This window comes from Monomorium pharaonis, chromosome 6 (assembly GCF_013373865.1).
Source record: "Monomorium pharaonis isolate MP-MQ-018 chromosome 6, ASM1337386v2, whole genome shotgun sequence".
Taxonomy (NCBI): Eukaryota; Metazoa; Arthropoda; class Insecta; order Hymenoptera; family Formicidae; genus Monomorium; species Monomorium pharaonis.
Window position 1 is genome coordinate 19,446,155 of NC_050472.1, and position 435,706 is coordinate 19,881,860.

Below are 435,706 nucleotides of genomic sequence, written 5' to 3' on the forward strand. Positions count from 1 at the left end.
GTAATTTCTAATAACATGTATCTTAGAGCAATTGTGAACTATGTGGTAGTCCACAATTATTTGGCTGTATTTTTATCACGGTAGGTAATGAAATTTGGAAAGATTATATTGGACATTTTCTGTTTTATGTATAAAAAAATAATAGAGAAGGTACTCTATTTCTTTCAGAAATAGTTAGGGCGTAATATAATATGGTAAAAAATTAATTTTGAAAACAGGTCTTATTTTCAACGTTTTAAAATTCACGGTCTAGAGATATAAAAAAAGTATTTAATATTATTAAATTTATTCTGCAGAAATATCCCATAGAACAGATTCGTATTTGGCCGTTCAGTACACGTTCAAATCAGACTTGTAGACCTACGTTAATCGAACCAGACGCTGATCTTCAAAAGCCCATCATTGACTGCGCGGAAAATCACAACCCGTGGAATGTATTTGTTGAGCTTGTACCTCCAGACTCTGATATGACGGCGTTACCACCTTTCGACAAGGATACCGACGTTTTGCTCTTTTTTAAACTCTACGATCCCAAAAATAAGAAAATTCATTACTGTGGTCATCATTATATGCCTGTTGTAGCTAAAGTCCGTAAGTTGAAATATATATCTTACTGTTTATATTTTTTTGCATTTTACAATGGCAAAAAATTGTAAAACAATTTTTTAATTAAAATATGAAAATATATATTTTTAATGTTATTAAAAAAAAAAAATAATTTATAGAAACTAATAATGAACTTTTCAGAGGAGCTCATACCAATTTTAAATGAACGCGCTGGATTCCCACCGGATACAGAGCTTGCTTTATACGAGGAAATTAAACCAAATTTGGTTGAGAAAATAGATAATTTATCAGAGCCTTTGGAAAAAGTTTTAGAGGAATTAATGGACGGTGACATTATTGTATTTCAAAAGGAAGGAGATAATGAAATGTATGAACTTCCGACGTGTCGAGAATATTTTAAGTAAGTTAATACTCCACTATAATACTTTCGTCTTTTATCATATCTTAAGAATCATGTCTTTGAACATTTACAATAATAATATATACAATATTACGACACACACTTACTAATTTATTACGATTGGCATTTCAGAGATTTATTCTATAGGGTAGAAGTAACGTTTTGTGATAAATTGATTCCAAACGATCCAGGTTTTACAATGGAACTTTCGTTAAGAATGACATATGATCAAATGGCAAAGGCTGTAGCGCAACGAGTTGGCACCGATCCATATCTTTTACAATTCTTTAAATGTCAAAAGTAAGAAGTCTTATTTTTACTTGACACCAATCAATATAACATATTGAAAAATATGAAATATTAAATTGACTTAAACATTATTTCAATCCGAGTTGTTTTTTGGAGGTGGAAGAATTTTATTCTGAAATTCTTTTTTTGCAGTTACAAAGATTCTCCTGGCCATCCTTTAAAGTGTACATTCGATGGCACGCTTAAGGAATTGGTTGCGTATTGCAAAACGAAAGTAAAGAAATTATTTTATCAACAGCTCAGTATTAGGGTGAACGAGTTAGAAAACAAGAAACAGTTCAAGTGCATATGGGTAGGACCGTCGCTTAAAGAAGAGAAGGAGATGATCCTTTATCCAAATAAAAATGGTACCGTTGCTAATTTACTTGAGGAGGCTAAGAAACAGGTAGAGCTATCGGAAAATGGATCGGGAAAACTGAGGATATTAGAAATGACTTGCAACAAACTGTCACCTGGTCCCGGGGACGACACACCCTTAGATCACTTAAACACATCAGGCACCAAGTTGTATAGGATAGAAGAAATACCAGTTGACGAGGTAAATCTAGCGGAAGGCGAAATGCTAGTTCCTGTTGCGCATTTTCACAAAGAGGTTTTCTCAACGTTTGGTATACCTTTCTTCTTCAAGATCAAGCATGTGAGTAATATCTAAAATTTAAATTGATCCATAATGCAACACACGGTATATCTAAAATCGTTGCGTTTATAGGGTGAACCTTTTCCCAAGATGAAGGACAGGTTGTTAAAGAAATTAGGAGTTCAGGAGAAAGAATTCGAAAAGGTAGGTATCCTTAGCTAATTTTTATTGATTTTTTATGAGAATTCATAAAAAAACTTTGAAGTTTAAGTTCGCGGTGGTGACCATGGGCAAACCACAGTTCATTACCGACTCGCCAGACTCTTGTATCAAACTCGAGGATTTTCTTCCTAGATTTACCACTCAGAGTAAGTATAAAGAACCATTTATCTTAATCTTTTCGAATATTAATAACGTAATTATTAACGTATATAATATATATATGAATAACGTAAGTATCGAATCGCATAGTCACTATATAATGTATAATGCGTTGTCGATACGATGCTGTAATGAAAAATAAATTTTGTAATCTATTCACTCTTAAACATAGGCACATCACCACACAGGCCTTGGCTTGGCTTGGAACACGTCAACAAAGCGCCAAAGCGCTCTCGTATCAACTACCTCGAAAAGGCCATTAAGATTTACAATTAAATTTCCACCACATTGAGAAGAAGAAACTAAATTAGGCAGCCACTCATAATAATTTATACAATTCTGTATAGTAAGAGAGCGACGTCTGATATATTGAAGGTTGGAAAAATGCGTTCATATATTCGTTTCTTCAGCCAGATTAAATATGCAATTTTAATACTGCAAGACCGACATTGGAAGGTAAATCCTCCATGTTTGACATACAATGGATTAAGAGACTATGAAGTGTGCAGTGCTATTTTATGCATCATGGAAGAGCGATGATATAGTTCCTCGATTCGAATTTGTAAAGATTTTACGTAATGGCCCGATAGCTTATTTTGGCGTCACTCAGTACGAATTTTCGCCTAGACTCCGAAAATATTTGATTATGAAATGCACGTATATATTGTATCTAATATTATTGTCTGATATAATTATCTCTAATAAACTATTTCTTTCTTTTTTTAAATTATATTAGGAAACTTTAAAATTCCGGTTCTTACCCTATCGTATATAGAAGTTGTATGTAATCGATACAAACCTCAAGAGGTATCGTATTATGTTCTGCATGATCTTTAACATTCGTGGCATCGAGAAAGGATTGTTCTTTTATGCCGTATTCTCAAGATGTTTGAGATGTGGATTTGCTATTAAAAGAAAAAGAAAAGTAAAGTTTTTAACTTGCGTTTAAAAGAATTTCAATGTAACGTTTTATTCGAATTCTAATATTTAACGAGTTTATTTAAGGTGCACATTAAGATTTTTTGAAATTTCTTGTATTTCTAAACAAAGCACCTATAATTCTGCTATTTTATTTCACGTTATGCCGTAAGAAGAATGAAGAAGAAAGCGTGCATAAGAAAAATTTTCAAGTTGCCTTTCAAACATCCTGGGATATTTTTCTTGTGTTTGCGGTTATTTTTACTTTTTATTGTATGTTTTATGTCGAAACAGTGAAGTATAAAGTATTTTACAAGTATAAAAACATGTGAAGCAAGAGATTGGCAACATGAGTGACGCTTAATCTAGATTAAAAAATTATCTGCAAGATGCAAACGCTTATTGTTATAATAAGATACTCGCGACTTTTTTTTTTTAATATTTTAACACAGCAAAACACCGACTCCGCTTTTTAGGGAGCGATGTAGAAAGTAACGATTTACTTAAGCAATCATAGTATTCGTTCTATTTGATCCATAAATTAACGATTTACTTTATATTTACAACACAAGTATATGTATATGAAATATTCTATTACATGGAAAATCACTTTCAACAAGATAATCTGCGTCTTGTGCAAGATCTATCGCGTTTGCGCATCCTTGTTTATCGTTTTCTACTGTGATCAATTCAACTTAGCAAACATTTATTTAAACATTACGTTGGCTCGAATATTTAAAATAGCATAATTGTAGATGTCAAAGAGAATGCTCGCTTTCTACACGCGTGGATTATTTAATAAACTTCTTTTTAAATTTAATTGTTTACTATGGACGTAAGATTTTGAGATTTATCAAGTTTATAAACATAATCGGATTTTAAAAAGTTATTTTGAATGTTTAAAATTGAATTACAGAGAATGTTACAAGAATCGTTTTGAGAACATACGAAAACAAAGTTTGCAGTACGGGAGACTGGTATACCAATATATATATATAATTGAAGTATATGTAAGATTTTAACGGATTTGCGCGACAACTCCTCGAGAGTGATAACACTGCGCTATATTTGCTCTATAATAATAATAATAATAATAATAATAATAATACAACTAAGAAAAAACTATACAACACACATTAGAAGAAGACTGGATGCATAAGTTAAGTGACAGCGTGGCATGCACGCAGAATATTTTGTAAAAAAGAAAAACTAAATATGACTGTACAGACTGGTGGCATGTAATCGTAATCTTGATATCGTGTATCTAAAACAGCTACTCCAAATTATAGTTCTCTGTGGATGTCAAGTGGGTTTTTTTTTTGCTACTTATATATATATATATATATATATATATATATATATATATTTACATATAGTTATTTGAATCTATTCAGAATAATTTATCGGTATGCTTGTTAGATGTGTTGCCAAGGTGAGAGGGGGGATGCGCGCGCGCGCGCGCGTGTGTGTGTGTGTGTGTGTGTGTGTGTGTGTGTGTGTGTATCATAATAAATTTAAAATCGAATTGTAAAAAAAGCATTATTACAGATCTGATTATCGAGGAAATATTTCCTACGAATACAGTCAAAATATAGTATCTTTGTATTGCCTAAAAATTGGTTCTGCAGCATCGTTACATTATAATCACGTGTGATTGTATTTTCCTGATTGCATTTTTTTTTCTTTAGTGTTGTCCTGTTTAGGTGAACATTGGGAAAAAGATTGAGCACTTTGCAAAAGGTCTATATCGAGTCGCAACTGTGGAAAATACGGTAACAATATTTCTGATAAAAGCGGCAGTAATGATTTCTTCGAAAGAAAAAAATGAAGCAGAATTATTGCAAATATACTTGATGTAGCAAAAGATTCCGATGGAATATACGAATTACATATTTTGTTTACACACACAGACACACACGCACACACACACACACACATGTATATTTCGTTGTTAGGTTCCTTGAAGATTATTGCTAATGGTAATCCTAAAGACGAAGCTGGCATACGAAATGACAATGAAAAAAAAACTTGCAAAAAAAAATCGAATAGAATAGATTTATCTGAAATGAGATCCGCTTAAATTTATTATAATCGACATCATCGGCGACACATGATTGTAACGAGCAATACGCAAGAAAGAGAATAAGTCGAGACATCCAGCATACGACTGCTATATAATAGGTTGTATATCAGATGCTTTTGCGTTTTTGTAGAGCTGAGCCTAGAAAGAAAATTGCTCAATACACTGCGATTGTAAATCTAAATATTTAATAGTTTATTTCTAGAGAGGCGAAGGAATTAAGTGCGATGCAGATATGCATAATAGAAGAATGATAATAAAAGCGATACATTGGACACATAGTTATTTTTTAACATCACATTTTAACGCGAGAAAAGATGTCTTTTAAAACTTGTTATCTCGTTCTTTACGAGCGTAGACTTAAACACGTTCGAATAGATTTAATTTATATATCAAACCAATAGAAATTTGTGTTTACTTTGAAAAAGCAATAGCGTATGCAACCATTATATCGACTTTCTCCCATATTACATCGGAATTTTCTTATGATTGATCAATTTCCTTTCTCTGAAGTATCAGGTTGCCACTGGTTCATGATAAATAACAGATTAAGAAATTGAAATTTTGTTGCATGACAACATATGTCATGCGTCAGTGATAAGAGAAGTCAATGTTGCGTACTCTACCCGCTTTTAATTTTTGGATTTATGAAGATTATTCTGTCTTGTGTGTCCAGAAACGCTATTTTCAAATAGATTAAAATATCTAGAAAGGCGTATTTAAATTACAACTATTATATAATGTTGCCAGAGGAAGTCACAAAGGAACATTTAAAACTGATATCAAATTTATATTTAATTTTTTCCAGACAAAATTATGAACGACTAACAATGACTATAGGTAATTAAATTTTATAGACCTGTGTCATTTTGGCAAATTTTGGTAACAAATGAGATCTAGGTGATCTTTATTTTTCTTATTTTTTTTTTAAATATAGAAATGACGAATTTATTGAATTCTAATTCACTAAAGTTTGATGAAAGTTGAAATTAATTATCTATGAAAATTTTGAATAGTTCTCGCACGAGAGATTACGCGAAACTTTTCGCCTGCTTTAAAGGGTCACCCTTTTCCGAATGCGATCTAAACTTTTTAAAGAGAACTACTAGTTATACTTTCACTTCGGCGGGAGAATGTAATTGCTTTATCGTATTACTCTATCTGTTGTCAGTCTCTTTCGGTTATCGGTACGTCGCAGTCTGTAGATACCATATTGATCCGCGATCGCACGTTATACTGAGCTGACGAACTCGAGAAGGATTAACAGTTTTCTCCAACGCTCATCCCATTGTTCTGGTCATCACCATTGTGTACGGTACGTCGCGAGTAAATGTTTATTTCGCATGACTGAAAAAGACCAGAGCGATGTTGCCTTATCAGAGTGTCGCGTTACTAGAGCGATATAAGTTCTTGTAATTCTTTATTCGCGAGTATTTTCAGGGCGAAGCTAGTGTTGTGTTATTTTTCTTCTTTTTTATTTTATTTTTCTATCTCTTCAGATAGATATAATTTTTCGTCATATTACTTCTGACTTGTTTTTTTAAACAAGTGCCTTTTTCCTGCTTTTTTTTCTTCAAATAGATATTTTTTTCGTAATATTTTCTTTTTTTTTTTCTTTTTTAAATATGGATTTTTACCTTTTAAAACGACAAAACACCGCGAAATGTTCGTATTACATCACGAAGATTGGAAATTGAGGATTTATAGTAATTGTAGATTAAAATTCGACTGATCAAATAGGTTTAATTTTAATCTATTTTGTCCTTATTGATTTGATTTTACTCGACAATTTGCAATTCTTAATTGCTGATATGCATTTACGAAACCGCGCTACAAATATATATTTTGTTGCAACGAAAAAAATTTTTACACCGTTTATTTGTTCAACGATTTGCTAACATTGAATTTTAATGTTAAGATCCACAAGATGTTTCGCGTATGACAGCTATAATCGGGATGAAGGTAGTAAAAGAATTAATCATTCGCGCACTTTTATGAAACGTTTCCATTCACAATCTATTAAGATTATTGTCGTATATTTGTTACACAATTTTCGGTCGATGTATATGAATTCGTAAACAGACTATTTTTGGCTATCGTGCAGTACTCTTGCGATAAAAATATCAGAAAAGAAAGGGAAAAGAAGCGCCAAAGAAGAAAGAACGTACATCTTTTCTTAGGAATTGGTTGAATCGAGAGAACTAAACGCAGTGTTTTTAATTCGAGAATAGACATCTGGGATGATTTTTACGCCCCAGCGGCGAGACCAAGACTAGTCAGTAGTTTTTTTTTTTATTGATCGAAAATCTATACCCTTCTTTTATTCTTTCAGTAAATATTGAGTAATTTTGTATATATATAATGATCTCGATTGCTAAAAAATTATGAACAATAATATAATTAATTATAGTGAACAATATAATTAATAATAGTGATTTTTAATTTAGGTGTCAAAAATCACATGCACAAACTATGTGTGTATATATATATTATAGATTTTCAGTATGGACAGGATATAATCGGAACATTTGTTGACGAATTACAGAATAGGCTTATTATTTATGCAAAAAAAAAAAAAAAGATTAGGTAATCATACTCTAGCTAAAAGTCTGCGTGTTGACTAGATCATAAAATATCTCTGATAGGACGATAAAAACGTCAATTTCTAAAGCCAAGAGGTCTTCAAATGGATACGTTTGGACATCTCTAAAGGCGATAAAACCTGGGTAAGTAACAAGACTCAAGATAGGAAAGGCGGGCGCGTGCGCGTAATCTAGAAAAGCATTCAGAAAGTTTGATAAAAAAAACAACGACCGGACTGTCCGGTCCAGATGCGTGCGCGCAGATCGGGGAAAAAGTCGCTGATCGTACGTTCGCTTTCGAAATATCGCGATTTGCTTCACTAATCTCGCAGCCGTCCACTGTCTTTTCGAAGGCGGTTCACCTTATGTTTGTGCATTGTCTCGTCGCACATGTTATATAACATTTTGTATATACATGTAGTGATCCCGATGGAATATATACTTCATGAAGAATTGCTGCCGTCTGCGAACGTGCAACTTAAGTTTTGCGATTAATCAATCGAAATTTTGTGCTTTATCGCGTTATATCAGGTTATAAAATTATTAACAGAGTGGCATTATGTAACGATAACTATTTAAAATATATGTTATTTATCGTGTGTGTGTTTCAAAAAAGTTTACATTGAGATAAAAAAAGGAACAAAAAAGAAAACCATAAAGTTGAAATTGAAATAAAAACAAGGATAAATACAATATTATAAATTATAATTCTATATCAGTTAAACTATAACGCATTGAAAATTAAAGACTGCAAATTGGATTTTAAAATTCAAATAATCATAATGAAACGGATTCAAATTATTTATAATTGTTGAATTCTAGTTTTTAATTTGTTATCCTTAATTTTTATTTGCATAGCCTGATGGGTTTCAGGCTCGTTTTTTATTAGTTGTTTGGACTTGTTCTTTTTTTTTAAGACAATTGTACGACTATCTCATTTTAGGTACATAAATGAAATTTTAGGTACATAAACATATATAGTTCAATTAAAAATAATAGATCTATAATGAAAGAAACTTGCTTCAGTTTATTAAGTATTGGATATATGAAGAAATAAAGGTAATATAAAATGAAAGGAAATGTTTTCTCCTCTAAAACTTAGGTCGATATTCATTATAGTCTAATTTTATTTCAAAACCGTCTTAGGTAATGTCTCAAGATGTTAATACTCTGTGATTGGTTGATAACATCTTAAAACAATACCTAAGTTGATCTCAAATGTAAGATTCAACTGAATGAATACCTATCTCAAATACGTTTTTATCATCTTTGATGTTTAAAAATGCAAGAAGCCTCTGAACAGACATTTTTTTATAGTGAAGCTTTTCATTTTTGTTTGCACAGCTGTTAACCCTGCTGTTCTGTTCAGACCTGTCCGACATAAAAGACGCATTTTCAACAATATGTGTATTTTATTTTCTTTAAATAATATTTTATTAAAAAAAAATTTTCTCTGGCATTTGATAATTTTGCCTGTTAGTATGTACAATAAGATCTTTTGTCCGTAAATATTTATTATTTCTGGATTTTTTAGAGCTTTTCAATCATATATATCGACTCAAATGACATGTCAGTAGGAAATTCAAATAGAACAGTAGGGTTAAACAAGGATGAAGCGATTCACGGTGTCTTGCTGGGAAACGCTTAATATTAGCGTCGATAGGATTTTGAAAAATATGTAAAGCACAAAATATCGTGCCCATGTTGTAATCGGCGCGCTCTGACATCACGATCACGTGGGCTAGTGCGTACCGCGGACGCGGAAGTCTCGCGTCTGCGCTTTGTACCGGCAGAACCGTGGTAGTGTGCGTGGTCCCGCGTGGATCCCGCGCGATTCACGGCTGATCGTGTTGTGTCAAATGTAATAACCGGGCGACCGTGCCCTTGGCGCTGGCCGAACAGGAATTGGGGAGCCGTGTCGAATTCAATCTCGCAACAAAACAAATCGTATGTATGGTCGTGTGAGACACGTGGACACACACACACACCGGATGATCGGCTGTAACCGCCGCCGCCACTGACCAACCGTCTACGCAAACGAACACGCATGCACACGCACGTCGTGTGCGCGCACGCGAGGATGGCCGGGAATTGGTCGAGGCTGAATCGGCGCGGATTTCAATTGGTCGAGAACCTGCTGCTGCGCGCCCGAAGTCGACGTATAAACGATTTCGCCGATCAAGGACGCACCGCAGACGTTTGCGGCCCTCCGTATAGACGAGACTATCACCTTACAACAACGCGTTACACACGAGAACGAGTAAGTGCCTTTGAATAATCAGCTATTCGACGATACCTTTCCTCGCGATTGTGTAACAATCGACGCTCAATTGTTCGCGATTTACATGCGTTTTTCGAATTCGCGGAAGTGAAAAAATCGGTGAAAACCCGGTTGTTTTCCGTAATTTTCGAAATCTGTTTAACTACACGTGCAAAATCAACGCAAAAGTGTACTATTGGAGCGATCTAACGCTTTGCTTGTAGTTGCAGCTTCCACGTGACGTTCTTTTTAACTGTTTGATTATGCTTGATTAGTATTTTGCCAATGTCGTAGCTAAACTGATGTGAAATGGAGGCGCACACCATGTGAAAAGAATAATAGAATTAAATAAAATAGAATTCTCAGAGAGTTTACTCCAACGCAGAAATTTATTTAAATTCTTTCTTTACGTTAATATAAATGTTATTAATATACTTTAAATAAAAAATAACGTAAGTTTGTTCAATTTTTGTTTCCAGTTTGGTTTTAAATATTTCCTTTGTTATAAATATTTCCAGTAAACAATAATTAACAGTAATATAATATCAACGTTATAAATTTTCACTCAACAATGTAACAATTACATATATTACATTTATATGGTCGAGTGAGAAATTATAATACCAATGTTATAATATTGTTAATTGATATTTACCAGAAAACAATTTTAATCTTTGATAAAATTTCAATAATGTTACTTGAATGGAAACAAGTTTTCTGTTTATCCTTGTAATATCGCATTCTTTTAATCGATTAATTTTTTTAATTAACAACAGTAATTCCTTGTTATAGATAGAATTGTTGACTATTTGTTTTATACATTTAAAATTTTATATCTTATCTCTCTGTCTCTCTCTCTCTCTCTCTCTCTCTCTCTCTCTCTCTCTCTCTCTCTCTCTCTCTCTCTCTCTCTCTCTCTCTCTCTCTCTCTCTCTCTCTCTCTCTCTCTCTCTCTCTCTCTGTCTCTCTGTCTCTCTGTCTCTCTGTCTCTCTGTCTCTCTGTCTCTCTGTCTCTCTGTCTCTCTGTCTCTCTGTCTCTCTCTCTCTCTGTCTCTCTGTCTCTCTGTCTCTATGTCTCTATGTCTCTCTGTCTCTCTGTCTCTCTGTCTCTCTGTCTCTCTGTCTCTCTGTCTCTCTGTCTCTCTGTCTCTCTGTCTCTCTGTCTCTCTGTCTCTCTGTCTCTCTGTCTCTCTGTCTCTCTGTCTCTCTGTCTCTCTGTCTCTCTGTCTCTCTGTCTCTCCTCTCTCTCTCTCTCTCTCTCTCTCTCTCTTTCTATTTTATTATATTTCATACATTTTATAAGATTTAAACATTACGTCTGTACCGTTATATAAAAATCACAGTTGTTTGATATTTTTTTAAATGATTGTTTCATTGAATAAAGTTTCAATTTATTGCAAAATTTTATCTTACTTGCTTTCGTCATAAAACATTTACAAAAGTGTTTATCCATCATCTGCAACGTCGACAAACGATTCATAATCGATTTCAACGTTAACGTTATTATACGTAAATATATTTATCGCCACAATTACACCATGCGTGGGGTTATCATTAAAAGTATGAACTTTAGTATGAGTTAATTCACGATATGTGTACGTCATTGCACATCAAGTCATAACCGAAGTAGCACGCTCCTCTTTTTACGAATTCGAAGATAGATTATCGAAACTCTTAATTTCACTAATTTTCACAGATTTATCGCATAGATTATTGCAAAAAATTTAATAACTAATTATGTTGCCTAAATAATAATTGTATTTCTTAAAAATAACTGTTTATACATAAAATTATATTGATAGATGTTATTTACATAAAATATTTACAAATAAATATTATATATATATATATATATATATATCGTTAAATTATTATGTTTATATATAATTATTTACACATTATATAAATATTTTTTCTATGTACATATGCATTGTGTAAATATAAATCGGTTATAGAGACTATAAAGATTATTATGGTTATAACAGAATCAAATATAATTGTATTATGACAGAGCATGGAATCAATACTCCATGAAAACATTTGGGAGAGCGATCCTGAGCTCTTTGACTTGATGAAGAAGGAGAAGAAACGGCAAGAATCCGGGCTGGAGATGATCGCGAGCGAAAACTTTACGTCTCTCAGTGTACTCCAGTGTCTGAGCTCGTGTTTGCATAACAAATACAGTGAGGGATTGCCTGGTCAGAGGTGAGACTGTATATGATTACTTTTTTATATTGCATTCCTTTTTCGATTATTAATTACTTATACAAGACTGACTTTCTATTGTTGTTGTACTCGCAGATATTACGGTGGAAACGAGTTCATTGACGAGATTGAATTGCTGGCGCAGAAACGCTCCTTGGAAGCCTTTAATTTAGATCCCGAGCAATGGGGTTGCAATGTGCAACCCTATTCGGGAAGTCCAGCGAATTTCGCAGTGTACACGGGTTTGTTAGAGCCTCACGGACGTATAATGGGCCTGGATTTGCCCGATGGTGGCCATCTCACTCATGGTGAGAACACGAATAAATTGATAAAATAATATTTACATATATGCATTTTAGACACTGTTCTGTAGTAAACTACTTTGTGCGCTACAGGTTTCTTCACGGCGACCAAGAAGATCTCCGCTACATCTATCTTCTTCGAATCGATGCCGTACAAAGTCGATCCTGTCAGTGGTTTGATCGACTACGATGAACTCGCAAAACAGGCAAGATTGTTTAAACCGAAAATCATCATCGCTGGAGTATCTTGTTACAGCAGATGTCTCAACTATAAACGTTTTCGCGAAATTGCCGACGAGAACAACGCCTATCTCTTCAGCGACATGGCTCACGTCTCTGGATTAGTCGCCACCGGGTTAATACCCAGTCCTTTCGAATTTAGTGACGTTGTTTCGACAACTACACATAAAACCTTACGGTATGGATACCTATTTCCTAATACCTTTTGACAATCATTTATCTAATCGTAGTGATTAAAATAATGATGATATCTTGTTTGTTTAATATCTCAGTGGTCCGCGCGCTGGCGTTATTTTCTTCCGAAAAGGCGTTCGGAGCGTCACGAAAGACGGCAAAAAAATTATGTATGATATAGAGAATAGAATAAATCAAGCTGTCTTTCCGGGTCTTCAAGGTGGACCTCACAATCACGCTATCGCCGCTATAGCCACCACTATGAAACAGGTGAAAACATCAGAATTTCTCGAGTATCAAAAACAAATAGTAGCTAACGCGAAGAGATTGTGTGCTGGTTTGCAAGAGCGCGGTTATAACATCAGTACGCATGGCACGGACGTCCATATGATGTTAGTAGATCTACGATCTACGGGCATAACTGGTTCAAAGGCAGAAAAGATCTTGGAAGACATTTCTATCGCCTGTAATAAAAACACTGTTCCCGGTGATAAAAGTGCGTTGAATCCTAGTGGAATCCGTTTAGGAACACCCGCACTTACTACTCGTGGTTTAATCGAGGAAGACATCGACGAAGTCGTGGACTTTATAGACAGAGGTAGTACAAATATCTGAATCTTACAAGAACTCGCTGGTGCTCAGTTTGACTTCAATCACCAAACCACAAAGAGTATCATAGTGATTTGTATTTTGTGTTATTTTTATATCACGAGTTTGATTTCTGAGTGCTAACGAATCGTAACTTAAATACATATAACATATAGTATAAAAATTTTAATTATCTTTTTATAGGACTGAAACTTGCTAAGGAAGTAAGTGCTATCTCCGGCCCGAAGCTGGTTGATTTCAAGAGAGTGTTAAATACTGATGAAAATATTGTGGCAAAGGTTGCGGCTCTAAAAGAGGAAGTCGAAACTTTCTCGAGGAAATTTTCAATTCCTGGTCACAAAAGTTATTAAGCACGAAACATATTTCATTTTTGTTATTAATCTTATCGCTCCTTATAATGTTTGTATTATATTATTATATATTATATTATAATACTTATAATGTTTTCATTATAAAGCACTAATTATAAATTTTTTAAATTATTGTTATATTTTTTCTAAATGATGAGATCTGTATTATTCATGTATCCAAGTGATTCATGAAAGTTAACGACGCAGCATATTTCTATTTTTCTATGTATAAAATGTCATTTTATTATGTAATTTTTTTCTAAAAAAATTAATCCACATTATGCATAGCATAAATTTACAATAAAATTTTTAACACAATTTTCTCTGAAATATATATCTTTCGGCACAAATTTATTATTAATTTTATAATCTGCTTATAAGTAACATGTAAAATATTGCAAATTAAACAAAAATTAAAAAAGAATTAATACAAAAATTTCCACGATTTAAATTTTTAAGGAAAAATTATTTTTATAAAAAATAAGAATTATAAATAATAATGATATATAATTTTATACATAAATTGTCATTTATTTATTTGATAGTTCTTTATTTTATTTTCAATATCATTTGTGTCTTGGCATGATGCGTAGTCACATGTGTGAATAAATGCTTCTCGCAGTTGATGAATTCATATTCAATCTCTCATGTATGTCTTGAACTAACATAAGTTAGATGGTACAGGTACAAGTATTCGAAGTTGTACATAATAACTAAAATTTTGACTAAATAAGAAATTTGATTAGCTCAATCAAATTCATGAACACTTATGTTCAAAAAAATACAATCAATTTAAGCAAAAAAATTAAATGAAGATTTTCAAGTGTTAGGCACTTCCCTTTTTTTAGGACTATTTTCAGGCTATTTTTAACTGTTCGTGTTTTTCAAAAACATTCAAAACAATTTAGCATCTATGCAATTTATTAATAAAAAATAAATTTAATTCAATACTTTATACATAAATAAAATACTTTATATATGTATACATTTTTTATTTACATATAATAAATAATAAAATATATAAATTTCTTCATAATCTGAAATATAGATCAATAAAAAATTGCCTAAACGGTATACAAATTCTTGAGAAACACTAATAAAACTAGATAGAAGCAAATATGTGTGTATGTGTGTGTGTATGTGGGGGGGGGGGTATGTATATAGGTAATAAGAGAGCAAATTAATTTGCAATTTTTGGTAGGTTTTTTTATAAGACAGATTTAATAGATGGATTGTAATATAGATTTAATAGCTTAAATAACATAATATATTGATTGTATTGACAGTCCCGATATTGGCACGATTATAACAAACGTTTCTTTGTTATTCCACCAGAACAATAAAGTTTATTAATACATTTTTAAAGTTGTTACATTTTTTACTTTGTATAAATTATAATTCACGAAATGGCGCAAAATATGAATCTGTACATATAAGTGCACGATGTAAGGTTTTATATTAACAAAAAAAAAATAATGTATCTTTTTTACAAGAAATTATTGCAATATCTTTTTCATTTATACTGAATCATTAAAAATATTTTTGTAACAGAAGTTGCACATCTTTTAATGAAATATAAATGAATAAATACACACATACATACACATACACACTCATATGTATTGCATTTTATATATTCGTCCTCATTCTCAAGTTTAGAATTGTTTCTTATATATACAACATAATATTAAACATAATATTAAAATTTAAAATAAATTTAAAATTTTGTCTAAATTTTTAATATTTTTTTCATTGACTTGTCCTCCCTCTCCTTTCTCTCTTTTTATCTCTTTGTAATATATATCTCACAATATATCACTTGTAATTTAAAATCACTGATTATGTAATTTTCTTATAATATATATTCTCTTCATAATAATTACGTTCGCAGAAATTTTAATTTATTTAGTATTCTTTGCTTAATTCTTTACTTTGTAAAATAAAATTTTATGCATATAATCGAGATAAAAAATATGTTTTGTAAAAAATATGTAATAAGATTTTAAAAAAACATGTGTTGCAAGTATCAATAATCTATTGCATAGTGAAATAGTATTTTTAATTAGGAACATGATGACAGACATATTTCACTCAACTCACATATAGCTATCAAATTAAATATTTCTATTGGATACATAAAGGAGGAGATGATATTAAATAATAATATATCGGGTAACCGTTATTTGTTATTATATTTTTCAAGTGATTTATACAAATATAATACCTAAATTAATCCTTCAAAGACTAATTCCACACATGATCCGATTGATGTCACAATCATATATAGAGTATTCACTTTTAAAACGACAGTATACATTTCAAAGTATTAATAACAAATACACATATTATTGATTTTCATTGAATTAATTATACATGGTATAATTTTTACAAAAAATGAATTAAAAAGAATAAAATTTTTCGATTATTCTATAACATGAATATCAATTAACAATTTATCATTGTCATATATTAATATAATATAATTGCTTTAAATAATTCTGATAATAGACAATAAAATATAATGAAGAATACTCAATATACTTACATATGTTTCTAGAGATATATTTATTACAAAGCTAAATTTATTAGTTGAATGTTGTCTATGCTTCTGTTTCCATTTTAATACACAGCAATATTATATTATCTTTATTAATTAATGCTGTGAAGATTTTTATTCCACAGTGTGGTTATGGTCGTTTTATTTCTTGAAATATATATGCATTTATTTTTCTCTAATATTTTAAACGATTACCCATATCAATGTATAGAATCCAATAAATAAATATATCGTTTGTTGCTCCGAGTATAATTTTCGTTCTCGACGTCTCGGCAACAAGCAATTTCGGTTAGCATTTTTTTCGGAAGCTACATTTATGTCACATTTATTTGTCCACACGCATTTTAGTTTATATAAAATAAATTTTCGATTCAGCAGTTAAATACGTAGGTATATATTCATGTGATTATATGAATGGTATACAAGTCGCAGCTAATGGCAAGGATTTTATTCAAAGTTCAAGTATAATTGCTGAATTCATAACAGCACATACAGAATGTGTGAACTTGGGAATATTGATCTTTACCATAAACCTAATTCTCTTTACTCTTTCGAACTTTTACATATAATTCTATAATGTTCATATTTCAGAAGAAATTATGCAATTTCTGAACTTTTTATTTAAAAGTATGCATCTCATTATTGCACAGACATAAATCTTATTTGACTAAAAAGAGTATAGAAAGTATTAGATATGTATAAAATAATTAAGATGCCTATCTGAATTCTACTATTGTGAATTCAGTGTACATAACTTACAACTTTGATAAATTCCCGTAAGAAGTCATCCCATCTGTATCAGGATTCTACGTACTTCAGAATTACTATTTCTTCAAATAATAGTAATTCTTTCAGCTTCTTTTTTTTATAAACGTAACGCTCACAACTTGAAATTTCATTTGGTTAACACAGGTGCAGTTAGTGAAAATATTTGGGTCGAAGAATAATATATAAAAGTTTGATATTCAGCATCACACTGCACAGTGCTGCATCACCTTTAATCAATCAAGTTCTTGAGCGGCGTGCGACGTTGAGGCTGTATTTCGTTGCTCGTCATCCGAATCGTCATCCTCCAGGCCATTGAAGAATGATTGCAGTAACGAGCCAAATAATCCTTGATTGCGCGGGCGCGGAGGTGGGATATTGAAAAAAAGTTGGCCTATTTTATCTAAGTACTGTCGGTAACATGGATCTCTGTTTAAAGATATCTGGTATTGTTCGCAAAGAACTGTGAACACGGCTAGTTTACCACTGCAAAATATTAAAACCAAAAATAAAAAATATATTTATATATAAGGGAAAATTTATTTTTAGCATAAAATGTGACATACCTGTCAATGGTTTTTAGTAAGAAAAACAAGAAATTTAACAAAGGAAGAAGATATGGCGGACCACTGTTTATTTTTGGATGCCTTGAGGTATAAGAATTGAAGGCCTCTTGCGCTGTCGCTTTGTTTTGTAAACAAAGATATCTACAACACAAAATAATTTTATATTTATATATATTAACATAATTATAAAATTGTGTTAGTTTTAATACTCCTAAATTTCTCAATCCGTTATATTATTATACCTGTTTATTCTGTGATATATTTATGATTTTTTAAGAGATTTGACGTTAAAGTTGATGTAAAATTAATTGGCTTACTGTAAGACTGCTTGAGCTATGAAGAGATCTATTTCATTCATGTAACCACGCTGCTCGTGAAGTTCAACCAACATTGCAGCACATCCAGAACCATCTCTACTATGTATAAAGTGTTGCCTTGCCATTATGTAATTCTTCTCTGATCAAAAAATAGACTCATCACGTATAGCATACCCAAAATAAACACATGACAAAATTCCTCATCAAATTACCTCTCCAAAAAACCTGAGCTATCTTCTGGTGCAAATCTGGATGGCCGGTTTTGTAATCAGTACCTTTTATACTCCACTTAAGTGCTGACTGCACAAACACATCTCTTTCCGGAGACGTGGGGCTCATTAAACCGAACAGACTCGTGATCTTCTCAAAGAAGCCTTGCGCAGGTACTGTTCCAGATTGCGTTAAAACATTGACAAATAGAATTCCTAAGTCGGCTCCACTTGCATGCTGCAAGGAACAAGGATATCATGTATAAATCTCATCTCGAAATTGATTTTCGCTTCCCCCACGATCAGCCGTGTCCGCGGTGTCGGCGCATCTTTCGATCGTGATTAATTACAGTTTACTTGGAGAGTACACGCGACTCCACGGGTGCTCAACTTCGTCGGCGGAAAATCACGGAGATCGTTTAAGGGGAAAGTGAAAAATCCATCGAGTGGCATTCGTGAGGGCGCGAAGTGCGATCACGCGTACCTGTTCGTGCTGTAACAGCAGCATCGCCCCGTTGTAGAGCAATTCCAGGAGTTCGGAGTATTTTCTCTGACCGAGGTATCTGCACAAGAGAGCGAAGGGAGGTTAGAGACGGACAAGAATTTTTCGGAGCGCGGGGGCGCGCCCCGAGGGCGCGAGACGGCCGGGCCGGCCGACCCTCACCTGAAATACAAAGTTCGATACATCTGATGGGCTTCATAGTAGTTCTCCGAGTTTATCGAGGCCTCTAATTTCGCTAGAACTCGCTGAACACCGTGACTATACCGCGAGGCCATGTTTACACTATTTGGGAACCTCGCGCCGTTGTTGGCATCAATGCGGCTTTCCCCCGTACGGTAATCCCGTACGTTCCATGCACGTGCGCGATTTTCAAAATTCGAAAGCCACGCGCACGGAGAGCGGAGAGATTGCTGCGTGCACGTCGGATTGATTAGGAAATCTCTTGCCCGCGAGTCGACGACGCTCGTCGCGACTAAAAATGGACAATCATCGCTTGCTATCCCGTTTTAGTTTCATGCGCCGTAGTCGCGTAATTTTAGTACTTTCGGCATTTTATCGATTGGCTCCGTATCGCGTGTAGCTTCGCTCTGTATCTGGGGCTCGATTCTTGAATTCATTTGCAAGAGAAACGTATTCGCAAATTCTGTTCTTACAGAAAAGTTGAAAATTTATTGGCTATCGTATGGCTTTTAACCAATAAACTTGCAACTTTTCTGTTAGAGCGGGTATTGCGCATACGTTTTTTTGCGAATGAATTCAAGAATCGAGCCCCTGTACTGTTAAAACTGATACTCTCGTGTTCGCGGTAATAATGCGCTAAATATATATATTTTATCCTGCGTGTCAATTAAGTTAATTATGGATTCGGTGCAAACGTTCGGATTTGTATACAGCAACGCAGAATGTCTTTGATATCGAATTCTAATTAATTATAGTAGAAGTATGAATTTTTGTTGCTTAATATATAGAAAAGAAGATTTGATTGAATTATAAAAGCAACAAATTATATTAGCTAAATTTCTACTTCTAATAATTCTACCGAAATTAAATTAATTGAAATATCAATAAAATTTAATGCGAAATTAACGTTTCAAGTAGCCATTTTGTCAATGTTAATAGAATTATTAATTCTTTATTATTTTACATGTAAACAAAATTATATAGGGACAACGAAACATATATATATGTATTATATGTATTTCAAAATTTTGTGATAAATTAATTGGAGTTAACCGAAGTCGCTCTAACATAAAACGATAAAAAGAAACAATATAAACAAAAAATCTGCAATCATTGGTAAATTAGAGGAAACATTTTTTTCTGTCAGGAAAAAGCAAATCGGATGACTAAATGAATGAATGAATGAATGAATGAATCTATTTATTATGGGATAGTTTCTTCGATAAGAATAACGGAAGGAAGAGCAGATGCCACAGAAAGGGGTTAACGCGCGATAAGGTTCTCACGGCCTTGCGCCGAAAGAACGCGCGGGGAAACAGTCGTTTTACTCACGCGGTTCAACGATCGCGCGCGCGACTTGCGTAGCCTGGCGTAGCCGCGTCGGCGTCGCGGCGGGGTAGCGTCGGTCTAATTCGCCGCGCGGCGTGCCGCGGGGTGGCGTAATATATCAATTGCAAAAAGTAATATTGATAAATGCGCAAAGTGGCGTCGCGTAAGCGCACCCGGGCCGCCCGGTGTGTACACATATACATACTATGTAGGCTACGCGCACACATACACACACACACACCACACACAGGCACAGGCACGCCGGGCCCGCGCTGGCGCGCGTGCACGCACGCACACACGTAGCACGTGTGCGCGTACACCCATGTACACAACACACGGCCGAAAAACGCGTAGAGCGCGGTGCGCCCCTGGCGGCGGACCGTGCAAGCGACCCTCGCGGAAATAATTATCGCGATTTATGTTATTTGCAAATGTGATCCGGGGGCTTAATTAATTAGGCGATGCCGTGTAGCGGCGACTGACGTCGACGGACGGGCTCCTGGGGCTACCCGGCTACGCCTTGAGTGGAGTGGAGGCAGCGGCGGTCGCGGCACGGGGTGAGTGCACGTCCGCGTGAGAGAGTAATGTACGTTCCGCGTTCAGGCGGTCCCCCCTGCGCGTGTCGGGAAAGGGGGGCGGTGGCTCGCCTGCTCGTTCGCTCGATCGCACGCGGCCGGCCACTTTTTTTATCGGTTCCGCCGGCCCGCTCTCTTCGGCGATAACAATGGCCGTGAGCCGAGAGTTTCGAGCGACCGCACTCGGCGTCGCTCGGCGGGACGCCCGACGACGAGCGAGCGGTCCTATCGGCGGCGCGGCCGACGGACGCGGCTCATCCGAGCGCGTCCTCCGCTCTCGTCGTCGCCGGGCACCGTCGCGTAATCGGTGACCCCGCACGATGAGGCGTGCACCGCGCGCGTTCTTGCTCGTGCTCGTTGACATTTTCGATGGCCAGGCGGACGATACCTGGAGGCGCGGAGCCGTCCGCGATAACGGATGAACGAAATTATCGCGGCGCGTATCGATCGCTGGCACTCTTGACGTCTACTTTTGCGTCTTTTTGTTTTGCCGTACATACATTTCGTATAAACAATTCGTAAATAATTCTTTTACACTCAAAGCTCATTCTACAACAGTGTACACCTACTCATAAGTGAAAAGTTAAGTATCATAAGGCGCAGTTATATATCCGCTTCTCTTTTTTAAAAATATTTATTAGAAAAAGATAAGAAAATTAAGATTAAGGCTAAGTTGCATTGATCACAATCGACACACTTTATGAATATGTTTATACTATTGTAGAATGGCCTTAATGTATCTGATAAAGCAGTATAACTATAGGATATAGTGTACAAAAATATTTTATTTATATTTTTCTTGTGTTACAAGATTTGTGTATAACATATATTTGTGCAGAATGGACCTGGCGGAAACTATGAAGAACATTGTTGCCAAAGGTATGCAAACTGAAATGGGTCCGCCGGGTGGAGGATCAGGCTACTCTGCGACACCGAGCAACGCCGGTTACGTCACGGAGAAGATGTACATGTTGCTACAAGCGTATTTGCAAAATAAAGGATGGAATCCCAGTATCGAGCTACTGCAATGCTTCTCGGAATTCAAAGATGCCTCCATGATGCCGAGCGCCGCTTATTTACAGTAAGGAGAAACATTCTATGGTCAAACACTTTACTTGTGGTTGCAAAAAATATTCGATACATTTGATTTGTTTGCAGAATGATGGCATCCAGAGTGGCGTTGGATTCACAGGGAAGATTAGTCCTTAGAGAGAATGGCAAGATAATACTACCCTACGAACACTTTGCTAATGCTGTAATGTTGAAACATATGAATGGACCGCACGGCTTACACTTAGGCTTGGAGGGTACGGTGAGAGCGGTTATGGAGTCCTACACTATCGGAAGAGAATGCTTTGGGATGGAGAAGGAGTTTATCATAGAAGTCGTGCAAAACTGTCCCAATCCTGCCTGCCGCTATTACAAAAATCAGCTGGAGCTCACTCAGAAGATGGGCCACATGGCACCGACTTACATCCAGGAGAATGAAGCGACCGCGTCTCTTCTGCGTTCTGGTTTTCCGCATAGCACAGATTTCCAGGCAGTAAGTAAACATTTGTTGCTTACGCAAGAATTTTCTTAATTTAACATTTTATTATATACCTGCTTATCTCTGCAGAGCCTAAGCAGCACTAATCCAAATACACACATGGGAGGAGGATCTGCGGATTTACCGGAGATGAGGGGTGCTGGCAATCAAATGAATCTTCAACGTCCTCCAAGCCGTCCGTCATTAAATATTCCACATCGGCCTGTATCGCAAGAGAAGAAAGTGCCATCCGGCAAGCAGCATTATGAATCTCTAATACCTAATATACCAATCTCCGATCACAAGTTGACGGACTTTTTACGCACCAATCTGGATAACTTCGACAATCTCGCTTCTCTTGGTTTAGGAAACTTACAAGGATTAGGAAACTCCAATAAGGACCTGCTAGCGCTGCACAATGGTGCATGGCCTTTAGAAGGTGAAAAAGGATCCCGATCGTCATCTTCAAATTCAGAAGGTGAAACACAGGATTGAAAAATAGCAGCATATGTTGCATCTGCCAAAAACACAAGTCAATTTTCGAATTTCGTATTGCGAATGTGTGAATTGTGTTTTAAACATATGGGCCTTCAATCGGAATAAGTGAATTAGTAAAAAAAGTTGAATTTGAAAAAAAAAAAGAAAAATGACAAAAAGGATTTTTATTGGACAATGGTCTAATAAGTCTAACAAAATATACTAAAATGAATATCTGTTGCTACTTTTAAAAAACTTGAAATAAGTTTATATTATTTTTAAGTTTATATTATTTATGGTATATTAATTTTAAGATATGTATTTTTCTTTCTTGTCTGTTAAACAAATCAAATTTTAGATTTGGTCACTTAGGAGGATATAATAATGCACACTTTTGACCATATTTTTTTAAACATTAAAGTTACGTTGATGCATGAATTTATTCTATTACTTTTTTTGTTGATATTTCAGGTGGTCAAGAAAAGATTGTGCGCGCTTTTGCAGAAGTGATGAAGAACATGGCAAGGATGAAAGCTTGCGTACGACCGGCAATGTGCAAGCCGTACGGCAAACAATCCGAGGCTCTACAGAAAAGTAATGACTCAATTTTACTGTTTTTTATTTTTCCTTTTCTTTTTCACATGAATTTATTGTATACTGTAAAATTTTATATCAATTTTTTTTCTCAAAATTTACAAATTTACAAAGATTTTCACGTTATTTATTCTCAATTATAGCATTGGTCGATACAATACAGCTTATACAATCGTTGAGAAGTTTCTTGCCGCCCCCACATATACCAGTCTCGAGCTGGAAAAACGAAGATAAACACCGATTAGATCACAGTACCCCTTACTTGTCATCGTTGTGAGTAATTTTATTTATTGCTGTAACTATTATCTTTAACTCTATTATTCATATCAATATTTCTACGTTATACTATATATATACTTTACTTTTTTTTACAGAAAAGCTGGCGGAATGGAAGAATTATGCGAGCAGCGTAAGCTAGACTAACCATCGTCTTCGCTTTACTCGCGACAGACCAAGTTTCGTCTTTTTGCGCTCTATGATGTTCTAGTCACAAGATGTTTATTGATTATCTGGGTGTTTCGTATCTAAACAACCCGATGGATTGCTCAAAAAAAGTTGTTGGCGTTTAGGACTTCAAATACTAAGAGACAAAATGAGTCATGCGTGGACTGTGATAAACGTGGGTAGCGTGAAACAAAAAAGATTTATATGTAGGACTAAACTCACACCGCGTCATCTTAGGGATTCTTATTAGCTTTATTTCATCGCTATAACCTAATTTTGTATTGTTATTGCTCTCGATCTGCCTATGGGGCTTATTTGGTAAATGATTTATCGATTAATCTCGCGATTACTGAAAACTGCGACTGAATTACGATCACGTAAATTACATGATATAGTTATGTAATTATTGATGCAAATAGCATTTATATTTACTGTATTGATTTAATAATTTGCCATTTGTGTTCCAATTACTACCTGATTAATAATATATTATAGAACTTTTTTTATATCTATAGCCTCTGTTATATGTATAAAACTTAAATTGAAGTTTAAAGCAAATTGGATCTAGTACAAAAGCTTTTGCTACTAATCGATTGCTACTTTAACATTCGCGGTATAGATATATTAAAAGAAGAGTTGACAATTTTCTCGATTATTAAATTCGTGTTATTTTGTTTTACATATTTTTAACTTGTTTGTTAAATATATTCTTTAGAACTTTAAATTGATCGAATTATTCGATTAGTGAAATGATTAGTGTGTTCAATTTATGTGTACATTTTATATATGTATATATATATATGTATACATATATACATATATATACATTGTATACGTTATATAAACGTATGTGGGTATTTCTTTTAAAAAGATTTATATATACTCGTTATTATTTATTTTTAAGGCTGAGATGAACATATATCATTGTTGTTTCTAGTACTGTTCACTGCATGCACAATCATGCTTTACTAATGTTAAAAGATTGATAATAAGCTCCATAGGCAATATATGCGGTGTGCACGTAAAAAAAAAAATATATTGGTCAATTCATATAGGTATTTTTTAAAAAACAAATTATTTCTTAATATATATACGTAAAGGAAAAAGAACGAAATTGTTATGTCATTAGTGGACTTTCAAAAGGGGATGTGATTTACACTGACGCTCAAAGACTTCACCGTGCACTAAGTATTATTACGCAGAAACGTTTTTACTCTTGCGAGAGAAACTGCAAATTAGAGGAATCGCGTTTGTGGAATGTGATTGAACGTTTCCTCAGATAAACGGCATATCGTATCCGTTGCGGGAGTAAAACCGTTTCTTATTCGGTTGTTATACGCGTATATAAGCGGTACGATAAAATATTTCTTTCTTTCTTGATAATGTAAAGTTATAAGGCGTTTATCTTTGGATGTAAGCAATTAATGCCGTGTATACCGCGAATGCAAAATAGCGCGCGGCACTTGAATGCGTGAGGGCTCTATTTTGTGGGCTGTGTGCGTGTGTTGTGTATTTGTAAGAATGCGAAGTTTTGGCTATCAAATAGCAAAATTTTATATGAATGCGCGTATGTTGAAGATGTCTTTCTATACATGTATCTGTTATTATTTACTACACGTATGCAGCGAATGTGCCGATCGATTACCATTTAGGAGTCGGATCCATGATTTAAAGACTGCAAATTATTTTCTTTTTTATTTTTGACAAATTATTGCTCTCTATCATCTATCGTTTTTTTTGTTCTATATTGTATTGTTTTCTTTTTTATTTTATATCCTACTGTGTTCGATGGGAAGCACGGAGATATAATGACAAGATATAATAACAAGTCTGGAAAATTCTCGACAATGATTCTTTATTTGTTTTTTCACAGCTATTGTAGCTGTTTAACGAATGCAGATCCGGCTTCTATAGACTGCGTTTTTGTTGACATACATATATAATATATATATATTGACAAGAAGGCTGCTGCAATATGGTTCATAATTCGACGATAACTTGTTGCACACCAAAGTGTATTTCCAATAACTAGGTGGACTTATTTCTTATAATATTATGTATTATTAAAAAAATGCAAACGTAACGTCGTTTGTATTTCGATCGGTCGGTCCGTGTGATCAACGCAATTAAGCATATCCATGACTAAGTCGTTGCAACTTATGCCAAATAGAGAAAAGGGAGCGCGGAAACAGAGTCTGATGAGAAAAAGAGGTTGATTGAAATGTATCAAAATAGAATTTCAAAATATGTGAGAAAGACTGTTAGAGACTGCGTCCGAGATAAGTCTTATCTTATCAATGATTTAAACACGATAGCGCAATTGTTATATGAGGAGTTTGTGCGTGTATTTCTTTACAGCAAAAGTTGCAGCGTTGCAGTTTATTCTTTGCTTTATATTCGCTGTACTTTGTTATCACACATAATAGTGTTGTTATATATTTTATTCTATTTCTAGATTAAATTAGTAAAATTCGTTCTAAAAATTCGTTTTTCGTTATTCGTTTTGCGATTTTATTACTGCAATTGCTGCAACTGTTGCCAAAACGTGCGTTAGTTTAATATTCTCCTTTGTATATACCGTCCGTTAATTTCTACTAGTTTAGATAATTAGCTAAAAGATTTGATTCTAGAGATCTCGAACAAAGTCGAGCATACAACACATCAGGAAAGGGGCAAAAAAGGGAGAAATACAGATTTCGTTTCCGGATCTCGTTACTCTCGCGCCATATCTATACCATAGATACCGTGTACATGTTTTCGCACCGAATTCGACAGTAAGAAGATAAATGATTGTAAAATGCGCACCGTGTCGATCCGTCGTTCCCTTTTTAAATTCGGATCGCTAATCGATATTCGTACACCAAATGCTAACCGCTGTGTCTGCACATTAAGCTCGTCGTCGCTTGCCAGTATTGCTCTTCTGTATTCTCGCATAATTCTAACTCATGACAGCAATTATTAAAGTTTTTACAAGTGTGAAAGACACGCCTGACTATCGTTTTCTTCGCCTTTTCCTATCTAAACTTTATCATGTCCCTGTATATTCACTATAAATAATCCATTTGGTTTCGCACCATTAAACGTTCCTTCGCGAAACATCGTCGTTTACCACGAACTCGCAGGATCGTGTACTAACTGGCTGCGCCTCCAACACGAAGATCACGTCATCCAGGAAGTAATATGACTGTCCTAGATCGCCCTCACACAGGTACGGTAGTTTGCTCCAGACGAGGCATCGCAGACCCACCGGGGCGAAGACCCGGTCGATCAGACTGGCTATTTGAATCTCGAGCCCGTTCCCTCGTACCGGTAGATATTCCGACGGTTTGTGGTTACCCCTCTCGCCGACTTCAACATAGGGGCTGAACGGCAATACCAAGGCGATGACCAGTCTGCCGCCAGGAGCTAGTGAGGCCCTCAATAGCCTTAGTAGAGTGTTTGGACGGTCGCAACGATCGAGAAGGTTCAGGCAGAGGATGACGTTGTAAGGACCAGCCTCTTGATGCCATCTTTCCACGTCCAACACTCTGCAAAAAAAAGCGAAGAATTAAAAGGAGCACGTTCAGGAAAAGATGTGTCTTATGTATTTAGATTATTCAAATATAATATTTATAGTCTGATGAAAAATAATTTTTTTATTTAATAATAGTAATATTAATGAAACAATACATTATGCTCTTGTTCTTAATAAAATAATGTTAGTTTATAAGAGATTAAATATTACTTGTTTCAGTAAAAAATACTATTATTAAATAAGTAAGATTTTTCTATCAGACAGCTGTCTGCTAATATTGCTAATTATAAACATTTTTTTTACCAAATATAAAAAGATATAAAGAATATTTGATCATAAGCGATCATAGATTAAAGATGATCCAAAAATAATTAATTAAAATAATTAAATCGTTAATTAACTAACTTGATTTTAATTTGACAAATTACACATATATGTCGTATGTTTAATTATTTCTAAGAATTATCTTTCAATTGTTAATTCATGTTATATTAAAAAATTGATAAAAGTCTCTTCAAAAGGACGTTTCTTGGTAATGATTCGCAAAATTTAGAAAACGTACCCATCGTGCGTTCGGTAAGTTTTCGGCGTACACGTGGCGAACTCAAATTTCTCCGAGGCAAAATAGCTTTTTTGGAGACGCAAGGCCGAAGAACGGAACTTTAGACGTCGGCTAATTTTACGTGGAACGGACGGAGGATACCCGGAGATAGTTGGAGTTCTATAAAACGAGTTACGAGGTCCGTCGCGCCCCACGGACGCTCATTTAAAATTCGAGTGGCGACCCGGCGCTGAGAGCAACTCCGGCCGGACGTACCGAAACAGCGGCGTCCGCTCCGATCCGCTCCGGGTGTAAAACCACCGTAAACTTCTACTCCAATCAATTCGGCGCAATAAACTTGTTAGTGGCGCATCGTGTTGAGAATATTACGTATCGACACGAGCGTCGACAAGTGCCGCTTTATACGTCGTCCGCCGCGGCGCGAACGCGCGACCGGGACCGGCCGGTCCGCCGATCAATTATCTTATCTCACTTTATAATGAAGCCCACGTTTTTGAGATAACCGTAATAACACCGCTCGTGATGGGCCCTCAATTTGCCCGGGAACGGCGCGCATAATTGCGCGCGCTTATATTATCGAGGATCCATATCGAGTAACCGCGAGAACCCGCCGTACTCTCTCGCCGATCTCTTATTGATCTGATTTCGCGTTACATTGATTTGCATAAATTCGATACGTTCCTTTTTTCCCCGGCGTATTTACCCTCGTCGTGGATGAGGAAAGGCAATTCCTTCCTTTAAAATGGATCTCGGAAGATTTTTAGATTTCCATCAGAAACTGCAAAATTTTTCGGGGCTCCAAATCGATTAAAGATTACTTTGCTCGATAATTTAAATATAAAAATTAAGGCAGGGATTTTTTTTTAAGTGTTCTCTTCGGGATTGCAAAATGTCGAGGGGTGTCGCGAATACAGCGCTTTAAGCCGTGATGAGGATAAAATACACCTCGCGCGAATCTACCGTGCCGTGTGTCGAGTCGGTACGAGAAAATGTAAATGCACGTTCAAGGAGCGAAGATTCCACCGCCCACCTTTGGCCGCTCGCGTATTCGATTCAAAGAATGTAATCTGTTTCGCGTTCTCGTATATGCGACTCCGCGCGCTCGCAAGGGAGTTCTTTGAAAAATTTCCGCCCAGCCAGTAAAGATTCCTCTCAGAATATTCAGATCGAATCGCCTTTGCATAAGCGCATACAATGACTGCAATAACGCTTGATTTCGGAAATATTTCCGTCCCTTGATTACGAATATGCTAATCTCAGGCAAATTAAGTTACACGCCGCGCAATTTGTACATATGAATTCCGGTCTTGCTAAAAATAGTAAAAAGAAAATATACGCAGAAATCAGCGAGAATGTGTGAAACCAGTCTTGTATTCAATTTTAAAAATTAACTATCAAACCATTGTATTCGCGTAAATTTTATTTTTTATGAGAATTTGTTACGTAGACTAAAAATAATGTTGCATTAGATTTAATTAGAAATAATCTTGTTATTTCAATGGTACAGTATTAATAAAACAAACACTCGTTTTATGTGAAAACAAAAGGGATGACTTATTGAATTAACAAGACCGTTTCTAATTAAACTAATTTCAATTAATACATTTTATTTTTTTCACATATATTATCTTAAAAATATAATCGTGGAGGATTAAAGACGCTGCTACTTGACGAAATTTACATACGTGAATTTTCTCTTCGCCAGAGCCCACCTCATGGGGGGTGAGATATCCGTGGCGTACACCTTCTCGAAGAGATGAGCCACGTGGGCGGTGGTTGCACCATCACCTGCCCCGAGGTCCACCAAGGAATGCCAGGGACCCGTGAAGCCGCTCGCGTCCATTAGCTTTCGAAATTGCTCGCTGGAGAACACGTGCATGGAACCACGGCCCAGCAGTCTGCGATAATACAAGAACTTTTCATTATTGTAAAACATCCATTTCAAAGATAATTTAGAGTGAGCCGTTAAAATTTGTCTCTTGCCTCGTGTAATGATTTATATTTAAGTGCCTTTCGGAGGCATTTATATACATACTTCAGGTAAATAACAAAGCTAGATAACAAGAATAATAGAATTATATAATTTCGTGTGTAAAATAATAAATAGATTACAAATTTCAAATTATTTTGTTTACTGTTAAAAGAGAATATGTTAAGTTAAAATTATTTTTGTATTCAAATCAAATAACTCTCACACGAGTTTTGTTTAGAGATGAGATTGTTTAGAGAAAAAAATGTATACATTTAATATATAATCAGATGCAAAATACGATGTCATGATTGCTGCTTTTGAGATATTAATGTCTTATGACTCTCTCTAAATTAAAACCTTTAAAAATAAAATTCTAGCTAATCGCGTTTTATGAAAATAACAGTGCTGGATCCTGAAAAGAGACTTTTTGCAATAATTGCTAATCTGTGTCCGCGATATTTATAGGTTCAAACTTATGAGAGATATTAAAGCACAAATCGTGTACACGCTGATGCGACGTAAGCTCGCTTGACGAAGGCTGTGCTACCAGCGTTATCATTAGGCGTTTTTACTGCATATTACTGCTCGATAATGCATCTTCATTTCGTCATGAAACTTTACGAGCCTGAGCACGGGCTTAATTAGGCTCGTTATGAGGCGCATAATCGCCCCGTGTCCCCGTTTACATTCCGACGTGCAATTTTATCGGAAAGCAATATACTCGAAAGATAGAAAAGATGAAATTGAAAATTACCGGATCTTCGTTTTATTTCGCGTCGCGTCGTAAGCAATAATATAGATGTCGAAAGCGACTCCGTCTAATGAAGACGTACAATTACATGGAAGTCAACAGCATAATAGGATAAGTTCACGTCAGAGTAAGTCTACTTTGACGTATAGGTATCTTATAGAGATAAAAATCGATCAGACACCGTGAATCCATTTTAATTCGTTACGTTTCAAATTTCAATCGAATAATAGCCTCTTTTATATTTTTTACACTTATTTTTATAATATATTAATTTCCCAGTACTTTTAATATCATAACAAGGGTTGTTACTTTTAATTTAGTTTATAATTTAATTTTATAATTCTACCTTTTGACTATCTTTCTCTCTCTCTCTCTCTCTCTCTCTCTCTCTCTCTCTCTTCGTTCTAAACGTTATTGTTTAATGCTAACAAAGTAAGTCTTAGTAAAGTTGAAACATACATACGTTAATTTATTCATTCTTTATTCATTCGAGAAAAAAAATATTTTTCAATTTCTTAGTTGGTTTGCATTACCCGTTTTCTTTTCTTCTTTGTATGCGTATATATCGAGCCAGATTAACTAATCACAGATTAATTGTATTCAAATTTGCATAGGTTTCACTAATTTTTACTTTTGCTTTTCGGATATAAACGCAAGAGAGAGGGGAAGCACGTTCCGATCTTGCGGTTCTTCCCTATCTATCGCTATCAATCGATCGATCCAACGAACGAACGAACACCTGCATATAAAAATCGAATCCCTGAGGCATCTCCGCGGCAGCAGGTTGCCCCGTGGAATTCGTCGATGTCATCCGGGATGAAGAGGGAGCAAGATGAGGGGGGGAGGGGGAGAGAGAGAGAGAGAGAGAGAGATCTGGTGAGCGAAGCAGGAGGACAGGGCTCGCTTCCACCCCTATCCCTCGACTTCTCCTCCGTGTGCGGAGGCATCATGAGGGAAAAAGGGGCGGGTTCATTTGAAAATACCAGAGTCGTCGCCGGCGTTGCGCGGCGCACGGCGATCCATCAATGCCGCGGAACGCGGGATTTTGATCGTGAATTCGGTTACCCCCCTGGCGTTATAAATAAGGCGATGGTGGTCCATGCGGAGAGACCGGCCCCCTCCTCCCTCCCCCGCTTCCACCTCGCGTCCGATTTCGATTCTGCCTACCCTCCCTTTCTTTTCCTCCTTGGCTTTCCTCTTGCCTTCTTCCGCGCCGCTCGGCTATGGCCGGTGCCATCAATTAACGAGCACCTCCTGGCCCCATTGAATAATAAACAAGAATAAGAAGGAGATGGAAGAGGCACGAGAGCGTCACGGGAGAATCAGAGAGACGGAGAGGGAAGGAAGAGGGAGGAGGGTGGGAAGACGGGGGAGACCCGCGGACCCGGTTGGCGCATTGTTCGTAGTATCGTCCGGCTCCTCTACCTTGTTCCTTCTTTCCGCGGATCCTTAAGTCACCCCTCTCTCTCTCTCTCTCTCTCGCTCTCTCTCTCTCTCTCTCTTCTTTATCTCCCTTTCTCCCGTCTCACCTTCGTATGCGTCGCGCACGGTCCTCTCGCTCCTGTTCTTATTCCTGTTTTCTCTCCTCGTCCCTCTTTCCCCTATCTCACCGCCCTCCTGTTTCCTCGTCTCCTTCTCTTTCTCTCTCCCTCTCTCTTCCCCTCTTTGTTTTCTATCTTTCTCCCTTGGGCACGTACCCTCTCTCCTTTTCTGGGCTCGTTTCCATTGTCAGCCACCCAGTACCACCACCGTCTCGGTACACAATCACATCGTCCTCGCACAGCCTCCGAGCGAAAAAGAGGAAAAGAGAGGAAAGTATAGGGAAGAAGAAGAGGGACCGAGTGCGTGTGGCCGCGGTGATATATACGCGCGGCCCACAAATCAGGCCCGTAGATCGCAGCGGCTTCGTCGGCGGCGCGAGCGACAATTAATTCGCCGCTTTTGCTCTTTCCTGGGGTTCCACTCCCCCCCCCCCCCCTCCCATTGTATGCGCTCGCAATACAACCCTTTCTCCTCCTCTCGCTTTCCGCGATTCACAAACACTTCCCTCCTTCTCTCTTCCTCTTGGATTCTGTCTCCGCGCGTTCCGTTTTATCGGGGACCACTGGGGCCCTTTTCGCTTCGTTTGGACTTGTCGGAAGGGACGGGGAAGGGAGGGCGAGAGGGAGGGACTCCCGAGCCGTAAAAGCGTGGCTTTAATGCGGGCCCGGCGTCATGCGGTCTAGCTACGCGGCCACGCCGTTACCGCCGGCCTTCGAATGGAGCCTCGAGAAACGTGGAGCAATTATACATGGGAGATACGGGGTGATCGGTATCGTGATTACATTAGCTGTCAATGTTAGAAATCTTGTAGGTAATAACAACCCTAGAAGACAAAATTGAATTTGCCTACCCTCAAAGACAAAAGTGAGGCGAAACGTCACTCCAAACTTGTCTCAATCCTTTCTGTAAGCAGTAAATTAATAATTAACTAGTTCATTTTCTTCGTCTTTTTATGAAGAAAACGATGATGTATAATGATGTGACATTTACATGGGGTTTTTTGTCAGAGAAAAGTATTGGGAAATCCACTTAAAGCAAAAAAAATGTGCAAAAATGTACGAAAATTGAATTTCATTTGAAGTGATAATGCACCCTGCATTTGTCTTCTAGGATTAAGTTTATCAGAGAGATCTTTTTCAGATTGTAAAGAAAAGGATATATTATATTTTTCTCAGCTATTAAATGTAGAATTCTCAATCAGATTTGATATAACAATTTCTGAACAGTACTTAATATAATTTGTTAATTATTTATAATTATGCGATGGAAAATAGGAAAACAAGAAATGTCATTGATCAATTTTCAATAATTTTTAATAATTTAATTTATAAATTTTAAAGTGGTGGAAGAATACAAATGATTTCGTGAACAGTCGAAAAGTTACTTCAAGTAACACTGACCAGTCATTTTAATGTGCGTTTAAAGACGAATCTTTCCATTGTACATTCGCGAGACTCGTGTGCGGTATATCGCGCCCCCGAGACGAGAAGCTCAAAATTAAACTCGACAAGCATCTCGTTCATTAATACTCCCAACGCGCGGTCTATTCACGTGTAGAGACGCCATCCGACTGGATGGTGAAATCGATTTAGGAGGAGACGCCGTGGACATCGATAGTCGTCCTCTCGCTCGCCGGCGGCGAGGACAGGATAGCGCCGTGTACGCCCGATAACGATCTCCCCACAGGACGATTATTTACAATTCCAGCCACCCACTCTCGTGGCCCGGGTTGTGCTTCAATTTTTGTCGCCGTGCCGAGCGCGCTGTCGGTGAGAGAGAGCTTGAAGCTCGGAGCTTTTATCGGAGTGCGGAGCGAGGGAGGAGCCTCCCGCTCGCGCGGGGCCCTACGATCGTAAAATAGCCCGGAGGGCGAGCGAGCGAGCGAGCGAGCGAGCGAGCGGGTATAGTGTTAAAGAGGCGCTCGACGGAGGATCGTTTACCTAATAATAGCAATAATATGTAAATGCGATGCGTATCGAGCCGCCATCGAAAGAAGGGGCCGCGCGCTACGACGCCATTGTTTGCAAATCTTCGGTCGAGCGAGAGCGATCCGGCGAGATCGGCACCGTTGAAAACCGGGCTCCTCTTCGCCGCTCGCGACGATGCGATTTTCTCCCGCGCGCGAATTCTCGTCGGATATTGCGAGCGAGCGAGAGATGTTGTCCGCGAGGGTATGTTAAGTATAAGCAATTGAAGAGAATGCCATAGAATCAATTATTAATACTGTTCTGTTAATAGTGCGCATTAGGTAAGATGAATTTTAAAAAGAATCCAAAATGAGATCTAGGTTACCTAATTTGCTTGCATTTGTTTTGCTTTTGTAAATTAATTGTAATTTACTAGATCTACGCATTGGTCCAGTAAGGCTTTTGTCAAATTAAAACACTCGTAAAAATAAATTACAATAATATTGTTTGTTTAAAATAAAGTTGTCTATTTCTTTTTAAAAGTGTTTTAATTTATCAACACATTTTACTAAACTTATTCAAGAAGCTTTGATTATAAATATAAAAAGTATATATTTGTCATATATTTTTAGTAAAGCGAGAAACAGAAAAATTAACGAGAATTCAAAAAAATTGAACATATCTAAAATATATATCTAAAAAGGCATACGTTATACTTACATTTTTTTCCAGTTAATTTTTTTCAGTCGATATCTAAATTGCAATATGCAATATAGTTTATATATATCGTAATGATAACTCGATTGAATCTCGTCACGCTCGAGAATACAAGCGATTCGAACGATCATTACGTATTCACGTTATTAAGCGCGCGAACGAAATGTAATTCTGTAATACGGCGCGGGATGGAACTTTTCAGAGTTCGTCCTGAATGGATTAATGAACCGAGTGACATGGGATCTTTTCTCTCTCTCTCTTCCTCTGATTGGGGCAACACTTAAGGAATCTGGCCAGTCATCTTTACCTTCGTTTGTCGTCGTTCTGAACGAGCAACGAGCCGAGTCCTGACCTTCCTCTCTCTCTCTCTCTCTCTCTCTCTCTCTCTCTCTCTCTCTCTCTCTCTCTCCTTTTTTTCGATGTCAATTCTCTCGTCGGTTCCTTCGATATGTTCAAATTCCCTCTATATCATCGAGTGAGATTGCTTTTCGAGATCGTTAATGCACTCACGTTATCGCTGCTTAATACAAGATACAAACTTGTGTTCAATGTTATGTTCCACGCCGCTGATGAATTTTGTAACCAAAGCTCAATGTACGAATCTGTGTAAAGAAATATCATTGATTTTTCGATCAGTGAGATTTGACACGTATTTTTTAATACAATTTAATGCTGTAATTTTTTAAAATCCTTACTTATTAGATAATTGTTCCTACGTAACAATTGCATTTTTGTCGTAATATGTCAGCGATAATTTATCGTAATATTTTTATCAACTACCGATCAAGTTATTAACTAATTAACAAATTCGGTGGGATCGTGTTACGGAGGGAAGAGAAAAGGATAGCTCCTCTCCACTATATCTTATGTGGAATGAAACTTGGAGCCGGTAAATTCTTGCGATATTACTTTCCTTAGGTGCATTCAATCAATGTCCGCCAACTTGAAAAATGTATTTCGAATCGAAGAAAGCAAAAGGACCGAAACTCGGAAAATTTCATAGATCATTGGCCATCGCCGAATGCAAGAGAGAAGAGGGGAAGTCGGGAATTCCCCTTAAAAGATTTCCTTTGAAGTCTAAACGCACTTGCGCGAAACAAGTCATAGCTTTTACGCTAAAAAGTAGAACAGAAATTGCAAAAGTTTTTCTTCCGCGTTCCCCAGAACGCAAAGCAACACCAATGAATTTATCTTCCTAATTCGGAATTCCAAAATCTGAAAATTACATACAAATCGTATTAGGCCATCGTGTATTTCGGAAAGTTCAACAATTAGCGTAAATGTGCCGGCGCGAACGTAAGAAGGCAACACGTACGAGGAGGGCAGTTGCCGCGGCGATGTCGCGAGTAAAAATACAACTAGGTGAAAGGACATAAAAGGGAAGCGCACGAAAGAAAGCGCACGAGAAAGGAGCCTGAGGATCCTTCGCCCTGATATCATTGCGGCTCATCTTCCTCGCGTGCCTTTTTCTCTCTTTCTCGCCGCGATTATACAATCGACGTTAGCCCCCTCCGCCCCCCTCCCGCCCCGCGCGCGCGTACATACACACACGGACGAGGATGGCTGGAGCGCGTAACAAGAACGACATGCTTCGCGCGACGTGTGCGCTCTCGTAGTGACAATGTAAGTGGAGTCTTCGGCGAACGTCGGCCACCTTCGTCGGTCGACTCCATTCGAGGGCGAGGGAGAGGGGAACGGCAAAGAGGGCGAATTTATCTCGCGGGGACCCCTCGCGCGCGCGGGGTCCGGTATCGCGGGGGTGGGGATGTCGCGGTGCGGGGGAGAGAGAGAGAGAGAGAGAGAGAGAGAGAGAGAGAGAGAGAGAGAGAGAGAGAGAGGAGAGAGAGAGAGAGAGAGAGAGAGAGAGAGAGAGAGAGAGAGAGAGAGAGAGAGAGAGAGATGGCGAAAGGGAGGGAACGAAGAAGGGCGAGCGAGCGAAGGGAGGCGAGAGGGAACCCCGACGTGTATTTAGCATTCCCCATACCGGCACAGCGTCTCGTTAGCTGTTTTCTCTCTCGTTCGCGCTCTCTCTTTGCCTCCGCGCCGGTCTTTCTTCGTTGATGGAGCACATAGAACGCGGGTACGAGTCCGTAAGATCCGAGGGGGTGAGTGCAGCGGGGTGAGAGAGAGAGAGAGAGAGAGAGAGAGAGAGAGGGCGCGCGGAGAGGGAGGCGAACTAACGTCACTCGAAGCTGGGGATGCTGGGTAGGCGTGGACCATGGACCACCCTGTCCACGGCGGCTGGAGGGGAGACCACGCCACCGCGGCCGTCGAAAGGGGGGCAGTCGAGTGAGAGGCATCGAGGGGTGACGAAGGTAGGGGTGAGGGAGCGCCGTGGACAATAATAATTATTATACACGCCGGAGTTTTGCAAATGCTGTCCTTCGAGGGTAGTAGGCGATGTGGGGGCAGGAAGGAAGGGAGGTCGGTGGACGAAGAGAGAGAGAGAGAGAGAGAGAGAGAGAGAGAGAGAGAGAGAGAGAGAGAGAGAGAGAGAGAGAGAGAGAGAGAGAGAGAGAGAGAGAGAAAGAGAGAGTAGGTGCCGGGAACGGCCACCCGCTATCTCGCCCCGGTCACGAGCGGGGGAGACGGAGGAAGGGCAAGAGGGAGAGACGCGAGGGAGGGAGGAGAGTGATTCTTAAACGGGATCGTTATGCGAGTCTTTCTCGTGCTCTCTTCCTTTCCTCGTCTCTCTCTTGTGCTCTCTCTACGATTGCCTCGTTCCTCTTTCCCTCTCATTTCTTGCTCTTCCCTCATTCCCCACCCCTGTCCCTTATATACTTGGCCGTTCGTTTCACCCCTTAGACCTACCGGTGCGCCCCTCAGCCACCCCTTCGCTGCACAGTAGACGTATAGTAAGTGGACGACTCTGAATCCGTATTGGAAGAGTCCTACGTATACGTATACGGGCGAGATGGACCTGTGAGCGTATGTGTGTGTGTGTGTGTTTGTATATCTGTGTTGTAGCTCGGCGCAGATCACACGTCACATATCGAATCTCGAGAGCAGATGCAGCCCCTTTCGTCTGCCCCCTTCTGACCTGACGAGACGTCCACAAGCGGCGAAAGCCCTTTCTTCCTCGCACCGCTTCGTCTCGTTAATTTCGTCAATTTTATCAAAACGCTCTGAGATTCTTTCATCTTTCTTATCCTTCGCCTATTTCTTCATCTACTGTATCTTTACCTCGTCGTATTTCGTTTAATAAAGAAAATTGCGATAAAGGTAATCTGTTGCAAGATTGTAAAATATGAAACGTTTATTAATGTAATGCTATCTTAACGGAATTTTTAAATAAAATCTAAAGGTTTCGCGTTGGCCTTTACTTTCGATATAACGTAGCACGTTTTCGTTCGAGATTAATTAAAAAATTCTTTCGAGAATGGAGAATCTTTACGATTTTGTAACAATTTGCGTACAATTCCTCGGTATCCTCTTTGTCAATCGTCCCAGCAATCGTCCGCGCGTTTTAAGAGCATCGCGTAACATGGCTGAAAAATATCCAATCTTTTTTATTCTTGTAACGCGACAGCGAGGACGATCGTTAATTTCGGCCGAGGCCACGCGACGCCGTTGGATTTTCCAAGCGGACGGGAAGTCGAACGGGACGAAGCGCGAGCTATTCGCCAGGGAAATATACACTTTTATAACTCGTTTCTCTCCTCGCGCCGGCAAATCCCTCTCTTGACGGGGACATTTCTGAATTTTAGACGCTTTAAACATCGTGATTTGGCATACGAGCTTCGTGTGTACTGCTCATGCGTCGTAAAAGAAGTCGAGAGAGAGAGAGAGAGAGAGAGAGAGAGAGAGAGAGAGAGAGAGAGAGAGAGAGAGAGAGAGAGAGAGAGAGTGCGGGAGGGGGAGAAAGGAAAAAGAAGATGTCGTTGATCTCTATTCGACGAAATTGCGAGTTTTCTACCTCACTTTGAAATATCTAAAAAGTCGCCGTTGCGTCAAGGACACGAAATTTTATATATCAATTGTACATTTAAGAAATACAAGTATTTTGGTAATTAAGTATTTTATCACGTTTTAATTAAAATAAAGTCGAGTTGAAGCACCAAAGTATCGCATAAGTGAAAGAACGATTGCTTAAAGACGCGCGTGCGTTAAAAACCGCGGATGTGTAGATTTACATAAATCTGAAATAATATCGTATTTGTGATTGCAACGTATATTCTTATCTCACTTCGAGTCGGCCGCTCCGAAGACACAGCTGCTCGACAACTAAAGCGACTTAGACTTAAACTTGGGCGAAAAGCATTCTTATCCCACGACAGTTGGGACAACGCTTGGCGTGGGTACGTGAATCAGGGGATTTATTATTTAGTCGGATATATTTAGCGGCGCACGTAGTAGACGGGGACGTATCTCCTTCCTTCCATCCACGGGAGCTGCGCGGGGTGCTCGTTTCGGCACGTACCGTACGTACACGCGAACGTAGGCGCTCGGATGCAGCGGGCGGCGTGTGCATTATGCACCGGAGCCGAGTCGGCCGACTCGTGAGCTTGTATGTATACACTTGTCCCCGGACACGCTTATCTTCATTAGTCACGTAGAACGAGGGAAAAATTCATTTCTGGAAACTTATAATTCGACCGTACGGAAGATAGCCTGTGGCAGGAAAAAAAATATGTCGATTTGGAGTTCGAGAGTTACGAAAGTGCCATCGATGGTCCTCATTGCGCTTGACTGCGCTGTTGTAAATTTTTAGTACAAAGCAAAAACTTTGAGATAGCTTCTTGGAAATAGTCAATTCTATAGTGAAGTCAAACTTGGTAACGTATTTGTTTTTAATTTAACATAACGAATTAATATTTCTTTGTTTCTTATTTTAAAATTAATTAAGTTTATTAAAATCATTATATCTTTAATATATTTAATATTATATTGTATTTAATTGTCAAAATAATAAGATCAATACAGCCAATTAATATCGATTATCGATTACACCAAAGAAATCGTTGCAGTAACCATAATATCACTATAATTTATAGTCATTTTTGGACCCAACCATATTTTTGTAATTATTCAATATAAATTATAGTTGTTATACTATATTAAAGTTTTCATAATTTATGATGAAATAAAGATTTTTTACACAGTAAATAAGACCATATAACAATCACTATAAAAAAAAAGAATATTGTTATTTTGGCAATATCTTTAGTTTCAAAACCAAAATCTTGAAATGAAATTATATTGCGTTAAATAAAAAATATTTACTTAAACGATGATTTATTTTAAGATTTTATATTAGTTTAACCAAGAAAATGATATTCTTGTTATTTAATAATTTTCTTGAATGGAAAGGAAAAAATGTTGGATAGAAAAATACTACATGTTCAAATCGAAGATTATAATTTTCTTAGAATAAAATTATCAAATTAATTATATTATATTCTTAAAATAATACTTATAATATTGAAATAAGATAATAATATTTTGAAATTCGAGATTTTCAAATTCTTCTAAGAAGATTATATATTGTTGCTTATAAATAAAACAATGATCGCGTTAATTTGAATACATACGTTTCAATTTGAGAGTAATTTTTTTTCTTTTAATTGTGTTGCAATATCAGCATCCACTATAAGCATATAGTTATTATAGTAATAATTACAACAAAATGATATTCCTGACTATAATTATTCTACTATGCAATTATAGTCTCAAATATCACACACTTTTTTTCTCAGTGTATGATAGCATACCTTTTTTACTTTAATAGTCTCACCCCTTTTGCAGCACGTCGTGTAGTTTGCACGCAATGAATACGTGAATCATTATAGTAATGCGAATTTATGTAAGGCAATATGATTGATAGTTGGTAAAACCGTGTAGAAAAGAAAAAAATAGAGCGAGACAACAATGCTGTATCATTACGCGCATCGCGTGTATTGCAGAGCTAAAGGGTGAATTTTAAAGGGACTCTTTCTTGGAGCGAGTTGCTGCTTTTTCATCGCGTTTACTTGGCGTTTCCCGGAAAGAATGGATTAATACGCAAGTAACAAGGCTTGTTATTGTTGCACGAAAAACTCTCTACTTCTGTTATCTGGCGCACAACCGTATATCCTATCATATAACTGTAAATCCGCGGTGTATTTACATCGTGTGCAGCAAGCTATTGGACACGCCATACTATTTGATACTGCGAAGAATCCTGCCAAATCTTTTCTGCCATTTGTCGAAATGACAGAATGCTTCTTTTCCTGGAATTGTGTCGCGCAAAGTATGAATTATAAATATTGAAAATATAGAAAAAAAAATTCTCATTGGGAAAATGCCAAATTTTTTCTTAGAGACTCAAGGGACATTTTGTTTTGAGCTCAGAAAATTTTTTAATTGTATTCAATCACATTCCATTTTGTTCCATTACGTGCAAACAATAAAATCGCTTTAATAATGCATGTTAATTGCTTGTTTGGTGTAGCAACCCGCGCATTCGTACGCGTTTACATGCTTCTACGGTTCTACGAAGACAATATTGAGGCGGATCGATATCACGCGACTAGTGCGCGTGCCAGTTTCGATAGTGAACGGGATATATAGTACAATATTCATTTTCTGTTATTATAAAATAATTTCGTTTTATTACTTAATCATACAATAGTACGTAAGATTTAGATAAGCTATATTATTGATAGTTTGAATGAAATGAAGGAACTGGAAGGAACATTATTTTTCTTTTTTCTTTAAGAAAAATAATTATAAATTTAAATATACATATTAATAAATAAAAGATACATGTACATAAACATTAAAGAGAGACTTCGATATAGAGATTGTCAAACTTTGCGGCGAGTGGTCGAAACAACCTACATTTCTTTCCGATTAAATAATCAAGCAAGTCTTTAATTATGTCAGAGAGAAAGAGAGAGAGATAGAGAAACGCAAACAGGCTACACCCCTTTCGCGGCATTGGGGGGAAGAACGCGAAACCGCCTCTTTTCTAGCGCGCGTCACCCTCCCGGAAAGAGTTAATGAGTAATTAAGAGAGCGCAAACGCGCGCCGGCGCGACGCGGCACTTGGTCGCGCGGTCCGGGAATAATCTCTCGGGGCGCCGCCTCTCGTCCTCGTAATTACTGGTCATAACGGAGACGGAGAGACAGAGCGAGATCCTGGGTCGGGTCGGGTCGAGTCGAGTCGGTTTCCCGAGAGGGTGGATGGACGAGGCGGCGCCGATACGGCTTTTCCGCTCGGCGCGCGAGAACTCGCGCCTGCGCCCCGTTGTTAATTACACGGGAGAGGGTTGCCAATCGGAGGAAAAGCCACCCCTCGCGCAAACGCGCTAATGATAATTACTGACCAATTGGACCGACACCGCCGTGCCGTCGCGGACCAATCGCAGGATGCTGGCCGGAAGGAAAGAAAAAGCGGAGGAGGCCGGCGAGCGGAGTCGGGGTGGCTCGGGGGTGGTCGATCGCGAAAGCGGCAATCTCAAGCGCCCAGATAGTTGCCGACTACTTTAGGTGACGTCACAAAAAACTTGAGTAATTTAGGAAAATTACGGGAAAACACTACTCTTGCCACGTACGATGTTCATTGAGACGTAATGCTGTCATCATCTTTAAGCAACAGTAGCGACAAAAATAATCTTATTAATTTTGGATTCTATCGTAACTTGCAAATCTCTTGAAAAGTGTATCAAGAAATATTTTTTTAAACGCGAATATTCGGTTTGCTTTCTTTCATGAACGACTTATATCGACGATAGTAGTTTCGGTCTCGCGGAACTGCACTTCCGTTCCGTCGAGCTGCGTTTAAACGTCGTCACTTTTCCTTTAACGCGGCAGTAGGATTTTTACAGCCGACGATGAGGTCGATGCATCCGGAAAAGTGCATATTGCGCGGCGCTATCCAATGAGTGACGAAGCGGAATGTTTCGCTCTTACTCTGTCGCCCACCTCCCGGTAATTTCTTCCCGGTAACACGTGCGTTACGAGCGCGTTTCCGGAAAATTACCCGGTTCGACCGTCGAACGAATTAGGAAAAAAAAAAAAAAAAAAGGAGGAGGAGGAAATTTGGCCCGATCCCCCGCGCGTTATTATCCCACGTGGCCTTTTTTCGCTCATTAAAATCGAATTTACCTCGTGGCGCTCGAATGCGTCATACGTGTGTCCGTTCGCTTTGTCTCGTATTCGGTGTACAGCGAGAGAGACACGTACACATACGTGACGGATACAGGCTGTGACATGATAACGGTGTACTAAACACCCCGGGCAAATCTCTTAGTTCGAAGCAGGTGCACGAGAATAAGTGATAATTATCTGGGAAATGCATTATTTTCTTTTATTTTTAAACTGGTAATAAAAAGTATGTTTATTCTTATTTATCTGACAGCTTAAAAAAAGCCTTTGAGAAAGGAAAGCCGAGGATTCTAACGTACTTTGTGGTAAATAATAAATCATTTCTCACGCAGAGATTATCGGACGAAGAATCGTTTATTCATGAAGAAAAAAAATAATAGTTTGTATAGAAGGCTAAACGCCTTTTTTAATTCTCCCGCAACGTTTTTAAAAATAGCAGAACATTTAACGCGCATAATTCACTCGCATATTAATAAAAATTGCTTTTGCATATGCTGCATTATTTTTTCCTGCAATTCACTTTGGATATTGAAATTTCCCCAGTCGGTACGTACCGTGCACCGAGTTAATGGTTTTCAAAGTAACCGTGACGAGTAAAACCTGTCGCAATCGCGCGCGTATAATTCCCGATGATGGAGCCTTTAATTGTTCTGCACCCACTTCATTATCATATAAATTCCCATGTTTACTTTCCGCGCGGTCGCCGTTTGATGTAACGACCATCGGCTGATTTGCATAAAACTTATGTTTAACGTTGGAATAATCGAATGCGCGAGATAGGTGTATGTCTTTAGATTCCACTTATGATACGAGAAATTAACTGTCAGAGTTTCCGTGACCGACTCGATTTGAGAGTTTATATTCTATAATATTTTATCTTGCGCAATATATCAAGTAATAACGCATGAGTATGTTGTATTTCATTGTCATACGTAACGATGCATTTAATTAAATTCTTCGGAAATTGCTATATCTTTGTTACGATGTAGTTAAAGTATTGAAAATTGGTATGCATTCTCGTCATTCAATGAATCCACATTTTTTTAAAGCAAAACTTCTATATACAAGTACTCATATAGAATTTTAAGTCATTATAATATTAATAAGATTATTCATAAAAAAATATATTACATAAGAGTTTTTCACAAAACCCAAATATTTTCCAAAAATCTGGATTGTGAAACGGATTTGTAAAAAAAGTGGAACGATAATATTCCTTTACTTTGAATAACATTTTCTTCTTCATCTTTACTATTGTTAGTGTTATTAAAAAAGTTAAAATATCATAAGAAATAAATAGTAGTAAATATAAAAGAACCAAACAAGTTCAGAGATTGTTATATTTTTTAATGGGTACGTAAAATCTTCAAAATATATTAATTAAAGTTTAAAGCTTTGTTTTACATGACGCGTTCGAAGAAAAATTAACATAGAATAAAGAGCTTGACAACAAATTTGTTTTGTTTTGTAAAGTTTAAGTTTTCAAACTAGTTTGTCTTTTTGTAGAAAAAAAAAAACTTTTAATGGCTATTAGGAAAAATGTGATTCATTTTGTATGACGCGGTAGAGAAATCACGAGTTGGTTTAGCGAGTCTCTTTGTCGAATGACTCTCGAAGCCATCGCTGAGCGAAGCGGATCATCCGTACGTGGGGAAAAGAAGTCGGGGGTCCGGTCACCCTTTAGAAGTCAGGTTCGGACAAGAGGGGAGGTCGAAGAGGAGACAGGAAGGTAACAGGTGGTGCGCGGAACTAAATGCCCCCTTCTCTCACCGGCTCGCTCGATTGCCCCACCATCAGGGACTCTCATCGGTCCCATACAAGTTGAGGCCCCTAAGACAAAAACTAGCTACTGAGTTCCGTCTGTGGCCGCGCGGTACCTGATAATCCTCCTCGCGCCCTCCTTTCCCCTCCCCCCCCCGCCCAGCCGCGCTAGAATCTCAGCACGTCATTTTCTCCTTTTCATTTTCTTTTCATGAGTCGGCTACCGAATGATTAACCCTTTGACTGGCGCTCGCGCTATCAATCTGTCCGTTCCGCTAATTCGCGATTTTATGATTTTCTTTATGCCACGTTGATATCGGAGTGTTTTATTGTCCAACCGGGGTTCAATTATGAGCCCCGGTAGCTCTACTTTGATTCTTTTTACAATCGCAAATAACTCGCAGCATGAAAGTAATATTACACAGAAGTAATAATTAGTAATCGCAACGACTGTAAAGAGAAACATTTTTCTACCCTCTTGATTCGTGTTTCTCATAACAAGATTAAACTAGGATTAAACAAAAAATATATATATTATATATGTATATACCGTACTTCTTGTTTCAGGATGCATCCCTTTTTTTTTCTTCCGGCAGCAATCACGATGCTCTCATCGCGCCGCTCCTCTTTCTCGCGGCTAATTAAATTTTTCACGATAAAATTGCAGCTTCGTTCGGGGCGCGCGGACTTGAGGAATAAATCTGGCGAGAATCGAGAACCAGGCCACAATCGTGCGAGGGACAACGGGGCGCGAAATTACACGTCGGGCACAGGCCCGTCTCTCTTATTAGACGATCGGAAAGCTCAAATCCGGGATGCATTTTGTCTGCGCGCGCGTTTCCCTCTCGAGCAGCGAGATGATAATATTAGAACGAAGAGAGCGGCGGCGGCGGCGGCCGAGGCGGTAATTACGCGCGGTCTCCCGCGGGAGGGGCAAGCCCCGCGCGGTGTATCAACCACCGAATTTGCATCGAGATACAAGATCGGCGAAACGGGGGAGAGGGAGGGAGAGACCTCTCCTCCCCTTCTACTCGTCGCGCCGGTCGGGAAAGATTTCCGGGACCGGCAATTAACAATAATAACCTATTCCGCGCGCCAATCAATGTTAATTGACATCGGTCGAAGCGGGCGGCAGCCCGCGGAGGGGAGAACGCGAAAGCCCAGCGGAATTTCTAGTCGTGCGCGGTGCGCGCACCTGCGCGATCGCCAATCCGCCGGCGAAAATTGCGCGCAATTTGCGCGAAAATAAAATCAAAGTGTTGGACGGTGGATTCGAAAAGGTAACCCGCTCCGCGCGGTTCCGCGAGGAAGAAGAGAGGAGGTTTACCCCCCCCCCCCTTTCCTCCACCCCGTTCGTCCTCGCCAGCGCAGGGCGGATGCACGCTTCGAGTGGCTAATTTTCTTCCTTCTCTTCGCTAGCCCCTCTCGCCCCAACCGTCTCCCCCTCCCCTTCACCTCCCGTGATTTCCCGTCCTCCTCTCGCGGCATATCTCTCCTCCTCTCCTCCGAGGACGAAACGACCAGCGCTTTGATGGAGGACATCTCGCCGCTAATTATGATTAATTTGTGAGACGAGCGAGCGAGGACCTCGAACCCGGCAGCTACCGGAGGGGGGGGGGAACGAAAGGGAGGAAGCGCGGGGGATCGAGGGACGCAGGAGGAGGAGGGGAGAAAGGGCCGGGGAGAGGACGTAATTAATATTCTCAGCGGGACGGCGCTGCAACGTCACGTGAACGTCACCCAGGTGACTCCGTCGACGATTTCCCCGTTCTGAGTCCGGGGGAGCCTTCTTTCGGTCCACTCGCGTAAGTACGCACGGCCGCTTTGCGCGCCGCGTAATTACGCGTTCGATATAATTGCGCGATGATTATTCACGACTGGTTATCCCGCGCGCGTTAATGCACGCGTTATTAGACGCGAGCGAAGGCGCGGAGTGACGAAAGGCATCACGGCATTATTCAAAATGCGAGAATTACACGCGTGCACTTCATTCCGCGGTAAATCCCTCGTCCCTCGTGTATTCTCGAAGTTTGCGGATCGGTAGAATTAATACCGAATTTCTTCGAAGATACACTGTGAGAAAAAAGTGTAACACTTGCAGCTATAATTGCATAGTAATTAAAATAATCAGAAATATAATTTTTATAGTAATCGTTATTGTATTAATATTGATAATAATAATTTTTATATGAGCAATGCTCATAGTGATTGTTTTACAGTACAACTTAATTATTATATTAAAATCGCCATTTTGGTTATAGCAATTAATATTATAAGTTGCATGGATCAATATTATGATTATGAGAACTTTAATAGAGCTTAAACAAACTGTAACTATATTTAAATTGTTAAATAACTATAAATATATGGTTGAATTCAAAAGCGACTATAAATTATAGGGATATAATAGTTACCGCAACTATTTTTTCCCTCGATGTAACACCGCAAATAAAATTCGGCGGGCATACTGAGAAATGCAGAGCGAACAAAAGCACAATGTCTTCGGTTGTATTAATTTCACGAACGACAATCATTTCTTCCTTCTGCAGATTCCTCGTTACATCTCGAGTCGATGCTCTGTGGATTTATTTCCCTAAGTATAAATCTTTTATTCATGTAAATGTGTATTCTTCTATAAAACGTATTCAAATGAAACGGCTTCTTCCGAATGGATTAACAGGCATGCGATACTATCTCGCTTGTTTAATGCACGTGTTATTAGAGAGTGAAAGCGTCTCCGTAGGATTATAAGAGATGCGATTTACTCAAATCTCAAATAACGTATTTTATTTAATTCTTAAATAGACCCTTTATATCCGACATCCTCTCGAATCGCATTAATTCCAAGATGCGATCTTGAAAATTACGAATCTGCAACTTTACAAACACTTATAGTTGTTTACAATAATCGCATTTTTTATCTTATATGTTTTATCTTATTAATATTACTTTTATCTTAATATTAATTTTATAATATTATATTATTTATATATAATATATAATATTTAATATTATATTATAACTTGGTTGTTTTATTTTGTTAATATTAATATTATAATAAATCGTGTATCTCATAAAAATGTGAAAGAAAGAATGAGTCTAATAAAAAGTAAAGCCGATATAACTCCGACTATAACTCCGACTCTGGATTCGATATAGTTGCGCGATCATTATTCATAATTGGCTACAGTTCCTTTTTACACGCATTGCTAGATAACAGCGTTTCTCGAATTTATACAAGAATGTAATATCGTGAGGATTCCGCGCGATATTACAGGATAAAGAAGCAGTTATAATTAGATAAGGCACGTTAAGAAAATTTCAGACATATATATATATATACGTTACGAAATTGAACGGATATTGTCGACGATATCATTACAGTTTTCATAATCTTATTTCGATTTCTTGCAATGTACCATAATTGCACGCTTGATAAAATTGCGAGCAATTACTGTTAATTACTGTTTAATACGAATTAAATTGTTCTGACGTCACGACGCGGCGAAGGGATTTGATCATTTCTCGAATCGCGTGTGACTGTAATTACAGGTCGGACATAATTACAAGTAATTATCGGTAATTATTTAGTAATCCGAGGTCGATTGTCGCTCGGCGGAATTGAAAAACCATTTATAAACTTCTGACAAGAAAATTCTTCATAAATCGCCGACTTCACGAAATTATACCGGGCTCGATATACGTAGACACCGCGCTACAAAGTATAATTATCAAGAGCAATTTCGAAATACGTGTTCGTTAATTAAAACTTCAAGGTGAAAGTTCATAAAAAAGATGAAATACTTTTTTCACGAAGTAATATGCACGAGTAAAACTACAGATACACATTTCACATATCCTGGAATTATAGTTCCATTCTTTTACATTTGCAGCGATATATTACAGAAATTTATTTTGTATATATTTATTTTATTTATAGAGAGTTATATATCGAAACTTTTTTTCAAGACTGAACTCACATTCGGTTCGAATACGCGTGACCGGCATTATTGACTCGCAATGTGGTATATCGGTGATTATTACACCAATCAATTCGCGTCCAGAGGAAGGGAGGGTTCGTGATGGCGTGGCGAAAGGGTTTAATTACGTGCGTCTCGGCGATGACGAAGACAAATACCTAAGTGTGATTGCCAGTAGTAAACTCGTCGAGTTTTCGATCAGCTGGTACCACCGTGACTAAAGTTCCTCGACGTGCCTCGACCGCAATGCGAGAACGTTGCCCGTTACCGCCTGGACGTGATTGAGTTGCACCGAATTCGGAAAGAGATCGCTTTGTGTCATAGAACTAACGATTCAATAAAAAATAAAATTCGTTTCCCGGCTATTAAATCATTTGCGTCTTGGCTGGCAAACGTGAATTACATTTCGCGCTTCTGCGGCACAATGCGATTGGATTTAAATTTTTGTATTTTACATTTTACATATCAAAGCTAATATATTGCTTCTATAAGTTACATATATAAAAATCAAATAATATGTGTATATATAATTTATCTTCTGTGCCAATTAGAATCAGTTAATCTAATATGACTAATACATATTGTGGTCTTATTTTATTAATTACGCTCAATTATTTTCCTTTGCATAATTATGTAAATCAAACGAAAAATTACTCTATAAATTAGAGAAGAAATATTGTAACATAAGTGCAAAAGCATGTGTACAAAAAAAAAAAAAAAACAGTAAAAGACAAGAAAAATCTTCGAAATCCGTAACAGATTTTGCGAAGGGGCGGGATTTCCTACACGCTCTCGAAAAGCTGATTAATCTTAGTTAACTGCGACATCCACTCTGAAATTCGCACCGCCGAATATCCGGCGGCTCAAGGGCACTCCTCCTTAGGCAGGACTGTCGGGTCTTCTGTGCATTCGCTGGGGCAATCTGTCTCTCGAAACCGACAGCGGCGGTGTCACGCCTAGTAGCCGCGGCTAGTCGCGCGTCGAGGAGAAATTTTAATAAACGGTTCCCGATGCCCGCATACACACGTAACACGAACCTACGCGCGGCTGGAGGTGTGGAGGTGCCTGGTTGCCGTTGCCTGGTAGCCGGCAGGACGACGCAGCCGGGGGGGGGAGGGGGAGGAGGGGGGAGAGGTTAATCACCCACGCTGGATTTTAATAAACGGTTCGGGGGGCAAACAAAGCTGGCCATCAATAACCACGGCGCTGCCTCGCTCTCTCGTCCCGTCTCTCTTCCTCCATCCCGGCACCGGGGGCCCCCACGGCCCACCTCGCCGCCTGACCGACCCGCGGCCATGCCAGGGCCTTTGCCACCAGCTTGTCGAGCCTCGCAGCGGACAGCGAGATAGGCGGAGATTGTATCTCCGTGGTTATTAATTAACCGGCGAGAAGGGAAGGCCCCCTTTCATCACCTCGCAAACGATCTCGCCTTCAGCGAGAGAGGGCCCTCGGCCTTGCCCTAGCATACAGATAGCATGCAGCCACCGGAGTCCACTTGATATAAGTACACTCTGATCTTCGCGCGTAGAAGAGGAGGACGGATCGTCATACAGAAGCTATCGGAATTGTCTATTGTAGATGTCGTTAGGCGTCACGCGAATTCAACGAGTATCAAGCGACGCGTAGTTTTCTCATTCGCACTGTTTCGTTGCTCTACATCGAACGCAAACATAAATTATTATATAACAATTAAACACACAGTGTTATACACTGTTAATTTACATTGAGTCGCCATTGCTCCTACGCAATATTCGATTAATTTGACTAAATAAAGTAGTCAATTTGACTAACATTGAGTAAATACTTACACAATGTATCGTTGATTTTTTAAAATTTAATCTTCGTTGATTTGCTAAATTTAAACCTTTTTATTGGGTAGAAGCAGTGGCAATTTATAAAATCGTAAGAATGACTTAATTGAATAAAATTTGATACTACGAGTTTAACAGTGTATTTTACTTTTTATTTAGGGAACTATAAAACAAGAAACTAATTATTGTGCTCCACACGACTTATATTCCATGTTTATACCTTGAAAGAAAATTGATTCTTATCTATGCGCAGAGAAGATATTATCTATCAGAAGAGAGTACATATAGATAACGAAAAACTGAAGTGTCCCTCTGTTATCAACCGTACAAAAATATCTACCTACTTGAATTTATTTTAAAAGCGATAACACGAAAGGTGAAAACGAAAGATTTACATTCCTCCGAGCAACGCGGATTCTCGGTGACAAACAGGCTATCGTCTTCCTCGTTATGGGATTTGTGGAGGAAATGAAATCAGATCCAGCAAGATCCGCGCGTCGCGATATCGAGATATCTCGCGGAAAAATCAATACGAAACAGCGTAATGGGCACTTACCCGTTTATGGACGTTCGACTGATGAACCAGGATAACGCCGACCTGGCTAACGAGTGCCAGGCCTGCAAGGGCAGCGAGTCGGATCTCTCCGCGGATCTCACGAGGAAAATTTCGGCGGCTTTGTCGGGCTGGTCGGCGTTGGGACCGGTGCCGAGCGGGATCCACGAATCCAGCAGATCTTCTCTGATCTTGGTTTTGTCTACCCTGTACCACTGGAAAAAAAAAATAAACATAATTGTTAGCCTTGTTCTTCATCAAGATTTCGTCTTCGCAGGACTATTAAATAATGAATGAAATAATAAATGAATGATGAATATTGAATGAAATTAATGTAAATTGTTAGTTTTGTTTTTATACAGAAGAAAACTTTCTTGTTTTGAGGATATCTTCATCTTCAAAAATATAATTATTGTAGTGAGATTATATAGCGTTAAAGACGTAACTTATTTACATAAAAGAATTTTGTATAGTTTCATCAAGAAAAATATATCCTTGTTATTCAATAATAATTTTCATGAATTGAGAGGAAAAAATCGGTCTTATAACGTTAAAAAAATTGAATTTTTTGTGATAAAATATGGATTTATTTACAAAATTCTATAAGAATCTTCATATACATATATACATTTTTTTTTTAACGTAATGTATCATATAAAAATACAATGTAATCAGGGATAATAAAAATTGATTTTCTCGGAATATTGCATAATTTTGCAGGCGAAATTATTTGATCGGTAAAATCATCTTGCCGCACAAACTACATCAATTTGCGGGAATAAAATTCGTGAAGTTCCAAGTATATATTCCATTAACGTCCCACCGGGCGGGCTGCCGAAAATGTATTTCTCGCTTCATTACGGCCGCGTATTACGATATTAACGATACACATATCCCTCGCTCGCGGATCAATTTTCCCCTCGAAAGCTCTCACACATTTCGAGAGTTTGCGTAATTACCTACGCGCCGCTGGGTTTCTTCTTTCATTTTTTCCTTCCCTCGCGTTCTCTCTCGCAAAATACACATATCGCTGTCGTCGTCGTCCAGTTTCGACACGTCAATGCGCGAAAAAAAAATAAATAAAATAAAAAAACCTCACAAAATGTTATATTTCATTAAGGCGTCTTACAATCAAAAGAAAAAGAGAGACGCACGGTCCGTAGAACATTTTTCGCTTCATTATCGAAGCCGCGTATCGCAACATTAACGATTCTTTTCGTTCGTGTCCTCGTTCTCGTCCTCGTCCTCGAGGAGAACCGCGAAACGCCACACAATCCGAAAAGCAATTACGTTGACCGGTCGGCCGTTCGGCCGTTCGGTCGGTCGGTCGGTTGGTCCACCGGGCCTTGCGCTACACGACAGATATCCGATTTCACCGTCAGCTTCCGAGAATGAGAACCAATTACGCGGCCCCGGGGCATTAAGGAATCGATCTAATTTGCGCGCGCGCTCGGTGGCGCGGCGCGGAGCGGTGGCTCTTAATGGCGAGAGAGCCGGCCGATGAAATTATACGAAAATGTAATCAAGGCGCTTTTTGTCTCGTTTCGCTCCGAGCGGGGCAGGGGCGTAATTAGGAATGCTTTTGCGCCTCGCGACGGGGGACACTTGTTGCTCGCCCTCTCCGCTCCTCTCCCGCTCCCTCATTTTCTCTCGCCGCTGTCTTCCTCCGTCTCGTTTCCTCTCGCTTCCCTCTTCCCGTCCTCTTTCCGCTCTCGTCTCTGTGTCTCTCGTCCGATCGTCTCTCTCCTTCTCTCTCGTCTCCCGACGGTATACAGTCGAGAGCTCGAAAAAGGATGAAGAAGCCGGCGGGGAAAAAAAGCCGGGAGATGGAAGGACCTCGCCACAGAAGGAGAGTAATTAACACCGTGGTGCCCAGGTGCGCGCGGCCCTAAGAAGTCGTTTATGGATCGCCCGGTTGCCGCGGCCGCGTAGCCGGCCATCAATTAGATTCTCTAATTAAAACAGTCCGCTCTTCTCGCCGCGCGGCGGTGAATTAACGGGCTCGGCGCACCTCCCCGCACCACCAAGTCCCTGGACCGATCGACTTTGTCATCGTCCACCGGGCGGAGGCGCGACGGATCGTCGCGTTTCTTGTTCCAGGGACCGAGCAGCCTGACCGGCATTCGACAAGATGCCCGCGATGTAACACCTCGAGTTACTTAAGGTATGGGAGAACTTTCGCAAAACGCGCGCTCTCCCGATCGATGCCGGATGAGTAATCGTGTTTCGAAGCGAGAGCCTCTCCTTCCTTTTACGTCTTCCATAGCCTTCCCGGGAGAGGTTGATACCTTTTTGGATGATTCAAAATATTTTTGTAATGCACAATGAAATCGCAAAATTTAAACGAATATAATCTTACTTGCAATCGTAGTTTACAGACGTGAGTTTGTTGGGGAATTGCAACGTGCGTGCAACGTTCGTTACACGGAGAGAAGTTCCTCTTAAAAATTACTCTGAAAATCGTGGTGATTGTGAGACAACATCTTAAAGAATTTTACTGTACTTTTTAAAAAATTACTAAAATTTTAGTAATTTTTAAAAAAGTACAGTAAATTCTTTAAGATGTACGTTGTCCCACAATTACTACGATTTTCAGGATAATTTTTAAGAGAAAATTCTCTCCATGTAGTCCTTTCATAGTTTAGAACACATTATTATTACATAATTGTATTATATTAATTAATTAGTTGAAGGTACTTGATTAGAGCTTTTAGATTAGACTTAAAACCTTCAAAAGAGATCAAACGTTTATCGAAATACGCGAGTATCTTCATCTCTCTTGACGCGCTGGTGCCTTGCTCTGTCTTCTCCTGACGTAAAAAGCGCCATCGTCATGGACCATCTCGAGGGTGGCATACCGAAACAAAGAAATCCACGCGGTGCGTGGAAGTGTGAAGGTGAACACCTTCGCGACACGACGCGAAGGCAAAAGGGGGACGCCGCGCGTGCAATTTTAATTATGGCTACCAGCGTGTGTCGCTAATTGCAGGTAGCCCAACGCGCTCACCCCACGTCATCACACTTTGATTCGACTTTTTCCCCCCGGGGCATTACAAATGGCTACCGACATGGTCGCGCGCGCTGCTGCTGCTGCTGCTACTGCCGCTGCCGGACAGCATTCCTCTTCGTGTCATTAGTGGCGACTTTCTGCGCAGCGGTCTCGTCGGGATCTAGGGGAAGGAAGAAAGGATCCGTCGGAGAAACGCAGACGGAGAACGAGAGACAATCGACCGCTACCACTGTGCCTTCCGTGGTAGCCCGTGTAGCCACGCACCAATCGCGCCTCTCGGCAGCCGACAACAAGTAGCCGACTCGGAAATCGCAGCCATCTAAATCAACGTCGCGCGCTCACCGCGACGAACGGGCGAAATAACGCCCTCGACCTCGAGATCCTCGCGAGATACGCACTCATACACACATATGTCATTGATGTACGAATTTGAGACAATCACGACAATCGCGGCAATTTCTATTTTTCGTAGCGCTTATGAATATTTGACACGTTGACCGTCAATTAGATAATTTTGTCCCGAGAACATGTTATTTTAATTACAACTTAATTACGTTTTTATTATACACAAAAAATTATTTATTCTATTGCCAAGAAAAGCGATTATTCAATTTATTTTTTCCTTATAATATTTACACGTTATCTTCAATAAAGAATATTTTCTTGATAATAGTCTTGAAATATACGTGTCACAAATTAAAAAAAAACTCATTTTCATATAAAAATAAAAAGAGATTTTATACTCTTTCTCAAAGATTATTACAAAATTGAATTGAAAAAAGTAAGAAGTAAATCAAATTTTTATTTTAATTTAATATTTTTAATTAAAGTATATTAAATTACTATGATTGAAAATGTATTTAAAATAAATTTGTTACTTATGACGAACTTACAGATTTGCGGGTATATAAACTTATGAATTATTTTAAATAATTGATATTTATTTCATTCAAGTACATATTTTTCTGAGTGTACGCAGAAGTGTATTTTAAGTAAATCTTACTCGTTTTAAGTAAATAATAAGTGTGTTGTAAGATTATTCATCAAGGAGATAACTTCTCTGCAAAGATAACCGTTACTTAAAAAAAGAAATCTAAAAAAAAAAAAAATTAATAATAAAAACTGCTTTTCTTAGCATAAGAATAAATTTTTCTGTAAGTAAGAATCACATAATAAAAAATTTTTTTTCCTCCAAAAGTCGAATCGGCGTTCATGTTATAGGTCGACAATTAATCTCCTCATATTCGACAGTCAGCGTACTACTTAATTGTTGATTCAAAGAATTCAATAGAAATAGGTAGAGTAATCCTTCAACGAAAAGATTGCCGTTGCGAATTTTTAGAATTCATAGTACTTTAGTTCTATATACGCGAAAAGTTTCGATGGGGAATATTGCGATATCGAGGAATGCGTTGTTGAGAATGCCAGAGTGAGGATGCGATTTTACACAATTCTCAAATGCAAAATAACGGGGTGAACGCTTACGCGATTACGCTGTTCGCTCTGTAACAACGTCGAGTCTCGCTCTACGATTTGAGATCCGCGGGCAGAGTCTGTTGATCATCGCGGAGTTATGTACGAAGGCGCACTCCCGTCCGAGAGAGTCGGTTATGCATCGCTTTATGCCGGCACGAAACGATGCATGGGAAAACTTGTAAGACGTAAACTGCGGAAGTGTAAACTGTAACGTGCCGGGCTATCATTCGGACGATCGGACTGTGTTTTCGCGACACGAGTTCGCTGAATTGATATGCATTTACCGAATTGGTTTCGTGCGTTACGTATCGCAATTTGCTGAGTCTTGATTTTTCAGCTTCTTTTTAATCTGAATAGAAACACAAAATTGCTGATAAATATAAATGTATAAGAAATATTTTTCACAATATTAAAATCTATTTTTTAATCTTTATATTATATTGCTCGTATAATTAAAGTCTGAATTAAGATTTTAAATTAAAAGTTACGGTTACAATTAACCTAAATCAATAAGGATTTCAGGTCTCAATAATTGCTTCATTTCTCGTAAAATATCTGGATTGAATAAGGTCCACTTAATTTGCTTTTTAACTATTACAATTTTTAAGAAATAAAATAACATACAAGTTAAATGTTTGTTATCACAAAGGAAAAGATAAAAGATTTGTTCAATAATTCAAAACCTATTATCCGACAGACCGCTTCAGCATCGCTCGAGTCCGTTTCTTTCTCCTTTCTCGAGATCTCTTCCTCCTCCTGTGCGGTAGAAAATTGAGCGGGGCACGCGTAAACCTGGCGCGAACTGTGAACGATAAACAACATCGTCGAGCGGTTTATGCTTTCCGCGCGAAATACTGGAGATGTTTGGCCGCACGACTACGCGGGACTCCTCGGATTCCTGAGGCGTGTTGGATCGCGAGTCAAACGCATTCCCTTCCCGCGCCATTATGTTATTGCTGCCACAGGGTGGCGGCGGGCCGACAGGCGTTATATCGGCGCCGTGAGAGAGGAACCGGAGAGCTCCCGTCCACCGGATGATTTTTTTCCTCCCCCTCCCTCCCACCGGCGAAAGAGAGCTTTCTCTCCAGATGCGAGGGCACGCGACGAGATTTCTGCGCCTCACAAAGGGAGGTTCGATCGCTCGGGAATTGGAATTAGAACTTATGTTCGAACGGTAGAACGTACGTCGAATGTTCACGCATGGAAGTCGGAGAGCGTTACGAAGATAAGATACTTAGAGGATAAGATTGCTCGGAGTTGATAAGTAGATAAGTTTTATTACTGCGAAAAATAATTTGCAAAGTCTGCGAGGAACTTTATGCAATCGAACGTCATGTTTCTGTAGTTACACCCCCAAAAAAGTATCTTGCGTTCAAAGTGATTGATTTTTCCCATACTCTAAGCTTAACGTCTTACAAACATATTCCTCTTTCAATAAAGTAAAGGATTTATCACAAATTTAGGATATGTTATTCTAACGGTTTTAAAAAAGAATATATATGTTGATTTGAAGCGGAGTGGCCTCTTTTTGCGTGCAGCACAAAAGAAGCAGCGAATAGTGGATTTCTGTATTTGTAAGACAATTGTGTTTGTACTATCTTTCTCTTGATTTTGGGAGGAAACATTTTTTTGGGAGGGAGGGGGGGGAGGATGTAACATTTCCGGTTGTATTTTTGATGAAATTGATATTTTACCTCTGTTGTGTTTAATGAAGAGAATAATTTAAAGGTGCACCGAAAGATAACGCGAGAATTTCTACATCGAGAAATCGATTTGCGAAATTTTATTGAACGCCCGAGGAAAAATTTGATGAGGTGCAGCCGGTGGAAAACTAAAGAAGCGCGAAGCAAAGCTGGTACCCCTTTCGTAAAAATCACACGAAGGGAGCGCGAGTGTCTTGATTGGGAAAGCAACGGCGGTGTAACTAACCGTGAGGAGTTTTCATCGAGATCGACAATCGGCTAACGAGGCCAGCCGCGCCTAGAATATCAGTTCGTTTACGCCGAAAAGAGAGGCGCAAATGCGGATCCAGGAAAACACCTTCGAAATAACGGTAGAGATAATGGCCGTGGTAAATAATGTGTTTTTTTTATACACGGGGAGAATTTTCTCTTAAAATTTACCCTCATAATTTGATAATTGTGGGATAACCTCGAGCAATTTTAACATACTTTTCAGTAAAATTTACTATACTTTTAATAAATTTTACTAAAGGTATAGTAAATTTTACTATACTTTTGGTAAATTTTACTAAAATGTATAGTAAAATTCCTTGAGTTAACACATTATCTTATAATTACTACATTTTGAGAGTAAATTTTAAGAGAAAATTCTCTCCGTGTATAGTTCAATCTTAAATTTTCATTTTGAACAACTGAAATACTTTTAGAAAATAAATAAGAACGATTGTTAAAGACGACTTTTAGAAAATTATTAAAGATAGGTCAAAATGCGGTCATAAGATGAGCTATTATTGAATGCCACTAAGACCTTTATTGATTCCTAACCTACTAACACGATAAACAAAACGTTGTAACTAAACTTAGTCTATTATAAGTATACACAAATATAATTTAAGTAATTACATTAATGCATAAAGATTAATAAATAAGCAGATAATAAAAGATCGCATGTTGGTAAGTTAAAAGCAGATATTGTCGAGATAGTTAGTTTTTCTTTGATGCTTTTAAACAATAGTTTTGTCCTCTGTTAAAAGGTTTTTTTCCTCAATTATTTTTTCATTGGCAAGTGAGAAAGGGTCAAGTCAATATATAAAAAGTTAGCTCTTCGTTCAATGGGTTATTGTCTTGAATAATTAGTATATAAATTAAATTGTGCACAGAGAGAAAGATTTCTTTAAATTTAATAAACCGTTTTGTTCGATTATTTCAAAGAATACTACTCATATTTCTTTGTTTCTAATAAATTTTATTAAATCTAAAGAAATCTTTCTCTCAATATTGGATCTAGAATCAGGATTTGTGAACTTACTCGCGATGTATTCATTTAAAGAAATATTTTTTTATAATAGAAAATACTGCTCATCTTGTACACAATTTACAACAAAGACGTGATCTGCAAAGATACGCAGGTTGTTCAGGTGTCTAGAAGTTCGTACGTGTGGGTGCCAGTATTATTTTTCTGTCGAATAAATACATCAAATAGATCCGCGTATTTCCCCCGTTTCCTCGCGTTTCTCCTCCTCCGTTTCGGATACAGCACGGGTCGCAACTATAAGAAATTACCCTCGTAAAACTAAGAGATAGGACGAAATAAAAAGCCCCGAGAAAACGGGGCTAACGAGATCTCTCTCATCTCTCCGCCGCGTCGCCGACTTCCTCGGCGAAGTCGATGTTCCCCGCTATTTTAAAGTCGGCGCCTGAAAATCCGGATCTCAAGCCTCGCGCGCGAACTTTCGGCGGCGCACAAAGCGTATCCTTCCGCGTTACCTTCGCCAAGGTATCATTTCCACCCGGGGGAAACCGGTACTACTTCCCTCCGCGCACGCGCGATCTCATTTGTCAGTCACAAAGTCCTGTTTTCCAGGAATCCCCGACGTTCCTCGCGGCTCAAGCACACAGGCGCGCTCGTCTCGTTACAAGTTGAATATTAACGAGCAGCAGAATCAATTAATATTGGCAAAAGGAAGAAAGAAGACAGACGTTTTCCGCGTGGGCTCTCTCTCTCTCTCTCATTACGGAAAAACTCTTAATTACGTCCATCTACGCGACGTCCGCAAGAAATCAGTTTTCTGACTTAACCGGTCCGCGGGCGCGGTGAGCCACGTGCGATTATACGGCACGATAAGCGGAGATCCTCCGGCCATCCGGATTTATCGCGGATCCCGAGATGTCGAGATCCTCTTTCGCGATGACCACAAGTCGGCCAGGCGCGAGAGAAAGAGACTCCGGACCATTGCGCCGGGCCATAAACGCGTTGCGGGACGTAAGTATCATCCGCTGTCGGTTTCCCCAAACAATCTTCCCTATAACCCGCCGCGATAGCGCATCTAGTCGCAGCTGTTTCTTCCTTTTTTCATTTTTACGTTCTCGCGAATAAGTCGCGTAATGAATACCATTATAGCGGCGCTCATGCGTGCTACACGATAGGTTTCGCTTTAACGTCTACGGCGCGATCGGCAGGATCGTGGCGTGAATATCGTCCGCGTCCGTAAAATGTTACGCAAATTGTAATCATATCGTAACAGATCGTTTCACGTTCCATGAAGAATATACTTCCGCGAAGCGTCGAGCCTTCTTCTAGCGCGTTGGAGCATCGATGCAAGTGTAGTGTAACACATGTGCCATAAATTTGCCCGCGGTTATGCGGATTCTGATTGATAACAAGTCGGATTACTGATGTTATTCGATCGGTCGATAAAAAATTATGATATCGAATAGATTGATTAACGTGACAAAAGATAGACTTGTAGAAACTAATTAATAATAGAATAAAGGTAATAATAAAAGAGATGTTACCAAATAGTAAAATTGTTCTTATATGCGTAAAAATAATAAATAAATAATTGAAATAATATATACGGAAAAAAATTTTATAGCAAAAATTATTACTGATTAGTGTGGATTGAGAAAGGAATTATGAAAATACTATTTATCGTACAATTCCTTGAAATTTCTTTTTATGGTCCGTGGCTAATAACGTACACAATAATTTTTGATATGAAATTTTCTTTGTGTACACTTAATAAGTCATATAAAATATTATCAAATAATAATGCGATAAATAGTGATTATTTTTGTTTGTTTCTTTCCTCATAACTATCGATTATTTCTTCTTGTTCTTTCTGTTTCCGCTCGACATTATCGTGAGTACTAATATAATTGAAATAATAAATTCTTTTTTTTAAATCTAAGTTATGGCGCAAAATCGTTCTCTATCATATCGTGAGTGACTTTACCTTAATAAAAATAAAACAGAAAAGAGTTCAACGTTTAATATTCTAGTAGAATAGCAAATAATTGGTAAAAAAAGTATAAAGTTATTTATATTTTAAGGCATATTTCCTTTTTTGTGTTTATCTCATTATACCAATGTTATAAAAAAAAATTAAAACATTAAGTAAATAGTAAATATAAAATGCCTGCAAGAACCAAATAAATTCAAAGACTTTTTTTAATGGATCTTCGAAATATTAATCAAAATCTAAAATTCTGTTCGTTTATTTATTACATGTTTGGAAAAAAAATTAGTATATACAATAAACGGTTTAAAAGTTGAAAAGTTTTTTGTTTCCCAAAAATTTAATTTTTTTACATTTATTTGTGAAATACTCCTCAATTGCGCATTGACAACTCAGAAACTGATTGACATTGATAATCACCATGATCATGTGTGGCATAATTAAGATTCCTAAGAAATGGGACGTACGCTCGGTTGGAAGGGCGCGAGAAAAAAGAAAGGAGCAAAATAGGGGTCGGAAGGGTAGGATAACGGGCGAAGGGCAAACAAGAAGTAACGACGAGATATACTTGTCTTGCGCGCGTCCTTCTCCTTCACCCCTCCCCCGGGGCTCTCTCGCCTCTTTCCTCCCCCTCAAAAGCCTCATCCATCAGTCACTTAATATTTCAAAGCAGCGCCCTGCGCAACATTCTGTCTTTCTCTATCTCTCTCTCTCTCTCTCGCCCCCTTTTATCCCTTCCTCTCGATCCATCGAGAGAGATGCGCGAACGTTGTGTCGTGAGCCCTTTTTAAAAGCTTAAAACATCGGAGCGGAGCAACCGCCGCCGCATCAACACTACGCCACGTCCGGGCTAGGAGCAAAGTTTTTAGACTTTGCTGGGGGATATTAGAGCGCGTCTCGTTCCTGAACGACGACGTCGACTTCGACGACGACGACGGCGGCGGCGGCGGCGGCGGCGGCGGACGGGGACGCAAAGTGATGTCTCGCGTCGATTTCGCGGGGAGGGGAAAACCTCGCGGGGGCAACCCACCACCTTCCCTTTCCCTGCCGTCGCCACCCCTCCCGCCACCGCTCGAAATTCAAATTTCTCGTTTCACGCGACCGAATAGGATTCTTCCCTTCTCCCGTGAGCACCTGCACGAGTCGTACGCGCCGCAGTCGTCGGAGTCGAGATCGATTCGCTCCGCGCGTCTCGCGAGGTGGCGGGAAACGTAGCCCGGAGGGTGGAAGGGGGGACGCGCGGGAGGTGTCTTCGTGAGGAATACGAAGATAAAAGCCGCCGTTGTTTTCCTTCTCGCCCCCCCCCCTTTGCCTCTTTTCTTTTTTCACCCTTTTTGACGAACGAAATGCGACCGGATTGTCCGATTCCAGCAGAAGAGATGAGCCTGATCTAAGAATGTAATTTCGACCGTAACTTCATATGTAACTCGAGATTCACTCTCGTTGAGCGAGATTGCGGAGAGTTTCGTGGAAAAGGCGGAATCTAGTTAAGAGTAGCTCTCCCGAAGAGAGAAATTTCTCTGGAGAATTTTAAAGGATTGCCGTCGAAGAACAAAACTCTCGAAATTAGCACTCCGGGATAAAAATTTATCTAATCAAATAATGTCCTTCACAAAAGTAGAATCGATCCTTCGTTCGGGAAAAAAAAAATACAAATCTCACTCCTGTACATTATATGTTCTAATAGATCTTAATATTATACATTTATATTATACCATTTTTGTACAATTCTGTTAATACTTTATGCCTTCTGGAAACCTTTAAAAAGGTTTAGAGAACTGGAAAAATTTTAGAATTAATGTGCGTACAAATTAAAAAAAAAAATAGAAAGGATTTTTTTAATGCCGACTCAACTGATACAACTGATGTTATTGATATTAAGACGTTTCGACCTTAGTTTTAGGTCCCTATCAAACTTTATACATTCTCTCTAAATCACATTTAGTGAAAACTCGACCACATCAGTGGAAATACACTGATCTTTCAGTGACTATACACTAATGAATATTCACTGATTATCACAGTTATAAGTACGCCACTGCGAATCAGTGAATATCCACTGATTAAGATTTAGAGAGTTAATAATGTCAGTTCAACAAGAACAATATAGAAACGTTGTAAATCCAAATGCTCATCATAGTATCATCACTAAAATATAATAAAAATAAGTATAATTAAAAAAAAAAATGTAAATAAAAAATGTGTAAATAAAAAAATTTTTCAAAATATGGAAAATATCCTAAAGTATACAATTTTGCAATAAATCAAGCAAGTAATTTACTGTTAAAAAGGCGAAATAAGACACGTAAAGATATAACTGTTGAAACTTAGGAAAGATGATATCAGCCTTAAGTTGAATTAAGCGAAGATGGAAAAATATTACCGAAACAACATAGTGCACGATTTCGTCGACGCTTGATAACGATATATTAACAGATAACGTTATCTCTCTATTTATGTAGAAATAATCGCAGGAATATAGCGTACGATTCGTGTTATACACTGCATACGTAATGATTGAAATAATGAACATTTAATGAGTTGTACCTGCCAATTCCGTGTTTATGGCATTATCGTATTACGTGCGAATCAAATTCAAATAAAGCATCAATAATAAAATTAAATTTTTATTCATATTAAATTATATTCTAAATTATATTTTGGTAATATCTTCAATACGTATTTTTGTACAAAGAATACCTAGTGAATTGCTATGCAAATTTAGCAAAATTTAAAACATGTTAAATATTACATCCACATATATGTATAATATTATTTACAATGCAATATCAATCGCATATCAAACAAGTTGTAAGTGCTAGAGCAATTGAGTCAAGATTGTTAGAACTCTCCAGAGATAATAGTTGCAAAAAATATAATAAATAAATAAAACATCAGTTGTGTGCGCACGCGCTTAAGTAATACTCGACATGGCAAATTTATTGACAAATAGGCAAGTTTGCTTATTCAATAAGCAATAATTAATAATTTATCATTTAATTTTTCAAAAATGATAAAAACGATAAAACTCGTTTACTATTATCTCGCAAATTTACGAATGTCTATGGAATTATAATATAATTCTACAGTTCATGGTCACAAACTCCTCTACGAAGAGAAGTAAAATAAAACGACTGAAACTTCTTATTTATCTGTTTAACAGCATCAGAAGTAAAGCATGTGAGAGACGTGATATTTTAATATAAGAAGCGCGCGTGCGACACTTCACCTTCTAAATACTTTAACCCGAGAGATGTCCCGCGCGTAACATTTCCCGTGTTTGTGGCTTCAATTATAGACGCACACAGACACACATATACACATCTCAGATCGATGATTCCGGAGCTCGCGCATTTTTCGCCTCGATCGTCATAGCGGGGCAACCCGCAATCGTGACTCCCCGCGAGTTAAATTGGCGTGGACTCTCCTCTCCCGTCGCCGTAATTATAAATAGGAGAGGGAAAGCGCGGCGGAGAGAGGACCCGGCGATGGACGCCGGTGGACGACGGTGCCCGAAGCGGCCCCGAGGATGTTTCAGGAATATCGAGGACGTAATTATCCCGTAATTACCGAGCGCGGTCTTGACTCTTGAGCAGCTCCGCGTCCCGCCGGTTATCCGAGTGGAGGAGGGGGGAGGGGGAGGGAGGGTAGCCAGTGGTTGGCCTTGTGCGGTAATTGTACTAATTATTACTGCCCTTTTCCCTCCCCCTTTGCCCGCGCTCACGCGGTCCCGTGGTCCCGCCGTGCATCGCCAGGTTTCCTCCCCCCCTCCCCCCGGCCGCCCAATTACCCCCGGTGGCCCGCGCGGGAGAGTCCGGGACTCTCTTTATCTCTCTCTCTCTCTCTCTCTCTCGCGCAGATTTCAGAACCTCGTTTCTCGGAAAAAAAAATCTTTGTTAGCGCCCGAGAGAGAGATGCCCGCGGGCACCGTCGTAAAATTGACGGTGGGAGGTTTCTGGGAAATCGTAATTAATTTACGGCCGCATAAATTAGGGGTAATCGACGGGGGACTGGGCATGCGAGCGCAAGACGGAGCACCGGTATAATTGCGCGTTAAATTTTACGCTGTCACGTGATTACGAGGAATAAAGAAGTACACGGTGCACGTAGCCGCGCGTCTTGGAAAAGAAACGCGCGGCTCATCGTAACGTTAATTAATATAGTCGTCGAGAATCGCTCTTAATTCCGGAATTAATTTAAGGCCAACATTTTCTTAAAAACGGTTCCCAGCTCCGGCGTAACTTCATTTACTACTCCATCTCAAATAAAAAAAAAAAAAGAAAATTTTGATCCGCTTTTACGTCATTAAATTAGATTAATTGTCATGTATCACAAAGTGTAGATCGTGAAGATAAGAAAAGGTGCCTATGTGCAAAATGAAACTAATCTCAATGGATTTCCTGTTTTAAATTAGACATTAAAGTTTGTTGAAATTATCGAAGTAAAAAATGATTATATGTATATTGGCAATTAATTTTTTATCAACCACTCAAGCTTCAAAGTTCTGTGCGACACGATAAACGCAGAAATAATTCCGATATTTTTCCTTTCCTTCCATTTATTTCTATCATATTTCCGGCTCGACGAATAACATGCTATTATATTCGTCAGATTTCCGTACGTCTCAATATATTCAGGGCATTGGAGAAGGCCTTCGCGATTTATATCGCGCGGCGTCCGCGGCTCCGGGACTACTGACGTGACGAGTGACCTCAGGCGGCGGCGACCCGAGGAGCGGACGCGTGGCGCGAGGCGAGAGGTAAACACGGCGAACGACCGTGACAGAGCGGGTCGAAGGCGCGCACGCTCGTCGCGAGATGAAGCAGGCTCGGCCGCGGGAGGAGAAGAAGCTGCCCCGCGCGACACGCGGCCGCTTTTAACGACAACGAAAGACGAGGCGAGGAAGGTTAACTCGCGTCCCCAGGAACGGGCGCTCGCGTTTCTTTCTTCCCCGCGAGAGCGCGGAAAGGACAAGTGTCACGTGACGGAGAGGGGTCACGCACTCTCACCTTACGCTTGTCGTACGCGGCGAGCCACTCGTCCGCCTTCCGCTTGTCGTAGAGCACCCTGGCGAGGCTGCCGTGCGGCCGGTAGCTGCGCACGGAGCGAACCGCGGCCCCGTCGTCGCCGCCGCCGGTGTTGACGAGGCTGCAGGTGGTGTCCTGGCACTCGTAGGCGCACCTGACAGCCCGGGACGACGTCTCGTCCGCGGCGGCCGCCATGCCTCCTCCTTCTCCTCCTCCTCTTCCTCCTGCTTGTTGTCAGCCGCGCGACGCTCGGCACGTCGGACACTCGGCCACTACGCGCGCGTTCATCGCTCGTGAGATCGCGAGGCCGCCGGATCGTCGCGGCCCCCGGCGCCGCGATTCCACCGGGCGCGACGGTAAATCCGGGCGCGCCTTCGTCGTCGCGTAAACACCGCACGCACGGCTTAGCACGTGGCCATATTGCGACGGTGGCGCCGCGCGACGCGAAGCGGCGCGCGCCCGAGGCTCCCCGCCGGGGCTGCCCGCGGGGCAACTTACCGACCGCGCCGCGCCTCGCCTCGTCGATAGCCTTAACGTTTTTGCGTGACGTCATCGATTCGAAAACTGCACGACGCGTCCGTCTCGCCCGAGAGATCGTGTGCGGTTCGTACCGGTCCGCGTTTACTCGCGGGATCTCATCGATTAATCCCGAAGGTACGGAGGCACGAGGTCGCAATTCGGAGACAATTCCGTATCGCGATCGCGCCGGGGAACGTTACGAAACGACGTGGCAAGCGGTAAGTTGCACACGGCGCGTGCCCACTTTCATGTATGACGCGGACAGGAATGCCTAGTGGTCATCGTCTGTACCCGGTTAATAATTTGTCATTGAATTGTCGTCAAATTTGCGACGAATAAGCGGCTCAAAACTTGATACCGTAGCATCTGCGTCCGCGATCAGCTTGTGTTTTGCTGGCAAGGTTAGGTTTAACAGCAAATACAATTGTAATTAAAAATGGCTTTTTGACAACAAATTGACGTTAAATTACGCAAATCTTGCTCGATTCTCGATGATAATTTGGCGACAAGTATATCATTAAGCCTTGTTCGACATTCGGCGATTATTTGCTGGCAAGGTTTGTAAAGCACATTTTGTTATATTTCTGCAAACAATTTGTCAGCAACATCTTGTATAATAGAATTTGTGTCCATTTTACTCACAAATTTTCTAGCAAGGATTTGGATATTATTTGCTTTGTCATGTTTGACTATACCTGGGGAAGTTAGCTGGGAAAGTTAGTTTCAAAATTTTTATAGTGCATGTAAAGCCCGTCCTACATTAATCGCAAGTCGCAAGTTGCGACTTGCGACACCCAATGACCATCGAGCTTTCCGAATCGTACAATTTCGGTTTATTTTTTTTTTCAGGTGTTGGCAACACGTTAACTGAGAGTGTGCTGAACGTTTTAATATTTTTGATCTACAAATACTCATACACATGCCTTGCCGAAAGTATTTAGGTAAGAACGTTTTATTTGGAAATTGTAGACAATATCATTTAACCGAAAAAATTCTTTATTATTTATTACAAGCATAAATCACTGTTTCTTAGAAAAACTTTTTATTCTCGGTTTTCATTCTCTAAGACATATTCTCTTCAAGAGAAGTTCAATTTCTTTCTTATCATTACTTTCACTACTAAAACTTTCAGAAAACATGTCAAGCACTATCATTACTTTATTTCTGTTCAGTTTTAAAATAATTTTTAGCATATAAAAAGAATAAAACTTGCTTGCTACAAGTGGCTGCAAAAGTCCAAGCTAACCTTTACTTTGGCTATAATGGATTCAACACTCTCGGTTTAGTTAAGTGGCTACCAATGTCTAAAAAAGAAAATAAGCCAAACAAGTACGGTTCGAAATATAGCCATTATAGAAATCGAAACGCAGCTAATTTCAGATAGCCAGGCATTCCTGTTCCGCGTATGTATGCGTGTACATCTCGAGGTATTTTCACGAACACGGATGATCCTCGCGTCTATGCGGATAACGAGATTATGATATTCGTTCCGTAAGGAACAATTTAGAGAAAATACGACAGCAAAGTTATGAAGGCGAAAATAATTGAGGGACACGTAGAGAAGAATAATTTATTAACGTCAAGTCATTAACTGTCGCTGAATGCGTCTTTCTTTAAGTAAAGTTACCGTCAAAGTCAAATTTTTTAAAGGAGCGTACCTCGAAATACCGTATGGTTTACATATCCCTTCGTATCTTTTATCAGTCGACGTCTCTCCCTCGAAGGAAGCTGCCGAGGGGGACATGAAACTTTTAGGCGGGATAAATATAGCGGAGGGAGAGGCTCGATGCGCACCGGTGCGCGCCCGATGAATATTTTAGATGCCACATTGACGCATCGCGCGCGATTCTCTCTCTCCTTCTTTCTTACTCGCGCGCGCGCGCGCGCGCATGCCCTGATAATTCATTAATTTATGATAAGCTCGACCACGCCGCCCACGGGCCGCTCATCCTCACCCTCTCCCGCCTGCCATAAATCATTTTCGCGTCTGACGTTAATTGCGCGCCACCCCTCGTTACCACGGAGAAATGAGATTTTTTTAATTGGCGAATTTTTCACCACCGCTGACACCCTGCATCCCCGAAGTTCGGCTGCGGTGCCGTGCACCGTGCGCGCGTCGAGGAAAGAAAGAACGGTGAGATGTGGGATACGTAATGGCTTTCTTAAAGCAGGGTGTTGTGAAAAGGCCTGTTTTTCGCTATGCTCGGCAAAAGTAAAATGGATATTATATTTCTTGCATTTTTTGAGACGGGCAATCCGATATTAAAATTAAAATTACATCACACGACACGCGAATACTTAAAAAATTGATCTTAAATTGAGGAAACGAATCATCATGCTAGGCGTATTGATGATATAAATCATGTTTTGTAAAAATGCAATGTTTAATAGAAGGTGTAACGAAAAGTTGTTCTTGCACGGCGCCAGTGGTCTGCTGGGTGAAGGGAAAAGCCTGTTTTCATCATGTTTGTGCAAACGCAATTTTTATAAGAATTTTTATAAAATATTTTATATTTTTAATAACAAAACATAATTTATAATCACACTGCCTACGAGCAATAGCCTTAACAATAGTCTCAGCTTGGGAAAAATTTTAATAAATTAAAATTGATGTACTTAAAAAATAACAAGTCAAAGTTAAAAATTAACTCCCTTAGAATTAACCAAGTTAAGTTAAAAGTTATTAACTCTTTAATTGCCCAACCGTGAATTTTAATAAATCAAAAGGGAGCAAATTAAATTAAAAATAATCGCGTTAGTTGGAATTTAATTTTTAATCTTCAACGCACGTTCTGATACGAATTTAATGTGTAATTAACAAATACACTCGTAGATGCAACGTAAGAGCTTTCCTGAACGTGAGAGCAGCCTGAATAAAAATCGCGTCATTCCTGACCTCGTCGCGAAACGTTGTTTGGGCTATGCCCGACGTTCAACGCCTAAACAACAACGCGTGGCGCACGTGGCCTTGCGGAGAGCATCGCGTGCGGTCGCTTTGCGGTGCATTCCTGCGCCTCGATTCCTCAATCTGTTCTCCAGGTAGGCGTTAGTTCCCCTCCGTATACGAGACGAATCAAGAATTCGGGCAGCCCCGGTGTCAAAAGATTAATTGCGCGAAAGCGAATAACTTTCCAACGAGGCCATGGATCTTACTTTTCGCGCGCGAACGCCGGGATGCTGCAGCTCGACCGCTCGACGTCGCCGCGCGCGGTTATGGGATTCCCCGGGTGCGTAAAATACAAATCGCATTAGCAAGTCAAAGCGCGCACTTCTCTCGCGTCGTCTAGCCGTCCCGTCTATTTTGAGACATCGCGGGGAGACATTCCTACTTACGTAGCCCGGCGCTACGGAAGGGGCCTTAACTCGATAAGTCCCCTCGGTACCTGAAGTGAGCTCATAATCGTGAACGAAGCGCGCAACCGCTTATTACAAGCGAGGGTATTGTAAATTTGCAGGGAGGAAGCGGAGGGAGAAGCGTAGCATCGCGAGACCGACGCACGAAGGTGAGAGCGAGAGACAAGGATGTAAAGATCGAGCAAGGAAGGACAACAGGTATGTCAAGTGAGAGAAAGAGAGAGAGAGAGAGAGAGAGGGGGGGAGAGGAGTCGAGGGAGAGAGCAAGACGACGAGGGAGGCAAACAGGAGTAGAAAGGACAAAGCGGCGCAAAACGTGGCCCTCAGGCATCTAAAGTCTTTCTTCAGCGTTGAAAATTTATCGTTCCGCAAGCGCCGCGCCGCGAGTAGAAAAATAACGCGGAAGGAGGGAGAGGGGGGGGGAGAGTGTAAGCCGCGGGTTGCCGCGAAAATGAAATGCGTCCTGGTTTCATTTCCACCATCCAGGTAAATCCAGATTTTACCTGAAAACCGGTGTTTAAGGTAATGAGGACACTTTTTCGGGTACCGCGCGGGCATAATTAACGGTGTTGCGCTTGGTGTGGAAAACGCTAATTAATCTCGATGCAAGCCGTTATTAAGGGAGAGGGGCGGGTGTGCCTGTGCGCGGACGCGTGTGCGTATGTATAATACGTATGTATAATACGCGCTTGTCGAGCGTAATCTCGTCTGTAATTACGCGGCCGAGGCTCTCGTCTCGCGCCAGTTGACGCCGGGCCGGGCCGGGGCGATACTATGAAAGCGGTGAAACGAGTTAAATTCTAGGAGGGAAATAATTTAATTACGCGAGGATAACGACGGTGGAGTGGACGACGATAATTCGACGTTTAATGCGGCGCATATTTCAGCCGCGCGAGGATGTTTCTCTCTAGAACTTGGGGAGGGATTACCTCGATCGAGGCTGAATCCCTTGATGGAGACGTGACGACTTATCTTGTATACGCGCTTGTACAAGGTAAAACCCCCCGATGTCCGGCTATGTTAATTCATGATAACGCGTCGTGGAAACGCTGGAAAGAGTATACGCGCTTATGCGTTTCTTATCTCGAAACACGCGCAGATTGATGTGAGTCTTTTTTTTTTCTCGCGCGCAATACTTTACGAGCCCTCATCTAAAGCGGCTCCTAGAATAATATAATTGTACAATATTTTTCTAGCAATTTTTAAAACAAACTCGAGCCTCCAGACAATCAATAATATTATGCAATATATTTGAACATTGGGTATCTAAGGTTAATGACAACTTTTTACTCTTGTGTATGAATTGTTACGATTATGATCGATATTCATAGTCGAAGCTTATTTCAGGGGTCGATATAGAGTCGTGCACATTATTAACAAGGTTTTGTATGTAATTCTTTTATAGATTTGGAAATTTTTTTCCAGAATTGAAATACACGTATTAATATCAGTCTATGAATTAGATTTTATACCGAGAATAAAAAAATTTTTTCAGACTGCTTTTTTTAATCATCTTGTATCTGAGTTTCCAATAATAAAAAATTGAAGCTAATCTTTATTATCCCTTTTAATTTTGTACATATATATCGTACACAGAAAAAAGTAATATAGCCAATAACATTGTAATTGCGGTCTGCCAACTACATATAATACTCAATACAATAATATTTGCTGTTAATTAAAGTGCAATGTTCATTTTGCAATAGCATATATCATTGTATCGAGTATATTTGTAGTTGGCAGCTCGCAATTACATATCTTATTGGATATATTACTTTTTTTCAATATAGATTTTGTATATAAATTAAGTAAATATTTTCGTCAAGTGACAACGTTCTACGTACGAGAAAGAAAAATCTTTTTATATAAACTGTTTTTTTCCAGATTTTTATGCGTACCTTAATTCTGTAAGAGATTTTTGCAATTCTATAAAGCTTAGCCAATTAAAAAAATTAGCTTATTAAAAAAATGTTGGTAAAATAGACGGCTTTAGAATCCCGTTAAGATGTTAATACGCTTCTGTGATCAATTGATGGCATCTTAAACATAAGATTCGACTATGAATACCGGCCTATGACTCTACGGTACTATTCTCAGTGAGAAATCGTGTCCCGATTGCAACTGTTCTCTCGGAATCAATTAAACGTACCCGCGTAAATACCTTGCAAACGGTGTTTCGCAAAGGCGCAGCCTCTTTGTCTCGCCCGTTCGCGTCTCTTTCACCGTCGGGTTCGACGAGTCCGCGAGAGAAATGATTACAGGGGAAGAGGCACCGAAAAGAGATCCACTCCGCACTCCGAGATCCCCGCTGTTTTCTCTCGCCTTCGCCGCGCGCCTTCGTGCCTCGTTCCTCTTATTCCACCGTAATAATAATTACCGACGCACGTGTGCACGCGAACGCGACGTAGAGAGTCGACCGACGAGCGCGGCTGCGGCGGCTGGAGACGCATGTGGAGTGATGTATGCCCCGTGTGCGGCGGGATGCGTAAGGCCGGTAGCTTATACGTCTTACACATGCCCGGGAGGCAGCTTCCAAAGCCGAGTCTCTCCGTGCCGCGGTTGCGTATATCTGTACATATATGTGCGTGCGCGCGTATACGCACGGCGTGCCACAGTGACACACGAATGTCCACGGCCGTGTCCAAAGCTAAAGAGGCGAGTTACCGCGTCCGATGTCGCTGCACGCCTTCCCTGTCGCTACGGAGGACGCTCTCCTTTTTTTTTCCCCTCCTCCCCTCCGCCCTCTTTTCGTAACACACTCCCGGAGAGTAGCTCTCCCCTGGGAGAGAGAGAGACGCGCGTTAATTACGCCGCGGGACGCGCGTACACGCGTGTCGCGACGGTGTAAAGTCGCAGGGGGACATTAACGAGTCCGCCACAGGTAGTTCGTTCGATCGTCCGCTGCTCCTCGTCCACGCGATGCGTTCCACGCCGTACAAAATGACACCGCCGTAATTTCGTAATACGTAGGTTTCCTACGCTTATGCGTCTCGGTAGACGTTCGAGTGATGTAAAAGTCACCCCCGCTTTTCGTTACTAATAATTAGCACTAATTCCTGTATCGATGGGAGATCCCAGTTTGTTAGTTTAAGAAAGTGAGAGACATTTGCTTTAATATACGAGTCACAGCTAGTTATTTTATATTTTATGCGCGGGGAGAATACAGTTAATTTACACGATTTTAAAATTGTTACCCGGCAAAGAAGTTTTTATGTAAGAACATATGTTTATACTCGGAACATAAGTTTCTTTTTTTTTTGTAAAATTTCTGTTTGGTATAAAAAAAATCATACTGAAAAGAAATTGTATAATTAAAAGGATAATTTACATAATTGTTTTCTTTTACAAAAGAGTTAAGTATGAAGAAATGAGAAAAAGTTGTCCGTGTATTGATCACAAATATTTCTTGAATTATAAATATATATATGATTATACATATGGACAATGTTTTTCTCATTTCTCTGTACTTAACTTTGTAAAAGAAACAATGCAAAAGTTATCCTTTTCGTGTACTTGGTTTTTATCTCTTTAGTATGATTATTATTTTTCAATATTAAACATAAACTTTACAAAAAGAAAGAAACTAGTATAAACATACATACGAATACATTTCATAATTACGTATTGTATAATTACATACAGTTACATATATTTTTATGTGAAAAATGTTTACCGGGTGAAATTCTAGAGCGGGGGGGAGAGTGGGGGAGAAATAAATGTCGATTCTATTGAAGATGCAAAGGGGGACAATGTATGTCAAGATAAAAATATTCCACCTATCCTTTTTGCGGATACGTTATACGTGCCCGTAAAAACTTGAATCTGTGGCGAATAAATTACCATAATAACCGACCGTACCGAGTTAAGGCTAGTCATTGAACGCCGTCATGGCGCATTAAATTTATACAGTCATTAACACCGTCATTACTCCGACAGGATCGAATCGACTTCAGATATGACGAAGGCTTCCGGGTATCTAGCTCAGTAAATTAAAAGGGAGGGTACCTGCGTGTGGAGCGATTCTCGTAATCGATTTAGCAAACATGGTGAAATCGATCGCAGGAATGGAATGTGCGGCGCGTCGCTTGATTCCAGACGCGACTGAATATAAATCTCGTCGTCGGGAAGAATCGCGAGGACAACGGGAGAAGCAAAGGGGAACCGCGCGAAATGATTTCGCGAGCTTCGATACGCTAATCCCGATACTCGTTACAAATTTCCCGAGCGGCACGGGGGACACGGCGAAGGCACGAGAAAGGAACGTGGAGTGCGCGACGCGCATAAAGCGAGCGTAACGCGCGGCGCAAGAACTCGTACGTCTTCGACGAAGCGCAGAAATCAGGGTCGTTAACACTGGGTCCGCGCGCGGCGGGTGCGCCGCGTTGCGCCGACGCGGATCGGCCGGGGGTTGGCACTTTCCTTTTTGGATTATATACACGCATACGGTGCCCCCGTGTACGCGAACGGATATACACATTGATTGCAATTTTTGCGTTCGCGCGCGCGCGCGGGGTAATAATGCTAATTTGGTAAGTAGAAATGGGCATCAGCGGGCGGTCGGGCGGACCGTGGAACACACGGTAGCACGGGCAGCGCTAATGCCTCGTTTTTGTCCTCCTCCTTCCTCGCTTTTGCCCTTCTCCTCCTCCGTCTCCTCGTGCTTCTCTTCCATACGCGTTCTCCACCTTCTCCATCTGCCCTCCCGGTCCGCTACCACCGCCATCACCACCATCGTCTCCTCCTCGTCCTGGAGGCTCCTTCCTTTTCCTCTTGCTGTTGCATCTCTCTCTCTCTCTCTCTCTCCCTTTTTCTTGCCTTCTCTTGGTTGGACAAGGGCAGCCAGCCACGGCGGCAGGCGACATAATGACGGCCAGACCTCAAACCTCAAACTCCTAACTGAATCATGAGTCCTCTCCGCTCGTCCGCGCCCGGGACTAACTTCTACAGGCGCGGCTTCTCGATTTACCGCGTTGCGGCTCCCTCCTGGGTAAGAAAGGAGGGGTGCGCTACGTGCCGAGGTCGTTTTGTCTTTTTCGTTTCGGCGACTCTCTCAGGGCCGACTTTTGTGTCGTATTGAATCGCAAACGACCGGACGAACGGGGGGGTGCTACCGTGAGGAACAAGGACGCGTGCGGATTGCATTTTTTTTTACAACTCACGGCGCCGTGATTGCGAAATATAGTCGCACTTAGAGTTGCCTTTAACTTTGCAAATTGGCGTTCAACATGTTAGATGGAGCAATAATGTAAGACATGCTTTGAAAAATAGGAGGGTATCCATCTAAAAAGAAAGCTGTATACGAAGAGAATTTTCTCTTAAAATTTATCCTCAAAATCTGGTAATTGTGGGATAATGTGTGACCTCGAGGGATTTTACTAAAAGTATAGTAAATTTTATTAAAAGGTATAGTAAAATTCCACAATTATCAAATTTTGAGGATAAATTTTAAAAGAAAATTCTCTCCTTATATATTTAATTTATTTTTTTCAGTTATTTAAAGATATTGACCTGAAATTCTGCATTAGTCTTAACAAAAATGGCGCTTAAACTTAAATTAACATTACTCGAGTGAAAATCACTTACTGTAGCATTCCAGCGTCTTGCGTTTAATGTTAAGAAACTTTAAATATTACATCGAGGTCGTATTTCTATTTTAATAATAAATGTCGTTTAAATATTAATAAGTTTGAATATCTTTCGATATTTTTCTGTGTATCATTGCTCCAACTTTAAGCCCGTTATTACTAGCGGCTACGTTAGACCAGCTCGGCGTATAACGTATCTCGCGGATGAGGCGAGGGGCGCGGCAATAGAAACTTTTGGGAAACCTTTATAATGGGTTCAATAAAAAGCGTCCCTGTGGGACGCATGTGCTACAATGATCTTTCTTTCAAACCGCAAGTCCGGTCGATCCCTCGTTTGATTCCTGCGACAGGTAATCAATAACCGAAGGAATGGTGTGTAGGAAATTCTCAGTTTGAGTGGAGGCGTCTGGTCTAACGTCGAATCGACATCAAATCTGATTTGTTTATCGTTTCCAGGCTGGATTTGCGGATATTGTTAACTACTGACGATCGTGCGTTATTAGTCCACTCTTTGAAATGTTTTTTAAGGATGTAAAAATTTACTTAATAGCATTGTAACTTTAACACGTATCGAGATACTTAATTTGTTCACCCGTAATTAAAAAAAAATAGACACTTCAAAATGTTGAAAGAAAGATACGTTTAATATTCAAATATAAAGAAATTTGCTGAATAAATTAATTATCTTTGTTGCTGTTGAAATTATTTTAAGCAACAATATTTTATATCTAATGGTTATATATAATAGTGATTATCGTACGTATTCTACAAACGTTCGATTAGCGGCAAAAGAGATAAAGGATACTTCGAAACGAGCAGTTTTTTCGTCACATGCTTGTCACGTACGGTCCTCTTTCTCGCGAAAGTGTAGAGGCCGATGAGGCAGCAGAAGAAAGCCGCCTCTTATCCGGTAACTGTTACTTCTTAGGGGTTTTAAAAGGGGTTGAAAGGACATTACACCGACGAGCGGGGGAAGATCGAGGTTGACATTTTACCGAAGTCACTAGGACGAAGTCGTTGTTGCTGCGACGAAAAGGTTTTACGCTTTTAATGTTTCAGAGCGTGCTACGAGTGTGCCATTAGACATCTTGTAAAATAAAAGAGAATTACATTATTACTTTGCGAACAATAGCTTTAAAAGTGCAGAATTAAACGAAGCAGTATTACATGGTACTTCATATAACCTTTCTGTATTATTTATTTTATAAATTTATAGGCATTTACATTTCCTTTAAGTTATACGAGTGTTTTGCAAATCTGTATATGTACGTCAGTGTAAAAGAAAAACTTCACCTAAACACAGAACTTGTTTTTGCAATTAAAAAATTGCAAATAATAAAATACATGATACAAATAATACATTACAGAGTTTAAATATACATTACGTCTAACGAGATCAGCAGACAATATTGATGAACTTTGATTATGAAGAGAATCTTTCGATAAAAAGATCGAAGAAAATTATTAGATTCTCTCTTTCTTCTGTATTATAATAATTACTCCATAATCGTTATAATTATAAGGGGAGTACGGTAAACAGCGGTTGCGTTTAAGCACGTTGAGCACGTTTAAGCACTTGTTGTTGTGCGCTTAACGTTTTTCCTCGTTCACGGTCGCTTTCCGAAGCCGCGCAAAAAAGCGCGCAATAATTTATGTAGCGTTCTTGACGCGTTCAATCGATGGATCGACTTTTTCTTGCCGATCTGTCGTCAGCTGGCCGGCATTTCGCGCCCCTTATGCGAGCCTGAAGAAGACGAACAAGTCCCTTGCTCGGACCATGACGAGGCGCATATTTTATTAGATACAGCGTATATGAGAAAAGACGGGGATCTGGAAATACTTGTGCTGGTACTATGCGAAGTGATTTATTTAAAGGATGCAAAATAGTGCATTGTCACGCTGAATTTTGCTAATTGAATTTCGTAAAATATAAATAAATTAATGCAGCGTGTATGGGCACCTACACACACACACATACACACACACACACACACCCACGGAATTATTTTAATAGTTTTAGTTTCGATATTTTCTTCTGAAATTTTGTATTGATTTTCATAAATTTCTTACATCGATTATTAAATTTTTCATTTATTTTGATTATTTAAATTATTCCAATTTCTAAATATATAATTCCAAAAAAATAGGAGCAGAACGTGCGATATTTTAAGTCTTTCAGTGCTCGTACAGCACGAAACAAGTGCAACGCGCGAGTTATAACAACGTACAAATCAAAGTACAAATAAAAGCAACAGGACAAATTCAGGGATGATAACGACCGACTTCGCTGAACTAGCTAGAGAACAGTAACGTAGTGCGAAGAAAACTGAAGCGGAGATCTTCGGTCAGAGGGGAAGAGGAGGAGGAGGAGGAGAAGGTGGGAGAGAAAAATATAATGGTAGCCGGTGAGGTGGGGTGGTACACCATCGATGGATATCGAGTAGGCGAGTTGGTACGTGAGATAATAAGGCGGGCATGCCGATGGAAACCGCACGCGGCATTATTCAAATTGAATCCGGTAAGAATTATTATTGGCGGGCAACTCGGTCCGAGCCGGCTCATTCCGCGGGATCGCATTTGCGAATACGAGGAGGAAAAGAGGAGTCGAAAGGTAGGGGAGGGCGGAGAAAGAGAGAGAGAGAGAGAGAGAGATCGAGGAGACCGAGGAGGAGAGACTTGAGGGTGGTAAGAGAGAAAAGAGAGAGGGAGGGAAGGAGGGAAACGATGAGGACGAGGGAGGCGGTGCAGGGAGAGGAAAACGGCCGGGCGAGCGAGGAGGTGAGGTGATGATGGAGGAGGTGGTTCTTGGGTGGAGGGAACGACCTCGTCATCACGACCTCGGCGAATGATCCGCTGTAGTATCGCCCGATGACCCTGGTGTCATTACGCCTCACTCTCTGGACGTCATTACGCTAATGTCCATCTCCTTTTCTTCCTCTCTTCCTTTCCACTTCTTCTCTGCGTATGCGCTGCGTCGCGTTGCGTTGCGTCGCCTCGATTTGCCGTTCAGCGCTTGTTCTTCTTCTTCTTCTTCTTCTTCTTCTACTTCTCTTCTTCTTCTTTCGTTGCTTTTTCTTTTCTTTCTTCTGATCACCACACCTTCGTTACGAAGTATACTTGACACGGTTCGCTGTCTGACGCGTTTGGAGTAGCTCACTCCGTGCGCTTCCAGTCTTCAGGGAAGCTGAGGAGGTCGTTCTGATTGGTACTTAACCTTCGGGATGCGATCTCTTTTTTTTTTATGGCGGTTGCCTGATTGCGACTGTTTTTACTGTTATCTACATTTTGCACGGTAAATTTTCTTTCGGGGAATCTTCTTTGTGATTGAAAGCATTAAAGCCATTCGCGCATTCTATAATGACGCAGATGTGCGAAGCTCAGCAAATTTCAGTGCAAGCCGTAAATGTCAGTTAACTTGGGCACTGAACAATAGGCATCAGAAAAAAAAATATTGTTGTTCAAAATTTAATTGTGTTTTAATACCGTGACTTTTCTCACTCATTAATGCCCGATTTAAAGCCACGATAATTTGTATAATCCTAATAAATTGTGAACCTTCTCATAGTTTCACAACTGTTTTACCTCCGACGACGATTATTGAAGGATGCGTCGTCATAAAGCCAAAGAACGTAAAGCCACTGAATTAATGAATTTGCGGTAATCGAGTTGATTAGCGACACGCGATTTTTTTTTCCCTAGCCGAGGTACGCACGTAAAGAAAATGTAGGGAAGACGCGATGAAATTTTTAGCGGGCGGTCTCGTTGCACGAAGGGTTCGACAAGCACGCGCGTCGTACACACATACGCATGTAGATGTGCATTCGCTCGTTCCGCTCTGCGGACAGAGTCCGCGGGGGTTGTCTGAGAAACGGCAGGTGTCCTTCCCTGGCTAGAAGGCAGGTGGACCTCTCTGCCGGAAACAGTAGAAGAAACACGTGGAGCGTCCTTTTGATGTAGCACGAACAACAATGCTCGTGACAACGCGCGGCCGTCTTGCTGCCACAGCATCGATGAATATTACATAACTGTTGCCTGTACTAATTAAAGGTTACCGCGAATGGACACTATTACTATTTTCTTCGGAACGCGATGACCCTGGCATCGCTAGCTCCCATAAGGATTGTAAGGGGCAATCCATTGTGTTAGAGCGGAGAAGGATACGATAAGAGTGCTCATACTTTCTGTTATTCGTATCTTTTTACCGAGAAGAAATTGAGAGATATTTTAATTTTGAAAAATTATTTATTAAATTATTTATTAAAATACAATATAATTATCAAGTCATTTAGTTCTTTTTTTTTTAAGTTTAAAGTGACGGATTTGCATGTGGTTATAAACAAGACACTAAAATATAACTATATGTTTCAATTATTTAAATAAACATTTTTTTTTTACTAATTAGCTTTTATATATTAATACCGATACATGTGATGTCTTTATAATACAGTAGCACCTAAAAATAACTTGGCAATTATTTCGCACGGCGTGTCTTTTAATAATTTATTCCGGACTAGAGATATTGACATTCATTTGGGAAGAATTTTTAAGCTACGGGACAATGCGCACTTGTTAATGCAGTCAAATCAGCATTACCCGAGCTTACAATAATAACCGCGTGAATTTTCTATCCGTGAACGTCTCATGAATATATTGCGGCGAAGCCACCGCGGCGACGTTGATTTTCGAAACGAGGCGAGGCATTAACGAGACGAGACGCGCGGCCGTCTCGTTTGGAATCCGCGTATATACGAAGGAGGCCCCGTTGTCGTGTATCACCACCACGCCGAACTCCCGCACGTTCCTTTCGCCTTTCGTTCCTTATTTCGCTCTCGCAAGGATTTCGCTTCGCAGGCATTCCGGCCGCGGTCCGTTCGGGACCGCAGACCACACCGCCGCCGAGCAGCGCTGGGTTCGCGCGAGTGCGCGCGCGCGCGCCCGCGCGCACCGGTAATAACCCTCCGCGAGGGTGAATACGGTTACCGGGGCTCGGGTTAAAGCCCCGGTGAGTCCCACCGCCACCGCCGCCGTCGCCGTGCCGTGTTTTTACGGTTCATAATTCAGCCGAGTGTATTTCAAACGCCTGCCAATGCGGGATCGTAACGCCGATGTGCGCGCCGTGCGTTCGAACGCGGTCCCGCCCCGGCGGGGCCCGAGCGCGCCGGGGCCCACACGGACGTGCGGCGGTCGACCGGCAAACCCCGGCATTACGAGGCGTCACTTTGGAGCGCGGAGAGATTTAAGGTCGTCGTACGCGACGCGAAAACTCGTCACCCACGATTGCTTGGTTATTTATGCACTCTCCATCGGCGGGACGGATAAGGCCCACTCTGCTAGTAGGGTGCCTTGAGCGCGCGCGGACGCGACGGACGCAATATGTGCGGTTAGATGGCCGTAACTACGATGGTGTTTTACGGTCGTCTTAAAAATGCCGTCGGGGATATATTTTCGAAGGACAATGTTGCCTTCTCTCGCGAATGGGTACCTCGTCGAACGCGACTCCGCCGAGTTCTGCGATGGAAATACACCTTCGTTACTTCGCAAGAACGCCCTTCGGGAGAATAACGTTACGGCGACCCACCGTTCGTCCGACTTGGCTCTTATCGTTCGAAATAATTAAGCCGATCGATTTGTATGTATTCCCGTATACGGTCTGAAATACATTTACAAATATTCCATCTAGGGTATAAATTAGCTTGCAGTGTTTCAATTTATTCACTCAAAAAAAAAAAAAAAATAATAATAATCTTGCTACTTCAACAAAAATTATATGTATATAAAAATTAATTGAGACAGACAAATAATTTAGTAAATACTGTGATATGTATACGTATTGCATTTAATGTATCTAGCTGATAGAAGCAGAATTTTCAAATATTCTATACGTGACAACCAAAATTCTAGCAGATACAAAAATTAGCGATACATTTTGATTGTGATATCAAGAAATCTGTCTATACCAACAAAACATTTTTTGGGGGCGTTGATCGATCGATTTCTATAGTGTCGATCTTGTTCTAAAGTTTACCTAACAGTTTTTTTTTTTTTTTACTTACTTAGACCTTATAATTTGCTACAGAGATTCTAAGCTGTCTACTATATAAAGTACGCTATAAATTTCCACGTCTCTTTATAACGATCTTTTACGAAGTTACGTGAGAAACGTCGAGTATACTGAAAAGTATCGTGTCGTTTGTCAACGTTAACGCGGAGACCGGTATTCTTCCAGCATTTTGCTCCCCAAGATTATCGCCTCACGACAACGCGTTTGTTCTTCACCCCCTTTTTTCGCGGGCTCGAAAATTTTATATTTCACACACACGCACATTTCTCGCGGACATTCAAATGGCCGTTCACGTTGCAACAGGATGTTATATTTTCTAACGTGCTTCTCTTTTCCACCGCACTCGTATCCCCCTTAACGTGGATAAATTCGCAATGCCGACTCGCGAGGGTTGAGGAGAAAGGTTTCTCGTGTCTCGAAGAGAATGTACTTCGAACGGTAACTATTGAAATGATCGGCAAGTTCTTGCCCCCTTTTCCTATCTCTTCGTTTCTTTCCTCTTGCTTTCACCACTCGTCGAACGAATTGTTCTGCCCCCGGTATTGCCTGCTCATAAATGTATCACAACGTATGTATATACGTCGGCGCACAAAATTTTATGTATGCTCGCATCAATCGCAAAAGTGCCCCAGCGCTTTGATAGCAATATGTTGTATAAATGGTGCGCAAATTTTCTCGCCGACTGCACCAGAGACGCATACTCAATTATACGCTAATTTCGCTCTTGTGTATCATTATTCAAACATTTCATCTGCCAGTACTGTATATTTTATACATACGTGCACTTTATACTCTGTATATTATGAATTAATAGCGAAAATAATTCAATATATTGTTTATCTTTAATCATAATTGGTTAATTTTTAATACCAGATATTAGATATTAATATATCAATGTAAAATCTATGAGAACGATAGTGTATACGATGTATGCAAAATTAAAGGGTTATAGATGTAGTTTATAGTATCTGCGTTATCGCGAAATTTCCGGACGCGAATGCAGCGGCAACGATACAGCGACGATGATGGCGCACACGCACGTGTGCTGTTGTGCTGTATGCCAGCTCGCGATGCAAGTTGAACGTTCCCCGTGCCGCCGCACACAATACAACGCGCTGTATAGCGCGGAGAGGATGCCTCCGAGGTGTTACGGCATAACTTCGTGATTATCCGCCGCGCGCGGCCGCGATCGTCCCGGGGAAAATGATATTCAGATGAGAAGGAAATCAATTCCACGATGGAATCGGCGAAGCTTCGATTAGAGAAGCGTGTAATGCGGCGCGGACACGAGGAACGGGGCGAGCGGGGGTGGGAGAGAGAGAGAGAGAGAGAGAGAGTGAGAGAGGGGGGAGGGGGGAGGGCGGAAAGTGGATTAAATTCCGCCGGATGTTTCCTTTTTGGACGCGACACGGAATCGATATGGCTCGCCTTTGAAACGGCTCTTTCGCGGCACGTTTATTTATTTCAGTAGCTGCCGCTTCAAGGATGCTCCAGGACGGGGGAGGTATAGGTCGCGATCGCGTCGCGAAATGCTATGTAAAATAAAACTGCTGCACCCTCCGACGTCGATATCTGCAGGCGTGCCCATTGAATTCATGTAATATTACCGCGTGGCATGCTGTAATGGAACCCGTGCCTCGTATATCCCGATACACTTCCGCGTGCGCGCCCCGCATTTTATGCGTCCGTCTTAATCGAAAATGTAATATCACTAACTGCATTGCTGAAATCCGTTGGCCGGTCTTCCTTATTTCTAATGCAAAACTCACACGCGCGCCATTTCAAGCCCTCTTGTATTTTTCATAAAGAGGGAAATGATGAAGCAATTAGGGATAATTTTGATATCTTCTTTTAAATAATCTAACATTTATCCGATAATATCTTGTGAAGAGAAAATAGAGAAAAAGGAGTTAAATAAAGGTTTTCTTAAAATTAATATGTATAGTACAGAATTAACAAATATTAATACTTTTGGTTATTGGATCTTATGTCTAATAATAATTTTTGGAAATGTTCCTTCTTTTATGTTCTTAGAATTAAAAAATGCAATTTTATGTTAAAACTGGAAGTATGATATCATTAAATTAATAATCACAATTCAACCACTATTGATGCTAATAAACATTTTATTATATTTATACAATTTTTACTTTTTTTTCTTTGAAAATTAAAATTACGTGTGATTTTAATCAATCAAAAAAATTATCATTATTAAATTAATTATTGAAAAGAAAAGATTAAATTGGTATTGAGAAATGTCACGCGCCATAAGTTTATTTCTTTCTTTCTAATTTATTAAAACCATAATTAAGATTCATATTTCTTTTTTAAAACGCTTTCTCACTTAAATGAACTTATTTTAAACAATACTCACAAATCTATAAGATGAAAAGTCGATATTACTTTGACATAAAGAAATAGTATACTTGGCGAAATTTTATTTTATAAAATATTAAACATTTTGTAAAATAACAACGCTTTTAGTATGCCTGGGGTATCTATCATTGTAACATACAGTGCACTATGTTTACAAAAGGTCGCCGCACTACCATTCTTATGCCACACTTCAGTCGGAAGATAATGGTGAACCGTTCCGTGTGCGTTGCATTACTCATCGAAACGCGGTCGCGACAAGTGCTAGGAGAAAGCGCTATTATTTTTTATGAACGTTTTGCGATTATCAGAACGATTAGTCAACTTCACGTTATTTTTTTCACTTAAAATTTCTATTGTTATATATATATATATATATATATATATATATATATATACATATATACATATATAGGATAACAATGTCGAAAATTAAACCTGGATCTCTCTTGCTATAATTGTGATTAACACAGAATTAGTCAAAATCTTTGTATACATATGTAGATACTGATTATTTATCGTACAGATATTTTGTTTAATTTAAAAGAATTGATAGGAAAGAAGAATTACATTGTCTTGCGATATTTATGAGTGATTATCTATTGTTTTCTAAATGCTGCATAAGATTTATTTCAAATTTATCTCTTATCGTATTTTGCATTTTTAAATCGATTTAAACATTTGCCTGTATTTTTTGATAAAAAACGAAATAATTTTTAGAAATCGCAGAACACTATGAGGATGTAGCATGTTAATAAAATAATATTTTGGTATTTTTTTATTAAGAGCATTGTAATTAATTAAATTTTTGATTTAAATTTATGAATATTTTATATTACTTTTTTTTCTTTTATATCCTTACAGGACACATATGCACTATATATATAATTAATTTAATTAAAAGGACAAATATTATTTTACAATGGCATGTAATAATTAATTTACATTAACAAAATATATGTTAATGATTGTTAAATACGTTTATTATTATTATATATTTATTATTATAATGCATTAATTACAATTATAATATTGTATTGTTTTATTTCTATTTAATTTTATATCATTTAAAACGGCATCAAATTGTGGGCTATTCTCCAATAACCGTGCATTTATGTATCACGTGATATAATTTTAAGTTTGCTGGCACAATGTGCTCTGTATGTTTGACATAAACACAGGCTTGTAATTAGATCGCCTTATTTAGAGTTAAATGCGTGGCGAGGATAGGGGCAGAACTGAGATCATCTGGAGCGTCGAGTTTACGAGTGTTGGACGTGTAGCCTTTTGTATCCGCATTATCTGTCCTTTTCGCTCATTGCTTTTATATTTCCGTTTTTTTCACTCTCATTCCGGTGTAGTGCCTCGCGCGTTTCTCTTTTCTACCCTCCTGCCCCCATTTTCTCCTTCTCTGATCTTCTCCGTGGTACACTTAATTGGCGATAAAACGAAACCCGCGGCCTCGTAAAAAAATCTCGCCTACCCCCACATTGTATTAATTAGAGCCCTTATAATGCCTTAAATAAGGCGCAGCTTAGTTATGGGTTGGCCGAGCAAAGTTGTGTTATCTTGCTAGTTGCCTCCCTCCTTTCTTCCTCCTCACCGCTTGTTCCTTCCTTCGCCATCCAGCTCTCGAGAGATCCCTGAACGACCAATTATCAGCCATAATATCATCGGGGCCCGCTGGGCCCGGATTAATCGTATCCGGTTTCCTACCTCACGGAAAAGGTGCCGTAAAAGAATTTTCTGGCTGGCAGGAAATTCTTGAAAACGGTAATAAAATGCTCAGGTACGGAGCTCCGCGTTATTCTGAAATGTTCATTGATTTCTTAATGCTCCACGATATAAGCGTTTTAATGTTTAATCGAGTCAATTGTGCAGCTTTTGCTTGAATATTTGAGAGCTAAAATATGACAGGTCGAATATATTGTTGGTCGAATCATATTTAACACGCTGATTGCCGTCGTTTACACATATTGACACATTTAAGAACGTCTTATTATTTAAATACGAATGACACTAAATTTTACACACAATAACATTTTAATCCAAGATATTTTGTGACAAGAAAAGTAAGTTATAAAAGGGAACATATTTGAATCATTGGAAATTTTGCACAAAATTAGGTATCTTTTATATGAACGACGTGATGTATTGATATTTAACAAGAACATGTTTTAATGATAACGAAAATTAAGGGACATAGTTTTTTTTATTTGTTGAAACTGGATTCTACGAAGCTGCAAATCTACAATTAGATGTGCGAATAAGGCTTCGATAGTCTTTTGCCATTATAGATATCGGCTTTTGTATTTTTTCTCTAATGATAGGCCGCTTAGTTAGAAAGATCGTAGAGCAGATTGCAGACAAACTGCACTTCGCCTATTCTGGAAACAGAGTTACAAAAATAAATGCCGGGCTGTACAATGGCGTCTTAAAGACGACTATAATTTGATATTCGATGCGAAATTAGATGCGCCGGAAATTCGTCGCCCGCGGCGCGGAATCGGATCTTCCACACGCTGAAATTTGACTTTATAGCAAATCGCTGTGAACAACCATACGCGTTCCAGTTTTAATTCTCAGAAATACAGATCAATATTATTTTGTCGCATCTGCCAAAAAATGAGGGAGTTTCATCAAAAGTGTATGGCTGTTAATTCACTAAATTCAATAAATACAGGGTGTTCAGGGATAACGCCAGTCTTTCTCTATAAATTCTTGATATAATTCAAGGTTGATATTTCCTTAACGATAATTTGATCGAGTAGCTATTTCGTTTTCGATATAATTTGAAACTCAGCTTTGTGAAAGCAATTGTTACATTCTGATTAAACTTTATATATATATTTTTTTGCTTACAGAAATGTGAAAAAAGTTATTTTATCGAAAATATTTTATCTTTGTTTTTAAGTTTCCGATATAATATTCTTGATAAATAACAATTACGTAACCAGATGCAATTTCTAATTAGAAATTCAGGCCAATTCCGCGCAAAAGGTGTCGCGACTAAAAGGATTTGACGTTAACGCGTCGCGTTGGTCGAAACCTCGACGGTTCCTGGGCGTCAATGGCACGCGCTTGGGTGGAACTAATGTCCAGGATCCATTGGGGTCTTACTCTTAGCTTCGATACTTATCGCGCGCACTGGATTGCATATAATTACAATTAAAAGAGATCGGTGCCGATAACGAAGACGACCTCCGCATCCACCTTTCTCCAGCCCTCCCTCTTCTTGGATTCTTTCCCCCTCTCGCTCCCCTTCTTTTTTTTTCTCTCAACCGCCCCCTCTATCGACTCTTATGGTGCAGCCGATGCACATCTAGCTATATGGTTAAGCGGGCCAGATTACGGGGAGGGAAGAATGGTGGCATAATATCCGCTTGAACTTAAGTTATATTCCTCCTCGTGCAGCCGAGATATCGGTGCGGAGGTGGAGTTCGGTTCGAGGGTATGCTAATTCCGGCCTCGGGCCACCACGCAGCCCTTAATAGCCAGCTGAGCAGCTCTTATGCCGGCAACTAGCGCTCGTATATACAGAGAGCGAGGGCCGCGCTGAGTGTATCTCGTAGTTATAGAGGTATCTCCTCTCTCCTCTCGGAGTCTCTCGTCGGTACCGTCGGCGAGAATCACCGGTTTTTCGGAATGTTAATGCCCCGGCGCGCGGGGGCGCCTTTATACGGGTTCACCGTGGCGATTAACGCTCGTACGTGTAATTGGGATAATGTCTCTTCTCTCCTTCTCTCCTTCCCACTTCTTCTCTTTCGGCGGCGTGATCGCTCGTGCTCCGTGATTTCCTCTACGCGCATCATTTTTATCTAACGGTAGAACGGCAGGGTAATCCCCAATAATTTGTAACGACTCATCACGCAAGTACCAGCGAGAAAAGATTGTGTTTTTTAAAAGAGCAAAAAAGTTTCCGTTTCAAAAATTGCGCAGCTCATCATCGCCACACAGATCCTTCCACGAATTTAGCTCGCGAAACACGAAAGGTCCTTTTAGGTCCACCTACGAGGAAGCAGGATCATCGCGTAGGATCATCCGACACCTGTCTGCTCGTAAGTTCCGCTTAAAACCGCGCGCTTTTTCGAAGCTGGCTCTCTCTCCCTGGCTCTTTCGCGGCGTCGCGGGCACGATCGATCGATCGATCGTTATTTATCGGCTCTAATTCGTCTCCATTTAGAAAAAACATCTGCCTCGGTATCGAGCGCTTTTGCACCGCCGGCAATGACCGGGCCCAACGGCGAGCAATTCTTAGAGAGAGCGAGCGCGAAGCAACGCCAGCCGACGATTCCTACCTCATAGGCAGATAATCGCCTTTGATTTCTCTCTTCGATTCCTCCCTTCGTCTCCCTCCCCTCACCCCTTCCCTGTCCCCCGTCCCCACGCTCTCACCCCCTTTGTGCCTTTCCTCCTTCCGCGCCGTGCCGCGCCAACCCTCATCTCCTTCTCCTCCGAGAGAGTCCGCGCGATCGGAGAGATCACTCCCTTCTTATATAATTACCTTATTTCCGAATAATTGGCCAATTTATACTTGAGTCCCAGCTGAAAACAATCCGCCTCTCTCGCTCTCCGTCTCCCGCTATCTCGGTCTCGCTCGTGCCCTCGCCACCCCGAGCTCGGCCACGGTGTGTGCCCTATAGGGCCCCGTAGAGCGGTTATTTTATGTATATGGGAGTGTGATTAGATCAGGCCCCGCTCCTCGTTCCGCTATGTACGTACGTATGTGTGGGTATGATAATTCTGCCCGTAGGGCTTCGTGGGGCAGTCTCCACCCACGCCACGCACACACCACGTAGCGTACGGTCGTACTGACTTTCCCCCCTCCTCCTCCCTTCCCCTCCATCCCTCTCTCCTCGCTCTGTCCCCGCCGTCCCCCCCCGCATCGCTCTTCTCTCCTCTCCTTCCCTTTTCCCGCCATCTCGTGATTCTGCAATTCCACGTTCTACCGTACGGTAACATTGTAATCTCCCTTCCCTCCCCCCCACCCTTTCCCGCGTCGTGCATTTTTGCGCGCCACCGCGCGCGCGCTCTCTTCGCTCGTTTCGGCCCATTTGGATTCGCGCCCCGCGCGACCTCGAATTAGAGAGATCACGCAGGTATACGCCGCGCCGTCGTCGTCGGTCGGATGTGTCTCGGGGATTTGGGTCGCGCCGGGTCTTTCTGGAACGCGCTCGTCGCAATTACAACCAATTGCAATTCGGACTTCGCTGCGGCTGGCAATTGAACGCCCATGCACATTTTCGAAGTTTCGTAATGCATTTACGTAATACGTCTCTCTCTCTCTCTCTCTCTCTTCACGACGTATTACCTGTTTTGTGGCTCACGTGCGAACATTTTATTCCGGAGAAATAAAATTCCTCGTTTAAAACTGTCACGTGAGATAAACGTCTACTAATAGATAAACATCTTTTCATTATTTATTTGTGATTTTTTGTATTAATTACAATATCACCAAATTTAGTTTATATCTAAAGGACATTGGCCAGTTTAGTTTATCTATCAATGAAACTTGGTAGAAACTTGATATGGGTAATGGAAAATGCATTAACATTTCAATTTGCATTTTAGCTTGTATTGTGCACCAAACAGTATTTTAGCTTGTTTTGTGCACTAAAATGTGAAAACGCGTTCGGAGTTTGATTGCGATTTCTCAACTCTTACTAGGTCATTTCAGAAAATGCGTAATACATTTTCTACTACCCAGCACGTAATGTTTAATTACCACCAGATTTTATTGGTGGACAAACTAAGCCCACACCTTACGTATTTTTAGCTAATGTTTTTTGGTACAATTAAAATACATATTTATTAGACTGTAGGGAGGATGAGAATAATTATATACATGACATACTAATTTCTGGCACCTGATCTTATATATTCAAATAAAATAGCTTTGACATATTGAGCGTCTGCACACTTATTATCTTCTCTGAAGACGCTTTCAGAGAAAATACTATCTATATTTCTGAATTTCATAAACATGATATGCTACATTGGCATCGAGCCAGAGTTTGATTCCATCTCTAAAACCGTGTAGCCTCATGTTAAAACAAGAAGAGGATTGGACACTCGAGAATGTTTTTAAGACCACGCGGGAGGGATGTTTTTGCAAGCTCGATATACACAATTAGTGACAACTAGATTTATCATTGCCCCGTTGACTAGAGAGTTTTGCGAATATTCAAATCATTATTTTAGATAGAATCTCGTGAAAGATCATGCGAGGCATAACGTAGGAGTAACGGAGGAGATAGAAAGCGTTTCTCTCTCTCGCGCAACGAGGATTCCGACTTCTGTAAAGCGAGACACGTGGTCCCACGTTACACTTCCACGGTTCGCGCGGCACGGCGAGAAATCGTCGGTAGAGCCATTCGTGCACACGGTAGAGTAGCGTGGTCGTGGGGAGAGAGAAAGAGGGAGAAAGAGAGAAGAAACGAGACGAGTAAGCAGAGGGTTGAAGAAGCAAGACCGATCGAACAACCGTCGGGCGAGAGCGAGTGTAGCAATTAACTCGATGCTTACGACGATAATTAGCGAAGGATCGAATGAGGCAGCTGGTCGGCGGAGGAATCGGGTCCCGTCCTCGTCTCTCTCTCTCTCTCTCTCTCTCTCTTTTCTCTTCTCCACTTCGTCCGTAGCCGCATTTACCTACGTAATTATCGTTATGATGATTATGACTACGGTGCTCGGCCACGGTCAGTAGAATACTCGCCGCGGCGCCGCGTGGCAACGCGTCTCTTTCGCGGCTCTCTCCTCCACGATGCTACTCTCATACACCTCTACCACTTGAGGATTTAATCGTTCAATTGTTTAAAATTTGCCACGAGATCAAAATTAGCCGCGTCGATCCGCCTGCACGCGCGCCGTAATCCAATGTTCTTCCGTTGCGTCAAACACGCAACAAGTACATTTATCAAGCGCATTTATCCGTTGAGGCGAAAGGCGAGCAAGAGCCATTTATGCTTCTCTCTCTCCTTCCTTTATCTGCTCACTTATGTGTAATGCTTATGCAATTTATTCATAAGTAAAAACACATCGCGCATTTTCAGTTCTGTACCCCTCGCAAAATTTTATCGCGAAAGAAACTATACTTTGGAGATTGATTAATCACGAATTAACCGTTCGGCTTACGACTTCCTGATCATGTTACTGGGCTCTCTCCAATTAGTCAACATTATATACCATCTACTGCGCGTTAGACATTAGCCCGTAACTTTTGTAGATGCAACGTGCAACGCGCTGCGCCGCTTACACAACCGTCATGACCCTAATGAATACATATCCTTCTCATTAGCGAGAACTTATTGCCTGTTTCGCGATGATCCGCTTTAACACGCGATAAATAGACGCCGGTTGCCAAAGAAATGATCGCTCGCCGTACCCGTCCACGCGCGAGAGAGACAGAGATAGACGCGCGAGAACTCCTCGAAGAACGACATTCGACGGGGAGAAGCGCGGACGGAAAGTACTGCATGGCTTTCCCGTCATAATTGCCAGGAACCTTTGGCTGACCGTGGGGGTAGTCGGGTGAAAGTTCAGTTAATTCGATTAGAATCGCCCTGGTGTACATCCGCGGTCAGGATTCGCCGCGAGCGATCCTTCTATCGAGGATGCCGCCGCGCGGATCTACCGCTCGGCGTGCGGATTATGAGAGGGATCGATGGTGGATCCCTCTTCTCCCGAGGTCGTACTAGGTAGCGTCAGACTTCCTGGAGCTGTTGTGGATGGGTCCGTTCGATAGCTGCCTCTCGCGGCCGCGCTGTGTCAGTTTTCTAGGTCAGACGAATTAATTTTAATGCACGATAGATTGCTCTCTTTTGACGGATATTATTATTATTTCGTGAGATACCATCTATTTTTCTATACTATATTTTTGACAGTTTTTGCTTAGTGTTGTTAGGAGAGATTTATATCTATGCCTGTATTTAAAAACTTGAACTTCCGTACTTTTCTTTTAGAATAAGATTATATATTTTTTAGAATATTATTTTACATAGCATAATGAAAAGAATATATTGAACTGTATAAAGAATTTTTTTTATTGAATTACATTAAACTTATAAGAGCTAAAAATATTTTAAATTAGTTGCCAAGATACATTGAATTTGTTAACTTTTTAAAGAGATTATATTATATTTATTTACGGTTCTCTTGAATATAATTCAATTAGTTTTTATATGTATATAGAAACAGAAATTGCATTTTTTTCAAGTTTTTCACTTTTTATGGTGACATTTTGATACTTTTTTAATTTATGGCACGTAATTACAAAAGGAGGTTTTAATAGCTCTGATTTAATAATATTTCTAACGATAATAAAAGGAACGGTAAACTTTTAATGTTTAAGAAATCGTGCTATCATCGAAAAACTAAACAATATAGCGGTTGCGAACGAAATAGAAGCATCCGCGGATCGTTTTCACGCTCTCACGGCGTGATTTATACGTCTATTTTCGAGAGAGCAGCAAAAGCAATTCAATAAAGAAGAATTTCTTGCCCAGGGCTGCCCGGGCTTACATGATCGAAGACTGTCTTGGTGGGACTACAATTACCGATTGTAACTAGAATCCTTGCATAATGTTTGCGTTAAATAATGTATGGCTCCGCTACAATTGTTGAGATATGAGAGCAATCTATCCTTGTAGCGAAGTTATTACGAGTTCATACGATGCGGATTTATCATTCGGCAAATGAACTGCTATGATCTTGAGATTCTTGTTAAGAATAAAGTCTCATCTTCTTCATTCGACGCTACATATCTTAATAAATGGATCTCTTTAGGCACAATACGAAATCAGGCGTCGCTTTGAACGCCGCGCGCGTTTGATGATTTTATATGAATAATTGATTTTTATTGCTAATAATACGCACTCATATTTTATACATCTTAATTGAGTATTAAGGTGATATTTGTCAATAAAAAACTTTAACAGGTGTATTTTTTCCATATTAAAACTAATCGCTTAAATATTTCAACGCAATTTATAATTAGAATTTATGACACACTCAACGCTTTGTGATTGAATTTTTCAGATAATTATGGAGAAATAATAAAAAATTAATAGTTATAAGTGCAAAATTAATAGTTAATAATATCGTAATATTATGATATTATATAGTCTAGTAACAATAGCAATTATTTACGTTATTTTAAAAATGAGAATAAAATTTAATTAATATGATGACAGCGCGTAAATTATTTAATTTGAAATTTAATGTGGCTCTTTCTTTGCTCGAATATGAAACAAACTCTATTATCTGCAATCTTACCACCATATTACAAGCATAATTCAGGAAGATTCCAACTTGCTCGTACGATTCGCGATAAAACGGATTGTCTCTCTTCCTCTCTCTCTCTCTCTCTATGCGCGGGAATATACTCGTTCGTTTAATTTGCACTTGAGAAAGATAGGAAGCATGTCTCTCGTCCGAGGTGCATCGAACTTTAGAAAAGCTGGCGGTTTTAACGCCAACGACGACATAAACACTCGGCACAGGGAGCATTGCAGGCACGCAGAAAGTTGCCCGTGAAAGAGAGGGCGGCGCGAGGGGGTGGCAAGGGAACGGGGGGGATGGAAGAGCGAGAGCAAGGTGGTGGACGGGTGGCAGTAGCTCTGAGAGATGACGAAGGAGCCCTGGGCGCGGGGTGGTTTCCCCGGATCGATGTGTGTGCCCCCGCCTTCTCTACACTCAGTTACCCCCCTGCTCTCCCCTAGCCACCCACCGCCTCTAGCCGCCCCTGGGGGTAGTTATACAAATTTCCAAGAGTGTCTGCTTCCACCCTCCGTTCCCTCGAACTTCCTTCTCCTCTTCACTCCACGTTCGCCGCTTCGACCTCTCCTCCCTTCGCCGGGCACCTCTCGCACCAGCTCCCAAGTTTCCATGGCAACCTGGAGGCGGGTCTTTGCATATTATACTCTGTGTGTGACAAGCCGACTCGTTAGGTATGCTCGTGTTGGTGTGGGTTACCCACCCTCCCGCGCGAGCGAACACGTGAGTATGTGTATGAGCGTGTGTAGGTGTACGTGTGCGTAGGTGTTTGCTAGAGGGGGGTTGCAAAGGAATCAGCCGGAGGTGTGAGCGGAGGCAGATGAGGAATTGTCACCTCCGACGACGAGGAATGACGAGGAGGGGCGAGACGAGCCCGACGAAGTTCGTGAGATGTAAAAAGCGTAAGAGAGAACGTGAGAGAGCGAGAAGAAACGGAGCGAGGGTGCGCGAGAGGAAACTCGGGGATGGCCAGAGGAGGGGAAGGATGGTTGAGGGCAGGGGGACGCCTATGCCGCCTCTTTGTACTTTGCAGGGTTGCTGCAATCTCCCATACCTCGTCGGCGGCCTCCGGCCTCGCGAGTGAACTCACCCCATCGTCATCGCCGACGAGCTCTGCCACCCACCCCGGCGACCCATGCCACCCTCTCGGTGGAAATTCTACGAATCTCCTGGAATCTCGTATGGAGAAACGAACGAGTCTGAGGCAGAAAAAGAGAAACAGAAAGAAAGAGAAAGAAAGAGTGAGAGACAGAGAGAGAGGGAGAGATAGAGGGAGGGGGAGAAAGATAGAAAGAGTCTGCGAGGCCTAGCGTGCCGTGATTTTTAGCGGTCTCCTCTTCCCTCTTTAGGGTGCTGTGCTCACGACTTTTACGGGGATGCCTTTGATTTTTTTTGAAGGGAATCGGAAGTGACGGTTATTCGGGCAGATTGGGTGCGCGTGTGTCCCGAGATACTTTTGGACGTGATTTTAGCTTGAAACGGTTTGCAATGAGTGCCGTTATTTTTTTTTTTGCAAAATGGCGAATAAGTTAATCAAACGCGGTTTTTTGCTAAAAATCTAATAACAAACGTAATACACTTTGCTTTTTTTAAATTTATGTATATCTAGATAAGTACATTAATAATTGCTTTTTAGTAAGGCAATTCGGTCAATTATGCGTCTTTTAAAAGATCAAAATATTAATCAAATATAGTAGTACAAGTTATAATACATACATTGGGTCGATGCTGAAATCTACAGGATCAACGGTACATGTTACTACGCCAGGGCTTTTTTTTTAATTCGGGAAGTCGGAAACGATGTAGATTATGTGTAGATCGATGAGAGAGCAAAACGTGTATGTCGCCGGGGAAATGCACGGGATTGCGATTTCAATTTAATCCAATGCGCAACGTGCCGTATCTTCCTGCGAAATCATTGATGTTGCGTGAGAGCATTCGTGACGTGCCGCGTTATTGATCTCGATATAGAAAATAAATTTATTTTAGACAACGCTAGGAATTTTATATGTGTGTATTGTGTTCACGGAACGTATTGTAAAAGTCTGCACAACTTGTATAAAAACGGCACGACCCATGTCATATCTCTGCAGCATGAGTCATTGTGCAAACATTATTTTGCTCGAAGATAATATTTATTCCTCAGAAATAATGTCATTTTTTATTATTTTTAGGTCTAATTTTGATCTCTAGATTTATAGTATCTTTAAAACAGTATCCGATTTTACCTAAAAAACTGTAATAAGACACACGTGATTAAAGAATTATTAATGCGTGTCGTGGAACATGGAGCAGACGGGCAAAAATTGTCGAGAGAAATGTGAGAATTGCGTTGTCACCTCGAAATATTGGCTTTCGATGATATCCTAGTGCGAAGTACGTGAGCACTTCGGCAACGTGCGTATATACGTTTGTGGACCACACGAGGGTGTCACGGTGGAGAGGCGAGTTTTCGTAGTGAAGGCGCTCGCTGCAGGGTGACGTGTTTTTCTGGCAGCCAAGTGGGGTGCGAGCCCCTAATTATAAAATAAAAAAATCAATATCTTACCCCAGTCGAGCTAAAAAAAAATAGGGTGACTACCCCCGTCGTCTTCCACCGTCGTCGTTTCAGTCGCTGCTCCCTGACTGCTCCGGTCGCGGGGCTGATTTTTCCATCCTCCCCTGCTCCCCTCCCGCCCATCTTCCGCCGCTCCTCGCATCGCCCATTCTTCCTCTCTCTGTTTCTATTAAGGGTGCAGAGTCTTCCTGGCACACTGTCGGGCGAAGTGAGGATGGGGTGGTGCCGCAACAGCGGGGGTTATCGGCGGAGGCGACGTATAACGGATAACGGAAGAAACTGCGCGACTTTATTTCGTTGCGCTTATTGCGTTTCCTGAATTTTTATACGCTGCATGCGGCCCATACTTATGGACTTTTAATGCCCCGCTGGCACGTGCGACACGCCCATGCTTTAAGGATCTGTTGCTAGCAGGCAGTGACTGCCGTTACGCTTGCGAAAATCGGGATGAATATCGCGATTTCGTTTTACAGCGTGTCGTTACAATCTCTCTCACTCTCTCACGTGTAAGAATGACGTTTAAATGATAAATCTGTAATATTCAGTGCGAAAGACAGTGAAAAGATGCAATCATTCTTTTTATTCTGAAATGTAAGTGAAATACTATTAAAAACAAAGTCGAATTGTGAAAATTTTTATTGACTTACATCGTTTCGCTAAATACCATTTAATCTTTAAAGTACTTTATATATGTTTTTCCTACTTATAAAAAATTAATGAAAAAATTAATATTGTTATTAACTATGTAATTTGACGTTGTTTTTTATTACAAACAAATTTTATTATAAGCAATTAAGACTTGTCATAGCAGTAAAAGATTATCTATATTGTAGTTTATAATCTAAAATGTTCTATTACTTCTTTATTTTGCAAGAGTATCTTGATCCATAAATTTAAATATTTGAGTTTTATCTACAATTTAACATTTTATTCCACATCTTTCCTCATTACAAGTTTTCAGACAGAATTTATTAATTTAGATATACACTATTGATGACGTATGTAAAAACGATCATGATTTCTACCCTAAAAGTGTTTATAATACAAGCTAATGTAAATTATTTAAAAAAAATATCGAACCTTTACTGCCACTTGCTCAGCACGTTCGACTCTGTAAGAATCGAAACAGCCCCGGGCAGTGCTTGGTGCTGGTACACACTCAATCAATAGACACATAAATATCATCTCGGAGGCGTTCACTCTCTCCATCCTTTTCTCTCACTCTCTCGCATACACGTATTCACGTAAGCCTCGCGCGATCGTATCGAGTCCTCGCAATTCCGCCAAGTGTCGATGACGGCGTTGACGTCGAGTTAGTGGCGATGTGCTACGCCACATCGATTTTAGGGATTCACCGTCGTTTTTGTCTCGCGCAACGACACATTCAAATAAGTAAGATTCACCCCCGCCAGCCCCCCTCGTTCGCCCCGACCGAGACGATCGGCCTCGCCACCCCTTAGGTCCTTCTTTCGCCTTCGCTCGCTTTCCCCCCTACGTCGGCACGAGGGATGGGTCGCGACGAGATTAAAAGAAGAATCAATAGCGCCTCTCACCCCACCTACCCCCGTAGCACCGCGGAGGTGGGTACCCCCTTCTCGTCTCGCTCCCCCTACGGAACCCCGCAACCTCAAAGGCCCTCGCTATATATTGAAATGCTCTAAGAGAGGACTGCCTCGGAGCCATCCCACCTCCGGCCTCTTCTGCAACACAGTCACCACCTACGTGGGTGGTTGTTGGGTGAGAGGGGTGGCCACCCTTTCGTTCGCTCCCCCTGCCCGCGTTCCCTACGAACACACTCGCTACTCTTTCGGTTCCTCCTGGACAAACACTGTACGGGCGCTTCTTCTTCTTCCTCTTCTTCTTCTTCTTCTTCGCCTTCGTCTTCTTCTTCTTCCCAGGTCCTACCTCTTCGTCTTCTGGCTTCCGTACACATTTTTCCTTTGCTCCGGTGTAGCTTTCGCGAATTCTCGCTCCTCTTCTATCTGCGCTAGGACACTCGTCGTGTCTCTCTCTCTCTCTCTCTCTCTCTCTCTCTCTCTCTCTCTCTCTCTCTCTCTCTCACTTCCTCCCTGCTTTCTCGTGCTTCTCATCTTTTCAGACCTTTACGAACTCGGGGAGGAGGGGGAGGATGGGTCGCTCTCGCAGGTTGAGACCAGAGGAATTGTCAATTTCTATCCCCTTCCTTCTTTCTTCTTGCATAGTGAGATAAGGAGATCCTTCACGAATGATTTTCGCGGAAATAGCGCCGGCAAGTCTTTGAATCCAACCCTTTTGGAGCTGCGACCGGCCACGAGACTCTGCGGCAAAATGCACGTCACGTGAAATCACCCCGGAGATTGCTCGGCCGTTGTAGCGATGGACGACAAAACGCGTTATATTGCAAATTGCCGGTCGTTCTTATATGTAGCGATCAATCGCACGAAAAAACTTGTTTAAACAGATAAAATTGCGTATATAATTATACGCATTGCGATCCACCTCGCGTGTCTCACATTTTATTATATTTTATATAAATAATTTTATTATTACACATAAATAGAAAAATAGGAGAAAATAAAATAATGTGTTTTTCATGCTCAAAAGCTTGAAATATCTTGATATTTACATATCTTTATTTGTGTTTATACCGTTTTACATATCTGTTAAAAAAAATGTTAGAAGTTGATGAGCTCAAGTTTATTTTCTTGGCGAGGAGGAGGTAGCTCAAGGAGGAAGTATTTTCCTGTCTTAAATTGTTAGTCGTAATGCATATTAGAGCGAAGATGCTTTTTACGGAGTCAGGCAAAAGAGCGCGGGTCCTCCGGAGAATTCGTCCCTCTTTCTCATTCTCATTTCCCGGCACTTTGAATTTGGCACCGCGGAAATTGCCAGCCACATTTTGTGGGCTAGCACTGACAAGGTGAATATTTTAGTGGCACCCAGTAGGTTGTTGGCTTCACATACATATGCGCGCACACGTGGACGGGTTGGAGATACGCCTCGGTCAACATCGTCGAAAAATGTATTAAAGGCAAACACATGCATCCTAAGGAGGTTGGGCTATCCACCTCCCTTGGACTCCCCTCGCTTCTCCTTTTCTCCTCGCGGCACACGTCTACGTATTCAGGCACTCAGGAGAAGATACTTTTGCTAAGCCTCCTCCTTCTATGTTTTATTTCCTCCTATAGATACGTCCGTCAGTTATCTAAGGTGCACACGCATGTAACGTTCGATCGTGAGAATCTATTTCGAAATTACTGGGAAGGCTAATGATAATGTTAATATCCTTAAAATGTAGTAATGGCAAATTGTAGGATGTGTAAACGGAAAACGTTGGGGAAATACATCAGCGTTATTTTCGTACGATTTTACTAGAAACCGTTATATGTAATATTATTGGTAATGTATATGATTAGACATAGGTTATTGAGTAATTGAGTGCACTGTTAGTTTAAAAAAAAGAACTTTATTAATCATCTTACGTAAATAGTATTTTCTCTCGTCAATATTTTATTGTTGATACATTTAATATTAAGAATATTGAATTGAATATTTTAACTTAAAACAAATTGAATGTGGGTGTTAAATATATATGTATATAGAGATGTGTACGATATATTTCTATGAGATTAATTTGAGGAAAAAATGGAGCTAAGTAAAATGCATTCTTTACAGAAACAAGATTTGTTTCTTCGTGTTATCCCGCCGTAATGCTCTGTAATGAGCTGCCAATCAGTACCTGTCAAATAGCAAGGTATACACGTGAAATTCCTGACTGTTTTTAAGTGAAAATTCAGCTAGCTTTTTTTATTTACTTAATTATTAGAAGTAATTTGCTATATAAAATACAAAAATATGGAAAATGGAAAATTAAAAATAGCAAGATCGATTTTAAATTATAAATACATAAAAAAAATTATATTAATATATTGATGCAAAGAAAAAGGATGTAAATATATGTATAATATTTATATTTTTACTTCATAATGTGGTTAAAATTTTCTAATATTGATATAAACATTATAACAAAAATTAAATATATATATATATGTATTCATTTATATGTAATGTAAACTTACATTACAAACAATAACATTGTACCCATTTTCACATTTGAGAAATAATCGCTATACTTTATAATTGTTCTTTATCCTTACTTTTTTGTTATGTGATAATATATGTTATTAAAATTTAATTTTAAATAATGTTCCTCTCTCTTCAGTAATAAAATATTTAAAAAGTAAATTTTTTAAAATATTTATAGGATTTAATCATGAAATAATATAACAATAAATCCTCGATAGATTATTACAATAGATTTTAGGTTCTCTTTGAATGCTTAAATTTTCACATTTTGTTTTATGTTACAATATTTACCGTGCACTTTTGCACTTCGCAATTAATGTTTTATTCCATTTGGATGATATGATTTTCGCAAATCAGATTCTATAGCCATACGCGAGGTATGTCGCTCGGGAAATCCGTATTAATTACATATGAAACGGAGAACGCGCTCAGACACGAAAGAGAAATTCCAACGATTTCTCCGGGTAACAGGAGTTATGTGGCGGAACAAGTTATTATTTACTTATTAGACGCCCGGCGAACGCTCTGCGCGGCGCTCGCGCTCTGTGGGGGTGTGAAAATGAACTAAGGCCGGCCCGGTAGAAATTAAAAACGTGACTCTACCGAGCGGGTAGCTCATCGCGCGGCTAACGAGAAGATACGACCTCCTGGTAAGCGTATATAGGTATATAGGTATAGCTATCTCATGTGCTGCAGCTCGTGAAGATGTACGTTCCTTATATACCGGGTGGTGTGATTCCAAATCGACGATGTAAAACGTACGCTTAAACGAATTTAGCTTTACATAGATTATGTATCCCGTGATACCGATATTTAACTTTGTACGATTCTATAATTTGTCTGTGTATCTGTTTTGTCTCCTTAAACATACATATTTCGCCTTCCTATGAATCATTTCGTGATATTTATATCGGAGCTTAACGTGCGATATAAATTTTTACAAATTTATTTTGATTTTATATACCTTTATATAAAATAAAAACAGAGATATAGTTACATGGGAACAAATAAACATGAAGACCTGTATTGAAAGTATGTTGCGCAAGATAGCTTTAGTCTTTGTAAAGACTCGTGCTCGCTTCGATTGTGTCGTGCAATTTTTCGGGTACACCGTATTCCCGATTTAAAAGAGTTATTACTACGTTTGCAATTGGAGAACGAATCCAAGGCGAATAAGCTTCTCGTAAATAATTTGGTAGATACCGTGACGTCGTCATTCGTACGTAAAGAATCAAAAAGAAGTCTGCTGGATGAAAAAGATAAATCGAATAAAGTTAGTGTATCGTAGTATAGTTCCAGGTAACGCGCCGTAATATAGCGGTGTGACGTAAGCTTTAGACACATAACATGCTTTATCCGGACCAGCAGCGTTAACAAGTTTAGCTACCTATCGATTTATGACAATGCCGACGTAATATAGCGAATGAAACAGAATGAAGACAAGATGAATGGTAATAAAAATATAATAAATACGCCTTGAGTGTAAAAATGGATACAATATAAATTTATATTATAAAGAGCAACGTTGTAGTCATTTTAGAAGAATTTGTTATTTATTGCTCTTTTTTATCTTATTTTATATATTTTTTATTTATTTTATATATTATATTATAGCAACATTGTCATAAATATATATATATATGTACTACATTATGTACATAATATATAATACTTATTTATTTATTTATTTATTATATTATGAATCACTTGTATATACACATGATGCATTCTTCTAATTTTAGTGTCTTTTTTATGAGGAAAATTACGTTGTATTCTTGACTTGTGCATGTCGTGTACAGAGCTATGCAAGTGCAGGAAAAGAAAATTATATATATGTACGACTATATCGATACAAATTGTTTGGTAGATACACACTGGTGCACGGGTAACCAGATACTTCGGTACGTAATGGCGAGGCTGCGTACGCGATGCGATTGAACAGAAATAGATTGGCTGCGAGGAAACAATATAGCTGAATTTATTTCTGCATTTTCTTTCGTCAAGGAGACTTTTTATCACGACACTCTTATAATCCTAATATGTCGAACATAATTAGTCGAGACATAACGCGCGTTTTTTGTCGTCACAACGTTCAGTTCGAATAAAAGTTTAATTTGGGAAAACTCCGATCCCCACTCTTTCCCGCTAAAGTTGTAAATTTAGAAGACAACAGGTCGGAAATTTTTCATCGGATACTTTTTGAAAACTTATTTTCCGATTTCTTAAAATATGACGAATAACTCACGTCGTTCAACAGTCAATTATTGACCGGCAGTTTCACCGGGAGCGTCGTTCACCAGCCTCCGCCGTTTTCCCCAACCAGGTGCGTGTTAAGTGAGATATCGCGGAGGACGTCTTTTTACGCTCGCGCAAATTATGCAGGGCTCCGTATCTCGCAGAATGCATAATGCGACAATAGCGCGATAACGCGCGCGCGGAATGAGTCGTCTAGCGTCTTATGCAAATCTTCGAGAGGAGCACTTTGTAATAGGCAATAACGTTAACACCTGCTACCTCGTAGAGAACGTATCCCGTATAATGGAGAAATGTTTTTATGCGCGGCATGTCGTTAAATCTATATAGAGACACACTCGTCACTCCCGGCATGCCGCCATTACGACGGATCGCGGCTGGGTTAAGCGCGATGCAACGAGGTTTGACAAAATGGAAAAGAGTACTGCGTCAAAATGACATTAATATCCTGAGGTTTCGAGATTAGCATAATGCTCGTTCTGGCTTGCTTGTACGGCTCGCCGCTTTTCATGAATAAATTATTGCTAATTACACGCTTGATATAGTATCGTTTAGTATTTATCTCATTTACTATTACAATATTCATATATAAATATTTAATTACGCTGAACGATAAATTTTGATTAGCTTCTTGTTTCTTAACGAGTAATGTTTCTTGTGGAGACTATTTTGAAAAAGTACTGTTTTTCAGAAAGCTCCAAATTTATTACTCTCGACTATTGTAATGCTGAAGAGAATAAAGATTTTTGTTAATAAAATTTATTATTATATTTAATATTAGAAAATTATTGTATTGCAAAGAGACTTGCTAAAACGTTATTCTCTGTAAAGTAAAAAAAGTTGTGAATTATTTAAATTTAGTTTCTTTTTAAATAAAATCCTTAAAATCTATAGATGATAGAACTGTTTTAACCTTATATTTTTATATTCTTTTTAATTACACAAATAATTTACCGAACATATGTCTTTATTAACAAAGCTTGGCTCCCTTCTTTTACAATTTCCATAGAAATATCGCGTTCATTGCGCGTACATGAGCCTGACGATGTTACGACGACGATCCGCTACAATTTCGAGAGGAGACAGACATATGAGACCATGGTTAGCATACGAAACGACATTGCGAAGGAAGGCGTTTCGTTGCTCAAAGGTGGAGAAGAACTTGACAGCGTCTACGAGCTTAGACGAGTGTGGGTACAGCGTCTCCTCATCCCTTTTACCTCGAAAGGTTACGGATGGCGGGGTAGCTGGGTGACGTGTATTTTACGTGCCGCCTTTATTTCGATACGACGGCGCTTCGATCCCCGTCCAAACCTAATTTGCGTTCCATCTCGCGAGCAAACACTCTTCGGGAACGAGAGACGCGGACGGCTCGAGAGCGACTCTCCTCTATTTCTTTCCTCCCCTTCCTACTTCCGTCGTAATCCCTCTCTGACACATGGTATCCGCGACATCACGTCGTTACGTCATACGCATACACACCGTACGTATCGCGAGGGCTTTTTGGGGGCGTGCTCTTTGAACTGGCTCGAATTTCCCACGTGTGATCTGGCTACGAGCGAGTACATCGCCTTCGCTTCAGATATTACCAATCTGACATCCATTTATTTACACTCGCGATAGGCGATAGATTTTTGATATAACAAAAAGTAAATCGTGTATATAATATTTTGTGTAATACAAAAAAATTTTCTTTTTTGTGCAGCTTACTAACATTTTTAAACAATATGTTTATTATTAAGATATTTTAATATTTTAAGAATTCTATTATATATTGTGATATGAAAAAAATATTTTTTACAAAACCTATACTTATAATGTGATGCATTATTTTTTTTTTTAAAGATTACCAGTTATAAATTTATCTATGAAAAGAATCCAAGAATTATTTTTATAACTTTCTAATTTAACGTATAATTTATTGTATTATAAAAATTTAATGATATATTCTTTAAGTAATTTTCAAGAAAATTAAATTTTTTTTCTTCTAGCTTTGAGATAAAAATATTTTTAAGTTTTAAAACTTTATCGCTTCGATACGAGTACTGCGGTTGTAACAACTTTAAATTGTTAATATTCAAACAAAGTGTAGTTCATTAAAATTGTTAATATTCGTACTTACCGTAACTTACCGTGAGCTTTCGTCGAGGAGCGAATCTTCCCATCTTGCCAAGGAATACACGACGGAAAAACGAGAACCTCGGTTTAACTTCTTCGAAAGAAACAAGCCAAGCGACATTAAAAAACGCATTAAAACCAACATCGTCATCCAGCAAGAATCCAAAGAAGCAATGAACACGTAATCAAATATCGATTTTCTGATAAACTTGTATTTAATAGAATACGTCGAGATTCAGTCCGGTTTTTTTTTTCTTTCGTTGGGCCTCGATGAACTAAATGAGCTTGCAGTTTGCAGCTCGCTGAGCAGGACGAGAGGAATGAAACGTAATGGGAGATGTATCCGAAGGAACGATGACTATTTTAAATGTAATTCCTAATACACCGTTATTTAATCGTTATATATGCATGATTAAACAGATAATTTTTATAACTGACTGATGTAAAAAAATTATTTATGTAATACGTTTACGATATATGTGAGGTTTTCAAAAAGTTATCGAACTTCTTTTGTTTACGCGCTAATTTGAAGCAGCGAGGCTATGCACGTGACAGAGAGGTCTTTGTTCTAAAAATAGACATCACGTGCAGCGCCCTGTGCTGTTTACTTTTTGTGCATTGTGGTTTTGTTCGCGAGCGTATAAGGTGCACGGTGAACAGTGCACGAGTCGCGCACGGTGTTATGAATGGTACGGAGGCTTTAAAAGTGGTCGGCTATCAATAGGAGACGATCCACGTTCAAGCCAGCCGTCAACGTCGACGGCCGCCATAAACCTTCTTCAACATTTCATGAGTTTCAATGAATTATTTTTCGGCCTTAAAATAAAATTTAATGTTCACACGTCGTTCGTAGAAATCACTCTTAAAAAAAAAAAAAAAATCGCGAACCTCTCACACGCCCGCAAACAAAACTGTCCTGTGTAAAAAGTAACGAGTGGAGTAGTACTGCACGTGGTGTCTATTTTTAGATTGGAACACACAGATCCCTCACGTGACGCACCAGCCTTAATGAGCCTTCAAATTAGCGCAAGTGTGTTAAACAGAAATGCTTGGTAATTCTTTGATAGCCCCTCGTATACGGGATAATCGATAAAATTATTCACGGCGTGAACATCGGTCACGCATCGTGTCGAGCGACGATTGCACAAGCCTGTGATTGAAAATACGGCAGTCAAGTCGTCGCCGGCATTGCCGATAAGCGGGTTTATCACGCGACATTGGTTCTTCAAGCGAGCGTGTTTCGTGTCTCTATGCAAATTGCGGGTGAACTAATACTCGCCGTAACGGAAATGGGGTGCCTCGCAAGCCGGAAATAAAATGAAATCCAGCGTAATAGAATGGCAGTGCCGCTTGACAGCTCGCGCGTCCGCGACAATGTTCGCGGTCGGACGCTGATGAAATTTTCGGCAGCAGTTGTTATGTAGTTCCGTCAACTTTTAATTTGACAGCCTAACGTGAATCCGAATCCATCGAGTCTACGTTTCTATTTCCCCGTTGCTTCGTCTGATGTCTGCAATATTACCTTTAAGCGAGCCGGACTCTCTTATTATTTGTCGACATAACGAAAAGTCACCAATATATTCAATTTATCATAAGAATTATTATATCTCTCTTGCTTTTAATAACACTGTATTCGATGATTGAGCCATTTAATATAAATTTATATGGTTAGATTTACTTATCAAATTATGTAATTTTATATTAACCTTTAGGAAAATTTATTTTAAATGAAGTTAAAGTTTTCAAAATTTACCTTACAAATCTAAAAGTTTACTGAAGAAATTTTTAGGTAATTTAAGGTATGTAAAAGGTTAACCCAAAGGTTAATTCAAGCCTCTTTCCCAAGGGAAAGAATGAAAAAGAAGTTATTAAGAGAAATCTAACGGTATTATAATCTCTCTCTCCTCGCACGAGACGTTTTAAAGTAAAATCTGAACGTAAAGTTAACCCAGGGTGCATTAGTTTCTGGACAACGCGTTAGACGCCAAACATAATTTTTCTCGCAATCTTCCTCATCCCTTACCTCCATCACGCCGTCCTTCATTCTCTGCGCCATTTTCATTGACACGAGGGTAATACTTCCAAGAGGACGCCCGCACATCGATCAGGTCGGTTGGAACCAAAAGCCGAGAAGTTTTAAAATGTTTCACAGCCAATCGATGTCAATGGACGAGTAGGCCTAGCTGCTTGAAATCGCCCAGTTCTAGTCAGGTAGTTAGAGACCGCACGAGAGAAAGGAAAAAGCTCCGCTCATTCGTTGCAAAATTGCGCTCCTAAGCGCCCGACGAATTGCTCAGCCTACGCATACGTATGCATGTGCGCTCGTGAATAGAGACGTGCGCATGGAGATTAAGCACGTTACTCCGTCTCTGGTTTCAAAGGATCAGGAGATAAAGGAGGAGGGTTAAGGGTTTTAGAATTACTATACTATGATGTATATATATACATATATACCACGAGTACGTGTATATATATATATATATATATAATATATCCAATAACGTATATCATCGTGTCCTTCATCATCATCATTATATTTACTGGTATAATTAATTACTCGCTTAGATATGAAACCTAATAGGAACATGATTGCACCGTGCCCGTTTTTTCCGCACGATGTTGGCGCCTCCGATTGCGGCTCCGCCGTCTTCCCGTTTTTCTCGGTTCCCCCCTCCCCCTTCCGACTCGCTGTACGTTCGCGTGTACAACCGTATTCGTTCGTCGTAATCGTCGTCGTCGTCGTCGTCGTCGTTGTCGTCGTCGTGATACACGTGTGTGTGTTTGTGTGGCACGCGCGTGCATATCCCTCCTTCGTCGCCGTTACAAAATCCAAACGCGCGCGTTCACGCGTACGCGGCATCGTAAATGGATATAATAATGGTAATAAGTCTCCGTGCGCACACGCGAGAGAATGGTGCGTAGGTCTCGGACCCGGCGACCAGACGAGAACCCGCACGCGAACTCGCTCGATCATCGATCGCGCGAAATCGTTAACCCCCTCGCGGTGCGAGTTCAATGAAACGAGTCCGCGTGCAACCCCCCCCCCCCCCCTCCGGACTGGCTAGAACCAAAGATATGTGTTTAACGTGTAAGGTCGAAGGTGTACGGTGAAACGCAACCGATTTCACTGATTCTTAAAGGCGCAAAAGGATACCCCGGTCCCGTCGTCGGTCACACACGGTCGAATACGTCCGCGCGCCCCCATTGTTCAACAACTTTCGCCATCGTCGCCGATCTGTTTGCGCCTCCGCGTTTTACAAAAAGGGTCCAGCGAGAGGCGCAAAGAGAGGCGCTTGTCCCGTTACCCAGTTTCAAGCAAACGGGGCGTCCAAAAGGAAAGATGAATGGCCCTTTGGATTTTCGCCTGGGCCGAGCCGATGCGCGGGCGCCAACATCGTCGAGGTTTGCCCGGGCCGGCGTTTCGGGTGCCCCGCGCCATCGGTGGGTGTGCGGACCCACGCGCGGCTCACGGTGCCCCGTAGTGAGTACATATAGATATACACATGGCATCTCTCACAAGAATTAGTCGCTATCGTTATCAATTAGTATCCATTATTAATTAATAGTCAATCAAGTACCGCACGAACAGATTCGCATATCAATCGGCAATAATGTAATAATAATCATACTAATAATGATAATAGTGTAATAACGTAATAATAATGATAATAATAATAATCATGACAATAATAATCGCAATAGCAGTAATAATTGCAATAATAGTCACAATAGCAATCAATAGAGTTAATAATAAATAGACACGTTCAACATATTTTCGTAGAAACTCAACGAGATTAGAAAAATGAAAAACTTGGACGATCACCGTAGCCTCTTCCGTCGCCGGACGGTTCCGCCGTCGCGATATTCCGACTGTTTGCCCGTCCAGCATGATGACACACACACGGTCATTGTTGCCGAGCGCATGAAAGTTATAGGATACCAGGAGCTCACAAATTGTTCCAACGTCTTTCTCGTTCACGTCGAGTGAAAAGTTTTCTGTAAAAATGCGATCCTTGATGGATCCTCGCGATTGAGAAATGAAAAGAGAGAGAGAGAGAGAGAGAGAGAGAGAGAGAGAGAGAGAGAGAGAGAGAGAGAGAGAGAGAGAGAGAAGGAGAAGATGAAGAAGAAGAAGAAGAGAGAGAGAGAAAGAGAGAGAGAGGGAGGGGATTATCGATTATTAAGTGACGCGAGGGTGGCCGTGTGTCGACGGAAAACGGCATCGGTGACGTCGGTCGCGCTTAATTCTCTCGCAACGCAGTAATATATATATGTATATAGCATTCGTTTCCTCATATCGTTCTCGTATCGTAGCTCATCACTCCATTACATAATCCGCGCACGCTTATCACTCATTCATTGTTGATTTTTAGGAACAGCTAGCGAGGTTCGGTTACTCTATCACGCAATCTCCGTACTCGAAACTCAAAACGCCAAAACCGACGCGCCGGTCTTGCGTACACGCGCACGTACGTAGCCGCGTTTTGAGAGTCACGCTCGTTTGCGATGCGTAGCTCCGAGTTCATACACAAAATTCGATTTCGAGTGGTGTGTATGTGTGTATATGTGTGTGGGTGTGTGTGTGTGGGGTGTGTGTGTATGCGTTTGTCTCGTTGTTGTATGTGCGCGCGTATGTTTGTATATCTGTTGTGTGTACTCGTTTTTTTTTTTTTTAATTCGTGTTAACGAATATTACGGTCCTTACAACGCGTCGTTTTCCGCTGTCTCTCGCGAGCAAATTAAAAAAAAAAAAAAATTAAGATCGCGATGGATACCGGCCGAAGCGCATCATACTTTGTGCGTTCAAGTGCATTTTCGCCCCTCTATCGACTTTACTATACGTATGTAGGAAACGCGGCGAAGGGAAATAAATTTCGCTTTTTTTTTCCTCTCACAGTCTTAGCGCCGCGGCTTTGAAGTCCCGGGCGCTTTTTTTTTTTTGGAACATCTTGCCTCGTGCTAGTGGTAGTGATAGAGTTATCGTTTGCAATGATCCTGAAGACAGTACGGACTTGCGGTCGCCAAACGCGCTCGCGATTCCGCGACGATCGCTTTAATTAATTCTACGGCTTGATCACACCTGTTAATTATCGTATTTTGCGAGGTATCGGTTCACATGAAGAAAGATTCCGCTCTGAATTTCTTTTACTTGCCCGGTACGTCCTGTAAAGGTGGATCGTGCCGGTCGGAAAGACGATCGGCTGATAATTTCGATATTAGCAATTCGATTCTTAGGTGTTCTCCTTCGATAGTAGTATACGTAGTGCGGTATACGTGTACAGATGTAGGTATATGTATTCGCGTTTGTGTGTGTGTGTGTGTGTGTGTGTGTGTGTGTGTGTGTGTGCACAAATGTCTCGTGTCGTCACTTCTGGAACGTGTACGTGTATTAAATGTACGCTAGTTCAACGCTGTAACGTTTATATAGATAATAATCAATACATGACCACATACATGTAAATATAATATCGTAATCTATAATCATAATAATAATAATAATAATTCAAATATAATATTAATAATTGTCGTTACCAACGTTACGTTAGAAAAGCATCTTTTGCAGACAGGAACCTCGAGAGTTGCTTAGTACCTTAGAAATAGTTATTACTTCGCGTTTCGTTTTAATCTTAACGACCACGTGTTTCTAATGTCCTCGAATCTCAGACCCCCTCCCCCGCTTTTCTTTTTCGAGAGGCCTCCCCCCCCCCTTTACCCCCAGAGACGCGACGCGCCCATTCGTCAGTGCATTTCTCTCCACGGCATTTCCTCCACATCGCCGTTCGTCCCACGCGATACTCTTGTAATTTTTTTCTCCGGTATACCCATTTTTTTTTTAACCTAATGATTCGCGGTAAATTCAAGACTGCGGCACGTAAAACGCCGCGCGGTATCTGTTTCTCTTGCTTTTATTTTTTTTTTTGCACTTCCGGTGGCACTTCCGGCATTCTGTAGCTTCGCATACATGCCGCGTTGTATGCGAACTTTCGTTTCTTCTAGAGTGAGCTTCTAGAGCGAGGAACACGACGTACGTACGCGTGTAGACACGTCACCATTCCGGATAGTATCCGCGAGGATTCTAGTACGTCACAACTCATATATATATATATATATATATATATATATATATATATATATATTTATATATGTATATATATATTTATCTACTTAAATATATATATTTTTTTTTCTTATTCATTCACTTCATTTTTTCATTTATTTATATATATATATACATATATACTATATACTTCTCTTCTGTGTATATATATGTATATACCTATATGCGTGAGAGTGTGTGTTTGTGTGTTTATGTGTCGCTTCCATCGACGCGCATGTACTCTCCCCCCTTCCCCCTTCCCCTTATATTTTATATAGTTTAATCGTAATTTATCCGTTAACTTACAGCTAATAGTGAATTCTTTGTCGTTCTCGATTTTACACCGTTCTCATTCTGTTGCTATTCACGAAAGGATGCACGATTCTCGCTCTTCTCCCTCTTTCCCAAATCTGTGATCCAGGACGATGTCTATATTTCTAAAATATTATTCCCTAAACGCACGCGAGATAATTTTTAAGAAATGTGTTCGTTTATAAATTTAAAATTCACCTTATACTATATTTAAAAAATCCCAGATTATTGGAGTGTCCCGATATCACTCAATACTATGTCAGGCCGATTATTATGATAAGAAAAATCTGTATTTTTCAATTATGTGTTACGTTATACGCGCGCAATCGATTTGCATTTACCGCTAGACGTTTACAATTTCGTTCAATCATCGTATGCGTACCGTTCGATTTTTCATTTTACGTACTTGCGCGAGACTATGGAAAAGAGGGAGAGAGATATCGGAGGACACAGAGGTAAGATTCTATTCCTTCAATGGTGCCGGGTTCATCCCCTATTATCCCCATCTCGAGCGTCGATGTGTATCAATCGGTTCGATCATCGGGCGTTGCTTAGCGATAATCGTTATAGCTACCGACAGCTCTCTAATACCTATCGTTATTATTATCATTATTATTACTAATTTCATTATTATTATTTTATTACTCTTATTATTAATATTATTATTATCATTAACGTTGTTACTAATCATTTGTTTAGCGTTAATAAATATAATTTATTAAATATAGGAACCATGTTTCTGGGTCTTACTTGCTTGTTCGTGCACGCGAATCGTATCGATGACGGGCACACCGGGAGTTTATTGTGCCGTCTTGTAGACCGTCGTTTTCCCTTCTGTCCGCCATCTTATTACGTCTTTCTTTTTTTTTTTATAAAATATGTAGGAACTAAAGAATGCAAAAAAAAAGAAAAACGAAACAAAACGTACGTGTCAAGCCCGTGTACACGTATGTACAGTGCGCGCCCGTCGTTGTGTGTTGCGTGTGGCGTGTGTGTGTGTATGTGTGTACGTGAGTATATGTAAATGATAGAGAAAGTGGCAGAGAAAGAGTATCGTAAATGTATGTATTGTGTGTGTGCGTGTGTGTGTGTGCTTCTTGAATTTTCTTTTGTCACTTTCCCGAAAAGTGTTCCTCTTTATCATATTACCTTTTCCACGATCGCCGCCGAAATCGCAGAACGATTCGCGACACACATACATACACACGCATGCACGCGTACACACCCGCACGCACCCAGATCTACATACACACAGATCCGTGGAAAGCCACGTGCACACGCGCGTCAAAACGAGAAAGAGAGTGATAGAGACAGTCAGATATCTATATATATATATGTATATGTGTATATATATATAGATGTATGTATATATATATATATGAATATGTACGTACGTATTCGTAACGATGGCGGCGTTTTTAGTTTCGCGCGCCGCGCACCATCTACCCTACTACGCCGCGCCTAATAGCGTCCGCTTGTATCTTCCTGCTTCTCTTTCTTTCTTTTTTTCTTAATAACTCTGTTTTAAATCTTTATTATTACTTTACATAGGAACGTTTAAGTTAGCCCACCTCGACGCGCGTCGTTCCGCGTCGCACGACGCACTTTCCCTCCGGAACTTCCCGTACTCTTCTCCTCTGGAAACGTATCGCGCAACATCGTTTCGAGACGTGCGCCCAAAATCGGCCCGATCCGATCGAGCCGTTGACTGATCGACCGGCCGACCGATCGACCGATTATTGGCTGATCAAGGAGGATTTCTCGATCGCATTCGCTCGATCGTTCCCCAGTCGATGCCACACTTAGACTCTAGTTCATCTTCATCGAGTCTCTCTGTCCTTTTACCACCTTTCCTTTTCTATTATTAATGTTTTTTCTTTTTTTTTTCTCTTTTTTTTTCTTTCGTGCTACGAGAGGAACTTTGGAGAGCGCGCATCATCACGGCGCGCGCTGCGCGGGATTCGCGTTACAAAAATAATAGGCGAATCGAGGGCGGGGGCTAGGGGGCAGGGAAGCGGTGGAGGATGGTTGTGTGTGCTGGCGGTGCGTAAACAATAAAATTAAGAGAGAGAGAACCAATGATCGTCCGCCGTTCGCGCCTGAGTAGTGTGCCTCCCCTTCCTGCCCCCTCTCCAACCGCCACCGGGAGCAAATGCCCCCGACGGGGTGCTCCACCGAGGTGGACACTCGTGCCTGCCCGTTCATCGCCGGTTAGGAACATTGGCTCGTTCACTGCGACGTCCTCGGGGTCCGACCTCCAAGCGACGTCCATAGGTTCTCGTCTCTCCCTTTTTTCCGCCCGTCTTCGGTATCTTCCTCTTGCAATCCCTAGCTCTACTGTTATTTTGGTGCCATTTTTACGCGCAACCTTCCTGTCTCTAACAGACGTGGTAGACCAATCCCCGAGCTCGACGTTTAACGTGCCCCGGCGAGGGCGGTGACTTCTTGTACCAACTTTTGCCGCTTAGCGTCGGGTCCGTTGTTGTTGTCCTGACTGCCGGCTCTGTCACCAGCCTGTGACTGACCAGTCGTACTCTCAGCAGCCGCACGGGCCGCCAATAGGGTGATCTGATTGACGACGTCCTCCATTTCGTCGGTGAGCGGGTTCGTTTCCTCGCCGGATTGCGCGCCGCCGTCATATTGTTGCTGCTGCTGCTGCTGTTGCTGTTGCTGGCGCTCTTGTGCAGCCTCGAGTCGCGCCCGGTGCTGCAGCGTCTCGGCGTGACGACGCCACTCGTTCACGGTGGTGTAGGTGCGCGTTGACACGTTGGGTTCGCACAACGAGCACGCGTAACGCCCCTGAACGAGGCGCAGAGCACCGCGACGCTGCTGATTGCCCAGGTAGCAGGACCGCTGGTGCGCCAGCAGCGACGACTCCTGCGGATATGCGCGACCGCAACGGCGGCAGACGAGGCACAGCTCGGTCTCCACCTCGCGACAGTGCTGAGGCAATCCGGTATCCTCGACGCCGCACGACGGTGCCGGCAGACGGACCGTCTCCAGGCCCGGATGATTCGGATCCTGCTGCAGGAACGCCTGCATCAGGGCCCGCGGCACCTGCACCTGCGCGCCACCCTCCACGTGCAGCGGCATCATAGCGTTCCCGAGTAGGCCGCCGCTCAAGCCCGCAGCCGCTACTGAAAGCAAATCGTGATCGGTTCTCATTAGAATAAACATGGAACTTTTGTCACCTAAAATCACATCATTTTGCACGAAGCCGTGTTGCACTTTGATCGCTGCCGTTAGTCCAGTTTCGCGTCCACGCGAAACTGAACTCACGCCGCTTTCGAAGTAATCGACTCGTTTTACGCGCATTGATGACAAGTTAGGTACTACGGTGGCAGTAATCTTGGCCTTCCCCGTAACGCAAAGGCAATTTGCGGGGAAAGAAGAACGAATGTGTTCTTCGGTATTCTAAAAAACGATGCAGCTGAATTACTTCGCGTATGAGTATCTCTGAGAGATGTCTAATTATACGATGGTCTCTCTTCTCCATCGGTTTCCTATTTACGAGATTGCTAATAAATACCGAGACTCGCGTCCGACATCAACGCAAAGGAAATATAGGATTCTAAAAGTTACCTGACTTCTGTAAGGGAAGGATTAGATGGCACATTCGTGCGTAATTGATTTGTGCCAACTTAGTTGTCATAATAGCATCCCTGCCGTAAACGGGGGAGAATTTATGCGGAACCTGTTTTCGCCCGAGCGAGACAGGTAAATTGGTAGTTATTAACAGGCCCGCGGGCCGATGCGCATTGACGGGATAATTCCTGCGGCCGTCTCGAGGGGGGGGGCTGAAGGATAGAAGTCCGAAGTCCACTATCGAGAGGCTGTCCCGATATGCCTCGGCAAGATGATTAATTCTAATTTCAGGATCACACGCCGCGGGATGTTGCTCCCCTTCTTCCTTACAATTTCTTCTTTTCCTTTTTTTTTTTTCGTTGTTTGGAAACGTAGATCGACCGAGCGGAGGAAAGGGGAAAGCGTAAAAATACGCCATCGAGCTAGTCCGGTCGGCGTTTAATCGGATGCGTGATACCAACGCGCGCGCGATCGCGAGATCCGAGGGAAGGACGCGACGCGTCGACGTCGATTAAGCGGGTTGACAGGTTTACGCAGTGACGCGCGCGGCTATATCGCGCGTATCGTGTATCAGATGAGAAGTCATTACGAGGCAGGAAGTGTTAATGATACCCCTGCTCATTCGTTGGACGCTCGGTTGTAATTATCAAACCTGGTGGGAGGAAGACAAGGAGAGAGTTGGGGAACGAGCTCTCTCTCTCTTTCTCTCTTTCGCACTCACTCACTCACTCTCACTCGCACTCTCGTTCTTTCTCTCTCTCTCCCGTTCCTCCGGTTCGTCTCTCAACGTCGGCATGGAATTGATAGTTATTAGACGGCCGGACCGGAGTATCGGGACCCCGTCCGCGCCCGGTTCCGTTCTCTCTTTGTCATCTAATGAGAATCCCCTGGCACACGGCACGGCAGTCCACTGTTTGACTAACGCTTCTCTTTCTATCTATCCGCCTCTCTCGCAGTTATCTCGCTCCTTCGCTTTCGCGTATCTCGCGCGCTCACGTGGATTATGGTTCACCGCGATCGGGCGAGCAAATAATCCGCGTTTTTATGCCCCGCCATCGAAAGAGCCCTTCTCGGAAAGAGTAGGCACGGCCGTGTGCAGTAAAGAAGGGAGAAAAGTGTTACGGATAAATAGGGGATTAGCGCAACAACATTGGACACGGTGTATAGTTCTGGTCGCCCGTCTGCTCCCTTTACGGCCCCGTAGCGTTCACGGGAATGTGGCAAATTCATTACCGCCGGCCCACGGACCCGCTTGTCCGCGGTATCGGAGGCAGCTCGCTCTTCTTGTTTGATATAATCGGCTGAATAATGATCATCGGGCGCTCGCATCGCAAATAAAGCGTGGTACGTCGTAGCGCGGGAACGATGGGTGTTACTGTGGAACTAGAATATAAAAATCGCCCCAATTCAATTTGATTCATGCGGACGTTTGTGAAATCATTTCTCTTTTTTTTTCGCGGGATTCGTTGCGTTTCTTTTTTCCTTTTATAATTTTTTACAAAGATGATGACAAAATGACTCGTTTATTGCCATTGATACAAAGATTTTTATGTGTTCAGAGAGAAACCAACTCTTATCGATTGAAAATGATCGAATACTGATAAATGCGTGCCTTTGCGTGGCACTTTCAGTGCACTTTGGAATTCTTTGCGATCTGCAAGTAATTTCCTATCCCCGATGAACAATGAGATTTTTTGTCATCTCGCCGAACCTCGCGCGGCACAACACGACCGGAGTTGCTAAACGACGTGACTTCTTTGGCTAGGATGGACCTCCTCCTTCGCCGGCGGGCCGCCGCGCTAGTCGTCCACCGAAGGTATATAATATAATAAGGAAGATTGTTATAAATATACATAACGCGCGGCGACGCACGATCTCCGTGTGACACCCTTGAAACAATCGAAACGATCGAGGAGAGGGATTATTACTCTTAATGAGCACTGGTTATTTCTTTGAGTGGCTTTGATTCGTCCTCCCTTTTCCGTCCTCCGTCACCTTCTCTCCTCCTCGACGGTCAACGTCGAAGCGTTCGCTTGAGAAGAAACGCACACGCGCGCGCGCGCCACGTCTCTCTGCACGCGCATCACTTTCGTCTTGTCTTCTCGGAGGGGCTTATTTGCGTACGGATTGAGATGGTATAGTGCCTCGGTACCGTCGCGACGTGTGTTTTTGTTTAAATGTGTGACCGGCGCGTACACGCGCGCGCGCGCGCGCGCGAGATTCTGATTGCCGGCCGCTCCCAAGTCCCCAGTGGTCGTCATTGCGACGAACTCTCATTATTTAATTTCAGCATGCCACCATGCTTTAATCCTTTGCGCTGGGAATTATTCTGACTGTGATACTAATAGAACGCATTTATATGGTGTTCAATATATAATACGCACAGACAGCTCCTGCGTGAAACGAGCTTTCGGAGCTTTGTAATGAGTTAAAAGTATCCTAATACCATTTATGATATTACTTATGAATAATCAATACTTATAAAGTTCTACATATATTAATTAGGACGTTTGATCTTGCAGTAAAAAAAAATTTATATGTACCAGCATAAATTTTTTAATTTACATGACACAAATAATTTACATGTTTGAATACATGTTGTATTACATGTAAATTTAATTAAATGATCAAAATATGTTAAAATATGGTGTATATAAAAATAATAAAAAATTTTATTTATTAAAATATATAATTGATACTTTCGCAAAAATGTTTTTCGGAACAGCTGCTTTTGTAAACCCGTGCATTAATGTATTCTTTAATGTACTCGGTTGCAGATTTGAAAAGCTACGCCTCTCCTGGTGGTTTCCCAACGCGCCTGAGAACCGCTGTCCTCAAGATTGCTGCGACATATGCTGGAAATTTGTTCGGCGGGAATTTACGAGCGAGTTTCCGTGTCAGAGCCAATACCTGGGCTCTGTTAGTAAGTATAAGTCTGTATATATTCTAGCAGCCATAAACTCTCGCGCCCGAGGACCATCGAGCAGAATAATCGGGAATGTCATTAGTTAGCGCGTTCAGGAATTTTAACGGCCGTTTGGTAATAGGTGCGTGCGGAAAAACGCGATCCGTCATGCTCGTCACTGTCACCGTTCGAAAAGTGGCGTGTCATCGAGCGACGACAGATCGTACCTTGCTGCTGGGAGTATCAAGCCGCCGAACAAATCCGTTCAATCACGGAGGAAAATTACTTAAATTAACGTCGTGAGATTTTGCATTTATCACGAGGATCGTTATGCATTATCTGGGACCTGGGGAAACACGCGATGTCTCACGTCGCTCAAGGTATTGTTTAATAAACGCGATCGGTTTTCCCACACAGGGCGAATATGCAAATCCCTTCGTTCGCCACTTCGCGCCGGGATCCGCTCGCCTGCACGTTTAATCGCCGATTAAACGCCGAGCCAGATTAACGTGGAATCTTAAGCGACTCATCGGGACGCGCGCGTCCGCTCCATCCGCGTCGGAGTGCATCACACGGGGGGGGTGGGGGAGGGGGTGAGATCACTCGGCTCTGCGGAGAATGATCTCGCCGGAGGCGGGGGCGGAGGGGAGGTGAAGGGGGCAGGTGAGTCGGTGCCGCGGGGAGGATCAGCGGAGTAAGTCCATAACTGCCCGTTACGCGAAGTATGCACAACGGTGCATTCCGCGTGTGCACGCTAGCGCGTTCTCACATGGTGACCACCGTCTCACACTTACGTAGTTGTACACACACACACATACACACAAAGAGAGAGAGGAGAACACCGTCGTGAACGTAGGCGTGCATTCCTGCCTTCGCATTATCTCCTCGCTCGTTCTCTCTTCATTCTTTCTCTCTTCCACCCCTCCCTCTCTCTCTCTCTCTCTACCTCTTGCATTTACGATTCTCAACTCTGTCCTTCTCACACCCGTGGCGTCCACCGATCACGTACGAGAAGGAATCCTCTTCTTCTTTTTTATTCCCCATCCAGACCCGTTATCGTGGATACCATGGCCCGGAACGACTGTTTCACACCTCCGCTCGCGCGGGAATTAGGAAATAAATTAGCGGTCGGGCTAATTTCGTTATCTCTCCCGATGGCCGCCTCACCCCACGCTTAAGACGTCAAGGCCCGGTGTCGAGGGCCCCCGAGAGGCCCGATGTGAGGACACGGTCGAAATCGTGTCTCGCCGCGCCACCAGGATCAATGGCTCTGCACGAGCGCGGAGTGGGGGCTTCGTTAAAAACGAGTCAATCCCGATTAAAACGACGGCGTCTGATACCTTAGCCTCGGCCATATTCGGAGAATCGCGATAGCCCACTCTTGTAATTAACCCACGGCGAGGAGACATTTTCGGGGAATCGGGTATGAACGATGTCGTAACTTACGTCCAAAATTTTTTTCATCCGCGTAGCATCGTGCTACGTGGTATTTTATAGTTACGTGATTAGAAATACCACACAAGAACGGAAAAATAACAGTTAGATGATTATTGAAATATTTTAATGCGCGCCCATTGGTGACACATCGCGTTTTGTTTACAATAATAATATTACACTTTCAGATCAGACGATGAGTATAAGAATTTTACAAATTAATATATATATATATATTTTGTGTTAATAATTAACACAAAACATAGCAATGAAAGTATGGCTATTTCGTAATTTAGATTAATGTGAAAGTGAAAATTATAATAATTAATAAGTCAATTAATTAAAAGGAGTAACAAGTAATATCTGATGAACGTATATCGTTCATGACTGCAGCGTATATTAAAAAAGAAACGCTTTTAAGAATTTAAGCTTTTATGAATATTACTGCCGACATTGTGAGAAATAAATACGCTAAGAATACGCTAAAAAAGAACTAAGTGATACGTAAGATTCGAACAACCATCTTGAGTCACCTGCCCATCCGGCCGCGACTTTAATACCTGGCGATGTTCAATGTAAGCGAGTTCCCCTCAGAAAATGTTGGATGTCGGGAATCACGAGGAAGTCGTAATTTCCACGCGAACGAGGCAGGCCCGAGTGAATTGACGACGGCTTATCTCGCGACTCGGCCACGAAATCGCTTCGTACGCGTATCGGACAAGATAACGGCGTCGGCGTATCGATAAATTCCGCTAATTAATTATTGACGTATCGCGGGGCTATTTTTGCAGTCGCTCGGGCCCTCCGCACGCAAAAGGGAATGTCTCTTCCTTCTCCTACCCCCCCCCCCTTCCTTTTATTTATTCTAAATCTTCTCGCCGATAGGATTTTAGCTCGATATTTTGTCTTTTCTTAACCGCAACTGTTCTAAACAAAATTTTTTGAGATACACTTAGATATATATTTAGAAATTTATATGAAAATAATTTACACATACAATATACAAAATTATCTAAACTAGCAATTAGTATTCAATTGTGTAATTACAGATTAATAATGTAAAATGTGCGAGACTTAGTCGATTTTTCTTATACACCTGTTATATATTCCACATTGATAAATGATTTTTTTGCATTTGACGATTTGTCTAAAACCGTAATCACTCGCCTATCGCTGTTAAATCAGACATGTTAAGTGATTATGATGACGTCGATGTTGAGGGATAACGCTTAATCTTAGAAACGTGCACGCAAGATATAAGATCGGTGTGTGGCCAGAGGCAGGTGTTTCTTCGACATTTGTGTCTGTCATTTAATATAGTAGCGTGAAGCAAATATCCTTTGTGAACGAATGTTCATACGTCAGGTATTATACCTGGCATTGTACTTATTATATATATTCATATAATAGTGGGTTGAAAATTTTATTATTATATTGCATTTGAGAAATAGATTAGCTAATAAAAACGGAACATGCGAAATTATTGCCATAATGGTTCCTGATACTTGAAAACATATTATATTGTTAAATTACTATTTAATTGATTTTAGCTCGCGCTATTCCCAGAACTACTTACAACCATAATTTTCCCTTTTATTTATCTTTGCTCTGGTTTATATTGATTTTTGTCATTTTAATTGTTTTCGAAATCATGTGAGCACAGGTCGAGCACTTTTTCAAAGACAATGACTTATCGTTACACGTCGTGCGCTGTTTTTTCGCACAAGTTTCATTTATCTGGCCTAATTTGTTTTATTATTTTTACTTTCGTATTCTCGTTTTGTTCAAGTGTGCGATATGATTCTGACGGATATCTGGATCAAGCGTTTCAGCGAGCTCTTTAGGCCTCGTACTCCCAGGTGCAGGTGACGAATCACTCGGAGCATCGCGCCTCCGGACGCGACGAGGATGCACCGGGAGCCAGAAGGTGGAGTTTGCTGTCAGGTACTTGATTTCTCGGCATCTGACGAAGAGGTGGAGAGGTCTTCGACCGGTAGCCTAAGTCGAGGAGCCGTCCCTAAAGAGGTACCGGGGGTCATTAGCGAACGGAACATTTATCCTTGTCCTTCGTTCTTTCCCTCGCCCCCTCCTCCCTCCCTCACTCTCTCTCTCTCTCTCTCTTGCGCGCGCTCTCTCTCTTTTTCTCGCTGATTCTCGCTCTTTCTCTCTTGGTCGGGTGTTCGCACTTGATTTGCCGTCGGTATCAACGGGTGCCAGGCAGGAAGACCCGTATTATCGAGTCAATTGTCTCACACCCCCCTCCCCAGACAGTTCAGCTGACTATAAAATCATTATCACCCGTCCACCACCATCACCACCACCACCGATCTCTTTCCCTCCTTCCCTCTCATACAAGCCGTTACTTCTCGGTCGACGTTGAACGCTCGATTATCCCATTAATACGACGAGTCCGTGCGTCCATCCGTCCCGGCGGATCTTTAATTATTTAAATGCAGAGCCGCGGCGGACCCGGCACGAAGGGTACCGGAGCCCCCTAAAGAGACAGGGGCGGATTTGTGGAGATGCAAAACGTGATCAACACTTGAACGTAGTGGTTTACTTGCGTGGATCTTTGATCGATCGCCCGTCCCACCACTTTCGTTGTCAGAGAAAGCGGCTCCTATTTTGCTCTTGGAATGATTCTATTGCCGCTTCCTGTCGGCCATCGTTTTATCTTTTAGCCATTTAATAAAAACTTGTTAGACAAAATACCAACACGTGTCGACTAGGCGTTAACTTTCCTTCGGTGACTTAAAAAAAATTTTGCGTCTGTATCTTCAATTAATACATCATCATTGTGCGCAATTGCAGTCGAAGACGCTGGCTGGCGACGCGCCGTGAGAATCTGCTTATTCCGTCGCAGTTTATTCCCTCTAATCCGCCCCTGCCCAAAGCGTCGCAGAGGCTAGGCCTCAGTGGGAACACGAGTAATCCTTAGTGACAAGTGGGCTCGAGGCAGCGGTGTATATCCGGTAGCACTTTGGTATTTAGCTCTATAAATACGCATCGGCGTTGAGCACCGTTGACCCTGGGTGCGCGATAATGTACGGCACCGGCTGCAGGATTCATTCCGCGGCGGCTCGTAGCTCTCTCGGACGGATCTCGTTAGGATTTCGTTGTCCGGCGTTTTAGCGGGCGCAAATTATACCTCTTAGACGCGCGTTTATTATTGCGCCGATACGACTTCATCGTGCGCGTTCAAACCGCAGTCGCCGCGAATATAATAATCGCGCGAAGAATGTACCGGGACGATGACTAATGTGGCGGGCGTCATCGAATTCCGTTTAACGTTGGAGAGAAGTAAATCCGCGGTCCCCCGGCGATAAATAACGAAACGGGATCAACTAATGCGGCGCCGAGTTATGACCACGCACTTATGCCGTGGCCATAGCGGGCATGGACTGACCGATCGCGACTATCATTAAGCGACGACTTAATGAGCCAGGCGCGCCGGACGTGGGAAGTAGCCTATCGCGCGGTAATTACCTCACTTCAATTATTAGACGATTACCGTACGGTAATGGGGATCGAAAATGGGAGTGGACGCTCTCACGTGATCGTGGCCGCGATCAGCTAATAGACTTCTCCTGCTGTTTGCGTTAAGGCTCAGGGTAATACGCATTTCCAGGGATTTCAGGTAATTGTACTCTTTTTATGGAAAACAGGTCTGCAAAATGTGTCTTTCCCTTTTTTCTCTCTCTCTCTCTCTCTCTCTCTCTCTCTCGAATATAAAAGAGCTACGTTAGCTCTGAAATCTAACTGCGAAAAAAATAAATGATCATTTATTTTGATCTTGTCTATGAAAATAAAATGTCACCTTTCGTTCTTACGTCCTGCATTCAGTCCTAGACGTGTGATTTTTATCATCATTTATTTTTAAGCGCGACCGTACTTGAATTCGCCGGTTGGGTGTTAAAGGTTACGGAAAAAAAGAAAAACTCCCCGAGATTCGCCTCGGCGTTCAAATAAAAGAGGACGACAATAGCGAGTCTCAATTCGCCACGAGGATTATTATTATTCGCCCCTTAATTGCACGGCGCGGATCCGTGTCGCCGTTACAAAGTCAACCGTAAGAAGAACAGGTCCTTCGGAATCTTTCCGGAGGGTAGACCACCGGCAAGAATGTTACCGGCACGATAATAAGAGATTTCAGCGAGGGATTAAAAAGGAGCGGTAAGGAGACACCCCCTTGGATGGCGCGTCCTACCCTTCGGCTCACCCTTCTCTCTCCCTCCCCCCCCTCCCTCTTCCTCCCGTTTGTCTTCTTCTTTTTAACGGACGCTACGTCGGCGGATTAGGTCTCGTTAAGATATCGCGAAGTCGTTAAAAATAATTGTCAGTCGGATAATTAAGGAGGGCGAAACTCCTTCGAGGACGGGAAGGAAAACCTCGCAGGTCGGCCGGCTACTCTCAGCTCACTTCGCCGTGTCTCTCGTCGAGCTTCGCGTATTTGTCTTCCCCTCCGTCCTCCCTCGGGCACCCTACCCTTTTTTATTCCGCCTTCGCGTGTAACGCTCGTCAGCTTTGCCCTCGATCTGCTTACGTTTCCTTGTCTCTTTATCCGCGTTTTGTTGGCACATCGTTAGGTCGTGGCGTCGAGGGGGTACGTTTCATCACCGGCGGAGGAATCCATCGTAGACCGGGGGTTAAGTTCGTCTAACGGTGCTGCAGCGGCTTGTTACGGGCACGTCAGACGCGGCCGGAATCATTCGTTTTCCTCGCCGGCGAATACGCCGCTTCACTTATGCATGCGCGCACCTCGCGAACCTAACTTATACGCGGACGTCGCAACGTGATACAACTTTAATGCAATCGCCCCGGGTATACACTTCTCATGGCAAAGCCAGCCACTCGGCGATTCTCTTTCTGTCGCGGAAGGAGATTGACCTTGTGCGAAGCGTTTCTTAGCTATCGAGTGACAAGGCACGACGTTCTAATTGATTTTATGTCAGTTTGATAGAAATAATTCAGAAAGAACCATCACAAATATATAAGAAAACTAAAAGAGAAGTCTTACTTCTCTATTATCTCTAGTTTTTTTTATTACTATTGAAACCGTCTGCCAATATCTTCAGTATATAACTTTACATGCAAAAAGAATGTAATTTATTAAGGTGATATATTTAATTTTATTATTTTCTTTAATTATAAATTTTTTGAAAATTATTGTATAAAAATAGAAATTTAAATTGTTTGTTGTAAAAATTAAATTGTACTTCTTCATCTCGGTTTTTATCGGCTCATATAAATATATTCTTCGTACAGATATATTCTTCAAATATGTATATTTTCGTAAATATCGTAAATATTGTTTTTGAAATATGGGATCAGAAAGGTGAAAACGTCTGCTTGAACCGCGAACTCTTTTCTCGATCAGCAGCCCTAGCCAGGGGGTTGGCCGAGGGGGGAAGGCATTGTAAATATTAATGCGGCGGGTACGGGCAAAGGAAAAATATTTGAATAATAATTACTGAGGCACCCTCGGCCCTTGTTACGCCCTCGTATAATAAAAAGGTTCACCGGAGAAAGAAGGCGCGCACACGACGGTGGGATCGCGACGAGAATTTTCTAATTAGGAGGATTCAAGCCGACCCTGCAAACAATACCAGAAGTACCACTTCCATCCGTTCCCGAGAAGATACTCGAGGACTTTTGAGGAGAGAGATTTTAATATCCAAGACCTCGGCGTTTATTATCGCCCCTTATTATCATCGCAAAAAAGAAAGAAAAGATAACGAGATGTGTAAGATCTTTCGGACTCGACCAATTTAGCATTACTTGTAAGTAGTAGAGAAGCCAAATAATTATTTCACATTTTCGTTACCGTAGTTTCCATCATTAAAGTAGAAAAAAAAAATAAAAGTTTTAACATTTATAATACTGAATTTAAAAGGGAAGGAGAAAAAGTTTTTAGAAAGAATAATATGGCAATATATTACCAAATTGAATAAAAATTTTATTATAGAACCATTACGATTTATCTCTACATTAATTCTTTACAGATTACCATAATAGGTTAGGACTAGAGTCACTTATTGATTTCAATCATTTAGTGGAAAAGATATATGTCTAGACTGAAAAACGAAGTTATTCGAATGTTCAACAGCTTTAAACACCTAGTACACACATACACACACACACACACATGTATCGCATGTGTACACGATGATATTTAAGTTTTACATATAATACGTGCGAGCGTATCTGGTACTATAGTAATGCATCAATATTCGATGTATTAACCATCGACTCGCGCGCTACGGTAATGGCACAGGGTGAAAGTAATTGCGAGCAACTGGAGGGCGCGAAAGTAGGGCATTAATGTCATACTCTCGTACAATTAAGAAACCCTATTGCGGTGACGACTGGAATGAGAATAATTTTAAATTCACCTACCCGTTGACCGAGTAAGCTCAGATGAGAGGCTCATATTTTTATTACGTAAGTTTATTAAGCAGCTCGGTTAGATTCAAATTAATTACGATTTACTTTTCCCAATATAATTAATAACATTTATTCTTTTTTATTCTATTGTGTTATAGATAGGTTGTCTAAAATTTATAAATTGTCTTAATGACTTTTTTATTGATTCTTAAGAGAAATAAGTATATAATTATTATACGTAGTTTGTAGAAGGCTATAGAATGTGAAGAGTGTCATGTAACGTAAAATAATATCTTTAATAATCTTATAAGTTTGTTACACGAATTAGAAGTAGATTACGGGAATAAAACCAGAGCGTCGCTATTGTCAGTTTGAATTAAGAAACCTTACTCTGATGGTACGTGTCGTTAGTATAATTATTAGAGTCATCGGAATTCATAAGACTTAATCCAAAAGAGATTTACTATATTTATTGCAACGTACACAATTCAACCTTGGATACTATTAATAAAAAAATACATTACTCAATAGATTCTAATTATGTTACGATCGCGCATTTTTCAGGACAGAATCAAATATTTCAAGATAAAAATTCAGCGTGATAAAATTTATCACCGTTATATAAAACATGACAGAGTTGCGCAACGTGAGTAATTAGCAATGTTATGAGAGCTGATTGAAGAAACAAACGAGCACGTGTGGCAACCGAAAATATTCCCAAGTACAATTTTTAATACAGTTAATAACACAGGCCAATATTATACAAGTATTACGTAGCTGCTTCATCCGTTTCCTAACGGGTCCAAATTGATACAGCCAACACGGCGTGCTCGGGGAGCTCGAGGCCTTGGAATTAATTAGACGCTACGTCGCGTCGTCGGGATAAAAATATAGCTCGTCGGCAATTAATTTCGCAAATCGGTCGCGCATTTTTTTCCCCCGATTGGCTCGGCGCGAGTCGCAGCGAATTGCGCAGCGGTTATACCGTGAATTAATCGAAGGCCGCGGCGCGAGAGCGCATGCAAGTGCGGCTTATCGATAGAACAATGATGATCGAGTAAATGTAACGCGTAACGAGGAGCCCGCGGCACGTTCAAAGGCCCCGCTCGGAATAAATCAAGACGGGAGTTCACGGCGCGCGCGTGGTTTTGCTTCCTTCCCGCTGACTCCCTGACAGTCATTAGGATAATCAACGAATTAGCGTTTCCGCGCTAAGGACTGGATAAGGCATAAGGAGTTAGGAGGACAAAGTGCGTCTCGACACGCGATCCCACCGTACCGCGCAGGTACAAAACACATTCGCTCGCCGGATGGAGATACACCTTTCGATCAAATTCCACCCCGGAATTTGCGAGCTCGAGCGCCATTTGCCGCGAGCCTCGCCGTTGTTTTCGTCGTTGTCGGGTTCTCCTTTTTTTTTTTTTTTGTTCTCGTATTATTACCTGCGCGATATATTCGCGTATTAGGTAAGGGGGGGAAAAAAAATGAAACTGCTGCAACGTATTTTGCTACAACGTATGAGACATAACGTTCAACTGTAAATGTCCAAACGTCCTAAAATATTTTGTTAAAGAGGATACGCGCGTTTCTTTTAAAGGAGAATTACATGAATAAATTTATATTCCATCGCATAAAGGTACGTAAAGGGAATAAAATACATACACTGCGCGGAGATCGATGCGGGACGAGATGCTAGTTTTTAGTTAATTTTCGTAAACCGTGCGCGTTGTAAAACAGTACGATTGCTGGCTGTAAAACTCATCGGAATTGCCGTTTGCATATTCGACGCTCTTAAAGCCTGTTTACAGCGGTGCTCGGGCGCGCGAAATGTTAACATAAAATGGCAGCGTTGCATACGTTTATTTCGGTTCTCCCCGGGGCATAAATTTCGCGCGATGCGCATTCCCGATTGTTCGCAGGTGTGTGCGCGCACGACGCGTCGGTCGGGCTTGTCCCGAAGGTAGAATTTGTACGGCGTGTGTCCTGAGATCCATTTCGCAGATAAGACAACCCACGTGGCCAAGGAGCCTTGACTATCTCATCGCCTTTTCACGCCTTGGGAGCCGCGGAGTCGCTTTCCTCGTGGGGTGCATTCGTCTGTGAAATTGAGCTGAACGGGCGCAATGGGCGCATCAACTTGCTCTAATTAAACGCTCCTTAACTCCGACGGTCGGTAGAGGCCCGTCAGCCCGATCACCATCAGCATAACCGGCACGCGTGCACGCGCATATATACGTCCAGTCTTTTGTGTTGAATCGATTCGGCTTCATTACGTGGCACAATTTTGGTTTTTATTAAAATCAAGTTTAATAAGTGAGACTCATAATTCGTCTCTCTCCTCTAAAATTTTTATAGAAAACGAAATGTACCGTTATCCTTATTGTGTCTAACTGCTTGCCAAGAAAATCGTCTCTCGTGCGATATAATGTGCAGATGTATAAAAATCACGAGTTCCTTTTATGACGTAGTATTTTTCGTACCCAGGTGGCTTCGTATCTGGGTGACGAGCTTCATTTAAGAGTTCCTCGGCTTTAAGCCTTTAAGCACCTGACCATAAAGTCACTTGTAATTGTCCCGGCGAATCTCGGCGTTCACCCTCACCGTCAGACATGCAAATAACTCGGGGTTAGTTAGCTAATGGGGTTGGCAGGGTCGGTGGCTCGGCTTGAGCGAGTTCATTCATTAAGGGTTGATGGCTTAATTGCCAGCTCGCAGCATCACAGCCACCCCCAAGTCGACCACCACCGTGGCATCCTACATCCCAACCTTTCTCCCTCTCTCTCTCTCTCTCTCTCTTTGTTTCTCTCTCTTCCTCTTCTCTTGCGCCTCTCTTCTCTCCTCTCTCGTGCCACAGCAACAGGTTGCACCGAGAGCCAGGAGCTACCGGTATGCCCGGTAAGCTGAGGATCCAACTCGTTTGCGCCCCGAATTAAGCGAGCGAGCCGGCATTAATTAATTGTCTCAGCTTGCCTGCCGTACCACGCCGGAAAGTCCTCCGCCCTTCCGGCTGGGGTTAATTGTCGAGCACGTCGTTAACGCGATCTTTTCTACTCCTTCGGCCGAGGAGAGATTCCTCGGCGGCTCCCCTTCGCGATAACTTTTTTAAGAACTCGCCGTGAGTTTCAATTTGCACGCCGTGACGTCGTGTTTCGTCCCATTTGCAACTCGAGGCGCGCGTTTGTGGATTTGTAAGTTTCCCGAAAGCGAACTTCATTTAAATCAAAATTATACCTTTTTTTATACGGAAGCTGACATATTCCACCGTACTGTGCAGGTAAAAAACGTCAAATTTCTGATTAAAATATTTGTTGCATTTCTTTTCATAGAACATGTTCACCGAAATGTTAAAAAATCAACAGGAAGAATCTTTTTTTTTTTATTTCGTGACAATTAATACGATACTAGTGGAAAACGTGGGAGCTAATAAGCAATCACGTTTCAGAATATTCATTCTCTACGGTATTCGTTGCACACGTTAAGACGTTACCCCGTTCGTTCTCCCCGTTTTTTTATTTTCGTTCGCGAATCCGTGCCGGCATCCTGTTTTTTTTTTCCGTTTGTTTTACACGAAGGTAACGACCACACGAATTTTCGCCATTTGTATGCGACACGGCTCAAACGTCAACGTGGGTCGACGTGAATTATCGTGAGTGTCAGGCCCTACGACCCGCCCGTACGGACGGTTTAATTTAAGGTCGCCAGTTTAATTCCTGGTAAGAAAGCGCATTTGCAACAGTAGCTGGAACGGACGGGAGCAAGAAGACAGAGGGTCCGAAAAAAGAAACAGAGCGAGAGGGAAAGAGAGGAGGAGGAGGAGGAGGAGGAGGAGGGGAAAGAGAGGGATATAGAAGAAAAGACTCTTTCGATTCAAATGTGCCGCTCCTTTCTTGCCATTCGCATTGCCACGGCACGTCCGTTCGTCATGACTTTTCGGTGTATCACTCGCGTAAGAAAGACGTGAGTCACGTGATTAGGTCGATCGCCAAAATTCTCAAGTACTACGTGCGCGGGTTGTTTTAACGACGCGGCGAGAAAAAGGCGCGTCTTGCACTTAACGTCCAATCAGATTCCGACGTAGAGAAAGAGAAAGACAACTCTGTCAACTTTTATCTCATATAACGCACGAATCGCATAATTTTTATAATTCGCAGCTAATCACATCGTGCGCCGTAAGTAACTCTAGCGGGGGAGGGGTGGGGAGGGGGGAGCGGTAACCCCATTGCGAAATCTCGCGAGGAACTTAAGCTGTAAGTTCACCTCTGCCATTGACCTTATCGGGCGGTAGTATAAAAGAGAGATGTGCCGCGGATGAAAATGGTGGTACTTAGGACCATATCCAGAAATTGCCGTCTGGTCTACTTACACGCGCGTATACGTGTGGTAGCTAGCTGCGCGCGCGCGCGCGCGCAAGAAGAGAAGAATCTCGGGGAGAGACGAGGATGATTTAGTAATGAAGATATTAACGGACCGAAAGCGCGCCACAGAATACCGAGATTCAACTATCTAACTGCTGACATAACTCACGTTTATGACTCCGCGGCGGCCGTTTCTTTCCGCAGCCCTCGACCGTACGACGCTCTCTCTATCCCGGTTCTCTCCTGCGCTCCAGTTACACGCCCGTAATTAATGCCGGCTTGGGAGAAGTCGGCGGCGGGAGGCCCCGCGCTAAAATTACGTATTGGAAGCGGAAAAGTTTCCGTTTTCCGCGAGGCGCTTGAACCCAGGCGCGGAAAAAGAAATGGATGGCAAAGCCATAGCTTGGCTAAGCAAGTTTAACGTGTGTAATCACATTTGCTTTCAGATACAATTTCTGATGGCTATACCATCGTATACCATTTTACTCAGTTACATGTTAAACTTACGTAGCAAGCTATAGCTTTGCTATATCAACCAATCTAATATTTTTTTCATGTAGGTATCTCTTCTTGTCTTTCGACTAATTAGATTCGCCGGGATTACTAAAATTTATTAAAATTTTATTAACTAGAAACTTTGTGCCTAATTATAAATACAGATGTTCTATAACATTGTTGAGTGTTGTGCATTTCGCTACGGCTTAAATCTTAGAAATGTAAATCGGCTTTAATCAAAACTTTATCAGCAGCCTGTATATTAGAATATAATTATATTCAAGGGTTCTATGCGATCCAACGAAAAATCTATTTTTTTACATTAAAATACATGATTGAAATCAGATGCCGAGACGTCTTGAACGACTTTATCGGGTTATTCAATATATGATCAAATTAACGTCACCACTTTTAAACAATGCTACGCTATTAATTTTATCAAGCACAATCAACTAATTTCATAACACTGAATCTATCTCGTGCAGTTCGTGGGCGTTTCATGCCCGCGAGATAGCTCGTTGCGATCTCTCGCGGCAGAAAGTCTGCGGATATCGCGTCTCGCGGCGCGTAGATCTTAATGCGAGAAGGGCCGCCCTCTCCGCCACGTTAACAGCGAGATGGTCTAAGGGTCGGTGACGGCACCGACGGGGAAGGGGGGGGGGGAGCGAGAGGGGGAGGGAGCGAAAAGAGCGAAGCAGAGAATAGGTTTCAGTGGGGTACATTAGCGGAGTTATGCCCCCGAAGGCACGGCCGACTACGCTGTACATATATCTTGGTTATTTTTTATTATCGCCCCTGGCAACACGTACAAGTACGTGGAAAGGGCGATTTTTCCATCTATCGGGTCCCTTCCATGCACAACGCGAAGAATGGAGCTACATGGACACATTTTCCGCCGTTATTTTACACTTACGCAAGTCGTTCATTCAGGCTGACAATTATTACAATTAAAAAATAAATGTGTACATTTGATGTATTTATATATTAAATATATATTAATCTTGATAAAGATAATTTAGCATCTTCGACCGAAATCTCATGGAAATATTTTCATTATATTTTTCGATACGAAAGAATGATATCGTATATAATTAATATCGTATGATACAGTATGATATAATTTACCATACATGTACTTATATTTAGTATGGCAGTGATATGTGTAAAAAAAAGTGCAAAAACATCGGTGATATATATTAGAACCGATCTCTGTAACACTAAAATAAGACGACGTTGCGCAACATTAACTACCTCAAAATCAATTTTTTTTCTAACGGAGATTCGTCAATGCCATTGACCCAATGGGACTCCATATGTCGGTTTCGAATCGTGTTTTTCACGCGCCACGTTTCAGGCACGGATGATAGAGGGTATCTCAGGGGTGAGGGTTGTTTTTTATATTTATGACGCTAAGGTGGGGTGGTAACCGGGAGGGTAGCGTTAATGCGCGCCCTTTTTTTACGTTAATAACCATGCGTGATAGGCGAGCGTAGTGAGAAAAGTCGGAATGAGGGGTAGGCGATGATTTCACGTGGGGTGGAAGCACAGCATATTTTGGACAGAATGCTTCACACGCGGCGTGAGTTACGTGAAAATTGTGTCGTAAGTTTTGTATTACTTTGCGTTTCTCTGTTCATTTTTTTAAAACGGTATTCCTCCTAATAGCAGAAAATGCAATTGAAAATATATATTTAAATTAAGTATCAATAATACCTGTATTTTAAACAGATAAATAAATAAATCTCTACATCAGTTTAAAAGAATTGTTACTGATATTATTGCGTGAGGTCTAATTATAACAAGATATTAGTTACATGTAAAATTAAACACTTCCAAACTAAATGCGGAGAAGTTTCTCATTTTTATTAATAACGAAACTACTTTTATACTTTCAGATATTAGCCCGATGACAATTTGACGGAAAGTTTTTTTAGTTACTAAATAATATTATTTTTTGTGTTGTTCGTGTTTTACGGACAGGGATAAACTCGTGACTTCGTTATAAATAATGACGAAGTAGAACTAAGGGTCGCTATACCGCGAAGGTTGAGTCGATGACAGGTCATCTCGAAAGCGGGCGGGGGGGGATACTGAATGACGGTGGAAACTTTTCGCGTTATTTCTTTACTTCTTTCTCCGGCGAGAGCGCGATCGTCATTTCAGCAAATGACTACATTGCGCACGCGGATCAATCGTTGGGAAACTAAAACTTTTATTGGCGGTTTCCACTGTACTCGTTTTTTTTTCTGCAATATGACAAATGCGAGGGATAATAAATGTTAATATTTAAAAATCTTGTGACTGTTTTTTTTTTTTGTACCGATATCTGTATAATATTTAAGTAAATGAAGGTATATCGAATACATATTCAATGGAAAATTTGTTTCTAAAGTTCGCGTAATTTTTATAATTTTATGTCTTTAGTTATCCTTATCGTTTACATCTAAATAAATAAATGATGAAAAAAAGAATAACGTAATGATATTCCGTATCGCATATTAAATTAAATAATTGCATGAGTCAGTAATTTTTTTACTAATATAATATTTTATTATTACAGATATATACGAGAAAATTAACAAAAATAAAATGTTTACATGTTTTATGCCCAAAGTAGAGTTTCTACGATAAATCTTTCAAAATTCAAAAGACGGTAACAGCCATGTTAATCCTTTTCTCGCGCAATTGCAGTTGAAGAAAGAGATCACTATATTCGCATGCGTTTTTGAAGAATTATTATTACCGATATACCGCGTGGAGGATCGAGGGGTGAGTTTCCTCCTCATGGCTCGTACACGTACGCGCTCCGATTACATGCCCCTTTATTCTTTGCGTCGCGGGGGCATGTCATTTGCGGGTGTAGGGTGGACGCAAGTGGGAGGCGGTAAAAAAAATAGCTTTATGTCACGAGGGATCATTACAGACTTTTTTTTTTTCAAGAGGGGTCAAAAAGTGGCAGGGTCAGGGATGACCCCTGACCTTGCGCACAGTTCGCAGTAGTCGTTTGACGATTGTGTGTAGTTAGACTCGCATATGCGAATAAAACAATCACACGCCTCCATAATCTTTTTAGAAAAGACTAGACAATCCCTTCGAGCAAAAAAAAAAGGGGGGGCGAAGAAAATTATTCTCTCGAATGGTAGGCGGAAATATTTATTATGTATGGCAAATTATAGACAGGGTATCCATGAATTGTTAAAACGCACTAGGAAGTATCATTTGTGTATAAAGGAGGTATCGATAATTTTATACATATCAGCAAACTAAAACTTTCATGGAATTAAGATATTAAAGGAAACGCTAATAAAAAATTGACACCTTAAACTTTTAGCTTTATTTCGAGGGCATTCTAGTGGCCAAAAATATTTATTAAAGATTAAAAAAATTTTTAACAAACAATGTTACGCGACACGAAGGATCGCCGTTGAAAAATGGACTGAGAGAAAAGGTGCCGTAGGTCTGGATCGCTCCCGTGTAAGAGAAACTAAATTAAAAGCTAGCACAGAGAGACGCAACGAAATACAAGTAAAAAGTTTCGAGGCTCGCCCCGCGACGCTATATAACCCTGCCTAAATTTCCCTTCTCCTTCGTCGCGAGCGCGTGTTAACAATGTTTTCCGTTCGAATCGTTTATTCGGGACGATTTAATCCCGAGGCGGGCGACGAACCCGGGGCCGGCGTGCCTCGCCGTGACATTTCGCTACACGTCGCGGCCGAGACAACGGTCGCAACAGTCACGGAAGAGCATCCGTAGGACGGGGCGGACGAGGAAGGCGGACGAGGCGACGAGGAAGAGGCGGAGAGTCGTCATTTCGATCGGGATGTCGTTTTCACGCTCGGCACCGTGTCTTCTCGAAACGTGGCACATTGTTTAGTCGATACGTCATTCTCGCCGGGATCGTTCGTGTACCAACGCGGCCCAAGATTCGCGATCTTCCGAAGATGTAACCGCACACATCTCTCTCTCTCTCTCTCTCTCTCTCTCTCTCTCTCTCTCTTTCTCTCTCTCTCTCTTTCTCCATCGCGTATATCTTTCGCGCCTCGCGTTTCGGTCCCGCGATGTCGACCCACGGCCTCGATTCGGACTCGGATCGCCGGCGCGGACTTCAAAGCGGGGACGTCTCATTATCGGACTTTCCTTCTCCTTGACATTATCCCCCGCATGCGACTACCGCCCACCTTCCACCCCATTCTTCCAGTTTGTCGAAGAACTTACTTCTGCGCGACGGTATACCGTGACCGGGCGATAATGACGATGCCGGGGTGTAATTGGATGCCCGTCAAGCGCGGAAACTATTTGAAATATCGTGCGAAATACGGAAGCTCGTGGGTAGTCGTCTAGGGTAGTGTACAGCACGGTCGTAGAATGTTATTATTGAATTTTCGTTTTGCCGTGTAATGGATGGAAGACGATACACATATACAGAAAACATATGGAAGTATGATGAATTTATGCTTATTTTTTTAGATCTTTTAAAATTACGTAATTATAAAAAAAAAATAAAAATATTTGGAGAACCAAGAGTATACGCGACAAATTTGTCTCTGTTCCAATTAATTATTGTACGGCGTGATTCATTTACTGAAGCATTTCCTTACTTTAATATTTTTATGACTTATTTGAAATAATAGGTGCACTCTTCATGTGAAAATAATTGATAATATTTGAAGAGTTCAATTTTCATATTTCAAATATAAGTAAATAAAAAAAAAACAGAATGTATTTAGTAAAACATTTTCTTGCTCATTTCTAAATATTTCACGATTAATCATTTATAACATGTAATCTACGAATGACAAGTAAATGTTTATTGCGATAAATCCTGTCTCGTACTTCAACGATCGAAATAATGACGAAAGTAACCGAATATTTGCACGGTATAAATATATAAAATTGTATAGGCGTAACGTTGGTGTATATCTAGAAAAATCAATGCGGTTCATAAGCAGGGATATAAATCATTGAGCAGCCGAACAATACAGCTCTGTATCCACAAAGGTGGTACATTTATAACTATTGATTTTTTAGGCTACGTTCATCTATACAGTCAAACAATGCTTCTCTGTGACTATTTAAACTGCGTTTTGTTACACTGGAGTTTAAGTATGTTACATATATTTCGCTTTATTCTATACAAATGCACGTAGAAAGAGAACTCTCAGTCATTAAAATTAAATTCAGTAATTCTGAGAGAGTCTATTATTAGGTTCATCCATAAAGTCGAACGATGCTTTGCTATTATTATTTAAACTACGTTTTATTTCAGTAAAGTCTGAGTACGTTACGTCTATTTCGCTTTATTCTATACAAATGTGCATAGGAAGAGAATTCTCAATCATTAAAATTAAATTCGATAATTCTGAGAGAGTCTATATGAGGTTCAATACTCCAGTTACTTGCTTTTTCTATTTTTTTTTTTTATTACGATTCTATTATATGTTAACGATTGTTAGATGCAAATGAATTATTCTTTAACCCATTCCTCGTTCACCGTTTTATTGATATCTTTTTACAATTTTTTTCCGTGTATTCCTAATATTAAAATTTCTTCTTAATATTTAAAAAAAAAACTTTTCAAAGGAAGTATTTTGTTTTTCTAGATATTAAAGAGAAAAAAAGGACAATCACAAATTAAATACGTATTATAATCATTTATAGTTGACTCTTTTATATGATGATAATATTGCTAAACTCGAAAAGGTGGTGGATGTCTGTCTTTTTAATTAGCTGTAAGGTTTCCGCTGCTTTCAAGTCTCATGCTAGGTACAATATATCTTGCATACGGATGCAAATTAACAATCGTGATGCGCTCATTTGCATGGGAGGGTGAGTCGCGCTCGAGCGAGAAACCCGAGGGGTGGCACGTACACCGGCTGGGGGCTCGACGAGGAACTTAAAACAAGCATCAACGCGTGCGGTTTCGAATTACCGTGACAAAAAAAAAAATGATTCCTCAGGGTGGTAGGCGGGGATTTGATTCGAGGGGGCTAATTTCGCAGGCGACAAAAAGTTGCGCGCGTGTAGAGTGGTCGAGACGAGAGGAGGAAAAAAAAAAGCCAAGAACGCTCCTGTGCGGTTCGAGGGGGCTCGGAAAAGTAATCAGGATGCCGAGACCAGTGTTCGGTGGAGAGGCCCCGTGAAAACGAATTACAGCGATTTAAAGTTTCACCTCCTCTCGCCGACCACCGTCTCCACCAATCAAGCACCCCTCGTGCTGTCTTTTCCCTCGTGGGATATGACCATTCTCCGCGCTCATTCCGCGCGCGGCCCTCGGCAGGTTGTTCCGAAGAAACGAAAAGATGACAAGAGAAAAGGGAAATAGTGTCACGCGGGGAGACAAATTCGCGTCGTCGTGGGTGGAAAGTTTCTTTCAGCTCCCGCGGTGCAACTGAACGCCGTTCATCGTAACGCGAAATTTATCAAGGCACACCGTAAGTTTTCTCTCCCCGTAGGAGATCCCGCGGTGCGTTTCGTACGTTCGTAAAGTTTATCGCGTAATCGCTGATTGCCCCGAAACACGGGACGTCCGATAGACCCACGTAGGCGACCGTGCTGGCGATGAAGTTCAGTCGCGTGTCGTCCAAATACAACTGTTCAATTTGTTACTTAATCATTCCAATTCCGAAAATAACTCACTGGAATTGTATTCACCGGACAGTTTTTACATTTTACACCGCGCTATTTGTCAACCTCAGTCTCGCACTGTCTAAACCGCGTTTAGACACCGCGTCGTGGTTCTATCGGACACATTGATAACTTTGAATAACATTTATCGTACTGACCTGTTGATGGCCAGAACGCGACTGAGGTTGGGAGAGAGCCTGGCCTGCATGGTCTACTTGCACCGCTGAAACTGTCACAAGCATTTGGCATTTTATTTCATTGCTCTAGGCTTTCATGGTGTTTTTTTTTTTTCTTATTATGGGAATAAAGAGGACACGCGGACGGGACGGGATGGGCGGGAACCGGAAGGCGGATGGACATCTCAGAAACACGCATTGCCAAGGAACTCTACCTGGACTTGGAAGCAGGTCGATAGGCTTCGCGAAAAATGTCGTCTTGTTGCGACCAACGGTTGCGCGTTTTCTATTCGCCTTTTCTTTTTTTTTTCTCTTTACTCCGGGAGAAATGACACATTACAGGCCAAACTCTCTCTCCGCCTCGACGCCTCCAACATCAACGTGTAGAATTCTTTCACAACGTTCCTCGTTCTGATTGCCGTCATAGGTAGTGGGCTCTACTTGACCACTATTGTATTGCAAGTGGTAGCAACGCTGACACGCGACTTGTATCTTTATATCTGAACACCTTGAAAAAAATGCACAGGTGGGGCGATTGATAGCAGGCAAGGTTAAAAAAATAAATATGACGTTTACATTTCAATGTTCTGTCATGTACAACTAAAGAATTGAGAAACACTTCCAAAAGAGTTGAAAGAGCAACTCGGAGTCTGAAGTTTAAATTCGATTGATCTATTTTTACGAAAGTGCACGTTTTTCACAGTTGTGTATTTTAATTTCTTTCTACACACGCGTTTATGTCATCGTCGCAGCGTTGCTACATTTAACCAGACAACGCGAATGTTGAATGCCGAGCGTTTTCAACATTCTTTCGTGCATTAACGTCGTGTTGAGTGTCAGAAGTGCTGCGAGCAGCAAGATAAGTACCAACATTGCTACACTTAGATATCGGTGTCACGCGAACGCTGACGAGGAAATCGTTAGATTTATTTGGAACCAGTCGGAGATCGGTTGGATTTGCTATAAAACATTCGACCTGTACAGAATTGCCTCCAATCGCTAGCAGTCGGTCCTTCTCCTCGTGCAGACATTTTTACCCTTCGACCTTCGACTCCGAAGCGAGAAACTCGTTGCCTCGTCGGAATGGCAACACTGTAGTTAAGTATCTGCATGCAACAGCCTAACGTATAATTAAGACGTATCACGAAGAGCGTATAAAGTCCGTTCGACGCGCGTAGTATTAAATCAATCCATTTTCGCCGGACGGATAGCGCGCCGCTTCTGTTTCAGATCGAACGTTAGGTTTATCCGAGATTTATTACAAAATTAAAAGTAGTTGTACTATCAGAAGATCTTTCGACGAATATGGGAAAATTATTATTTAAAGTTATTTTTCAACCTTTCCGAGTTTAACGCTTTATTACGTAACTTTTGGACAATAGCCTGATTCGGATTTTCAGTCTCTTTTTTCTATTCCCGAATAGCGATTCGGTAAAAAAAAAAAAAAAGCGACGCGCGAGGAGGAAAGAAGGGAACATTAAAATGAATCTTTGCAGGAGCACGGCGCGGCGGGATGATCTAGCGATGGAATTTGGTTAAACAGTCGTCGACGACGGTCGGGCTCGGGTGCTTAATAAAAATCGAAGTCGTTCGTTGCGGTCCCTTGGCCCCCTTTCCTCTCACACGTTCTGCGGTCAAGAGGCGAAGCCAACTTGGAGCACATTGTTCTCTTTCTCTCTCTCTCTCTCTCTCTCTCTCTCTCTCTCTTCTCGTCTGCGTTCTCGCACACATGTTGTAAAATACGTGTCTCTAGATTTTGCACGTGTGTCCACCTACACAAGCGTGCCCGCGCTCTCGTCTGTCCTCGTACAGTCACGCGCGTGCGTATGTGCGCGCGCGTGTACGTGTGGTAGCGCGCGCGAGTTGGCCACGAGTACGGTAGCGATACGTTTCTCCGACAAATAAATAAAACGAAACCGTAAGCGAGGGAATAAAATGTGATTTACAACAGTGGAAAGACAATGGCCGAGGCTCCGCACGATAATGTATGCGGATGGCGCGGACTGGTACCCGGGGATACTGACTTCTGATTGGTCGTGCCCCGACGCCACCGCTACAACGGAAAGCGATAAATAACTGCGAGCAGATAAAACCTTTCTTTCTGCCTTCGGGCTTAGCCTGGGCACTCTCGGCATCGGGCTTAGCACTTGCTCGGAGCGCTTCTGTCCCTCTTCCTCTTCCTCCTTCCTCCCCCGTCCCCGAGACACGGGCACCCTCACGTCTCTTCCCTCTTTCCATGCTTCTTCTCTCCTCTCCTCTCCCTCTCTCGTTGTCTCCCGCGGCTCGCCTTCATCGAGCGATTTCGATTCGTGAGGGCCGTCTCGCACGACAGTCGTCACTGTGTGCAATACTTCACGTCCCCTCTCTTTCTATTTATCCCACTTCTCTCCCTTGTCCTACTCTTGTCCTATTCAGAATCCAGTTCTCAGAGTCAGGTTATCTTTACTTCAAGAAGCAAAACGATTACGAAAGGGTATTCCACGCAAAATCCAACTGCTTTATTAATTGAGAGACATTGATTGTTTAAGAAAAAGATGAACTTTGTTTAGGCAAGTACAGTTAAAAAAATTTCTCTGATGTCGTTATTCCACTTAAGGACTTAATTAGAAACGTTGACTAAATTTCCCAGTTTTGTTTATCATGTAATACTTTAAGGCAATTTCGTAAGGTAGCTAACGATCTTTTCGAATCAGCTGTCGCTTTCGATGAGATTTTATCCTTCGCTTGGTATCATCGCTGCGCTCCGCGTTTACCCTGAGCTAAGAGGGTACACGTCGAAAATGGACGGTGATGTAAATTTTCTCCCGCCGTTGGCACCAGGGTGTCGGAAACAATGAAGGGCGACGTTACGAAGACGATCGATCGTTTACAGGGGTTGGCGCGGTGAATGAAGTTCAAGGGGAAGTTTGGCCGAAGGGCTGGCCGAGAGAGAGAGAGAGAGCGAGCGAGAGAGAGAGAGAGAGAGAGAGAGAGAGAGATGCCCGGCTTTACAGAAACATGATATTCTCCCCCTGCGACAGCTTGTTAAAAAATGTCTAATGGCCGACCTCTCCGTGCACTCTGATCCGGAAGACCCTTCGTAAAAGTCCAGCTTCTAATTTAAGAATCGCTGCAAATATCTTCCGATTATTCATATACCATTTATGATTGCGCTATTTTGAAAAACTTTTAATAGTCATGATGTCGTGTCTCATTCGCAATCCCTTTGCCTCCTGTTTGTAAAAGTACGAAAGATTGGCAACCACGATTACCGCGAAATAATTGCTGGTAGTGCAATTAAAACGTTCGCCAGTGAATTCGCGGACGCATTTAATTAGAAATCGCGAATTATCCGGAGCTACAGTTCACAGGGCGTTGTGTGGAAACGGATGGTGCAGCAAAGAGTTCTACAGCGGAATATATTGTACGACCCGCTTGGCGACGGGAGTGATATAGAGGGACGCAATTATTTAAAATAGCAATCACGGAAATGTAAAAGCAGATTGGATAGGCCTGCCATCTCCCGCTCGAGAATGACGAATATTCGGGTGGCCCTGCCAGGCGGAAAAACTCCCTAAAGGCTTTTCTTCCGGACCGACAGGCAGCAATGCCAGCCCAAAAATCAAACGCGCGCGCAAAGGTCCATCCGCTTTCATTTTTCCCTCTCGCGGCTCGTAATCCCGAGAGGTTTTATTTGCACGTATGGTCGATGCTTTGTGCAGAGTGAAGTTTATTTATGGGAGGCACAGGCTTTTTTTACGAGGAAAATCATTTGACAAACATATTGTATGTATTTTCACACTTCTGACTAATAGACAGGAATTATTAATTAATTACGTTTATTAGTCTTAATTATTTATATCAAAATATTTTCCTGTTTTTTTGTACACAGGTTTTATTAATTAAATTATATGCGTAAAATTACGCTAATTATTATTATAATTTAATTTAATACATATCAAATATCATCAGATAGTTTTTTGCATGCTTGTTGTATATGTACAATTTTTTTAAAATATTTAATTTAATATAATATAATAAGTAATATAAATACAATAAATATATAATTTTTTTCTTTAAATATTTATAACTTCGTCTCTATATATATTTATTTTTAATATCGCAAACAATCGATTGATGTTAAGAGTTACAAAATGCATATATTTGATGAAAAAGAGTGCTAAGAAAAACGTGAGTTAGTCCCAAAGGATAAGAGCTTTTGACTGCGTCCACATAATTTAAAATTTATCAACTCGTCGATCATGATTTCCCCTGTCTCTGCCACTTATAAAATTCACCCGACATTTCGTCGCTGCATAAAAGATATGTATATAACTCGGGACTGTAATCAACTTTGCATCACAAAACTACTTATTGAAAGGTTATATGGTAAGGATTTTGCTAGAATCGTGTATTTTATTGAAAAAAAAAAAAACTTTGCTCTATAAGAATGTTATAAACATGCAAGTTGACACCGATAATTTTACACGTTTAACCGATCTCTCGTATTCGTATTGCATTTCTCAACACATAATAATTTAACGTGCGCGCAATTGAACATACGAAACATTACACGTATTATTACGTGTGTGCATTGTTAATAATTATTATTAACGGTAACTCACACGTATGATTAAGCTGCATTGTCACGAAGGAGCCAGTGCGAGTAACGGATGACTAACGGATTGTACGTAGTTACGGATAGACGTACCGCATATAAATGGCAATTGGCAGCGATCGTTTGCCGGCACAATGGCCACACGTGTACGATGTGTTTTCGAAATAATGGAACCGCCGGATAATCACGTGCGCGGCTCGAGCACGATCAACTCTCGTCTCTCCGGCCATATTGCTCCGCGCGCTAAATCATATTAGGTTTATTGTCGCGACATGATCGATGAATCGACGTCATCCGGCGATTACGCAGATTACGTCGAGGATCTCTATATTTGCTCACATGCGATCCGTATAGCCGTAAGTGAAATCTACATTTCGGCCCCACCCTGTCCGAATCCGGCCGGCCCTCGCGAAGGTGAATCCTGGACGTGTCCCTTCCAGGCGAACCCTCTTGAAAATTCGCCGTCGTCTTTTGTGTTTGCCGCAACGCGACGTCGAAAGAGAGAGAGAGAGAGAGAGAGAGAGAGAGAGAGAGCTACTTTCCACAGGGACATTTGTTATTGGCTCGGATGATCGATCGCCTCTCCTCGATAATAGTCCGTTTACGTTAAAAGCGAAAGGAAAATGGCTCTGCGGGGTCACGGCGAATCAGACATTGGACGTTGCCGGATTTAGCTCGCAAGGTCTTAATAAATTAATACGATCGGTTTGCGATAGTTACTCACTCAATAATAAATAAATCGAGTTAACGTAATAATAACTTTGATAGATATAAATAAATTTGACCGCATGTGACATAAGAAAATTAATAAGTGACTACTTTGTTGGCAATTCTCAGCGTTTTTGCGGTGAACATTGTCCTTCAATTATTATTGAACAAAAATGAGCTACACAATATATATATAAAAATTCAGTTTCTCTTAAATATAATTCGACTTGAGGTGTTATATTTTAGGTTTCTTGCCATATAAAATATAAACACGACCAAGTGGTGGGATTACTGCATCGCGGAGAACTCTAATTAAAGGAAATTCGTCGACCGCTAATTTTGCTCAACGTAAATTAAATTTAACGAACTCAGGCAAAAGAAAGAGAGAGAGAGAGAGGGAGGGGGGGAGGGGAGAGTTCGTGGTCGTAACAAGGAATATGTTTGCGGGAATTGCGAGTATCCATCTCGAGCGATCCCCAGCTAACTTTCCACCCTGTTAAGTGTTTCGTCTCCGAGACGCAATCTCCCCATTTCTTATTCTCTTTTTCGTGGTTAGCCGGTCGCTAGCGCGGGCGAGCAAGCTGTTATGCCTGAGGAAAACGGAGGGGGCCTTCTTAAAAGAGGGGCAGCGAGTATTGGGAGTTTAATATTCTCGTGGAAGCGTCTTACCCCTCTTTCACGACGGGGTAGCTTTTCGTACTCCGTTCAGATCCTTCCATTCCCCGCGAGCCCCCTCGCCGCCGTGTTCCTCGCGGCTGGCTCCGAATTTTAATAACTCCGGGAATGCTCAGAATCCAATAATGTCTTCTCCGCTGTTTCTCTCTCTCTCTCTCTCTCTCTCTTGCTCTTTCTCTTTTTCTCTTTATAGATACGTAGTGTCGCACACACGTGCGCCGCTCGTTCGCTTATGCGGCTTACATACGGAAGAGCGTAGCTCGCGCGGCCGTCCGCCTTATCCACCCCTGAATTCCACCTCCCCCTCCCCTACGGGCTCGCGACCCCGAGTCCTGCCTGGCCCTGCCTGGCCCTCTCCCGGTTACACATCGGCGGCGCTCCTGGAAATCTCATATTCCGGAATGACGACGCGAATTTAACTCCCCCGTCCCTCGCCCAGCACTGGTGCGGTGTCCTGTCGAGAATATATTCCTATCTCCACCCTCGAAATATCCTGCATATACCCGCGGCAAGTCGATTATGAATACGTACGCCTTCGTGTCCTGACGATATACGTAACCGGAGACGTAAAGTTTTATGAAAAGCCAAGAGATAGCCCCGGGAGTTGAAATTATAATGGAAATGGATGGTCGCTTACCCATTATTATAGTTCTCCTTTTCCAAGGCGAAATATAAAGAGATGTTACAACTACTTCAACTGCGACGTCGGTAATATTTAATTGAATTTAAAAATTTAAGCCCGTTAAGTATATAACAGGGAGAAAATTCTGAATTAAAATCGAATATTTTTACTCTGGAGATGTGAGAAAACTTTTTAGACGATATGAATATACTCGTCACTTTGCATCCTTATAAAAAAAAAAGTAATACAGGGCAGTAACTATGTAATCTTATTTTTAATATTAAAAACACTATTGTTAGTATCTTTAATACTAAAAATAAGTAATAATTACTAGTTAATTTAATACTGTATAGTAAATTTTTAAAGGAAAATGATGAAAAAAAAAAGTAGGATGTATAAAGAGTATAATATTTCATAAAGTCGAAGAAAGTCGAATTTTTCGATTACGTAATTCGTATAGTTAACATAAATATCTGTTTTACAACGTTTGAGAGCACCAGCACTTTTACATTAATGTCCAACTTTTCGATCGACTGGCTTTAATCTGGTCAATACCTTTTTCTTTCCTTTCATGAATTTCAAGAATACTCCCCGACGTAGGTGAGATCCATCTGAGATTTCTCAGAGTATAGCCGCACCAATGGATTTCCGCGACCGCGAGTCCACGTCGTAGAGCCCGTCGTCGTCGCGACGTATAGGGATGCTTTTCGATGTCGCGGAACGAGAACGGCGAATCGAGATCGAGGGGTAAGAAGCAAACTCCCAGCGCCGGTAATGGTCGGGGAACGGCTGAAGGGATGAGCTTCGAGGAATAAGGTAAGGATAATCGAAGCAATCGAACGGCGGTGCCGGCGTTCGTGGGAGTCGAGGGCGTTGGGCCGCGAAATGAATTCCACCCCTCGACGGAGGGTGGAAAAAAGCGGCACCCGCGTCGCGCCGGTCTCGCATACTCGAATACTAGCTGCACATACACGCATACACACACACACACACAGAGACATACACACACATACACCACTATCGCCGCCGTACGAGACGGCCGGGGCTGCTGGGAGAATGATAACGCCGCGTTAGAACGAAGATTTGTGAATACATTAGAGAAAATGCGTGGGGTCTCCTCGGGGAGGGCGCGCGAACGGGCGAGGACTCTGAGGAATGGCAGGGTGGTTCGTTCGCCGGAGGAAAACGCTCGGGAATCCTCCTCCGCGCCCGTTCGAGTATTTATCTTCCACCGATCGCGCTGGGGTCGCGTCCCTGGAAAGTCAACGAACTTCGTTCTCCATCTCCCTCTCTCTCTCTCTCTCTCTCTTCTTCCCTTCCTCTCCCGTGCGCGGCTCCAGAATTGCGAGCAATGTAATTTTTTTTGTCAACGACTTCTCGCTCTCGGGCTTCCCCGCGGGATTTTGTGCGCCTTCAGTCTCTCCGCCCGGCGCTTCTATTGAATGCCTTTGTGATCCGGCGCGGATCTTGATTTTTCTTATCTCGAGGTGTAATCCCAACGACTTGGATTTATTACGTCATGTAGCAGTTCGATGATATCAGTTTTAGCATTATTAATCTGGCGAGGCCAACTTTTCTTTAACGCGCGTCTAATCACCGTTAAAAAAAAAACTGTATTCGAGAATTTGTCAACTGATGTAGAATGATTTAATGTCTCTCGCTGGTGGATAGGATGCGTACGATCACATATAGATTCTCTTATTGCGAATAATTATCTTTAACGGCAACAAAGGCAACATTCGCTTGCGTCTCCGATGAGTCTCGATTAACCGCGCGAGGGTTCCCGTCCGCTCCGCGTGAATTATCGCTCGCGTAATCAACGGTGATCGGTGAGCCTAAAGAGCGCCAAATCTCACGACAGTGACAAAAAGAGCCGTTGGTATTACGAAGGTGGAGACACCGCGTATCGGAGACCGCGCGCGTGTTCCTTGCCTCTCTCGCTCCTCCGCTCTCCGATCCGCCCGTACCCTCCCCCCTCCCTCACCCCTCCCGCTCGTTCACCCTCCCGGCGAGAGACTGATGGCGGTTTATATTACGCGGATTCATATTACCACCAATTAAACTCCTATACTACCTCGGACCCGTGGTGTTCATACGTTATACTGGGGGATGCGAGACGTTGGTACCTGGCGCACGGCTGTATATGCGGCTGCGAGAGCTTATACAGGGTGGTCGAGTCACAAACCTGCGCGAATCGAATTGCAAATGCGATGGTTACCGGTGTCGTTACAATTCGTCGCGATTTTTACCGTGTCGCCGAGCCAAGTCCCAAACGTACAGTTGTTAACGTTACGTACCGTATTTTCCGGACGAGCGAGGAAGCGTGGATCAAAAAGCAATCGTCTCTCCCGTTATATCGAGCGAGCAAAGTAAATTTGAGTACGAGGCAAGAAAGCGGCATTTATCATGATTATGTAGGAAGATCTCGATCCCGCGGGAGTTGAGATTTCTTTGTATATCGATTTCGGTCTCTCCTCTCTCTCTCTCTTCTCGTGAAGCATCGACTTTCTGATTAACAACGTGCCAAGCATTTCCACTTCATCATGACGGCCGTTATCGCGCCTTAAGGATAACATTTGCTCCTTCGTAAACGACTCGATGACCTTTGCGTGCAACGGTCTATCTTGCGAAAAGTCCCTGGGCGAGGTGACTCGCAATTAGATGTAAAAGTCACGGTGCTCGAAGCGGGGCAGGGGACTCAGGTGTAGCGACTGATGGGAGAGGGGGGGGGAGGGTACGGAATCACGGTACGGAATTAATGACGATTTCGATTCCTCGGTATCGGCGGGTGATCCTCGGTATGATGCAAGGATGAAAGATCGCGTAAGATCAAGGCTGCGTCAAAGACCGACTTCGTTTCGTTCTGGGTCAAGTGAGTTCGAAGGTTGACGTGAGCCAAGCTGCGATTACCTACCACGCGATTGACACATTAATTCGACACAAATTAAAACGGAACCTCCCTTTTTATTTACGCGCTTATGCATTTCTTAAACAATGTGCTTTAAATCTGAGCAAATCGCATCTTTAAAGAAAATGTTTCGATTCACGTTCAAAAAGACAATTTTTCAACTGACGTAAAAACGTTTTTTTGAAAGGATAAATTTTAGAATTAAACTTTAAAGATAAAAAGAAGAGCGCATTTACATTGAAATTAAAATTATCTTATTCCTTTATTGCGACAATCGAAATAAGGATTGATAGTGAATTTTCAGAAATATTCTGGCGCGGATAATTTTGGTATTGAACTGCGAACTCTCGTGAACGGGGAGTCGATACATGAAGAAGCGCCGGGAATAAATTCTCTCCCGGAGCACCCGGTATGCACGAATGCAGGGATACCTCCGCGAGAGAGGAGACATTAATATTAAGCGTCCCCACTCTCGAGCTGCAGGAAGATCGCCGATAAGGTTTTTATAGTACGGCCGGGTGGCAGACTCGTGCACTGCCAAATCACGCGTTCTCCACCTCATATCGAAATTCAGCGACGTGCTTGGAACTATCATCAAGATTTAAACAGAGAATATCACTTTAAAGAATGTCGAGGATAGGAACATACCTTGACAGCGAGTATTTGTATAATGTTATGAATTTACATTTTACATTGTCTTTTGATTCTCTTTCATTGGAATATGTGGCACATTTCTCTTTGAAGTTAATTTCCTTCTAGGATTCTAGTGCTTGTTATACTGGAAATGTGTATCCTTTGATCATCGCGTTTATCGAACAATTATCAAAATTGCGACGTAAACAAGTAATGCCAGACGAGTCGTTACGCCGCGCTTCTTCGTGCTGATTCAGCGAGAGGCACGTGCTGTCCCTTTGGATTTATTGGGCAGTATTGCCTTAAATGCAAGATTGAAATGTACCGGCTAAAAAATTATATAGTTTTATCAAACATGTGCGGGTTGCTCCCCCCCCCGATTGAGAGTCTTTGATGATCACCGGGTTCACGCTATTAATAATTCATGCTCGAATCGATAATGATAATCCCGATGAAGAAATTACGTATGATATCCGATTTTTCAAAAGTCGCTAACGCTTTGTCATGTTTTATGTAAATCTCCGTTATTCCCCCGGTGTCCCCCGTTCCTCGAGGAACGCGATTATATTTCAAAAGTTTAGTCGGATTTGTATAAAACGATCCATCGCGATCTCCACGTGGATCCGGACGATATTCTTCGTAATGACCTCTGTCTAAAATTAGCAAATTAGACACAATGGACTGGGCTAGGACGAGTCATCAATTTCGTGGACTCCAGGACGGCACCTAAGACAGTGAAGTCCTCTACCCGGATTCCCAGAACTCATTTCAATGCCTTGGTATAATTCCGTGCCGACCGACTGGCGACTTGTTTCGCGCGGTGCATTCGAAATTTTCGAAATTACCCGCGGCTGACCGCAGCTCCAGTTACATATGGTACATGCGTATAATTATCTAACAAAAATACAACATTCGTGCTCTAATTTTTATAAAGAATATCAATAAGTTAAATCAGGATTTAACTTATAATAAAGATTTATGCTTCGGGAAATATGGCGATGGTACGTGAAATATTCTCGAATGAATGATATATCGTTCGTCGTATTCGTCGGGATACGCCCGTCTTAATTGTCTCATAAATATTTGCCCCGCTGTACGATCGTGACCGTCAATGCGAGCGCAACATTTTATCGGCGATGCGCCAGTTAGTAAGCGGATGGCAATGACTGGGTGATGGCGGGAATTCAGTGCCGGTTAGCCCGGAGCTCCTCCGGGATTGAAAGTTCACTGGCATTGGGATTATCGTGAGGGCAACGATACGTGCGAATCACGTCGCGAGTCACGGCCCCTTTCGTGACCGACGCTCGTGAATGCCGATGGGCGTATTCGTGTGTACGTCAGAATGGAAGGATCGATCCCGAGGAACGGAGAGGAGCCCGGGAAGAGGAGCCCGGCGTACGGAGGCAGCGCGGTAGCGGTTTTCTCTCCTTGTGGCGATTAACATGCCATTATGACGAAACCTCACATTAAATACCGGTTGCGAGGGAATTAAATAATGATTGAAAGGCGCGTTTATTATCGTCCCGCGAAAGTGAAGAATCACGGTCTAGAATTCTGTCAATCCCGCGGCACTCCATCCTCCTCCCCGTCGGGGAAGGAGAACGCGCAGAATTCTTTGCCGAATGGCGTCGTTAAAATCCCCGAAGTCCCGTTGCACTCTCGCGAAACATAATGGGCCTTTGAATTTACGTAATTGTTTGCCCTCAATGAAATTTAAATGACAAAAGGTATTTAACGTAATGTGCATCGTAATTTTATTCAACTTATGAAAAATTACTATTATTATCATTATTAAAGCGAAATGTGGGATAATCTAGGGAATGCTCTCTGTCACGTTTAACAATATTAAATTGTGTAATCTTTTTATACTGTTAACTTCATTATTGTCATTTTAATGTACTTCATGCATCATTATGCGTGTAAAGTAATATGCAAATAGTGGCAATTTAGTCAACGCTAGCATGAACAATTTTGCTACGTATTTTAATAAAGATTGAAATATCTCATCGTATCTCGCATGCCGAGAATAATTCTCAAGTGGTCGCTTTTTCTTCTACTTTTCCAACTGTCGGACCGCGAATCGAAACTCCCGTCTTACGTAGGAAGAAGGAAGACTGTAACTTTTAATTCGTCTGCCAAGTTTCCTCGGCCGCAAGCTCCAGCGGCCGTGGCTTGTTTAGCTTTCGTGGGGACCAGGGCGAGATAAATAAGAAGACGAAGTGTCGGCGAGAGAGAGGAAAAAGAATAGGAGGCCGAGGCGGGGATGGTAGAGAGAGAGAGAGAGAGAGAGAGAGAGAGAGAGAGAGAGAGAGAGAGAGAGAGAGAGAGAGAGAGAGAGAGAGAGAGAGAGAGAGAGAGAGAGAGAGAGAGAGAGAGAGAGAGAGAGAGAGAGAGAGAGAGAGAAGGACCGTCAAGAAAAGGAAGGGGACAGCGAGTGGCGGGCAAGTGCCCCTTTTGTAGTCGGTGGGTGATAATTTTTAATCAGTGCGTCGTAGCTCTGCCATGAAGGAACCCGCTCCTTTGTGCTCCTTTCGCGAGGAACCAAGCATGAAAGGGAAGATATTGACCGAGGATCGCGAGGCGGAAGGACAATAGTTTCGGGATAATTGGAAGAGGTTGGGGGTTCTGGATCGGCGAGCACATAATCGCGTAACCCTGATTTTCAATAGGATCTTTTTGCGCGGGTCCAAGGACCGTTCCTTCTTTCGCCGCATTATCGGCAGCAGGAGATTGTATCATAATGAAGAAGTGTTTCTTTCAAATGCATTCACGTCTCTCCCGACGTACATCGTATATTGCAAGAATAACTCTCATAAATTTTGCTTAGTGCTCTGTTTGCATTAAAGTTAATTCTTTTTTTTTTTTCAATTTGATTAATTGCCCGCGATAGAATTCACGGTTAGATTAACTTTAATATTACGTTCCGATCAGAATAAAAAGCTAAAAAAAAAACCATGCGACGTAGTCTTTCAACGGTCGCTGAGTTATTAATTTTTCTATATTCTCAGAATTATGAAAATGCAGTAATTTGAGAGAGTACTTCCTTGCTATTAGTTTATTTATATTTACCCGAGAGGAATATCAAGATTGTCAATTTGGCAAGCTGGAGAGACATTTTTATGACAAATATACATTTCACGTTCGAGGGAGGACAAATTACTTGTACTAAACGATAACGTCCTAATAACGTCTTGATAGAGATATAGAATGAATGACATCGCTCGTATATTGCCTGAATACGCTTTTTATTCTCTTACGGCGTAGACCGGCCGGTTAATGAAGTTAACAGAACGAGCGACTCGCGTGCAGGAAATGGTTCTTCATTGAATTAATAAATCCATGCCGCGGCGTATTCGCGAGCGTAATCGGAGGCTCATGATTTTCGAAGCTATCCACGGTCAACGTTCCAATTAATCTACAGAGATGTAATTTTCACGAATTAGTGAAACTATTTCTTTGTGCGGCCACTATTTTCGAACGTTACAGGCCCGACGGGCCGCATAAACCGTGATGACGGCGATTATCGATGTTTTCCCGAAAAACGGCCGGTGTTCATGCCTCGTTCGTATCCATCACTGGATGGGGAATCCTATATATGGCGTGGGTGAGGGACCAGGTATACGTGTTTGCGTATAAAGGGAATACATCAGCGGTATGTTAGGGCGAAGGGGAGAGGGGGGGAGGGGAGAGCCAGAGAGGGAAGGGAAGGGGGGGAGCGGCGGCGCATTCCAAGCCCATTCAGACGGCTATGCTCGACGTTGTCAGACATGCTCACAGACAGACGGTCAGACGCCCGGACGAACCTTTTCTCAATCAGGCCAATGCATTTTAAGTTAATTGTCCCGCGCTCTCGGTATCCCGTCGTTATTCTTTGTCTCATCTTGTTAAAACACGAGGATGGGACGTAAGTGTGGGGTGGAATAGTTTGCGGTCGGATTCTATTTTCCGTGGACAATTCCGAAAAAATCGGAGAAACAGAAAGAGAGACATCTGCGCCCTTTGCGTTTCAGATGTGAAAGGAGTTTCTAAAATTTGATACAAAAAAAAACACGAGACAGGAAAGAAAAAGAGAAATAAAACATTAATGCGGCAATGCTCTGCCTCTCTCTCTCTCTCTCTCTCTCTCTCGATAACGTTGCTACATTGTTATCAATTAGCTCTTAAATTTGTTAACGGTCCCACTTGAATTTCTATTAAGGCAAAATTAGATTCCAATACGTTGGTCACGCTGTAATCGCGGAAGCTCGAGGATGTAATTCGTTCTCATCATGTACACTATGCAATACACTCATGACAACCTAATTGCAATAACGGCAATTATTGTGAATGAAAAGTGGTTTGTGATAGCTTCGTGATTGGTAGTAGGTATACACATCAAGCGTAATCTTTCAAGATTTTTTTAAAAGGTGCTTTGTGCGTTTAGGCTTCGAGAAAGTCAATCTTTCCCAAAGCAATAATTTGAACTGAAAACTATGAGCGCAAGTAGTTCGCAAATATATTATGCTTAAGTTAGTCGGTAAGATTTTCGAACGTTCGCGTTACCATTAGCGAAAATTCTCCCAATCTTACACTCTTGAGTGAAGCTTTCATTCGCTAATCTCAATTTCAATTTACTTTTTTATATATCATTAAAACAATAAGAAATCGTCTTATTTCTTCTAACCATAATCTTTTTTCTCCTTTCATAACTGATTCATGCAAGACGGTTTTACGCTAATAAACAATACGGATCTAATTTAACTCGTGATGTCTTCAGCGGATTAACCCTCGTCGTTGCATCGCGAGACTTTCGTGATATTAGACCCGGCGAAGGAAAGATTTAACAAGAAAGGCGAGGAGGTGAGGGAGGGAGGGAGGGAGAACGGATCAAAGGTAGAGAGATGGACCAGACGTCTCTCTCGCATACCACCAATATCCCCGCGCGAAGTCCTTAGTGGCTCGGTTGGCCACGGCCACGGCGATGACGCGACACTACCGGAGTTAAGTGGCGAAACGCGCGGGCAAAAAGCCGCATGAAAAACCGAGGGCGAAGCGGCTGAAACAAAGGAGATGCGGAGGTGTGACGAAACGACGGGGGAGAAGAGGAGGTGAAGACGACGAGATCTCAGGCTGCTTGCCGACCGGAATCGTCGTCGCCTCTCGTCCTCGTTCCTTCGAACGTTCCTATCGTGAAAACGACGATCCTTCAAAAAATTCATTCCCGCCGCGCGATCGTCGCATCGAGCACCCTTCTTTCTCTATCCGATGCGATTTCCTACCTAATGATCCCGAGGCACCCTCGTCGACGACGACGACGGCGGCGTTAACGACGCGGGAAAAACCGGGCTTCGCTACGAGCGGGAAAAGCGCGCTTCGCGTCGATCACTCTTTTCCTTTAAATTCGATTGCGACGAGAAGCATCGCCCGACGACGACGACGACGACGACGACGACGACCGGATGCAATTCTTGATCCCCGTCTTTCCGATAGAGTTAAAGTATCCCATGCGCTGCGGCACGCGCTAGAAATCACCCGATGTCAGTTACAATTTTTGTTTCTTCCTTACACGCCGACGTCCGATCGCCATAACGATTGGTCCAAGGCAGATATTTGGGACAACTGGGCGATACCATGCGGCTGCTGATTTGCCATCTTACAATTGGCAATGAAAAAGTAGCCAAATAATTTTGTGCGTGTAACGTTCATCGACCGTGCGCGGGAGTTTGATCAGAGCCGGCGAAGATTATTGGAGCGGGCTGACGTGGGTCGGGATAAAAATTATTTTTCGCCTTGATTGAGATCTCCTGGGAGCAGGTCCGTGAGGTCGTGATACGTGCGCGTGCGCCGCCGCGCGATACAACATCCCTGCCCTATGAAATATCAATGGCTTATTACTAATGTAATCTTTTGCTCAATACTCGATGATTGCTCGACACACAGATCCTGTTATACCCTGTCCGTTAGGCTCGCTTTAGGATCCATGAACGTTTCGCCTGCCCGCGCGGGCTTGTTAAGCTGGACATTCTATCGCATTAGAACAAAGAAGAGTAATGCGCAAAGACGAAATAACTTAATTAAATGTTGAAATAAAAATAGCCGTTAGTGTAGAAACCTCAATTGAGGAGAGATTTTAATAAGGTACAGTAAAACGCATTTCTCTTATTTCACGCAGTAATAATAATACGCACAAGCGTAAAATCAAACGGCTACTGAAAGCAAAGTAGGATACAGTGTAGATCTGTATAAAAGAGTTCCAAGGGAGACGCGAGTAGATCTCGAGCGCCGCAGAGATGCGAGCCACCGAAGGAGAATCTAAATTCCCCGACACCGGACGAGTAAATGTGTGCGAACGTGATACGAACGGGGATGGGGAGAATGACACGGATGGCTTCGTGTACGAGGGTGAAAAAAAGTAATCGAAATAAATCCAAGAGACCAGAGTCGCGAGCAGACTTGCATGCCAAGCGGCCATTTTTAAAACTCCACCGGGAAAATAAGAAAAACTCATCAAGTAGGGATGATTGCCGTTCCAGCCATCCTCCCTCCCCCCCGGCAGGGGGCCGCTGGCAACTCTCTTCACCCTCGGGAACCACCTCCTGGCCTTATAATACCACCACTGCTCCCTGACTATAATCTAGGCTCCCTTATAGATCTCGAGGAATTCGCCTACGGGTTATTGTCCAAGTATCTGCTACGTTCAATAATCGAAGAATACTGAGGATATTAAAGGCGTTCTCGGCGTCGTTCCACCGCGCTACAATCTTTTCCGAAGAAGTTTGACGGATCTTGTTGCCAGAAAGTTTGCAACAGGCATTCTTCTTCGTTACGACTTATTGGAGCAATATCGATTCGCTGACGCGTTTGTTATTGCTGTACGACACTATACTCGTAATCAACGTGACTGTTAATATGCTAACACTTTAATTTCTAAATCTCTTTCTAAACTAACTGCAATTGTTATTTCCTGCGTCTCACGTGCAGTCGCGTCTCAGCAATATGAAACAATACGATGTATTTTGATATTTCATTGTTAAGGGACTCTAGGTTTTTTTTTTATTTTAAGAAAATGGTATGGTTGTTTATGTCCACAACGAATTAATATTGTTGGAACTACAACGGCAGATTCTTGATATTATTTCTGTTCCCGATGGTTTCGCACATGCGCCCAGAGCGATGGCACACATTTCTACGTGACTTTCCATAGAATCCGTAGAATTTTCTGCGACGATCAAGGGATATTTTTATGAGCGCGGCGTACGTACACGAATGCGTCCGTACGCATATATACGTATACGTGCACACGTACAATACACACACACACACACACACATATATACGTATATATTTCTCGTGTAATACGACACGGCGGCGGTGCACGACCTCGATACGAGCTAATTTCGAATTCGAGCCCCCTACCCTCTGCCGTCGTACCTGAGTGCTGCGCCGTAGCTCGGTCTCGGAGAAAAATCTCATTTTCTTCGCCCTAAGGGCTCCCCCAAGAGCCACCGTCTCGCACGACCCTGCGCGAGCGCGCCCGCGAGCCCGGCCAATATTTGCCTAAGGAAATTCAGAAAAGTTTACACACGAGCCCCGGAGCCGGGCTGCCTTCCAAGCCGGGGGTTTTTCTTCAAGTCAATTTTCTTTCTCCCCGACTCCTCCTCACCCCTCCTGCCCCGCGCGCCGCCGACCTCCGAGAGAGCCGCCCTCCTTAATAATATCCTCCGCGCGAGAAGATAGCGAGGAGGCTGCGCGAAACGCAAACGCGCGTAAGAAATTGATCGCGAGATACATTACCTTCCATTACGACGGGTACACAGTATCTCTCGCGGGCGAATACGGAGTATCGCGTGGATATCTGCCGGGGGGGTGGGGGTGGGGGGGAGGGAATATTCTCCGGGCGGATTCCACGGCGATTTGAAGACGACTCGCGTTTAACGGGACTCTCTCCGAGCCGGGGCGTGCTTGGAAACGTTGCGTGAATTAGCGTTGATTTCCCGCGATGCAACGGAGGACCTGTTCGATCTATCGATTCCCGCGCCCGCGAGTTTAATTTCGCGGTTATATTTCGAAACTTAATCAGATCGAGCGGATCAGAAATCGATTTCGTCAATTTCGTCCGCGTGATGAAATCTTAATCTCGCGGTAAGCGCGAGGACGCTGAAATCATTGCAATTTCAATCGTGCTCTCTCCCTCTCTCTCTCTCTCTCTCTCTCTCTCTCTCTCTCTCTCTCTCTCTCTCTCTCTCTCTCTCTCTTCGCACGCCGGACACATTCCCTGCTCCGATCAATATGTAGCCGCTAAACCCAATACGGCATTCCCGCAATAAAACGGAATCGTTAAGGGCAATAGTTTAGGAAACGGGGTACGTGTGTCGTGTCGGGAGTCTTATCGCGTGAAGCGTCTTCGTGTCCGCGCGCGGGGCCGAGTGAGACGTCCCTTTTTCGGAAGAGCATCCTAGAGGATGCTCGTAAAAGCGGCACGTAAAAGCCACCACCGACCAACCCTCCTCCCTCCCCTCCCCCCCCCCCACCGCGGCTCCCCTCTGACATTTACGAGATAATCGCACGCGACGAAAGTCGCCCGGTCGGCCGCGAGTGCTTAACGCCGGTGTTCACGAGCGCGAGGCGAAAATTCTTTTCCCCGTCGTCGTCGAGACGGCAAAAAGCACAATTATATTGCCGCGTTACGTTTTCCCGGGGTCGTCGTCGTCGTCGTCGTCGTCGTCGTCTGTCTTTTCGCTTCTTCCTCTCCTTCGCGCGCGTAAAAGCCACTCCGAAGCGTCTCCGCTGTCGTTGAACGAACTCGAAAGTGACGATTGCGCGAGATAAAGTCGCCCGTTTACGGCGTTTTACGGGTGTCCGTCTTACTTTGTGTATCTCACGCGCGCGAGGAACGTTGAACGTTGAATCCTGTTTTATGCCGTCGGTACATCCGCGTCGTAATTGAAAAACAAGCTCGGACAGCACCTCCCGTGCTTATCGCGCTCGAATTGCAAATTATCGCCGTGGCTATCGGGAAGTTTGTCGAAGGACATTTTATGCCTCGGTCTCTTCTAAGAAGAGGTGTGTTCCAAGGTAAGGTCGCCTCTCGCCTGTGAAACTTGGTAATACGGGATCTGTATACCCCGGACGAGAGGAATGAATTTTGGACGATAATCGACGAAGCACTTTTGCAAAGCAAGGCCTCGCCTTTTCTGATTAAGAAAATTTCCATCGGGGCTCTCGGGGTGGTTGGTACAACGACAATATCAGCGAGCGATAGCATCGAGCCAGATAAATCCCTTTTCTGGTCCACGATTCTCTATAGACTGGAAAAAGAAGTTTGCGTCAGTCCTCGTCCGAGGCAGGGACCTGAGGGGATTTGAATACGATCGATTCCCAATAAATAAGGATTCTCGTGATAATGGCGCCCGTTCCTCCACGTGGAAAGCCCGAACGAGGGCGGTGCGGCGGCGGGCACGTGCGGGGAGGGGGTGGGGGTGGGCTTCCTATCTGTAAAAGATAACGAGACAGCCCTTGGCGGCGGTAGTTGGGTTGGGCTTCGTTAGACTCGTTCGTAGCTCCTCTCGGGGTTCTTCAACCTTGTTCCGTCGACTTGCATAAAAGCGACGATGGAAAGGGGGACCTCTACGCTTACTAAAAGTTCTCAAATAATCTCTCTCTTTCTCTCTCTCTCTCTCTCTCTCTCTTCAGATGACATAGAAGTAATAGCATTATGTGGTAAGTCAATGTTAAACTCACTACAAGATCTAGAAAAAAAAGAGAACACGAACAAAACATTTTAATTTAATATTACTAAGATAGGTCTAACACTCTTAGATTTTTATTTAACTTTACATTAATTTTAATTCGAAAAGAGAGATTTGAATTTCTCTCTCTCTAGAGAATATTATTAAATAAATAAATACTATATAAGTTCTTCTGAATTTATTTCATTTTGCTTTCGATATGCACACTGAGAAAAAAAAGGAATTAATTCAACAAAATTTAATTGTCTTGGCGGGCTGCCAACAAAAGGTATATTTAATACAACAATATATAGTATTGCAATATAAATACATAGTTCAATCAACATCATTGCACTTGCATTAACAGCAAATATTATTATATTAAGTATATCTTTTGTTGGCAGTCTGCAAATTAAACGTTTTATTGAATCAATTACTTTTTTTCTCAGTGTAGCCATGGCCGGCAACTTATGGAGTGTGTGAAAATTTCACACTCGGAATTTAACCAATTTGTTACAAAATTATTTATGAATCGTGACGAGAGTTACCGCCATGAACTATAACATTATATGGTCGACCAAGTAGTCAAAAAAACTGTAACAAATTTTTATAAAATAAGGCTTTAATTTGTTGAAAAATCAAATTCCTTGATTTATCAAACCAGCGACTAACACTATATGTCATTCGTTGGTTTGATAAATTAAGGAATTTTATTTCTCAACAAACTAAAGGTCTCATTTTATAAAAATTTGTAACAGTTTTTTTTCTACCCCCTCCTTCTCTAATCGATAGCAGAACTCCACACTCGAAATTTTGCTAAGTTGCCGGCCTTGAGTGTAGCAATATAAATATTATCAAACCTCATAACACGTCATACATAAAATGTATCTAATACTAGATATTCATTGTAAAATGTTGAATCCACTTGATGTTAGGTACTTGAATGAAAGTTGTGCTCGTAAAACTAATGTACTTTCGACCGGCAATGAAAATATACACGCTTCTACATTTTAACGATTAATAGATCGTAATAAGAGTTTCTCCGCGATGTATTGAAAAATTCAGGAAATTACGGAGCAAGAGACGAGCGTTATCATAGCGAGCGTTGTAATTGCGATGACTGAATGCCGTATGCCCGTTGAACGTCGCGACGGCCCGAAATCAGGAATTCTCGGACGGTCGCCGTACGATCTGGCGCTGATTTATGACAAATAAGAGAACTCGGCCCAGGTACGCACGTTTCGAGCGGCATAACCAGGCGCGTACCAATAATGAATACGTATAAGGACGGGGAGAGAAGGGGGGCGGCGAGGGGGAAGGGGGGGGGAGAATCCCCTTACGAGGAAGGGAAAAGAAACCTGGGTACGAGTGAGTCGACTTATTTGAAATGTAAAGACGCGTCTCTCCTCTCGTCTGTCTCTCTCTGTCCCTTCCCTTACGCAATGTCCCCTCTCTCTTTCTATCTCTTTTCATCTCTCTCTCGCCCCGTCTCTCAGATATTCCAGCGGCGACGATGTGTGCGCGTAGAGAATCGCGTGTTGCGCCAAGTGCGCGCGCGCACACATGCGCGTGCACACACATACGGCGCTACGTAAAATTGTTTATACGTGCACGTCTGCGCGAGACGAATGCGTGCACGTAAATATGTATATATCGTACATGTCATGTAGATGCGACGGGAGTTATTTGGCTCGCTCGCTCGCTCGCTCGCTCGCTTCTGCGATCCGCGCTGCCTCCTTCCTGTATATGTACATACGTACATATACGCTCGCGATCTTCGTTACGCTCCAAGATGCACTTCGCTCTCTCCGCGTGTCATTTTTGTTCCTTTTTACTGCGCGTACGTTATCAAAGGGAATCCCGAAGACATATGAGTCCCCGGCGTGCGTCACTCAATTTCTTTCATTCGAGATTTAATTTCCAACATCCGAACGACGGATTTCAGGCGCGACGTGAATATTTGTTAAATTCAAAACGAGAATCGGCAACCTTTTCTTCTTACCTCGGGGGTCGCCCTTTGATTCCGCCATGAAAATCCGAACGTCCGCAGTGAAAACGACGTACGCGAGGAGAGAGAGAGAGAGAGAGAGAGAGAGGAGGATACGAAAGGAAGCGGGGAGACCCGCGCGTTTGTTGTTTTCGGACCACACCGCGCCGTGTAGCCTGCCCGTGGCTCGCACCTGTGTACACCAACACGAGCGTACGCGGAGGGTGTGTCCGTGTAGTCCCGTCGGGGATATATACCTGGATGCATTCTTCCTTCACTCGGCGTGCACGCGGATTATCCGTAAAACGCCTCCTATTATGATCATCCGTACGATGCACCGCGCGCTCGCGCGGGCGCGCGATCCAGATGTCTGTCCGTTCCACTGCACGTTCGATCTCCACGGCGGATCTTCCTTCGTACGTGATCGGTAAGGAGAGGGCAGTTTCTTCCCTTGTACCCTTTGTGATCGCGTGATTCGCGTGTGCGCGATCGATTTCGCCGGCGATCGATCGCGCCGCCCGGCACATCTTCGATTATTATTGCGGTAATGGACACGGCGTGAATCGCGAATAAACGGGACCGCCGATCGAAAATCGGCCGTCGAGTTTAACGAGCGCGACCCTCCCGCGATACTTTATATCGCGCTTTTTATACAGAGAGATCTCCTTGTGGCTCCTCGTATAGAAGTAGTTTCTCTCCCGCGAAAATTCACGACACTTCTCTTTGTGACAACGTCTGCGTTGGTAGGGGTACATTACTGATTGCGGCGTCCGAGGATCTCTTCTCTTACATTAAACGTATTAAATATGCTAAAGAAAACGAGAAAGGAGAACCGCGGAGACTCGTTATGAATACATGCATACCGATGCGTCTCTCATCCCGCGCGCAGTCGGATTATCCGTAAAATGCGTGCCATTACGATTATCTGTACGTGACACGTCCACGATCGAGCGGGTCGTCGTACGTGATCGGCAACGGGCGGGGAATTTTCATCCTCCGTGCACGATTGCGTATGGTCGTTAGCAATCGTTGCACGATGACTATATGGATCAGCTTGCTCCGAGGCAAATTTCAAGGCAGATGAACGGGGGAGGGGGGAGGGGGATAAGTGAATACTTTAATATGAACATTATCCTCCTTCTCTTTCCCGATTTCGTTCGAGCGAATTGATCATTACGTATCGACCTGAAATTACTAAATCGACGCGCAACCGCATTTTCATATTGCAATCACGTAAAAATGAAACGGCGAGGAAAAATAACAAATTGCAATCCGCAGGATTGACGTCCCCTTACACCTTTCCGTTCTTCTGAATGTTTTAATTACAACAATAATGATTTTTATGAACAACTAAATGACAGGAGGATATTCACATAAATTTTTACAATTTACCATTACTAATGCGTGCAATTATCGATTCAGAGATATTAATTAATGATCATTGTAAATGCAGGCGGCCCGCATCAAAAGATTGATTATCAAATACGTCTGTTGCCACAGCGTAGAGTATTTACGGGATCGTCTAGCTCCAGATGTTCGTGACGGTTTTGATCAAAGTGATCTTTGTGCGGCTACGATCGGTAAGAGAGAGAAAGAGAGAGAGAGAGAGAGAGAGAGAGAGAGAGAGAGATTGTTTCTTTTGTGTCCTGGCGCATACTATGACGACAATGGCCGCAGGTCGATCACTCTGGACACGTTTTACGATCGTCTCGCGAGTGCCAGGTAGACTTTAAATTAAGCGACCGTGTCTCTTAAGTATCGTTGACACTTGCGGCGTTAGTTTATTGCTGATTTGTTCATTATCAATGTGCCTTATCGAGAAATATGCGAGATATGTTCACGAAAATGGGACGTTCGCAATTTCTTTGATTGCTTGATTTTTTATGTTGCATGCTCGGATATTCATAAAAAGAAGAACTATCTGTGTAAAAACTTAAAAATAATTAAATATGTTTATAATAAAATTATGTAATACATCGTTGTAATAAATTATAGTATTATAACTGTAAATTGTAAATGATTACATTTATAATTACAATAGTAATACTATTTTATTATAAAAGTAATACAATTCAATTTTTTAATGATACGACATTTGTCCGGACATTAAATCTCAGTATCGTCGCTGCAGTTTGTAACTTTGCACTCGTACACGAGGATTAAAACATTCAAACGTGAGTCGCGTTTGGGCGTCGTAGCCCGATTCTTCGGCTGTCTGAACTGATCGATGGTGCGTACTGTTGGGTATTGGGAAAAATGACGAGGGGTGAGCTTTGCCTCTCGAAGGACGAGGGAAGAGGAGGAAGGGTTTCGCGTACGCGGGTACGTGATCGGCATTAACCCTCGTCAGTCTTCGTTTCTTTTTGGCTGAAAAAAGGGCACGTTTTAAATTTCCTCGGTTATTCCGAGGGTGGCCCTCCTTTGATCGGACGAATGTCATTAGGGCTTCTGCTCTTACGAGCTGGTCCTTGCTGTCAGAACCCACGCTCGAGCTTGAATTCGGGGGATTCCTTTGACAGATTCGTCGGGAAACAGTATTATTCTTTTCGCGGCCAAATTTTAAAATCATGCCAAATTTATTTCCGCGGCAGATTTTCTTTGAACTGGCATGCATGCCGAGGTATGCATTTTCTAATATTGTGCAGTAAATTGCAATTATAAACTCTTAACAAATATCACCTAAAAATTGAAATTGTTTAATCACTTTGTATTAAAATTTTTTTTTTTTTTAAGTAGGAGACGTCTCGGCTGGAGAATTTCAATACGTCGCAAACATTTATTAAATAATATTGCGTTTGAAATATTTTGAAAATATACGATGATTCGTAAAGGTAATTACGTATTTGTTAATGTATAACGGTGAGAATGGTCGGCACAACGACCAAATGGCAATGTCGGTCTTTCAGCTTCGTTAGCGTTAGGGGTAACACACATCGGGGTATCGTAGAAAAAAAAAACGTTAGGGGAAGTATCGTTCGAGGTATTGATTGCTGATCGTGTCGCGCACCCCTGAACGTAAATTATCATCGACGATACTAAAAAAACCCTGAGTCATCGAGCGCTCGATAGTCACCCTTCACCGACCGATACGAGGCATTATTACGTTTCGCTCCGTATTCCATCGACGTTCAATTCCGCATCTTTCCTCCGTGCCTGATTATCTTGAAACTCGGCAAAAACGCGCGCGCTTCGGGTAATAAAAATATACGCAAATTATGTGGAAATTAGTGATTTCCGGTAATTAAATGACACGTACAGCTGCCAGGAAGAAGTTTTTCGATGGAGCACACAGGTCACATAAACATTTAAGATCTTCATAAATCTGCAGCACTTTAGGATTTTGTAATGCCGTTACGTGGCCGATTACGCAGCGGTACGAATCGACGAAAATAATTCAATTCCGCGATCATTAAGCGGTCAATTTTCCGTATATCTGCGAGAAAACCCGCGAATAATTGCGATAAGTGATGCGGCGTAAAGTGTGAACAGGAAGCAATTAGCAGAGCCGCGCTTTCGCGGATTACGGGGCCCGGAGACGCTTGCTTTCTCATCTTATTTTCTCGGTAATATAATTGCGGAGAAAATGACGCGCGATGATTTCCAGGCGCACCGCGGTTAGGCGGTTTCTCATAGAGAGCCGTCTCTTTATGCCGTTGTAAAAGCGAGGACAATTTTGTATCAATTTGCATAATTTTGTTGTTTATTCGATACGTAACGCTCTGCCCTGACGTGTTTCGCTCCGACGTATTTTGTCTCCTTGCCTGGTATGCCATTTCAGGTATGCAAAATACACGTATATTTAGGTTAATAGCGAGCTGTAGATACCGTAATTCTACAACTATTTTGGGGGAAAATAATAATCATAGATATGACCGCGCGCTTTTTATTAAATAAAAAAATTGATTCGGTTGACTCGCCGCGGAAATTTCGCCTCCCCCCCCCCCCCGAAGAGAGACTCGCGCATCCCGATCAAACCTACATCCCTCGTCTATCCCTCATCTTCCACGTGAGCTCGTTCCCTCGATTCTGGGCCGCGAGCGAGCTTCGTTCCATCGCCGCGCGCGCATCGGGGCGGTGCGCGAACCGTTAGGAAGGCAACACCCGATGAAGAATTCAGAAGGAACCGCAGGAAAGGTTGAGGTCGAAGGTGGTGCGACGATGCAGCACACTTTTTTTTCGCCAGTGCCGTGCCTTACGGCACCCTAGAGGCGCGCGCGTCGGTCGACAGCGGGCATACCGAGCAGGCATTACTTGATTGTCTCTGCCGAGAAGTAATCTCTCCTCCTCTCGCTTTCCACTCGCACGCTCGCTCTCTCTCTCTCTCTCTCTCTTTCTCTCTCGTTTCTTATGGGTGCGATATCGTAGCGTACGTAAACGAGACGGAGGGTACCAGACGTTCCTCTCACTCGGAATACTCAAGTAACGATCTGTCCCTCCCGCGCCTCCCGCCTCTCGCCCTCGCGGTCGGGTGTCTTCTCGTGGAAAAAAAAAAACGTCCACGAAGGATCGTGCCGTTTCTCCATCTGCTCGTGTAGCACGTTGAATCGTACGGTTGGGAATAGCGCGGAATAACTGATAAAATTGTCGAAGGACACGAGGGTGTAATGCTGGAAACGGGGACTCGGCCCCTTGGACCCTTGTTGACCTAGACGCGAGGCGGCTTAACCGCCCCTCCCCCCCCCCGGTCGTATTTCTAGACGCGACGAGCCACGAAGAAAGTTAATTCGGCCCGTCTATCGTTTTATGACAGCCGACACGATTATATTTCGATCGGCATACATTACCTTCGGAATATTTCACTTTTGGCGTACGTAATAGGGTATTAGTATCGAGCGTTTGTGCGAGTCTATTACGAGGGTTTCTTATCTTCACGTTCACATTTGAATTAATGATACATTATTGGCCGCATTTGTTTCCACGGCGATTTGTTTCCATATACAATATTTAACGATTAATAGCTAGCTATTCGCAAGGAATAAGTCGAACGGTACTTATCTCTCGATTCATTACGAATGAAGAGGGAAGTGAATCATCTCGAAGACACTTCGCCCCCTCCCCCCTTCCCTCCTCCGGGCCGCGCAACGGGGAATTATTTATCGACGAGAAATCGGGAGAAATAAGTACAGAGGCGGTCGTCGTATTCTCCGGTGCCGGAGTACGCTCGCGCATTATCAATAGCCAGGATCGGCCCGTAGTCTCGCGAAATAACGGCCAGCTGCAGCACGGACGCGGGAAGAAAGCGCGAGGCGTAAAGCACGCCGGCGCGGACCACCCCGCGCGAGCCGGCACGTTAATCACAATATAATGCGGGCGGTTTTGTAGGTGGGCGCCTTAATCGAAGTCACGTCCCTGGGCCAGGGAGACCAGACGTCTCCGTTCGTTTACTTCGTGCCCGCTCTAACTCTTTTCCTCGTCCCTCCGTATCTCCGTCTTTTCATCTGTCCCTCCCTCTGTCTCTCCCTCAATTAGGATGAGTCGTTTACGTCGTGACAATTAGCACGGTCGCGGTCACGAATGTGGCCACTCTCCGGCGTCGAGTATTGCGGACGTCATTAGCCGCGCGGCGACCTACGACGTTCGCGCGCGCGCGTCTATATAATTAAACAATTAACGCTCTCTTCCGATTAGTTAAACAAATTAAGCGAGCCGTGGCTGACGCAAGAGAGGAACGCTGCCGAGCGCGACGGAACGGGTAAGACTGGACACGGGTACTTACACACCCGGCCGGTCTACCAATCTTCCAACCTCTTCCCTCATCCCCTTCCCCCCCCGCCCTGCACCGTCGTCCCGGCTACCCGGATACCCGGTGGTAATTAGAGGCGTGCATAATTAAGCCGCCGGTGATTGTTGACACGGGACGTTAGCGCGGCAGGACGACTGTCTTCCGAAGGGAGCGTCTCAATTAGTACCACCTGAGAACGAGAACTCAAGTGTTTGCACTCACGTTTCGCGTTCTGGTAATTTCATCGGCCGACCGGCTACTTTATTAATTACTACTCGCCCGGCATGTGGCATAGGTAGCGGCAAATGAGTCTCGCCGCCGCCGTTGCATCGCGTTGGGCCGCGCCGGGTTATGACTTCACCGGGACGGAGGCGACGACGACGACGACGGCGGGAAATCAGGTCGCAGTTCCGGAATTAGCGCTGTCTAATTGCCAGATAAATATTCATTAGCCGCGCCCGCCTATAGAAATCCGCGCGTATGCCGTCCATTATGCGAGGCATTCTAATGAACTCGTGGATCACACCGGTGTTCTGTTGTTCTAACTACTTAACGGGCCTCAGACGATCGGGCCGTTGACGATGGACATTTTCGCCTGGCGTGAGCTGAACACTTTGCGACTATAGTTTCAAGCATTCGTTGTAAAATCTCTCGCTTTGTGTAAACAATATAAATTTCTATTTGTTTGAATCTTATATGATTAGATATATTTAGTTACAATCGCGAATCTGGCAAACTAAAATTTGAAAAATGTCTATCCCTATTCTTTTGATGGAAGGATACACTAATAAATTACTTGCTTTAATTTAAAATAATTTCCATTATGCAAGTAAGATATTAGTGCTGAATAAAATCCACTTAATTTATTTTTCAAAAACTCTGTTATAAAAACAGTTTAACTAATAGGTGTAAAAAAGAATTAAGCAAGGTCTTATTCAGCCCAGCTACCTTAATAGATATTTCTATTAAATAATTCAATATGATTTTTATGAAAAAATAGTTTTGCTTATTACATGAATTATATTAAAAAAAAAAAGTGTTTGGTTCGTGTACGAAAATAGACATTGTTTGCGAGTGGAGGAATCGGTTCCATGATTCGCATTCAAGGTCAGACTTAACTATACTACGGGTACATCGACTACGTGATTTGAATGACTGTCACATCAAAAATCTTTATTTGTGGGCGCAATGATCTTACGATGGACGTGAGATAATTAAGTCTTTTTTAGGAAGCAATAGCGCGTGACGCGAATTTCCAAGAGGCCCGTTTCGAATTCTTTGGGTATTATTTTCAAACGTGATTAAAAAGGCAAAGGTATCGTTTATATACGTTCGTCTAGACGAGCTTTCATGTCCGGTCGATAGTTTTCAGACTCGATTCTCTTTCCAGATAGATTCACATCTAGGAATTAATAGCTAATAAGACGGTCCAATATGTTTTGCTTTATTACTTCGATTGCACCATGATTCAAATTTTGTGCTGCTATAGTCCTCCTTATCTGGTTCATTACAAATACATTTACATCTATACTGAGAGAAAAGTGTCTAGTATTTGCAACTATAATTGCATAGTAAAATAATTATAGTTGCAAATATCATTTTTATAGTTATTATTGCTGTAATGTTGGTATGAATAACCATATATGTATAGTTGTGCCAAACAGGGTAAAAATTTTACTATAAACTAAAAAGTTTACTATAAATTATAATAATTTCTACCATAGATATTCTACCATACAAATATTCTACCATATATAAATCACAATTATAGTACGTTTAACCATACATATGATTATATGAACGAATGCTATAGCTATTGTAACAATAATATAGTGTTAACTATAATTTATATTGTTAATTTAACTATAAAAATATTGTTACGGCCAAAAATAACTATAAATTATGGTTAATGCAACTATTTTTTTCTCTCAGTGTACAGATTGATAAAATAAGCTATTATTCTGACCTGACGCAAATGCACAAGTCCGACACGTCTCCGCCGTAACGTATTCTATTCGTACGTCGATAAAACGTAAGTGGCAAGTACGCAGGAGGGAGTTAGTTACTTCGGGGAAATTTACTCCGTCCTTCGCTGTCTGTCGTTCGGCGGATAGACTCTCACACTCGTTATCTTCATGCCCGCGAATCGCGTGAGATGATAATTTACGATATTCCCCGCGCCAAGAGTCACGAACCCGTCCGTAATCCGGGGGGGGGGGGGGGGATCGTGGACGGAGGGGGTTCACCGCGGTACGTCGTGCACCGCAATATGCACGCCCAGAGGGTCCTTCCTTTATGTCATCACCTTCAACCGGAACCGTCATCCACCCGCCGCGTGTGGATTCTCATCTGACGAGCGTATACCACCCACAAACGTGCACAGGGAACAGCGGGTCCGGGCCGGGGCGGGCGGGGATCTGCGAAACGCGTTTCCGCTGGTACGCGTCCGGTCGCCTCCGTCGTCCCCGTCTCCGGCGGTGCTGCCTCTATTTCTGTCCGGGCGGCCGTTTACTATCGGCAATCTGCATAAGCGTTTAACCGAAGCGAGGCTGAATCATAACGCGAGAGCGCGAGAAGAATAGGAGGGCGTCCGAGGTGTTTGTGCGTGGGGGAGCGAGGGTACGCGTTCCCGGTCTCGGAGCGGAGGGAAAAAAAAAGGGGGAAGAAGGCAGATCGCGAGGAGAAGCGGCGGAGAAGTTGTATGCGGCGAAGGAGGAGGAGGAGGAGGAGGAGGAAGAAGAAGAAACGGCGGAGGTGGGACAAGGAAGGCGCGAAGGCGCTCGCCGATGGAGGCGAAAGTTTACGACGCGTCGCCCGCCGGAGTTACCGACGCTACCACGGAGGCTCCGCGCGCTCTTCCAAGTCGGTTTCCTCGCCTCCTGCTCGCTCCCTCTTCTCTCTCTCTCTCTCTCTCGTGCTCTCTTGCCAGCCCGTCAGGTACACCTACGTAACAACACTTGGTACACGGTCCCGCGCTCTCGGCGCGTATCCCGGTTACGCGCTATACACCGTCCGCCGTAACAATGTGACGGTCGGCTGGTAGCGGATCATTGCTCAACCTCATCGTTCATTTCTCCGTCGCGTGTACGTACAGATCTATGGATCTACGAATCCGGCGCGACGTACGGGGAAGCTCTCGCGGTTATCGGTGAACGCCTTCGCACGTCATCATCATCGTCGTCGTCGTCGTCTTGAAAAGAGACGCTGAAGAAATCAATTTGTTCACTAAAGGAAGACTCTCCTCATTTACATTCGTTCGCTCTTTTTTTTTTTTATTTTTCATACATTTTAGAAATTGTACTTCAAATGTTATGACGGGTCAGTTATGGATAAAACTTGACGAGTGACTTTTCTGAAGTTAATGTAGTGATATTTTCTCGACTTTTGACCTTTGCATTATTATTGCAATTCTTTTTGCTTCGGCATAGTTTATTGACTGTAGTTGATTGACACGTGCTCATTCGTCAGGCTCGTTGATTGTTCTTACACAGCGATGGCCTTTAGTAGCCTGACTCTCTGGTATTCTCGATTTAAGAAAATCTATATGTACACACAATCGTCACGTGTACTGTAATAACAAAACGAAAAATATTTCAAAAATTATTTATCCATTTCAACATGCAAAGTTAATCACGTGGTGAGGTTCATTTGAAAATAAAATCAATATCGTTCAATGGAATACTTTCCACGCGATTATCAAGTTCTGAATCTTTTTTTATAGCTTAACAATCAAAAGGGTAACATTAACCGATTTCTAGAACGTATTGACAATGCAACGTCTTCCGTCACCCTTCCCGACGTCTTTTATCGAGAAACGAAGCAGAGGACCGTGCCGAACACGGGAACAAGCGAAGAAGAGAGAGGGAGATAGGGAAGAGAGGTAGAGTTTGTGCAAACGAAGAGAACCAAGGTAGGAAGGGCATGCGGGCGAGCCGAGCATAAACTGGCCGACTAACAACCCACACGTACTCTCGAGCGCGAAAGGAGCCAGGGGACGACGGGTAGAGACGGACGGACAGACGGGCGCACAGACACCATTAAGCCGTGATGCTCGCCGACTTGGGCACCAGCGTCTGCTTGCGCGCGCGATCATACGTAAGAGAGGCGGAAGGAAGGGCGACGCGCGAGCACGAAGCGAGAAGAGACGGGAGAAGGAGGCAAGTCGGAGAGAGAAAGAGAGAGGCTGAGAGGCCGAAGCAAGAGGGCTGTAAATTATAACTCCACCGCGAGGAGTCGAACCCCGAGACTAACCTCAGCCAGACTCGTAAAAATATCTTTCTATCTCTCTTCCTTATTTTCTTTCTTTCTTTCTGTCTCTCTCTCCCTCTCTCTCTTTCTTTCCTCAGCATCCGATGCTCGAGAGTGGAACTCATGACTCCCGACACGACCGCGAGCGCAAGCTCGTGGTCTTCTTCGACCATTACCGGCGCTCGTTGCAGACAGCGCCGTGACGTTGTTCGATTTCGCACGTGCGATGCGGAGTCGTGAACCAACTACGGCATCAGGGTTCACCTCACTTCCATTTTACGGCTCGATTTTCGCGACTTGGACCGTCGTCGTTCGAGTTTCGATTACGAGGGAATCCCCTCACTTGTTCCGTCGAATATCAACAAGAGCATTGGGGTCTAGCATTAGCTCTTGTGATCGCGAATGCGTGTCCCGAGCCCGCGCGGCTCGAGGAATCGCTTTGAAACACTCAGAAGGGCCCCCGGTCGGTGAAACCTCGCGAGGTCCTTGCTCTCCGGATAGGCAGTTTTTACTGGCGCGTAAATCAAAGTTGCTCCCACCGTCTCGACCCCCGTTTGGGCCCCACGTCCCCACCCTCGTCGCTGCCAGAGTCCGGTCTAAGTAATAATTTCGTATTAAACGTTCGGAGTAATGTAATAAAGTCGTTCGGGGGGATAAATTTAGTGCGGACCGCGTGACGGCGGCTGTGGCGGCGGAGGTGTTGGCGGTGGAGGTGCTGGCGACGGTCGTGGTGTGTGGACCGGGTCAGGCGGACGGATACAGTTGTGCCGCGGCCATGTAGGTAGGTGTTGGACACCCAGCGGGGTATACCGGGAGTGGGCGGCCCGTTGCATACGTATGCTACAGAAGGGCCTTGACAGAGAACGTGGTAAAGGAGGAACAGCGCGCGTGAGGAAGAGGACCGAGTATAGTGGTTCCTTGGTTTGAGTGGCTGTGTTATAGCACCGAGAAAGAGAAAGGGAAAGAGGGACAGAGAGAGAGAGAGAAAGAGAGAAAGAGAGAAAGAGAGAGAGAGAGAGAGAGAGAGAGAGAGAGAGAGAGAGAGAGAGAGAGAAAGACAGCCTGGTATCTGTATTTGTAGATACCGAAGTGCTCGACAGAGAGTGCGAGTGCGGGACAAAGTGGGCAAGGAAGAGAAGAGGCGAGCGAGAGAAGGAAAAAGAGTTCGACCGAAGCGGAGGCCCCCCCTCGAGTCTCTCTTCTTCCCCTGACACCCACACACAACGAGGACGCCGTGCTGCAGGCGGCCATAACAATAAATAACTCTATCCTTCCATGTGTTACCGCGGGATTCCTCCTCGCGGTATAACCGCGCCCTCTCACTTCTTCGAGGAAGTCGTCGTCGCGCACCACTGTGTTGCCACCACCTCAGCCGAGGTGTCTTCGAAGATACTTTGCTTTTCGTGTCCTTCTTCTCTATTCGCTCTTTTCGTGAGAGAAAGAGAGAGAGAGAGAGAGAGAGAGAGAGAACGCGCGCGATTCTCCCTTAATCGAGTTACCTCCCGCACGAAGGAATACCGGCTTATGACCGGATGCACTCTCGATTCAGAGACCTCGTGCCGTTCCTCGTGATATTCTCTGTACGATAAAATCCAACCGTGATGTCCCCGAAACGTCCTGTCTCCCTCTTGCCTCCTCTTTCTTTCTCTTTCTCTCCCTCTTTCTTTGTTCCTATCTGTCCCGGGAAGATTTGGTAACATGCTCATAATTTATGCGATAAACGCGGCCGAAATCTCGCCCGAGATTTAGCGTGGACTCGGGTCACCGGCGTAACACGGATCGGACAATACTCGTGTACGATCCCCAACGTACGGGTCTCGTTTTATTATCCGTCTGTTTCGCGAAACGTTATTGCGTTAAAGATCGTACGGGGCACCGGCGCGCGGGGCATCGGATAACCGCGCTCGGCTTCGTATTATGTTCGGTTCTCTGATCACGGGGAGGCCGATGAGGACCCCGCTCTCGAAAGAAGCCGGCTCGCTCGGCTCCCGGTGAGTTTTAAGTAGATCGAACGCGGCGGACACGCACCACGGCGAGAAACTAGGTAGCCCGAAGTTTTTACACGGCTGAGCTCCCGAGTCCCTTTTCTCTCATGTCGCGTCCCTCTCGTTCTTCACGTTGGAACCTTGGCGATGCCGCCAAGCGGCGAGAATCCGAGTCCGAGGACCCTTGCCGGTGAGCGACAAGGGCTGCCGGGAAGGGAGAAAGGAAGATAGCGGGAGAGAGCGGGACCGAGCGGAAAGAGGAGAAAAAAAGGTTCGAGCGGCAATAAAGCGAGAGGGGGATATAGGCGATCCGAGGATTCACCAGGGAGCCCAGACAGCTTGGAGTCTGTATCACGGCGTGCTCATATACGAGCACACGAATGCGCCTCGTGTCTCTATCTCTCTCTCTCTCTCTCTCTTTTCCGAGCGTTAATTCATCTCCATCGTGGGCCTTAGAAAAACTAAATCGCGAGGATGTACTTTGTAAGGGGGCAAAATAGAAATTCGATTATTCTCACGACACGGCGTGGACGCGCTCCGTAAACATCTCCTGGATTTCGAACATTAACCATTCGATTTTAAATTTTACGTGCAGTGTCACGAAGAGCAGACTGCCGACAAGGGACTTGTTACTCATAAAATCTAAATTGACATTATAATATGTACACTAGCTTTCTATTAACACGTAGTAATAAATTATGGAATTATTGATAATATGTTTACGACTCGAGGCTTATGTGCGTTATGTGCGTTCCTTTGCAAATTGTGTCGAGTAATTTTCCTCAACTGTAAGTAGCCAAGTAATGCTCGAGTGAAATTACGATTAGAAAAAGAAAAGATTAAGAAAGTAGTTACGTATTATAATCATTGCTCTTGAAAGGATTAAGCTCTTAAAGTGGCATTCGCGGAGTTCATTAGGGAAGATCGTCAGACCATTAATTTCTCTAATCAAAGTCCCCCTCTCCCGGGCCGCGGCCGCAACGCTCCACCGGAGAGAGGAGCAAAAGCGCGCGAGAGGCTTAACTGCTTTGGAATGCCTAGGATGTGTCGGAATCCGCGCGCGCGGTGCCTGCTGGCGATGAGAAGGAGGCTACGGTGCTCTCTGGGTGCGCGTCTCTCTTCTCCCGTTCCTTTCTTTCCCTTTTTTTTTCCCTTCGGGACGAACGAGGTGTCGGAGGGCCCGCGTTTATACCCGAACCGATACGCGCCCGGTATTTGTTGTATTTATTTTAACGCGCATGCACGCCTACGTCTATATGCATTTAAAATATAGCACAGTTGGGCCCTAGTTTATGAAGGGTCAGGTCATGGAGCGCGGTCAGCGCTGCAAGGCGAGAGGACACGAAGAGGGGGGAGAGGAGCAGGGGCGAGGAAAGCGGGATGAGAGAAGCGCGGTTCAAGGAAGAAAAAGAAAGGGAGAAAGGGAGAGTGAGAGGACAGCTCTCTTGAAAGAAAGAGACGAAGGGAAGTCCGCCGGAATGGAGGAAGGGAGCACACCCGGCACCCAGGACCATAGAATCGTCGAACCGTTGGCCTCGGGGGCCCTGTTTAACAAGAGTCAGTTAATGCGAGTCATAGATCATTGCGGTATGCGCTAAACATTAAAAATATAAATAAGTATAAACACCGCGTAAATCAAGGCGGATCGCGGCGCAGAGTCACGTAACGAAGCCCCGACCGATGGACAGCCGCCCAAAATCTCACGGGGTGCTCCGTCTGCGTTGAAGTACGCTCAAAAGTCCCGTGCGGGCCGCGTCAATCGCGAGTCCTCATCTCGCGTCCCTGACCCTCACCGTGGGCTTGGATATAATTCCGAAGAAAAACAATGAAGCTGCCGAGTTGATCAGATCGACCCTGAATTACTTTACGCTCGAACGCAAACAAGTTGCATTCCATATTAGATGTTTAGGTTTCAAAGTGAGAACATTAAGATTTAATAACTGTCCTCCTTTATACACGGTGTGCAAACAGCATTTACGTTTATATTAGACGGACGGTTATTACATTTCAATTGAAACGTAGTATAATTACTATCTCGGAAGAGTTATTTAATAGATGAGCTCTTGTTTATTGATGTCGAATCAAAATTCTTAACATATGTCCGGTGACTTTAATCACACGTTGTTGCCTTGAAACAGTAAGAAATTCAGCCTTGTTGCGGGCAACAGCACAAAATGACCCTCCCTTCGTGCGTTGACAGCAAATTAACAGGTTTCTGATAGCGAGCGTTGTGGTACAAAACAAGCTGGATTAAAATTCGCGAACAAGAAGTTCACCCTCGTTCGTTGCCTACCATTACGTCGTCGTTTTTGCAAACCGGTTTAGCAGGCGTAGACCGCGCGATTTTTGTGCTTGCACTTTAAGAAAATATCGAGGCGCGAATCGATTTCGCACGTCCCTCTTGGTTGAAATACCGTCGCCAAAATTTCAAAAGTAGACGAGAAAGAGAGAGAGAGAGAGAGAGAGAGAGAGAGAGAGAGAGAGAGAGAGAGAGAGGTGTGGAGGGAGGAACGTAATGGTTTACATCCGGCGGCATTATCAATTTTGCTCGCATTATCTCTTTTTTTTTCGTTATCCAGTTCCTCTCGCAACTTCTTTCTCTCTCCTTCTTTTCTTTCTTTTCGGCGCGAAACATCACGTTTTGCTTCCTGCACTAGCCCGAAGCACAGATGGTGCCGCATTAAACATTCCCATAGACTCGCGAGTCATTTGTCATCTCGCTAAAATTGGGATCCAATTTACCTCGACTCGTAACCCCCCAAAGACAATCCGAGGATGATCATTAAACTCCTCTTGATCACTGGCGGTGAGCCTGTTACTTCGAGAAATAATAGTGTCGTCGCCGTTACGAAGTGTCATTACGTTAATGCGAGAAACATTTGCCTTGAAAAATAAGTGGACACATTTTTCGACGCGTAAATCACCATCTGGCGAGAAACACTTATAAGTATTACTAATACAATACGTCTTAGAATTTTAAATTGGTTAAGTTAAACTATATAATATTATATTTTCGATTTAATCGTCGCTGTAAATAAAATTATTATTAAAATTCCAAACAGATTTTATCGTATTATAAGATATGCTATGGTATTGGATGGGATGCTTAATTATAGTGTAATTATGAATTCCTGGTATTTAACGCGCAACCAGCGCAATGCAAACTTGTGTGGCGATATTTCTTGTCACGAGTTGAGATCAAGGTACCTAACACATCTATACGTCTTTCAAATTCATCAGATCGCTCTTTCACTTTGGGAAACTGGTGACCCCGGTCCTGACCTGGCTCATCCCGAAGACGGTGTGCAGGAGCGCCTTAGCTGGGAAACAAGGGGACCAGTGGGTCTGGGTCTCTGGGCAGTCTCCGCACGGTGGATTCCAAGGAGCTGGGTCTCGTAATGCGATATAAATGGAGGCAGGACCGGCCGAATGAAAAGCCAACGGGCAAGTTCGGGTAGAGGAGATACATCAAGATCGGGCTGACGGTTGACTCCGCGCCCGACGGGGGGGCCCCGGTAAAAACTGGATCCCTCCCCGCCGCTCCCCGAGCCCGCGCTCCTCTCCCGTGCCTCCACACCGAGCATAATAAGGACAAACTTTTAATCCCGAACTCAATTATAATTTCCTCCCGCTCGCTAGACGACGCGGAAGGGGGCGGCATTTTTGGCTGGTTGAATAAAATTTCGATCCGAGAAATGGACCTACTATCTCGCAGTCCCGTGGTCCCGTGATCATTATTAACTAAAGTCGTTTATCACAGCCGACAGATGTCTCGTATATTTCGATTCGCGCATGATCCGATTCTACCTCCGGTTAGGTGTTTGAGGTGCTTTAATTTGTGCGAGAGGTTTGGGCGCGACAATGGTGCTTTCGTCGAGGTTGCTCTTAGTTGAGTTGCCTAGGAAAATAGAGTGGGCGTGTCATCACCGATTTCCGGCCGTAATCAATGCGCATAATCAGAGACGGTCCCAACTTTTCTCTCTCTCTCTCTCTCTCTCTCTCTCTCTCTCTCTCTCTCTCTCTCTCTCTCACTTTCTCGTTCTTTCATCCGACAATTCTTGAAAAACATTCAGTGGCCATTCGACACCCGCGCGCGCATTAAGGAGGTCGCGCTGGAACACGAGACCCTCGAGCGAGCATCGCGTCTCCTCTCTGTCTTGCCTTTCTTCAGGGGCACCCTGGATAATCCCGGGAATCGGGAGGGCCCTTTGTGTCGCGTTTCGGGCGAGAAAATGCTTTGTCATCTATGCTTCCGTCGTATATCGGGGGTGTGCTTGGAAGGACCTTCTCTCTCTCTCTCTCTCTCTCTCTCTCTCTGCGGCTCGGCGGTATTATGCCCGCCGCATGATCGCAAGACAGTGCCACCCGACCAGGTGTTCTAGGATCCAAATTGTTACAGCATCCAGAAATCTTTCCCGTTCCACTCGGGGTCCCGCCGGCGAACAATGGCCGCCCCATTCCGCGCTACGTTTTCAACGGCCGCCGCCTCGCTGTCTCTAAACGAAGGTACTTTGTCGCCGACGGCGCAACGGGGAGACGAAGATCGTAATCTAGTTTGTGAGACCATCTTCGAGAAAGGGAGACTGTCTTTGTGCTTAATAAAGTAGCAGGGGAGAGACACATCGGGAGAGGCTCGTCGAACGCTCGGTAAAAAAAATTTTAAACTGAATTATTATTGCTTGTATCCACGAAACGATAATATTTTCTAAACGCTTTCGTGACGCTCGCGCGGATCATCCCCGCGCATTAGCGTCGAACATTGTTGGGGTAATTGCAGAGAAAATTACAGGTAGTCGTAATTATCTGCCGCGAATGCCTACTTAGCATTGCCGACGTAATCTGATCAGCCAATCAGCATGAAGGTGAGCTTTGATTATACATTCGCAGAAGAGATTACGATCTGCGTGTCGAAGGTAAGCCGATACTCCACGTGTCAGCGAATTTCATTAGAATTGTTTAATTGCGGTGGGAACGGGGGGATGCGGGTGGGGGAGAGAGGGGTTGATGCTCCATTCTCGGCTCCGTTCCGCAGCTTCGCGTAGCGATTCCCACGAGACTCGGTATAAACACGAGGAGGTAATATCTTCGATTTTCTATCGACATATTACTTCCTACACGGCTAACACGCTTGGAAACATCAGCGGACCAGTAAGCCCGCGGAGCGAGGGAGAAGGTGAGATGACTATCGACACCCTCGCGATTGCAGCGCAGCGTCGCCATTTTCATTTCGTGTATGTGTATATGAGATATCTCCCATCGATAATGCATCAACCGTTAGCAGCTGTCGGGAGTTACGTGAACTAATCAACCTCGTAGCGCGAGTATCTTCGATTGTACCTTTGCGCGTTCCCGCATTACAGATAACAAATTCAATTTTCAGTTCAAGTCTCTTTATTGCCGCGAACGAAAACTTACAGAGCGCGTCCTCGTACATAATTGTAGTGTCACACGAACCAACGTAAGGAAAGGAAATTGTTAACTTGATTAAATTTTTTTTTTCAATTCAAGTAATTATGCTGTATGTAAACTAAAGTTCAAATATTTTATGTATTAAACAATATTTTTCTCTGCAGAATTTGACATCGTAATCCATTCATTCGCTTTTGTCGCGGCATAGCTTTCTCGATAATTTGGAATTGTTATGTCCATTATCTCGTGACTTCTTTTGTAAAATTCCTTATTCCACCTAGGATTCGGCAAAAAATTAGAACAGCAAGGAACTCATTCAGTTGTGAAACAGTTTAATCTACAATGTGATTCACACAGCCGCGGAAAGGGGTTGACGTGCGAGGGTTAAAGGGTTAACGCGTCGGGCACTCAATGCCCGGTGGGTCGATCTCGTTTTCTCCCGATTTCGAGTCCTTGAGGCTTCCTCGAGCGAGGTAGGCGAGGAAACGCCGGCGTAAGTGGACAGAAATGTATAGCGGCAACGCGAGCTCGTAGCGCGCGCGAGGAGCGAATCTGTCCCCACCAAGATGCGGTTGCAGGAAGAGAAGGGGGAGGAGGTGGAAGAGGTGGCGGTGGCGGAGGACAGCGACGGCGACGGCGGCGGCGGCGGGGGAGGAGGAGGAGGAGGACCCGGTAAGGTTGGAGAAGGAGTCACGTCGCGGGCACTCTCCGCGCGTACCGAGACCCGGAGTTCTGTCTCGCGTACGCGAGAACCAATCCCAGTATTTGCGCTTCCTTCCTACCGCGGATGGCGACCACCTCTTTTCAGGGGCGTAGCCGACGGCTTCCCCTTGCACCCCCTCCACCCGTGCCCCCCCTCGCCTTACGTTCCTCGTACCTCGTCCTGCCCCGTCGCCGCGGATTTTTCGCGCGCGCCGAATTCCGCCCCGAGCGATGATGAGAGGAGGCCGGTGCACACACGCTCCATCGGCATCCGCGATCGAAGAAGCCGGTGACTGTACGTTTATCGCCGGCTTAGGTGGCCTTAGGTTCGTTCAACTCCGCGTACGACTCCCAATGCCTGACGCGACGAGAATGACGACGAGGGGAAACGTCCGTTCCGTTTGCGATCAGCTGATCGCGAACGATCTCCAAGTGTCTCGGCTGACAATTGGGAGATTCTCGCCGATCGAGTCGGACGGCGACTCTTGTCATTTCGACAGCGGGACTTTCGGCTTCGCAATTACTTGTTACGCTGTTCAGACAGCGTAACGATCCATCTGTAGTTAGTTTAAATATTTTTTGTGCGATCTCGAATCCTCCGTCTTTACTGAGTGCAACCTGCACTTTCGCGCGCGAAAACGTTACAAAGACGCGACGCGAAGGCGAGCGAAACAGGCAGACAACAAAGCTGTAGAATAGACCGCCGGAGTATTCAGGCCGGTGACGCCGGTAGATTTACGGGCGACTCGCCACGCAGACGAGCGCCTCTTTACGGATTCCTGAGCTTCCACCGATATTATTAGCGATCGCGTCTTCTTTTTGATCGTGCCTAGAGGGAGAACTTTCTTTCGAACTCGTCTTCTATACTCTCGACCGTCACCGTCACCCTTTTTTTTTTCTTTTCGTGTATAATATCGTCGATAGGCGACGGTCTCTCCTGGAATCCTTTTGGAAACTTTTTCCCCTTGTCAGATCCAACTATGTTTAAGCGAATATTTGGCCACGGAAGAAATAAGAGCTTGCTTTCCTTTATGTGCGATTTCCCCCCTTTTTAATCTGCTCTTTGATACGATAAGAAAAGAATGTAAATACGGTTTGATCGTCATTACGTCTCGTTGTTTAATCATTGTTTAATTTAAGGGCGGTAAGAGAGGTAGATCGCCTCTCGTCTGAACTTTGTTAAGATTCACATTTGCCGCGAACGTTCTATCGTTATTCGTGAATTTAATTACCGCCATTTGCCGATGGGAATCTATCTTTATGAGCTAGTCCAGCGTGAAACGGAATCTTCTTTACTTGCTACCGTGCCATTCATCATTTAGTGCTTGCAATGCCAGAAACGCATAATTACGGATAATTACATCGGTACTATGTACCGGAATAATTGTAGTCTCGCAGACCACTGCTCGCCATCGGCACTCGCTCGATTACCCCCCTTCGGTACGTTCGGGTTCGTAGCAACAACGAGAATTCGCAAAGCTTTAGGCAATTTCCAAGTATTTTAATAACCGGCGGTTTTCCTATCCGCAGCATTTTATGCATAACTTTATTATTTATCTCTATCGGCTCACCGCCTTGCTTTATCGCTCGAAGGTATTTCACGCTCTTACAACATGCTACGAATATAATTAAAGGATATATGCTTGAAATTGCACCTTACTTTTAGTAACTTCAAATTAATATAATGTGAAAATAATTACCTAAATATTTTTTCACAAATTCTACTTAAAAATTAAATCCTTCGGTTTGAACTCAAATTGTATCGACATTTTTGCAATTTTTGTAGAATTATATGTTACAAAGATATTTTAAGTTGAATTACAGACAGTTATAATATAGAGATATATATGTCGACATTTGTAAAAACGATTCTTAAACGAGTTTCTCCCAAAATGCGACGTTTTCGAAGCAGGTGCCGAAAATTCTAAAAGCCGAATCGGGATCGCGCGTTTCATTTTCACGTTCACACGAGGACGATTCGCGGCAGTTCTCGCGTGGTCTGCGGAAACCTTATTGCCTATTCAGACCGTGATACCTTAACTGTCCGGGATTCGATGTCTACGGGCATCGTAAAGCGATGGTGTGCGGAGAGAGCGCGAGTTACCGGTGCCTATCGTGTCTCTTACCGGTCGAGTATTATCGAGATTGCAGGCAAGGGTAAGGCCCCCGTGTGCGGAGTCCGACGAGAGGAAAAAGCCGCGGACAAGGCGAGAGGGTATGAAAATGGCCGAGTAAATGACTCCCTCGTACTTTGATCACCGCAGTCCTCCCTCGAGATTCCCACTAACGCTCCCGCCAAATCTCTCTATTTCCACGTTTTTCCGTTTCTCCCGCCCCCTTTTTTTTTCCTTACGGCAGATTTTTTCCCCGACAGTTTCGCTTTAACGCTTTCCCCCTCCGTACGCGCGACTACGCGTACGCGATTGAAAATATTGAGATAAACGAATCAGTGGAAACGCAGCGAATCCGCACTTTCCACGGGCCCGGGATCCCCGGCGTTAATGTATGCGATGTAATTATCTTGATCCGCGGGTCTTTACGAGCGTCCGTGATTGCGGTGCTGCGCGCCGATATCCGCGCGCGTTCCGCCCGGGCTTGGAGAATTGCACTTGGCTCTCGATGTTTCTGCAAATTGCACTTTGAATGCTCTAGTTATACGTTAGGCGCTGCAACTCTCCGGGGACGTAAGTATGTGAGAGACCGCGGCGTCTGGGTGGATACACCTAACTCTCCCGCCACTAAAATCTCCTCTCGCCCTCGCCCTGATAATGCTAATAATTTACGGCGCGCGGCGGGTAATGAAACGGATCGCGGTTGCTCGTTAACTCCGAGCGATAAAGTATCGAAATTAGTGACATTAGGCACACCTAGTCGTCCACACGAGGCGTTTACGTTCGAGCGGCGATAGAGTTAAAATAATGTCGTTTCGTGGTTGAAGAGCATTGGCGGCGGAAATTTATCATTGGTAAATGACAGGGAGATTTTATTAGATAAGATCCTAACAAAATGTATACGCTTTAGGATTTACATTCCCTATTTAAGAAAGGAAGATAAAGGGCTTTATCTCCATCCTTCCCTTCCCTCGCAAGGGGAGGGGGGGGAGGGAAGGGGGAATGTATTCCAGATCGACGGTCATGTAAGTCGCTTCGAAGAAGGGAAATTGGAAACCTGGAGCAGATACTTTGGAAATAGCAGAAAGGATTGATACGAGAATGCTTTCGATTTTCCTTAACAAGCTCCGTACAATCCTTCGCTCGTACATTTATATGGGGGGAATGTATCTCTTTATCCCCGAGGGCGGGATATGCGCGAGATACGTATCTCCGGGTTATTAATGTATGTTTACAGACCCGTTTCACTACGATTTCGTTCGGCCGGAGAATTAAGCGAGAGATCCTCAAGTTATCCCGAAAAATGTCTCATAATAACGGTTCTCATGCCTTCGCGCACCGTTACGAAGGCGACAAAAGTCGATTAATTCGCGCAACAGATGATTGACTTTATTTGAAATGATGAAGTTCAATTTTGATCTAATTGAGGTGACCTAAACGCTCGTGTTTCCGTCTCTAACGTGCGGCACGAGATAAGAGGAGATTAGTTAAAGTTAAGTCAACCGACGTAGAACCGGTCATCAGCGAAGCGTCGTCGAAATGATTGATCGTTAAATAACTGTTATTAATACTGGCTATAAAACATCCCGGGCCTCGTCGTTAGCGTCGGGCAATAATTCTCTGTTTGATAAGAGTGTCACAACCTTGCCAAGCTAATCTGTCAGCCTCAAGAAGACTCCGCGTTCTACCTCGTCGGATCCACGCCGATCCTCGGCCTTATTTATCGAATAACACGCAACCTTCGTATCTAAAGCTCTCCCTTCTTTCGTACAGTTGAGTATCGCTGTTGGTAAGAATGAGTCCGTATTGATCACACTTGAGAGACCTCGGCTTCTCCCTCCATTCCCCCTCAGCCCCCAACGGAGATATGAATTCCTAATATACGGAGGCCTCCCCCCCTCCCCCTTTACCCTCCTCCCTCCTCACGTACCATGCCTTCGAATCTCCTATCGACGGCGGGAAGCTCGAAAAACTTAGTTACGTCTGGCGTCTCTGGCCACGATCCAACGGCAATCACAGCCATCTTTAATTCCTTTCTTCTGTCTAGCGGATGACTTATACCCCAAAAAAGATTCCTTCCTATGGTCCTGGCGTGAAAAGAAGCACACTTCTAAGGCTCTCTTATGCTTGGTCTCGCATTTTATAATGATTCATATTACTTCGCCTCGTAAGTGTTAATGATCGACTGTGCCGCAAAAGAAATTATAATAACGCGCTCCAGAAATAGATTGAACTTTTTTCCAACAATCGATTCAATATTTCCTTTGTAAAATCAATTTATGTGCAAGACAATCGCCATTTCTTTTTATTTTAGGTAATATAATAAATTGCTAACTAATTGTTCTGTTTTTTTTAACAATATCCAAAAAAAGATTAAAAATTTGGATATTTTCTTTTTGATGAGATGTGTCGAGGCACTGCGTTTATTTTTTTTCTGGATCGTAGCGTATAATTTACAGACTTGTGTCACGCCGGTATTGTAATAACGGCGCCGGTGAATTATCCAAATAATTGCTGAGAGGAACCTGCCGCAGAAACAATAATGCGACGACCGGATCGTCATTACCGGCCCGTGGAGTTATTATAAGCGAGTTAGGACAGTACGGCGGATCGTTAAGTTTCTCGTCGCATCGAGGGAAAAAGACGCGGTTGACGTTGGAAAAGCGGTTGAAAATTGTTGGCAACTAAATGACATACAGTTGATTGGCGACAAAATAAGAAAAACAGCGATTGCGATCGATCTCATGTGATTTTCGCAAACTGTCTTTTAATGGCTCGTTATATTGTATTAATATCTTGGATTAATGATCAACATTTATAATGATCTTGTTATTAAAGAAATGCAGACGAGAATTTGTGTACTTCAAGTCAAGAAAAAAGAGGTATTTTTATTTGTGAGTCATAAATAAGATGGACCAAATAAGGCTCACTTAATTAATTTTATTTTTTAAAAACTCTATTAACATTTCATAAAAAAATATATTTGAAATAAATTAAATGAGCCTTTTTCAAAACCAAAATCTTATTTTTTAATAATGAATTGTAATGATAAAACAATACACAGAAATTGTATTTCTTTTATAAAGACAGCGTCTCTTGGTAATAATCCTAGTAGCACAAAACATTGGCGCAATATTGGGTAGTAATATAAAGGCAATATTTCCAATATTGGTCCAGTATTGTAAAATAGACGCTTCACCTTATTTAGCCAATTTGTCTAAGCAGTAATATTGGTTCAATATTGGTTCAACATTGGGCCAATGTTGAACCAATCAATTTTTTGTATTAGACATTGGTTGCATTCTAATTTGCAACCAATATTTTATGACCAATATTGGCGTTGCATTGAGAAAACATTGGCCAATACATTCCTAATATAACTAATGTTTAGTCAATATTAGCCAATGTACTGTCAATGTATTGTGCTACTAGGGAATCATCTCTATACTTCTTGTTCCTGGAGTACCACTGTATTTTCTGATTATTTAAGGCTCAACTCGTAACTGAATATCCAGTGTAAGAAACGGATTACCCGATACTACTGTCGCAAACTGAAGATTGCCACAACTAGTGCCTTGTGGAGCAACGTTGTCGAGCGAGACCGATTCGTTAAGTATCCTTCTTGCTGTTAGAAATGTCACGATCTCCCTTCTCGCCCCTCCTCGGGACGGTGCCGCCCTTCGCCCTTAAGTACAAGGGCGGCCGTTTGAAATCGTCCGCGGAGTTATTTTATAATTCACGTCGCTTGGTCACGCGGTACCGAGGCTTGCCTGTAACTAACCGTATTTACGGTATAGACAGCTGCGGGGCAATGGCGAACAACTATGTGCCGACGTCACGTACGGCCCGCGACGACGAGGCCCGTCGTACCTTCCATGTCATAACTTGGAAAATAGCGTTTCCACGTTCGTACAAGGCAAGAGAAGGACGCTCGGTTTAAACAACGCATTATGACAAACTTGGTAGAATTTGGCAAAATTGTGTCAAATAGCTTTCTTAATTTTTAGAGACAGTTGTTGTCTTAACTAAAATTATTAATCAAACTGAGCGATTAATAAGATAAGAATAAATTAATACACCTGAGCAATATCTTCTTTCAAACCAATTAAGTGGTATTTCACGTTCACCTTCGAGTCGCAGAGACAAATTACAATTCTCCAATTAATTCTGAAAGTAATTTCTGTTTCGATTTAAAATCCATTGTCGTCCAACGGAGATTCTATAATTGATCTTTTTTTTTTTGCATCGGAATGACGCGAGATGAACCTCTTTGTCTACAAATCTCTCGTTAGAGGCTCCCGCCACGAGGATCGTTCCGCGGCGCGGCGGGACCAGCTTCGCCCATCGTGAATGGCGGTGTGGAATGCGGTAAAGCAAATAGGCTCCTCTCGCGGGCGAATAGCTAATTACGCTTCTTGGCATTCCTGTTTCTGGTTAGGTGAGCCGGAGCCGCAGAGCTAGCCAAGCCCGGCAAGATAGTCAGCGGCGAGGCGCGCCGCGCGAGGAATTACAAGCTAATCCTCGACTCGTAGGAGGACACGAGCGACCGCGGTCACCCGGGGAAGACGAGGGGAATCTCTCTCTCTTTCTCTTTCTTGCCGTGCCCTCTCCACCCTTTCTTCCACCCTCGCCCTCGTCCTCCTCCACCTTATTCCTCATCGTCCACCACGGGCGTTCCGCGTCTCGTGCGCCTCGGCTCGCCGCGCCGCCGCTCCTCCCTCCCCCGGCGTAATGGCGTTGTTTAATGTTTAATCATACCCGACTGTGCGCTCGCAGTATAATCAGAGTATAATTCAGACAACAACATCAACCACCGTCGACCACCGCCGACAAGTCTGTCGGTGAGTCCCGAGGTCCGGTCGAGCTGCGGTCGTCAGCGGAGTGATCCCGGGGTATCAAGCCAGGCATCGACGCCACATCAGCCGACCCTACGTGTGCCTCTTTACCTTGGCCTACCAGATCCTTTTCAGAGTTCGTGATGATAGAACCGCGAATTACGCGTGTACTCTATGTGCCTAAGAAATTCAATCTTGCGTGAGCGGTAGTAGAATACTGACAGTTAACTTCCGAAAATGTAACACACGCGACGTTTCCAATACAGTCGTACGTTTCACGGACGCGGATTATAATAAAGTGGGATATAAATTAAATCCCGGCTCAAACGTAAGTGTGTTAATTTGGAAGATTATCCGAGTAAAATGTGCTCGCCGGATCCGTGTGATATCTGGCTCGCTATCGGAGCGAGATATTGATAATAAATTTTTTCCAAATCGCGGAGGACAGATGAATAAATTCGAGGGTCCTGCTCGTCTGTAAGACACCTTTGCAATATTTCAACTGTTGAAAAATAGTTTATACCCACATCGCCCGCTCCTCAAATTACGCAGAGAGACGGCTAATCCAATTGGAAATGTAAATATAACCAGCCATTCATTTTTGCAAACCGCGCAAATATGTTCCCCCGTGTCATTTCCATGCTGATTCATTCTCGCAGGCCGCCGCGTGTACCGTTAACTTTCTGATTTACTAAGTATATTTGAGATCGTCTTTATATAATCGGCTTTCACATATCAAGGATCGGGACGGTTTCTAGTAATTAGCGATCGATCGTTTTTGCGAGGCGTAGCGGAGCGGCGCGCATTCAGACGCTAAACGACCGGGCCTCCCCCCCCCCCCACCTTTTTTTTACTTCGGGGGGGGGCCCCAAGGCCCCGGGTACTTGCCTCGTGCCGAGTCATGCGTGGAACTCCCAGGCATCATTGCCATAACTCGTCGTGCCAAGTTGCCTTCGCGGAGTTTATGGCACCGTCGTCGTCGTCGTTTCTCGCGCGCACTCACTCCCGGCGGCGCTCGTAACAATTCGGTCGCCGCCGCATCCCCGACGCGCACAATCACGGTTCGTATTTCCAGTGCCAAATCCGGCACTGTGCTGCCGCTCGGCGCGCGCGACCGGCGGGTCCCGAGAATTTATGCGCTCGAAGCGCGAATCTCTTCGTGCCGTATTGTCGGCTTGAGAGATCGGGGAAAAAAAAAAGCGTTCAATTACTCACGCGGGCGACGTGATCCAAGGCACTCGACAGCGACATACGTTAACAAACACAAAGGCAACAACAATCGAGATCGTTTTCTCTCATTGAAATTTATAAAATCCAAATGTTATCGCCAAGATTTTTAAGACTCGCTTTTCTTTTCTTATCTGATTAGATTTCGAACAATAATTCAAGTCTTATAAGGGGGGCTCGGAAATTGATTCCCGAAAGTCCGTCGGTCGCGCACCGCAGACGTTTCTTCAATCGCGGCCGAAACGAGGTGATGATATGTGGGCCGAAATGTAGCCTCGTGTCACGAGGACGCCTCTACCGGAGGGATCGGCGTGGCTCGACGACGGTTGGAAATAACGTGGCACATTATAGCGAGGCATTAGAGTGGCCGGTAGCCGACCGGCGAGTTTTTTGCCGGATTCCAGTAGCGCCTTCGACAAACACCGAGGAGGAGTGGAAGAGAACCCCGCGCTTCCTCCGCTACTTTTACTAGACATTATCCACGACCGAGAGGGAGGGGGGAGGGGGGAGGGCTATCTCGTGACTCTCGTCGTCCGCTGAAGCCCGCGCGCACGGCACCAGGCCGAGGGTCCAGAAGAAACCCGCCTTCGGAGGCATCTCTGCCGGCCTGTGCCTCTATGTCTGCGGAGAAAGTGACGTGCGCTGGCACCGGTCCCCGGACTCACTTCTGCCGCGTATGAGAGCGAATCGATACTTTACGGCGCGTCTACGGACGCCTCCCCTTTCCCCCGGGATGACGCAACGCCGTGGCGTGTACACGCGGTACACAGAGGAAAACGAAAGTCACGAATCTTTTCAGCGTGCTCGTCCGCGTCTATTCTTCCATGAGCAGCGAACCGTAACTCCGAGTAAACAGTAATCTAACTTGTTCATAAGAGAGCAGATTGATTCGAAACCTAATTAAAAGTTATCACAATGTGCGCGTCGCACGTCAAATGCCGTCGTAAGCTTTTTTTTTTAAATTTATCGTCACGAATAGAAATTAAGTGATTACCCACACAGCAAAATTGATCCCGGGATCATCTCGATTTTATCCCATTTTTGTCCTGGCAAGATAAAACGTCTTATGGTTGTCCATAGGAGCTCTCAGTAAGAGCTCTCGTCCTGCTCAAGATCAATGCGGGACGGTTTAAAGATATCCCGTTGTAACAGCAAATAGACGAGCAAAGCGTACTCTCCAGAGGACATCCATAAGAGCTCTCAATAAGATCTCGTTCTGCTCAAGATCAATGCGGGACGGTTTAAAGATATCCCGTTGTAACAACGAATAGACGAGCAAAGCGTACTCTCCAGAGGATATCCATAAGAGCTCTCAATGAGATCTCGTCCTATTCAAGATCAATGCGGGACGGTTTAAAGATATCCCGTTGTAACAGCAAATAGACGAGCAAAGCGTACTCTCCAGAGGACATCCATAAGAGCTCTCAATAAGATCTCGTTCTGCTCAAGATCAATGCGGGACGGTTTAAAGATATCCCGTTGTAACAACGAATAGACGAGCAAAGCGTACTCTCCAGAGGACATCCATAAGAGCTCTCAGTAAAATCTCGTCCTATTCAAGATCAATGCGGAATGGTTTAAAGATATCCCGTTGTAACAACGAATAGACGAGCAAAGCGTACTCTCCAGAGGACATCCATAAGAGCTCTCAATAAGATCTCGTTCTGCTCAAGATCAATGCGGAATGGTTTAAAGATATCCCGTTGTAACAACGAATAAACGAGCAAAGCGTACTCTCCAGAGGACATCCATAAGAGCTCTCAGTAAAATCTCGTCCTACGCAAGATCAATGCGGGACGGTTTAAAGATATCCCGTTGTAACAGCGAATAGACGAGCAAAGCGTACTCTCCAGAGGACATCCATAAGAGCTCTCAGTAAAATCTCGTCCTACGCAAAATCAATGCGGGACGGTTTAAAGATATCCCGTTGTAACAGCGAAAGATGAGCAAAGCGTACTCTCCAGAGCACATCCATAGGAGCTCTTAATAAGATCTCGTCCTACTCAATGCGGGATGGTTTAAAGATATCCCGTTGTAACAGGGAATAGACGAGCAAAGCGTACTCTCCAGAGGACATCCGTAGGAGCTCTCAGTAAAATCTCGTCCTACTCAAGCTCAATGCGGGACGATTAAAAGATATCCCATTGTAACAGGGAATAGAGCAAAGCGTACTCTCCAGAGGACATCCGTAGGAGTTCTCAGTAAGATCTCGTCCTACTCAAGCTCAATGCGGGACGGTTTAAAAATATCCCGTTGTAACAGCAAATAGACGAGCAAAGCGTACTCTCCAGAGGACGTCCATAGGAGCTCTCAGGAACATAAAAATGTGACAATTACGACAATATTACACTTATTGAAACAATATATTAACAATATTAAAAATTATAAAAAATGACATCTAGTTCTTATTTTTTTTATTTTATTTTACCCAAACAGAGCAAACACAGATCTTTTTATAAGTTTTCATCATATTTCACATCTTATTTCGCATACGTAAAATTAATAAAAAACTGTAAAACTTTATATTTATTTATAAAAAAAAAATTGTAAGTTAACTATACATGTTTCATCCTTCTTACAACATCTATTAAAATGATTTATAAAAAATAATATGTAATGATAAACATGAAGTATTCATGGATCATCACGAAGCGTTAGATGCGTACGATCTTCAAAGTCAAGCAACGTCGGCGATGGTTCGCACTTGGATGGGTGACCGTTTTTTCCGGATGCAGAATTAAGCAAGATCTCCATAAGACATCGAGAGGACATTGAAATTTACATCTATAGTACATCCTTGGGACATCATGCTAGTTATCCCGCGATTGTCACGAGATCGTCTCATGGGATGCCTATAGGATCATAAATGTCCGCTTTTTTTTATCGCAGTAGGCCGATCTTGTTGACGTCCTAAAAACGTCAGCAAGATCGTCCTACTGCGGTAAAGGCAGTGGACATTTTTTATCGTATGGGCATCCCATGAGACGATCTCGTTACAATCGCGGGATAACTAGCGTGATGTCCCAAGGATGTACTATGGATGTAAATTTCAATATCCTCTTGATGTCTTATGGAGATCTTGGGCTATCGTAGGGACGTCTTTAGGACGTCAGCAAGATCGTCCTACTGCGGTAAAGACAGTAGACATTTTTTATCCTATGGGCATCCCATGAGACAATCTCGTTATAATCGCGGGATAACTAGCGCGATGTCTCAAGGACGTACTATGGATGTAAATTTGTTGTCTGGGTAATGTCAAATTATCTCGGGGAAATATTTCCTTTCTGTGAAGATGTTGAGAAAATTGTTTTCCTAAAATCTTAATTTTTTTTTTTTCGGAAGTAGAATTGCTCGAAAAACATTCTAAGGTGATCGTGATTTAATTATGCGTAATTCAATATAGAACGTGAAAAAACAAAGACGATCAGATATCGAAATCTCGCTAACACGACCTGAATAATCTGCTAACTGGAGCTTTACTTCGACGGTTAGGTACCCCTAGGAAACGCACCGCTACCCCTCAAACATTTTTTTTTTGTATAATCCACACTATCTCCTTTTCTACCTCCCCTTCTCCGGATCCCCAGGCATGAGTCACGTAATAGTTTCTCTACATCGGCTCTAATGATTTATGCCTTCGGTCGGGTTTTATGTATTTCTGCGCAATGCGTGAGGCTCCAGCTTTTTTAGGCTCTCACTTCGCTGTTGGAGAGCAAAGAGAGGAGCAAAACGGAAGGGAAAGAAAGAGAGAGAGAGAGAGAAGAGGGAGGCTGGTAAAGGGAGAAGAGAACGACTATAAAGCGTCACTGGTCCTGGCTCGCGCGCCGCTGCCGTTAACGTGCAGCCCATATAGATCGATATAATTAATAGCTAGGCCACGGATCGGGTAACATATGGCCTGGGACCAGGACACTGAGGAGACAGGCGCGGGCGAAAGGTGAGAGGAAACCGATTTCGTGGTCCTTCCTCAGCCGCAGCGCGGCCTCAAAGTTAGCCGAGGTAAAGAAAGAGAGCGGTCCCATTCGCCGAATTCAAAGGGATTAAGCGGCGAATACACGAAGGTCGCGAGGATACCCGACGTTGTGGCAAAAGGACGATTCGCGTCGCGCGGCATGCTAATTCCTATCTGGTGGCCTGCACTCCCACTCGACAAAAGGACACGTTTCGTTCTCCCTCGAGATCCTTTTGGCCTATATAACGATCGTTCCTCGAGCGGAAACCTCTGAAGCGGAATGTTTTGTACAACGTACGCGTAAAACGGCAACGATTTAATGGTTTTACGGCAAAAGCAAATTGCAAACAGTGTTAATGAAGATACAGAACAGTAACGGTTAGTGAAATTAAACTGACTACATCGTTACCCTGCTTATTAGCGAGCCATTAAATTAATCTTTCAACATACATACCACGGATACTGGCATATTAGACTGGCGCTTTTCTGCGATCCTAGAATGCCCTCTATTCAACGCGAAATTTTTATCTTAGAAATATAAAGTCATTTAGCAAATATGGCGTCGACTACCAAGATAAAGCTGACGTGATCCTGATCTACGGGGAAGTTAAGATGTAATAATGAAGATAAAGTAATTCTACTGGTTGAAACACGTTCGATGCCGGATACATTTATAATCCTAAGCCAAGACGTCTTTTTACTTGCCGAAGGTTTCCTCATCGCGTAACATTATCAACGTGACCTCCACCACGAATCAATCGAGCACACATTTTCGTGTGTTATATAAAAAAGAAAAATAATCTAAAAAAATTCATCCGCGGGATTTCCTTATTTCACTAACGTGTCTCTCTTCAAGCTGTATTCTCATTACAGCGATACTTATCGGTCCGCTTACATAATGTAATACCGTCGTTACGCGATACCGAAATCTGTAATCGGGATCTAGAACTGCGCGAGCCGAGTCGCGAGACATTTTTCGGAACCGCTTCAATTCCGAACCGCCATACCCAAGTAGAAAAGGTGGAAAAAAAGAATAGCACGATTTTCCGAGGGATAATCTCAGATCGGATGGACGACTCAATATTCACCCCGGTGCACACGCAACGCGCGGGACAAAGGGGGGCGAACGGGGCGGCTCAGCCACCCCGCGAGACAGAGAGAAGTTACCATTTGCATTTCCGCCGCAAACGCGGCGCCGCGCGCGTGTCTATCGTGCGCGTCGCTCGCGCAACCCCTCCGAGGTCGGGCGCGCGTAGCACGCGAGCGGCGGTAGCGATGAGGAGGAGCAGCGGAGTTTCCTCGCCGCCGTGTACTTTGCATAATTTCACGAATCGCGCGTATAATCGTTCCGCCGTCGCCGGCTACATAAAGAAGAAGAGAGCCGCCGACGACGACGACGACGATGACGACGACGACGGTTGTGCCTCGTGTGCCGCGGGCGATCCCGCGAGCCGACTCGCATTAGCATAACGGCGGTGACGCGTGTGCGCGCACCTCGCGCTCCTGCATGCCTGTCCTCCCCGAGAGCGACACGTGGCGTGGCCCCGCAGCCACGAGAGACGCGCGAGACCGGAAGGGTTGAGGCCCCGAAATGAATTCCCCCGAGTTAAGCCGCCCATTCCTCTCCCCTTCTTTCCTTCCACTTCTCTTCCTCCTCTCCTTTCCGCCGCGCGCCGAAACGGCGGATCAAGAAACTCGAGTGAATGTTTAGACATTGGTGTATATATACGGAAGTGTCGATGTGACACGTGCCGCAACACGACGGGACGTTTGCTCGCTCGCGCTGTGTACTCAGCATTAGCATGGGATTTCAATGCCGTTCTCTTCTCGGCGTATAGATTTTCCTGCCTTTATTCTCCGGAGCGCTTTTGGACGTCGTGTGTGTAACTATGGAATGTATAAGAGATTCGGTCGGACTCCTCACTCCGACGGTGCTCACCGGTAGGGCCGTGAGCGCGCGCGCGCGTTTCATAAATAATGGAAATGGAAATCACTCGAAAACTGTTTTTGCTTCGCGCGACTGTATATTAATGAATCAAATCTCGTGTCACGCCGACGTAATTTGTGCTTGCCTACGGATGAATATTTTAAGATGCGCTCGACGCTTCCACATCTGGAGAAACAAATTACGAGAGGTCGTATTAAGTAAAGTGTAAAGTCCCTTCCGTCTCTTCTCTCGCGGTTAACGGCAACGGCTTCATAACGATCTCGGAGGAACGAAACTGAAACGTGGAACGTGTACATACTCCTCGTGTATACGCGAGACAATGCGATTCAAAAGCGCCGGCAACGTTTCATCACTTAGAAAATCAATTTTCCCAGCGAATATCGGGGCCCATTGTTCCCTTTTTTCCACATGTCTCGTCCTATTCAATGCGGCAATCGCGTCGTTTGGGGAATTTTATCGAGGCAGCCGCGGTAACGTCGAGGCGGACTTGTCGATGAACGACCATGACCACGCGCACAATAGTTCATGCGATCCGCCGTCTCCTCGCTCGACGCCGCGTGTATCTACGTCGCTTTTGTGTCGCCTTCTAAGACGCTTCGAAAAAGCACCGCGACTAATTAATATCCGAGCTTTTTATCCGAGGTAAACGTGGACGCGCGTGTCAAATTTGTGACCAATCACGAAGTTATCCGGTAACTTCAGCGGTCTCTCCTCCAGCACTTCGAGTATTCTTTCGACGTTTCATTTATCGCAAGTTGCAATGTGCAGGAAACTTGTTACGTTCAAAATCATGACAAGAGTCACCTATTAATTATATTCACCTGATCTGCATTTTCAGAAATTCTCAGAGCATTCCCTAACTTTTACGTGTATCTTTTAAAATGTTGAATTTTGTTATATAATAAAAATGTAAACGGGTTTAGTGACTGCAATACGTCCGCGTATTAATAAATTAAGTTAGAATTGTTAGAAATGTATAATTTCATCAAGTTTATTTAAATCGTGAATCATAAAACTTTCGTTAGAAATTTGATTTTAGTTTTGTAATTGTAAATTTATATATGTATTAAGAATATTTAAAGTTTATAAAACTAAAGTCCTAAACGTGTAACAATCAAAGTTCTAAGAATATTTTAATTTTATCTGAGCAATTTCAAGCTTCTTTTTTTTTACAAAATGCTTCATCCGCTTTGTCACGTTATTATAAAATAATTATAAAGGTGTAGATTTTATTACCACATAAATATTAAAAAGTTTTGTGTCAAACAAAAATATAATTTATAGGACATGGTAAATGATGAGCACAAGTCTCGAGGCATCGCGTCATATTAACGTTTTCTTCATCATTTCTAATTCATTAAGCGGATGCGAGTTAGTCTCCCAGAATTCGTAGCTACTAATTTGACTTATGATTTCATCATGCGATCGATGTTACAGGCTTGGTTAGTGGCTATAGTGCCATGTATGTCGATCTCTGTGAAACGAATCCTAAAAGCCAATATTGTAACGAATTATGTGGCGTAAAGATTCATCGTTAAGAATAGCGTTGCTTCTATATAGATGAGCTAGATTTATTTCAACTGCGAAATTATGAAAATGTTTCCATCGAATATATGAAAATGTGTGCACAAATACCTATTCGGCATGCATGTCAATTTTTTACCGAGATACAAAAATAAAATTTATCTCTCGAACCTCCGCATAGATAATCGAAATCTCGCATTCGTAACATTTATTTTGATCCATTCGTATTTTAAATTAAATGATAAGATTTGCAACACAATCGCGACTTACCGAAACGTTTCTGATGTAACTGTTGTGATGGCTCCTTGCGATGGTAGGATAAGGATATTCAGGACGGAACATAAAATTTAAAACAAGAAAGAAACAAAAAAATAATCTTGGTGTCAAATTTATTTTAGACTAGAAAAGAAAAAACGTTTATAATATTATTAACATAGTATTAACCAACTAATAATGAAGACGATGATGCATATTAAATAATAATAATAATAATAATAATAATAATAATAATAATAATAATAATAATAATAATAATAAAGTGTATATCAAGTATGTACATCAGAATGGAAAATAATGTATCGATAGGAAAGTAGTGTGCTGATCGACATACATAACATTAATGCATTCTATCAGTGATACATAATACCACGATAAGTGAATGAGTGTAGGAAAAATAAGCGAGAAGCGAAGCCACACCCTCGTCAGCCATGGATACGAGTGTAAAATAAAATAAATTCGAGAGAGAAAATAAAATGGACATTGTGTACAGGCAATACTGCTCTAAAGTCGAGGCATCCGGTTCCAATCGCAGGAAAAAAAAACCGCGTGGGCAGACGAGAGCGTGACCATCACAAAGAAGATTCATAAATAACTAACATAAAAGAAAATAATAATTAATACTAGTCGTATGTAATATAATTCCCGATGTCGTACCTATATTACGTCGTCGTTAATGGCAGATAAAACGCTACAGGACGCTGCTTGTGAGTTAACACGTAGAATTAGAGTCAATCTCACCATTTCTAGTTAACTTTTAATTGGCCGATTGGATTTAAGAGTTTCCAACTGTAAAAAACTTGAATCTGATCATTATTTTATATTCCTGGAGAAGATTATTTTCCAAGGAAAGAATATGATCGATTAAGTTTTTTTTTCAGTTCTTTCTTCAATTCCCAAATTCAATCGGCTGATATTACGGCAGGTATTTACCCTTAGAGGGCACATTTCTAAAAAAATACGTGAAAAGCATACCGAGTATGACATACCCCACCGTCTTTTAATGCGTGCTGTAATGACGCTATTGGATATTTTATTGTAAAAAAATTACTGTATAAAGCTGACGACATGTATTTTAAAATTTAATAGATTTTATGATTTTAAAAAATTAACATTGTTTAAAAAATTTATTTAAAATGTATTTAAAAAATGAAAAATAAAAATAACGATTTTATGGAAAAATTAAAGATTGTAATTTTCATGTTTTTTTTGTACATTTTAATAAGATTTGTTGGAGCGCAAAGTTTACGTGGGGTATGCCATATCCCGTGTACCCTCTAAGGGTTAAGTCAACCGAAGATGATGAAACTGGTCTTCAATATCGTCATATTACGTGTGCTAAAGGCTAGTTGCGAGGAAGGGCCCTATCCGGATTTCAGGCTCGACTTGCAGGGAGAACTTGCGAAGTATTTACAATTTAAAAGCTAAACGCGCAACGAGGGTGAAATCCGTGAAGGGCGTTAAAGATGTTGGAATGGCTTCGCAGAATGACGACGAAAACGAGGACGATATGAGAAATAATGACAATAATAATAGTTAGAAGAATAATTAGTTAAAACGAATAATTACTAAAGTTTCAATATAAAATACTAATAGACTTTTAATTGTACCTACGTTCAAATATAATTTAAGCTCAATTCACAGTTTATACACATTCTCTGTTTCGTGTAATTCTTATTTCAATTCTTATTTCGTTATTCAATTATTACTCGTTTACTGAAACCAATAGCCTATAAACATATTACTTTTATTATCACGTTTTACTCTGCACTTTGTGTTACTCATTGTTTTACTTATTCCACATTTGTTTCATTTCTCCCTCATATTTTCTCTTTTACTCTCTCGTTCACTCATTGGCTCTTTCATGCTATTACCATACTTTCATTCATTCTTACACTCAACCGATAATAGCTTGATAGGAACTTTTAAAGAGTATTTCCTAGCTCTAGATATGTTTTTCGCATCTATCTTATATATATATATATTATGTATATATTCACAAGAGTATACATACATACATGGAGAAATATACCTCTCATAATTTTCTATATAAACACTCATATCAACGTGTAACTATATTATTATTATATTTTCGGCTCGTGCATAAGCAACGTTAAATTCATCCAAAACGTATCAGATTTTTAATTGATCAACTTCCACCAACTTTCTGACGGCAATGGAAAGCTCGAGAGTACCTTTATCAAGACACCATTGAGCATGATGCAAGTGGAGTCCACGATCTTCAGTCATGAAGGACCGACTTGATACATATATATATATATATATATCTCATTTCTTTCAAAATTAACACAACTAAAAATATTGAGTCTCCCAGAAAAGAGGAAAAAAACTATTTTTCCCTTCATTTCTTAGTTTCGTTCACGGGATTTGTATCTTGCAAGACGAATTGTACAAAAATGTCAAGGTATGATAGAATTACGTATAACCGTAATACACAACATATTTATAAACGACTTCACGCCGGCGAGTTCGAAATTCTTTGGCGTAGCGTCAATTTTAATGAACGTCAATGCCGTAAGACCCGCTCTCGTCGACTAATCTTATAACAAAAATCATTTATAACGAAAAATCGAAAAACAAAAATCTTTTCATTGGCCATGTAATTGAGTAAAACGAACTCTTTGCCTCAAAATTTCTACCATATAAATATATATACATATTTAAATATATATATGAATAAATAAATACGTGACATGTAATATACATATATTACATGTACACTTGCGATACATGTATAACAAGTAATAATATAAAATATACACATACAATATATATACACCTGTGTATATGTATATATGTGTGCATATATTTTATACATCATATATATTATATTATTATATACGTATTATATACGTATTTTTATATATATATATATATATATGTGTGTGTATAAATATATATTATATATTTATACGGCATTTCATTAAATTCATGTTAATGTTAAATCACGAATTTCGAATCGACGTCGTATGATCGTTTAGTCGTTTAAGTCAGCCAGACACTCACCGGCCGTGGTGCTAGCTGCGCTGGTCGCAGCGGCGGCGGAATGTTGCTGCTGCTGCTGCTGCTGCTGTGACTGGAACATTGCCGTGGGGTGAAGGAACACGGATCCGTACATCATGTTTTCGTCCGACTGCTGCTGTTGCTGCTGCTGGTTGACTTGCTGACCGGATGTGGCGACCACCGGGGAATTTCCGATACCGGGCACGCCAGCAGCACCGCTGCCGGTGGGTACGATTGGCGCCCCAGGCGTCGGTGGCACCAGTGTGCCCTCCTCGACGGCGACGCGCACCGACTCGATGTGCCGCCGCGAGAAGACATGCTCCTGCAGCGGTGTCTTGGCCGAGTAACGTACAGAGCAGAGTCTGCACTCGTCTGGTCCGGTTGGGCCGCGATGTGGTTGAACAGCTGAGCCTTCGGCCGGCAGACCAGCCGCTAATCTGGCTTTCTTCTCCTTAGCTCGGGCATTCTGGAACCACACCTGCAACTCGTCTCCATTAGTCTTCGTAATCGCAAGTCTCGAATCGTGGATTTAGACGCACGCGTCCAAAGAATTTCGTCTTCTTGTAGGTATTAATGGTTACTATGAGCTCAGGGTCGGCTCGCACGAGGACTATCGATGCTCACCTGGACCACTCGTTTCGGAAGATTGATCTCCCGGCCAAGCATCTCGCATTCGGCCATCGTCGGCGTCTTGTAGTCCGAGAAGAGCGACTTCATCACCTTCACCTGAGTAGCCGACATCTGCGTGCGATATCGCTTACCACCAGATTGGCCGGTATTGCCGCTGGATTGGTTACCGGTCACTGGCGGCCCGGATGTATTCCCTGTATTTCCACTGGCGGGTCCCTGTCTCGAGCTCTGCGTACTCGAGGCCGGACTTGCTGGTCCGCTTTCATCGTCTAAAAATTCCGTAGTCTCACTCATGCTGTCATCATCGCAGATGCTACGCTCGGATAAGTCGGTCAGAGGTCCGCAGTCGCTGCCGCCGCGGAAATGGGCGCTGTGTTGCTCCTCGAGAAGACTGCTGAAGTTGCTCAAACACAGTTTCACTGGCCGGCTAAGATCGACTGGTTTACTCAGATCCAACGGTGATTCGCCACTGTTTCCGCCGGCCTGATGATTTGCCGTTTCTTGTTTTCCGTTACTAGCGTACGCCTGTAACTCGCTGAAGTATCGCTTCATGTCCTCATAATATTTCATAGTACTTATGGGTTTCAAAGATGCCTCCGTGTCGCTGTTGATAGGCGGGAACAACGGTGGCATCATGTGAGGAGTGCTAGAATTGGAAGGAACGGATTCCATCGAGAGCTCTTCGTCCGGGATGTTGTCGATGTTCACTTCGCCGCGAGCCACCTGGTCGGCGTGTTTACTGCTAAGATGAGATTCTAAAGCAGATTTGACTTTGAATAGCGCCGGGCAGAACGGACAGCGCTTATTGATAACTTGACTATGAGCGCGAAATTGACCCTTGCGTTCGCGGGCGCGCGTATTCTGAAACCACACTTGCACCACACGTTTTTTCAAACCGACCTCGCGGGCGATCGTCTCCAGCATTTTTCTCGATGGATTAGACTCGATCTGGTATTTTTGATAAAGATAGTCTAACTGTTCCGGAAGTATTGTGGTACGTAAACGCTTGTCCTTCGGCTGCTCGTTGTGTTCCGAGTTCGAGCGATTGTCGCTACCCGTTCCCTCTTCAAGATCCTCGAACTTTCTCTTCTGCATCAAACTGATGAGCGAATGCGACGTGTCCGTTGTGACCCCAGAGGCTTGGCTAGCATTAATTGCTTGCTGTTGCAAGATCCCGAAGGGTGAATCAGGTGGATACGCTGATGGGAATAAAGTCGGGTTCATGATATGTATTAACTGATGTTCGCGCCAAAGTTCGAATCGGCCAAACATCAGGTTGCATTTGTCACATTGAAAGCTGCCTTCCTTGGATTCTGTTTGCGACTGCTGCTGCGTCTGCTGCTGCTGCGTCTGCTGAGACTGTTGGTGTGTCTGAGACAGGGTTTGCTGTTGATGTTGATGAGGTGATGTGGTACTACTCAACGGTTGCTGTAATTGTTCGGCAAGCGCAGGCGCAGTTGACGGATTGTTGGTCACCGTGTTGTTCGTAGTCGTCGTGGAGCTGCTGTTACTGTCTTCGGAACTCAGAACCGCGGCGACCTGAGCTGCCGCGGCCTGCGCTTGCGCGCTCCTCTTGGCGTCCTCCTCTTTGAAACAGTGGGTCTTCTGATGACGTATAAGCTCGTAATATCTCTGAAATACTAGCAGGCACTTTTTGCACTGGTAGTTCAAGCCTGGCGTTCTCTGAAATCTACCGGATCCGTCATCGTTTTCGCGTCCACCAGTTGTCACAGGCTCGGCAGCGGGTTGGTTTTCGTAGACCTTACGTGCTTTCTGTCTAGCATTCTGAAACCACACTACGATTACACGTGGGCTCAAGCCGAGAAGTTTACTGAGATACTCTAAATCGTCGTCCTTCGGATACGCGTTGTTCTCGAAGAATTCCTGGAGGACCTTTATCTGGTAATCGGTGAATCTTGTGCGATTGGCGCGCTTGCCGGAACTTCCACCGGAGGTGTTGCTGCCGTTACTGTTGCCACCAAAATAGTCAGTTGGTCCACGACCCGGGCTCAGAGATCTCTGTGGTGTAAGTGCCATTGCGGCGATCGCAGTCGGCACTACGCCACCGGTTCCCGGAGTGGGATTGGCAAAGTTCTGTGCAGCTAATTTCGGTGGTAACATCGGAGTGCTCGGGGCATTTGTGGTCGACGGAGGATGGGAAGAAATGTCGTGATGGATAGCCGAGAATACAGAACTCATACTAAGCGCGGGCGAATGCGGTCGCGATTGTTGTCCACCCGAACTGCCGGGCGAATGGTGTTGCTGCTCTTCTTGATGTTGCATCGCTTGTTGCTGCTGTTGACACTGCGACTGTTCGACTGCTTCCTGTTTTATTTCAGTAGATTGAGATGCGCTGATGTTTTGCACAGACGGCGGAGGCGTGGTTTGCTTATTCGGGCTTTTATCGTCAGAGGAACTGCCACCGGACACGCTTGAATTTAACGGGGTCACCTTCGCCTCACCGGTTTTTTCGTACTCCTCGAGATTTAAAGTGGTACTTGGCGGATTGTTGAAATTGTAAGGACTATCTTTGTTACGTTGCCGTTCTTTAAATAATGTATTACGGAACCAATGTTTTATGACTTTAGGTGGCAGACCACTCTGAGCAGCCATGTCTAGGATTTGCTCTTCACCAGGAGAATTATTAATATCGAAGTGCGCCCGTAGTATTTTTAGTTGATCATCAGTGATGCGCGTTCGCGCTCGTTTTTGCGATGCGGCTGCATTCGCCTGAAACGTCAAAAGAATCTTTTTGTTTTCTTTTAACTAACTAATAGAATTGATATTCGACACTTATCCAATTTGTCTCCTTTTCTGCGTATAAATTTCGATACTTTTTCAATTTTACTTTAACTTTTATTTCATCGCGTTTTTATTTTTATTTTTTATCGTAATTTCGTACTATTAACCCAAAGAATCAGAATTTGATGTTTTTGACAATTTTGTCAAAATTCTACGGGAGAAAAAGATATACATATTCTTTCTCATTTCTTTTTCTTTTCTCCCTCTCTCTCTCTCTCTCTCTCTCTCTCTCTCTATTGATAGCCATAACTGTCTTACAGTAAGATTTGATTCTAGGGTCTCTATGTTAAGCTTTAGAAGGTCGGCAGACGTTATAATGTTTTAGAAACATTGTAATGTCTTTAGATATATATATGTATATATATCTAAATAAAACTTTTTTTCGTGTATATATTTAGAGGTTTTTGAAATCGCTGATTACAATTAATTTTATGATGAGTAGTGTTAAAAAAAGTTTTATTTACGTGTATTTTTTAAAGTTGATAAATTTTCTTTTACTAAAGTCTAGTAACAAAAATCGGCATTTTTGCCACTAGACTTTAAAAATAATAAAACCTTTGTAGTCTTCTTTATTAAAAACGATAAATTTATAACCTTTTTATCAATATTCTAATTTCTAATTTATGGACATCTTGCAGTCTTTCTTACGATTCAATATGTTCATTTTGTGATTATATGTTCATTTTCTATGTAAATGTTTTCACGTAGCTATATTAAAGTATTTATTATACGTTTATTAATTACTGAAAATAGTCAATTAATATAAATAATTTAAAAATGTATTAAAAGAAGACACAAAGATATTGTATAGGCTTGCTTAGTATTCTGAATTTTAAAAAATTACCTTTATCTCACGGATTACCATTTTCTCACGCTCCTCGATATTTAGAATGGCAAATAATTGAAATTATAAGAACTGTCTTTGTTAGCCTGCAATTCTTTAAATAACGTATTTAGGAACCAATGTTTTATGTGACTTTAGGTAGACCACTAAGTGATCACATCTAGGATTTTTAGGCTCTTCGCCAAGCAAATGTTATATTGTTTAAGTAACGATCCGAAAAAGCAGGTAATTTTCAAATGCGGATTGTAAAAAAACTAAATATCCAATTATGTTGCGGTTTTGTATTTTATTTTGTCATATTATAAATTAATAAAAACAATAATAAAAATAAAAGATTATCATAAATTTTGTCAAAGGGCGCTGAATTAATAAATGCTTTTTTAAAGAAAGTTAAACGGTGTACCTCATTTCATAATTTTGGATTATCTAACACTAAAAAACAAAATTTTTTCATTAATTATACTTTAATGCCTAAAAAGATGTCAATTTTTCACAAAAAATTTGTTACTAATTTGTTTATATAACCACAAAATTTTTTTTAATTGTTCATTAATGCTTAGAGAATATAATAACAAAAATATCTGTGAAATTTTATTCCAATCGCATCAATACAGATTGATAAATTATGTACATCGTTTTGAAAACTATTATTTTAAGAAAAACGCGTGTAAAGTTTAGAAACGTATTTTTCTTGTGTTATCGTATATTGTTTTCTTCGAAACTGAGCTGTATACATATCAAACTTATTACATTTTATTCTACAAACTTCAAACTATCATTTAAGCAAAAAAAAATTTTTTGATTTTTTAAAAATTTGACTGTCCCCTTATTAATTATTAATGTGCCCGTATTTTTAGTTGTCATCAGTGATACGTATATTTATTTTTGTACGTAGCTGCATTTGTCTGAAAAATCAAAGAGTCATTTCTTTTTCCCATAAGTAATACAATATTTGACCATTATATAATGCAAAAGTTACATAGATAGATTGTCAAGACTAATCTACAATGTGCTTTTTATTCTTTATTTTTTTATCTTTTGCTTATTATTTTTTTGCCTCTTTGCATATTTTGTCAAACCCCGAAAAAGACAAGAGACATGTGATAAGAAACATAAGTCGATAAAATAGTGCGAGAAGACAAAATGCGATAAGCGAAAAGCAAGCAATAGAAAAAGCATATTGTAGATTAGACTTTAAACTAATAGACTAATAGTTAATCAACGTAATCACGAATACAGATTTAATAAAGACAACTGAAACAAGATGATACTCGATTTCATTTTCAGTGTTATAATAGATCACATAAATAAAAGTAATTCTTCAATTTCAAATTCCAATATTCGGTATAAATTCTGATAACGTAATTTATTAATGTTAAAAATGAACATTAAACGGCATAAATTTGCACCTTACTACCCAATAGTCACAAAAAGAACAATACAATACAAGTTGCACAATATATTAAAAAACTTTTAATTTAACAATATAGTGTAAACTTTCTAGGTACCCTTAAACAATCAATAATATTGTGCAATATTAAATATTGTTCAATAATATTGATCAATCTGGTAGCCGCTTTAAAGTAATTATTTTATATTTATTGTGTTTAGTAGAAGTTGTTAATTAAATAATTTGAAAAATGTATTGAGAAAAAGACATGAATACTGTATGAGCTTACTTTCTTGTTTGTATTTTAAATTTCACCATTTTGATTTTCTTGTATTTATTTATATTTCTCGAGATCTAAAGTGGTGGTTGGCGGATTATTGAAATTGTAAGGACTATTTTTGTCGCGTTGCCGTTCTTTAAATAACATGTTACGGAACCAACATTCTATGGTTTTACGTGGTAGACCAGTCTGAACAACTAGGTCTAATATTGTTTCTGTACTAGGAGTATTTTTGATATCAAAATGTGCCAATAGTATTTTGCGTTGTTCATCAGTGATTTGTATTCGCGAAACAGATGGCCACCGTGATGATGTAGTATACGCCTGAAACTGTTGAAAAGTTACATAGAGGAATCTATTTCTTTACATTTAACATTTTTATTTAATTAGAAGTCACGTATCAGTAATTTCAAAGCAATATAATTTCAAATATAATATTATTTTGGTAAATATACAATTTTTTAAGTTTTGTTGTATATTGTTTGGTAAAAAAAACCAATTGTTTATTTTTCAATTACGTTTTCTTTGAATACACTCAAAACCACCAAAAAAATATTAACTAAAGTCATTCACAAGTATTATCTGTGACTTGCAACAAAATTGAGTTTTTAATTTGAGATTTTGTTATTCATAAATTGTATTGCTATCATAATTAATTGTTCAAGACTGGCCCTAGGCCATAAAGCCCTTTTTGTTTTGTATTCCGACTTTTTCGGAATGTTTTCTTTGTCAAGGTAAAGATAAAAAAATTTAAATTTATTATCACTTTTCTATCCACTGGATTTTTCGAACAATCCTGGTATTTCTAAATTTATAGGATTTAGTCTATCATATTAGAGACTAACAATTGAGAATTTTAATAATTTATCGTCACACAAATTTATCAGCGATTTCGAAAACCTTATATACACTACAATAATAAGATTAAATAATTAATATTTTCCCTCATACAAATGGGAAAATCTTTGTCACTGATTACTTATTAATTTGTGTGTGTGTGTGTGTGTGTGTGTGTGTGTGTGTGTGTGTGTGTGTGTGTGTGTGTGCGTGTGAGACACAATCTGCAATTTCTAAAATATCCTGCGACCTTCTATATACATAGAGACAATTTTTCGTTATATTTTATCATAAAATTCGCAACAAATTTTACTATATTAATAAGCTTGAAACAACTTAATCATCTATCAAATATTATCGACAATGCTAAATAATTTTTTAAATTCGATTGATCAATCGCATTATATGCAAATGCTATTTTGCTCTGTAAAATATTTACATTTGTGATTGATCAATCAATGAATTAAAATTCGCTTAATTTTTGAAATATGTAAAAGACATTTTATAAACTGCATGATAAAATGATCAAGTAAACTGTAAAATTTAGTCTAACTATTTTGTATTTTTATTATAATATTAATAAATCAGAAAAATTATATTAAGTTTTTCAGAACACCATACTATTTCACTATCATTTGTCTGACTAGCATTTTGAATATAAATTAAAAAAAAATTATCTCTGTAAAAATTATATTACAGTAGAGTTTCTTCAAAAATCATACCTCATACGCTATAATGTAACAACTTAGTACGTGTAATTGTAGTTACGTAAGTAGCGATTAGACAGATGCGTATTATGATAAGAATTATATATTCCATAATTTTGATTTCTGTACTTATTATCCCATAGGGTCAAAATTAGAGAGACTCTACTGTATTTACGTATAGTAACGCTTTTTTATTATATCTTCAACTTTTATAATTTAGAGTTCTAAATTTTTATATTTAAAAAGAAGCGTCAGACAGATTTAATGTATTTAAGTAGATATATATAAAGCTACTTTTTCTTCGAATAAAATCTATATACATATGCTTGGCTATGTTTCTTTCTAGGACTTTATTATAAGTTTACTTGCATTTTTTAAACAAAGGCAAGTTATTGCAATAAAAAAAAAGTTATATAAATATTAAATCAAAATTACATAGAATGTTCCACTTACCGCTGCTGCTGCTGCTGCTTGTTGCTGTTGAAGAGCAAGATGTTGCTTAGCAAGAAGATCAGCTTGATTAATTGATGGATATGGAGCGGCACCATCATACGGTGGTGGTGGTAGCATCATTGGCACTAGAGGCGGTTGCAGATTCATGGCGGCTAAAGCGGGTACATTTAATCCCAATGGTAATCCCATCATTCCCATCATTAATCCCGGATATTGTTGTAGCTGCTGTTGCAATTGCGACGCAGCCATTGCAGCATTTAGAGCAGCCTGCATTTCAGACATTTGTTGCGCAAATGCAAGTTGACTTTGTTGTTGCTGCTGCTGTTGTTGTTGCTGTTGCTGCTGCTGCTGCTGCAGTTGCTGCTGCTGTTGCTGTTGCTGCTGCTGTTGCGACTGTTGTGAAACATGATGCTGTGAATTAGTAGGTAGCACAGTCGGCGTCGTGGAATCTGTACTTGAAACCGGCGTGTTGCTTAACGCTGGAGTAGTTGCTGGAGTAGTAGACGTAGCTTCGGGCGTACGGCTGGCACGTTCTTTGCTCTCAGCGCTCTCTTCCTTCTCCTTTTCGCGCGATTCTTTGTCAGAACTGAGATCTTGAGGTTGTGCGGCAGCGGGCGTAGAGCTTCTCGGTGCTGTGCTAGTTGATGAGGATGTCGCGACGGTCACCACAACACTTTTCTTCTCGTACTCACACTTGAACTGCTGCGCGTACTTCTCAAGAAATTCGCGCGGTACGAGATCGCGATGGACTTCTTCGCAATGAGCCTTCAGCACCCAAACGCTACTGAATTCCTTGTTGCAGTGTTGGCAAATGCTGCGCGTGAGTTCTGGTATCACATCATCATCCATATGAGCTTCTTCCGCCGCTTCTTCTTCTTTTTCCTGCAGAGCTTGAGCAGCGAGAGCTTGCTTCTGTTGTTCCTGCTTTTGTTGCTCTTGCTGCGCTTGAAGAGCGGCGGCTGCTTCCTCTTCTTTGCGTTGTCTTCTTTGGTGATTCTCATTGAACTGCATGACGAGATCAAAACCGAAACTCTCCAACAGATGCTTGTACATTTGTGAGGTTTTATGTCGCGGTTGGGAAAGAATGTCCTGCGTAGTCTGCGACGAATGCGTAGCCGATTGCATGTGTTGCTGCGGCCCTGGTGTTGTAGACGTGGGAGGTGGAGTCTTAGCCTGGCCAGACGAAGCTAATTGCTGCGATGCAGCAAATTGTTGAAACAATGCTAATGCCGGATTGTTTAAAATGTTACATAACTGTTGATGCGCTGCGAGTTGATCCTGATTAACGAACAGAGTGTTGCAACGCGAACAGGAGAGCATCCCTCCTGTATTGCCTGTATTTGTGTTGACGGGCGGACTGTTCGGACTCGGCGGTGGTTGTTCAATCAATGGTCGAGCGAGATCTAATTGGCCGCTAGCGGCAAGATCCTGCAGTTTACTTGCGCGCGTTTGATGAAGAACACTCCTCATGTGGATGTCCAAAGTACTACCCTGAGTATATGCGACCTTACAGATGTTGCACTTGTACGGTTTCTTGTCTTGATCTTGCTGGGAGTCGGGCGACTCAGTCGGGCTAGCAGGAGGTACCACCGAAATCAACGTATTGTTATTACCTTGCTCTTGCATCGCACGCTTCAACTTATGCAAATGACTCACGCTGTTGTAGTGCACCAAAAGTATATTTTTCTGCGTGAAGCTCTCTTTACAAACGTCACATTTATACGGTCTGTTGGGATCCAAATATTTTTCCATAGGATAAGACATTTTTTCGCCTTTGCGATGCAATAAGGTCTTGTTGTGGCCGGTCAGATAACTCTGACGCGTGAAGGCTACCTTGCATCGGTGACACTTGAATTTTCGACTTGGATCTTGATAAGAATCCTCAGCGATCGATTGACTATTTAGATAATCCTCCAGTAGTCGTTGTTCCTTCTGCAACGGAGAAGAATCACTGGCGTCACTTTCCTCCTCGTCACCCCTACCAGAATCATCTTCCACATGCAGTTCGTTTGCCAGACCGATTTGTTTCTTTAACGTTTCTTCCGTCAATGCCTGAAGAAGAGGATGTGCCTGGATCAAACTTTGCCTATACTGAGCCAATTCATCCTCGTGGAGATCATGAGCAGATTCCAAGTGTCTCTGAAGCGCTTGGACTGAACGAAAAGATCGTCCGCACAAGGCGCATTTAGTCGCATCTCTAATAGCGTGATACTGGGAGTGCTGCTGAAGTTTCTCCAGTGTTTTAAACGCAAGGCTGCATTGTACGCACCGATATTTGTAAACATGTTTCTCACTTACCGCCAAAGTAGGCGTGGTGGTTGGATGAGCTTCCCGATGATGTTGCTGAAGTTCCTCGATAGAACGCCAAACTCGGCCGCATATATTACACCTAGATATCTCTTCGATTTCGTCATTGCCACCTCGTTCGCTCATTTCTTCCTCCTGATGGGTTTTCGTCGTAGTCGTGGGCGACGTCGGCGTCGTTGCGATCGTAACAGCCGGCGTCGAAGTATTTCGATTATTATTTAGCCAATGGCTTTGATCCACTAATAGTAGTAGCCTCTGCAGACCGTCGGTATTAACGGAGTGAATTTGCATCACGTGCTTCTCCAAGGCGGGACGTTCCTTGAAACTATCTTGGCACAACGGGCACAACAATTCCGTCGTTGGCTCTTCCTTTACCGTTTCAGTTTTTTCCTCCGAATCTTGAACATGAGCCACCTGCAAGTGCTGTCGTAATTCTTCCCGCGACGTTGGCTGATACGTACAGTATAGGCACGTGATTTCTTCTTGGTCATTCTCGGGCTCGGCTTCCGGTTCTGGATCATTATCCGGTTCTTGTTTTACCTCACTACCGCACTCACTACCTTCCTCTCGTCGTTCTGGAAATAGATAAAAAAAAGGATAATTTGTTTTAGGATTTTTATGTGACAATGTCATGGTTATCGAGTGCCAACACATTAAGAATAGCAAAAACGATCACAATGCTGATTTAAGCAAAATGAATTATTACGGCTATAAAATGTAACTACACGGAGAGAATTTTCTCTTAAAAATTACCCTAAAAATCGTGGTAATTGTGAGACAACGTAAACCTTGGAAAATTTTACCATACTTTTAATAAAATTTACAAAAATTTAGTAAAATTTAGTAAAATTTTAAGAAAATTTGGCTAAGTTTTAGTAAATTTTGTTAGAAGTATAGTAAAATTTACTAAAACTTAGCCAAATTTTCTTAAAATTTTACTAAACTTTACTAAATTTTTGTAAATTTTATTAAAAGTATGGTAAAATTTTCCAAGGTTTACGTTGTCTCACAATTACCACGATTTTCAGGGTAATTTTTAAGAGAAAATTCTCTCCGTGTAGGAAAAAAAACAAATATTAAAACAATTATTAAATTTTGGTTATAGTGTTCTTTATTCTTTTCAATAGCAATGTTGCTTTGTGTAAAAAATTGATATGCAAAATATATCATGCAAAATATTGTAAATTTCTAGAATTGGAATTGTAAATTATATCAAAATTTGTCAGTCCTTTATTGACACTGACATTTATTGATCGATATATTTAATTTTACGACCAAAACGCCTCAGTGTGAAATTAAAACAACCTGGATATGTAGAAAAGGAGAAGAGACTTTATGATCCGTTTATTACTAATATTTACGAACATCAGCCGTGTTTTGAAATTACCAAACCTGTTTTTGCCGTAATCGATATTTATTCATCGCGGTGCACATCAAGCAGCGTAAGCGACTAATTAAAAAATTTTCATGCACGTGGTGTATAATCAATAGCCTATCCGCACAGGAAGAGAGTGACGAGAAAAATCTTGGAACTGGCTTGTTTATAGCGTTTCCAGGTACCGTAGAAAATTTCGCAATTACGATTCGCCGGGTAACTATATCGCATACTAAAGATTATTTACGTTCTTACGATCGTGGGGATTTGCCACAATAAATCGGTCTCACCATCCGACATCGGCGCGATATTAAACTTCGGCATTATGTATTCAGAGCCGGGCGACCGCGCGAGACAGCCATCCATTTCGCGGCGATTCGTTCCCCGAGACATTAACTCGAAACGCCACACAAGAGAAAGTAAATTATAGATACTACCGGTAAACTATGACGGTGCCACACAACGAAAAGTTCGCGTCCAGTGTCACGTATGACCGGAATGGCGTATGCCTGTGTGCGTCTACGGCGGCGGCGGCGGCGGCGACGGACGTTTCTTTAGCGGCGTTATTATATTGATTAGACTTGTCCAAGAATCGCGCGCTCCTCCCGCGCCCGCTGATCGATCCGCGGAGGAATTACCGGCCGTAATTACACCGCCGGTCCTTTTGGCCGCGCGAGCGCGGACGGAAGAATTTTACGCAAGCGAGCGGCGCGTAATGCGCGGTGTTGTCGTCGCGGAGAGAGAAAGTTTTCCGTCGAGAGAACGAAGACGAACGACGACGCGCGTCCACCGGCGGTGTGTCGTCTGCACGCGTTGCAGATGCTCTCTCTCTCTCTGCGCGCTGGTCTTGCAACAATAATATGCCAAATTACAGATTGGTCAGACATCGAACTACCGATGGCGGTTTCCTACAAAACGGAGAAGAAAGAGAGGAACACAGAAGCGGGGGGCAGAGGAGAGGGGAGGGGGTTGGCAGAAAGAAAGAAAAAAAAAACAGAAAAGAAGCAAACAAAAAAAAAACGAAAGGAGGACAGCCACCGCCACGTACGCATCGCTACGGTATTGTTCGAAAGCACACTTGCAACGTGCGGCGTCAGTTGCGACGTCGCAACGCGCACGGAGCAAAACGCGTGCTGCTAGTTTTACCTCGCGCTCCTACCTTCTCTCCACTCGTATATTTATGTAAGTACAGCCCGTCGATATATAATAACACGCAGGTATTGTGCGCACCGCGTGGCGGCGGCGGCGGTGGCACACGCCACGGCCATATGCCACGCAAAATTACCGTCATCGTCGGCTAATTGTGAGATGATAAAATAATGAAACCAGTGAATTCATTAAGGGCGCAGTGGTAAGCTTTCTTTGTTAATGTAGGGCGCGGGCCCGCACAAAAGAAATTCGCCGTGAAAAGGAATTACGTTCGCCGTCACGAAACCCGATTATACCGTTCCGTAATTTCTGATCTGCTTTGACATTTTTCGGACTGTTACTCAAGTAGATCTTAATGTAATGAATTCATGTGCAACGCGCAACTGACAGCTTTATTTAATTTATCATTTTATAAAATGTGTCAAACTATAGAAGAGAAAGAACAGCGAGTTTATAACGAACAACAAGCTTTAAAAAAAAAAAAAAAGAAAGATACCACAGGTCGATTGATCGAAAAATACCACAATGTTCTTTCAGCACAGCGACAGCTGCCTCACGCAGAAAAAAGCGATTAAAGGAATTCATCTTTTTGTGAATGACGAGGAAGTGAAAAACGCGACATATTCGTGATTACAGACCAAAGCCTTTTTCTTTTTTTCAGAGAAACCAAGTTGTTTGACTGTTGACACACTTTGCACCGTTGTGTAACTTTCTTAATATACAACAAGTTTTAATACAACGTTGCCGTTACTCATTGATTGCTCTTTACACAATTTTGGCATATTAATGAATGTCACTGGTAACATTAAACGCATCCCATCGTAAAACGCGTTTCGTGAAACATTACAAACTTGGACAAATAAAATATTTTCAGCATATAAAGGAATTATATTATAATATTAACGGGCGTTAATTATGTAAACGTCATTAATATTTTTTGTGGCGGCGGCAGATAATTTTTTTTTTACTTGCAATGTAGATTCGTTGTAACTTACCATTGTTCGTGCTCGTAGCGTTTGGTGTCGTTGGCGTGGTCGGGCTAGACTGTTGCGTGGGCGGCACATCGGGATCGCTCGTCACCTGAAAGATGACACTAATATCCGCGTGCGGGGATTCGTTCCCCGTGAGGGTATTTCTTCTGTGAAGATGGTGTAATTGTTCCATGTGAAGATGCCGCAGAGATTTCACGTGTTGAAGAAGCGGCAATCGATGTCGGGCGCTAAACCCGCATATCATGCAGTGATATAATTTTCCGGGGGTTTGGATGTTACTGCTCGCTTCGAGCAGATGACGGAGCAGGAGAGCCGCAGTTTCGTGCCTCGGTAAGGCTGCGTGTAGGGCCAGTTTATGAGCACTATTGGTGTAGTAATCACACGCGTGGCAACGCAATTGCGCGGCGCTTGTGGGCGACGCCAAGTACTTGAGTTTCCATTCGTTACGCGGACCACCCTCTTTCACGTGGTTCATATGCTGCAGCCGTTGCAGATGCTTGTCAGTCTTGCAGTGTAACTGGAAATTTGCCTTTAGATTGGTTTTATAGGAACAAAGTTGGCAGACAAAGTTTGCATTCACCACTACGAGTATATCGCCTTCACGAGTTCTCGTTCTGTCGAGGTTTAGATGGTGACTCAAAGCCTCGAGCGAGTCCGTCGTAAAGTTGTTACAGATGCAGCATTGATACAGATGGTTAGGATCCTGATCCGCTGGTTCCGGTGGTGGCTCCATGCTATCCGGCGAAAGTCCAACGTCACCGCCAAGATTGCTTATGGCAGCCGCGCTCGCTATGGTGCCTATGAGTTCTGGCGGAAACTGTGGCATTTGACCGCCGGTCATCATTGTCATGAGGACCGCTTGATTGTAAGCTAAGTCGGCCAACGTCGCGGTTTCCGTGGGTTGCGGTTTGTCCATGCTGCCTAAGTGGAGCAAATGCTCGAGTTGTTGCTGCTGTTGCTGATGATGGTGTTGCGCCTGTTGATGGTGGGATAACGCGGACAATGTTTGCATGTGTTTGATATTCTGGTGTAGCACCATCGAGTTGTGCGTATGCTTTTCACTCGTCATGTGTATCCTTAGATTGCGCGCGACGTTTGTCTCGTAGTTGCATATGTCACAGCGAAACGAGAGCTTCGGTTTGCTCTGATTGCCACCCTGGGCAGCCCGGTGTGGGCTGTGATTCTGCTGATGGTGGGGACTCCGCGTTGGCATTGGCGCGTCCTGAGACGAGGAGGGATTGCTGGTACCGGAGCCACCCCCGCCTCCCTGCTGTAGTTCCTGCATGTTGTTCAGATGTTTGTCACTTTGCATGTGTATACTGAGATTACCTTTCGTCGTGGTGGAATAATTGCACACTTCACACCTATATGGCTTATAGCCACAGGTATAGGTTTCGCCACGCGCTAACCTGGGATGAGGTTGACCTGCATTACAATAAAAACAGGACGTTTCGCTGTCCGGATGTTTTTCCTTCATATGTATCTCGAGAGTCTCTTGGTACTTGTAGTGCCAGTTGCACTTGGGACACTTTAGGGTTTTGCAAGAATTTCGACTGTGTATTCCAGCGAGCGGTCCACCAGGAACAGCGAGTCGGCTACTTGTCAGTATGTGCTCACACTTCGCACATTCCACCCCACTTGGTCTACCTTGCATGTGCTCCGGACAAACACCTATCGTGGTACCGGTGAGAAAGTTCGGGGGGACCTGAGTAAGGGCGGCGTATGAAGACGGAGATCCTTTGGTGGACGAAGTTGGTGGCGGCGGTGAGCTGTAATGCATGGCGTCAGGAGCCTTAGCCCAGGATGCGGCGCTCACTTGCGCGCCGCTCCATGGATGTTGTTGTTGTTGATGATTATACGTAAGAGGATGATTCGAATGTGACGTGGGCGTGGTGGGAGTGCTCGGTGAGGGTCGTTGCTGTTGTTGCGTCTGTTGCGATTGTTGCTGCTGCTGGGGACTGCTAGGTACGCCGGGTGTGCTCGCCGGAGTGCTCGTTGTAGTCGGCGTTGTCTCGTGTTCGTTGGACTCGCTACGTTGCTGTTGTTGTTGAGCTTGCACTTGCGCGGGCGACGTCTGGCCGCAGGTCGAACTCGCGACAGGTTCTAAGAAACTTACGAGTGGTTGCTTTCCTCTACCCACGGCCTGTATAATGGCCGACGCCGTCGAGTGAGAGAGTATCTGTCGTTCGTCTTCCATTAGAGTAAGTTGATGCTCGCCCTGAGCGTGCGCGACAAAACTTTTCGCATACCCAAAACTGAGCTTACATATGAAACACATTAGGATAGGTTTGACGGGTACCGACGCAGCAGGCGGCGGTGGTATTGTCGGCGCTGGAGGAGGCTGTTTACTACCCTCCGCGCTCCTGTAACTGATCACCCGATAACTGTGCATTACGGGAAGATCGGGATTCTGCTGTTGGGTCGCCGAACGCTGTTGTTGTTGCTGCTGCTGCTGGTAGGCCTGATGCGCGTATAACCGCGATACATAGTACGCATTCGCGATTTGCGGGAAAACTAAAGAGTGAGGAACCGATACACCGCGCCCATCTACAATACAACCGTCAGGCAGAGACTCATCCTCGCTGAGTTCGCTCTCGCCTTCGATGATATAGGCCGACCCGTCTGGGTTGTAGACGATTTTCCCATCAAATTTTTCCACATCGCCGCCCGTCGGGCTCGGGCTCGGGCTAGGACCCTGTTGTTGCTGTTGCTGCTGACTCTGCGATTGCATCGTCATAGTCGTGGTCGTGGTGGTGGTGGTGGTATCAGCAATAGGTGTGGGTGTTGGTATCGCGTCGCGGGTGCAGGGTTCTGTGCCCGAAGGTGGACTAGCCGTGCGCGGGTGATGGGGCTGATGAAGTGCAGCCCCGGCCGCAGGGGGGGACCCACCCACTCGGCCCCCCTCCTCCTCCGGGCTCATCTCCTGCTTCTGCGTGTACGTGGAATTTTGAAAGGGTCCGCCGTGTTGCTGCTGTCGCTGTTGCTGTTGCTGATGATGCGCCGCCACCAGCTGAAAGAACTGATCGCTGAAGGAACTCGCGCTCGGCGTATGCTGTTGTAGATGCGAGGGAGGAATGTTGCGGTGTTGAAGGTGGTACGGGGGATGAGGCTCACTGGAGGGCATCACCCCAGACGTGAGGCGGGCGCCAGCCTCACATCACCTACGGCGTCTGCGCCTGCGTTCTCCGGACTTCCTCCACGGACTCTTCTTCCGTGCAGATTCGCCCGCTTCCTCACCGACTGCCTCCCCGTCTTATCTTTTTCGCCACGAAGGGACGTTTCACTAGCTACCCCGACGCAAGCCCAGGACGTACCTGCAACAATGCAAATAAAGATCGATCATTCGGACTGATGTTTAACGCCGATAATAATTTTATATAAAATAAAATTTTCGTATGTAAACATGCAACGCTTTGAATAATTAGAAATTTTGTATAACTCAGTTTTAAAGGCACTCCGCATTCTATTCGTTCGATGAGACTAGTTAGCTCGCTCGTGAGAGAATGAATTCGCAGACGGGACATTTAGAAGTCGTCGTCCAGTCGTCTAATCCGGTTAAACATTCCCGAGGACGGCCGAAAGATAGCGAAATACGCAGAAGTGCAGCAAGCTGCGTGTGCAGAGGATCGCCGGAGAGAAGACGACGGTTAGGTACACAAAGCCGCGGCAGAGAACCGTCGCGGTAACACAACGACTCGTTGTGTTCGGATTACCTGAGTGAACCCAGCTGTGTTTGCGATCGATCGGCCGAGCTTATCTATCGATGAAATATCAATGTTCCTGTCCGAGCAATATGAGAGCGAAAGACGAAAAGAAGTGCAACGAGCTCGACTGTGAGTCGTCGTTATGAATGCTTGTCTGTATAGGCTCAGATTGAGAATCTTTCGTCTCTTTTACATATGTCTCTATCTTTTATCAACAGCGATGCTTTCGTCATATATAGTACGTTATGAAATAGAGCATTGTTAGCGTTCGCCTACTTACTGAATTAACTTCTTTTTATTCCTCCGATATTTTCACTTTTCTTTCTTGAATCATCTATTATAAATTTTGATATTTTTCACATAACAACTTCTTTGTGTTTTACAATCTAAAAAAGCATTCAGCATACGTTTAGAAATGGTTCAAAATGGCTCTCCTAAGGATTTGAAATTCCTAAAAATTGCTATCTCTACCGAATAGAGCTGCCGACAGAATTAAAAATTCAAAAGCAAGATTCCCAGGCTGCGATTCAACACATAAGCAATAACGCGATCTTACTTCACGCGTCATTAAGATAATCCGATTTCAAATTACACAAATTGACAAATTACAATTACTGCGAAGGTGGATGGAAACGTACACGCGTTGCAATTCCGGGTTAGAGAGGACTAACGAGAGGGCCGTGCGAGAGGGATTAGATGCGTTCCGCGCGGTGGCGCGTCACCCAAAACGAAGTACGTCGTCGGTCGCTTTGATTACCGTAAGGGATAAACACGCTCGCGAGAGCATAATCCATGTTTCTACTGAAACGTGCGCGATGATGCGAATTCCTGCCGCGAGCGAGAGGCAAGGGCGAAAGGCAAGACTCTAATAATCTAATCCCAATTACGCGGAATCGCGGTCTCGAATCAACGTCGTGAGGAGGAGGCCGGCCGCAAGCATTCACGGAATCTAACGGATTAAAGATGAGCCCGGGTGGGTGTAACGCGGGATTTATGCGCCGGCTCGCGTGCGTGTGCACGGGGGTGTGGAACGGCGTGACGATCCGTCGAGAGAGAGTATACATCCCAACCTGCGGAAGAGAAGCCTGGAACCGATTCGTCCCTCTTCCTTTCTCTCTCTCTCTCTCTCTCTCTCTCTTTCTCCCCTCCCCCCTCCCTCTCTCTTTCGCTCTTCTCCCGATCGTCCTCCTCGTGCTCGTCGGCCGCGGGCGGTATCGCCGGACATTATGGTATATACGCGTATACGCGGTATTACATGGCTCCCTCCCGCTCCCACCGTCTACTCCTTTCTCTCTTTCTTTCCCCATCGAGCCGCGCCATCGCCACAGTTATAATTCCGCGGTGCAAACGCCATAATCTAGTCACCGTATCCCCCGGCATCTCTTTCTCGAACGATACCGCTTTTATAATGCGTGAGGTACGCCGGCCGCGATCGTTCCCTCGGATTATCATCGATCGATACCGCCAATCCTAGGCGAATCCTCCTTACACGGCGCCCAATCACGTGCCGCGCGTTCGAGAGAGACGTTCCGATAAAACTCGGGTGCCTCGACGGCGCTCATTAAAGCATAAAATCGCACACGTCTAAGGAATATAATTGTGCAGCCTCTACTCTGGACCGGTGCTAAACGAGAGGGAACAAAGTGCACCTTTACTGTATCCTCACAAATATGTAGCGAAAACGCTCTGCTTGCCGTAATTCATGACATTACCGGCAATACATATTCTCTTTCAGCTAATAATAATTATAACTCGATGCGAGTTATAATGTGGCAGTGATATCGAAATATACAAATTATCAAATTGCAAATTAACAAAGTGCATTTTACTTCAAACATTATGGCGCGCTAATTTTAAGTAATTAAGTGTCTATAACATTTTGTGTAATATCATTAATGAATTTTTTCTTAAATCAATATACTATGTTCAACTTTTAACGTTACAGAAATGAAGAACCGTTGCATTTGTATTGTGACAAATTGAGATAAAACTCCTGTTGAAATTCTTACTTTCCCTCTTAGGATGCATTGAAATATAAAAAAATCTCTTCCTTTGGGTTCTTAAGAGTTAAAAATGTTGGTATTTATTTAATGTGACAATCTGACGGTTCACCTCGATGTCATCTGTATAAACGATATTGATACGTTATCATATATTCGGTGTGCATGCGCGAGGCACGGAGAGAAGAATAAGGGTAACAAAGGGCACATCGGGACAAACGAAGAACATCTGCCAATCTGACATCACCTGCCCTCGGCTCGCCTACTTCTAGTCAATTTATCACGCATTTCGGTAACGCTAGGAAGAGAGCGGAAGGATGTCTAGCGGCGTCGACGCGTCGACGTTAGAGGCGTATGGCGTCGAACGGCTTTGTTTTCGCAGGGCCCGGCCTTAATTAAACGATAGCATCTTAATTGTCTTCCAACCATTCTAACGCGCGGCGATTCATGGCCGCGATCGTTTCGAGGGTAGGGCGCCAAGTTTCGACTGCTTCCATATATTGCATTATCATGATTCCTGTTTATGCTCCAAGCCCAGAAATCTGTGGGCGCTTAAAAATATTTATTTAAAAGGTTTCGTTTTACAGTAACAACGGTGCAAGAAAACCTTTATATTTATATCATTCGTGTAAGTAAATAAACTTGTAAGTTCAATAAGTAACTAATACGACTTCACTATTCTTTTCTACGTTAATTTTCTCGATATATTTATGTTTTGCCTAATGCATTTGCTTCGTTAAATTGTGATAAGTATTAATCTTTTGAGATTTGATGAATCTCTCGAGATAGAGAGAAACGGGGTCAAATCGATAAATATTTCACGAAGCAAAATGGGACAAGCTGAAAACGAACGTCGGCGGATCTACGAGCGTAACACCAGCGAAGCGATACACCACGAAGCCCGGCGTAATTATTACTTTGGAGAAAGTCGAGGACGATCACAGGTGGCTGATGAGTGTTCAATAGTGGAAAAGGGAAGCGCATGACATAACGCAGCGGGAAGAAAGACCGACGGAGGGCGCGCGGTGGGACCGGGAGAGGCGAGGACGATTCGGCGGAGGGAAGAGTCGCCGATGATGGGAGTTAAATGTTCGGCGAAGGAGCGACCGCGAAGCCGGCGCACCGTGTCCTTTTGTTTGTCGCGGTGTTTCGCTCGAAGGTCCCTTTGTATCCTTCGAGCGGAGGTAGGAGGCATCCATGGGTCTCCCTACGGGGCCCACATGGCGATCCCGGCCGCGTTTATTCGGCACGAAATACGCAAGATGCGCGCAATTATGGCCTCTCAATTATCTCGTACGCGTCTCGTTATTTATTGAATATCGTGCCTGCTTATTTCTCAGGCGAGTTTGCGTGCCGCGGTAAGAGGGTGTCCTCCGTAGGGCGGGCAAGGGGGGGGGGACGCGGGGCGGCGGGAGCGGTTTTACCTTTTCTCCACGGCGGGTTTCGACACGGCTCGGCGTGTGAGGATCGCATTGTTCGGGCTGATACCGAAACCGGAAGTTGTCGACATTCCGCGTCGCGCAAATCGAGACCGCAGACTTTCGCGTGCTTCAAAAAAGAAAAAAAGAACAGAAACAAAACACGGCGCATTACTAGAGCACATTACACCTCGATGCGACTCCGGATCATTAATCCGCATTATACGGAGAGAATTTTCTCTTAAAAATTACTAAAATTTTAATAAAATTGAGCAGTTTTAGTAAATTTCGTCAAAAGTATAGTAAAATTCTTCAAGGTTTACATTGTCCCACAATTACCACGATTTTCAGGGTAATTTTTAAGAGAAAATTCTTTCCGTGTATAAAAAGGGAGCGCATTACGTTACGTGTGGAATGCATTCGTCCCGTCATAAGATGTAATGTTCTCTTTCGTACATTTAAAATCTTCATAATAAGGAATAATGATAATGTGTTAGTCGTGTACAAACCAATCACATTGCATAATTGCCTTGATTAGTTGCAGCAACATGCGCATTTTAAACAAAATGCCGCTTTTCCATCTGGTCTTCTCAAATAATCCTCTTAAATGAACATGTCAAAGCGCATTAAATACAATATGATATTGATGATTATCAAGCTGAAAAGTAGTCATCTTACTTTTCGAGAAGAAGGATTAATCGAGACACTATACGCCGTGCGTAGATTAGATTGCATCAATCGCCAAGTACAACGGCGCTGCGGTGCTCGACGGTATAATTAACCGGGGCCGTACTTGTCTTATTATTATTATTACGCGGCCGGACGGCTTTCTACTTAATATACGCGGGCTGCGAGCCTGATAAGAACTATCCGCAGACGTCGACAACGACAACAACGACGACGACGACGACGACCACGTTCAGCTGACGCATGCGAAACCACGCGGAAACGCGCGGCACGCCGTTGCCGCGAGTCGCATGCGCTCCGCATGGCTTGTATGCAAATGCGGTGTCAGTGTGTGAAATAATTACAGTTGTGCCCCCCCCCTTCCCTACCCCCCGCGTCGCCGCGGCGTGTCGCGGTGTCTTCGATCGCGCGCCAATCAAAAGTCCCGTCGTCGCAGCTTGGAGAAAGGGAAGGAGCGAGATGCACCGATTTACGATCGTCGCGCTCGAGAGCGTCCTGTTTGTCGTCACCGCGGATCGCGTTTATGTAAACCGTGTCTCGTTGCATCGCTCGACATGATAGCGCGAATGGGGGAGACGCGGCCGGACAACAGTTTTATTTACCAATCTCGCTCCTCCCGCGTTTCGTTAAGAGAAGTATATCGATCTCGCGCTGTCGATAACGCGCGGCGCAAATCGACCGAGGTTTAAAATGCGATCTCGCATGTGTGTGTGAGCGCGTCCACGATGCAAAACGCCGGTTTCGCCCATGGTAACACGCGATCGATAATTATCTCTTTTTTTTTTCTTTTTTCAGCGGTGATACGGGACCAATACGTTATTAGTATTATAGAAATAATTACGGAGGTGGGTGACGTTGAATGATCGAGAACTCGCGCTCTTCGTCATATTCAGCGAACGTTTCCTGTCATCGCTCGGAGAAACAAATTTTCCCCAATTAGAATTTCACGGGTGAACGATAATTGCAGTCAGGTATGAAGGAAATTCGAGACCGCTCGCTCGCTCTCTCTCTCTCTCTCTCTCTCGCCGACTCGCGCGAATGACTTGCAGTCCCACGCGATCCACGCGAGAGTTTTCCTTTTCTCTTACCAACATTTCATACCTCCGTGCCTCGCGCTCGCTGCTACACCCTGTCGGGGGCCAACGCGTCTTCGCGGTATCTGATAAGCGCCGATTAATCGATATTATTTTGATTGCCCGAAGGAATCCGCTCCGCCGCATGATGTTCGCTCGCGAACGGACGGAGGAGGAGGAGGAGAGCGGGAGGAGGATGAGCAAGGAGGAAAGGGTACAGGATAGTTGTGCGCGCGGAGGCGAGGAGACCGAGGAGAGGCAGCCGAGGGACCAACCAATGAACGGGAGAGAGAGAGAGAGAGAGAGCGGTTGTGCGCGGACCCTCTCTCGCTCGAAGAACAACGGCAATAAGTGAAGGGCACAGCGCGCACGAAGGCAAGCGAGCGAGCGCGCGCGTAATTTACGTGCAACATGGATCCGAGCGGCGTTTAATCCGACGGTGGAGCCGGCGATTATGAAGTTAGGGTTGGGTTTGGTGCTGAGCACGGGGGAGGGGGGTGGGGGACCTCTTTGTGATATCAATTAAGTATGATTTTCCTCCCTCTCCCCGATGAAGGGCGAGAGCGCGCAGCGCCTCGTCCTCCTCGCGGGGTCGCTCTCTCTCCACCTTCGTCGCTCTTTTCGCACCGTCCTCTCCTCTCGCGCTCCTCTTCCCACTCCCTCTCCCCCTTCCCTCCCCGCGGGGGTAACCCAGGGTTTAACCCATTCCCTTATAATTTCCTCCCAATGCACCGTGAGAAACTCGCTCGTAACACGCACGCGCACGCACGTACACCGGGCCCCCTCTCCTTTTCGTGCTCTCGCTCGCTCGCCCGCTCCTTGGCGGTCACCGATTATTAGATTTCATCGAATTTTCGTCGTCCGCGTGCACAGGCATCCGGTCCAGACACGAATCCGCCAATTAACCCCGTTAGCGTGTGGGGGATCCGCAATTAAGCCAGCCGTGAGAGAAGTCCGGACCCGCGGCTCGCTTTTTCGGCGCGCCGATTTAGAATTTAACGTTCCAAATTAACGTTAATCCCTGGTCGAACTCGATGGTTGCACACCACTAGATCACGTTCCCCTTCTTTTGCATTTTCGAGACGCGACGGGAGAACGTTGATCATTATTAGCGCGGGTAACCGATATGGTCATCATCCGAGCAATGCGTCATTCTTTTCACGTTTTAATTCGTCCTCTTTTGCCTCACCTTGAAATGATGATTATTATAAATAGGCATGATTCAAGTAACGCACAATTATAATGACTAATATAATTTTACCGTGATTGCGATTCCATTAAAGTTTTCTTGCAAGAAACATGTTTGTATAATGTACCGTCTCGTCTTACGATACATAATTGTGATCAATATTTTGAGTATTTTCGAGTTTGCTTTGTTAATAGCCGTTGTGTATTAGATACATTTCTATTTAATAATAGTATGTTTTTTTAACTATAATTGTTAGGACGTTAAAAAGAACATTCCCAAGTTGAATATCTTCGAAGAAAAAAGCAAGAGGAGCAAGAATCTCTCGTCTCATACGTAGGAAGTAGATTGCGGGGATGCGACGTGAGTTGATGCGAAATCTGCAGCCGACTCGTTTGTTAACGTCGGGACGAGTTCCATAACGATCTCATTTAACTTCCCGGCGACACTTGACCCGCGTACGTCAGAGAACGTCCACGCAGCCGTTGTTGCGTGCGCTTCGGTAGCTTAAATAAGAGCCGAGGAGGCCATCAAGCGAACTTCCCCTGCCGCTTCAGCGCTAAACGGAGACGTAACGTAACGCTAACTAATGCAGCGTATATACAATTTACCTTGAGATCCAGCATTTTCCGCAAACGGACCTGATGCGATCAACTCCGAGTGGCTCCGACGCAATGTAATCTTTTTTTTTTTTCTTTTACAAGCCCCAGATCGAAACGTCATCGTACGACAATATTCCCCGAGCTCTCGGCGAGCATCACTGAGAGTTTTTCGACCTCGGATTTCGTTTCGGTTTTGACCTTGCGATCGGATTCCCGATAGCTCGTCCCGATGGCCACACTCGCGTCTCAAGAAATCGAAAGAAGAACGCGGCCTCGAGGCACCGCTCGGGGCATTGTAGGAAGTGCTTTTTGCCCCGACGTCGTGCCCCGAGCCGTCGACGTGGGGTGGCTAATGACAAAATCAATGCGACATAATTAGACATGGCGGCTACCTACCTACCCGGCTACCTAGCGATATCTATCGCGACTTGCGCTCGCGTCTTTGTGTGCGGTTAACCTACACGAGCGCGAGCCGCCCCGCCGTTGCGCTGGGGAGGAATTATTGTAAAAACATCCCTTAATATGATCGATACGGCTTCGTCGTTAGTTCGTGCCTGTCCGTCTCACCCCGACGTGGCAGCAGTACCTCGGCTCTCTCGTGGCGCGAGTTTTGCAGATTCTATTGGAATCTTCGTTGATTCTTTATAAGAACGAAAAGAAATTGTGACTCGTGTTTATCCTAGGAGAAAGTTAAATCGTCCCGAAAAAAATATAATTACGCGTTCTCGTCTCTCCTCTCGTACATATAAGACGTGCCTCTTTCTAGGTACCTGGATCACGCTCCTCGGGATCCTCCAAGTTGCTTATACTACCGCACTTGGTAATATACGTGTACACACAGGCTGAAATGTTGTTCGGCGACCGACCAATTGCAGATTACGTAGTTGAGCGGACGTTCATAGGTGCTCTGTCCTATACGTACCCCGCGTTTTCTCGCGATGCGATGATCGATGAAGAATCGCCACGTAGCGCGACGAATCCGCGCGCATCGGGACACGGTATGGCATCCAGATGCACGCCCGAAAAACGGGACACACATGCTACATACGGTTCGGTGCACACCGATGACACAAGCAGGTCGATAATGTAACGCGGTGGGGATGTAAAAGGTGGTCGATCTCTCCGCGTGCACACAGCCGCGAAACAAGAAGCAACGCGGAATCGCTGAATTAATTATTCGCGTGCTGGGCATTGCCACGTGCGACATTGCGTCGCCTCGTTCTCGGTTGTTTTCCGCGTAACTTCGCGCTGGGAGGAAGTGGAGAGGGGGGGGGGAAGATATCGATGTAACTTCTCCCTCGGTAGAATTTTTCATCGGCGAACCCCCCCGCGTGGCACAGCACTCGAAGCGAGCGAGCGAGCGGGTGGCCCTCTGATTGGGTTTCGGGGCCGGTTCTAGGTGCTGCGCTAATGATCTCCGTTAGCAGATGCCTCGCACCGAAGGAACCGAGCGCTGCGCGCGTTGATTTATGATGGTCGACCAGGATTCCGGTGAATTCGCGGCGCATACCATCGCGACGCGGGACGGCACCGATCTAGCAGGTCCAGCTGTCGGGAGACGTGCGCTCGGACAATCGCTAATTCGGTTTTCATCCGAATATGAAATAATCTCGTTCTTAATCCTTTAAGTGAGACGTACAGCCACACATTTACGTTCAGAAAATTCTAAAATTGCGCAAACTAGCGCGTTCGTATACATATTTAAGAAAATCTGTTAATCTCAAAGATTAGATAGTTATTAACTTTAGTAAAACAATTTCGATAAAATTATTTGCTTAATACAACTAAACTCTATAATTTTGCTTTCCTTATTATTAATAAATACGCTGAAAAAAAAAATTACCAGATTAAAATAAATATTTTTTCAAATAGTACCAAGCAGAAGTTTTAATATAAAATGGATTATACATTTTTTTAATTATAGAAAATATTATCTTATTTGAAATAAATATTATTTATTTTTTACAAAACTTCTGCTTGGTACTATTTGAAAAAATATTTATTTCAATCTAGCAAATTTTTTTTTCAGTGCAGTTGATTAATATTTAATAAATATTGCAGTACGTTGAACAAAATATCTTTGACAGCTATTACGCCTCTTTTTTCTAAATGTAGATGATACGATTATGTTTTCCCGAATTGATATTTGAAACAATGGTTAATAATTTATTACCAGAATCATTTAATCCGAAATAATTAAAAATCCTAAAGAAACTTGTAGCATTTGGCGTGCACGTTCCTAAATGTAAAATTGAAATAGATCACCCATTCTCTGGTCTTCACAACGAGACTGGAAATTACGCTTCGATAATTACAAAAAAAAAAAGGAAAAAATAAATAAAACTTGAAAAAATGTAAAACTGGAGACCAGCAGTTTCTGCGTTGCACGCTTTAGGGTTAACATTATCGCGCGTTATGATGCAGCAAAATTACCTCGAGCTCCCATTTGACGCGAACAAAGACGCAGCCCGCCGCGGTTGCACAATGCGACTTCTTGCCTGGTGTAAAACTTTGTATAAAACCGAGCGAGCGAGCTGACGCGACGCTACGCGACACACGATGCGTCGCGACGATGGCATGGCATGGCATGGCAATGGCATGGCATGGCGTGACACGTGGCGTCGTACGCGTTTCGATTCGAAGGAGATAGATGGAGAAAGGTGCTTTCATGCACATAGGCCCGAGTGTAGCGTACGCGCGGGCTAATTATACCCCGGGACAAAGGGTTCGCCCGCCCGCCGATGACGCACAAGTAAGCTCGGGAACATTGATGGGAGAGAAGAAGAAGGGTGCTGTCTATACACAGCACAAGTCGGTGCGCCGCGTTGGTAACCGCGCCGCGAGGTGTTTACAATTTATTGTCGCTTGTTCCACCACCACCACCACCACCACCACCACCACCACCACCACCGCCGCCGCGGTGCGAGGTGAACGAGCGTCGATAAGCTTCGAAGACGAGGCGTGGATATGTAAGTTACGTACGAGTAAAACGTACAACGCGCGACGACGCTTTCAGCGGTTATTTGGATAATTGGACCCTCCGAGCAGAAAATTCAGGCGCGTGTGTCTTTCTCGCGTCAGCGGATCGGGCACTTTGGAAACGCACCGCGCCGAAGACCACGTCGTCGCGGCGTCACTCGTGCGTGTCGACAAATTGATTTAAACGGTCCCGCACACCCACTTTTATCCATCAGCCCGGCTCCGACAGCATGGCACCGCGTTCCAACGCATTTACGGGGCGAACCCACCTATGGCCGCGATCAGGTCGGGGAAACTATCTCAGCGTCGCTTTCACGCCGCGCCGGGAGAGAGACACGGCCGGCTAATGCCGTGGCCGTAGATCAAAATCGCACAATACCCGGGATTATATCGGGCGCGCGATAAATTTTTCCTCTTGCCCGCTGAGAAACGGAAGAAACAAATGGACTTTTATTTTCGGTGCTCTATAGTTATGCAAATGAGAAAAGAGAGCGAGAGAGAGAGAGATACGCGCGTTCTCCGTACGTGCTGAAAAAGATAAATCATGTAAATCCGCGTTAGTTTCATTGTGCACTTTCGTTCTGCGAGCGCTTAGGTCTACCTTGCACAGGTATCCAACGCCGGATTATTGTTAGTCCGTCAGCGGCGATCTCATTAGGGGGCAAACGCGCGAAGGCAAACGAGGTCCGCGACATATAATGGCGAGTTCTATACCGTCTCCCCCGTTTTGCCCCCGTCGTCGAAGTCGTCACTACGCGACCGATATACATCTCTCACCCTCTCGATCGCACGTTAACCCTTTATGGCGAAACGCACGCGCGCGGCGGAGGTGAGCCGGGAGGAAGAGCCCTCGCGCGATCATTTTATGGATACCGGTTCGCTTTCGTCCGGCGAAGAAGACTCTCGTAAAAGGGAAGGAGAGCGACGAAGGCTCTCGCCGCCCGAAGGTGGATAAAAGGTATTGCGCGAACGGGAACAAACGAAGCCTTGTTACCGCCGCATTCAGGCTGATACATCGCGGACGCGATATCGTCGCGACGAGTAAGAAAAATATTTCATCGTCGCGAATAAGAGGGGGGGGGGGGGAAAGAGAAGAAAGACGAACAAGAGCCCAGTTCCGCGGCGCTTGTTATTACATCCTGTTTTTCAAGATGTATAGCGTAGGAAGGTCACTTATGAAATTAATCCTTCCCCGCGCCCGGAGAATATTCCGCGGGAAAGAAATTGCTTTGCATGTCACAAACGACATGTTCTACAAATCCATCTAATCGCTCGCTATATTAGACTTGAATAAATAAGTCTATCTTATATAATTCCGTTATGTGATGCTCGTACGAAATATCCCTTTAATCTCTTTAGTAATAATAGATCGAATATCTTGAGAGAAATATCTTACTATATATATCTTGTAGAAAATTGGAGGGATACGAATACATATTGAGTTTCATCTAAGAGACTAAAAACAGCAATCAAGTGTTTGCGTTTAATCCCGATCGTCCGATTCAGAATCGGATCAACAAAGGATGGTCAGAGATCATCCTTTAACTCGCAGCAGAGTGTCTATCAGATTACTTTAACCTGAGCTGTGACCTTGGCTTGTGTAATTTTGATTGTCTCCAAGATCGGCATTATTAATTTGATTACTAAAAAATTATTTTTTTAAGAAAATATTATTTTAAAGTTACCTTAAGATATACATTTGTACAATAAAATTATTATAAAAAATCTCAAGTTTGTATTTATTTCAACTTAAAATAGATTGAAATTATTAATAATTCTATGATATCTTTATGTAATAAAAAACTCTTTAGGATTAAGAATTGAAAAAAGTTCTAAAGGAAAGAAAACGGACAAGCCGCTTTCTGCTTCTCCCAAATATCGTGACGTCTAAAAACTTTTTGCACAATGTTCCTCCTTCGGTAATTATAACGGTCGAAAAAGGGTAAACGCTCTTTCTCTCTAAAGACAATGTTTGCGCGATTTGGTTCCCTATCGAGACTTAATCGTCCTACTTAATCGCAATTAATCGTCAGCGGCCATATGTCAGAGTTAATCGACCTTACTTGCACGTCGCGCCAAGCGATCGGTTAGATTTCACCTTTCGATGATTACTTTCCCAATTATGTCCGCCGTCTCTGTATATATTACAAGCCACGATCATTTTTACATTGTATCTTTAGTCCCGGTGGTATCTTTCCAGCTACAAATAATCCACTGTAAATTTAAAAGTAAACAAGCCACAGAAACATTGTAAGGCAAAAGATTAATCGCATTTCGTAGAAAAGATCTGAAGACTAATAGTATTTCAATTTTGAATTTATTACTTTCACAGAATTGTGGATGTAATTTCGCTGATCTTTCACACGACACATAATGGCCAAGAATATTTTAACGTAAATAATCGATAGATACTTTGATTTTTAATAATGCCTTTATTTTTAATTGCAACAAAGAATGAAACGACAACGCGAAAGCCAAGATACCAATAATTTTATGTGTATGTATTTCTTTTAATTATATACAGAAAAAAAATTGTCTTGACCAATATCTTTAGTTTCAAGACGGAAATCTTGAAATGAGATTATATTGCGTTAAATCAAAAAGATTTACTTGAATAAAGATTTATTTTTAAATTTTACATAGTTTAACCAAGAAAATAATGTTCTTGTTATTTAAGAATAATTTTCTTGAATAGAAAGAAAAAAATGTTGGATAGAAAATACTATATATGTTCAAATCAAAGATTATAATTTTCTTAGAATAAAATTATACAACATAATTATATTGCATTCTTGAAATAATACTTATAGTATTGAAATAAGACTATAATATTGTTAAAATTCAAGATTTTTTAATTCTTCTAAGAAGATTTATATATTGTTGCTTATATATGAAACAATGGTACTCGTTATTTTGAATACATAAGTTTCAATTTGAGAGTAATTTTTTTCTGTGTATTAATTTACAGATACTAAATATATTTTCTATAAATTAAGACTAACAAAATATAATAATAACACTAATTGAAATATTCGCGCATTCTAATTCATTTCTATGTCTTTTGAAGCATCGTTCGTTCTACCGGATATTTGATCTTTCTACCAGTATACACTTAAAATCGACAGGGAAACATCGGGAAAGCAGTCTTTCCATAATGTTGTTAAAATGCGACGCGATTGAAAAACGTCACGGCGGGTTCTTTGAAAAACTGTCCGTCGCCAGGCGAGGAATTATCAAATTCCTGTGCGCGAACGAGATCATTAGAGAGGCTGTCGAGATGAACGGACAAGAAAGCCGTACGTGTCGAGTCGCCGCGTTCGTTTCCATCGATCGGAACGCGTTCGTTATTCGACGGGAAGCGTCGCCGAGGAGTTCCACGGCGGAGCCTTCGCGGCGAGCGGCGCGCGCGCAAGAGTGGCGAAAGAAGAGCGAAGGAGGACGAACGATCGCCGTTAACGAGCCGTCAATCTGGGGCCGCAGAAGTGTCGATGACACCTGTTAGGAGAGGACGATCGGCAGATGCTGCGCGACGCGACGCGACGCGGCGTCGCGCATCGTCTCTCAAGCGAGGAAGTCATTATTATGGTCCTTCGTGCGGTTCGGAGTGAAAATACAATGTTCAATCTTGCTTTTCATATCGAAGGGCGCGTCGGGGACGTGGAAAGTAAACGATCACGAAGAGCGAATCCGTTGTGTAAAATATTTCTGCGCGATTTTCTTTCGTAATGCAAAGGAAAGACATAAAAGCGCGTAAAATCATCAGAGCTTCGACACAATGTAAAAAAAAATGTTGCGAGGAAAAAATATTCTTCATCTCGTCTATCAAGCGTCGATAGTCGGTGCGGAGATCAACATGGCCTGCTCTCGAACGAATCGGAGGAGGCCTTTTGTACATCTGCAATCTGGTCCAATGGCGGACTACGCCGTCATCGCGCGCCCATTAAGTGTCGCGTGTGCGTCTCTTCATTGTCCTGCTCGCGAATGAGATATGCGGGCGTACTGTCTGCTGGAATTATCACTAATTGCCGGTCGTCCTTCGACCGTTCGGCCACGAGTGGTTCTTGTTCGAGGGACAGGCGCATTATTTCGAGGAAAAAAAAAAAAAGATTGTCGGAACCGTATCCCTATTGGATAAAAAATAAAACAATTCGTGTGAAAAGGAAAATTGATAGTGTAGGAGACAGTGGTAAGAGGGAGGGGGAGAAAAACAGACGCCAGTCATAATTTATTAATTTAGCATGAAGCAACTAAATTATGGTGGTTAAACTGGAGAAACTATGGTGAAATATGGCATAAAATTAGACGTATGCACTGTGTGCTTGAAACAAACTACTGAAGGGCTGGGACACGCTATTCCGGGGAATAGTGCGCCTGGGTTATATTTATCTGAAAGTTTTATTATAGTTGTGATCGGAAACTCTCGAATTCTCTTTTGAAATACATTACTATTTACTAGTAATTATTTATGGCATTTCCTCCTCCCCCCCGCCTCCACTTCAATTACCACAGCGTTTTAGTATTTCTTTGAAGACAAGAGCATGAAATTGATCGCTTTAATCATTTTAATTCGTTTACCAGCTAAATAAATTAATTTTTAAGGAAAAATTAAATTTAAGAAATTATGTCTAAAGAGAATTCTGTAGGGAATTGCGTTGCGTTTGCGCGACAGGCATTTTGACGAATTCATTTCTGTGATAATAATTTTTTCCATCGTAAAGCAGAACATTTGCACACTGAGAAAAAAATGTTGTTACTTTGACTAAATTTTTCAACTCAATTAAATTTCTTTAATTCAAGTATTCGTTTATTGAATTTAAATACATAAAATATTTGAATTTTAAATCAAATCTTTATATATTTGACTGAAGTACATGAATATTTGAATTGAACAAATTAAATTAAGTTGAAAAATTTAGTTAAATTAACAACTTATTGTTCTCAGTGCAGGTACATCTGCATTCTAGGTATATTCGTCGATCGCCCGTACGAAAATATGTCGCAACTGTCGCACAAGCAACAGCAACGGTCGCCGAAATGGGAAACTGTCCCCCCACTGAGGATTATCCACCGACACGCAATCATTGAGGCTCAAAATTACGTGGGCACGGCGCGCGTTTATCTACGTCGCATCGATACCCAATCACTATACTTGACGTAGATATGTCACAGCTACCTCTCTCTCCGGCACACGAAACCGCCAAGTGTATACCTTCTTCTGTTCTTCTCGGCTACCGCGTTCCTCTCTCCGCGTTGCAATTTGTAGACTGGACGGCATAAATGAGGGTCAAACCGGCAAAGTATCTAGAATCATCCGATTCTGCGTGCTATAGTCTCGAAATAATTTCGTTTTCACAGAGGGGGGTGGACGGCTTTTCACGTAAGGAGACCACTTACGAGGGTCGTTTATCGTTTGAAATTTTCCTCGGAATTGCCAAGCGCCGCAAAGGGTCGTAAATAAAAAAAAAAAAAAAAAAAAGACGAGTGATCCCGCGAATCTATAGCCGAAGAGCGCGACGCGAAATTGAAGGCTTAAAGTCCGCCGAGCGCGTTCGAGGTGCCGGTTTCCGCGGCCGATCGGCCGATCGGCCAAGTCGTCGCCTCGCGAGCGCGGCGGCGTAAAGGGTATTATTTCACGCGGGGAAGATAAGGTGACGAGAAACCGCCGTCGCGTCTATCTGAATCGCTGCCGGACACCCGTTAGCCGTTGCTCCAGCAGAACGATGTACTCACGCGGCTAGCAGATACGAGCTGGATAAGGCGGATATTCAATTATTCATATACCATTAGCCGACGCTCGTATACCGGGTGTGCGCGACACGAAGGGATTCGCGCGCAACTCGTTTCGTAAGTACTGGTGTAATTTCCTCGGCCAACAACGTGTCATTATTGGGGAGTCGGGGGAAGGCAAGCCCGAGGGAAGGGAGGGGGGGGAGAGCAGGGAGTAGGATGAGAGAGGAAATAGACATAAAGCAGGGAAAGAGGAGAGAAAGAGGGAGAGACGAGTGGCGGTGGTGGAGGGAGAGAGGGGGTAGGGAAGAAAAGGAGCGTAATGTGGCCGTCGATAAAGGTGTATCGATAGCGGTCTCAGCGGCGTCGATGATCCGCGCCTCGTACAATGAGTCACGCGGTGAATGATTGATTGGATGACTAGTGAGTCAGTACGCGGGTGCGCGCGTCAAGGAATCTTTACGTCATTCTGGACGATCATGCTGATTTTAATCGCCGGCTCGTCGGAGGTCGCAGGACTCGCAGACTCGGGATGAGCATGCACTCGCGCACGCACACGCGTGCGCGCGCGCGCGAGCGCGCGCGAGAGGGAGATCAAATTTCGTTTCGAGTCCATTACCGCGTGAAGAGGATATGCGATTTCATAGGAAATAATTGTTGCGGTCAAACGTAATTACGCCCTGGGATCTGTAGCGAAAAAGTTTTATCGATTTCTGCGGGCGCATAAACGTCTATCAACACGGTTAATCATGAGTAGCGATTTTCGAGAAAGATAAAGAAGATTACAATAAATACGGGAACGGATACGTGGAAATGAAGAAAAAAAAGCCCCCCGAGAAATTAAATAAAGTTTACGTCTTTCGACTTAACAATTTAATAACCTCGCGAATAGATAGGAAAAAAAAAGGAATTGTGTTTCACCGAGGAAAAAGGAGTACGTATAACAAACCGTATTCCGATATTATAAATCGGAATTCTGATTATCACGATTGACTCTTGGTCAGGCAGTTGGATTTAGCATAAATATGTTGCATAAATATCCAAGTATGCTTTTAGTCGACTCTACAACATTTCCAATTTATGCGACTAGATTCTCTCTTTCCCGTCTCTCCTTAGACTCAATCTCTTTCATTTACTTCAGGGCGTCCCGCATCCATTACACCGCGGGGCACGGAGAAACGGGCAACTGCAAATATCGAACTCGAGAGAATCCACGAGGGTTTTCTTTTCTTTTTTTTTTTACCTTAAGAGCTTGAAGCAGCAGCAGCAGCGAGGAGAGCGAGTCTCTCGATCTCGCGCGACGACGATCTCGACGCGCCGGGAGAATCCCCGGGACATAATGCACGCCGCCCACGTGACACACGCTCTACGGCTCTCGAAGGGATGAATGGAGCAAGGTAATCCTATTTCGAAGGCGGGACGTGAGGAATGTCCTTGTTTCCTGTGCGGCACGTAGGGTTACGCTCGTAGTGCCTCGCGGAGAGCACGCGTTCTTATCGGAAGGCAGGATCGCACATAGTTAGGGTCGCCCACGCCGGCAACGAGGGAAAAACTTCCTGGCTCTGGGACGCGCTATATTCCTTGCGAGCCCATTAATTTATTCGTGCGATTAATTGTATTCTGTCGCCGATAGAATCAAGCCCTTCGACATTTTTTTTCCACGTAACGAGAATACGTAACGACGTACTACGTCCTCGCTACATCGTGCGTTCCGTATTGCTGTCGCCACGCGCGGCTCTTGTTTATTTCGTAATGTCAATCTTCTCGTATTTCTGGATATAACTCTTTATAATTCCAGATACGCGCCCTCTTTTTCTCTCGTGGACCCTCCCTCGTGATTTGAACGGAGATAATAAACGTGTGATATTTGCAGAATTATTACAAAAAAAGCTTTCCTCGCGCTGATAGTGAAGCTAGAAGCTGGCGAGAATTATATTCAACTTTGCACGCGCACGTCGCTGCTCGATCCGCTCTGCAAACAAATTGGCAGCGTGTTACTTTGTGTTACTTTGTCATTACCGCCGCATCTCCGAGGTTCTGCTCCCTCGCGTCTTTTCGCGTTTTCCGAGAGACGTGCGGTGTATCGTTAGCGGTTAATTTGCCTGACGTGACGTACGAGAAGCTCCCGTCTCCCGCTTTGACACGCGTGTTATTCATTCCGACTAAGTCGGAAGTGTCGCTACTGAAAGATTGCAACAATGAATCGCAATCGCGTTATATCGTACGCTGACAAAGGAACGCTCCTGTAAACCAATAATCCCGGCGTATAATCGATCGTTTTGTTCTCATAAAAAAGAGCCTTTTGATTTTCGATTAAGCTACTTGGAATTTTATCGGATGTTGCTGTTAGAGATAGGATCAAGTTCAAAATGGACTTAAAAATCCAGCAATCAAGTTTCATTTTCTAGGATTCGAGTAATATCTATGAGATATAATATTTCATACATTGTGCTCTCTTGCGAAATAATCGACATGCGAAAATCTAAAATGTATTTATAAGTAATTTCTATCGCAAAGAAACGAATTTCTTTTTATTACAGCATACTCGAATCCTACAAATTGTTAGTGAATTTCCTTTTATTATGCTAGAAATAAAATTCCTAATAAAGTACCTCTATAAAAAATTTGGACACGTTTGATCTTGAAAGTATTGTTTTCATTTCTCAAAAGTAATCATACAAATTTCGAAACTACACAGATTAACAATTATAAAGTAAGATACTTTGTAATTCTATCGCTAATTACCGTTCATTACGTTGACTCTCTATTTCCCGGCAAGATTAAGAGAATGAGCTTAATCCTACATGACGCACAAATTGTAAGGAGTACGCGTTTGACTGCGAACCATCGAATTCACTTTGCACGAGTCAACGTGAAATCTAGTCCGGTAATCTCATCGACGTATCAATCAGTCAATTAATTATCGTTTCGTAATCAACGCTGAGAAAAAAAAAAACCACAGCGGTTTCAGCACGTCCGATCGATTATCGTGCGATAATCCGGGCGTGAAAATCAACGGTAGCCGCGATAATAATCGCGACGTCCGTCGTGGCAAATTCGCCACGGCAAATTCCGCGATAGGTAGCGCATACTTCTTGGCGTTCCATCGCGTTCGCGGCTTCGCCTGAACGCTAGGTACAGGATAGTGGATACTCGCGTATAATAATTGTACTGTTTATTTATTACATAGTTGTTTTAATTACTTTTTAGTTTTCTTATTCGTAGAATTATAATTTTCTCGATTTTTCTTTTTCTCCCTTTTCTTTATTTAAAACAATTTCCTTTGTTCTTCTTACATTTTTTTCCTTTTTCTCTTTATTCTTTTCCGCGACAGGTAGCGCATACTTCTCCTCCTGGACGAGTAAGCTGAACGCTGGGTAAAGGATAGTGGGTACCGCGTATAATGATATCGCCGGGTTGGCACGGGACGCTTCGCCTCTCGAGAGCACGTGTCGGCGCCGACAGAGAGCGAGACGGGCAAGCGATGCAGGAGGAAAACACCGAAGTGCGAATAAACTCGTCGGCGAACAGGACACTTTTGCGCGTAGCGTGGCAGCCCGTCGATTCGTATTCACCTCGTGATGAGAAGGTCGCAGCGTGTACTAATCGTTGAAATTCTTCATGTTTCGCCGCCGCCGCCGCCGCGTCTGCATGCAGCAAGAACTTATTCATTTTCTCCGCGTCGATACTATTGTAATTCTCGTCTGATTGTTCTGCTGCTGCTGCTGCTGCTGCTGCCTCTGCAGCTTTGCCGACATTGTCCTCCCTTTTTCTTGTATATACATCGCGATTCTGTACTTCGCGCAATTTGCACACAATCACAAAGGAATAGTTGTACAGCGTTCGAAGAACAGATCAATAACGAAGTCCGAATACCGAGATTGATTATCTATTTTAATATTGCTTTAAATTAAAACAGATCAGACCGTGCATGTTTGTTGCTTTTTATCGTCAATTTATATTCAAATGTTTACATTTATTGACGACTAGATCATAGATTACAGTCAATGGGCTCCGATTCACATGTGTTACTTAAACGTAATATTTCGATATCATGAACTATTTATATCACGTTTCCAATTTTTGATATTATTACAATCTATTTACATTGGATAGTGGAAGTTGTAAATATATCACTATCCGGATGCGGTCAAGGTTGTCTTATCTTGTTAGTTAGAAGCACTTATCACCTTCCGAGGAACTCCTGCCTGATATCGAAAAATGTAACGAAAGTATGAATGAGGCGTATTACGCTAATCACCGTCGTCTAATCTTTCGGTAATCTAACACTATTTTTTACTGTATCTTTCTTTTTTTTCCCTTCAAAGTTTCGATAAGTGTGGGAACTCTTTCTTTATCTTTCCGTCATCGCCGGTTAATTTTACGACCGGAATTGTAATAGTCGCTTGATTGCTTTGACTGCGTTGCAAATGCATAAAACGTGAATTTATTATGACAGGAACATTAATTTTTGTCTAGCCCTAAGATCTTTCTGCGAGAAATCTCTACTAAAGATTTGAATTTAGCAGCAGACCTCAATATGATTCAAATCAACATATGACGACAATATTCGTTTCACAAAACTAAAGACGTGCTTGATAATATCACGGTGATCATAAAAAAAAAAAACTTTTGTCGTTTCTCCGTAAGAATTGAACGCTTTTATGAAAATACGTTACTTATTCTTAATTACACTGTTAACGGCGCGTACTCGCTATTTTTATTGTCTCGACCTTCGTCAGGCACCAGAACCGGTTGAAATTTCGACTTGAATTAAACGGAATGACGTGGCGTTCCGGTTCCAGCCGAAGGTACTACTTAATTGGTACAAACAAATAATGACGGAGTGAAACAGCTTTAACTTCGCGCGTCGGCCGACGTGTCGACCATTAACGAGCGTCGCAACGACGATTGCTATTTAATTGTGTCGTTTGTTACTTCTCCCCGTTTGTCCGCGCATTCACGGCGCACCATTCTAGCTACTTAATGAGTCGCCTAAAATTTACACGGAATTAAGTGGAATGACACGGCGTTTGGCGCCTATCGAAAGAACTCGATTGAAGAGGCGCGATCGGCGGAGTGATGCGCGCACTAGACGACGATACGTTGGACGGTTAAATCTGCAAGCGCCGGTAACGAGGACATGATCGCAGGAAGAGGCGAGGGACGCAGGATTGGAAGGACCCTACAGCACGGAGGGTCTTAAGTCCCGCGTTATTGAAGGCACGATCCGACGACGATTAACTTCTGAATAGATTCAAGTACGATGGCTTTATTACACGTGGAAATGAAAATAGCTTCTACCGAAAAAGAAAGTAGATTATACATTAATATTTTCAAAGACAACGAAGCACACTTGCTTATTATACCCTTCTCCATACTTGTTGTAAATAATGAAAAGAAAATCAGTTGGCTAATAAAATATAAATCTATCATTTTATTTAAGGGATATGGTCACCGTAATGGTATCCTCTCAGAAAAGATTTTTGATACCAAGAAAAAAAATATTCTTGACATATTTAATCTTATTACAACCTCATGTAGTATAAAAATGAAACAAGATTAAGATTAAATCAAAGTGTTTTTCTTCAGATCGGTTCCATTCTTAAATTTAGAATATCATAAGATTGTCACAAATTTGCTAAATTATTCTAAAAAAATTAATAAGATAGCATCAAAAGTCATTTTACACAGGACCACATTTGATTTAGGCATAAAACTGGTATCGGACCAGGTTTCTTATATTCCTGTGTTATTCTTAGATTTAAGAATTATTTTTTCAAAAATAAAATATTCCTTCTATAATAATAAATACGAATGACGCTATATCGATCCTATTTTACGATAGATCGAAGAGTAATAGGATTAGATTCAGAAATCTTTTGAGTGTACGAAAATTAATACCTAACACAATCCTTTGTATTAGAGTGGGAAAGTATGTTTTTAACTAAAAAAAATTTTTTTTTTAATTCTACAGTGGCCATACTCCTTAAGTTAAAAAAACAATGTTGGAATTTCAAAAATATTGGGAGTTGAATGTTCTCCTTATGTTCGGTTAGATGATCGCCCGTTAGAAATAATAAATATTTCTCGATACTGAATGAACGTTCATCCTACATCGCGGCACGTAATTTCAAAGAAGACATCTCAATGGTTTGACGTGAGGCCTGCGGTGGATACGGGGGGAATAGAATAGCGGAAATCTTGCGCTGAAGAGTCGACTCCCGTGCCAAAGTGGCCGCGACCGATCGTTTTTGAAATGCAAAATTCGCACATGCCGATACCCGTTCGCGTGTAAGCACAGTTCGTTCACTTGCTCGCCACTTGCGGAGAGAGTAAAGGTACCCATGAACAAGTAATTTATATGATAAACAACGTCAATGCGTTGTACTGCCGTATGTGCAACTATTATCGCAACGAGTTTACAATAGAGAAGCACGACACGTCCTCGTGCAGGACGTGTGCCAAGAACGATTCCTGGTACGATCCTATACGACAGTTCAAGGATTGTCTTGACGCGAAATAATGTACGAAGATAAAAATGTCACGGAAGAACGCTCGAATTGTAGCAATGAATAGACTAAGTCGACGATTTATACCTTTTTCAAATAACAAAAGTTGACGTTAGTATTTATATTTTTGCCATATTGACTTTTCCTTCAACATATCGTTTTTAATATGTTACATATAAATAAATTTAGATATTAAAATCATGTCGTGTTATATGTACATATTTTAAATATATCTCTATTGAATATCCATTTCAATTTTTCCTCAGCGCTGCAGTTACACAGAAGAATTATGAAAATCGATGGCGGGTTCCCAAGGAATTCCAATTGAAATAATTTAATCCGGAAGAAAAAGTCAGATGAAATATCGCGAGCGGTGAAAAATTCAAGTCTCAACAGAGGACCTCGCGTCACGAGTGTTGCGAAAGGTCCTCGCGCGACGCAGCGAGGATCGACAGACGATTCCGGCCGGATAGAATCGCCAGGAAGCCGAGGATTTCGGTCCCCCGTCTCTCGCGACCCCACCGCCGGGCGCCGCGCAAAAAGTCGCTCTGGACCGGTCGTATACGTCGTATACCTATGCGCACACCTATGCAGGTGTACGATATACCGGCGACACGCCGCGAAGCTTCCCCGGTTCTAGATCAACGGATAGACGTCTCAAGGCTGTCCATCCGGGGGGTGAGTCGACGGGCGTCAATTCCGGCTTCTTTCCCTCGCGGTATTCTGCTTCTCTCTATCTCGACCTTCACCGGAAAAGTCCTTTTCCGTCCCGGTCGTATTTCTTGTTAAACGCGAGAGAATTCAGGTTGCAAGGCCGCCACGGGGCGAGAAAGATTGCGGAGAGGTCAAGGGAACCGCGAAAATTTTCCTTGATCACGATAAAGTATAGAAAATGAGAAAAGTTTCGTCGGCAATATGTGTCAACGTTTCAAGTATCGCGATTACAGTCACCGGGTGGGGGGGGGGGGGGGAGGGCAGCTACGTTCGGAAGGAAAAATGTGGCACTGCAAAAAGCCCCACTCACTGGATGGCCACTATTAACGCCGAAGGGAAGGACGCACGGAGCGAGGTAATGTCAATGCTAACTGATATCGGTGGAATCAATTCGTGCTTAAACGCTGCGTGTGACGAGGAGAATGTCGCCAGAATCGACCGCGTAACTGCTCCGCGTCCGAGCCTTTTGTCGATCGAACAAAATAATTAACGAAGCGAACCGGGCGTTTCGTTCGAATCGATACAATTTCCGTGCGCGTGCACCCTTATGTGTGAGCAACGAGTATATCCGCGTGTGTAAGTTTGTGTGTGTGTGTGGAGGCGCGAGCGCGCGCGCGCCACGTGTACGCGCGTGTAACGCGAGTGAACAATTGTCTGAAATCACCGGTGTTACGCAACACTAATTAAATCCCGGCGGCAGTAATCACGGTCGCCGATACCATTAGCGACGACAAACATTGTCAAGCGGCGCAACGAGGTATAAATAACGCTCATGTCGACGGCGATACCTCGGGCCGAATATAATCGACGTTATAATAGTCATCGGCGCAATTTAGTCACGTCCTCGGCCATTAAAAGCCGCGCGATCGCTCGCAGACAATTGTACGCGGAGGCGTGGGCACCGTGGACATCGAGAACGTCTAAACTCGAACGTGGAACTTGCCGACTTGCTAATCGCTATACTTGCCGCGTCTAAAGGCGACACGTATATACATACGACAATTCTCTTATGGATACGATTTACAGATGTATCGAATGTTTCAATCTGTTTATATTTGTCGCACCTGAACGGATTTAGGACTTTTCGCTCGCGGGTGATATTCCGCGTAAGCTGGAGAGCTCTAAGTCCATCAAACAACACGCACGCAGTCGGCGACGAAAGTGTTTTGCCCGCTCGAGATTAAAGCACGAGAAATTACTCCGGTAATTTCATTAATCCCCTCGATAGCGAAAGAGGTGTTAAAGAGGAGAAGAGCACAGGAGGAACGCGAAGGTGGACGCATTAAGTTTTGATCGAACAAGCGCCTCTCGCCGTATCGCTTCTCCCCGATGGACGGCGTGTTTATATGCAGCCGCTTTAAAAATCCGCTCGCCGATCCTTCTGAGCAGTCCGTTCACGATTCCGACCTTTACATTCGTACAGCATGTCGAACCAATCTGGTCGCGACATCACGCGCCAAATATGCGAGGTGTGGCGAAACAGAAGGACAGGAAGAGAAAGAGAAAGGGAGGGGGGGAGAGAGAGAAAGACGAAGGAGAAGGACAGCATATCGGCGCCCACACCGAATTCGCGCCGTGCCATTAAACCACCCAGCGAGGATCACCGGTTCGATGCAAGGTTGAGGTAACATGCAACCGGCGATGCGAGAATGAAATTCGAAATTGATTCAAATACCGATATTAGATCGAACGACGCTTGGAACTTTATTTATTATTACCTTCTTGTCTATTCTAGCGGGAGATTCACAATTTATATTTAATTCGAAAAATTTGCGATGATAATTGTACTCCAGCAGCGAGAAAATGAAACTCACAAACATAGTCAGAAGCCTTTTTTATTGTCCGAGAATCCTATTTCTTATTTCTCTTTACTTTTTTAAGAAAATGCTGAGTAAATCTCACTACGTATACGTAAATTGTAAAATAATGATGTATAATACACGGAGAGAATTTTCTCTTAAAAATTACCCTGAAAATCATGGTAATTGTGAAACAATGTGAACCTCGAAGAATTTTACTATACTTTTAACAAAATTTATTAAAACTGCCAAATTTTGTTAAAATTTTGTTAAACGTATAGTAAAATTCTTCAAGGTTTACGTTGTCTCACAATTACCACGATTTTCAGGGTAATTTTTAAGAGAAAGTTCTCTCCGTGTATACATATAGTTAACAATAGTGACTAGAATAGACAAACTGGATTATTATTCCCGTGCAATCCCGCAGCGATTGGCAGAAAGAATTTTATTTGCGTGATCTGTCGACACGAGCTTGGCAGCAAGATCGGCAGAGGGATCGTTCAGAGAGATCGCGATCACGACGACAGCTCGCTTCCCTTGGCGTGAATCGCAGCGGCCGGCGCGAAAAAAAAAAGGAAGAACAGGAATCCACCACGCAGCCCCCTTCCCCAATCGCTGATTGGGGATTGGTAGGTGTACGAGCGCGGTGCGGAACGTGTACCAGACCAGTTGTGACACGAGAAGAGGGGACCAATGGCTATCTGCTACGGCCGGACACATCTTATCCGCGATCTCATCTCTCACCCGGATTACAAACTGACACACCACGGGCCACGACCCCGCGGTGCTCGCTTCGGAATTTTTATATTTACATTATCGCGCGCGTCGCGATAACAATGCCTCGGGTATTCCGTGCTTTTTTTTTATAACGAGAGAGGGGAGAGGGGGGAGAGTGCGGTGCAACGAACTCTTGGCGCGAGTGCAAAAATTGCCGCTGGAATATCGGCGGAGTGACTTGTGAATCCGGATGAATCGTCGGCTTACACGAAACGCTCCCGACGCTGTCACGTAGCTCGTTAATAAAATATTTTAATTCTTAGTAACTCCTAATTGCTTCAACAGAGCTTGTTTAATCGATGGCACCCTGCACTTTCTACACTCTTGTGAGAGCGAAACGTTAGCGCTTCTTTTAAGAGAGGGAGACTATAATAGTCCGATTCGATATCCGCGCGATAAAAGAGGACATTACATGGATAATTAATATCCACTTGCGTAATGACCCGCGTACTCTTGCTGTCTTTCACTTTCACTGGAAGAACAGAAATTAGTAGGCCGCAGTAAAAGGCTGTAACGGATGACAGCGGTTGTACGGTATCGACGTAACGTTTGTAAAAAATATTGTTCGTTCTGATTGACAAATAGGAAAAAAAGAAAGAAACGAGAAATAATTCCCAAGAAACTATTGTAAAACTTGCTTGCTTATCTTCTACCCAAAATAATATGTGTAATGTGTTCATATATACGTTGCAGTAAAAATATCTTATTTAAAAACCTTTCTTGTCTTTATCTAAATAATGACAGTTACGCGCATGTATATGCGTATACGAAAAGGTCTCTAGGAAAACCAAGAGAGGAAGTTTGTCAGTTTCTTCGTCGTACTGTCGCAACGTACCATTAACGAACAAGAGCGCGAGTTCGAGTTAATCGAACTCGTTCTCATTTATTTGTCAAGCCCCGTCCGACCTCACGCTCGGGGGCTTTGTCTCCTAATCCCTAATCCGCAATCAGGGCCCATTGTGTGTGGGCATCGGGCCCACGGACATACCGGTGCACGTATGCTCGCGCAACCCGTCGTGAATGTTAAGGTGGGAGGGATTATGAGAGATTAAAATCGTGAGACAGGGAGAGAGAGAGAGAGAGAGAGAGAGAGAGAGAGAAATTGGGAATGCGTGAGGGATGGATGCTGGTCCATGCGAGATGAAGATGAGCGTGGAGGACAGGTAGAATTTTGGGCGCGGGAGAGACGAGGACGGAGGTGCGTCTCGCTCACGAGACGAAGATGAGTCGCAACGTGGGTTCTCCTCTCCTGGGGCGGATAAGGGGAGGGGAGGATATTCAAATAAGTTGATTCGTTAGTCGGGCGGATTAATTTGCTACGACGGTATCGGATGTGCCGGCGCATTCATTAGGCGGACTGTCGGTAGTCCACCTCCGTTGGTTGTTTGTTCGCATGTAGAAGGATATAGTTGGTTCCTCGCCGGGTGTTCCGACCTGGCTTCCACGGAACGGAGCCGCAAAAACTGTTGCCGCGGAACATTAAGTGGAGTGGCAGCGAACACGTCGAGCGTGTCGTGCAGAAAATTGAAGGAATACAAATGTAATAAGATCTAAACAAAAAAAAGTTATGAACGGAGTACGATCGAAGACACTGAGGTAATTAAATCAGAATAGCTCGGAGCGGCGTGTGAGGAAAACAAGTGTGTTAGAAGCACCAGGAATGGCGGCGCGCCGCCAGGTAAAACTTAAGAGCGGAAATCGCCGGCGCTTCGATTTGCTCGTTCGACGAATATATCAGTACCCGTACGCGATAAGTACGCGTGACTGTGGAGAGACAGGCTATATATGTATGTTTGTCTTTGCGTCGATGAGACAAACCTGACGAAGTTTCTGCCCGAGGCGAGAGGGACGCCGACACAGGAAACCGCGGGTAAGAGAAAGAAGGACGTCTGGCGAAAGAGAGAAAAAAACGGCGGTAATAGCGAGAGACAGAGACAGAGACAGAGAAAATGACAGAGAGAGAGAGAGAGAGAGAGAGAGAGAGAGAGAGAGAGAGAGAGAGAGAGAGAGAGAGAGAGAGAGAGAGAATGAAAAAGAAAGAGAGAGGGAAAAACAGAGAAAGAGAGGAGCCTCGACGTGGCTGAAGGAAGGAAGGAAGGAACGAGACGGAGGAGCGGTCTGACTGGGCGACAACTATTGTCGCCGGCGTGAAATATCGTTTTCCATGCCAGGCACGGCGCGTATGCACGAATAACGACACGTCGATTAATGTCCGCATTGCCAACCGCACGGCCGTCTATTAATAGCGACGTCGACGCACGGAGATTTCTGGTTGGTGCCACCGACTATACTGTTGAAACGAAACGAGAGAGAGAGAGAGAAAGAGAGAGAGAAAGAGAGAGAGAGAGAGAATTCGACGACAATTTCAAAAAAATATAATTCCGCATTAAGCCGATTAATGCCCCGAAGTGATCGAGACAAAGGAGAGGTATCTCTTAATTTTCGACGATTCGCATGCCTCCAAGACCTCGGTACGTTGCACCTGTACACCATTCATGGGCCGTCACTCTTTTTCTTCCTCCCGACAGTGTCGGCCGTGTAATTTTCCAATGCGATCCGAATTATTCGTCCCCCCCGCGACATTTACGAGCGCCAAACGCGCGCGACGGCGGCGGCGGCGGCGGCGACGACATCGTTTAATTCCGTTCCCTTCGTTTCGCGACGCGCGGGCGCGGATTCACGGAGTAACAGCCGCACGTCCCGCACGGACGGGCTAACGAGAGTGCACACCCCGCCGTCTTTATTTAATGCCACGAAATTACGGACGACCAGCACGCGTTCACGCGCGATGAATTCCACGCCGGCGTTTTAATTCGACGTTCCACGTTCCGTGCGATAAAACGCGGCAAGAAAAGGTGCGAACGCCCTCGTCAGGATTTAATCGGTTACACCGATCGCAAATAGCGCCGTGGCGGCGGCGACGGCGGCGAAGCATATTCTCCAATTAGCGCGATAATTCACGAAGCGCAACGCAAACCCGCATTTATTTACACTACGGCGAATCGCCATCGGCGGTAAACGATTTAGCGCGACGATAAGTAACACTTGAATTATTCATTCCAATAAAACACGTGTCTTCTTCGAAAACGAAACAAAAAGGCTCACGCGGCGTGAGAGATCCATTCGCGGTGGATCGTCGTTATTCAAAACAGATGATAATGCGAGTAATGATAATAATGCGAGTGGTGCCTGCGCAGCAGATTGAACAATTTTCGAGCAACTAGAGTCCGATTCTCTCCCCGATCGTTTATTTCTTAATTTTTTTAAGTTTAATTAATTTATTTTCCCCCTACTCGGAACTCTTACTGAGAAAAGCGCAAAGTACGTGAGTAACTCGCACGAACGATTGAGACGTCGCACGTCGGCGAATATTCCGCAAATCAGGGGTGGGGCGCCCTCCCCCCACTTTCGCTCTGATCGCGCGATTAACGCAGCGGGTCCCGGTGATCATTCTGCGCAAGATCAACTTCGTAAATCGTCCCTCGCGAGAATCCGGAGTCCTCACAGGAGCATGCGCGTCGACATAAAGAGAGGGAGGGGGGGGGGAAGGAGAGAAAGAACGCGAGACGAGGAAAAAAAAGAGGGAAAGGAGACGCCTTAAGTGCGCCGCAAATTGCAGTTTATGTATCACGAGGTGTCGGGCACGGGAATCTGTTAACCGATTCGCAACGTCGTCGTCGAGGGTATCGATCGACCGGACCGGATTTCGCGAATGCTCGATTAACATGATTTCTTCGCGCGGTGAGGTCCGTCGCTTTGTTCAGGCTTGAGTCGGTGCGTTCTTGTTTGATAATCCGATCATAGGAATCACAAAGCGCGAATAACAATCGTTTCTGTTGCTCGGGGATTTGACGAAAAGTTGCAAATGAGAATTATTTATTTATGAAATTAACCGTTAAACAACTAAATGCCAGTTGTGCAACACACGTGCAAGACTCGACGTCTTTCATTTTGTGGCGATTACAAGGGATTACATGTAAAACGACGAAGGCGGTTTAGAGAGATAAACTCGCGCGCATAATCTTCAAAATACTCCGGAGAATATATTGCTGCGATTATCGCTGCAACCTTGATCGAATGTTAACTTGCGTTGTTCTCATTTACGTCGGGGAGCCTAAGATCATGTCGAGTCGATCGAGTTGCCTATCGGCCGTCCGTTATTCCTCGGCGGGTCGCGTGTCGGATGTGCAATCGGATCTCCTCTAATTGACAGTGGCAGTCGCAAAATCGTAATACTGTGACAGGGCCTGTCAGGTTTACGCGATATATTCGACAATCGTTCCAATTAAGCACGCGGCGGAGAGCGACCTGCCGCTCCTACACGCGGCGGGACACGCGGAGCTAAAGTGTAAGTCGGTGTAATTGAGAAACTACAGTCGGGAGGTCGTGTATAATGGGGGCAATTAAAATTGTCATGAAGGTTCTCTTTGCGATCGGACGATTGGCCTGAGACGTGCCTACAACTCGGGCCGGGATATCATTAACGATTCCACGGCGATAAATACCGATTTGTTTCTCGATGTCTCGTTTTAACTTTCAACCTCGTTACGTCGCCCTGTATAATGCACGTGTTAACATTTGTATCGGAGTCTCACGAAGAATACTTCGATTAATTTAGTCCTCCCCTCCTCACCCTCCCCCCTCCCGCCGGAATCACGCCAATTGAACAATACGAGTACCGCGCTGTAGAACAGTAATTAAATGCATTTCGCGAGGCGTAGTTTCTTTTTTATCTTCTGAAAATAGACTTCGCGTCTTTGCGATTGTGACATTCTCCGATTCCGGCTCGATTTTTGTCCGATCGCTCGCACCTTGGTGAACTTTGGTACTTGCGCGGATACTTCGATTCACAATAGGTAGCTAATAATGCAACAAAAGGGCTCGCCGTAACCGGTTGAACCCGGAAAGCTCGTTTGGCCGCGTCTTAAGCCGCGTTAACAAATGCAAATCGCGACACGGCGACTTTTCCACGGGGATTAAGCTGGAGTATCTGTCTTCTCTTGTTCGGACACTTCGATTCCCAACAAATATCGTTCTATTCGTCCTTTTTTGCCTTGTGCGGTATTGCATAATTTGTCTGGCTGCGGATCGTGAGATCAAATGTAATGATCGTTGATACAGATAATAATGCGATACATAGTATATCTAATAAATATAAAATAGGAGAGAAAGTCAAAAGAAGAGACTTTTGTTTCTTTTTTTCTTAACCAGAATAAGACAGTGAGATATCGTGTGCATATCCTGCATATTTTATCTTAGTATTTTAACGAATATCCAAAAATAACTTTAATAAATTTGGTTATATTTAATCTTCGCATTATTGCCAACAATAAATTTTTATTTTTGTATAACAGGTTGTAAAGTGACATTTCTCGCGTATCATTGATCGAATCTTGTTAAAGCGTACTTGATTACGTCAAAGAATCTTTAGCGAGCGTTACATAACGAAAATGTGTCGAGCGTTGAGAAGCTCTTTTATCGTGATAATTGGATAAAACTTTGCACAAATGATTTAACTTTGGAACTATATCGTGCCATGGCATAGATATTGTAGGAATTTTGACGTTACAAAATGATATATGCTACTATGGTGTAGGATAATTCATGCGAAAAGAAAAAACCAATTGATTTCACACTTGTTCCACACTTAATTTCCAAACAAAAAACTAGACATTCTAAATTTCTTTCTTTTATTTTTTCTTCGCAACAGGATATCAAGTTTTTGTTTCATTTGTAATATATGACAATACAAGGTTTTAGTTTCGAAGGTACAAAAAGAATAAATTTATAGCCGAGGGAAACATTTTAGAGAAGTAAACAAAATAAAACAAAAGACTTTACAGACGTGGCCGAAATCCTGTTTGGTCCAGTTTCTGCTTTCCCGCAGTATATTTAGACAGAACACAGAAATAAGGGCAGCTCTGACTGCCTGAGACAGAAGAGAAAGGCTTAGGCTTTGAGTTTCAGAAGTCGACAGTCATTAAATTTTTCTCATGTGGTACGAGGGTAGTCCCATAAAAGTGGACATCACCACACTACAGATGTAGCAAACATGTAAATATAATGAAAACGCTCTGTTTTCCAGCATCGAAACGACCAACGAGTCGCCTTCAAGTAATTCTAAAGTAACAAAAAAAAAAAAGAGAAAAAAGATTTTATCGTTACGCGTCCAACAAGAAGTCATTCGGTATCATCCGCGATCGATCGCCCGAGACAAAAGCGTCGGCAATTAATCCGAGCGAGTGAAGCGAGCGCGGTGCGGTGCAGTACGGCCGGGCCGGTCGCGCCGGTAACGCAAAAAGGTTCTTCCCCGTCCTCTGCGGCGGGAAGCCCGCCGAAACGCGATTACGCCGTAATCGGCGGGTAGAAGCGAAGCGTGGAATTATCAGGATTTAAGGAGGCAACAAAGTGCGTTTTTACGAGGGTCCGTCCAAGGATGGCCTTTATAGTCCACCAAGCTCGTATTCCCGCCTGGTCTTCGCGTATCCTCTCCTTCCCTCTCCTCCCTCCCCGAAACATGCACGGATTGTGTATATGTATAAGCAGAGAAATACCGGAATAATCGCCGCTGAGATATAATTAAGCCACTAATGACCACCGTGGACCGTCCGTGGCGGAGGTCGATGCATCGGTCGGAGCCTCACGTTGCGCGATAATTATCAAATAAAATAAACACCTTCGAGAAGGCAGAGAGAGAGAGAGAGAGAGAGAGAGAGACATAATGAATCAAATCGGGGGCCCTCGGGTCGGGTCGCGCCATCGTGGCCTCGGACGCATTCCTCCGCGCGAAATGAATCGAAAGTACCGCGAACGCGACGACGAGATATTTCGTCGGGGGACGGCACTAATCGATATTATTACGCTAATAACGCGCTTTCGGCACATAATGGCGACGCTCTCGCGCGCTCGCGCGCGCGCTGGCGACCCGAGGCGCGTAATGAGCGTAATTACGCGCCGGAATGCTCAATCTGTTGGTAAACCGGCGCCGAGCCGGCCAATCTTCGGATAAGCAGCGCGCACCGACGAGATTTCACCGATGGAAAATTGATCTCGATAAACCGCCATGCACGCTCGGGCTAATAAGGGATCGAGAGCCGTGGGACAAGAATCGTGTTAATTGCGCGTGAATCCTCGACGTCGCGAGGTACGTGAAATTTCGAAAATTGCACCGATTGAGCGATCAAACAAATCTCCACGAATTAATTTATTATTTTAAAAGGGTTTTACGATGCCGCGGCGCTTCTTGCGACAAGCGAAATGAAAGAAGATCCGACGATAGGTGAAAAATTATGCCTTGACTTTGCAAAAATCTCGCTAGATTAGAAAACTTTAGGTCCTCTGATGCTTTTGTTGTCATTAGCATGCCTGACAGCTCGAAAAATCGGCGTGCCGGGGGAGGGGGGAGGGGGGAGGGGAACGTGCGAATATTTATTAGCGCCGAGAATCGATCGGCACCGACTCATCCGCACGCCTGCACCTCCCGCTTCGTATGTCACGCGTCGTTTCCCGATGAATGTTTGCTGCGCGAGATAAGGAGGCGCACAATCGTGCGCGCACCGCTGCGGGACAATCCGGAGAATGCTAAGCGGTATTTAATACCTGTACTTTTGCTGTACATCTGCCGCGCGCCATTAGCGATCAGCGCGGGGACCGTCCGCGCGACTGATTTATATTAATCAAACGGATAACGCGCGCGCGCAGAATATTCGAAGAACCATATCCCAGTGACGTTTAGTACCCGTATTAAAAGACAAAGGCCCACTCGTTGAGACCCCTCGCGAATAATTAAGTCTTGCCGTTCACTCGGTGCAATGAATTTCCCCTCGAAATAGCTTAACGTTATTTTATATAGCGCGTCTCTTTTAATTTGAAAATAAATAACACACAGAAAGTTTAAATAATATTTTACAAAGGCGCATATTTCATACACAGTTGGGAAATTTTGTAATTTAAATTTTACATAATAAATGATCCGCTGAATTTTTTTGTTAATTTATATATAAGATAAATGTGTAAGGTATTTAGATATAAAAATATAGAAATATTAAAAGAAGCAGTTATGAGTCAGTGATAAAGGGACGTTTGCCTGAAAAGGGAGAGTTCAAATCCCGACAAGCCGCGTTCAGAAACATCACTCGAGTCCCATTTTGTCTTTGTTTAACATTCCTCAATCAATAAGGATGAAATATCTTGAATGTTTCTGAGTGCAGTTCTAAAAGCGACCTCATTTCGTTTATGTGCCATTTACAAGTACATATGTTAGAAAGTAACGCAAGAGCTATATAAAAGGATGACACAAAAAAATACTTTGACATAATTTGAAAACAAATTACATAAGCATATCTCTTCATTAAAATTAATATTTATAATATGTTAAATCTAGCCACGTACATTTTATTCATCTCATTGTCTCATTTATCTTTTTATATTATCTGTTCACTTACCCATAAAAACAAAATGTTTTTTTACACGTAGATTTGGTCAACGGTGCTGTTTCATATAATCGCCTTGAGGTAACAATTCACGACATAAGGGGTGCTCGCATATCACTTCAATCTCGAGGGATCTCTCCGAAAGATACGCTGGATTCTAATCTACACGGAAAAAATAAGTCAGTTGTAACAACTAGAAATTTTCAGTTGGCTTAGTTCAGTTGAAGTAACATAAAGCTTATCTGCATTAACTGAAATGTTGTTCATATTAACAAATGCTTTCGATTGGAAAAACCGGAAATTTCTGTTATTAATGTGCTTATCACAACAGAAGATTCAATTATCACAGACAAAGTAACTCGGCTATAGCAATCAGAATTTTTAATTAGTTCAGTTCGGTTGCAGTAACATAAAGTTTATTTGCATTAACTGAAATAAACCAAATTTTCGTCTGGTTCCCAGGAAACAGACAATTTCGGTTGTCACAACCATAATTCTGTTGCACCAAAGGAATATTTTTTCCCGTGTATACAAATGATGATTACAACAATTTTAATTTTGCAAAAAGATACGATAAAAACGGTTTAAGAGAAACAAACGCGCAACGATGTAATCAGGGCTGATCCCCGAAGGCAGGGTGGGGTAAACGAGCCAAGCAGGATTTCTGGCGGTGTATTGCACGGCCAGCCACACCAACCCCGCACGGTTTTGCGTTAGTATAACGGGGACGGTCGAGGCGCGTTCGCGTAAGCCGCGATAATAGATTATGATAATAAACGGCATTGTGCCGACATAAAAGCGCCTAATACCGAGCCCGCGTGATATTCACGATTCTCCCGTGTCGCCCAATATCGCGCGGGGACCGCTGGAGATGTCGGATAAAAAAAAAAAGTGCCAGGTAGAGATTCGCGCCAGAAGAAGAGAGCCATCACGATCCCGAAACGCAATCTCTAACGTAATCTCTGGAAGATAAGAGATCTATTCTCCCTATCCGTTCTCCGTAAATACGCGCGCGCTTGTTTCTCGTATTTTATTAGCGCTTGACCTTTTTAATTCAATGCGCTATTATTTCTTTATTTAATGGCGAACGTGCAAATTTAAATTGCACGTTATATATATTTGGAATGTATATATTAAATGCAAATTATTTTCGAGATGGAGACGCGTCACGTGAGCCTTAATCTAAAACTTTACGAACTGCCGCTATCTACGATTTGGTTAAAATAATTACGATACAGTGGGGAAAGTGGGGAAATAAAATGTGCCATCTCCCGCGAAACACCGTCAAATTACCGCTCGTGCGTACGTTTATGTACATTTTACATTAATATTTTACATATATTATCGCGATATCTGAATCTTATTAGCGATCAATGTAATGCATGCTATCAGATACATAAGTAATTGCAGATTTCTCCGGGCAGAAATTACGCGAGCGTTTCCCCGCGAAGAAATCACGATTGCGAAAGTGCGCTCGTCTATTGTTGCGTCCGCGTCGTATACATTAGCGCGCTAATGATGTGTAATTATACGCTCTCCCCCTCCCTCTCCACCGTGAAAAATATGGACCAACCGATTACGACCGGACTTGCAGATTTTCGCCGCTCGTGACTAAAAATCGAGCACAACGACGGACATCTCGCGCCCGCATTTACCTGTTCCCCGAAGAGAGAGAGGGAGAGAGAGAGAGACTCTTCGTAACCGGACCGATTCACGGAAAGATCTGATTCTGCTTGAGCGGAGTTTTACGACGACCGGCTTCCAAAAATCAATGCGCGCTCAACGTCGTAATAATTTACGGCCGCTCTTAATTTTCCATTTACGGGCGCGTATACGCGTCGCCGGGCGAAACGTATTATAGTGGCATCTCGGCAGTTTCGTCGAGCCCGGCATGTTAATCTGGATCTCGAAATCGGGCTCTCCTCAGGCATACGGCTGGTGACGGAAGGAAGAGAACCCGAATCCACTCGCCGGGCGAACGAAAGGATACCAAGAGGATTCCGACGCATGACCCGGCACACGCTGCGACAATGCGCCGCGGCGATATACACGGCTGCACGCGTGCACGCGGTCCCGAGCCGAACTTTTGAGGAGCACGCGCGCGCGCGCGTGCGCTTCCTAAACAGTAGCATCCGCTTATCGCGGCGTCGCCGCCCCGTCGACCCTTAACGTCGAACGTTCCTACGAATTTTTTATGTAAATATCGGACGCGAGAGATGCCCCCTTTTATCGCGAGCGCGAGCATCAGCACACGACGGTGAATACCGCGTCCTCGCGACAGCGCGCGCGTGCCGTGCGCCTAACCCTCTCCGGCTTCAAGCGCAGACGCATACATTATGCAGATTACGGTACAAAAAGTGAATTATAATAAAAAATCAGCTCGATACATCTTTCCAGTCTTTGATAGAGACGGAGAAAAAAAATATATATGGGTAAATCTAAACGCGTCTCTCTTAATTTCTCGGTGCGTATTTTTAGAAAACGATCGATCGCGGTAGAAATGAATAATACGTGAAAAGTATACATTCCACGGAGAAATCGTTAAGACAAGAATTAATTGCCAATAGGAATACATCTCGATACATCAAGTAACAGATTACCCTCCGTTTGTATATAAGTTTAAAGAATTTACAGAATTTTATTTACATATCGAAAAACTATTAGGGATTATTCGAGGTGAGCAACAGGTCTCGTTGGAGATTCGGAATAATTTTTAACCTGAAATATCCTCCGTAATCTCCTAAGTAAATAAAATATTTCTTAAATTTTCTTAAGCGAGAAACTTCCCGAGGTGATTATAAACGTTTATAACGTTTAGAACGAAGAACGTGTGACAAATCGCCGCTGTAATTACGGCTGGGAAACCTGGCAGCGGGTTGACTGGTCAAAGCCGCGGAAAGGGGGAGCGGAGAAATTGCATTGTTTCGTGCGACTTCAAAAGAAGAGTCGATTTAATAACACGGAGGGAAAGGATGTACGCCTGACGTCGAAGATAAGAGTCCCAAGCGGGAAAGCGGATGTCGCGCGCGCGCGCGCGCGCGGCCGTTTGAGACACAATCGGTCAGGATGGCGCTATCGTAGCCGGTGGCGTGGACGTAGACAGCGAGGAGTAGTAGCGAATCGAGCGAAGTTCATTTCTGTGAGTTTCATGCAAATCCACCAGTCCAAGGGGAAGGGGGAGGATATACCCTCTTCTTCTCTTTATGAATACGAGATTAGGGCGCCGCGCGGAAGGCACCGTGGCGCGGCGGCGGCGGCGGCGGCGGCGATTCAAGAATTCAGGCAGCGCAACACGAAACGGGAATTCCTAATCGACGGACAGACGAGACAGACGGCGGCGGCCCCTGTGCCGTCCCGGTTCATTATAAATTGCGCTTATTAGTAAAACCGATCGTTTCACGTCGCGGTTAAACGCGGCCCGCGAAACGCTAATGTCGCGAGGACAAGTCACGCTTCCCCCTTTTTCTCCTCGCGCCGGTGACGTTCCTTTTCTTTTCTTTTTTTTTTTTTTTAATCCGTCGAACTCCACGGCGGACAATAATCGTCGCTATACGCCACGAAATCGCGAGCAATTCGAAGCCGTAACGATACGCCGTCGCGTTCCGGTAACTAATTTTAGAATCGCCGATAATATTACCCCGCGATATATTTACGCCCGTTAGTCGGATTAGCGGCAGCCAATCTTATCACGCGAGCGAAGATAACGTAATTACATCGATACAAAGTTGCGTTACCCTTCGCGATTTCCTCCGCGCGGACGGCGTAATAATTGTGATTAATGCTAATAGAGTAAACACATGCAATTTATTGAAAAAGAAAAAAAAAAGGGAAGACCTTGCCGAAGAAGAAAACCCCGAAGTTGTCACGCGGCGAACGTCCAACGGAAATTCGTACGGAGAGAGAGAAAAAAAAAAAAGAATAATTGTTTGGCGAGCGATTTTTAGGATCGACTGCCAGTTCGCATTAGCATGCATCGAGCCGATTCCGCGAGGTTTTATTTCCCGCGCTTGCGATTAGGCGCGACGTAAATGGCAGGCGTGCCGTACGTCGCATCGGTCGCTCAATCAGCGACGTAAAATTTTTACGGTCGCCTTCGTGTCCTCGAGTCAGTCGTATATTTTTCAGCGGAACGCAGAAAATTATTCGCGGATTCCAGGTCACCGGCTCGGGGAGGGTTTTGCGTGCTCGGCCCTAATTTGCGCGTCGCTGAAATTTCGCGATGCGGCCCCGCGATACACTCGAGATTAACGTAACGGGCGAACCTTCGATCGCGATGATAAAACTCACTGATCTTAACGTACGTTGAAACGCGCGTGGCGTACGACACACCGTAAAATCGCCAACTCGTCGGCATGCGTTAACGATCGGGGCTTTAAGATTCTAAGAACCCCACTTCGACTCGCCCGACGTGCAAGTGACACACAAATTTTGATACACTACGGATACACACCGTGGGCGTGCGGTACAATAGTAAAAAGTACAAGCTTCACGGATATTCTATCTATATAGTGTGTCTGCTGTCTCTGTGTGTGTGTGTGTGCGTGTGCGCGCGCTTTTGAAAAATCGATGTAAGTACCGATTAGTTTGGAGATACTATAGCTTCACGAATTGAGGTTCTTCAGGCAATGGAGGAACTGTGTCGTTACCGAAGTGAAGTAGAGGTTGTTTTCCAATGGAGTCATATCTAGATAGCGCTATCAAGTAGACGTAAACTACTGCTGTTTTCACACAGTTTACATAGACTGTATGTCTACGCGTTCCATCAACTATCTCCAGACGTTTGCAGAAACCACCTGCAAATCTATCGTGAGAATAATTCCTTGCCACACGCGGACTCCCGAATCGTCCTATGCGACGAACTCTTTCTATATTAATTTCCCTTTGGAAAAGGCTTAAATTACTTTAAGCTTTTACATATCTTAAATTACCTAAAAATTATCTAAAAATTTCTTTAGTAAACTTTTAGGTTTGTAAGGTAATTTTGAAAACTTTATTTAATTTCATTAAATAAATTTTCCATCACAGAAAGAGAGAACGTATCCCCCTCTCCTCCTCCTTCTCCTCCTCTCTGCAAAGTAGTATACGTCAATTATCTCGCGCGCCAAGTACACGTTTTGAGAATTTACGCGTACCTCGCCGAGAATGAGCGTGGTGACGAGCGATCACCATAATTCACGTCCTGCATTGTTAGCGTTAAAGGACGAGGCGTATTCGCCGCCTTTGTAGGCCTAGGCAATTCCCAGTCCGCCGCGAACCGATCGGACTTGACCACTTTTTCTCTCTCCGCTTAAATGCTGACGATCACGGTCGTCGTGTCAATTAACGCGGCCCGCGCGATAAACGCGAGTGTGCGGTGTGCATGTCCGAAGAATGGACGCCCTCGTTTTTAATTGAATCAACGCGAATCGAGAAACCGGCCCCTCCGCCCCCCCCCCACCTCTCCCTCCCTCCCGCCCTGCCTCCTTGGCATCGCCGCACCGCGATCGGAGTGTGTCCATTAAACGGCCGATCGTTTCAGATAGAGAAAGTAGCTAGAGTCGTTTTAATGGAGCCCGAGATCGCGCGAGATAACAGGATTACGTTTCGAATCGTCGAAACGAAAGCACCGGCGCCGATCGCCGCTTAAATCGCCGCCGTATGAAGATTTTTGACGGGCGAGTCCTTTGACTCCGCTCTCAGACAATCAAACGAGTCGTAAAGTTAAAGATAGTTCAAAGAAATCATTCACATCGAAATCGACAGACGTGAAATTCAAATGGGCGAGGTTTACGACACTGGAAATCGTGCCTCGGAACTTCGAGGAAACGGATATATTTCGGAGATCTGTATAATTCTTTCCTCGAATATCGCGCTAGAAAACGCGCCGTATTTTAATGAGGCGTTTCTTTTAAAGAGTGCACTAAATTATTTATAACACGTATTGTCCTCGTGCTCGTTCACGATGTGACGAAAATGTGCCCGGTTGGCTTTTAATATCTCTTCATAAAACATATGCTCTATCATAGCAAAGTTGAAAAATAACTTTAAAAACATCAATATTATATTATCGGCAACTTCAGCGGCTTGAAATTACGTTCGAGCTTTGTCCATTTTCGATTCACACGACGAATTAATTTGTATTTTTACTTCTGCATCGTTTCAATTATATTTCCACTTCTTATTTTAGGTATAAAAAGACGTGTCACTCAATTTGTATTTGCGACGGGGGAAGACCAACTAAGATAAGATTGAATCGAGATTGTTTGTCAATCTCCAATTAACTATACGACAAATAACTGCTGCGGCTGTTTGTTAGTTTTGGCCCTTTGCACGAACCATTGTTTAAGATAACATTTACAACGTGGATGAAGTGTACGCCGCGCGTCACTTTTACCTCTCGAACAAAATCGGACGTCACTCGGAGGCACGTTAATCCTCGCGGATTAATTTTTTTCCGAGGCGAGGAGTAATTCCGCAGTGACTTCAACGCAAGGCGTCCGTCGGATTCGACGACTGGCCGGCGCCAGCTCGGAGATAGCTCGCTTGCGACAGAGAGGTGCAGCGGCGGCTGAAACCAACGACACGCGCGGGGAAATTGGATTTCCGCGCGATAAGGCCGCCCGGCGGGGTGTAAAAAAATATTTTAACGCGCGTTTTAATTGTCGCGCGGGCCTCGCGCTCGTAGATAAGCAAGTTACACAAACGCGAGATAATAAATTATGGCTATTTTAATTGCCGTACGCCCCGGCCGCCTCTTCCGCGGCCGAGCTCTCGTCGCAACGTCGTGGCTCGCAACGTGGCTGCGCGCCGATAACGGGCCGCACGATATTCCATCCACCAATCGCTAATGATTTATCGCCGTAAGAAACGGCTGACTGTTAAACGCCCGTTCGCGGATTCGAACCTCGAAGACGGGCGCCGCTCCGGCGAAACGAGTCATTCTATCTCAGTCGAATTTCTCTCCTGTCCGCCCGCGCTTGCTCGCAATGAGATGCGCTCAGGAGCCGTTAGCGTCGCATTATTAACAACGTAATGGTAACAACGAGCAATCGTAATCTCACATTGCGGGGCTACAGGCGGATATAAATCTCCCTCTTTCTTTTTTTGCAAAAGTTTTCCTCGACACAAAAGTGATAATAGAATGTAGGGATAACGCGCGTTATTTTATATAACATCGTTTTATTTGCCGCGTCGAGGCTGCGTCTGTCGCCAACGATCGCCAGCGTCGACGATTTCGCGAGAGAGCGATGATTAATGTATTTGCGAAATAATCGACATCGCGAAACCGCGGATGAATAAAAAGAAAAAAAACCGGCTCACTCGGTCTAATTAGAAATAGAGAAAGCGAGCGAGCGAGCGAGCGAGCGCGCTCCCCACCCGTTTCGCGTTGTAATTAATTAGCCCCGGGGGAACTATTTACCCCCTTTCCCCTTTCCCTGCCTTCCCCAGTCGGCTAAACAAATTGCAGCGATATTAGAAAACCGGACGCATGCACTGTGAAATAAAAACTGTGCGGTGTGCGTTGCACCTTTCGGTTCGGAGAAAATTACTTTCCCGCCTAAACGTTCCAAATTTCCCGTGTCCAATTTCACTAATTGATCCCCTAGACAGCCTAGAAAATTCACAATTGCGAAACATATATCATTCACAATTGTGAACATACTTCTCTTCCAATTCGTTTGTTCTCCCAGCGACGCACCGTCGCCACCAGAACCCGAAGCGCAGGTCAGGTAGCGTTCCCTTCCGATCAAGTGCATTTTTGTCCTTTGACGTACTTTAAGCAGTCGTCGTAGATCACACTCGTCTACGGCGTGTAACAGGTCGGTCAATTCCGATTAGCTTATCCCTCCATGCCGTCCGTCGTCGCGGTGAACACATCCGACGTAGGCGAGACAAGACGATCGCAATTAGGCAAACGTCCGTTAATACCACCACGCTGTTGCGCACCTCGCTATCGCGGATGTCTCGGGATCAGTTTCATAAGTGGAGGCTTGTAAAGCCGCGATCGAACGCCGCCGTGAAATATCGCTCCTAATAGCGCGCGTTCGTTGCGCCCCGCGCCGTAACTGTCGCCGATTAACGACGACGAATAATTCCGACCGCGCGCGTTGGACTATTAATTACAATCAATAACCGCCGCTCGATCTCTCCCTTCCCTCCCCCCTCCCCCCCGTCGTGCGTCCGTCGCGCGTTTTCTCACGATCAGCGGAATCGTAATCACGGGGGAACGGAAAAGACACTCAGGGATAAATTCCCCCTCCCACCCTCCGCGGCGTTTCTTTCGCAATTTTCATTCCGCGCCTCCGGCGGCGGCGGCAATTACGCTTCCCGGCACAACGCAGGCCTCTCGTGTATATCAATCGCGTTTAATTAGTCGTCGGCGAACCGCTGTGTACAGTATCCGTGGTATAAGTAGGCGCGGGAATAAATCGCGGCGACGCGGATACGCGCACGAGAAGTATCGGCAATGCGACACCGTTGACCCCGGTGGTGAATTCCCTTTCTCGCCTTCCTCTTCTTCCACTCCCTTCCCTTCCTTGCTGCCTCGAAAAATCTCATGCCGGCGTGGGCGCCATTAATCGCCGGCGATATAGGCCCGGAAAAGCACGCGTTCCCGCTGGTAGCAATTAATTAAGTAGGCCTGGGCCCGTACCTCCTCGTCCCGCGAGATAAATCTTGAAGAGATATCACGGCGCTAAACACACAGATTTTTTTCTCTCTCGGTAACCGATTTCTCCGCGTGAATGGGATCTTTTCACAATGTAAAACATATCGAAGATGTGCGGGACACAACAGGTGAAAGTAGTCAGAAAATTGTCCCCACAATTTGTATTGATTAAGCATTCAATGTACTAAACTGCATTTAGCCATTTTGTTTGAAAGATGGTTTATGTTTTTTTATTTATTGATTATTATAATTTTATTTACTAATTATTACACGATTTTATAAATTTAGTATAATGGGATTACAAAGAAATTTTATTTGATGTTTATTTAATTTCTTGTATATTATGGTGTTTTTTAATCCTTTAATGTGTAACTTTATTTTACAATGTTTATCTGTATTTAGATTAACACGCGATGTAACACAGTATGTATAGCCAATCTGAAAAAATTTTTAATTCCAATCTATTTCTCTCTTTCTTAGTAAAATTCGAACTATTCAATCATCGAACGCTAAGAAATCCATTTGATAAAACTTCAAGGTAAGATTTGTACGCACATCTTATTCAAAATTTAAACACTTTGATACTTTGTGAGTTTCCGGAGTGACAAGTTGTGTGACACGATTACGATTGGGGCTACCTCAAACATGACGTTTCTGTCAGTTTTTGTCGGATAGTTCGTGCAATCAGTGTTTCTTATGGGTGTGCCTAAACATTTTTTTTCCGAAAAGGAAAGTAAACAAAAGCGCGATATCTAAATAATAGGGCGATACGATATTAACGGACATTCGCTGACACCGGTTTCACTTATCTAAGCAGGCATCGAATCTCTGGCACGCGTTTCCTCTTGACCCTAACCGCACGAATGGTACAAATTTGGTGAATGCTTTTCATATAGAATGCAGACGTTTTCATAAAACGTATACAGCGCTATTGTTAAGGCTGATGTAATAACAAATAATGTGAGGTGTCAAATATGTATAACAAATCAAACTTAAGTTCATCACACGCTTTATAAAAGATTTAAAAGCTTCGGGATCTGCCATAGTTAAATAATTTTTTCATTTATCTTTGTGAAGGAATCGATTTGCTGTCAATGATTGATATCCAAAGTAGATCTTTCTGACGGAATATAATTGAGGTTTATTAATGTTGATGTCCAACTGGCATAAAGAAGAAATCGTAACACACTAAATCAAATAAACGATGCGAAAGTCGATGACACATTCCGAAATTCTTAGCGAAAGCCTGTTACTCGCAACGTGTGGAAACTTTATAACTACTGGGAATTCAATGACAGCAGCTGAATTGGGACAAAGAAGACTTTTTACAAAGAAGAACTTTTTACGTACTTTTCGCACGTCACACGTTAACTAAATGCAACATCGAGGGAGAATCATGATATAAATTTCGAAATGATTTCAACACGTTCTATATTTTAGTGCACTGCATGTCTTCTTATTCGATATATCGGGCGTAGGAAGAGAAAGTTGGTGTTATTTCGTTCGTTTAGACGGATCGTGTGTGTTTCTAAGTACCTCCGCCAAAATTTCGCCAACAAGACACCTCGTACAGTGTAAAAACTTGGTTGATTGATTAATTTGCGCTCAAAGCTTTCATGGTGTAAGAGCATAAGGAAAAAAAGAACGTTCTTTGTTCACTCGAGTTCACTTGAGAATCAACACGCACTAGTCAACCTCGCATCGATATCACCGGGTCACGTTTAAATCCAAGACGTTTGACATTTGAATCTCAAAATCTCTAGCTCTTGCTCGTTATTTTTTTTTCCGTTTATTTTGAAGCAACAATAGTTGCATCGGTCATATTGTGTAGATATTACAGAGTAATTGGAAATTGTGAAAACGGCTGCCCCCTTTCATCGAGCCTAAACATTGTTTGAAGCTTAATGTATCTTTAAGAATGATAGTTTTGATGCGATTATTTTAGAGTAGTAAATCCATTTTGGTAAAGTGGTTTTCAAATACCGATTGATTACGAAATTTGTGATGCCCACATGTTAAAACTGCGCTCTTTCACAATGCTTTCCATCTAGCTACTCAGTAGATGTTTGTTACGTCATTTACCATTCGATATAATGAGAAACTGAATAAATTCAAACTATGCACTTTATATTGCGGGAAGAATACACGACATGAGATCAATGACGTATGCGGAACTACGCGTTTCATGCGGTTTTACACTAGATCGGGGTACTCAAAGGTAAAGAACGTCCCAACACACTAGAAGACACCCCGTTGTAATGTCACACCGAACCTCCTTTGAATTATCAAAACAGCGATCATCACTGCGCTTCACTACGACGATGATAGCATGATGAAGGGGAAACTTCACATACCTGGGTTCATATCCTGCAGGCTCTCGGTTTTCCTTTAAGCCGGCAGTAGCACTCGCACCCTTGAGCTCTCACTGTACTTTCTTGAAGCACAAAGCGATCTTTTTCTCCGGCTCTTCTTGCAACTTGTCGATAGTGTCCAGCACTTTCCACTTTTAATCGAGTTTCCACTAGATATCCTGCGCGGGTCGAGAGACCACGGACGGAGGAAGCGCGATAGGAACGTAGAGAGGAACGATATTGGAGCACACACAATCTTCCGCGTTCGCGAGTTGATGGGCGAGTTCACCATCCGAGCAGTCGTAGATCCCCGTGGCACGTCGTGATACTAACTATAATACGTTCACACAAGATATAACACGCCTTACTTTGACCCTTTGACACTGGACGTATATTCGGACGAATCACCGGACAGTTTGATTTCGTTCATTGCACACAAAGTGATCTTTCTGTAAAAGAGAGATTTACTTCAGGGTGCCAAGGTTGTTTCGATTCTTTTCCCAATTAATCCGGTGACTCGCCGTTCTATAAGGTTTGAGAATAGTTGAGAGATTATTGGTTTCCAGAACTCAACCCATCAACTCGCCAACAACGAATGAATGTAGGCCCTTCTCCATGCACCAAGTCACTTCTCTTAAGTTTACATTTGAAAAGTTCCTTGAGAAATCTACATTTTTGAAGAGTCTCTTCTTTTCCTGTTTTAATATCTCAGTACAATCCGGTAACAGTCAAGGAACTTAATATCTCTCTCCTATTCTTTCCTAATTTAATAGATATTTTCTGTCGGTTGGAACAGAGCACGGGACTTTTGTCTTTTCTTCTTTCCAGTGGCAACGTAAACTTCCTTTGTCTTCCTCGTCCTTTTGTTCTTCTTAATGGATTTCCGTCCTTTTTGTGATGCAGCGTTACCAGCTCTTCCCAGCTCTTTTCTCCTGTCACAAATAGTACGAACGAACGAAAAAAAAAAAGAAACAACCGCGTTACATTCGCGCGAAAAAGCAACCCCTCAGCGAACGAGCGTGCGAAAGTCCTTGACGAGGGGGTGCGTTGTACGTGGCGCGATAACTGTCGGGGCTCCGTGGCTCTCTCCTCTTTCTACACGGATATAATATTTTAATGAAGGAAAGGCCGGACAGAGCGAAGTGCCCGCGTCGGCTCGCGCTGCCCAACTGGTCGGTTCCCCGCCCCTCCGACGGCTTCCACCCCTCCCTAAGACGCGAGCATGCTCACGCGTTCCCACCACTATAATCCAACGACCATCTCTACTGGATACCGCGAGTTTCTCCCCCTCTATACGTCATTCGCGAGTGCGCGGCGGGCGCAAAGTCGCGCCAGCCAACCGCGAACCTAGAATGGGCGGGGAATCCCCCTCTCCTACGAGGATAACTTGATCGGCGGTGTTGGATGCTGCGCGTGTTGGTGGGGAGCTCTCCCTTCCGCTCCGACCACATTGACATAATCGTCGTTACCACCACTACTACGAAATCAACCCCACCCGCACCCTCCCTAACACCACCATCACACTATCATATCACGTATCTCTACTACCAACAGAGCCGGCGTCGCTACAAGGTCCGGCCACGGAGCTCCGAAGACTCGGAATACTCGGTTGCGACAGCGCAGAAGCCGCGGACGAAGAGATGCTGGTCGCGTTTGATAGTGGTGGGAGAGAGAAGAGGGTCGAGTTGACCGCGGTCGCGCGCGCGTCGCGTCGACTGCTCTCTCCTGCCGGCCTGCAACTTCCCGGATATCTTTCCGGTAAACTTTCCTCTCCTCGCCGTAGCCCCGGCTTTTCCCGTCCTGCTCGCTCCGCCGTCGTTTCACGCGTCCGGACGTATCGTCTGCCGTACTGGCCCGAACCGAGATCCAGGATTTCCGACCGGCGCGAGAGACGCCGACGACATCGCGGGCTGCGTCGCAAGACCGGAAGAATTCGTCGTTCTTTCTCCTCCTCGTCTCCTTCTTTCTTTGATTTCCTTCCGACGAGACGTCAAACCCGACGTAATAAACGTGAAAAGTGTTCTGCTCGCTCGTAGATAATGGAACATGTGCTAATTGCGTGTTTTTTTTTTTTCAATGGTGACATAAAGTTCGAGATAAATCTCTTGATCGGGAGGTAACGTGTGTGGGGTGCGCGAGACACTCTGTATTGGGAACTATTGATTCTTGGACCAAGATGGAGTCTCCGTTCCTTTGCACGCATACATCGTCCAATATTAAGATATATGCATCGTTGTTACTTGAAATATTTTCTTCTCAAATTAATACAACGCGTCGCATTATAGGCTTTGTATGATTAGTGTTGTTAAATTAAATACGTATAATTCAAATCATCAAAATCCACGTTATCAACATAATTTGTCATTCTAAACAATTCTGTTGCTTTAATTATGTGAATGTTGTAGGTCGAAGTATAAACGTGCTGTATCTACATTATTAAATGGAAAAAATCAAAATTAAAATTGAAAGATTATAATATAAGCGATAAAGTAAAGTGTCTTTATTATCGGTTCCTTTATCGCAGATATCGGTACCTTTCAGACTGCAACTTTGGCCATACTTGACACTGAGCCTGTCTTAAATTGTTCTTTCTTCTGTGTTTCACTCATATATATTACAATAATAAAAAAAAATTGATAAATATAACAATACTTGCATTAATAACCACAATAATAATATATGTAATATTAAATTCACAGTGAAGCAATACCGTAATAGCGACAAGTTTGCAAACAAGGAATTAGGCTGTGCGTAACGAGTGCAGCAGAAGTGAGACCGAAAAACTAGTGAATTGACGATAAATCTCTTCGAAACCATCGTTTGCAGAAAGTCCTTTTTCATCATTAATCATTGATTAGTCAGGTAAATTTAAATACTATAATCTCTCTGAAGGAGAGCGCCGTTATTTTTAAATCTACTATGTCGACACTAAAATTATTGATATTATTAATAATTCATTATCAATAACAACTCAATCAGCAAAATATTTAAAAATATTTTCAATAATATTTAAAAAACATTTGAAAAAACTTTTTTTCGTAAAAAACGATAAATAAGTAATGAGATAAGTTCCTCTTTTTTTCATTAAAAAACATTTCTTTTACCTTTGCACAAATATTTTTTAAATATTTAATACAAATTTGATTCAAAATAAAAAAAATGTTTTCTTAACATTTAATAAACGTCTGTTTTAACCGTTTAAAAATTGTTTCTTAAAAATTTATCTCGAATAATCCCGGTTTCTTGCTGTGACACTTGATAATTTTATGCCGTGCCGTGACATTCGTGACGCACGTAGAAGTGCCCATTTCGACTCATGCAAATACTCTTACCAGGTTTATATTGAATTCGTTATTAAATTTTTTTACAACAAAAGCAAAAAATCGTTTGCATTATTTAATAATTTTGATAAATCCAACGTAACCTCAAAATCTAGCATCGCTTTATTTCTACAATAATTTTGTAAGAGGGAGAAGACAATACATGTTTCAGCCAAGTCACAGTCGTACCTGCTAAACATGCTTAATTTCTGCGCCCGGAAAAATGGTCACCAATTGTCAACCGCCATCGACGTTGCTTGACTTTGAAGATCGTACGTAATCTAACACTTTGTTATGACCCATGAATACTTCATGTTTATGCATACATAATTGTTATGTATCATTTTAATAAATGTTGTCAGAAGGATAAAACATGTATAGTTAACTTATATTTCTTATAAATAAATGTATAGTTTTAGTTTTTTACTGATTTTTACATATGCAAAATAGCATGTGAAATAACTTATGAAAAGTTATATCCATTTTTTGCTCTGTTCGTGAAAAAATACGAGATAGATGCTATTTCTTATAATTTTTGAGTATTGTTAATATGCTATATTGTTTCTATAAGTGTAATATTGTCTTATTCTCTACTTTTTTTATGTTCCAATGTTTCAATTTGTGCTTCTTATAATTTTTCTTTACGCTTTTCACTCTTTCATTACATTAAATTCACTTTTCCTAATATAAAAAAGTGACAAATGTATAATTTCAGGTAGAAAATCAACTGCGCGAAAAAGATAATATCAAGTAAAGAGATTCAATTTTTTATTTTAAAATAATATCACTAGTCATAATGTGTGTCCTCTTATCATTTTGATTTTATAGATATTTGAGGAAAGAAATAATTACTTTTGTATACGTAAAAAATTTTGCCTAGCGAATAGCGAATTCTTTCAATTCTTCGAATCATTGGGGCAGCCATATTCTATCCTTTTATGAAAAATTCTAAGCGGAAAAAAGTAAAATAAAAAAGAAAAAAGTAAAAATTTCTACTGGCTCTTATTTAAATAAGCGAGCAAAGGTTTCCCTACATTTATGACTCATTTTTATTTTATTCTTGTACCATCACAAGGTTGTATTTCACGAATATAATATTATTTCTGCGATGGCTTTTTTATCGATAAACTAATAATTAAATAATCATAAAGGCTGAGTAAGAGTCACAAAAGATGCGATAATTAGAGAGGAAGAATGTACAAACAAATTTTCAATTGTTTTTCTGAATTACTTATAATGTACAAGTATCCCTAGTGCCGGACACCTAAGACTTTTCTTTCTTCTAATAAATAAAACAAAACCTTTTTGATCGCAATCAATTTTTCATAACACAGTGCTTTGTGTTATATTAGGTTTTCTTTCTTCATCTAATTTACTGCTTTATTTGCAAAATTCGCTACCAACCGTGTAAAATTTTATATCGGTGTGGAACAACATGATTTGTTTAACACGGTCCATGTTAAGTTCCATATTATTAAGGATTCACGTTGAATTTTCCATGCAGCTCGTTTGATATTTTGAATATAAGTAGACTATTGGAAAATATCTCATGATATCATTGATTAATCATTCATTGATACGTAATTAATATGTATGGAATAGTTATTACATCATTATTATTGACGGAGCATAACGTAGCGATCTTAACCATTAAATTTTATAATACTCGTAGTTTAAAATGCATAATTGGCCTTAAAATATGCATGATATTTCTATCTATTGATTTAGATAATAATTGATATATAAGAATTTTCAAGATTATTAAACACAAATTTAATATTAGAATTTTAAATTTTAAAATAGTAGATTTAATATAGCAGACAATTTTGTAAAATTTATAATAAGATAGATTGTATTAGTTTTATATTATGCATTTTCGTTCAATAATATTTCTAATATTGCTAAATATTAATTTGATGACAAATTTTAGATGTGTAGAATCCAATATCTTAACTTTTTAAAAGAACTTTTTAATAATATATACCAATGTATGTGTGGGCTCCTGGTATTAAAATAATAATGTAACTTAAAATCCAAAAGTCGTCTGTGAATTGGAAGACATCAAACTAGGAAAATTTAAACATTATGCACACTATAAAAGAAATAAATTATTATAAGATATTATATAATTTTATCTTTTGTGTAAAAGAAATAATACGATATAGATATGATAATCAATCTATGTTGAATAGTTTTTGGTAAAATCAAGGTATACCTTTGACCAATCCGCTAAGCACAAGAATGCACCCCGTGGATGATTATGAATTATGATAGATTCGTGACTTTCTGTTTCTAGTCAGGCATAATCGAGAATCGGTTGCTGGAGAATTGTTATTCGAAAGAGGTTGTGATCGAGGAGGGATGAACTGTGATTTACAAAGCAAAGGAATTGAAAAACGAAAATGTGAATGGTGTACGAAAAGAGAGAAATCTCTTCCGTCAATTGGAGGAGATTTTTCTCTTTTGGTCCAACCAAAAGGACTCCACGCCTCTGTCCCCCGCCTCTTGGGTAGTTTTATTGCAGGATTGAGAATTCTAAAAACATCTCTAGCCAGGTGTTTCAAGAAAAGGAGCGATTCATATAGCGATTTCAAAGCTACGAAATCGTCGCCTTGTTCAAATATTCACACCTGTCCGCGAATTGACCGTGTAACGGCTAATTTATAAATTTTCTCACCAAACTGGATTGTGTTACAAAATACCTGTAATAATTATAAGTTCGGTTATTATATCATTTGATTGTTTTGAACTTTTTGTATTACTAGACTACTAGGTAACATCTTTTTAAAAGTAGAATATAAGTACCTTATAACTTGTGTTAGAATATATAATCGAAATTATTGAATAAAATAAAACTGTTGGCACGCAAAGCGAGTTTCACGGTTGATGAACGAGCTTATTCATTGAATATTTTTTTGTACTTTTGCGTTTATTTCAAAATTATTGACAAAAATGAAAAAATGGTATTATATCGATTTAAAGAAATTAGAAAAAGAATTGTTACGGATGTTTAAAAGAAATATCCTTCTTCAGAAACAAAAGATAGGAAAACAAAAAGTCAGGTAGGTGGCAAAGGTCATGTATCCAACAGTTATCCAAGGAATATATGGATATTAAGAAGGTTCATGCGTGACTCTCTAGTCAATTAACACGAATTTCCTAAACTATTATTTTATTCATACACAAAGTATATGAATAAATAATTTAAAAATAAATTATTTTTAAGATAAATTAAATAAGTCTTTAATAAGCTCCTTTTAAATTTAAATATTTTTTTGATACTAATATAATTTGAGTTCTGCAAATGTCAACTAGATTTGACAACTTAATCTATTCTTAAGGGTTTAGATTAGTTTTATATATGTAAATTTACTGAACAACGTGGCAGAATAATATAAATTAATAAGTCAAGGAATGACATTTAAGATTTTCAGAAGAAAAAGGGTCGTGTCAAGAAATTATGAAAACGATGCTAACAAGTCCCAGTCTCCTCTAATTCGTTATATGCATGACCACCTTAAGAAAAAAATAAGTTCTTTTTGCCATTCAGACTCAAAACTGCAAGTTTCTGCAACTGTATCTCACAGATATAGTTTATCTTACAAGATAACAAGCGAATAACTAAATGTACTTGTTACAAAATAAGACAGATATCTGACAGTTCCTGAACATCTCCAACTGTTTATAAAAATGTTAATACAACAAAAAAAAGAAAAAGAGAAGAGTTTATAAAAACAAATGTTTCTTTAAGGGAAAAAAAAACAGATTTAAAATTAGACATTAACTGATAGATAACTGATAGATATTTTACATCATTATTTATGTCTGACAAACAAAGCAATCAGTATATTGAAATAGTTACTGATTTTACCAGATATTGATGAAAAATCTGGCCATTATCATTAAAATTAAACATCATCTGAAGAATATTATCAATAACTGATTATTGTATACAGTCACTGATTGTCAAATCGAATATCAATTGAGAAGCGTTACCAGTTACTAATTCTCGTATTCAGTCACCGATAAGATATTACGAGTTACTGATGCGAGCTGTTTCAACATCATTAGTTACTGATGCAACTAATCAGTTCTTTTCCTTAAGGAATTTCTCAAGATGCTGCTATCTAACTATTTCCCTGATGCTTTAATAAATTTTCATGAAATATTATGGCAAAGCGAGAAGCATAATCGACATTCGATTGTATTTTTGTTCGTTAATGTCATCCATTATCCGTTGTAATATGTATATTTAAAAAATTAGCATAACTCCATTGTGCTTCTACGCTCGCTTAGCAGGCCGAAACCTGACCTCACCCTTGCGGTGCCCACCCCAAGTACAGATACGGTGGGAAATTGTCTAGTTCACGTGCGTGCACATGGTGTACGCCCGGTCGCGTGTTCGTCCCTCAAGGACTCGAAGGATACACTCACGTTGGCACGACCGCCCGGCAGCTCCGGCGGTGCATGGAACGCGCGCGACGGTTACCAAAGCACAGGTGAGAGCTCTTCGGGGAGGATTTTCTAGAGAGAAATGGCGTCGTGGAAAAAAATAATGGCAGAATGAGCAGCGGTGAGACCAGACTGGACACTCTCGTACACGTCGTAACTTTTGAATCGAGAGGGAAACCGGATCTACTAGACAGTCGGGCGCCGCGAGCTGCACCCCTCTTCGGTATCAACCACGAGGGGCTGCCGGCCGTTCTTCTCCATATAACTTTGACCGTCGATACATTATTTTTGATTACTCTTTGAAACTATGAGCATTCGAATTTGATCTAATATTAATCTTCTCTTGCAGATATATGCGTGGATAACTACCGTTTGAGAGATTTTAGTCGTAGGAACGTAATTTCTGTGAAGAACGTGCTAGAAATAAAAGTTAGTGTAACATTATTCGACGTCACGTTTTACACACAGTGAGATTTCGACTTTTCAATTCGTTTTCCTAACAAAACATTCTTGTCTTTAATGTCTTGGGCTGAGGGAAAACAAAAAATTCTTCAACATTATTGTTAGTCTAATCAGCATTATTTTCCTTATAGATATCTATTTCCTAGAAATATTTACGTTCTCAAGATCTGTGTATTTTCATACCAAATTCTCCTCGTTTGTATTTTCACTTAAAATCACTGAGAATTCTGATATTCTAATATTCTTCAAACATTTCAGTTATTATCAAGTAATTCGTTAAGAGCAAATAAAACAAGGTGATCAAACGATAAAATAAACCCATCGCTAATGTCTCCTTAAACACACACTAACGATAAAGAAACGGAAACGGTCTAATTCGTAGTCCAATTCGTGGGGTGATGCAAAAATGTCGGGGATGAGATGGGGACCATCTAATTGCTGAAGCGGCATATAGGTGGAAGAACAGAGGAAGCCGACGATTCGGTCGGCAGGATCCGCGAATGTTGTTTAAGGTCTAGACACAATGTTGGACCCCCGAATTAGTGGTCTCCCTACGCGGTGCCTCTACGGTAATTAACAAAATTAGTCGCAATTAGAGAGTGGGCCCCGAGAGAGGACCGAGAGTGGCTCCGGCGCGGCGTGTCTCTCTACCACGCGAGAATGGACCGTAAGTAAGGATCCCGAAGTCACGTCGGTGAAACGAGGAGACTCGTTCTGGTCTTCGTGCGTTTACGCCAAGCCTTAATGACTATCCGTCCCGTTCGAAAAAGTACCTAAAACTATGGGAACCAGGTAGACCGCGATTACGGCGAAGGATAAAAAGGAGGCATGCCCCTTCTTGGTAAACGGCCGGATTGTATAATTCGAGCGTAGAGAATGACTACGTTAATGTTTGACGAGATGCTCATTTTTATCCTCCGTATTAGAAAGTACATCCACGAACACGCACGCGCGCCCGCGTGAAAAATTTGTGAAGTCAGTGAAAATACATCGATTATATACTAATTTTAAAGTGAAAAAGAAAATCATTAAAAGACAGTGAATATTATACTCACTAATTATTACAGCTGTAAGTATACCACTGCAAATCAGTGATAATACACTGATTGCAATTTAGAGAATAGGCTGGGTATACATTTGCAACCGCGTAATATTGACACAACGTGTGGTACTTCAAAACGCATCATTTAAATGCAACATAAGCGTTCAGAAACATTCAGGCGCAATACAGAAGAGATTGGGGTAGGTTCGTTAAATTTTTAGAATTTCAGTTAATATAGTTTTAAATAAAATAGATCTAAACATTTAATTGTTGCAACTGACTATGTAGTGATGACAGAGACAATCTTTTTCTATATTTTGATCTTATTGGCAATACTATAAACTATATAGTTTCGTCTGTAATAATTAAAATATTAACACGCAGTAAGACTGCGTATCTGTACCGGTAGTTACAGTAGCTACTAGATACTGGTATTCGATATTTAATAGCTCGCAGCATTACATAAAATAAACATCCTGACACCCCCCCCCCCTACAAATCAAATTCAAATATATTTCAAAATTTGTTGCTAATTTGGTGGTAATTTGTTGCTCTAACCTGAGGTGTTTCTCTTGTTTATTGCTCTCAAGAATATGCAGTACTGAAAGATTGTATATCTTCTCTTATTTATTGTTAGAAGGGCATTCTTTTGTTTGTAACATAAACTTATAGGTACTCTGAGTATATGGTTTGTATAGAGGATTTCTATTTTAGAAAAACGAGCCATTTTTTTTTACTCGCAGGTCAATTCTGATGTCGGCATTCGAAAGATCGAGAAGGTTTCAGACTAGAATTGTTGCGCACGAAATATGAACTCTTGCGTTAAGCTAGCACGTCCACTCTAATAATCAAACTTTTTAGTTAAACATTGAGCAATAAATTCGGCACTTCAATTTTTGAGAGCAATAAATTAGTAATAAATTCTGGCGTATTTGTTTTTTTGCTTCTTGTTTGTTTAAATGTGTTTTTCGGCAGTGGGGGTGTTAGCTTAATGTTAACTCAGCACTCCCACTTTCAACATTATTTTCCTGCGAATACGTCGAAGTAAAAAATTTCGGTTTGGCAACAAATTTTGCAATATATTCGAATTCGATTTGTAATGATGGGAGTGCCAGGTTAACGCGCGTATAAAATATATATAACCGTGCACTATAAAGTATAAAAACTAAGTATAAAACTAAGAAATTATATAATAGAATACCATGTACATATTTAAGTGTTTAACGTTTTATTTAAATTTTGACGCAAAGAGAAATAACATTTTATGTAAAACATGTACTATGCGCAGAACAAACTTACAAATACGAAATAAATATAAAAGTATTACTATGTATTAAAGTAAATCAACGTCTGCGCACAACAAACGTGAAGATACAAAATAAATATGAATATGTTATAAAATAAATTAGCAAATCTACCCTATCTGTTCGTTTCTACGATTTTAATAATTTTAAGAATAAAATGTTTATATATATATAATACACAAAACAGTGTATCTGCAGGAAACTTTATTTTAATTAATATTTTATTACATTATAAATATCACAACTAAATTCATTCATTCGTAATAAAAAATATCGGAAAAAATTTTGAGACGTCTAAAACTTTACTCGATTTTCAAATCAGTTTTCTCTTTCTTTTAACTAATGTAATATTTGTTCGATTTTAATGAAAATTGATGTTAGAGATTGGCGTTTAAAGAAATGTAAATTTCTCCCATGCCGATGCATTGTTATTGCTGTCGCTTTCGAATCGTAATCGCGATTGAATTATCACGTTGGAATAATGACGAATCTTTCGAGATCTTTCGAGATTGACAGCAAGAACAACGCCGCGAAATCGGACGGCGCTCGAAGGGCGGTATCTCTATCGGATAATACATTACCAATTACTATATATGGTCATCGCGGCAGCGGTGTTGTTATCGAAGGGGACGACGACGAGCCTATCGGTAGTCAGATCCGCGTGAAAGATCTCGAATCCTGCGGGATCTTAAAAGAGCACGATTTCGCACGCTTCCCGGAAGACTTCGAGCACGGATTGGATTGTTGCCTTCGAGTTCGTACCGTCGCTGCACTTCTCACTCGCGTACAGTCGTACAACTTTTGCACTCACGGAAAATCTTCAACGTACTCATTTTTTTTATAAACTAGTGTTTATATTGTAAATACTTATACAAATAGTTCGATGACAGTTGACTGATTAAAGTGTGGTTGTAACGTCAGTTTTCCTTTACTTTTGCGTCACAATATCGCCTCTATTTCGAAAACGATTGGAGATAAGTACTTTAATACTAAAACGTTTTATGATTCGAACTATTTTTTTTTCACAATAAGCACACAAACAAAATTTTGTATGCCTACCCCTGCTGTAAACCTGTCTCGATTTTCCCTATATGTTGCAGCAATATTAGACTGCGTTCGCACACGCAACAGAACATTATCGCGCACTGCCTTAATTTAACGCAATATGTGGATAGTGCTTCGGAACAGTAGTGCTCATTTCAAGAGACAAAGTTGAGTAGAGGGGAAGACACACACAATGTAAAACGGACATCACCAATTAGATAAGTTTATCCTACCTAACTAAGCAATCTGATTTGACGGTTTTCGTTTTACACCGCGTGCACCTGAGATTCTCCTGTATTCTGTAAATTCACACTGAACATTTCAATGTTTCGGTCGCAAAGTTCCAGTACCTGCGTTCGTTCGTCGGTATTCCTACATACTTCGAAGAGTGAAAATTACAAATCCGAAGACTAAAAGAGAAACACACAAAAAAGGTATGACAAAAAAAATTGTTGCAACAAGAAAATCTAGAAACACTTTAGGAAAGAAATCCACTGAGCAACAAATTTTTTTAGAATACTTTACTTTTAAGTCAAATCTAGCACAGGTACTTTAATTTTGAAAGTTAGCACAGCCACTATTTTCTCCGAATCGGCTGGAGCCAAAAAAAATCGAGACTTGATTAACAAATTAGCAATAAAAGAGCACTAAATTTCTGTATAAGTTTTATTCTATTGTATTAAGGTGCTAAAGTTCAGCTTAATAGACGTAGCTGTAAAGTGTGATCTAAAATAATGAAAAACCACGCAAGGTATCAAAAAAAGTAAGTTTAAATAATTATTATATAGATATTGTAAATGTAAATTATTATTAAATAGTTAGAATATTTATATTTAAATAATTTACATATTTATAATCAAAGATAATAAACGAGGATTAAGGGAATTGAAAACGATCTGTTTGGATAATATTTTTCAATATATGCATCATTCTTGTTCATTTTGTTGCCATGTTGAATCTACTGCAAATATGTTGCGTTAAAATGTTAGTACGAAGATGTACGTGGTCCTGTTGTATATCCTATTGTATACACATCGGATACCGTAGACTTAGAGTCACACCATAGACTTAGAGTCTGTGGCGGCGTACTGTGTGATCCATAGACTTATACTCAGAGTATAAGTCTATGGATCACACAGTACGCCGCCATCTCTCTCACTCATTCACTCATTCAACAATTTTATATGCTTTTGGAATTCTTTTCTTTCTAAAGAAGGGATACTAGGATAGAATAAATTAGAATAGAATGATTTTCGTCCATAGTAACTTTTGCATCGATAATAGTTATATAATATATATATATATATATATATTCAGACCTTGGCAGTAAAGCAGAAAGCAGAAAAGCAGAAGTCAATCAGAGTTCGTGCTGGTAGCAAACAATGCATTCTGTTCTTATGTTTCAGAAACTGTCGATTACCAACGCAAGTTCCGACTGGCTTTTTGCTTTTCTGCTTTCTGCTCTTTTATGGCTGCGGAAACGTCACCTGAGTGCTCTCGGGTATCGTTCTATCTTTGTTTCACATAGAACGAACAACAGGGATAGAATGATACCCGAGAGCACTCAGGTGACGTTTCCGAACGCAGCCTATCTAAATTCTCCCTTATAAAGGTTTTCCTTAATCAGTCCTCACCAGGATTTTATTACGTATACCTTAGTAAAAATAATCTTAAGTTTACTCGATCATGTCCTGATGCTATATCAGGCTAACCTAATAAAAATTTCTAGCCAAGACTAATATTCCTTGATATACAAATTTAATATTTTTCCAATTTTTAATGCACAGCATAAGTATTGGTTTTAAACACAAGGATATTATTTAAACATTGTTCATAACGTTTTTAATTTTGAAGATCCGTGCTATTTTATTATTTGATATTAAGTAATTAATATAATATGTTATTACAGAAATAAAATTGTGCAACTGCAGTCAAAATCATCATTGTCATCAATATTAGTATGATGGATTAATGCACTGTAATGTACGATAACTATCGCGATAAATGTATTCATCTATAAGAATATCTTCTAAGAGTATTATTAATTATTTCTTGCTAATAATCAAGTAAAATAACACATAATCACAAAAGTTACATATTAATGGCGTTGTACTTCTGTGTTTCCTGCATGATTTGAAATGTTTCTGTTTTCGAGATATTAATGAGATTTTACCGCGAAACGTCGTTCGATATTATTCCGTGAAGTTTCATAACTCAAATGAGTTTCGTCCCAGCACCCTTCCTCGTCAGAACAAAATAAAGCCTCGATCAGGCCAACTACGACATAGTGCATAAACGTGCGTCGACCATAAGATAATAATAGTTTATAAACACATGAGTGCGGTTACCATTGGGGTGGTAATCCTGTTCGCGGATCGAAGATATAAACTACAATAGTCTATAGCCACACCACATTCTCGAGTGAGTTTATTCAATGCAGTCGGACTTACCGCGTTGCCTTTAACGCGCGCGAAGAATGCAGAATACGTGCAGCTGAAACTATACATACGGACTGTTACAAATTTCTTATCACTCTTAATAAAACGCTTAAACATTTTGCCACTGCTCTCTCTCTCTCTCTCTCTCTCTTTCTTCTCTAACAAACTTCTTTCATTATCAGAATGTGGATTCTTTTTTATACCGGTTTATTAATTTTATTATCAAAATTCATTATTCATCTTATAAAAATTTATTTTTATATTTACCGGACTGTAACAATAGAATCTGTTTTAACAAATATTTCTTTCTCTTTCATTTATAATAAACATTAATATTCAATGCTGTCTATAGTAATAGAAATAAGTAGAGTGGATAAAAAGTGTCGCTAATGTTGATTATTTTTATGATATATTGCTCGAATCTTAATAAATGAAATTTAATTATTAAGATGTGACACTAAGTTTAAGGTACATATGTTGAACTAGGTCTCATCGTCAATTGTCTACAGACACAAAATAAAAGATAATATGTTTATTTCTCTTTTAGTATATTTTAAACGTCTTATTATCATATATTTTTATTTTCTTAATGTCATATTTTCTGTTGTGAGCGCTTTGTTATCTGCACAAGTTCTATACTGTTAAACTTTTCAGATTTACTTGTTTGTTACATTATTGCACATGGACAGTACGCTATACTCTACAAGTAATAATGCTTATTATTGCGACAATGTTATGTATTACTTTGCAAATCAGCGTTGTACGAGAATGTACTTTCTCGGAACTTAATTCGAGGGACACTTGTCCTCCTTCGTCCTATACTTTCCATCGCTCTATACCGCGCTTTTGACCGTGTCGTTGGTGACGTCACGTTGCCAGAAAACCCGACCGTGGAACAGCGCGCGGAACGCACATAAAGGCGGTAGATAAACGTAAGGGGGCATTGATCGTCCGTCGCTCCATTCACGAAGTTGGCGGTTATGGCTATACTTATGTACTTAGGTGTATGTACACCACGTGCACACGCGCGGACCACTCGCGTGTGTGGAGTCTCCGCGTAGTCACCACCCGAGAGCTTGGATACGGCCATGCATGGTCACGGCATATACGTCGGCGAAATCGTTCGGGGACCGACAGAGACCGAAAGAGAGAGAGAGAGAGAGAGAGGGGGAGAGGGGATAGTAGCCCTGACCTTCCGCAAGCTCGCGACCGTAACTCGCGATAAAACGAAAGGGCCATGACGTCAATGGTACCCGACCTGTCGATCCTAGACGAGTAAACTATGTCGAGTGAGATCAATGATCTTTGACACAAAGTCGATCCGCTTCCTTCACACACGGGAAACACAAATGATTTATGAAATATCAACAGAAAATGATATCGATCTCGAAGATTACGAGAAACTTTTTTTGTTTAAAAACGAATTATTTCGAACGATTTTCTTCTAAATGTGACGTCGCTTACGATGGAATGATACGACACTGCTAGATGAAATTATTTAACATGTTGTTGCCTCCACACTCGTCTACTTTTATCAGGACAATAAAGTATGGCAAAAAATGGTCTAATACTCTTTTCCCTTTCCTAATATAAAGTTCGATTAGAATAAAGTGTTACTATCACCCTCTCATGAAAATTATGTGTGCAGAAATAGAATCGCAAGAATAAAATCTCGACCTTGAAACAAAGCTATATTTTCCAGCATATCGAACAGATAAAACTTCTCGTGGCGTGATTAAACGGATAATGATGCACGAGTAATGTGAAATGGCCTCGTAGGGAATCACACACGCGCGTGCCCTCCCATTATCTAATAAATTCCAGTACCGGGGGAGTTTTAAAGAATCAGCATTCACACAGATATCATGTCGAAGAAATGTCAGAGCTGAATGTAGAAATCTCTGAACGTCGCTATCCTATTCATCGTCACGGTCTTTTATTGCTCCCCTGCGTTATTATTAACGATAAATATTTTACGAGCATCGAGTGCCAGTCCTCTCTCAAAGATAGATCCTCTTATATCCCAGAGTAACTCCCAGCGAGGTTCCCGTTCCCACCCATGACGCAGCAAGATACCGTCCCGGGCGCGCAAGGTGCGAGGATAATTTATCGCGCGAAAAAGTCCTCGTTCAGTAATCGCCGCGGAATAAATGCAAATACTAGTCCTACGCCGCGGCCGCGACATCGCAGCGCGCAACGAAGGTTGGACGCGTCGTCGTTAATTTTACGCGCGGCGACGACGCCGCGCGAAGTACGGCGCGAACATTAAGCGAGGCGAGCGAAATGAAGCGGGGAGGGCCGGCCTCCCCGGCGAGGCGAACGGCCTTAATCTGCCGAGCTAAGGTGATCATGATCGTCCCCTAGCTTCCAGATTACAGTAAATTCCGACGAGCCGATTACGTTGTACGTTGCCAGGGCGGGCGTGAGGTTCCTGTCGTGTGGTCTCGAACCGGTCGGTCCGATGGTGGGTGTCTGGGTGTCAAGTACGCCGTGCAGTAAAATGGAATTACTGCGAGTGCGTCGAGAGAAGCGGACACCGTAGCGGCGAACGAGAGAAAGGAAGAGAGAGAGATAGAGAGAAAGGGAGTAGAATGTCGTTCGCCTTTATGCGCTCGTTAACGGTACCGGATTTGCCTCTAGTTTAGAGTCTCAATGCGGATGTTACAAAAAAAAGAAAGATAGCAAAAATGCATGGAAGCTTCCAATCCGATTACATCGGGGCTCGGAGATGGTTAAGTGATTTAAACGTATTTTACTACCGTTTTGAGACGCGAAAACTCGATAATATCGAATGACCGACTGTGCGAACGAATGTTAGTTCACTTCTTTCTAAGATATCCTTTTGACAATTTTTTTTTTGTGAGACGAGAAGGCTCCAAATATCACGACAACGCGTTTTATTAGTAAGAATAATTAAAATAAAAAAAATTAGGTACGTTTTTAGTTTTCATCATATTCATCAAAAGATCAACTGCGTCCAAATACAAAATAAAGAACCGAAAATAATGGGTAAATAAATCAATACAGTTTGTATTCACAAATGTGCCTTTAGACCTATATTTTCGACGCTTTCAGTCAGTAGAATTAAATCTTAATATAGGCAACGTGTTCTTTACACACGACACAGTTCATCTTGTGACATTCTTGTTCCAATTTTGGCAATCGGACAATATTTTAAATCTCGTCGAGATAAATTCCAAAAGCGATTCGTTAGAAATACATTATCAGTTTTAATTCCGGAATTTATATCAGAGAGAAGATCGAGATGCTATTACGTTTCAAAATTCACTGCCAATACTGAAAATCTGTAATTCATGTTACGTATATTATAAATTTTTAGGACTGGCAATGGATTTCGGAACGCAGCCAAAGTTTGCCTTTAGGTGATCCTCTAGAAACACTATAATCAAAGACTGGTCACAAAAGAGTCACTTTTGGTTGGTCCGCCATTTTTCAACTATTCTAGAATAAAAAACAAGACATAGTGAGAGAAATAAGAACAAGATAGAAGAGAAGGAGAACGAAAAGAACTATCTTGTGTATCTTTCTCTATCGCAGAATTTTAACGAAACGCCAGTTCTTTGATTAAAGTGTTCCTAGTAATCTTCGAATGCGGGGCGCCCTCTGATAAAATTGGATATGAACTATATATAGCCGAGTTCCTCAACGAAAACCAGCGGGAACGGGCGAGATGACAACAAGAGCCTAACACAACGAACAATTGAGAACCTAGACACGCTATGTAGTTCATGTCCAGAAGGAACTTTGTCAGAGGGCGTATCTCATTCCCGGATCACCGTGACACCTCTCGGCCCACTCTCCGTTTGTACACGTGATTTTCAAAATGAATCATTTAAACATTCCAGACGGTTGACAGACGGTTGTACGGACACATGAGAAACACGAGCAACATTCGGGATTAAAGTCTCCGGCTTGCGCGAAATCTCGACATTATGAATGTAACGCGGTAACGGGGGGGAAAAAAAAAAAAAAAAAAAAAAGAAAAAGAAAGGAACGCTCGGGAGATTACGGCTAGCCCCTCGCGTGGGTTCCAAGGTTAAATAGCGCATAGCCGAGGGTATACCGCGCCAGACCTTTATGTATGCATTTTAGGAGAAGAAACCTAAGAAGTGGTAACGCGTAGGTTACACGAACGCGAACACACGAGCTCTCGCCGAGGCGCGCGTCTTGGAAACTTACAGCGCGCCTGCGGCCCGAAACACGTCCCTTATCGTTCTAGTATCTCGCGCAATGCCGATGTTACATGTTCGTATCAAGTGTCATTAAGTGTGATTATATGGCTCCGCCCGTTCTCGTGTACTCCAGCCGGGCGGCAGCGGCGGCGGCGGCGGCGGTGAGGGGGTGAAGTTCTTTCGTGCGGTCTTGAGGTGAAGGGCTGCCTCGGTGGTGGCGACGGGTGAAACTCGCTTCCAGGTCGATACGTAATTTATTGCCATATCCGATATTAGAGTATCGCGGATGAAGGGATTGGCCGGGATGGATTTGCCCGCGAGTTACGCCAGGAGGAAGACACGGTGTGCACGCGTGCGGCGATACCTTCTTCTCGTTTTTGTTCCGTATTGCGTACTCGGATCCCCACTATGTACATTTACGTTTAAGCGTAACGCTTCTCCCCCTTAATACTGCGCATTAAAATTCGTAATGTAATTTATAATCGTTATTAATAGACGAATGAACGGTTAATCGAGCTTTTCTCGTCTAACGATGTTGCATCACCAATTGAGAAATCGATCTCTTGCGAGGGGAAAAAAAACATTTATAGCGTGAGCTAAATCTTTTTTTTTTCACATACAAGTTTGACCCGATTCTCTGGTCAGCGGGGAATTTATTGATGGTTCAATCGTAGACAAGCGCTCACCTTTATTTGGATGTGCCCTCGATGCGATGAGTAATTTACGCGTACGCGAAGCGTTACGATCAAGCGCAGTTGGCAAATGATATACGACGCAGATATTACTGTGATTGCCAGTAGCCATTCGATGTAATACCGTTCAAAATTTTTTTTAATTTCCACGAATGTGTAATTATTTAATAATATTTTTTTTAAGTAAAAAAGGTATTAAGATAATTGTAATTCCAAAGTAAACGATTTTGTTCGGTTTATTTATCTAATACATAAATAATTACACGTTTGCGACGCATTGGAGAAAAGAAGGTTAGCCATCCTGAGCGAACTGGTGAACGAACTGAGGTTGAATGAAGGCTTACCGGAAGAGTAATTTCGGAAGGAAAGCCGGGTTTCGTAAGCGCCACGTAACTTTTGGCCGCTATGAATGAAACCTCCCGTTTTAGCCCTCGGGGAACGGGTGTTTCTTCACTTTGCTTCCTCGACGGGGAAATAACGAATCGTTTTGGGCAGGCCAGCCCTGTAATTTTTTAATTACGTAAGCGCCTCTCGCAGTCACTCAGACCGGGTGACTTGCAGCCGACGCCTGCTCCCTAATTTTTAATAACATCCACGGCGGGAGCACTCGGGAATAGATTTGTGGGCGTTACAGAGACCACTTGCCTCACAGCGGGGAAAAAACAAAAAGCCAAAAGGCGAGAAAGCAAAGGGAAGGGAACGGCGGAAAAATACGATTGAATCGGAATACCGTCGAACCAGATCGTCACGGCCGATGAAACTATGACGTTTAAAGAACATAGAAATATCAAGAGAATTAAAATCTTTCTTTGATAAACCGGACACGGTTAAACTAAATAATGAATACCGCAGGCGTAAAAAATATTCGGCTCTATGAAAAATTAAATAATCCTCAATAAGTTAATTCTCATTAAATTATTAAACGGAAAGAATGTGAAAAGAGGCACAAGAAAAAAAAAGAGTAAATGTGGAATAAAGTTGCATGGCCTAAATGACAGATTTATATCCGATACAATTATCCGTTTAAACGCAAGAGGTTTGCCAAGTGAGACGTGTTTTTCCTGAAATCTTGTTTCTCCCGTGCTATTTTTCCTCAAGTTGCATTTCCGAAAGCTGACTTGCGGGAAGATGGAGCAGCGCGTCAGCCGGCCGAGCAATCCGCGAGCTTTATTATGCGCGCGATGCGCGCGCTCTAACCGAAGGGGGGGGGGGGGCTTATGAATAAATATCACGATTTCCGTCGGCGAGATCGAAACCCGAACCCGGCATCGACGGCACGGCAAACACAACGGATCGATAAAAATTCGTCCCGTACAGGCCGGGCGCCATAAATATTCCAATAAAGGTCGACTGTGCGTCGTCGAGCCGCCTTCGGAGCGTTTCGTCTCGCGTATGCACACTGTCTGGCGTACACGGCTCTCTTTCTGCCCGTGTGGGTATGGGTGAGCAGCGTAAAGGAAAGAGGCTGACCTGTTGTCTCACAAAACGAAACGAGAACCGCCGATTCTTATCCTTTTCACTTGGCTGGATCTCCTTTTTTTTTCCCGCTATAATAATGTTTCGCGAAGCGCTTCGCGCCCGACATTTGCGTCAAGACCGAATAGATTTTAAATTATTTTGCATGTGCGTCAAACGGCGAAAGGTCTAGGACAGGATCCTAATTTTATCTAGTTATTCATCTTCGCCCGCTCTTGCCTTTCCGCTTTACGGCGCGAGAGACGACGGAAAGCGATATTGTTTTTAATTGCAGTTTACGCTGATTGGAGAATGTTGAAAACTGTCCCGATACCGCGGTCCCCCGACATGGCCGATACAGATATCGAGAAGCAATAAAGAATTATTATCGTTCTTATCTGTATTTAAAGTATGCCTGGGCGCGGGTTAAATCCACGCATAACGTCACGGCCGCCGTTTCCCGGTAATCGTCGTACATCTTCGTTTATTCGCGAATATACGTGAAAGCCGGCAGGACAAAACGTGGAATTATTCCAGGCCGCGGCGAATATTGCGCTATCGACGGCCATTGTTAATGTTACTATTTACTCATTGCTACCGTCACAATTGTCATCACGACAGACAATACGTGGCACTAATTATCGTCACGGCAGCCTATTGTTCCACTTAAAGCCGATTGTTATCGTTACGCAAATTACAGCCAATATAGTTCGCGGGCAGTAATGATTTCGCGCCGATATCAATTCTGACGATCGTGCGGTAGACGATAGACGTCAGCCCGATAATTGTACGAGATGAAAAATGATTTACGCGCGTTAGCAAAGATAATGTCTTTTTAAATTAAGAAAGTTTGATCGGAGATCAAAATTATGTTCTTCGCTCGCTGAAATACAGTTAGATAATAGCTGAAGCTTAGCCGAGAGGAATAAAATATGCCACGAATGTTTATGTAAAAGATATGAGGAGAAAAGTAGATAAGTGCTGAAAATGGATATGTACGATAAAAATTCATATTGTAAAAATGTGTGTGTGTGTGTGTGTGTGTGTGTATGAATATAAAATGTTTTTTGCAAATTCTTGACCCACATTCATAGTTGAAAACACGGTAAAGTTTCAAGCGAAACACGGTATATGAATCACAAGTAAGAGTTGCAACACGCAAGTGTAATCGATATTGGCTTTTCTTCCTAAGGAAATTAGATCAACGAGTTCGGTATAAAAATACGAAGCGATCGACCTGGAGACGTGACAGATGTCAGTGTGCGGTAATCGAATACTTCACGATACCGACTGCGCAATCGGCGACTATAATTAAGAAGATGAGGAAAAATGAGAGCGAGCGAGCGAGCGAGCGAGCGAGAGCTCGAAGGAGGAACAGATAAAAACTATATACTGCGAAGCGTACTTTGTCGGGTATAAATCACCGCGACGGGAAAAATCACTTACCGCAAACATGTAAATTAACAACGTACGAGGAAACAGTGCCTCGTAAAAGCGACGAGTGCTCATTTAGAGCTCTCTCTCTCTCTCTCTCTCTCTCACACACACACACACGCGGATGAATGCTATAAGCAGCGTTTGTTCGCATGATCGATGTCGGGAGTCATTAAATCGCAATTGTGAATAAAGTCGTTCTGGGTCGGGGCGGCAGGTAGGAATCTCCAATCTCGTAATTATCTATTTCTCTTTATATAAATCATCGCGGATCAATTAACGCGGGGCGGGGAAAAAAAGAGGGGCGCAGCAAGGGATGGAGGAGAGAACGATAGCCTGCGCCGTTTTATATAACTCGAGACGTACTCGCGATTTTAAACGAACGTCCTTTACCTCAGCCGAAGATAAATCTTGTCGCGCTCGGCGCGTAGCTTAATAAATATACGATTGTGCATAGAAACGAATCGCCAGACTTACTTTTACGATCGACAAATGCGTCACCAATATTACTTGTTAAAGGTTTCGATTCGCGATCGTGTGATAAAGGAATTAAACGACTTGTAAAGATTGTTAAATTACAGCGCGATTTATGCTTCGTGTGCTATAATCGTTCTAATACCATACTTGCGAAACAACTCGCAAATAAAATACTACGTCAGTGACGTTTCAGTTTAAAGATACAGAGAGAGAGAAAAAAATCACGTATACATATCTACAAGATGTTAAACGTAAACACTATCAAGCTATAATAAAATTTTGCAATCTTTATATATGCAGAAGTTTAAAAAAGTCATACAAAAGTCATCGTTCATCATTAAATCGACAAGATTATAAATTAACGTACTACTGTATTGATTTAGCACTGGGATTAGATTCATTTATGTGAGTGTCCACTTTTGACATTTATATGTATGCATAATTGCAACATATTTAAATATATTATGCAGTTCGTTTCAAGGCCAACGTTGCATTTTGATTGGATTTCGGTGTCTTATTCGCGCAGAGAGAGAGAGAGAGAGAGAGAGAGAGAGAGAGATCCGTCCGCAACAAGCGCCGCGACGCAAGTGCAAGCGTCTCGGTCCGGTGGCGTCTCTTATTAGCCGCTAAGGCGTCGCGACGCCTTGGTTGCAGAAAAATCCGCGAGATGGGGACGCCCGTAAAGCTCCGAGCTTCGAGAGCGGAATGCGTGGGAAAAACATAAGCGAGGCGACGGCGTCGCGACGCCTGAAAACTCGTGGCTGGAGAAGCGCGCCGTTCTCGTATTGACTCGCGAGCGCGGCAATTAGAAGCGTTTTGAAGTGTTTTGCGTTTCCGTTAAAAGTTGCAGTTATTAAGCAGTGTAGACGCTTGGACAGAAGACGCATTCGTAAACTTGCGCTTGCTATTTTCTTAATTAATATCTTGGCATCGCGAAATAGAAAATCTATTTACGTTTTACACAATTTAATACATAGGTAAGTATAATAATAAGTGTAATAACTGCATTTTCGCAGACGTGATTAATTACGACCAACATTGTGGCGCAATTATATATCTCGATCTAAGATACAAATGTCTTGATAAATTTAAATGTCATCCAGAGATTAGTAGACAGCAACTGCGACAATTAACGTAACATTGTTTTGCTCGAGTTAGCCGCAGAGGACACAATTCGGCGAAATTTCCCTGCTCTCTGGCATTATTCCATCCAAAATAATAATCCCTATCTGTTTCCCTAAATTATTAATAGACGGGCGATTATTTTGTTTTCACGCGCGGGCCGCGCGCGATTTCTAAAGCCCGCCGGGAGAGGAGAAACGCATAACGTTCACCGAAGCCACGCTCTCGCGAAACGTTGACCTGTGCATTATCGCGCATCCGCTTGCACTCGGAGTGCATCCACCCCGTTGTCATGGGAATACAAAGAGATTTGGTGCGATAGGCACCTAAGTGAAGAACGAAACGAACGAAACGGGAGGCGAGAGGGAGGGGGGAGGGGGAACGAGGAAAGAGGATGTGCACAGAAGGAAGGGATGGCTCGTCGTCGAAATCGCCGGAGAGGAAGGTTGTCACCTACGTTTCCCTCCACGAATTTCCACACGCCTCTCTCCGTACCCCACTCCTACTTTGCATCCCCTTTTCCATCCTCTTCCTCTATCCCGCTCTTACCCTCGCTTTACGAGAATCTTCCCACCCGCTGCTCCCTCGCCGGCCACCCTCTCGCGGGATGCTCGTCGGAGTTCAAGGAAGGAAGCGAAAGGGATGAGGGACGAGGGACGAAACGGTGGAGAAAAGGCCGAAGGGGTGGATGCCACGAGAAGGAGGGAGGGGGAGGGGTGGGGTAGGTGCCGACTCCGAGCATAGCTAACTAGCTGAATCTGAATCAATACTTACTTCCGCCTCCCGCGCTTCTTCACCCCCTCCTCCCTGTCTTCCCGTATCCCTCCGTACACCCGCGTCTTCTCCTTTCATCCGCGGATCTCTCCGACGCAGGTCGGAGAGATCCGAGGGTACGCTTCTCGAGTTTCTGCATCCCCGAGGTGTCCCGTCGAGTATCCACCCCCCTCCCCTCTGCCGCCGTTCCGTTTCCGTTTTGCGAGAATAGCACCGTTCCTGATAGTCGCGATGGCGTTGCTTGATCAGCCCCCGGATTCACGCTTCCGCGATCCGCACGTCGCGCCGATTCAATTCGCGAGTTCTTTAGACGTCTCGCGGTCATGTACTTTGTATTAGAAATTGGAAAATTAAGTATTCGATTCGGAAATTAGCATCGCACTTCAGATGCGAGAGATGAATTTTCGTTGTCATATACGAAATTTATAAATTCTGCTAGATTGTCAATTAGATTAAATAAGCGTAAACATATCACAATATTTGTTCATTCATTTATCTACCTTAGTTAATTTTTAGACATGTACAATTTTTGCTGCAGTTGCAACATCATTTTTCTTAGTGAAACAAGTTACGAAATATTTCTTTAAATCAAGGGGAAACAGTATTAAATATTTACTTAATAATGAAAAAATTATTTCTTAGTGTGGTGATAAATATAAATAAATAAATAAATATTTATTTAATATAATAATATTAAGACAAAGCAAAATGCATAATTATTAGGTATATTTAATCTGCTAATAATTTCTCGCATTAATCATTATAGATTACGTAGACGATATCGACACTGTCGTCAGGAGTTACAGAATAAAGTCTCAGGTTTTTAAGCACGCGAGTGTCGCGTGCTACGACAAAGAAAGTTACGAAGTGAAAACGTACGAACGGCAGGAAATATGAACACCGACACATTTCATCATTATGCCCAAAACTCTTGCTCCGAGGCTTTCTAGTTTTCTTTCTGCCCTTTAAGTTATCTACCACATGGTTATTAGCCAGTATGTGCACGCGCTCCGCACGAGGAGTAGGAAGAGCAGGAAAGTTTGAGCTGCAGTTCATCCCAAGCTTGCTGTGAATGTTGAACCGCGTTGTAAGACGATCGATGAGCTGTGCGACGCAAGTGTGTCACGAGCGATTAGTACCGTACGAGTAAACAAGTTATTTAATTGTCACATTGTTTTGGATTCTCCGGCAACTGTTGTATACTTTTTTGATATTTGATATTCGTATTTTTGTGTACAACGCGCATATCGCATGCGTGCTTTCGCACATTAATCGTTTTTAAAATGTTAAAAAATAAGCTAAACACTAATTATATTTTTCCGTGTACCGTTGAAGTTATCTTGCTTCTGTCATCGAGCCACTTGGCGGATCTGAGTTGAATAAGGCTCAGGTGATCAACCGGCTTTAATCAAATTGACAAATGACAAACGTGAAGAGCAAACTATGTTTAAATCAGCAGGATTTGGAATACGATGATAACCATCTTAGGATACACATGTACATTTGCTACAGATGCAGCACAACATTTACAAACCTGTTTAATCCTTGCGTGCAAATGGGGTGTACAACACCCCAGCAAAAGTTTGGGTTCAATTTGGAGTAAGTTATCAAATAAAAATTGAATTTGTAGTACTCTAGGCTGTGCTTACATTGTTCAGGCGCAGAATAAAAATATTATAATATATATATATATTTTTTTTTTTAAATTTTTATATTACTTCTCAAATTAAAACCCTATAAAACGTAAAAAAAATTTAACATTAAAAATAAAGTTATTTTTCATACTTGGTCAATTTCTATTTTCTCTAAAATAGATTCGTACCCACAAAAATCTTTTTTGGGACGCACATTATAGGGGCTTACTTTTTCCTTATTGTGTATCATCTGAAAAGTACAGTCCCGCAAACATTTTTTAAAAATATTAAAAAATAAAAAAGTTATCATTTTTGTAAAGTAATTTTTTTCATGTTTTACTTTAATAATTTTTTTGAAATACCATTGAGTTATCTCCCGAAAGATTCAACAAATATTCGGAAAATTGTTGGACTTCTAATATGTCACAATTCGCGTATGAGAATCGAAAACTCACGCTGGGGTGCCCCACACTCCACAGTGCGTCAACTTAATTTTCGTGAAGTGTTGCACACGAGAGTTACATATCAAGCTCACATGAATCTATAAGTCCGCAGAATGCAAGGTGTAGCTGTGCGTAAAATATCAAAGATTATCATTGAGAATGATCGATCTGAATCCATCAAAAGAAAAATTGATTATTCACAGTCAAGTGAAGATAATATTAATAATGGGATGCTCAAGCATTGCAGCCTAAAAAGTTTATTGTTCTTCCCCTAGAAGAGATAAAAATGTATATATACAAAACGTAGTTTTGAATTCGCAATCACTTATGAGTCTGTTGTTGTCACACAATACAACACGTTTATTCACTCCTGATCGCTCCACCATCATCTGACGCCCCCTCTTAGAAATCTTTTCCGCAGCTGCTTTTCATGGCATTTACGTGCGCGATAACATAAATTCATGCCCTCATATTAATTACCGAAATGTATTTCCCGATTAAACGCGCCGTTCGTTCCCAATTTGAGACCGCTTTGCTTTCGTCCCGCAGGCTTTTGCGGGCGATTGGAAGTTTCAACGGCAACAACCTCATGCCGATTTATCGCGCGACACGACACGATGCGAGTCAAGTTAGAATCGAGATGCCGTATGTCAACGGTTAACTTTCGGTTTGCATGCAACATGCACAAAGACGTGTATTTGACACGTGCTGTAACCGTGCGTAACAAGCGAGCCACAACTGCGGAAGAGAACTAAAGGCAAGAATCAATTATATTAAAGACTCAGTGAGCGCTGAGTGGTTCTTTTATTATGATTGGTTTTCACCTTTAGTTCTTCTTCCTTAGAGCCATAGCTAGATGGAAACAAAGAATTAGTCGTCTTATGTTTATTCTGTGCTGTGAAAAGTCTCAATTTTAATCATTAATTTCATTTTCGAGTCATACAATAATATTATTTTCGAGACAAGATGGCTTAGTGCTCTTATAAGCCCCTAACAATCTTCTGACTTTAAAATTAGGAGCGCTCACTATCCGATGTGCTCGATGTCTCGATAGGAAGGCCATTCCGAGGGGATTTCCCCTACGGTTTCATAGTACGACCGTCTACAGTTTTACGGCACAGTTCTGCATACATTTAAGATTCGAGTTTTAAGCAAAACATACGGGGGGCACCTCAGAAATGTTTGTAGGCTTTAGTTTTATTTAAAAATTTAATGCGTCGCGAATGTATAAGATTTAAACAAAGTTTGTGAACAGAAAGTCATTATCGGATAAAACTGACGTAAAATAAAATTAAAGATCGCCACAATTAATTAAACAAATTAGATTTTAAATCAAATAATTTACTACTACTTGATACTCTTCCCCTTCCCATTAGGTGTATTATGTAATGTTCCTAGTTGAAGCTTTCGCTGGTAGACGTCGATTAGAGTAAATCGGTATAAAGCAACATTTACGAGGAAAGCTAAGCGCGTGAGCATGCCAAAGAAAATCAAAATGTGTTAGAGTATGACACAATACGATGATGCGACCAAAATAATAGATATCAATCTAGATGAGGTAGACATCGGACATCATCAATCTTCATCAAGATTTGGCTCGATTGAACCAGAACGTCATGAGATACTAAAATAAGTCGGTGTATAATTTAAAAGATTTCCAAATCTCTCATGCCAATGAAATAATTCATTAATCATCGCTTCTTTAAAGCAATCATTAATGAATTATGATTCGACGTAAAATCAAACCATTATTAAAAGGTATTTTAAAAATTAAACAAAGGGATATTTTTGAATTTAATATACGTATCTACATGTATCTAGAATTATATACAAAACTACGCTTTATGCATTTTATTGTTAAAATAAGTATCCTTCTTTACCTACGAAAAAAGATTAATCGTGCGTCTTTAAAACGCCGCGAAACCCGCGATTACAGTTTGCCCCAGAAAAATCGGCGAATTCTCGCGATCGCGACGTTATGGGCTCTCGCGTACGTTCATATTTGCGTCTCGAGGTCGTCGTCGGGGATGGTCGTCGGTGGAGGAAAGCGCGGGGGACCGTGAACCGTGCAGTCGAAACTTGGTATTCGCTCGGTGGCGCGCGGCAGGGATGGGGGGGGGGGAGAAAGCGTAGGTGAGATTACGACGAAATCCGGCCGAGTCGCCGTCGCCGCCGTCGCCATGAGGAAAATTCAAAAATCTCTCTCTGCCACTTCTTATTTCCCTCTCAACGTTCGGTTGCAATTGTCTCAAGAGAGAGAGAGAAAAAAAAAGGGGAAGAGGAAAAAGAAGACATCTGCGAAGAGACACGTAAGACAATTCTGACGGTGCTTCGCTGCAACGTCGACGGCCTTGGTCTGTTGCAATGGTGCGGCAAAACTTCCTTTTTTTTTCTCCTCTACAGTTATCGCGTCCATAATTAATACGCCACGGTGCTTCGGCGAAACGTTATCGTGGATACGCTACCGAACGACAGGACAATTATTTCCTACGCGGTGTACTTACAAGGCGCGCTCCTGCACGGACGAAAGGTTCTTTTACTGTGTATCTTGTTTTTTTTCTCTCTCTCTTTGCGTCACGATCTCGATCGTCGTCGAAGGAAATATAGTGCGCGGCGTAATATCGCAGTCACCCGCGGTTTCGCACAGCGTCGTTCTGCACGCTCGCGAATAATCGCTCGATTCGCGCACCCCTCGCAGCGTCGCGACGCCGCGCCACGCGACGCGACGCCCAACCGAGCGAGCGAACGCGCGGTACCGCGGATATTATAATTCTCCGGGTTGTGAGCCGCGGGCTAATTGTGTAGCGTGGGTGTGAATATGGTTTATAGTTCGGCAGAGAGGCTGGCCGCGGGCCAGGCGAACGGGGGCTCACGTGACGTCACGCGACGGAAATACTCGACCGGGCTAATTAGGCGAGGCACCTCTCTCCTCCTATGCTCGAGCGCGAGCGGAACTCATGCGCGTCGCGACGCCTCCTCGCCATTGCGGAATCGTCCGTAACACGCTTGCCGATGCGCGCTCGTGACAATAGACGTCACGACGTCAGATCGACTGGTCCTTTAGCTTAAAAATTTGGAGGGGAGTCACGTGATTTTCATCATATATGTGTATCTTGTAACCAAAATTTTCTTCACATAATTAACTTTAAAATAATTAACAAATAACAATTTGTTTTAAAATATTTCTTTAGAACATTGAGATAAATATTAATGTGAGAAAAAAATAGAAAGAATATTACTTATATAAATAATTTTTTATGTGCTAACAAATGACTTTGCAACATTTTTAATTGTTATAACGTCATAATTATATATAATTTAAAAAGTTATAATTTAGGAACATTTTACACACTGATTTTATTAAATATCTTCAGTTCAAGTATTTGCATATTTAATTTAAATAATAAAATACTTCAAATATTTATATATTTAACTGAAATACATAAATACTTGAATTAAAGAAATTTAATCAAGAAAAATTTAGTCAAATTAACAATTTTTTTCTCATTATAGAAAAATAAAAACTTATGGATGTGAAAATGTTCTGTCAATAACTGAAAACATGTGCATTGCGACGTCCATGCTGAGGTAGCTGACTGACAACAGTTTGGAGCAAAAAATGTTTATACTTCCGATCAAAGTGGTTTCCAGAAATGCATTCTGGAAGATCATTGTCTCATCAAGGAGTAAAAAAAGCAGAGCGTGTCGTGCAATCTGTATCATCAACAAACCATTCATACATGATACAACCATTACATAATAATATCACTTATAATTTGCTATCATCTATATTTATTGTTTTAAAAAAAGCTAATATTGAATTTGGACCAGAAACTTTATTGAAACAAATGTTATTGTAAAAGTAACCTCTGATACATAATCAATGGTCATCCTCACAAAATTTTATATTTCACTGAACAATCAAATAACAGTCATAAGAAAGTTATTCAATTAAAAATTTTATTTCCCTCATTTTAAAATGTGGTTAGGAAAATCTCATTTTCCAATTATTATCGCAAATAATTTCTTTCCATTAGCTCTCAGCATTTCCACGAGCGTCAGCTATTGAAACGAGTGATATTAGTTTTCCACGGTTATAAAATGAGATACATTCCTCGCAAGGTGAATCACATTCAAAGTAATCCGGCAAGAAATATGTCGGAGAAAACACTGTTTTCCCCAGCGCTAATATATTCTCGGAGCCGGGGCTAATTATATTATCAGATTACACGGGAATTACATTCTTGCGCGACTTCCGCGCTACGCGCTTCGGACGTGAAAGTCGCCGGGGCCACGATCTTGATTAAAACTTACACAATCGACAAACCTGGCGTTACACCGCGTGTATACCCGCGGGCCTGCTCGATGCGTGTCACACGCCACGACAGACGGAAATAAATCTCACGCGGCCATTGCGCGCGCGTCCCGACGGACACTAATCACGTCCGCTAAACCACGGGGATCCTAATTAACCAACGCCCAATCGCTATTTCCTCGACAGCCTACAAAGTTCAATTCGCTGCTTCATGCAACTACTCCGGCGCGATTGGGAGCCCACGCATTTAATTTGCATCGGGGACGGCCCCGCACTCTTTTCTCCGCCGAGAGGGCACGAGCTGTGTAATTAGCGTTGCATAGCAATTAACTGTGAATCGAGCGTGCGTGCGTGCGTGCGTGCGTGCTTGCATGAGAGAGACTCGCAAAAGAGAGCGAAAGAGGTGAAGGAGGATGACGACGGGCGGAGGTAGAGGAAGGTACCGCATTCCCGTCCCCTGTCTCTCTCTCTCTCTCTCTCTCTCTCTTTTTCTCTCTCCCTCTCTTCTTCTTTGCTGGAACAATGTAAAGCGCGTGTAAACGGCGCAAATATGAGGGGTGGGCAAGCGGGCGTGACTGCGTTAAGTCAAGTTAAGTCGAGGTTAACTCCCTTAATTACTCAGATTTAATCAGCGCCCCGGTGTGTGTACACACACCGGGCTCTGGCATAACTAAACGGACGCGAATGCAAGACAGAGATACGACGTTGGAAGGAACAGAAGGGAAGAAAGAGAGAGAGAGAGAGAGAGAGTAAGGGAGAGAGCAAGACGATCGGAGAAGGCTCGGACAAGATGCTTTGCTACTCATGGTGCACCATACGCGCGAGGTGTCGATGGTGTGCGCGTGTATACGTGTGTAGGAGCGTGTGCGGGGCGTTCGCACGGAATGGAAGTGGAAGGGCCCGCTTGCTTGCTTACTTAACGAAGATTAATCGCGCTTAAACCAACCGCATACGGGCGCGCGCAGCACAGCGGACCTCGGCCGTCGAAGCGCATTCTCACGTGGCAACACGTGACCTCGCGAAATCTTGACCGTGATCGCGAGAACGGGGTAGATCCGCGGGATCCATCCGGGACTTAAGTGCGACTGAGGGATAATTCTGGAAATCGAAGGACGGTACGACAAACGTATTTTTTTTTCTTTTCGTAAATTTAAGTCACGATGCATTAAACGTATTTTTTGTTTTCCAAGTTAAATTAATGCATTTTGCATATGTTAAATAAACTTGCGACTCATGAAACGTCTCTGTCACATTTTTCTATCATTCATCTTTAAAAATGTATTCGCAGAGTTGCATTATCAGGAAAGAATTTTTAAATTATTATTATTAGTTACTTCTACCCGACGTCCAAACGATGTAGCAAATGCCGAAACGATACGTCGCGTTTGATCAACCTGCGGGCAAACGGCAAGTTACGGACGTATCGAGAGAGGAAGGAATGCTGATGCCATTGATGAAGATTAATGGCATGCGCGGGACTTGATGTATCGGCGCTAATTGTTAAGCGACACCGCGAAATTCGACCTAGCGTCGAGAATTGAAGTGATAAATACGTGCCGCGAGACCGATGAGTTGATACGCGCGCTGTGTGGGAAAGTTTATCTCTGCTCATAGTGTAAATATCTTACGAAAAATATCCCGCGTGCAATGACGATAAGAATACGGTACGGAAAGCAAAGAAAATATACAGTGAAAGAAATTTTCCATTATAATATCGCGTAAGGGAAAATCAGTATACTTGCGCGAGTCGTATGTAAGATGCAACGTTTGTCCAGACGAGAATTAAGAATCTAATAGCGTTTTCCAGGAAAAAACTAGCAGCACTGAGTGCTTAAAGCGTATTTCATTGGTAGTAGTAATGAGTGAGTTCTGAATGTTGAACGTTTCATTGGGAGTGCAAAATGCTCTCAGTGTGCACTGAATGCGATAAAATTAGCCCCGAGTGTAGAGGCCGGGACCACTTCAGTGTTACATTATTTGAACTGCTGCGACAATGAACTCATGTTTAGTAAATTAATTTTTAGAATCATCTTCATCGAGTGAAGATGAAATTTTATTACTCATCAATGTGAAGAAAGAAAAAACCAAAGATAACGAATTATAAAAATATTATTTCTTTCTATAAATTAAAATAATTACTGAGAACAAAATGTTTCCTTTAAAGTTTAAAGCATCGCAAAATTATTGTTTACATAAATTTTACAATTATATCTGAAAACAGATGATCAGGTATGTGATTTTGACTTTTAAGATTATATTTGTGGTAATGTGCATAGTGTGTAATACGTGTTGTGTGTGTGTGTAGTGTGTTCCATTATAATATTATATGCATTATTTATACTTATTATATTTTTGAAAAAAAAAAAAAAAAATTTTTAATTTTATCAAAGAGTTACAATACCTTTACTTACTCTCTTTAATTATTATTTTGCAATTGTGTAAGTTTAATGTAATTTTTTAGTTTTCCGCTTTTTTCTTAAAACTGAGTTTATAGATACATTCCATTAAAAGTGTAAAACTGGTGGCGTTTCGTATTATCTCAACGAAAAACTGAAAAACTAGGAGGCAGGGAGTTTTTTTTCCAATAGAGAAGACTATATGGCATTCTTTGTAATTCTCCGAAATTATTTGTGGAACATAGATTTGCCAGGAAAAAAACCTACCACCTAAGATGAAGGAGAGGAAAGGACAATAAAATTTTGTAACGATTAGGAGTTAAAAAAACTTGAAAAATCATTGCGTAATTTCTGTCGAAGTAGGAAAACAATTTTAGGTCGTCAGAATTATTGGAATTTTTCTCGAGTTATTATCTGGGTTTGCCGTATACAATTGAAATATATAATAGAAAAGACTTAGTGTGAAAATTTTATAATCGTGCATTTGAGTACGATGAGAAACCATATAAGGACTGGAAGGTTTTCCTTTGTTAAAGTTTTTTTTTGTTCGATTGCCTTTCCTTTAGGAAAAAAAATGTAAGGGAATTCTTTAAGACAGATAATTAAGAAAAGGTTTTTCTGTACCGCAGACAACTTGAATAAAGAATTTATGTTTTCGGGAGTGTCGCCAATCCGGAAAGATTAGGAAAAAAACCGCATTGTATGTGGATGTGGGGTTTCGGTTTGTTTCATTTATGCAGATTTTCCTAGTCAAGCAAAAACTTAACATTAATTATTTTTGACACTTTTCCGTTTTGAAATATATATCGCTTTAGAATATTTCGGCTTTGTCTGACTAGTTCTTCTTTTGTTCTCATTCTACACACGAGAGAACAAAAAAAAAAAAAAAAAAAAACAGGGAAGTTTAGCGACCGTAAGCGTCCTTGAAAGTTCAATGATTTTGATTCCAACAGCTGAGAAAATTTTGGGGCAGATTGATAAAAGTGAAGTATTTACCGTTCTTTATTGAATATTTTTTATCTCTTACTTTTCCTGCGTATTTATTCCCTTTCAAGCGACAAGTTACAAAAAATTATACGTTGATTTATATTCATTTATCAAACAATTTATAATTAAGTATTTTTATGCTCGTTTGATTTGTTGAAATATCAGCGGGATAGACGGCAAAATATTTTACTTTGTTAGCGGATATTACTTTGTTCCCTAATCAACGTAAACAGTACTTCGAATGGAATGAGCTAATAAGGCCGAGGGAGATAATTATAGGACAGCTAATTGCCGGACGACTCGGCTCGCCGCGAGACATAACGAAATAATCTCGATCCCCTCTACTCTTCTACCGACTACCTCTTCTTTCTTTTTCTTCGTCACCTTCCTACGCGGAGTCTTTTTTAAATTGTGTAGCCAACCCCTGGAGCAGGAGATTCTTTTCTACGGGCGAAATTAATTACGTTGGCTTCCGGTCTCGGTATCGTGAAAGTTAAAAGCCTCACTGATAAACCCCTCGTTAATCGTGCTTCGCTTAAACCATTTTAATACATCGACGACGTTTATTCGAATTAATTGATTTATGGCTGCTACCCTACAACAAGGCACTTTTATTTTTCAAAGTAAACTAAGGTTCCGTTTTGCGTTCACTTCTGATTTCCACTTTCTTTGAAAGTAAACCACCACGGATCAAAGACCGCAAAGACCTATAATTATGAAGAATAACATTTATGATTAATTATCTTGGCTATAATTAGAGCAACAGAGATCCTTGTAAATAGAGACCAATCAGTAAAGCAAATCTCACGAACAGCGAGCTAACGAGGCTAAATTCTCTAGCGAAATTCACAACTTTTTTGGAGGCTAGCTGTTCCACCTTAATTATATTCTAGGAACTGCCGCTTCTTGCGGAAACGTAGAAAAGAGCGAAAAGGTCGGACGTCCGTCGCCCCGTGAGATTCACCACCATGCCATTCGGTGAGAGGGACTCGAGAGGGAGAAGACCATGCCACTCTCGGCGGGACCTCGCGCGCACGTAAAAAAGTCACCTCGTAAATTCGCGGCTCTCTAACACCTAATTTGCTGTGTCCTCAGTGCCGCGGCACGCAACCGAGCGTTCCCGGGCCCCGGTCGGCGCGGCGTGCTTGGCCCAGCCACGCGTGGCGTTGCAAGGGTTTCACGTGCAGAAATGCGAAGAGCCGTAAGCAATTTCGCGAGAAACGATTCGCGTCCTCCTCCCTGCCTCTCGCTCGTACCACCGCCAATGTGCCCGGGACTCGCATTCGACGCTGGTATTATAATTACAGGGTTCTCTCCGGGGCTCTCTTCTCTCGAGGACGAGGCGGCCGCCCAACGGCGGCGGCGGCGACGGCGACGGTGGTGGTGGTGGTGGTGGTGGCGGCGACGACGACTGCGGCGGCAGGGAGAAGGTTGGTCCATTGGAATGATTATCTTCACGGCGATAATTAGGCAGCGGGTCGCGAGTCGCTCGCACGGTGAAAAATAACGAGGAAATAATTGCGGTTGAACTGCCCGTTGAGGAAGAAGAGAAAGAGAGAGGGAGAGGGGGAGAGAGAGAGAGAGAGAGAGAGAGAAATCGGGCGTATGTGATTCACCAAGGATCAGTTCCGACGAGCTGCGCGATCATGATCGATGTTTAATTCGTTTCCCGGGCGTGCGAGATCTTTAATTATCGCTGTACAACAATTTGATTACACTTTTAATTATACACGAGACGTTTCGCGTGCGAGATAAGATTCGCGTCGGGTACCACTGCGCTCATCTCTTAAAGAAACCTGTTCTTCCCGGCAATTTGAACATCGATATACTTACAAAGTTGTGCAAAGAAATTTTATTTTGAAAACAATTATGAATTCTATTTTATATTATTAATTTTTGGTTTTTAATATTTAGCGTTACTGCGCAGCGTGTATAAGATAAGTTTCTTTTTGAAAAGATTTCTTAGGGTTAAAGGGGGTTATTGCATAAGAGACGATGTTAAGGAAAACGGAAAGCAGAGAATGGAAGGGAAGAGCGACGGTGAGTTGTGGCTGAAGAAGTAGTAGCGCAGGAGGAAAAAAAGTCGGGGTAGGAAGTTAATTAAGTAATAAAAAAAAGTCACCAGCCTGCGGGACCACAGCTCGGATAAGACCGGAAGACCGCGCGCTGCGGGAAACTGAAGTTAAAATAAACATCCCCTAAATGAGTCGCCGCGGCGTCGTCCCCGTCCCCTGTTTAACCGGAGTTGCTAATTAATTCCGAGCCTGTGAAACCGAGAGGAACGAAGACGGGGAGGGGGGAGGGTAGATGTCGCGGTCCGTGTCCCACTCCCGACGACCAGAGAAAACGGGAGAGAGGGGTTGCGAAGTTGCCGCTCGAAGGGTGGAAGGTGCCGGGTATTAAGCTGCCGCGAAACCAGCCGTCGTCTGACTCTTTAATTAGCCACCCTCGATGAAGCGCCAGCGCCGGGGGTGTCGAGGGTTAGCGAGCAACAGGTGAGATGCAAAGCAAGGGTTATTCTTGACTTTGGAGGCTCGCCCCGCGGAGGACCAGAAGGGTAGTGTCAGCGTAGTGTCCCACGGAATAATAAAAGAACGTAATCTGACATTTAACGTATAATTTAATTGTGAATCATTAAAGACAAAAAGAATAAAGGATCCTCGAGTTATGTCAGGATGTTGACAAGAAGAACTTATCACATCGTAATATTAAAATATAAATAATACTTTAATAAAGTTTCATTAGATATACGAATATGGAACCGTAGTGGTGATCGTGACTCGGTTGACTTGTGCGTCTACTTTTTCTACCGGATTTAAACGCGATCGATCAGAAACATTTCAGTTTTATTCGATCGCTATTTGCAAAGCAATAGCAAAACACTGAAATTATCTTTCTATAAATGCTCCTCTAATTAGACGTTTGGAAAGTTTCAAAAATCCGTCGATAAAAAAACTTTTACAAAGCTCATAGTTTTACGAAGTTCTACTACCTACTACTACTTTCTGTTGGACTTTTTGTTGGATCCCGTGGCTAGCAGAAAATATGCGATCGCTAAAATGCACATGCAGCTTATGCCATTTTGCGTATAATGGCCCGTAATTGACAAAAAATTATGAAATATGTTTTGACACAAAAAGTTACGTTTAGACAATCAATTTGTGAAACATAACTTCGTAAAGAGAAACGATCTTATTCACGCACAAGATTACAACATTTCAAAGATTTGTGATGTAACCAAAACAAAAAAAAAAGGGAGACTAGACACTGGAGCGTGATTTAAATCCCGCAGTGTTTATCTATTGTCGGGGCCTCTTGATCTGCCGGACGTCCGCGGTAACCTGCGATGGCACAGCATAAAAGTAATAAATTCAGAAGCAGATATTCCGAGAAGTTCCTCAGTTTCAAGTATTTCTAGTATTTCGCTGGGAAACGGCTAGACAAAAAGGGAGAGAGTAACAATACGGTCGTAGGAAAGGACCGAGAAGAGCCGGGAGAAGAGGTGGAAAAGTGAGACGTTTATAGAGAGAACACGGGGATTCGGCTATCGGCAAGGTAGGAGAGCGGACAGGTCTGTATTTTGACTGGTGACGAGTAGAGATGGCTGAGAAAATTCGAGAACAACTTGGTTTTTTGCTGTGCTACTAGCATATTGTTCGACTGCCACGAATCGTCGGTGTAAATGCTAAAATGTTATAATATTTTAATGTTGATTTAAAATAATATTTTAAAGTTAACTTCAAAAGTTTAGACCTGTGTTTAACTTCTCTGTCAAAGAGCATATAATTTGGTTATTTATCGTTTCCGCAGAACTTTTTTGTCACTCGTTCTTCTAACGTTTAGAAAACAAATAAGCATGGCGATATGCGATTTTTCTAGGTCAAACTTACAAATATGACTGCTTCTATGCCAAGCAACGAAAATGTATCTATAAATGTAACTTTAAATCTTATCAATAATAAAAATTTTGTAATTTCTTCTCGATTGTGCTGAATTAATTTGTGGTCGCAGAACACTTTAATCTCTTTGATTATAGAAAGAAATTTCACAATCACTTGTAGCTAATTTGTCGATGAGACGTTGATAGTAATTAAAACCTGTTGAGTGCTCCGTGGGAATTACGAAGTGCGCGTGTTAAACTTTCTAAGGGAAAGGGTTGTGAGAGGCAATGAATATTCCAGGGTTGAATGTGCGCCGCGAAAGGGTGCGGAGCTAATGAAAAGTACATTATGACTAGCGAAGCCGCCCTGAAATGCCGTCGCAGCGGACCGGGCGGATAGCCGATGAGAGATCGGGGCGAAGGAGAAAGGGAGGGGAAGAAGGTGGTTGGACGAGGAGGGAGTTAAATGCGATAATTTGCGTGGGAGGGCGGCAGTGGTCGTAGACGATAAACCCTCTGCCATTTAATTACGCTTAAAACATGCATTAAATATTGTCGGAGGGTGGAAACGTCGGAAGGGTTGAACCCTTGGGCTGGTTAAATGAGCAGAGATTTTCCCTTCCGTGGCCCATCGACGTCCACGGATTTGCGAATTTGTGTATCAAGTGCTTCTCTCTTACAACGGGAAGTTTCTCTCTTGACAATGATATCGCTAGAGTAAAATTTCGTCGCACACCTTTTGTCACGGCAAAAATGAAATATTTTTATTAACTCTGTGCTAGATACACGGTTTTACATATGAATTCCAATGTATACGACAGTAAATGTAAGCTAAGAGATATAATATTTATGCGAAAAGAAAAGAAACTTTTAACACCTCGATGCCATCAATTAAAAAAAAAAGGGATCGTTTTAATCAAGTTTAAACCAGTGGGTAATATAAGAGGAACTTCAATACAGATGTTGACAGGAAATCCCGCTACTTAGAGATTTATTTATCAGACACAGTCGCGGGTAGACAGATTTTTGTCCGCATTAGCAACATACTGACACTTTTATGAAGTCCACGATAAAATCAATTGCGTAAAATTTAAAATTCGTTAGAAAAAATTTCTTTAATAAAATTTAAATAATTTTTTAAATATTGTAGGCATATTTTCGACACAAAGCTGTAATATTATATTTATGAGTTGATTTATAAAGAATACACACGAGTTATTGTGTCACATATGCATTCTGACCTACTGACTGACTTGTCAGTAGGTCAGAATGACACGGTGCAACAAAAAGGCGACAGAAGCCAATAAAAAAAGTCCCTTGTTATATTCTGTATTCTAAAGGCGGTTACTTGTATGTTTTCCATTTCGGGAGAGGGGGGATTTTGATTCAATGGCGGAATCCATAGCAGCACATCCATGATCCTCCCACGAGTTAGGCCTGACAAAGGATCGAAGATAAAGATAAAAAAAAAATCGAAGATTCCGACAGTTTTGCATGGTCTCTTACTTGTTAGCACATCCAATGGCTATGTAACGTCTCAAATAAATAAATTCTATCACTTACATAAAGTGTTGCTGATATTTAAAACTAGTAGTAAATAATAGTAGCAGTATTGGAGATTATATTAGTTGCTATGGGTCATCTAGATCTGAAGAGTTTTTCTGGGATTCTTGCTAAAAATTATGAACTAAAAAATTTACATATACATGTGTGAGCTGAAACTTGCGACTGACAAAGCTCGTCGCTCTCATCGTCACAGAGCTACATGACATCCTTTGTTTAAGACTAACTTGCATTCGTATATGTAAATGAACTTTAAATTAAAATATTATATTTTAACACGTGGGTCCCTCCAAACACACACAAACGTCCTGACAAAATTCGAAAGGAGAGAGAGCTCTTTGCATTTCCCATACATTTAACGTTAAATCTCTTTGTAAATGGCCCTTAAAATTCTTCAGGCTTTACATTCTTCAGGCTCGCGTTTAATCCCTACATTATTCGTAGAACGTAGTCGGTGCATTATTGCATGCAGATTAAATCGCGTCGATTAAGATATCGACCCCCGCGTTTCCGACGCCCTTAGGATGTGTGCTGAGTACATATAGATAGATCTGTTGTTCGCACACCCATCGGCGGGGGTGGCGGCGTTCCGACGCTCCTCCAAGGCCGTAGCCGGGCTATTAATTGTCTCTGTTGATTCATTTGATCGTGCTCGGCGTTCCCAAGCGACTCCGCCAGTGCGACGACACTTCGATGTGGAGGTCTTTTACGAGCGCGTAGCACCGAGCGAAACTCTTTTCTCGCCTTTCCATCCCACGGAACCTTTCCCCCTTCTCCCTTACTCTTCCTCTATCTCTCTCTCTCCCTCTCCCTTTCTCACTTTCCCTGTCTCCCCCCTCTAATTCGCGAGAAAGCGTCTCACCCGATTAAAATTAACAGAGTGGACAGAGCTGCTAGGCAGGTGGCTTCGTTAGGGCGCCGTAAAGTGCCCTCGTCCTCGGAATTTCAAGTGCGTCGTCGTACCGCGCGGATCTGATAAAAGCGCGCGATCGTAACCGTGTAAATTAATTAAAATCTAATTTAAAGCACCGCCGCTGGCAGGTTGGCGGCTAATTTACGCGCTCGTTATGATAATTAAGAGCCGGGTGTCTCGGTAAATTCGAAGACCGCGGGGCCACTTCGAGGATTTCGGCAATGAAATAATCATGGGACGCGCGAAACGTATGTGTATATATATATATATATATTACATGCGTGTGAGTAATAACATCAAAAGTATGACCGCTAAACAACGTGCCTTTAGAACCGTTTTAAAAGATAATCGTTATAAATCTTCGTAAGGAAACATCAAGATTAAAGTTCTTAATAAATTGCTGGAATATCAGTATCCTAAAAACCCTCTTCGATGATCTCCTACAGTTATGTCGTATAACAGTTTGCAAAGCCTCCGACAAAAAAGTAATTTCGGACAATCGATTACGCGAGAGATAGTTTTGAAGCGGAGACAGTGTCCCTGTCGATTGTGTCGGCGATTTGATTCGAACATCATGTTACCTTATCGGACAGAGTCCTCGCTATGGAAGGTTGTTGACAGTAATGACCAGCGGCACGGAAGCGCGGTGGACTTAAATTTGTCGAGTCTGTCGGGGGGAGAGGGCCGGATCAGAGGTTTCCAAATCAGGACAATTGAGTGCCGCGCAACCGCTAATAACTCATTTCCGCCGCTTAAAAGTGATACATCCCCCGGCGTAGAGAGAGAGAGAGAGAGACGCGCGGCTACATCTCGTTACCACGCTCATCAAGAAGATCGTACTGTCAATATTAACGTCCTCGTTAACCGTTAAAGACTACCTCATCGCCGGGAGGTATTTCAGGCATTACTTCATACTTCGTAATAAGGATATCGGCAAATTTCACAACAGAAGATTTATGAAGGAACGAAATAAATCGGCGTTTGATTACCGCGAGATATGTAGTTCGGTTCGCAACTATGCATCCGATCGATCGCAGGGAAACTGCTAATATCCGATCGAAATAAAGGTAGTTATCGTCCGGTGCAAATATTGCGGTTTATATCGCGCTCGGAGAAAATTGGCCATACATTATCCATTAACGGCTGATTGAAGGACCTTCAGTGACAATTGATCGGACGGTTGACGAAGGGCACTTATTATTATTTCGCGAATTACTCCTGTTAGTAGAGTAATCATTATTGCCGGGAAGAATTCACGATGTGTGTGACGTTACCGCGGTACGGCACGTGCATGTGTTCGGCTTGCGTTTCTACGACCACAGCGCGGACCGCACGACGATGCGAGCCGAAGTTGAAGGCTTGGCCATGACCTACCTCTCTTCATGACGTCATCGGCGACGCCTAGGCCGAAGGAAAAAGTGAAGGAGCGTGTTTGGATTCTCGAGAAAATCTCCAATTGCAATTTCGTGCGCGGTTTAATCAGAACGAATAATCTTGCAATTCGGTATACTTCATTTTTTTTTTTGAAAAAATAAAATTATGGTTTGAATTAACGTTTCCTTGTCATTAGCATCATCGTCGACGATCAATCACAGCAATAAAAATGTTAATCACTGAAAAAGATTTCCTTCTTTGTGACGATTAAAAAAAATATTATGTCAATTTCGAAAATGTGCCAGTAGTTTATTACTTAAAGCGACTTAAGACTGCGCAAATGATTGACACCAACGGAAACAGCTATGCCCATCGTAAAAGACTAAAGAAATTTACAACAAACGATATGATCGTATGAAGTACAAGTAATATTTCTCACGGAAATCGCTTGTAAAATAACGGCAGTGGGGCCCATCGCGTCTCCAGGACGTTCCTGACGGAGTCGATGACCACCATACCCGTTTCCCTCTACAATTCCTCCCTCCCTCCCTCCCTCCCTCCCCTGATTTGCGACCGTCATCCCTCTTCCCACTTTACCTCGAAGGAATGATCGGTCTGCCCGGTCGCCGCGTGGTTGGCGGCTACGTAGTAAAAATAAAGATAAAGCCTGAGGAATTAATTAGGACCGGGTAATCAAGAAGATACCGCTGGCGAGGCCTGAAGGTGGAAACGCGAGGCAAGGCGACAACGACAACGGCAAAAAAAGGTGCGAAGGCAGGATACCCCGTGTATAAATATTCACTCCTGTTCAACACCGTTCGAACGACCCGCTTATCCACGGATTGACCAGATATACAGGACCCGCCGCCCCCGCTGTCCTCCCTCCCCCCCGCCAGAACCCTGCACTAAAAATTCGAAATGCCTCGTATACCCGAGGCTCTTTTATTTCCTTCCACGGCGCGCTCGCCTTCGCCTCCTTCGCTCTGCCACCTTCGGCCGCATCCTTCAGCTTTCTCTCCTTCTCACACGGCGAATTCTCGGCCGTTTCGTTCGACCCGGCAATATGGACCCGATCCTCGTCCGTGTGAGTAACGGCTATTCCGAGAAGTTGTTTCAGATAGAGGGCTAATTTGTTCGCGTGCTTTCCCTCCGCGTCTCTCTTTCTCTCTCTCTCTCTTCCCTCTTTCTCTCTGCGTATATAGCCGGCTCTGAGATATACGAGCGCGAGGTGCCCGGCGTGTCTCCCCTGAGTCGCGCGCGGATTCTCTTCTTTTACTCCGCGTCCATTTTTTTTTAAGTAAAATAAAAAATATAAAACAATAATAAAATAAAATCCTTCCTCTCTCTCTCTCTCTCTCTCCCTTTCTATTTTTTATCGTTAATTATAATTAAATATGTTATTGTTTGGCCGATGTCCAGACTTTCCAGATGAAAATATAAATTTTCATTTTAAGAGTGAGCCACAGTGTCCTTAAACTCTGTAATTTTATTATTCATATGCGTCGTCATTGTTCGATTAAGTATCTCATCAAAAGAGTGAATCGATTAATTCAATGCAAAGGTCGAAAGTCATGTACTCTTTATACCGTCTTCCATCATCTCCGTGAAAAAAAAAAAAAAAGAAAAAGAAATCCCTTCGTGGGCGAGAAGCCTTCTTCACCTCGGGAAATACTCGACGATCTCTGGCGACGTCTCGTGCGTGCGATGCACCGGGACTGGAGCGAGAGGAAACGGGTTTCCGCGATCGGTGACGAAATATTCGCGAAAGTACGAAAAGAATGCCCGGCTCTCGTGTTTACGCCACCCCTGCATGTTACGACGGGCATATTCCGCCGCGGGCAACAAGGAGAGGGAGGACGGGCGGGGGGGGGGACGCCTGATAACGTAGGGGCGGTTGGATAACAGGACGGCGGCCGGGGGAGGGGGGGTGGACGAGCGGAGGGGGAGGGGTGCTAGGGGATGGTATCGCATGAGTTATTAAGATTCCGGCGCGCATGCTCGCGGTTCTTTCATCGATTCATAAGAATATCCTCTGCTCCGCCGGCCACCCTCCTTCGCCGCCGCCTTCCTTTCCTCCTTCGTTTCCTCGGGTTTTCTTGTGTGTATATGTGTATATGCGTGTAACGCAACACCATTGTCGCCGGCATCCCTTGGATACAGAAAATAAGTAACCGACCGACTCTTATTTCAGTTATTATATTAAATATAAGTATTCGATATTGCCGTGTTGTTCTGATGGCAATTTAAATATTACTGTGTGGTTAAAAAGGGGAAAAAAAATTGAATTTTATAAAATTGTGATGACAACACGCGAAGCAACTAATGGTTTTGGAAAGACGGTTTGTTACTCTACTTTTTGTGTGACTTTGATCATTAAGAATGAACATCTCTCTGTGGAAAAGCACACTGTGAAAAATTCAACAATTCCTTCCAATTAAATTTAACATGCCAAATATTATATTTAAATTATTGTTCAATCTCGTACTTAACGAAAAATGTCCCTGAGATTGATTTTAATGATTTGCTCACAAATACATTGAGAATTGATCGGAGTATTCAATCGACTGTCTTCTATTACAAAGCGTTGTGAAGCGTGATAAGCGGAGGCTTGTACATACATATACATATATGTGAACGCCACGCCATATTTATATGATCAGTAGTAGGTAACGAGGGGTGTTCGATCGATCGATCCAGCCGAAGAGGCGACGAATCGACGACTGAGATACCGGCATAAACGATAATGAGCGTGGACGGTAGTTTGAGGCCGAGGTTACGCCTTCTTGAGGAACCGGTATATACCGGAGGGCTTTCCCTCTTCTTCTTCGTTTACATCACGTGGGCGTGGAGGAGGAAGTTCATAGTGTGCGATCTCCCTCGCGAAATCACGTAAAAAGGGGCCCGGAGCGTAAACGTGCTTTCTTCACGGAGCAGTTCGGCAAACAAACCGCGGCGGCCACGAACCGCCGCGGTACGGGATTCGGTTAACGTGATTGAGCAAGTAAAAAAAACAATAATAATTACAATCATAATTACAAAGAACCCGTGCTAATTTCGTATACGTATGTCTCTTCGAAATTAATTAAGTCCATTGAAATTAATTAAATTTTCGCACTAAGAATACGTGACGGTTCTCTCCTTTAAAGATTTCGCGAGACGCATTGCGATTTTGAATGATGAAAGCACCTTCCCTCGCATACCAACACGTAACCATAACTCGCGAATAATCGTATATCCAGCAACCACGTATGTGAAAAATTCGTTGGGAAATTTCTTTACGCTACCGCCGTCGTTACAAAAGAGCGTACACACACACACACGCGCGCGCGCGCTTAATAACGCGGAATATGTGTGCGCGTGTACGTGGGGTTGCCGAAGAAAGGGAAGAAGTCCGTTGTGGGAGGTCGGAGGATGGGTGAGCGAGGGGGGGAGTCGGCGGAGATTGTGAGAGAGGGGGTGATCTATGCGTTTAATTAACCATAGAGACGCTCCTACCGACTCTTAGCCGCTCTTAGTTCGTGCTGACCGAGGGTGAGACGAGGGTGCCGGAATAAAAGCCGGAGCAGGACGGCGAAAGCGAGGGCGGGAGCGAGAGGGCACCGGCGGCGGTGGCGGGGAGGAAAGGAAAGGATTTCGCTATCGCCGGCGAAATTAACCCCGGAGAAAAAACTTATAATGTGTCTTTGCGGAAAAGCAGCTCGATATGTGGCGTGTCCGGCGCGTCGGACGTGCTTCCGAGGGGCACAATATCGCAAGTGCATTTGTCGCCGGTAATTAATTTCCGGGATAATTAACGTTGGCAAGCTGACGCTTCGCTTTAGCGAGAATGAGGTATCATCGATCACGAACCACGGTTGTTCGGTTCGGTCTGCGCTGGAAAAAAAAAAGCGCGCTGTGAACAGAAGCGCGCTGGATGTACAAGTATCCTTGACGTGTCAAAGCGTTCATAATATAGCGTCCACTTTATCTCTTGAAATATTTGCAAATGTCTTTTGAGAGATTCCACCGATATCCCCCCCCCCCTCCTACAACAATTCTGCTTGTTTTTTTTCGTCACTGTTAATTAATTATCGCGACATCCGGTCGCTCCACGTTTACGCGAAAGCATTTCGGATTTCTCAACCAGAACGAATCTGTTGTCCGTCCACTACTTCCCCTATTTCTACTTCGTCTTCCTGCCCCCCTCCATCCCCTCTCGTCTTGTTTAGCTTTCGCGGATATTTCGAGATCAGTGACTCTATCTCCTTCGCATTTTGTTCCGGGAAGCGGGAGGTTAATGAGACGTTAGCAGACAGTTATAAATGAACGATAAGGTTCGGTAGATCCTTTTAATAGCCGGTGTAAATTTATAACTCCCGGCAAAACGCGTGTACAGATTATAGATTGATTGATTCCGTAGCAACGTTTGATCAATCATTTGATTCTTCGCAGTACAAATAGCGCTCGTCCGAGTAATTAATTCTAACACGTTTGCCGAGCGTTTTCATGTTTTCCGGATCAAATGTTAATCCTGTACTTCGTCCGGCGTCGACGAATGCACGTTATCGAGCGATATGTAAACGTCGGGATTAATTATACAAATCGCGCGATTGCGCCAGACAGACTTTTTTCGTCGGTGCTGTGCAATGTTTATAATTCGCGTCTGAGATTTTCATCCACCTTGCTTTAAAATTAAAGGAAACAAAATTATTAACCGATAACAATTGCAATAAAGTGTCAGGTTAGTGTTGTTAGCATAAAAAAAAAATTTATTCATAAATAAGAAATTTCTCTAAGCAAAAAATTTTACATAAAGTATATTCCTCTTAAAAAATGTATTCCTTTACAAAAAAGTGGATGCATCATCTATAAAATAAATTCCTCTATTGAAAGTTCTATAATAACAGTCCGAACAACGTGTTAAAATAAAAGGATACTCGCTAGATACTCGCGGCACAAGACGATTGTTACGTATTACGGCGCGTTCGCGCGCGTGAAGAACGGTTTCACTATCCACCGCTACGTGACGCGTTTTTCGTGAGCAAGATGCATCTACTGATAAATAAAAAAGAGGTTCGCCGAGACCTCAAGAGCAAGTAGGATTGCGTCATCGACGTATAGTGCTGGATTGAACTATATTAATCTGTAAAAGGAATCGATAAAAATGAGAAATATAGAACGCAGAAACGACCATTCTCTATCATTTTCTATTTCATGTTGTAGCGTCAATTTATTTACTCTACAAAAGTTAAAGATTGGGTTAATGTTTCACGCGAATGATAAAATTAAAAATAAAAGAGATTTGTTCTAAAGTATTATTGTAAATGCTATAAATAATTATTAGATTTATAAAAAGAGGAGATTCTTCTAGCATTAAGAGGATTATAAGCTTCGGTCTAATGTTTCATGGTTAAAAGATAAGATACTGGATTTTAAAACATCTTCTCGAGACTGTATATCAGAGGCAAATCCTCTAGAATCAAGTGAAAACTGCTAACCAACAGAATATTTTTTGGCGGTGAACTTATTCAATTGTATGTTTCAACATATATGATTAAATAAAATGAAAGTAAACATTAAGTGGTTTTTTTTTTTAATAATGAGAAGTTTAAAAGTTAGTAAATTTTGTTCAGATTTCACCTTTTTAAGGGCCGATTCGTGTATCACCGACACGTGGTGAAGCGTACACATATACAGGCAGTTTTTGCGCGTTCCCCGGTAACGCAAGTCGATCGTGAGGCGATTACGTTCTCATTTCAGAAATTGCCGGGCGCAAAAGACACACGCGAAATCGACGCGCGATGTGACGCAGCGCCGAGGGGACAGAAAACAGAAAGAAACGCCGGCTGTACGACCGCATCGCGAAACGGCTGTGCCTATAGAGCGTACCGAGCGTCTCGATTCGGGCGTGACGGGGCCGCCGGGCAATTATGATAATTACCGGAATTCGTGGGGCGCAATTAGGCCAGCGAAGCGACAGAAACGCACTCGTGCACGCTTCGCAACGCGACGCGGCGCGGCGCGGTGCATTGATTCTCTTCCACTTCCACATCGTCTCTCTTTCCCCCCCCCCTCCCTCCCCTCAACTGTAAAAATTAGCGTGGTCAACCCTTAATTACGGGAGACGACCGGTTGCCACGCGGAAGATTGCGTGCCCCGCATCTAATTTCCGATCGCATGTAATTCGAAAGATCGTTTCGGGCGAATTGGTCCCGAAACGATCGGCGCATTCTCCGCTCTCCAATATCGGAGCGCTGACGTAAACGTAAGAAGAACGTTTTAAATTTTAACGATATTTTAATTGATTTTTCCCCGTGACTCCGGACATTACGTTATATCACGCGAATGACGACGGCCGCAGAACAAAACATTCGCTTAAGTTGAATATAATTGCGCGCCTAAAATGAGACATAGTAATTATCTCCTGAAATTTACCTGACTGGCAAAAAAACAATTGCCCGAGTAAAAAGAAGAAAAAAAAAAGAGTTATCTGAAAATCATCGGGAACACGAGAGCTCACGGAAGCGTGCAGTCACGTGGTGCGTGTATTTTGTAAACAGGGACGTGTGCTCCCGCAACGGCGCCGGAAGTGTCTCATAATAAAAAGAGCGACTTCCGTCGGTGAAACAATACCGTGAGTCGGATTACCGCTCGCTGTCCATCTCGCTTCAGCTTCTTCACTTCCCGGTGCGCCTCGCTCCCTCCTCCGCCTCTGTCTCGTTGCGTTCTCGTCCGCACGCAGGCGCGTTGGTTTATTCGCTCTGCCTTCCCCCTACATTCTCTTCCCCCTCCCCCCCCCTCCCTTTCTCTCGCTCTTTCTCTTTTTAACTCTCCGCCGGTTAATTTGCGTCAGAAATAATTTAACGCGCGGCGGAGCTATGCCCGCCCTTGTCGCCACGTCACCTCTGGCGATTTCTATGGGCACCAGATTAATCGTCATGATGATCGTTATCGAGACGATTCTCGACCCGCCTGCATTCCGGATATCGCAAATTACCATTCTCGATCTGCTGTCTGTGTAATAATAAGTAATGTCGCGCATCCTAATCGAGACGACGGCGTATCGTTACAATTCACCTCTTCCTGATGTACACGGAGAGAGAATGTTCACTTAGAATTTACCATTCAAATCATAGTAGTCGTCGGACAACATAAATTCCGAAGAATTTTACTGTAACTTTAGTAAAATTATAATAAAACTGAACCGACTTCTTTACACTATAAAATATTTTATAATTTTATAGAAATTAATTGTATTATTACATTCGTCTCCACATGTAAATGTTCGCAGAGGTAACTTATAAAAATAATATGACGAAACGATTTTTTTTTCAAGATGTAAACTAATGAGAAATAATTGTAGGCAAAAAAAAACAAACAAAACTAATGACATAGAGATAACTCAACCAACGCTCTTTCTCGGCGAGATGTTTTCGAAAGATGACGACGACGACGACGACGACGACGACCTTATGCGATCCAAGACCGTTACACAGGACTTTACACCGTGATTGTTTGTTTCCCGGCTGTAATCATGCGTCGATTTCCGCGCTTTAACTGAATTCGCGGCGGATACGCTTTGGGCGCTCGCGCGCGACCGTCCGCGCGATTAATACGCACGCTCGCCGGCACGCTCCGCGCGAGCTTGAGCCTTACGCTCAAAGCTGAGGCTGTAATCGCTTAATACGTCGGCATCGTGGCGCGATGTGAAACGCGTTTGGAATCGACTGAAGATGATAGAGAGCTACGCACGTGGCACGTGAGAGCTCGGGGAAAGGGGGAGGTGGAGTAAGAAGGAAAGAAAGAAAAGTGGAGATCCGCGAGGACGTTCCGCTTTATCGGTGCAAATGGGATGCCAGCGTGTTTCCATTAATTCAAATCGCCGAGTAAAATCGCGCCGCGGAATGTCCATTAAAGTCAAGCGGAGAAGTCGTTAGCCTGTCCGCGATGACGCCGGGAGTACCTGGCGTTTTGTTAGCAGTTACAATCTTACCGATTTGAATCGTGAAAAACGCTCGGCGAGGTGCCGCTTTACGGTCTGGAAACGCTTTTTCGACGGCGTTAAGTGCACGCGCGAATTAAGCCGATATAACGCGCGGGACACGCGAAGAAGAATTTTACACGTTTACTTCACAGACTTTGTTCGCGGTCCGCCTGTATTTTCGCGAATCTTGGTATAATACGGAATTCGTCGAGGAATTCCGTAGCATTCCGAGCATAAACGTGCGTTCAACGTCATACCTTGAATATATTAGATCGATATATGGAAGATAGTTATTTGACACACTGAAGAAACGTCTGCGTTGTTCTTGTAAAACAATTGAAACAGTTTCGTACGATCAACCGACATAACATAATATACTATTTAATTTGTTGGTTCCGGTGTAGCAATCATATAAAAAAAAAAGATGATTTTGAAATAAAAACTCTTGATAACTTGATATGCGTAGAGCGATTACATTTGCACGCGGAATAACAAAATAAATCTTCACAAGATCTGCAATCTGCATATGCATATTGTTTTCTATTTACATACCGTAGCAGATAATGTTACTCGGTTAATTAGTTCCACGTCAAAATCATTAACGAATCGTTATAAATAATTAAAAGTAAATTTCACACGCAAATTCGCGGAGGAGCAACGCGAGTTGGTTTTTTAACTCGTCGACTCGAGTCCGAGCGTCGGGATTAAATCGTTTGATGTGTGCAGAATGTGCTGAGGCAGTCATGTGAATAGAACGGTGCATTGAACGGATGTTCCGGTTTATCAGTGCATACGGCGTGCCGTCGTGTTTCCATTTATTCTGTCGCCGGGTGAACTCGTGCCATTGGGACGCTCATCGGAGCCGGGGAGGCGAAGTCGTTAGGCAATTTGAGGTAAAGTTAACTCTTTACACAGGAGACCGCGACGACGATGTCACTGCCATTGCCGGCGAGAGAGTGAATTTTTAAACCTGATTCGAGAAACGGCATTTACGCCGCGCGGCGCCGCGTCGACGAGGCAATCACGGCCAGCTGTAATCGTCCACAAGGCGACGAATTCTCATTCAATTCAATGAATTAACCGCCATCGCGATAACGACACGGAGCGGCTTTAATTTCATAGCCGTTCGAATCAGCCCCGGGACGTTGTTTCTCGAGGTCTCGCCGGGGAACTCGTGCATTCTGTGCAACATATTTGTGGAGCGATACAATTAAAAAAAAAAAAAAATTAAAGGGATAATTACCTTTGTTTCCCTCGCGATTCTGTTCAACCTTAACTTCAGCAATTTTAGAAGTAATCGCCGTATAAGAATATCGCATTGTTTATGCAATCTCAAATTTTTACGAAACAAATTAAGCAATATACACGGAAAAAAGAACATTGTTATTTTAACAATATTTTTAAATATGGAATAATTTCGATATGGAAATAAAATTATATTGCGTTAAATTAAAAAAAAATTTACCTGAATGAAGATTTATTCTAAGATTTTATATAGTTTAACTGAAAAAATAATATTCCTGTTATTTAAGAATAAGAAAATGTTGGATAGAAAATATCGCGTGTTAAAAAGTTATACCTTTCTTAGAGTAAAATTAAATAATTTCTATTATATTATATTGTGATGACAATCGTATTAAAATATGATATTGTTAGAATTCGAGATTTTTAAATTCTTCCAAGAAAATTATATCGTTACGTATATACGAAACAATGAACGCGTTCGTATGAATATATAAAAGATTAATTAGACATTTGCTTTTTTTCTGTGTCTATTACTTTCCTCTGCTTTAACAAATTAGAGAGATGGACGTTTATTAGCTTTCTTTATTTGTTCAAAAAGGGTCTGGAAACTAGTTAAGAAATGTCGAGTGTCCCGCGAGGGAACGTTTCAGAAATGCCGTGGGCCGTGAGACATTCCCGGCATCCGCGGCGAGAGAGGGCCGCGTTACAAATGTTAACGCGACATTAGGTGCCGTGTCTCTATCTCTTTACACTTTTCCACGCGCGCGAACACGAAATCGGTTAATCCAAACGCGCCGGAATCGGCCGGGGAGGGGGGGAGGAGGGGGCGCAGGAACGCGCGGCAAACGTTCCGGTTTGTCAGCGCGCGTACCGCGCCGCTGCATGCCGCGGCTTGTTTCCATTAATTCGCGTTGCAAGGCGAACTCGTGCCATTGGAATGCCCCGTCGGAGTCGTGTCGGGTTATAAAAGGCAAGACGGAGCAACCTAATTTGCTACATTGTCACGAACATACGCGAGCGGCCCCACTCGCGAAATATCGGCTGTAAATAAGTCCCCGGGGCTCGGATCTGATAAGCTAAATCCAATTAACCCTCATCACTTTGGGACGGCGAGGGGAGCTTGATTTTTACCCGAAATCGGCGAGGAAATCCGTGAAGCCGCGATCGGGCAAACGCGATGGTCTCTAGAGCCATCGAGTGCATTCGTTCACGTGTGGCCTACCGGATTTGAGATTTACTATTTGCATGACGGAATTTCACGTGCTCCCCCGTTCGCAATGTTTCCTTGGCTCACCGGTACACAAATTATTCTCCATCTCATCTAATTGGCAAATATAGGAGCTCTTCAATTACCTCGGGTAAGACTCGGACGTCTCACGTTTGAATGGTATACGCGATTTGTTTCCTGTTACTCTGAGAAGTTATTGGCATAACGGGCGAACGTGCATACGCATTACGCGGGAAGGCGTCAGTTTATTTCATTAATGAGTGTACAAAGCTCTCGCGAGTGCGTGCGTGATATTTATGGACGGCTGAAAGGCCGTTCGATTCGAAGGAAGGAATATTTAGCTGCTGGGGAAGAAAAGAACGAAGACAGTTACGATCGATTGCATCGCGCTCCCTCGCGTTTCGTCTTGCCTCGCGTAATAACCGATCGCGCTCATGCGTGAATGCGGAATCGCTTAATTTCAAACGCGCTGAAACACACTGCCGATGGACTCGAAACGCGAAGGAGCGAGCGACGCTCGTCCGCGCGTTTCCACGGCCAGCGCGTAAATAATCGCTCGTGACGGGGCATACTATTTAATTCATCTCGTATCTCGCTGGAACGATATCATTTCCGAAATTCGCGCTGCATCCCGGAGAATTTTTCCCGGGCGAGCCGCGGAATTTATGCATATCGACCCCGCGGGGGATGCATAAATAACACGCGGGAACACATGTTCCTATTCAAAGCTATAACAGTTAATTCGACCGGAAATTCACTGTCGAATGAAATACAGCGGGATTAACTAACACGCGCCACGTTATTACGCTGATGAAGATATCCGTAAAGCTCCGAATATCCAATATTTATCTTGATGCACGTGAAATAAAGGAATATCGAATTCAAAAGAGATTCCCTCTTTACATTCCGTCGAGTCGATGCCGCTTGAATTCATCTCGGGAGCCTAGCTCTCTTTTCCTTTTACGCTCATAATTCTACGCGCGCGAACGCTCTGTTTCATCCACACTTATCTATTGAAATTAAACTGGCCCGTTATAGTAATTACATTACTTAAATTCCAATCGTGGAATGGCAATCATGTTTTACACATGAGATTAAGCCTGACTGCATAATTTATAGATCTCCGATCTTCTCCTCGGCGCGTACTTCCTATTTTATTGTAGCGGCAGAGGCGCGGAGAGGGGGGGACTGTTTTTTTCAGAAGGGGGAGAATTTCGCCGGCGGATCACTTAATATGGAACGCGATGGAACCCGTCACCGACGACGGTGGAATAGAGAGGCTCGCGCGAGCGCGCGCGCGAGAGAGAAGATCCGCGCGTTTCGCTTTATCAGCGCATACGCGCGCGCGGCATGCCGCGGCGTGTTTCCATTAATTCGCGTCGCGGGGCGAACTCGTGCCGTCGGAATGCCCGTCGAGTCAGAGGAGAGAAGTCGTTAGACCGCGTGCCGTTCGTTCGACCGGTAACCGGTTTTTCCATCGGTGATTCGTCGTTAATTCGCCGGCGCGGAATAAGTAATCGCGCGCGTCCCAACGACCACCTCGGGTGGCGTTACACGGGGATATGAGTTTACACCGTGCCAAACGCGCGGGATTGCTCCCCCTCCCCCCTCCCGAGCCACCTGCTTTCCCGGATTGCGAGGAAATTTAGATGAAAAGCCGGAAAAGTAAGCCGCTTTTCCGAGGGAAAAATACGCGTTGCCGTTCGGAGACAATGATATTTTAAAATGTGAACAAGTAATAAATTATTCTGAAGCATCTAACTCGTTCGTATGTCCGATTGCAGCCTGGGATTAAAAATAACTTTTCCCGCGTTTATCGGTTACTAGGATTTGCATGAGATTCGATGTAGAAATTATTCACGTACACAGTAACTTTATGACGAAATTCCGCCCATTTATTTCGCGTTAAATTCGTAACAATGCTTGGAATACTTTCTGCGTACCTACAATCGAATACCAACGGGCATGACGTTATTATTTTTACATACAAGTACCATGAAGAGTGACTCACCGAATAAATTCGCCAGCATAGAACTGGAAGCTCGTTCTGAAACAAATAAACAACGTTTATGAAAAGGAGCATTCAATATTAAATTTATTATACATTTTCGCAATAAGTTTATAGTTTTTTGTTTCCGGAAACCGGAAAGATCTTAAAGTCGCTTCTGAACATCGATATTTATTTAGTGACTGCGTTTCAAGACTGACAAAATTGTCGGCGCAAAGTTAATATAAACTGAGAATATTAATAGAAAAATTACATTCGGCAAGATCTCTATCGCAAACTAAAATAGGCAATCTTATCTTATCTTTGTGTTGAAAAAAATCTTATCTTTGTGTTAAAAAAAATTTAATACCTTCACGAATGTATATCTGTCATCGCATTACAAGGCTTTCCTCTGTTTTTCGCGCAAATGGATCGTAAAACGTGAACAATTGCTATGAATAACCCCTCTTAGTTGGTCTCAAACAAGGGCGCAACGGTCGTGACAAATTCAATGTTACGTTTTACAAAACTTCAGATCCAACGGAGATAGGGCACCGGGAAATGATCCGAGAGGTAAAAACAATTCAACACGACACGATTTCGCGTAACATGCTGCCCGCACGCGACGTCATATCAAAGAATTAGATGGAATACGAGTTGCCCCTAATGATAAAGGGGAGAAAAGGGGAAGGAGGAAGGAAGGAAAGAAATTCAAAATGTTGAAAATGTTTAACGTTCCTCAGGCAAAACTGACGATGAATGCGGGCCTCCTTAACTCCCGCGTGCTTTACACGATAATCGATAGGACATTTATGTCGCTAAATGGAAATCAATGAGAAATGCCGCTTTGATTATGCAGAGCGTATCATGCGATCGCCGTGTAAGGTACAGAGCTGTGTGCGACAGCCCGTCTAGAGCCTCCTACGTCAATTTTACTACCGCCTAATCCACGGCCGGTCAACTCGCGCGAGTTATCGCGACGTGCAAGCTCGTTACTACCCCTCCGGGAATTTTACGACAGCTCGGGGAGACTCAGACGCACGTTCACACCTCGTGCTCCGCGCGGAGGTGTTCTAGGTGCGCTGCTCGCCGTACGTGTCACGTGGAAGCGCGCACAAGGATACGGAGGCTCCGAGGTATCCGCGAGAGCACAAATCGACGACCAGACGCGAGGCGAGAAAGACACTCGTATTATGTGCACGCACGCACGCACGCACGCACGCACGCGCGACGCGACCGTATCCCAGCCGTGTTATTACATTTTACTTTGGTCGACGCGGAAACCCCGGGATAATTTGCGCGAACAAGCCGCAATTATTTAAGGGTGTGCATACGTAACGAGGGTGGCTCTTTCTCTCCCTCTTGCTTACTTTCTTTCTTTCTTTCTTTCTTTCTTTCTTCCTTCCTTTCTTTCTCTCCGGCTGAGCACCGGACGCGCGGCCTCTATCGATTCGCGTCACCACACCGCCACACGTCGATGTCGGCGGAGAGCCGCGAGCTCGTAACTTCTTCCGAGAATTGCTACCTTTCTTTAAGTAATATGCACGTCGACGCGAAACGACGCTCGGCCCGGCGTTTGTTAGCTCTTCACCCCTCCCCCTTCCCCCCCCCCCGGACGGAACGCTCGCCATTTTGTAAACTTCGCGGGGGAGGGGGCTTGTGTAGGAATTCAAACGGCGGCCCGCGCTGCCGATTGCAATTCCGAGATCGAAGCGCGAGATTCGGGATCGCGTGTAGGAAACGTTTGTGTGAAAATCGGAGCGAGAGAGCGTTGCGGGGCCTCGCCGGAGAAGCTGAAACGATTATTCATAGAATCGCGCGAGGTTCTTAGCTTTGGCAAGAGGTGTAACCTGCGAGCACCCCACGAAGCTCTATCGAGCAAGTAATATTATCGAGAAAGGGGATGATAATGGCTAGGTTGATTCGAGGGGTTAATTATGATTCCCCCATATCACTGCCACATCCCCGTTATTAGGAAGGGTCTTTTGCATTAAATTTTACTACAAGAAAAAGGAAAAGCTATTAGGTTATTAAGATAAAAACCGTGTTCTTCCTCGCTCGGAAACGAGAAACTCTTTTTTTTTCCTCTCCTTTCCATTTCAGGCGTTCCATTTTTACTTTTACGGAGAATACACGAGAAATTTGCATATTTAAATAGGCGTGGACATATTAGAAACATGCAACGGCGAAATGGAGGAATCTATCCAAATGGGCGCGGCCTAACAAAATAAATTAAGGTATGAATATTTATGAGCGAAGATTAAAAGATTATTTGTAGAAAATGAGAAAGGGAGATGATATATTTGAGATAAAGGTATAACTTGCGCGCTTATAATAGCATTCAATTTCATTTTCTGATTGTTGGAAATGTTGGCGCAATCATTTTTCATGTTGGCCATCAGAAAGCCAGGAATGTACATACCGTCGGATAAGTATCTAACGTTATTAATACAATATTGAATTGAAGAATCTCAATGTATATACGGCGGCAATATAGATTTAATATATCGTCACCGAAGACGTGCGCGCGGTGTCTCTCGCGCGACTATTCTCTCAATCAAGTCGCGCGCCCGGCCTCACCGTCCGTACGAAAATATATCAACTTCGTCTTTATACTTCGGGATTCGACCGACATAAACTCGGACCCGACCCGAAACGCAACGTAACTATTCCGAGTTAATGCTCGCATGCGGCTCCTAATCGTCGCACGTACGCGGGGGTCGGGTATCCCGGCGCCGTCGGTGTGTTTACACCCCGCGTGTACACACAGACCCACATAAATGCGAAACCCGTTACGTGTGTCGACGGGAGTGCAGCGAAGCACTAACGCCGGGGTGGTTGGAGTGGCTCGGGGGGTGATTATGAGCGAGTAAGTGCCGTCGTCCAGTTTTTACTTCCCCCCTGCCCTACCTCCCTGCGGCCCTACACCTACGGCTGACCGTTTCCTCCACCATCGCCGCGGCGACCAGCCCCCCCCGTCCTTTCTCGCTTCCCCTCCCCCCCCTCCCCACGTTCTCTAGCCACCCTGGTTCTCTTACTACCGACTCGACTAAACCCCCAGCGGATCAATACGCTAAAACATTGCCACGTCGAGACGCCGCCGTGTAAAACCCGAAAGAAATACCATTGCGGGGGCGGTGTTTTCCCTTAGCCACCGGCCACCCGCGTCTCCTCCTCGTTCGCGCGGCTAACGAACTTCCGGTTTTCGACCCTTTCATACTGGCTTTCGTTCATACCGCTCTCCTTTTCCATCCCATCCGCTCCCCCCCCCCCCCCCCCTCGTCTCGCTTTCTTTCTTTATCCTCGCACATGTGGACGGCTTTATTTTATCTCGGCTTATACCTTTGTTTGATCGGTATCCGAAATTTACGCACCGTGGATCTCTCATTAGACAAGATATAAGAGGATCTTGCGTGAGATTCTTGCGTTGCTTCTTCATGGAATTAGGCCGATGGGAGTTGATTGTTTATCTTTAGATTAAAAGGCCCAAAAAATTTCCGAAAAAGCTGAAAATCACTACGATATAAAAATTGCAAATTGGAATAAATAAAATGTCAAAAACTATAGTGCAACAATAAAAACAATGCAAAAAATTCTTATACGTATAACAATTGAAATTTGCATAATACTTTAATAAGATAATAAAGTAATAAATAAAATTTGTTTCATATAACAATGTTACAATGCAATGTAATAATATAAATTACTTTATCAAATAATATAAAATATAATATAAATAAACAGATTTTAAATTTCTTGTTGGATATGTAAGATTTTAAAATTTATAAATTTAATAACTCAAAAGTAAGAACTTATAAGTTATTAAGGTTAGCGTATACATATTGGACATACTTTACCGTATCCTGGTAAAATTTCTTAACATTATCAATTATTAAAACGAAAATTCTACCGAAGAGGAATTTACAAGAATTGAATTTTTACTAAGATGATGATATGCATCTTCGAAATGAAGGAAGCGCGCCAGGGATCGGCTGAGAGCTCGGCGCATTCCGCTCTATGCGATATTTCAACTTCGACGCGCAGTCATAGTTCGCTCTCCGGGATAGGAAGAGCTCGCTATCGATGGCAAACGATACGAAGGGTACGAAAGACGGATGAAGGGACGTCCGTGGCCTACCGCAACCCACGTAAGGCAACGGATCCACTATCGCCCTTCGTTCCCTTCTCCCTCCACCCCCCCCTCTCTTCGCTGACATACGTACGTACGTCCTACAACCTACTCTCACGTGTGCTCGACATAACGTCGGGTTTCCGTGGACGATCGATATATCGATTGCTGCTGAACGACCGGCTGGTCGACAGCCACGAAGGTAGAAGAGAGAGCAAGAGAGAGAGAGCAAGAGAAAAGCGAGCGAGAGAGAGAAAGAGAGAGAGAGAGAGAGGGGGGGAGTAAAAGCGCTCACGGCTGTTGTTCGTGTATGTCTGTTCTGTGGTCACTTGTTGCCTGCCACCCCCGGGGGTTGGCCTTGTCCCTCTGTGTTTGGGGAACGCTTGTCGTTCGACCGCCGACAAACCGCCCGACGACCAAAGCGTGCTCCTCGGAGATCTTTTCTCCGGTGGATTAGGTCGCCGACTCCGCCGATGGGCGAATTTCCGATCTCCCCTTTTGTTTCTTCGTTTTCCTGTTCGCACGTTCCCTGCGACACCACGCGTGCGCGAGTTCTTCGAACTTGGAAAGTTCTCTTGCGATTTTTTAGAATCTGGGCATCTCTGAGATCAACGAGACGGTAATTGGATCCCGGAGAGATTTAATCCATGGCCCATCGTGTACTCGGAAGTATGCGTTCAATAATTTCATTTAGAAATCTCTCGGTTTCTGCGAGATTTTTAAAATTCCAATAAACCCGAATTGCAAAATACCTACATGCGATTGCGAAAAACATCTAGGCAGTTTCAATCACTAGGAAAGAACATTCGACTGTTTTGCTCAACTAAAGTTTGGCGTATCCAATTACCTTCGCGGTATATCGATGAGGAGTGGAGTTCAATAAGAACTGTTCGTTTTTACGCAAAAAATTTACATTCAAAGTAGAACACGTGGGCAAGACCGATCCAAGTCGGCTGTAAAGCAAAGGAAAATTCCACCAATGTCTCTAGGACGCAGCAATATTTTATGGTAATATCTCGAAGTCAAGATTATTTGTCGAGATTAACGATATCTTACTTTTAGTTCCAGTCGTAGTTGAGAACTCAGCTAGTAACTCTAATTCATGCGCTATATCCGAGCTATCATTTAAGTTTTCAATTACTTTCTGCAACATCCTCCTCATCTAATTTTTTTCTTCGAGAGCATGAGGAACGAGTTTCATATACAAACGCGCCGCTACACGCGAGGTGTAGTTACGGCTTCTCTCCTTCGTCCTTCTCAGCCATTTCATCGTTCCTGATATACGCTAGTTATTTAAACAAACAACCGTTTTACGAGTCGCCAAGTCGCGATTGAAACTTCTTCGGCGCAAAACAAATGGGGGAGAAGCGCGGTTCTCGCCCGGTTCTTTCAAAAGACGCAGGTATCCCGGAGAGCATCGTTATCGAAGGAATAATACAAGCAATCGATAATGACCGAGCTTATTCGTTGCAGCTCCACCCCGAGAGCGCGAGGTGCCTTTGATGGATGCACAAACGTGCCGTGCGGTAAACACAGATGTACACGGCGCGCGGTTGACACGAAAATTCTTTATCTGTTTAAGTAGAACCATAACTTGCTACACCGGCATGATAATCGAGTCAACGATAAACCCAAAAAAACGGACCCTAAGGTTATACGAGTCCCGGAAACGGACAATGCATATGTTTGCCGAGTCGGCTCTTTGTTAGCGTCACGATGTTCGGAGCGTCTTTCACACGGTAATTTGATTATTATCATATCGTACTAAAGTGACATAATTTTATAGAGTTTTCGTTTCTTCGAAATGCTCATCATTTCTCAGAACCTGACAAGATTTGCGAGATCAAAATACATCTAATGATATTGACATTTTAGCACGTTCGAATAACTTAGTCCGGTAAGTTCAAATTGGTTATGTAATGGTGACGTATAAAGATAGCATTCGTATCGATTTAAAAGAAATGTCCATCCACCTGTCGGTTTGAATATACCGGAGATGCGATGTTAAGCGCAAATTTTTTATTTTCACTCATTTCTCCCCTTAAAACGATATAGTTGAACGGCTGTAACGATACCACACTTAATAAGACTTCTCTCTCTCGGAAGAGATAAAACATTATAGCTAGACACGAAATACAGATTACCTACATTCTCCAAACTCAGCTGTGGCAATAATTTCCAATAATTAGTGATGATTCTGGCAGTCAATAATAACACGAGAAGATACACATCACGAGCTCGACAGAAACGCGACAAAGAAACGTCTTCTCGATGTCAATGTGATCAATTATTAGGAGTTATTATCTGTAACTCTCGCGGCGGGAGATACAACCTATTATTACGAATTGTATTTCACCGTGTTCGACGCTACCCGTGGTAATTGTTTACGCTGAACTCTTGTGCAGTGGTCATCTTTATAACTGTAATTAACGTTCTGTGGGCATTAACGTTCCACATGTTTCTCCTATTACACGCGACTACTACTTATACCTCGCGGCTCGCCGGCGATTATCTCTTTCTTTCATATTTTTTTTTTACTTTACGGTTGACCTGTTAACGATCTTTCACAATGTATCTTCATGGAGAGGTTCAGCAAGAATAAATTCATAAATACGTATATTTCGATATTTGTGTGATGTTTTGGTTCAACGTAAAATTAATTGTCGATGATTACAATTTATATGATGAATTTTAGGAAGCAAAAGATTTTTGTTGATGATGAATTTAGGTTAGCAACAGATATTTAGCGAAATTGTTAAATTTACAACAATAAATTATCTAAAGGATCGAAGGAAATTAATGAAAATGGTAGCGTTTATTTATTGCATATTAATGAGATAATATATATTAGCGACAATTATAGCATTTATAATAACAGTTAAAATATATACATATATATATATATATATATATATGTATAAAGTAATATATCGTAGATAAAACAGAAATAAAAACATAATTCAAATGACAGTAAAAGCAAAAATATAGAAATCAGAAATAGATAAAGATCGAATGTACAAGTTAATGTAACTATGTGCGTAAAATATCGACGACGGTGATACTAATAACTTTCAGTAACACTTCTTGTTGTTAAACGTCTCGTTAGTAACAATAAGTGGCAAGATTTTTATTTAAAAGCAGGATGGCTGAAGAGGAGGTCCCGCAATCGGCAGAAGGGTGATCGTTTGCGACACCGCTACAAACAACGAACAACTAATTCGTCCTGTCATTACACCTATTTGTGCATTTCACGAACCGCTACGCCGTTAGCGGACATACGTTACTTTCTATTAACAGCAACAGGTTCGTGGGACACTCGCGCGTGTCTCTACGCGACAAAGGCTTTCCGTGTGGCGTTTCTACGGCGCAGAAAATCGCTCCCCGTGGAAGATCGTTAGTCTCGTTTTCCCCGAGTCCCACACAAGGCGGCGATCGTAGGTAGAAGTTTGCGGCTAATGACTCGTGCTCGCCGCAATATATACGTACGTGGGAAACGTGGCATGGCTCTGTCCGAGGATTATATAATATTCAATTTTAGCATGCGTGCGACCCGTCTTAATCCAGCCATTACGTCTAATTGGTTGAGATTAGCTAATATCCCCTCCGTAGTGATTAGGCCGTGTGTCCGCGGCTCGTTTCAGATTGAAACCAATTCCCCGGAGCGTATACGGCGCGCCACCAGGATCGGATCGTCGATCCTGGCGATCGACAAAAGATCGATCGGCTATAACGTTATAGAGGGGGCAGAGAGCTCTCCGGTGCACCGCCCGCCGTTGCACCAGCCGCGATATCGTCTTTCTACCGCTACTCAGGAATGCCAGGAATTTCCTGCGCCGTACCGTCGAAATACGATACGATTGAGGCACACGAATTCTGATTTTAAACGAGAACAATCGCGCAAATCAGTATTAGGTCCGAGTGACGTGTTCGAATAGACGAGAAAGATAAAAAGTTGAAACAAAAAAAAGGATAGGAAAATATGAACACTGTCTCGTTAAATTGTATTTATGTTATAATGTACGGAACAACGCGATTAATTACTGTCTTTGCCTCAATAACGTGTGTCGATTAGTAATGTTCGCTTAAATAGCCTGATTTTCGCATCTTCAACGAGTTAACATTTGACTTCAATACGTACGTTCACCTCGTAGGAGCGAAGGCGATTTTCTAATCTCGCAGCAAGATTCAAAATAATTACGCGAATGTTGCACACGAACTTTCTCTTTAATGCATTACAACTACGTGCGTTTGCTAAGCAGAAGGTAACTAATAGATGATTACTGTTCGGGAATCATATCGAATTTCGTTTAAACTTTATTGTATGACACAAGAGAAATAGAAATAGCGGATTTATCAATAAAATAACGACCGTCTTTTAGATGCATCGTTTATAATCGACAGGAAAATCAATCGGCATTATTTTTTGTCCGTTTTTCCAGATCGTTCTACGCTGTTTCTCAAAGAACAGGTAAAAGCAGCGTGTGCACGCACGTGTAAACTACCCATTATGGACCATCCGTATAGCATCCAGGTGTGTAAACAACAGGCATCACTTTCCTTTTAACAGAAACCGACCAGGTGAAGATTGTCACCCTCCTACCTTAGGATTTTTTGAATCTATACAAAGTAAACGAAGGAATATTCGCTTCGCGGAGGAGTTTTCGAAGGATAAAGGTTCTGATGCCTTTGTTCCGACAAACTAAAGAAATCCATGTATAAGTTTATTTATGGAAAAAAAACCCAAAAAATAGATCAGTCATTGATATAAAATATTTCTTGATTATGAAAATTGTTGTCGCATCATGAATATACATTTTGTATAATAATCATATTTATTGCCATTATTTTTGTGCGCTTCCTAAATATTTTAGGCGGTGTCGCAGTTCCTTCACGAATTTAATTTGCGATGTTGCAAACGTGAATGACGTAGGGTAATTACGCCACGCGAAGATTCACACCGCAAAAAAAAGAAGGAATGAAGGGGTGAATTTGCTCGCAACCGTTTCGTTATAAGCCTTTGTGCTGTATTGCGTTTCAGTTTTTTTTACTATTGATATTAACAAAACCACATCGTGCGTTGAATCAATTTGTCAATGTTGTAAGTAGTACAGCAATGCATTACAATCTACGTAAAATGATTACTCTCTTTGTAGGGAGTGTAAAAGGCTTAGTGATTATTTGGTGGTACATAGGTGTAGAGGGATGATAAAAAATAGTATATCAAAACCCCAGTGCTCTTGGTTCTTGTATTTCTTTGTTCAGCTTGATTGTCTTATTCATAACTTATCATACTCAGACAGCACAGTGCCCAAAATTAAATTGTAAAATGTCGTAAAGATGTTTAGACATGCAATATTTTTTTAGAAATTAAGTAAACATGATCAAAAGACATGTTTTTAAGATGTCCTATGTCCCGATTTTGAACATTGTGCTATCTGAGATATATCCCACCTCTTTTGATATTATACCAAAAATGCAAGAGTTTCAAAAAGTTTTTTTATAGTAGTAGTATAAATATAAATTTTTATTGCTGTAATTTATCTAATTAAACATAGTAAATAACGCCCGATAAATTAAGTTTTCGATAGATGCGGCATATATGGTGAGATTACTGGTTCACTTAACCGATGAACAATGTTCAATCAACGATTTTGACATGTCAGTTAAACAATGACACGATTAATAGCATAAAAGAAGGAGAGTTCCTTTACACCTGAGTGTATTCGGCAAGGTAGGTATTCAAAAGGAGATCGCGGTTGTGGATGTAGGTGTATAACAAAAAGAAACAAAAATTAAAAGCGCACAAATAGATCCCAGAGGCTTAGTCCAATAAATGGTTTCAGATTTTTTGAAATAGATTTACTGATACTGAAAGAAAAGAAAAGAATTCTCAATAATCTCAGTGACACAGTGACATGGGTCACAAGTTATAAGAATACGAATTCTTTTCCCCTATTAACTAACTAAAGCCGCGCTAGCTCATTGACCAGTGTCACACACCGATGTAGAATGGGAGAGGACCCGAGTCGTGAATTTAATGACTCGATTTTGCTACCAAAAAGGTGGACGACCCTCATCCGGTGGTCAAATGGTTTTCGAAAAATTCGATAGGTACGGAAATTTCCCAAACCAGGTCTCGTAACAATGAGTTTTATTATACTGTGAGAATATGAATTCATCTTCTCAGGTGTGTACCGAACTATTCTCTTCAAAAATGATTCTGGTCGAACTATTCTCGGGGTGATCTTTTCTTTTCGTTGGAACACCCTGAGCGCGTCGCATTTGATGACGAATATAAAAACGGTTGGCCGAGAGAAGGACGCTAGTTTATCGCTACGTCCGATTGAATGATCTTCTCCTAAGCATATCGAACACGATGGAAATCGTAAATAAACGTAATCTACCGGCGAGTGATAAATATTTCACGGCGTGTTTGTCCTGTGTACCATGCGGACGGCGCGCGTACCAGCACATCTAGATTTTACGGCGTTTATTAGATCGCGCCTTATTTCACGGCAGGTGTTTCCACGCAGGTGCGTTATGTATGCCGCAATTTTTATATCCGCTGGTCGAAGAATTTATTATCACGTCTCGGACGCATTAGCGCCGCGTTACCACGCGCGTCCTCTCGCGGAAGGAAACGGGAGAATTTATTAACGACGTGTTATCTCGCCGATCATTAAAAAGTATCACGCTGATTCCCGATTGGAAGATAGTGTCGTCGCATTCGCGAGTTTCATGATGAAAATTAACACTTTCGTGACAAACAAAACAATATAAATAGGAGGAGAGGGTAGAAGGAGGAAGATCTCATTGCAGTTCGTTACGAAATTTTTTTGTGTACCACATTTTTTATACACTCTCTTTCATTTTCCTTATTAGATATTAAAACACATATCTCTATTAAAATAGATCCAAGAATTTACATACGTGGCATTTAATGCATTGCGCTTATTATCGATATTAAGATCGATTGACTTTCAAAGTAGCAGGATGACGGAAACGATAAGACAGCAATTAATCATGGAGGTGTCTAGTCAGAGACCATTGCAAGTTGTTATCGCTTTCGTTTAATGTGCCGAGCGTTTTCCCTCAGTCTATGTGCTTTCCACGGATGGACGATGAAGTTTCTTGGCGTGAGAAATTAAGTTGATTAAACAAGGAAACGGACAAAATTAATTAAAATAAATAGAATATTGAATACAATGTCAAAATAAAATTTAACCGATTGTCACACTAGGTACAGTGTATCCATGCGTCGACTTTGAAGTCAAATAAGTCTTACTTATATCCTGCTTATATCTTTCTTCTACCTTCGAAGTAAATACTCTTTCTTAGGCGTCGATTAAAAAACTATTTTGAAAATATGATCTTTTTGTAAAAACTTATTTTTTCCGGAAATTACAATTTTCAACATTTTTTTTAACATAAAGCTTTTCAAATGTTAACATTGTAGTAATCAAATAATATTCTAAAAGGATTGGAGTTCATTCCCAATTCGTTTGGTTATCATGTCTCTGAGTTTTAAATCAGTGTTGGCTGTTTGAAAATCGAAATGGATACGCTGTACCCAGGGTGACAACGATGTGAGATAAGTGTGACAACCGAGGATTAAAAAAATGTAATTATTAATAATGTATCAGGTTATTAAAATAAAAATTATTATATCAATATTAAATTTAATTAAGTTTAATAATCGTAATATATCTTGACGTTTAATATTTACTACATGTAAGTATTTGTTTATATGATTCGTATAACGTAATTTCGTAACAAGCTCCGCGCGTTAAATTACACTCACATTCCTGCTGCATCAGACTAATTTTGCTGCATTAAAAACTGATGCTGATACGGATATAATTACAAGCAGCGCGTTATCTCGATGCTGTATCTTCGTCGTACGGGAGATTACTATATCCTTTGGCTATTCCGTGTCCCGATGCACATTGTGAGTATATAGTATATACGAAGCCGTGCGTGGCAAACGCAGGATACAGCGAGTAAATAAGAGTACTGGCCCTATTTACTTGGGAGCGTAGCCTAAAGGAAAGACGGATAACACGTATGCAGGTTACTCTCGCCACCGAAGTTCCCGACTCCTCGCGGAGAAAAAGAGAGAGAGAGAGAGAAAGAGAGAGAGATGATATAGCCGGCCAGCCAATTAGAGTCTAGCAAAAGCTGGGCAAATTTTTACATTCCGAAATGTCATTAAAGCAGCAGCGCTCGTGTATGAAAAGTACGCTGCACACGTGGCTCTTTAATTCGATTCTAACTGCTTACCAGGTGGCGTTGGAAAGTCGGGTTTGAAATCGCTGTTCCACGCAAACACATCTGCATTACTACGTGCCGTAATTAAAGAATCCCGTTATCGATAAATACGGCGAAAATGTTAGTTTCCGATTCCGTCTAATTGCCAGAATTTCGAAATTGACGATAATAGCTGCCCTCGGCAACTAATTCGCTCCGTCGTACCATCCATAATCCAGCGGTGTGTGAAACATTGATCATTACCACGTTTATTATTCCGCAGGAGTCATTACGCGCTATTGTTAAAATCTCGCGAAAACACGCGCGGAATGTACTGCCCATGATGTCGGCTCGTTAAAACGTCATGCGCGCGGGCGGACGCGCGCTCTGTGTGTGCGCCGTGTGTCGTCGGGGAACGTCGCAGCGAGATAATATAAAGAAGACGAGTATATACGAAATAATAAATATCGCCGTTCAGAGAACGCACAAAGAGAGGAGCCGTTGGGCCAGGCGGGACGAGGGAACGAACGCAGGCAAAGGAGAAGAGATCAGGAGGGGAAAACGATGGACGAAGTGAGACGGACTTTATGTACACGAGAAACGGTGCACCGGATATACGGATATACGGCCCATATTACAGACTGCTAGTGCACACTTGCCGGGTTTTATAAGGCGCTTAAAATTTTATTCGTTATAAAATTGCCATCGCGCGCGTACCCCCCGCCTTCCTCCCCCGCGCTGTCGCGCCGGGCCGTTTCCCCTCCCTCCGCCCCCCCGTTCTCCCTTAGGATGCGCCCTGCAAAATTTCGCGAAGCCGAGGGTGGAGGAACTTTTGCCGTGTGCCGCCCTTCAATCTCCGTAACGCTCATAATGGCGTTGCGACGTACACGTCGTCGTCCACGACGACGTAAGCTCCCTTTTTGCGCGATCTAATCTGGCGAAAAGACTTTCTAAATGTCGCGCAGGCTTATCCTGCGGGACGAGAGAAAACGAGGGTCCCTAAGTGTATTTTTACTTACAGGCTCCGCGCGATTGTTACAGGTGCAACCGCGGCTATGCCATTACTCGTTATTGTTGTGCAACGAAAAATGAATTGAGGCCGCGCGAATGTAATTCGTACGCTGAGAAAAAAATATTGTTAACTTGACTAAATGTTCCTAGCTAGTCAATAGCTAAATTAAATTGTGACTGTTCAAGTATTTATATATTTCAATTAACTATATAAAGACTTATTTTGAAATTTGTGCATTTAAGTTAAAGGCATAAATTCTCGAACTGACAAAATTTTAATTTAGTTGGAAAATCTTGTCGAATTGGCAATATTTTTTTTTCTCACGCGTATCCGCGGACATCTCGCTGTGTAAGAAGATAGTTGGTATCCAAAAAAAAATTTGGTCGGCAGAAGGACGAGCGTCAAAGAAGGATAGATTCGGACGATAGATTTTTGGTCGAGAGGATGGTTTAGAACTGGAGGGGAAAGGACGAGTAGGCCGGTTCTCACCATTACGCATTGTTACTGAGTTATATTCGACCGACTGCGTCTGAATTCGACTTAATTTTCCTGAGAAGAGATTAAGCGAAAATGAACGCGGCGAGCGTGTCCTCCCCCCTCCGGGGAGGGGGGGAGCGCTTTTTCCCTCTTAAAATATTCGCCATAATGCATTGAGTGACGTTTGAAAAAATTTTTCACGTGTGGGTTTAGGCCGCTTTTGAAATTATGAGGAAAGGAGGATAGCAAATCGTTAATCCGCGAATGAAAATCACATCGTTTATAATCTATGTTTTTCCAAATGTCGAGCGATTTAAGAATTTCCTTTCTTTACGCTTTTACCATAAATTGCGATTTTCTTAAACGTCCTACGTGTCCGCGAGAATAATATGATTACTCGGGACTCCGGGGAGCTACTTCGGAGACGTGAGCTTTGGTTTTACGAGACTTCATTGCAATTCTAGCAAATAATCGTGAAAGCCATTGCTCAAGGAAACGGACAGGAACTCGTCGTAAGTTGCGCGACCGCTTTAATTTCTGATAATAGAATTAATTATGGAGAAATACTCTTCCCCCTGAAGGACCCGGCCTGATTTCGATCCTTCCTTCGCTATTCCCCGCTTCTGTCTCGGGAGAGCGGTCGCGTCCCTCGGGCTGCAACCAGTTTTGAACAGTTCGACGGAAACCAGTCGAGCGAGAGACAGAGAGCGGGAAGGGAGGAGGAGCGAGAAGTGAGAGAGCGTGTACTCTCGCTCGCACAGGAGGGACTTACGGACACTTGGCCGCTCAATGGCGCGAATTTAAGAGCGCCAGCCGTTATGCTTCTCATTCGTTAGCATAAATTAATTATTTTTCAGAGACGCGCGCAGCGGGGGAAGGGGGATCGTAGCCAGGGGCGGTCTGACCTCGCTAAAGACCCCGAACGTTCGTTACTCGATGGCCTGTTGCTCGCGCGCGGAAACGGAGACGCCGCATTGCGGACCTCACGGTTGATTGTCCTTCATGCCAGGACGTTAAGGCCCATTAAATAAAACCGGGGAGCGTATCTGCATCAGCCGCCGGCTACGCGGATTCTTTTTATTACACGATTCGATTGAAGGCAACGCCCCCTTTTCTCTGGCCAACTCTTCGATGCCCAAATACCCTTTGACTTGAAAATGGTGAATTAAAAAAAAGATATTAAAACCGAGATTTTGCAACGCAGAAATTATTGCGCCTAATGTATTTCAGAAAATCAATACGATTCAAAGTCTCTGCGAATTAAAGGAAAACTAGTTAAAAAAAAAAATCAAGTAAATGTCATTTTAATTACGATATCGTCGCAGCGTTATTACGTTGGCGTGCAAGAACTCGGGCGAAATTAACGTGATTCTGAATTTCAATTTGGAGCAAACTTCGATAACACACTCCTGCCTAAATTAAAGGTATTCAGCGCTTCGTGATACAACGGTCGGTCGAAATGCCGCATTAGCGCGACCGCGGGGACGACGTATCGCTTTCGAAATCGCGGTGGATGGGTTTTGAGGTCGTGGCCAGTTCGTGCGCGCACAATAAGCGAAGTGGGCTTAGATTGGGCTAATTAATTAATGCGCACGTCCTGTCCCGTCTAATTATCCCGCTTGTCAGCTCCACTGCCGTTCGCTACGCCGTTAATGCGCGTATCCATCCGTCTCTTTCGCTCTCTCTCTCTCCCTCCGTGCCTCTCGTACTGACGCCGTACCGCGTGTCGCCTCTCCATCTTTCTAATTATAATCGGGCTAATTGTGACGTCAGGCAGGAAGCTACACCTAGAAAAATCCGTCTGACGCGCGTACGTACGCGCACTGCGAGAGAGGCCCGCAGCGGTCACATCCTATAATCGCACCGCCGCGATACCGATCTGACAGACGCAGATGCACGCCCGCGGTGAGAGAAGCCGTTCGAATAATTCAAGTTTTCGTTTGTACTTATTGGGAACTTGCGGTATTCTCCCGGCGTAGATGCGCCTGCCATCCGTGCGTCTGCGGCCTTTATTTCGGAGGGCCGTTCAAATTTAATAATAATAATCATTATTATGACGCTCATTATTCTAATATAAATTTGAAACTTTTATTCTCTCTTTCTCGATTTATAAAATATGATGCGAATCATTGGAGGAAGGAAGTCTGGAATTATTAATATCTTCCAATTGCGCTCTAGAATATTTTTCGTTTGAATCAGCTTATATTTTTGTGTAGAAGCTGCTTTTACATATACACTAAAAAAAAAAAAATTCCTGATAAACTCGTAAAGTGTACGTAGTAATAATATTGCTCAAAATATTTGGTTGCTAGAAACAAATATAATAATAATAATAAAACGTTTGGTACTAATTATAAACGGTGTTGTACTTATAATGAAATATTTATAATTTTATTAAACGTTTTGTTATTATCTTATTATTATTATATCTGTTTATAGCAATCAAATATTTTAAACAATATTACTAAATACATCTCACAAGTTTATCCAGTGTACGTAAATAATTTTCATATATAATTTTAGATTTAATTTATATATATATATATATATATATACATAATCTTTCGATTATCTCATATGAATATAAATCCTTTCAAACGATATGAAATAATCGAGCTGAAAGAGATTTTTGCCGATCTAATCGTCTAAAATATCCCGTTGATGAAGCCGAGCGCATAATACCCGAGATCATCGAACGGCATTCATTTTCATCCGCAGCGTTTCGCGAAACGGTCGCGTAACGAGGCCGATACGTACTCTTACGCTCGGCGCACAATAATGTACGCGACATTATCTCACTCGTTCCTGCCGATCGGGAAATTATCCGCCGCGTCGTAGGATAGAGCGCCCGTATTTTCCGCCAAGCAGTTCAGCCGGGCAGATAATTAGCAGTTACCGCGGGCTCGATCGCTCGGGCTCGGATGCGCCTCTTCGCAAATAGCCTCGAATCTCGCGGCTCATTAATTTCGAAGAATCCACGTGCGCGCAGCCGTTCTCTCGCGCGGCTTGACGGAAGCATTATGGGTCGCAGTAAAAGAACCATCTCTCTCTCTCTCTCTCTCTCTCTATCTATTTATCTAGCCTCCGGTAGTAGGCTCGAATTTGAATTGGCAATCGCGTCGATGATCGTCCAGCATCGCGATGGGAAAAAAGCAGCGATGCGTATCTAGTCGTTCACCGGGCGATAGTTCGATGCGTGCCTGTGTACGTAACTACGACTATACAGGGTGTCAGTTTGAAATCCGGCCTGCGTCACTCAACGCAATAAAAATCGGAGATCACGAGGAGAGCCGGGGGACGGCTCGTCACATTCCGCGACTTTTACATAATAATTTAAGCGCATCTCAGTTGCGCGTCGCGCGTTTTTCCCCCCCTTTTCCTCATTCATCAATTAAGTCGCGGAGTATAGTCAAAGAGACCTGCTTTCTCACGGATATACCCCGTATACTCGCTTCGCTGTTCCGCTGATAGCGCGAACGCGGGGATGGAGAGTTAGTATCTAATCCGGTTGCAAATTTCAACTCGAATCAGAGTGCACGCGGCCGAGGTGAGCGATTCGCGCGTACAACTCTCCGCGCGGTATGTTTAACGATTATTACAGCGAATTAAAGCGGGATGAGAGATAGTGGCGATACGGCGCGGCAATGTGTTATTTTAATTTAATATTACACTCGCGATAACGCCACGCCCACGTTCGGTGCTTCGGCGACTGGTCGGTCGGTGCGTATACGGTGTAACACACCGCGATAGACATTCAGAGTCGATATAGGAGTACATGTACGAATCTCGAATGTGAATATGAAACTACATAGTCCCGCGCCGCGTCTCCCAGATCCCGGGCGAGGAGACGGATGGAATTCGAATGAATGTCGAGGAAGAAATAGAAGAGGAACGAACGAGCGGCGTAGGAGGGAGGGGAGGGGGCGAAGATGAATTATGGAGGAATGCGGCGAAAAATGCCCCGCGCCTCGATTTGCTCACGCACTTTCCCACGGCCACTGTTGGAGAGAGACGAGACTTCCGTCGTGGCTTCGTAACGATCGGCATGCACATTTTCGAAAAAAAAAAGAAGAAAACAAAGAGAAGTAAAAAATATGAGAAGCGCGCGTTCGCTCGACCGTGTTTCACTACGCAACTGAATCTCGTAGCGTTTATGCTGCGTAAAGTGAGAAGTTATTCGGTGGCGAAGAGAAAACCATGGGAATCGAAAGAATGCGACGAAAAATTCGAGCTGCCGAATTATACGTCTGTAGGATCTAAAAATAAGTTTAAAAAATTGAAAAACACTCACATATCATACGATGCTTTTATATAAGAGTTTGGCGCAAAACCGATTGCAGCTAAATATAATTTCTTCAATTTAATAAATTCGTCAATCATATAACATTTCATTAAGGTCTCTCGAAGTGGCACAATCTTCCATAAAAAAATTATGTAGATTTAGCATCGTGTAATTTCCTGACATTAATAAAAAGTTGTCAATGCTCGGTTTTGTAATATCACGCATGGTTAAAATACATTCCAGCAATAAAAAGGTTTAAAAAAGAACGTACGACAGGAAACTGTTAATACTCGATGCATTATATGCTGTAAATTAATTCGCCGGGTAAAAATGCTGCCTGAATAGTTCGCCAGTTAATACGGTATATGAGATATAGCGAGATAATAGGAGGGTATTCTGGTAAAAGCACGACGGCGATTAATGCGACAGATAAACAGTCTCTTGATAGTGTCTAATAATATTATCGGTTACTTTAGCGGAATCGATCGGTTTCCAAGAAAATCCGAACCACAATTAGTGCCTTAATACCTGTCGTTACGTAACATAATTAGCACGTGTAAGTTAACTATTCGATATATCGACACCTAAATAAAATAAAAAAAAAAGACTTTCTACTCCCGACGTATGCAATTCTATTCAACAGTCGCTTAATTTTCTTTTCTTGGTTCGCGGTTCTTTCTACCGAACGCTTGCCTATAAATATCGTATGCTATTACTCGTAACGAAAATGACACGCGGATGTTCTATCGGAACTAACTCGACGCCACGATCAAAATAAAAATTTTTCGTGGATTATAAATCCGCCAGTAACCGCACGAGGATTGGCGCAACCATATTCGATTAAACAAATAAATAAATGAACATTTCAAAGTATCGCTTGTGTCTGCGACGTCATTAACATCCGAAATAGACGTGTTGGATAGCGCGGAATACGTTACTTCTGGGTTAATAATCCGCGGATCTCGTGACCATTATTATTTTACGTCAATTGCAAATTTCAATCTTTCTGTTATGGATACAAATATTTCTATATAATATTCGTATAAAATTGATAGATATAATATAATATGCAGTATAACATAGGGTGCATAAATACAAATCTTCGTCACAATATTTTTAAATGATGAGGAATAAAAACGAACACATATACATTGCATACTTCAAAGTACGTTTATTGTAAAAAATTTGCAGTATTTTGTTAGTTATGATGCCAATACGGGTCATAATTCGATTGCATAAAGTAATAGAATAAAGCAATGTAATAAAATTTGTTGTTTTAATAGGTGAATTTTTTGATAACGTTATTGTAACAATAAAATATTATAGATGTTAACATAATAGAAAAATAATAACATTCTAATGGCATTATTTTTGTTAACTTCAAGATATAAAAACTGTCCATTTGTCGTTTGCTATTGAATAAATAAATTAGTAATGTAAAACCTATTAGCATTCAAATGTATAACAAGCATTAAGGTATTTTCATTCATATTTTAATATATCTTTTCAATCGGAATATTTACATCTATCTTTATTGGAAATTTATTCTGGCAAAAACGAACAAAAAAAATCCCATATTAATTCGACGGTTGAATCATCATTATCACAGGCGAAATTTATAGCCTGCAAAGTACGACGAGCTCGTCAATGTTACTATTTGAGGAGCAACTTCCGGCCCGAAAGGCCCTACGCATCCCTCCTAACAAAACTTTGCAGGCTGTTGAACGGAGACCCTTGCGATATCCAACAAATCAAAGAAAAGATTCCAGAGGCCGTGCTCTTTCGATTCATTGGGTGGAGAGGGGAAGAGCGGGCGGTATGCCAGAGATTCGGCTATTATGATGGAAGAGAGGGTCCGATTCGATTGGTCTTAAGGCTTAGGATCCCAGAACAGGTAGAACTCACGACACGCTCTCAAACGACGACTGTCCCAAATTTTCCTTTTTACCCTTTCGGGATCCTGTGCATAAATCGGCGGACCGGCGAGGCGCGGTGCGACCTTTTAAAGACCGCAACGTACTTTAATTGTATCACCGGGGCGAAAAGGTAAGCGCGGAGATGAGAGCTCACGGGGGAGAGAGAGAGGGGCTCGTCGTGTATCACGTATTTGGGTCGATACCTGTGAGGGGTGAACGGGCACTGTTTCTATTATTGTCTCAAAAGGGGCGCCCCCTTCTTTTCCCTTTTTTACTCCGTAGATTTCTGGGGTTCCCCCCTCACCCCCCCCCCACGCTCTCTTCCATCGTGATTCGGTAGCGCAGAGAAGAGCCGATCTGTATTCACTTTACGGACCCTACCACGTCGATCGGTACCAAGTGACAGAATTCGTTCCCGATATATCTGTCTGAGGCCAGACAAGCCCTACGTATGACAATGCCCGGAATTAAGGGCGTCATCCGTATGGGCCGCGGCGAGGTATGGGAATACCTCTGGGTGAAACACAGAGAGGTGATGGGCGCGCTGATTCGCGCAGGTATGCATGTTAATACCTAATGTAAAGGGCCTCCACGGTCGCGTTATTTCGAGCAAGGACCAGGAAGGACAATTCAATAAAAGGGAGAGCTCGCGATCTTCCCATGGCTCGCGAAATCGATAGTTCGTGCGTTGACAGTTGGCCTTCACGGTCTGATTTCCGATTTCAAATTTCCCGGTGGCGGTTCCTCGATACGAATTCCCTTCCACCGGAACCATCTATTATTATGATTCTTTTCGTATTTTCTCTCCTTCTCTCTCTCTCTCCCTCCCTTTCTCTTTCTCTTTGTCGAAGGAAAACAGGTATCCTCATCGCCCGAAAGGGGTGACAAGTGTACGGGTCTTAGCGAGCGACGCGGAAACGTAAGACCTGTAACGGGCGCGGGTACCCTCGCGCAGTGGGAAATTTGAATTTGAATCCCGATCGCGGTCGGTCGCGTGCGGTCACGGATCCCGGAATTTGCATACGGCCAAGCACGTGAAAGGGGATGACGAAGTAGAGCGCCCCTTGTGAACGGCAACATGCCTCGGTGTGCTGAATCTCCGAGGGCCTAGATCGTCGATGCAGGAGCTTTGTCTCGCGTGCACGACGGTTATGCTGATCGAGGAAGGATGTGACTTTTGTGCTCGCACCTTTGACAGGATTCCCGCATTCTTCAAAGATCGCGTTTTGAAACCGCGGTTCAATAAATAATTTCACTCTCGTAGGTTACACACGAATGTACTGGCTGCACTCTTAAAATCATTTATGCGGATAACAAATTTAAAAAAAAACCATACTGGTCTTGACCCTTCGTTAAAAAAAAAAAAAACAAAAAAAAAAACGAGGCATCGATAGTTTTTGAATTGCAAATCAACGAAAATCTATTTTTACGAATCACGAGGAGGCAATCAGATAAGTCGTATTTCTCATGTAAAACGAGAGCAAGTTATGTAAAACGTCTGCCTAATCATCTTATATCTAGTACTCTTTCGCTCCGTTCGCGCATTCACCGTGTGCACCGTAAATAAATCATTCGTTCAAACGCCGTATACGACAAAGCCGGGCCTCTCGTCACATCCGGCTCCGGTGATGAAATTTGAATAATTTTTTCTCTCCTCGCCGGGCGCGCGCGGGACCGCGCGCCGCCTTCCGCACCTCGCGCAGAGCGATTTTCGATGCGCCGACACGTGTCCGACGAAACGTCGATTCTAATTCTAATCCCCCGGACGGATTTGAATATTTCCTCCTGACGCCGCACGATCCTGCGGCGCGATCCTGACGCGCGCGCGTCCAGGATGTTAACCGAGGACACGCGACCGCATTTGAATCACATTCGAATTCCACCGTGGGCCCACCGGCGATTTGCATCGTTTCTGATTTCCACTCTTAGAATACAGCGCGCTACTTTGCATGATTTGCTCGCTTCTTAGAGAGGCACGAGTCCTTTCTATTCGGATCTCGGAGTCCGCCGCGCATACAGGGAGATGTTGCATAAGTACCTCCATCCCAAGCATGAAAAAGTGGAAACGTGTGTAATATATCGCGGTCGAAAGGACATTAGTATAAAGGATAACAAATGTTAAAGGGGAAAAGACATCCATTCAAGCAAATTCATAATTAATCATTTGAAAATCAAAATACTTAAAAAAAAAGAAGATTACTTTTTACATCCGTGTTTGAACATATCGCATTGCAGATTTTCGACGACAAGCATTTTAATTTCCCCGTCATTACCTACGTAATTTCAAACGTCATTTATATTTTCATTAATTCAAACGATGAGCTGGGACACGGTTGTTTACACAACGAGCAAAAATATTGTAAATCGCTAATTATCCGTCTTATTAAAAGGCATGTTAGAATATCCCTCGCGGGCCCCGGAGGTCGTAAAACGCCTCTCGATTCAAATCCACACCCGGTGCTGTCGAGAGCCGTGCTGTAGATGGTCGTAAACGAAATGTTCGGCCCTTCTCTCCGATTTTAATCGCCGTCCGTCGATGTCCCCTGGGAATTCATTTGCGAACGGGAGAGAAGGAGAAAAGGGAAACGCGGCCAGCTTGGGGAGAGGGAGGGAGGAGGCGCACAGATCGCTACAAAAATTTACCGCGACCAACGGGCCGAGTTACGAACAGCGAACATCTCGCTCCACCACTCTCTCTCTCTCTTTCTGTCTCGTGGGCAGCGCACCTTTCCACGGGAGACTCGTCGATAGCGATAACTGTCGATCGATCGCGCGATCTCGCGTCCCTCGTTCTCTCCTCGGATCCTTCTTTCCGCGGCGATTTTTATCGCGTTAACGAAGTTCCCGCGTCATTTTACAACCGGCGCGGAAGATCGCCGGATGTACGATAGTAATAATTGTCGTCCGTATGGCCGATCGATCGGCCGTATCGCTCGGCGTTTTACCCCTCCCTCCGGTCGCCCCCGCGGGGGCGATATTCCACGGGGGAATTTAACGGCCGCGCGCCACGGCCCGGACCACGAAGACCTGACTTGTCCTCTGACGAGTATGGAAACCCGTGGGTGACAATGATAATAATTGTACGGCCGTACCTGCATCCGAATGGAGTCGCTGAACGACTATTGAGGTGCCCGCCCCGCGCCTCGGTTACGTTTCGCCGATTTTTGTTGAGGAAGGGCCGTACAACGTCCGTCCCGGCGGAGATTCGTGGGTGACAATAACGATTTTACCTTTACGGCGGGCGTGTCGACCCGCGACGTTTTGTGACACGTTGTATTTTACACAGAATACGACAGTTGCGCCAGAAATGGGAATATACGGCAGTGATTCGCAAGCCGTTTTCTTCCGGGAGGGAACGGGAATTGCTTTGTTTGCGAGCAACACGAATGAAAACATCTCAAATAGACATTTCTTCGGTTTCAATAATACGATTTTTCTTAATATTCGTGTTCCCGACTCTCGCCGCACGTAAACGTTACAACTGGCCTCCCATAAAATTTCTCCATCTACGTACGTAACGAGCGGCGTGTATCGAAAATTAATTTATTTCTTAACTTTTTATCAGCACACTTTTCAACTTAATTTCGGCGTTGCACCTCCGATCAACGTTCCGCGGCGGCTCAAGGAAGTGAAACACACGCGACCCGCCGTCCCATAATGGATCGTTATGGTTTCATCTGCCCGAAAGTTAGGCCCTTCCCTATACTCGCAGAAGGGCGAGAGAGTGTCGAGGATCATGCAAAACAGACCGGGAGTGAAAAATCAAAATGATGCAAATGCGCCCGGCGCGGCACGAGAACTCGAGCGATATTCAAATTCCGAATGGTCGCGTGTCGTTGAAGACGGCCGCAGATTTATACGGGAGGCACGGCTTTATGTCGGGCGAGATAATAAAATTAGGGACGACGCACGCCGTACGTCCCGATCGCGAATCGTTTGGGATCGTCGATTATGTACCTTAATAAAATGGAATGTTTTTACATCGTGGGTCCTCCGTAAAGGGCGAGAAAGAGGTATGTACACTTGGTGACGCGTGTTGACCCACGACGTCAACGACGGCCAACGGAGACACGATGACGTCGAGGACGGCGACGATGACGGTTGAAATCGATGCAAATGGTCCGCGCGTCCGTGACGAATTTCGAATTATGTTTCTAGTTTACGATCGCGCGGCGGCGGCATGCCTCATAAATATTTATTAGAAAATATCTGTCCGTAAATATGTTTTATCAAATGTCCGCTACCGAGAGCGCGGCAAAGCTCGATATAATCAATAAAAAAAGCTATTTGTCCTCGCTTTTTTTTTAAAGCTGATAGACGTCAAAATGGCAATAAAGCTGATGTTTCCTATATAAGGACAGTTTAAATTCGTTTCTATAATACTTTGTTATAAAAATATATTTGTCTCTATTAGATTTCGAAATCTTTTTCTTTTTTCAGTAAAGCTACAAGACAAATTTGGAGACCGCGCATATAAATTAAGCAAATAATAATGCATAAAATTAAATTTAATCTTTCATAACAAAATACATAAATAATCGTAAATAATGTTAAAGTTTCTTGAATAAAATGGATAAGAATATATTTAAAAATCTGACATAAAATATTGCCATTGCAATATTTGTAAGAGAAAGGCATTTACGAATGGGTTCCTTTTTTATTATCATCGAATGACGTCACCGCCGAGAAGTCGGTTTTAATATCGTTCGCCGGGAAGCGCACCCTAAGTGGAATGAAAAAAATATCGCGAGGAGTGGATACATTTACGGGAATGTGTACTTTCGATAGGCACTTCTAGGTCCTCTCGCTCGACTTTAAGGGGAGCGGGAGAAAGATGGCTCAGCGTGGGCGAGCGGGGCGATTTTATTGGCCGGACTACAATGCGACGTTTGTAGCAGCGAGTCTCGTGGAATCGGCAGTATAATACGGAATGCTCACCTGAGTGAAAGAGTTGCGGCGGATCGCCAAGTCCGAGCGAAGTGGACTCACTTTTCGTACAATTGTTGTTATTTCACGCGCGACAGCGAAACAGCGTAGGCTTCACGCTGCCAACTCTACTTCGAAGCTCTACTAATCGCGATTATTATATTTATTTCGATCTAACAACGAAGATCTTTTCAACCCACGCAGAAAAGTTTCCAGTAAGCAAGATAGCATTTTATAACATACAATGTTTCGAAAATATAATTTTTAATATTGTATACATCATTATAAAAAAAATACTTAAGTAAAACATTAAAAATAATATTTCTACACTGTAATTGTAATATTTAACAATATTACGTTATAAGGTAATAATTCAAAAACATTTACAAATCCCTCTCTAAAAAGATATTATTGATATTGTTGTCGCTTTTCTAAGATGCTAATTTTCTGTCTCGTAATTGTCATTGCAATTGAATTTTGACAGTTGTCAAATTTGTATAGATGATTATCTATACAATTATCGTTACAACTTTTTTTTTAAAAGGTAAAAAGCAAAAAGTTAAATGTGTGATGTCTGGTATTATAAAATCCATATAAGCTCAATGTTTTAAAAGATTGATTTAAAGATTCTTGCTTATTGGATTAATATCGAATTCAAACTAATATGTTTTATTTAACAAGCAACAATTGTTTCATGTATAGCAAGAATACAAAATCCTTTAAAGAATTTGATAATCTGTAATTTCAGCATAACATTATATTATTATTTTAATATAAAAATCTAAAGAGCACCATATAATTGTTTTGATAACAATAGTATTAAAATATTTTAATTTTTAATTAAGAAGCTATTGCTCTTCTCTTGTCCGATATTTTTGTTCTCAAGTCATAAAAATTATTGGATAATGAAAACATATATCTTTGGGGAAAAACTATACAAATTTTCTTCATAAATTATAAGCAAGTTATGTCTTTAACTCTACATAACCTCATTTCAATATTTACGTATTCTTAAAACAAAAATATTCTTTTCCTCCGTATAGGTCAAATATCTCCGAAGTTGCATACATAATAAGAAAGCTACGCAAATCAGAACATAGTTTCTAAAGTATGTCAGAGGGATTGATAAGGCGCCTCGACCCGATGGTTCCGTATCGGTCTTGGATATCTTCGTTCTCGAGATAGTCGCGGTTCAACGCCAACGTTGACTGATTACGTCGCATTAGTCCGCCAGATGTGTCGCATTTTCATCCAGGCGATCGCTATCTGGATTCACGATATCCGAAATAGAAGCGGAACGCCCCGCATTGCGAAATCCGGAACGGAGCGCGGATTGCGGGCGATTCCGATTTCGGGCCGCATATACTCGCGTTTCGCGAATTAAAACTTCGGCGGCGAGCGACGTGCAGCCTGACGCGTCGGTGCACTTCCCCCGGGGGAATAAGTAATCGTCCAACAACGGCGAGCCCCTTCACCACCGCGATCGCCGTTTACAGTTTTGCGCCATGCGAACGGCCTCTTGAAGCTTTACGGATACTAAACACGAGACTCTCCCGTTGTTTCCCGCGAATGTTTGCCTCGCGGCGCGTATACACAGAAATTTTTCCGCCTGGCAGGGATAAGTTTTGACATCAGTCGGTGCGAGAGTAACGGGACATTGTTCTTTTTTTTTTTTCTATTTTACTTTAGCGAGCGATTTTTCATCCGTCGTATTTCCGTCGCGGTTCGTAGTCGCCGTTCTGCCGAGTGTTTTGTTATCGATTTCACGTTTCCTTTTTTCGTCCACTTTTAATTGTACGTGACGTATGCGCGCATCTAGAAAGAGATAAGTAAATCCGCGTCCGTTCAGTGTGTCAAATTTACGTTGACGTAACGATCCGCTAACTAATTATACGTGTGTTTCGTATTACGTCACTGTGAATACGGAGAGCGCGCGCGCGATGTTATCCCGACAAAACGGATAGGGGGGGGGGGGGGGCAGGGGTGGAGGGTAACGGAGCGCTCGCCGGTGTAGATGAAAGGGACGCGACAACGGCGGGGGCCTTCAATCTTCTCCGCGACTTAGCACGCACGCACGTACGGTACGCGTGCATGCGAGGGAAGCACGCATGTAAACGCGCATGCAGTTTAACCCGAGCGACGGCCGACCTATCATTCGCCGCCATTTTTCCCCCGTTAAATCCGGCAATTAGGTAAATAAAGCTACCTGTCAGTGCACGTACCCGCGACTGTTGCAAATAACTCTGTAGCCGCGCATAATCACGCGCCACTCGCGCGGATACGCGTGTACGCGGCCCGCGGTGGGAACGGGCAGCATTAGCGTATGGATCCGCGCGCACTCTCTCGTCCCATCGCCACCCCTCTCCCCTCGCTGAACTGAAAACGTCCCCACGTCGTCGTCAGGCAATCGCAATGCAATGCTTGGAGGTATTGATTGATGCGTGGAGAGACGTTTGTGTCCTCGGGAGAAAAGAGCGGGGAACGAAAGAAGAAGAGAGAGAGAGAGAGCAAGAAATTTCTTTAGATACGTATGTGTGTGTGTGTGTGGATGTGATGACCTTCTTGGACTTATTTTACGTTTTCGTTGATCTTCCCTATGCTTCCCCTTCCCCGATAGAACTCAGGAATTCTGCGTCCACAGCCGCCTACACTGTTGGATTCAAGTAAAACGTTTACGGTATTGTACAATTACCTAGACCGGGATTCCATGGTCCCCTGCCACACCTACATCTACACCTCGACCTGCCCCGGCGACACACGTGCATACGTACATACGTATCTATCCAGGTCTTGCTTAGTACATGCACGCAGGCCTGTGTGAATGCATCGTGCGTTGCAGCTTCGGGTTAGGTGTAGCATAATGCGCGGTCGTGCAGCTTTCGGGGCCCGGAGGCGCTAACATGAAAATCGTATGGTAATGGGGTACTGCGTGGTTCCTTCAGTATGGGAGTCCGTGCCCGGGTGTAGGAGACCCCAGCAAGTCCACGATATAAGTCTAAGCTTCTTCCTAGTATTAGCGAACCGGTGGGAGGGGAGGGTGGAGGGGACCAGAATAGGAGAGTCCGCCCGGGAGGGCAGTCGGAGGAGCGCGGAATAGGCTGGGGATGAGAAGGAATAGAGGACTCCGTCGAGGCCCTCTCGAGGAGAGTCCGTGGGCTCGCGTGCCTCTGATAATTATACGCTCGAACCGAGTCTCGGAAGAGGGGAAGGAAAGGGAGAGAGACAGCGAGACGAGGGAAGGACAGGGAGAGGTATGGAGGAATATCGAGTCTGCGGTTCGACAGGGTCGGAGTTGACCGGCGTCTAATCGATTCGCCGCCTCGACATGGAAATTTCTTCGAGGAGCCCGCAGGGCTACCCTTCTTCTACAACACCTACCATCTCGCAGAGAACGTGGTCCTCCCCTCCCCCCCTTCCTCCTTCCCGCCTCTTTCCACCTTTTTTACCCCTTCGTGTCGATTTCTTCGCCCCCCGACTCCTCCGGCTCGCAGGTTCGATGATCCGACGATGACGTACTCGTTTTGTACAGATTAGCCGCTCCTAACACTCCATCCGGACATTTCGTGATCTCGTATTCGCGCGATGGATGTCAATCAGCCGGTCCGTTCCGTTAATTGACAGGTTGGCGATATAAACGGCCGCAGCAAAGCACTGATGTTTTCAGGAAGACATAATTAAACTTCATTTGCGTGCTAACAACGCCCTATGTTGAACATATACCCGCAATTTTATCATCCTTCCCTTCAGCCTCCAAGTATTTCCAGTTTTAAAATCCTCGAGGCAAAATATATATACGAGTAACTCACTTAACGTCAGATAATATCCATAATCTTTACTACAGATAAATACTGTAAAACGGTCATGTGTATAAAAGTACGTAACAAATTAGATTTACACGACACACTCTCTCTCTGTCAGTAACTGATAAACTATTCGTTTTTATTATGTTTAAAAAGGTATGACAAAATTAGAATAAATAAAACAAAAACCAATCCTATCTTGTTCATATACTGCATAAAAATTGTACACATAATATATAACGTAACAATATTATCCATATATGTGTTCATTTTATTAATTTATTAAACGTATAGCTCACAGTATATATAGCTAACGTTGAATAATTTCTGAATATTTCTGGAAATAAATCTCTGCAGACAATCAAAAAATTTTCAAAGTGTCTTCTTGTCAAGAGTAAGCGGTATGATTACGAGAATAAACTAGCGCTTCGCCGCTTAATCGATCTGCCTTCTTCGAATTCTCAGGCTTTAAATATCTCATTACGAGCTTTGCGGAGGTTTACGAGCCGCTCTGTCCTCGATTAAAATGAGCGCAATGAAACAAACGCTTTTAAAGTCACGAAGACCGTTTACATTGTACATAACGAATTTCGTGACTTTGCAGGGAGCACGAAGGAATAAAGACAAGGCGGCGCGCAACCCTTAAAGTTACACCAACGATACCCCCCCCCCCCCCCCGGTGGACACCAAACGTTTTCCAGGTAATATTATAGTCCGCAATTAAAGCGGAAACTTCGAATAGAGATATTGTAATAATTGATAATATAATTGAAATATCTTATTATTCGAATCGATTAATTGGAATTATATATATTGTCAAAATTAACTCGGTTTATAATTCATTTCACTGGATATCTCTTAACGTTAAAATCGGGTAATTACTTAATTAAAAAATTTAACGAGAGAAGAAAATCTAATCTTTCCTAAAATTTACATTGGTATATAAAATCATTTACCAACATGTAATTTGAGGGTGTTACGAAATTACGATTTCTCGAAAATCATTAGCCAGCTAAGCTTATTTCCGTCGTAGATAAGGGAGGAATGTTTGATCAAACTTTTCGACGAGACAAGACCCTCGCGTCTCGCGTGCCGGCCAATCGAGCGTGAAGTCAGAAAGACATTAGACGACGACGACGACGACGACATCGAGCAGTTTTGTCGATCCCACGCGTGGACGTTTGCGCGGAAATCGGAAACAAGGTTCCGGACAGTAGTGTCAACAGATTTGCCCCCGATAGGTCCCTCCGTCCGGAGGAAGTAACGCAGCGGAGATCGATCGGGTGAGAGGGGAGGGCAGAGGGGGGGGGGGAGGAGAGAGTGAGAGAAAAAGAAAGAGAGGCAAGGGTAGGTGGGCAAGTGGAAGCGGGTTGACTCGGCGGTCGAGCCAAGGGTGGGCTCACGATCAAATATTAAGTCTTATCTGGCGCCGCTTTACCCAGAAGTCTCCTTTTCCCTTCCCTTTTCCACCAGCTTTCCTCGACGTTTCCCTCTCGCTCTCGCCGCCTAATTATCCCCGCCAGCTCCTCGTCGATTTCACCGCACCCCCTTCCCCCCTATCCTTCCTATCCACCAATCCCCCCCCCCCCCCTCCCGGACACTCCCGCGTCATAGTCGCGACCGATCGGTGAAACCACACACGTTGGGTATAGAATACATAAAAGTACCTAGCATCCTCTCGCTTCAACCTTATTACGCTTCTTTTCGTCCCCCCCCCCCCGCGCCTTTTTCGCTCTCTCTATCTCTCCCTTTCTACCTTTCCGGCATGCTCTTACCTTCGATCGCTCGGACGTTAATAGCCGCCACTAGCCTCGCCATTCTTTCGCCATCGCCGAGTTGTAATTAAGAGCCGGGCAAAGATGGTGCGTACGAAGGACGGACGATATTAAGAGAGTTTTTCTTACGTACATGGGCAGTGTGGGATCGCAGTAAACACAGTGCACACGTGAGGTGGAATAATTCTGGAATATCCGCGTACGCGCAGATATGAGGACGCTCTTATAAGCAGCGCTCGTATCAAGTACTCGCCTTGAAGGTTCATCGCACGAATTCGTATTTGTGCGCAGAAGCTCATATTTTTGTCGCTTCGCGAGCGAAACGTCGTGTCGTATTAAAAATAAAAACTACGTGAGCAGCGTGACAATCAACGCTGGTCAATGCACTCTATGATACGTAGATTATTAATGGGTAACCGTATTAGAGAGTTCAGACGCGTTGTTCCATTTTTTTTTTTGCGACATTTACAACATATTTGTCGCAATTTCGACAATTAAGAGAGTCAGTCATATTTTGACTTTTTTCAAAATAATAAACATAAAACGTCATATTATCTGCAAATATTCCGCTGGGAGCGATATGTTATGGAATATTAAAAATTTCACGTGTTACTTTCCATGCAATTATTAATAAAAAATGTAAATATAAGATAGAACGAACGATACTTTGTTAGCGCAGTTATTATAATAAACATTCATGTTTACATAAAATATGTATTTATATTAAAATCTTAGTTGTGTCAATCTTTTCTTATACATCTCTATGTATTATATGCTTATATCGTTTGTAATAATAAAATTACATTTTTTTAAATAGTTTAAAAGAAATTTATATGTAGATAAGAAATTAATCTCATTCAATCTCTCTAAAATTAAATAGATAAAAAGCCTGTCTAATATTTGTATGTTATTGAGAAAAATAACAAATATAATAGCGCGCATTTATATAGCCTGTCTTGTCTAATTTAATTAAAGTTTTCACGCTTTCGGTACAGAGATTCCGTTGAAATTTCTTATATTTTCAATGTACATTTTTGGATCGTTCGCATTTCACTCCGGAACCTTGGAATCTTGAATTCAGGGGAAACAAACGAGACGATTTGGTATAAGAGGGATTGCCGGAGGGACAGAAAATGGAAGGATCGCCGTCCTCGTTACGCGAAAACGAGGGCGAAAGCGTTTCGAGGATTGTGTGTTGTGTGATTCGATTGAAAATTCTCACAGGTCCCCGGGATCTTTGGTGAGTCGCGATTGGTCGGCACCAGTGGAAAGAAAGTTTTTCCCTAATGACCAAGCCGAAGTGGTAACCGTTAATTTGAACCAGCCCGGCCATTCCCTCGTACAATCGTCTCCCTATCGCCTCGCTCTCTTCTCCCCCTTTCATCACTCGTCGTGACCCTTCACCATGTTCACAGGGTGACCCAGAAAAACAACGCCAGCTCGATCATGTTCGAAAAAGAATCGATAAACTTGTAGAGGAATCGATTGGCGACTTTATCCCACTTTGTAAAAGAGTGATTAAAAAGTAAATAGTACTTTTTATGTGAAATTGTAACAAATACGTTATCGGTTCTCTTTTGAAAAACACTGGGAAGCTTGTTGCCTCAATATGAAATATTAAAGCTTACATACGTATCAACTCGACAATAATTATTGAATATTCTATTTAATACATATATCCGTGCTCTACCATCACCGTCATTCATGTAATTTTTATAGCTTGCTAAAGATAACGCTTCCTGTTACCGTATCCGAGAACAGATGTCACCTACTGAAATATACGCCGTTCTTGACAAACATAGTCGCGTTTAAAGTGTTGTTAAAGAGCATCTCGTTTTGGTCTTTCACTCCACCCGGACGCGTTTTAGTGGCGCGTTACGCCAGCGGGGACCGGCGTGAGCAACTTAATTCTTGTCTCGCGTTTCATAAATACGTCCGTGTAATCGATATCGAGCGAATTTACGCGCGACGGGAAAAGCACAATGGGAAAACCGGACGGCCGTCCGTCCGCAATTCACCCGTGCGCGGGTGTTTCGGGGTGGCCAATGGCAACCGCGACATATTTATACACGCCAGGCGTCTTGGCCGCATTATCATCGAGGATCCAATTGGCGGAGCCAGTAGGCACACGTGGTGCTAGCGGGTAACCACGAATTTACACCTCGCGCGACTATATTATAGAGCGAGATATGACACCAACCACGAAGAAAGCCACGATGTCTCCTCCCTTTCCCTCCGGGGCGACGCCTCTCTGTTACACGGTTGTATCCATCTTGCCATCGGTGCTATTTATACGGACGCGGGCACGAAGACTCTCAAACGAATGTTTAAATACAAGAATATGCGAGATTCTGATAATGTACGATCGCAACGGCACTTTGGTCGCATTTCTATTTTTTTTTTTAACAAGTTAAAAGTTGCAAAACGATAGTGTTCGTTTAAAGTCAGAAAAATTCAAAGATAGATTCGGTCAGTCAATTCTACGTGTTCATCTAACAATAAAAAATTGCATTTTACGTCATCGTATATATCAGATTTATCAGATTATATTTAGTACAAATGTATTACAGAAATGTGTGTAACAATTTTGGAAATGAGACACTATTTTAAGCCATCTGATTAGCTTTTATTGTGTAACTTTGGCTTAAACGAGCTGAAAGTTCTATTTTTCAGAACTACTAAAGAGACGCTGACATTTGCTCGTTTAGAAATTTGAAGTTATATAAGACAACGATTGCATGACAGGAGCATCGCGCGGTGCAATCGCAGCGAGCAAAAAAGGAACGAGGCGGACGGGGAGAAAAAAAAGAAAGAAAGGAAGCGAGCGAAGTGGCGGCTGAACCGCGAGGTTCCCTCCTCGAGCACCGAATATCGTCTCCCGGAGAGGCTAAGGATAGCCCCGGGTCTGAGGGTGATTTCTGAAACGGGATGGTGGCGATGGGGAAAGTTAAGGAGGACGCCGCGCAGCCCGTAGGAGGTTAGAGAAGGACGGAGGGAAGGGTGGGCGCGGGTGGCCGAGGCGCCTCTCGCATTCTTTTTACCGAGCGAAACGCCGCCGCCGGCGGAGGCAACGAGAGAGCGTCGCCTATCGATTTTTACTTCTAATGAATTCGAGCTAAAAACCACTCCTCCCCTCGGCCGTTTCCCCTCCCCCCCTCCCCTCCCCGGCCCCGTCCCCGACCGCGACCGCCACCCTCGTGCTTAGACCACGCTGCCACCCTCTCTTCCACGAACCACGCCAATCACTGCGCGGCATAATTACACCGCCGAGCAACGCGTGCGACTCCGGCGAAGTCGTGTTTCTTGGCCTACGTGCACTGCAGTAAAAAAGAAAGGAGATAAACAAGGAAGAGAGGCCGGGTGGAATGGGCCGATGGTAAAGGGCAAGAAAAGGCGCCGTGCGCGCTCCGGGGGCGAAGTACCGTGGGGTCAGGGGTAGGTCACTTAATTATTTCCCAGCGTCGATTTTAATGGGTCTAATACCGCGAGTTTGATCCGTCGACCGCAGTTTCGTCCCATGGACGAGCCAGTGTAACCTTTAAAACCGAGTTTCAAACACGAATAAAAACGAGCTAGAGACAAAATAAAGCATTGAAAAAAATATAAAATACCCGAGCCGAATGAAACACTAAATTAAGCCCACTTTTGAATTTACCACTTAAAAACGCGCTTAGAGCATGTTATGGAAATTAAAAGTTATGAAAAATTGATGTACAATTATACAAATTTGTTATAACTATCCAAAAATAAGTATATAAATATAAACATTATATAATTACAAAAATTAATAATTATAAAATTAATCAGTCATAAAAGTAGAGTAAGAGACTCCCGGCTACTTTTTTCAATTCCGAAAAGCCTGAGCTACTTTTAATGCGTCCATTATTTTTTGAATAAATTTTAAACGTAATAACTCGGTGCGCGTCAAGTTTCCTTTGCTATTAAATAAGTGTAGAACAATTGAGTCCTAAAATAGGATTAATAATTAAAACGAGCTCCGAGATATCCAGATAAAGGAAAATTCTCTTACAGAGAGAATATTCATCTTGTTACGAGATTATGAACGACGAGTAGTTCTCGTTTTTAGCCACTCGGCTAATGAGCGTACAGTCAATCATACCCGCGCACGATGAATCGCGTAATAGCCGCGCCGGAACTCCAAATCACATTCGAGTCTCATATCGAGTCGCGGCCGGGAATGTGTTGGTTAAAAGTAAAAAACGAGCGTTGGAGGTTGTCGACTCACGCAGCCGACGTACGTGTCACATCCGGCGGTTGGTGTTGCGGAATCGGGTCAGCGGATGAAAACGGCGCGAATAAATCACATTATCGGGGAAGGAGAGAGAGAAAGAGAGAGAGAGAGAGAGAGACAGTCCGCTGATGAATGTATCTAAATCCGTGCCGACCGCTTCTCGTTTGACGCGATTCATACATTAGAAATCACTCCGAATATTCTCACAGACTGGTTTACGTGTAGGTACGTGATTTCGTGTGAGAAAGAGAGAGAGAGAGAGAGAGAGAGAGAGAGAGAGAGAGAGAGAGGGAGAGAGAGAGAGAGAGAGAGAGAGAGAGAGAGAGAGAGTAGTCTTCTTGTCTGCACGTACACGCGGGAGAGCGACGTCGCCGCGGTATGCACCGCCGTGGTAACCACGCTGATGCACGTTAGGCAGGAATAGATTGCAACTTGTTGCCAGATGTGCAGTGCAAATAATCGAAATCGAACTTCCGCCGAGAGACTCGCAGCTTTGCCCCCGAGTTGCCGCCGCTCTCCGCGATAGAAAGATCGTCTCTCCCGTTTTGCATTAAAATTCCATTGCTCTCGATTCCTCGATCGCGTTATTATTTGACGTTTCGAGACGTATCGAGGCGAAAAGGTGTCTGTCAGTCGCATAGTTTCACGAGATACTAGAACGTCTGAATTATTGCAGGAATATCTTCGTTATGTCTAACATTCTGCACGTACGTATTTTCTCGTTTTTCTTCCGTTGCCTTAAAAGATATTACTTGTTTCCTTTATTATTTTAGTACTGACACTCTGTAATTTAATTCAATATCATGCATGTCTATTTAACACTTTACAGGATGTAATGTTTCATGTAACATTTTATCGATAATAAAATTAGATAATAAATTGCCGAATTTTACACGAAAATCATACCAAACTTATTCGAATCATTTTTGTCCTACCCTGAATTTACCTCAACCGTGTATCGCGAGCTTATTTTTACACGGCAGACGGATTCCATTCACTCCGGCGCGAAGAAAACAGAAGCAATACAAAGTCTAACGAGACACAACGAGGTTTCTAAATTGAATCGCGGCGCGGGCGCGATTTCGAGAGTCGTACAGTCACCGAGAATCGATCGTAGGGTCTTCGAAACCCACCTCCCTCCCCCGCCCTACCCCGCCCCCGCGGCGCGGATTCTTGCCTAAGGTTTTTACGAGTGCCTCGGGGTGAGAATCGCGCATAATGCGCAAAACCGGTTCAGAAATCCATCCCTTTAGGAGCCGCTAACTCGGCCGTGTTACCGCGGTGCAATTATCGGCGAGACACCGAGATAGGCTACACACACACACACACACACACACGACACGCGCGCGCGCACGCACGCACGCACACAGACATACAGACAGCAGTGGCAACCCTCCTGAGACGAGGGAACGTTAATTGAAATGAAACCGTGCGAACGAAAAATTCTGTGGGGCAAGTTTTATGCCAGTCCGTTTCTTCCTTCCTTCGCCTGGACCCTCTTGAGCCCCTCTCATCTCGTTTCTCGACTTTGCGTTAGTCGCGACGAGAGATGGATGACCGTGATTTTTCCAAAATCAAATCGCAGCGTTAACTCGCCGCTTCGCTACCCCCCTCGGAGGATCGCTTCCCGCGCAGGAAAACGTGCACTTTGTCGACGCGAATATTCAACGCCGAGAGATTTCCCGGTGTAAAAGTCGAGAATCGGATGACCAGCGCTACGTTAAAGCTTATCGGAAAGGAGACTCACGCGCGAATGTATTTATTCGAGTCCGCGGGATCTAAATTTGCGTATCGCCGAAATGCAGATGGTTACATAAGCGAGAGATGATATAAATGGTCCCAACGAGAAAACCAAAAATATACATCGCGCGGTCGTAGAAAAATTTAATTTGCACGATATAAGACACCTCTCTCTCTATCTTTTCATTGCTTTTCTCGAATAATTAAAAACTGGCTTTATCGCCTGGAACAAAGTTGACGCGCAAAACGTGGGTGGGCGGAGAGCCTTTTTTATTTCCGGTCATTAACCCGGTTAATCCATGCTAATTAAAAGGGGAGCGATTTATAAGCGAGAATTCCGAGGCGCGATGCCGATCGAAATCTCCAACGTTCGCTGGCGCGCGCGCTCGCGACGATCGAGATCAACGATCCTTATCTCGGCTGCGCGACGAGGTATCGATCGAGGCGATCACGCGACCCGCTCGCTCTCTCGATGACACGAAGCGAAATGCTTGCAACAAATTGCCGTTAACGTGTCGTGCCGCGCGACGAGTGACGTCGGCGCTCGGCGGCGGGCTATACGCTCGACGGTAATTATCGTAATTACCGCAATTAAACGTCGCGTCGCGCCAACTGTTAATTATTACAGGCCGGGCTCAGTTTCCCGGAACGTTCCCGTCGTTGTTGTCGCGTGAAACGAATTTGCCGCCACGTACAACATTGTTTGCACGGGAGAAAACGCCGTTTTCACGACGCGCCGCGCGCACCGCTCTCCGTAATGGTACGCTATAAATATAAAACTTTCGGCACTCGCGTGTATATGTGCGGCGCGCACGTGTAAACCCATCACGTTATTACGAGTGTGTATGTGAAGATGAAGAAAGCCAATATCGGTCGGTGCAGCGATTCTCGACGCCTCTCGACGCCTAATAATGTTTTTTTGTGAATTTTTACAATCTCCAGCTGCTCAGTAATCTTTATAATTTATTAATGTTTACGGTATATTTTTGTAATCTAGACATTTATAAATAAAAATAACCAAATGTACACACGCGCGCGCGTGTGTGTGTGTGTGTTTGTACATGTCACGAGAGAGACTCTGTGGTGTCCCCGTTGTTTCGACGAGCGGCAATTTATGCCAGCACGCCGACGCACGCCCGTTACGACGGCCGAGCGCGTATTGATTGATATCGAAGACTTTAATTATAACATCGGTGAGCCGCGCGAGGCGGAATTTACGACCGGCGACGTGTCGCGAGGATTTCCAAACTCTATTAATACACGTCATTGCTTGACTAACGCGCGCTTGGCTAGCGTCGCTATAGTTAGGATTACGTACGATGATGTATATGCTACGGAGTCACGTTGATAGACTCGTAAAAAATGATCGTGAGCAGATCGTTAGAGAGAGATCTTCGTCGAGAGGATAGGTAACTCGTTGAGAAAATTAGATAACTTTTTGCCCATCTTTACCCATAGCAGAATAATTTAAAAGAAATATCGAAATTTGTTGAACGTTCGACCTCAAAAATATAGATATGTCTATCCTCAACTGTTATTATTATTATTATTATTTGTTTTTAAAGGAAACGTTTTAATTAGAATGCTGTCGCAAACTTGACGTGCGGTCTGCTCATTGAATTTAACAGCTTATTCGTTTTAAATTAGTAATTAAATATTTATAGAGATTTATAAATATTATTAAGATGGAGATTGGTATTATACTCAGCTTACGATAGCGTTCTATAGTTACATATATATATATATTCTTCTTTCAAGTTAATAAATTATGTTCATAAAGATTATAAATATTGTATAAACGTCATTAAATTATATTATTAAATAAATATCACTCAACACGATTGCGTTTTAGGGTTAAATATATAGTTCCGGGAAGAATCTATTAACTGGTAGCATCGCAAAGGCAAAATCGAAGAGTACTCGTCATCGATCGCTCGAAGACACGAGCACCACGAATCTTACAAATTCACTTGAGTTTGGGCGATCTTCTACGTGCGAGTTTGAATGTGACGTCGCGACTAATAGGATTTTCTGCAGAGTACAATAGCAGCGATAATGAAATTACCGAGGGGTTGACGCTTAATTACACTGATGCGTATATGTGCCTTCCAAGCTTTTCGCTCTTTATTTTCTAACGACGCCCCACAGTTTCTACATAATCAAATACTTTGAACATCCAGACTTATTACAAATTAGATTTTGCTTTTAAGATACTTTTAATTTTATTTCTAGACATTTAGATTTATATATTAATTCCGTTTATGAATTTCGCGCAGTTGAAACACGATACGAAATAATACGGTGTCGAATAAAAAGTTTGGCACATCGCTGCCTATTGTTTCTTACAATTAGCGATATGTCTTGCAGTCTTAGCCACTTCAACGGCACCTGCAAGCAAACGACTCCGTATTTAATCTTCAAACGCGCAAGAAACAAGATCGATGTGGTGGGCCATAATTTTGTAATGGAAAAGAAAAAAGGTTGAAACAGGAAGTCCGGGGAAGGGGGGGGGAGGAGGGTCGAAGTCTTCGTTAGGGCGCGTTTCCGACGGTTAACTTTTCGATTGCGGGCAGGCCGCGACGCGAGACGATGCCGTGTCGAGTGGAGACTTTCCGATCGAAACCCAAGTCGAAATAACTCCATTTCAGGGCGGACGACGACGGATTACACGGCGACCCCTACCTTCCGGGAAGAGCCGGTCGATAGTCTCTCCCCCGGCTCGACCTGGGGCACGCCGATCGAATTCGCTAATCGCCCGGTCTCATTCTTCATTGACCATTTCTCGTTGCACGAGACGGCGGACACATCGGCGGGAATTTCTTCCCTTCGTCTCACGGGCTGTTCAAGAGCCGGCCCCCTCTCGAACTTAATTGATTCTCCCAAGAAACGCGGTAATTGATCAACGGGGATAATTTATGGCCAAATAATCACCGCAATTAAACCGACGGATCGCAAATTTCAAGTGGTCTGTTTGTGAGGGAAGTCCGCGTAAATTTCCAGCTAGCAAAATTGCGAGACAGCACGAGCAACACGAGCGGTGATTAGGTAATGCCTGTTTCTAGATTCGTAATTAAGGTGGTAACGAAAGCGTTATAAAACAATAAAGATATTAAAGTGTAAAGGAGGAAAATTAATCGACTCTGTCGATGTCGTAAAAGGATAATAAGACACATCGCTAGGTTTAAATTATTGTCAAAACGTCCTCGATCCTAAAATTACGCTTTCCTACATCTATTAAATAATGCTAGTTGATCGCAATGATGAATATGACGTGCGCTATCCTCGATATAGCTCGCTTGCCTCATCAGCCTCCTCTCGTAACCCGCGTAAATCCTTTGAAAATCCTGGGAGGACCAGGCGTGAGGAACCAACGGCGCCGTAATGCGTGCGCGTGTAATCACGTGATCGCGTAACCGTAGGATAATAACAGGCGGCGCCGGTTCGTTACAAATTAATGATCGACTCCGCGGAGGCCCCGAGTGGGGCCGAGGGGACCGCCACGGCAATGGGACCCCGTGATTTCGTAACTGATTTCACGGCGTGGCTCAGCCTTCTCGCACGCACGCACGTACGCACACGCGAGCTGTACGCGCGTATGTGGGCCTCATTGTGACGTACGCGCACGCCGATGCGGAAGTGCGCGTCGGGCAGATTTTCACGTGGAATTTGCGTCGCTTTGTCTGTGTGACGTGAGAAACATTGTGTAAAGGGGCAAAGGGCCCGGGGTTCCCGATCGAACCGATCGAACCGTTTCCAAGGACCCTTTCGAACTCGATATTCTTGCCCTTCAACGGGGGACGAGGGATCTAAGATGAATCGAACAGTTGCCACCTGCCAACCGATTTCTACGATTGTCTTCGAAATAGCAACGGACGCAAAGAGATTTGACGAAGCAAACGTCTGATCGTACTGTTATTGTTCATGGAACTCAAGCGTTATTGCCGTTTAAACATTCACTTATTACTTATTCATTAATTTTCATCTGCTATAGACAAATCTCTTGAGGGAGTTTAGAATTTTTATTTTTTGACGCCTAAATAAGTCCACCTTTCTTAATTTATTATAAAAATAATTAATGTATGTGTGAAAGGTAGGAATAAATTATTAATTAGTATTATACTTTGTATTGTACAAATATTTGTTCAATACATATTAACATTAAGAGGAAAAATGATGTACTAACAATATAATTAAAATATTTATGTTAATTTAATAAGAATATTAATAAAATAACAACGTTATGCGTCTTGTGCGTGGTGGAATAAAGTGTGTTATTTATTTAATTAATAAATTTTGTTATTAATAATAATAAAATAATAAAGTTATTAAAATAATAAAATTATTTTCAATTAGACTGTTGTCAGCTAACAAGGATAACACCTGACTTTTTTCCCGTGTATGTTATTTATATAGCTATTAGAATACATCACCCAAATATTTCATCAAGGAATAATACTTAAGTAAAATTGTCATTTTCCACAGTTGCATTAATTTCTATCAATGTATTATTGGTAAAAATTAAAGAGCAGACTGCGTGGACCACTCTAATCCTAATCCTGGGCTGAAAACGGTATAGAACGCTTCAATATAATCCACGTCGAATAGAGAGGAATAAGCAAGAGGAGTTGGAGGCTTCGGACGGAAAGTGGAGAAACAGCTAGAGTAGTATAGCGGGAGGGGAAAGGGGAAGGTGGGTTGGCTCGTCGTATAAAGAAAGGATCGAATGGAAGGAAAAGAGAGATAAAGGAGAAGCCCGTACAGAGAGCGACGGGAGAGGGATGCCTCCTTGCGGATCAATCGATAGGGAAATATCGACATAGGGGTGAGTCTCGTGAAGAAGAGACACGCAGGAGGCACGGGAGGGGGGGCGAACAGACGAGGGGGGAGCGGGGAAGGCAACCGAGAAAGATAAAGAATACGGGGAGACACAAAGATAGAAAGAGAGACGACCTAAGGAAAGACATCGGCGACAACGGGTGTCGGGGGAGGGTTACGGATGCATAAAGGATGGCATTACTCGAGAAGAGACGAGCCTGGAGGGGTGGCCGTCCCTTCCTTTGTTTGAATCGTCCTCGTCGGCACGGAAGCTTCTCCCGCGTCTCCGAGGACGGAAACGGGAAAATGTCGCGTTACCTTTAGCCGAGCGAATTCGCGTATCACGCACGTCACACCTACGCGCGCCCCGTCATTAAAGGGTACTTTTTTGTCTAACGCCACCAAGGGTAAGTGAGCTTTTGATGTTGCGTGGTGAAGTAAGTGAAACCAAAGTGTAACTGACCTCAATCGTTTCCCCGATGAGCAAAGTGGGCAAAGAACTTTTCGCTCGAGTTTTTGTCACAGGAACACGTTGTCTCGTATCTAATCGACCGTTTCTTCACGCAACACCCGATATTTAATCGTAATCGAGGCGCTTTCAACGTTGTTATTCCGCTGGGGTCAATTAATATAACAAAAACGGCGATTACGCGAACTACCTTTGCCCTGGAAAAAAAAAAAGGAAAATTGTAGAAACCGAGATAAACATTAACTTTAATGCGCGCGGAAATCTTCGCACAGCGCTGCGGGATGTGTTTCTTCTTCGGGAAGAAAAAAAGGAACAATTCTAACCAAGCGTTATGATGCATTCGTGACGCGAACGAGAATCGACGCGGGAATATACACGGCTGATTGATAAAATCAGCGATATCGATCGAGAGGTTCTCACTTCGGTGCGGCACGTCCGCGGGGATGCCGTCGTCTATGAAATGCACTCGGGTCAGGAACCTCGAATCGCGGATGGACGCGGGGCCAGCTACGAAATGCAGTCGAACGACTCTCGATCTCGCGCGGATCTCTCTATCTCTCTCTCTCTCTCTCCGTTATCGAATCGCCTCTATCCAGATTCAGCGAAATCATCGCCGCGCGGACGCGGCACGGCGATCGGATGACCCGCGGGCACGTACGCCGACGGATTTAAATTGCAAATTGATTTCGCTTCTTTGTAGTCAGCCACCTAGTGCGTACCACCACCTATCTCCGATACGTGACGCGGTAGCTCGACACATGCGTCTCACCCGCTCGGCCGCTAACTCTTCCCGGAATTAGTTCTAATCTCAAACGTGCTGGAGTTCCGACAGGTGTGCCGGGCGATCCAGGCGACATTCTCATTCTCGGAGAGCGATTCTCTACAGCGCACGCGCAGGAGGATGATCGATCATCGTGAGGTTTTGCGCCGATGAGATTAATATTCGCGCCTAAGAAACGCAGACTCATAAATTTGCATAGAATCGTGGAAATTAATTAAGTCTGGAGGCAGCAGCGCCAAGACGCGTAAATCTGTTTACTATTAAAACGTAATTATTCAATGTAAGAAAAAAAAAGAACTTTTTTTTTTTTACTGAAAACAGGAATGCCGCAGGAGATTGTCTTCTTCGCATTAATACATCCAGAAATATCTCGATCTAAAAGAAACACGCGAGAAAATTCCGTGAATAATTAGTGATTCGGAGAAAGGAATTCTTTTTTCGCTTCCTTCTTTCATTAAGTTCTTTATTTTGACTCATTACGTCTCTATACAAGCAGTTTGCTCATATTGTCTCGTTTTAAACAAACACTTCTAATGAAGTATTGATACAGAAGAAAATAACACGAAAGTATTATTATAAGAAACTCCTTTACATTATTGCATATACAATGCAAACATATTTTCGTAAGCAATCTTCTCGATTCATTAAATGATTTACAAGCCGTTGCATAATAAAATTGAAGAACAATCTAATACATTGAATGTGTCGAATAAATATGTAAATTTGTTGCCTCTCGTTGGCTGCGATCGGTGATAAAAACTCTTATTTTTAACAAACTATAATTTCAATTTATCAGTTAATTATAAAAGACCTCAGTCATTTCAAACTAAACAAATCATGTAAGAAGAAGTTGCATAAAATTAAAAATAAGGAAAATTAGATTTATATTTCCAAAATCTATATTTTCTAAATCTATAAATATTAAAATATAACAGACAATCTCACGTAAAAATAATGAATTTGGTCTACTTGATAATACACTAAAAAAAAAGTTGTTAACTTGACTAAATTTTTCAACTTGATTGAATTTCTTGAATTCAACTATTTACGTATTTCAGTGTAAATAGCTAAATTGAAGTTCAAGTATTTTATATATTTAAGTTAAATGCATAAATACTTAAACTTAAGAAATTTAATCAAGTTGAAAATTTAGACAAATTAACATTTTTTCTCAATGTAATGTATACAATTACTATTTACTATACAATTACACAATTATTAATTATTAATTATAATTATGGTAATAAGTGGCAATTCTCGAACTTCTTTAGAACAATAAACACAACTTCCATCAATATTTCTCGAGATGGCTCGATGAACAAGGGCTAAATAAAAAGATTAGAGATAAGACGCACTCATTAAGTATGCTCTAACTTTGAAGAATATCTGCGGAATCAAGATCGAAGAACCGGGTGGTCGGTTTCCTCTGACACTACACGTATCTCTTTTCGCGACCTCCATCCACCTTTTTTCTTCACCCGCGCTTTGATACGGCGACGCGATACGCTTGCATGTATCATCGTTACACGCGATCCCGCATTCTCTTTCTCGTCCGTGCCGCGAGGAAATCCTTAATGCGACGTTCAAAGGGAAGCAGTAAATTACAAAGTAACGAGGCCCGACAAAGGAGGACTCCTTAAGCGCCATTACGGGGTGCACCTCGTTTAACGCGCGCGAAGAGAAAAACAGTGCGCGGAGGTGCAACTAAATTATTTCCCATTCTATTTATAAGGAAATCTTGAGGAGGAGATATTTATAGCGATCGCGCGCGCGCGCGCGCGCTAGCGGTTCATATTTTATATCCCGGTTCGGCTAAATCGGGCCGAATCCTTATTTTAAGACACCGCGGCGCGGCATCTCCTTGCTGAAGCCGCCGATATGGTCGCGTTACGTAACCAACGTTTCAATTTGAATTACTTATCGCGGCGATGCAGCGGCGATAAAACACGTCGCGTCAATCATCAGGATAATAACAGGCGATTATGTAGCAATTAAATCTTTTGCCCGCGCACTTGCACCGCGTAAGCGCTAACCACATTGCAATTCGTCGGCTACATTGTTTGCAGGCGCAATATACCGCAACTGATTTTAATTACAAATTTTAATCGCGTTTCTTGTGCCGCGTGCGCGCGCGGCAACGTCTCTATGCTGCTTCGTTGTGGAAACGTGACGCGTTGTTTCGGACTTTTTGCCACGGACGCATCTACAGAAATAAATATGACGACTGGCCTTAGTAATTATCTTAGTAATGATTATGGTCGATCAACACCTTGAACAAACCCGGATAACTGCAGATATGCTAATGTTATATATTCGTACTTCTTTATTCATATATCCGACATTAGCGCAATGTTTAAATTATGCATAAATTACCGCAACTCATCTTCCAGCCATTAATTATTATGCCGATTTTATTTTCTAACAGCGTCAAGTCTGATTATTTATTACAATTGTAATATATATTTTTTTTTTAACAGTAAGAAAAGCGTGTCCCTTAGCTTTCAATTCTACTCAATAATTAATACGCATTCAAGTTCGTTAACCGTATTGATAAAAAAAATCTTGATTCTGAAATACTACATAAACTCTATCGCGTAGGAATGTTCTTGTATCCAGAATATATTTTAGAGACGTATAAATATTGAAATAAGGTTACACAGCGTTAAACAAATACTACTTGTTCATAGGAAAAAGTTGGTACAGTTTCAACAACAAAAAAAAAAAAAAAAAAAAAAAAAAAAAAAAAAAAAAAAAAGGCATTTAATGTTTCAAATATTATTATCAAGACAATCACATTGTGCCCTTCGGATGGGAGATATTTCCCCAAAATTTAAGATGATCATATTCTTAAAAAATTAAATTTACATTCTTACTTGTCCATAAAACGGTGATTGTCTAACAGAGTTATTATACATTATAGTTATTCCTCAATTCTCTGTACGACGTCGAATGCTCATTACAATCGGACATTTGATGTGCGAATATAGTATACGGACAGGTAACGGAGACGAAAAAAAAAAAAAAATTTTTTCCTCAACACATTAAAATAAGACTAACCGAGAGATATCGATCTTCCAGCACGACCGGCACGCGCAGTCAACGTGTGATTATCCATCGTAAGTGTCGTCTTACCGGGTCTTCGAGCCTAATCTACACGGACGCTTCGCAGAAGTCCATCGCGTAGTATCGCGGCGACCAGCCCGTTTACTGTCGCCTACGACAGATCGTGTCGGTCCTCCCCCCCCCCCACCCCCATTCTGCCCCGCTCGGGTTATCGCAAGCCCGCCTAACGCGGCCTAACAATGAAACCTCGAGAAAAACGATCTTTGTCGGGGGGAAAGGGGAGGAGGAGGGATCCGAAGCGTGGGGGGAGAAGACGGCGAGCACCGATGGGTTTCTTCGCGCGGCGCTTAACGACGATTTCGATCGTTTACGACTTTAATAATTTAGGCGCGGCCCCGCTCGCGAGGCTCGACACGTTTTCGGTCGTAAACCGCGCAACTAAATCCGTATTTATGGGGAAGAGGAGGCCAAGTCCGGCGCGGCCCCCCTTTCCCCGTCACCCCCGCTGCTACCTTTCGTTCTTCCTCCTCCTTTCGTCCTTCCTACGGTCCGTCGCGGCGCGGAACGGAGGGACCATCGACCGGGCGAATCGATCGAAATGAAGGTCCGAGTGGCCGAAGGGGGCCGCGAGCCTCTCGTGCCTTCAACGGCTGATCGATCCGGGGGTTTGTCGCGCGAAAGAAAAAAAAAAAAGAACGCCTCTGGTTTACATTTTTGCGCGCGTACACACTCGCGCGAGGGTGCGCTTAGGGTGCCATTTGCATTCATTAATCAGAGCGCGCGCGGTTCATTAATCAAATTCCGTGGACACAAGTTGCGCAACGCGTCAATCGGCAGCCCCCCCCCCCCGTTCGCCGGCGTCGATGCTCAGGCGTCGAGGTTACGATCGGTCGTTCAATTAACTCGTTGCCCGATGCGATCTGCATTTAGCCGCGATCGATATCGGGGACGCTGCTGGCGCGCCGCTACACGCGATCGATTGATATTAGCGGCCGGTCATTATAATATCGTAAAGCGGCGGGTCGACACGCAAAACGTATACGTCAGATCGCCGGATGGCTAATTACTTCTCAATCCGGTACTTTCTCCGCGAACGCCGAGGCGAACGTATCGGAGCTGCAGCGGCGCGTTTCGGTTTTTAAAGCCGCGAAGTATGCAGATGCGAGATTTAATGGCGAGAGAAGGGAGGAGGGAGAAAAAAGGCGAGCGCGAACAAGTCCACCGGTCGCTTAATCGTGCGGTCGGAATTTTATGATCTCACCGAACTTTACGAGGGCCAGGGTCATAAATTCGTCAATTTAAATTCATCGAGCGGATTATAGATACATAGTCCAGCAATTTTAATAATATTTGCAATTAATAAGAAATTTAAATCGAAATCCACGATAATTTACGGAGATGATATAACTGTACGCTGATTACATGGTTTGTTGGCTAGTGGCGTAGTTCCAGATACAAAATACATAAGTTGCATGAAATGTCAAGCTTTCAGGAATTAGTGCAAAAATTTGCATTTTACATGTCGTCGCATCAATATTCATAACAGAATCGTTACCTAAAAGTGGCAAGTCATCTTGTAAAGATATGCTCATTTTAATCCTATGAAAATAAGACTACAGCCTCGCATTTTAATTGTAAAGAGTACGTAATTGTATACAGTAAACTCGGGTATAATGGCCACAGTTTTTTTTAAATGCAAAAAAAAAAACGCACTTTGATTTCTATTTTTTAACAGCGTTTGATATATTACTTTACTGAAGCCTACACAGAAAAAAAAAGTAATATAGCCAATAACATATGTGATTGCGGGCTGTCAACTACATAAAATACTCCATACAATAATATTTGCTATTAATGCAAGTACAATGTTGATACTGCAATAGCATATATTATTGTATCGAGTATATCTGTAATTGGCAGCCCGCAATAACATATCTTATTGAATATATTACTTTTTTTTCAGTGTAAAGCATTACGTTAATCATCGACGTTAAAAAGAAAATACTTAATAAAAATTTTATATTCACAAAATATTGAAATATAAACATTGGCTATCTTTCACTACTTCTAAGGAAAAGATAACCATAGTATTATAAAACAATTAACCAAACATATTTTATGTACTTAACATTTATGAAATAATAAAAAAACTTATAATTTTATATACATGTTTATTTTTATTGCCACATGTTACCAAATATTTAATTTTAATTTTTAAACATTTTTTATAATAAATATTCATAAGTTTAGCATCTATTTCTCATTGTCAATACTAAAAAAATATTTATGATAATTTAAAATATTACGCGCGCAATTTAATTCTTTTTTTTTTATTTATAAAATATAGACATAAAATATAGACTTATACCAAAAAAAGTCATGGACCATTCGACTCTTATTCAAACTGTACGAGAAAAATGGTCATAGTATTCGTTAAAAAAATAGAAAACAAAATAAAAGCTATAATCACCCATGATAATTTACCTTCGTTATATGTCTAACGTTAATTGTGACAGCTCAACTATAATTTATTCGACGTTATGGCAATTTTTAATGAGCACACATAAAAAACTTTGCAGAAAGCCAAAAGTAAAAATATGATATAATATCTACAATATATTATTATTTGATATATGCACATAAACTACAGTAAATATTGATTATCTTTGAAAATAATTACAAGAACACATTATTTAGCAGTTATTGGAAAAATTATAGCCATTGGTCATCGTACCCTAATTTACCCTATATTGTGTGTGAATTAACAACAAATAGGCAAATTTGAAAGCAAAACAAACCCCTAATGATTAAATATATTAATCAAACTTAACTAAAAAAACGAATATTAAGTTACGTTTAGAGCCTGTCTCTTCACACCGATTTAAACCGTTCGTAACGCAATTGCAAATATGATTTTCGCGATTGTATTATCGTTTTTTGAGTCGATCGATTCAAATTGACTCCCTCACCGAAGGCGCGAAATCTGTTCCACTCGATGGCGCATGCTGGCCAAAGATAGAACCGGTTCTCCTAGGAGAGAAGAGCGAAGGATGCAGAGCCGATAAAATGCCCGTAGCGCGGGGCGAATCTGAAGGCGCGGCCGTTAATGTTCGCGCGGGCGGCGAGTTGTTAAACATTTCGGTGACGCATCGCGGAGTATCTGGAGTTAGCAGCTGCGTGTATAATTAGCCGGACCCCCGAGAGGAAAGGCGAGAAGGGGGACGGCGCGAAGGACCTCCGTGAGATTCACGCCTGACACATTTTACGCGATGTCACGCGACTCTGTCGACGCGCGCGAGGTGCGATCTCTCTCTCTCTCTCTCTCTATATATATATATGTATATTTTTTTTCGCATGGCGCGACTTACCGAGGACACGGACCGTGCAACTCATCTACGCTCCTTCAGTCTCCCTTACGCCCTGCAATAAAAAAAAAAGGATAACATTAGCATGAAATTAGCGTAATGAACAAGTAACGATAGTGAGCGGCATACGCTCCGCATTAATGATGCTTCAACATTACAGACCAATGTTTGTGAATACGTAATTCTCAATACGATAATTTTCGCACTTGATTAATGATGTGTCTTGAGTCGTGGGCTTATTTTCTGTTATTCCTTTATCCTTATTATTTCAGGATTAAAGACAAAAGTCAAGACAAATGTCAAGAGAAAAATGAAGATTGGATAAATCCTCATTTCAAAACACGTGTTGTGTGTGCGTATCCTAAAACGTTCAATTATAAAATAATAATTAATCAAACGGACAATGATGTTTCGCGTTGCGTAAAGGCGTTGCGCCAGCCAGCGATACCCACAATGCGCATCGCGAGACAATGCGCGGCCGAGCGCGAGCCCCGTTTCTAATCGTCCTCTCGCACGATGCACGCAGAGGAAGAAAAAAAAATGCGGCGGGTCTCTTTAGCGGTTCTTTAACCACCCGAAGACGCAACAATGAGCGGCAGAAACAATGCGTCGTCTTAATCAGCATAATTTCCGTCCTCTCGAGAGCGTTCAAGAGAGAGAGGACCGTCAACCGATGCTGGGAGAGAGAAGACGGCGGGGTGCCGCGCGAGGCGCGACTGCAAAAGGGAGGGAGGGGGAGAGGAAGCGTGACGTGCTGTCGGCGCAATTAAAGCGACATTAATTAATTGTTAGCATAACAATGCGGCCGGGTCAGCCGACCCCCGGGCCTTCATAAATTTACACGTCCTTCGCCGCGAGAATCATTTTTTACAGCCGTTAAGAGAACACGTGGAGAAAAGGGCGGGAAGGAGGAGGGAGCGAACGGAGTTTGTGCGGACCTACAGCAACGCAACGAGCCACATCACGGGTCCCCATGGTGTTGTCCATAATAACCATCGATGTCTCTCCCCCGGGCGCGGAAGGTGCCCCCGAGGTTCGACCTCGTTATCCGCCGCGCGTCTCGATCGGGATATTTTTTAAGCTTTACGGCGCGCACCGTCATTCCCGCTCCTTTAGCGCGGAATCGCGAATTCTACCTTTCCAGAAGGCAGGTGCCCACGTGCGCGCTCGAGCATCCCCTCCTCCCTTGCCTTTTCGGGGATTCGTTTTTAAGAAGTCGAGGTTTAAAGTCGCAATAGTTGGAAATCTAAATGCGCAGAGCTCCCTCACTCTCTTCGCGCATTTTTAATTAAGCAGATTAAGCGCGTGAGAAACAATTTAATTATGCGCTTATTATAGATTTTTGAATTATCAAGCACAGAAACTTTGATCGCAAACTCTTCCTGTTGATCGTCTTTGAATGGAATTAATCCCCTCCCAGAATTGACTACACTATTAAAATGCTTTAAAAGATATACTTTTGTTTTTCACATTCTTTTATTTTACAATAAATTATTATTACATATAATTCTTTTTATAACAAAGCATCATCTCTTTACAATTAGAGAACAGATCTTTCTTCAGATTTAAGAGAATATAAATAAATACGTAAATCAAAAATATCACCAATCTAGAAAGCTAGTAATTAATGTCGACATTCAACTGACGATAAGAGAAATGTATGGCGTAAAGCCAGAAAGATGAAAAAAAAAAACGGCTCGCACTTTATGACAGTGCAATAACATTCTTAACATAATTCACAAGCTAGACGGGACCCCTCGGTCTTAATTTTAGATGACGAAGAAATGCGATCTATTTTTCGTGTAATAAATGCGATTTGCTCGGCTGCCAGTTGTTTCGGTTACCGAGGCGGACGGCTATTTCCGACGATACGATACGTTCTTGAAATCCGAAGAAAAAAAAGCTTTGTATAACGACGTTCGAGTATCGGCCTCGTTATTTCTCGCTCCGTTAAAAGAGATATGCGATCGTAACGTGAGACGAGCCGTGGGTGGTTTAGCGCGCGAGTGCCTTTAGACAGTTATTTTTAATGTCCTCTAGCGACCGAAAAGAGGGATGCATCATAATAACTGCTACCGTCTAGATGTTACTGCACGAATCTTCTCGTCCGCGGCAATCCCGCTCCGTTCGCGCAGGGTCTGGTCGATAAAGTGATCGATGGAGTATAGGTCTCTGTGTTAAGACGCGACCGGATGAGTGACGTATCTCTTTATATACCTGACCCTTCGAAACAGCTTTGTATCCGCGTCATGTCGGTGCTCTGGCAAGAATCCATTAACAAGTCTAAAAACACAATTTTGGGACGCAAATGTAATTATAGCTTTACAGCCATTGTAAAAGTCAAAAGTATGGCACCTAATAAATGTTACCGAGCGCTCTCTCTCTCTCTCTCTCTCTCTCTCTCGCTCTCTCTCTCTCTGGAATTGTCATGTCTGCTATTTTGGCGAGTGATATAATGAACGAATTATTGACCGTCCCAAATTGTTTCTACGTGACTACGCGAAATAAACTTGGGGAAAAATTTATAGCCCCCCCAAGATACAACAATCAATGTATGTCGGATTTAATGTGCTTTACGTATACGACGAAAGGATAAGTTTCTTAATTAGCGTCACTGTACAGCGTTGCTAATGCAAACCAGGCGCTTTCGAACTTTGTGACTTAGGCCGACGATATTATCCTTCACGGTCGCGTAATACGTTCGACAAAATTAATTTCCTACATTTACGCGGATGATATCATCGCGGATAATATATGCATCCACCAAACGTCATTAATCGTGTTTTCTTATGAGCGATAATTCATGTCGCATAGTAAAATCGTTGTTATTAACGATCTGGAATACCGTCGCGCGATTAGTGGACGGATGCTTCATTACGGCTGTCGTCAATAAAGTAACATCGCGAATGTGCCGTTGGCTCTCCAGGAAAAAGTCGTGGAAACGGCAGTCTAGTAGCGACGTCTTCATCGTTGTTTTGCGATACCCCCTTTCACATGTTTCGTTCCCTACCTCCCTCCCTCCCTCTCACTCTTCCGCGCTATTAAGCGCTCCAAAAAATCTCCCTTCGGCAATTTCGACCTTGCTTCTATTCGATCTTGTCTCTCTCTCTCTCTCTCTTTTCTTTCTCTTTTTCCGGGCATATTTTACACGCGCGATGTCCTGCATTAGCGTCGCGCGCGCGCGTGTGTGTGCGCGTTGCGTGCGTGTCGGGTGGAGGAAACACAAGTGACGAGCGCGTGGGCGAAACGAGCAACCGAACCGCACACAAAGTGGACGCATCTCGCCTCGCCTCGAATTAATAAACAGCAACGAATGACCGCCCACATCCGCCCCTTTCTCTGGCCGTTCCGCTGATTTCTGCGCGCTGGTAGTCGATCCCGCCGTAAAGGACAGCTTCCTGCCCTCCCCCGCCCCTCCACGGCGGGGGATTTCACCCTTCGCGCCCACCCTCGAATCCACGGGCGATATCGTGGACCGCCCGCGGTGATCCCCGTCGGAGGCTTCTGAATTCCATGCGAATCAACAGGACGGCGATCGTTACCGATCTCTGCTCCGGTGATGGCCCTTCTTCGATTTTGCCAGAAACGTCGTAAACCCGCCGGCCGGAGTCCTCGAAGGAAACGCGGGAACATTTCTTTCCACGTACGACGTTAAAAAAAAAAAAAGAAAAAGAAAACTGCGAACCGAGATGGGTTTTATCGCGTCGTAAGCGATTTTTTTTGGAAAGTGGAACGAGCCTTGTGCATGCCTGGCCGTGAGTTCCGCGAGTTTCCTTTAAAACCGCGCACGCGGAGAAATAATTCCCGGTCCCCCTCATTGACTTCGAAACGGCTTGTCATATATGACAGCGAGAGTAAAAGTCGTCGCCTCTTTAAATACGCCGTATCGGACCAAAAGAGGAAACTTATTACATTTTCAATATAACAAAAGAATAAAAAAAAAATAATGAAACGTATTAAAAAAAAAAAAAAACTTTTCCGGCTTGTAAACGCGCGTGCGACACCGGATGTTATTCTAGATTGGCTGCGCAACGTCAGGGCAAATCAAATCTATCAAATATCTAATAATAAAACACAATTTAATACCGTGACCCTTGATATATTTAAAACACACCGCCTCACTGCGAAACTCAATTTAGAGAGGGAAAAAAAAAATAACACACGCTGCACGGCGAAAGGTTTTACTGCAAATTCAATAACAGTAAACATTCCATTCGTAGAGCAAATTCTCTTTCGATTATATTCGAGGTCCGCGATGACGAGCCGATCGACCCAGATCGATCTCGGCGTGGGGGCTTTCCGCGAAACGGTGAAATCGCGCCGGCGAAATGTTACGTGTTCCCGGCGTTTCTCTATTAGCCGGCGCGCATTTCAACGAAATTCCACCGTCGAAAGGGCTATCGCCCCGAGGCGCTTTCCCTTTGTAGGACACGACGTGGGCGCGCACGCGTGGCGTTGAATAATTAACTTCGGCCAGCGCCGTCGTCGGTAATTATCGCGCGACTCGTTCCCGCCAGGCAGCGGCGCGCCACGACCGATCGTAGATCGTAGAGATGATCGGCGAACGCGATCGAGAGGCGACGAAACGAACATGGGAGAATGGAAAGCGAGGTCTGCTCGAAAATTTAACAGCGTGCATCAGGACAGGTTTATTACAGGTATATTAATAACTGTAAAAATAAAGCTTCCGAAATATTTCGATAAAGCATTCAATTGAAGTCACAAATACCAAATACTTCTCATTCGGTGTGAACACAGCTGCGACGGGGTCAGATTGCATTCGGTCTTGTTGCGCGTGATTAAAATTGATTTCAAAAAAATGTACAAAGGCTCAAAATAAAATTACACTCAACGTGTCTTCGGGGCGTTAAAATAATTAATGAAAGAATAATTAGCCGGAGAACGAGGGAGGGAGCTTTGTTAGCTCGGGATAAATCTGCAAGTTGTTTGCAGAAGCGATTACGACATTAAGGGGGAAGGGGGGGGGGGAATCTTGTTTCCAAAGGTCAAGCGCTAAGCCGTAAGTCAACACTCGGTTTGTCACCATCGGGCGATTCATCTTAAAATCAATTCTTCCACTCGCCATTATTTTTTTCGTGGCGATCAGCCAGCAGGCAGGACCGGCGGCGCGTTTCGTTTTTATCGAAACGCAGGAACGCGAATCGCCGGCGTGTATTACGGCGGGGAAAGAGGAGTAGAGGGGTGAGGAAGGAGGGGAAAGGAGGGAGGGAACAAAAGGCGCGTCTCGAAATAAACGCGTCGGTGGATTCTCGATGCGCGCGGCGGACGCGATACGTCTTCTCCGCCGTGGGGTCCCCCATCATCGCGCGCGTCCGTTTTTTGGCGTTTCGCCAATAAGCGTAAGATGGATCCCACCTCAAACCCGTGCCGCGGTTTCGGCTCATCGAGTTACACATTATTCAAGAAAGCGCGCAGTCCTAAATAATCCCCGGGCAGCGAATAATTTCTCGGCGAAAATCACGGCGCCACGACCTCGCGCGTTTAAGCGCGAAGGCGATTCGTCTCTCCTCCACACCTGGAATTTCCATTTAATTTATACCCATCCCCCTCGCCCTCCCCTATTCCCCGTTCCTCGCGCGAGATTCGGCAATAAACATCGGGGGTCTCTCCCTTACCTCGCTAAAATATTAAATGCCGGGAGGGAGAGAGAGAGAGAGAGAGAGAGAAAGATATACGTGCATTATCGTATATAGTTTACATAAGCGCGATAAAGAGACCCGAGCGTCGGGTTTTATCGACGCACGTCTCATCTCACGCACATTCTCGCGTCGTAAATAATTTCCCGAAATGTCCACCGAATTGTTCGCACGCGCTCGTTACACCAGACGGTCGGAGGGGAAGGCAGAGGGAGAGGAAGAGAGCTGGTCGTCTCTCTCTCTCTCTGTCTCTCTCACTCTCCCCGCTCGGTACTTGAATCCGCGATTCCTCCGACTCGTTCGATCCGTCCCAAGACGATTCGTCTTTTACCTCGACCTTCCACCTTCGCGCACTTTTTCACGACGTTGCGGCGCGGCGGCGTGTTCACGCGCCGAGCCGTGCCGAGCCGAGTCGACCGGCGGCAACGACGGGATTGTGAAATCGCCGTGGAAATAATGACGGGCGTAGATCGTAGACTGGGGCCAATTTGCATCTGTAATTACCGCGGCGCGCCGTTAATAACTAATTAATGAGAGAGCCTTGCCGGTCTGCGAGCCGGGTGACGTAACCGCCAGCCGCCTCCGGGTTCCGAGAGCTGTTAATTGATCGGCGATTAATCAACCGCGTCTCTATCTATTTTTAATCTCTCTTTCCTCCCTCCCACGCGCGCCGTCATTCAATCGCTCTTTCTCGTTCCTTAAATCCTCTACCTCGTCCCATCTGCTGTGATTAGCTGTCCAATTGCGGGGCCCAATTGTAAGGATACCAGAACCGTTGATCGACCGGGGATTCCGAGTGAAGCCGATGATAATAGAGTCCGATAGGCTTTACGTACGTGGCTAAACATGTTTACGCCGCGCAGTTAATTCTATTTTTCTTGAGCAAATGCACGTACACGTTTATGCACGAGTGCGCGCAGTTTACGAGCAATTAAAACATTAAATGGAAGTTGCACACGCTACGTGTGGATGCTCCCGAGTTCGCTCGCGCGTCCACGTTTTCTCACATTTTTCCTCGCGTTAAACCTCGATTAGCGAAATCCAGCAGCGATACCCGTCATTTATATGCTATCGCTAATCTTAATACAAGCGTTTCGCACTTCTCACGATCGCGAATTCAAAGCTCTCTTTGCATACGCAAGAGGCGCTACAATATTCATCGCATCAACACATAACTCCTTAGTGAAGACAAGGTAAGGCTGACTTGTGTAACACCTACTCGGCGCGACATCATCGATTTCCGATCAAACTGATTCTCGCAATGAACTTGAATCGCCGTTAGCACGCGATTCTCGAGCGAACCCCAGAAACGCGGTTCACGAGAATTCACCAGCAGACTCTGGCCGTCCACTCCAAGCCAAACAATCGGCAATTCGCTCGGATCGTTTAATTCACTGTAATTTTACCTCGTTTCTCGCCCAGAGTCTGATTCCGCCGGACGACTCCAGTTACCCATAACGCTGCATCCTTCGCCAGGAAGGACGTCCCTTCGTTCGCGCACTCGTATCGCGAGATCTCGTTTCCGGTATCACACTAGTTTACACTAGTCTTCACTTGAGATTTCGGGAGGGTCCGTGGACCCCGAACATTTGCATAACTCGAGAAGGACCAGCCGACAAGTTGAGACCCAGTGGTCCTACGCGGTAGGAGGGGGGAGGTGGACAAGGGGATGTCTTCACCAAAGGGGAGGCAAACAAACCGGGGATCCAAACGGACTTCCGGAAGTGGCGCTACCGTCGACGACGACGACATACGACGATCGGCGACGGCGACGGCGACGGCGACGACGAGAGGCGTCTCGCGCGACACGCACACGTGGTGGGGACGTCTGCGGCCGCTACTACGGCAGAACTAAGGGGTTGTTTGCCCCGTCGCACGGCTCCGGGGGGTCTCCAACGGCTCCGCCACCCCACCAGCCCCGCTATTTTGCATAGGGCCTGCGCGTGGAAGGCGGCATATACACCGCCACCCACGCTATATCTCTCCCTTTCTCTCCCTCTTTCTCTCTCTTATTTCATCTCAGCACAGTCGCGTCTCCCGTCGCGGACCCTCGTTTCTCGCCCCGCTGGCCGCCCATCCGCCCCTCGCCACCCTACCTCCCCGCCCGCGCACACTACGAGGGGCACACACTTCGATTTGTCGAATCCGCGTTTCGCGGCTCTCTCCTGGCCTCTTCCGCGAACGGAAAAGAGGTTCGATCCCTCGTCCTCCGCTGCCGGCGCCGTCACCCTCTGTTTCAAACCTCTCCGCCCACCCTCCGTCATCGCGTTTCCCTTTGTCCTTCTCTCTCCTTTCTGCCATGTGCTTGCGCGCGCGCTCGCTCCTCTCGCGCCCGCTTTTTATTTATCCCCGTTGCCCCCGACGTTGCGCGGCTTCGTCTCGGTCATTTTCGCCATGAAAGCGAGGTCCAACCTGGAGCAGGGAAATCTTCTATCTCGGCAGCCCGCCCGTGGTACTGTGTCGTAAATTGGATGTTGCGTTATCGTTATTTCTTGCGAAATGCCTGTTGGAAATACTTGCGGGGATGAATATCTGGCGAATATTTGGAAAATATTAAGACGACGAGTGAAGGGCGATAAAAATATGAAAAAAGCAACGATTGCGGACAATTACCGTAGCACAGATATAATCTTTTACAAAATAGATTTTTAAAAATTTTGAAAATCTACAATATACAGATACACAATAGTTTAATACTTTAAATATTGCAGCTTATTTCTACTAACAATTTAACATTGTTAACATTTCCAAGCGTATTATTAATTTTTTCCAATATAGATTAATATATAAATGTCTTTCTGTTTATCCTATCATTAAATGTTGAAGATCCAATATTATCGTACATACTTTTACGATTCATTAGTTACTTCACGACTATAAATTGTGTTTAACATTTCAAATTGAATGCGATTATTATGTCGATTCCAAGTACCGACTTATGAGTTTCTCTCGGATTCGTAGAAATTGCGCGAGTTCATTTGCAGTCAAGAATTAGGTCGATGTGACGAGGCAAACGTGACGAGAATGATGTAAACTAGTAGTTAAAATTATAATAAGAGCGGCGTCCGCTTTTTCCAGCCAGACTTTGTGAAATTGGCCGAGAAGGCAGCCAATTGGCAGATACAAGATATTCGAGTACAATAGCGATTTCAAATAGAAACTACGATAATGATGCGTCGTACATATGGTAAGAGAGGTAAGTAGTAACAAAGTTCTCGCTTAAGATCCACGAAAACTTAATTTTCGCGATTACTTCCAATCATTTCAACAATTAATTATATTTTATTAATTACGATTATGAATTATCATAAATGCAAATTCTTAAATGTTAATCTTGCAAATATTATAATATCGAATAATGTTAATGTTCAAGAATAAGCTGCCTTATAGTTTTATATCTTAAAACTTACACAATAAAATAGCTGTACTCTATAAATTCAACAGAATAAATTGTTATGTAACTCTACGTGAAGTTGTGCTACTGTTGTATGTACAAATGATTAGAGTCAATGTGAAGTCAAGCGCATTAGGTTCCACGATATTCAAATCACTGCAAGTACAGCGAGAAATTTGCATAATTAATTCAGGACGATCGTTTCTTGAGGACAATTGGTGGAATTGGCGCTACCGGAACGCAGGAGCCAATCAACGAGCAACGGTTCCCTTTCCTGGATGAGCAAAGGGTTGCAAAGCATGGGTGGGCGAAAGTTAGTTAACGCCTCTGCGTAATTAAGCAAAGTGAGGCTCGTGGTAGACACCGAGAGCAGGTCCACGCTCCACCCAGCCTCCGGGCGGGGAGGACAAGAATGGTTCAACCCTCTCTGCAGAGAGGGCGACAGGTCGGGCCTCATTGGAGGTGGGTTGGTTAGCGCATGTATAATTAGCGCAAGCAGCGACGGGAGAGTTCCGGGAGGGAGCGAGGGTGGAGGGAGAGGAAGACTGTCCCGGCGGGGGACAGGGTGGAGTCACCCAATCGGCGCATGTGCCAGCATCCCTTGGAGCCAGAGATATAATATATTCATAACGTGCCTGGCTGATGTTTCATCTCCGTTTCGGCGCATCGCTCCTTCGCAAGACTCATTTCCGATTCAATGCCAAGACTGACCGCCAGTTAATCGATCGATGCCGAATTATTACGTTTCGCAGTTGTATCCAGCGGAAAATTGACACCTTTAACGTCTAGATACCGCAAGCTATAACTTATTGGTAAGTTGTAGCATGTAAGTATAATAGAAGAAAAATGAAAGAAAGAAATGATATTTAGGTACATGTACTTTGTGACTGTATTATATTTGTGCTGTCATTGACGGTTGTTCACACATGTCTGTATGCTAGCCAGCTAGCTAAATTCGTAGACGTGATATAATCAGCTGTTTGACTTTGATATCCGTGTGATACATATTCGTCAATATAAATAAAAGTTTATTTATATAAATTATGTAATGCTACATATTTTTTTTTTACTTAATATTTGTAACTAAATTAATAAATAATCAAAATATAATCAATATCGTTATATTTAATAAATAGTTACATTTTTTATTATTATTAAAATATTGTTTAATTTTATCTAAGAATAGAGTTTTCATAATTAGAATTTTTTGTTTTAAAATGTAACAAAAATTAAATTTATATTATAAAATAAATTTCAAATATCTCTTAGCGATTGAATGCTGCAACAAGCAATGTCATTTTATAGATCGTATTTCAGGACATTATGTGTAAACTTGATTTAATTTTCGATAATAAATATATTTTATATTTTGTATTTAATCTAACAATAAGATCATTTCTGTCTCGTTGAGTTTTGTTGTACCAAAGAAGAAATGTCCAATAAATTACACTTTTAGAACAATCGTTCACTCTTCAAGTTTTTGTCCTTAAAAAATGTCTATAAGGTCCCTAAATATTACAGTTTTCAATAAAAAAAAAAAAAAGAGACATGATAGAATAAACAGAAAAAAATGGAGACCTTCGGGACGCAAACGAAAGAAGAAAAGAAGAGAATTGGTCAGACAGGCTCGAGAAGACATTTCGAGAAGAACGATATTAAGCTCTCGCGATATGGACTAAGTATATACACATGATCAAAGAAAACAATAAATTTAAAAGAGGACGAAATCGTTAGACAAATTTTGCAAAAAGAGCAATAAGAAATATCGTCCAGGTATGCGCATAACTCATTCAAAAAATTAACCTAGCCAGTTTTTGATGTCTTGTGATACATACATTTTCTCTGTCTCTTTCTCTAAAATAGTAATCTTATACAATAAACTGGATACCTAATTTCGATTTTACTATTGTTGTAACTTTCTTTTTTTAATTAATAAATGTATCAAATCGCAGATTAAATATATTAAATAATAATCGTTAAGGTTCAATGATAATCAAGTTTAAAACTCATTATTCTCGTATAAAATGAAAGGAAAAAAAGCAGACGTAATGCTTATGTTCTGCGAAGTAATGAGTTACAGCGAAAACACGATCAAAGTAAACTTTACAAAGACACTGTGTATGTTTAATAAAAATCTTGTGCCTTTACTCGCGGCAAATATTCACAATTACGATTATTTTCCATTATGCCATAAGCCTTTTACTTTTCCTGTTCAAAGCTAGTAACGTTAAGAACAGTTGAAGAATATTCCTCTTCAATAATATTTCTCTTTGAAGAGAAAATACCTGCCAGTCATTATCTACAGCATGCATTCGTCAAATGGAATCTTTTATTAGGCATTTTATACTTATCAATCTAATGTCGCCAGATCTTAGTAATACATTTAAATAATGTTGCATTTACTCACAAATCGTATTAATTTCCCTATCGCATAAATAAAATATAAGTTTGAATCAACAAATTTTGTAGGTATTTATGTTGGATTGTGTGTCGGCACAAAACTGTTATATTTAATTTGTATAAAAATTGCAATTTGTATTTAATCTCACCGTTAAAAGAGTAACATGATATTATAAAATCAGTGCTGTCAGGTGGTTGTAAAAATGTTCCTCTAACGTATCAAAATTCTTCAAACGTCGCAAACAGTTTGAAATAAATTCCGTGGTATATTTTTTGTATATTTTGTATTGCTACGTATAACGGCTTTTAATTGAACTACTCATAATTATTCATAATGTAATCAAACTTTAATAAAGCATTATATTTTAATATTGTATTGAGATCTTCTCAATATTTTGACGAAATCTGAAGAATCTCTTTACATTCTCTCACAGTATTTCGCAGAAAATGATCCACAAATTAATAAAAGTAATGACAAAATAAGTAAATTCTCAATAAAAGTTTCTTGTACAAAAAAACAATTTCGCCATCAGGTACGGCGTAATAGAAATGTCCTCCTCCCCAGGTAAAAGCGACGAAATCGTCGCCTTTGCGAATCCATGGGTAAAAAAAAAAAATAAGGGAAAAAAGACAGGCGAAAAACAAGTGCGAGGACCCTCCGGTGTGTGCCGTGTATTTTGGTCCGGATCCTAGATAACCTGGTGTGCTTTTCCGGATGCTTGAGCACGACACATGTCCCAGCCGGGCAGACTTTTCCCCGATCGTGTCGTGGCGGAGGGTTTGCCGCCGGGTCAGCGTCACGGCGGGGCGGTCGGGGGGGAGAGAAGCCTCGGAGGGTGCTCTGCGGTTCCACCCCCGAGGACACGGTGTCATCAGGCGCAATTAGGGACGAGTCTCGGTCATCAACGCATGTACCACGGCTTTCCCTCCACGTGTCGCGCGGTTGTATGCGTCGTCGCCGGGGCGAACCCCCGTGACGGGGCCGGTCTCCTGTCGCACTATTTCTCTCCTTAATTCTGTTTCATTCCCCTATGAGACGCACCCGGCCTACGTCTTTCCCCTCCCGCTTCCCGACGAGCCCGTCCGCGCTCCTTCGTTCCACTTCGTGGAGTCGCTCGTTGCAGTCGACTGTGCCGGGCGCGCGCGCGATTACTCCCGTTATACGTCTTTGACGCAATTATGCCACGGCCCTTATGACATCTCGTTAACTCTACCAACCCCCCGTGGAGACGCGACATTACCGAAGGCATTGTCACGATGAAGAAACGAGCGTTACCGAGCTCGTAATTCCGCGAAATTCAACGAGGCTCTTTTGCTTTTCTCAATGCGAACCCTGTATGCATACAAGCCAAGACTTTTTCTCGAATATTTTACAGGCGTGTTATCAACAGTCCTACAACTTTTTACTATTTCTGATTCTAATTTATTTAATTCTTCGCGAATCGCAAATTACGGAACAAATCGCATATTACTGGCAAATGCATTTTTTTTAAATTGCACATTATAAACTACATATATTTTAAGAACATTACCGCGACTGTAACTATCGAAGCTCTACCTGGTGAAATCGGTACGGAGCCGGGTAATTATCAACTCGAATGGTACAATTACAGGCCCGCTGTAATTTTGCGTCTACCATGTAATACCGGGAAGCCGATTGTTTGCGCTAGGCAGAAACGTCGTTGCGGACGAAGAAAGGGGCAAAAGTAATCTGCGAAATGGATGCGAGGGAGGCAATCGGTTAGAGGTTCGTTTCGCCGAACAAATTGATCTCAGTAGGCGCAAATTTACAGCGCGGTGCGTGATAAATAAGTCCCGCGGCCGCGTTTCTATTGTTCTGTGAAAAGCGCCAGTGCCGGCTCGTATATGTACGATTACAAACGCAGATAGCAGTAATTGCACCTGCAACCGTGACATGCTACACTGCAACAATTTCCTGCAGTACAGGTATTTACCGCAATAGAAGGGTAACTGCGCGACACATCAAGCCCCGGCCCGGCGATCATTATAGCGATTTATCGCGTTTTCGCCCACGCCCGCGGCCCGTATCGATAGATGCATAAATGTTAAACTGCTTGATTTATGGCAGGTTCGATTAAAAATTACGGGGTGCCGATATTTATAGCGGGTTTTCACGCCCTAAGAGAGTGTAAATACCTTGCAATATTCCGGAAACGGCGTTCGTCTTTCAGGAGGAATTCATCAACCACTCTCGGGTCCAATTTAATAAAGATTACGTTCAAATTCAAGTTAAAGACGCTGTAAATTAAATAGTTTTCTTCAAGTACAGGTCTAAAAACTAAAGTAACGCGAGAAATAACGACGTTTGGAATACATACATACTGCCAATGCGTAAGGCTTGATTAAATATAGAAGTCATAAGTCATAGATTAACTCCACCCTCATAACTTCCAGTAAATACCGGCAATGCAAGTCACGTGAGGCGTCTCGTACATATCCATATTAGCCCCGACTGCGAGATTGCACCAGGACGCAACAATTCCGCGTGCAACGACGGGCGGGGGAGGGGGGGATCGTGCAAATTTAAATAGACAAGGATTGCGCGGGTCTACAATATCGGAAGCCCGTGCGTAAAATTGCGAAAGTTAATAATCCCTACGCCTGGCTGCCAGGAACGTAATAAGCTGCGAGTTTAGCCCGTGTGCAAGGGCGGCAACATTCTTTCGGGCTACACAGCACACTTGCCACGTTCGCGCGAGCACATGCGTACGTGTGTACGTACGTATGTATGTGTGTACCGCGTCCATATTGTACACGATTGCGTCCATGTGCGGGCGCGCTCGCGATCGTTCGTGAGAGCCCCGCGTATTGTGTGTCCGTGCCCTAGGGGTAGAAAGGGACGCGCTTAGTCGAGGCCCGATGTTTTTAATAAGCGGTCGACCTGTAGCACGTACTGGATATTACCGCGACACCTCCGCAAGGGCGAGGCCCTTACCAGGTTTCCTCCGTTCTCGCTGCTATGCGCTCGAGGACTTAAACCTCACGCTGGAAAAAGGTGGGCGAACGAAAGAGGACGGATGCGACGTACATATACACAACAGTGGCTTCTAATTAACTCACATCGACCTGGCCGAGGGTGCCATACTGTCCCTCGTAGAAAGGAGACGGTGGTATCACGAAGGTCCGCACCCGCGACGGCGACGGTTCTACGCACGGTCGATGCAGCGCGCGAGTCCCCGTTAATAATCCCCTGGAAAATTTCACTGTAGCGCCGAGTTACAGCCTCGACGTGGTGGAAATTAATATCGCGGAGAAAAGTTAATCCTCCTCCATGAGGGCTTGACCTATTCAACGTAGTTATGTTAACTAGAAATCATTCTGGCTCTACTACTCTTGCTCCTCTGCACTTCTGCTTGTCAATTTTGTTCTTGCTGAAAAGGATTTTTTTCTCAGAAACTAAAACGTAAAATTTGTCAGTGCAGGATATATTAAAATTTACTATCCAGACATGCACAATTTTTCCGATTGGTACAGAACTTTTTTCTTAATTGAATTAAAGCTATACATAATCTATTTAAATTCAAGTAAACTGTATTTTATTCCCAAGATGTTAAATTTAAGAAGCTAATTATCAATTTATTTCATTTAATAATAAATGTTGAAAGGATAAAAATAAAACGTTCCTTTAAAATGTTACTCAAGGAAAAGTCGATTTGCAAATTTCATTAGCAACTATAGTTAAAATTAAGATCGGAGATTCTAAATCTACTCCGTCTGATGAATCATGACTCAGCTGAGAGCTGTTTAAACAGTTTTCTTTTGAAAGGATCTTAAACGCACCGTCACGTTTTCTCACGAATATTCACTGATAATATACTTCTTTTTATCTTTCGTTCCTTATATGTCGCCGCTTCTCCAAAGAGCGAGCTATCGATCGGCCGATTCTGAAGAGCGTATAGGATCGTGCTCGCGTCCTGTGCTATATATACTTAACGGAATCTATCGCGACGGTCGCTCCAGGATGGAATACGAGATACGAGGATATGAGATACGGACGCTTGATTCGGGAAATAAAAATTGAGTCAAACGCGTGAACTGGTTTTGCAAGTAATCTGATAGCCTTTGTTACCTGCCAGACCCAAATGACATCAGATTATATTTTCCACAATTCAATATATCGATGATATGAACAAAATAATGTGGCAGGGACGTTTAGTAAGATTTCATTCGGCAAAAAAAGAACCACGACAAAAATTCCGTGATGTTTTCACTAATTAAAAGATAAGCGTATAATTTGTCTATCATTTGACAAAATTTATGGAAAATATGTTTATATACGTGTAATATATACGCCTATTAAGAAAGATAAATTTTAAAAAGACAATACACATTCTTCTTTTACAGGTTCTTTATATCTCAAAATGCGGTCTCAAAAATACCAAACGCCATTCGATTGCTCAGAGAATGGAACATTGCCACATTGTATTATGCAAATGATCTTTGCAGAGACAGCGGGAGACTGAATCGCAGTCAGAAGATGCGAGGATCGAAGATAAAAATTTATTCTTTTTTTTTTTTTTATCAACGCACGCTCCGTGCTACGAGAGTCCTCCTCCCCACCCGTTGTACGACCGTGAACTTTAGCCGCGATTAGATCGTCGTAAATTGCAATGTGGTGCACGTCGGACATATCCATTGCCAATGCCCGCGCGCCGACCATTTCCATTGAATATTCTTTTCATGAATTACATACCTAAGAAACGTCCTCGCACCTCCGTCACGATAAAGCGTGACGAGAACGCCAGATACGAGTGACCGCGCTAATATGCGTTTGCAATCTAATCACGAGCGGGAGTGAACGAAGCCATAAATGAAAACGCGACATCTGTATCAGCATTTATCTCTAATGAAAGCCAATTAATATTACGAAAATAATACACACTATTCCATAAATCTATCAAAATCTTTACATTATTTGAAAAAATATATATGTATGTTTGTTTATTTTGGAAGTAAAGAGTGTCTTTTGTTTATTTTTTTATAATGTTAAACATTTGTGAAATATATTATGTAAAATTATAAGACCAACTTGAATACTATTGCCATAATCAACGCCATCGCGAAAAGCGGTATTCAACCGCGTTTCCCTCGTGCACACTTATTTCCTATAAGCACACCAGCATTTGAAATCGAGCTTTTGCATAGGTCATTGACAACGTAGCTGTCATCGTGCCGTCGTGTTTTACATACGTTATGAGTATCAACATTAAGCCGCCGCCGCTGGCATACGCTCTCGCTTCTAATCTGCACTCTAATCACGACCGTGATGAACAAAGCGCGTAGTTATCTAAAATCGAACTTTTTTTTGTCGGCCATTGACAACCGGCTTATCGGTGTGTCAAGCATTCGACACGGAATACGATTATGAATACTGAGTCACGGCTTAATCACAAAGCCGATTCGTTTGTAAGGTGTTGCAACCGAATTCAAAACCGATAGAACGGTAATTACTGCAGATACTAATCGCGGTGATCTATGTAATTAATAACTGGTACACCTAAAACATTGTATGCCCGTTGGGAATAAATTATAATACATTATACCGTGAAGAATTATAAGATCAAAAATTACCTTCACCGTTCAATATAAATTTTCCACTGTCACGACGGCGTATTCGAAAGAGAGAGAAAAACAGATACATTTGTTACGGAATTATTCTATTCATTTTAATTTGGGTCAAAATTTGAAAATGTACTTGAAAATGTAATTAAAAAGAACACATACACAAGCCATATCATTAAAACATAATTAATTTAATACACAGTATCGTTGAAACGGATACCCTTAAAAAAAAAAAAATTTATATTCATAAATTCGTTTTAAAGTGGAAAGCTGTTGTTACGACGTTTGTCGAAAAGTATAAAAATACAATGAACACAACTTAACGCTTTCCTCTACGTCAAATAATATTTCCGCTTCCATATAAGTCGCCCACGTCTCTCGCCTTCTGCTACCGAGAAATTCTCGAGAACTCGCGGAGCACCGGAAACGGAACGCGGATCTCTACTATGCACCCGATCGATGGTAGTTCCGATTAGGGAAGTGCTGTGGATTTTTCCGAGCGGCGTAGTCGCGCCTTCATCAAGCACACTCTGCTGTATTACATTAATGATATTGATTCGAAGAAACACAATCAGCCCCGGGACCCTCTTCCTCCGCCGTTATAGACTCACCCCCCCCCCCACGTCCAACCATTGTGGCCGCGTGTGTACATGTGTATGTGTGTGCGTTATTTCGCGAGCACGCACGCACGCACGCACACGCGCAACCTCTCTGCTCTACGTACCTTCATTAGACAGCAGAAACGAACGATTTCTTATTAATATCGAGCGAAGGTTGTTTTTCGCCGATACCTCCTCCTCCTCCTCTCTCTCACTCCTCCCCTCTCCTCGTATAACCCCTCATTTACACACTAATGTCCCTTCTTATTTTCCACGATACCTCGATAGATTCATCATTTGATGCTTAGCTCTCGTCGAGCTTGGATCAGCGATTTTGCGGTACAATGAAATAGAAAAAAAAAAAGAAAAAGAAACCCGGAACGTTGCGACTTACCGTAACGTTCCAGACGTCCTTAATCTTTCCCGGCTCTACGTTTCCTAACGTATGATAATGCACCGCGCGTGCCTGTGCCGCACCGATATCGCGGGGGTTTATGCTCTTCGTGAAATGATGTTGTTTTATCTGTTACGGGATGAGATTCATGACGGCTTCATGACCGCGCGGACGTAACCGGATACGGATTGCGGATCGATAATTGAGGGCATAATACGATCGCGCGCGAAGATACTTTTTTTTTTTGCGCGTCGCGAGTAATTCGGCGAAGTACGAAGTGTAAGAAATTAATACCATCATTCGACCGGGCGCGATTAATTAGCCGGTACGGAGGTATCAGATATTTTTCACATATCAGATTGCTATAATTAATGTTTCTCCCGTCGCTGGTTACCGGCAATATATCCTCCGCGCGGCGTATAAGATGTCTCTCTATGCATATCTTTGCGAAATATCATTTTCATATTTGAAAAATATTACCCGTTGCGCGCGCGGCGACTTTATCAGTGACGTTTCAGCAATTCCCGTGCCGCGTACGGAATTTAATTGCCGTCCGCTATCAATAGTTTAACATTAATTTAATGTCAGCTTATATCTATTCCACGAATGAAGTTACCCGTGATCGTCTCGTAAAATACCGTAGACTTGTCGCGGACAAACGCGACGTTGCGCGCGTGATATGTTATGCCATGAAGTAACACTCACGTCGTGGAAAACGTCTCAATGCAATCTGTAAATGAATCTCTCAAAGTAAATAATAAAGTGTCCGGAAGCATCGTAAATCTCGCGAGTCCGCCGGTCGCGTCATAAAATGCGCTCGTCGGTGCTCCAGCTCGTTGCACACAAGTGGAAGAGAAAGTTCCCTAAATCAGGGACGCCCGTATAATCCGACCGAAAAATCGGGCGCATTCGCGCGCGGGTCCTCGAGGAGCGCGATGTTAAATCAAGGAAGAAGAGACGCTGCGAATTTAATCGTAACGTCCGCATTTATCGGCCTGTTCATAATTCATGAAATGGAAAAGCATACATGAGAGGATGTATCGAACATTGTAAATAAGGAATAAATTATTTACTTTGATGAAGTATACATGGTTGTATAAAAGAAAATTATATTCCATCAGGCAATTATTGTTCCATATCTAAGTAAGAATATAAAATGTAAAGAATTTGATCATTTTAAACTTCAGAAATACATTTTTATTTCAATATATTATAATAGTCATCTAATGAACACGATATTGTTGTAATGATAAGTTTTAATGGCAGTAAATATTTTTATTAATATTTAATATTAATGTTAAAATTACTAATATTAATATATATTAATTATTGAATATATTAATTGATTATTATTCATATTATAAATATCTAAATTATTAGAATATATTAATAATTAATATAAATATTAAAAAATCCAGCTTTCGATACTTCAATCTTAGCTCTAGGCTTAGAATTCTAATTAATCGCTACTCAAAAAAAAACAAATCTTTGAAAGCGTTCTCACTCGATGGTGTCTTGAAGACCGCTCGGCTCGATTTTTTCCGCGACAGTGTTTCGTAAGTTGATATCGCGGCAGGGTCGAGGGGAAGCCGGAGATCGCAACGGGCGATTTTAAATGTGAATGCTGTGTGTGCCGAGGCGAGAGAGCCGGTGTCGGGGGCCCGGGCCCCGACAATTCGCGGAACGATTAATCATATTAATTGCACGTAGCCGGGTCCAGCCGCCGTTCGGGGCCTCGCGAAGTTAAGCTGCTTAATTATAAATTGTAATTAGCGTTCGCGCGCGGCCACGTAGCCTCGATTAATTAAAGGAATGTCCCTCCCGTCCCCACCCCTCGACGCTGTGGGCTATTAATTATTAATTGCCAGACGAGCAACAAGCATCCGGTTGTCTTGAACGACACTTTGTTCTCGCTTCCCCCCCCCCCTCTCTCTTTGTCTCTCAATGCTCAACGTGCATAAACTTTTGTTCTCAATTGTTTTTTGATCTTTTTCTAAACGTTACACGAATAATTCTCAAGACAATTTATAATATTTCTTAAAAAATCAATACTTTTAATATGGCGAATGTCTTTTTAAATATCTTGTTACGTGGTGCAAGAATCAAAAGATTTTAAAATTTATCGAGTCAGAAATCGAAAATATTCAGGATTAACGTTTACTTTTAAAGAACATAAATACTTATAACGCAAACATATTAACGTTAATTCTTATATGTGTAGAATTATAATAAAATAGCCATAACTCTTTTGAGGACATTTGTATAAAAATGTATTAAATTGCACGTGTGCGTAAATAATTAATGACTGCGTTTAAGATAAAAAATCAACAGTGTTTAGTGTCTGGCAAGTCTTCGATACGAATTTCTCGAGGTTACAGATCCAGGTGGTGGATCGTGAAACAGAATGTAAAGCTGAGGAATCTCGAATCTCGGATTTCAGGATTGAGTGGGGTTTAATCTAAGTTGATAAACTTTCTCGCGAGAGAGAACGCTCCGTAATTTGCGGCGTACGTATTCCTTCGCGCGCTGCAAACACCGATACCGTATCCCCTTCGCACGTGATCTACGATGGCTGGTAACCATAATAATAGGAGGCCGGATCAAAAACGACCAATTAATGACGTACACTTGCCAGTTGAATCTGATGTTCAATTACTCTTGCCCCGTTGCTCCGAGCACCGGCGCGCTGGAACAATGAGGATAAGAACGTGTTCTTAGCCTGGTAAATGTTTGACTCCTCCGCTCTCGAAGGTTAATGCGATCGGTTGATGACTTGCTCGAGACACGGTGTAGATTAAAAATCTATATAACTGCGGGCCGCGCCGGGACTTACACAGAAACGATCTCGAAAGTGATACTATAACGTGCTATCGCTAAGGAATAATTTATCGCCGTTACTGCCGTCTTATTCATCGCTGAGACAAGCGTGTCGAGTATCTCTCTTTAAAGGAACTCATTATAAAAAAAAAAAAATAATAATAATAATAAAGAAACAATTTGTGGACTGTTAAAATTTCGAGACGGGCAAAATAAAAAAGTGTATACAAAAGAAAATATTTCGAGTGTTATTAAGGTACGCAATTGACAGTGTGATTTTTAAGAAAATCGCATAAAAATATTTCACATGTCATATTCATTAAAATCGACCATTACGAGGAAGAGCGGGCCACGAAAACGGCAGCCCGAAATACCGCCGTGGCGAATTAACCGTGAGAATTTGCATATTTAGCGACGCGATTCCTCTAATGTTAAATAAATATTATACGGACCCGTGAAACGGCACTATACGTATCCTCAGGCCTGCTAATGTCGTTATTATAAAAAAGAAGGGCGGACAGGTAAACGGGCCGTTTACATCGCGATCGTTTGGTCCACGTCGAATTAAGCCCCTTCTCACCCTCCTCCCGCCCATCAATTAGAAGGCGCTCGACCCGGCGCGGTATCTCGCGATCGCGATATCCTCGCGCTTGCGGCACACACGAGGGGAGGGGGGGGGGAGGGGAGGGAGGACCCGATCTATATTTCGCCGTAGGGACACCTTCGGTATCGTGAGGACGCGCCGCGCACGGGTTTAATTATCCGGTCGCGCATAATCGTCGCAAATTAAGGAATTTAAGCGGCAGAACGTCGGCCGGGCTCGACCGCCGATTAATTGGCCGGCTTGATTGCCACTTGCCTTGTCCTGCTAAGCGCTAGATTGTAAACACTCGGCCCGTTAATTGTCCGGCCACGAGTGTCGCGCGAGTTGTTGCGGCTCCTCGAGCCGATAATTAAGCCTACTCTCTCGTGCGGCTATACCGGGTGTTTCGCGAGAACGTGGCGGCACACTTCGGCATTTAATTTTTCGATAACAAGCGCGTGTATAACTCTTGTAAATACGAGCCTGAATGCATGCAGAGGCATTTTGAGGCATTTTATTCCCGTAAAGGTATGCGGGAATTCGCGAGGTATGGAATATTCGCTTTTTTTTTTTATTGTTACCAACTTATCGATTCGCGATTTAATGTACATATTGATAACTTATTTTTTTTTGTTCAAATTACAAATCGCGAATATAGTTATTGCGGGATTAAAATTACTCGTAAACGAATCAACCGCGATGAAACAAAATATGAAAAAAATATCAAAGCATTTATGGAATACAGTTCGACGTGATATTTTAAAATTATTTTTCGTGTATTCATCGTTTGGTACAAAAATAACATTCGCAAAAATCTACGCTAATATAATTGCTACTCTCGCGTAAAGATATATCCATTAAATTTCAATGAGAGCTACACAAGCTATATGTCAGCAGTGGCATATTTTTATTTGCTACTCCCAATTATAAATATCCTTTCCTCCTTGCCTCTGTTGGTTGCATTTGGTTGAAAATTGAAATATAATTTTTGTTAGCGTGTCAGATGTTGGAATAACTCAATAACGTCGACTAGCGGGACACAATGTAATAACGAAATAATGGCAACGTAAATTTTTTATTGTCATCGAAGTGTATTCGTTCGCGTTTGAGCGACATGGAAAACGATTCGTCTATTCGCAGCGAACTTTTTCGCGTGGACACTATTACGATCCTATTATTTGTGGCCGCCATTTCCTAACCGGAGTCACATTTTTCATCTTTAACGGCGGATTGATAGTTTCGCCATTATCTCGTTTTGCCACGCATTCCACATTTAATAGCTCTCTATTCGGTTGCGTAATGCATTCGGACTATTATTTGAAGTATTAATAGCGTTCAATTTTCGCTTGGACAGTCGATGTGGCGCGTCGATGGCCGTTTCGCGTTATAAAATCGACCATCATACCCCGCGGTCTCTCCATAAGCACCCTCGCTATCACCCGGTTATCTCGTAACCGAGTCTCGTAATCAAATTTTTCGTTAAAAAACCGCGTGATATATTTCTCGCCGTTGCTCTGATTATGATCCTCCGGTTATACTTGTTACTTCCGCCTGTCGATACGATTATGGTGTATCGCCGCGGTATTATACTCGCCATAACAGATAACATAAGCGCTAATATATTTTCATTCATGGAAAAGATATTAACATTTTCTTCAATGTTGTCGTTAATATTCAACCATAGTTGACCGTGATAATTTTAATACCTACAAGTAATATCATTCGGATTGCATGTTGCAAAAATGAATAATTTAAATGTCCAAACAGGTAAACGCATACAAAACGATATGTTCAAAAATAACTTAAAAATTCTGCACATTTTTCTATTTATTTCTTTTCAAAATAAAATAAATCAAAGTAAATTACAAAATAAAGCAACATATATCTGTTAAATTTAAATCAGACATATTGACAGCAAAACAAAATCCCTGCAAAGTGGTTTATAAAAAAAAAGCCGTCGGAATTAACATCACAAGAATATCGATTAGAAACGCACACGATGAAATGTAATAGAGTTCGATATCAATGTTCCCCTCTTGCCATTAATTTTTATCTCGCGTACATCTTAAAATGCACGATTTAACAAACGGCGGGATTGCTTAGAACTCATTTTGCTAGAGCTTTTGCTCTCTGCGCTCTCGGAGACGCTGCTGCCAGCTGACTGGACGAGATGGCAAGTTAACGAGGCCGAAGATATCACTCATAAAATATGCGTCCACGAATATTCGGCTGTCGCGTCGTCGAATTAATCTTCCAGCGTTGAGGGAGCATTTCTACTAAAAAAGGAGAAAAAAAAACGGAAGAAGAAAAAAAAAAACGTAAATATCGATAATTATTAAACGCTATCGTTAAACCTTTATTTATAACTCGGCGTATCGAATATTATTTTTAACGACCCAGTGCAGTCGCACGCGGAAAGACGTGACGCACTTTTTCTCTCTAGGTGACATCACGTTTGCATAATCAGTGTAAACGCGAAGACCAGTATCCCGCAATTACGCGACCTCCACGCTGTAATTAAACTCTCTCGCGACTGATTTCCCGGTATACACCGAACGAATCGATTATTACTTTCCTGTCCGGGCCGACGATCGAGCTCTCGGTATTCCTGAAAAAAAAAAAAAAGAAAAAAAAACTAACGCGCTGCCGCTGACCGGGGATGGGGATTAAAGACCGCCGAACGTTTTGAGGACTTGGATTATCTGGAGCGAGGTCGAGGCGCCGCGAGGCGGGACAGCGATTCCAGAAAAAGCATTACTCAAACGACTCAGCAGTCGACATGGTAAGTCTAGATCCTTCTCTCTCTCTCTCTCTTTTTCTGCCTTACACGCGCGCATTATTCGAAGGTGGTGTAATGAAGTCAGGCACGGGTTCGGCGCGGTGTTAATTGACGAGGAGACGATTACGGCATTGTCGCGCGAATAAGATGCCTTGTCAATCATAATCGTGCGTCACTGGGCTACGTCGCCACGACGAAGGACGTTGGTCATCGCGAAAAGAAAAAGCACGGAGATTCTCGCGCTATAAAATTCACGCGAAAATCGTAAAAAAATCGCTTGAAATTGGAACAGAGGTAAACAAGCTGACGATACCGCGAGTTTAAAGTTGCAATGCTGTCTTTTTTTTTTTTTACTTTGTCCTGCTTAACGTTTTTTCCCCCCCGTTGTGTAAACGCTGTAGATTGACGATTCCCCGATCACTCGTAAAAGCCACGGTCAATCGCGATCGAAATCCATTATCGAACGTTATCGCGGACGATTAGAACCACGAATGAAACGAATGGTGGTCCATCTCCTAAAAATCCCCCTCGTTAGCCTCTCGATCGTTTTATTCGCGCGTGAATTTTATTTCTGCCGGCGAGATACAGAAAGGGAGAAAATAGACAGAAGAGGCAGAAAGAGAATCGCGCGGGGTAAAAATAGAAGGTCGGCGGTCACCGCAAAGCGTCGATTCATAGCGGCGATTAATTTCGATCAGAGCAGGGGGAGGAGGGGAGGGAGGGAAAGAAGCGAGGCAAATTGCGGGGACTGGAATACGTGATTCGCGGGGGAGGGCAGGGAAGGGAGGATGTGCCGGGAACGTGGCGATAATATTTAAAAATAGAGAGACGCGGACGTAGCGCTGCGCGAGGCGACGCCGCGCGTTATATGAGGGATATAATTCCCGAAATTAAACCGAACCGCGGTGGAAAGTACGCGCTCGCTGGCAAATCCGAAACATTTCGCAACAGGTGCGGCGGAAATTCGGTACGTCCGCGGCTGAAACTTAAGCCGCGCGTGCTGTATAACACGCCGGGACACTTGTTGCCAACAAGTCGAAAATTTACTGTGTTTTACCACGGTAAAAATGATCCATCGCTGGCTTAGAACTAGAAATGATCGATTAATCGTGGAATCCGTCAGGATTCTCTTTAGCGTATATCTTGGAAGCTTCCAAGCAACGCGCGCGCGAAAGACTGTCTAGAGATCGAAGAAAAAAAAAAACGATTTTAAAGACGTGTAAATTGTTATTCCTAATCGGTTGTGTTATCGTATAATTAAAGAAAGTCCGATACGTATACGCGTAATTTATTATACAATCGGATGAAGCGGATAGATTTCACGTGATGACAAAACTGCACGAACAGAATTCGCTGAGAGTGTTATTTAGCAATTCACAACATCGGTGAAACATTAATGAGAGACATAATGAGAACGTGGGAACTGTTTATCAATCGCGTCGACGTCGTGCAATACAAATCTGGGCACGAGAGTGTAATTAATTCTTACGCGATACAAAATAGAATAAGTAAGAATGTAATTAGTGCTTAGCGTGTTTTATATTACAAAGATCATTTGCGCCGACTGCAAAACGATGTGTCGTATTGCACGCATTGATCTCCATTGATTTTCACAATGCAGACAAATGTGCAAAAATCCTCGGGAGAGATAAATTTTTATATACGATACGTGCAGACATTTTATTAACTAAACGCGCCAGTTTTTGTCGTAATAAGCGACTGTGCGCCGAGATAATTAATGGTTGCGGTGTTGGATAAGATTCTGAAGAAAAAAACGCGTATTCCAACCTGCGAAATACACGCAATCAACTTTCGCAAAAATTAAAAAGTGTATTTATCCGATTTTTAAAGAATCTATCTCGTAAGATCGTAAGCTCGCATTAAATATATCCAACAAATAAAAGCAATTAATTTAACTCTGCTGTACTTTTTAGTTCCTTTAATTACGTCTAATTTAACAAACTCTTCCTCTGTTATCTTGTCCGTTGTAAAATTTATTAATTTCTTATCATATTAATAACGATATGACAAGGAATTCGAACATAATGGTTATAGAAATTCTTTGAATTCATACATATTACAGGAAAAGCTAGCGACTGCGCGAGCGTATTACGCGAAGAACGGACAGAGAGAGAGAGAGAGAGAGAGAGAGAGAGAAAGAGCGCAGGAAACGAGTTATAGAACTGTCTAAAGTCAGCCATTGAAAAGGGCACACCGTGAAACTGCCCTTCCGCGACCGTAGCCCGGCTAGTACTCGATCCGAGTGTACTAATTGGACAACAATTTCCACGAATCTGTTACATTGTAAGGCGCGAGGCGCGGTGTTAACTTCCGCGCGCGCGCACTGTTCTCGCCTCCTCTTTCCCACAGAAATCGCTCGCGCATAAAAAGCCAAACGACGGAATAATTGTTGGGTCGTTAATTCCCGCCGTAACACACTTAGCAATAAAATCATTTGCACCCGACCGGCTCGGCCCGTCCGTTTATTATAATCCGTAGAAATCGCTTTCTCTCCTCCTCCTCCTCCTCCTCCTCTTTCTCCTCCTACTCCGCCATGACTTTCGGCCGTCCCGGGTACATCGGTTTTTGCCCAGATCGCCTGGCATCACGTTTCTTCAAACAACGATCGCTCTCGTGACTTTCGATCGTTCGATTTTACGCCTCTCGCGTCAACGAAGAGATCTTGAAAATAAAAAGAGTACCTCTCGAAGAGAATGAGGTCGCTATTTCGGGTTTCCGTCGCGAACCCACGTGCGTGAAAATGAATGGCGCGCGTGTGTTGGTGCGTTAGTCAAAACTTTAAAACGTTACCAAAATATCCCGTCGTGACTTAATTATAAGGCGCCTTTAATGAATAATGTTTTAATCTATTATGCTAATCTTATTTGTCTGTTCAACGCGGGAAGACGGTATTTCTCTGAAAATACCGACGTGTACCATTTAAAGTGTCTTGCATAATCGATAAATCAATTACCGAGATACGTACGTACGTAATTATTGCTATTACGAGAGAAACTCTTGTCACATTTGCAGCGTATTATTTTTTTTTACGCGTTAAATGCGTTCGGCGCTGACGTCCGTTAACGTCCAAAGAGATTTCAGAATTTGCCATAAACTAATTGCTAATAACTTAAGCACGACCGGCATTCGTAGAAGTCATTAACACCATGAGCGATCGCTCATGTTTTGCTCCGTGAAAAAGCCCGGTTCCGTTATTCATGACGTCGTCGCCGCGATCAAAACGAGTCGCGTTGGCAGTATCAATTAATTTTTCAGTAGTAAATTTGTGTCGTTTTTAGACGTCAGCGAAGCGGTAATTTTCTGACTTGCGCTATTTCTAAGCGTAACTATTGATGAAGCGTAAAAGCCGAACATTATTCACTTGACATTTATATGAGTAGAACGAAACGATTTATCGCACAACTTGTATAATCACCTATGCCTTTTTAGTATTTTTCAGGAAACTCCATTATGAAATAAATGTAACGCATTATAAAATATGAAAGAATAAATAAAAAGAAATTTTTGTTGTTGTCAAACACTTAAACTCAATGCTGCCGAGACAGACGTCATTTTTCGACTTTAGAATTATACATAATAGTATATAACGATTATATCCTGCTTCGAGAAGCATCCGTGGCAATTATACTATTGTACAAATGAAGGCGTGAGTGCACTATTAGCACCTATTACATAATCATTACAACAATATTACAGTAGTTCGATGACGCAGTCGGTTCTGCGGGGCTTAACTCGCTAAGTGACGACGCGTATTCAGAAACTCTGGTTTATTAGTGCACGCCGCGATAATTTATTGTTCTTCCCTTTGGAATTACGCAACCGACAAGCAAACCGAGCCTCGTGAAAACGTCTCTGCCGGACGTGCGTACTTTAATTAAACGCCGCTTCCGGTCTGTCATTAACTCGCTCGCTTACCGGCCGACGACGATTAGAGCGCGACGTTCGCGCGAGAACACGCAATGTTGCCAGATTCGATTTTGTCTCTTTAATAGAAGCGGAAAATATATTTGGAGGAATATTATTATTTAAGGAAACTTTGAGGGTCGTCCATGCGTTCCAAACTTTTGGACGGCAATAGCAGTCTGCTTTCGCTGATCGCAACTCCTTTACGTTCTCAATACTTTCGATGGGATAACTTTTCCTCAGTTCGCTAAATCCTTTAAGAACTTTTAATAAATCTTATATTTCATAAAAATATGTCTAATGTGCGAAAAGCGATGGAAAGAATTGCAACGTAATTTTTATCAACCGAATCTACCACGTTGTGCCACGCGATGCTTTATGCGCGGTTTATTTCTACATTATTGCAAATTATTCTACATAGTCTTTACAGCAGTTATTGCACTATAGACGTTTCTGGCAGCCGCTAAGTGACACGACTGCCAACATCACGTTGGCACGGAAATACGTTCACGCTGTTTTCATTCAGAGTGAGGATGATAAGCAGAATAAGCGGTAAAAAATAACTTCTCTGTACCGCGTGAGTAAAATCATTGTTTGCGCAATTTTGCCAGAAAGATGGACTTTTTTGGGGGGCGGAAAGGATAAAGAACGGAGATACGTTTTACGACATCTTTATTTTACCATAGAAAGAGTTCCTTTTTATTGTTTGTAAAATGTAAAATATTGCGTCGTTTCGTTATTTACCGATATATTTTCATGTCAATCGTACAGTCACCGAGTTTATGAGTGCTGCAGCCATCACTTTGCGAGTCGTTAATAACCGTCAGCATAAACCGTCAATTTCAGCAGCGTTTACCGTCGACGGAACTTCGCTGAATCTTAAATTGTTTATTCCTCCGTTTCGAGAGAGGAACGGCGCATTGCGCGATATTGTCCTAATTATAGCGTTGCGATCAATGAAAAGTATCGGGCGCTTTTTCGAGCAAAATATGTTTTCTCGTGGTTAATTTTCACGGGTTCCTTGGATTAGTTGGTTAAATTGGTGCGACCTCAATTTGTGATACTGTGCAATCTTGATAATTTTATGTCTCGCGTTCTCTTATTCCATTAAAAATGTGTCCTGAACGAACGGTCAGAATTAGATATGGAATTAAAGTTGAATTCAACATTTGGTTCAATTAATTCGCTTCAAGGTTCGTGCGATCCATTTTCCTTTTCATCAGCATTTCGAAAGGTAAAAGAAAACACTCATGATATACACAAGTACGTATATTTTCATATCGCGTATCTGATTTGTGCGAATTAATCGAGATTATTAAACGCTTCGTAAAAAGTCGGCGACTTACGGATACACCGTATTTGTCCTGCCGTATATTGCTCACCTCAGAAGGAGAGTATCGCGAAAATGTCGAAACCCCAAGAGGAAAGGGCCGACATGCTAGAGACACGAATCCAGCTTGATCCAAGTTGCGACAGTCTTTAAATACCCGGCTACACCTCTCTCGCGGCCGGAGTTTCTCCTTACTTCCTCGAGGCACGCACACCACCTTTTTACTTCCCTCCTATACCATCCGATTCTCACCGACGAGTTCACTAAGTCACTGCGATCCTTCACGTATCATCGTCTCGGATTAATCTCGGACAATCATCTCGCGCAATGCATCCCGCGAAGTTCCTAAGATTTGCGATCTCGCGTTGTCCCGCGGGCCGAAACTCGTATCGATATCTCACGGGAGCTTGCGAGATCCTTGTTCGTTCACGCCCGACACTAATCACCGACTGATCGTTCACCGCACCCTGATAATCAAAGTCAATGATATAATCGTGCGTCACATTTCGAGTTTCATCGCGGAACCTTCACGCAATTCGTGGCGCGCGCTTCTCGTTTCAACTCCGCGAAATCCGCGATGAGTCTCCTGTTCGCGCGTTTATGTCGTCGCGATTGTATCGGCGATCACAAAGTAGAAATTACGGTTTCACGAAGACAGAACGAGTCCCGTCCTCGAATACCTTCATCGAATCGATCCACCATTTTCGCCGGAAACTCATGGTGCGAGTTCACTTCCGGTAGAGTTTAAAGAGCGACACCGTGCGCGCTTCTTCAAGCTTCGGCTTGAAACGTCAAATTCGACGAGGGGGAAACGGCGGGGTTGCGTTACGTTGCCCTAGGTCGCGATCGATCACTCACGTGGCGAGTACGACAACGTCAATGGGTCGGTCTCCTTGGACCGTGCCAGAAATTAAGTAAATCGATAGTAAAGTCGGAGCCGGTCAATCCACGTCACAATTCGCGCTCTCCGTTTCGACCTTAGGCTTTAAGATTCGATCGAAAAGTTTACTGATCTAATCGGTCACTCGCTGTTAACTACCTGTACACCAATAATGTATAAATAGGTTAAGCCCTCGCACGGCAAGACCGAGAGGAGCACGAGAACAGTTTGATTTGTCTCTCGAAGAGTGCAAATGCTCGAGACGACTTTTTAATAATCCTCGGGATTAGAAGGCGTATCAAAGTCTTTGAAGACACAACTCCGCCTCTCTATCACGAACGTGACTTGGCAAGTAATTAAAGTCACGTGAGTTTAACGATACGTTCATAAGTTCCTCTCCCGATCACACAATTTTACTCTAAGTCCATTTTAATGCGAAACGTTGCGAGAGCTTCGTCATTTCTCTTCTACAACGAGCATCATCGGAAACCAGGAGATCCCACGCTACTTGGAAACAGAGTGACCTTCCGGCCGAATTGTGAAACGGATCGAGGAAGGCGTTACTCCTCATCTGAAAGTCATCTCCTCAAGCGATTTCATCGCGTTCTCCAAGCTCGCGCGTGATTGGTACCACACATCAGGACACTTTCAGATCACCCGTGACGTCTCTTTCCGGTCACCGAGACAACAGCTGCCGGTCAAGATCCTCAGTCTTTTTATCCCAGCGCGGAAGAGGAATTTCGGGAGTTCCCCCCCAAAAGGTCGGGATTTCGCGCGCGCTGCTCCGTCTCGCGATGCTGCACTCGACTCACGTGGCGACCCGGTCTGAACCTTGTCAGCGGTGACCACTTCCTCGGGTAGTCGACCAATCGGCTGCGCGTCAGGACGCCTCGAGCCACGATCGTGGGTCCCCGTCTGCGGTCGGCCGCGCTCGGTAGCCGTTCGTCTCCGTCGCACTCACACCGTTTACCACGCGCGTGTATACGTGCGTGCGTGTGCCGCGTGGTCGGCGGCGGCGGCGGCGGCGGCGGCCGAGCACCAGCGTCCGTAACCACTTTTTGAACTGGTCTCGGGCAGCCGCGGAGACACAGATCGCGGCGACGCCTACGACCAGAACGACGTGGACGTCCAGGACCGACCGTAGTCCTGGTACCGCTTCCTCCGATCTCCGCACGCATGAAAGCACGCGCTGTCTCGCATCGAGCGTGCGCCTCGTCCAGCGTCCGACACGATACTACCTCTCTCCCCTTCCTCTCTGTCTTTCTCGCTCTCCCTACGCCCCTTCCACCGCCTCCACCGTTCGCTCCGTCTCCCTCTGGTCGCGATCACCCGCGCAGGGGTAGGGAGGATGTGGGGAGAACTACTCTCTGGTAGCCGCTCATTAAACGCCGCGGTGACGTCAGGAGCAACGATACTATCGAAATCCGCGAAAGAGAGAGAGAGGTGGCATCTGTTCGCGCCTCTCCTCTCTCGCTGCGTAATTGATCTCAGCATGTGCGATCATGATTGATGAATAGATAGCCAAAGTTCGTAGGTTTGAAAATTTAACGAATCAGGAAAGGTACGGAAAAGGACGGCAGGAACCTTCGCATGTAACGAAACGAACTCACTGCAATAGTTTCACGAAAACGTTTCCTACCTATTCAATCATTAAATACAGTGGTGGCAATTTGCTAAATAGTGTCACTTTATACGACAATGCGATCTTTGTAAGATTGAGCGCGTGCTATTTTTACCCGAATTACATACTTGTTTCTCGATTGTATTCTTTAATGTCTGTTATTTTTGGCACGTCACCTGTTTCGTTCTCGAGTGAAAATTCCATCGAATTAAGCGTCCCTCTCCTTTTCTCTTTCATGATGTAGCATCATTTTTGATATAGCGTTTCTAGAGCGAAGGAATGCTAATTTGCAATTGGCAGAGGAATCTCATTGGTGTTAAAGCTACTCATATAGACATCTTCTCTTGTCCCCTTGTCATTGAACATCCGTGTTTTTCTCTTTCGCACGTATCTGTTTACGATTATTAGCGTACAGTCTTCGTCAAAAAGTTATCTCTAGATGATCATTTCAGCATTGTGTGGCACTTATAACACGAACAATTCGATGACGTCAAGAATCCCGTTCCGTATGACATAATGCACACAGGCAAACAATCTAATTGACATAGTTGCACAGTAGAACTTTGTAACAGCCGCTATTGATCATCCGAGAACCAGTAAAGTGGAAGGAAAGGTCATTGATTGCTTATGCGTCCTGAGAGATCAAGCGTAAAAGTCCGCAAAAGAACAAAAGTACTTCTCGCAATTTGTAGAATCTCTCGTTAAACGAAAGAACTTCACCGCGCTGTGAAACATTAATTGAATTTCCGAAACGGAAAAAGTCCTAGAAATATTTTGAAATCTAGGAACAGCCACTGAACACATTCCTTGATGGAATTATTGCGGTCAGTACCTTTTACTAAAAATAGGTATCTATTCTGATACACATTTGTTAAATTCTTAAAAACGAAAAATCAAAGAGCTTCGGATACTTATTCATCAATCGTTACCAATAATGCCAAAGGGACAAAAAAAGAATTACGTCCAGAAATAGCAAAACATTTGCATGGACAATTTCGACGCAGACTAACGCAAAGAGGACAGACGCCGGTTATGGACCCGACACGAGTGGCATTAGCGATAGGAAGTGCAATTTTAATTCGCGGAAGAACGTCAGGAAACCCGCGCGATTGCGGCGCGAGAGCGATGAACGAACCGGAGAGGATGTCGCCGTGGGTGGTCCGTCTAAAACGTCCGTAGCTACTTGGAAATGGATTTTGCCGCGCTCGCGACATCCACCGCTATTTAAAGATGAGGTGTACAAGTCCTGAGGCTGGTATTCTTTTCCCTCCCGCCTTTCGAACCGCGCGCTTGTCCGTCTCCCTTCAGCACGTGACTGCGGCCGGTGTGGAATACGCCGTGAGTGCAAAGACACCTTTCACGCGATACCATCGTCGGCGGTAATCACCGGGGCGAAAGGTCCCGGCACTTAAGACTCGGGGTTTCGTCTTCGGGTTTTGTAATGAGAGGCGCGGCAACGTCGTGTATTTATTTTCAATAAACGCACTGACGTCCGGCGCGGATCGAGACGAGTTAGACCTCGCGGAGCACGTGAATGTAGATGTTAACGATGAGTATCTCTCTCTCTCTCTCGATCGCGATTAGGGATAATATTATTATTGTCAAGCGTGGCCGCGCGGAGAAGAATCGACGAGTGGAAACGTGACTCTGCCAGCCGGACACGACACTTTCTTTATCCACTTAAAATTTGTGAACTTCGCCACGCAAGCACTATATGACGCACGCCCATTGGGCTTATCTTGCTATCCCGTTTGTAAGCGCGAAGTGCACTCACCGCTGAAACCTCAGGTTGCGATTGACTTTCTTTATGGATCAAGTTCGATTATCCGTGTTGATGTGTGCTTTATGCAACAGGGTCGATTGTACCGAGAAGGATATCTTTTATGCGAGATAAGAGGTTACTTGTATAGCGAGATGACATGTGCTATAGCGGTAACATTTATTCGCATAGTATTTTCACGTTAGAAACATCGCGCGTGCATTTATTAATATTTAAATATGCGAAGCTGTCCGTTTAAATACGAAGATATTTTATTTCAGGAGAGGATAATTTGATAATCTTAAAAAATAATGGGATATTTTGGGTCTCGATCGTCATCAAGAATCCTTTCGAAGTGAAGTAATCGACATGTTCAACGAATTTTCCTTAACAAATAAAATTTGGCAGCGGCCAAAGTAACATAAAACCGACATTTATAGGAGCTTACGTTAACGTGACGTAAGCATACTCGACGTCCAGGCGTGCTGACACCGCGTTAAGTATAATAATACGTAACGGATATCGTAAGCGTGGCTTTCGTGGCGTTATGTTAGATATAGGTGGCTACATCGCGCTTTCACCGGAAAGTATTATCAATGAGTTCACGTCTAAAGGCGGAACGGCGCGGCTCGAAATATCCGGCGTGGTGCTAAAAGAAGTTCGCGCGAATTAACGCGAGATAATTATCGCGTATTACCCGCCTACCTGCCGCAGTCCCAATTGCGTACCTAATTGGCGGATAATCGTTTAAATAGGCGAGGTATATTCTTGGCCGAGACAAGTGGCCGGCGAGTTTCGTATTAAAAGTGGGTCGGCCGATACACATGCGAGATGCGGGATTAGAAAAGCGCTGAAATTATCCTTAGCAGTTTCTCGCTGGAAACAGCAGACGCTGGATTGTTACGCCCGCGTCGTTCGCGGTTTCATGGTGAACCATATGCCGCGGCAGGAAATTATCTATGAACCCCGGGTTCCACGCGCGAGCAGTCGCCGTCCGAAAATAGCTGACGTTTTCCACCGAGACGCGCTGAATTTCAGAAACAATCGTAAAGTCACGGCGAGTGTGATTTTAGATTGGGCCTCTTAACACCGGCGACAGATAAAATATTAAAGAATTTACGAAAGAATGAATGTCGCGCGTGTAGCCCGACGTATAAATTTACACACGATGGGCTTGTAATGGACACAGGTAATATCAAAATATTAAATATTATACAATACATTAAGTGGAAACGATTGGTCTTTAATAGAAGTAACCTGCAACATCGATACAGCTGCCATTCGCGGACACGCCTTTATCGAGAGATTCGATAAAGCCAGTAGAACTTTAATAAGCCGCAGCGCAATGAACAGCGCGATGCCTCAATCATGAAAGGTACCGCGAGAAAATTGTATACCGCGTATACAATTTTGACGCTTCCAAACATAGCTGGACCGTAGGCTAGACCGGACGTGAGCATCCCAAGTGCGCTGGCAAATGCTCGAAAGTTTAACAATCGCTTCTTGTCAATTAGCATCACACGGCTCGGCCGTGATTTATCGCGAAACCGGTTGGGCTATTGGCCGCCTTAACGTTGTGTCTTGCGCGGTTATTTCCAACGTACGGCGCCCGGCACCTACATATTACAAAAGCGGCCGATTAATTAAAGTCGAAACATCCGCGCCTCGAAATAGAGAGAAAGAGAGAGGGAGAGAGAGAGGGAAAGAGAGAGAGAGAGAAAGAGAGAGAAAGAGAGAGAGAGCGAAAGAGACCCCGAGACGCCCGCGTCCCAAATACACGTTCCGGTATCGCCGCAGTAATTATTTCGGATAAATTGTGCACACCACCTACGCCCCGGCAGGCGCAACGATCCGCGCAACTCCGCGCGCGGTCGAAGCGCGGAACATTTGTGACCCGAAATAGCACGCGCCCGCACACGTATCGCCCGCGGTGCCACGCTACACACTTCTCATTGTGTTTCTCTTGGACTGTGCAAGGTCGGCCGCTAATGAAGGAACTTTTTTTTCCCCCCGTAGAGGATGGATCTGGAATCCTTAACCAAATCACAATTCATATTTCCGAGCGAAAACTCCAAAGTGACGCGAAACGTTGAAGGAAGGTTGAACGTATAACTTTTCGCCGAGAATATTGCCAGGGATCATTTCAAATCCAAAAATATTGAAAGCTCTTCGGACTTCCGATATTCCGCGCAAGCTCGATTCTCTCTTTTTTCTCCCCCCTCCCTCCCCCCTCCACCCTCTTGATGTCATTAGCACATTCGAGTTGCTGCTGGAGACGTCTCGTCGGTCCAAGATAGCTCCGAGAAGCGAAGGGAAAACGGTAAAATGTGTTTACTCAAGTGTTCATTAGTACTCGCGGCACAGGCGACTATTTGGCGGGCTCAACTATAATTAGTTAACGACATCCACCGGCGATCTTGAGGCGGACCCCCACTTTAACCGACGTCGATTCGGGTCGCGCTCAATTCACGGCGGAAATGATTATCATATAGAATCGTGAGCGAGATATTTCCCCGAGACGGACGGAATCGGAGGGTCTAAGAAGGACGATTAACGATGATCATTAGCCGGCGGAAGAGCAGGGCGGAAGGGTAAAAAGAAACGATAGGGGCGGCGGCAGCGGGGGTCGAGGCTGTTTCGCCGGCGAGTAATTTGATCGAACGGGTCGAATTAGCGACAGAGCGAAAACTCGTCTAAGGAGCGCATGTAGGAGGAGAGAAGATGATGCCCATTCTCCCACCACTTCCTCTCCGTCTCTCGCTCTTTCTCTCTCTCTCGCACTCTCTCTCTTTCCACCCATACGCTATAAGCGTACAGCTCAGAATTAGCGTGGCCGGCACATGCTAAACATTCAATAAAGCGCTCGAAAGCCGTCCGGGATAATCGTAATCATAAATAATCAGGGCCTAAATATACGTCGGAGCTCGCGGTAATGCGTTCGCGAAGCCTATCTCTCTCTTTCTCTCTCTCTCTTTCTCTCTTCCTCGAGTACCAACTGCCGTCCGCGAGCCGTTAACGCGTATGGAAATCGGCTGCTACCGGGTGATCGCCCGTTTCCTCTCCTTTTTCGTTCCCTTTTTTTCTCCTCGTCCTTTCCTGCGTTTCTGTTTCTGCACGCGCTTTTCCCCGACGTTGCTCCCCCGCGCCGCGCCTCTTCACAGGAAAGAAAAAAAGATAATGGTCCACTGTGTGCGTTTTGCGTAATGAATCGGCCGTCATTAGCATATAGATGCCACGGTTAGGCCGGATAACCGGATGACGAAGCGACGACCGGGATGGAATTGTATCGGGTTACAAACGCGCATTACGAATTACCTCGTCGCCGCGATCGACTCGAAATTAAGCTACGAGACGGAAGGCAGATGTCGGGACACCTGACACTCTTCAAATCATGTTTTCAAATACGACGCAATCTCCGTAATTTGAATTAATTAACGCAATAGTAAAGTAAAATCAAAAAATTTAACGTCTTGTATACAATGTTAAACATTAATTAAATAAAAATATCACACATATACACACACACGTGTACGATTATAGCTTTAAACAAATTATGAATATTATAATTTAAAGTATAAGTGATACATATTGTTGATACTTAAAAGGGAATGTATAAAAAAAATGTATGATACTTAAAAAAGAAAAAAAATGTATTCAGTTTCATTAATGTTGATTCCTTGATATCTCAATTTATGCTCGCATAAAAATGCTTTAGGGATCATTCCTATTCTTTCTAACTCTATTCTATCACTTGACATTCTCGAGAATGTGATTATTAAATTTATTGCGAAGATATTACAAAAGACAAATATTTAAACAATTTTTAGTTTCATAAAAATATAAAATTGACTTTTACTTCACCTAACAACTGTATTCAAACTCCATTTTTTTATTAAAGTGTGTTCTCGAGTTATACAATCTGAAAAAAAAAAACCGGATATCAATATCTCATTTAATTTTTAAGAGATTATTAAGGTGTGTTAATTAACATTGAATGCCAAATAGACAACGGTTGCTTTGCAAATAAATGTGGTACGACTGTCTTCAAATTTCGAGGATTTTTAAGTAGCAGCCATTAAAGAGAACAAGCCCATTACAGAGAAAGTAAACATATTGAAAAGATCCAGAAGTGGTTATGATCTGTTATGATTGCCTAAATACCTGACATTATTATACTAAACAATTTTTAGAAAATAAACAATACAGACTGAAATTTAAGCGGAACAGCTTAGTGGATTTTTATTTAAGGGTAAAATGCTTTAAAAAAAAAACGTGTTAACACTTTTTCTGTCACATCTCCGTATAGAATATTTTCTCTTAAAAGGGTGTCATACGGACTTCGCGACCATAAAACATCATATAGATCTCGTCCTTGCGATGTCCCTCCAATGAGGTGCGATAAAGAATTGATGCTCCAAATTGTTGAAAATAAAATGTACGAATCAAGTTAGCGTGTCCACGATCATCATTAGTGTGCAATAATGATTAATAGTTAGATTTAGCATATACTTCGTGGTACAACGCAACATCGGGGCTTCTCGTGCACAAACGGACATATGGTCGGTTGGCTCGACCGATTAGACACATTTGCATCACAATACTTAAGTCTGCCCACCGCACAGGCCACTGTTCGCTCGATTCTCATCTCTTTCTCTCTCTTTCTCTCTCTCTCGCTCTCTCTTTTGCCCGAACTAACCCTTCTCCTCACTTTATTACACATACGTACATAGGGCGTAGTCTTTGCCGATAATAGCACTTTGTCGAAAGAGAGAGAGAGAGAGAGAGAGAGAAAGAGAGAGAGAGAGAGCAAAAAACGAAAATAACAGAAAAAAAGTAGCTTTCTAATAGTAAATAGTTCCTTCTGCCTGAAATCTTTTGTTTCACATTTGTTCAAAATGAATATGGTCACAAATATTTAAATACTTTTTGCCACCAAGATAACAATCACGCTTAATGATATCTCTAAAGAAAAACGAAATCAAAGATTCTTGAGATAAAACTGCCAATAGACATAAGCTCAATGTAGAGAGATTTACCATGCGAGAAGTTAAGTGAAAAGAAATGTCTCTTGTGGAATTACGTTCTCTATTAAGTACACATGTTACTTTCATTTCAGTTATTAATTAGAAACTAACTGCGGTACTTATCCCGATATTTATTTAAATCTCGTCTCAAAAAAGATTTACTTTAAATAAAATTTTATATCGTGAAATGTGCTTCAATATGAATGTATTTCAATGTATAAGTTACTAAAAATTTTACATTAATATTATGCGATACAATTAACACAGGTCAAATTAATCAGATAACAAAATATCAATATAATATGTTAAAATTATTATCTTCTTCAAATAAACCAATAGATATAATCGTTGTTCTCATAAAAAGTATTATGAGTTATCAATCACGATAATTAATTGATCGCGATGCTCGATGATCAATAACTATTTATAAGAAATATTCTGTTTATAAGAATAATTCTAATTTTAGCTCTAGTAATTGCTAGAGTGTCGGAAAGTAATATGACGCAACATAATGTAATATATATGACATTATTTAACGGTTTGAGTTTCACGTGCAAGTAAATCAATCACTCATATATAGATTATGTGTACAACATACAAATTAATATGTTGCGAACTAAGAATACCAAATTTCAATAAATCTCTCTCTTGTCCCAAAAATATTTAATAACAAAAATTAATATACTAAGTAGTAATCAGTAAATAAAATTAATAAGGCAAATCATTAAATAAAATGTGACATGTAATACTGAAATTGAAAATTGAAAATTATAAATTGTAACTTATAAAAATTGTAATTAAATTATGAAAAATGTAACATATACTTGAAAAGAAAATATCACAAAATATTTTTCTAAATACAATCAATAAAAGTATATATATAAATAAAATTGACTAAATTTAATTACGATTATATTTAATATAATATTTAAAATAAATCAAGGTTGTTAAAATATCAAATTTTACAAATATAATATTAACATCTGATAATTTTCACATATAACGTAAGTATGTTTCTTTTACTATTTTAAAGAAACTTAGCTTTCAGACATCGATTCACGAAGAATTTTCAACGCGCATAAGAATAAATTTATTCTGATTAATTAGATTATAAAAGATTTCATTATATCTATTTCTACTGAAATATCTCTCTCGTTTCATGTCTTCATTAAATATCAAAATAATTTCTAATTAAAGTTGCACTCATTGATTAGTTGAGAAGTCAGGAATTTTATTGGTAAGAATTTAGTAACGTTTGTCAGTGTCTTATCTATTATCTGATTGATTAATTTAATTAACCACTAGTATAACAATAATTTGATTAGTGAGAAATTAATATGACATCAGCAAATAAATGGAGCAATCAATAAAGCTTTCCAACAACTGCGAATAAATTGATTGACAGTTATCGAAATTACCGAGTTTAGACTCCGTGTAGACTAAAACTTTAATTAAGCATTGCAACAAGATTACGAAACTCGCTCTGTATTATCTGCAGTTCTGGTATTTCAGCGACGACTACGCGCGCGCGCGGGCCGCAGTTTTTCAGAAATTACACGTCCGGTCACGCTATGGTTATTCTGATCGTCGAGCATTATCCAACGCGTGTCCGCATTGCGTCAATGACTCCATCATTCTAGCGGGTTGAAATTCTTATAATTACGTGAGTGAATGTGTTGCGTTTAATTACCAAGGCTGCGTTCCCTTTTTGCGCGAATGTATCGGTATAATGATCGCTTTGATACATGAAGATAATTTAAAAAATACTGGTAATAATGACAAGTCCGCGAGCCACGATAACAATAAGACCCAATCACGCGATTGGAACGCCGTGATTTGTGTTCTGCGCGAACGTAACGCAAGAAATCGGTAATATATCGAGTCACGTGATACGTTAATATTAAAGAGCGATGCGTTTCTAAAGATTCCGAAAGTATAAAAAAAAATTATCATTTACTTTTCTAAATTATTATAGATATAATCGTACAAAACTTTTCAAAATTAGATATTAGCATATTCAGAGAACAAAGAAATTATATTTTAATTATACACTTAACAGATGAAGCTGATATGGCGGTGCATGCGAGAAACATCGCGAATTTCCGCTATTTCGGTAGCGCGATTTAACACGATTAGTCACGCGGGGTTGATCCGATTCGGGCAAATCAAAACATGGCGGGTCAATATCAAGCGACCAGAAGCGGCGTGCCTAATGAAGACAAGATAAGAATTACGCGCAGCATCGGCGATTCGTTTATAGTTGTACCATTTATCGAAAGTCGACCCGACAAACCCTATAATTGTCAAGTTACACAATTGTCCTTAAATACCAACTGTTTATAATTCTGATCTAACAATGCCGAAATAAAAATTTCCTTTTTAAGTTAAAGTCTATCTTGATTTAGAACATTTTAAAAGATTTTAAAGAATATTTCGTTATTCTGGTGACAAGAAGTTATGCCCTAATCGTATTTATTTATCTTTAAGTATGTCACAGAATTTTTTTATATATTGTTAATCGTTCGTAATTGAAAATCTTAAAATACTATTTAAAAGAGTAACAAAACAAAAAGTTACAAATGTAATATAAACAACAACGAACAAGTACAGATATTTAAAGAGTTACTAGATAATGTTAAATAAATTTATTTGCAGTTATCTTTTTATATATGTATGCGCCCGCGCGCGTGTTCTTGTACTATGATCTATCCAGGACTGTCTTCCCCAAGTTAGTCACAAGTTAGCGCATAGATCTGTCCAGTCTACCCAGAAGTCACTTCGCCGTCGTCGGCATCGATTACACCAGCCTATAAAAGTGACGACGGAAACGTTCCATTCCCTCTTACCACGCGAGGAAGAAATCGTTGGAGGAGGGCAGGCCACGCCGGTCGACCGACCGATAGGACTAGCCTCGAGTTAGAAATTAATTAGAAAAGTGCGGAGAGAGAGAGAGAGAAAGCAGACCGCGCGGGGACGAGCGGGGCAGTCGAGCAATCAACGAGCAGATGAATTAATGGCCGCGCCAGCTACCCCTTCGGGATGCCCCTCTGGATACGTTTCCCACCCAAGAAGTAGATTCTTATAAGCATCGACGGCCACTGTACGACGATCGGCGCTTTCATCCCCTCGGTCTATCACGCACATACGCACATATACACGCAGCCAAGGAGAGACATACATTTGGGCACATACACAAATCCACCGGCATTATCACCCTTGCTGGGGTGCGGGGTGCAACATCCCCGAATCTATCGGGCCGATTTTCCGCTCGGCAAGCTTCGCCTCTCGTATAGGTAAAAACAATGGCGGTTGTAGAAGCGGGACAAGCATGCCGTACTCGGCCAAGTACGAGATGATTAAAGTGCTACGCTCGCTGGGAAAAAAAAAACTGGGATATACGTCGTGCTGCGTGTATGGTCGCAACGGCACATTCGGTTATTTTCTTGATTATCCGTCAGCAGATAGCTCTGTGCTTGCACACGAAATACTCTTCCACGAAAAGACGCATTCTACGTTCACCCATTACCAGGAAACTAAAGGAAAGAATAACAAACCGATGTTACATTCCTAATGAGCGCCAACGCTGAGCAGTAATTGCAACTGATGAGAAAGCAGTAATCATTTGACTGGCAATTTAAATTCACGCATATAAGCATTTGATCTATTAGTGTAATTTATATTTACCCATTAATTAATATTTAATAATTAGAACTACGTATAATGGTTACGCATGTAGTACACAAAATAATTCAGATAAATCAATGTTTTTCATCAAAGTCGATCAATTTTTTTTAATGCAAAATTATAAAAATTCATGTAAATATTCATCAACGCTCTAAGGCTTTAATCAGGAGATTGGGAAAATGTTTCTTCAGTAGTTGTTGAATTACTAATAAAAGTAGCGCAAACCGATGTTGATAATAGAGGAATAAATTCAGAATTCAAAGGTGGAACAGGGATTAGCGCACCTGTACAGGACAACATGAACGTTATAAGTGTCGGTTATGTGGCATACGCAATGCAATTGGATGGAGGGTCAGTGCGCGCAAAGTCCGTCAATATTTCATGGGTAATTTCTCCCCTCGGGAGGTGCCACAGTACCGGAAACCATTATGAAAGAAGAAGCAACCGAATCCTCGCATGTCCTGTGTCGGTTACCCCTCGTCGCACCGGCCCAAGGGGTGCTTAATACATTGTCAAGTAATGTCCGAATGTGTTTATTGTGATTCCCATGGACATAGGTCCACCGGACTTTGTCTTTCCGATACCTCTATAACGCAACGATAAAAGGTGGAGGACTTCGTGCAAAGATAAAATACGAAAGAATTAATGTAACCGTAGAGAATCGAGTACAGGTAGCAATGACGTCATCGTGTCAAACTGTGTTTGCTACCTGCACAAATTTTACCCGCAGAAATGGTTTATTCAAAATTTCAAGTACGATTAGAGAATTTATTAATGCAGATTAATAAATTTATTATATTTCTTAATGTCCCTTAATCATAATTATTCGTATTTAAAGTTAATTAATTTTAAAGTGCAGTCTCCGTTAGCCTTAGCTGAACAAAATACGCAATGACAGTGGAACATGCGGTCATTAAAAAAACACCTGCGATTCGTAAATTCATTCGCGGACGAAAACTCGAATGTGCAATTTTGCAGGTGCCCCGCACGCATAATACATGTTTATTCGATAAACTTCATTCGTCAATTATCTCGGATCGAGACTCCGTGATTCGGTTCTCTTCGAGATTAATCGATTACCGTCACGAACGCGTGGAAGTATACCTGTTGGCCCTTCGAAATGGACGGCACGTATGAGCGAGCAAAACCGAGATTATAAAGCGTTTATAGCGCAGCTTCCCACCTTCAGGGCGCTCGCTTCTGATCTGCATAAAAATAGGGGAACATCCAGGAACGGGGGGTCAGGAGCGGAGCGCAAGAACGGATCCTTAATACGAGATCAGATTATGATTTTGCGGGGGAGTCGACCGACGGGACGGAGAGAAGCTGGTGGAGGTCTTTAAGAGTTTCGGTGTCGAGGAGAGTCGAGAGGGCTCGCCGTTTCTCCCTCCACCACTTCTCTCCTTCGTGATTAGAGGGATCGTGGTAGCTCGTCGAATTCTGCGGCATCCGAAGTGAACGGATTTTTTGAACGAGCAACTCATTCCTTCGCTTGATATTCCACGTTTCAATTCAATACGAATGCAATTAAACAATACGTATTTTAAATAAAAAATGCAAAATATTACAATATATGTACTAAATTGTTAAAAAAATTTAGTGTAATTTAATAAGTAAAATTATATTAACGGGCATCAAGTATACAAGTGCCGGGCGTTCTGTACTCTTGCCAGTCGACAAATTTAATATACAGCAATTAATTTATAAGTATACGATATTTTTGAAAAAAAATTCTTATATCCAAGAGAAGTATTGTGTAAACTCCATACGATTAAATAAATAACATTTGAATAATAAAGTAAGAATTATACTTTTAAGCATAACACATCTAATAAAGTAAATAACTTTTTTCTCTGAAGCTAACAGCATTTTTTAAAAACATATCTTTAATACAAACAGTGACAAATTACAAAATCAATCATTTATACACTTAAAAATATTGTTCCATTCATATGTACATTTCTAGAAGCGGTTACGATGAAATATCACAATCGCCAATTATTACGATTTTATATACGCGCAAATTAAAATAATAGCAGCAAAAAATAAATGTCAAGCATGGACAATAATTCTCAATTTCACAATTGGCCAGTCTCTCTGCGGATTCGGTGCTGAAATATCCGAACCCGTGGATTCCACCTTCGGACTCGAAGCTCGCATCGGTGGCGTATCGAGCGCGAATCGCATTATCGTTGCGTCGGAACTCCACGTGCATCGTAACACCCCGTGAAGCCGAATAAGAAGACGCGAATAAAAAGACAAGCGCGTCGACGACAACGACGACGAAGAAGAGAAAGAAAGAGAAGAGGAGGAAGGAGAATCGAGCGTGCCGGTATAATGGCGCCGAGACGCGAAAGGGCGAAGCTAACGATATATCTTGGACTATTGTCTTGTGGGCCGCGACAGTCGCGGCCATTATATCAAGATTAACTCTCTTATTCCCTTGGCGAAGGTATGGCTTTCGTATAGAAGGGCATATAGAAGTACACAGGCTCCCGAGGGAGGATGGGAGGTGGAACGGCCGGGAGGTAGAGGTTGCAAGCAGGCCTTATGGCACGTACACACAAACCACCCACACTTGGACCGACGACAACGACGAGAACGTACGCGAGAGGGACGAACGTAAGAGAGACGGAAAGATAGAGAGGAGAGAATGAGAGAGGAGACACGAGAGGAGAGGGAGAAGGAGGGCCATTGGTGTGTTCACAGTGTTCCCGAGACGGCATACGGGAACGGGGGTGTATGCTAGGCATCCGCAGAAGAGGACATTATAAGGAGTTATGAGGTCCTGCCTCATACGTGAGCATCCTTGCCTCTGCCTCCTCACCACCGTCTTCCCTCCCCCTCCCCCCCTCCTCCCTTTCACCCAACCTTCTTTTATCTTTCTCTCTACAGCGTCCCCTCCACCCTCTTCTCGCAACTGCGGATCCTTATACACAAGATCTGTGGCGGTTCTTAATGTCCTCTCCCTTTTAATGCCCCGCGCGGTCTGCCCTCGAGGTCGGACCACGAACATTTCTGCCTACCGCCTTCTTTTTCGTGGTCCGATATTGAGTTATACGCCGCGCGTATTTATCGTTCAAAATCCTTTTGTAAAGGACTACGGGAGAGAGAGAGAGAGAACGGGAACAGCGAAACACGAAGAACATAGATCGGTTTGAGTTGCACATGAGTTAGATGTAGATGCGAAGAAACATAGAAGAAAAAAAATGAAACATCTGTACAAGTTTGTAACCGACAGATTTTTTAAAATCTTTTATCTGTTGCATAAGTCGTTACTTTAATAATCATGTTTCATTACCAACATAAACAAAATAAAGTTTTTTCCCTATATTAGAAAATAAAATCACTTTTACTCTAGTTTCGTGTATTATTGTTGTTCTACAATAAATACGCATAGTCAAAATAGCATATTTATATTAATAAAAAAAAAAATTAAAAATTTTTCCAATTTTAATTATGTACAAATTATAAATTAATAAATTGTTTCTAAGATAAATCGAGTCCTGCAATATCAGATTTCTGTAAATCGTTTCTTCGAATAAAAAAAAAGCATTTTCTGTTACATTATGTTCTGTACAAAATGTTCTGTGCCAAATCATTAATTATCGCAAAGATTCTTATGAGTAAATAATCTTGGCGTTGGCATAACGAGATCGTGACCCAGTTGGATCGACTCATCCGAAGGTAGAAGAAACTCAATCATGTCAAAAGGTCGATCGGCAGAGAATCGACTGGATCCTAGTAAGTTTTACAGCCGGGGGTTATAGCCCTCGACAAGTATGACATAAGATCGCGACGCGTGTACCAACATGAGGTCAAGACCCATCTTGGACCCAAGGGATGACGTAATAGTGGGCTCCTTTTTCGCTTGGTGACGACAGCAACCCCGGTAGTTCACGTCGAATTTCATCCTCATCTTACAGAGGCATCTTCGAATAACCTTCGAATAACATTCTACGTCTAGTCTTTCTGTCTTTCCCTCTTTGTTTTTCTTCCTTCAGTTTCTATCCACTACCTATTCAGCCTCCAACTACACAAACCCTAGTAGTATATACCACAGGCAACCATGAATGGGAACCACGTGTCTCTCCTTTCCCTCCCTTCCCTCCCTCGCTCTTTCTCTCTCGCTCCTCTGCTTCAACTCGGCTCAATGCCACCGAAAGCCCGTGGATTCCACACGTCGCAAACCTTGCCGACGCGAGATCCGCACGTGAAGATCGTGCGATCGTAGGAACGTCCGAGATCCGCAGCATGTCGGCTTTAAAGGCGACCGTGACGCTTTACGATTCGGCGTGACGATACCTCGCTAGATAGTTGTTACCGCGATACGCTGAATGCTCCTCAGAATCTAAAGTCTATTGTAAGAAATAGTAAAAATTTCAAACGTGCAAACAAAATAGAAAAGAGTTAAAGTCACAGAGGGAAGCATTTTTAAAGCTACGTAGATTTTTATAATATATTTAGAGATGTAATTAAGAAAAATCTTGCTCTCTCTCTCTCATTACTCTATAACATATTCTATGTTTTATAGCTATTAATAAAAATATAAAAGTTTCCGTGAGAATTATTATCAATTTGTTACACTTTTTGGAAAAAAAAATCTAGCTACGAGCCTACAAACTGAAAATAGAATAAACATAATTAAAAAGTAAATTACACTTATCGCCAAACTTGACTAAATTGAGATACAAAAATAGCGCTTACGCACAGAATCGTCTCGAACATCCGTACCGCTCGTTTGCCAGCGAACAATTACCGTTCTTTGAATCTAAATAAACTACTCTCTACTAAAATTTGCCGCCTCTGGTATGCTGTCGCTCGACGCATACTCTGCACACGCGGTCAAGACGGCCTGTTTACTGTCTAAATTGCATCTGTAAAAGATCAGTGAAATCAATTTACCAAAAATACACTAATTTTCAGTGGTACACTTATAACTTGTCAATCAGTAAAATAAATACATTGTTCTTTTTAGAGAAAATCAGTAAAAGACAGTAATACTCACTAATTACCATAGCTATAAGTATGCTACTGCTAATCAGTGAAAATACAATGACTGCAATTTAGAGAGTACGCAGAATAAAATTAATGTCTTTCCTACGAAAATAATTTCGTAATGGTAAGAAATGCATCGTAGTGCAAAATAGCAAAATTTTCAAGTAAAAATACTTACAAGGTTATACGAGGAAGGGTACCTTTCTACCTTAAGGGTAATGAATAAACGTAAAGCGGAACAAAATCAAAACAATCAGTTTTTGTTATTCAGATTCGAATTCATTAAAAATTGAAGAATGTGCGCAATTTATTTTACTCATCTCATTCCGCTTGACGCTTTTCCGCTGCGTAGAAAGGTGACCGAACAGTATGATTTTTGTGCACAAGTTGAAAGAACACCGGGGCGAACAATAGATACAGTGATTCTGACTAAAGAAAAGATTTCTATTGGCAGAGTTTTGAATGTTCAAACGCTTTAAATGCTTACAAAGAGGTGATTATATCAAAAAATAGTGTGGTATTTGTTTCATATTGTACTATAATGCGTCGCTTAGCTAAAATTTTCTTGACAATAACCAAGTGTAACTTATTTCTTGAATGTCCCTCGTATTTATCATTTGTGTAAATTTAATTTTTCAAAACTGTTATTAATGGTTAACAGGTAAAAACAGGTAAAAAAAACGTCACTAAGCATGACAATTGAGAGTATTCAAAAGAAAGAAAAAAGAAGGCAAAAAATTGTTAAAGCCAAGTGTATTGCCATCTGCAATTCCAAGAAATTATAATTAAGAGTTTCAATTCTCCGAAAATTTCTGTTGTCCGAGAAAAAGGCTATTTGTGAAAAACGTACATAAACGTACGTTGTAGCATTAATTAATTTCCCTCATTTTAAAAAGTCAGAAAGAAATCTGTCATTGGAATCATAAATATGAATGCATCATATTATTAATATTTTGACCATTAAACTGATTTCGGTATAAACTCCAAAAATTCAAAAAGAAATACGATGAGAAGCGTGAATCAAATGTTTCAGTTACGTGCCTGATTGAAACATTTTGCACTATGACAATCATTAAATTGTATTCTTGCAATCCTCTCTTACAATCTTTCTGAGTCATTTTTTCCCTTGCTTTCCTAACGCTTTCCCATCGATATATCTTTTAAGGTTCCTTAATAAAGATTATATTGAAATTTACACCGTTAGAATTTATGATATAAAAATCATGAAATGTCTACAGGTAAACAAAATACGGAAAATAAACTCCAAGAAAAATCTGAAGAATTCTTCTGTATTGGAACAGCTTTATTTTTATGTACGCGCATTTACGTAATACTTACAAAAAATGTCACAATTTAAATAAATTAAAAATTAAAAATAATACATTAAGTTTTGTGGGAAAAGTTAATGGATTTTACCTGATACAAATTCAGTTCAAATTTCTATGCGGTTCATTTTTTATTATAACAAAAGAAATTCAATAGGAAACAGTGCATGCAATTTGTGCACTATAGTTTTAAAAATAATGCTAAAAAATTTTAAATTTTGATATCATTTATCTTTAAAATACCTGCGATTCCTTCAAACTGCATGAAGTTTATTCATACGTTCCATTTCCGAAAAGACATGTTAATAATCTCATTAAAAAACGCATGAAAAGTGAATAACAATACTGATCGTTAGAGGATTAATGTTTTTTTCTTTTTTTTCGTATTCTTTCAATTAAATATTTATAAAAACTTCAGAAATTATTTCTATTCAAAGAGAAATTTGTTTTTATTTACTATTTTCTGCTTCCTTAATTTCTTTTCAAAGATCGGAAAAGATTAAATACTAGTCCCTTCAGTAAATCATTAAAATGTCTCGCTTTTTTAATAGAATTATATTCACGGAACTATACCTCCTACTGAATTTAGCTGAATAAGATTTGTGTCGCACTATTATAAGATTGAAAACCTGTTCGTTTTTGCTGCACTGCTATTAATGCAATAAGTTAGAATGAGACACAAATATATGTGTCACTCGTAGCAAAAACATGAATAGGACTATAATATATTCTTACAATCACTATTTAACTATTATTCTTGCTATTTCCAAACTTTGTCCTAAATAAAATTCCTTTAGAAAAATTCGAATAAAACTTAGAATTTTTGTATGGAGTTATTAAGAAATTTATTATTGTCCTTTTAGAGTAGAAAACTTCTTATCTGTTTATTAATTAAAGAAGAAGATAAAGAAAAGAAAAAGATTTTATTTTTTCATATTTATATTATTATAAACAATATATTATCTATGTATATTTGGTATTTTGAATAAAAATTGTCATCTATGTATATAGAAATAAAAGCTCAAAATGTTGAAAGATATTGATAATTTTTTTGATTTATCTCAATACATATCTTACATACAACTTTACATAATTAATTTATAATGAAAAAGGCGATTCTTGACATAATGTTATTGAAAATTATGGGTATGAAAGATCACTGATGCGTTGAATAATGTGCAGTTGGGCAGCAAGTCTGATCTTTGATTTGCTAAGCCAGCTAAGTAATAATACAATCCACATCATGTCAGACACATTTCCGCACCGATAAAGTAGTCATTGCTCGGCCGACGAGATCAAGCGTTGATTGCTCGTTACGCTTATGTTCTGAGAATTATAATGTGGATGTGCGATTATTTACGATCGCGAATGAACGCAGGTACCGCAGGTGTATTCGTCTTGTTACTCCGGAAAACGGCAATGCAAAAAATAAAAGATGTTGGTCTCGTAATTAGATTGCCTATAATTATAGCATCGCGCAATGAGTAAACGACTCGTAAAATCGAAGTAAATGAAGTGATGCTACCATTAAGTTATTCTGTAATACAAAAAAACAGCGGGAGAAAAATGTGAAAATAGCAAACAAAAAGAATGAGTTTAATTACGTAGAAGGAATGGTAAGATGATTTTTGATTCCGACTGACGTCCTCGATTGAGATAAAGGAATGTATGTAAAAAATGTGCTTGCAAATTAATTTATGTACATATATACTATCGTAAAAAAAGAAATTAGAAAATAAAAAACTGAATCAATCAATAAATAAGTAAAAATAATATTAAACAATAATAATTCAATATATTTTTGAATAAAAAAATGTTTTTATCAAATCTGTATAAAAATTGGATCTAAAAAATATCAATTAATTTACAATCTATTAGATTTTGAAGTCCTATTATTTTTATATTATTTAATATTTTTTAAGAATAATTGTTTAATAGTGATTGTTTAGCTTCTGGGTAAAGCAACCCTGGTATGCCGTGACCTGTACCCAACGAGTGAACACCATTAAGCGTTCGGTTAGCTCAGCATTAGCTTACAATTTTAGACCGTCATCCTAAAATCATTTGTAATTAAAAAATAAAATAGATAAAATAAGTGAAACGATAAACAACGGATTATACATACAAACTATAAAATATTTAAATTAGAAATAGTAAATATGAAACTAATAAAAATATATACATATATTACACAAAAAGAACTATTTATAAAAGTCAAAAAGATCAAAATATTACACTGAAATTATTACTGCCCTTCATTACTTGATCAAAATATTTATAAAATAATTCATCCAATTATTTTAAGTAATATTAAATGTTTATCATTGATGTTTAAAACCGGCTTGGCAATCAAGTTTTCACTTATTTCTAACAAAATGTTTTGTTTTGCTTATAGCTTATAAATGATGTATAATAGATAAAAATGGCAATATAAAATTTTTAAAATTATGTTAAAATTAATAATAATTAATACTGCAAGTATCCGATTGGTTCAACGTTCTAGATTACCACTTCAGAATCTTCAATTCATATTCCATTGATGCGTTTTCAAAAATTGTAAAACGACAAACAACTGTAGTTAATAAAATATATGTAAACAATAAAAATCTATCAGATTAAACTGTAAAAAATATTTAAAATGTGAGAAAAAATAAGATTTCTTTTAAAGTAAAACAGAATTTGTTTTACTAAAACCTAGCATCACGTTAGAATCATTTTATTATATTTTATAATATTTTATTGTAATATTTATGGAACAATACTGAGCTAATATTGAATTAAGAAATAGACTTTAACAAGCAATTTATTACCTGTTACTATAAAATCTGTAATAATCACTATAAAAAATCCATATTGGTTGAAAGAATGTCTACTGTAGTAATATGTAATGACTGCTGTTATAAAGATTAAAAGCACAAAAATAAAATAATTGTTATTATTTTTCAGTTCTACATAGATCAGTAAAATTTCTTACACAGTTTATGTTTCTTCTGTCTTTTTTTACGTTGGATAGCAAAAAAGAAAAAAGTAATATATTAGATAAAAAAAACTAATATATAAAAATAAACACATAGGCTATTTTTATATGTGCATACAATATAATATATGTAAGAAGAACAGTTTTATATATAAGTGTATAAATAATTATGGAAGAGTATTCTAGAATAAATTAATGCAAATCTATGTTATTCAAACGAAATTGTGCAACTTTCTATTACTGGTCTAAAGCCGTTCGCATTTGTCGCTGAAGAACAAGAAACCCTTAAAAATTCTTAGCTGCTTTTGCGTGAGTTTACCTAAGGCAAAAAGGCACAAAGATCCTGTTGAAGCTTGAAGTCCCCGGGCTAGTCGCGGTCAATCTAAGCTAATTGGCCTCCATAGGTAATTACACGCAATTAGGTGTAGGCCGACCGCACCTCTCTCTCTCTTTCAAGCTTTCGTTCATCGCGTGTTTTCTTTCTTTTTCTACCTTTCTCTTGTTTGGATCTTCGTGCACCTTTTATCAACTTCTCTCTTATACTGATGACTAAACCCAGAGACGATGTAAACTGGTAGAAAAGGGACAACCCTCGGACAGGGTCGCGGAAAGGTGGAGTGACAAAGAGGAAGCAGGATGACAGAGAAGAAGAACAAGAAGGAACAGAGAGATTGCCGCCAGGTACACAAATTATCTGGCGACGAAAAAACAACGGAAGAGCAATTAAATAATGCTACGTCGCCACATAGTAGTGCTTTCTACCGCCCTCCTATTCTACCGGGTGTCTCTCCAGCGTATTGATATCATTGTTGTAAACATTCATAATACAGATTTATAAAACTATTCAAAATAGAATCTTTTTCAAGTAATAAGTTGTATTAAATCATATAATGTACAACTTTGTATCATGTATAATTCGACAAGAGAGATTCATATTTAGACATTAATTTAATCAAACCCTTTTTTTTATACAGTCTTCATGAATCATTTATATCTCGTTTGTCATTTGTCAAATAATGCAAAAAGCTATAAATTTCATAAGTAAAAAATATTTCAAAAATAATTAATATAGCGCATATATATCAAGATATTGATTGTTGCTAAAGAAGCACCCGTTATAGCATCACGGTGGTATCTCGGGATACTACGTGTGGTGGTTAGTTGGTGCCGATGCATTAGAGCAACCCGACTCATTACCGCTGGCACAATTAAGGCCCAATTTCGTGGGCATAATGGCCGCCAATCTGGCCGCACAAAAAGCCTACGGTCGCTTTCGAGCCGGAACCATACCGCCGTCTCTGCCTAATAACCGACAAAATTCACCGGTCGGCCACTCCAATCTCTACGAATCTAAGTTTCTTCCCCTAATATGAGAGAAAATCACAACATTGTGTTCGCAACGTAGATTTAAAACCGCGAGACAAGATCGAACTTTTTCAGCGACAGAAATGTCTCTACGACGGCATTGTAATAGATACGTAAAAATCTTACCAATTATGTTTATATTAGCATACAAGTTATACAAGATCTCTGGTTATTAATTGTCGGCTGGTAAGATTCATCGGTATCTTTTATATTTTCCTTAATGATAAATGTGTAACGGACGAAAGGAAATCCGGTTTCTATTCTGAATCCTATTCCCGGTAGCCAAACCGCATACGGACCCTCGCATAAGAGTCGGGATAACCCAAAATGATCAGAGACGCCACGGAGATCCAAAGAGGGCCGCCACGGATATCATAAATATTTATAATTTCGCAAGTATTTTTTATTTATAGTTTGGAAGTTTTTTTTTTTTTAATCAACTTCCAACTGTTTCAAGCGTTAAAACAGTTTTGTTTAATTTTATTTATGGCGTAACGAGGAACCATCTAAAATTCGATAGACCTCTTCAGCTATGGTGCGAAAGCACTTTCGAGGCTTAACAGTCGCGTTTCCTGCGCTCGTGGGACATGGAGGCATTCGAGAATCACTGATGCTCGTTGGAAAATTCCTTTTGCTGGCCAGCCCGCGTAAATCTATTGGCGGTGTGGAATCGAGAGAATCGACGACGAAATATTCGAAAACTGAGGCCACGCGGAGGAAGGACGGGGGTGCAACGCGGCAACGGCTTGGATCGGACAATAGCCGACAATGGGATCGCATCCGATTTTTGCATGCCAATTTCGCGCCCGGCATTGTGCCGTAGACAATGCGCCAATAATTACGCTAAACGGCGACCATTCATACGCCCATTCGGGCGGATTCAAACCGGCCTTTCCGTATCCATTATAGTCGCGCGGCGCAAATAATCGCTCCGATGCGCGCCGCATCCACTTTTTCGCGGTGTGTCACACAGGTGGCATCTATCATCGATTTGATGTTGCGACCGGGGCAACACATTTGGCTTCGAGCAGTTTCGAATACGAGAAGTAGAATGCAACTTTTATGCGGGCTTCCATTTTATCATTTGTTTCTCCCTCCCAACATTACTTCGTTATTTCATTTAACCACATAATCGTTAACAACATCAAAAACATTATTCAAATGTTTAATATTTTTTCCTCTTTGCCTATTTTTAAACTGTATATTTTTTCAAATTATTAATTATAGAAATAGTAAAAAAATAATTTACAATAATCGATATATATAGGCGCGAAAAAGTATTATTTTATTTCATATATAGATTTCATGTATAAAATAAAAGTATTAAAAAATTCAAATTTTTTGTTATGCTTTCGTAATGTATTTTTTTCATAATGCGAATTGAAGTTACAATATAAATTTTATGTCATTATTACTTACAAAAATTGCGATAAACAGAATTCATTCGCAAATTGGATTTAAATTGTTCTTCAATCTACATATGTGAAAATCGATATGTGTGAATAGATTGCGCAAAGTTTAATTTTAACATCCGAGATTCTTATTAAATGCCATTTAGACAAACACAATAATTGTTTCAAGAAAATTGCATGCTCCATTAATACAAACTTATTATGATCTTTTAGAAAAAGATGTAAAAACTGCAAGGAAAGATTGTAATTATTTAAAATATTTAGTAAAAATTTACTTGATTTATGATGTTCTTTCTTCTTTTTCCAAAATTACGTCTGTATGTAGATTTTCTAAAAATATCACGATAAAACATATAATTATTGATAATTTGTGAATTTAAAAAATAATTCGTTAAACTGAAATTTACTCTTTTTTTCGAAAAGTCGTGCCCTTAGATTAACTGGGTTCCATTTTTTAAAAGTTGTCGCTATAACATAGCGAAATATGTAGTTGACAAAAAAGAAAAAAAACGGATTTGTCGAGGTTAAAGAAGAAATCGAAATATTAATAGATTGTCACTTCTCCTTTAAATTCGAGACAAGCTGTATGACAATCCTCGAGAAGCTAAAAACACATCCAAAGTACATCCTGAAACGAGGTTCTTCGCGCGAGGCGCGTCATCTCGTGCGTGCACACGGGAATCGGACGCGGTTACGGAGGAGCAGGAGAGAACAGCGCGCTGTGCAAATCGGATTTCCTTTCGTTAAACTTCGTTCGTAACGGCCTTCCCTCCCCCTCCCCCCTTTCTCTCTCTCTCTCTCTCTCTCATACTCTCCCAACCAGCCAGTTGTCCCTCTTCGTTCGCATCGCACGCTTTTCTCTCTCCTCTCGCATCTCGTTAGATGCACCTCGCGGAGGAAGAAAGTCCACAAAGGAAGTCGGAGTGCATCCAGCTTACGGACGTTGAACGAGAAGGAGAGACGGGAGAGGATTGCAAAACGAGACGACGGGGGGGAGCGAGGGGAGGGAGCGAAAAAGAGAGAAGTCCCTCTACCCCGCTTTCACAGATCGCCGTGCCCGGAGAGGGGGCAGAGGTGTGAGCCGTGGTGCACAGGGCTAACCGGTCGTTTATTATGCATCGAAATGCCAGCAACGATGCCACGCGAGTGGACAGGACGTTGTAAACGCTCCGCAAAAATGAACTAACGGCCGGCGCTCTCTGAGTGATTCCGCGTCGCCTCGGGGCACCGCGCGCGTGTGGTGGGGCACCCGTCTTCTCTACCTTTCCCTCTTCGTCTACCTACCATCTACGGCAAAGGAGCAACAAGGACGGCAGGTCGAGTCCTTTTCTATTCGGCTGGAATTAGATATAATAGCCGCGGTGCTGAATCGCTTATTGTATTCGTTAAATCAGTCCTGAGAACCGCTCGGCATATCTCGGTTATGCTCGCAACGATCGCCGAGGAGCCCGCGTGTATAATAATGATCTTTAATTAATGGTAATCTGGTGCGATAAGCGAAATCCTAATGATCGATAGGCGAAATTTTTTTCCCTTCGCGAAAATAAGAATAACGCGGAATGCCGAAGGTATTCATCTTCAATCTCGCGTCAGTCAAATCGACACATTGGCATCTCCAATCTGACTTCATTTTTGTTGCCTTCAATGAAATCGTCGACGTGGAAATATAAGCACGTAGTCACCCACGATAATTGTAAATCGTTTTATATACGGATTTGTGTACGCGTTCTATCTGAGGAAAAACGCTTCTGCTAAGTCTAAAAATAAATTTAGAGATACGGATCTAAAAGTGAATTCGTTAAGATAATTACTTAGGACGTTTAAGCTAAGTGCAAGAACGACATGATTTCTTTGCAGCATTGCTTTCGTATAATTATTTTGACAGTGTAACAAAATTACTTTCTGATCTATACACGGAGAAAATTTTTTCTTAAAATTTATCTCCCAAATCTGGTAATTGTGGGATAATGTATGACCTCGAGGAATTTTACTATATTTTTTAGTAAAATTTACTATACTTTTAGAAAATTGTACTATACTTTTAGTAAATTTTACTAAACAGTATAGTAAAATTCCTCGAGGTCACACATTATCCCACAATTATCAGTTTTCAGAGTAAATTTTAAGAGAAAATTCTCTCCGTGTATCTATATTTTTTTAGTGTACTTTAACCGGTTTTTTCCGTGTAACATTTGCGAAATTCAGATCGATCGTTTACAAATGCATTTCAGCGCGGTATCACCCCTTTCGATAGAGCGCGCAGGAAGCGTGCTCCTCCCCCCACGCGTGAAATTGCGTTTAATAGGTGCACCGCTGCTTTAATGGGGTACACCAACAGAGTATATTTTCCGAGAGCACGCCCGCGCTCTCTTACGTTCGGTATCCATTTTTCTTTTGTTTCGGCAATATGTATCCTTCTTGCTCGTGAGAGAGTATGCCCGGGGAAGTATTTTAAACGTTTCCACCTACCTCGGGGGCTGTGAAGCCCGGGATCGCGATAATAAAAGCAAGAGTTGTAGCGCGCCTCGAAGAAATTCCTATAAAAATTCACGCTAACGCGAACGAACCCGCTAATTGCCCGCGATCAATTTTCTCGGATTATACGGCGATTCTTACGAGGGTACGAAAACAAAAAAAACCGCGGAGTGAAAACGATCAACGGCGTTGTTTTGTCTACTCCTGTAAAGTGCTAAACGGGAACGCCAGTTTCCCCCTCGTTCGGTAATACACTGTTTGCTCTCGACTTAATGCATTATTAACACTATATCGCATCAGTTTATACGTTCGTGCGACCTTTCGCGATCACAGTCCGGCATGCGCGGTCTTTGTACATGTACCCCATTTAATAACGAACCAGCTTGATTGGCAGTGACAGATACACAGATAGTCATTCTAATCGTGCGAGTCGATCCACGGCAACCCGACGCGAAAGATAATTGCGCGCGTATGTGTATGTGTACGAGATAGGATAGGTGTGTCAATACGCGGCGGTAATTACTTCGATTGGCAAGTTAAATAATTATCGACGGGATAGAGGGGGGGGGGGAGAACCGCTTTGTTGATTAATCAGTGACTCACCGTTCTGCGACCTTCGTTCTACGAGCTTCTGCTGACGTCACATCCTTTGCTCGAGTCTAAAACGCAAAAAAAAATTTGCATTAAACGACGATGTTGAATTCAAGAGAAGACGAAGGCTGAATAAATTTGCACGAGCGAGACGTCTCGCACGCGCACCAGATCTTTTATCTATATATTTAATCATGCAAGAAAATAAATATATAACGCCATTTCACGTGCACGCGAGAATTTTATAAAGAGACAAACGGGAATGAAGCTTTCTCTTTTTACATCCTTTTCTCCCTCCCTTTCACGCAGACGTGTATTTATGATCGTCCGTTAAAAAAAAACTATATATATACCTTTGCATCTCTAAATACGCATTTGCATATTTTTGGACATACTTCTGAAGTTCCAAAAGAGTTTTCTAAAATTTTTCATCGCACCGCAACTGAATAATAGCCGTACAATTAGAAATTGCAATCAATTCAATAGAGAATTCCATTTCGACGTGGACTTGACAAATTTAAATTATAAAAGTTTACTGCCGTCACGAATAAATTATTACTGCACGCGCGATCCACGTCGAAATTTTAACTTAAAAATTATCCGAATTCAAATTAAAATTCCTGAAGAGCAAAGTCACATTCAAAGATCGAATACGAGACACGATGTACGTTTCGGAGCTCTTCTTGCGCGACTCTTAAATCACCTTTCTTTCAACGAGACTTTATCTCGCTGTGCCCGAACGCGCGAGCATCCCGAACAGGAGCATCGCTTCGGACGACGGAGTCCGCGCTCGCTCGCGTTCTTGCAAAAGCAGCCCCACCGCAGCTAATTACCTTACGGCCTTACAAAAACAATATTAATTCCCCACGATTTATCGGGCCACGGGCAAAATCAGTGCGTTCGCCGAAGAAAAATCCGACCGTATGCGTATCGGCGATTCCAGCCGGCGGCCGGTGGTTCGATGAGCACATTCTATAATTAGTATCGGAGCACGGGGGAATTTTTATTTTCGTTTAAACTTGAACGTCCTTTCGTTCGTCGCGTCGGCGTATTCGCGTCGACGCGCTCCTCTCCTCTTCCCTCCCGCCGTCCCGACGCGCGATTCAACGGCACGTTCAACAATAATTATTAACGTCGGGGCTTATTTTTTCGCCTAGCGCCGTCCTTGTCGCTGTGGAACAAGATCGTTTCGCGCCACGTCCGCGGACACCAATTCTCCCCCGGCGCGGCGTTCCTACGGACAGTTAAAAAAAGCGAGGATTATAAATAAATTTACGGCGTGGCGCTGAGGTGCACAGACGTTACACGCTTGACACCTGGCGTGATCTCTTCTCTTTTTGAATCTCTCTCTCTCTCGGTTTAGACGAGGCGAGGGGACGGTAAAGTAAGTTAATAAGGTCACGGGAATTGGATTAAAAGAAAACCTGTCTTTCAGAAGTAATATTAAGATGAGCAAGATCTTATTAACGAAGCAACGATATATACGTCATGGAGCTCTTTTATTGTACGAATTCGCTCAGAGTTAAATTTAGGGAAACAAATTTCTCTTTCTGCATCATAGTTCACCGAGCCAGAGATGGTAGAGAGAAAAGGCGGAAGAAAGGCGAAGAAAGAATGGCAGACAATAACCTGGACGCAGTGTATTACTGAGTCTGCTTAAGTTAATTGGAAGTAAAATGAGAGGAAGGTCCGAGGAATCACAGATTCTTCTTCTGTCGCATCCTTCGCTCTTTCCTCGGGCTTCCCCCCTTCTCTCGTCGTCCTCGTCTTCCCGGCGTTCTCTCACTTATTTGCGCTTCCCTGTGTTTGTTTAATCAGACACAAGGCTCAGTCTTCATTACCCGCGCTAATTTATCTGGGTTGTCGTCCGGCTCCTTCTGACCTTCGCGTCCCGACGTTTTCGACCCTTGCGCGATACATACGCGAAAGACAGCCGTAATGTAGCGAAGTCCACCCCGCTTTCATTTGCGCGAGTAAATGCAAGTATACTCCCGAACGCGCTGTTTTTACATAACGCAATTGCACACGCGAAAAAATCCACGCCGCGTGTTTTCTATATAATAAAAAAATTGTATGATACGATAATTTACGATAAATTTATATTTCCAAAAAATTGATTTTATGCGCACATATATTCCTCTTATATAAAATCAACTGCACAAGTGGTAAGTTCGCTTTTTAATTTATTACATCTTGGAGTTAATTAGAAAAAATTTTCTTTTAAAATCAAAAGTAAATTTTTAAATTTAGACAAATAGAGATTCATATTCGCCACAGGATATTGATATAAAAGAGATCAAATCCGAAATGAACTTGATAAGCTAAGAATTGACGAACGAAGATCCGTGACGCGTCTCTCCGCGCGAGGGACAAAGGACATTCGGAGGGATGGGAGGAATAGTGTCGAATTGGGGACTCCCGGATATCGACGGCAATATTCGTTAAGTCCTGCTAAGACCCTGTATGCGGTGTAGTCCGTTCATTCGGATTGCCAAGTCTCTGCTCCCCTCGCTTCTCACGTCGTGCTTCTCTCCTCTCGGTCCTTCTTATCCGCTGAACGAGGGCCTCCTGGAGGTGGCGATCGTTTCTTTCTCCGTTGTCTTTCTCTCGCCCTCGCGAATGAGCCGGGATGCCTCCTCGGCGGAGGATCAGCGCGTCAATAGGGTGTTTGTTTAATTTGCGGATTCGCCCGCTTGTGTCTCTGCAACTCCACGAGGGGGCTGTCCGTTCAGTGTAACTCAACTTTCGCATGAAGAAACGTTTCATATTTCGACAGATATTCTTTCATATTCGCGTGTCTTTCGCTTTATTAAAAAAAAAAAAAATGCGATAACGTCTCGAAATAAAAATATCCTTACTTATAAACAACTCATATCTTGTCGCAGTAAAGTACGATGACATTATGTTCAAGCAAGTGACATTTAATTCCACGCAAGAGTCCACAGTGTGCTCCATGTATAAAAATGAGGCGATAAAAGTAATGCCGACTATTACAAGGTGCCCAACATTATGAAGTAAGTCACGGCGATTACGAGCGGACGGTTAACGTAATTTCCGTCGATTTCCATGCACATAAATAAAGCATACAAAATCAGATTTCTGCGACGAAGCTCCTTCGGTTAGACGAAGGATTACGCAATGAATACGTGTGGTATACATCTTACCATCGGAAAACCCTCGCAATTTCGTCTCATTAAGCTCCCGCTAGCAAATGCGCAGAAAGATATTTGAAGAATCTATAGCGTTCCACAAAATTCCATTGCAAATATCGAGCAAGATATTTTTAGAAGATTTTCGTTGCCTGAATAATTTTTGTCGGAAGAAGAAGGCAATATTTAATCTGTTCTTTTTTTTCGCAAAATTACAGATCACGTGAAATTTTCGTTAAATAGAACTCGCCTAAAACAAGATTTCAAAAACTGATTCTTAGCATAAACTGTGATCAACCTAACAAATCTAAATTTAAAATTATAATTGCGCTTGGCGAGAGAACAAATCTCCTAAAAAAAATATCTTTTATCGGCGACAGAAGGAATGACAGAAGAGAAAAGGGGGGCTAAGGAGGGGAGGTGAAGAGAATAGAGACCCTAGTTTCACAAGATCACATCGCGTTATTTAAATTCATCATCCATCCTACTGCCGTTGGGACTCGTTGGATTAATTCTCAGCCCGTCCAGATCTCACTCTCATTGAGTTCGGGGTAATGGGGGTCGTTATTGCAGCGCAATGTAACGGCCCTAAGGGTCATTGTTCAACCGTTTTTGGGGTTCGAGCAATGACCAGTTCCGCCGCGCATGAGAACGGACTGAAACAAAAGCTGACAAACCTGTTGGAAACAATCGGCCACGGCTCCCCCAGCTCGGGCCAGCTTATGGCTCACGGGAGGGATGAACAGTTGGGTGACTTTTTTTTTGGCCTCTAAGAGGAACACCTATTGTGCAACACTGGCAACATGTGTGCCTTCGTGTCGTCAGAACGAGATCGGCTGATCATTGCGTTCGTCGTGATTTAGAAGCACGCTCGCGTCATTTATTGAAGAAACTTTTGTTTAGCTTTAACGAGATGTAATCGTTTAGTAACGATGCTTGCGCGTTCGGGAAGGCGAAACATTTACTAATGTTGTTCTATTTTCCTTTTTTAGGAGAGATTGGTATCGTTTATTAAATTAGATGTTCTAAATCTGATAATTAATTTGCAATTTTTAGCCACTAAATTTTAAAACTGCAGCAGTTTCATCGGATATTGTTTAAATCAATAGAGTCCTTCTGCTAGATCAGCAGCGTGAAAAGCGATTAGAAGAAGACGACGAAATCTTCAGATAGAGAACTTTCTACTTATAAGAGTGTATGACAGTACTACGGTCAGTGCGGCATATTGCGGGGTCTTAGTTAATTTTCTTCATGGTCATCCTTCTCTGCCACCTTCCATCTCGGTCGCTCGCCGTCTTCTTCCCCTACGCCGTAGAGAAGACGTTCTACACGTCGGAACCCTTTCTTTTGCAGGGAAAAGTGAAGAGCAAAGACAGAACGTGAGAGAGAATGGATAAAATCATAACCGAGACCGAGCGAGCGGGAGGCAAAAGAGCGTGGAATGACGGTTGGTCGAGGCGCGGTGAAACAGTGTCGATAAATTATATGACAATTCTCTTTCACTAAAATATCCCTTTGACAGCGTGTCATTTCTCTAATCATCGCGATACGTAAAAAGTCGCATCTTGTCTAATCCGACAACGTTAAGAAACGTAAGTGCTTCGCTCCCGTCCTTCCTCTCTCTCTCTCTCTCTCTCCCTCTCTTTTATCCTTTTCTCCAACCTTTCCCCCCTTCCCATCCCTCACCTCTCTCGACCTTCCCTCTCACCGCGCGGTCCTCTCGGTTTTTCCTCTCGCAGTGGGAGCTCGGGGAGGGTGCGAGGCCGTGGCTAAGACGTCCATGAAGGAATAGAGGAACGGCGGAAGGTGGCGGTCGAGGGGTGACTACGGGGCAGGGCGGGGTGCGGGACGGGGTTGGTCAGTGCTCCTTACTTAGAGGGTGGCGAGTCTGTTCTTAATTAACGCTCGCCTCTTTTGCTGCACACCCCCTCGCCACCGTGCTCCCGTAATGAGGCTCCTCGGGCGCGGCGAGTGTGTGCGCGCGAGACCGTATACGTATCGGGCCGGCCGCGACGGTGTGGGTGACCTAGATGAGACGCGCCCCCGTCTAGCTAATTCTTTTCTTCCGCGCTGACCACTAAAGTAAGTAGATGGCCACGTACGAGGAGCCGAGGAGCTGTGCGCTGGTGTGTGCGTGTGCGGCGTATAGTACGCGCGCGAGAGTGCGCCACACGTACACGTCACCACGACGCGGACGCGTGTACGTACGTGGGTGTGTGTGTGTATAGTTATATACGAGCAAACGCGCGTGTGGTCATATTCCATTGCCGTTGCCGTGGCACCGCGGTGCTGAGACTCTCGGCCTGCGAGAGAGTTTACGCGGACGTAACTGCGGGTCTTAACCCCGTCGTGTTGCACCGCCACATTGTTGCCGCCGTTCCTGATGCTGGCCGCGCTGACGGTGGCTGTGGTTGCCGTGGAAGCCGCGCGCGATGCGACTTCGCGACACCCCTCGCGAATCTTAGCCGCGCGAGAGCCAATGAGTCCCCCCCCCCACCCCCCCACCGGTAATAACCGCGCGCGATCGGATGAAAGTCACGTGCGCGATTGACGAGGCGTAAGGAAAAGTGGCAAATGCCTCGGGAAACTTTCGGGGTCGATACGCGCCGAGAAGCAAGCGCGAAATTATCCGCGCGCGGGAGGGGGGAGGGTGAGGAGGCTTGGCCGTTGCGCGCTGCGTGGTCTTTAACCGTGAAACTTCGTCGTCGGTTTCGCACGGCGAACCGGCTACCGTTCGAAGCGCAGGGAAAAGACGGTCCGAATCGACTGGCCCATTCTTCAAGCACATCCTGGGTCGGCCCCTTCCACCAACTCCGCCCCCGCCGCGATGATTCTCTCTCTCTCTCTCTCTCTCGCGCTCCTTTTTTTTCTAGCGGAGCACCGTGCGGATAACAGCAATTAAGTCTTCCCGTTAATAGAGACGATTGTGATTAATTATCGGATTTAATGACCGGCTACTTGTACTTGTAAATATAGATGGCACGGGACGCGCATGTTGGTTACACCGTAAAAATTAGAGACCATGAATCCTCGGGGACCCTCCTCCCGCCTTCGCCCGCCGTCCATCGCTGCTTCTTCATCCTCGTGTGTCACCGGTACGCCTTGTGCGCCCGCCAGAGAGAAACGGCCCTGTCACAGTCCGCTGAGCTTTTAACCGGCAATCAGGCAGGGCTGTGGGACCGGCCGGTTTCGTATCGTAACGAACGTAACTTGACGCAGGCGCTCAATATGTGTATCGCGCTGAAAGGTAATCGCTCATCTACCGATCGATACGCACTTTTGATTTTTCCGATATCGCTCTGCCTTATGTACAGAATATTCCAAATCTTCCGTACGTCCTCTCGCATATGAGATTCTTGAATTAGCTCTAAATAGATGCATCCTTAACGGAAGACAACGACAACTTTCTCATAAGTTAAAATATAACCGTTAAACAAAAATAAAAAAAAAACATATATCTGCATTTCGCGTAACTACTTCAAGTAAATTTTACTCAAAAATTTAAACGCGATTTACAAAATTTAATTAAAAAATAAAGTCTAACGTGACCTCTAACGTCAAACGTAATCCTTATTAGATCGTTAGAAAATATGAAACTTCCTTTTGTAAAACGGCAATAGAAATAAAGGAAGTAATATTTCTCATTTTAATAATATACATCGCAGCTTCATGCGTATTGCATTGTGTATACCGAGAAATCCCGGTGTGGGAGTGCATGAGCTCACGTGCTGAAATTAACTTCGGCCTCACTGCTTTTAAAAATAATTGGTAATTATCGACATTATTAATAGTTTCGCCTGGCTCCGCGCCGACGCCATGTGCGCCAACATATACGCGACGTAAAATGATTCCTTCGTTTCAATTACTCTCGCAATGCTAATCCGAGTATGCCAAGCGTTTATTATCCCAAGCAAATTGTACACGACTCATTTCGTAAGTTGCTTCCCTCGCGCATAATGGTCACTCGTTCGTTTTTGCAATTTTTATCTTAAAACCCGCTAAAATAATTAAGCAACTCGCACGTTTCATTAAGCTCCTCGTCGTATTGTTAACGTTGTCCGTCCGTCTTTCTATCCTTCAACAAATACCAGAATAATTAACCGTAATCACTGTAAAATTAATGGTTCTCGTTATTGTCTACGCCATTACTGTCGAAGGTAGAACGTGTTTCGCGAATTTGCTTAGAGCAATTACAAAATCCGTACGTACCGAGTCACGCAGACGCGCGCGCACACACCGCCGCGATATACACACGCGCGTGAGCTCCTTTGTACCCATTGTAACAGGGGCAATGATTTATCGTCGTGCAACAACGTGCGTAGAAGTTTCCACGGAGAGAAACGAACGGTTGTTAACGACTCGGCGTTCGAATACCGTCGACTTCGTCGAAGCGCGCCGCGCGCTTTTTTTCCTCGGGGCTAGAAGGCGATTCGTTCATCGAAGTATCGATTGGTTCGTATAATAATTACCTCTCCCGCATTAGGGGCGGCTACCCCCCCCCTCCTCCCCCCCTCCCCTCCCCGCCGTGGCAAAACGAGCCCCGCTGTCTTCTACTAAAACTAGACTCTGCCACGAATAAAGGGAGAAAGGGGGCTGCGTCGGGGTGGTGGAATCGAAGGCGGGTGGATCGCGGCCGACAGCTGCTACGCTCGAGCCGTCCAATCCTTCGCTGGCCGCGTTAATTATTTATCCGCGTCGCGAATAAATATTTGCCGATTATGACGAGGCGTATACCGGGGCACGTACCGGGGATTCCTGGGAATCGCGGCATCGATCGTACCGCGTAACCAATCGGCAGTTCCTAAGAAACGCTCGCGACCTTTTACATGGGCGGAAACTCAAACTCTCGCCGCGCGAGCCGCAACGCTCTAACGATCCTCGGAGGCGCCGTAAATGGAAATAAGCATTACCCGGGAGAGGTTTACAGAGACAATATGCTTCCGAAAGGATGCGACCTGGGACACGCACGCGTGTCCAAAAGCACGACGCGCGATCGATCCCCCCGCCGATCACCGGAAATCGCTCGTGGCGCGGCGGACTCGGAGAATTTGTGCGCCGCGACAGAAATGCAATCCTCGTATTTCGTAGAGACAGAAGCGGCATATTAGTAATTTCGCGTTGCGCCACAGAGCGTGTGTTCGCGGCCTTAAAATTAGCCTCGCTCTTGATTCGCATTAGAATGCAGCCTGGCCAAACAATATTACGTATAAACTCGCTTGTCACGCACGCGGCGGTTTCCGCAATTTATTATAAAGCTCGCGCACAAATACGCGCGCGCGCGGACACAACGGTGTGCGTCCTAATGCAGGAAGAAAAAAAAAAAGCATTCATCATGCAACTTAATAAAATGACACGCTAATGTCTACCGCGGATTATCCGTAGTTGCCTTTAATTTAGCATCTATATAATGGTTAGGCGTAGAATGGGCCAAGAAATACTGATTCACGCGGCTTGAGTTCCGTCAAGCTATACGAGCGTTCGCACGCTAAAAATTCCCAAACGTGGACGAGCGATTTCTTTTCCGCGAGTTGATCAGGGAAAACTGTGCTTCGCGTTTACGTGCGCTGTTTTGAAACTTGCCAAAGTGCTCCCGTTAAAAATCGACGCGAAGATCCGCGCAATTAAACTTTCCCCAGACCTCTCCGCGAAGATAGATATGCGGCGATTTCTTCCGCGGGCGCTGAAGTGCTCCGTGGAAGTCAGAGCAGACTCCGGGCGGACGGACGGACGGCGGATGCGTAACGTCATCGTGACATGGCAGCGTGAATGCGAGATACGGGGCTCTCCGCGTAGCTTCTCAACTCTGTGATTCGCGAGCGAGCGCATAGCACCCGCGCTTTCGCCTCGACCGGGCCGGCCGGTCGGTCGGATGGGTGGGTGGCTGATGGCGGCGGCGGCGGCGGCGGCGGCGTTCGGGTATTTCTGTATCTAATTATAATCCTCGGGCGAGGGAGCGAGGCAATCGCCTAAAATTAGAGCATATAGTCTCTCTACGCACGGCCGCCCGCTATTTTATATTTCGCCGTCCCTTTCGCGCCGGACGACTCTCCCCCTCTTGCTCGCGACTCATCGCGCTCCTCACCCCCTCCTCCCCCCCTAGTCCGTTTTGTCGCCTATACCCTCGTCCTCTCTCCTTACGTCGGGCTGAAACGTCGGGCGGCGGTTCTCGGATTATATCGCATTTCGCAGTTCGACGCATGACGCGTGTAATTCATTTGCGGGGGAACTGTCAAAAGTGAACGCGGCGTGAATTTAATACGTTATGCGATATCGCGATGGCGGCTTCGTCGCGTCATCGCGTGTAGGGACACTCGTCTTGTCCTCGTCTCGTCGTAAACTGCGACGCAATAGCTCCCGATACGCCGCGGCGGCCGAATTTGTTTAGCTCGCATTGATGTCTAATTAGCTGTTGGCACGGGTTCAAGTCTGCGCGGAGGTTTCATTTACGTTTGACGCCGAAGGAAAAAGAGAGGACTCCGGCCCGAGGCTTTCGGCGAGATTCGGCTTTCATCGGGCGATTTCAGCCCGAGTCCAGACTGACTCTCGAGTTTTCGCACCGATGTCAGTCAACATTAACTTTGATTAACCAAATTCCCTTCCCTAGTCCATACACCGAATATTCCAGATTCCTCCGCCTTTCGTCCACGAGTTCTTTGATCAATTTAGAATCGGGCATTTCTTAATGGGAAAAAAAAAAAATCTGATTGGACGTCGTATCTTTATATGACTTTTTAATATTTAATTTCAACAACTCAATTTAGATATTTGTTACGCATAAAAAAGTAAAAGAAACAAACATTTCGTCATTTATTACTTCAAATTTATTGACGAGTTCTAGATTTTAAATTGCAAACCTAAAACTATTAATATCACGATACAACTACAATTTAAATGGGACAGCAAATCGCTGAAACGGGATTAATTAACTCGCAGGCCATGGGTGCGAGCTGGTCTTTTAAAATCAACGATCGTTTCACTTCGTGATATCGAGGCCGTGCCACGAGCAGCTCGATTGAAACGATCGGGTAACGCGAATGCCCTTAAGCTCGTGCCGCGCATACACGGCGAGGCTTTAATTTCTTTTCTCTTAATGGGCTTTTTCGCCCGGGCTAAAGAGCGAACGCGTAGGATTAAACGGCGCGCAATGGACGGACGGACGTGGAAGGGGGCGCGACCACGAGAGTGCTATGCCGGCGAAAAAAAAAAAGAAATAGATGAACCAAGAGAAAATGCGATGGGAATTTATCCCGCAAAATTATGAATTCCTATTTCATCAAACCGGCAAAGAAGCTTGAAATTCGTTTGAACTCTTTCGCGATGGAATACATAGCCAGAAATTAAATTTATTAATCAGAACAGAATTCTGATAAAATGCAATCTTCTTTCTTACAAACCGAAACGACGCATTCCAACAATATATTTATATATATTCGATTGTACTTTTCCAATTTAATCTGTAGAAATAATTAAAATGAACAAAAGGTTAGCGGAAATACGATTCTATAGAAAAAAAACTGTCGAACCTTTTTCATTCATTTTGTTTTAGAACAGACGTCGATAGAGAGAGAAGAGTCCTGAGAAGAAAGGAGATACGAGAAATAATGATTCGTAGTGAGGCAACGACACGAAGGGCAGCAGTGATTAGCCGCCACGAAAGAATAATCGAAATAATGACAGGTTTGCACCGGCAACCCTCTCTCGGAAGACTCGAAAAGAGACGACGGGGGTAGAATGGTGGGATGAAAGCACGAGACCTACCAGTGCTCGCTTTGTACATTGGTTAATTGTCGTTTGGCGTGTTGATGAATGTACCCCCGAATCGACCAAATGCAAATGTTATCATAAGGTAATCATAAAAAAAAAGAGTACTTTTTTTACAATGAATAATTTGTGAGATACGTATAACACTATTTTCTCACACGAAAAAGATTATAATTTCTTTAATCCTAGAGTGGATTTCAGAGTCTGCTAATTCAAGTTTAGTACAGTCATTGTTATTAAAATTTCAATTAAGTTTAAAATAATATTTAATAAGACTTTTTTTACAATAAAATAGTATTAATCGAGTTACTTTAACATTTTGCAATCTATAAAGTAGAAAGAATCTAAAAAAGTTAAGTGTAAAAAGATTCTTAATTGTACAGGTAAATTTTCATCAAAATTAATATCAACTATTCAGAAAAATATAAGTAGCAGGTTAATTAAAAAACAAACGCGTCAATTACTAAACTAATTCTTCGTCTTGATTCGAGTGTTTAATATCACTGTAAGTATTTTTCAACTGCCGCAGAAAATATCCACACACATTTTTATTATATTTTATAAAATTAATTAATAAAATTTTCTTTTCCTTGGCAACTTTAAAAATAAAAATTCATTCTCTAGCTATATCATAGCTAATAGCTAAGTTAACACATATAACATAATATAATGTGTCTATATAAACTAGATTGTTAATTTTCTTACGCATTTAATTGTAGAACCAATATTATATCACTTCTTGTAGAATTCACGGCTTTGCGAGTCGTAGAAAATTGCCGGGTCAAAAAGTTGGCATGATCTAACGCAATCGTGAAGAGTCCGAGGAGATCGAACTTCGACCGGCGTCGAGAAAGATCGCTGGGCACGCGGATAATAATCGCTGATTGCCCCCGATCGAAAGTTGTTCCGCGGGTTTTATGGGAAAATCGGCTGACACGTGACGATCGCTGGACGATCGACAGCCGACTCGTTGGTACGTGATTTCGATCCTTAATCGTGACGGACTTAGAAGAGTGGGGAACGGGAAGAAAACGCAGAGGAGACAGAACTATAATCCGCTGGGATTTGAACGCAGACTTACAGCATCGATTTCACATCTTTGTTTAAAGATGTAAATGTAAGTTGACGCAACGTATAATCTCTTGTAAAAAGAGAAGAGAGAGAGAGAATGGGGGGGAGGAGAAAATAAAATTAAATATAATTTTAAGTGTATAAATAATATAAAAATTTTTCTTTGCAGCTAATATTTCATTTATAATATTTAATCTTAATTTTGTAAAATTACATTTATTATAATATAGTATGCGCATTAAAAGAGCATGGTGCAGAGTATCGTACATTACAAATAAAGCAGACCATACAGAGGCACATGTAACAGTAACAATCAATAGCACAAAAAATAGCACAATAAAATAGACAAAACAACGCAAACGCATTTATTAGCATAAGCAAAATTCTACGTAAAACGCAAAATAAAAGAAATACAAGAACATTCACATTCTAATGTATCAGCTGTTACTAAAATTATACTCAAGCAGCATAACGAGGATACATCACTGTTTAATGAGATTGGAGTTTCGAGATTAAAGATTTACTTAATTTTATCTAATCGGCAATCTCAGTTGCAATGCAATTCAATAATACTTACATCATGAAAGCAATAAAATCATTAACATAAGCCAATTTTTTGACGGTGTGAAACTTTCATTAAACAGTAACAGTAACGAATATATCCTTCAAGTCGAACACTGTGGATACATAAAAAAATTCGTCACACATCGTACACACGTACACGCGCGCAATGCGCGGAGGCGAGCGCGAAAATAGACGACGCCTCGCGAATTTTTTCTCGCGAGGATGCAACTGAATCGCAAATCGAAGCGGATCCCGCGAGCTCGCAGATTTTCGGATTTCACGCGAAGCGGCGCGCGTCCGCTCTAAGCCATACGAGCATCGTTAAGATTATATTTAGGCATCGTAAAAGAAAATATGCGCCCGTTGGAGCCAAGTCGCTCATTACGCGAGACAGCATTAACGCGGTCGGTGCAGCCGGGGGAGTTTCTGAGCATCGCGGTGCACTTGCGTGTCGAAATGTATGTATATAACACGCGCGGATCAATCTACGCAGTGCGAATCGGCACTTCCCGCGCCTGGCGCACTCGGGATTCGTTTTCTCTCATCCAAAAATCGCCGCGAATTTATTGGAAATAAATTGGGAGTAATTGCGCGCCCGAAATTTCCCGCCGTTGCTTTTAGCTAAATTCTACCTTGCGCGCGTTGCATCAACCTGACAGTTGGCTATCTTTGAATCATTGCATGAGACATACGTCAGATCGTAACTTGTGTCTTACGTTAAACAATTTGAAATAAAAATGTCAGTTTCCTTGAATCTATATTGAGGTTCTAATGATTCATCCTCACATCCTTACGGGATAATAAACGGAATAATAAATACCTTTTGCAAATAAATTTCAAACTAATTTGTTGTCGAAGTAAACTTAAAAAAACCTGTCGTATCTTTATTAAACGTATGCGCACGTGCTAACACAAAACGTTCGCGTAGCTATGGTTTATTCTTCAAATTCGAACAAAACACTTTCGAACAGTGTTCGGCGACTAAAAAATTAATAAAGAGAGAGACCCATGATCAAGGCGTCAGTGCAATTGTTGGTGTTGCATTTGAAATTAATAATGCATGTCTTGCAGCAAAGCGTCGCGATGCACTATACGAACGTACCGTATCGCCGCGACTTCCGGTGCCCGTGGCGAACTTGTCGAAATTTTCTCGCTGCATACGGCCAGCTCTCGCAGCGGAGTCCTTGAAAACGTCACGATTCTCCCTTCTATTTGAGAGTTTCTGGGTCAATGTTGCCTAGCAGTATTGTCGTCGCGGTGCACATCGGCGACCGACGCAACCGCGTAAACTGAAAATTCAGGTACCGCTTACGAGTAGAATTTTCGTCTCGCCGATCCGACATCAGTCAAAAGATTAACGTCCAAGTTTATCCTTTGTTTTCCACACATATCCTCGGGCATCTTGATAAACACGTTTTAGGGAAACGTACGATCGATTACGTTTTCATAAGTGATCAGGTTTAGGTATCGTCCCTCTCGTACGTTTAACGGCCTTCGCGAATCGATACATACACGACGACCTAGAGGGTTTATCGTCGTTCGAGAGAGTGGTCATTACGGAATTCTGCCTCGAAGCGTAATCAACAGTATCAATCGATCTGTTCGTGACGTAATCACGAGTCCGAGCGTTTGAAGATCGTATCGGGAATAGAGTTCTCCATTAACAAATAACGCAAAAAGCACGCCGCAATTCCTCACACGGCTCCAAGGAATTCGCAAGCGAGAGGGAGAAGGAGAGAGGGGGGAGGAAGGGAGGGACGCAGGGAGAGAGAGACCTCGATCGAATATTGGCGCAGTGAGAGAGAAGAATAACAGCGTAGTGTCGTCGACTGTAAACAACGTCCTCGAAATCCTCTGCCGACGCAACTTCCAGCAATGTTTACCGTAATAGTTAAATATTAATGCGAAAAACAGTAAAATTGATGGTATACTAATTTCTATCCGTTCGCGTTAGTCGAACGAGCAAGGCGAGTTTTAATAGAGACCAAAATAAATGTAAATATCTTTTAATATATCAACATATTGCTGTTATATTATAAAATTTGTAACGTGATATATATACATATATAATATATATAGCGGCGAAAGCGCTTTTTGCCAGACAATATTACTTCGAAGGGAAATTCGCGAGAACGCGAGAGACCGCCGCCGAAATCAGTCCTGAGTGCCTGCTAAGGGGGTTGGTCGTGGAAAATCGCGAAGGGCGGGTCGCGGATGAAACCGGGGATGACGCGGGGGTGGAGGCGGACGGTCGGTGAAAACGCGGTATGCAAAGCAGGCGGCGAATTTGAACGGTCCTGCGCAGAACGAATAGCCTCACCTCGTGCTAACCGAGTGCCTCGAATCTCCCTCTCTCTCTCTCTCTCTCTCTGTTTCACCCCTTTGCTCTCTCTCTCTCTCTCTCCCTCTATCCATCTCTTTCTCTCTTTCTCTCTCATGCGCATACATTCATACCCGTGGATCCCTTTGCGTGTAGAGATGCGCCGCTACAAACACACACACACACACATACGCGCATATACATATACACTCACACATATACAACACATACACACACCTACATTTCTCGCAACTCGCGGTGTACGCGACAAGGACGGAAACACACGCGCACACAGTCGCGCGCGTCTCTCCCCCTCGCGGTTCCTACTTCGTGACAGCCACGAGCGTAATACACGTGCACGCTGCGGCGGCGGCAGCGGCGGCGGCGACGGTGGCGGTGACCGCGTATCCTCGCGAGAGAGCGGCGTCGTTGATGGTAATCCTCGGGCGGTCAGGAGTTACCGTCAACGTCACCCGCGCGTCGCGGTGACGCGCGCCGCGACGCTCTACAGGACGTCGCCGTCGACGGCGTCGAAGTTGTGTGCGAATCGCGCGACACGTTTTCCACCCGGAATCGAGTAAAATGGCTGCTCTCGCCGCTCCGGCGCGCCCGAGCTTACTGGCTTGCCTCCCTTCGTTTAGGTCCCCACACAGAGGCTGCCACACGCGTGCCGCCACGTGTGTGGGTGCACATAGACGCCACGTACGAGCGGGGGAGCGTACACGCGCATGCACACACCGCGCTGCGTCGACGCTCGCCAGATAGGAACTCGCTGCCGTATACATATTCTCTTTCTCTCTCACTCACTCTCTCTCTCTCTCTCTCTCTCTCTCTCTCATCTATCTATCTATCTATCTGTGTATGTGCATGCGACGCACGCGTGCGGAACGCACGCACACGCGTAAAGCCGCGTCTCTCTCTTTCTCTCTCTCTCTCTCTCTCTCTCCCGCCAATTTAACGCGCGCACGTGTCCACGCGCAGAACAGCTGAGCGTGAGGAAACTTCGAAACGTTCCAACTGACAGGGCTCAAGTCGAAAAACTGACCGAGTCACTTTTATCGAATTTTCCTAGTAGAAAGTAGAAGCAGCCGAATAGTCAAAGTCTGAAACGTTGACCGTTCGTTGGACAAAAATTTACTACTATAGCTTAAGTCATCTGTCATCGATTAAAGATCTAACGATACTGTGTATGTGCTTTTATTTATTTTGGTTTTATCTCGTAATGTAGATCCTCAAATAAAGTGACGCACAAAAATAATCCTCGTTCAAACGAGAAAGAGAAAATTGTGTGTGTTTCAAAATTAATTATTTATAGCAGTATCAAGCACAAGCTGAGTCAGTAGAACTAATCAACAAATTGCTCGACTAGTGTCACTTTTCTTGCAAATTTTTACGTAGCTACGGTTCCGGCGAGTGTGAATTTGAGAGAGAATCTTTTTCGTATCCGGAAAAAAAAAAACGATCAATACCGAATATGTCCCGATTCCTCGCAGCATATGTGCGTTGAACGTCAAACTTCCTGTAGTTCAAATTCAATTTAGTAAAATCGCAAACTCCACGAGTCACTGTAACAGGTTCGACAGACTCGCGCGCGATCGTTACATCAGTGCAACAGCGGGAAAAATCAAGTTGACGGAGGACCAGGATGTGCTCGTTCGGGAACGAAAGATTCGTCTGCGTAAGACAAGACAAGACACGGGGGGGAGAAAGGAGGAGGAGGGGCGGGGGGGGCTTACGCACACCTTTACGACAGGTCTCTCGGGGGACCCTTAGAGCCGCGAGAGGCAGAAAAGCGCGACTGCTGCAGTCGCCGGAGTCGCTTGCTTTTCTGCATTCTTACGGCATACCGTAGCGCGGGCATTATGAATATGCAAATCGGCGAACAAGGATAACGGGTGCGTTGACCAGCGCGCGCGTTTAATAGACGCTGGCTTTCCTATCGCCTTACGCGCCGACGATGCGTAACGGTTCGCTTCACAAATCGATCGGCGACAATTTTCGTTTCGGCGGCGAGCGTCGGGAGGGGGAGGGGGAGTAAACCTTCGGCGTATCCGACACGGATTGGCGTCGCGAGCGAGCTCGTTACAACTTCGGTAATGTCTCGTACGATTCGTAAAATTAATTGGGCGTGATAAATCGCGCGCGTCGCCGAACGCGCGCTGCCTGTCCCTCGTCGTAAAAGAAAAAAAAAAAAAAAGCGAAAAGAGAAAAGATATTCTAATCGAGTCGCATAAACTAGAAAAAGCGATTACAGTTACACACCATCGCCCGTTGGAATGCGCCGTTCCGTTTGAGTGGGCGATGGTCTTGGCGATACGAATCTCGAAGCGTGACGCTTCAGAAACGCGTGTAGCAGATTTTTTTTGGCGCGCTTATCGTGGACAAATCGAATTACCGCCGCAGTTTTAATTAATGTTAGAATATCAACCAAGTGTATCAAAGTATACTCTTATAATAACTGCGAACTGTGATAGCTAATAACATGCGCGTGCAAACGTCATAATATTATTCATAATTAAGAACATTCTGATTCTAATTTCAACACATTGTTGACGAGAGACGTGACGCGGTTTTTTATTATTATTATTTTTTAAATAAAAACAAGAGACAACTGTAATTCATATCTTGTGGGCGCCAAATTATTATTGTGTGAGTAATACAATCTAAATTTATGATTTTGTCTTTATAGTCCAGGTTTCCAAAATCGACCCGCGAGCAAAGCACCCCCGCTTCTCCGCCTTGATAGAGTGAAACAGAGAGAAAAACAAGAGGTACAACATTTACATCGTTTTGAAT

The 435,706-nt window shown here is 42.4% G+C and overlaps 6 protein-coding genes and 4 long non-coding RNA genes across 20 annotated transcripts; 5 read left to right on the forward strand and 5 right to left on the reverse strand.

Annotated features, from left to right (window-relative positions):
* Window positions 1-296: 296 nt before the first annotated feature.
* Window positions 297-5,507, forward strand: LOC118644143 (ubiquitin carboxyl-terminal hydrolase 7-like; the record flags this gene model as incomplete). Of its 2 annotated transcripts, none has more annotated exon segments than XM_036288136.1 (7): window positions 297-591; window positions 748-967; window positions 1,100-1,267; window positions 1,409-1,913; window positions 1,986-2,057; window positions 2,119-2,221; window positions 2,407-5,507. In XM_036288136.1, coding segments are annotated over 7 exon segments (1,467 nt in total), but the record flags the coding sequence as incomplete, so codon positions are not given.
* Window positions 5,508-8,492: 2,985 nt separating this feature from the next.
* On the forward strand, window positions 8,493-14,206 carry LOC105830150 (serine hydroxymethyltransferase, cytosolic). Its single transcript, XM_012669320.3, has 6 exons — window positions 8,493-10,074; window positions 12,086-12,279; window positions 12,376-12,587; window positions 12,675-12,999; window positions 13,094-13,593; window positions 13,788-14,206. Exons 1-6 carry the CDS (start codon window positions 9,862-9,864, stop codon window positions 13,952-13,954), a joined length of 1,611 nt encoding a protein of 536 aa, XP_012524774.1. The 5' UTR covers window positions 8,493-9,861; the 3' UTR covers window positions 13,955-14,206.
* A 1,921-nt stretch (window positions 14,207-16,127) lies between these two features.
* On the reverse strand, window positions 16,128-19,319 carry LOC105830149 (Golgi to ER traffic protein 4 homolog). The gene is made up of 6 exons (XM_012669318.3): window positions 19,033-19,319; window positions 18,853-18,931; window positions 18,372-18,606; window positions 18,160-18,298; window positions 17,843-17,983; window positions 16,128-17,762 (listed from the first exon to the last, which is right to left on the reverse strand). The coding sequence occupies exons 1-6, from the start codon at window positions 19,143-19,145 to the stop codon at window positions 17,513-17,515; spliced, it is 957 nt and encodes a 318-aa protein (XP_012524772.1). The 5' UTR covers window positions 19,146-19,319; the 3' UTR covers window positions 16,128-17,512.
* Window positions 19,320-20,726: 1,407 nt separating this feature from the next.
* Window positions 20,727-26,980, forward strand: LOC105831845. Of its 4 annotated transcripts, XM_028190636.2 has the most exons (8): window positions 20,727-20,936; window positions 21,793-22,035; window positions 22,113-22,497; window positions 22,573-22,735; window positions 22,850-22,960; window positions 23,431-23,553; window positions 23,697-23,826; window positions 23,928-26,980. In XM_028190636.2, the coding sequence occupies exons 2-8, from the start codon at window positions 21,794-21,796 to the stop codon at window positions 23,974-23,976; spliced, it is 1,203 nt and encodes a 400-aa protein (XP_028046437.1). In that variant the 5' UTR covers window positions 20,727-20,936; window position 21,793; the 3' UTR covers window positions 23,977-26,980. The 4 variants fall into 4 exon arrangements, with proteins under 4 accessions (XP_028046437.1, XP_012527732.1, XP_012527733.1 ...); XM_012672278.3 differs by having other exon boundaries at window positions 20,728-20,936; window positions 22,573-22,960; XM_012672279.3 differs by lacking the exon at window positions 20,727-20,936 and adding an exon at window positions 20,946-21,536 and having other exon boundaries at window positions 22,573-22,960.
* Window positions 23,600-66,013, reverse strand: LOC105831844 (methyltransferase-like protein 9). Of its 2 annotated transcripts, XM_036288102.1 has the most exons (5): window positions 65,572-66,013; window positions 51,159-51,370; window positions 29,759-29,971; window positions 27,072-27,524; window positions 23,600-23,769 (listed from the first exon to the last, which is right to left on the reverse strand). In XM_036288102.1, exons 1-4 carry the CDS (start codon window positions 65,782-65,784, stop codon window positions 27,074-27,076), a joined length of 1,089 nt encoding a protein of 362 aa, XP_036143995.1. In that variant the 5' UTR covers window positions 65,785-66,013; the 3' UTR covers window positions 23,600-23,769; window positions 27,072-27,073. The 2 variants fall into 2 exon arrangements, with proteins under 2 accessions (XP_036143995.1, XP_036143994.1); XM_036288101.1 differs by lacking the exon at window positions 23,600-23,769 and having other exon boundaries at window positions 25,836-27,524.
* Window positions 66,014-110,107: 44,094 nt separating this feature from the next.
* On the reverse strand, window positions 110,108-211,903 carry LOC105833580 (zinc finger homeobox protein 4). 4 transcript variants are annotated; one of them, XM_012675417.3, is made up of 6 exons: window positions 208,684-211,903; window positions 202,858-205,739; window positions 195,539-198,274; window positions 194,918-195,392; window positions 136,097-136,167; window positions 113,150-113,290 (listed from the first exon to the last, which is right to left on the reverse strand). In XM_012675417.3, exons 1-6 carry the CDS (start codon window positions 211,802-211,804, stop codon window positions 113,276-113,278), a joined length of 9,300 nt encoding a protein of 3,099 aa, XP_012530871.1. In that variant the 5' UTR covers window positions 211,805-211,903; the 3' UTR covers window positions 113,150-113,275. The 4 variants fall into 4 exon arrangements, with proteins under 4 accessions (XP_036143990.1, XP_012530869.1, XP_012530871.1 ...); XM_012675418.3 differs by having other exon boundaries at window positions 113,198-113,293; XM_036288097.1 differs by lacking the exon at window positions 136,097-136,167 and having other exon boundaries at window positions 110,108-113,290.
* LOC118645980 lies at window positions 116,386-186,734 on the forward strand. The gene is made up of 2 exons (XR_004963612.1): window positions 116,386-116,664; window positions 173,147-186,734. It is a non-coding gene; the product is annotated as an uncharacterized LOC118645980 (long non-coding RNA).
* On the reverse strand, window positions 187,249-194,602 carry LOC118645981. Its single transcript, XR_004963613.1, has 2 exons — window positions 191,885-194,602; window positions 187,249-191,578 (listed from the first exon to the last, which is right to left on the reverse strand). It is a non-coding gene; the product is annotated as an uncharacterized LOC118645981 (long non-coding RNA).
* A 34-nt stretch (window positions 211,904-211,937) lies between the features above and the next one.
* On the reverse strand, window positions 211,938-435,208 carry LOC118645979. Of its 3 annotated transcripts, none has more exons than XR_004963610.1 (7): window positions 433,152-435,208; window positions 431,693-432,110; window positions 418,058-418,113; window positions 360,478-360,529; window positions 311,450-311,485; window positions 246,303-246,452; window positions 211,938-211,994 (listed from the first exon to the last, which is right to left on the reverse strand). It is a non-coding gene; the product is annotated as an uncharacterized LOC118645979 (long non-coding RNA). The 3 variants fall into 3 exon arrangements; XR_004963609.1 differs by having other exon boundaries at window positions 431,693-432,188; window positions 433,148-435,207; XR_004963608.1 differs by having other exon boundaries at window positions 431,693-432,188; window positions 433,152-435,206.
* Window positions 258,654-261,597, forward strand: LOC114254450. The gene is made up of 2 exons (XR_003625822.2): window positions 258,654-260,150; window positions 260,781-261,597. It is a non-coding gene; the product is annotated as an uncharacterized LOC114254450 (long non-coding RNA).
* Window positions 435,209-435,706: the final 498 nt, after the last annotated feature.

What these genes read in the sequence shown, in the direction of transcription:
- LOC105830149 (XM_012669318.3), bottom strand. Translation starts at nt 19,145, where the DNA reads ATGGCCTCGCGGTATAGTCACGGTGTTCAGCGAGTTCTAGCGAAATTA. An exon ending in AGCTCAGGTTTTTTGGAGAG is followed by an intron (nt 18,299 to 18,371) that starts GTAATTTGATGA and finishes TTTTTTGATCAG; the next exon opens with AGAAGAATTACATAATGGCA. An exon ending in TTACTAAAAACCATTGACAG is followed by an intron (nt 17,763 to 17,842) that starts GTATGTCACATT and finishes AATATTTTGCAG; the next exon opens with TGGTAAACTAGCCGTGTTCA.
- LOC105831845 (XM_012672278.3), top strand. Translation starts at nt 21,794, where the DNA reads ATGGACCTGGCGGAAACTATGAAGAACATTGTTGCCAAAGGTATGCAA. An exon ending in GTCATCTTCAAATTCAGAAG is followed by an intron (nt 22,961 to 23,430) that starts GTGAAACACAGG and finishes TTGATATTTCAG; the next exon opens with GTGGTCAAGAAAAGATTGTG. An exon ending in ATCCGAGGCTCTACAGAAAA is followed by an intron (nt 23,554 to 23,696) that starts GTAATGACTCAA and finishes TCTCAATTATAG; the next exon opens with CATTGGTCGATACAATACAG.
- LOC105830150 (XM_012669320.3), top strand. Translation starts at nt 9,862, where the DNA reads ATGCACACGCACGTCGTGTGCGCGCACGCGAGGATGGCCGGGAATTGG. An exon ending in CGCGTTACACACGAGAACGA is followed by an intron (nt 10,075 to 12,085) that starts GTAAGTGCCTTT and finishes GTATTATGACAG; the next exon opens with AGCATGGAATCAATACTCCA. An exon ending in TGGTGGCCATCTCACTCATG is followed by an intron (nt 12,588 to 12,674) that starts GTGAGAACACGA and finishes TGTGCGCTACAG; the next exon opens with GTTTCTTCACGGCGACCAAG.
- LOC105833580 (XM_012675415.3), bottom strand. Translation starts at nt 211,804, where the DNA reads ATGCCCTCCAGTGAGCCTCATCCCCCGTACCACCTTCAACACCGCAAC. An exon ending in CGCTACGAGCACGAACAATG is followed by an intron (nt 205,740 to 208,683) that starts GTAAGTTACAAC and finishes ATCTATTTCCAG; the next exon opens with AACGACGAGAGGAAGGTAGT. An exon ending in AAGCAGCAGCAGCAGCAGCG is followed by an intron (nt 198,275 to 202,857) that starts GTAAGTGGAACA and finishes TTGACGTTTCAG; the next exon opens with GCGAATGCAGCCGCATCGCA.
- LOC105831844 (XM_036288102.1), bottom strand. Translation starts at nt 65,784, where the DNA reads ATGGCGGCCGCCGCGGACGAGACGTCGTCCCGGGCTGTCAGGTGCGCC. An exon ending in CCGCGTACGACAAGCGTAAG is followed by an intron (nt 51,371 to 65,571) that starts GTGAGAGTGCGT and finishes TTTTTTTTCCAG; the next exon opens with TGGTACAGGGTAGACAAAAC. An exon ending in AGTCGAACGTCCATAAACGG is followed by an intron (nt 29,972 to 51,158) that starts GTAAGTGCCCAT and finishes GTATTATCGCAG; the next exon opens with ACTGCTGGGCCGTGGTTCCA.